The sequence below is a fragment of the Typopeltis vanoorti genome, chromosome 4, assembly GCF_054136105.1.
Source record: "Typopeltis vanoorti isolate ZY-2024b chromosome 4, IOZ_Tvanoo_1.0, whole genome shotgun sequence".
Taxonomy (NCBI): Eukaryota; Metazoa; Arthropoda; class Arachnida; order Uropygi; family Thelyphonidae; genus Typopeltis; species Typopeltis vanoorti.
Window position 1 is genome coordinate 54,970,922 of NC_143552.1, and position 476,317 is coordinate 55,447,238.

Genomic DNA, 476,317 nt, shown 5'->3' on the forward strand with positions numbered 1-476,317 from the left:
GGTTAGCTTGCTATTACGAGAGGAACAAACAGTTCTTTAACTGTTCGTGTACTGGGTGCATGATTAAGAACTTTGTTTCCCTGAAATGTCTCATTACCTGTATTTATTTTCTTCGCTACTTTTTCTTTACCGTTCCCTGTTATTTTTCTGAACCATCTAGACTAAATAAATAAGTATTGGGGGAAATGATCCTATTTTATCGTAGCTAGAAACATCGACCTATTTATTTCCGTCTCTTTCCCTCGCTTTCAAACATTGGAACTCAAGAATTTTATTCTCATTATTTTCAGTTTGTCGTCTTCTATTTTTTGTGTGCCGGATTCTTTGATACGGAAGATAACGACGCTTCTCAAGAAATATAAGACTTTCATTTCCTGCAGACATACTTTTTTGGGAGTCATAACATAAAAAAGGACTTTTATGAAGGCAGGGCAGAGGGAATGTTGTAAATAATTAACTGTTTTGTGTATATTTGCCTTTATTCTCAGTTCGTTTCCAAATAAATGAAATTTAATTATTGAGTATAATTTAACTACCACTCCTATAGCTGGTTGCTGCATAAGTCGTCGTCGTCCGGTAGCATCCTCTAGCAAGAGGGTTGTAGCGGATGAGCTTCTCCATTTCTCTCTGTCTGTTGCTTCCATCATTCTTAAACCAGTTCATTCCACGATGTCATTAAACCACTCTCTAGTTGGTCTTCTACGTCTTCTCTTCCCCTCAACTTTCCCTTGTAATGTAGTTCTTGTCAGGTGTCCCGAAGAACCTCTCAGAAGAGGTCCTGCAAATCTAGTCTTTCTTTGCATAATATTCTTTAACAGTGTTCTTTCTATCCCAACTGGTCTTAAAACTTCTTGATTTGATATTCTTTCTGTATAGCTAATCTTTTCCATCTTTCTATAACCCCACATTTCCAATGCATTAATTCTTTCCATATCTCTCTTTCTTAGTGTCCATGACTCACTGCCATAACTTGCAATACTCCAAACTGTTGCTTTAACTATTCCAATTCTAACGCCTATTTTAGTGTTCTTGTTTATTAAAATTCTCTTCATTTCCATAAATGCCGATTTAGCTTTGCCTATTCTATTTCTAATTCCAACTCTGAAGTTCCTTTCTCTGAGATCAAGCTACCTAAATATTGAAATCTTTCCACTTCTTCTAAAATCTTTCCTCCACATCTTATTTTTACATTATCTCCTATTTTTCTATCCATTATCATTATCTTGGTCTTTTTGTGTTAATTCTTAATCCATACCCTTTACAAGAGTTTTCAATTCTTTGAATAATTTGTTGCAACCCATTTTCACTTTCTGCCATCACTACTACATCCTCCGCATATCTTAAGTTATTAATGATTCTTCCGTTTATTTTTATTCCTTCTTCTACATCCTCAAGTGCCTCTCTAAACATCTGTTCACTATAAAAGTTAAACAATAATGGTGATAACTTGCATCCTTATCTGACTCCTCTCTCCACCGGGAATTCTCCTGTTTCCTCTCCATTTACACATACTGATGCTATTTGTGACCAATATAATCTCTTTAAAATTTCCAAATCATAAGAGTCAATATCAGTATTTTCTAGAATGTCAAAAAGCCTTTCATGTTTCACTGTATCAAATGCCTTTTCAAAATCTAGAAATCCCAAAAACAACTTTCCACCATGGTTTAGTGTTTTCTCCCCAATAATTCTTAGACAAGTTATAGCCTCTCTACTTCCTCTGTTGGTTCTGAATCCAAACTGTTCCTCGTTCATTTCTTTTTCTATCTTATTCCTAATTCTCTCTAAAATAATTTGCACCAGAATTTTTGCTGTGTGAGTTATAAGACTTATCGTTCTTAAATTGTTACAGTCTAAAACTCCTGTCTTTTTTGGAATAGGGATAAAAATTGATCTTTTAAACTCCTCTGATAATTCTTGTCCTTCATAAATTCCGTTAATAATTTGCCATAACACTTCCATACCTTTTTCACCTATGTTCCTTATAAGTTCTATCTGTATACCATCTATTCCAGGGGATTTTCCTTCTTTCATCTTTTGAATTGCTAGATTCAATTCCTCCCTCATGATGCACAGTCTCTGCCCACTATGTTCTTTCCTTTGATTTTCTCCTCTTTCCCTGTCTTCTGCATAAGATAGATGTAATTACATATTGAAATAAAAGCGACAGTTTCTCTGTTATAACAATACATTGAACAGATTTCCAGTCACTGTATTATTCAGTAGTACTGAAAAAAAAATCCAAAACGTTCTTGTTTTGTCAAGAAAAGTCACGTAATTCGATGAATAATTAGATGAGAACCAGCACGGTAAAATGAAAGCATACCAGAGTGAAATGTTTTGATGTGCTGCTTGCATGCAGTATTGTAGATTATAATATGTAGAGAATAAGTCAATTATTTAATATGCATACCAAGAGGACGAATATTAGTCTCATAATTAGAAACAGCTCTACAGTAGTTCCTAAAGTGGACGAAAGAAACTCGCTCAATAGCAGGTTTTTTTTTTTTTCAAAATTATTTCAGGAGTGATGTCATAGTGGTAGGTTGCTTAATCGTGGACTGAAAAATTAAATGATAGTGCAGGCAAGTGTGAGTGGAATAATCATGGGCTTCCACTAGAAATTATGTTGAGTTTGGTTTTATATCCAAATAAGGTTTTTGCTTCTTTTTTTTTTTTTTTATCGGGAGACAAAACTCATCTTTTCACAGTATACATTTTGGTTTTATTTGAAGTAGATATTTGTTTTTCAATATCCTTATTATCGTAATTAGCAAACGATGGTAAATAACACAAGGAGTTTGATCACAATCAGATTTCTGCATTCAAAGCGTCACTGTACATTGGGGATGTGCAACAGAACAGAAAAAAGGTATTATTCTCTCTTGACATGTGTTGAGACTTAGGAATATAAATGCAAGGATTATATTCCTGATTGGTACCAGGTTGCCATTCTTATAGAGAGAAGCCTTATTAGTTTTAACTACTCAGAGGAACACCTCTTCTTAACATTCGCCAATGTTATGTACAAAAATACTGGTATGCCTTCGGACAATGCTTTTTGACTTCTTTTGAATCATGTGTTATTTCACTTCATCATCTCCTGATAATTAAAGGATATATACTTTTAGCATTTATATTCAGTTTATATTCCAGAACTCACCATCTGCCAACAGAGTCACACTTGGACGCTCACTGTCCGACAAGTAACAAATGAGCTGTGAAGTGGAATATTGAGGCTACCTCATCCTACCAGCACAATAAGCCTTTCACTCTGTCCCTGTAAAGGGCATTTCACTGCAATACTTCACGTGATTGCAGGCAAGCACGCTAGCAAAAACTCAGGTTCCGACTTTTTGGCAAAGTAATAGTGTGTGTACACCTTCCCACTTGCGAAGGTAAACTTACCGTGCATTGGTACCGTCGGTAAGCTAAAGAATTCGAAAACCCAAACGCAAAAATTTTTCTTAAAAAAAAAAGCATTGTTTCCCAAACGGGTTTCCATGAAGCTTTAAGAATATATCAAGGGATTCCACAGTTTGGATTTGTTTCTAAAAAACACTATTGTTTTGCATCCCGTCATCTTGTGAATAGGAATAGCAGGTTTGAGAAGAGTACACTGATGTGCAAAATGCACTCACCCAAAACATCATGAGACCTGTATGTGATTGGGAAAATATGTGAGGTTAGTTCCCCCATTTTCCGATGTACATTGGTCATACCACGTGATGGAATGGCCCGCTGTATCCCAGTGATGGTGAACTGAAAAGAAAAAAAAATGCAGACTCAAAAATAGAAAGAAGAATTAGGGAAAAGAACCAAAGTCCAAAGAGGACGAATGTAAAATGCCATCACTCGGAGGTCATTTACCCACCGCTACAGAGAAATGCCTCACGGGGAAATGTAGGCTGAATAATTTATAGCGCTTACAAAATTAACGTCATGACTCAATTCTCAAGACAACACGTATAATGATGTTCGGACACTATGTATCGGAGAATAACACTATTCTCTGTTCCTTTTATGGCCATTCAACCCACAAAAACGTGGTAATCCATATCGCATTTGTTCTACGAGTGGGCTGAGAGTTAGATAAAGCAGAGCAGAGCATAAAACCTCTCAAACGATTCAAGTACTATCATACTCATCTATGTAAGAGAAATTTGATCCCACGGCCTTTTGATAGCAAAAGCAAAGCACTTAGTCGCCCACATAAAGCTGGCATCTTCGCAAATTAGTCATATGATCAATATTTGGATGAAGACGAAGACCGGAAAGAATATTCAGCATGAATTCATACCGGTGATATTGAATATCATGAGAATAATAAGTAATAAATAAAAATTAATTGTTTTAGGATGACTGAAAGGATATTAAATCAGGAAAATCGCTGTAATGTTATAGTTGAAATCTGAGTGTTTTATTGTTTTTTCCCAGAACGTTCTTGATGTTTAATAAAGGGGAAAAAACACTTGTACCATGAAGTGGATAAAAGCGATCACTTTTGATTGTAAATGTATTTTTTAAATAATCAAAGCATGCAGTGCAGCAAAACGATTGGTTTCTGTAATTATTTATCTATATAATGCATAACTGTTTCTAGACGTGTTGATGAAATGCATCTAAAAATGGTTTCTAATCTTTCGACAGAGATGAAGGATCATATATGGCTTTTGAAATTAATTAGCTATCCGTAATTACTTTCATACTTCCTTCTGAAATAATATTACAGTTCCTTAAATTAATGAGCAACTTTTATGTGATTTCATATTTTGGCAGAAACACGTGATTAGTTAATCTGAAAGATACCAGATTCACATTTTAATCTTTATTCTAAACGTCCCTAAAAGCGATGAATATCGCTGGTAGTTAGTAGCGCGTATAAGCTCCAAGAAACGTGTGTTTTGATGAGTGTATAATGCAAACATAATGCTACCTTGTAGATTAACAATAACTGAGAATGCAGTATTCGGTTACCCATTTAATACAAGAAAGGTCGACGGCATTAATTACTAGCAATGAATTTGACATTTTTCACATACTTCTCATTACAACATAGTATAATTACTTCTGCATGTGTTAAACGGGATTTTTAGGGCTTTGAAATCGTGCCAAGTATACGTGCATTCACTCAAATGCCATAAATATATTTTGGACGTCCATCAGCAAAAGGTATAACCTGCATTTCGCGTGCATGCCAAGTCTTTATTTGTAAATGAATCTACCAGAGACCATCTAACTCAGATCGAGATGAAATAGCGAATTCTCTCAATGCTCTTAATGATTCAAACTCAAGTGTTTCTTATTAGACTATAAAAACTTCTATATATTTCTTCAATTTTTCTATGAAAATATTCAGAAAAACTCGAGAAACTTTAGGAGATAGCAGGTCAATAGTAATCAAATATCTGCTTTCACAATTAATCAGAAAAAAAATTTACAATGCAAGCTCTGAAAAAGTAACCATTTCATCGCAATGCATGAAAAAATATTTACAAAGCAGGCATATGAAATCGTCTTTCGAAAAAGTCTTTTGTACATTTTACGAGAATACGGAGTATCGTATCAACATGGGGAAAAAACATAAATGCAGAGTACAGAAGGATAAACATATGATGTTTACTCTCTCGGAATAAAATCCAAAACCACCGAGAAAGCATTGAAATAAATTCCGAATCTTGTAACCATTCTGCAATATACAATACGAATATTATAGGAAATGACAAGAATACAATAAGGAAAACAAACAATATGTAAAATATGTACTGAATAACTAACTATAATTGAAATATTTCCACGAAATAAAGACAGAAAGAAATCTTCAGTCCCATCTCTCTCTCTACAGACGAATTAAACTGTCTGTTCTTTGAAGGTCAGGTATCGAAATAACCAACGCGTTTTCATCACGTATATAAAAATATACCAGTTCTGTACTGAACCGAAATTCGGAGTCTAAGGGAAAAAACTATAAATATTTGATACAACTACAGATGATCACGAAGGGGAGGATGGGACATATGCAGTTTCAAAAATATGCTTTAGTTTGAAGTACCTAGAGGCTTTAATAAAAGTCAGTAGCTTTTCACTGAAGCTTTTGCTGACTCAGACAATATCACCAGTTTTCTCTCTCTTCAGTCTGCTATAACCAAATGACATAAAAAAATTAAAAATTCCCGAATTTTAAAAATAGACAATCGACTTTAGGACAAGAATCTCTCCAGAAGATGGATGGTCAATAGACAAGCAGAACAGTTCATTTTCACGCTTACTTAGACGTTACATGAAAAGATCCCATAAGATTTTAATAAAGAACTTGTAAAGACTGGCGTACAAAACGTGTGTAAATTTATTCTCGCTCATTTCAATTTTTGCAGATTGAAGAATGATTGATTTTTTAATGATACTGTCACGTGGATATGGGAAATTTTCAATAATCTTTATTAAGGATTGCATCGATTTGTTCGATACAACTTCAGCTGTGCTGCATTAGATGAAATGCTCTTCGTAATTTAAGCCTAAACTGAATTTAGTCTGCGTTTTGAGTGTAACATATACTGTGCAATGGTCTGAAAGGAAAATGTTTAGGAAAAATATTTGCATAGATCACAAACAACCCGGAATGTGGAATTCTGACTATCGTTTTCAAAAGAAACATTACGAACAGAATAAAAGCGGCGTTGTTTTATTTATATAACTGGTGTTGTTTTATTCTACTTACGTTGGGTAAATGGAAGGCAGACAGCCCATCGGCAGCTTCCATCGCGTGTTGAGGCAGAAATCTGGCGAAGAGCTTTCTCTCAGGTTTATATAAAACAGTCAAGTGTTAATGTGTGATAGTGAATTTCAACTTACGCTAAAATAAATCCTGGAGTTTTGCTATTTAGCCAAGGAAATTTGGATGTAATGCGCTACTAAATTAAATATTTCCCGTTTCATCACTTGCATGCATCGATTAATTCGCGACAAAACCCAAAATAATGTTCGCCCTTGGAGAAAATGTCACACGTGCCGTTGTGAGGTGTTTATAAGTTTCTTTGACAGGAGAAAGAGGATGCCAGCCATCTGGTCTCTTATCTATTGTCTCGTTTAGTGTGGCTCATACATTTTTATTGATTGAAGACCACTTTGAATTTTAATGTACAGTAGATCGAGTAACTAATTGCAGTTTTAATTTTGCTAAGTTTATTACACGTGTGTATAAAAAATTAGAGAAAAAACTGATAACAAAAAATTCCATACTTTAAATAATAAATAACTATTTACCTGAAAAAAGTTCAGTTTTCGAATGGAAGAAAGCCATACAAAACTGCAGTTGAATTAAAAGGGTTCTCTAAATCCAACCAACGATATATTAAAGGGTTATATATAAATTAGGCTAATATAAATGTTATGTTTCAGTGATATTGATTTAAGAAGCACAAAATATCTTCTGGAATAGGACAGATTTAAGTAAAGAACAGATCTGTTCTTCCTTGGCTCACAGCATAATATTGTCCACAGCTTCTTAATCTTTTTATAATGCATTCCCTTTAAGACAAAATATGTCAGTGTCTCATTTTTAAATTTTTTTAGCTGGCGTCCCTGGTAAATGGTGATAATTAATGTACTTCCACCACGGTACACATTCTATTAATGAATTCCTATATGAGCGCTTCTAATTAGCCTGTTCAAGTAATATTTGTTTTTAAAAAGAAAAAATGAAGAAAAGAAACTACGTAATGCAAAATATCAATACAGCAAAAATTCCTGGTTTTCATTACTGAAAATATTTACATTTCAGAAGTGAGAACTCATGATCCTCTCTCATGCATCAAAAAATGACACCTTTCTCGCTTTCGTGTCTTTCCTCATTTCATACGTTTCAAGTATTACGACTTCTCGTAGCAAAAGAGGATTCAAACTCCCCCTGAGTACGCTGTACAGATTTGTAATATTTAACAGGGCTTGAGGTAAAAACAATCAAATCTAGCAAAAATGATTTATTAAGAGAGGGAAAATAATTTTTTTCTTTAATACAAAAAAACTACTCGGAATATTTGAAGCCCTGAAAGGCTACTTGCTTGGAGAAACTGGCAAATGTTAAGCATTCTAATATAAGATGCGCATTTTTATCAAATTAAAACCAAAAGACTACTTTGACTAAACCTTCATGCGTGTCTTAGAAATAAGTCAGCCTTTAATATAATTTGCTTTTATTTTAGGGCACCTGTAATCGAAAGGCTCCTTCAAAAAAAGAGATTTGAACATAGCTTTTTCATTATGGTGTATTTTAAGGATTTTACCTTTCACGGCAGTTTCAGGTTGTGTTGGATCCTAAATGACGGTCAGTTGGAAGACGAAAGGTTGACTAAAACCAACAGATACCTTACAGCATCATCTCATGATAACAAATCTTAACATAATTATCGTGTTAAGCAATAGTCAATTTAAAATATTTGAGCCATTTTGTGATTACAATATCAAATATCGAAGACAGTGGCTTGGAAGTTGACCTATTTTATGTCGAAATTTTAGCTTAATGAAACCAAAGTATTTCTTTACATTACTTTGGTGAAAAAAAACGTCTACAGTAAATTATTAAAATTTAGTAAACACTTTCAATTCTAATCAAGTTGTATTGCATCAGATAAGATTATGTGCTCTCCGACTACTACTGATTATTTTGTTTTAATAAATGGAGTAACTTGTTTATGAGCCACAAATGAATTCGTAAGCCAAATTATGAATTCATAATTTGGCAATATTGCATCTTCATGAAAATGCAATTGTTATTTATCGTAATGCTTCTCGATATAAAAATGGGCGTTTGTATGGTCCGCAAAAGATGGTTCTTTATTCCCTTGCAGATACACTGCGCAGAATCCTCATAATTCTCGAAACAGATGTAGGAGAGAAAATGAAACTCTAGAGATAAATAAATCAAAAGGTCAAGGCTAACTTAGATGGCAATTTCAGTAATGTAATGATGAAAACAACTAAGCCACCAGGAAGGAGAGAAGTACGAATATTGAAGAGAATGAAAAGGACTGAAACAGCATTATTTCTTTGCAAATTTCTCAGCCACGTTTGCATTAAGAAATATAATGAAAAATAGTTTTTCGGCAAAGATTTTGGTCTGGAAAAAAGTGGTCCAAAATTCATGGTAATGAAAAACAGTCGGTTAATTTTTATTTTATTTCAGCATTATAACCATTATTTCGACGCGTTTGAATTGCAAAATAGAATGAAGCCATTCGTTTTAAAATCAGATCTGCAAACGTCAGGCATCGATTTAGAATTGAAAATGTGAAAACTCAGAAATCAAACCTCGATTCTGGTGTAACAATTGCGACTAACGAACTTCATTCATTAATTATATGTTAATGACAGCACAACTTCACAGCTAATTATACTTATATTTGACTACTGATTTTACTGTAAAGGTGAATTAAAAGATAAATGAATTTGATTTGCTTTATTATGCTACTAATTCTATTAACAGTATACATGATGTATATATCGTTAATACTGAATGTTTGGGATTACAACGCGAGTGTATTAATGCTTGCAAATTGCATGTTCCTCTGATAGTTTCCCTGTTTTTCGGAATGAAAAACCAGAATTTCCGGTAAACAAGCAATTAAAAATAACCCTTAAGAGATTTGAATATAATTAATGCGAATTAAAAAAAATATTAGTGGACTGGACAGTAAAAATTATTTTATATAAAACGTGCACTTATGTAACATCTGCTACCTGCTAAATACTGTTACTGTATAACAGTATTTAGTAGATTAACTTGTGAATGGTAAGTAGATGGAACCACTGTACAAATTGAAATGCCAAGCTGGATTCAGATGCGAAATAAGAAGAATGAAAATATGTACTCAATTCATTCAAGTGGCTCTCAACAAAGAAAAACAAAATTCTTATCAACCAACTCAGATCTAATATCGTACTGTAGTTCTACTTATTCTTAAAAACAGACACGGAGGCGTGGAGGTAGTCGCGTTATTCATATAACGTCATGTCTATAGGGACGGTCCCGAAAACTCAATGAACTACCTGCAGTACCCAGCGAAGACTAGACTTATTTTATCCTTACAAATGTGGTCATTTGATAATAATAATAATAATAAATAGTATAAGAGTGGTGTTCCTGAATTTTGGCACCTCTCAAATGTGTCTCACCATCGCACCGATCCTAGCATTTCCGGATACCACAACTCTGGTCGGTGTGATGGAATGGAGTTCTTGAGTCTGAAATACACCAGCGAGTATTATTTGTCAAGTATCGCTAACTTTAGTATTGCTTCCAGGTCGATATTATAGGACCGACGTTATAGGCGAATTTCAGATTAAACCTTTTTCGACATCACGTGAACGTAATGATTAAGTAGCTCAAACATTTCTGTATCCGCATGTTACGTCGCAATTTCAATTACAGGAAAAGACTTTTTTCTTTTTTTTTTCTTTCGAAAAAGAACTTGAATTTCAGATGAAATATTTTCCACGCTATCAGGGAAGCGTAAGTCTTAAAAATTTAATCGATGTTTGCCTTTCAGGATAGTAGCTTATGTATACAACGAGAATGTAATCTGTTATTAAACAGGGTCTTGTTTTTGTTCAAAACAGTTTACAGATGCGTAATGAATAATCCTGAAGTGCTTTAAAATGAGCTTATGTTTGTCCATCCAGTGTACAGTTTATAATGAACACCTCCTCCATTTTGGAAAAATAGATAGCTTTTAAGATAGCGAGTCCCGTGGCTGCAGTTTCGTATATAAATCAGGCATTAGATTGTTGTGTTTTTTTATGTCTGATGCATAAGAATGGATGAAAGGCGTGGACTGAATCTGGTATGATTGTTGATGCCAGTCTCTCACAAATGTCTACTCTACCGCTTTTCATGCACAACAGTGTTTAGGGTGTACCCAGAGTGGAGTAATAACCAGACAACTTCAAGCCAACACGGAAGTCCTGTGAATGGAAACAGCTCTTTAATGCATGATTCAGAGAAGAATGACAAGGATTGTGAAACGTGACAGGAGGGGCACAACCAGCCAGTCACAGCTCAATAAAACAGTGGTGGTTAGAACATAGCCTCCGTAGCTCAGTCAGTAAGACGAAGCCGGGTCGGAAAGATCTAGGTTTAATTCCCGTCAGTGACGTGAGGAACCTTTATCTGGTCTCTTTCGACTAAAGGTGAGTTAGCCAATTTCATACGGAGGTAGGGTTGTTTTTTTTGTTTTTTTTTTTCACCCGGAAAGAAACTCGGGTTTTTCGTCCCCCCCCCCCCCCAAAAAAAAAAAAAAAACAGGCAAACCGGTCCAGTGAACACACACGGATTACAGTCATGAATACGTACCAGCCACATGCCGGTCCCGAGTCCGGATAAAATTGGGGGAGGGGGGGATAGCAATGGTGAACTACCCTGTAAAAAATATATATATATATATATATATATATATATTCACCAGGAATACTCTGTGGGCAATGCCTACAAAGTCACCTACGGTCAGTAAATGACAAAAGGGGAAAACCAACCAGGTCAGAACATCTCAGAGCGCGCAGTTCGTCGGTTGCATCAGAAATGGGATACAGGAGTAGATAACACTTCTGGGTCCCAATGCTGTCAGTTATGAGGTTTCAGGGGACACGTGATCGTCAACAATGGACAGCTGACGACTAGAAATATGTTGTCTAGTCTGACGAGTCCCAGTTTATAGTGTATCGTGCTGAGAGCAGAAATCACTCTATGACATCAGCAACATGAGGCCATGGACCCTTCCTTTCAAAACGCAACGACCCAGGCTGGTGGCAGGGATGTAATAGTGTAGAGAATGTTTACCACACGTCAGGTCCCCTGATGCAAGTTGAACATCGCCTAAATGCCACCAACTATCTTGACATTGTCGCTGATCATTGTTAAGCGAGTGCTTTTTGCAAGAAATGCATTATGCCACAAAGCGCATAGTCTGTTGAGGTGGTTCGAGGAACGTGGCAGTTCCCTTTACTTCAGTGGCCAACTCAGTCCCCAGACCTCAACCAACAGAGTATCTCTGGGATGAGTGGAACAAGCGGTTCGCAGCAGCAACGTGCCACCATCCCATCTGTGACAGTGTTGACAAACGCCCCAAAGAAAACGTTTTAGACACTTAGCTGAATCAACGCCACAGAGAATTAAGACCATTCTTAAGAGAAAAATGGGATCCCATTTTGTTAAATGCCATAATAAAGTAGTCACTTTATTAGGAATGGCATAGTGTATATATTTGTATAACACATATTTTGTGTCAAAATGAATACTGGTTTCCTTTTCATATTCACTGTCCTCTTTTTAAATAATTGTTTGTTACGAAGATATCAAACAGAAATTTCTTCTGACTTAAAACTATCTATTGTGAAAGATGTCGAAATTTGATATAATGTTTAAGAATAATGATTGAGATTGGCGGATAAACATTATGCTGAAAATATTACAACTTTTATTGGGATAAAAAAAGCACACAAATAATTTTCTTAGTTATGTTTCTAATTCTTTTTTCTTAAATATTCTTCAAGAGTAATTGTAATTTTAAATAGTGTCATGCAATATTACTGTAGCCAAAATGTTGAGTATTTTGATGACACCACTTTTCGTTTTGTAACCTATTTGCACGTGTCTCGTCTGAAATTTTCTTTCGCGTCCTATCGATTTACTTGAGAATATGTTTTTCTGTTGATGAAAACGTACTTTTAAAAATTCTCACAAACGTTTTATTTGCGTAAAGCCAGTCAGACAAGTTTTATCACAAAAATTTCCGTCTAATTCAAAGTATCGCTACCACCGTAGTATCAATTTGTCAATAATTATGTAAGTCTTTTTTTGTTTCGTTAAGCATCATGTGACTTATTTCGCATTCATTTCCTTCTGTTTCGCATCCACAGTTCAGTATTTTTCCCATCATCATCAAATTCCTGCCATGTACCCTCAAGAGGGGGGAAGTACAGGATATGTTAATACTACATGAAAAATTTACATCATTACTAACTTCCTATCTACAATTTTCCTCCAAATCAGGATGTTACCTGTCAAGACTCCAATATTATCAGGTCTTATATTTCTGTCTTCTAGGGCACTTTTAACTGCATCAATCCACCTATATCTTGGTCTTCCTCTGGGTCGTTTAGCTGCCAACCTGGCAGAGAACACTTGTTTAGCTAATCTTTCCTCGCCCATTCTGTTTAAGTGACCATACCACCTGAGATTAGCTCTGCTAACGCATTCCTGAATGCTGACAATGTCAAGTTCTTTCCTAATATCCTCGTTTTTAATATGATATTGCCATTGATGCCATCTGTTCACGCCTATAATCTTTCTCAGGACTCTCATACTGGTCTCTAGTCTTTGGTCAAGTGTTTTACTTCTGACCCAGCTCTCAGATCCATTAGTTAAAATTGGTTTTAACACTGTTTTGTATACAGCTAATTTAGTGTTTTGGCTAATTTCTCTCTTATTCCATATGAATTTATTCAATTGACTTCCTACCATACCGGCTTTGTTGATTCTGTTGTCTATTTCCATATTTAATTTACCATCTTCACTAAAAATCGTGCCTAAATAGCTGAAATGTTTTACTTCTTCCACAGGTTCTCCATTCACAACACAGTTGACATTTTCAACGATTCTACCTATTTTCATTGTCTTTGTGTTTTTAATGCTGACCTTCATACCATATCTATTACAACAGTTATTCAATTTAGTCAGGGAAACTTTATTTAGTTATTCAATTTAGTCAGGGAAACTTTATTTAGTTATTCAATTTAGTCTTGCAAACTTGTAGCGGATTTATTTAGAACTATAACATCGTCCGCATAAAGCAAAGAGCTGACATTAACATCTCCAATTTTGATATCATGTTTAATACCACTTTCCTTCATAATGTGATCCATATATATAATGAATAACAGAGGGGGATAATGTACATCCTTGTCTAACACCAGATTTAACATTAAACCATCTTCCTGTACTTCCTTCAATTCTAACTGCTGACTTACAACTCAAATAAAGACTAAGTATTGCTTGATATAATGCCCAATCGACACCATATAACTGTAGCGTATTGAATAGCTTCTCTCTTGGCACCTTGTCATATGACTCTTCCATATTTAGAAAACTTAAATACAGATCTTTGTTATATTCTCATGATTTCTAAACTATCTGTTGTAAAGTGAAAATCTGATCCTGACAGCCTCAGGAGAAACAGAGCCAGATTATGGTGAATTCATTGTATGTTTGAAAAGGATTTTTGTGCTGTGCTAAAAATATCTGCGTAACAGAAGAGCAAGCTTATCATTTGAGTAAATAGATATTGTTAGCTGAATATATAAATTAAACAGAAACATAAAGGAGAAAGAAATCCATGATGTTGAAACGGCGAAAATATCAGACATTTTTAAAAATAGCGATTTATTCAGCGTATTTCTGTTTTGGTAAAAGAGGACGTAAGACCTACATAGACAGACAGACAGGCACACACACACACACACGAGCGCTGCTTGTAAAGTAATGAGAAATTCAAGAAAAGTGCTTTGATTTAGCTAAGTAAGATGATGATGATGAAAGCCTTTAGCTAAATTTTCTAGACGTGATACGATCAGAACCATTATTACAAAGAAAACTAATATCGTATACAAAATAGATCATGTCCTAACTAAACAAAAATCTTATCGTGGAGAGAACTCGCTGTGTGAGATTACAAATCATCTATAAAGAGTATGATGTTGTTTGTTTGCATAAATGCAATGCCGATCGTAACTATAGGATACCTTTTGCTAATTGTGGAAAAATAATATCCTTCTAAGTATTCAAAAATGTCAAAATATGTTTGGATAAATTTTAGAATTTTCGAAACACGAACACTTTTATTCCTTGAATATTTTTAATAAAAATTTCACAATAAAACTGAAGTGTTTAGTGATGTGTTATTCCTTATGTGGACTTCTGCAATGCGATATGCTTGGAATCGTATTTCTTCCTCCGAAGTCACTTCTGTTATACAGTCAATGGGTTGAAGTGTTTTTGTATCACTGAAATGTTCCCGCAGAGAGCTTTCTTTAAATGCTAGCTTATGGCGATTGATGTGAAGTCATGATACTGGTTTTAAAAAATCTCGATCTCCGACAGTGCTATCATGTGATAGCCAATTCCTGGAACTCTAAAAAAAAAAAAAGTATCACACTCCAGGAGACATGAAAATAGTGTTCGACCCAGATAAGGTTTCCAAGTCGAAGAAGTGATCTTTCAAAGGAAAGCTGTAAATGCTGTCGTAGTCCTCCAGGTGAATGAGATGGCGATTCAAATGTCACTGCAGGTGAAATACAACTCTATTAGTCACAGTTCATCTTAGCTGTCCCAGAAAATGAAAGATGGCAATAAAGATTGAGGCATCGTCCAGTGTACATGCTTCCAGTTACACACAACAACAAATGTACATAGGATAAAGAAATATAATGGAGTTCAGTTATTGTAACAAGAAAAGACTACCTGCGTTAACAGTAAAAAATATTTTCTCAAGCAGGTATTATCTATTTGTATTAAAAGTTAAGGCGCTAGAATTGAGCATTTAAAATATTAATCAGTTGCTTTCAACATGAAACCATTGCAAAGAACTGCAGTACGTATAAGATGCAATCAATAAAATAATCCATCTAGTACGTTTCCTCACCTTGAGCTAGATGAATTTGATAACAGGTGAGCTCTTTCTGGAATTACTGAAGGCAGACAACTCACAATGATGAACACGGATACAGAGGAGTGGTTTAAAGTTTCAGGCAAAGGAGCCAGATGCCATCTTAATGCATTTTACCATTCGGAATGCAGTATTGTATGATAACATTAAATTCCTCTATAATATAAAAATGCATTAAATGTCATTGAGCCAGGGCCATCTGTTGGTTACGATGTAAACTGTCATACATTTGCTACTTATATCTAAGTGAATCCTTCCTTCCGGTTTTACGCTTACGTAGAGTGTCATATCATGCAGGCGTTCGAAACCAAATCATCTAAGTAAACACAAAAATGGAAATCGCTGCAGACAGGAATTAAGAACGATAACTCCTACGTCATCACCAGTAACAGGAAGTTAATGTCCTTGGTCAAACGTATTTCTCAAATGAATTTCACTTGTATCCAATTGCCAACACCACTTGCAAAATTAGTTAAAAACAAAATAAGCGCTCAGATTAAGTAACAGAAACGAACTGACAAATATTTCGCCACTTAACGTATACTCCGGCAAATTTTCCGTAGCATGAGGGGGCTCATTGCCGCTCTCAAGAGTAACATTTGTGCCAACGAGACATTAGAGACAGGAGAGAGAGAGAAAAACGAAGGGAATAACCGGAAGAACAATATATTTTATAAAAAGAACTCCGTGGGGACGTTTATATTAGAATTCACATTTCCGTGTACATTACAGAAATTGTAGTTGAGTCATTTTTGGCGGTCCCTGATGACCAACGGCTGCTCATGTGAAGTAAACACCGAGTAATATTAGACTACTTTGTATGCTACAGAACACATCCTGTATTTTGCGTTCCAAGAAAAAAAAATATCAAATCGAATAACAGGATTTTTTTTTAATATAAAATAATCTCGTATAGTGGTTTTTTTTTCAGAAATACTGAAGAAAATGAAAGGGGTAGAGGAAAAATTCACGCTTAATAAAATATCCCTTAATCGATGCTAGTGACCGATATTAAATATGAAATTACGAATGTGTTAAAAATACTTTTCAGTCGTATTTGCATTGTATAACGATACGGTTTCCATTATTTTTCATCTGCTAATCCTACATGTTTCTGGGAAGAATGGAGAAATTGCGATCTTTAAAACATATTGGTTTTAAATAAACAAGAACGTATTTATACGTCTCTATGCACTGAATTAATAAAACTAACAATAAAATATATTTATTATCGATGTATAAGTAAATGTATTAAACATCGCATTTCTTAGAAAAAAAAATACACATTGCACTTTTTTGTTAACAAAATTCGGTAGTTATGTTTCGGGATTTATGGTTAGCATCCATCGTTTTTAATAAAATTTAATATTTTCAAAATTTTGATAAAAGCGAAATAATGTAACATTTTTGTTCGCTTCTTTACAGATGTTAAAATTTGATCCTTTAAAAAATCGTATTTTCATCAGCGAGAGTGCAACCTGAAGGAGACTTCTTGGAATTACTTTTGGCCTTCTAGTGAAAGGAATTTCTCGGTCCCTGTCTAAGACAGACTGTTTTGACACGAGTAATGATCAGAGAATTCATGTGAACTTCCATCTCACCTATGGAACTACTCTTGATACGTGTTCCGTTGGTATGTTTATAGTTCCGTCAATATCTCTCAAGCCCAAAAGTGTTTTGTGGTAAAACTGAAATTGGTGAAATGAAAAGTGATAAAACTGCGTATCACTTGCGGAATGGTTCTATTTTAAACAATAGATTAACTGTTATTAAACTGCACCGAATTTTAGACTGCTGACAAATAGTGACTAATATTCGCAGTAATGGCAGACTAGGTTTTTAAAGTCTTAATAATAATAAAAAATAATGATTTATGAAAATAATAAATAAAATAATATACAAAGGTGAAACATAGGAAAAGAAACAGAACGAATATTCAATCAGGAATTAAAACGAAAGTTTAAAAAAAGGGATTGAAAACAGGGTTATTACATCCGATATCAAAGCAGCCAAGACCCACTGTAAAAGCTATTCATCTGTCAACTACACGTGTGCTAAAGCTGGTTTGTCTCCATTTTGCGAAAGAAGGAAAAAAAAGTACTCTCCCACCTCTAAAAACTAGCTAAATCATCCCCAGTTAGGAAAGTCTAAAGAGTGTTGTTTCGTGCTGTTTTTTATTTGATTTGAACAAGCCTTATATCATTGTTCCTGTATCTAAAAAAATATGATACAAGGCGCAAAAAATGCGTCGTAAAGTTCCAGCAGAAAAACCAAAATTAGTAATTGTAGCAGGCAAATCAAACAATGCAATAAGAAGAAAGATAGGGTACGAGTAGAATTACTAAATTCAATTAAAATGTACAAAATTTTAGTTTAAAATTATGAAAAGCATTTCAATTTAACAAATTAAGCGAAAGATACTAAAAGTACCACATAATAAAAAGAAAGATTGCGTAACATACGTCATTCCTAACGTTAAGTAGTAAATCAGACGTTGATAGTCAGAAATGAAGAGGAAAACAAACAAATCTGCTGATAGAAGATTAATGATACGAACATTAAAAACAACAGTAATCAGAAATACCCAAACAGAATTTTTTATAGGGAAAAACTAAATTCCATATAAGGTGAGGCTATTGGAGAATAGTTGTAGTATTCTGCTGAGTTGAATATGCACATCTTAAAGTCGATTCCCCTTAAGGGTGATTTCAACTGGATAAGAAGTTGCATGAAATAAATCTGGTGGTGGAAGGCTGATGGACAATCACAGAGAGATGACGTCCTTGGTCATGGATTCTTTGATACTTAAGACTGTTTGACAAGGTAAATTAGTGAAAGTTTTTCCACTTGGTTATACTATAAGTTAAAGATGCTAAGAAATTATATTCTTGGTTTAATCCTTTATCCAAATGTAAACAAACAAAGTTTGCGCCTGAACTCTTCAGATCATGGCAACTCGTATATAGAGGCTAATGACTTCAAATCACTTCCCTTAGTAGTGACCCCTCCCATAATGCATAGCATTATACATGCCCATGAGGATATGTGCTTTGCATTATGAGATGCTAAGGCAATTGATGTGAAGCCATTAGCCTCTATATACCAGTTGCCCAGTTGTGAAGTTACTTCAGACGCAAACTTTGTTTGCTTACACTTGGATAAAGGATTAAACCAAGAATATAATTTCTTGGTATCTTTAAAGGTAAATCGTTGTCGTGCAGAACATTTGTAAGGCGTTGCTCCAAATACATGCATTTGTCAAGACTGCGAAAGAGACTTGCTCTTTAGATCAACGTACTCACCGCACAGTGAAATGATGAGCTGCGTCATGAGATGTGTCAAATATCTTATGGTTCTCTGATATTATTAGCGGTTTCTCTGCAAAAAAAAAAAGTCCGGAATATTGTTCAACAACCATAGTATACAATAAGAATCAAAAAATGAAGAAATTCAGAACAGTAAACTAACTAAAAATAATAAATCAACCTTTTTTTATTTTAAATGCAGAAACAGACAAATCCATATCTCGAAGAATAGCCAAACAGAGATAAAATGAATAAACACACCAACTAGAAACGGTAACATGACTCATGAAGGAGTCCACATGCCTCGTTACATTCATGTAAAGAACGGCGAGATTGTGGTATGCACTCGAGGTCTAGTCTATAGTCCCAAATAACTGCCAATTTTTACCCTCTGTTAAAATAATAAGAAAAGGTTACGCACTCCTCCGCAAGAAATTCATCTCTCCTTAACGTTACTTTCAAATAATGTGGTTCTTCTGTGCATAAAATGCTCTCCTCCCTTTTTAACATCCCCCCCACTTATTAAACTAATGGATTCGTCTAAGAGTGACTAGAAATCAAAAGTAGATCAAGTTTTGGCCATAATATGCACACAGGGAAAAACGGATTGGTGTTAAATTATATCAATGCTTTAATTTCAGAAACATGGATACGAAAAAAAAAAGAAAGAAAGAAAATATGAACGAAGAAAACAAGTTTCCTGAGGATCTTTCCTCAGGAAAGATAATCTGCCTTCATATATAAATATAAAGAATGCTCCCTCGTATTAATTCTGGTCATAAAAATTCTCCCTAAACTGGCCCTTTCAGTAGATCTTATGCTCGGAATTGCTCAGCAAAACTTCTTGGCAACTTGACGGTCACTTTGACATTACCAATGTCATCCCTATCGCAACCCTCTAACGAAAATGCCATCAACACTGCCAGCCCTTCAACCAGGGAACGAATGCGAACGTCACCTATTTCGCCAAGAGAATGCTCAATGTTGTCATGGTTACCGAAAGCTGCGCATCGTATAAAAGTAAGTTGGGAGCTTCGGAATTATTGTTTTGACCTACGAATATGAGGATGTGCAGGGTTAAGGTGAATCTCAATAGCCGTGTTATTTCAAGTACTGAAAAGTATTTCAAGTAAGTATCTATTAAGAAGGGAAAAAAATATTTTATTAATTTTCGCTTATATCAGTGAAATGGCTAGAAATATATAAGCTCTTGTAAATGAATCCGCGTTGTGAATTCTTAATTCTGAACGAAATGGGATTAACTATAATCTTAGTAGTAGTTAAGGAATCTGTTATGTCTAGTTATTATTTAGGGGTGACTTTTGTTCTTTTTAAGTGTTTATGTTGAACATTGTCCTATGTCGAATATTACTATGTCATAATCAGAATATCGAAACTGTCAGTGTAGAGCACGATGCCACCACTTATTTAAAATAGAACTTCACTCCTGATTTTTTTTAAAAAAAAAATAAGTTTTTTAGGCTATAACGCTCCTATTATTTTGATTATCTTTCAAAAAATAACTTAATAATTAAATATCCTAAAACAATATCTCAGACTAAACTTTTATCGTCTTCTAGACATTGAAATAGAACTGATGATATTTTTAAAAGAAATTAACTATTTTAAGAATTATTCTTTCTTTCATTCTCTGTCCTTAAATACAAAGCAAAAAGATAAAACGACTATGGGTATTTAAGCTTAGCTAGAAAGAAAAAAATCTCCTCACATATAGACGTTAAGTGATTTGTTTCCTGCTAGCCAATATTTGGTGCTTGTCCAGCTTTGACTGATCGACGCTAAGCTTTTTTTTAAAAAAATAATAATAATTCGTGACACTTGAGCGTCAGAAACAAAAGGAAAAGAAATTATTGCTCTTGTGTTGTTTTGCTGGAAAGACAAAGGGTTCAAATTACGTCTAGGAAGCAAGTAACTTTATGAGGAGGTTACTTGCTTCTTAACAGGCTGCGAATTAGCCTGTTTTGTAAGGTGAAAAGAATCTTGTGAGAGGGGGGAATTCAATCAGCCGCTGACTTGAGAAGGCCTGCAGTAAACAGATAAAAGGCGTTTCATAAAGACCTGACATCACAAATGCTTTTATTTCTAACGTCACTTTAGAAATATTAAACAACAAAACGGAACCTCTGTATACCAAGTGATTCATATTACAAGGATGTGCACCTACACTAATAACATGGCAAATAGCCAACCTATATTTCAACTCCGGCCAGGTCCCATCTAATATTCATTGAACAAATGACTACATTAATAAGTGCTTTCGGTTCATTTAGTGTTTTTTTTTTTTGTAGTGGTGGAATGATGTCCTTTCCAAATTAGCGTCATCAGTGCATCTTTTTATCGAGGAGAAGCCGATTTGCTGAACTCCTGCATGCAGCGTCAATCTGTAAGGATTTGTTACATCCTGATATTTTCAGAAAAAAACGTTTTGATTTGTACATTTTACTACTTCTGAGGCATCTTTCGTAATATTTCAAGTCTTTATGAAACATTCAAAGAATAACTTTGGTAAAGAAATAAGAGAGACATTCAAGATTAGTGCATTCAAGCTAGCTCTTTCCTATTAAACTATGAAGACTTTAGTCTTAAAAACAGCAGATATAAAACGAGCTCATCTGTATGTTTAAAAAGAAATTGCACGTTAGCTCTGGAATATAAAAAAAAATTAATTATATTACCCAAATAATTTTCTCGATTTAAATGGTTCAAGTAGTTCGATCCAATAATGGACATAACTGCGTAAAAATCACTAGACATGAAATAACTGCGTAAAAATCACTAGACGTGAAATAACTGTGGGGATATATATCATAAGGACCTGCTTCAGGAACATTCTTCACTAACGTGTTCGGCTGCATGGTATGTCACGTCCAAGTAATTGGCTTCATAAAAGCCTGCACTGAGAAGAATGGTAATCCACTATAGTCTGCTTTATCTGTCAGTTGGGTGTATTCTAATGTCAGTGTCTGTTTTGGAGGATGAAAAACCTAATTTCAGGGAGGAAAAAACTTGCAACGGCATTGTGAGCCCCCCCCCCATTTAAGTTTTAAAGTCCTTATAAAAGTTCATAGCGCCCTAGACAGGGATTCGAACTCTATTATTCATCATTACTGACTGAACTAGGGAGCGCTCAGAAACATCCAGTTAATAAAGCTTCTCATTAAAAATTTGTAACTGATGGGGAAATACATTTAGATACTGCGAAATAGACGAAGTGATAAACAACTTAACAGGTTATTTTAGGGTAGCTACGTATCGTGTTTTATTAAGCTGTGAAAGGAAACACAAAAGTTCGTTCCTAACCGCATAAGCAAATAATTTGTAGGGGGTAAGGTTATTTACCTTACCCCGCTACAAATCAGTCAAATAGGGTGAACTGATGGATTTCTATTTATTTATTTTCTCTTAACTTCTAGAAGTATTCTCTGGTTTCTTTACGATTAGTTATTTTTCTCCGCTGTATACTTGACTGCTGCGTAACGTAGGAAGAAGCTGATGGTATGGTGCAAGATCATTGGTAGATGTGGTAAAGAAACAATGTGAGAAACTGAAGGACGATTTTATTAATTGAGGACTGGATTAATCTCATAAATAAACGACATTTATCACCTGTAATCGACTTATCTCTTCCAGAATGTCTCGAAAAGTTGATAGATTGTATTATTAAGTTTATTATGAAAATCTTAGTTTCATTTAAATACAGAAGTTGAAAATTATAATGGCGCAAACCCACCCAGGAACGAATCAGTAATCATCATAATTGGGCATTTTGCTGGCAATTTAAACTTGCAACGCAAAAATTAACATAATTAACACATCTTGCGCTGCTGACAAATTTCCAATTTTTCAGCTGAATACGAAACTATTGACTTCATCCATTAGTACCGTAATGCGCTAAGTTGGCTAAATAAATAAATAAAAATTAACCAAACTCTAACCTTCTGAAGAGCACAAAATTATATTCTAAGCTTTCCGAAAATTCGCAAGATGATATGCTTTTGAAAATTATCTTCACATGATGAAAGTCATAATTAATTAGTATCGTAAAGTCATTGCGAGATTCTAATTCATACGTCAAAGAGGGGTTGCTGTTCATTTGGTCAAATAGCTTTCATTTTTTCGCATCCATTTTTTTTAACAACACAGATTTCTCCATATTATTGAAAGAAGTTTGACATTCGAATTGTGCACTAAAAATAATAGCAATTAATTATGGAAACTACCTTTAAAAATGATATTCCAACTCTCTCCCTCAACAAAAAAATTATTCATTAAGATGTCATACTCTCGAACACACTCTTCGGATAAGTAACTCATTCCATGTGTAATTACTTCGTTTCTAGATGCGCTGCAAAGATTGGTGAGAAATCACTGCACAGGAGAGATATCGCCTTGATGAATGACTAATTAATTAGCTTGGCTGTTCAAAATTTAACTCAAATGTTATGCTTTTAGGTGTCATTTTGTTAGCACGCGCACTAGAGGGTCACCCACACTTAATTTGAACAATTAAAATAACCACATTCTGATTTTTTATAAGTCCTAACCGTAATAGAATCTTGACATGATTCTGAGTATTTTGTTCATTACAGGAACATTGTGTTGTCAAAACGAAGGTCCTTTCTGTCCATCGTACATTTAAAAAGCGACGAATCATTTCTTAGTGAGTTAATAGGTATAGTCATATAAAGTTGTTACATAATCCTGTACGTTTCTCAACACTGATATGAGAACTATATGTATTAACTGTTTCTAATACGGTATGGCACACAAAAAAAAATGTACTGAACCTCAACACTCCCCCCATTTTAGCACCCCTATGAGATATATACCATTCGACTGCATGCACATTAATAGAAGAGCACGTGTAGTCTACGCCATTGCATTTTAGCTGTAGCAATGGTGTTGACGATGGAAGAAAGGGCGTTTATTGTTGTTGAGCATTATTTTCCTTCATACGGAATTGATAGCAAATAGTCCAAGCCTACGACATGTTTGCGAGCAGTTTGTTCGTCGTTTTTTCCGTAAGCTTGCCCCCAAGCAGTTGTGTCATCATACTTTAATCGAGAGGTTCCAACGTACCGGGAGTGTTCTGCCGCAATGTAAAGGATTTTCGGGAAGCACACGAACTGTTTACACAAATGAGAATCATCGGCATGTGCTGGAGCAACTGTTATTACAGTCTCCGAAACGCAGTCAACGCTGAACTGCGGTACAACTTGGGACACCGAGGCTTCACTACAGGGAATCCTTAAGGAGCTGGATGCTTTTTCGTTCGTCATTCAGGTAGGTCAGTGTCGAACATCAACGGATTACGCTGCGCAGTGGGAATAATATACACGCGTGCCGGCCAATGTCTATGAAGATCCGTCCTTCCGTAATGTCTGGTTCTCGGACGAAGCGCATTTCCATCTAAGCGGTCATGTAAACAGATGAACCCACAGGTTTCTTGAGACCTGAATTTGTCCAAGAGAAACCTCTTCACGGCGAGAAGGTCATTGCATGGTAACTTACCATGGTTACCCAATACATTGGTCCTTCAATGAAGGACCAATGAATTGGGCCGTACCTCATTGAAGAGAGTGGTGTAACCGTGACATTGAATAGCGAACGCTACATCGACAATGTGTTGGTTCCGTTCACCCAGGATTTGCATAGGATATGTCATGCAAAACACATTCCTTTTCATGCACAGGTATTCCAACAGGACGGAGCAACCTGTCACACCACGAGGTTCTAGAGCCTATTTAACACTTCCCCTGAAGGCTCATTTCGAGGTTCATGGAATTTCCGTACCCTTCACGTTCTTCTGATATTTTGGAGTATGTATTTGGGTAAGAAATGGATATTCCACCATGACCCGCCTTCAAATCTTGATGAACCAAGGGATATAAAATTACGCGATGTGCCCAGCAGATGTCCCAACCATTGTTCTCCAAGATGACAGAAAAGCTTCGCATGAACTATGGAACCTGTCTTGAAAGACAAGGTACCTATTTCGAGTACGTAATCTACCCTCGTTAATGCTTTATTCCACCAAGTTTCCACATATAGATGATGTGGATGTACATATCAGGTGTAAACATATTTCTTCGTTAATAAACCCATTTACTCCATAATATATATCGTGGTAGTTATTCAGTATTTTTTTTGTTTTGCTCCATACTGTATATTAACTGTTTAATATTTCGAGAGTAAAATGTCGCATACTTTGCTCATAAATAAAGCACAAATCACATAATTTTGTGCATAATCTCTATTTTTTTCTGTACTAAACATTACCCCATTTTAAAAATGTTACTTCAATTAGATTATTGCAGTTCTTATAGCGTCACAAGATTTGAATCAGGAACGATCCATTTTATTTATCAGTCACAAGAACAGTTACTGGAAACGTGTTTTTAGTGGTAAATAAAAATATTTACCAGAAGTTTTAAAATTTTTACAATTTTTAAAAGGAACATTATTATTATTAACAAACAGAAGGATGGCAACGGTGATATTGGAACTTTTAAAGAGTATCAGTATTTATTTAAAAAAAAAAGTTCTTTTTTCTGGATTTAGGCATTACAATGACAATCAAATAGTGTCAATGTGGAGCAAGCTCCACATTTTACCACAATGCCAACTTTCTGGAACTTTTAGCGCTGAAATGCTGCTGTTAAACGAGATAAACCACATCTTACCATCAGTTGGTAATCCTTCCTGAATCTCCTTGCATATGTTAAGTAAAGAAATCTTTGTGTTAAGTAGGTGCAGACAATGTTTCACTGGTTCATTGAGGCAATGTACCAGTGAAAGATACTGGAAGCCAGCAACCCCCCACTAACGGTCCGCAGACCACACTTGGAGAAACACTGCACGGAAGACAAGACCCAAAACACTTGTAAACACATTAAATATATATAAAGTTGCAAAAACCTTGAAAATTTGACTTGCATAAACCTAAAGTATGGCGAATTATACTAATTATTGTAATCCACCGTCTTACTCTTCGGTTTCCTACAGAACTGCTATGTAAACGTGAATTGACAAGGGCTTTTTTTTTTTTTTATTATTTCCACTGTTTAATTTTTGCTTTCATTGTTCCATGTACTAATCAATTATGTCCTTTGTTTAATACCTCCTTTACACAATACTTTAATTAGTTAATATGCTGATTGATTTTATTGTAATCCACCTACGTAGGTTTCTTGAAAAATTACCGTTCAAAGGGGAATTGGACAAGGCTTTTTTTTAATATATTTAAATTATATTTTTATTACAATAAAGAGCCAAGAGGCTATATTTTTATAATAAATAATATTTTTAAATATTAGTCATCTTTAATTTCCCATATTCAATTTTAACTTTTATTCTTCTATGTACGAATTAACTGCGTCCTTTATTTAGCGTTTTGCTTACGTTTTCCTTTTCAATACTTTGATGAGTCGACAATGCTAGTTTATTTTGCTTAAAATCCACAAATGATTTTTCACTAAATATTTAAAGGCTGAAAACAATGACAGGCTGGCAAACCCTCTTACATGCACATACTAGCACAGTAACCGTACAATTAGATATACATTTAAAACTCATTATCTGATAAATATTCTCATAAAAATATGATTGAAAATATATTTCTAACAAGTCTTCGTCTTTCATCAACAACACCCGTGGACTTTTTATCACACATTAAGGATATAACTATCAACGAGAATGACATCATAGCTAATTTTGACATAGTTTCCTTATTTACAAATGTCCCTATGGAAGAAGTACTGATATTACTAAAAGACAAATTATCCAAAAACAATGTTTGCTTTACTGACCCATTGCATTAAGTCTGGTTACTTTCGATATCAAAACACCATCTACAAACAAAACCAAGATCTAGCGATGGGCAATTCTTTATCCCCTATTCTTGCAAACATTTATTTAGAGAATTTTGAAACAAAAGCTATATCATCCTTCTCGTTTCAACCTAAACTTTGGAAACGTCATGTGGATGACATTTTTATTATTTGGGACCACAATTCTCTCATGGATTTTCTTGATCATCTCAATAATCAACATCCTAATATAAAATTCACAGCTGAACTTGAATATGACAATTCCCTATCTTTCCTGGATATAAAACTGTCTCGCTGTTCTGGAAAATTTAGAATTTCAATGTATAGAAAACCTACACACACACTAATAGATATCTTCATAGTCAGTCCCATCATTTTCCTCCACAAAAACATGAAACTATTTCTACTTTAGGACATTGAGCACGCTCTCTTCTAAATGACCCGGATGAACTACAAAAAGAAATTAATTACCTCTCATATGTCTTTAGACAAAATGGATATTCTGATAGAACCATTAAAAAATTCCTTCTAAATCCTCCTAGCCACCGCATTGAAGAAATAATATTAAGGGTAATATCTCTATCCCATACATCAGTTCAGTTTCCCAAAAATTAGCTAGTGTTCTTAAGAAATACAACATCAGGACTTTATTTACTACACTTCCAAAAATCCGCTCTCTAGTAAGCCATCCGAAGCCTCATCATCAGAATCTGAAATATCCTGGCATGTACAAGATATGGTGTGACTGTAATATCCCTTATTTTGATCAAACAGATAAATCTATTGAATTACGTATAGAGGAGCATAAGAGAGGCATCTCTTACAAACGAACACATCCCAGTGCCTTGTCTAGTCATGTTCGTTTCTCGAACAATCCTGATGATGAACACCAGGGTTATTCACTCTGCTGGGATAGATCCAAAAACGTCTTTCGCCGCCATGATGAGTTTGAAAGAAAAATTGTGGAGTCCAGAGAAATCATCCTTAATTATGAACATTTAAATAACAATTTGAGTTAAAACCTCCCAGATAGCCATTCCGCTGTTGTTCAGTACTGGCGTTCACGAGAGACTGCTAGCACGCATTCACCAAACAATGACACGATTGAAAGAACAACTTAAATGTAAATACAGCGGGGTTTTTTTTATGTTAATTATGTACTGCAATTTTTTCATGTGTTTCTCAGTTTTTTAAACTTCAGTGTTTTATTGCTGTTTCCTATTTTTAAGACACCTGAAGAAGGCTGTCAAAAGCCGAAACTAGTAGTGTGTTATACCATTAAAACCTTACAATTATTCTCGGTTTCAGTCATTAAATTCTCTTTATACAAATGTATCGAAACAACCGAGTCAATGTTCCTCAACACACACACACATATATATGTATGTGTGTGTGTGTGTGTGTTAGGATATATATATATATATATATATATATATATATATATATATATATATATACATACACACATACACACATATACACACACACATACATACATACACACGGTACATAACAGACGCCTCTGTGGCACATAATTGAAAGGGCGACACATTCTCGGAGTTCCAAAGACCTGGATTCTAATCTTCAAGTTCCGAAATTGTTTATTATTGCCTAAGCAGCTAAAAGTCACAGGTTTAATAGACGTTCTTCTAATTGTTCTACGCTATATCTGCATTCTTCGCTAGATTTTTCTGTTTCGTTAAAGTTATAAAAAAAAAAATCAGAGGATTAAAACCATGCTATCTCTATGACAATGTATAAAAACCTTCAGTCCAAAGATCTTATAAGCTGCCTAAGACTGGATTTGAACCCGCCTTTTTAATTATACCATTTTCCACTATTCAAAACAACAACAGTATATTCGATTGAAAGGACGAAACGCTTTAAGATTTTTTTTTTTTGCTAAGTTAAATGTAAAGAAATGCAGCTTTTTGACAAGAGTAAATTCTACTCTCGAGAGACACTTGTAACATTATAATCAGGAATTATAGACCCGTTAACACAAGAATATTTCAATATTTGCAAAATATTTCAGTCTGAAACTGACAGCCTATCTTCAGTGGCTACATAGGAACAGTTTTTAACAAGGTGGAATGCCAACAATTGATCATTCAAACGTAGAACGAGCCGCGTGATGTTATATTGCTAAGCATTAAAGAGAGGAAAAATTTCATCAGAGCGATGACTAAATTATAGGTATTAATTCACAGTTTCACATAATAATCTTAATTTATAAATAACATTAGACTAATGTAGGAATTAAAACTCAATTAATATATATATATATATATATATATATATATATATATATATATATATTTTTTTTTTTTTTTTAATGTGTTATACGGATTAAACTTTCCCATATTTTTGATAAGGATATACAGTCATTTCGATTCAAGTTAGGGCGTTGAAGTAAGGCCTCAGCACTCTCTTTGAATAGGCGTTCGAATTTACAGCGACACCTGTGTAGAAGGCGAGTCTTGGACCAGAGGATGTTGTGGCTTGTCTCTATCCCGTGCTGAGCTAATCCAGACTTATCGGATTTGTTGTGCAGAATGTGTGATTGATGTTCTTGAATTCTTTTTTCTGTAGAGCGTCCTGTTTGTCCAAAGTAGGACAGATTGCAGTTACAAGGAACTTGATATACACCAGGCAGAGACATGGTTGAGCCTTTTATCTTTAGAAGAGGGGGGAAATAGGTGGATATTTTGTTAATAGGGATATAAGTGGTTGTTTAAATCACATTTCTTCAAAATTCTTGAAATTGGTTCTGAAATCCCGGAAATATATGGAATTGGAACTCGACGTACTGATTATTTTGTTGTTCTGGATTGGATTGTAGGAATCGAACAGATGTTGTGTTCTTTTTTCGGAGAAGCCATTTAATTTCATGTGATGTTTGATAGTTGAAAGTTCTTTCTGTAATTCATGAAGAGTTGAACAAATTGTCGAGCTAGAACTAACTGTTCAACTTCTGATGAATTAGAGAAAGAACTATCAAACAGCATATGAAATTAAATGGCTTCTCCGAAAAAAGAACACAACATCTGTTCGATTCCTACAATCCAATCCAGAGCAACAAAGAATCAACACGTCGAGTTCCAACTCCATATATTTCCGGGATTTCAGAACCAATTTCAAGAATTCTGAAGAAATGTGATTTAACAGCCACTTATATCCCTATTAACAAAATATCCACGTATTTCCCCCCTCTTCTAAAGATAAAATGCTCAACTATGTCTCTGCCTGGTGTATATCAAGTTCCTTGTAACTGCAATCTGTCCTACTTTGGACAAACAGGATGCTCTATAGAAAAAAGAATTCAAGAACATCAATCATACATTCTGCACAACAAATCCGATAAGTCTGGATTAGCTCAGCACGGGATAGAGACAAGCCACAGCATCCTTTGGTCTAAGACTCGCCTTCTACGCAGATGTCGCTATAAATTCGAACACGTATTTCAAGAGAGTGCTGAGGCCTTACTTCAACGCCCTAACTTGAATCGAAATGACTGTATATCCTTGTCAAAAATATGGGAAAGTTTAATCCATATAACACATTAAAAAAAAAAAAAAAAAAAAAATATATATATATATATATATATATATATTAATTGAGACTTAATTCCTACATTAGTCTAATGTTATTTATAAATTAAGATTATTATATGAAATTGCGAATTAATACCTATAATTTAGTCATCACTCTGATGAAATTTTCCTCTCTTTAATGCTTAGCAATGTAAGATCACGTGGCTCGTTCTACTTTTGAATGAGCAATTGTTGGTATTCCACAATATTCTTGTGTTAACGTGTCTATAATTCCTAAGAGTAAATTCTAATAGCAATGTTCTGAAAAGCACAGAGCACTGTGCGGATGGCTTGCGTGATTAACTTTAAGCAATAAAAATCCTCACAGTCCTTAAACATCTGAATAAAATTATGTTAATTCCAAAACTCAATACATTAATAAAATATTGTGAAAACATGCCAATAGCTGATAATTACATTTCGCTTGAGGAGAGTAATTAAACACTGTAGTCATTGCGTAGGTAATAACCAACAGAAAATATTCCTTTTTTTTATCCCCTTTCTTTCTCATATATATAAGTTATTAGACAATCTCCAATCGATCGTATATAGGGATTGTTCTTTAGTTCGATCGTCTATCAAATTTCATGAAAAAAGAATCATCCTGACTCTCAAAGAAACATCAAAATTGTATCTCTTGTTTTAAGATACAAGCTATCCGTTTTTGTCGTTGTAGAAGCCAAGTATTTGAATAAATTTAAGTTTAATGCACAAAGAGAGAATACAATTCTTGAGTTATGATTATCACCTAAATTCTAATTATATACTTAATAAAATCTCTTTGAAATATTCCCATTTCTAAATAGTCTGCTTACAATGTTTTCCCGATGTAATAAACAAACAAAATCGGAACTTGAGATTTTCATAACTACTGTATATAAAATATTACGGATATTCGTAATCCATAAAAACTAAGCGAATGAATGACTTATCTGTCGTCATATAGCATCGTCATAAGGCTCCCATGTGACAGGGGATTCCAACAATGAGCTCGCATGCTGATGTGCAGTAAGTGGGTGGTGATGCATTTGCATTGGAGACAAACAGGCCTTTCACATTGTAATGTTGGAAGAGTTCCTTCTACCTGAATCGATTGCACACAGATGGCTTAAATTTCTTTGAACTATTTGAGATTTCCTAAATATCGCTTTGACTTTTCTTTATCTCTAAGGTTACCTTGAAGATGTGACCTACAGAACTCTGTAGCTATTTTAAAAGGATAGCGGGTTCAGAAAACTGCAGCACAAAAAAAAGTGAAAGTCGACATCATATAATGTTAAGTCCATTTACCAAAACAACAAAAAATGACACTGTTTGCAGAATTGTAAATATTTCACCCTAAATCTGCTAATCTACGTTTTATTCATAAATATTAAGTATTTCTATGAAATTGAAATATCTTTGATATATTCTGGCATGCCTGTTGAATACTAGTCATAGCTATTGATGGAACTTCGTTTTTATTTTCCAGGTACGTTTTCTTGAATTAACTGGCATATTTACTGAATTCAACAGATGAGAAGTCAAGCAGGAATAGCCTGCGCATCTTACGAATTTGATAAATGTCACTTAATAAAGTTGGGTAGGACATCAGACCATTCAAAAACTGAACATTTTCTGTAGCCGAAAACATTGCCACAGTGATCTCTACAAATATGAATTCTGTCCTCCCCTCTCTTTGCAACGGCTCATGGACCAAAGTTTCTAATAACATATCCTTGAATCCAACTGCAGATGACTGCACATTTTCGCAAAACAGTTTTCTTGTAGACAACGTTCTTCACTTTCCTGACTACATCCGTATTTATGCCACCGTTTTCTGCATTCTAATAATGATTGTGGGAATTGCTGGGAACTTTGTCGTACCTATTGTGGTTTGCCGAACAAAGGAACTAAGAAATTCGACCAATATCTTCCTGGTAAATCTCAGTGTAGCTGATCTGCTAGTGCTAATTGTTTGTATGCCTACAGTTCTCATTGAATTGCATTCTCGGCCAGAAGTTTGGACTCTAGGAGCTAGCATGTGTAAGTATCGCTATATTTTATATAACAGCAGATCATTGAGGATTTTCATTGTGATAAATTAAAGTAAGGCTATCTGGTTATTGGGAAGCACCCCTCTGCGCCTGTTCCTCAAGTCTTGAGGGATAGGAGCAAAGGTCTGTTTTCCCATCTCATGTCCCAGTTGTATGAGAAATTATTTGAAGCAATTCCAGACTCCGTCTAAAATTAATTGTATATTAATATTAGAACTGTTTAATTTTCTCGACTTCACATCCCTAAAATAAAACAAAATTTCATTCCTTTGGGTTAAAAATATATACAAATTAAGTTATATATATAAAACCGAAATAAAAATTAAATCTTATTTACCTTTCCTAAAATGTTTAGCTCATTCCGCTTTATGATGACCATTTCAATTACTCCACTTAATACAGCTTCAGTCTATAACAGAATTGCAATATAGGGATTCCCATTCTTGTAGGGATAATCTCGCGCTGACAAGAGTAGAGAACAGCTTCATGGTAATCTCATGAAGGATAAGTTGTTCAACCTACAATATTTAGTACCGAGATGGGGAAGAAAGGTGAGGAAAACGAACAAGCTTGTTAATGTCAGATTTGAAAACCTGCAGATTGCACCGTTTAGGAATACACAAAACGGAAGACTGTTCTGGACGACAGAAGATGAAGGAATGTTTTGTAAATTTTGAGTTGCACTGCGAAATCGCGTTGATTACCTTCGTGTGCTAAGAGATTTAAAATAGTGGAGGAATTATAAATGCAAACAGCAGAAATTGAAGGTTTGTGTAAAAGAGAATGGGGGGGGAGGTATTGGTGACATATTAGCAATGAATTTAACTGTTTTCTTCTGTGCTGAGTATTTTAAGGAGATCAACAGTTACACCATCTCAGATGTGAGAACAGTATTCAAAGGTTGAATGTATTTGTGATTTGTACTGTTTGTGTAGTTGATCAGCAGTAAACAGCTTAATTTAGTGGATGCTGAGGAGATATTTGTAATGTGATTATGTTAGGAGGTTCAAAGTTACATAATACCAAGAAAATAAATATCTTATCCAGAGATTTGAGTTTTGTCAAAAGACTGGAATAAATGAAAAGGTTTAATAAATTTAGTTTAATCCTTTATCCAAGTGTGAGCAAACAAATTTTGTGCCTGAAAGTATCTTCAGGACTAGAGTAAGGTGGTAACAACATCAGGGCAACTCGTTGCAAAGGTGGAGCAAGCTACCAACACTCCTGTCTCAGTATCTCCTATAATGCAAAACACATCTCCTTGCGGATATGTCTAATGTTATGCATTAAGGTTATGCATAAAGTGGCCCTTCCCTTAATGTGTTTTGCATTATAGGAGATCGATACTGAGACAGGAGTGTTGGTATCTTGCTCCACCTTTGCAACGAGTTGCCTGGTGTTGTACCACCTTACCCTAGTCCTGAAGATACTTTCAGGCGCAAACTTTGTTTGTTCACACTTGGATAAAGGATTAAACTAAATTTATTATACTCTAACCAAGTGAAAAATAAACTTTCAAATGAAAAGGTTATTTTTGCGAAAAATAAAACAATTGAGTTTTTACTTACTTACTTTTCGGCGAAACCACTCATCACAATATTAATTTCTGTGAAATAAAGAAATGTTGCTGTATGTATTAACAAAAGAGGTTGATAGATGGTGTATACGGGCTGATGTGTCAGAGTGTCACGTGACTAAACGCAAGTGCTCATCGGCGCGCCTACGAGGTGCGACCAGTCTTCGAAATGGAAGCGTCCTTGGAACAGCATTATGCGATTAAATTTTGTGTGCGTTTGCAAAAATAGGCATCGGACACTTTTAACATGATACGCGAAGCTTTCCACGATGAAGCAATGTCGAGGGCAAGTGTTTTTCGCTGGCATAAAACTTTTAAGGAAGGAATGCAAAATGCGGAAGATCTTGAACGTGAGGGAAGACCTTCAACGTCCATCACAGAGAAAATGATCAACACAGCAGCGATTATCATCAAGCACGTCAAAAGAAAGCGTCCATTGCTGAAGAATGGCTTCTTATTGCACCACGATAATGGAAGGCCACATATTGCTGGTTGTGTAGTGAACGTTTTGCAGAAGAACAACACGGATATCTTACCACACCCTCTATACAGTGCTGATCTCGCACCGTGCGATTTCTGGCTGTTTCCTCAGCTCAAGAAACCACTAAGAGGCCGCCATTTCGAAAGCAACAAAGCATGTGTAAAAGTTGCGGAGGCGGTTTTAAAAGAACTCTCAAAAAACGGACTCTCACATGTGTTTAAGAAGTGGACGCAACGTTGACAAGTGCATCGCGTCTCACAGTAATTACTTCGAAAAAGACCATGTAAATGATGACGATTAAAGGTAATCTGTTTTCTGTATAAATATAGTCTTATTACTTATTGAACAGACTACGTACATTGAAATTAACTAGTTTGCAGCCACCAATGTAACCTAGAAGTTTTTTTGATGTGTAATGTATGGTAGTTCAAATAAAAACGACAAACGCGGTGTAGTACTGTTATCAAAAAAAAATATTTGATTTGAAGTCAACTAGAGAAGGTTGTTGATATAAATGAGGGGAAAGTCTGTGGAAAATCACTATTAATTGCAAAGTTTGAGAATAAGGATCCATCCATCATCACATATAATTTGCGTCCACACAAAACTGGCAACGTAGTGGAGAAGTTAGAAGACAAACCATGTAACGGCCGCTTACCTAAGAGACCTTTGTACCAAATCCGATCAAATGCCACACAGATATCAAGAGTAAGCACTTAAGATTCCCCAAGCTTTTGTATGGCATATGTCCAAAGGTGAGTAACGTAAGCAATCGATCAGCAGGTGACCGACCTTTTGATCGTTTATTAGTTGAGACTTCAAGGTAACATAGGAGTTGGATATGAATGATTTTCACCATTTCTTTAGAAAGGGCTGAAGGGAGTGAAGTTGGACGGTAATTAGATAGCAGAGACTTGTTTCCCTTCATTACAATGGATGGAATATTGACTAATTTCCCGACTACAGGACAGACAGTGACATGAGAGAAAATGAAAACTCTGGAGCACACACGCCTTCCGCACAATCAGAGAAATGCTCTCAGGGATAGGAAACTTAAAATATAAATAAACACAAATATGGTTTAATTATAACGGAGTATAACTACGATAAATCTAATTAAACTGAAAAAGTAAATCGATTAAATTGAAAGGGATCATTAATGTTGTTCGCTTGTGTTGATTCAGGGCTGTATGTGTCAGTCAAGTTGTCTTTCATGCCATAATAAAGCAATGGTTAAGTGTGAAAATGATCCGGAATGTTTTGGATTTCTTTGGACTCTAACCATCCTGCAAAAATTTAAGGAGGGGAAGAGCTGTAATAGATTATGTATTTCCTTTATCAGAGCTGCCGCTCCCATCCCCAGGATGAGCCACTTCTGGATAACAAAAGTTATGGCAATGTTGCTAATATTATTAGTAATAAGCGGAGATTACGTAACTGCTCATTTTAGGTAAAAATAAATAAATAAATCCAAAATTTAAGATAGAAAACGTATAATGCTAGGTGTCACTCCCCCCCCACACACACCCACACACACCACCCACCCAAGATTTTGTGGCATTTTACCAAATAACCGAATTCTCCTTTGGAACTGGATATAGCGGATACACTTTCTGTCTCATGGGAAGGACTTCAACTTTAGTCAACACCTAAAACAATACGGCTCAGAAAGTCTGGGAATCGCTCTTCTAGAAAATACTGAATTCTTTACTGCTGTAAAGCGATATTTTGAAAACACGGAAGGCATTGATATGATATGTATTCTAAATAAATGTAACGTAAATCGAAGGAAGCGGGAGTAGAATAACATTAAAAGAATACTAAATCATTAACTAAAATCAACTCTGAAGAGGAAGACCACAAAATATTCTGTAAGTGAATCGCCGAATACAAAGAGGATGATGCGATACTTTTCAGATTTCGCAATTTAATTTAGAGAATTTTTTTATCAAAATTATGCCATCCCAACAATGGAGGAGTCGCTGTTGCGCGACTAGAACCATTTATCCAAGTACAGTACTTGAAATCATTACAGTGACATCTTGGACAATTCAACTAACGAGAAACTATCCAAGATGTTTATTTTATAGAATGAATACTTGGCCATCATTATATCGTCGACGTACTAGCAGTCAAAAACATGTTTTCTGAGGTCAAATCAACAGAAACCTATGATTCAATTGGGGAGTGTTGATTTAAAAGACAGAAATTGAGAATTGCCAAGCAACTGAGGCTATAAAGCCGGTTTACGTATTTTCGCGATGAAAAAAGGCAATTTTCCGGAAGTTAAGTACCCTGGGCCTTCCGTATGAGACCGGCTAACGGTGATAGAAAACAAAGCAAAATTCCAACTGCGTAGTATCAAATGGTACAGTATACCTGATGTTGTTCTACGTTAAAATTGAGCATATTATTAATTTTGTTATTTTTAAATAAACAAATTCGTGAGCGAAGAGAGCTGATGGATTGTCCATTTTCCCCTCTTATAAACATGCTTCGAACTCCACGAATTTTGTGAAAGTATTCTAAGTAGTATCAGTGAGCATTTATCGCTTAGTTATTGACCATTTTACTCGTTCTTTCTATTTACGACGTTATGACGCTGTAAACAGAACCTATTCGTTTACATCCAGAAAGTAGCAAACGGATTCTGGTGACAAATTTCAGCGTCTTATAAATTCCTTTCTTTGCGAATAACTCGTAATGGAGGTTCACTGGAAACGTATGCGGTTTTATTTATAACCTAATAATGAAATGCTCCAGATAAATTTGCACCCACAAGTAGTTAATCATATGATCGTCAGAAGAACGAAAATTGTTTAAAAAAAGATTCCCGCTAGTGTCACAACCAGATGATTAAGTGGATATGAAAAAATCCTTATAAAAACCCAAGAAAAGTTGAAAATAATGAAAAAAAAATTGTATTCTACCCTGTTTTCTCGTGAGACTTGTGGGTGTTTTTATTCATGCGAAAACATCTGAAGCTTTAAATTCTTCAGATGTTTTCGCATGAATAAAAACAACTAAACAGCACACTTGTACGTATCCTCTTCACAAATAGGAAGCATCTCAATGTTTAATGGGAATGTCTAATAACTTACAAGTGTGCCGTTTAGTCAAAGCTTTAAATTCTTCAGATGTTTAAGTGCGAGCAGATCACTCCAATAAGATGAAGGAGAAAAACAAATTAGCATGAAAGGATATGCACGTCAGTTATCTATGATTAGAAACAACTTGAAGAAATTATTATTCAATTCCAGTGAATACTCTTAGAGACTTAATCTTTGAATGGAGAAGTTTGTTGTGAAAAGATATTCAAAATGCCAAAAACTCGAAAGGAAATCTGAGAAATAATTTAAAATGTATTATTTAGGGATTGGTAGACCAGTATCATCAAAGACAGAGAACGAATAAACATCCTAAGTTTATTACTCTAGAAAAGCATACAAACCATATTTATATAAAAAGTATTTTCACATCTCAGAGAAGAATCCTCGCAAATGAATGCTTGTGAATAGTGGTATGCTAAAGCAAAAGTCTCAGAAACATACCATAACACTTCCGTCTGAAATCAAAAGAATAAACGTATTTTCATAGGTAAAGCAAACTAAGGCTTCCTGGTTTGTCCTTACAGTATTCCAGCAAAAATCCAAATGATCGTTTGGGCTGGAAAGTAAAATCCTTTAGCATGCACTAATAATGAAAGAAAATATATTCTTTAATAGACGATGCTTATATTTTAAATCATTGCTCTTGATGGAGAAACTAAAATTAGTCAATTTTGTAATCATTGATATAATCACGTCCAAACTCCAACTTGCTGTGAAACAAACACCGCCATTCAGGTTATCTGGTTTAGTTTGATTTGGGGGTTTAGCAAAAGGACGAGGCACGTATAGTGCAATTTCTTATATTAACAAGAACGTCTCCAGAGTGTAGGTTGGAAGATGAAACTAGGTCAAGGTTCAATCTCATCTGAAAGGGGGAAGGCGAGTTAAGCAATGTTAGATGCGTTTGTGAAAAGATCTTTTTCCTGGAAACTCTTGGTTTACTTCCAAAAAATAAACTGGCCAGTTGGAGAATACATGGTTAACAGACATTCGTTCACTCATAGGCCAGTTTATTTCAGTCTTGAGCTAAACTGCAGGAAAGAAAAAAAAAAAAAAAAAAAAACTTTCGAACATATCCCCAGAGTGATCCCATATATATCGGCACGGAATCTTTTAAATGTTATTGTTCTTGATTTCAGGATTAAGTCAAAACTCCTGCTGTACAACAACACAGAACTTGTCCAGAGTTGGACTGCTCAGAATAAACTAAACAAGCTGAGGCCAGTTATAAAAGCTAGTTATAATGACAACTGCGTGTTTATCTGATCTGTCGGTTTTTAGGAGGTAAAACGTTTCCCAAGAAAAACACAAATGAGTTTAAGGACAGGTTAATTCGGTTTCGTTGAAATGATTAAAAAAGTGTCTTACATCGTTACGGAATTCGAACCCGAAATCTTTCCGACCAAAAGATATGGTCGTGCCGGTTCGCTGAAACGACAGTTTGCTTTTTGTTATAGGAGAAAAAAAAATCCAAAATAACTTCGATTGAGAGGGCTAATTAGCACCGCCTGAAAAACCGTGATAAAGGGTCCTCCTCCAGTGCAAGCAGAATTAAAATTTCAGTTTTCTCCCAACAAGTGACGCATTGGAGAAATTAGCCGAAATAAATGAGGTAGATTATAATAGCCGACATAGCGAGCAAAGTGCGCAATTGCCATAGTAACAGTCTGCGTAGGTGCGAGTTGGCGGAAAATTGTAATGGAAATCAGAGTAGAAGACAGTTTTGCATAATTGTGATTAGTAAAATTGTCTAATGTGAACAAGATAATGAACAGAACGAGGCATCCGCATTGTTCGTATATGATAAAAGTAGAATGCCGAGATAAAGAATGTCCGGCAAACAAGTATATTGTCTTAAACATGAACCCTTTTGTTTACTTAGGAATTAGCATACGGTGGGCTCCCAAATGCCATCCTTGGACATACGGCCAACAGGGGAAGCTCTATGCCTGTTTGTGTTCATTGTGCTATTAGTTTATTTACATTTAAAAATAATAATAACAAGTATTGAATCTATCAAAGCGATTAAAAAAAAAAGATTTTAGTCAAAGTCGGTGTGTCATATGAAAGCTATAAACTGCCTCTAAGAAGGCATTTGCGTTGTTTGAATTGCGGCTATTTAGTCTATTTACTGTGTGTATATTCTTCTGACCAGTTTGTTTTTGCAGAATGAAAAAACTGTGCCATCTCCGTATAAGATTGGTTAGCTCACTTTCGGATTTTATTTTTTCGTATGGTGAATCAACGGCAGTGAGCTCCTTTCACAGGGAGATATAGCACCACCTCAATTCCCCCTATTTTTATCTGGGCTCGTAACCGGCATAGCTGACAATTCAGACCTATGGTCTGGAGGAATCGTCTCAGGTATTCCTGACTGTATCCGTGTGTTCACGGGGCCAGTTTGCCTGTTTGCGGGATGAAAAACCCTGCTGTCCGCGCTCAATGCCGGCTAACTTGGCTATGGCTGAGGAAGATCCTTGAGCTCCTCTCGTCGGCGACGGGAATCGAACCCAGGACACTCCTTCCCCAGGCATATGGTTGTGAAGCGCATAGCCACTAGGCTAACCGCGCCGACACTTTCAGATGAAGCATCCGAATGTGAAAAATATTTGAATCCTAAATGCCTGTCTGCATGTTATTTTACAGCTGGGGAGAAGATAACTAGTTTCATTTTAATCCTCGAGAAAGGATATACACGTCAGTTATCTATGATTAGAAACAACTTGAAGAAATTATTATTCATTTCCCCTGAATCCTCTTACAGAATATTAATCTTTGAATGGAGAAGTTTGTTGTGAAAAGATATACAAAAACCAGTTCTCTTTCTCACCTAGCTTTATGTTTGACTTCAAGTCCTCAGAATCAAGAAGAAATATTTTTCTCTGAGAGATCAGCTGCAAATTTTCCTTGTATTGACATACAGCACCCAGATCGCTCTCGGAATCCAAAAAGTAGCTCATCATTCTCTTTCTCCAGATGCTATTTCTCCGATTAGCAACTGCTTATATTGGTAACCCAGATTCACTCATTGCATCCATATTGGAGAAGCTGTCCTTCCCCCCCCCCCCTTCCCATCCCATCCGAAAAAAAAGCATTTGAAATCTTAGTTGTGTTCAACAGCGACCCTGATTTGTTTTAGTTGAAATTATGATCATCAAACCAGTTCAAGTCTTCAACAAGCAAATACATCTATAAAGTACGCCCACATTTTAGAGAGCTTCGCTTGGAGACTTGCCAAGAATAGTCGATTCATGCTGAAGGGGAGAAAGAAATGAAGGATACGCGATTTCGCGTGTTGGCGACCAATTTTATAGATAAAATTACCTATAAAATTGATGATTTATAGGTAAAATTTTCTAACTGTTATGCAAGCAAAAGAGTTAACACTTTAAAAACTACAATGATCACAAAAGAGAAGTTAATTTTCCGACGTGTAATAATAAACAACTCATCCCACAATACAGATTGATTACCCTATTATCGGAATGGATTCTCCTTCTGTTGACATGCGCAAAAGTGTCGAAGGATCTCGAATCTGTGGGCGTGCTATACCATCAACTGGCAACTGATGAGTCCTTTATGTTTCTCGTATTTTGGGCGTCATCATTTTTTAAACTCAAGTTCTTTCTCATTCTTCCTTAGAAATACATCAAATTAATATATGGATCCTTATGATTTAAAGAAAAAAAAATTATCCTTAACAGCGTAACATTTAATGTAATTTTCATTCGTTTATAAATTAAAAAGGAATAAATTATATAAGTCTCCCCTTTTCTTCCATGTACCTCAAACTTCAACGTTTTAACCTCTCTACATAACACAATGTGATTTAAAATAAATGAATAAATACCACGTCCAAGACGAAGAATAACAATAAATGAAATATCTTTTAAAAAGCCTTCTAGTAATTCATCGATAGAGAAAATAATAATAAACAAAATAAACAACTATGAATCTTCATGTTTAGCGCAATTTTAAAAATCTTACTCGGTGTTTATTGTTTAGCTTTGCATTGCTAATTATGGCATTTTTGTATCTCTAGGTAAGCACTTTAATTTATTTTTAAGATTACTTCTTTCGTAGCATGCAATAATTACTAGATTATGTATCTGCGAAAACGAATGCCTCAAAATCGTGCAAACCATTTATATATAATAAAGCATTCAAGTCAGAGTGAGCTGACAGCCATTATAATTAATCAAAGTGAACGGTAAACACTGCAGAGATAACTACCTCTCATTACGTGGCCAAGCATATAAACGATTCGCGGATTCGGATAGTAGGCTTGTTTCCTTGCTTATCAGAACTCCTTTTTTTCCGGTGTTCATGCGCTGGTAAGGATAATCGTGGTGGTTTATAAAAGGGAAGAAAAATATCATTATAACCATGTAAATGCTACGCAGAAAGAATTGAAATGTGGTCATGCGTTGCAGATATGATATATTCAATCCTTATCGTCTGCTTCCACTAAATGATGCATCAAAATTGCGTAATTAATCCTCCGTCGTCTATAAATAAATACTTTTTTTTTGCCAATTCAAGAGAATATTGAGCATACCAAAAAATTACGTAAGCAAGTAATGAAAAAACACTTTTTTTTTTACTTTAAGATAAAAATATTCATTTTTGATGAAATTAACATTCTAAATAGATCAATAAAAGTTTGTTTACATTGTTGTAAAACAATAGTTCGTGTGTGTGTATATATATTTACTGTTATTTTAAAAGGAGAAAAACAAACTGTGTACTAGGAAATCATTACTTTTTTTCGGGATTTATTGAACGTGCTTCGAAGAACGGAAGGTGATGTACACACTTGTCAACAGAAGTTAGGGAAAAATAACTGAAGCATGCAGTTTACAAGAACAGAAATCGTACCATTGAAATCCTTCTTTTTTTCTTTTTTTGCTCGATAGCCATGCGAAAGAAAAAGTTGTTCATTTATTATACAACAGAGCACTTATTTTTAGTTACGGGAATCATAAAAATATTCATTTCTTCGCACAATACACGCATCATTCATGCACCAGTGCAACGACTAACATGCACCTGAATATAACGTACTCCAGTTTTTTTCCTTTCATTAGCGAAAGGTTCTGCTTTTAAAAAAATTAAATTAAAAAAAAAAAGATATGGATAAGAGTAGAAAGTTTGTATTCACAAGAAATATGGGTAAAAAACTAAATTTCTGCGTTATTAGCTTAGGGCAACTTACAGAGTTGTTGTACGTTGCATAAATGAAAAGCAATCTATTCTAAAATTACAAAAATTTTAGATAGATGGCTTCTTTGTTTAGTATCATTTTTCCACCCATGGTATGGCGTCAGACAACTCTACTAAGTACAATATGTAAGGTTTTTCCATTGGAATTTCATTTCTTGGACGAGTGATTATTTTCCCAGCAATAAGGGCGTGGGTTCAAAGTCCGCTACGAGAATGGATGTTTGTGAATCTTTCGGAGATAGATGAATACCAAATGAGACCAGCATCTTGTTTATTGAAGGCTTGAAGTATTTAAAAAGTAGTTTCTAGAAGAATTATTGGATTATCCAAACGTTAGTTATTTGTGAACTATATTCGCATGAAATTATAATTGAAATTAGATTGAAATAATGCAATTAAAAGAATCAGATATTAAAAAATTGCCGGCCTAGCTGGCCGAGTGGTTAGCGTATCCGCTCTCCGGCCAAAAGGCTGCGGGTGAGAATTCCGCTTTGGGCATGGATGTTTGTGATTGCCTGTGAAAATACCAGTGGTAGTGGGTGGTAGATGACGTTGGTGTAGTTCCGGTTCGTTGTAGTTGGTGGATTCAGTGGTGGAGACAGAGTTGTAGAGTAAGCCCTCCCTCGATGAGTTTTCCAGGGAGTCAATAATTATTATTACTCGACTCCCTGGAGGTGTCAAGTAATAATAATATGGTCTTCAGTACCAAAAATGAAATTTTAGTTGAAAACCAGATTACTTTAAGCCTACTATCTCATTGAATTGTTTTTATATACAGTGATATCTCGCTAATCCGAACTAATAAAAACGGTGCTCGTTCGGATTAGCGAATTACCCCCCAAGAGAGAACAATAACTAGCGTTTAAGACAAAAATAATCAGATTCTAATGGTAGATTAATTTAATTCTGTAAATAAATGAAGTAACTGATAGAAAAAAGCTACTGTACTGTAATATAAAACTTAAAAAAAAAATATACAGTTCATAAGTTTATTTTAGTAAAAAATTTAGTATTTTTGTATGTTTTGTTGAGGATTCTGATTTAATAAAATTGCATAGTTCAGTACGTAACTTAATTTGCGTAAAAAATATCACTTTCTTGTATACAACACAAAAAAAAAGTTTCACAAAATAACACATTTTTTTTTTATTTCTTTGTAAAAAGTCACCGATTTTCTTTGACTTCTTGGAAGCTAAACTTTTTTCGGATGCTCCTTCTCGGAGCTGCATAAGCAATACAATTTTGTGGAATGGCGTATCATTCTGCTTAGCTCATTCTAGACACACACATTAAAACTGTCAACTGCCTCTTCAGGTTTTACTTTTTTTTTTCTTCGAGTTCTTTATCGTCATCATCGTCTTCAAATGCATTCTGTGGCGTCATATTTATAATTCCAGCATCGGATTTGATTTCGAATTCACTTTCGGTTCTACCTGTAATCCATTCCGTAACATCCCTGTTTGTGAAATTTCAACATCTGCATTTATATTTTAACCAAATTATGCACGTTTTGAATTTCCTCTTTTTGTGTATCACCGTAGTTATACTGTATTGTAATAATAATAAAATAAATAATAATAGTTAAAATAATAATTATTAAATAAAAATAATAGTAGAGAAAATAATGATACGTAATAAAGATTTTTCTCTTTAAGACACAGTTCGGATTACTGGAGGATTCGGACTAAAGAGATTCGGATTAGCGAGATACCACTGTATATAAACCAATTTCGATAACAAAAACGTTTAACCAATAAACAACTGCCAGCTTATCTGAACTTTAAATGTTTGTTCCGCTTTTGTGAAATTCCTAAGCATCCCTTGTTCATAGTTAACATTTTACATTCCAGTTTAATGGAATGGAAACAGCATAATTAACAGATTTAATGGTTTCAATGCTTCGTCTCTATCATAGAATCATCTAGAATACAATATAAGGATTGTAATAACGCACCAAATCATGGTGGAAGATGTTCACACTGGAAGCCTGAAATCGTAAGAGGGGCGAGCGCCCTCAATGGGAACTAGGCACGCTTGGTTGTTGCACCTGAGAAATAAGAATTACTATTTCCAAAATCGCGGAAGTTTCATACAGGCACATTTATTAAAATTTGGTTGTTGTTTTTTAATTCACTGATGATTAAATTTTTTTTTTTAATTAACAACATGTTCAAAGCATGGTCTGCTAGACCTGAATGACAATATTTGTGGCAGGGAATGCATTTTTTCTGTTCCTAAAACGGATGTTGGCAGATCTTCCAGTATGACCATAATACGATAAGTTACAAGAACATGGAATCGTGTAAACATCTGGAACTGAGAAGGAAGGGACTTGATCTTTAGGAGAATGGATTCAAGACAGCTAGCTTCATATGAAATTTGAAAGCAGTGTAGAAATCATTTATATTTAAAGTTCTTTTTCTGAGGTAACCCGGATAGATGGAATAGTAATAGTATTATCATTCCCTCTATCTGAAAATTGTATCTTGAGAGATTTGAGGTGAGTGCAGGAACAATTATTTATTTTATTTCATTTTTTTTTTGGCATTGCAGTCAATTGAAAAATCATTGTCAGGAAGGAAAATATTTTTAAATTAAGGTGTCAGAAAAGGGGATTTGGCGCAAATGAGAATAAGGTAATATCAAAACGAACCATGATATTGTACTGCTTAAAACTAAATAAGCGCACTTCAAATAAAGATTTGAAGTGCGCTTAATTTTTAATATAAGATTAAGTATGGCCAGTTTTTTTTTTGGGGGGGGGGGGTTAAAGATTTAATTAAGCATCTGTTTGGCTCGTTCAACAGGAACAAGTAGCATCTACTGTAGAGTGGAAAGGGGTTATGGGGTTTATGCATTTTCAGTAATCCGTATATTTGGGGGTGAAGTAAAAGGCTTAATTTAATTCAAGGACAATAAAGATGACTTTTTTTTAGAATTTTAAATGTTCTTTTCTGAGATTCTGAGAATTAGTGGAATAATAATCTAAAGGTTTGTAACTGGATGCAGTCATTTTACAATAGTAGTGTATCTACTGACTCCCCTTCAAATTATCCACACATCTAAATTTTTAGCCCCTCCTAATTGGTTATTCTTCATCTTATATGAAAAAAAAATTCCACCCATTAAAAAAATCTTTAATTCAGAACTTAGTTTTAAGCAATATTTTCTTGACTAGAGCTATATTTGTGATATTGCTGACAGCACAGATATGTTGTACATTATCAAAAAAAAAAAAAAAAAAAAACCTAGTTGCTGTGTAAAATGTCTGTTGCCATGCCAATAAGTCTGAAATAACGTGCATGTTTGAGTCAAGTATTAGAAAAACGGCTAATGAATTACACAATTATTATTATTATAACGGTGTCTCCATGGAGTCAAAAGACTCATCGCGGAAGACCCCACATTGACACACTAACCACTATTTACACAAACCTATCATAGTTCTCCTTAAATTCATTCACAGACGAAGAATTCAAAAAATCTATACCTAACACCCTTGTTAACCACACTCTTAAATAAATTAAAACCAACATGTAGTGATACCACTATGGAAAAATATGCAAATCTGAGGTTTCCGTCAGTTTTAAATGAAATTCTGGACAAAATGTTATTCTTACTCTGTGTCATCATCAACTTAGAAAACAAAAATTAAACAGGTCAAGTGCAGACTAGTGTTGCCAAATGAAAATTACTAAAAACAGCTAAATCTTTAAAAATTTAAAAAGAGCTAAAAAGTAGTTAAAAATAAAAATTTGAAGCTAAAATTTTAAAAGTAGTAGCTGATACTTTTAAGTTACTTACTTTATTCAAGTTGAAGTGATACTTGCATATAAGTGGCTAAATACATCTTCCATGCGGTCTTCTGCGCTTAATTCACCCACGTTTTCACTTAGATTTTCAGCTTTATTATATGTGGCGATCATTCCAATATAACTCAGTGTAGATGCTGATAAATGATAGTCTGTACAGCACTTGTTGTTACGCCTGAGGACATACTGACAAAATAGCTGTCAGCATTGGCAATTCCATCTTGTTTCTTAATTTAGTTTTAACTACATTCATGGAACTAAAAATTCGTTCAATTCGCATTAGAATTTGGCAGTATTAATAAATTTATTGCACACTGAACAATTTCTTTCAAATTGTTCAGTGTGCAATAAATGGATTCATTCCAGATGCATCTTTATATTCTCGTACTTCAGTCTAGAATAGCTCAGTGTTTTCTATATTGTTCATTTATTTAAGTGGATAGTATTGTACTGGTATTCAGCAGCAGAAGCAACATCTTTTTCTGTTTTCAGTGTTATTTCTAAGATGGTAGTAACAGGTTCTTTTTTATGTTTTAGGGTATTGTCAACAGAAAATGAAGACATCATTCTTAAAATATTCAAGTTTTCAGGCAACCTTTGCTTAAGCTGTTTGAAGAGATCAAAAAGAAACTATCTTGCTCTACTTCTAAGATTTCGCTCAACACTTTACGTTATTTTCTTTTTTTTTTTGTATCATCAACTCTGAAATGTTTCTTTCAAATCTGTAACCAAGATTGGGATCCAAATAGTAATCAATCTCTGACTCTAGAGGGTCGACTGTGGATGATGGTAGCACTAACATATTAGCAATAGAGCGAATCAAACGAGAAAGGTCTTCAAATATTCTCATCTCATCCGCACTGTTAGATTCGAAAATTTTGTTAACTTGCTGAACTTGAACTAGAACAGGATGCAAAAATAAAAAGGTACAACAGATTCCTTTTATCTTTGTACATCTCCCCCAAAATTTGAGCTTTGTAACATTTCTCAGTCACACTCATGAGTTCGAAGTGAGTTTTTAATTCCAACCACTGGCTGAGAATTCTGTCTACTGCAGGTTCAATGGAGAGCCACCTTGTTGCACAATTGCTTACAATTTTCAGAGGAGCATCATTTTCGTTGATAGTTTGATAGAGTTATTTGTATGCTGCTTGTCTTTAAGAAGAAGAAGAATGTGAAACCACTTATACGTTTCGGCAACTAAAAATTATTTTCTTGGGAGAGATTCTGCACAAGTGTGAGAGACATTGCCAGTTGTAATGAATGGCATACACATTTAATTAAAATTAAGGAGGGAATATATGCCTTCAGTTGTTCATAAACGCCATTGTTGACACCAACCATAACACACACACTGGCGTTGTCTGTACTAATTACATTGAGATTTTTAATGTCGTTTCTTGGTCAACAGTTCTTTTTTCACTGCAGCCACAATACCACTAGCATCACACTTTTCTAGAACCACCATGCTCAGAAATGTATACATAATTTTGTTGAATTTCTTGCTATAATAAATGACGGCCATTGCTAAAATCTTATTCACTGTGATATCATTCGATTTGTCTATTAGCAAGCTGAAATTTGCATCTCCAATGTCTACAAATAGATCTTCTTCAAAATGCTCACTTAGAATATTCTTTACAATTGCAGAGCACTTAGTTTGGTGCATTTTTACCTTTGGCATAATTTGACTGTCTGGGATGATATTTTTGCAAAAGTCTACTAGATGATCGCAACTGTTGAATGATGAGTGACAACAAAGAAATAATGCTAACCTACCTTCAAAGTTCGCGGTCTCATCAGATTTTTTCACAAGCATATTTGTAATAGGAACAGCCTTATATGGAACTGCAGCAAGGTGTTTCTTAATTTCGCTATGCTTTACAATCTGACAATATTTAGCAGCTATATCACATCTGCAAAACTTACAGTGGCCTTTTGTAGCCTCATCAGGAACTTCACATAACCATTTACTAAACATTCCCATTTGAAACCACTCCCTCCTAAATTTTTGTTTGTAAGCTTTATTTTTCTCCTTGCTCATTCTTGAAGAAGAGTATACAACTCTTTACTGCAACGAATTACGATCAGTCTTTGAAAACTTCCCACTCGCTATCGTGACTACCAACCAGAACTCTGTGCAGACTAACTTGTAGTGGTGCTGTCAACTTTAAGGTGACAAAATGGCAGATTGTTGAGCCATGTGACTGACTGACATCATCATCATGCGTTTGAAACGTGTACGATACTCGCACCAAAGTACAATACAATTCCTTATCAAGTGCGAACATCTGGAAAACTTTTAAAACAATTTCTTTAACAGTAAGTTATAAAAACAACTAAAAAGAGCTGAAACTAATTCTGAAGGAGCTAGATTTGGAGCTAGGTAAAAAAAAAAAAAGAGCTAGAGCTAAATTGGCAACCCTGGTGCAGACGTTAGGAATTTTTTTTCAATAGCAACTCTGCATGTATAGCTTCTTTAATGTTCTACTTCTATTCTTAATGGATAAATAAGAAAACTTTAAATATTGACTTTATAATCAACTGTTGAGATAATTTGTACAATTATGTTACCAATATGCAACTAACAGATTAAACCTGTTAGTGTGGTGATTTCTATCACTTGAAGATTATTTGTTTGACATTTCCTAAAACATGAGTCCACAGAAGCAGAATCAACCTGCTGGTTGATTACCTCCGCTCAAAACTAAGCAACCACTTTGTGGTCAAAGCAGCATGAATAATTAGATTAAACTAACTTGGTTTGTATACATTCACACTAGTTGAACGTCTCCCCCCCCCTTCTATCCAATCCTTGATCGCTACACGTCTTTTGGGTGCGTGTTTAAACATGTTGAACTATCGTAGATTGCATGCGACTACATAAATATTAATTAACCTGCTACTCCACCCAATAAAAATTATCAAATGTTTATCTTAAAATGTCTTATGGCCAGTCCATATATTTTCAATCCTAAAAAATGAACTCATATATCATCTTTCCACTCTCTTCTTAATATTAAGCCTGATACTATATATTTCGTTCTAATGTGTTATTATTTCACTGACAGTGCTTTTATTTTTCCCTACAGGCAAAATCGTTCCTTATGTGGAATTAACTGTAGCCCATGGATCCATTCTCACTATCTTAGCAATCAGCTTCGAACGCTATTACGCCATCTGTCGACCATTAAAAGCTGGCTATACATGTACCAAACTGAGGGCATTTTTCATCATCTTCGCTGTGTGGTTACTCGTTCTCCTCATTACCAGTCCTGTGTTGTTTATCGCCGAATACAGCTACGCTCCTTATCTCGACGGAAACGAAGTTCCTGTATGCCTCACATCGGCCCACACGCCATGGCAACGAGCGTATTTTCTCTCGGTGATCACCGTTTTGTTCTTCGTGCCATTCGGCATCCTAGTGTGCATCTACGGGATGATTGCCAGACGTCTCATGATGGACCAGAAACTCTTCAGCACCTGCACCATGGAACCGCAGATACGAGCCAGACGACAAGTAGTACTGATGTTAGCTTCCGTCATTGTTTGCTTCTTTGTGTGTTTGATGCCGTTCCGTGTCTTTACCCTTTGGCTTCTGGTTGTTTCCTACGAAGATATCGAAGCGCTCGGTATGGAGTCTTATTACAACGTCCTCTACTTTTGCAGAGTGATGTTGTATATCAACTCCGCATCCAACCCGGTTCTCTACAACTTAATATCTTCCAAGTTTAGAAAGGGCTTCATTCGTCTCTTCTGCTGTAAAAACTCCTTCAAAACTCTTACCCGACAACCCACATTCAACACTACATGTACGTCGGTTACTCTTCGGGAAAGCCCTATCACGCAACGGGCATCCTATCAGGTCTTCAGTTCAGTAACGAAATTTGACAGCGGCAAAGAAGAAAGTTTTGTTTAAAATTTCAAGAACTAAGCGAAAACATAATGACTAAGCCGTCTGCAGCAAGCTGAATTCTTTAAAACAGACGTTACTTCTCTTGCCCTCGAGGAATTAAAATAAGTAAAATGCTACGTGCTATTTTCTGCAAAGAAATCGACCCCCCCCCCCCCCATCTCTCAGCTACTTCGCTTTACAGGCATCTCAAGGTGAACACACAGTTAACGGTATGTGATACAAATTGCTTTAAGGCAAACCTCTACGGAGAAATAAAGTTTACCCAAACTTCGCTCCAAAATGATATATAGATAAGACTGACTTCAATGTTTCTCTATAACCGAAGTTATATTTATATACTTTATTTCGTACAAACTTATTTCCAAAATTAGTTTTCTGGATCGTAAAATGTGATTTATTTCCTCTGGTACAATACTTCAAAAATAAATTCCAGCCGTTATAAACGTAACTGAATGTTAGTAGCGTAAGTGTCCGTTATATTCGGACATTAAAACATTATCCAATCCATTATAGTGGTCCACCTGACAGTTACATGTTTTGAAAGCGAATTCGAGATTCTAATCGAGAATATTAGATTCCTACATCACAGGTGATAGAGGAATTTTCAATATTCCACATAAAACATGAATAAAAATAGGCGAGTTTAACTATAATGTTTGTTAGATCCGTTTAAAACATATTCCAGGTTTGAAACGTTAAAATTATTGCAGAAATAATAAAGTGAACGTTGTTTGTCAAACTATTTTAATGCTGCCGGTTATGCGTTGAAAAGAATGACATGTATTGTAAATTCACACAAAATATGCCAAAATGGAGTTTGTTTTTACGATAGGAAATTTTTGTACACACGAACATTAATTCAGTAAGTTATTTGAGTTCGATGAGAAAGAGTTGTTAAGTTATCACTATGTAAACAAATACTCTTTTGATTCGTTTTCAATTTTAAAATGGATGAATTCCTACAGTGAAATGAATTTACAGGATTTTTAAATATATTTTCTGTAAACACAAGACCTTATGCAAATAACAGAAGACTGAGCAAATCATTCTCTATTAGTGACAAGTGAGATCAAATAAATATCTGCCAAAGTATAAAAAAAAAAAGAAAAGAAAAATTTAACGTTTGTTCTTTAATATATTGAGCCTCGGAATATTCAGGTTAATTCAAAATAGCTTAATTGTACACTGGTAACCACTCAGCTGTGTGGACAAAGACTTGGTGCTATTAAAAAAAAAAAAAAAATTGACTTCAGCAATTTGGTCCAAATCAGAATTACGTTATGAGCTGGTGATAACTAATTCAGTGCTTGTACATATCGATTAGTATGAGGTAATTACGTTGTTTTCTTTTGTGTGTATTTACTTGTGACAACAGCAAAAGAAAATTCCCACAAATCCATGTGCGCAAGTAAAAATTGATATAGTATATATACTATAAAGTATTTATTTAATTATATAATTATATTCCTCTAACTTGAGATGTATAATAACCAACTGTAATATTCATTATCACTGTATAACTGCTGAGTAAAATTAAAGAAGCGTATTATATTTCGGATAAACTGTGTGTGAAATAAAATTATTTCAAACAGCTAACTACTTCTTTTTTTTTTTTTTAATTGATCTTATTTTCAAGTTCAATGAAATACTTACAGGATTTATGACATTAACTAACTACGAATTATGCAGATAATATTGTGTGGTTTTAAATGTTATAGTTTGATTTACATAAAATCGTGAAATCAACTGAATGACGTTTAAAAAAAAAAAAACAAGTTTCCATAATACAAGCGAAGGAAGTCAGTGAATAGAATTTTAATTTGTTGTTTGCTATTCTTAGCTGGCGCCCGCATGAAAACGGAGTTCCTGGGTCATCGTAAGAAAAAGCAATTTACGTTGCATCATATGTCTTTCTCGTCTTTCTTTTTTTCTCTGCCATTTCTTTTATTGGTTGTATCAAAGTTGAAAACAAAAAGCGGAAAAGATATCTGTTGTTTGTGCTTTATAGAAAAACAAGAAACAAAATTCCATTTAGAGAAATCAAGTTTAAAACTAGTGAAGGACACACCAAAGCGCTCAATTTAACACTAATAACTGAGCCAGTCTGAATTTATTTCCGCTAGAGGGATAAACAAACAATGCACGCAAACTCCGAATTTGCAATAGTAAAATTACTAAAATAGCTCTAACATGGGACTGTCACTTATTTAAATTTTTTTTAAATACTAAAATAGTTTTGAATTAAAATGATAATATTTAGTCCAAGTGCATTACTATTCAGCCGTTTGTCTCCTACATGAAATGCAGCTTTTAAAACTGGCAACAAAAAAAAAAACATTCATTTGTCAGAATAAAAATAAACGTTATAACAAAGCCAGTTATAACATAGCTGTTATGAAACAGCCTTGAGTTTAGAAATCAGTATACGAGACAGTATTCTATTTACATATTAGAAAGGGAAAGCACTGAATTTAAAAAGCAAATAAATATTTCACATTAAACTCTGTAAGCTAAAAGTATTGAATTTAAAATTGCCAATTCATTAAGTGAGACCTAAGAATAAATCACAAGTTTTTTATAACCCAAGCAATTAAAAAATAATAATAATAATAATAAATAAATAAATACTTGTGGGGCAAACGTAAGCCCCTCATGTAATCACATGTTAAGAAATATCTAATTAGGAAACATTCAAGCCTAGTTAAATTTGGGCACACAAATAGTTTCCTTTACAATGAAATTTTAATGGGAATTCTGTGTTCGTTACGTCAGCTGTCAAAAGTTAATTTATCTCTCAGAAAATCAGTTTTATTTGGCAGCAAATTAGAGATAACTAGAATGGATCAAACTGGACTGTTTAGACTTTGCACGCTCAGCAAACTTCGCAAAGCGGACTCGGAGATAATATCGACGTTCGATAACTCTCTGGTGTGTACTTAATTACCCAACACATTCTTGCAGCTTCTAATGGATATGGATGAGGTAATTAAGAAAATGACACGCAGAGAATATTTTCCAGCATAAATATCAACTAGACTAACGGCAACCCGAGTTCCGGTCTTATCTCTAAACAAAGGGTAATCTTTCGCGCTCAACCTTTAATGTTGGTGGCTGATTAAGTTCCTCTAGTTCTAGTAGAATAGTGGATTACAAATAGTGCGTGAAAAGTCGTTTCTTATTTGGAGGTTCAGGAATCACAAAATGAAATATTTATGGTGAAGGAGTGTTGTTTGTAGCGCTGAACTCGAAATGGATGAGCGTAAACACATCAATGATAAATAGATGGAAAACTCCAAGTCAGTTGCAACAGTGAACTGCATAATTCATGACGTGTATTGGGAAAGATCGCGCGCATACTCATAGATTAACATGGAAACGCGCTGAAAAACGCATGACCTTTCCAAACAGTACTGAATTGTTTAGTACTACTGATTTGTGTGCAGTTTGGCATTTAGAATCCTAATAAGAGTTGGGAAATGGATAAATAATCATTTATTTATCCATTTATTGTATTTTAATGCCATCACCATCCACAGGAAAGGTTGAAAACCGTGAGTGGGCCAAAAGGTTAGCTAATTTGGAATCCTTTCTCTAAGAACTAAATGTGAAGCTGCTTCAATCCACTTCAGACTTCTAATAACCAGGATGATGGTGGTCTCGTACCAGACGATGAAAATTATCTCCTATCTAATACGGTCATTCCAAAAGGATGTTATAAAACTTATATGTTTAATCCCAAATGACGTAAGGGATAGATAACGTGATTTTTCTACTCCAGAGGCCAAACATTGCACTTTTCACAAGCCATATCAAACCTTAAATGAACAGAATGAAACATAATCTTAGCATAGGGTAACGAAAATAGTCTATCACCTATTCTAAAAAGTATTGGAGATGACAGCAACGTGTGGATTTTAATGAAATTGGGCATTTAAGATTCTTTGAAATTTATCGAGTCCTTTAAATATTAGTTTCAAACACTTGTAGCTGCAAAATTAGGCAAAACAAATTATATTGAACCAAAGGCATGCACGTACTTTAAAATCCGATGTGTTAAAAAAAAAAAAGTACCACCACTCGACTGATCATTTTGAATAACGTCAAGTTGCCATAGACACGTAATGTTTCTCAACAACGGAAACACACCATTAAAAATTCGACTGCGAACTATTTTTGTATATAAAAATGAACAACAGTTTATTAAGCCTAATGTTTATTTGGGCTTATACGTATGCTGAATGCTGTAATTTGCCTTCAGCATACGTATGAATGCTGAATACAGCGAACTCAAGGGAAAAAAAACCTAGAGTTCGCTGTTTATTGTTGAACCAATAAACAGCGACCTCTGGGTTTGATTGCTCCGATAATGAGTGCAGTCATACAGTAATATTGCTGTATGATAGCATTCATTAAGATTTCACAATATTATTACTGTAGGAAGACCACCACACAGTAAATATAATGATATTGTAAAACCTTTTCATGAAAAACCGTTTGGCATAATTTTGCTTATCTAACAGCAGCGTAGTGTAACAACTGTCAGTGACAATGATATTCTTGTTCGTTTAATTTTCATTCAGTATCAGAAGAAAGAAATAGTACTGGCTCAGTGAGGGTTATATACTCGGAGATATCGGCAAAATCTGCGTCCTCCAAATCAGTGAGCTGGAATCCTACTATGGACATGGATAGCTTTACATAGTAGCTAATTACACACCGAGTAATAAAAATTATTAGCTTTCTGTGGTAGAATTGCCGGATAATTTAATCCGGTAATCCCGTTTAATCGTTATTAAATGCTGTTCTTAATAAAGTAGGCACTCAGAGTACATCCATGATGTTGCTATCAGTTAGTAGATCATAGCAAATATATTTTGATGACGACTGAAACAAGCCGAATGTTGGAAAGAAAGAAAAAAAAAAGCACGTACACATACGACAATAGCAGGTACATATACGACTAGAGCCAATAGTATAAAAAAGGTAGAAAGTGTCTGTCTAATTCTAAAGATTGTTAAGCTTCATTTTTCTCGCTGGCATAAAACGTTTTTGCCAAAGTATTTCAGTATAATCTTATTTTGCCAGAATCCTACTGCTGGTATGCTTCAATGAACGTGTCTCACGATATTAACCTAATTATAATGCATCATTCGTTCTTCTGTCCTTGCGATTAGCTTATAATTGGTAGCTTGTTTGTATGGGCGAGTCGTTTTGAATTACAGCAGAAACAACTAGAGCTACGAAACCAGAGGTATTATTGTCCGTCCGTTAACTAAGTGTGGTCTTCTGGCCAGTTTGCTTGTTTTTAGGGATGGAAAATTCTACTACCACCGTAAACTTACCTTTAATTGAAAAATCCTGATAAGTTCGCATTACTGGCACAGTTCAAACCTGGGCATTTCCAACCAAAGGTATCATTGTTAATGATAAATAAGAGACTAGGCGCTCGTATAGCATCTATAGGCACAAAGAAAGCGAGACTTAAAGCATCAAGTGCACTTATAGACTAGATAATAGGCTTTGTATATTGATCCCATACACGAAAGGTCAAGAGACCAATAAACACATCAGCGCCTTGTGTGGGAGTGCAGATGAGGACTCAGAAGTTTATTGATGTTTTTTTTTCCCTTTGAAGAGCTGCGTTTGGAATACTTTATGAAGAGGCTGTTCCAGACAACAAAGATGTATGGAATAAAAGAGGAAAAGGATAAACAGGTTCAGTGTATTTGCAGTTGCACAGTAAAGGGGTGTTGGGCAGCTGCTGCTCTTGTATTAACAAGTGCAATTGAAAGTGAAGGAATGATAGTTGCCAAATCAAATCACTGGAACAGTGACGATGAAAATGTCTAAAAAGTGCTAATAAAATACTGCATCTGTGAGATAGAGGTTGAAGTGAATCTGAAAGATGGAGATCATCAATGAGTCTAATTGCTCGCCTACGAACAGTATCGAGGAGGCTATTGATGTGGTATGTTTATGCCACGAGAGGCTAGTCTTCGTTATAGAACGTTTTTTTTTTTGTCGAATTCAAATTCTTTAAAATAAATATTCATTTGGTGTAATATGAATTTTGAATTCTTATTTGCGTAAACTATCAATTGTCGAAGAGCTTTTACTGCGAGATATATATTTCCGTGTGCACTTAAGTTGGTGTAATTTATGAGAAAAAGCCATTTTTAATATGAGATGATATTGCTATATAAGAAAGTTTCAAAGTTTGAAAAAGTGATCGAGACTATATATATTTGACATGAGTTGCCTTGATACTGTCCAGCCCATTTTAGTATTCCAAGTTGAACCTTTTAAACTTTTTTTTTTTTTTGAATATTCAAATATTAGCTCCGGGGCTCAATAACTAGGCAACACTTAAAAACTCCAGCTTTCCTGCATAGTAAGCAAATTTATGCATTCCAAATTCCAATCACAACTGAGTAAAAGCAGACCTCGTTGACAGCGAGATTCTAAGAATGTGAGAGAAGCTTTTAGAATAAATAACCCAAATACTAGTTAATGGCTGTCGTTTCACATATCATTACTAAAAATTTTGAAAACCTTCTCTTTCATTACGTGATAAATACCCACATATCATTTCTCCAAGAACGACGGCATTCAATTGAACACTCTTGAAATACTAATGCGAAACCGAAATTACACCCACATCACATCTAACATTTCCAACAACGAAATGAACTCGGTTCTCTAAACGCTGTCAGTGCTCAACTCCGAAGGCCATAATTCAATCAACAATTAAGGGATCCTCATTCGTGGTATTTCGTTCTCTTCTATTATGCGTTTTAAATGGTGCACTAGTGATAAATCTAAGTTTCGCGAGTATTATTAATATACAAAAAAATGGAGTATTATTGGTGATCTTGTAAAAATAATATACCTCCAAGTCAGTAGTAGGCTGTGACTGGATATTTTGCTATGATGTTGGGAGGACAATGTCCTCCACTTGATGGTCACATAACCACAAGAATCCCGTTGAATCCTATCGTCCGTAACCTATGATGCCCGACTTTTTCCAACTCGACAACTATCCATTGATCGGGGGTGGGGGGGATGTCCTATCTAGTACATGCTCTAACTAGAATGCTATTACACACTCGTGGGATATTTCCTGGAGATATATATAAGCAACATAAACAATTAAATGCTTCAGTTCGTCGATTAAGATTTTTGTACATTATATTGCAATTTAAATATATTCCTCTTTACAAGGCTTATGGTCTCAATTAGTGCATATATTATTACATCTTATTACATCAACAAGAGATATGTCATTTCTTCCCTTACATGCATCAGCAGGGAGTTCTTCTACTTGCGACAAATAATCAGTACATGATGAAAACGTGTACAACAACGAAACTTATCAGTCTGAGACAAGCAGTAAAAATGGTTTCGACATAAAATTCACTTCAGATCCGTGAAGTTATTTTCAATACTCTTACATGATGCAAGTTCGGTGCTTTGGCTAATTTCTCTTATTCGGTATAAATTTATTACTAGCTCCTCAACATACAAGCTTTACTTATTCCACTGTTTCCATATTTAATTTGCCATCTTCACTAAAAATTGTGCTCAGATCTTTCACTCGTGCGACAGATTCGCCATTGAGAACGCAACTGATGTCGTCAGCATCCTACCAATTTTCATACGTGTAGAAAGGCTTATGTGTTCGCGTACATGTTGTTTTATTTTTGACGGTATGTATCAGAACACAAATTTATAAGTAAATAATAATTTGTTGACTTATTGCTGATATTTCTCTGGCGTTATAACCAGCATCTTCAGAGCACAAAAACAAAGTCTGTCACAATATGCGAGACTACAACAACATGGTGTAATCAACGGAAATATCAGCAATAAGTCAATAAATTATTATTTACTTGTAAATTTGTGTCTGATATATACCGTCAAAAACAACAACAATAATTTTCATGCATTTGGTCTTTTTAGTGCGGATTTTTCATGCCAAATTTGTTACGGCGGTTTATTATTCGTAGTTAATACAATTAAAAAAAAAAAACTAATCTTTCGCAACAAATTTCAATCATTGAAAGAGGGCATTAAATAAAAATAAAAACTCCGGAGATACTTCGTTACTGCGACAAATAAGTAAACACACTGAATACAGAAATTGCAAAATCGCTTTCGCAATCTTTTATCAGGTGAATGAATCTGGAAAATAAAATAAATTACTTTTTTTTTTATTTTCTGAACAAAGAGCAGTAATCATATTTCTTTATCTAGTGCAAAGAAAAAAAAAATATCTGAAATTTTATTTGGCTCCGGATTCCCTTAAGCGGATATAAATTGATTTCTGAACGATCTCTCACTTACACAAAATTAATTTTTCTTCCCAAGTTCGGAATTGCGAGATGCACACACCGTGAACTTCGAAGACGTCAATAAGAAATTATACCTCGTCCGCTAGGAATTTTTATCAAATCGAAATAGATCTCGTTTATCGGTGCTTACAGCCAGTTTCATGGCCATATTACAAAGTTTGGAAAGTTTCCTTCGTGAAATGTATTGTGTGTCGCTGTCATAATCGTTACCAACACCGAAACTTGATCTTATCAATTCAGTTTTTGCCTTTAAAAAGCGACCTTAAGATGCAAATAAAAAAAGCACTGTGTTCGTGGGTATATTTATACGGATAAAAACGTATATGATTATTGGTTCGGAAGTAGTTACAAAATTACGTTCAGGTATTCATTTCAGTGAATTCTTCAGGAACCAGCACAATAAATTTAAAAGGGGGGGGGATCTCTAGTTATAATCGAAGTACAATAGGAGTTATTAATGATGTCAAGAAGTAATATAATCATCACGAAAAATCCGGGTTTTTTTCCTTGTGATTGTTTAGTCATTTCAGATACGGCAAACAATGCGGGCTGTGCTTTTGCTCTGAATCAGTTTATAAATTATGCTGATGCTGTTTTAAAGGAGTTAGTCGTTTTGAAGAAACGGTAACAGTTACCAAAATCTACCAAACTTTAAAATATCAGTTAGCATTTTGTAATTAATCCGTTATAGTTCCCTATTGACTGAGATATGAATCACAGAAACATGTTGGATTTTATTTAGTTTGCTGTTAAATAATGTTGAATACAAATCAGCTAAATATGGTAACTTCCTTGAACTTAAATGGAATACTGCTTGTGAATTTTAGCAAGAAAAGTCTTCTTAATTATTTCAGTGACTTATTTTTTTTTCTGCTATTCAACAGGAGGATTAAATAATGTATCATTTTGACTTGACGAGACTAAATTCCCAATAACAAGTTTATCATTTCGCTTTTAAAACAGACCAATCGGCTAGAGAACACTGAACTTTAAATTTTAACACATTAACCTCGTAGCATTACGACAATTCTAACCCCAAAAGCATTTGGATGGTCACTTCACATCTGTAATATAGTTGCACAAATTTACTTATTTTATTGTATACCACGTGATACTCGTGATACTGGCGATTTCTCACCAGTCGATGAGAATATCGGCACTCACTGTGAGACCTGAAAACATCACGAGCTATCCATATAATGGGATGTTGGAATTCCTGAAGTAGCAACAATCAAGAAAAGCCCGATAGTTTTTCTGAAGATAAAAATGGAAAAATAAAGCTATTTTCAAACATAAAGATTAACAATTTAAAGTTGAAAGCGTTTTTTTTATACTTTATTTCCATATAAATACTCCCTTAACAACCTTTTTTTAAACAAGTTATATAAAGAAATCAACTGTTCGGAATTTCTTGGAAAATGAAGATAAACATGTCGCGCCACCCTCAGGAAGACTCATGATTAGCACAATCCTGTTTTAGTAACATCGCAATTACCATCTAATCCCTCGGGGTAAGAAGATATCGTGCTGTGCAACAAAAGCCACTTCTTTCTTACCTAAATGAAAATGCATTTGCTAATGGATCTATTATTCAAAATTGTTTTTGGATTTTACACAAATGCACTTTGTAGTATTGAAAATAAACGGAAAATATTTGTCTTTTCATTCAAACAAAAGGTATAGAAAAATAATTTTTTTATGCTTGGAATCAAGAAGACGGCGGCTTAATGACTGAAGAAGGAAACACCTACGCTTTGTTAATTTTCTGTACGATTCTCAACTAAACCTTTTCATTTTCGAAATACTTCATTGTTAGTGTGGAAATAATTGTGAAAATAAGTTTTCCGTCCTTTATTTCAAGTTTTGAATATACACATTGCTATACGTACACTCACAAAACATACAGCCTTTTATGAAACGGCCTTTGTGGCGAACTGCTTTGCTACCAACAGACTATGGAATGCCATACGTACTTAGTAGTGGCCTGTGACTTCATAAAGTTCCATATTTCCAAACATGTACATCAAATACGTTTTTCTCTCTGATATATTCCCTTATCCATTCTGATTCTGTGATTGCTACTTGAATTGCTAGTAAAATATCGATTTTTTTTTATTTGCATTAAACGAAAACGATGTATAATTGTATCTCAATACTAGCTGAGAATCAGTAGGCAAAAGAAGTCAGTTTCTTTCTTTTTTTTAATTTATATAAAAATATACCATAAGGATCTACGACTAATAACGAGATCTACGTGCTGGATTGGTCCAAAATCAGATGAGAAGTCGCCAGAATGCACATTATAAAATTCCGCATACGAAAGACTATAAACCAATGGCACATCTGCTATGATCGGTGAAGTAAGGATTCAATGATCCGGAAACTCTGCTCGATAGACCAAACATGGAACTCATTTTCAAGCCGCTCCAGGATTCCAACGAACAGATTCGCGGTCTGAGATTTGAATCCGAATCCACATTGCTGGTAAGCACTTTCCACATTTTTCTGCAGTAGAACGTTGAATCAATGGTTCATCCCTCCTTCCTGATTTAGGCCTACGCGTAAACGTGTTGGTGGATGTTCCAACACACGTTACTGTGCAAAGGTTCGAAATCATACCTGACGGAATAGGTTTGTTCATCCTAATTCCCGCAGTGTTCTATGTCTGTATGTTATGTGTATTCTTGGGGCCGGTTTGCCTGTTTTAAGGAACGTAAAACCCGACTTTCTGAGATAAAAAAAAAAAATGATTGAAAACACCTGATAAAGGTTCGTTACGTCATAGACGGAATTCGAACTCTGATCTTTCCAACTAAGGGCTCATCTAAACGAACAGAGCTACAAAGACTCTAGTGGATCATACCCATGGAAATTTTTAAGGAAGTTATTTTTTTAGACAATTATGTCCTATGAGGTGAATATATCTATCAACTGGGTATATTCTCCGGTTTATCCATTTTTGGGGGAAAGAAAAAAAACGAGTTTCCAAAAAGGTTCTGTTGGTTGGAATTAGGATCGAAACATTACTACGGGGATAACAGACATTTCTCTCTGTTAAATGAGTGTGTTCTCTAATCAGTTTGTCGGATGAAAACTTACATCCCTCAAGGGGAAAACTGCCAAATCCAAAGGAGGCAGTCTCAAATAACACAACGCAAAATTCCTAATAAAGGTTCCTCGCATTCTTTTCAAAAAGGGAAAAAACTGCAACCTGTATATGAAATCAGATACCTCACCTACTCTTGAAAGGATCTTTCTAAATCTTCTTCACATTCTAATGGGGCAGTTAGGTTTCTTCTGAAAGGACACACGGGTCATTCTTCACCTAAGTGACGAATCCGCTTTCAGAAGTCTTCGCAACTTATTCACTGATACTGATATATTTTGACATGTGTGTGCCCATACCATAAAGTGCACCAGCAATTGCGAGTTTGGATTTAGATTTCGTACCGTCGCATTCAAAACACTCTACACATACACACACGAGTAGACTGGCTTTTCATTTAGAATTTCTACTTCAACTCTGAACTCACTGCAGTTGACGTTCGTGTTACTAAATACTTACCAGGGTGGTCCGAAACGTTCTCGGCCTAACACAATGAAGAAACGAATTTATAATCTCAAAATTATTCTTATTTTTCCACATAATCTCCCTTAAGACTAATACATTTATTCAAGCGATGCTCCAACGCCATTATCCCGCCCCTGTAGTGGTTCTCAGTAAGATCTGCAAAATACTCCTCTACAGCTGCAATCACTGTAAAAAGAAAAACGCTGACCAGCGAGGAAGAATTTTAGTTTTGAGAAGAGATAGAAGTCAGAGGGAGCCAAATCTGGGGAATAGGGTGGATGTTCCAATAATTCATAGTGCGAATCCCTTAATTTTCCCATTGCCGAAACACCTTTGTGGGAAGGTGCATTGTCCTGATGAAAGATGATTTTTTCCTTCTGCAAACCGGGTCTTTTCTCACAATTTTTTTTTCTCACCGGCTTCTGTCCACTTTTTTTTTTAAAAAAAAATAACGAAACCGGTGATGAATTCATCACTAAAAAACACGTAGACCACAGTAATGACTATTTAATTCATAAATATTTCATCCCAAGTATCTTGGGACATCATCAGTACGGTAGTTCAAACACTACTAGGAATAACATACAGTTAGGGCGCATGATTACAATGGAATCTCAAATTGTCTTACTTTGGTCAGACAGGTAGGTCTGTTCAGAAACGCATCTCGGAACATCAAGCCCACATTCGTCTTTTCAAACCATAGAAATCTGGTTTCTCCCAACACGGAGTTGAAAGTCCAAGTCATAGGATCCATTGGGAGAAGTCGAAACATTTTTGCAGATCTTTATATAAATATGAACGTTTATATAAAGAAAGTGCTGAAGCCCTACTACACAGACCAAATTTAAACCGCAACGATGTTCTTACTATTTCTAAAGTATGGGAAATTGTCATACAAAATTGTGTAAATTAATCTTTGTTTGTATGTATGTATATATTTTTTTCTCAGTTATATTTAATTTACTTCTATAACACGTTACTGCACTCATATTGAGATTCCATTGTCATCATTCGCCCTAACTGTATGTTATTCCTAGTATTGTTTGAACTACTGTACTGATGATGTCCCAAGATACTTCTGTCCACTGTTTTGATTGCTGTTTGGATTCTGGTGCGTAATGGTGAATCCAAGTTTCATCCATAGTAATAAATTGACGCACAAAATCAGTTTTATTCTTGTTAAAACGCTCCAAGCACTGTTCAGAGATTTTCATGCGAGTGCGTTTTTGATCTGCTGTGGGCAAGCGCGGCACCCATCTTGCGCAAAGCTTTTTCATTTGCAGTTCTTCCTGCAAAATATATCCTAGACGTTCTTTTGAAATGCCTATAGTCTCAGCAATTTCACTTGCCGGTCATCCAATACCATATCGTGCACTTGATCAACGATTTCTAGTATTGTTAGACTTTTTTGGACGTCCTTCACGTGGATCATCTTCAAGGCTGGTACGGCCACGTTTAAACTCGGCAGTCCAATTTTTAATTGTCGAAAATGAAGGAAATGAGTGCCCATAAACTCTTATGAACTTCGAATGAATTTCTTTTGTTGTTAAGCCTTCTTTTACAAATAACTATAACCGCAAGATACTCAAATTTCATCCATTTCAAGGGATATAGACAACACTTTTGTTTAAGACAGTTGTATAAAACAAGCTACTTGAAAGAATGACTTGCAATTTCACATTGATGCTTATGACAGATGTACCAACTTAGAAACCTAAACTCGTGCTGATAATGTTGCCATCTATGGTCGAGGCCAAGAACTTTTCAGACCACCCTCGTACTACTCTCTCTCCCCCTTTTTTTATTCCTTTATTTTCTTCCATTTTTCATAAGATTAAGGAGTGATGCATCTTCTTAATTAGTCTTCTAGACATCTTGTTGATGTTATCAACTGGTTATAAAAGATCCGTTATGGCAAATATTTCTTGACAAAATTTATTGCCGTTGAAAGCACGTTTACTCTTGGCAAAACAGTTGCAGATAATGATTTTTCGCTTTCAAACTTAAAGCAGCAGCATCTTCACAAGAAATACGTCACACACAAGATTTATTTTTGTCTCACCCGCCAATAGTTAGCGCTTCAATGGCCGCAAACACCAACTGTTCAAACATCTGATTGAAATCACCCAATCCATTAGCTTCCTTTGAGTGTGTTTCAAATTTGATAACGTAAATTTCAGCTGCATCAATTTTCATGATTCACTTGCGAAATATTCTTAAAAGTAAAATATGACATTACGCATGCATGTTCGTATTTCGATACATTTACGAAATTCGAAGCCTCATCTGTGAGGCTACTTTACAATATTATGCATTCAACCCATTAAAATGTGGTTTTGTTTGTTCTGGAAAACCTAACCTCATAGTACGCTAGTAAATGGAAATTAAGAAGAAAAAAAAAACTCTCATAAAATTCAAGTTATGACGAGATGCAGATTTGAGTATTTTTCCAACTAAAAGACCAATGTTCGTAACTGCTTTCCATTATGGAAGTCCTAATGACTACTGCACGAAACTATCATATGACAGTTGGCTCATCTTAGTAAACTTTCCAGCAGAATATCATTGCTAGCTGTTTGGTTAGATCTAATTAAAGAAATCAAGGACTAAAACAAACATATTTGCAATTGCCTATATTCTGACTGGTTTTCGTATATTATGGGAGGGAGACAAAATCCTGTCAACCTCCGTGAGACCGGCCAACCAACCTTCAGTTAAAAAGTTTTTATAAAGGTTTCCTAATTCCGAAAAAAGTAATTGAACGCAGGCCTGTATAACTAAATAGCGGCATGGCTACCGACTACGCTCCGAAGGCACACGAAAATCATAAAACCATATAATGCTCTTCTACATCAGCACATGTAAAGCAGTGTTTTTTTTTACTTGCATTGCCGTTGATTCGATTTTTTTTTTCGCCATCTAGTGACAATGCCAAAAAGATTGCTAAATGTTTTTTTTTTTTTTACTTCCAAATCAAATAGTTTATTCCAATTTAAAACGATCACTCAGTTTCTTTATCTTAAGTCATCCGTGACACATTTCCAACTAAGCCAAAAGCAACTCGTGGCTCAACATTCCCTAACAACTTCACGGACTGTGAAAGAATTTCATTATTTAACTAGATGTGCGCTGCTTGTTTGTCAGAAACATTGATCATTTAAAGATGGTGTTGTCTGAGATTCTCTTGTCGCGTTGATTAGATATGCATGCTAGAAAATACCTAAAACATGCACGGGTCTATGAGCGTTTCTGGGTTTTATGTTTGATTGGATTAACACGAGTGGGTGGAACTGAAAGTTTTCTTGTATGCAGTTGCTGTGATAATCGCTTTATTCCAAAGAAAGAAAAAAAGATTCAATTTTGAATGGAAGAAAGCAATATTTAATTATATATTGTTCTTGCATAATCGCATTTTTGAAGTATTGGTAAAGCTACCATTTCCAAGAATCCCCAGTTTATGAACACCTTACATACGCTTTGTATCGATTTTAAGCTACCGTGTTTTTTTTTTTTTTTTTTTTGTTGTTGTTGTTTTAAACCCGAACAGCATTTTACTTTCATTATTGCAAAAAGTGGAAGGATTGTTAAAGCAAAGGTAATTTTACAGCTTTTTTGTTTCTATCTTTTCTCAATTTATCTTACAATCAGTACTTTATAGTGTTTATTATAAAGTTTAAAACTACATGACTGTCTGTGTTGCGTAGTTTTAAGTCTGATTTAAGGAGTTTTACGTAAGGTATTCGTTTTAGTACAATTACAGGAAAAAGTCAAAGTGATATTACATACAAGAATTTTATATATATATATATATATATATATATATATATATATATATATATAAAATGAAAGAACTATTTCGTTGTAGAGTACTTTTTCATTACATTGGCAGTTATGTGAATAAGCTGCCAAAGTGCTGTAGTGATTGTTAGTGACTGATGGATTGTTTAGTGACAATTAATATGAAATTTTTAAGGTACTGTGTCACTTCATAAACAAATCAAATTTATTAATTAGACCAGTGCCATCCAACATTTAAGATTTAATAAAAGTGGCAATTTTATTTTTAGTAATTAAATGAACAACCAGAAAACAAAATCATCGTGAAAATTTATTATAGATGTATTACTAGGGTATGAAGAATGAATTTTACACACATTCATATAATGCTTTAAATAATGATTTTTTTTTTTAAAAAAATCAATATTTAAAGCATTATGGGCAAAGCTGCTGGGCTACAGGTTCAAAATTGTATGGCTAATTTGAGGGATTTATTGTGGTAATTCAGTATTTATTGTATCCTTCAATAAAAACATATTTTAAGAATACACTGTAAAATTAACTCATCGCTGATCATGGACTCACAAAGCATACCAAATAACAGACTGACTACTGTTAGTTCTCTGCCTCCTTATTAAACTTCAGACTGTTACTTTTGGAAACGTATATACGAAAACAATTCCAACACTCTGATTCAGTGTGACAATACTAGTATTATCAAATGTTATTAATATTTTTAAAATAGCTAACGAATCTGAGATGCGACTGTACTAAATACTTTATTTAAAATTATTAATAAAAATTTGTATTTATTGGGGAGAAAACGATTTCGAAGGCCGACAGAATTATACGACTTTATTAAATTTAATATTTTATAATTTATTAAATAAAAACGCATACAACCGAATAGACAGGCGAGAAAATTATATTCGAGGCGTTCATTCGTTTTTACTCATTGCATTTGTTCATCCTTCACTAAGGAATGGGTAGTATTTTTCTACTTATTTTTCACTTTTGTCAAATGTTCACAAAAGCAGTTTCGTATATTCTAATAAATGACTTATGAAGGATTATTAATTAAGTTACATTAATTGAAACTGCGGTAAAATTTGGTACGAATTTAAAAGAATTCGAGTCGAAGTCAAGTCCCAGACGCGCATTTTCGTAAGAATTTCATTCTTATTTCAACGCAAATGATAGATGAAGCACGTACAGAAAGGCTATGATCGTCATCTTTATAGTCTCACTAGACCTACTTCATCTGTTATTTGCGCTTACACAACTAAAAGAAAGAAATAATTCATATGGTATTTAAGTGTTTTAGGTAAGTAAAATATGATATTGTACATGACCTCTTCGAGCTATCAGAAAAGTTACTGGTAGAGCTGCATTACTCGAACCAACATGTAGCATTATCTTGTGGTACAAGGAGCGTGCACAGTGGGACGTGGAAGCTTGGAAAGCTATGTTATGGAGCGACGAATCACGCTACACTTTTACCTAGCAGATGGGTGTGGCGGATTCCAGATGAACGTCTCTAACCCTATGAAATTCGCAGGTGGCAGTGATGGTATGATCCTATTTTTTTTTTCTGTTTGGCCTCGGACCTCTGTGGTGCCGCATTGAACTCCTAGATGTATCGAACAGTCGAGACATGTAATGCTTCCTACTTTATGGCGTCTCTCTTTCAAGACGATGCACATAAGGCTACTGCTGTAACTGGTTGGTTTGTGGACATGAACGTCATTGCACTTGACTGGCTCCCACAGAACCCTAATCTCAACCATATATTACATGTCTACAAGAAGAATGGCAAAATATTCCCATCGATCTCTATCGTACGCTTGTGGAAAGTATGGCCCACAGGCTGCTTCAATCATCGCAGCGAAAGGGGGGATCCTACATGTTATTAAGGCGGGCGCCATGGCCGTTTGTTTCTCACACTATGGTATTTGTTCACTTCCTTCCAAGCAGTATATATCCGATAGTTAAACCTCAATGAACAATATTATTAGAAGGCAATCTACGACGTATAATACATTGCCTTCAATAATAAAATGAAACATGTGACACTTTCTGTCACATTCTTGTCTTATGAGATTTGTCAAACAAGTCTCGAAGTAGTTCACTGCTACAACAGACAACTAAAAGCAAACTGCTAACTAATCCGAAACAATATTTAAGCATGGCCAAATTCAGTGGCCTCTTCAGACTTTCAAAGCTGAAATGCTTCAGGTTACACATGACGTAAACAATTTTATTTGGTCAAACTTTCGTTAGTTTTTACCATCAATATAGTTTACGTCATATCTAACCTGAATGAAAAACTCAACTTCATCACTGAACCAGCAGTTCCACCAAAAGTGACACCTCTTGCATGGGTTACTTCAGAAGATCAGCTATTTATCGACCTTTACTTTTATCCTTTTAAGTGCCCTAGGCTTCAAAGATAATCAAAGATCGTCATCTCGCACATCATCTGCTTGAATTCTGAGAATTATCTCCCCTGGGAAAGTTGCAAGCACTAAGCAACTCTAAGAAAAAACCTTGATGGTATTTCGTGCCAAGTAACAGCACGTGCTCTCAGCGTTTGACGGAACACTTCTTATCATACTACCCCCATTTTGAGTAAGTGTAGGGTGCGTTTGATGAAACCAATGCTGCATATTTTAATGAAATGATAATAAACTAACACTTGCTAATGGTTTTGTTGAAATCAAGTTCGACTAGTGCCTGCATCCACACATTCAGAAAAAGAATATTTCAAATAAAATGGATTTTTCCCTGTTTTTTTTTTTAACAGTGATTATTAATGCAATGTTCAAGAAGAGCGTGTTTGCCTACATTAAAAATTCTATTACTGTGCGTGTTCGTTCCTATTTTTACCTCTTATATGGGAAATATTTCGCAATTTAACAGCTCTCCAAGGATAACCCGTTTACTTTCGTGTGAAGGACTCAATCTCGTCGGATTTCAAATATCGAGAGGGGAGTCGATAATCATTTCTTTTGAGGTATAAGCAAAATACGAGCCGAGAATAAAATATCGCCTATTACGTCACCGCTATCGATCCGTGGTCAGTGCATTTATGCAAACTAAAGTGGAAAAATTCCACCTCAACAGAAAATGGACTTATTTATAGAAAAAAATAATAACTTCGATTTCTTTATTAGGTTGTCAAAATCAAAAATACAAATCTTAAATCTGGATTAAAATCCAAGTAAAATAACTAGAATTTTTAAACAAAGATTTCTAATTTCTGGGAAAACAAAAAGGAATGAAACGTCTGTGTTCAAATAAAATGAATGTTTATCAAATCAATTTGCATCAAGATTATCATGATCAACCTAGTTATTACATGTAGAAGTAATAATCAAAACTGAGCAATCAGGATATCCAGTTACTGTTAATACTTCGCATCTTATTCTTGAGTATATTTCCATCCAGCGCTATCAAACATAAGTAGGAATTTCAATGGCAGATGACCACCAAACCAAAGTTCCATGGCCTTCATCGTTTGCGACATGGTGAAAGTAGAAATTCTACTGCTACTTCGGCCGCACTATGACACTTGACTACTATTTTACCGTCACCTACATTCTGTCATACTGGACACCACAGTTGACACACTGAATAGGCTTTCTCACACCTGATAGTGAATATGTTTAAACTCAAGTTAGTCTAAAATGCTTTGTCTCAGATCAACTCGGTTGATATACACTACTTCAATGGTGGCAATCGCGTTTCCATTACAAAACCAGCATACAGAATGCAACTGCTCTTCGTCGAACAACGCGAACGAATTATTAACAGTTACTTTCTATAATGATGTGACAGTCTGTTTATGCTCGACTACAATTTGCCATCTAAACGTGAGCCGACTTGACAATACGCACGCCTCTCATGCTCTGTTTTAAATATCCACTGCTCGGTAACCGTTGAAAATGAAATCCGTGTTCACATGGCATTTCCGATTGGAAATGGCTTCGGGTATATGAACCTGAAATACTGACAATCACCTAAACGCTCTACAATACGAACATTAAGTGCAATATTCATAATGAAACTTGAATGACGAAGATACAGAAAATTTTGAATACGATTTGTTTTTATGTACCAGATGCAAAATATAGCTAAAGATGTTCACATATTAAAGCGAAGTTACTAGATTAAACAAAAATCTGCTGGGCATAACGAAATAATCGGAGAGGAGGAAAAAAAACTTTGCCAGTTTCTATAACATGAATGTTTTGCCTTCGTAATCAGTAACTAAGTTTTGCTCATTTTAAAAAGTTTTGTTTTCTTCCCAAGCCGAGAAGTCTCGAGAAATGTTAAATGAGTTCCTCGTTAGAACAGAACAAGAACAAACTCAAGTGGAAAAGAAAAAAAAAGTTATGAACTCAATGTTGACATTTTTTGTCACCATTCTCGAGTGCTTTTTAATAGCAACTAATGTTTTCGTCGTTAAAATGACGCTCTCGCATATGTAAACACACCCATTAGCAACAAACCTCTTGCAATCGAGCTAGCAAAGGTTTCTTTTGACAGCAGCGAATGATAAATGACACTTCAAGATAGCAACGTTTAGTGTCGACTTTGCCTACAAAGTCAATGAAATATTTGAAACTTTTAAATTAATCTTAAAAAATATGTATACATTTTACGATGCACAGTGATTCGAGTTGTTATGAAGTTGCTTTAACAGTTCATAAGAAAACCTCTAGTAATATGCTAGCTTATGGTGTGGGATGGGATGTTTCCATGCCATGTGTCTTGCTAATACGAGTTTTTTTCGCATCACAAAATTTTTTTTTCACTGTCAAAAATGTGTTTTTAATAACTAAAATACAGTCAGCATTAGCTGCTTTTTCGAAGTATCTTGTAGTTACAGTTCGATTTTTTCCCCTGAAATATTTAATTTGAAACAGATCAATACCATAATTCTAATTTGATCCAATTATTTCCGGTTAAAATAAAAGTGAATTCATGTATTAAGCTCAACTGAAAATAGAACTTTAAGTATACTGAGAAACATTATTATTTAGATTTGCTTTTAGACCCCCTTTTTTTTTTCCCTCAAATACTATGCACGCGATACCGGTCACTAACTTGGCGGGGGGGAGATGAAAACATTAGCCAAAAGAGACAGTGGATCATCTCCGAAAAAAAAAAAAAAAAAATACTTGGCGTTTTAGGTATGCCTAACGAATAATACTTCCTTGCGTGCTTATAAACAAAACGTCGCGAGTTATGAAGTTTTTGCTAGCAACCTAATCGGGGAAATTCAGTAGGTCTCATTTAACATGTTTTGAGTAATAAAGCGTGTCTTACACTTCTGATAAAGTAATTAATTCTTTTTTTTTATTAACGTAGTCTAAAATGGATGTTATCGTTTACGCATTTTACCCCACCATAAAACTGTACTTTATTAACTGTACCATCGTCCGACCTGGTGTATGTATATACACACATACTTAAAAAAATATATTGGGATCTTTTACTTGGCGTGAATCAATTGGAAATTTCAGAATTAATGATTTAAATAAATTGCATCGAACTTTATTTTGTAACAGCGAATATGTAACTATTAAGTTTCTCCAAGGAAGCGAATCAAAACGATAAATTATTGAAATTGCAAATACTGAATTGGTAAGTGATTAGAAAGCTTTAAGATGTTAAATCATGCCATCATGGAGTCCGCAACGAATTAATCAATTCGGATGACGTAACCCGAATACGACGTTGGTATTAATCTTCTATCTCATACAGAAACATGAAAAAGAAGTCCATAAATGAATTCAGTCCACTTTGTTTGCTAAAAAGTCAAGTTATGCGGGGATGGAAGAAGCTTTAAGATGCAACATAACCCCCGCGTTCTTACACCCCAATAGTTCGATATGAAAATCTGAACAGTGTCTCATAATTGTAAGAGAAATTATGAGATTCGCAAAATGAGTCGATAACAGTCAAATTTTTAATGATGTTAAAAAAAAAAAAAATCGCCCACATTCGTTTCTAAAAAATTGCTTTGATTGCTTGCTCTTTGGAATTAAGGCCGACGCAGATAAGACTACGATGACCGTTAAATGCGCGTTTCCTTCTGGCCGGTTTGCCTATTTTGCGGAATAAAAAAAAACCGTTTCACCTCAGTATCAGAATGGCTAACTCATCTTCAACTGAAAAGACCCTCATAATGGTTCTTCGCGATGGGATTCGAACCCAAGCGTTTCCAATCAAAGGACATCATTTCCAACCAAGCTAATATGAACTCCTGAATGGTTTTGCAATGTTCATGTTGCGATGCAAAAATTGCAGCCAAAATGCTCATCTGGTACTGTTAAAATGAACTTCGATAAAGAAAATTTGGTCAACAGGTTCGTTCAACCATGCGTGTTTGAATTTCTATCGACTTAATCTTTAAACTTGAGAACTCAGCCCATAGAAATATTTTAAAATATTCAAGCAAAAACTGTCTCATCAGCTCAGCTCAAAGATGAAGGAAGCAGTTTGCTTCTCTCAACTCTACTACAACCATCAGGTATTTGAATAATTTTTTTAGATGAATGCGAACCAATTCAGAAAAAATAAGATTAAGATATACAGCAAATAATTTTTTTTATGAATTTTGAAGCGACATAAGTAAAACGCTGACAAATTAAGATCTATCATTTGCATACTAATTCTCGTAGTAAACTGGAATACCTGCTTTGATTATGAAACTTCGACAATGCGAACCCTATAATTGACTTTATGAACTATGCAAATGCAACTTTATTTGTAAATTTCACAAATGATACAATTTCTTCAGATGTACAGCGTTATTTTCTATATAGAAAAGTTTCTTTGTGAATTCTAGACATCAGTGGTAACTGACATAGCATGAACGACCGACGCAATGTCTAACGAAATCGAAAAGGCGATGCTCTAGTCAAACACGAAAACCTTCAATAACGATCCGCATTTGTGGTTAAGCACCGACGCAATTCTCGCTGCCATAGGCAACAATTTCCGAACTAGCGAACGCCTACAAAAAACTTTTCTTGGTAGTTGTCTGAATGCAGCACTCGCAGCATATCGTGTAACGAATTAACGTCTCAAATATTTTTGCTTTTCCTAAAGTTGGAGGAATCCAGAGAGGTGGTCTCTTAAGTTAATTCGCTTAATTATATCCTTTATCTATGTTATCGAAATGTATTTACTAGAATGAAGGGGCGGGAGATACTTGGGAGATCCAGTACTATCTGAGATTTTGGTGTCGAACGTCATTTTAATCCTCTGCTATACTTTAAACAAAAACTTGAAAAGATCTATTATGGTAATAAATTATGAATATATTGCAATTTTAGAGAACCTTTGCAATTTGAATCCCAGGCTCTATTCCTCTAGAAACATGCAAAAGACACTGTTGGAATGCCACAGAATCGCCCCCTTTAAGAATTCTGAAATTTTTCTCATTGCAAAAAAATTCAACCAAATAAATACCTTTATCGCAACGGATTCCCAAGTCCAGTTTCCATAAAATCTAGGATATTGCTAATAAATTACGAATTCTTTACCAGCAAGGAGTTTACATGTCCACTCAGCGATCGGTTTCAACTTTTTTTACTATTTGAAATTTAGTGAAAAAAATTAACCTGTATAGTGCTGCCATCTAGTTATCTTTAAGAGAACTAATGTAATCCGGGAGTGGGAGGAAATTCTATGGTAAGCTTATAGCCACTAGCTGAGTAATGTCTGTTACGATTCCTTAAGTACTGAATAATTAATTTCAGATACTATAAAACTGATACTACTATAGTTGAAATGAATATATTATCCTTAAATCAGTTAGCTAATTTTGTTGATTAGCTGTATATAACGAGAGAGTGGTATTAAGAAGGTTAAAATCCTTAATTTGAAAGGATTATGTTAAGACTTTCACGTCAGCACAGTAATTTTTTTTTTTTTTGCTCAGTGTATACTAATTCGCGCTCGCGCGTACGCACACACACACTTGTCCCAAACTCCCGGAAATCATTTAAATTCATCTCTGATTTGCTACCCGCTAAAAATTCAATGGGCAAAGAAAAACATTTAAACACTTCAAATGAGCCAATCACAACACTGGCTCAAGAAGGAATGAGACCGAAAAGAGGTCGATAACTAACCAGTAAGCGACCTTTTTTTTCACATGATGTTATCTGCAAGAAACATGCATTGATTTTCTCGGAATGTTTACAAATTCATTTATCCCGTATTAGTCATTTGAAAATATAACCCAGCCACTGGGGAGGGCAAATTAGTCTTCTCAGGCCTATAACCAAGGCACAGGAGAGGAAGATGGAGGTAACGGAGATGCGGATGTTGAGATGGATGAGTGGTGTGACAAAGGAGGACAGGATAAGGAATGACTACATCAGAGGGACGGTTAAGGTGGGACCAATTGGCACAGTGGAGTATAAACGAGTGGAGTATATGGAGTTGGAGGGAAGGAGGAAAAGAGGCAGGCCCAAGCTCAGGTGGAGGGATAAGGTGACAGAGGATCTTAGGGAGAAAGGATGGAGTCCGAAGGATGCCCTGGACCGGAGAACTTGGAAGAGGAAGGTTAAAGATTCGTGCGCCGACCTCGTTTAACATGGGATAAGGCAGAGTGAAAGAAGAAGAAGAAGTCATTTGAAAATATCGGTTTCCCCCCCCCCTTTTCATTCTTACAGAACTCATTGAACCAATTCTTAAGGATTTGGAATTCTATCCCTACCAGCATACACTCCCCCAGCCACACACACACACACACACACACACACACACACACACATCATTTCCTCTCAGTGAATTAGAATTGTTTTAATACCAAAACAAAAATAACAACAAAAAAAAAACAACTCAAAAATGTTTGAATTGTTCAAGTTAGCATCTTTGTAAAAGTTCTGGACTATATTTAGATACATCAGTTTACGTTTTTTTTTTTTTTTTTACGTGATAGTTTTTCAACGTCATGTGAATCATGACATTGAAAAACGCTCGTATATAAACATCCAGGGCCGCCGAGAGGGGGTGACATCTGAGACCTTTGTCACGGGCCCGGCATCGAAAAGGGCCCGACCGTCGGGCCCCGACGTGTCACATAACTGTGTTTATAATGCATGGTTTTAATTCTCGTAATAATACAACTATGATAAAGGCATATCGAGAATGATACCGTGTTTTGTTTTAGACAGACGGCTACGCTCTTTAGCTCGCCGGGAGTGTTCGGAAAACACTGATTCTCTCGGCGGGGATCGCTGTAGTTATAGCGGGTGAGGACGTCAATAGTGCAAGGTTGTTGCAATCGGCTGCGCTAGCTGGTAATTGAATTCACAGTAATGTTCCCTGCCAGAACGCTTCGTTCTTGTTAGCATTTTGATAGACGAAGGGTTTTGTGATTGTTTGTAAATTGTGCAACTGTATAATGTAGGCCGTGCGCTAAAAAATTAAAGTAAGTATTCTTATTAATTTGATTTTTTATTATTATTAAAATTATATTTTTAATAATAAAAATTTGACCAACAGAAATGTATCATCATAAATCTGGAAATCAAAAACAAAAGGAGAAAGGGATCGTGAGAAGGCAAAAGAAAATTTAAAAAACAAGCATTTACCACTGAAATATTTGAAGACAGAAGAACACCAAGATATTGAAATTTCAAGTAAACAATGTGCGAATAGTGCGAACTACTGACAAAAGTAATAATGAATCTTCTTCACCTGGACCTGCAGCAGCTAACTCTGAAGTGAATACTGAAATAGACGCTAGAGACAATTTAAACCTTCAAGATAAAGAAAAAAGTTGCTTGGACCTGGAATTGAAGCAACAATCAGCACTACAACCGATGCAGTTGGTAACAACGATTTAGTATATGAAGAATTTACTTCAACTGGAGGTGAAGCTGAAGCGACTACCAACTTAGAAGCTACCGAAGTTATAAATTACGAAGATCCAGGTACTTGGCTAGATTTCTTTAGTGATGTAAATCGACAATTAATAGTTGCTGAATGTAGTGGACGTAAATACAACTAAATGTTGTTCGGAGCATTTATTTGCATTTTTTAGCTCAAGCCTAATGAAATGGCAAATTTATTAGAAAAAAAACTGGATGTTGTCTTCATGGGCTATCTCAAACTCTGAAACCGGAGTTGTAGAATCGATGCGGTTCGACCGGTTGCTCAGAAGCTTCCAAGTGTTTTAAAAGCTTTAGATGATGTAATTTTGACTGGGAAATTATCAAATGAAGGTCATTCTGAATCTGTTGCTCTAAAACGATATTTTTCACGCTTCAAAGCAATACTTTTTGGAACGATTTGGTTTAAAATTTTAGCTTCCATTGACGAACGAAATAAAATATTGCAATCTAGTACCATATCGATTGATATTGCAACAGCAAATGTTGCGTCTCTTCTGAAAGAGCTTGAACATTTTAGAAATAAGTGGCAAGATGTTCTTCTCTGAAGCTACACTTGTTGCAATTGAATTTTTTCTCGTCGAAAGCGACGAGAATAAAGCTAGCAGAAGAAGAAAGTGCAGATGGGGATGATACACAAGGACATTTTAAAAGCACTGTATATTTTGTTATACTGGATACAATTATTTCGCAACTTCACATGCGTTTCACATCTTTAAAAAACATTCAGAATTTATTTTCACCAATGTTAAATTTTCAAACAATGAATCATCACGAAATTTCTGACTCGTGCAATAATTTAATAAATAAATATTCGAAAGACTTAACATCATCTCTGAAAGACGAAATCTATCACATAAAAAAAGATTTATACCAGGACTAGATTTATTAAATACCATTTATAAATTTCGACTTCAAGTGTTTTTCCCGAAATATGTACTTCAATCAGAATTTTTTGCATAATACCAGTAACCGTTGCCGATGATGAAAGAGCGTTTAGTAAACTTGTAACAATAAAGAGCTTCAGTAGATCATCAATGCTCCAGGAAAGATTACACGGTCTAGCTTTGCTATCAATAGAACATGACCTGGCAATGAAAATCGATTATGACGAGGTGATTAAAGATTTCGCTAACCATAAAGTGAGGAAGTGGATGAGGCAATAAAAATTAATTTTTTTTTATTTAATGTTTGTATTTTGCATGGTATGTAATGTATCGAATTTTTTGTACACTTCTTTTAAATAAATGTTTAATGTTTTATGATCCACTTTTTTAAGTGGGGCCCGGACCACAGACTTGTCAGGGGCCCGAAAATTTCTCTCGGCGGACCTGTAAACATCGGATCTGATTTCCCCCGACGATTATATACTTTAATTACGTAATTGCATCTTATTCATCAGATACGTGACTTCTGCTCATCAAGGTTGGCACTTTTTTTTGTTCTGTTTACTTAGTTGACGATGAATAAAGAAGGGAAATTAAATGCAAGAAAAACTTTAAAGTTCGCATGGAACATTGCAGTTGAAAGATTAGACGGATACTTTATCACTCAGTTTAAAAAAAAATATAAAAAAAAGGTGATTATCACACAGTGGTTAATTATTTTAAAAACTTTTTGAAGCATTCATTGTCAAACTTGATGCTGTTGCAGATCGTCATTATCACCTAAATTCTCGAGTTGCAAAATTATGGTACTTAGTTCTTAATATTCTTTCGTTGGCGAGGAGGCTTTTCGGTATCAATCATGATTCTGAATAATATGTACATAAGTCCCCCTTCACTTCTTCCAATTACATCTTGAGCAATTATCAGACTTAATTGTTTCATTCAAATTCAGTTCCAACGTGCCTCAGACCAAAATTCAGGTTAAAACCGTGGACTTTCAAAATGTCGGAATTTTCAGTTCTAATCTTATGTTTGGTTTGCCCCAGTAGTTTCATCAATCTAAAAAAAAATTCTAATTTAAAATGCAACAAGTGCGCTAAATAATTTGCATTAATTGATTATCTATACTGATTGTTTTAATTCTACTAAATATTTTTCATCATCAATTTCCTGATCCGGTTACTATGAGAGAACTACATGATTAAGTTTACATTATTATTAATCTCCTATCAACAATTTTCATCCGAATTAGTCTGTCACTTGTGAGTACTCCAATATTGTCAATATCTAACATTTCTTGCTTCTAAGGCACTTCTAACTGAATCAATCCACCTAGACCTTGTCTTCCTCTGGGTCTCTTTCCTGCTATCTTGGCATCAAGCACCCATTCTATTTAAGTGGCCATACCACCTTAGATTAGTTCTACTGACACATTCTTGAATGCTAATCATGTCTAGTTCCTTTCTAAAATCTTCATTTTTTTAATAGGATTCTGCCATTGATGCCATGGGCTCACTCCCCTAATTATTCTCAGCGCCCTCATATATGTGGTCTTTGATGAAGTGCTTTTTTTTTCTAAGACCCATAACTTTATTTCTCAGATCCATAACATAAAACAGGTTTGAACGCTATCTTATATACTGCTAGTTTGGTATTATGGCTAATTTCTCTCTTATTCCACATAAATGTATTCAGCTGGCTATCCACCAACCAGCTTTTCTTATTCTGTTGTCTATTTCCAGATTTAACCTACTATCTTCACTAAAAACTTTGCCTAAATAGCTGCAACATTGAAATATTTTATATGTCTATAGGATCTCCATTCAGAATGAAGCTGAAGTTTTCCATGCTCCTGCTAGTTTCATAGTGTGGGTGTCTTTTTATTGCTGATTTTCATGCTAGATGTCTCGTCTTAGAGGCAAATATGGAAATTATAAACGCCTCAACATATGGTTTCTCGCACTAGGGTATGAAAAACGTGAAAGTTTAAAGCGAAAAGTTAAAAGACATGCCCCAAATATCTATATTTACAGTGGTATTTTAAATCCACTATGACACGGGGTCTCCACCACTCTGTTGGACCGGGCGGTGGAGAGCCAGTGGTAATCTATTGCGTTTGGAATAAATACAGTACCACAGTAAGGAGTAATGAATTTTATAGTCATATTCTATTATTACTTTTAAAATGGCTTAAATAAATTGCAGATGTATGAGAAGATCATATAAACGTTTACTTACACAGCACAATACCCAAATAAAAATGAAAATATACAAAACGGAAACGCTTAGCTGTATTGCTTTGTTGTATGTGAACTCTGAAGACAGCTGGACATGGTATTGCTACGGGTGATACGAACTTGGCAAGGATCGATACAGTTGTAAGAATGTTGTCTTCTTCCAGAAATCATTCCTGATCATCGCCGTTCTAATGGGAGTAAAAACCTCCATTAGAATGACAAGAGGTTTTTCGGAACACACGTGAGGATTCGGAATACTCACCAATCCACCCACAATTCGTTTGCCGCATTCGGTTCCGTGTCCTAAATAATGGTGGGGTATCAACGGTTGTCGTGTATGAGAACATCTCTCCTTTTTTTTGCAGAGAGATTTACAATATCTTCGAACATCTCGTTAGCAATCTGTACAAAGTTTGAAGCGTCCAAAAGTACCGAGGAATTTCAATTAGTTCGAACTAATTGAAATCCCTCTCCGTAATGTTATTTCATACCTCCATTGTGACACCGCCTGTTATTTTATGAAAACGGATGAAAATGAGGAGGGGGCGAAATATTGCAGATTCTGATTATTTGAGGTTAGGCGAAGCTGTATTCTATATTTAAAAAACACTAAATAATTTGAAAGAATTCTGTAGTCAGTCAGCTTTGACTGACAATCATGAACATCAGAATTGTTTTCTTTACTATTCTGCAATATTCTGATGGTCGCTAAATCTTCCTATACAGCTGAATCAGTTGCACGTGAATCTGTTAGCCTCGTTTCATCTATGATTATTATTTGCATTAACAGGTAGCTTGTTAGTTAAGAGACAGTGAGTTTATTTGAATAAAATATAAATCCGCTATATAAATAAAAAATCCGCTACGCCTTTTATTTTCCCAAAGGGAGTATTAAAGTCGTTTTAGCCCTATATAACTTTAGAGACTGAGGGGAAATCAATCTCCACACTAGCCAATCAGAAATAACTGGCCAAAACTATCAATGATATTAAATGTCATCAAGTGAAGAAAATATAGCAGACACTACTTCCATTTCGTGTATCCCGAAACAATATGTTATGGTCTAAAACGGTGTATTCTACGACACTGAGGGATTAAAAAGTCAAGTTTCCGAGAGGAAGCTTTACTTGCCGTGCCAGCGATTGCCTGGCTTGAGAACCGGTCAAAGAAACTCTTAGAAAACGTTTCCCTACTCAGCGACTAAAATCGAACTTAGAGCGTTCTTTCTTTTGGGTGGCTTAGCGCTATGGATGCAAACTGCACTTCCACAGGGCTAAACAGGCCTGCATTCTACATTATAAAAGGAAAAATTAACAAACACATTAGAGCCATGTATGATATGAATTTTAAGAGTATGACAGCTGGTTAAAAAGCCTATGTCAATATCATAGTCGCGAACATGAATTGACGTAATATATTACGTCAATATATATTACGAATAGCAAAGCACAAAAGATATTTTAAGACTCATTTGAAGAAAAAAAAAAAAGGGTAACATAAGAATACAGTGGCAGGTTACGCAATACAGAGTTCGTTAAGTATTCAAATAAATAAATAAATAATAATACCCGATCCCAAGAATGGGAATAAGAGGTAATCAGAAAATATACCTTATGACAATATCTTTTGTCATTTTCAAATATTACTCTAAAAATATGATTTAGAATTAATGTATGATTAATTGAGAAAATAATCATACATTACATATACCTCGATATGAGAAAAAAAAAATGATTTAAAATTAATTTAAAATCCTAATAACGCTGAGTATTTTATTATTAATGAATAAGAAAAGTTCACTGAGTGATAAGTTTCTTATTATTGAATAGATATCGACAATTCCTATTAGTTGCAACTTAAATATGTACCCAATCGGTTTGTAAGGCTACTCCATAACTAGCTTCGAATGGATCCCGTTCATCAGTACTTTCAATGGTCTCCCCTCCAAGTTCTTAAGCACATCTCAAAGGTTGCAACAATTTACGCACACTCGCTTTTACATTCTTCCTCTCTCTATCTCTCTCGCCCACCTTTTTTTTTCTTTTTTCAAATAAAACAAATTCGGTAATTCTTAGCAACCCTTTACCGAAGGACTTCTATAGAAGCCTTTCATTGGGTCTGTCGCCGTCATCCCGGGATGAACTCTGTTTCTTCTTGCCATCTTTGTAATTTACTTTTAATAGTGTCGACAAGTAATGGCTAGTTAATGTAGCGGTATCGACTGTTTGCTACACGCAGAGTGTCGCTGAGTAAACACTTTCCTCCTCCCCAGGGAACTTTACGTGGCTTACTCGCGTAATCACAGGGCCTAGAGACAGCCTCCAGCACTGAGTCCATCGATTGCTCTTTGGGCCGTTCAAGATTGAAGTCTAGCCAGGAGGTCTGAAGTCTCACCTAAATATGAACGCGCTCCTCCTGTCATTGCCTGCTTGACAGTTCCGACGTGGCAATCTCCTCCGAGTACATACATTTTGCTGTCTTCTTTTCACTTCTAGATATCCTGCCGTTCACTACTGCAGCTGTCCTTATTTGTTCTCTTTAGTACACACGTGTTTAGCTAGCGTTAATTGCTAGAAGGGATAGGAACACGTTACTGATGTACAAGTTGAAGTTCGTGGACGTTAACGAAACAGAAAGTTTTTCGTTAATATCGAAATAGTTTTAGTATTTCTTATGTACATTTGTTGGTGATTTTATATGGACAAGCTCTTGATCTTATGCGAGACATATAAAATTCCAAAATTCTATATCATAAAAAAATGTAGAATAAAAATTATTTCATGATAATGAAAAATATGATTTGGTTTTATGTAAAGTGGAAATTAAACTGTTTGGAAAAGCATACTATATTCGGAGAACTTTTGCATGATTCACTTCAAAGCAATAAAAGCCCATTCAGAATTCTTTCAAAGTAAATTCTCGTTAATGTAAAAATGCAGCAGAAATAAACCAAGTATTAATCATGTTAATAGCTGAACTCGTATACAATATTCCTTATTCGAATAGCATTTGATATTCAACAACATAAATTCCAAAGGTAATAAACGAAAAGTTACCTACCGATGATTAATTTTTTTTTTTAGTTATCGGCAATAAGTAAACGAACATATATGACTAAAAATCAAGTATTTTTTAATTTTATTTTAAATAAGCCAGTACGCATGAAATTTACTCTGCCCAAAGTGGACAATCGAATTACCAATCTAGACTAAATATGTTTCAGTAAGGGATCCTTATACCTAAATTCCAACTCTCTCGTTTGTTACTTTCCAAGTAATCATTTAATAAAAGCAATACTTAATAAAAATCAGCTAAAAAGAAATATATATATTAACTTCGATAACAGCTAATATTAAGTATATTTTTCTTGAGATCGTTACTTAGCTTTTTTTTTTTTTTTGGTGTGTGTGTGTAGGGGGGGGATAAGACTGATAACATTTGAGTCAAATTGTTCCGATTATATTTATCTGTAGGTCTGTAGCAGTTAACATTTGAGCAGAGCTGAAGCAACTGCTAATCACCCACATTCTGTGCAAATAACTATTATGCAACACCAAAAAAAAAAAGATTTTCGTATCAACTAGCTGTTTTAACCACAGCTAAGAACGATGCTGTGATTTCAGCACAAATAAATGTCACAGCCGACAATGCCTGTTAGCTGAAAAAGCTCCTAATCAGCTCAATCACTAGCTGCTACTGTGTCTTTTCAAAAAACCTCCATATTTTCAAAGAGAACACAAGTCTCGAATAACCTATTATACACCAGCGAAGATTATCCGATGAGAAATTCCTTACAGGGATCACAACTTTTTTATTATTATAAAATTTTGTTACAATTATTTTCAACCATTTGTTCCATTATAGTTAATGTTTCCCTTGAATTTATCTTATTTTCTTACACCACTTCCCCGAGCACAAAAAAAGTTTGTTAAACTAGTCGATACTTATACAAGTAATTAAGTCGTTTGTCTCAAATCAGTTGTGGTCAATATACCGGAACTCAAGAATTTCAGCATAACCACTAATGTTTTGGAAAACTATGGATATGCCGATGTATGTATGTACGTAATGTTGCTATTAAACCTACAGATAGTTCAAGAAGTGCTCACTGAAACCAGAAATAATCCAGTTCAAGATTTCCAGTCATTTTAAATAGTGAAACCTGTTCTCACAATCCTGCTTTGTGAAAGTAAAAATGGTATTTGTTTGGAAAAACAAGAGTTCTATTGATTACTTAAAGCGTACCTTGAATTCACATTACGACACTTGAGACAATTGCTACTGCGATCGTTTTCAACTTTTTTGCTGGACCAGCAGGCCTTGATTTCATTGAAAGTCTTGCTATCAATCTTCATTTCCGAATTAGCAGAATCAACTTATGGACAGTCGCAATGGATCCTACTGCAGTACGCCTTTCAGTATCCGCTGTAAGGAATAACAACTGCAGCGATGAATATTTGTTGATTTTCATTTGTAAATTGTACATAACTGAAATAGCATGTCATATAAAAAAGTAGTACATATATTGGTGCATATTGTGCATCACATGGTAAACAATATTTGACAATCTTTGGCAGCTATTACAACAAAATTTGTCAAACATTGTTTCCATGTGGTGCACAATATGTAATAGCTCAAATTATGAAAAATTAGAATGTCGATAATACACTTCAGAACTTTTCTGTATTGTTTGATGCGTATTTTAAGATACTTTTAAAATATTCTTAAATTATCTTTAAAGAATCTTCGTCATGTTTCACAGCAGGACGTGGTTTTGGAATGGCTTTATGCGATTTAAACAACTAATTTGCTGTAATAGTATTTTCGTGTGGTCGAACCATTTCTGATTGGCCAAGTTACAGGACAACTCTTGATATATCGAACAGTTCTTTAATTTCCACAAACATTGTTCACTACTGCTCATGAGCAGACTGCATTTGCATTCTTGCTTCCACTAAATAAAACCGCAGTCATTATACAAACATAGCACGATATCTGTCGCTGTTTTTCGGAATCGGATTGTTAAGCCTGATTAATATTTTTAATAAATTGTTACCAAATATATCATCATTTAGAAACCTTTAATATACAAAGATCACCTCTGTATTGAAATTCATGAAGAGTGAGGATAACAAAATTCTTGAACACAATTTATGTGCTTTAAAAAAGGCACCTATTTCCTACAATGCGCAAAAGTAAACTAAGTTTCTTTCAAGTCCAAACCAGTTCTAAGTTTTGTCGAATTTCGCAATTAATAAAACATTAACCATGAAAATTATCGTGTTATCATCAGCCTGTCTTTATATATAATTAATTAAAATATGACTAAAATTTGTGAACGTCATTACGTTCAGCCCAAATTCTCCATAAAAGTAGTCAATATGAGCAGAAACTGTTCTTAGTTTTTAACTCTGTTGAATATTGCTATAATGATGCAACATGAACTTCTTAACATTAAAGATTGGTTTCATTAGCGGTAAGAATTCATGGCGCGTTGCTGCTTTTTGAATCGAGTGTTGACACTTCAGAAGCCATATATATAACATGACAATGACGGATTGGAAGTCACTCGTAACTATACAAATGGAATGATGAACTGATTACTTTGTCATGGTGCTAAGAACATTATAGACGAAGGATGAATCAATTCATTTTTATTCCAATTATAAACTGTATATATTGTGGAGACATATTCCTTCAAGCAACAGCGGTTTGAGAGTGCTATTACGCACATTAAACAAGTACTATTCAAAAAAAAAAAAAAAAAAAAAAAAAAAATATATATATATATATATATATATATATATATATATATATATATATATATATATATATACACTTCAGAACGAATTACTCTCGTCATTAGTAAGACTTTCTTTAGTAAGACTTTAATACAGATCGCTTGCATCTGAAACACAATTTGGCCCTCCCCTTGAAGTTGCATATTCTAAATTTGATGATGAAAAATAAACATGATTTAAATTAATGGTTAGTTCCTAACTATTACACTTGTTGTCCGTTAAACTTACACAAGTTACTTACACAAATTGATTTCTTAAACTTTTATTAGCTTTATGGAACCGCCCTTCAAGTCGATCAGATACTTTACTGGCACATTAAACACTTATGATCATTACTTCCATAGTAGAGAACAATACAGTATTTAATATTCAATCTTCTTCATTCAACTGAAGAAGTAGTAACTTGCCTTTGAAATTTAGCTTAGAAGGTCTATATAACAACACGTGATTACATCTTTTCAAAAATATATGGTTCTCGTTGACTGAAAAGTTATTAATCTTATATGCGAGATATTACACTACGAGGGTGGACAGATTAAAGGCTGAAGAGACAGACATTCTTAACCATTATTTCCCTTACGGGAAATGAAATATGCTTTCATATTTCCGCGTAATTAAGTGAGAAACATTTCTAAGGCCTTATCACAATAAGAGGTTATTTAACTAGTCTTATACGGAAGAGAGGATGGGGGGGGGGGGGTTCTCCCAGAAAGGAGTTTTCTATTTCACGAAACAAACTGACCAAAAGACCAGGCCACACAATGAACAGACAATACACTGACCTCATAGCTGCTTAGATGTACTTCAAAACAATCCAATAGAGATTGAGAATTAGACAGGAAGCAGAATCATGGAAGTTTACCTGATATGTAAACATTTCATATCAGGAAACATCCCTCGTAAACATAACACTAATATTTTAGTTTTATTATTATTTTTTTTAATTTTAATTAGGAGCTTTTTATAGAACTATTCTCGGGTTAAAATCGAATCTACACAACACCTTTTCCTCTGCAAATAAAAGACAAAACTCCAGAACAAAGTTAAAAACCAGCCACCCTTTGCAGTTCTGTATGAAGTTGAAGGGAAAATATATACTGCATATGGAATAATCGGTTTGACTAAAAGAATGTTATGTCTCATCATTCTTCCGAATTAAGATTTTCGTTACAGATAAAACAGAAAACGAAAAAAAAATGGTTCAAACACCGTATTTAAATTTCTTCCTATTGGTGATGCCGGAGAACCCTTATGATTTGTCTTTCATAAAGGCGTGAGTTGTTCTACCTACTGCACCATAATTGATGAAGGGATTCTTGAATCGGACTTAGGAAACAATAGCACACAAAGTAATGTGCAAAAAGTTAAGCTACTTCGTTTATCGCCTGAATCATTTACAAGAAAGAAATATAAAATAAAACTGGACCAATTAAAATTACCAGTGCAGCGTATCATGTACTTTAATTCCATTTGTTTTTCCAGTTTGTCTGTTTGTCATGAAAAATCCAGAAATCTGGATTTTTTCATTGCAAAACATTTCATTACGTGTAAGCCTTATGAGACCGTCTAACACGTTCAAAATACACTTACAAGGTTATTCGAATCCTAAAAACAAATTGGATCTCAGGTCTTTCTACCAAAGGGCATCGTTATCGACTCAACCATGGAGGGTTTACTTTCAAGAGATCATGTGAACATGTTTTCCTTGAAATGTGTCGACAGAACTTTTTTCTGTACAACGAAATAAAATCATTTTTAAGCCGAGACTCGGTTTCACTTAAATGGTTTGATGATTTTGCAAGGTTTGGAAGGATTTTCTATCTGACGCTTTTCAAGTCATTGATCAAATCCGTTATAGGTTCAAAAGACATTACCTAGACAGATAATCACGAACTAATTGTCCTTTTGAGGTAAATTCAACTGTGCCTTCTGAATCTGGGCATTTAGTAGCATTTAATAAAAATTGTTTCCATTTAATTTGATAAAATTAAATGGAAACAATTTTGAGATTTTATTTCCATAAAATCTCAAAACTGCAAGAGGTATTGAGATTTTACTGACAAAAAACAGCTGACAGAAGTCTCTCTCTCTCTCAGCCTTCATATATCCACTAATTCTATGCTGTTGTAATTCGGCCCTGTACTAATTACAAAAGCTACTCTCCACCGTAGGGTATTCAGTTCAAAAATGAAGTTCCAAGTTCTGAGTTACGCATGACAATTTCTTAATTTGTCATACTGACGGATCCAGAGAGCAGGAAATGGGAAAAATCATTACCAGTCAAGAAATCAGAACTTGTGTAATTGTAATTTTCAGTTGAACATAAAAAAACAGATGCAGTTAACAAAAGGCCAATAGTTAAATATAACTGCCAGCTAATATGGTTAGTTGGCAGACATATTAGAATATTTGTTATCATACAGACTACGGGGTCTGAATCCTGTCATGGCCATGAATATTTGTGTTCGTGTGATGAAGGAGATGAATTTCATCGGTTGATGCGAGACGAGTCCTGAACATGGAAAAAGTTCCATGTTTGGTCTTGGAACTGGGTTGCCAGATTATGTTATATAAAAATAAATAAATTTATTATATAAATAAATAAATAAATAAATAAAAATATTCTTATCTAAAAAATAATTAATTTTTTAGATAAGAATATCTAAAAAAGAATAAATAAAGAAGTGAACAGACACCAGTATGAGGACCAAAGAGCTATGGACGCCCAGTTAAGATGTAGGACCTCCTTTCGCTGCGACGACTGCAGCAATCCTACGGACATACTTTTCGCTAGCGTACGACAGCGATCGATGGGTATTTTCGCTCTTTCTTCCTGTAGGCATGTAATGAGGTCCTGGACTGCTGTGGGGTGGACGTTCCTTGACCTCACCCGACGCTTCAGTTCTTGTCACAGGTGTTTAATAGAGTTGAGATCAGGGCTCTGTGGAGGCCAGTCAAGTGTGGTGATATTCATGTCCACAAACCACGCAGCTACAAAAGCACCCTTATGACAGGGCTCATTATCTTGCTCAAAGAAACAATGGTCAGTTCGCTAGAAACGCCACGAAGTAGAATGTATTGCATTGTCCAGAATGTTCAGATATCTCTCGGAGTTCAAGGTTTGTGGCACCACAAACAGAGGTCTAAGGGCAAACAAAGGGAAAAAAAACAGTACCATACCATCACATCGCCACCTCCGAATTTCATAATTGGGGTTTTGCACTCTTGTAAGAGACGTTCACCGAGCATTCGCCACACCCGTTCATCTGCTCGGGAGATGGTGTAGCGTGATGCTTCTCTGCATAACAATTTTCCAAGCTTCCACGTCCGACCGTACACGCTCTTTGTACCACTGAAGACGACGCTGCATATTGTGATTCTACCATGGAGACCCACGTTGTGAGTCGGTTCTGAATGTTTATATGCAGATTCGTGTGGCAGTCATTGCCCGGAACTCGCATTTATAACGTGCCGGCCGACGAATGGTGGTTTTTACATATTATACTTCGTAGCACCCTATATTCACGTTCGATGAATGTGATAGGTCCTCCCCTGCGGGTAGCACTTGCAGTTGACTCCCTGCGCTTCCATCTCAATATAGTACTACGGACGTTGTTAACCTGAAATGGCCCAATCTGTCAGCAAATTGCAGAGAGAGAGATAGGCCTGCAATATGACATCCTATCACAACGCCTTTTTCATACTCTGTCAGTTTTCTTCTCGCAGCCATTTCACTCGGACACGGTTACACTGATTTGGGAACATCATATTCCTTCAATTTATACCGGCTATAAACATATGGCTCGTTACACAGCACGATGAACCTTCCCATGGGAGCGTCCGTTGGCTTCTTTTCAAGCAAAATAAAATTTTTAAAAATGGGGGGGGGGAGAATTCCTTAGCCCACTCATAGTACATTAGTATAATGTACTATAGTTTCCTACCATTTTGCAAGTGAGAGTCGCGTGAAATTTTCTATATGCTTTTGCAGATTACACCATAACTACATTTTAATACAGACATGTGCATATATTAAAAATGTACGTATGGAGTTCGAAATCGCATTAGAAAATTTTTAAAAATTATATTCATTAAAAAAGAATATGAAATAACCTAATAAGTATTTTTCGGTCATTATATCAATATCACAATCATCATCAATCCGCATTCCTAAACTCCATCGAGTACTTGAAAAAGACAAAAAAAAAATGCAATTTAATAAAGGAATGTTTAAAAAAAAAAATAGAGTACTTAAAGTGCAAAACTGCCACTAAAAACAGCCCCTTCCTTTACACAAAATGTTGGAAGGCACTGCTATTTCGATATTATCAAAAACCTAACGCAAGATGGAACACAAAAGCAAGCATATTATGAGAGAAGTTTTTACAAATGTGGTGAAATCACTGAGTGTAGTGATTCCACACTGCAGAGCGGCTGATCTCTCTCTTTTTTTTTTTTTAATATATAAATGAAGTCCTACACAACGTTAAATTAAAAAATAGTATCATAACATACACTTTTTGTACAATATAAAGGAATGTTAGATTGAGTGACAAGAAACAGAACACTCTTTGTTCAGGGAGCAAAATAAGTAAGCTCAATGGACTATTGGGCTCATGAGATTGGAGCACGTGTTTTTCTGAGAAACTGAGAACAGAAGGGTTCCATATGTGTTGCTGAAGAAAGAATAAGTTGATGTAAAATATGTTATTTTCAAGTATGAACTGTATCCTATGGTGAATGGCATTAAATTTTGTTAATAATTCTTGAAAGCTCAGTTAATAAAATGCTATATACTGCAAACATATTATCCACAAATGTGAAAACAAATGCTTAGGATGAATGCTGAGGAGCTGCTCAAACTTCACCATGAAATTAATTAGCAGAACTGGACGGAAGAAGACAATCGCAGCTTTTCCATTTGTATTTTACTTGTATATTTTAGATAACTGAGCTTTCAAGAATTATTAACAAAATTTAATGCCATTCACCATAGGATACAGTTCATACTTGAAAATAACATATTTTCAGAATAAAGGAATTGTGTAAAAAAAAAAAAAAATGTAAGCCTATCTTCCAAACGGCAAAGTGTATATTCACAACATGTGTGAATATAAACAACGCATATCAAGGCTAATTAAAAAGCTATAGATTACGGGGTTTCGATTTTTTAAAAATCCAACATATGAAAGATATTTATTAAAAGAAGATAAGTAATATGGATAACTGTTTAACAACTAATTTGTACACCTGGAATAGCCAACACAGTCTACAAAAATGGCATTTCTAATGAAGTAAATCTTTAGGAGACCATTAGGCTAGTTGGATACATTTGGTAAATTGCCAGTTTCTTTTTTGAATTCTGTGTTCCATCTAGTGTGGCTTCATCTTTAGTCTGTTAATCTGAGTAGGATTATTGGTAAAGCAGGTGATAGGTATGGTTGTCTTTGAGCCAGACAACCACACCTATCACCTGCTATCTTTGGTAAGCTTCCTGCAGTATTATTATTAAGAGACCTCCAGGGAGTCAGAGACTCATCGAGGGATTCCACATATTACACGCACCAGCTCTCATACTTATTCTTGAATTCATTCACACTGCTTGAACTCACAACATCTAATGGCAAATCCATCCCAATCACACACCACCCTATGAGAGAAAATTCTAGCCCTGATCCCCTTCTTAGCGGCATTCATTCTCAGCTTCCAAGGATGCCCTCTCGTCCTTTCCCCACCCTCCATAAATTGAAAAATCTCATCAATTGAAATCCTGTATGACCCTTTCAGAAGTTTGTAAGTCTCAATCATATCACCCCTCTTTCTCCTGTCTGCAGTCTACAAATTCTCAATCTGTCTTCATAATCAGTATCCCATAATTCTCATATCATTTTTTAACACTCTCCTTGGCACTCTCTCCAATATATCAGAATCACAACGGAGACCAGACTTGCGCACAATAGTCCAAGTGAGGTCTTTACAAGGCATTCAGCATTGCAATTATCTTTTGAGTTGTATTTGCAATCTTGGCTACATGCCTGAACTTCAACTTCCTATCTACTAACACTTCACGATCTCTAGACTCATCAGTTTCTTCTAGCATACTCTCACTAATATAATACAACATTGGATATCTAATCACGCCTAAGTGAATGACTTTTCATTTACTGACATTGAACTGACACCTTTTTCCTATGCCCACAATTCCAACCTATTCAAAATCATTCTGCAAGTACTGCATATCAGTAGCATTCCTGATTACCCTACCTATTTTTGCATCATCAGCAAATAGCTGAATCGCTTGTCAGATCCTTTCCAATATCATTAATATACAGATTGAATAACAGTGGACCAAGCACTAATCCTTGTGGTACCCCACTGGTTACCTTAAATCTTGCAGACTCATATCCCTCCCTATACCACTTTTTGATATCTGTCAATCAGCCATCCTCTTATCCACGCTAATATTCTATAACCAAACCCATATGCTCCAATTTATGCAATAATCTACCATGTTGTATTCTGTCAAATTTGTTTCTATTCACAATCATTACTACTCAACTGTTTTATCCCTTCATCGGGTAGGATCATATTAGTATTCCCTTTTTAGAGTTTAAAACTTTAAACTCCGAATAGGATGAATTAGAAAATGGAGGTGTATCTTTAAGAATGTGAGCTGCTTCAAATCAAACTTTGTTAGCTGTGACTGATGGAATGTTATGTAGGCCTGAATTGTATGAAAAGAAAAATCGTTACTAGCATTCTTTTGACAGCAACTCTGGTATAACTTTTTAAAAATGTTATACCAGAGACATTTAAAAATGTCTCTGGTATAACTTAATCACTTTGAACTCTTCGTGAATGAGGAGATGACTGGATGTGTTTATCGCTAATTTCTCGATTTCAAAAACAATAGTCGATAACCTATATTAAATTTGATAGAGGATTCCATTTGATAAATTGGTAGAAAGTTCGTACATGACAACAAGTGTGTCAGATTATAATTACCCATATTACATTGACATTAGTAGATTTACTGGCTTCAAAATAAATGCCATGCGATATGGCAGAACTTTTTTTTTTTTTGAAAATAGTGTCTCTATGAAAATTGGTGATTTGTGGTTTAATATTTTTATATGACTCCAATCACGAAATTAGTACAATGGGCAGGGCTAAGGGTTTATTATTACGATTTTAAAACAAAAAAAAACTAGTACTTAAATCTGAAAATCTTAATCTAGAAGAAGACCAAAGAAAACATTTTTTTCAAGCTACTTCAAGTTTTCAACAAACGAGGCAGCAGTCTCGCATCGGACAGACAATCAAATTGCCTGATGTGAGACCACCACTTAACCGACCAGATCTGAAACTAAAGCACAAAATTAAAAATGACCAAGTAATCCGTGTTTTTACTGGCTTTTCGAAATCTCCTAAGCACCTAGAGGTACAATTTAAAAACATTTTACGGGATTTCATTCATGCGAAAAGCTATCCCGTAGGAGAAGACACTGTACAAAAATAATTCCAAAGATGACTCGAGCATAATTAGTTTTTTCGATAAAGTCGAATTTAAGTATACAGTTAATATGAAAGAAAATGTATGTCGAGCACATGCATCCTAGTCTAGGTATACAAGATAACTACAGTCAATCAGAAGTAATAACAGTTTCACTCAACACATGAGGAGCAAGCAACGTGATTTAATCTAACAAACTGAATTCATTGTATCTGTCGTGGGGAACACTTGACGCTCACACACCCTTGCATTATGTACAAACCGTGAATTTGAATAATTAAATCAAACCTTGGTGATTTAGTCTTTCTTTATCAAGAATGCGCTATCTGCTAGAAATTTTAATAATAAGATTACATGCAAATGAAAGAATATCTTCAGACACTAAACATGCCGTGTTAGAACCTTTCCCGATGATAAGTGGAAAAATCTTAGAGATGAATAATGAAACGAAAGAGCTCACTGAAATGTCTTGAAATGCTGAAAGACAGTTATAATAAGAAGGGCTTGGGAATACTGGATTCAATTGGCCGTTCTTGGAAACAAAAGATCTCGTTAAATGCAACTTATTCTGCTGAGTTACGCATAATGGCTCAACAAACATTCTGAAAAAGTATTAGCAAGTAAAATGTCTCTGGTATAACTGAATTTAACATCGAAGTTAAATTTAAGCTCACCCGCACAACCTTTCGTGCTGGAGAGTCACAATAAGATAAACAATAATACGTTGCTACGTTTACCAAAATGTAGTTAACAGTAAATTATCAAACAGGATTTTACAACTAAAACGGATACGTTGTTGCGATGAATCAAATTACTGCTTCATTAGCTACAGACTACTTCCTTCTTGCCAATATCTTCGAGAGATGTATTCACATTGCAACAGGTAGTACTGAATCTAATTATGAAGAATTTAAATATACTCATTATTTGAATTTCATCTTTGAAATTCATCCTTCGTCCTATTTGAAAAGAATTAAGTAACTTCAATCATTAAATACGTTAATTTAAAAACCAAAGTTCTCTATTTTGTTTCGCCTAGTATTATCGTCCGTAAAATTTTAAACACGTTAAAAAGTATATTAACTTGCACAGATCGTCATTCTACTCGTATCCTGTTAATTTTATTTTTTAAGACGATAGCATTCTGTCGAAAACTATCACGCTGACTCTATACATAGTAGCCAAGGAGATTGTTGACGTCAATATTGTCATTGCTCGATAAGGAGGTGCTTGTTTTCCACTAAACGCGCATGCGTTGCACTTTGTTGTCTCTCGATCTTAAAACGGAGGATAACAAATGAAATGAATAATTCATTAAGTCATAAGCATGGCGAGTGATAAATGTCATCCTCCAGAAAATATCTCTACACATCAGAACAGAATTTCTAAGTAAGTGGAACAGAGAGAAACTTCTGTAAACACAAACATGATTTCGTAAATATGATTTATTCTATGTTTTGTTGGACGATGCGATACGATACAATAAGGCAACTAACATGTATTATAGAGGTTTTCTTCGATGTCATTTTGGCTTCTCGTATCCTTCTAAAGGGACTTACCCTGATGTTTCTTCCTACAGAGAAATGGACAAAATCGCTTGTCAATATTGTCATCGCCTGCCTAAGGAGGTGCTTTTAACTACACGGTCATCCTGGTGGAATACTCGAGTTCCATTTCATTTGTTTCGAGATTATGCTCGAAACTCACGTGATTGCTTATTATGTTTGAATGCTTAATGATAGCGAACGCAGTGATATTTTATGCATGAAGACATAGAAAACAACCATATGAAGAATTTTTTCATATGTTTTATGTACTTCTTTAATTAATTTTCTATAGACCCATTAAATAGAATGGATCGCTATGTTCTGAAAAAATTGGAAGGTCATTCTGACAGTCTCCAGGCTATAATTTTTTATACACTGAACATGAAATGAAATCTGTTCATGCCATATCTTATCTTCAAACCCTTGAATGATTAACTTAAAAACAGTTAAATGGTAGACGATTCCAGTCGCCAACCACAAGAACTTTTTCTATGCTCTTCGTTTGCAGATTCTCAAATTGTCGATCCTTGGCCCAGACAAGGAGATTTACCCCCCCCCCCCCTTCCAGGGAACTTGAGATTTTAATCTTGCATGTAAAAACCTACCGTAGAACAATTTTTACAGACAATAACCCTAGTTTAGATTTAATGCCATGAGATGAAGTTTTTTTTTTTTTTGTCGTATCTACCCCGAAAACCTTGTTTCACTGATAGCTTGGTGTCACTATCAGTGAGGGCTGAAAAATAAAGACTGGTTTGCTCACTGTCTTCAAAATGTTACGGCTAAAGGAGCTCCCCGCTTTATCTCTTAGAGCAGTAGTTACCAACCTTTTTGGATCATGCCCGCCTCAACGGCTCAAAGATTTTGATGCTCCTCTCCTCTCCTAGCATAATAGTCGGCCAAGTTCTAAAGAAGTATAATGTAAATATGTACTTTAAATAAAAAAGGAACGTAGGTAAAACTGTTTTAATTTGACTTTCTTCAATGAATATAAATTTTATATCACACTTTGTATATTATAAAATAAATTGAACTGAACTCGGGAAAATAAAATCCAAGTTAATGCGATCCTTGAGCTTGATGTCTGCTGCAAAGAGTTTTTATTTGAGGTACTAATTTAGTCATTTTCAATCTCAAATCCCTATGGTTTGTGATATTTGGATGATTTCTTTTTTTTTCAGTAGCAAGTCATTTACAGCACTAAAGCCACATTTAACTAAATATGACGACTGGAAGGACAATACTAATTTTTCGCAAAACTAGTTGAATTTCGGTATTTCGTTTCTGTCTCGTCACAAAGCCATACCATTGTTCCTTTTATGTTGAATAAAGTTCTAATAGACTCATCATTTTGCTTTTCTGAGAGTTCTTGATATGTATTTATGCTGACTGCTGTACTAGTGATGTCGGCTTTTTTTTCCGGGAAAGTCAGGGTTGCAACATCGACAATTTATCGCCGACAGTGGTGATTTTTTTTAACTATATTGGTGGTGAGAAGTGACGAATGTAACATCATTTTCCAATTGTCCCCCCCCCCAAAAAAATTATTCAAATTGTCCCCCTGTGGGGCGTACGCCCCACGTTGGGAAACACTGCCTTAGGGGGATAAAGGATTTTTTTTTATTTGCTTATGTGGGGAAACCGTAATGGAAAGAATGGGTTTTCCTCAACACACAATCAGGTTGATAGCCAACTTGTATAAGGAGCAAGAAGCCACAGTAAGAACAGGTGTTGGATTAACTGACTGGCTTCAAGTTGGAAAAGGAGTTAGACAAGGATGTTTACTTTCTCCTCACTTGTTTAGTATATATGCAGAGGACATCATACGTGAAGCATTGGATGAGCTCAGGACAGGAATTACGATAGGAGGTAGATTGATCAGTAATCTGAGGTACGCTGATGATACAGTACTCCTTTGTAATGACATGGAAGAACTAGGACTAATTCTTGACGAAGTTAACAAGATCAGTAATAACAGAGGACTTCAACTCAATTCTAGCAAGACAAAGATCATGGTTCTCGAAGGAAAAGCAAACAGAGAAGCTCTTGAGAAACAAATGTATCTTAATGGAGAAAGAATTGAGGAAGTCAGCAAGTTTGAGTACCTGGGATCCATTATTAATGTGAAGAATTGCTGTTCAGAAGATGTCAGAAAAAGGTTAGGAATGGCTAAAACAACAGTCAGAGACCTGTCTAAAATCTGGAAGGATGGATCTATCTCCATGGGAACAAAGTTGAGGATTTTGGATGCAGTTGTTTTTCCAACAGCGACTTATGGATGCGAGACTTGGAACCTAAAGAAGTCAAATAAGAAACGGATATCTGCTTTTGAGATGTGGTGTTACAGAAGGCTGTTGAGGATATCATACACTGAAAGGCGTACAAATGAATGGGTGTTAGAAAAGATTAGTAGAACTTTAAGGCTCCTTAAGGATATTGACAGAAGAAAATTAAAATATTTTGGACACATAGAAAGGATGGAAGGAGGACTTCTCAGAACAGTAATAGAAGGTAAAGTTCCTGGAAAAAGAGGAAGGGGTAGGCCATAAATGAGATGGATGGATGGTGTGTGTGTGTGAAGTGACTGATCTTCAGAGAGTTGAGGCTGCCAGAAGGGCAAACAACAGGACTACATGGCGAGGCCTAGTGTGGAACATCATCGGAGTGACCATACGGCATCTGTAGATGCCCAGTGAACACAGAGAGAGAGAGGGGGGGGGGGAGAACCGTGAAACTGGATAATAATGATGTAGTGACTATTCATGCAAAAGATTCAATTAATTATGTTGCCAAGAACAAACAGTAAGTGAATGTTGACAATAGCTTAACCACAAAATCGTACGTTACCTTTTGTTCTCATCATGTAATCGGCTATTAGCGCCGTTTGTGTGCTGCAGTTTTAGTACAAGACCATTTAAGAACAAAAAGGTTAAGGGGAGACAATAGGGAGAAATTTGGGAACACATACATAAAAGAAAAAATACAATTCATGAAAGAAAAGCTCCTTAAAAATCCACAGTACAGAAGTTCTTTACCTTTCACTACTGAAAGTCAGGGACCACTAAGCCATTTCTACAATTTGAACCTTAAAACAATACACAAAAATTATGGAAATGTGTTAATTCACAAAATGCGCGTGTGCTCGTATTATTCTGCTAAAAAATATTTAATTTTAAACAATCGCAAACCCTCAGGTTAAAACATGCTGCTTATAATGATACGTTTAGTATTTTGGGTGGGTCGAAGGATAAGCAAACTGGGAATCGTGCTTTATAGACGAGATATTGTTTATATGGCTTCAATCATTCATAAGGCAGTGAAAGTGCCTCTTACTGCACTACTTTTACGTTTGCATGAAAAATATCTATGTCGCAAACCATTCATGAATTCTATTGCCCTGATCTATATAAATGCATAGTTTGCTTGTTCGGTAAAGTGTGCGGTCTGTTCAACTTATATATTTCAATAATAAACAATCTCAAACATGTTTCCGGGAAGTCAGTCAAATTATATTTTCTTATCTTTCCTAAAATCACATACCTTTCAGTTTTCTAAGGAATGCAACTGTATCACTAAGAGCGCGATTCGATAGTTCGGCATAAAAGTGGACCCATTTATTTAAACAGATAAGAAAGTCTTGGATTTAGAAATGAAAACAGGAATTGCTTTACACTTTTATATTGCTTGGTGATCTTCTGTTTGTAGGATGGTCTACTGGAGGGGGAAAAAAAAGGTTTAGCAATGGAACGACGTGCGTGGTGTTCTGAATGTAAAATGAGATATTACAGAACAATCTGCAGAAATAAATGACGCGAAGATTAAAGGACTGGAGGGATTCGTGCAGCAATCGTCCTTCAGAGCCGCCGGAGCATTTATATGTGTTCTAGTTTGTAGTTATGAATGGACCTTTTCTAACTAAAAGGCGGAGTGTTGTGGAGTTGTGGCGGTAGCTCTGTGTAATTTTATTCCATACAGGATGCGAAAGCTTACAAAGATAAAAAAAAAAATTGCCGACATTCTTGAATATTTTTATGATTGTTCACAAAGTGTATACTAATGGGAGGCAATCTGGAAGAAATATTTCGCAAACAAAATCACTCAAGCTTTTGAACTGTTAAAAATATCTCAGTAAGTATACGTCATGGAAAGAAAGAGTTTACTTTCGAGCGCTGGTTTTCTAGTTTGTAGTTAGTATCTGATAAATTCATGCTAAACAGCCAACAGAAACTAACTACAGTTCTCACAGTTTAAAAAAAATGTGCAGTTTGGTCAAGTAGGTACATTTTGATAGATTGCACACAGCCAACTAATGAGGCCTTTATGCCGTTCTCTATAACGACTCTGCTGAAGTTGAAATATTTCATTTGAAGCGGGTCGCAAAAGGATTTCCACCTCACAGAATAGATAAAACTAACCATTATTACACATGCACTTACAAAGATAGAGCTGTTCTTTTTTTTTTTTTTTTTTTTTTTTTTGTAGATCAGCACCGTTTCTGTTCTAAAATGAAAGAAACAATTGACTTTTTTTAATGATGGAAAAGAATAAATTTGAATGAGATTAATGGTCATGATATTCAAAATACGAACATAGGCAGAGGATGTATGACATTCTAAAACAGATTAAAATTTTATTAAAAATTTATAATTTAGTAAAAAAAAAAATTAAAATCCTCAGTGGGCTTAAGTTATGAAATGGAATTTAATACCTACACACTGCATTTATTTGCTATTGGCCTTTCTGCCTCTTGTGTGCGAGAGTAATATTAAAACAATAGAAGAAGAAAATATAAAATACCATACGAGGTAAAGTCATAGCAGATAAAGGAACATAACGAATTACGTTCTTATGATCCCCTTCGTAGCGCATAATAATCAAGTAATAGCAGATAAGAAAGCACTTTATTTGTGCACAGTGGAAGCGATATGCAGAGTATGAGGTCAGTTTATCTTGACGAATAAATTATTCCTAAGATTACGGAGTATTCTGTGTTAAGAAACACGAAAAAAATGAGATGAAATATTAGTGTGAAAGTGCCAATACACGCTACATTTCTCAGATTTTAATGAATGTAGTGGTATTTTACATGGAATTCGCTCATGCTTCCCGAGAGATTTCCACTCGTTTTTCTTTTTACGTTGCTCCCACCCATGAAAGGTTATTTGCAAGCCTATACTACACTTTGTACTAAGGTGGACTAAGAATTTTTTATCACATTTTTAAATTTTTTGTTTTTTTACATAATCCAGAAACTGCTCTAGAGACCAAACATGGAACTTCAAGCCGCTTTCAGTAAGCACGTGGTTTTCTCACACCGGGCGATGAAATTCATCTACCACTTATATGATCTTTTAGATTGTTCAATTCCTTATTTGTATAATAACTACATCCATTCATCTGAGTAAAAAATTCTACAGTTATTCATGCCTAACTGATAGATGGCGATTTACATACTATATTTTTTATTTATTTTATTTTTTTCATAATATGAATAGAGGAAAAAGGTAAATTGGTTTATAGATCTATGGATGTAGTACGCGGTACACAGCATATTTTCTTCTTCTTTTCTAGGCCATGCGACTTTTTTTTTTCAAATATATCTTCTTTTTGTATAACAGAGATAATATTAATAAGGCCACAATATTCGGTAAATATAATAAGCAAGAGCTAATCTAAAGTGGTGTGGTCACTCAATAGGAGAAGAAAGGTTAGCAGTACAGATATTTGATGCCAAAGGAAGATCAAGATCTAGGTATAGTGATGTAGTCCTTGAAGTAGCGTAGGTTCCATCCTACGCTATAGGATTGATGTTATATAGGTTTCCAACATAGCACTAATTTGCTATAGGTTCTGCAACTTCTAATGCATAGGACTGATGTCAAGAATAACTTTTGCACATTTCAATGTGTTATATTTCTTTGCATAAACATGCAAGAAAGACTGCAGATTCCCAATCCTACCTTTACAATTGTCTTGATAATTACATAGAAAATGTGCCTACATAGCTTTGTGTAAAGGACCGTATACGTCCTATTCTAGTTTCCTACTGAAGACACTTTTTCTCGGCACTTTTTGTTTCAGTCGATTAAAAGAATAACTTTGGTGTAAGCAAGCAGGGTTTTTCTCTCCCGAAAATTCGGGTATTTAACCTCAAAACTCAGACAAGTCGATTATATAATTCAGTGATACCGGTTAGGGTTAGGAATCACAATATAGTGGCAAGTCGTCTGCCATATATTCGTTTGTTTTCTATGCACGTCAGCTAGTGACCGCTCTGGAGATGACTCAGTCTGAAAATAACTACTTGCAAACTTTCTTGCAAATCGATTGATTTGCAAGAAGATAGAAGGCTACATAGTGTTGCGTGCTCCTTTTGAAGAATTTTTCATAACATAAAAGGAATTTTTTTTTTATTTATTCGAAATCTTAGAAGAAATAGGTCTAAAGATTTCTTGTGAAGTCATTATAATATTTTCTTGATACCAAGCATTTCAATGTGTTATATTTGTTTATTTAGATATTATCTCCAGTCTTTCTTGCATATTTATCTAAATATGCAAGAAAGACTGCAGATTCTCAATCCTACGTTTATAATTGTCCTGATAATTACACGGAAACAGTGCTAGCATAACTTTGTAGTAGTCGTGACATTCGACTGGAAAGGACAGTATACGTCCTATTCTAGTTTCCTACCGAAGACACTTTTCTCGGCACTTTTTTCAGTCGGTTCAAGAATATTTTTCACTAAAATTAAATTATTTAAACAGTGGTAAATGCTTCCTACAGAAACAAGCTAAGAAAATGTGATCGTCATCAAAAGAATTGCTGTTTCTTTGAATTCAGTTTTGAATCGTCTTTGTTGACTTCAAGTGGAGAACCTCCGTAAATCAGTCGATATCGACGACCCTTTGGTTGGAAAGACGTAGGTTCGAATCGCGTCTAGGACGCAAAACCATTATCAGGACTTTTCAACTAAGGAAAAGTTAGTTGGTCCCATATGGAGGTGGCTGGGTTTTTTCCTTCCGCAAAGCACACAAGCCGGCGATGAGAATACATGCACTTAACAGACATAATACACTGTACTCATAGCCCGAGTTGTTTTAGCCGTAAATCCAAAACAAAAACAAACAGCAGCAAGTGGGCCTAGTTTGGTCATTCTTCGCTTTTTTTCCTTTTTCTTTTTTTTTTTTTTTGATCGTGCAATTCATTTTGGAACTGTTTTAATATGAATTTACCAACTCTCTTCGTTAAATCTTTCACCGTTCTCAATACCCGCAAAAGAATTCTTGTCACGAAACGGAAAGCCATTATCTCGTGATTGACCTGGGTTCACAGGAGTGATCGATCCATCACAGGCGCGCACAAATAAGATTACAACGATATTGGGATATAAAAATCAGCTGTAAGACATAAATCTAAAGCTCTTTGTGAACTTCATCAATATACTGGTCACATCGGTGGTGGCATGTAATAGCACGAGAGTGAAATGTCTATACATTTCGCGAGACATTTTCCGTTGTGAACGTATATTATTAGCTTTAGCTACAACGATAAGCTGTGCGTGATACAATAATGCAATGTAAGATTCAGATTAATCCAAAAATTCATATACATTTTAAAAAATAATAATCTCCATTTGAGTGGATCAAACCATTCTTCATACAAATATTCTTCAAACTGATTCATTAGAAGCAGGAAATTCTTATTAGTAATTATAGCACAAATTGTTTTGGGTTTATGTCAGAACTAATGCTGGAGTTAGCGTATTCTGTTAAATTGCATGCATTTCCTCTAGATGAAAAACCTGAGTTTTTTTTTGGAAGAAAATTCTTTTCAACTCCGTATTGAAGTTTGAAGAGAATGCCATCTAAAGTGACAGACGTGAGTTGGAAGATGAGGCTGTTTGAAATTCTATACGTGTGCTAATATTCTTTTGGCTGGTTTGTTTGGAGACGAAATCCTGCCACACTGGTATGAGACTGGTTAACTGATTCTGTTAAAAGTCCTTGTAAGTTTTCCCCAGCGTCCTAGGTCTTTCCATTCAAAAAGCGTAGGTGTCAGTTCTTCTGACTGTACTACGAAGGCACTTATAATTAGGAAAAGTAAGGTGGATGGCAAATGCGAAAACAAACAGTTCGCATGTAGAACAAACAAACAGATTACAATATTGGGACAGATTTTCAGACCAACCATGCATATTCGTTATACGAAAATGGAAATTGATATTACCACCATTATTCTGTTAGTTGAACTTTGTGGTTGTGTGAAGCAATTTGAGAACGATGAGACCAGATCATGATTTTTTTTTTAACTCATGAAATAATACATTCAGCTTCTAGAACAAATCTTCTGTAGCCTGTCTTTCGCTTCTGCACACTTTCTTCAGTTAGCTAAATGTTAACAGAATTATAATAATCTCTTTCGAAAATTAATAAGATTATTAAGCTCACCGGCATACACACAGAAAAATAGTTAAGAAAGACCTGAGATATTTTGCATTAATTATCAGTCTCGGCTCGAAAGTGGGAAAAAAAGACAAATTAAAAATAATTTAAGAAATCCTCCTTGCAACGTTCTTCATTTTTTTTTTCTCTAAACCTCGACTTGCAGGATTTCTCTTTAGCCTGCTTCGTCCGAACCAGTTATTATTACTGCATTGCTTTGTCCTATCATTTATCTGGCTGCAACAAAAGAAAATTTGACAAATAAGGCTGATTTATTTCTTTTATCGATAACACATTTTATTTTTCATGAAATCCTCGAGTGTTTTTGAGCATTCTGATGATCTTAACATTTCCTTACCGGAAGATATTGATCTGCTATTATAATGCTATGGGAAGTGTGTTTAGCTGACTGTGTGTATTGTGATGTGCATCGATCCACGAAAGGAAAGGTTGTAGCGAAAACATTCACAGTGGCTAGTTACTACAAGCGAACAGACTTGAGAAAACATTTTAAGAGATTCTTAGTTTAAAAATCTTCCAAGTGTTACTAATGCGGCACCCAACTGTCATGAACTTTTCAACCTTTATGCTGAATAAAAAGAACTTCATGCTAACTAACTTTAGAATTTTTATTTAGTTTAAAATATACGAAGATGCTGGAATCATTTAGGATTACTCCAAAAAAAAGGCCATTGCGTAAAATAAGTAAATTAGAAATTGCGATAGCGGTGGCGTATATTAATTTCTTTTATGCACTCTGTTCGTAATTATGATTACTAAAAAGACATTCCCATCTCCGTCCTAGAAGGTGGAAAGTCATTCACGAACTAAAAGCACCCTGCTGTTATATGTAATTAAGTTTGAATAAATAGCCTTCATTAAATTATCAACAAACTGCAGACTCTGAAAATCTGCATTTTACTAGTAAGTATTTAGTCACACAGCGAAGACTAAAATTGAAGAAACAATGCGGTTTCGAAGTACTACATCACGTCTCAACATGAAAATTACCTCTTTGCGTAATCTAGTCCTTGAGCCTTCATAGCTCAGTTGGTCACAGTGATCCTTTTTGATGGAAAAACTTGGATTCATGTAGTCACTGTCTGGGATGCGAAAAACAAGCATTTTAAAATCTTTAACGCAACTGAAGGTGTGTTGGCATGAAGATGGCAGAATATTGTCCTACGGAGAACAACACGCAATTTACGAACATTCCTTCATTCAACAATCCAACCCACCCAAAATCGTCAAGGATTTCGACATTATGTGATACACCGCTCCAGGGAAAGAATCACCTACCTCGTTACAGATCATCTTCATTCCCGGTCGAACATAAATCCGAGATCCAGCCACCTCTGCAACTAATTCTGCTTCTCTTCAGCTCTTCCAACCATCCATATATTTTTTCTTTTGCTATCATTCTTTTCCAGATTAGTTTAAGCTTTCCCTTTTTCCATCAGGGATCCATGTCATACTACCTGGGAATTTCTCCTCTGTCCATTCACAATGCATGTCCAATCCATTTCTACCTGCGTCTTTATTTCACTGGCGTTTCCTCTTTATTATACGTTGTGCCAAAATATTTTTAATATTTTATTCAAACTGTTATTATCTTCTTGTTTCAATTGCCATGTTTCCGATCCATATAACATTTGCTTTCAGATTGTTACTATCTGTATTTTAGTTTTATGATATTTGGATGATTTCCGTATATTATTGAATCTTCTGAAAGCGGTATTTGTCAATCTGTGTTATATCCATGTCGGTTCCATCTTCAGTATCAATATTAGCTCGCAAGTATGTAGAATTCTTTACTTCTGTTACGTTAGTTATGTTTAATTTCTTTCTAGCGTTTTTTATTCGGTTTAAGAATTCTGATTTGGTTTATCATGCGTTTTCACGATATTAAACCTTACGTACATAATCTTAGATCTTTTGTGATACGAGTCTCCATTTTATTCCTCTCGTTCCACTTGTAATCTTTGTCATAACCCAATTAAAGACTGTATAAAAAAAAAAAGCACCCAGTCTTTCACCGCAATTCCATACTGTAGCTTCCGTGCAGAAATTCCAGACATTATGGATAATCAGAAATTATCAATATATTATAAAAGGCTTTTGTAAGGCAGTTCTAAATTCTATACTTTTATTTTGCTTTAAAGAATATTATTGAACAATGATGTGCAGTAATTTCACCTCTTCTAAAACCAACTTGGTCATGACTTAATTGGGTTCATGGTAAGTACGATATTGGAAATGCCTTTTGCAACTTTCTTTTGTTTTCTAGATTTCAAATCCCAAAGTACTTTCTGCATCTTTCAACAATCTTATCCTCTTTAGTTAACAGCAACGCTACTTTTATCCCTTAATGCACTTTACTTCCTTCTTTCACAGCATATTTTCCTTGTCACTAAAAACAATTTTCCAATGTAGCCTACAAACTGCAGCCTTCCGTGCTATTTCTGTCATTTTCACGTATTCTCTATCTTCTGTTGCTTATCTTTCTCTATAATTTCAGATGGAATCTCTCTCTCTCACACACACACACACAAAATACTCTAGCATCCTTCTCCCACTCATCTGGTTAGTCCTATTTCTTTCTCTAGTCTCCGCCTGGAAAAGCCTATGGGGTGGATTTGTTAACATTAGTAATCATTAAGCGTCAAACAATAACAAATGTACTGCCCACATCTCTGATACTGAGCATACGATGGAATGTGGAGAGAATATCCACCAATTTGCATGAAGCTCTTAATTTAAATAATCTGAGGAAACTCATCATACAAATAATTCTTCTTCAATAATAAAATACTGCCAGGTGTTGCATAATTTCGCATATTTTTGTCACAATGGTTTAGGCCTTGGTAAAATATCCTCTATCTATGCAACGGGGTGTCGCTTTGCGTGCATTTCACCAACTTTGGTCTTGCAACAGCAGACCAAAAGAATCCATCACCCCTGAAGATGCTGACATGCTCTGGAAGAAGGGCACGCAAGTGGTTTAACTGGTAGCCTAACCTATTCAAACAACACATTAACTATTTAAATAATATCAATGGGACGCATGTCACAGTGCTGACAATGCGAATGAACCAATCTTCTATAGTTATCTTTAAGTCGGATTATTAAGCCATTCTTCATCTGGCCATTATACGATTCAGTGAGGTATGAATGATCATAAATTCGCTACAATTTTCACGATATATGTTGATATTGCATGAAATTTGGGCGGCTATTTTTATACCGACAGTCTAAAGTGATCTAGGTCAATAATTTCAGGCCCTTCCTAGCTAACGGATCTGAAAAGTTTCTTAAGACTTTACATAGGAGTCGATCTATTACTTCCGTTAATAGCCGACCTTAGTACTTGAGAGAACTCGTACAGTCGCTTAACGGTACATATAATATCCGTTATGACGGTTTTATAGGTTGAAAAGAAGGGCGCACACCATCCGTTTATACCAAGTTTTAATGGAGAATTTGATGAGAACTTGCGATACTACCGTAATACGTGTGCTTTTGCAGCTTCATGTATGACTATCAGATATTCATTTCCCCCTTGTAACTGTAAAGACGCAGATATTTCGGTAAAGACCATTACGCACTACTCTCCAGAAATAGCAATATTTGTTACAATAAATCCAAAGGCGTTTCTTGTAGAACAATCAAATAGTCACCGAATTCCAGAGGAATAAAATTTATTTGCTCCTTCGAACCAAACATGTGTGCAGCTCTTGGATCCTTCCTGACGCGAAGATTGTCAACTGAATTATCTTGCTTTCAACTATATCTGAAAACAATACTTCCTAAAATTTCCGGTGCTCATTGCGAGTTGTCAAAAGTTTGTAAGGTATGGATTTTTAAGAAACATTCATATCAAAGTATTTTTCATTTAGACTTGGATCCCTCGCTTGATTTGAGGAAATAAATAAATTAAGGAGTCTATTCTTAAATTCTAAAAATGATTAGAGGAAAGGTCACATTTCTAAAAAAAAAAAAAAAATCCCTTTAGATATTCTCAAACGGGTGAAAACTGCATGATGTTATTAATGTAAAGCATACATCAAGGTTTTATTATTTTATACATTTTCTTTATCACAGTGCTTGCAGTATATTAGTTCTGAGTAAGTTCGAGATCATAATTAAGAAAAAAAACCTGTTGATACCCTTGGAGGAATAAAAGTTGTAATTCTGGGGAGAAACACAAGTGAAGCTGAAAAAAAAAAAGATATGATTGTGTTTTGGTACCATTGAAGATGAGAGATCCTAACTCCCCCTATTAAAAAAATAATAATGGGAATTAAAGTAAGATTTGACAGAGGATGACAGACTTGCAGAATATCTCTCGAACGAGGAGGAATGCAAAGGAGACCATCTTCAAAAAAACTATGATTGGGATTAATGAGATGAGGTTGATGATAACTGGGACGCAGAGTAAATGAAAGAATAAAACTTCGGAGTAATCAAAGTTATCGTGACAAAGTGAACGGCGGGAAAGCATGTGGATACCTAGAAAAAAACTTGTTTCGAATTACAGCCGAAGCAACGGAAGTTGTGAGCCTTATATTATGTCTGGAAATTGCGTGTGTACTTATGGCCGGTTTTAATCATGTGGGATGAAAACTCCCAGTTTCCGAGAGGAAAACCTTTCCATCCCACTAATTCAGATGAGAAAACCTTAGAGGTGATTCGAGTCCCTCTCTTTCAAATCAAAGGGTATCTTCGATACCGAGTTTCGGAGGCTCTTAAAAAGCAGAAAGCAAACCAAATCATGATGGCTTGGTGTTCTCGCTGCCATACACGATCGAATGATTTGTAATCTATTTATAAAATTTGAGCCACTGGAAATTTCAACCCTTCTATGAAAAACTATTGACATGAATGATGCAAAATCTGTTGTAGAGATCGTCTTACTTCATCAACGAGATGGGCAAAATTCATACTAGAGATAATTAATTTACTGGTGAACTTTCAAGATGGTGAAAAATTGAGTGTTAATGTCCTTCTCCATTCTTTTAGTAAGAGCTGCGGTGACGGAAATGGATGAATAGTCGAATGATAAACAATATCAGGTCCCAGAAGACGTTATGATCAGGTTATTTATGGCATAAGGTCAACGGAAGCATTCATGGATTATTTTTGGTATGGTAGCAAGCGATTCGCCTCGGCTATTCATATGCAAGAGCTGAAAAATGTCAGCTCTGTCTTCAAATAATATCACGGTGGCAGCATACGGTATCTAAGAGATGAGCGCATGACGGAAAAATTTCATGCGCTCAACTTGCAATGAAGTATTTGGTCGAAAAGCATAAGACTACCGCTTGTAGAAAGTTTTTTTTTGTTGTTGTTGCTCAAGGTTAGATCAAAATTATTTTCTTGCTGCTGTAAAATGTTCAGAATGATGGAAGAATCGGAGTTTTCCTCACGCCATTTATATATAATGCGCTGCATTTCTTTTAGCAGGACAGATTTGATTCTTGTAAAATCCAAGTTTTGTAGAATGGGTAAAGAATTTTAGTGGAATAACAGATGAAGGCTTTTCACTTCAAAATGCTGTTCAGAAATTCGCTCGAAGTAGGGAAACAGTGAATCTGCTCACACGAAATAATTATGGAGGTCTCCCGCTTTTCATCTTTATGCATCGAAGTATGCATAGCTCAGATTAATTGCGAAAAGACAAAGAAAACACACACACCGGGATTATGCGGTTTGCATTATCTAAAGAAGGATCCCCTACCTATATATCATACTTTTAAAAAAGTGGAGCTAACTAACAATAAAAGTTCAGTACAGTTAAAGTTATTGCTTATAACAAATAGTTTAAATATAATAAGCGATTTATTCGAATAGCAGTGGACCTCAAAGCAGATGACCTGAATGTTAAGATAACAATTTAAACAGTTAGGCACGTTTTCAGATAACACTGCAAATATGGAACGCAACGCCTGATATTTATTGAATTGTTTAAATCAACGCTATGAAAGCGTTTCACATTCCTAGCTGAGAATGAAATGCTAGCCTCGAATAACTATAAAAAAAAGCTGTTTTATATGCATACTCGATTTAACCACAAGCAGAGAGGGGGGTCAGAAAAAAACACGCCTTCTGCAATTAATGAGCTCCTCTATCGTCGATTAAGTTCAGTGATCTCAAAGCATTCCTTAAGTGCAACGCAAAGAAACGCACGTGTTTAAAATAATTAAGCAATTTGGGATGGGGCATTACTTTTTTTTTTTTTCAAGTAAAAGACATTTGAACTAAATGTCATTAAGACCCCCATTCGCCGTTCGTACATATGTGGGTTTCGACAGTATCTGAATAACTTAGATCGGTATCAGCAACATCATTCCTCAATGTTTTTAAATACCGCACTTCAGCGTACTAAAACTGGGAGCACTTTTAAATTAATCTTTAAGGATTAACAACTCCGCACTTTCATGGTAAGAAACTTCCCCAACCTTTTTTTTTTTTTTTTTTTTTGATAAATCACTTATCTAGTAGACTGCACCTGTTCTTTGAATTCACGTGCAGACGGCGTGATAGTTGTATGAAGAAAAAAGGATTATGACATGGGAAAAGGTTAAAATCATCCCGCATGTTTGCATAATATGCTCCAATAACGCAAACTTAATCTTTGAGTCATTAAATTTATATCAAAGTTGATCTACAAATTAAAATGAATGTATAACGATATCAAACGAATTTAAGGTCAGATTTTAAAGCTATATAATTTCTCACAGAACGGTAAAAGCTGGGCATATTAGGAGCGATGCAGTATTGAACTCCGCAGTATACAACGCGCGCGCCTCACATTTTATCACATTCAATGCAAAACAGATCGAAATCATCTACGAGGGGGGGGGAGGGTTCTGATAAACACCTAGAAAAAAAATTATATTAAAGCAACTGATATCTAAGAAACACGAAGAACGTAAGTCACCTTCATAACTCTGCTACTAGTATGTTCTTTCGTGGGGTTATATAAGTTGCTTTAATATAATTTTTTTCTAGGTGTTTATCAGAACTTTCCACGCTCCCCTCGCACGTCAGTTATAGTCAGCAATACTATACGACATTGCTGGAGTTCTAAACTCAGCTATGGAAACAATTTATGTTTAGTAAAGGTTTCTTTTTTTCCCTTCATTTCTTAGATTCCAGACATTTTAACCAAAAACATTATAAAAAATATCTGCAGTGGTCGTCTAATTATTTTTTTAACTTAAATTGGATTTTTTTTTCTCCAGGAAGCTTACGGAAGGGCACGATTAGAATCTGATTTTTTTCAACGTTTCTCTAATATATACAGATGCTTAATAAAATATCGTAAACTCATATTCGAATAAATGTGTGTAGATAATCAATATTGTTAAGAATATTTAACATTGGCAATTAAATAATTTAGCTGAACGAAAATGCAAAACGTCAGGATATACACTCACGAGCCAAAACATTATGACCACCTACCTACCTAGCAGCGTCTGGGGCCTCCTTTAACCGAAATAACTGCATGCACTGTCATTGACTCCACTAGACCATGGAGGATCGAGCGAACACAGCATCCACCGGTCAAATCGATGGATGCCATGCTTCACAAGATCCATAAATGTTCAATGAAATTCAAATCTGGAGAATTAGGCACCCAGGGTAGCACAAGGAATGCTTGGACATCCTCTTAGAGCCATGCTTGCTTACACAATGCGAGCCTTGAGATACGGGGCGTTCGTCTTGCTGGGAGAGTTCAGATCCATAGGGCAGCATTGACACCACGTAGGGTATTGCCGGGTAATCCCAGGTAAGAATTTGTGATCGAGGTGTGTGTGCTTAGTGTTGGAAACCAATGAAAGTCGGTTTCCAGCCAACTGTGCGGTCTGCTAAACCAGAAATAAGCTGGGTTACCATAATATTTTGCCTCACGAGTGTGGGTGGTCAGAACATTCCTATACGTTCTATGCGATTGTTTTCTGCTTGAATATCATCAGATTGTGTAAAAAAAAAAAGAAAAAACTTTTATCTGTAATTGTCTCAAAATTAAAAAAGCAAAAAAAAATTTGTAAAAAAATGCGTACAGATCATGAAGTTCCTGAAAAAGAAAAGTGTCTCCCCCCCCCAAAAAAAAAACGAATTAAATGGATAATTTCCTGCATTTTTAAAATCGATTTAACAAGTTATTTATATGCAAACCTCCATTCGATAAGCATTGATTTGTACACCAAGGTTATTTGCTCAGCCTAAGTAGAAACATAATCTATGCATCGGTACATGTTAATTTTAAATTGGCTTTTATTCAACTTCAGGAATATCGACTTTCCTGATTACCTATTAGCGAAGTGCATATGTAGATAGAGCTTAACAAAATAAATAAAAGCCACGATTTCAGGATTTGGTTTTCTTAATTCAACCAAAACTGAAATGGATAAACAAACTAAGAAAATTATGCTGAAATTGGAATCAGAATACTAGCAAAGCATGAGATGCCTCGAATTCCAAAAAACACTAAAGCAAACAACAAATTTGGAAAGTGGAATCTTAAATTTTCCTTTTAATGTAGCTTAGAATAATTTAATATACGGAGGTTAACAAAGTGATCAATGTAGCTTAGAATAATTTAATATACGGAGGTTAACAAAGTGATCTAAATATGTGTTATAACTTCCCACATTGGTAAGCAAATACCCTTATACAATACACACTAAACAATACGATATAATCCATAATTAGCATTTTTCGTAAACACTATAAAAAAATTAATTTGATTTTTACATGATTTCAAGAAAACGACTAAGCTATCACATGTCTGATTTAAAACATGTTTGCAGACTTTATTATGATCAAACAGCTTGAAACCTCATTTTTAGAAATGACACATTGAGAATTTAGTCTGATACACCATCACTGGAAGAAATCCTGTTTCTGGTAAGTTACCAGAAGAATAAGCTGAAATTTTATGCGAATGGATGGTTGATATTACGCCCATAGTCATAAAGGATGCGAAGTCAATATGCTATGCCTGTTCAACAGCCGGTTTCTTGTTTTGATAGATGAAACATTCTGCCATCTTCGTATATAAGGCTACAAAACTCATGTTCAAGTGAAAAGTCCTTACATGAAGGTTCCTGGCCTCCCGGGGGATTCGGACTTTCCAAATGTTTCGTTCTTGACACACCGCTACGGGGGCGATATTTTAAGGGAAGCCAAGAGGTTGCGCTCGATACTAGCTAAGGAAACTGAATGAGAGACTGTTCCAGCTACGTCCAACTACATTTCCCAGAACAGCAGTTTGAAGCGGAATATGATCTTCGTATTATAAACGAGATCTGCTATTTAAGCTATTATGCTTTAACGTATTACTCAAAACTGAAAGAGGTAATAATTTAGTTAAAGCATTATCCGTGAGATAATGGTTGCATAACTCCAGTAATTTGAAAACAACTTGAGTGTCTGTGAATCAGATTTCGGTTGTAAGTAAATAATTTTTTTGCATTTGTTGGAACATTGTTTCTGTGGTGTTTTACAGACCACATGCTTTTCAGGCATTTTTTAAAAATCTCCTTTACAATTTCAGTTAGCGCCTGCATAGATATCACGGGAAATTTCCCCACGCTGAAGTAATCAATATTTTATAAAAGAGATAACGAAATTAATTTGTTGATATACTGTTATGGTTTACCAGATATTATCGTAATATTCACTATGAAAGTACCGTTTCCAGAAAGGCATTTTCTCCTTCGGAGATGTGTGCGCATGCGCGAAAACTGAAGGAGTTTTCGCCTTCCTTGACCTACAGAAAATTAATAGTAAAATTGAGTGTAAAATTCCCTGCTGGACTTAACTCCCCAGTATCCTTAAATCTAGGAAAAATAACGATTTCACCTGCTTTATAATTTAGATCGCACAAGTTTCCAAGCCCCTCTGAATGAGTTCATTCTCAAGACTTGACTTAAATTTTTTTTAACTCCGTTAAAAAGAATTAAAGTACAGGTAATACATATATGTGACAGTGAGCATATAGCACAGAGCACATTCTGAAAACGAAGTACTAAGACATTAAGAGGTAGTTTCTTTTTAAACCGTAAGGAGATAGTCATGCCGCTCGCGGCGGAGACGTCATTGCCCGAATAAACTACGTTGGACCGCTTCACGGTAGACAACACAAGTGTCGTGCTCCGATGTGCAGATGTTATCTACTCTTTTTTTTCTCTCTCTCCTCCTTTTCTTTTGATGTTTCCAAGCTGTCAACCACGATTGAATGTCTCTGTTCCTTACCTGCGCTGACTTGGCGAACTTTCCGTCTACTCCGGAACACGTGAATGCGATAACAACACCTCGTTGTCCAAGCTGGAGATGAACTACAGCGATACGTTGGATAACGTTACAGAATATATTATAGAAAGTAACCTGTCCATATCGTTATCGGAGTATGCTACAGATAGCCATGCTTTAGCCGTGGAGGTCATAGAATTTCCGGAATATATCCGGACTACTGCGACCGTATTTTGTGGCGTCATCCTGGCAGTTGGAGTAGCTGGAAACATACTTGTTCCCATTGTTGTGTACCGTACTAAGGAATTACGCAGCTCAACTAATTTGTTTCTTATTAATCTTAGTGTAGCAGACTTGTTAGTGTTGATCATATGCATGCCTAGCGTACTGATCGAGTTGCACTCCCAGCCAGAGGTGTGGATTCTTGGAGAAGTGATGTGTGAGTATACAGAAACAGTTGTATATTAAGATACTGTAAATATAAGACAGATTTTTAGCAATAAGTTAATGGAACCACAGTGGTGTGGGTATTAGATTTTTTAGAGTACATAAATGCTATGATACACACACACTATAATAGGATGGACAATACTCGTACAAGCATGTAGCTTAATATTTCTTAGTCTTAACAGCGCTCAATAAAACGCTGTGGTCCAAAAATATTACTAGCAGAAAAGTAATAGAATCTCATTATATTTTAACTGTTTTGAATTAGAAGAATAGTTATTAATCATAAATAATGGGCGATATTGGGCAACTCACTAAATTTGTACCTAATATTTGTAGATTAGAAAGTCGTCGCACAATTTGTTTTGCATAAATGTTATACAGTAAAATAAGAGCAATTGCAAAGATACAATACTAATATAATTACTTTAGGAACTTTAAGTTCAGAGTACTTCGTGGTCCATGAAAATTGAGATGGCAAGTTAGGATGCATTCGACGAGCAGTCGGAGCCCATCTTAGATTAAATCGCGCACAAGGTGAGAAGCAACGTATTCCCCCACCCCCATCTCACAATTCTTTTAATCCTTTCCCCAAGCTTGTTTTCTCATTGCTGACCGATTTTTTTCCGGTAAATGAAACTCAATAATAGGTGCTTTTAAACTATAAAGTCAAGTATCCAGATAGTGTAAACGTGGTATCCCCAAAGCTTAGCTACCTCACCTCACTAAGACTAGCACATCTAGTCATTCCCAGTTGTACTTTTAGGTAGTTAATTTATTAAAAATTAACTATTAGTTTGATCAGTAATCAAACTTTCATTTATAAATTCTATGTAGAAAAGTAAATACGTTTACGATAGTTATATAAAAAAATAATTGTATGTATCAGTCCCACACACGATAGGTCCCAAGACTTATGACATGACAGTACCGTGTAGGCAAGTGGTGAAAAGAAGAAAGAAATTTGTTTGTGTTTCTTAAATACCTAAGGGCTGTCGATTTGTTACTAATTTTCATTAATGGAAAGAAACAATATGAACATGACAGTTGCATAATATAGTAACTTTCATTCCAATATATAGTGTATATTCGCATGAAAGTAACGATAACCTCGTATTTCCGAGAAACGTATATTTCGATAACGTGGGCGGCTTCGGTTTGATTAGTCTTTCCACACTTCTAGGCATCCTCGCCAATTTTTGATGAGTGCAATATTTTCGACTACTCTTCTGTCACCATCACAACCACTCCATGTAAAGTCCTTGGACGACTTCGGTCTGCTTTTTGGTTGAGATCAGTTGCAAATTGTTTTTATTTTTTTTATAGAGCCTAAACTTGGCGCGATATAATGAACATCGCATTATCCAGAACCGTTGAATACTCTTCGGCGTTTATTCTTCTAGTTACTACGACCAAATTTACAGTGTAAACCAGGAGAAATGCGTAAAGCGTTGCGAGGCACAGGCCAATACCGCTATAAATTTCTATATCATGGACTATGGATCATTCCAGATGTTCTTCATACCTCCCTAATTTGCTATGTAAATTTGACTTAGGCGCAGCTACCCATCCACAGAAACAGACTTTTGGGCCCTACTAATCTGAGCTCTTGGTTGATCGTTTCCACATCTGATGGCCGAGATCAGTTCAACCTTTTGGTCCCGAGCTACTTGAATGTCTACGCGTGTTTTCTAGATTGACGTAACTCTTTACCAATGTTAGTATAACGTATAGGCAAATGGTATGGCATCTTATAACAATACCCCTTTAGAAGTGCGTATGATTTTCTCCACGAGTTATTGACAGTAAATAGCCAACTCCAGGAATATTGTGTTGGCCTTATATAGCAGTACAATCACTGGGACGACAGGAATATGCAAACCACTGAATTCTTCGTTCTTAAAACAATGTCGGGATGTCCCACTACTTATTTCAATAACATGTGTTTATCACTATCGCATGCGATAGTACACACTCTTAGAATAAATGAAATAAGTCTATCTACAATGGTAAATAAAAAAAGGCGTTTAACTTCTTTACGCAGAAGTATTCCAAACTGATTTGATCAGACTACAGAATATATTCTACATAAAATATTTGATGAAATAAAGTTTGAGGTACATTACGTTTTAGTGATGGTAGGAATGTTCACAGACAAACTAGAGGTCCAGAAAGTAAAATAGCATTTACCAACAATTTCAGATGCATTTAAAACTGAATATGATGGTGGGGATATTAGGTATTGTCGCAGACTAATGACTTCGCTTCCATCCAAAAACGGAATAGTACATTTTCTCTTTCAAAATGCTTACATATATCCATTTATTAAAAAAGAATCTCGCAATTGTTGTTAAAATCGGTCATATTAAACTTTGAGAACCCCTACTACTTTATCAGCTAGTTACTTTAATCAAAAGTTCTCAAGCCTTCGGCAGACGTATAAGATAGTACTTTAACTCTTTTTATTTAGTACTTACAAAGTAAAATAATACGACCGTGTTTTGTAATGCGTAGGTGCAGTTCAAGACGATATTCAACACCCTCTGGTCCCAGTAGGGGAAAATAGTAATAGGATCTCTGAGAAAATATAAAAAAGTATGGTGATTTTTATAGTAGCCTAGCGGAAATGAAATTTTCCAATATAGGAAAATTTGGAAAGCAAATCTTAGAAGCAGATATGTGCGCATTGCATTTTCAAAACTTGAAGTATATCAAAACAAACTTCGAAACTAACTTCAGAATGAATATCCTCAACCTCTAATAATGAATTTCCGCCGGAAGGATTATGCTAAACTATGTTCAGAAAGAAACAAACTTGGGATTTATATTAAATTCGTTTTTGTGAGGATTATTCGTAAATATCGCATAATCAAATATTTTATGTAGAATATATTCGTATAGTCTGATCAAATCAGTTTGGAATACTTCTGCGTAAAGAAGCTAAACGCCTTTTTTTTTCTTTACCATTGTAGATAGAAGACTTATTTCATTTGTTTTAAGAGTGTGTACTTTACATGCGATAGTGATAAACACGTCTTATTGAAATAAGTAGTGAGACATCCCGACATTGTTTTAAGAACGAAGAATTCAGTGGTTTGCATATTCCTGTCGTCCCAGTGATTGTACTGCTATATAAGGCAAACACAATACTCCTAGAGTTGACTGTTTACTGTCAATAACGTGTGGAGAAAATCCTACGCACTTCTAAACTAAAGGGGTATTGTTATAGGATGCTATTCATTTGCCTATACGTTACTAACATTGGTAAAAAGTTGCATTAATCTAGAAAAAACGTGTAGACATTCAAGTAGCTATGGATCAAAAGGTTGAACAGATCTCGGCAATCATATGTGGAAATGATCAACCAAGAGCTCAGATTAATATGACCCAAAAGACTGTTTCTGTGGAAGGTAGCTGCGCCTAAGTCAAATTTACATAGCAAATTAGGGAGATATGAAGAACATCTGGAATGATCCATAGTCCATGATATAGAAATTTATAGCGGTATTGGCCTGTGCCTCGCAACGCTTTATGCATTAGTGTGTTTCTCATGGTGGGGTGTTGCTACAGACTTGGTGGCTCAGTTGCAGGGACGAAGAAATGCAACACCAAATTAGCCTTATGGATACCAATCAAATGATCATTGTGGGTGACTTTGCTTTTCCAAACATTGTTTGGGTAGAAGAGAAATTTCATAATAAGAAATAAAAGGAATTTATTGAATTGTTGCGAGATAACTTTCTCAAGCAGCATGTGAAAGAAGGAACTCGAGGTCAAAGAATGCTGGATTTTGCTCATTGCATCAGAAAGGGTCTGGTCTCTGTGAAGAATATGGCTATTTTACCACCAATTTTTGAATGTGATCATGCTTTAATTTCTTGGGAAGTATCTAATTTATTGATGCTCAGATTAAACAAGTTAAAACCTAAATATTTAGTTTAGGTTACATGCTGAACTACAAAGCTGGAAATTTTTACTGCTTCAATGCTAAAAGCGAATAAAAAATATATAGAAAAATAAATTTTTCTATATTTTTCTCAGCTTTAAAAAACTAGCTATTGAACCAACTCATTGAGAAGCGCGATATTTTAAACATTTTGCTTAGGAATTTTTCTGGGGGGTGGGGGAGAATTTAGGTAGCTTCAAGCATTAGAAGAAACAAAGATTAATTTTTTTTCTCCCTTTTATTGTTTATTGGTTAGCCAGTATCGCTAGTCCAACAGCTTGTAATTATGTCAATTTTTAAAATAAAACTTGATGTATAGTTCAGTCCTTTCACTTTGCGCAGAGAATGCCTTTTCAAATTTTGCTACTCAACAGCGGCGTTCCAAATGAAAGTTAAATAAAAATAAATATAGAAAAAGAGATTGCAATTTTAGATGCATTCTTTGGAAAATCTATATCTCTATGGATTGTTATAGTTTTATATAAAAAAAAGCATGCTAAGATTGATTACATATATTTATGATGAGAATGAATTTGTTCAGATTAAAATTATGTTGTGTGTGTGTGTGTGTGTGTGTGTGTGTGTGTGTACACACACACAAGTAGAGAAGGATAAGAATGAAAACATTCATCAAATCGTATCAGAACTTCATGAGAATATATCAAAATAATAATCTTCTTGACTGAAATGTTTTTGGTTGAACCATTTAGTTTAGATACTGCATCAAAAGCCATTGTAGGAATAATACTTGAATTAAGATACTGGTATTTTATTCATTCAATAAAATCTGAACATTTCCCGAAATTAAAAAAAAAAATGATTATTTATGAATGAAATAGTTCATAAATCAGAATTGTTTCTCTTTTAAAGAAGTATTAAATTCAAAACTGTCTGATCATATTAATAATTATTTTTTTTCCTTAAAAAAAGTCTTCTCTATCAGAATGTTGAAAATAAATCCCAGACAAAAAAAAAGATCTTCTTCACATGTTTCATATTATAAAAAAATAAGTTCTGCTTATATATAGATTTTACTCCGTTTATAACTCAAAATTCAATGATAAAATAATGAATTACAATTGAAATGAATTTAGTTGTTCTCTTCGTGTCCCATGGAACGTAAGGTCGAGATCAGTTTCCTCCAGTTATCTCTCTTGTGCAATTAAATCTGCCACTCCTCAGCTCTCCAGATTCTTAATCTGGATTAAGATTTATGAACTACTTAAAAAGACACTTAAAACGAAAAAACGAGCATTTTCTATTCATTATATGGGAAATACGTATTTCCATTCATTATCAAAAGATCAGTACCTGATATGACAGAACACACAGTGCCATTCTATATATAAAAAGGCATTGTATATACAAGCTATTTGGATATATGAATATCCAAGTTCTCTTATACAGCAATTAATCCTATCTGCATAGTTTGCTCTATCTTAATTGTAGCTAATGGCCAGTATGCTTGTTTTGTGGGAATAGGGAAAAAACCACATCCGTCTAAACCGTGTTGGCGAGTACAGCATTTGTTTGAGACAGGTGGGTCTGGATGATGTAAGACCAGTACATCTATTAATCTATGAAGTGATTACTCTCACTCGTATTCATAACGAATGCTAGGGGAGTATTGGGATCAAAATCTAGGGATGGATCGTTAATTGATTTTATGCATTTATTCAAGTGGAAATCGTTGGCATAAGCGAGAGGTGGTTTACTGAGAATGACAGTGAAAGGCATAAAATGTACTGAACACAGTATATTTTAGCAGGAGAGAAATGATAGAAGGGGCAGTGGAGTTTTGTTAGTAATAGTAGAGGAGTTGTACACTCTAAAAGTAGAAACCTCTGAAGAAAAGAGTGGCAGTAGTACAAATGTTATTTAGGATGAAGTGAGGAAAAATGAGGTACAATACTTGACAAACTGTTAATACGCAGCGAGGTATATGATGTAAATAGACGAAGAATGTTTTGATGAACAAAATTAAAACGTATTGGCTAATTAATTTAATTAAGGGAACATTTAGTGAAAAGATGAAATGGTATATAAGAGTGGTATATAGGAGTAATGAAAGTTACTCAGAGACTTATTTAACACAGCAAACAGTAGGAATACGAGAATGTGATAGTGAATGAAGTTTCCATTTGGTGGAAGTGATCATACGGTACAGACATAGAAGATAGTTAGGCACATGTGGGTTTCAATCCGGGAATATGAGGAATTACAGGGCAGGAAAATGAGACTTAGAAAACGGCATGGAAACATTTTCTGGAATGAGGAACTTGTTGGAACGGAAAATAATCCCTAGAGTTCGAATATCACTTGAAGTAGGGGGAAAGTCCAATCATATTTCGAAAGTCCGAGAGTTAAATAGAGTTGTGTAAAGTAGTTAAGTAATGAAATTCGGCGATAAGTGCATAAAAAGAAAATGCTTTGGAGAAGGTATAAGGATATAAAGCATAGGGAGGAAAAGTGACAAATATAGTAAGAGAATATATTAAAATACGAAAGAATAACTGGCAGCGCAATCTAAGCAAATCCTACGAAGTTCTTTACTCGTGTATCTAAATGAAAGGATGGCCATAATTGCTAAAGATGTTAGCAACGTAAATAAGACAGAAGATGTAGTGAATATTCAATGACTATTTTGCAAGCATATTTCATGTGTTAGTATGTTGACCATGAGTAAAAGAAGAAAATAGCATGAAATTTTTCCTAGATTGATCAAACTTGATGGCAATAAACAAATAATGGACAAGACTTCAGTGCGCTGAGAAGTTAACTGTGCTTCCAACTTGATTGTTTAATCAATCTAGCAACAGGAAAGGTCATAAAGTAGTAAAAAGATAGGAAGGTATAGTACACCAATACGGAAGATGATGGTTCAAAAACAGAGGCATTAATTACTTGTCAAGTTTGTATTTATGGAGTGATAGCGAAGGTTTTGGAGAAGTTAGAATACAAATTTGGATTCATGAGAGGAATCTGATAGTCAAACTTTGTTTTCTTAAATGAAAGCCTTCTTTTTAATAATTTGATTACATTGCATTTTACAATAAGATGACGATAGTACTTGATAGCGGTAATGGTTATATTTTTGAATTTGCCAATAAATCACTGCTTGGTATTTAAATTGCGGGAGATGGACTGGAGACTTCGTTAAACAATAGATATCTGAACACTGCTCACCCATACACATGCTGATATCAATAAATATTAACGTGTGTATAGGCGAGTTGTGTTCTCAAAGGGGATAGTCAAAACTGGGGTACTTCAGGATTTTGTACTGGAATCTCTGCTATTCAGCTTGCATAGCATATTGATGATACAGCATCTGGTTTAAAGAGAAACATTGCTTTTTTTTTTTTTTTTTTTTTGCAGAATGACACAAAACCTGGAAAGGTTATGAAAAATAACTCATGTAAGATAAATTCGGGAGGATTTAAGTAGGCCGGCACTGTGGGGAGTGGAATGGAGTAGCTCTTCACTGCTGTTGTAAGTATTTGCACTTTGACACAAGGAGATGGAATGTAAACGTACAATTAGTGGATATAAATAGCAAGAAGTAGAGGATGCAAAGGGTTGGGAAGGCGGGGGGGGGTCTGGAGATAGTGAATTGAAAGAGCCCAAAAGTAATGAAGACTACAGGGACAGCTACAATAATGAAAAGAATACAAAGTCGCAACAAAGAAGTGGTTCTATTACATAAAGGCACTGATTCAACAACTACTGTGCACTGATTTGATCTCCTGGGTGTAAGGGGAATAAAGTAACATTGGAAATATTGGAGAGGATTCAAAGCAAATAACAAATTACTGAAAAAGAGAGCCAAAAGGCTTCACTTTGGCGATGCAAAATTATTCAAATTAAGTGGATATTGAATCCAACATTATTTCAAAGCCGAATAGAGAAACTACAAGAGTTTCATGCCGAATAGAGATAGAAACTATAAACGTTTCGGCGGATCCAAGCGTAAGCAAACCTTTCATGAGAGGGACAACTCGTAGTAAAGGTGGAGTATGCTCTGATCACTATCCTTAGTATTGATCAGAGCTTACTCCACCTTTACTACGAGTTGCCCCTGTCGTGAAAGATTTGCTTACGCTTGGATCCGCCGAAAAGTTTATAGTTTCTATCTCTATTCGGCTTTGAAATAATGTTGGATTCAATATCCACTTAATTTGAGCAAATAACAGATGATTTTAGAAATGCAGAATATTGACTATGAGGACAGAATAAATGACTGAGTTACAGAATATGTCAGACAGATGGAGGAGAGCAGTGATATACGTTGGTAAAGTGATTTTAGAGGATAGATACATTGGAAATTTTTCAATAAGTACGCGTATATGGTAGACGGAGAGAACCTCCGTAACTTAATCTGCAATGATGATGCTCTTAGTTTGGAAATAATCTTTAAAGGGGCATTTCAACTTAGAGATTTAGCCAGTTACTAAACTTCAGATGGGAAATTTTGGCTTCCGGAAATTTTTCATCCCGTATTAGTTAGGTTTCTATGAAGCCAAGTTACTAGACCGTGACAGGCCAATGATCGTAATGCGTAGAATGAAGATGGGATGACAGGAGAAGACAGAACCAGAAAATATTCACCGCAGCTGGATGAAAATATTCACGGAAGTTTGGTCAACAGAAGAATGAGGAACAGAATTTTCTAATGGCGAGTGGAATGTACTGTCAAGGAAGGAGATGAGTGGAATATTAGTGAATTGATTTTCATGTAAACAGTTGATTTTATACAGTTTGTGCTGGAAGGACTTCTTCTCACGCTGAGTCATGAGTTCCTGTGTAATGCTGACAAAATTATTGACATCAAGCTTATAAATGGCATTTCTCAATGAAGTTCGAGTTTTTTCTTCCTAAAAACAGAAAACTTAACTTGAATGCATTATTGGTATCAGTCACACGCTGTCATTGCTTTAGCATTAACCCATCTATATTCGAAAAACAATATAGATTATAATTTATTAAAAAAATATTGATGACGATTTTCTCAAATGAAAACTTGGTGTTTAAAATTTAGTGACGCAATTTTGAGCATGAGGCGAAATCTCATGTATTCAATTGCCAGCTGATCTGATTGGGGGGAAGGAAAAGCCTCACATCTGAAACCGATGAACTTACCCTTAGTTGGAGAGGTGAGGGGAAACCTAAAACAGCTCCTCTGACACTGAGGAAATCTGAACCCAGACCTTTCCGATCTGAGTTCTAAAACGAAATAAAATGACGTGTTCTTCTTCCCCGACCCCTTCACGAATGGATCCCATATTATAGAAAAAATCGTAATTTCTTCGAGTAGTTAAAGAGTGAGTGAGTGAGTGTGCATAATGAAGTAGTTAGCTTTATATATAGACAGTTAATTTGAGGAATAAAATAACATGGTAAAGGGAATTGTTAAAACAGATAACGCTTCTTAAGAATTGCACTGCAATTAAAAAATACTGGTTTTTTGCATAAAACATTTATGCAAAGAAACAGAAAACGATGTTTAATTTGCACCATTATCAAATTTGTCTCTGTGCCATATTTCTAGCTTAATTATGATTTAAGTTTATGTTTAAAGATATGCAGTACAAAACATCACCTCACGAGTTATTTGGATTACAGTTAAACCATTAGCTTATCAAATTTTATACAGAAATTTTCATGATGTACTAAGGTGATTTTCAAAGTTCTGTTACATTATACTCTAGTTTTTAAACTACGTTTAATGAAGTAACATTTACAGGCTTTGAATATAATCTCACTTCTGTCCTCCTATCACTGCTGGCTAATGTGTAGTCAAATCTTGTATTCCTGACAGTAAAACGTTTTTTGACAATATGTTAAAAAAAGTTTGGATCTTCAGCAAAAATGAAGCGTTCCCCACTGCTTCGGAAATAAATCGAAGTCTAGAGAGATCTCATGTCATGACCGTACGTGGTGGTGGGAATGCGTAAGTACTTGCCATTTGTACTTATTGTAACGGACGTTCTGTTTTCAGGAGACGGAAAGGTCCGTGGACAAGATTTCTCTTCTTGTAATAGCAATGACCTTCACTTTATATGGTCTCATATACAGATCTACGTCTGCATCATATCTAGATTATTTCACTCAAAGAATATCCATGAGATCAGATACTTCACGTGAAACACATAGCCTCAGTCACGCAAAATGGGTCAGGTATCGATCTAAGTCAGTGTCTTCCTCCATTCTGTTTCGAGAAACAAGATATTAAACACAAAAATGAGCACAGGACGTTTTTACTGAGAACCTGGCTTATGGATGACATGTAAGTGGAAACTATTATATCACCCTTTCTCAAACACACACACACACACACACACACACACACACAGGTTTCGCACGCACGGAGCCTTTGAAACTGACGTTGTTTTTTTTAAATGCTTTACAGCTGTGATTTGCTAAGCTTAATTTACAATCGACCGTCAGTTGATTTAAATTGCATGCATTTGATAAGATCATAAGTTCCTATACTTATTTTAAATCTAATTTCATTACATTTGCACGAGGAATATTCACTATCCATTCTTGTAAAACGTAGAGTACACGTGTAATATGAAATCCATGGTGTCAATAAGGGAGAACAGTTAATTTTATTGTTCTATTCAAATCTAATGTTTTTTAAAGGTCTGGAAGCACAAAGCCGAAACATAGCTGATAGTGTTTGTAATTTGTGAAAAGTAAACAGTTACTCAAAAAATATTAAATTCTTTGAGTGAAATAATCCAGATATGATGCAGACGTAGATCTGTATATGAGACCATGTAAAGTGAAGGTCATTGCTATTACAAGAAGAGAAATATTGTCCACGGACCTTTCCGCCTCCTGAAAACAGAATGCCCATTGCAATAAATAAGATAAGAACTAGTTCTTATCGACTGTCCTTACACGAAGTGGAGGATTGCGTAAGAAAATCGTGTGACTGCCAGTTTAATAATCCACAGTGAAGATCGCTAATTACACGAGCAGCGAATCCTTATTATTATTTAGGTATTAATTTACTGTGTCCTTCAGCTTACCAGTATTAAATATACGACAGACTTCTCAAACTCCGTTTTAATTTATAAAGTAAATTCTGTGAATAATATAAATTATTACCGTATAGTAATTTCTTTTCCAGTTTATTTTGACTGATTTCCTTTCATATTTTGTAAACTAAAAGTCCTTCAGCGAAACCAGACAGTGCACCCACACTCTGGAGTCTCCGAAACTATTTACATGTCAAATATATTTTCTTCGGAATTTGATGTTTGGCATGAGAATGGTGTGTATTTTAAGAATTACAGCCTACTAGTATTCAAATCCAATGTTCATTTTGTTATTCTCGACAGTGAATCGATGCTATAATCCTCCTGTCCGCGCGGTTAGCCTAGTGGCTTTGCGCTTCGTAACCATATTCCTGGGGAAGGAGTGTCCTAGGTTCGATTCCCGTCGATGACGTGAGGAGCTCAAGAATCTTCCTAAGCCATAGCCAAGTTAGCCGGTCTTGGGCGTGGACAGTAGGGTCCCCCCCCCCCTTCAGTTTATCTGGGTTTTTCATTCCGCAAGCAGGCAAATCGGCCCCGTTAACACACGAGGATACAGTCATGATTATCGCCTTAGGCGATGTGGCAGAGGAGTGGCGAACCGGCTGTATTAATACGCCAGTAATCCCTTCATTAGGTGGGGATTCAACCCGTCCTAGGACAGACGAGAAGGGTAGGTATAATCTTCCTGTTTAGCATACTGACAGAAATCATTGCACTGCAAATAATCTAACTTTCGAAGCCTCAAAACTGTAGAACATTTGACGATTATAAAACACTTACTGAACTAGTTTTTCACATTCCACGCTCAGCGAAGTGTCTAATATAGGGTATTCACCTCAAGTTTGAAAAAAAAAAAAAAAAAAAAAAGCTAGCTCAATTCGGGAGATTTAAAAAGCAATTTGATTTAATCATATTAAGCTCGAAGCAAATTAATTACTCCTAAGAATCATGAGATATGGTTCTCATTTGAAAATATAATCCATTATTTTTGGTGAGGGGAATATGAGATTTAAAATCTGGATAATTTATAAAAAAAAAAAAAGAAAACCGAACAAAATATCATTTAGTTCTGTCAACACAGAGCTGTCAGAATTTTGACAACAGCACTGCTGGTTTATATCCCTGACATCGGCAAACATTCGGATCTCGGTTTATTTCATGAAGCGAGTTATCATTGTTATGCAAATATCAATAATGGTTAAGAAAATCAGACATTACATTGCAGCCACTTCTCTATCCTTTGCACTGTGAAAGGCTTGGAAAAGAACAACAAATTTCCATCAGAATATCGATTACATCAGTAAGCATTGTCAGGATATGTAGATCAATAGCAATCGCTGCCAACTTTTCGATTATCTTGCGAAGTCTAGACTTATTGACTTACTTTTGTTCAAAATATAAAAGGCTGGAGAAGATTTACAAAAGTTAAGAAACTCTTCTTCCATGATATTGGCTAAGTTAACTATTCACCTTGGTATCAGGTTTCTCACAACAAAATTCAGTTTTAGTTCCTCTTTATAAAGACAATGCAAAAAAAAAAAAAATGCCATTTCACATAAGCAATTTCACTGAATTTACACAACACAGTACAACTTGATAATGTTAATGACATTCCTATAAGACAATTTAAAGATGTTAATAAGTATGAGGAGCTGTTAAAATTCTGTAATATTTAAATACCTTCCCCTCCCTCACTTATATACGACAGCTTTAAAAACAGACTTCAGCTCGTCTCTGGAAATGAATTTACAGCAATCCATACACTTCCATTACAGAAATTGAAAATAGTTCTCCACAGAATAGATAGGGGAGAACCCAATATTATTTTATTTTTATGCAGATATTCAATACGATCTCTATAGGGTTTTTTTTTCAGCTAAAAAAAAAAAACTTTCATACCATAGAGAAACAGAAATCCATCGATGTTAAAATTCTGAAAGCCTAAATGGAGGATTCCATCAGATGTGATAAAAACCTGAGCGATCTCAGAAGCACTTAGGTTTGGTAAAGTGCAATCTTCAATAAGGAAACAAAGTTGAACGAGTACACGTATGTTTCAGAGATTTTGAAAAGCAGCAAAATATTTGCCATTAGCCATGGTAACCATGGCTGATGTCAGGTACTCTCTCTCATGGCGTTGAACTTTGTATATAGGATCGTTGCAGATTTGTAATCACAGCAATCAAGAGCAAATCCAAGAGTGGAAAGTAATAACTATTTCCATGGATTATTATATACTTATATTGAATGTTGGTGAAAGTCATAGGCTGCATAATTATCAGCAGTGTGGCACCACTGATCATCTTGTTTATTGCATCCCAGAAATAGCACTGAAAATACGTTCTATCTCAGGATTGAGTTCCGAGACTATCTAGCTTTTCTACCACTCACGATATAGAATTATAATAGTAAGGTACTTATTAGCCAAAGCAATCTATATATATATATATATATATATATATATATATATATATTGCTTTGGCTAATAAGTACCTTACTATTATAATTATTATTATACCTTACTATTATAATTATTATTATACCTTACTATTATAATTATATATATATATATATATATATATATATATATATATATATATATATATATATATATATATATATATAAATAGACCATTTCATAGTAAGGTACTCATTAGCCAAAGCAATAATACGAATAGACTATTTCAGAATGGAAAAAAAAAAAAAAAGTTAATCCCAGCCACGAAAGATTACAACCCTAGCAAAAATCTAGTACGGCAGGTGGAGAAAGAGTTCGTTAAGCGTTGCTTTTTTTTAAAGCAATTTCAAGCTTCCAATAAACAGGATTGGTCTCGTACTGATCAACGAAATCCTAACATCTCAAGACTTTCACAAACATTTCAGTGAGATTCCAATCCGTATCCTTTTTTGTTGGAAAGCAAAGACACTACCCACTTAAGCCAAACACGATATTTTTCTTATTCAAACATTTCTATCAGTGATTTTTGTTCTTTGAATATGCTTAGAAATATGCTGCACTTGCGTGGAGGGGCAAAAAAAAGTGGACTTAAATATATACGAGTTGACCATCGCTACTAGAAGTTTTCTCATTTCTGTGGACAGGAGACTGTTGCTGAACGAGATTTCTCTGCCTAAAGTCTAAAATGAAATACTGTAGAGTTTTTGTCTTTTAAGTTTGGCGTTTGAGAATATTCATTTTCGTATGATGTTATATTTCTCCCTCTAGATCCGCGTACCAAATTGGCATAATTTAGCCACTTAGAAAACCTCAAGGGAGTGTTACACAGTAATATGGCAGCAGCTGATGAAAATCATTTTAGACTTGGCCAGTTTCTTAAAACATTACTGTGTTATTTCTTCGTTTTTAATTCTATCGGAGAGTCTACAGCCTAAGAATTATAAAATCACATACATGACTCTTAACTTAATCCCAGTACTTATAAGACGTAAAATTCCTATTAATACGAATTGTGATATTAATCGCTAATGTCACTTATCCCTCAATAACATACTGTCTGGATCTGTATTATAACCGTAGCATTGTAAAGTAAAATTAGGTACAAATTGGTAGTTTGATGGGATGTTTTTTTTTAATATATGGGGATTTAAATGAGCAGAGCGATACGGAGGGTCGCTTCCCACCCTAAATAATTTATTTGGTTGAAAATGAGAGGAAAACACCGAAGGTCAGATACTGTTAGAAATATGGTAGAGAATTAATTAGGCTTAATGTCCTAATGAAATGCTGGGGTAAATTAAGGATTCATTTGGTTGCTGTATTTCAAAGTTCACCATTTAAATAGTTTCATTTAAGAGACAGGTTTAATGCCTCACCCAAATCATGTATATGTTAGTTGGAGGTGGCAAAAATTATGGCATAGGTTTCTGTAATACGGCCGAAGCAACTAAGGTTATGAAACGAGTTCCATCTGTTTAGTAGGTGTATTCTTCTGCATGGTTCGGAGGAAAAAAATCCGAGTTTTCGGGAGCGTAAAAACTACGGCATAAATGGCCAGATGAAATCCTACATTAGTGTAAAAGCCTGTTTTGACTACTTTTTTACGAACTAATATCAAATGCATAAGTATATCTTTATCTTCTTAAAAATGCAACGAGTAAAACAAAGCTGTCCTAGGAATTAAACTACGAAAAAGAAATAACGTAGAATGTAAACATTAAGCGTATATATTAAATCTTAGTATTCATAGAAGCATTTTTCCCCTTGACTTATTTGTATTTTAACTAAAAACTAGTATTTTAACATATCTTGAAAAATCAGCTCTTTATTTTATTCTAATAAATGCAGGACAACAAAAATTTCAACAACAAAAAATTATTTCCTGAGGCCTATTTTAACAGTCCTCTGGAAATAATAAATTGCAGTACGAATTCGCATTCCCAGAAGCCTGTTTTAACAGCTTCTGTTTAGCAGATTTTTTTTATAAATCTGCAATTCAACAAGTCGGATATACAATAAATAAAATACTACGTTGGTTTTAATGCAGGCAGAAGTAAATTAACGAAAAATCAGTTTAGGGTTAATCTACACCCACACGTTCAATTCTAGCAATCGATACCCTGTGCGCGTTTCATCTGTCTGGCGAAAGCTCTACTTACTCGTGTCATGCTGCACATTTTCAGTCGTTTATATAGGGATTTATTTGGCTTATTAAGTCATCAATCACGTGGTTATCTCAGCTTGTTAATCTTGTATAGTTAAGAAGCCGGAAGGCCAAAGTTGATGCTATTTTATTAGCACTGTATTTACTCAATTATCTCACGCTGTCCAACGAAACTATACATCTTGTCTCCTAATAGCATCCTTCAAGACAGGTCACATGGAGAGAAGGATCTCATTCACTTGATAATGCTAATAAATAACCAGGGCTCAGCATCGATCGTCTCTCTAAAAGATCAGATTTTAACGAAGGAAGAATTGCGCCCCCTTCCTGTTGTAGTTATTGATGCGGCTTTCAGTTACAAGATACTTGAAACGCCTACTCTATTAGGAAGAAATATATAATTCATAGAAATCGTTACTTTTTATTTCCGGCAACTAAAATTTCTTTCAAAAGAAAGTTCCATTATACTCTGATTAGGTAAATACAGACCTTATTGTTTACAAAAGCAAGACCATTAAGCTGCGGTAATGATGATTTTTTTAAGTTATTCGGGCTGTTATCGTATTAATGGCGTAGCTATTAATAGTATACTGAGCATTCTTACGATTAAAATATTTAAATAATCTTTCTTATCTAAGGTGACGTCTTGAAGAATGCGGCTCCTGATATTTTTGGTGATCATGGTTATGGATTTATTGGTAATAATTCATTAATATTTGCTACGTGTGAATATTACAGGCATTGAGATGAGTTGCGAGTAGTTTTAAATGAATATGGTGAATTTTCTTACTTGTTTCGACCATCTGAATTAGTCGCTTTGTTAGACTTAATTATATCAATGTTGCGGTATATCTTGACGTGGTTTGATGGTTTGAGTATTTGTATCTTTTGTGAAGATTACCAAGCAATTAACTGAATTTAAACTGAAAACATGGGATCCCTGCAAATTTGTCTTGAAATGGACTAAAATAACTTTAGCCGAATATGTTAGCAGTATTTGTACATTTATTTTCTATGAAACTCTAGTGGATAAGATCATCGTGAGGGCTTCAGCATAAAGCCTCATATGATTTTAGTGTTTGTTTGCATTCCGTTCTTTATTTTAGCTTAATTCTTGAAATTTTCGTAATAATCTGAAAGAAATTTTAAGCTTCACGTATAATGGTGAAGTAAACGTTTCACAGGTTCAGTTTTCTTTTAAAAGCAGTTGAGAGCCTAATGATTAATAGTTTAATTGAGGTCATTGGCAAACACTGGAGTGCTTCTGATCTTGTGCAATAGGATAACAATCAAGAGTGTTTGTGCACTCAGCATTGAACGACAACCAAGTACGGCAGTACCTCAGCAGGTAAGGAGAATAAAAAGAGAGGGCACTGCAAAAGATCTCTTGGTAAGGATTACAGATCCACTGGTGTCATCATTATTTGAGGATAATAGTAAGAAACTAAGGTCGGATGGAAGTGAAATTAGGCGGATGTTATCTGCACCAACTCATCCACAAACTCGATGTTATGTTCTGCAATCACGTGAGTATTAAAAATCAGGAGTTCGTTCCATGTATACAGAATATGGCGGCGACAGCTGATGTCTCACTACTGTGTTGAAATCCTAAATTTAAGAGGATGCAACCCGCAGTAACATAGTTCCGATATCCCATGAGGGGCTCATGTCGTGGTCCTACGTTAGCTCCAGTTCACTTATCTTTTTACTAATATTCAACACTTTCCTCAGAGCATTCAGGGTCTAGTGAGGTTGCACAAGCTTTGGTTCCTTGTTTTATGCCATCCAAGCCACCAGCATTATGTAACATTACACAGGATATAACCGATATCAAACTTGGTACCTTGTGATTTGGAGGTTACCTTCCTGTATTACCTGATGCTTGTTCTTCACATGGTGATTTTTAGTTCCATGATAAAGGATAATACAATGGGCTGCCTGCTGTCCCTGTTTCCAGTGATCATCAGTTCATTATGCAGCAATCTCAGTCACAGGTGCCACTAAACTGAACGAGTTTGATGTTGGCACAGAAATGCTGGAATGTATATTAAAGCGAAATGAGAACTAAAGGGAATCTATAGTTTTTGTATAATAATACAAGAAGCATTCGAAATAGAAGGAAGAATTTTTGGCATTAGTCAGCGCAATCTCGGCAAAAGTTATAAGCATTCGTGAAACTTGGCTGACAGCAGAAAATGCGGTTACTGGAATTGAATGTGGTAGGTCTAGTATTTTCAGGGAGAATAGAAGATAAAACGGGGGGGGGGAGTATTGCTGATGACAGCGGGAGAACTAAAGCCAAAAAAAAGTAGGATATAGTTGTTATAAGCCGGGGGGGGGGGTAATGTGGGAGACATGCAACAGTAAGTCATTGCATTGAGTGCAGGTCGAGTAATTATTATGGGGATTTTACGAAGTTATCGTTTAGTAAGATGAAAGATCATGTGGCAAGAGGGAAATGGAATTCATACATCTTTCAAGAGATAATTACTTGAAATAGCATGTAACCAAAGGGACTCATGATGCGAGTGTGTTAGATCTTAGAGCTTCATTTATGTCATATTGGTGAGTGATCATGTGGTATTGACTTCGGAGGTTGCAAAATGTGTGGATTTTTTCACTTAAGGAGTATATATGGGACTACAGGGTAGGTGATTACAACAAGCTTCCCAGGCAGCTTACAGCTATCCCATGGCATAAGAAATTGCAGGAGAAAGATGTTAACAGTGCATAGGAGATAATCAACGGGTATCTGAAGGAAGCAATATCGAAATTGTATTACCATGGTCAGGAAGATAAATAAGGTAGGAGTTAGATGGATGAGTAGTAGTAATAGGCGTAATCTGCAAAAAAGTAAAATGTTGTGGAGGATTTGTAAGAAGAAAGGTAATCAGCAAGCTCATGAGCAGTAGAAAGCTCAGCCTAGAAAAGTTACCAGCAAAGTAAGGAAGGCTAAATCAGATTATGAGAAGCCCTTAACCAAGCGGGTCAAAGTCAGGGGAAATTACAAAGAATGCTTTCGTTCGTGGCAAGTAAAAGGAAGAATGACTTCAGAAGGATAACTTTTGTGGGTTCTGATGGTAGCGAGGTTACCGAGTCAAATGTAATAGTAGAGTTACTGAGTGACCAGTTTTCAGAAATCTATTACAAAAGTGAGATTATTTCTGTGTCTTATGTAGCAATAAATGAAAATTGAGGTTAATGAATCATAGGTACTTAGGATATTGCAGAATTTAAATACAAAGCTGCGAGTTTGGATAGGATATCAGTTCTGCTATCACGTGGATGTATACAAAGGAATTGTCAGTGCCTCTTACTTGGCTGTTTAACTTAAGCCTAAACTCTGGTAACTTTCCTAGGGAGTGGAAGGAGGGTAAAATAGTTCCTTTGCATAAATGAAGCTCTAAGACTGGGAGTAGAAAATTACACACCAATCACCATCTCGAGAGTGGTGGTAAAAGAATTGGAAAAGTCGGTTAAAGACAAAATTCAGGAATGGGGTGGATAAGAATATTACGCTGTGTGGAGGTCAGCATGATTTTGTTAGAGGTCGGTCTTGTCTTAGTAATTTATTAACTTTTTATAATAGTGACAGCTGAGTTGGACAAGGAATGGCTACACAGTGATGCTGCTGGATTTTGCTAAAGCGTTTGACAGGATATCCAGTGGAATACTGTTGCCCAGATTAAAACAAATGGGGATGGATATTAAACTGATGATGTGGATACAAGAGTAGCTCACGGACAGATACCTAAAAGGAGTATGTTGAGGAACAGAGTCCAGGATGAAGCAGGTGACCAGTGGTGTGCCGCAAGGCTCTGTGCTTGTACATAAATGATGTAGGAAGATATTCAGAGTGCTTTAAATAAGATGGCTGGATGGACAAAAGATAATGGATATCAATTTAATGTAGAAAAGTGTCAAGTTATGCATTTTGAGATTAAAAGATTACAATTTGTGTACCACATTTATAGTACTGTATTCCAGGAAATTAATGAGACTAGGGACTTCGTGGTGTTGGCGGATAGAGAGTTGAAGTTCAGAGGGCATATTGCTAAGGTTTCCAAGGTAGATAATAGTATTTCTTGGTTACTGAAGAACATTCTAACATGCAGAGATAAAGAAGTTATTATTCCTCTTTAAAAAAAAGCTATTGGTACGTCCACATCTGGATGACTGTTCTCGGGGCTGGTTACCTGGATCCCTTGGAGATGAGAAAGTGGTAAAAACGATTCAGAGGCGAGTGGCCAAATTAGTGAGTGGTCTGAGGAATGCTCCCTAGATTGAGAGTTGTAGAGTTGGTCGATAGGCAGAGAAGATGGGATATAGAAACATTTAAGTTACTAAAAGAGTTTTACAGGATTGATAAAGGGGAAATATTTCAACAGTTGGCTAGTAGTGGAAGAACAAAGTCATCCCTGGAAATTAAGTAAAAGTGTGGTTATCATTGGTGTGAGGACAGTAATTTTTGGTTGGCAAGTGATGAACGAGTGGAAGCGTTTTCTGACACAGTTATGAGTATTTTGTCTCTCAGTGAGTTCAAGTACAAGTATGATAGATATTGTGTTGATAGTTTGAGTCTCCCGCAATGAGTCTTTGGATCCCATAGAGGTTCTCTTACAATAATAATAATAAGAAGAAGAAGAAAAGTTTAGGACAGGGTTTCCTAATGATTTTTCCAACTGACAATATTAAAGTGTGCTTATTGGTTTGTAACTTTTTCATGAATAGGACTGTAAAAAAAAAAAATCCAATTTCATTTAGAAAATAATATCCTATATTCTTATAATAAAAATGGAAGCACTTTAAATGACATTGCTCATTTTATCTTCCCATTAGATAAGGGACATATTAAGAAGAAGAAAAAAAGACTGAAATACTAAGTCCCTGTTGTCGATGGAAAGTAAGGGAAAGTGGTCTCAGATTATTGTTAATTCTTTTATCAGGCTGAGAGATAATAGAACTTTTAAATTTGACATTGCTCATATTTTGTATATCCGCCATTTGCCGATGATAATGGGGATTCGTCCCCTACTTGAGCATTCCTCTACTTCCCACCGTTCACGTGCAGTCGTATACAGGACTCTGTTTAGTAAAGCAAAATAAATGTTATTATTTAAAAAAATAAAATAAAACAAAAATTATTTATTCGGTAGAAACGAGTGCTCCGCAATGTGCATATAAAGGCAACTCATGGGCTTAAGATTTGTATAATTCCAGCAAAGGTATTCATCATCAGAAAAAGAAAAAAAAAACAAGTAGTGATTTACGCAGTTATGTATTAGGATATCAAAAAAAGATTGGGATATCCTGTTTATCATACATATATTACGACCCCCCCCCAAAAAAAAAGCAAGACAACGTGGTAAGAAAGAGAAAAAAAAATCACTTGGTAATTAGCAGGGAAAGAATTGACTGCAAGTAGTTTTAATATGCTCGCAATTAGTCAAATTTAATGTATATTAAAATATTTGGAAGAAAATACAGCTGCACAAGATTGAATTATTTTTAACCTAGGTGGTCTGTTCAAATAGTTAACAGTTGGTTGGTTCACATCCTATTTTAAAAAAATGAAAATATCGCTTTTTTTTTGTGATGGAAAATGCAACACCTCCTGTGTTAATTTCGAGCTTGTAATATTTCAAGTGGGAAGATTTTTTTATAGCTTAGCGTGAATATTGTTATTACATTATAATTAGGCTAAAAAAAAATTTTTTTTCAACTTTGTTTTTCACTTTTACCCATCCTAAACTCGCGCGCGCACACAAAAGTGTATACTGTTCGAACTAAGGGGAAGAGCATGTATGTTACAAATTTTACACATTCGTAATTATTTCATTGCAAGAGGCCATACAAAGGATTTTAAAATAACCATTGGTGAGAATTCTTCTTGCACTTACAAATTAAGTATAGCAAGGGAAACAAGCAATTGACTTAATTAAATATATAATTTTATTTATATTAATAACGAAATTTACCAATGCCGAGAGAATGGATTTTGATTGGGACCAAGTCAGAAGATTTTAAAGATTTTTTTTTTTTTTTTTTTTTTTTTGACACAAATTATATCCGAGTTAATGGTTACTTTTTACACGCAACATTGTAACAGGAAAATTTCCGGTATAATGATGGTGTAGTCGATATGTAACAAACACAAACACACACACACAGCCTAACTCGTTGAGTAAAATAAAATGGCCGGAAATAACTGACGTACCCAATTATGGAAGCAAGTAAAGAGAATTGAATAATTAGTACCATTTTCTTATGAATTTGGATTCAAACAGTTTGCTGAAGGAGGAAGGAGTTCCCGAATTTTTCGAAAGCTTTTTTTCCTTGATTTCTTAAACTTGCTATTGAATTTACAGTAACCCAAAAAAAATTAATTATCGGACTGATGTAGGTGGGGATGTCAATTGCCTCCAAACTCATGTTAATCACCCACGATTCCAGAATTCTCGGAGATAGCGATTGTTTCCCATTCCTCCATGATTAAAGAAATAATATAACACTCCCTATTTCATAACATTAACAAATCGCTATTTCATTGGAATCAACACTCCCCATGAACAGTGCTTAGAATTACAAGTATAAGCATACTATGCGAAAAACACGAATTGAGTAGGTTCTATCCGGGACCTACATTAAATTTAGCTTTGTACGACGGACTAGCAACTATCTACATAGATGGCTGATTAATTCATTTCGTATAATTTGTCCAAAAAAAAAATCAAAAATGTTTCAGAATTTCCCTAATTCGAACAATAAGATGCCAAAGTAATTATATAAACACATCACAGAAAAATGCTGAATATATATAATATTAGCTACCCACCTCATTTTGATGATGGCATTAATTTCTTGATTGAAATAACAGTAGAACAAGCATCTAACCAACAACACATCTTACTTGAAAACACGTCACCAGTGAAATGGATTTGACTCGCTGAAGTTTGTCTATAATCGCAGTTTACCAACCTGCTTAACAATAATAGAATTATCCATCCTGCTGCACACACTAAAAATTTGCATAGCGTGAAAAAAAAAAAAACATGTATGCAAGTATACCGAATTTTATAACTAACAAAAACTACCGAGTTTAAGAAATCTGTCAGTTAATAATCTGGACTGCAAGAATAAATATAACTTGGTTTCGAAAAAGAGTTATATTTATTCATGTTATTTATTTCCGAAAACAAATTATGTTCATTCATATTATATCAAATAAATCAGCGATATAACAAATTCATGTTATATCGTTGAAGTCTTTCTGTAGCAGCAGTTTACTCTCCAACTTTAATAATGGAATCATCCAATTACAACCATAGGAATTTGCGTAGTGTAAAAAGACTTGATTTATGGAAGAAAAAAAATATTGAAAGACCGAAAGAAATTAGTCATTCAGTAATAACAAGAATGTTTCGTTTGAGCAATAATATTTAAATTAAACTTGTTATTTCTCTTTAGATAAAACAAGATAATAAAATCAAATATTGATTTTGAATTGAAAATATAGAATAAAATCAATTTTTTTTAGATTTTTCCTGACACACGCACATTCATATGACTAAAGCCAGAATCAGGTAAACACAAAATAACTACTACGATCATAAGTACAGTATTAGGCTCATCACTATTAGGATCATGAGCAGTGTGCCATGCGACAATAGTAATTAATTATGGCGGCCATTTTTATTCGAGAACGACCCATAGAATTTTTCACTTTCGGAAGATTTTAAATTAATCACAGTTTATTTCCATATGGTCTAATTTTTTAATGTTCAAGGTGTGTACTTCTTGATTTTTTATTTCCATTTTCAGACAAGCTATTTTTTAAGATTGCAGTTAGTGCTCTTTTTCTCCAATTTTATTCTACTCCGTAGGCCGTAGGTTGAATCCATTAGTCTGTTTTGTGTATGTGGGGGGGGGGGGGTTCAATTGATACGTGTGGTGAAATATATCTGTCCCAAAATCTTCTTTAATTAAAGTGCTTTATCCATGAAAAAAAAATCGCTTGAAAATTTGCGAAACCTTAAAAACAGTGCATTTTGAAGCACAAATGTTGTGTGTGGGGGGGGGGTCAACTAAAAACTTGAAACTTTTATGTTGAACCACCCCCTGAGAAATATGAGAAATATTTTTGATAGGTAGCTATAAAATTGCTCGTTATGTTATTTTCATCCTTCTACCTAAATTCTTTTGAAAATGCAGAAAACAGCGTTTATTTTATTTTTTATTTATTTTTTTTTTATTTTTTTTTTTTGTTACTTCTTCCGCCGTATTTAGTACATCCACTTATCAAGACTAATTTTTTAGGATCATGAATTGTGTGCCATGTGACAATAGCAAATGAGAGAATTAAAAAAATAAATAAACGAATGCTTCCAAAGAAAAAAATCTGTGATTTAATTTAATTTCTTTTTAAAAAATCCACTCTATTTCATTTTCAAGAGAGAATAACATTTTGATATCCCTCAAATGATAAAATAATATGGTCATTGAGGGTTTTATGGCCTCTGCCTGGTTTTAAAATTTGACATAATAATCAAGAAAAGAGTACGATATGAAGAGGAATGAGGTGTTTATGAAGGTAACTATTAAAATTAAAATTGATCATTTGTGAATTGCTATTTAAATTGACAAAATTACATTTTAATGGTGAGAGCGAGTTATTTTTATTATCTAAGCAATAAATTCTGCTTTGTAGATTCATCTTAAGGCCACTAGAGGAAAAAACACCCGGAACGCCTAAAGCAGGTGACTGTGATTAAAAATAAATAAATAAATAAATAAAATAAAAATCAAAAATTACACATCTTGAGTTTTAAATTGGCAGCGAAAAATCGGAAACTGGATAATATGGAAAGAAGCTGTAATTCCAAAATTGTGAAAATTCTGTGGATCCGCAGAATAAAAATGACCACCATAATTAAGAGGATGTCGGGGGGGGGGGGGATCCTTAATCAGTTTTCCACAGGGTCTAATAATATATTCATAGTCTCCCAGATTTTTTTTTCTCGGTCTTTCCATAACAGCGATTTAAGATTTTGCATTATTCATACAAATGCCTTTCTGTTGAAACATTTGTATGGAAGGTGGATTATCTGAAGATAACATATGTAATTATATTCTCACGTCTCTGGTATTCTGAAGGTGGGGAGGTAACAGAAGCAGACGAAATTGTTAAATTATCTAGCGATAGTGGACATTGCTGTACCAGATGTGAGAGAGGTAGATGGACTGAAATTGCTTATGATATTGATGTGCCTTAATTCAAATACAGCAGTGGGATTAGATGGGATATTACGTGGGGAATTGAAGGCAGGTGACTGCTGATGCTGCATAGTTCTGTTCATTGGACAATCAATGCATGTATAACGAAAATGTGCAAGGAAATTGGCATATCCTCAGAGCAAGCTGTTAGTTTAAGTCTCATTTCTGGGAAAGTACAATATCTAGGCTGTGAGAAAAAGGCAAAATAGTTCCATTGCATAAAAGATGCTCCAGGAAATAGGCACTAAATTACAACTCAATCCAGGAGTGCTAGTTAAGGTATTGAAGAAGTTGATAAAAGACAAAATTCACGATTAGAAGGACATATTCTATAGGGGCAAAATGATTTTATGAAGAGACCATAGTAATTTGTTTACTTTTTATAATAAATGACGTTTCAATTAGATAAAGAAAATGAATAATACTGCTAGACTTTATGATGGCATTTGATTTGACAAGATTCCGCATGGAACTCTGTTACATAAACTGGAGTAAATGCGATGAGTATGAAACTGGTAATATGGATAAGAGTGTGGCTGACGGACAGACATAAAAGAATAGTATATTGAGGAATTAAATCTAGGAGAAGGCAGGTGATTAGTGGTATACCTCAGACCTTGGTTCTTGAGTTACAGCAGTTTAAATTATACAAATGTATAATTTAAACTGCTATATATGAAATGATTTAGGAGAGATATCCTTATTTGCTGCTCAAAACTTAAAAATCGTCAACAATCACCTATAATCATGAACTCAACTCTTGTTGAGTTCATGATTAAGGGTGAGGACCATTCAAAAAACTTAAGGCTAAAAGAGTATTACCTTTGAGAAATAGGAAGAAGTTATTAGTTTATTATTTATTTTATTTTTACAAATCTAAATTATTCAAAGAGTTATAAATTCTAAATTTCAAAAACTTAGCACATACTTTTTGTGCAATCTTGCGGAGAATCGTCCAGCACCCATGTGTTTCAAAAGCCCATTATTTTACTGATAAACAGACAGTTAACCCAACATGGGCTAAACAATTACAGCCACTCTCGGCTTTCTGTGAAAATGCCTGGAGACGTGCATTATTTTTACGTCTCTCTACCAACTATCGGTTCGTACTTGAGTTATGTTGAATGTGTTAGTTTCGTTCTTAAACCTCTCTCTCTCTCTCTCTCTCTCTCTCTCTCTCTCTCTCTCTCTCCCTCCATAGAACTGTCAGTGCTGTTATGACAAGGGATTTTAGCAGAAATAGAAGAATCTCATCATGCATCACAGTTAATAAATTGGAATATACACTCTTCTGACCAAGGTTTTCAAGAATTGATTTATCTGAATACGCCGATCATTTCAATAATGTGTAGAATCACTCCACGCTGTAACTCTTCACTGTCCAAAGGTTGACCTGGTTGATCGTGTAATGAGTGCTGTTCAACCTACACGACGTTAGGTTAAATCTCTTACTTGGTACAGATGCGTGTGAATATCTGGAGGCGGCGGAAAATTTTCTTCAACATGGAACTATCACCTACTGGAGTCGAGAAAAATGGCTTGAAAAAAAAAAGTGCAATGTTTTGTCTTTAGAAACAGGGTTCTTTGGATTGTTTATCTTTCAAATCTTTTACGCTCTGTACTGATGTGTTGTAGTTTAGGCGACGTTTATTTTTCACACAGCAAGTTTTCCATGCAAATCTAAGCAATGAAATTCAGTAAGTAATATTGGAATAAACCTCTACAGCTGTAGGCGTCCAGAATGCCTGCTATACTGAAGTCGGTGATGCCCGAAGGTTGGCCCGTAACCCTTTTCGCAATACGGATCCTCTTCATTTTCCCTTCGGTTGGAAAAAATAGGCTGAAATTTATTCTAGGATAAGAACTATTTTTACAAGTGATTTTCAGTTCCAACCAACATAGCGACTGTAATGTGGAAGTTCAAAGATTTTTCTCCAGAAGTTTAAGTTTTTAATCAAGTAAAACAGAAAAACCGGAGGAAAGAGGTGCAGAAACGGCGTTTCTGTACCTCTTTCCTCATCAATGGAGAAAAACACTGATCAGTTTCTCTCTAATTTATCTATTAACCCCATTCATCTGCCCAGAACAACTTTTATTTGTTATCCCCATTTATCTGCCTGAAATCATTAAGCTCTGCCCACAACAATGTTTATCTTTCATCCCCATTAATCTTCCCACGACAAACTACGACTACACTCTGGTTCGACGTGCGACATCCAGGTTAGTTTAGGTTAGGTTAGGTTAGTTTATAATGATATCTAATTTCTGATTTCATTGCGTGCAAAAGAAGTACTTTCCTTACTTTTTTCATTATAAACTAACCTAACCTACCTATATATAAAACCTATAAACATCTTTTATTACATTTACCAGACTCCTCTAGGAGTCTGGTAAATGTAATAACCGGTTAATAACTTTAATGTAATAACTTTAACCGGTTACAGTGATTAATTCTAATTATTCACTTTAACCGGTAATTATTAATAATAACCGGATTTATTACTTTAACCATAACATATATATATATATATATATATATAAAAAATCTGTAAAAGAATTTATTTTGAATAAAAATCAATATGAAATAAAGTTAACGTGTAATTGGACAGGACATTAAAAAGGATGGGGTGTGTTTTGTTTGTTACTTTGATTATTGTTTCATGTTCTCCAAACGTTATTGAATAAAAAGCAAGTGCCATTAGGACTTGAAATTTAGTGGAATATCACTGTGGCTCAAAGTCATAGAGATCATACTGTGATCAGTAAAATTTGGTGTTTCTTAGATCAATGTATAATATACTGCTTAGAAAGAAATACGATATCATTGTGAGAGGAACAAACAGCCATGGGTCCTACACCTTAAAAGATCTAGGACCTCCTTGAAATTATTGCAGAAATCGTACAAGACATACTTTACAAGCTTACGATAGTGATCAGTGGTAATTTTGGAACATTCTTTCTGTAGGCATGTAATGGGACCCTGGACTGTTGTGAGACGGACGTCCATTGATCTCATTCCACTTTCCAGTTCATCCCCGAGATGTTCAATAGGATTGAGATCAGGACTCTGTGGAGGCCAGTCAAGTGTGGTGACGTCCATGTCCACAAACCACGCAGTTACAGCAGCATTTTTATGACATGTTGCATTGTCTGACTGAAAGAGAGAATGGTCAGTTCCGTAGAAACGCCACAAAGTAGGAAGCATTGCATTGTCCAGAATGTTCAGATACCTCTCAGTGTTAGATGTTCCTGGCGCCACAAACAGAGGTCCGAGGCCAAACCAGAAAAAATAGGACCATACCATCACTGCTACCTTCGAATTTAATAGTTGAGGTCCCACTGTACACGCTCTTTGCACCTGAAGACGACGCTGCATGTCGGTTCGTGTAATGTGAGACTTGTATATTGCCGTCCTATAATGGAAACCCATGTTTTGAGTCTCGGTGAAAAATGTTTTGTGTAGATTAGCGTTCCAGTCAATACTCGAATGGTGGTTTTTACATATTATCCTTCATAGCACACTACGGTCACGTTCAGTGCGTGTGGTGGTCGTCCACTGCGGGTACCACTTGCAGTTGACTCCCCCCGCTTCCATTACAGTATGGTATCACTGATTGTTGACCTGGATGTCCAAATTTGTCAAAAATTTGCTGAACAGATGGGCCTAGAACATGATGTCCTATCGCAAAGCCTCTTTCAAACTCCGTCAGTTCTCTTCTCAATGAAAAATTGTGGGTTCATATCATCGGTCTTTAAAAGAATTACAGAGGACAAAGTGAGCCCGTTCATAGGAGAAGAAGAAAAGGAAATAAATAGGGCAATAGTAGAAGTAGTAGGAAAAGGCCTCAGCTCGCAATTCTCATTTTATTAGGTAAAACTACCTGTTAGCCTCTTTCATTGTGTGCTCAGTAACATAAAACTCACAGACCCTTGTCATACGGGATCCGAGGGTGAGCAGTACCTGGATGGTTTGTTCTGCCATTTCAAAAACCAGAACTGTTGCACTGACTTGGGAGCATTATATTCCTCCAATTTATACCGGTTACAAACACGTGACATGCATCTGTTATATGGCACACTGCACCTTGCACGTGGGGAGGGGTCCGCTGACTTCCTTGCAGCGCCCAATAAGTGAAGTACCAGTATTAGAAAATGACCTGATGCTTTTTAGTACTAACTTCGTGTTTTTGTAGCACTCAACATGTTTCGAATTCTTACCGATTTATGTGGTCCAGAGTAATCTACTATGGACAAATAATATATCGAGATTTTACAGTGATTTTCCTTAACTATTCCTTCCTTAAGAAGAAAAGTTTATTTTTTATTTATTTATTTATTGCTATAACTCTTTATTGGTTAGTTTATTAACTAAGTTCTCATTATCTTCAAATGATGACGTTAGGCTAATTTAGTTTAGATCACTTTTGGCATTTTATTTGTTCTGTTCAGTAATTATATAGCATAGCTTCTTTTCATCCTTATGTGCATAATGATTGAAAATATTATTGAATATACGAACATAAATTATAATAAAAATAATAAGGCATGCATCTGTAATAAAATAGCCATTATGTCGAGAATGTAACTGGCATCTGAGCTTCGATTTGCTATTTGTATATGATCGATCTGATATCATATTCCAAAACGGCATTCTGCAAATCGAAAGATGAAGAAATTTAAAATAAAAAAAAAGAAGCTGAAAGTCGAATATCTTGTGAAAAGCGTGTAAAAAAAGTGAGACAGATGTAACTGTAAAAATGTTAAATGCGTGTTCTATAATATAGTTTTAATAGCGCAACAACTGAACTCAAGTACAATGAAAGCAGTACAGGAGGAGTCCAAACGACCTAGAAAATGCAGTTGAAGCGTAACTGTACAAATCTCGGCATTAATTATTCCATCGGAATGCACTGTATATTATAATGAGAAGATGCATTTTCGACTGACGAAAAAAATAACGAACTTTCGTCTTGTATAAATTAACAGACAGCTACACCAAAAACTATTAATATATTTATTTAATAATAATATTCTTTAAAAAATTAAAATACAATTATTCCGAGTATCCCTCTGGAACGGCCATGATGATGTTAAAACCACAGACGATTCCTTACCCGTTCGATCCTAATCTCTGAGTAGAGGAACTTCTTTTCAAAGTCTAGAAAGACTCTTTCTTTTCCCCAGCATATTCCATGGTCTTTTGCACAGCAAGTAGAGTTTGTTTGTTTGTTTTTACTCGGAAAATTGAGTTTTCTAATCATGCAAACCCAGAAAAATTGACATGAAATTCACAAGATATCAATATCGGTAGTTAGGATTAGGAACACGAGATGGCGAGTATTATCTGCAAAATCCTCTTCTCGAGATGTATGCCCGCTGACCAGGGACCGTACTAATCAGTTATTGTGAGGATGAACAAAGGTGAGTTCGACTTCCATCCGAATTTCGAAACGAATTCGAGATAGACAGTGTCCTCACTTTCCGTAAGAAATAAAAATAAAATATATCCTTTTCGTCTCTTATTTTATAAACGTGGCTCTTATAAATATTTTACATTACGATGCCTAACAAAACGCCAGTCAAAACCTGCCTTTGAAAGTTTAAACAAGCCTTCGCTGCTTCACCAGACAGCGCCAATCTGCTGCGACAAGTATAAAGCTAAACGCATTTTCTTCTACGGCAACATTGTTGAGAAACACTACACTCGCCCACACACTCAGAGTATTTTAATATATATATTTTATATCCTTCAGTGACCGTGCAATATGAAAATAACTTTGATTAGAAAAACACAAATTGCTACCTGTTGATTTATCCTTGCGTGTTGAAAAGAAAAGTCCAATTCAGAATTTAGTCGGCTGATACAGGCAACGCAAATAGGGAATAGGTTATGATTTTACGGATATTTGCAAATAAAAGATGCAAGTCGTCTTACCTTATCAGATCTAATAGTGTTTACAGATATTAAAAACAAACATTTTAAATTGAAATTACAAGTCATTTCATTTTTAATTGTGTTCAGACTTTGTATATATTTATCAATGTTATCCTGTGGCCCCCTCTCTTATAAGATGGTTGCAGCTGAAAACCAGGGGAGTATATATCGATAGTGTAAGCATATTATCCAACAAATGATAATACTCTAAATATTAGGTATTCAAATGCTTATCATCCTTCAGAAAGAATCATGCATAGTGTTATTAATGTCAAAATGTCTTTCACTTTATGTTACAGAAGACATTTTGCTATAGGAATGTTAACTTCTACAGATTCAGTGCGTAACATAGTCAAAACTGTAGATCGATGGCCATCAGCAGAAGGGTCATCTCAACCCACTAAGCAACTCAGGCAATGCCTAGTGATAAGTTTAGAGGGCGGCCTAATAAACCGTAAAACTTTATTTCAACCATAAAAACACCGGTTTTTTTGTTTTTTTTTTAAATTTTACATATTTTCTTGAATTTAGGGCAAAATAGTACCTCCCTAGGAGTGATATATAGGTGTGAACAGTGTAGCACGACTGGTTCAGGAAGCGTGATTCCCATGTTCTTTATAATTACCTAATGTTAATTATAATATAATTATAATTAGCATTAATTTCATTATAATAAAGAGCACCAATTAACATTGTGCTCTTCCTTATAATTAAATTGTGGCATAAGTAAGTTATTTCATTTCTGTTTTGTGCTTTGGAGAGAGCAGCGTAGATATGTGTGAATTGTTAGCCGTGTAGTTCATTTGCGTATTGGTATATTTGTCTTCATGTAGCCCAGTTATGAATGTCATTATTTGATATACTGAACAGAGTAGATCATAATATATCGCTTTATGGGACTCTATTTTATCTGTGTATATATACCAGCTATGATTTGTGCTTATTTTGTTACTTGTGCTCTATTTGATAGTTCCTAAACCAGGTATAAAGTGGTCCCCTTATTCCGACAGAACTGCAGTTTGGTCAGCAGTATGCCATTGCCAACTGTGTCAAATACTTTGGTTAAGTATAAGGACAGTGTATTTGTTTTTATCGAGAGCTTTATGATATCGGAAATATTTTGTAATAACATGGCGCTTTGTTTTCTAGAAGTTACATTGGTTTTGTGAGATGATGCTGTATTTCTGTAAGTAGTTCTGTAGCTAGTGGTTGATTTAGCTGTATAAAGTTGTTTATACGTTTTAGTGAAATATTTTTGTTGTGGAGTATTTCTTTTAAAAATTATGATGTTTAGGTTGAGCACATTGCATATAGATTTGTGTAAATTATCTATTGGTTTTTATGAGTATACTTTATGAAACTGTAGTGGTAGAGAATGTGCGAGCAACTAAGCCTAATTTGAATAGAAGCTTATCATGGTACTTTGTTATATGCAACTGCTTAAGGATTTCTGTCGCTAGTACTATGTTGCTCAATTTAGTTAAGGAATCCTAATATAAGGGGAGGGTTAGCGAGGGGCCAACCACCCCTCCTGTAAAAACCCTATTGGTTACGAAACAAGCACCACAGAAGCCTCGGAATTTCGAACGCCTTTGCGACTATGATTATTAATCGTTTTGGGACCTGGAATATACGTAGTTTGGTGAAAGAAGGAGCTCTTTTTAATGTGACGAATGTCTTACGACAGTATAAAATTGGACTTTGTGCTGTACAAGAAGTGCGTTGGCCGGGACAAGGCTCGACCTCGGACTGCGTTTTTAGTTAGTGATAACTTTTTGTGTAATATTTTAAATTTTAAACCTGTAAATAATCAGCTGTGTACTATTAGAGTTAAGGGACGTTTTCAAAACGTGTCTATTGTGAACTGTTATGCGCCTACTGAAGAGAGCTCGGAAGAAGCTAAAGATTGTTTCTACGAAGTGCTTGAGCGTACTTGTAATAATCTACCGTCCTATGACGTCAAGCTAGTGGTGGGAGATTTCAACGCGAAGCTGGGGAGAGAGCGTGTGTGGCGCCCTTTCGTGGGTAGTGAGAGCCTACATGAGGAGTGCAATGATAACGGGATGCGACTTGTGAGTTTTCCCGCCGCTACGGGATGCTTTGTAAAGAGCACTATGTTTGCGCATAAAGACGTCCACAAACAGACCTGGAGATCGCCGGACGGTAGAACAGCTGACTAAATAGACCATGTACTAGTGTATCGACGTCACCACAGCTCCATCTCGGATGTGAGAAGTTTCAGAGGAGCAGATGGAGATAGCGACCACTATCTGGTAGCCTACGGTTTCAGGCATAGAATTGCAGTTCACAAGCCGGCGTGTCCTATCATACGATCGGCATGGGACCTGGACAAGTTGAAAACAGCGGAAGGCAAGCGGCCTTTCCAGTTAGAGTTGCAGAATCGTTTTGGGGAGTTACAGGAGGAAGAGAATGATCCGGGTGGGATGTGGGACACCAGCAAAAATACGGTCGCATTAGCTGCCTCGAGAACTGTGGGAAAGAGAAAGAGGAGGAGAAAAGCATGGTTTAATAGACAGTGTGAAGAAGCTGTAACGAAACAAAGGGAAGCACTACTGAACTACCTAGCAGATAACAGGAAGAAAGCTGCATATGAGAGGGTGAGAAGATTGGTGAATACATGTCTACGCAGGGAAAAGCGGAAGTATCTTAATGAGAAAGTGGCTAGTATAGAGATAAATAGGGTGACGAATAATGGACGGGAGATGTACCGGACGATCAAAGCCATGTGAGGTGCCCAGACACAAGCGGCAACCATAAGCGATGAGAGTGGAAATCTATTAACAAACTCAAAAGATGCTCTCGTTCGGTGACGTAGATATTTTGCGAACTTGCTGAATGTCAATGCTGGAACGTCAATATCGGAGGATTACACTCCTTATCAATCTGCTGAACCATGTATTGAAAAGCCGACATTTAGTGAGATTACTCGTGCTATCCGCATGCTGAAAAATAATAAGGCTCCAGGAGTGGACTGCATACCGGCGGAGCTTCTGGAGAATGGTAGGGACGTCCTGCTGGAGCAGCTTCACCTGCTCATCTTGATGATCTGGCAAGAAGAACGGCTGCCGGACGAGTGGAAGGAGTCGCTGATCACCCCAGTATATAAGAAAGGAGATAAGACTCAATGCGGCAACTACAGGGTCATCTCACTGCTATCGACTGGCTACAAGGTGCTGTCTAACATCATGCTAATGCGCCTCACACCATATGCAGAAGAGTGCCTTGGTGACTACCAGACGGGCTTCAGGAGGAACCGTTTTACAATAGCCCAATTCTTCACGCCGCGCCAAGTTTTTGAAAAATGCTGGGAATATAACCGGGAAGTTCATAATATTTTCATAGACTTTTCTAAAGCCTATATCTCAATGATACGCCCCAAAATATGGAAGGTATTAGAAGAGCTGGGAATACCTCGAAAACTACGAAAAATGGCACAGGTGTGCGTAGCTGGTTCGAGAGCAAGAGTGAAAGCAGAAGGTGACCTTTCAGACCCGTTTCAAATACAGCTGGTGTGAAGTAGGGAGATGGGCTTTCTCCGATTCTCTTCAATCTAGTGTTGGAAAAAGTAATTAGAAACACACAGCAAGTGGCAGGTGGAGTCGACATGGGGGGGTACAAGTTAGGACTCTTGGCTACGCTGACGACCTGAACGTTATGGCGCATCAACGGGACGACGCGGTGGCATTGGTTACTGCTGTTGAAGAAGCTGCAGAAGAAGTTGGCCTGAAAATAAATGCCGAGAAGACAAAATACCTTTTTATGAGTCGCCATGCTGCTCAAGATCTAGAGGGAGCTGCACAGTTTGAGAGGGTGAAGGTATTTAGGTACTTGGGTTCTTTCGTGACTGAAGACAACAAAGTTGATGCTGATGTCCAGAGTCGAGTAAATGCCGCGAATGTGGCCTATTATCAGGTGCGTCCCCCTTTTCGCCTCGCGCTTGCTGTCTTGGACTACAAAGGTGGGACTATACAAGACTTTGATCAGGCCTGTTCTCCTCTACGGTGCTGAAGCGTGGACTTTCACGGTGAGACAAGCCGATCACCTGAGAGTATTCGAGAACAAGATGCTACGACGTATCTATGGAGGGGTCATGGCAGACGGAGTCTGGAGGAGGCGGTCCAATGCTGCCATACACGCTTTATACAACTCGGCAGACGTCTTGATGGAGCTGCGACCCCGTTCAGTGGCTGGGGAACCTGTACCGTATGGGCCCCGAAAGGACTGTGAGACAAGCGTGGGCGGCCCGACCCCGATCAGGGAGACCGAGAAAGAGATGGGCAGATCAGGAGAAGGAAGACCTGCAGGCTGTTGGGCTGGAGACCAGAACGTGGCGGACAGTCACAGAGGACTGGCATGTGGATCGTGAGGCCAAAAGTCCCCCTGGGCTGATAGCGCCTGGCTAATAATGTAATGTAGTAGTTCTGTAGTCTAGTGCGTGTTACTTTCAATAATTTTGGAGATAACTGCAAAGTTAATTATAGGTCTGTAGTTCTGCATGTCATTTCTTTTGTCCTGTTTGTAAATCGGTGTGATTATCGCAGTTTGTAGTTTATGTGAAATATTACCAATGTGGAATATCATATTTACGACTGTATAGGATTTATTTGTTCAAAGTGTGTTAAATGGTCTGCAAGTGACCCATGGGATTCTTTGGTTTTAACTGTGAAAAATCATTCTTCATTTCCAGTTTGCTTACAAGTGGAAAATACATGATTGGCTATTGATTTTGTGTTGGTGATTTTTATGTTGTTGATCATTTATTTATTTATTTATTTATTATTTTTTTATTTGTGTGGTGTTGTTTGCGAAGGTATATCCTGACCGACGATTTTTTTGCAATAAAATCTTGCGGTTAAGTCTTCTTTTTTCGAGGTACATTTTAAAGTGTAGATCATCTTTATTTCATATGCACTGTATTCCGTGAATTTTTTGAAAGTAGCAGTCTTTCTTTTTTTTTTTTTTGTCTCTACGAATTTTTGTTGTTAGTTGATTTCTTGTGCTCTTTTATGTTCGTAAATGAATGCTGTTCGATGACATTTTTATCATAATTATGTGATAATCATTAACATTATTGTATAATAATAACGTATATTTTAATAATTCTTAATTTACTTTTTCTTTCAGGTAAAACTGTACCATTTGTGGAGCTATTTGTTGCACATGGTTCAATTCTCACTATTTTGGCCATTAGTTTTGAACGCTATTATGCCATTTGTCAGCCATTCAAAGCAGGATACACTTGTACTAAAATGCGAGCGTTGGCTATAATCATGGTGGTATGGATAGTTGCTTTAGTCAGCACGTGTCCATTTCTTGGAATAACAGAATATAGATTCACTACCTATATAGATGGCAGTGTTGTACCAGTATGTCTTACGTCAGCTCAAATAGTGTGGCAAAAGATTTATGTATTCGTTTCCATGACTGTGTTCTTCTGGATCCCTCTCGGAGTGCTTATGATAGTGTATGGCATTATCACCAAACAACTAATGAGAGACAGAAAAAGACTGAACTCCAGTAAAGAAAGATCACAGATGAGAGCTAGAAAACAAGTAGTTGTCATGTTATCCGCCGTTGTTACATGCTTTTTTGTATGTCTAGCTCCGTTCAGAGTGTTTACTATTTGGGTGGTGGTTGTACCAGAAGAACAAGTAGAAGCAATGGGACTGGAAGTATATTATAACGTCCTATACTTCTGTCGTCTTCTGCTATATATTAATTCTGCAATCAATCCTATTCTCTACAATGTCATATCATCTAAATTTCGATATGGATTTCTTAGGCTTTTGCTGCAAACAAAGCGGCGCCATCTCACGAGGCAAGGAACAGTTAATACACTGTCTTCGTCAACATGTTACAATACTGTTACAAAGCTTCCAAGAAGGTATCAAGATATTATTATTGTATAATAATTAAAATCATGATTATGCTGAATTAGTTTCTGTAAATACTGAAGACCACAAATTAATATCAATCTGAATAAAATATTATTCACATGTATTTGGTCTAATCTTAATTATCTTATTTATTTATGTACAGTTTCCACACAAGAATGCCATGTCCGTATTTTAAAAAGAAATGTTTATTGATCAAATTTACGATACAACAGTAAAAAAACATCGTAACACCTTAGAGCAGTGGTTCTTAACCGGTGTTCCCCGGAACATTTGTGTTCCGCGAACTGGTTACAAGTGTTCCGCCGGTGAAAGATGTCACATGACACAGTTCTGAGTGTAATTGGCTACTCTGAATAAAAATGACGAGGGAATTATTTCCGTTATTGGAAGAAAAGATTTCAAGTTATTTTCCTTCCTTGAATACACACAATTATGATTGGATACGAAATCCATTTGGCACAATTAATACATTGAGTTGTGAATTTTCGTTACAAGAAGAACAATTAAGTTACCTTGTCAACGGATCGTACTCTAAAAATGAAATTCTCTGAAATAACTCTTGAGGAATTTTGGATTTTTATCCGATTCGAACACCCAGCTCTCTCCATAAGGGCACTGAAAATTTTGTTACAGTTTTCAATATCATATTTGTGTGAGCTCGATTTCTCAATATCAACCCATATAAAAACTTAAAAGCGTGAAAGACTTACTAATATAGACAAATAGAGAGAGAGAGAGAGAGAGAGAGGTGAGGGTAGCTGTATCACATGTTAGACCTGATGTTGCAGAAATCTGCAAAAGCTGACAAGCTCAAGTGTCGCATTAATATAAGTTCCATTTTTATAAAAGGAACGTTCATTCATATTTTATTGTTAGTTTTATGACCCTAATGCTTTTTGGTGTTCCCCAAATTTTTCTTATAATCAAAAGTGTTCCGTGACTTCGAAAAAGTTAAGAACCACTGTCTTAGAATGTAGTGTTTAGAGAGGAACTTGGTGTAGGATTAAGCCTTGCTTTTAATTACATTGCGTGGCGATTTTCGGAGCATTTCTGAAGCTTCTTTAAACTTTCGTGTAAAACCATTATGATCAATATATAGCATTTCTGTTTCTTGCCAACCTACTTGGTGGCTTGTGTTTGTTTTATGGAAGGCCGCCAATACTCATTTATGCTGTCTTCATTTTTCAAAGTATTTTACGTGTTCAGGCATGCGAATCTCCCCAGACCTTCGTGTGACCTACACAGAAAATACCACAAGAGCAATGAATTACGTAATCTCCTGTTTTTTTTTTTTTCTTTCATGCGATAACCTGGATATCCCAGTATTTATCCTGAAATATGAAGAAAGCATTTTCCACGTAGTGTTTGAATAATCTTAATGTGTCATGTGGAAAACGTTTTTGAAGAAGATCCACAGTCTCATCCCTAGGGACATTGGTGAACAGACTGACATCTAAACTGGCTTGGATGTTTGAAGGTTCTATATTTAAATCCTTTATCCTTTCAATAAAATATAAGCTATTTTTCACAATATGTGTGGAAATGTTTTCTGTATGGAAAATTACCAGGTTTGACAGATACTTCGCCAAGTTAAAAACTAGAGAAATTGAGCAATTTCTGATAAAGTTCTTTTGTTTAAACACAAGTACTTCATCAACAGATTAACATTTCTGATGAGACGTAGGGACAATGGTATTACTAAAATCGTTAGACTTGAACATATTCCATTCGGGGGGGGGGGGAGGAAAAGGAAAAGAAAAGAAAAAGAAAAACTTGGTTATGTTATATGGATTACATTTTCGTTATCTGGTCGGGAACTGATGACAACTTAATTTAAAGATTATCTGAACAGCTTGCATTCAAACATAAATTCACTGTTGAACTAGGAGAGCAGAAAAAATGCCCTTCCTTGACATCCCTCTCGAAATAAACAAGAAGAAAAAAAGATTGATCTTTTCAATATACTGAAACCTACAGCAACTAGACGATTTTTACATGCCACTTCACACCACCACCACCACCATCCATTCCAAAAGGTAATAATAATAAGCATGATTAAAACAATACGGATAGAGAGCATACAGCATTTATAGCACGCCGAAAAAAAAAAGTGAAAAACTCCGCTGCCAGAAACATACTCTCTCCGTCAATGGGTACGAACAGAAGACGATCAACAAAATTCTTAATACGCCTCCGATAGCTCTAATATGAACAAGATTTCAAGAATGCAATCACGTTACCTTACAATATTATAAAGTTCACCACAAGCCAAAAACTGGCTAACCTCCTAAAATCCACCAAACCTCACACACAAAAAGATATATTTGAACAGCACAATGTAGTCTATAAATTTCCCTGCCAAAAAGACTGTGACATCACCTACACAGGTTCCACCATCAGGTCTTTATGGGCAAGACTACAAGAACACTTCCGTGACTGTAACATCCCTATTCCAGAACATTTAAACACTAAAAAACGCAACATTAAAAAGAAAAATCGTATACAAAGCACAGGAAAAACGGAAATAGCTGTTCACGCCCTTGAACAAAAACACACCCCGCAGATAGACAAGGCCATCATAATAGACAGACAAGACAATGAAACAATGCTCAGAATATCGGAAACAATAGCTATAAAGTGTGACGCGAACTCGATCAACGTACACAGGCCCTACATAATCTCCGAGGTTTGGAAGCTTCACAACATTAAATTGAGGTCACAATCCCGACCAATAGGAGACAACACAAACACCTCTGAAGCACCCACCCGACCTGACATAGCTTCCACTTTCCCAATATGTTCCGATGATGACCACGAATAGTCGAAACGGTCCACACCCCGTCAACCACCTTTCCCCTTCCCCCTCCTTATTTTAAAAAATTAACCCTTTCACTTTTTCCCCACCCTATATAAAAGTATATGTTTCTATATATTACGACAAAAACCCGGGTTTTTTCTAACTTATTCTACCAAACTGCCTACCCCCCCCCCCCACACCACACACACACACACTCTGCAGTTCTCGACATCGCAGACAGAGGAAAAGCCACAACACCCAGAAAAAGGTATGTGCAATTTCTATTCCTTAAGCTACATATACTTTTTAGTACATCTACACTCATAATGCCCTAAGAACCCATGAGTAAATAGCCAATGACATTTAAACAGGGGCACTCCTAAACTGAAGCAGGCAATATAGCTGTATTATAATTGTTAGGTTATATTGTTTATTTTATTATACTTGCTATATGTTTAGAAACATGTGGTCTTAATACCACAAATTAATTGAAGAACTGCTAAACCACAGAAATCATATTTTTGCCGAATTCTTTTCTTCTTAATAATATACATACAGCTGATTGAAATGAGACCGCTACACATGTGTACAAAAGTCTCTGAGAATATGATTCAATTTGGTTTGAACGATATTTCTTGTAAAATACTCCAAACAAACACTCATATGATGCTTGAGTATCTTCATAGTAAATACTAGTCAGTTATAGTATCCAACAGAAAAGCATTGTCTAATCATTGACTAAAGAACTTTTAGGTCTTTTGGACTGCAATTCCATGGAATCAGCATCCCAAAGACCTTCTAAAAGTTACATACTCTAAAGAGTTATATGGTTTTAAGTATTATGCTCCAAACGTAATCGTTTGACGTTTGGAGAATGGAAGTAGCGTTTTTCAAGAAAATCAAACCCTGGAATTTTTAACACCACATCTCAGCAAAATCAATTATAGAAAACATACGCCCAAACCGAATATATTCAAATAAATACTAGTTCGAATTGGTAATATTACTTTTGTGGTAAGTGATATTTTATGTAATTTTTTTAGATGGCAGATTCTTTTCACTGTCCAGTCAAACTAGACGGCGATTTAACTATCATACTGTCCCTTCTTTATTAGATTGTTTGTGCAGCGTAGCCGCGAAAACTTCTCAACATTTTTTCCAATTCGGATGGAAAAAGACCTAGGAGCGAATCTATCTAGAACGCTAGATTTTTTTTTCTCCTCCAACTAAGATGAAGTTAGCAAATTTCATATGGTAGATGACAAGATTTTGCTCACATAAACTAGTTTTTTATTCTGTGTATAGCAACCCAGACAGAAGAACACAACCATTCAATTAAAATACATAATATTTTATGTAAAGATAAGGAAGTAATTTTGCCTCTTTATAAGGCTTTGATTAGACCACACTTGGATTACTGTGCTCCGATTTGGTCTCCCGGGTTCCAAGGAAAAAAGAAGCTGTGGAAAGGATGCAAAGAAGAGGTTACAAAGATTATATCCGGATTATGGGATTTTGATTATGAGGACAGATTGCAAGTATGTCGATTACAGACTCTGGTTAACAGGAGAAAGAGGGGTGATATGATAGAGGTCTATAAACTTTTGAATGAGTGTTATAGCACTTCAAATGATGAAATTTTTCGTTATATGGAAGGCGGGAAGAGAACATGGGGGCATCCATAGAAGTTAAGGTTGTTCTCAGTCAAGAAAGAGTTAACAGCTAGGTTTTTCTCCCAGAGAGCAGTGAGTGAGTGGAATAATTTGCCCTTACGGGTAGTGAGTGCACCTAGTGTAAATGAATTTAAGGGAAGGTATGATAGATGGGTTGGGTAATTTACAGCCTCCCTCGATGAGTCCTTGACTCCCTGGAGGTCTCAGATAATAATAATAATATACAATGCCCATATTTAGATTTTTCGGTCATAAATCCAATCCATCCAAAACTATGCAAACTTTTGATATCTAGAGCAGAGATTCTATTACTCGATATGCAGTACTAACATGCCCTACAGACTTCCAAACTTTGGTGTTCCTCACAACAGAAGTTCTATATAAAAAAATAAAAAAAAAAGTTTATATATACATGCATCCAATTCCCGCCGTTTGCTGTTTCGAGTTATGGCCAAAAAACAACTAAACAAAAATGGGAAGTTTATGTCTCTCAATCGCATGCGTAATTATGACCGTTTTTTTTTTTTTTTCTGATTCCAGACGATTAGGGAGATAAACTGTAATGTTGCCTGCCTGCCTGTGCGCTTTTCGTATCATGATCTCGTATTATTAGACTGATCATGTATAACAGGGCTATTAGGTAATCCGAGGGCCGCATTACTAGATACAATGCGTATCTAGTAATTTGGTGAGTAGCAGCGATACAACCTCGATAGCTGAACAAACGAACAACACTAATCGCGCGCTCACGTTCTCCGTGAGCGCCTGGAGAATGCGCGTTGGAACAAAACAGTGTAAGAACGCTTTTTTGTCATATCTAAGATTTGAAAAACACGTGGGTATATAGTGATGTAAAAACACCAAATAAATTTACCAACATCGAGATTATCGATTAGTGATAGAATTCAAATATCTAATAAACATTTGATTCAGATTATTATTTTTTTTCCTCGTGAAAATCAAAACCCACAGGTGACCGCACAAAATCGCACCGCAGGCCGCCGGCAGTATTTTGGACAGCCCTGATGTATAATATAATATAACATAGTTGCTATAAAAAAGTTGCGGCTAAATTTTCAAACAAGATGGATGCTAACACCGACCTCCTTACGGTTTTTGCAATGGCAATTAGCTGCTGATGCGATTTACAGACTGTGTTGTTACTATTACATAAGTTTTTCTTGATGTACACTAGCGTATGTGAGAAACTGGACTGGATTGTTTGGTACTATATCTGTAGGTGACGTCATTAATCAAGTTCAGAGTAACGTTCTTCATGGGGCAGTTATTTGGCAAACATCCAGACACATTGGATTTCCTAAAAAAAAAAAAAACTTAAAATTAGCTACAAAAAAGGCGTTTATCTCTAGGCAATTTGTAAGTAGTTCAGCATCTTGAAAGGCATAATATGACCCGCATTATGAATAGGCATAATAGGAAACTTTACGAACACTACACCAATCTAGATTAGCCGTTTTTTTCTCTCTCTTTCTTTTATTTTCAGTTGTTTACTAACTTACTAAGTTGCAAAATTTATATCATGTATCAGTGCAGTAGGTACAGAAGTGGCGGAGGGGAAAAAGAAGTTCGAGTTTCAAACTAAACTGGAACTGCTGGTGTTTTTATATGTTTAGAGGAATGGGCCAATCGTGGCAGGTTAGTAAGGACAATGACCACGAAAAAATTTACAGAAATGGTAAAGCAGAAGTCTAAACATATTGTCATGAACGGAATCTATTAAGTGGATTTTCCGTTTTTAGTGATCATTAATTATTTAGGTTTCAACGAAAGACCTATTAGATTGAAGTGCTTTAACACAAGTTTGTCAAACGAAAAGATGAACGTAGTGTACCATGATCAGCAGAACTAAGAAAAGCCCGCGACGTTAGAGAGGGAATGTCATTCATATATGGAGGATGTGTGAGCCACGGTATATTGGAATACTCTAGCTCTGGTGGCGACTATGAAGAGACACCCCCAACTATAATAACACGTAGTGAATGACCATTGGAAGGGCAGAAGGCATATCACAAAATGGTAGCATGGTAAAGACATCCATGACCCGGTGAAATGTTCTGAAAAATTCTAATACTATCGCACGAGTTTCTTGACACTTTTCCACAATGGTTTGTGTTCAAAACTGGGTAATAATAGGTATGGATTGAGAAAGACTTAAATTGTAATGGTGATCACTAATTAACTCGTATATCTCCAGTAGCTATCTTCAGTTGGTAATTGACTTTATTTTCGAGAGAACAGGTGAAATTAACATTACTTGGAAAGAAGTCAACAGACACCATAGTATGAGGAACAAACAGCCGTGGTGTATACATTAATAAGAAGTAGGATCTCCCTTCGCTGTGATGACTGCAGCAATCCTACAAGGCATACTTTCCACAAGCGTACGATAGCAATCAATGGGAATTTTGAACTTCTTCCTGTAAGCATGTAATGAGGTCTTAGACTGTTGTGAAGCTAACGTCCCTTGAATTGGCCCAACTCTCCAGTTCATCCCACAGATGTTCAATAAGGTTGAGATTATGGCTCTGTGAAGGTGAGTCAAGTGTGGTGACGTACATGTCCACAAACCACACAGTCACAGCAGCAGTTTTATGATATGGCGCATTGTCTTGCTGAAGGAGGCAATGGTCAGTTCGAAGAACCGCCACGAAGTAGGAAGCACTGCATTGTCCAGATACCTCTCAGAGTTCAATATTCACAGTAGTACCGTAAACAGAAGTCCGAGGCCAAACCAGAAAAAAAGCCAACTACACATCGCCACCTCCAAATTCCATATTTGGGATCATGCACTCTGGTAAGAGACGTTCACCAAGCATCGACCACACTCACACCTGTCCATCTTCTCAGTAGGTGTAGCCTGATTCGTCACTCCATAACACAGTTTTCCAAGCGTCCAAGTTCCACTGTACATGCTCTTCCACCACTGAAGACGACGCTGCATGTTGGTTCGAGTAATGTGGGACTTGAATATTGTGGTCATCCCATATTTTGAGTCTCGGTTCTAATTTTTTGCACAGATTCGTGTTCCAGTCGATATCCGGATCTCCTCATTCAACGTAACGAATGGTGGTTTTTGCATATTATCCTTCGTGGAACTCTATGGTGACGTTCGGCGAGTCGTCCACTGCGAGTAGCACTTGCAGTTGACTACCTACGCTTCCATCTCAGTATAGTATCACTGTTTGTTGACTTGTGATTGCCCAATTTGCCCAACTGCAATCCTATTTGTTCCACAATTTGTGGAACAAATAGGATTGCAGCCTGGCATTCTATCACAATCACAACACATCTTTCAAACTGTCAGTTCCCTTCTCTCAGCCATTTCACATGGACACAGTTACACTGACTTGGGAGCATCATATTCCTCTAATTTATACCGGCTACACACACACGTTTCGATGCACCTTACCTGTGGAGGTATCAGTGGACTTCTTTTCCACTAGTGTATTTTGAATGGCTGTATTTTATTTGCTGTTAATTTTTTGGTAGGGCTAGTGTAGTAGTGTAGGCTTCTGCTAGAGTAGAAGCCAGGTTTTAACTTAATAATGATCCTCTAACACCGTTCATTCCCAAAAGGGAATAGGAGAGGCCGCTTTAGCATTATTGTTTTTTTCTGATTGACATTAATATCTACTGGTAGCCAATCAGAGACGGTTGGCTAAAATATCAATGCTATTATATATTTATTATACGGAATTTGAAACAGACAGTAGGGCAGACCACTGCTGCCATAACACAAAATTAAATTGTCTGAGATAATGGTCGTTACGCACGATCGATTTTCTTAAGTTTAAGGGATGAGAAACCCAAGTTTCCAAGACCAGTATACTGCTGGCCATGCTAGAGATCGACTAATTCCTGGGGCTTCCTATCGCTATGGATGCACTCTGGAATACAAATTTGAAAAGAATCCACAGAATATTGTAGACCATGAGATAATACTCATGCAGTTCTGAATTACTTTGGTGTTATTCCAGTGAAACAAAGTGGCACGGATTAAGATTCTGTTGGAAGAGATTTTTTTAATGAAGCGTTGCTAACTCGAAATGGAGTTTCCCTCCATCTCGAGCATTTATGGAATAATTCTCACAGAAAAGGTTTAAACTTCTCAAAACGACTTGTCCATAATATATGATTTGGACTTGTTTGTTTATGGCTGTAGAACAAGTACAAGATGTAAGTGAGAGCTATTACCTACGGCTACATCAACAGCAAATGCTCTCGTGAGCACATTATATACTGCACGGAGGTCGCTAGTGAGTTTTCACTGATACGGTTGTGAACTTTCTTCTCTGTAGAACGTGGTAATTAAATATGATGGTTTTGAAGTGTAGCTGCTAGATTAACTAGCAGAGATGCGTTTAAAGTCATTAAATTGCGGATTATACTGAATCTAAGAACATCAGCAAAGGTAAGTGGACGGTAATTGCAACGAGGGCGATTCGTTAGGCCTAACAGCCGATAGAATCGCCATTGTTAGCATATCTATTCCAGATACATTTACTTGCGTTTATATGCAAACTGTCAATAATGAATGTGTCAGATTTGGACGCCCTCACAGATTCGCTGGATGAAGAGCCAGCGCTCATACTTCTAAATAAACTTCAAAGGAAATTTAAGCTCAAATGGCCATCAAACTTGATAGATCCTGATACAATTATAGACTCTCTAGATAAAGGATTGGCTTTCAGCTTCATAAAGAAACTCCTTAAGAAGTTCGAGCGTGAATGGCCCGGCTTCCTGAATCTTTACTCTTCACCTGAGACTGACGATGATCAAAATGAAGACACTCCTCAAATGGAGGAAAAGTTAAATCCAGTCACCTCTGACTCTACTCATTCAGATCAAGGAGAGAGGCACGTGCGTAAAAAACGCAAAACTCTCGCCTCGGAGTCAGCAAACGAAAATGGCATGGATGAAGATGCCCCAACATAGATTCCTCTGCCTCCACCAATGAAAAGGTGCCTCCAGTCATTCTTAGGGAAAAACAGAGATGGACAGCCCTAAGAACCACCATGGCCAACCTGCAAATAAATTACTCCACTGCCAAGAATACAGAAGAGGGCATCAAAATTCAGCCCACTACAGTGTCTGACTATAGAAATCTAACCAAGGAGTTGGACACAAGAGGTATACAATACCATACCTTCACACTTACCTCGGAGGAAAATCTTAAAGTGGTACTCCGAGGAGTATCTGAAGACATTGAAACAGCTGAAATAGCTGCTGACCTCAACATGCAAGATCTGCCTCCCATCAAAGTCAGTAGAATGTACAGATCTAACAAGACCCCTATGCCTCTAGTATTGGTAGAAATACACAACATCTATAAAGATATTTACAATTTGAAGACAATCTGCGGGCTCAAGATCTCACCAGAGCCACTTAGGAAGAGGGCCTCTTCTGGGCAATGCCATAGATACCAAAAATTTGGTCATGCCCAGAAGTTGTGCAAAGCTCAATACAGATGTCTGAAATGTGGTGACACCCACCCCACATATACCTGCTCCAAGCCAAAAACCACCCCGGCTAAATGTGCTAATTGTGGTGGCCCCCACCCTGCAAATTACAGAGGATGCATATGCCACCCAAAAAACAGACAAACTGAGTTAATCAGTCAGTCTCAGAAACGAAAGCCCCAGAAGCTCAAGTTCATCAGGCTCCTATTAGCTTGAACAAGATGACAGGTGTTCACCCACCATCAACTGAGCCCCCTAAGAAAATAAATCTTCAACACCAAACAAGAACATATGCTGATGTGGCCCACCCCAAAAAAGCAATCCATGACCAGAATATGACAAATCCACATTTAAATATAACAGCCATCATCACCTCTTCTCTTGTAAATATGTTACAGGATTTCAGTAACGCAAATCCATCACTGAGCACTACAAAAAGTTTCTTGCAGCAAACACAGCTCATTTTATCTGCACTCTCCAATGCATAGGAAAAAATTTACCCCAGATTCTCTAATGATTATCTCATGGAATGCCAACGACCTTAAAAATAAAATACTAGAAGTGCAGGAATTCAATGACAGATATAATCCGGATATATTATTAATTAATGAGACTCATCTAAGACCTGTTGACAGTCCTAAATTCAAAGGATATCAACTCTACAGGAATGACATACTAGATTACAGAGGTGGTGGCACAGCCATCCTCATCAAAAATCACATCAATCATCATGCTGTAGCCATTCCTACAACCACCAATCTCGAACTTACAGGTATCAATGTCATCACAAACTCTATCGGAAACATAAAAATATATTCTGCTTATAACCCACCATCAAAAACATTGCTGACCACAGATCTGGATGCTATCCTCGGCATTAAACTGCCGGTTATTATTGCCGGAGATTTTAACGCAAAACATCACGCCTGGAGCAGTAGGTCTATAAATAGGAATGGCCGCATCCTCTATAACTACACAAGCTCAAATTGCGCAACTGTGGCTGGTCCCTCAGTGCCAACTCACCACAGTCCTACTGGCTCATCCGACGTCTTGGATATAGCTGTCCTTCAGAATGTTAACCTACAGTACTCCCTGGAATCATTGAATGAGTTATCATCAGACCACAATCCTATTCTGCTCCAACTGGGTTATCAGAGGGATCTTCCCCATTCGCCTCATACCTTCATTCCCTGGGAAAAACTATCCAAAATGCTTCCAAACTACATTGATCCCATCCCTCATATTAATTCCAAGGAAGAAATTGATTCTGCAGTCAATAAACTTACTGATCAAATCAACACAGCCATAGCATCTATCACCTCCAATTCAGTTGCCTTCAAGCCTAAACGACTACCAGATGACATAATGAACTTAATCAGGGAGAAAAATAAAGCAAGAAAAAGATACCACAACACCAGAGCACCCCAAGACAAGAAATATCTCAAAAAAATGAACAGTGCAGTGAGAGATGCACTTAAAGTCCATAGAAACAAACTATGGGAAGATAAATTAGCCTCCATATCACCTGGTGATCAATCCGTATGGAAGTTCCTGAGAAACATCAAAAACAAAAACAAATCTCTTCCTCCTCTCAAATCTGACCTGAACATTGTTTACACAGATGCAGAAAAAGCCGAAACTATAGCTAAAAATTTAGAAAAACAGTGTAGCCCTTCATACAATAATCTAAATTTCAATCATATTTACAAAGTCCACCGCCACGTCAGACACGTGTTAAAACGGCCTGATACCTGTACCAGCCAACTCACACCTACTTTCCCAGCTGAAATTTATGACATTATAAAGAATTTAAAGAATAAAAAAGCTCCAGGGCCTGACGGCATCTCCAACAAAGTTATTAAACTGCTACCCCGAAAGGCCATCGTATATCTCACAACAATAATAAATGCTATGTTCAAGTTTTAAGTACTTCCCCTCTGCATGGAAGTTAGCAGACGTAGTTCCTATATACAAACCAGGCAAGGATCCTCAGCAGCCTCAAAGTTATCGTCTCATAAGTCTGATATCTAATTTGGGCAAAATAGCAGAAAAAGCTATCCTTTCCAGAATTCAACTTTCAGTAAAAAAATTAAACATCCTTCCTTCAGAACAGTTTGGTATTCGCCAATTTCACAGTACCACCCAAAAAATTCATAGACTAATAGAATTCATTATCACAAGTTATAATTGGCATCAATACACCGGAGCAGTTTTTCTTGATTTAGAGAAGGCGTTTGACAAGTTATTGCACTTTGGACTACTATACAAGTTGATTTTAGCTGGCATTCCATTAGCTCTAGTTCAAATTATAAAGTCATTTCTTAGTGACAGACGAATGCAAGTCAAACTAAATGATATATTATCTACCCAACGACACATCTTGGCAGGAGTTCCTCAAGGGTCCCGTCTGGCACCGATACTTTTCACGATTTACATGGCGGACATTCTGCACAATCCAATGTCATCCATCATTGCCCTATACGCAGACGACACACCTATACTAGCCAGATCTATTAAACCGCACCTTGTCACCAAGAAACTGCAAGAAAACCAGCAGAGATTAGAGCACTGGTTCTTGGAATGGAGACTGCAAGTAAACCCTCAGAAGAGTATTGCCATGCTCTTCACTAAAAACTCAATATTCACCAAAGATGATGTCTTCCTATTTAATACCACGATTCCCTGGAAAGCAGAAGCCAAATATCTGGGTGTACTGCTGGACAGAAAACTAACTTTCAGTTCACATATAAAAGCCTCATGTTCAAAAGCATCAAGAATCATTGCACAGCTTTACCCTCTTATCAATAGGAATAGCAAGCTGGATACCAAAATAAAACTGCTCCTTTATCAACTGTTGATTCGACCCATTATTACTTACGCGTCCCAAGCCTGGAGTCACACCTCAAGTACAAATATCCTCAAACTACAGAAAGTGCAAAACAAATGTCTCCGCATGATATTAAACGCACCATGGTACGTCAGAAATGTCCAACTTCACCGGGATACAAATATCCCCTACATCTACTCTTTCCTGCAGTCTTCAGCAGTGAAGTTCTTCTCAGTGTCCTCTTCACATCCAAATGAATTAGTGCAACAAGCAGTCAATTATGATGAAACAGACTTCTCAAAATATAGGAGACCGAAGGCCATCCTACTTCCAAATGAAGATCTCTGAATCGCACCCACTCAGGCAGAGCTCTTAGCTCATAAACGTTTCCTCACACAGTAATCCTTATCAGATAGCAGGGAATAAAAAAGCATTTTGCTTCACCCTTATAGTCAGCAACGTCTTGCGTATATACTGCACACAGCTAAGCGATTGTTGTACACTCCCGAGAAGTCACGGAGTATTTTGCATTGTCGTCCAAGCATTCCCAATCCTTTAGCAGTCTGTTTATTAGGTACTGGTATATAGCATAAAATCGACCTGCACTTATCCTAATATCCCAATACAAAGAAATCCAGCGGATTCATATCGATACATCATAGACATTCAGCATGTACACCTTAATGGCTGGGACAGGCGCGATCGAGATGTTCATTAATGGTTCGATGAAAATTCGTCGGCTCTCCATCGTGCATAAACGACATGCACCAGCATGTTGCTAAAGAAATATCATCTAACAATGCTGGTAGTTCTTCCTCCAAGCCATATTGGTACTGCTGTCCATTGAGGACAAAAATAGATGACGAATGAGTTTCTAATGATGCCTCTAGAAACTGACATTTGAAAAAATAAATAAATACTATACATAAAATTTAATTAAGGAAAACATTTTAAGAGTAATTTTATCAGAAATAAAAATTAATTTCTCTTTATTCAGGTATGTTTAATCCTCTGGAAATGGCGCTTGCTTATATAGCCGAGACTGCCAGATACTCTTTGGATGCCAGTGAAGTATGGTGACGTTCATGTCCACAAACCACGCAGTTACAGCAGCAGTCTTATGTCTGGAGACTGGTCAGTTCTGTAGAAACGAAACAGTAGGAAAGATAGCATTATCCAAAATGTTCAGATACCTCCCGGATTTCAGTGTTCATGGCACCAGAGGTATCTGAAGCCAAACCCAGAAAAACCATTCCATCAAGCCGCCACCTCTGAATTTCATAATTGGGGATTATGCATTCTGGTAAAATGTAGACCAGGTATCCACCCATCTGTTCTGTAGAGGGTGTAGCGTGATTCATCATTCTGACAGATTTCCAAGCAGACTAAAGCATCGTATTACTTCAATTCCTGGTAGAAAGTTGATGGTACGAGTATAGTGTTCTATTCTCTCTTCAAGCATTATAAAGAAATGAGTTTCCTTAAAAGTGACCTCTAGCCGCAATATTCTGTTATTCTTTGCAGTCATCATTTGAGATGTTGCAGGCCATACACCAAAAACCAGTAGACATCCATACAAGGAATAGCTCCACACCACTACAATGTCAATGGGATAACACTCTCTGGCAAAAAAGCAATCACAAGGCACTTTTCATACAAAAATACATCTACATCCATGGTGGAAGAGCATTTAGCATGACTCACAGTTTGCTTAATGTGCTTAGATTCAGTGTACCTTGAGCCACCATGATTACAGTGCATTCGTTATTAGCAAAGGCTTGTTCATCTCATCTGCTAAGAAGAAAAGTTCTCCACTTATTGCGATCTTTAGCCATCTCACTCATGACTCTATAGCTGGGAATGTTCTTTCAGCAACTTTATCCAAGTACTTCTAGGTCTGCCTCTAGGTCTTTATCTTCCTATATATTCCATTCAGAGCTAAATATGGGTGTCTATGAGGGGCCATTCTCTGAATATGACCAAACCATCTCAGTTGATGCTTAATGATTGTGTCTATTATATTATCTGGGAAGTTTAAATCTGTTCTGACTTGATCATTAGTCTTGTGTTCCATCCAGTGGATGTTATTAATTTTTCTGAGGCATTTCATTTCAAATGCTTGAAGTTTCTCGATTGGTTGTTGAGTTAATCTCCAAGCTTCTGAAGCATAAGTAGCCGTTGTGATAATAATTGTTTTATATAATTTTAATTTTAGACTCGTTGGGATTTTTTTATTTTTCCATATTTTGTTTAGTTTATTCATGTTGGTCCAACCTAGGTTTAGCCTGTGTTTTACTGTTTCCATATTGTTGAGGCTACTAGATATAAGATTGCCAAGATAAATACATTTTTTAACTTGTTCCAGCAGATGATTTTCGAGATTTATAGAAATATTTTCTTCTTCTCTACCTATCTTCATTATTTTTGTTTTATGATTTATTTTCATACCATAAGTTTTACAAGAGTCATTTAAAATATTTATAGTTTTTTCTAGCTGTGGTTTAGAATCGGCTAAAATAATGATATCAACTGCGTATTTTATGTGATTAATGTTGGTACCACTGATTTTTACACCTGGTCCATCAGCTATGGTTTTACAGACTTCTTCTAGGAAGATGATAGAGTTGAGGTGAGAGATGGCATCCCTGCATTACACCTTTCTCGACTCTGAAATCCTCAGTTTTAATGTTGTTCATTTTAACAAAAGCTTTGGTGTCTCCATAATAATTTGTAATAAATGTTAAAATATCTGAATCCATTTTTATGATTTTTAGGATAGTGATCAATTTGTTTCTATTAACTGAATTAGGCTTGCTTGCTTAAAATCTCCTCATGCCTGGAGTAAACTTCCCAATTTTGGCATTAAAATCACCCATCACTATTAATATATCTTTCTCATTGGTCTTGTCTATTAGATCTTGCAACTTATTAGTAAAAGGCTTGTTAGCTTTTACTAATCTTTTCCATGTACGTTCATGACATGCTACTCTCAACATGTAAAGAATCTTCTAGCTGCTTACATTGTTAGCAGGTAAATTCATCATGGTCTGATGAATTTAACAGTATTTTCAAAGTGTCACTATTTTGTGACCTGAATTGCTATAAAACAGCATGTGTGCACATTCTTTCAGTTCAAGTTAAATTACATCATTCCCTCTGAAATGCTACTAATTCTTTCCATGTACTCACTGTTCAGCATTTTAAGTGGACACTGACGTCAGATTAGAACCGTTTTGCAATTAGAGGTTACTACTATCAACCAAAATCAACAGCAATTGAGAAGTATAACAGTTAACAAAAAGAATGTTTTACACTAGGAAAGCTGCAAGCAATAAATCATACATCATTTGAGCACTCACCAACAAATCAATATGCAAATGCTTATATATTCTTTATAGAATAAACTTTAATTTATAAACATCATCCACACTTGCATTGCTCCTGTCTTAATTCAGTGGAGGCTTTCTGATCAAGGTATATTAACAGCATGTTATATCATATACTGGGCAAGAGCTCTCAAATTTCTCCACTCTAAGAGGCCATCCCCAGTATTTTTTTCTCCTTTTCTCAAAATTCTTTATCCCATCCTTTGGACCTCCTTGCTAAGAACTCACTGTAGTAAGGACTGCACATCATTCATCCTATGGCCAGCCAAGTTACATTTTTGAACATTGCATTTCTGATGTCTGAATTTTTACCTTGTGCTTTATTTCCAAAAACAATTCTCCCAATTGCTTGCTGGTTAGCATTTTTTTTTTTTTTTTTTTTTTAGTGAACAAGTGTAACATATGTCAATATAGGCAATAAATGAATCCATCAGCAAGGGACAGACAAATCACCTTTCTTTCACTGGTCCAAACTCCAGTGATTATTATTATATGCTTTTTTTTTAAATTGCTCTTGATTATTATAGTAGTAGCTCAAATTTATCCCAAAATGAATAAGACATTATGTTCACAGAAATGTGTTTTTGAGTTAAATGTTCTTAAGATTAATTTATTCTTTTCATAAGATAGGTTGTTAAATTTTTTCATGCATTCCTGAACTAAATAACCTTATTGTATAAAATAATTTATTTCATTAACCACCCAACCGGCCAAGACGTATATATACGTCCAGGTTACCATGGATACAAAGTGCATATTAAAATTGTAATATCATTGATATTACATTGAAATATATGATAGATACGAAGTGTAGAGGAGTGATGTATTTTATTCATATTGACAGCGACGTGGTTAATGCATAGAAAATATAAAATAGAAAGATAAATTTGATCTACTAGTAAATAGTTTTCTTGTAAAATTCACTTCAAGTCAATCAGTAGATTTTCCTGAGAAGACAGCAATATCATCAGTCAATCAGAGGTTGCTTATTTTTTTCCTGATACTGATACCATTTGTTGGTCCAGTTAAGTTTTCTGAACACAGGGTCAGGTGTAGCAGTCACACAGTTTAATAACATTCGTACTGATAGTAATCTTTTCTTTTGCAAACAACTGCTTGACTTACTATAAACAGTTTGATATATTTATTTAACAAATGTTGGATGTTTACTTGAAAAAAGGTGTAAATACACCTTGTTCCAGTAAGCACCCAAAAGCAGCATAGCCTGCAGGGTCAAATGCATTATATTACATCCAGGAGTAAGGACTCACTGAGGAAGGCTATACATCACTCAGTCATATCTTCTCTTCAAACTCATTCACAACTGCTCTCACCACTTCAAACTGTTGAGTGAGTGGAATAGTTTGTTGAAAACTATTCCAATCACTCAACTGCTCTGAGAGAAATATCAAATCTGGCTCTCATCCCTTTATTAAACTCAGCTTAAGATGCCCACTTGTCATCTCCCCCATCTTCCATATATAAATAACAAGAAAATTCCATCACCAGTATCCAATAATACTCTTTCAGAAGTTTATATATATATAGGCCTCTATCACACCACAAGAAAGTTAGATTGGACATTCAGATAAGTCAGAAGCCCTGTTCCATTCTTTGCATTCCTTAAAAGGCTACATGGAGGTTTTCCATCTTTGACCCTTAAATGCACCTAAGCCATTTTCATGACATGAAATTTGGTAACATTTTTTTGCTTGTTTTTTACTGATAGGATTATTTACTTGCCATTTCTGAAATTACATTATCATTGTTTCTTACTGAAATTAATCAGTAGGATTGTCAAATACACAGGGCCATAATTATCACTGGGGTATACACCAGTGATAATTACGGTCACTGGTGTATATGCTAGTAATTATTATCAAGTGGTCACAGTGGACCCAACATATTGTGTTCACAGAAATGTGTTTTTAAGTTCATCAAATTCCTGCCATGTACCTTCAAGGGGGGTGTACAGGATATGATAGTACTACATGAAAAATTTACATCATTACTAACTTCCTATCTACAATTTTCCTCCAAATCAGTGTTTTTAAGTTAAATATTCATAAGTTTAATTTATTCTTCTCATAAGATACGTTGTTAAATTTTTTAATGCATTCCTGAACTAAGTTACCTTATTGTATAAAGTAATTTATTTCATTAATGCATAGAAAATATTGAGCAAGTAAAACATTTAAGCTAAATTTTAATTAAGGTGGTAAATTAAAATAGGGAATGAGAAAAATTAGTCAAAAACTAGCTGAAAACAAGAATGTTGAAATCACTTTTAACTTATGAATCTGGGTTAGAAATAAAACTTGATCATGGCTGAAGACCAAAGATATGAGTTCTGGGAAGGATTAGGAGAATAAACATATGGTATCAATAGCAGTATCATATTAAAAATGAATATTATGAAAGAACTTGACATCGTTAGCATTCAAAAATATTACAGTCAATCTCATCAGGTGGTATCGTCACTTATGGGGGAAGAAAGAAGTGCCTTAGAAGACAGAAATATATCACCTAATATTGGAGTCTTGACAGATTAATTTGGAAGAAAATTGTCAACTGTTGTCTCTTGTCATCTTCCAGGTTGACTATCATGAGCTTCCACCATGTATGGTTTTGTGCCTCTCTCTTACATTCTTCATAAAACAAAAAGGTTCATCATCATCAAATTCCTGCCACGTACCCTCAAGGGGTGTACAGGATATCATAGTACTACATGACAAAAATTACATCATTACTACCTTCCTATCTACAATTTTCCTACAAATCAGTCTGTTACTTGTCAAGACTCCAACATTATCAGATCTTATATTTCTATCATCTATCTAAGGCACTTTGTACCGCATCAATCCACCTATATCTTGGTCTTCCTCTGGGTCATTTTCCTGCAAACTGGCAGAGAACACTTGTTTTACTAATCTTTCCTCGCCCATTCTGTTTAAGTGACCACACCACCTAAGATTAGCTCTGCTAATGCATTCCTGGATGGATATTAAGGATATTAAAAAGGAGGATATTATTAAGAAAGAACTTGACAATGTCAAGTTCTTTCTTAATATCCTCCTTTTTAATTTGATATTGCCATTGATGCCATCTGTTCAGGCCTATAATCTTTCTCAGGATTCTCATATCTGCAGTCTCTAGTCTTTGGTCAAGTGTTTTACTTCTGACCCAGATCTCAGATCCATAAGTTAAAACTGGTTTGAACACTGTCTTGTATACAGCTAATTTAGTGTTCCGACTAATTTCTCTCTTATTCCATATGAATTTATTCAATTGACTTCCACCATACCAGTTTTGCTGATTCTGTTGGCTATTTCTATATTTAATTTACCATCTTCAGTAAAAAATCGTGAATAAGTAGCTGAAATGTTTTACTTGTTCCACAGGTTCTCCATTCACAACACAGTTGACATTTTCAATGATTCTGCCTATTTTCATTGTCTTTGTCTTTTTATTGCTGACCTTCATAAATTATCTATTACAACAGCTATTCAATTTAGTCAGAGAATCTTGCAGACTTGTAGCGGATTTATTTAGAAGTATAACATCATCTGCATAAAGCAGAGCTGACATTAACATCTCCAATTTTGATATCATGTTTAATATCACTTTCCTTCATAATGTGATCCATATAGATAATGAATAACAGAGGGGATAATGTACATCCTTGTCTCACACCAGATTTAACATTAAACCATCTTCCTGTACTTCCTTCAATTCTAACTGCTGACTTACAACTCAAATATAAAGACTAAGTATTGCTTGATATATAATGCCCCATTGACAACATATAACTGCAGCATATTGAATAACTTCTCTCTTGGCATCTGGTCATACGCTTTTTCCAAATGGACAAAACTTAAATAGAGATCTCTGTTATATTCCCATGCTTTCTCGACTATTTGTCGTAAAGTGAAGATCTGATCCTGACAGCCTCTATTTGGCCTGAATCCAGCTTGTTCTTCACCAAGCTTTTCTTCCACAATTCTTCTCAACCGTTTCTCAAGTATACTTGCATAGATCTTGCCAGGAACACTCAGTAGGGAAATACCTCTATAATTCTCATATTCAGTTTTATTTCCCTTTTTATATATGGGTACTATGAGAGCACTACTCCAATCATCAGGAATTCTTCCTTCTGTCCAGGCTTTCTGAACTATGCAGTGCAGCCACTGTAAGACTCTTATATCACCATACTTGGTTCGTAAGAAAACAACAAGGGTGGTAAGAAAAGCAAAAGCAGATTATGAAAGGAAATTGGCTACGCAAGCTAAAGAGAATCCCAAACAGTTTTTTCAATATGTTGCAAGTAAAAGGAAAAATGCTCATGGTAGAATGATCTTAAAAAATGCTGAGGGTAGGGAGGTAACCGAATCAGTCGATATTGTGGAATTACTGAGCAAGCACTTAGCAAGAGTATATTATCCAGGTGGTGACTTTGTAGGAATGGAAGAACCAACAGCTTATACTGGAATTGTGATGAATGAAGTAGAGGTAACTAGTCTATTACAGAACCTCAATGTCAATACATCTGTGGGATTGGATGGTATACCAGCTCGTGTTGTACGTGAAGCGGCAAAAGAATTGTCAGTGCCCTTGACCATTTTGTTTAATTTGAGCCTCGGGTCTGTCCCAAGGGGATGGAAAGAGGGGAAAATAGTTCCGCTGCATAAAGGTGGTTCCAAGGCTGCTGTTGAAAATTACCGGCCAATCAGCATAACAGGAATAATTATCAAGGTCTTAGAGAAAATAGTCAAGAGGAAAATACAAGATTGGATAGAAGAAAATGGGATACTGTATCGGGAACAGCATGGTTTTGTGAAGGGTAGGTCATGCCTCAGTAACTTGCTCACGTATTATAACACAGTGACGGCTGAACTGGATAAGGGTAATGGGTTTACAGTGATTCTACTTGACCTTGCTAAGGCATTTGACAGGATACCACATGGAATTCTAATCAGTAAATTGCAGCATATGGGAATGGACATAGGGTTGGTGAGATGGATAGGAGGGTGGTTGACGGAGAGATATCAGAGAGTGGTTTACTCAGGAGTAGAGTCCACAAGACGGCCTGTGACTAGTGGTGTGCCACAAGGATCTGTTCTTGGACCACTGCTGTTTAATTTGATCATAAATGATATATGAAAGGATCTGAGAGGAACAGTTCATTTGTTTGCGGATGATGCAAAGTTGGGTAGGGCAATAGTGAATGCAGATGACGTCAAAATTTTGCAGGATGATTTGTATAGATTGGAGGTCTGGGCTAAGGAAAATGGATGTCAATTTAATGTGGCAAAATGCAAGGTTATGCATTTTGGGGTGAAAAGATTGGCGGCAGTTTACTGCATTGGTGGAACCGTGCTCCAGGAAATTGATGAGTCACGAGATTTAGGAGTGTTGGTGGATAAGGAATTGAAATTTAGGGGACACATTGCAAAAGTGGCCAAATCAGCTCATCAAATCACTTGGTTGCTGAAGAATACGTTGACAAGCAGGTTATTGTTCCTCTGTATCGAGCCTTGATAAGACCCCATCTCGACTACTGTGCTCAGATTTGGTCACCTAGGTTTCTCCTTGATGGGGAGGAGGTGGAGAGGATCCAGAGGCGAGTGACCAAGATGATAGCAGGTCTGTGGAATGAATCGTATGAGAACAGGTTGAGGATTTGTGGGTTGCAAAAATTGGTTGATTGGCGGAGGAGGGGAGATATGATTGAGACATTCAAATTACTGAAGGGTTTCTATAAAATTAATTCAGAAGATATTTTTGAGAACAGGGCTGGTTTTGGGAGGACTAGGGGACATCCATGGAAACTGGGCAAAAGTGTGGTTAGTAAAGGTGTTAGAGCTGGGTTCTTTACTTTTAGAGTAGTGAATGAGTGGAATGTGCTCCCTGAGTCTGTGGTGGATGCTGTGACAGTGAATGAGTTTAAGGCGAGGTATGATAGATACTGTATGAATGTCGAATAGTTGTGATAAATATGATTTGGGGCCTCCCTCGATGAGTCTAATGACTCCCTGGAGTTGCCCGTAATAATAGTAATACTTCAGCATTTCTGGTCGAATATCATCTACTCCTGCTGCCTTTCCACATTTCACGCCTTTGATGGCTTTTTCTACTTCAAGTATGGATATGTATTCCTGAATGCATGCCAGGTCAGTGTTTTTTTACCACTGTGCTGTCATCACTGCTTGTTTCATTTAGCAGTTTTTCAAAGTAATTACTCCATACTTCAAGGATATCTTTTTCTCCCATTTTCATGTCACCTTTATCATCTCTAACTCCTTTTACAGCACTCTTTCCTCCATTCCTAAGATTCTTCAACAACTTCCAAAATATTTTGCCACCTTCTTGATTTTATTTTCTATATTCTTGCCAAAGTCCTCCCATGACTTTTGTTTAGATAGTTTTACACTGTGTTTAGCATTCTTGCATTTGTCTCTGTATTCTCTAAGAGCACAAGTTGACTTATTTGACAGGAACTTTTGATATGCTTTCTTCTTTTCCTTCACTGCCTCTTTAACTTCCTGTGTCCACCAGGGAGTTCTGATTTTTTTATCCTTGCAGACAACCTCACCACATGCCTCTCTGGCTGAATCAATCAATATTTTCTTCAGAGTTTGCCACAATCTTCACGGTTCGATTCCTGTTCTCAAACTCTCATTTTTTCTTCAATAATCTATGTGTATTTAAGTCTACAGTTCACATCTGAGAGCTGCTCAATTTTTATTCGCTTTAAAACTTTCTTACATGTTATTCTTTTCAATATGAAATTCAATTTTATCCTGCTCAAGACTAAATAGTGATCGCTTCCAATTTCAAATCCTCTGCACACTCTGGTGTCCTGCACCAGGGAGAAATCATCACTATCAACAATAACATAGTCAATGAGACTTTTCTTGTTCCTTGCCTCTTCTCTCCATGTGAATTTGTGCACATTTTTATGTTGGAACATGGTGTTAGTAATAACCAGTCCATGTCCTGAGCAGAAATCCAACAGATATTTGCATTATTATTAGCTTTGCTCTTTTCTCCAAACTTTCCCAAAATATTTTTGTAAGTCTGACAATCATTTCCTACTCTGCTATTTAGATCCTCAACAAGGACCAACTTTTCCTTTTTCACTGTGTCAGTTGCTTTTTCTAAAGCCTCAAAAAATTCCTCCACTTCTACCTTAGTAGAACCTTCTGTGGGACCATAGGCACAAATAAGTCTCATTGTCCAGTTCCCCATTCTCATTTTTGCCCACATCACTCTACTTAAGACTGACTGCCATTGAAGAAGATTAGCCTCGCATTTTGTGTTGAATACTATGGCTGCTACTCCTTTTCCTTGATTGTCATTGCCTGAATATAACATTTTGTATTTATTGCTCAGAGAGATCTCACCAGTTTTGGTCTTTTTTGTTTTAGTCACCCCTATTATGTCAATCTGGTACTTATCTAATTCCTCAGCTAGCTCCATTTCTTTGCCATTCAGGCTTCTTACATTGATAGTACTGATCTTTAACTCTGGTGATGTCGACTTGGGGTTTGTTTTCAGATTTGTTCCAGTAGCTGACTTCGCCCTGGTTCCCTGGCGAAAACAAAGGGGGCCTTGTTTAAATGGGCGACGCCCCAGCCGGCATGAAATTTTGTCATGTTGTACCATCATTTTTTTATTTTGGTTTAACCAATAAGAATACAATTTGGTCGGCTAAATCCCAAATTGCCAGCCCATCCTCATTCATTCAGTATCCAAGTAGATACCCAACAGGGTGCACCACGAGAAGGTGAGGATTGGACATTAGGTCAGAAGTCCTGGTCGGTTCTCCGCATTCCTTTAAAGGCTATGTGGAGGTCTCCTCTCAGTTATACAGCTTTGACCCTTAAGCACGCCTATGTAATTCTTTATAAGACAAAAAGGTTCAGTCCTTAATATTTCCCATCCAAAGTTCTCTCTTCCTTCTCTTGTTTTTTCCTTGTATCATTCCTTCTAAAAGAGGTTTTTTGTAAGGATTCATGCCTTATGTGACCAGGATAGATGGTTTTCTACAGAGTCCTATCTTCTCCAATCATCTCTAAATTCGTTTTTTTTGGCAGTCCATGAGACTAAGGATTCTTCTGAGGATCCACATTTCAAAGGCTTTTAAGTTTATTTTCACAATATTTTGATATTGTCCAGGTTTGTTCCATATAGCAGTGTTGGCCATACATTGCATTTGGACAGCTTAATTTTTGTTTTTTGTATGAATTTCCCTTGTCAGAATTTTTTCATGCTAATGAAGGTTGATCTAGCAATTTCTATCCTTAATATTTCCTTTCCATTCTCTGTAATTAGTTGACCCATATATATAAAACTCTACTTGATCTACTGTATTTCCTCTCATCTTAATATTTGTATTGGGTATTTTCCCTTTTTCTCTTGCTAACCAAGCATGGTTTTGGTTTTTTTGAAGTTAAGTCCATATTTTTCACTTAGTTCAGCATCTTTTCTAGTAGGTTTCGAAGTCTTTTATTTTCAGCTAGCAGTACTGCATATCTTAAGTTGTTTATATTTCTGCCTCCTTCAAATTCTGCTAATTGTTAGAAGATATTTTTAGTATAAAGGTTAAACAACATAGGAGAAAGAACACAGCCTTGTCTGACATCCTTCTTTACTGGGAATTCCTCCAAGGTTTCTCCTGATATTTTATTGAGGCAGTTTGCTTCCAATATGGATTTATCAGTAATATGGTATCTTTGCCATCTACTCCTAATTTTTTGATGCATTCTATTAGTTGTTCATGTTCTATATCGTCAAAGGCCTCTGTGTAGCCAATAACAGACTTCTGCTTCTCCAGATATCTTTCTAAAATAGTTCTAACATTGAAGAGTCCTCTAGTACCTTTATTCCTGAAAACCAGATTGTTTCATTAATTTCCAATTTGATTTTGTTTATTTTTTCTAGGATGATATATATAACATAACTTTTGCTATCTGACTGACTGTTCTGTCCTCTTCACATCTAATTGTCTTAGACTTTTTAGGTATTGATAGTAATGTCGAGTGCTTAAAATCTTTATGCAGGCGTCCAATTTCATATATTTTGTTAGATGTCAGTCAGTGATCTTATAGCCTTATAATTTAAAGCTATTAGATATTCTGCCATAATCCCATCTGTTCCTAGAGCTTTTTGTTACTTCCCAGGTAAGAATGTAGGCCACTCCAAATTTTCTTGCAACTGCTTATCTATTCCATCATGATTGTAGCATTCCTTTGAATACTCTACCCATCTTTCCCTTATTTTGTCTTTCTCCATTAGGATGTTTCCATTGGCATCTTCAATGCAATGAGAGCCTACCCTTTTCCAAGATTTGGTAGTTAACTCCCTAACTTTTTTATGAAGTTCTCTGGTTTTGTGCTTTTTGTCCAAAAGCTCAATTTCCTTGCATTTGTTGTTGAGCCATAGCTCTTTTGCAATCCTACATTCTTTCCTGATCTCCTTGTCAACAGAAAGTCAGTAATGATATAACTTTTTTCATGCAGCATTATTATAATATCTGTACACCCCATGAAGGTAAATGTAAGGAATTTAATAATGAAAAACAGCAGTGACCTATGTCAGACAGACCCATGAAGTTTTTTCTATTACTGATGTCTAACATGAATAAACTTTGAATTATCGACTGTCACATGACAAGTGAAAAAAAATAATAATAAGAGACGGTGATGCCACTAGAGATTAAACAAAATGAAATTAGCCAGCCAATGAGGAGCTGCATCAGGGCATGCACAGAACTTTTTAGAAAAGGAGTATTCCTTAATTATGAAAGTGTTGGCCATGTACTAGTGAAACAATGTTGAACTCAGAAAAACAAGTTTCTTCAGAATATCCTGAAGTCAAAACAAATGCAAATTCTTCATGCAATTGTGCAATGAGATTTCTACAGAAAACATGCATGTATTCTTCACAGCCCAGATTCTGCAAGTTTTGGAAAGAGGATTACAAACTACGTACATCACAAAGCATTTATCAAAGAAAATATTTTGATAAATGACGACAGATACCAGTAGAAAACTGTTTGCGTACGAGGCAATATTTCACATCTCTGGAAAGCCAATGAGCATAAAACAAAGATTTGCAGTTTAAGATTCCACTTAATGTTAAACATCCAATATAACTTCAAACTAAATGTATGTTGTATGTAATGTTCAATCAAATTATCACTTTTCTGAACTAATAACGAGCAAAATCTATCCGGATGGGCTTGTATGCGTGAAGTGGAAAATGTCAAACACAATGATGTTCATCATGATGGCAAGCACATGTGCATACACACACAAAACTGGAAGAAACTGCTAGGTGTATTATCTTGATGTTGAATTCCAAATTCAACAGGATGGGATGTCTCTTCTATTCAATTCATCACCTACAATAAAAGTTGTTCATCACCAAACTTTACAGTATGTAAAATATAGAGCATATTCTATAAGGTGGTGGTGGAACTTTATTTCAAGACATGTTAGGAATGGCACAACCATGGATAGAATAAACTGGTTCACTAACAGTTAAAGGTAAAGTTACAACTAAATGTGATCTATACATCTTAAGATGTATTAAGCACATGTAAAATACTTCACCAGGGACTAATAATTATCACTTTTTCCACTGTTTTTTTTTTATTTTAATTTATATTAAGTTTTCAATGACTTCTGCTACATCCTATACTGCCTTAGAATTCCATTTTGGGTACTCAGAAAACTGTCCCGACACCATCCACATCTCAGTGTAAGATTTAATTTTTTTTCTTCCCATTAATATAATGTATAAGAATTTATTTTTTTTTTGTTTTTTTTTTTTGGGAATGATAAATGACAGCATTATTTAATTGTTTCAGTAAATTTTTTTAAATTAACATAATTTTGCATTGTATCACACACACACACACGTGTGTGTATGTATATATATATATACAGGGTGTTCGGGATAAATTTGACATATTTATAATTAATTATATTTTTCCGTAAGTTACATGTATTAACACACACTTCTCTTCATTTAAAAGTTTGGACCCTTCTTCATTCATATACAAGATGTCAGAAGGGATGGATAGCTGGAACCCACCTGAATCATGGAAGAGAATAACTTGTATCATGATGATTCGTGCCCGCCATCAAAATAAGGATATTACGACTGCTGCCCAATGCTCCCTGAATACAGTAAAAACAATCAAGCATGAACTAGAGACTTGCAATGGTGACTACGAGGATGTAGCAAGAAGAAAGATCCCTAGCAGACGATCTGATTGCATTCGTACAGCAGAATTCCTCGCAAATCTGCAGGAACAGGTGTTGAAGAACCCTGGCATTGGAATTCGGGCTTTGTTCGTGGAGTTGCTAACTGTAGTCAAGCCCTGGATAACAAGGGTAGCCAATGGTAGGCCGTATGTATGGCAGCAGGATTCGGCCCCTTGCCACACCTCTGGGAAAAGTCAAAAATGGTTGTCTGAAAATTTCTGACTTCACCAGTCCAAATGTTTGGCCTCCAAACTCCCCAGACCTTAACCCCATGGATTATTTTGTATGGGGCGCAGTTGAAAAAGACACCAATCGCACTTCCAGTAATACAAAAGCCCAGTTAATGGATAAAATTAAAACAGTTTTTGCGGCCCTTCCCAGGGAGACTGTAGCATCAGCTTGTTCGAGGTTCCGAAGCAGAATTGAAGCTGTGATCGATGCTAATGGTGGTTATTTTGAGTAAATCTTGTTGATAGTATTGTAATTAACTCTGCCTGTAATGTTTTTTTGTCAATTCATTAAATTTAATAGATACAAAGAAGATTTTCTTTTTCCTTATGAAACTGTCAAATTTATCCCAAACACCCTGTGTATATATATATATATATATATATATATATATTCTATCAGTGGCTTTAACAGGCATTTAAGCACCCCCAGCCCTCCAAGTATCCTTGGATTTCCTAATTGCAATACAAGGATAAGATGGTTACCCTTATACCTCTAAGTATTCTTGTCTGTAAATTGCATGTGCTCTACTGGCCGGTTTGCCTGTTCTGAGGGATGAAAAACCCGAGTTTCCAGGAGAAAATCCTCTACCTCCGTATGAGAGTGGCTAACTCACCTTTAGTCGAAAGAGACCAAGATAAAGGTTCCTCATGTCATGGACGGAAATCAAGTTATTGCACATATTCGAATTGATTTTGACACTGTGTGTGTGTGTGTGTGGGCGGGGGTATTACTGATGCTAATTCTGATGAATAGCAGTCACATATTTGTAGAAGATACTGCATTTTTCTGTACAGAATACAGTATCCTTAGAGCTCTTGGGAGCATCACCCCAACTGCAGAATTAGGACTTAAAAGATCACTCATTCTATTAAGTTCTTTATTAGATTATCATCATCAAATTCCTGCCATGTACCCTCAAGGGGTGTAGAGGATATGTTAGTACTACATGAAAAAAATTACATCATTACTAACTTCCTATCTACAATTTTCCTCCAAATCAGTCTGTTACTTGTCAAGAATCCAACATCATCAGATCTTATATTTCTATCGTCTAAGGCACTTTGTACCGTATCGCTCCACCTATATCTTGGTCTTCCTGTGGGTCGTTTTCCTGCCAACCTGGCAGAGAACACTTCTTTTGCTAATCTTTCTTCGCCCATTCTGTTTAAGTGACCATACCACCTGAGATTAGCTCTGCTAACGCATTCCTGGATGTTAACAATGTCAAGTTCTTTCCTAATATCCTCGTATTTAATATGATATTGCCATTGATGCCATCTGCTCACGCCTATAATCTTTCTCAGAACTCTCATATCTGTGGTCTCTAGTCTTTGTCATATTTGCGATCAAGTGTTTTACTTCTCACCCAGCTCTCAGATCCATAAGTTAAAACTGGTTTGAACACTGTCTTGTATATAGCTAATTTAGTGTTCCGACTAATTTCTCTCTTATTCCACATGAATTTATTCAACTGACTTCCTACCATACCAGCTTTGCTGATTCTGTTGTCTATTTCTATATTTAATTTACCAACTTCAGTAAAATCTGAAAACAAACCCCCGACTCAACATCGCCAGAGTTAAAGATCGGTACTATCAACGTAAGAAGCCTGAATGGCAAAGAAATGGACCTAGCTGAGGAATTAGATAAGTGCCAGATCGACATTATAGGTGTGACTGAAACAAAAAGGACAAAAACTGGTGAGATCTTTCTGAGCAATAAATACAAAATGTTATATTCAGGCAATGACAATCAAGGAAAAGAAGGAATAGCCATAGTATTCAACACAAAATACGAGGCTAATCTTCTTGAATGGCAGTCAGTCTCAAGTAGAGTAATGTGGGCAAATATGAGAATGGGGAACTGGACAATGAGACTTATTTGTGCCTATGGTCCCACAGAAGGTTCTACTAAGGTAGAAGTGGACGCATTTTTTGATCCTTTAGAAAAAGCAACCGACACAATGAAAAAGGAAAAGTTGGTCCTTGTTGAGGATCTAAATAGCAGAGTAGGAAATGATTGTCAGACATACAAAAATATTTTGGGAAAATTGGAGAAAAGAGCAAAGCTAATAATAATGGCAAATATCTGTTGGATTTCTGCTCAGGACATGGACTGGTTATTATTAACACCATGTTCCAACATAAAAATGTGCACAAATTCACATGGAGAGAAGAGGCAAGGAATAAGAAAAGTCTCATTGACTATGTTATTGTTGATAGTGATGTTTTCTCCCTGGTGCAGGACACGAGAGTGTATAGAGGACTTGAAATTGGAAGCGATCACTATTTAGTCTTGAGTAGGTTAAATTGAATTTCATATTGAAAAGAATAACATGTAAGGATGTTTTAAAGCGAATAAAATTTAAACAGCTCTCAGATGTGAACTGTAGACTAAAATACACAAAGATTATTGAAGAAAAAATGAAAGAGTTTGAGAACAGGAATCACACTGATTCAGCCAGAGAAGCATGTGGTGAGGTTGTCTGCAAGGATAAAAAAAATCAGAACTCCCTGGTGGACACAGGAAGTTAAAGAGACACTGAAGGAAAAGAAGAAAGCATATCAAAAGTTCCTGTCAAATAAGTCAGCTAGTGCTCTTAGAGAATACAGAGACAAATGCAAGAATGCTAAACACAGTGTAAAACTATCTAAACAAAAGTCATGGGAGGACTTTGGCAAGAATATAGAAAATAAATATCAAGAAGGTGACAAAATATTCAGGAGGTAGTTGAAAAAGCTTAGGAATGGAGGAAAGAGTGCTGTAAAAGCATTTAGCGATGATAAAGGTGACATGAAAATGGGAGTAAAAGATATCCTTGAAGTATGGAGTAATTACTTTGAAAAACTGCTAATTGAAACAAGCAGTGAAGACAGCACAGTGGTAAAAAACACCGACCACGCATGCCGTCAGGAATACATATCCATACTTGAAGTAGAAAAAGCCATCAAAGGCTTGAAATGTGGAAAGGCAGCAGGAGTAGATGATATTCCACCACAAATGCTGAAGTATGGTGATATAAGAGTCTTACAGTGGCTGCACTGCATAGTTCAGAAAGCCTGGACAGAAGGACGAATTCCCGATGATTGGAGTAGAGCTGTCATAGTACCCATATATAAAAAGGGAAATAAAACTGAATGTGAGAATTACAGAGGTATTTCCCTACTGAGTGTTCCTGGTAAGATCTATGCAAGTATACTTGAGAAACGGTTGAGAAGAATTGTGGAAGAAAAGCTTGGTGAAGAACAAGCTGGATTCAGGCCAAATAGAGGCTGTCAGGATCAGATCTTCACTTTACGACAAATAGTTGAGAAAGCATGGGAATATAACAGAGATCTGTATTTGAGTTTTGTCGATTTGGAAAAGGCATATGACAAGGTGCCAAGAGAGAAGCTATTCAATACGCTACAGTTATATAGTGTCAATGAGGCATTATATCAAGCAATACTTAGTCTTTATTTGAGTTGTAAGTCAGCTGTTACAATTGAAGGAAGTAGAGGAAGATGGTTTAATGTTAAATCTGGTGTGAGACAAGGATGTACATTATCCCCTCTGTTATTCATTATCTATATGGATCACATTATGAAGGAAAGTGGTATTAAACATGATATCAAAATTGGAGATGTTAATGTCAGCTATTTGCTTTATGCAGATGATGTTATACTTCTAAATAAATCCACTACAAGTCTGCAAGATTCTCTGACTAAATTGAATAGCTGTTGTAATAGATAATTTATGAAGGTCAGCAATAAAAAGACAAAGACAATGAAAATAGGCAGAATCACTGAAAATGTCAACTGTGTTGTGAATGGAGAACCTGTGGAACAAGTGAAACATTTCAGCTACTTAGGCACAATTTTTAGTGAAGATGGTAAATTAAATATAGAAATAGACAACAGAATCAGCAAAGCTGGTATGGTAGGAAGGCAAGCGAATAAATTCATATGGAATAAGAGAGAAATTAGTCGGAACACTAAATTAGCTGTATACAAGACAGTGTTCAAACCAGTTTTAACTTATGGATCTGAGAGCTGGGTCAGAAGTAAAACACTTGACCAAAGACTAGAGAACACAGATATGAGTCCTGAGAAAGATTACAGGCATGAAAAGAGGGCATCAATCGCAATATCATATTAAAAACGAGAATATTAGGAAAGAACTTGACATTGTCAACATCCAGGAATGCGTTAGCAGAGCTAATCTCAGGTGGCATGGTCACTTATACAGAATGGGTGAAGAAAGATTAGCTAAACAAGTGTTCTCTGCCAGGTTGACAGCAAAACTACCCAGAGGAAGTCCAAGATATAGGTGGATTGATATGGTACAAAGTGCCTTAGATGATAGAAATATAAGATCTGATAATGTTGGAGTCTTGACAAGTAACAGACTGATTTGGAGGAAAATTGTAGATAGGAAGTTAGTAATGATGTAATTTTTTAAGTTCTGCTATCATATCCTGTACACCCATTGAGGGTCATGGCAGGAATTTGATGATGATGATGAACTTCAGTAAAAATCGTGCCTAAACAGCTGAAATGTTTCACTTGTTCCACAGGTTCTCCATTCACAACACAGTTGACATTTTCAATGATTCTACCTATTTTCATTGTCTTTGTGTTTTTATTGCTGACCTTCATACCATATCTATTACAACAGCTATTCAATTTAGTCAGAGAATCTTGCAGACGTGTAGCGGATTTATTTAGAAGTATAACATCATCTGCATAAAGCAGAGCTGACATTAACATCTCCAATTTTGATATCATGTTTAATATCACTTTCCTTCATAATGTGATCCATATAGATAATGAATAACAGAGGGGATAATGTACATCCTTGTCTCACACCAGATTTAACATTAAACCATCTTCCTGTACTTCCTTCAATTCTAACTGCTGGCTTACAACTCAAATAAATACCAAGTATTGCTTGATATAATGCCCCATTGACACCATATAACTGTAGTGTATTGAATGGCTTCTCTCTTGGCACCTTGTCATATGCCATTTCCAAATCGACAAAACTTCAATACAGATCTTTGTTATATTCCCATGATTTCTCCACTATTTATTGTAAAGTGAAGACCTGATCCTGACAGTCTCTATTTGATCTGAATCCAGCTTGTTCTTCACCAAGCTTTTCTTCCACAATTCTTCTCAACCATTTCTCAAGTATACTTGCATAGATCTTGCCAGGAACACTCAGTAGGGAAATACCTCCATAATTCTCACATTGTTTTATTTCCTTTTTTATATATGGGTACTATGAGAGCTCTACTCCAATCATCGGGAATTCGTCTTTCTGAGCTATGCAGTGAAGCCACTGTAAGACTCTTATATCACCATACTTCAGCATTTCTGGTCGAATATCTACTCCTGCTGCCTTTCCACATTTCAAGCCTTTGATGGCTTTTTCTACTTCAAGTATGGATATGTATTCCTGACTGCATGCAGGTCAGTGTTTTTTTACCACTGAGCTGTCATCACTGCTTTTTTCATTAAGGGAAAAGTTAGTCCCCAACAAGGACTAACTTTTCCTTTTTCATTGTGTCAGTTGCTTTTTCTTTTGACTACCTTAGTAGAACCTTCTGTGGGACCATAGGCACAAATAAGTCTCATTGTCCAGTTCCCCATTCTCATATTTGCCCACATTACTCTACTTAAGACTGACTGCCATTCAAGAAGATTAGCCTCGCATTTTGTGTTGAATACTATGGCTACTCCTTCTTTTCCTTGATTGTCATTTCCTGAATATTACATTTTGTATTTATTGCTCAGAAAGATCTCACCAGTTTTTGTCTTTTTTGTTTCAGTCACCCCTATTATGTTGATCTGGTACTTATCTAATTTCTCAGCTAGCTCCATTTCTTTGCCATTCAGGCTTCTTATGTTGATAGTACCGATCTTTAACTCTGGTGATGTTGGGTTGGGGTTTGTTTTCAGATTTGTTCCATTAGCTGACTTTTCGCTGTTTGCCCTGGTTCCCTGGTGAAAACAACGGGGGCCTTGTTTAACCGGGCAACACCCCAGCCGGCATGAAATTTTGTCATGTTGTACCATTTTTTATTTTGGTTTAACTAATAAGAATACAATTTGGTCGGCTAAATCCCAAATTGCCAGCCCATTCTCGTTCGTTCAGTATCCAAGTAGATACCCAACAGGGTGCACCACGAGAAGGTGAGGATTGGACATTAGGTCAGAAGCCCTGGTCGGTTCTCCGCATTCCTTTAAAGGCTATGTGGAGGTCTCCTCTCAGTTATACAGCTTTGACTCTTAAGCACCCCTTTTATTAGATTAGTATGTCTTAAATATAAGAAAGCCAAGCTGTCTGGGATATGATAATTAGATAATACAAGTGGAGGGTTACTTTACAGGTGTATTATTTCATCATTTGCATATAATCATATGCAGAACTTCAGTATGCATCCACGTGTTTGGTTACACCTGACCTGATGTTAAAGAATGGTAGTAGTCTGGGTAGCTGAGTAATGGAATTTTAAAACTGAAGTATTGAGAAGGCAGTAATACTTTACAGAAAGAAGTTTAAAAAAAAAATTACTGAAACTGATGATATAGCTGAAGATGCTGAGCTGTATAGTGTGTAATTTTATAATTTCATCAAGTTTTGTAATATTGATGTTATTAGACTAAACTTGTGAGTGATGTGTTAAAATGAAGTTATCTTTCCAAATTACTACTGATTTTAAGATACTACTGCATGTTTATGTAACTGCATATTACCATAAGAGAACACTATGCCAACTATTTTTAACACGAAAATTTTATAGCAGATACATGTTACAGAACTTTCCTTCATGATGCCTCCATGGCAACAGATTCCTCAGTATGTTTTCCCTTGCCCTTATCTGCAAGTTGACGTCCTTTAGCTCTACGTTCTAATATCCTTTTACGATCCTTATCCATTTTTAACTTGACAAGAACAACCTAAAGACAAAGATAAGTGAATTACTATAAAATTATGAATATCTCCAAAATATACAATTAGAAATGACATTCTAATTTACATACATATGGATTGAGGGATTAGCCAGCATGATAAAAAATATTAAATAATATAAACAGAAATGTATTACTGGTGAAGCGTGATTATATGTAAATTATGGCTACTGATGATGCTAGCAGAAGGAAGGAATTATTTTAACTGCTCGGTTCTTGTGTTGCTTGAGATGGTAAGACACAGAGAAAGAGTAGGAATAAGACAGAGCAGAGAACTAAGGAACATAAATGCACAGCAGAACTGAATATAAAGTATTTCACCATGTATTTGTTTATTAAGAAGGTAGCAAAAATAGAACTTTGGATTTTATTAGAATTGTGGTTGACAAAACACAGGTTACAAAGCCAGAATGTCTGTTAATTGTGTGTATTTTGCGAATTTATTTTACACGATGAAAAAACATTTTATGGGGGGGGGGAATTCTATCACATGAAATGATGGTAAACATAGTGAAAGTATAGCTTCATGCTAAGGTAATTATTATATTAGATAATTGCAATACTGAAGAGAACTAACTGTAGGAATAATGAAATTATTCTCCCACTTGACAGAGCTTTGATAAGGTCAGATATGGTCACCTGGTTCAAAGAGGATGAGGAAATAACTGAAAACATACACCAACAGGTAACCAACCAATATATTAGATATCTGCTCCATGGAAATATGCATCCGAAGAAATTCAATCTTCAAAGCTTGAAAAATAATCTGGAGAAAAAGAGAGAAGAAATGATAGAAATATACAGGTAGATAAGGGTTTGTGGTAGTTAAGAAACATGTGAAGTCCGTCTTCTTTTCATAGATTGGTTAATGCATGTGAAATGGGATACTGTTTAAAATGACCATGTTTATTTTGTGTGTGTGCACGCACGCACATGTGTGCTGTGTTCTGTACACACTTGATGTATCCTTGCAGATGCACCTTACTATTTGCACATCAAGCGTTAAGTAAATTTACAAGTAAATTTACAAATTAAATTTAAATTAACTTCATTCCTTTTAGAATCTAGGAAATGAGTGACAATACCAAAATAAAAAATATATTTAATGAAACTAAACTGCTGGCCTGGTTGGCTGAACGGTTAGCTTATCTGCTCTCCAGCCATAAGGCTGGAGAGCGGATAAGCTAACTGTTTGAATCCTGCCGTGAGCATGGATGTTTATGATTTTCTTTTAATTTACAGACAAAATAAACAAATAAATAAATAAATACTAGTGGTAGTGGTAGGCAGTAGATGCCGTTGTTGTAAATGATGATTGTAACTGGTGGATTGAGTGGTTGTAGAGTAGGTTCCCTCCCTCGATGAGTCCTTGGACTCCCTGGAGGCGTCACATAATAATAATAAATAAAACTATATATATATATATATATATATATATGGTAAAAAAACTAAAAAACTAACTAAATCCGAGGCCTTATAAAATAAAACTATACTCTGAGATCTTTATCTTTAGTGGATAAATTCATTCTTTCACTGACTGATTCTAGTGGTTTGTTTAACATGTACTTAGTCTACTAGATTGAACATTGCTTTTCAAACAAAATTCCTTAAAAAAACAAATGTTCATTAGTCAGTTCTTTATCAGGCCTTTTCTGAAAATATAACATTCCTTAACTTCCATTCTCACTGTTTCACTGTGTATTAATATTCTTACCCGAGGCAGTTTAAATTACAAGAAGCACAAATCACAAATTCATTACAAGAGAAAACACTCTCTTTTGCTACTTTTTAAAGTGTATCAAGGCATAGCCACTTTATTAATGACACTTCAGTTTCAGATTTTACTAATTCCATCACTTATTCAAGAATATAATTCATATCACTCATGTCCTTGAGACAGAAGACGAAACCTTCCATTTAACGTTTCTTTGAACACTGAAACAGAACATCTATTTAATATCTCCTAGTATTATGATTCACTTGTTGAAGAGCATTAACTTTCTCAGTCAAAGGATTCATCTTTGCTAAGATTTCCTTTTTGGAATCCTCTAATATATTCCAACTGTCAAGTTTTTTAAAGATATTAGAAAGGAACCTGACATTATTAGCATTCAAGAATGTCAGAGCTAACCTAAGACAGTATTGACCACCTAAATAGAATGGGTGAGAAAAGTTTAACAAAACAGGTCATTCAGTCATAAGATGGCAGGAAAGACTCAAGGTCTATGGATGGAAAAATCCTATCACATGGAAATGATGGTAAACACAGTGAAAGTTTATAGCTCCACACTAAGGTAATTATTACATTAGATAACTGTAATACTGAAGAGAGCAATGACTGTAGGAATAGACATTCTTCCACTTGGATTGATTCAGTCAGAAGTGCCTTAGAAGCACAAAATGTTAGATCAGACAACATTGGAATGCTAACAAGGAATATTGGAGGAAAATTTATTCATAAGATATTAATAGCAATGTAAACTTAATCATGTAGTTCTGTTACAGTAATGTGAATACCCCTTGAGAGTACATACCAAAAAATAAGATGCATCCAACATCATCTCAAGGCAAGTCAAAAGCAATGAATCGTGTGAATTCCAGCAAAGTAAATTATTCTTGGGCAGAAACAGTTTTTACACACGTATCAGATGATTAATCAAAACTGAATTTTTTTCAGCATAAATGTAGTATGCAAAATTAAACAGTATTCTTTGGATGCATCCAGTAAACTATTAGAAATTCCTGTGTATCAACATAACTGCATGTGAAATGGGATACTGTTTAAAATGATCATGTTTATTTTGTGTGTGTGCACGCACGCACATGTGTGCTGTGTACACACTTCATGTATACTTGCAGATGCACCTTACTATTTGCACATCAAGCGTTAAGTAAATTTACAAGAGCTCAATCCGAACATGAAGTATGTTCTAAAACTATGAATCCTGCATATCTTATTACACACGTGATATATATCAACCACAGTACACCTCTGAATAAAAAAATTAGAATAATCAAAGAAAATGTGCTCGATGATTTACAATTCTGATTTATTGCATAGAATATAATTATTACCAAATATGAATTATCATAATCTAATTCTACATTATATAACACCATGTAAACACATAAAAATGTAATATAAATTACATGAAAACTGTTATTTCAAAACATTCACAAAATTAGAATTTTTAATGTGGTTCAAAATATGAGAATATTCCAAATTATTTCAGATTGGTTTTAAGGAGAGCATCATCATCATCAAATTCCTGACATTTACCCTCAAGGGGTGTACAGGATATGATAGTACTACATGAAAAATTTACATCATTACTAACTTCCTATTTACAATTATCCAGCAAATCAATCTGTTACCTGTCAAAGCTACAACATTGTCAGATCTCATATTTCTATCTTCTAAGGGACTTTTTTATCGTATCAATCCACCTATATCTTGGTCTTCCTCTGGGTCTTTTTCCTGCCAACCTGGCAGAGAACACTTGTTTTGCTAATCTTTCCTCGACCATTCTGTTTAAGTGACTATACCACCTGAGATTAGCTCGGTTAATGCATTCCTGAATGCTGACAATGTCAAGTTCTTTCCTAATATCCTTGTTTTTAATATGATATTGCCATTGATGCCATCTGTTCACGCCTATAATCTTTCTAGGCTCTCATATCTGCGGTCTCTAGTCTTTGGTCAAGTGTTTTACTTCTGACCCGGCTCTCAGATCCACAAGTTAAAACTGGTTTGAACACTGTCTTGTATACAGCTAATTTAGTGTTCCGACTAATTTCTCTCTTATTCCATATGAATTTATTCAATTGACTTCCTACCATACAAGCTTTGCTGATTCTGTTGTCTATTTCTATATTTAATTTACCATCTTCACTAAAAATCGTGCCTAAGTAGCTGAAATGTTTTACTTGTTCCACAGGTTCTCCATTCACAACACAGTTGACATTTTCAATGATTCTGCCTATTTTCATTGTCTTTGTCTTTTTATTGCTGACCTTCATACCATGTCTATTACAACAGCTATTCAATTTAGTCAGAGAATCTTGTAGACTTGTAGCGGATTTATTTAGAAGTATAACATCATCTGCATAAAGCAAAGAGCTGACATTAACATCTCTAATTTTGATATCAGGTTCAATACTACTTTCCTTCATAATGTAATCCATATAAATAATGAATAGCAGCGATGATAATGTACATACTTGTCTGACACCAGATTTAGCATTAAACCATCTCCCTGTACTTCCTTCAATTCTAACTGCTGACTTACAACTCAAATAAACACTAAGTATTGCTTGATATAATGATCCACTGACACCATACAACTGTAGAGTTTTGAATAGCTTCTCTCTTGGCACCTTGTCATGTGCTTTTTCAAGATCTACAAAACTTAAATACAGATCTTTGTTATATTCCCATGCTTTCTCAACTATTTGTCGTAAAGTGAATATCTGATCCTAACAGCCTCTATTTGGCCTGAATCCAGCTTGTTCCTCACCAAGCTTCTCTTCCACAATCCTTCTCAACAGTTTCTCAAATATACTGGCATAAATCTTACCAGGAACACTCAGTAGAGAAATACCTCTGTAATTCTCACAATCAGTTTTATTTCCCTTTTTATATATGGGTACTAGGAGAGCTCTACTCCAATCATCAGCAATTCATCTCTCTGTCCAAGCCCTCTGAACTATGCAGTGCAGCCACTGTAAAACTTTTAGACCTCCGTACTTGAGCATTTCTGGTCTAATATCTTGTACTTCAGCTGCCTTTCCACATTTCAGACTTTTGATGGCTTTTTCTACTTCAAGTATGGATATGTATTCCTGATTGCATGCCTGATCAGTGTTTTTTATCACTGTACTGTCATCACTGCTAGTTTCATTTAGCAATTTTTCGAAGTAATTACTCTATACTTCAAGGATATCTTTTTTTCCAGTTTCATATCACCTTTATCATCTCCAATTCCTTTTAAAGCACTCTTTCCTCCATTTCTGAGCTTCATCAACAACCTCTAGAATATCTTGCCATCTTCTTGATATTTATTTTCTATGTTCTCACCAAAGTCTTCCCATGACTTGTTTAGCTAGTTTTACACAGTGTTTAGCTTTCTTACATTTGTCTCTATTCTCTAAGAGCACAAGCTGACTTATTTGCCAGGAACTTTTGATATGCTTTCTTCTTTTCCTTCACTGCCTCTTTAACTTCCTGTGTCCACCAGGGAGTTCTGATTTTTTTTATCCTTGCAGACAACCTTACCACATGCCTCTCTGGCAGAATCAATGTTTTCTTCAGAGCTTGCCACTGAATCTCCAAGGTTTGATTCCTGTTCTCAAACTCTTTCATTTTTTCTTGAATAATGTTTGTATATTTTAGTCTACAGTTCACATCTGCAAGCTGCTCAACTTTGATTTGTTTTAAAACTTTCTTACATGTTCTTTTCAATATGAAATTCAATTTTATCCTGCTTAAGACTAAATAATAGTGATCACTTCCAATTTCAAATCCTCTGTACACTCTAGTGTCCTGCACCAGAGAGAAAACATCACTATCAACAATAACATAGTCAATGAGAATTTGTGCACATTTTTATGTTGAAACATAGTGTTAGTAATAACCAGTCCATGTCCTGAGCAGAAATCCAACAAGTATTTGCCATTATTATTAGCTTTGCTCTTTTCTTCAAATTTTCCCAAAATATTTTTGTATGTCTGATAATCATTTCCTACTCTGCTATTTAGATCCACAACAAGGACCAACTTGTTGTGGATCTAAATAGCAACTGACACAATGAAAAACACATTTTTCATTGTGTCAGTTGCTTTCTCTAAAGCCTCAAAACCTTCTGTGGGACAATAGGCACAAATAAATCTCATTGTCCAGTTCCCCATTCTGACCCCACTCCATGTGGGGCACCTGTTGTGGTGGAGGGGGCCTCCCAGTGATGGTACTGGCCCTTTTCATTCTTCCTCTTTTTCTTTGCTCTACTTCTCCTGAGTCTTTTTCACTATCCTTTTTCCAGACCACCATCACTGGGATCCAACGCCCTGCCACCATGTTTGCCGTGCGGTGCGACCCGTGGACATCTGGAAAGGTGGGATCATGGTAGTCTAATTTGGCAAGACGGGCGGTCCTGGATGACTCAGCCAGGATCAATCGGCTAGTGGGCTTGCCTGCAAGGGTCAACGGTGTTGCAGTAAGTCTCTCACCTCATGGTCCAGGGCCGGGATCCTAGACCTGCTGCAGTGCCGGTATAGTGTCCTGGCGTTCCACTCCTGAGCAGTCTTTGCTTGCCGGGTAGTGGGCATCCATGTGTGGCTCCGTGGTGGGTGGGGTGCTCTGGCGCCAAATTAAAAATTCCTTAAATATGAATCCTTCATCCTCAAATGTTTCAGGGACCCTAACAAGTCCCAACCAAGTACTGATAATATAGATACAGCATATGGAAACAAAAGTAAGAAACAAAAGTTATCGGATACTAACATAAATGTACTAACCTTTTAAATCATTCATGCAACAGGTGAAAAACCAATTGGGAGAATGTTACCCTTCTTTATCCAAAAAAGGTTTAGAAGGACTAGCAGGACCTCCCAAAACTGTCAAGAAATTGCGTTCTGGTGATATCCTCGTGGAAACAATGTGCAAACAACATTCCGAGAAACTACTGAGAGCAACGACAATGGGTGGAATACAAATTTCAGTAACACCTCACAGAACACTCAATTCCAGTAGAGGAGTGATTTCAGAATGGGATCTCCTTGTTGTTCCTGATGAGGAGATATGTTCAGAGCTTAAAGATCAAGGAGTGACAGGTGTGAGGCACATCCTGATACGTACAGATGATCGCCTGGTCTCAACCAAGAACATCATCCTTACTTTTTTGATACACCTAGGCCTCCAACATCTGTAAAATCAGGGTATCTCAGCTGTCCTGTTAGAATGTACATCCCTAACCCACTGAGATGCTTTAAATGCCAAAGATATGGACATATCCAAACTGCCTGTCGTGGTTCTACTACCTGTGCCCGATGTGGTAGTAAAGAACATGATAATAAATCTTGCTGTGAAAAAAAAGCTAAATGTGTCAACTGTCAAGGAGATCATCCAGCATACTCTCGTGCATGTCAGAAATGGAAAGATGAACAAGAGATACAAAAAATTAAAACAGAACAAAACATAACATATCAGGATGCAAAAAGAAAGCTGTCCACCATTACACCTGTTCTACGATCCTCTTATGCTGAAAAAGTAACAATTAAAAAAGTGCCAACAGCAACTCAAACATGTATGTCTATTCCACCATTTGATAATTTCACCATACCTGAACTTTGTGATCGCAAGTGCTTCTCTGTTGAGTGCATTAATCACAAGACTTATGGCCTTACTCCAGAGATAACTTAAAAAATGGTCCCATTCGATGAAAACTCACCTGTCAAAAAAATTATGGTGGAGACTTCACTCAAAGATAAACCACCAGATACTCGCACAGGAAAAATGGATACCTCCATACCCACTGAAAGCAAACTAAACATACAACTGACCCTAACACATTTGATGTTTGAACACTCTACCAGAGGAAGAGATGGACACTGGCCGTCCATACTTCCCTAAAAGAGTGGATAAATATAAATCTGACAAAGGTAAGCCCTCAACCTCTCGAAAATCAGACAAGTCAATAAAATCAAGCGAATAGGAAAATTTTTACAATGGAACTGTCATGGGATCCGCCAGAATATTGACAATATCAAGATGTTGCAGAAATACAAACCTTTCTGTTTCTGCCTACAAGAAACTTACTTAAGACAAAATGAGAACCGTAACTTTAGGAATTTCACTATTGTGCATAAGGATAGAACTGGAAATGGTCCTGCTCATGGAGGAGTAGCTATCCTAATGGGCAGTCACATTCCTTTCCACCAGGTCCAACTTAATACTTATCTGGAATCAGTAGCAATTCGCTTCTCTGTGAGATTTCTTATTACAGTATGTTCAATTTATTTACCACCAAATGCTGAGTTAAATGAAATTGATCTTGATAACCTTATCTCACAACTGCCTGAACCCATACTTTTGATGGGTGACTTTAACGGCCACAATACTCTATGGGGTAGTGCCAACACTAATAGACGAGGTCGAATTATTGAAAAAATTCTTGATAATAATAACCTTTCCCTTCTAAATAATAAACTCAATACTTTCTTCCATATGCCTACCCGCTCATATTCTGCAATTGATCTTACAATCTGTTCCCCTTCCATTCTTCCACTGCTTGTGTGGGACATTGAAGAGAACATATATGGAAGTGATCACTTTCCTGTTCTTTGTAAAATGTCTTCGCAGGAACCATGTTCACCCACACGGATACCTATATGGAAAATGGATCAGGCTGAATGGAACACTTTCATCTTGCAAAATTTAATGCTGATGCCATCAGTCAAATACCTATCAATGCTCCGTTTCTTTGCCATCTAGGCTTCTTATGTAGATAGTACTGATCTTCAATTCTGGTGATATTGAGTTGGGGTGTGTTTTAGGATTTGTTCCAATAGCTGACTTTTCGCCCTGGTTCCCTAGTGAAAACAATGGGGGGGGGGGCCTTGTTTAACCTGCCGACACCCCAGCCGGCACAAAATTCTATCATGTTGCACCATCATTTAATATTGTGGTATGTTTAAGGAGAGCATTGAAATAGTATATATTTCAGTAGCTGCAGGACTGGCTCGTGTGAAGAATTATTTGCACAAGGATTTCAGTTAATCATTTGCTAAACATGGTTTTGAACGAGTGATATATTGGAAGCTAAGAAGTTTTGTAATGATGTCTCTATACAAAGAAAGAAAAACTCAGCAGTATATAGCTAAGGAATTGAAATGTTCTCAATCAAACGTGAGTAGAATATTGAGACAGTATTCTAATAACCAGTGTTTTCAAAATAGTTGCTGCAACAGTAGTCGAAAGGTAATAACTACATCAACAGATGAGGAGATTGAAGAATATCATGAAGAAAAACTGCTTCCGAAGTGTAAACTAATTTCACAGGAGATGGAAAGAACTGGGTGTGAATGTGTCTAAATCTGTGATGTTGAGACAACTTCATAAATTATGTTTTAAAATCATGTGTGCCAAAGATGAAGCTGCTTATGACTTCCAAGCAAAGGCAGCTAGAGTGTATTGGTGTAAGCAAAGACTGGTGTGGGCTCATACGATTGTAAAAAGGTACTTTTTAGTGATGAAAGTATGTTTTGTATGTCCCATGGTCAAGGGATAAGTGTTTAGCATCTTAACAAAAAGCATTTGATAAAGAATGGATTAGTAAAATTTACCTGTCATGGTATGGGCTTATATGACCACAGAAGATCCAGGTAGGCTGTGTGTTGTGTAGTATGAAAGAAGTCCATTCCAAAGTGTACCAAGAAATTCTTGAGCACTTTTGTGTTACTGCATTGGAAGATTTATGTGATGGTGATTTCCTTTTCTGCAAGATTCAGCTTCTTGTCACACTTCCAAGACCACTAGATCACTCAAAGAAAGGAAAATCAATGTAATCCCTTAGCCAGCAAACTCAGAGAATTTGTGGGGAATTATGAAGAAACGTCTTTAAGAAGTTACCCCAAGAGACAAAAAGGAACTTGTTTCTTGTCTGCAGACCATATGGGCATGTTTTGATAAAAAATAATGAACTGCTAGTAAATAATATGTCCAACTGTTTACGACCGATCATGAAAGTTAAAGGGGACGCAACAAAATACTAATTATCATGCTGTTTTCCTTTGACTGTAATTTTTGTGCATTTATTTTCACATTGTTCTAATATTTTGAACCACATTAAACATTATTCTAATTTTCTGAACGTTTTCAAATAACAGTTTTCTTATAATGTGTGTTTTTTATGTGTTTGCATGGTTATATAATCTACAAAGTACATAGAGTTAGATGATGCTATTTCATATTTGGTAATAATTATTTTCTATGCAATAAATTAGAATTGCAAATCATTCAACACATTCTTTCATTGTTGTAATTTTTTGATTTGAAGGTGTAGTCTAGTGATTTTTAGAATGTTATCAACAGGCTAAAGGTATTAGCAGCAAACCTATTTTGCAAGACATAAAAAAACCATGCCAAATTAGCACTGACTCAAAAACTGAAACAAAATCCAGAACCGAGTCAATCAAAATACCATGACATCATGATTAACATTACTTAACTCTTATAATTTTTTTTCTTAAATTCCACAAAAATAAAAATTGTTATATCAAGTTAGCCAATTACTGTCCATGAAGTAAAATATTATATGCAGAATCACATTACCTTTGAAGGATGGATACCAACATATACTGAAGCACCATTGGCTTTTTCCCTCTGAATTCGTTCAATATAAATAACATACTTCTTGCGGTAGACTTGGACAACCTTCCCCACCTGCTGACCTTTGTAATGTCCTCTGACAACCTAAATAAAAGTTAAAAAAAAAAAAAAAATGTATTAAAGATAATAAGCATTTATAACAAAAAAAAACTTAATTCTGCAGCAGTCAACTTAATGTTTTGAGTGCTCAGCCATTCCAATTCTAATAAAAACTTCTATTTCCCCTTAACATTTCAATTCCTTCGTGGTCACTGCTAATTAGAAATAGTATCTGTAATCACTTATTTTTTTACACACTAGGAAAATTTTCTACAAACTACAAGGTTCAAAACAACATCTGTTGTTGAATTCAAGCAAATTTGGATTCAACTTTTTACTGTATCAATCCAACAGGTATTTGCCATTATTATTAGCTTTGCTCTTTTCTCCAAATTTTCCCAAGATATTTTTGCATGTCTCAAAAAAATTCCTACACTTCCACCTTAGTAGAACCAAACCATCATCAGAAAGATCTCTGAAAAGAATGAATAATTGTTACTGTGTTGTGTTTCAGATACGAAACAATCATTTTCTTTTAAATATACAACAAATGGATGTAGCATGGCATATGTATTTACCCAGTGAAATGATTGCATTGTGTCTTACATCACAGAGGAGTTATGCTTTTTAAAAATTCAAACTGGCTTTTTGCAATGAAATAATGGGATTAAAATACTACCATTTTAATTTAATCAACATTTCCTTGAAATTAACCAAAAACTCCTCCATAGTTTTTCATCACAATGAGATGTTCACATTAACCACCTGTCAGCCACTGATCTTATTTAATTTCAGTGAACATTGCATCCTCATCACAAATTTCTCTGTGCCATTGACCTTGAAAATGTGAAAGTATACAACTTTCTTTGGGTCATCCCAAACCATCATCTTAATAAAAGATTTGTAGACACTACTTTGATACTGCCATTCACATTCTGATGCTCAATATATGTAGACACACCGTACCACTATTGCACGCGTGCGCACGCACACACGCGCACACACACACACACACACACACACACACAGGTTTTCAGTCTCAATGAAGCCAATTTAGAAAACTATCCCTATATCTTGGGTAGGCTTCTTTGAACTTCAAGCATATCTCTTTCAGATCGAACAGAAACACATGTTTTAGCTTGGATTTTACTCTACTTGCAGATTTCACAGTGATGTAATCTTTGGAACCAGTTCTCTGAAACGTCATCATCAAATTCCTGCCATGTACCCTCAAGGGGTGTACAGGATATGACAGTACTACATGAAAAAATTACAAGATTACTAACTTCCTATCTACAATTTTCCTCCAAATCAGTCTGTTACTTGTCGAGACTCCAACATTATCAGATCTTATATTTCTATTGTCTAAGTCACTTTGTACCGTATCAATCCACCTATATCTTGGTCTTCCTCTGGGTCTTTTTCCTGCCAACCTCACAAAGAACACTTGGTTTGCTAATCTTTCCTCTCCTATTCTTTTAAATGACCATACCACCTAAGATTAGCTCTGCTAATACATTCCTGGATGCTAACAATGTCACATTCTATCCTAATATCCTCATTTTTAATATGATGCTGCCATCGATGCCATCTGTTCACGGCCCCAATCTTTTTCATGATTTTCTTTTCTGCAGTCTCTAGTCTTTGGTCAAGTATTTTATTTCTAACCCAGCTCTAAGATCCATAAGTTAAAATTGGCTTGAGCACTGTTTTATACAGCTGATTTAGTGTTTGATTAATTTCTCTCTTATTCCATACAAATTTATTCAGTTGACTTCCAACCATACTAGCTTTGTTGATTCTGTTGTCTATTTTCATATTTAACTTGCCATCTTCACTAAAAATTGTGCCTAAGCAGCTGAAATGTTTTACTTGTTCTATAGGTTCTCCATTCACAATGCAGTTGATATTTTCAATATTTTAGGCCTATTTTCATTGTCCTTGTCTTGTTATTGCAGATTTTCATATCAAATTTATTACAACGGTTATTCAATTTAGTCAGGGCATCATGCAGACTTGTACTGTATCTATTTAAAATGATAACATTTGCATAAAGTGAAGAGCTGAGATTAACATCTTCAACTTTGATATCAGGTTTAATACCATTTTCCTTCATAATGTGATTCATATAGTCAATGAATAAGAGAAGTGATAATGCACATCCTTGTCTGAAACCAGATTTAACATCAGACTGAACTATTTTCAGGACTTGGCAACTCGTATCAAGAAGCTAATGACTTCATGTCACTTGTGCAAACTTTGCTTGCTTACACTTGGATCAAGGATTAAACCAAGAATATCATTTCATGGCATCTTTAATTTATTGTATAACCAAGTGAACAAACTTCCAATACTAAATCATTTTGTCATCCTGTATTTAAAAAAAAAGTAGTTACTAAAAATTAGACTTACTTGAACTTCATCATCTTTCCTAATAGGCATACTGCGAACACCATATTTCTGCCGAAGCTCCTTTGAAAGTGGAGAACTCATTATTTTCCTTCTGATGTGTGAGGGTGCATTAAAGTGCCTTTTACGATTTTTTCTTCTAGAAGAAGTAACCAACTTATTCATCTTCATTTTGAAGGTAACCAGTTCCTCTAATAAAAAATTAATAAAGTAGATTAATACACTTATTTCAGAAATAAATATTTTTTTTTGTATTCAAATTCCTGATATCTATCTTCAATGGATGACAATGATTTACATTAATCTCTTATGAACAACCTTCCACCAAATTAATATCCATTTAATTTAAACTGGACTGATACTGTCAATAAGCCTGTCTTCTAGAGCAGTGTTTCCCAAACATTTAGTACCCATACATGACTAATCATAAAGGTATTTATTTTTTAACATTTGCATTATAATAAACTACAAGCATTTAATTTTTTTTTTACTAAATATATTTCAAGTTATATGAATTCAATATACATACAGCAGATGCAGAGAGAGAGATTTAACAAAACTGAATTCCTACTATGTGGGTTCAAATTATTTGAATTAAAGCTTTTAATGCAAACAGTTCAAAGCATGTGATTGGAAAGTGATTGTTAACCATGTGATCTCTAACAGAGATCAGTCAATACATACCAGATCATATATTGTTTATTACTTCCTTTGGAGTTTTTAATTATCGAAAACTAATTATAGAACTGACATGCATTTATATGCAAAAATACAGCAACAAAAATATAAAAAGTAATTAAAATTTTAAAAAGTGCTGTGCCATGTACTTCCTAAAGATCTTTTGCATGTCCCTGAAGGTACATATACCATTTTGGGAAACACTGTTCTAAAGCATCATTAAACCACCCAGATCATTGTCATCTTCTGGGTCATTTTCCTGTCATCTTGGTACAAAACACCTGTTTTATTAACCTTCACTCTCCGATTCTGTTTAAGTGACCACACCATCTTAGTCAGCTCTGCACACATTCTTGAATGCAATGTCTAGATCCTTCCTAATATCATTCTTTTTGATTTAATACGATGCTTCTATTGATGCTACATGTTAACTTTCCCATTTTTTTTTTCTCAAAACTCATATCTGCAGATTCTAGTCTTTGATAAACTGCTTTATTTCCAACCTGACTCTCAGATCTATTAGTTAAAATTAGCTTCAACACTCTTGTACGCTGCTAGAGTTTTAACCAATCTCTCATGTCATATACATTTATTCAAATGGTTCATCCCCAAACCAGCTTTACTTATTCTATTGTCTACTTTCATATATAATTGGCCTCTTCACTAAAAACTGTATAGTGGTGGTGGGGAAGGGGGGGGGGTTACTGGAAAGTTCTGATAAACACCTAGAACAAAAATGATATCAAAATAACTGATATAACCGCAGGAAAGAACATACGAGGATATAACAATATAAGAACGTAAGTTACATTCGTAACTCTGCTACTAGAAGTTCTTTCTTGTGGTTATATCAGTTGCTTTAATATCATTTTTGTTCTAGGTGTTTATCAGAACTTACCAGCTAGCCCCATATAAATTGCCTACATATTTGACTTGTTCTAAACGTCCACATTGAGACTGCAAGTGATATTTTCCACGTTCCTGCATTTTTAATATTTTTTTAATGCTGATTTTCATACAAAGTCTATTACAGTATTTACAGTGATCCATTGCTTTTCACGGTATCTCACTTCACAGTTTGAATTATTCGTAGATGCCCTACACCTGCATGGCACTGCTGGAGATCTGGCTTGCCTGAGTCATGAACCTAGTCTGCTGGGTACAGTGCTAGTTGTGTGTACATAGCGTATGCGTACACATACGTCTCGTAGAATTTTTTTCATCAGGTGCAAGTGGTTGTAGGATTATTACTGTGATATTTATGTTCACATGTTATCTTCTAGGAGCACTTCTTTTTTTTAATCTACTAAAAATAGGACCCAAACATGACAATTTTTGTGAAACCAATAGAAGAAAAAAGTTTACGCAGTGGCAGAGAAACCAAAATTTTTTGATAAGATTACAAATCTGAAATCTTTTGCAACTGTAGGAAAGATGTAGGCATTAACAAGTCTATAATGCACTGCATGTATAAAAAGGAGAATGAAATCCAAACAATGTAAAAAAGGAATTGCCAAAATATTTGACAATTTTAAGAGAAACAGCAAAATCTCTTTATAACCATTATCATGCAGAACAAGATAGAGAAAGTTCTACAAAAAACCTTCACTGCTAGTAAAGGTTGGTTTGAAGGATTTAAGATTTTCTTTAAGGAATTTAAAGGTGAGGCAATACAGCCTCTGCTAACCAAGCAAGTTCTTCTCTGAAGAATTTTGAAAAATCACTGAGGAGAAGAGGTATGTGCTGTTGAGTCTTTAATACAGATGAGTCTGGGCTTTACTGCAAGACAATGATTACATGTCTCACATTACCAAAGAGGAAATACAGATGTCAGGATTTAAATTGAGTAAAGATGAGCATTACTTATTTTGTGCAATTACAGCAAGCAATGTGATCAAACTTGCTATGCTTTACCATTCCCAAAACTCAAGAACTCATCATCATCAAATTCCTGATATATAACCTCAAGGGGGGGGGGGGGTAGATATGATAGTACTACATGAGCAATTACATCATTACTAACTTCCTATCTACAATTTTCCTCCAAATTAATGTTACCTGTCAAGACTCCAATTATCAGATCTTATATTTCTATCTTCTAAGGCGCTTTTTACTGTATCGATCCACCTATAATTTGGTCTTCCTCTAGGTCTTTTGCCTGCAAACCTGGCAGAGAACTTGTTTTGCCAATCTTTCCTCTCCCATTCTGTTCAAGTGACCATACCACCTGAGATTTGGATGTTGACAAAGTCAAGTTCTTTCCTAATATCCTCATTTTTAATATGATATTGCCATTGATGCCATCTGTTCATGCCCCTAATCTTTCTTAGGAATCTTCATATCTGCAATCTCTAGTCTTTGGTCAAGTGTTTTACTTCTGACCTAGCTCTCAGATCCATAAGTTAAAATTGGCTTGAATACTATCTTGTATATAGCTGACTTAGTGTTTTGGCTAATTTCTCTCTTATTCCATATAAATTTATTCAGTTGACTTCCTACCATACTGGCTTTGTTAATTCTGTTGTCTATTTCCATATTTAATTTACCATTTTCACTAAAAATCAGGCTTAAGTTGTTGATATATTTTACTTGTTCTATACGTTCTCCATTCACAAAGCAGCTGATATTTTCAATGCTTCTGCCTATTTTCATTATCTTTGCCACTTATTGCTGACCTTCACACCATATATACTTACAACAGTTATTCACTTTAGTCGGGGAGTCTTGCAGACTTGTAGCAGATTTATTTAGAAGTATAACATCATCGGCATAAAGCAAAGAGCTGAGATTAACATCTCCAATTTTGATATCAGGTTTAATACCACTTTCCTTCACAATGTGATCCATACAGATAATGAATAACAGAGGAGATAGTGTCCATCCTTGTCTCACACCAGATTTAACATTAAACCATCTTCCTGTACTTCCTTCAATTCTAACTGCTGACTTACAACTTAAATAAAGACAAAGTATCGATTGATATAATGCCCCATTGACACCATATAACTGTAGCGTTTCAAATAGCTTCTCTTTTGGCACCTTGTCATATGCCTTTTCCAGATCTACAAAACTTAAATACAGATCTTTGTTATATTCCCACGATTTCTCAACTATCTGTCGTAAAGTGAAGATCTGATCCTGACAGCCTCTATTTGGCCTGAATCCAGCTTGTTCTTCTCCAATCCTTCTCAACCGTTTCTCATATTTATATTATATTTATATATATCTTACCAGGAACACTCAGTAGAGAAATACCTCTGTAATTCTCCATTCAGTTTTATTTCCCTTTTTATATATGTGTACTATGAGAGCTCTACTCCAATCTGGAATTAGTCTCTCTGAACTATGCAGTGCAGCCACTGTAAGACTTTTATACTTCCATACCTGAGCATTTCTAGTTGAATATCATCTACTCCTACTGCCTTTCTACATTTCAGGCTTTTGATGGCTCTTTCTACTTGAAGTATGGATATGTATTCCTGACTGCATGCCTGGTCAGTGTTTTTCCCACTGTGCTGTCATCACTGATTGTTTCATTAAGCAATTTTTTGAAGTAATTACTCCATACTTCAAGAATATCTTTTTTCCTGTTTTCAATGTCACCTTTATCATCTCTAATTTCTGCTACAGCACTCTTTCCTCCATTTCTGTGCTTCTTCAACAACCTCCAGAATATCTTGCAACTTCTTGATATCTATTTTCTATATTCTTATCAAAGTCCTCCCATGACTTTTGCTTAGATAGTTTTACGCAGTGTTTAGCTTTCTTACATTTTTCTCTGTATTCTCTAAGAGCACAAGCTGACTTATTTGCCAGGAACTTTTGATATACGTTCTTCTTTTCTTTCACTGCCTCTTTAACCAGTGTTGCCAATTTAGCTCTTTTGGAGCTAGATCTAGATTTTTTTTTTCTTCCCTAGCTCCAAAAAGTTTAATCTAGCACCTAGCTCCAAATCTAGCTCCTTCAGAACTAGTTTCAGCTCTTTTTAGTTGTTTTTGTAATTTATTATTAAAGGAAATTGTTTTAAAAGTTTTCCAGATGTTCGCATTTGATAAGAAATTGTATTGTACGTTTGGTGCGAGCATCGTACACATTTCAAATGCATGATGATGCTAGTCAGTCACGTGACCCAACAGTCTGCCATTTTGTCGCCTTAAAGTTGATAGCACCTCTACAAGTTAGTCTTTGCACAGTGTTCTGGTTGGTAATTATGATAGCGAGTGGGAAGTTTTTAAAGACTGATCGTAATTCGTTGCAATAAAGAGTTGTATACCCTTCTTCAAAAAATGAGCAAAGAGAAAAATAAAGCTTATAAGCAAAAATTTAGGAGGGAGTGGTTGCAAATGGAATGTTTAGTAAATGGTTGTGTGAAGTTCCTGGTGACGCTACAAAAGGCAACTGTAAGTTTTGAAGATGTGATATAGCTGCTAAATATTGTCAGCTTGTAAAGCATAGCAAAACTAAGAAACAAGTTGCTGCAGTTCCATATAAGGCTGTTCCTATTACAAATATGCTTGTGAAAAAGTCAGAGACTGTAAACTTTGAAGGTAGGTTAGCATTATTTCTTTGTTGTCACTCATCATTCAACATTTGCGATCATCTAGTAGATCTTTGCAAAAATATCAGCCCAGACAGTCAAATTATGTCAAAGATACAAATGCACCGAACTATGCACTTGTAAAGAATATTCTAAATGAGTTTTTTTTTAAGATGATCTAATTGTGGACATTGGAGATGAAAATTTCAGCTTGCTAATAGACGAATCGAATATCACAGTGAATAAGATTTTAGGAATGGTCATCATTTATTATAGCAAGAAATTCAACACTATTATGCATACATTTCTGAGCATGGTGGTTCTAGAAAAGTGTGATGCAAGTGGTTGCACTGAAAAAAGAGCTGTTGACCAAGAAACTGGACATTAAAAATCTCATTGCAATTGGTACACACAACGGCAGTGTTATGGTCGGTGTCAATAATGGCATTTATGAACAACTGAAGGCATATATTCCCTCCTTAATTTTAATTAGATGTGTATGCCATTCATTACAACTGGCAATGTCTCACACTTGTGCAGTATCTCTCCCAAGAAAATTCTTGAAAGAGATTCTGCACAAGTTGCTGAAACGTATAAGTGGTTTTCACATTCTTCTTCAAGACAAGCAGCATACAAAGAACTCTATCACACTATGAATGAAAAATGATGCACCTAAGAAAATTTTTAGCAATTGTGCAACAAGGCGGCACTCCGTTGAACCTGCAGTAGACAGAATTCTCAGCCAGTGTTTGGAATTAAAACTCACTTCGAAGTCGTGAGTGTGACTGAGAAATGTTACAAAGCTCAAATTTTGTGGGAGATGTACAAAGATGAAAGGAATCTGTTGTACCTCTTATTTTTGCATCCTGTTCTAGCTCAAGTTCAGCAAGTTAACAAAATTTTCGAATCTAACATTGCAATAAGATGAGATTATTTGAAGACCTTTCTCGTTTGATTCGCTCTATTGCTGATATGTTAGTGCTGCCATCATCCACAATCAACCCTCTAGAGTCAGATTGATGACTATTTGGTTCCCAATCCAAATCTTGGTTACAGGTTTGAAAGAAAAATTTCAGAGTTGATTATACAAAAGAAAACACAAAATGAGCAAAATCTTAGAAGTAGAGCAAAACAGTTTCTTCTTGGTCTCTTTAAACAGCTTAAGCAAAGGTTGCCTGAAAACTTGAACATTTTAATAATGATGTCTTCTTTTTCTGTTGACAATACCCTAAAACATTTCAGTCATATAAAAGAACCTGCTACTCCCATCTTAGAAATAATGCTGAAAACAGAAAAAGATGTTGCTGCTGCTGAATACCAGTACAATACTATCCACATAAATAAATGGACAAATATAGAAAACACCGAGCTATTCTGGACTGAAGTACGAGAATTATAAACATGCATCTGGAATGAATCCATTTAAAGAAATTGTTCAGTGTGCAATAAATTTATTAATACTGCCAAATTCTAATGCAGAAATTGAACGAATTTTTAGTTCCATGAATGTAGTTAAAACTAAATTAAGAAACAAGATGGAATTGCCAATGCTGACAACTATTTTGTCAATCAAGTATGGTCTCAGGCGTAACAACAAGTGCTGTCCAGATTATCATTTACCAGCATCTACATTGAGTAATACTGGAAGAATGATGGCCACATATAATAAAGCTGAAAATCTAAATGAAAATGTGGGTGAATTAAGCGCAGAAGACCACATGGAAGATGTATTTAGTCACTTAAAATTTTAGCTTCAAATTTTTATTTTTAACCCTCTTTAGCTTTTTCTAGCTTTTTTTTTTTTTTTTTTTTTTTTTTTTAAGATTTAACTGTTTTTAGTCATTTTCATTTGGCAACACTATTTTTAACTTCCTGTGTCCACCATGGAGTTCTGATTTTTCTATCCTTACAGACATTCTCACCACATGCCTCTCTGCCTGAATCAGCTTTCTTCAGGGCTTGCCACTGAATCTCCAAGGTTTGGTTGCTGTTCTCAAACTCTTTCATTTTTTCTTCAATCATAAGAACTTTAATGGTGAAAAACAAAAATGAACTATCATCCCCATCTAGTGGCAAAGTAACAAAAAAGCATAGTTAACAGGAGAATTCTGCCTGGAATGGTTAAGCATTGCTTTGTACCTGAAGTAGAGAGGTACTTACACAGATGTAAAATCTTTTGCTGAAAGTGCATAACTTTATGCTTATCCTGTAAAACATCTAGATGAACGGAAACATCTAAATAAAAATCAGAAATCATCTTCCTGTCACCTAGCACGACTTCCTCTTCAATGTTAGATCAAGGCATCAAATTTGAATGTCCAAAGTTCATTACACAAAACTTGTCTTCTTATCAAATTTTCAATGCAATGGAACAAAATTCAAACGTTGGAGTTAGCAGAACCGGAAACGCTGTCTGACAGTCAAAACAGTGCTAAAATGAGATAAACAGGACTTGGTCAATGCATGCTGGAAAGTCATGGCTAGAAGCATTGAAAACCTCCTACTGACCAATTGTTAACATGACACATTATATTAAAAGGGGAGGGATTGTCTGACATGGTACTTGGGGAGTAGAATTCTTACAAGTGCTTAATTATGAGTTAACACAAGAAGATATTGATTGAGTTATACTGAAGTTCAACTGATACAGAAGAAAACAGAAGAGAAAATGAATGTGAACCAATGGAAGCTAGTCTTTTGCAGATCGATTTAGACTTTAGAAATTTAAAGCACAAAATCTGTGAATCAGGAGGTGCTTCAATGAAAAGGGATATGAAAATTGGAGAATTGGAAAAGGCATTTGCCCTGTACACAATGCTGTACAATAGTGTTTCTCAAACTTCAGATATCCGCATATCCCCTTCTTAAATTTTCATTATTACCAAGTACCCCTAATTAATTAAAAAATAAACTCATTAATTAATTAAATTAATTAAAATTAAATATCTATTTTATTTGAATTTATATGTTCATGTGAACAAAAATTATGATTTATTTTTAAATTTTGGTTCTCTAGATACGACACACTCATCAATTTCATTTGATCCAGATGCAATATCAATGTTTTCTTGTTGCTCACAGCTACTTGTATTTGCTATATTGCTCTCTTTTGGGGGTTTTATAAATCCAATCTTTAACCAATGATCCATAGGTAAGAATTTGAAAGCTAAAAAAAAAATACTGCATTTACTCAAATATAACTCTAACTTTTTTCCCAAAATTAAAGTTAAAAAATCTTGTTGCGAGATACGTGCGGGAATTTTCGGAAACTTAAGTTTTCAGAAAAAAAAACTGAAAATGGTGCGACTTACCAAGAAGCTCCTACTCGCTATCACTACTTTTGGCATTGAGAACAGTTTCTTTGTGTGCATCATCAAAGTCATCTACCCAAATAGCGTCATCTTCTTTCCCATTATTTCAAGCAAAAATTACCAGTAATTTACAAGACTTCAGATAAGTAGAGCAGCAAAGAACTGCATATGATTGGTGCAGTATTAACAAAAGATCATCCGAACCAAAAGAAATTACCATTTCAACAGTTGAGTTGAAATGCTAATTCCCTTCAACCGAATTCCATAATATCTGAAACACATTCACTATATATTTCTTAGTTTTAACACGTTAACGACGGGCGTGGTGTCAAGCAAAATCGTGTTCCACTGGCAACATACGGTTTTGCTTGGTCTATACAACAGTTTCTGTTGGAGAGAGGATGTGATTCATTAGTTAGTGCCATTTTATCCCGGTTGTCTCTAATTGCACTGTTTGTTGAAAAATATGACTCCTTTAATTATGCATAGCCGAAAATTGCCACGTACCCCCAGGGCTACGTGTACCACACTTTGAGAAACACTGCTGTACAACAAAATGAAGCAAAAAAAAAGAGGCAGCAGCTCCCTGTAAGTTTTTTCATAAAAACATATTTTCCTTTATGTTAAACTAATAAGATATGCATTGCTCAATATACACAGGATAAAAAAAGTTCTTTAGTTTTGATTTAATAAGTTGACAAATTTAATAATAAATCATTATCGATTTCTCTTATTTTTATTTTATTAGAATATAAGGAGGAAAAGATCCCTTAAAAAGGTGCAGAAGAAATGACTCACTGAACTTCTATTGAGCACAGACAGTTGAATGCACATTTACTTTAAAAAAGCAACCGGGGGGGGGGGCATCAATTATTCATGGATTTTTTGCTATTCACAGTAGGTCTTGGAAAGCATCCCCATTCCACACCCCCCCCCACACACACACACAAAAATATCAGAGGAACACTGTATTTCATCTAGTCAAAGAATCCTGAAGACTTTCATGAATTTATTTCAGAGCTAAACATCCACAAAGAAGCTATTCAACTTGCATCCTTGAATATTGCCAATTTTGATGTCACTTGCCTTCAAAATGAGATCTATACCGATGATGAATAAAAGTGGTAATAGTGTGCATCCTTGTCTTATGTTTGATTTTACAGTGAAACATCTCCTTTAATTGTAACTGCTAACAGGCTATTGTTAATAATTGTAAGAGATTTTTATATAGCATTTTTTAACATAGAGGATATTATCATAATATTAATCCTACCATAGAGATGATGCTTCTAACAGTTATTTTTTTAATTCCAAGTGTACCTATATATTATATGCACAAGGGTTCACTCCTATTGGTGCAATGTCCTCTTTTTTTTCTATTTCTTTCAGAATCCAAATAAATCACTGACTCAAGACCAAAATACAAAATAAACACATTTAATAAAACAAAAACAATATATATACACTTCAAACAATATTACATAACTAACTACAAATTTAATTGGATCCAAGGCCTTTTAAAAATAAACTTACACTTAATACTAGACTAAACACTTTGTTTTCACAATGACAAAATATTCATAGCCAGTTTCTTTCTCTGTCAAGGCCCTTTCCCGAAGATATATGACTTTATTCTTCATTTTCACAGGATCCTTTTCATCACTCATGTAGCACACATTAATTCTTCATAACTCAATTCTGTCTCTTTTCTTCAGTAGAAATAATATTTAGATCTGGCGTCCTTAATACAGATGAAACTTCCTATCAGAGTTTTCTCGAACATTCCTTTGGAACATAAATAGCAACTTCTTTTATTTACTAATGTTTATTGACAGTCTTAACTCTTCCACTTTAAAAAAAAACTTAGTTTTACGATTCCCTTTTCGGAACCTACTATAAATCTTCCAATTAGAGTTTCCTCGAATATTCCTTTTAAAATGATCTATAGCAATATTTCCCTTTCATTTATAAATACTTATTCCACTTTGAAACTTAATAGTTCCATGATTCCCTTTTCGGAATATACTAATAATTTTCCTCCGACTGTCACATAAAAAAAAGCTGAAGTTCCTCTGAATCTAAATATCTACCAGCCTGTGTTCTAAATTCCTTCTGAACGCTATCTTGTTTTCTCTCACGTTGCTTCGATACCGAACTTGTCAGCTGTCAATCACACATCAAACTTCTCGGCGAGCATGCGCACTCCATGAAAGTGGCAAGCGAGAAACTAAGTACTGTATAATGGCTGACACGTCTCCGTTAGTGATAAGAGAATGTCTTCATAAAACACAACTTTTGATAATTTTAAATTACAATAAAATTCTTATAATAGAAATATCAAATCCAGTAAGTACATAAATTTTTAACTGCTTTACATATCATTTTTGACAAAACAATTTCAATAACGGGCACATCGCAAGTGCCGACAATGCGTGTTATGAAACTAAAACTAATAAACATTCTAACATAACCAATACGTAAAAATATTCAGAAATTTAAATTATGATTATTTTTATACTATACATATATTACTCTCTCTACTTCAATTTATCCCAAATAACTAACAATCTGAAAAGCTTTTCTCTTGGTATCTTGATATATGCCTTTTCCAGATCTGTATTTAAGTTTTGTAGATCTGTTGTATTCCCATGACTTCAACTGTCTTCAACTGAAAATTGGCCTGCCACCAGACTGTTCATCCCCAAATTTCTCTACTATATTTTTAGCCTTTTTTGAAATATGCTTACATAAATTATATCTAGAACACTCAAAAGGGAAATCCCTCTGCAATTCTCACAGTGATTTATTTCTTTTATAATTATAGATGCCATGAATGTTCTACCCCATTTATCTGGGATTTGCCCTTCAGAATTACATACACCATAAAACCTTAATACCTCTATATCCAAGCACCTGGTTGCTTGGATATATAGATATTAAGGTCTGATGGCCTTTCTACCTTGAGTATTGAAAGGTTCTTCACTTGCATTCCTTTCGAATATTTTCTATCATTGTCACTGCTTGTTTCTTTAACTACTTTCCAAAGACATTACTCCAGACATCTAGAATATTTACCTTCAGTTTTCATACTATCATTATCTGATTTCTTCAATTTTTCTAACTTTTTTTCAAGTTCACTTTGTGATATATCTTTTATATTCTTATAAGTCTTTCCATGAATTTAGCTGATTTTAGACCAGCTTAGCTTATTTTAATTTTTTTCTTCATATTCACATTTCTTCATAGCACCTCTGTAGCACAATTGGAAGAACGACGGTACATTGCGCCCTTCGATTGGAATAGGCCTAAGTTTGATTCTCATTGCGACGGAAGGAATCTTTATCTGGACGATTTCAATCGAAGGTGAGTTAGCCAATCTCATATGGAGGAAGCAGGGTTTTTTCCTCCCGGAAACTCGGGTTTTTCATCCCGCATACAGACAAATCGGCCCTTCAGAACACGCGCAAATTTATAGACAAAAAATACTAGTTGTGGTGAAGGTGGGCGGTGGATGGCATTGATGGAGATGATTCGCAATAGAGGTTCGGTGTAGTGGTTGAGACAGTTGTAGGTGTCCTCCACGATGAGCCTTCGGACTCCTTGGAGGTATCAGGAATTCTCTCAGACCATCTGCTGGCTTACTTGATAGAAAGTTTCAATATTCTTTCTTCTTTTCCATGACTAACTCCAATTTCTTATGTTCTCCAGAAATTTCGGTTTTTCTATCAGTGCAAAAAACAACCTCACCTCATACCTCTCTGACTGAATCAACTTTTTTTTTCAGTTTTATTCCACTGAGATGCCAAGGTTTGGTTCTTGATTTCCCTTTCTCATTTTTTCTTGAATAATAATTGCAGATTTCAGCCTAAAGTCTACCTCTAAAAGTTATTCCACTTTATTTTTTAACACTTTCTTGCATTTTTTTTTTCCAATGTGATATTTACTTTTAACCTATTTAAAACTAAATGATCACTTCCTATTTGAAAATATCCTCTGTATCCTGAACCAACACGAAGATATTAACCATCAATGATCAATGCTATGATTCAAGAAGTGAGTTTGTACGAATTTGTGTACATCTTTTTATTGAAAAACACCATTAATAATTACTAGTCCTGTATCCTGAAGAAATCCAACAGGTGATATCATTTACCCTAATATACACACTTTTACATGTAAGATATAAGTGGCTTTCCAAATATGGATCTTACCAGAGCCAGTTTCAAGTGGGGTTTGAGGGCAATGCACAGACTTAAAAAAAAAAAAATAAAATCTTGCCTATTTCTGCTGACAGCCAGTTATAAGAATAGTGACTACATTGCTATAATTCATATGTAGAGAGGTCAAGGATTCAGGAAAGATTTTAAGTATTTTGCTAAATCTATTGGGAAAGTAGCCATCTGATAAATACAAGGCTCAGATGTGAGAGATATATTTCAATTACCAGTGGTCATTTATGAAGCACAAAATAATCGAAGGTTCCAATGCCAATTCCCTGTGCATCTTGATTTACAATATCCTGGGAACAAAACAGGAGAATCAAAAGGTTTCTTCTTCATCCATTTTTATGCATGGACAATTATATGCTGATGTCACAAGTATGGAGATAAAATACAAATCATGTGCAACAGTAATTTTATTTAACATTATTTACAAAGCAATACTTCAACCTGTATGAAAATACTAACAATACTATTAGCTAGGTATCTTTTTTATTATTATTATTACATCACATCTCCAGGGAGTCCTAAGACTCATCGAGGGAGAGCATCTACTCTTCGTCTCACCACTCCACCAACCTTGATCATCTAACACCAACGCCATCTACCGCCGACTACAACCACTAGTACTTTCACAGACAATCACAAACATCCATACCCAGGGCAGGATTCGAACCTGCAGCCTTTTGGCTGGAAAGCGGATATGCTAATCACTCGGCCAACCAGGCCTGCCGGTCTGGTTGGCCGAGTGGTCCATGAGTTATGGTCCATAACTCATGGAAGGTCCACACTTAACAATACCTATCATACCTCCTATAATTCATCAAGGAGGTCAAAGCTATTGTTATATATACCAATACATTGACAACTACCCCAGGCAAATCATTCTGCCCATTCATCATCCCTCAGCATAAAATTCATACTTGCATCCCAATTTAACTACTTTTACTTTCAATGGAATTTACTGAAAAATTTCCCTACATCCATTCTGTAACATTTTAGCAGCTTAGGTTTATTCGTCTTCCTGAAATATCTCTTATTTACCAATCCCCTCCACCAACTAAGCAACACCAAACAAGATTCGTGCATTAAATTACTTATATTACATTAAATTTCATTAATACAGACATTTAAATAGCAATGGTCCAAGAACAGAGCCTTGCAAGCACATCACTGTTCACCTACTTAATCTTTGATTCTACTCCACCCTAACACCACTGCGATGAAGAAACAACCATCCTCCTATTTCAATATCCATAGCGATCAGTTCATTTTAGATCATGCAGCATCTTGTCAAACGCTTTTGCAAAATCCAAAATCAGGTAGGCTGTACCATCATACAACTTTACCATTATGCTATTATAGATCTCCCCTTAAAGCTATACTATTAAAATATCATCCACCCATTCTTGAATTCTGGCTTTAACCAACTTTTTGGCAATATTTGAGAGCAGCTGATGAGGAAGAGAGACTGTAAGCAAGAAGTATATAAGGAATTGAGCAAACGATGTTAATAATGCCGTGGGACTTGATAATATATCACCACGTATTTTGAACGAATGTGCCAGGGAGTTGGCATCTGCCTTAACATATTTGTTTAATATAAGGTGCATTGGGTCAAGTTCCAAAGTGGAAGGAAAGCAAGATTGTGCCACTTCATAAGGGAAGTGACAGAACTCAAGCATCAGATTAGACCTATCTGTGTGTCAGTTGTCATGGTTAAAGTGTTGGAGAGGCTGGTAGAACCAGGATCCAGAATTGTGTTGATAATGGTATTATCTTTGATGAACATAGATTTGCTAAAGGGAGGTAATGCTTTAGTAATCTACTTATTACAATAAGGTGATGGCTTCAATGGACAAAGGAGATGAATACACAATAGTATGCTTAGATTTTGCAAAGGTTTTTGATAGATTGCTGTAGGATCAGTTGATAGTCAAACTGGAGTAGACGGAGTTGGATATTAGAACTGTGCATTAGATTGGAGACTGGTTATCTGATAGGTATCAGCAAATTGTGCATGGAGGAGCAATATCCCAGAAGAGGAAAGTCACTAGTGGTGTGCCTCAGGACCAATACGGTTTAATCTGTGTAACTGATAATGGGAAAGATTTGGATGGGGATATTCAGTTGTTTGTAGAATAATGGATGTAAAATGCCGGCCTGGTTGGCCGAGTGGTTAGTGTATCCCCTCTCCAGTCAAAAGGCTGCGGTTCAAATCCTGCCGAGGGCATGGATGTTTGTGATTGTGAAAATACTAGTGATGGCAGCAGTAGATGGCATTGAAGTGAATGGTGATGGGAGTTGTGATTCGTTGGTGGATTGAGTGCTGGAGACAGTGTTATAGAGTAGATGCCCTCCCTCGATGAGTCTTTGAACTCCTTGGAGGTGTCATATAATAATAAAATAGGAAATTAGAGATGTAGAATCTTTGCTTGGTGGGAATGTATTGTTGGAGGTGGAGGAATGGGTCATAATGGCAAAGAATCTGTAGAGGACAAACTGCCAAAATTGTGAGGACAACACAATGAATTCTGGGAATGATGCAGAGGACACTGACTAGGCCACACATGGACTACTGTTCACAAATTTGGTCACCTGGTTTTCAAAAAGACAACGAGATGTTAGAAAGGGTCCAGAGGTGACTGACTAAGGGTATTTCTGATCTCTGGAATGTTGAATATGAGGAAAGGTTGAGAAGATGCAATTTACAGAGTGTAGTGGATAGGAAGAGGGGGTGATATGATAGAGACGTACAAGTTGGTAAGAGGTTATTACAGGATCAATGTTGAAGAGGTTTTTCATAAAATGGCAAGAGATCAGGGGAGAACAAGAGGTCATCAAGGGAAGCGAGAAGATTTTTTGCATGCAGAGTTGTGAATGATTGGAATGCCTTACCTGAGTGTGACCTTTGCAGAGAATTTGAATGTGTTTAAGGCATGACATGATCTGTGTGAATAACAAAGGGACTTCACCTCCTCAATGAATCTTTGACTACATGGGGGTCTTAGGGTAATAATAATAACAATCACCTCCAGTCCATCCATCTCAAAGCTCATCAATGCCTGTCACATCAGGCACCAATTTATCTACATGACAATAAATTTAGTAGAAAATTTAAGATAGACATGTTTTTAGACAGAATAAGTTTAATAAAATAAACAACAAATACAAAATTTTGTAATTTGTTGGACTTATATCTTCTTCTTCCATCATCTATGTGGATGATGATGAGGCCGAATGAACTTTTTCCACTTCTGTCTGTCCTGAGAGAGTCCGAACAATTCTGTCCAGTTTGATGTTGCTTGTTCTGATTTGGTTTTCAGGTTCTCTTTTATTCTGTCTATCCATCTAATTCTGAGCCATCCTTTGGATCTTTTACCTTCCATTGTTGTATTCAGGGTTTTAGACGGTAGTCTTTCTCTTCCCATTCTGATCACATGGCCAAAGCATCGCAGTCTTCTTTCTTGGATTTTGTCTATTATTGTTATTTCTTGTTTTAGTCATTTCCTTATGTCTTCATTTCTTAGTCTATCCAGCAGAGATACTCCAAGTAATCTTCTTAGCCGACACATGTGGGGGTGTCAAGGAGAGATAGTACCTCTCCACTTGGACGATCGCACATAATTGTGGTTCAGATGGTTTGGTTCTCACTGGACACCCAACTCTCACTTATAGCTCCAATAAACTACTGTACACGTAGCAGCCACGCCCCGGTAAACTGTGTCAATCCACAGACTAAACTAAGTGAGGGTAGCCAGATATGGTGATCTCAAGCAGCGACTGTATTTGGTGAATCGGCTGCAAACGTCTGTACTCCATGTTAGGAGCAGATGAATTCAGGTCAAGGAGTGGTGGTTGACACTTGATGAAACTTAACCATTGAAACCAAATGAATTCTAACCAACCTAAAGATACATGCCGGCTCGACCATCACCCAGTCAAACAACGGTTGCACCCACCATTAGGGACTTATATCACCAGGGGTTAATTATACCTTACGATGCAACTCATAGAACTTACGAAACTTGTAGGGTTGTATTTGGCCATTCTATTAAACTCATATGTCTAAAAACATGTGGTCTTGATACCGAAAATTTGCTACAGAACTCATCATCATCATTAAATTCCTGCCATGTACCCTCAAGGGGTGTACAGGATATGTACTACATGAAAAATTTACATCATTACTAACTTCCTATCTACAATTTTCCTCCAAATCAGTCTGTTACTTGTCAAGACTCCAACATTATTCGATCTTATATTTCTATCGTCTAAGGCACTTTGTACCGTATCAATCCACCTATATCTTGGTCTTCCTCTGGGTCGTTTTCCTACCAACCTGGCAGAGAACACTTGTTTTGCTAATCTTTCCTCTCCCATTCTATTTAAGTGACCATACCACCTGAGATTAGCTCTGCTAATGCATTCCTGGATGCTGACAATGTCAAGTTCTTTCCTAATATCCTTGTTTTTAATATGATATTGACATTGATACCATCTGTTCACACCAGTAATCTTTCTCAGGACTCTCATATCTGCAGTCTCTAGTCGTTGGTCAAGTGTTTTACTGCTGACCCAGCTCTCAAATCCATAAGTTAAAACTGGTTTGAACACTGTCTTGTATACAGCTAATTTAGTGTTCCGACTAATTTCTCTCTTATTCCATATGAATTTATTCAATTGACTTCCCACCATACCAGCTTTGCTGATTCTGTTGTCTATTTCTATATTTAATTTACCATCTTCAGTAAAACTCGTGCCTAAGTAGCTGAAATGTTTTACTTGTTCCACAGGTTCTCCATTCACAACACAGTTGACATTTTCAATGATTCTGCTTATTTTCATTGTCTTTGTCTTTTTATTGCTGACCTTCATACCATATCTATTACAACAGTTATTCAATTTAGTCAGAGAATCTTGCAGATTTGTAGCGGATTTATTTAGAAGTATAACATCATCCACATAAAGCAAAGAGCTGACATTAACATCTCCAATTTTGATATCATGTTTAATACCACTTTCCTTCATAATGTGATCCATATAGATAATGAATAACAGAGGGGATAATGTACATCCTTGTCTCACACCAGATTTAACATTAAACCATCTTCCTGTACTTCCTTCAATTCTAACTGCTGACTTGCAACTCGAATAAAGACAAGTATTGCTTGATATAATGCCCCATTGACACCATATAACTGCAGCGTATTGAATAGCTTCTCTCTTGGCACCTTGTCATATGCCTTTTCCAAATCGACAAAACTTAAATACAGATCTCTGTTATATTCCCATGCTTTCTCGACTATTTGTCGTAAAGTGAAGATCTGATCCTGACAGCCTCTATTTGGCCTGAATCCAGCTTGTTCTTCACCAAGCTTTTCTTCCACAATTCTTCTCAACCGTTTTTCAAGTATACTTGCATAGATCTTGCCAGGAACACTCAGTAGGGAAATACCTCTGTAATTCTCACATTCAGTTTTATTTCCCTTTTTATATATGGGTACTATGAGAGCTCTACTCGAATCATCGGGAATTTGTCCCTCCGTCCAGGCTTTCTGAACTATGCAGTGCAGCCACTGTAAGACTTTTATACCACCATACTTCAGCATTTCTGGTCGAATATCATCTACTCCTGCTGCCTTTCCACATTTCAAGCCTTTGATGGCTTTTTCGACTTCAAGTATGGATATGTATTCCTGACTGCATGCCTGGTCAGTGTTTTTTACCACTGTGCTGTCATCACTGCTTGTTTCATTTAGCAGTTTTTCAAAGTAATTACTCCATACTTCAAGGATATCTTTATCTCCTGTTTTCATGTCACCTTTATCATCTCTAACTCCTTTTACAGCACTCTTTCCTCCATTCCTAAGCTTCTTCAACAACCTCCAGAATATTTTGCCACCTTCTTGATATTTATTTTCTATGTTCTTGCCAAAGTCCTCCCATGACTTCTGTTTAGCTAGTTTTGCACAGTGTTTAGCTTTCTTACATTTGTCTCTGTATTTTCTAAGAGCAAAAGCTGACTTATTTGCCAGGAACTTTTGATATGCTTTCTTCTTTTCCTTCGCTGCCTCTTTAACTTCCTGTGTCCACCATGGAATTCTAATTTTTCTATCCTTGCAGACAACTTCACCACATGCCTCTCTAGCTGAATCAATCACGGTTTTCTTCAAGGCTTGCCATTGAATCTCCAAGGTTTTAGTCCTGTTCTCAAACTCTTTCATTTTTTCTTCAATAATCTTTATGTATTTTAGTCTACAGTTCACATCTGAGAGCTGCTCAACTTTTATTCGCTTTAAAACTTTCTTACATGTCATTCTTTTCAATAAGAAATTCAATTTTATCCTGCTCAAGACTAAATAGTGATCACTTCCAATTTCAAATCCTCTGTACACTCTGGTATCCTGCACCAGGGAGAAATCATCACTATCAACAATAACATAGTCAATTAGACTTTTCTTATTCCTTGCCTTTTCTCTCCATGTGAATTTGTGCACATTTTTATGTTGGAACAGGGTGTTAGTAATAACCAGTCATGTCCTGAGCGGAAATCCAACGGGTATTTGCCATTATTATTAGCTTTGCTCTTTTCTCCAAATTTTACCAAAATATTTTTGTATGTCTGACAATCACTTCCTACTCTACTATTTAGATCCCCAACAAGGACCAACTTTTCCTTTTTCATTGTGTCAGTAGCTTTCTCTAGAGCCTCTAAAAATTCCTCCACTTCTACCTTAGTAGAACCTTCTGTGGGACCATAGGCACAAATAAGTCTCATTGTCCAGTTCCCCATTCTCATATTTGCCCAAATCACTCTACTTGACACTGCCTGCCATTCAAGCAGATGAGCCTCGTATTTTGCATTGAATACTATGGCTACTCCTTTTCCTTGATTGTCATTGCCTGAATATAACATTTTGTATTTATTGCTCAGAAAGATCTCACCAGTTTTTAACTTTTTTGTTTCAGCCACCCCTATTATGTCGATCTGGTACTTATTTAATTCCTCAGCTAGCTCCATTTCTTTGCCATTCAGGCTTCTTATGCTGCTAGTACCGATCTTTTAATTCTGGTGATGTTAAGTTGGGGTGTGTTTTCAGATTTGTTCCAGTAGCTGACTTTTCGCTGTTCGCCCTGGTTCCCTGGCGAAAATAACGGGGGCCTTGTTTAACCAGGCGACGCCCCAGCCGGCATGAAATTCTGTCATATTGTACCATCATTTTGTATTCTACGCAACTCACAAACCACCAACTTATGTATTCAATTCAACTATTTGTTCAGGATCTGTTACCATCGTACCAGCAGAATTTCCTTAATGATATCTTTCCATACTCATATTTTCCTCTTACTGGCTACACATAGAACTTTAGTATTACCTTTGACCTATGCAGCTAATTTCATCTCATAATTTGCTTTTGCCTTCTTTATCATATTAGTAACTTTCTTGCATGTAATAATACACACTGTTCATGAGCTTACTGATCACCCTTATATTATTACGTGACATCTCCAAGGAGTTCAAGACTAATCGAGGGAGGGTCCCCCCTCTAAAACTGTGTCTCCACCACTCAATCCACCAACAACTACCATCATCATCTACACCAACACCATCTACTGCCCACAACGACTAATATTTTCACAGACAATCACAAACATTCATGTCCACATCAGGATTCAAACCCACAGCCTTTTGGCTGGAGAGCGGATATGCTAACCATTTGGCCAAACAGGCCTGCTTCTCTCATCATTTTCTTCTTTTGCAGTTCATGCTTAATGCTGTTACTCATTCGTCTAACACTTCCTGCCACATTTGTTCATCCTGAACACTTCCCATATGTTCAGGATGGGTAGCTGACAGATTCAGGTGCCTATCCCTTTATCAGCAAATATATATAAAATATGAGGATGATCATATTTTCACTGAATACACATGTATTTCACACACAGGACTACACTTCAAACATTGTGTAGGGAAGGAGGAAATGATATAAGAATACACATCTTTATTTTCATAAAAAACTATTGTACAAAACATTCCTCGAATAGTATATATATATATCATCATTCGTGATATGTACCCTCAAGAAATTCAGGTTACTATGACTATATGATTAAACTTCGCATTATTAATCTATCAACAATTTTCCTCCAAATTAGTCTATTACTTGCAAGCACTCCAATATTGTCATATCTAACATTTTGTACTTCTAGGCCACTAGTTCCAACCTTTTTTGGATCATGCCTCACCTCAAAGATTTTTATGCCAGCTCTAGCATAAGAGTCAACCAAGTTCAGAAATCTAACATATAAAAATGTTACATAAAAAATCGCCTACTAGCATAAAAAACATTGACAATACATAAAAAAATTACACACACTTGCCTCATTGTTTCTACAACAAAAACTGCACAAATTTAAATTGGCATTGTTTACTTTTCATAAGTAACAGATGCTATGATCTAACCTTAACACACACTGCCAAGTATTTATGTTGACTGCTGTACTAATGTTGCCAGCTTTTTTTTCTTGGAAAGTCAGGGTTGCTACATCGATAATTTATCACCAACAATGGTGATTTTTTGACTATATCAATGATGAGTGCAACATTATTTTCTAATTGTCCCACATTGCGAAACACTGTTCTACACACTTCTGAATCAATCCACCTACACCTTGGTTTTCCTCTCAGTCTTCTTCTCAAGTCCTTCAGTCTTTCACACGTTTGATGCCATTATTGGCATCAAACATGTGTTTTGCTAACCTTTCTTCAACATTCTATTAAGTAGCCAATATCACCTTAGATTAGCTCTGCTGACACATTCTTGAATGCTAATAATGTCAAGTTCCTTTCTAATATCTTCATTTTTAATATATAATTATGCCATTGATGCCACTGATTCACTCCCCTAATTCTTCTCAGAATCCTCATATCTATGGTCTCCGGTCTTCGAATGAGAGCTTTATTTCTAACCTCTCAGATCCATAATTAAAATTGATATCTTGTATACAGCTAGTTTGGTGTTTGGCTAATTTCTCTCTTATTCCATAAAAATTTAATCTGCTGGTTACTCACCATACCAGCTTTACTTATTCTGTTATCTATTTTCAGATTTAACCTGCCATATTCTAACAACTGTGCCTAAATAGCCGAAATACTTTACTTGTTCTATAGGATCTCCATTCAGAATGCAACTGAAATTTTCTATTCTCCTGTCTATTTCCATAGTTTTGATCTTTTTATTGCTGATTTTCATGCCACATTTGTTACAGCTGTTATTCAAATTAGTTAGAGAATCCTGGAGACTTTCTCTAGATGTGCTTATGGATACATCATCATCTACATAAAGCAAATAGCTAAGTTTCACATCTCCAATTCTATTATCAGGCCTAATACCACTTTCATAATGTGATCCATGCAGGTGAAGAATAAAAGTGGAGATAATGTACATCCTTGTCTTACCCTTGATTTTACATCACACCATCTTCCTGTATTTAATTCAGTTCTAACTGCTGACTGATAATTTAAATACAGACTATGTATTGCTCTGTATAATGTTGTTCCATTCACCCAATATAATTGTAATGTTTTGAAAAGCTTTTTATGGGCACCTTTTCATATGCCTTTTTTTTTTTTTTTTCAAATTTACAAAACTTAAGTACAGATTCTTGTCATATTCCCAAAATTTCCCAATTATCTGTCTTAAAGTGAAAATCAGATCTGGACAATCTCTATTTGGCCTGAACTCTGCTTGTTTTTCTCCAAGTTTCTCTTCCACAATCTCTTTTCAAGTGTGTGTGTGTGTGTGTGTGTGTGTGTATATACATACATAGATAGATATATATATATATATATATATATTTTTTTTTTAAGATTTTATATAATCTTAAAATAAAAAAAAATTAAATAAACATAACAGGAAGACCCAATACGGAAAGTCATTTGTGATCCACTACTAAACAAGCTTGACCACTTTGACTTCCACCCATGAAAGACTGTAAACCTCTAATATGTGCTGTGGATGAGCTAATCATTATACAGGAACCTGCTCTAGAAACCAAATGAACTCTTTCAAGCTACTTCAGGCAACCAATATGCAGGGGAGTCTCACTAGGACAAGGATTAAGTTACTAAAGTAATACATCACAATGGACACATCCCTTTTAATTAAAATTTTGGCAAATTATAGAATACTCATAGTTTTCAAACAATATACAGCATCCGTCTGAATAGATTCTTCCAGCTGTATATTCATGGATGTACATCGTCAGCTTTGCTCACGTTAACGAAATGAAATTGAAACGCTAGAAATTTATTATTACGCGAAACCACCAGAATCATCGAGGGAGGACAAACCATACCCCACAACTCAAATTAGTGAATACAGTGCCAATAACTACAAAAAAATTCTTAACAGGAACATTACGTTCGTATATCATAACAAAACTAATTGAATAATTAAATTTCATTAACCCTTAAGTGCATGATATACTACAATACTAGCATTTTAATTTGTGTATACTTGGAGATTAATCATCTTATGTACATACTATACATATATATAATGATAATACTTTATACTAAGTACAAATCTTAATGCTACCGTTAACGAAGATTTTATTTTTTACTGCGATGTATAACGATTACTGCAAACAATATATGCGAAAAATCTTACCTACCACTATACGAATACAACGATAGCAAAAGAGTTGCTTCTTCTCTCTACAGGAGGTCGCTACTAGTATCAATCGCCATTTGAAAATTCGATAGGTTTCATAAAAAAAAGTCTCTAAATACGCGAAAAATGTCCAATTCCAAAGAGAATTATGATGATGATGACGGTGTCTCCGTGTAATCAAAAGATTCATCGCGAGAGAGATACCACATTCACACAGTAAGAATTATTCATAAAATACTTTCTATAATAAAGTAATAGTGGAGTTGGATAAAGGAAATCCTTACTCAGTGATACTACTGGACTTGGCAAAGGCATTTGACAGGATTCCACATGGAACTCTGTTGGATAAATTAGAGGAAATGGGTATGGATCCGAAGCTGGTGATTTGAATTAGAGGGTGGCTGCAGGATAGATATCAAAGTGTGGTTTATGGAGAAGCTAAGTCCAGGAGAAGGCAAGTGACTAGTGGTGTACCTCAGGGCTCAGTCCTTCGTCCTCTATTGCTTAATTTGTACATCAATGATATTGGGAATATTTTGAAAGGAAGTATCCACTTGTTTGCTGATGATACAAAATTAGGAAGAGCTATAGTCAATTCGGATGATGTAGATATTTGCAGGATGAATTAAATAGGCTAACGCTATGGACTAAGGTAAATGGTTGTCAGTTTAATGTGGCTAAGTGTAAGGTGATCCACATCAGGAGAATGAGGTCACATGCTATTTATTATAATAACGGAACTGAACTGCAAGAAGTTGATGAGACAAGGGACTTGGGAGTCCCTTGTCAACTTTTGTCAACCCTTGTCAAAAATTGTGGAGAGAGAACTTAAGTTTAAGGGCATATTGCAAAGATTGCCAAAACATCACCTTGAATTACATGGTTGTTGAAGAACACACTAACAAGCAGGGATAAGGAAGTCATTGTTCCACTTAATAAAGCATTAATAAGACCGCACTTGCACTATTGCACACAGATCTAGTCACCTGGATTTCTTGGTGACGAAGAAATGGTGGAGAGGATTCAGAGGCGAATTACAAAGATTGTTGCAGGTCTGTGAGATGTACCCGACGAGGAGAGATTGAAGCTCTGTGGGCTCCAAAAACTAGTTGATAGATGTAGGAGAGGAGATATGATAGAGGCATATAAATTATTAAAGGGACTTTATAGGATTGATACTGATGACATTTTAAAGACCAGTGTAGGAAGGGAGAGAACAAGGAGCCATCCCTGGAGATTATGTGTGGTTAACAAGGGTGTTAGAACTATATTTTTTACTTGGAGGGTTCTGAATGGGTGGAATGCGTTGCCAGAGGTGGTTGTGAATGCTTTGTCTCTGAATGAATTTAAGGAGCAGTATGATAAGTATTGTGTAAACAATGGTTAGTATGTCAATGTAGAGTCTCCCGCGATGAGTCTTTTGACTCTATGGAGACACCATTACAATAATTATAATAATAAAAATACCTACCACACTTCTTAAATTCATTAACAAACGTAGCACTCACAACCACCTATGGTGATGCATTCTACACATTCACCACTCTCTAAGTCAAAATATAGTCCTAATGCCTATGTTAACCACACTCTTACAGAATCTTCAGGTATCACCCCCTACTTCTCCCTTCCTGCAATGTTCAGAAAAAGGTCATAGGTATAAATCCTATAAAACTCCTTTCATAATTTATATGTCTCTATCATATCTCCTCCCTTACGTCTATCACCTGGTTTTTAAAGCCCACAGACTCTCAAATTTTCCTCGTATGTAACATTCCACAGACATGCAATAATCTTTGTAACTCGTCTTTGGATCCTCTCCATCATATCTTCATCCAAGAAACCCAGGTGAGCAGATCTGCGTGCAATAGTCCCTATTCCTGCTTGTCAGTATGTTCTTCAATAACGATATAAATTGATGGTATGTTTTGACAACCTTTACATATTGTAAAAGTTGTCAGAATTGCCTTCTAAACTGTTGTCAGAATTGCCTTCGATGTCCACGATAACCCCCAAGTCCCTTACCTCGTCGACTTCATACAGTTCATTTCCATTAAAATGGTATACAGGATGTGATTTCATCTTTCCGAAGTACATCACCTTACACTGAAACATCCTTCAATATATCTACATCGTTTGAATTGACTATCGCTCTTCCAAATTTTGCATCATCAACAAACAAGTGGACATTTCCTTTCAAATTATTTCCAGTGTCATTAATATATAAATTAAACAACACAGGACCAAGGACCAAGCCATGAGGAACACCAATAGTCACCTGCCTTCATCGGGACTCAGTTCCTCCATAAACCACACTTTGATGACATCTGTTCATCAGCCATCCTAAAATCCAAATCAACAGCTCCGGATACATCCTGATTCTCATTTGCTTCAATTTATGCAAAGGAATTCCGTGAGAAATATTATCAAATGCCTTGGCAAAGTCCAGCACTATCACCGAATAAGGATTTCCTTTATCCAACTCCACTGTTACTTTATTATAGAAAGTAAGTTACTAAGAAAAATCTACCCTTCACAAAACCATGTTGCCACTTATAAAGTATCATATTACTCTCCACCCAGTCCTGAATTGTAATTTTTATCAATTTTTCCGAAACCTTAACCACTAATTCTGATATACTGATTGGCCTATAATTTGAAACACCTGACTTGTAGCGTTCTTGATGAAGTTGAATTATTTCCCCCTCTTTTCAGTCTATTGGAAATTTACCAGAACTGAGGCCAAAATTAAACAGCTTGATCAGAGGAGGTGCTAATTCTCTTACACATTCTCGTAACACATGGGCCGATAAGCAATCTAACCCTATGGCTATATCAGGATTAAGATTCTGTAATATACTAAACACCTGTATCTCGAGACCCGCATCAGTCAGTGACACATTCGGCACTGCAGTAGAACAAACAAGATGGTACACTTTTGCAAAATGATCAAGCAACTCAACTATTTGATGTGCTAACTTGTCTACTTTCAACACGTTTTAAAGGCATCCTTCCATAGTTATTCCTCCTTTTACTTGGGACATAGCGAAAGAGCTCCTTTGGATTTCTTTCGGATTCATCAGCTAACTTCCTCTCTTAATTAGCTTTGGCGTTCCTTACCATACAGTTCACCCTCTTTGCCTGTACATTGTACTGCTCATGGGTATGCTCATGACCTTTTCCTTTATACTTTCTCCACAACCTTTTTCTTTATCTCCAACTCCAGTCTTAATAATACTATTCACCCATTTTACTTCGATTTGATTTCTCATCATGACTGGGAATACAATGTGACAATGATTTCCTTAAACACTCTTTGATTATCTCTCACGACCATAAACATCTCTTTGCTTCAAATTCTCATGAAGAGAACTACCAAAAGCTGACTTCTCAGCTTGTCCTAATAACCAGCCTTGTAGATCCATATATACCACTTCTTAAAAAAATATACATCACTTCTTACAATCTCCCAGATCAAGACCACATGATCGCTTTCCCAAGTGGACTGTTAATAGATTTGTTAATGATATGTTCTCTGATTATCTGACCAGATCTAACACTCTCGAACATCTTGTCCCTTCCATTACATGCTATCGCAGATAATTATCTCTTAACAACAGCATAAACTCCATTTCCTTTTCCCAGTGTATGTCCGCATAGCTAAAATTCCCATAATAATTGCTCGACTTTATTCATCATGCCAATTGATAATGTATACCATATCCATTCTCACTTATGCTCTCCCCGTGGATTAAAGCAGCAACCGCTTACACATCTCATCCCGTTGATCTCTATCTCACACCAAATTGCCTCAAATCAACTAACCTCTGCATATCCCTCATTTTGAGGCACGTCTACCTTTTGGCTTCAACGCTTCATCTATCATTTGTCATTTTCATTAGCAAAACTTAACCCCCCCCCCATTCTGTCCGTCCTCTCTGCCCTGCCTGAAAATATTGTATCACTTACATTATATCACTATAATTACATTATTCTTACTTAACCAAGTCTCACTAGGTTCTGTAATTTTGGCCAAGTTGTGATAACTAATGCCAAAACTTCTTCATACTTATTCCAAATACTTTTGGCATTAGTATACATAAAATGCAACTTCCTCCCGTAATCTCCCTGCATGTGAATTAGCTCTCTCTCTATACAGTTTATTTCTGAGAACAATTAATCCCATATTCACAGCCATTGACCTTAGTACTATTAACAGCTGACTCTGTCACTGCCTCCCTAGCAAACCCCATTTCCCTGTGGTTGATCATTTAATATATCTTTTATCAATAAATATTCTAAATGCCATGCGCCCAATCCGTTTAAGTGCAAATCATCACTCTTAAAAAAATTCCTTCCTTTTATCAAACTCGACTCAGACATTCATAAAATGAATACTCAGTTTCATTTTTTGCAAAAGCTTTTAAGAAATCTTGACATTATTCAATTTTCTATAATCGCGCTTCTGTTGAATTCATCACTGTCAAATCTTGATCTTTCCGCTCTTACACTTTGTATGCGTTGCTATCATTAAGTCTTTCAAATCTTGTCTCTCAGAAAATCTTTCGCTACCTACAAAATTCGTCCCCACAACTATAATAATTTCTCTCACTCTGTCCGTCTTCAACTTCCAGCCTCAGTTATATCACTGCTCTTTGCCCTGGTTAACAGTCTTTAATTACTCTTCCATCTTTCACACCCTTAATTATAGAATCCCTATAGAGCAAAAAATCTTTTTTCTTCCTTTAAAACATCACATTCCTTACACCCACTGATGTTTGTTTTTGTTCCTATTCTTCTCTCACATTCTTATTTACATTGGTCAGCATGGAATGAAAAAAATGCACTTTTCATTCCACGCATGCACACACTCACCTAATATGTTACTAAATAAATTGTCATTCTCATTCCCCCAAACTTTTTATTCCATAAATAAAACATTAGAACATATTAAAGTTCTACAAGATAAACTATATAAATTGGTCACTTTAAAATTATAAAATGTATTTAAGTCATTTAAACATGTCAGTTCCTTTGTCCCAGAAGAATCTGTACAACACAATCTACTCCACATGCTTCTATGTGTTGCATTGGGGTATAGTTGTAGAAAGAAGACTTGCTTCCTATGAGACTGATCAAACTTGAATGTGAAGTCTTATGATCACTTAAACTTGAAAAAGTAGACAAACCAGGTGTATAATCATATATCTCACTAACACTTCGGTATTTATACGAGGATGGTCTGAAAAGTTCTCAGCCTAACAATGAAAAATCGAATTTAAAATTTCAAAATTATTTTTATTTTTCAACATAATCTCCCATAAGACTAATACATTCATTCCAGCGATGCTCCAGTGCCATTATCCCGTCTCTGTAGTGGTTCTCAGAAAGATATGCAACATACCCTCAACATTTGGAATCACCTCTTGATTCGATTAAAATCGATGAGCAGCGTGGAAGAGTTTTAGTTTGGGAAGAGATAGAAATCAGAGGGAGCCAAATCTGGAGAATAGGGTAGATATTGTAACAATTCATAATGCAGATCTCTTAATTTTTTTTATTGCCAAAACACCTTTGTGGGCCTGTTCATGGTCCTGATGAAAGATGATTTTTTTTCTTCTGCAAACCCGGTTTTCTTTACATCGGTCAGCGAAGTTTTTAGTCTAGTCTGATTAAAAGATCAGAATAATGTTCCCTAGTTATTGTTTTAACCTTTTCAAGATAATTAATAATTAAAATGACTAGCATCCCAAAACACAGATGCCATGACCTTTCCTGCTGGTGGAACCGACTTTTTCTTCTTTGGCGCTGAACAACCGGCTTCTGTCCACTGTTTTGACAGCTGTTTGGATTCTGGTGTGTAATATTGAATCCAAATCTTATCTATAGTAATCAGTGGACGCGCAATATCAGTTTTATTCTTGTTAAAAACTCTCCAAGCACTGTTTAGAGATTTTAAACCTTGCAGCCCTTTTAGACTACTTTTAAACACAGCAGCCCAATTTTTAATTGTTGAAAACGAAGGAGAAGAGTGCCTATAAACTTTTATGAACTTCGAATGAATTTCTTTTGGCGTTAAACCTTCTTTTACAGAGAATTTTATAACCACACGACACTTAATTTTAATCATTTCAAGGGATACATACAACACTTTTGCTTCAGACAGCTGTATAAAACAAACTACTTGATAGAATGACTTACAATTTCACGCGGATGCTTATGACAGATGTACCAAATTAGAAAAAAATCTTGCCTTTAGTGTTGGCCTATAGTGTTGCCATCTATGGTCGAGGCCGAGAACCTTTCAGACCACCCTTGTATGAGTCAAGTAAAACAGGCAAAACAGTAGACACATTTGAAGACACAGGATAATAAAGATGTTAAGTAATCTGTAGTGACATCCGTTGTAACTACAGAGGAAATGGTGATAGATTATGATAACTTCTCCAGCCTAGAGAATAAAGGAATTTTGTCATCAGGCTCCAAGGTTTGATTGGCAGGTGAGTATGGACTGAAGCATCAGAAACTGGAAGGGAAAACACATTGGTTTGTTTACATTCACCAGGCAGTTGGACTTCAGCAACCAGGTCAAGTCCTCTTGAAAGTTGACGCAGATGACTGTACTCTTTAAGCAAATCTGACTCCTTATCCTTTAACATGCCAATTCATAAATAACACTGACACTTGAGTTGTCAAATGATGTTTGCAAATATTTATCTAGTTTAATTTTACTAAGTGGGATGGAAACCAACATTTCAAGATACCCATGTGGACGCTGCCTTACATCACCTATATCAAAAAACGAAATAGATAGCTCAATTCTTGATGGTATTTGCCTTTTTTCTAACGTTGATCTAAGTCCATCACAGGTCTGTCAAGAATGCCATGGAACTTCATAGAAAATCACCCTGTGTTTTGAAGGAATGTTCCAGGGAGATGACAACACTTTTAACGTACATTTGTAATACGAGTCTTAGAATAGAATTCGAATTGTAGTCCAATCTGCTTGTCTGTTGTTGTGGTCAAGGTATTGGAGAAGCTAGTGAAGACAACAATTCAGAACTGGGTGGACAGTAGCATAATTCAGTTTCATGTACCGCATGGGTTTGCTAAAGGAAGATATCGTGTTTTAGCGATCTGCTTACTTATTATAACAAGATGACGAATACATTTGACAAGACAGATGCATATACAGTAGAATATTTAGATTTTCCAAAGGCTTTCGATAGATTAACACACGACAAACTAGTAGTTAATTTGGAACAAATTGAGTTGGACAGTAGATTAGTACTTTCGATTAGAGATTGGTGTCTGATAGGTATCAATAGCTTGGGTATTGGTTTGGGGTTATATCCTGGAAGTGGAAAGTCACTGGTGGCGTGCCTCAGAGGTATATTTTGGAGCCCATTGTGGTTTTATTTGTAAGTAAATTACATTGGAAAGGGCTTAAATGGTTATATACAGGTGGTTGCAGATGTGCCAAGTCGGGGTGAGTAACGAGAAGTAGAGCAGTTGTAGCTTTTCAAGAAGCCTAAATACTCTGTCTGAATGCACGAATATGTGTGGATGTCAGTGTAATGTTGCAAAGTATCATTCTCATATTCCTTTTTTCCCTCTTTTACCTTGCGGTGTCGAAGGTTTGTTAATCATCGGACCTTAAACCGTTCACAGGATAAGGTGGTCTACCATACGCCTCGGTGTATCCTATATCCTGTAGTGTTGAGTTCTCAAGGCCAGTTTGCCTGCTTTGTGGGATGAAAAACTCAGGATAAACAGGGAAAAAACCTACTGTCCACGCTGACCAGCTAACTTGGCTATGGCTGAGGAAGATCCTTCAGCTCCTCACGTCACTGACGGGAATCGAACCTAGGACACTCCTTCCCCAGGCATATGGTTGCGAAGCGCACAGCCACTAGGCTAACCGTGAGGACAAGGGGTGGGTGGATGTGAGTGTGGGGGTGTTACTAAACTGGTAATTCTATGGACTTATCAAGGGGAAAAACGAAATGTTATGTTTTGCAATTACGTTATCTCAATATCTATCATACTTCTCTTTGAACTCATTCACCTAATCAGCACCCACAAGACTATGCAGCGATTTCACTCAGTCAGCACACGCCAAGCAAAAATTTAGTTCTCACACCCTCTCTTACCAAATTTTTCATCATTTGCGATTTACATCACCTAGTTCTTCCCCTAGTACGAGTATACTTGTACTAAAATTTTTCTTTTGTCATTAATCTCATAAAAAACTTTTTGTAATTTGTGTGATTTGATCATACCACCCTTTTTCCACTTTGCAATAACTTCTGTTACCTGCATTGCGCATCCCACAGACTTGTCACCGTATTTTCTACTAATTTATTAATCCTCTCAACATTTTCTTCATCCCTAAGAAACCCAGATCATCATATCTGCTCAGAGTAGTCGAGATGCCTTATAAAGAAGTAAGAAAACCCACTTATCTCTGCATGTCAGAGTGTTCTTCAACAACACCAAGTAATCCTATGTACTATTCCTATACCATCTAATGCAACAACTTACCGACATCAATGTTATTTAATATTCTATGTACCTCCAGTTCATCTATCTCTATTCCTACATTTGCTTCGCATCTCTTATTACCAGAACATATACACCTGAGTGATAAGAGAAATCTAGCTGTCACTTTTCTGAACTCCATTAAGAAAAATTAAAATAAAAAACCAAAGACATTTGTAGGTTCTCTCATAAAACACCTCTCTCTCCTGTCTCTAGCATGCTGAGTCAAAAAAAAAAAATTCTAATCTCCACTCATGAACAACATTCCATAATATGATCTTTAACACCCTACTTTGCACCCTTTCCACTGTATCCGCATCACCTTGGGAACCTGTAGACTAGATCTGCGCACAGTATTCGACATGAGGTCTTATCAAAGTCTTGTAAAGAGACAAAATAACTTCCGTATTTTAACAGTCAGTTTACCTTTCAACATTTCAGTTATCCTCAGAGTTGTATTCGGATTTATTGCTATATGACCTCTGACTTCATCTTCCTGTTTATGAAAACTACAAGATCAATAGCCAGATTAATTTGTAGCAGCATAATTTTGCGAACATAATATGCCAATGAATATCTTATTACGTCAAAGTGCACAACTTTACATTTATAAGCATTGTATTTTCACATACCCATATATCCAGCCTATTCAAATCATTTTGTGAAACTGCCTGTTAGTTGCATTCCAGATTAATCTAATTAGCTTTGCTTTATCAGCTAACAGCCGTAGTTAATAAATCTTATCAACACTGTATTCGTTACACATTATTACTATACTTAAGTCATTTTTGAATGTATATCTATAATTAATATTACAGTTTTGTGTTTATTCTCTGTGTGCGTGGTAATTTTGTGGTTTCTTTTTTGTAACTTATTCGTTTCAATTCGGTTGAAGCTGTGATCAGCGCCTTTCTCTGTTGCTGTCATGAAGTCCGTATGAGTCAATTTTTGTAAGTTGAATGTTTTTGGATTGATGCTTTCAGTTACCTAAAGTTGTATTTGTTTTGATGTAGTGATATTTAGTCGATATTGTAGATCATTTCTTAAGTCTTTTATTGCAAGTATGTTAAATATGTTCTGAATCAAAATATAAAATTATATACAATTAAATCCGATATGCCATTGACGTTAATGTTGAGTAAGATAACGTCCTAACTTCCTCTGTGTACGTTTTGTGGAGGATCGTTTTTGTAATTAGTCTTCCAAGCAGTTCTTTGAGTAACAGGTTGTGTTCTTTAGAACACAACCTGTTACTCAAATAGCTGTTTAGTTTTGCTTTTGCCGAATGCCTTGAATAATTGTTAATCTTGTTTCTTTACGTGTGCATATATACGCATACTCCATCTTGGATATTTAATTTTAATAGTAGAGGTCTTTTGTTTATAAAACATTGGAACTCTAAATTTACCGAACGATCAGTTATTAATTTTATATTGGACTGATTTTCATCTTATAGTATTTTGTATGTCTCTGTGTGTGTATATATATACACACACTTTTCGATTATGCAGTTCATTAACGTAAATTTTTTAAGTAACGAAGAAGAAAAAGGTAATTTATTCCTTGTGAAATTATTTATAGGCCGACATTCACATTATACTTGTCCTACATACATTAATGAATAATATATTTATGAAATAAAACAAATTAAGGTAGCATTTAAGTGTACTGATAATACTAATATGTTTAGTTATTTGGAGACCACATAACACTAACCTCTCAGCCAACCAGGCTGGCAATTGTTATTTATTTTTGAAGGAATAATGATACACATTTTGGGTAAAAGATTTTTTCTGAATTGAAGAATTTCACCTCAGCTGACTTTAATACATTTGCAACACTAATCTTCTGGAGTTGAGGTGGAAAATAATGGGGGGGGGGAAGCTGGGTACAAATGAGATGACATAATATATGAAAAACACAATGACAGGAGTATAGTTATCATGATGGTTTTTTTTTTTTTTTTTTTTTTTTAAATAGCAACATTTTTGCTTACAATGATTAATATACTAAACTCCAATTAAAATATAAAACAGTCAAAAATTCATTATCTGTTCTCAAGCTATCTCAAACAATGTGAAATAGTCATAGTAGGAAAATTAACATTAAAAGTTGGGAAGTTCTGGTGAATTTAGAGAACAGAAAAAGGATTAAATTAGTCACCAGAAAGCGATGTTATCAGTATTTGTAATTTTGCATAACAAAATGAAGTCTGCCTGCTTTTGTCTAAATGACAAAGTTTGTAGCTATGCAACATTCAGAAGTTTACTTTTATCAATGTTTTGTAATAAGGTGATTTGTTTGATCTGGAGAGTGAATACAACTAACCTCTCAGCCAACCAGGCTGGCAATTATTTATTTATTTATTTTTGAAGGAATAGTGATACACCTTTTGGATAATGAAAATGCAAATTTCAAATTAGTAGGAAATTATACACAAAATAGTTATTTATAATTCAGTTTCTGTGCACAAACTTAATAGTATTTTCAGAGAGGGACAATGGGAGGAGGGATTTTGCTAATAAGAACAGAATTGAAGCTGAAAAGAGTAATGTATATCACAGTGAGGAATATAGCTTATTTTGTTATTATTATTATACAGTATCTCCATGGAATCCAGAGACTCATTGTGGGAGATCCACACTAACTTTTATACACACAAAACCTATCGTATCTCTCTTTAATCTCATTCACTGTCAAGATGCTCAATCTGGCGATCCATTCCACTCATTCATCACCCTCCACCAAAAAAATATAATCTTCTTCTTCTTCTGCAGCTTCTCCCACTTAAGTGGGGTCACTGTTTGTTACGAGTCTCCTCCACACCTTCCTGTCTTGGGCTGTCACCACATCCAAGTTCTTCATCTTCAAGTCCTCTTCTACCAGCTCCCTCCATCTCTTCTTTGGCCACCCACGCTTCCGCCTTCCTTGCACATCCATCTGCATGACCCTTCTTCCCACATATTCGTCCTCCCTCCTCATCACATGACCAAACCATCTCAACCTTGCCTCCTGTATTTTCGCTCCTAAGTTCGTAACTTTCACTGTTCCCCTGACATAGTCATTTCTCAGATGATCCTTTCTGGTTACACCGCACATCCACCTAAGCATTCTCATTTCTGCTACTTCCATTCTGCTAATGTTATTTTTCCTCAGGGCCACAGTTTCTATAGCATATGTCATAGCTGGCCTCACTACTGTCCTATAAATTTTGCCTTTCAGATTGATCGGCACCCTCTTATCGCATAACACTCCAGCCATCTCCCTCCAGTTCCTCCAACCTGCTTGTATCCTGCATCCCACTTCCTTCTCAGCTCCTCCATCTTCTTCCACTGTTGAACCTAAGTATCTAAAGTCTCTCACCTTCCTGATGACATTTCCTTCCAGCTCCAGATCTGTCTCCTGGCCACTGCCCACTGCACAACACATGTACTCTGTCTTACTTCTGCTCAGTCTCATACCTCTCTCTTCCAGTACTTTTCTCCATCTTTCCAGTTTAGTTTCCGCTTCTTCTCTTGAATCTACACACAGCAAGATGTCATCTGCATACAACATTGTCCAAGGTGCATCTTCTTTGGGACCTGTCCCAAACAGGTCCGAACACTTGTCTTCACATTTCTGTACATTTCCTGCACCAATCTGACATATTTCTCCGGCACCTTCTTCTCCCTCAGACACCTCCAGACTTCTTGCCTTGGCACTCTATTATATGCTTTCTCCAGATCAATAAATACCAGATGTAGCTCCCTTTGTTTCTCTCAATATTTTTCCATCATCTGTCGTAACCCAAAGATAGCATCTGTTGTTGATCTACCAGGCATGAAGCCAAATTGTTCCTTTGCAATCTCCACCTCCTCCCTCAATCTACCATCAAGAACCCTTTCTAGGATCTTCATTGTGTGGGACATTAACTTTATTCCTCTGTAATTTTTACAGTCTTGTGCATCCCCTTTACCCTTGTAGATGGGAACAAGAGTACTCTCCCTCCATTCCTCGGGTATATTTTCCTGTTGGCAAACTTTCATGAACAGGTCCCACAGCAGGTCAATTCCCTCTTTCCCCCAGTGCCTTCCATGCCTCCACTGGAATTCTGTCGTGGCCCACCGCTTTTCCATTCCTCATCCTCTTCATGGCCTCTGTCACTTCCATTCTACTGATGTTCTGCACCATCCCCTCAGAAGGCTGCCCATCTCCTCTGTGAGTCCTTGCATTTTCCTCATTCAAAAGTCCCTCAAAGTATATTTTCCATCTGTTTCTTAAAAATATAATCTGCACTCCTTTATTAACCACAGTAACGCAACTTGCATGGATCACCCCTAGTTCTCTATTTGTCATATATTGAAAATTTTACTTTGCGCTAATTTTATGAAATCCCTTTAATATCGTGTAAGTTTTTATCATGTCCCCCTTTTTTTTATAACCCACACACCTACAGTCTCATCATGGGGAGCATTCCACAGGCCTGTCACTAGCTGGGTCACTTTATTCTTGCTATACACCTCCTGATCCCCTAAGAAACCTAGGTGACTAAATCTGTACACAGTTATCAGGATCAGCCAAATTGTAGCCTTACAAAGAGGGATAATAATGTCCCCATCTTTACTTGTTGGTGTGTTTTTCAACATCCAAGTAATCCTTTGAACTATTTTACCAACTTTTGCAATATGCCCTCTGAACTTCAACTCTCTGTCTACCATTATCCTCAAGTTTCTAGCCTCATCAATTTCCTGCAATCCAGTACCATCAGTATGATATACAGTATGTAATTTTTTCAACCTGTAGTTTGTAACCTTATTTTGTAGCATTAAGTTGACAATCATTGTCCTTACTAACACCAGGTTACTAAACAATGCCAGTTTAGTAACCTGTGTTAGTAAGGTGGGGTGTCACAAACCCCAAAGATTTTAAATTGACTATAACTTTTTAACAACGTGTGGCAGTGAGTCATGCTTCAGTATAGCTTCCCCTCCCGTAACCTGCTACTCGACGCCATAGACGACAGGCTGTTGCGTGCAAGCAAGTTTAGTGTACAGAGGTGTAAAGTGTGCTGCGTCCACCCAGACCCCACCTTACCAAAAGTGTGACTATATTTACTTCCGAAACATAAGTTGTTTTCGTGTATATTCTACTAAAATATTATCGTTACTGCTGTGTCTTCTATATTTTTACATACCAACTATAAGCAAATACGTTTTCGTAAATATTTATAGGGTATTTTGAGAATAATATCTTTTTTTATCAAATGAGTTATGAACAGGGAAGAACAGAGGTTGCATCAACTTATAGATGACCTTTGACAGACAAGGAGCCATTTAGTGGAGATGATGATAGTGAAATTGATTTAGAATTGGTCAGTAACCATGAGTATGATACAGAACAAGACTGTAAGGAAGAATCATCAGAGGAAGAATCCACAGAGAATCCATTAATATTGATTAAAAAGATATGGATTTCTATAATACACTACATTATTTGGGTGGATCTGTGGGACCCCACCTTACCACTTTTGTTAAATTTTCCCACCTCACCAGCACTGGGTTAAGTCATCCATCTTGCAGGATATCTACATCACCTTTATCAACTATTGCTCACTCTAGTTTGCATCATCAGAAAACTGAATATCCCCCTTCCCTTTAAATGTTTTCCTATATTATTGATATACAAATTAAAGAGTAGTGGCCCAAGTACAGAACCCTGAGGTGCTTCACTAGTCACACGCATTCTTCTGGATTCCACTCTATCATAAAGTACTCTCTGGTGTGTGTCTGTCAGCTACCCCACTCCCTGTCCATGCTACTAGTTTCATATCCATTAATATTTGCTTCAACTTTTGTAATAATTTTTCATGTGGTATTCTGTCAAATGCCTTTGCAAAATTTGAATCTGTCTGGAAGATAGAGGCTAATAGGATGAAACATATAATTGGTTGCTTCTGTAAGCTGGGGAATATAAGAAAGAATGCTGATGGTATACACTGGTAAAATAGCACATTGTGTATGCACAAGTAATTCTTATGGTTCTTTCAACCACATGGACATAAATTGGAAGAAATAATAGTCACTGAGAAAGGAAATGGAATTTATATGGCTGCTAAGAGAACATCTAAGACAACATATAATGGAGGAGACCTGACGTTTGAGAGTGCTGGATCTGGTCATAGTATCAGATAATTTGGTTTTAACCAGTGTAGTCATGCTCCCTCCACTTGGGGAAAGCAGTGCTGGGAGATTGCTAGACATAGAGAATTTTCTTTTAAGAAGAGGTATTTGTGGAGTTACAAAGCAGGTAATTATCACAAACTGAGGAATCAGTTTAGAGCCATACCATGACATAAGAATTTGGATGGGAGAGATGTTAGGAGTGTGAGAGATGGTCAAGAAGTATTTGAAGAAATCCAATATCAAACTGCATGTCCAGAGGCAGGAGGATTAATTAGCTAGCTTGATGAATATCATCAAGTAGTAGTTGCAGAAAAAGTTGTGGAGGGATATAAAGAAAAAAGTGATCAACAAGCAGTACAAAACACTTGCAAGAAAGGTGATTCATATGGTAAAGAAGACCAAAGCTAATTTTGAGAGGAATCTAGCTGATGAGGTCAATGAAATCCAAAAGAGTTATGTCTCTATTTGGTAAGCAAAAGGAAGAATGACATTTATGAATGCTATTGATATGCAAGTGTCTGCTTCCCTATCAGTAGCATTCCCACAGAATGATGCTGATGGTATGTGGCTGCTGATGAACATTGATAAGCAGGAATTAGAAGTTATTATTCCTCTTTGCAAGGCCTTATCTGGGCTGCTGCTCACAGATCATTCTGTGGGAGATGATCCACAGGTGAGTGACCATTAGTGTGGAAGGTCTATGGAATGCTCCCAGTGAGAATATATTGAAGGTGTGTGGGATTCATAAACTAACTGATAGATGGATAAGAGAGAACATGATAGAAACATATTGGATTGATACAAAAACTTTTCAGTATGTATCAGGAAAGGAGAGAACAAGGGATCATCCCTGAAAGTTGTATATGAGTATAGTTAGCAAGAGTGTTAAGGACTAAATTCTTTGCTTGGAGGGTGGTGGTGGTTGCTAGAATGAGTTGCTAGCTTCATCAGTGAAAGAGTTCAAGGAGAGATAGGTATTATATGAACTGTAGTTGGTGCTCTTCTGTGATGAGTATTTTGACTTCATGGAGATGCTAGAGAAATAATTATTTAAAAGGAATATAAATTTTGGGGTATTTTCAACGTATATTTTTCAGTGTCTAAGTATTAGTTATTGAAATTGAAGACTTCCATGAGGAAAGGGTATATGTGGAACTACTAGGCTGGTGATTATTAGAAGCACAGGAGACAGCTTGCAGCTGTGGCATGGAATGAGGAGTTGGGTAGAAAGGAGATCAATGCTGCTTGAGTGATATTCAAGAACTATCTAGTAAAGTTTAACCTTGTAAGTGTGAAATCAACTAATGAAGAGATTAGCATACACTACAGAGAAAAAAAGCATTATGGAGACAATATAAGAGGAGTGGTAATAATCAATTCCACGAGGAATATAAAGAACAGGCAAGGCAAGGAGGGTGACTTAGTTCTAAGGGTAACAAAAGTTCAGTATGAGCGGCAGTTGAAATGAAACAAATGAAAATGAAACAAAAAAAAAATAAAAAATCCAAGGAAGTTCTTTCAGTATGTAGCCAACAGAGAAAATAATGATTATGATAGGATGGCATTGATTGAAGAAAGTGGTATAAGGACAACTGCTGCAGAGGATATAGTGGAGATATTTAATGAGCATAAATGTCTTTTATCCTTATGAATGTTACATCATGGATAGTTTGAGAGCAGTGACTGATTGTGAGTGAGAAAGAGGTATATGGGGATATTAAGCAGATTTGATGATATATCACCATGTATTTTGAAGGAATGTGCCAGGGTGTTGACATATCATCATCAAATTCCTGCCATGTACCCTCAAGGGGATGTACAAGATATGACAGTACTACATGAAAAAATTACATCATTACTAACTTCCTATCTACAATTTTCCTCCAAATCAGTCTGTTACTTGTCAAGACTCCAACATTATTCGATCTTATATTTCTATCGTCTAAGGCACTTTGTACCGTATCAATCCACCTATATCTTGGTCTTCCTCTGGGTCGTTTTCCTACCAACCTGGCAGAGAACACTTGTTTTGCTAATCTTTCCTCTCCCATTCTATTTAAGTGACCATACCACCTGAGATTAGCTCTGCTAATGCATTCCTGGATGCTGACAATGTCAAGTTCTTTCCTAATATCCTTGTTTTTAATATGATATTGACATTGATGCCATCTGTTCACACCAGTAATCTTTCTCAGGACTCTCATATCTGCAGTCTCTAGTCGTTGGTCAAGTGTTTTACTGCTGACCCAGCTCTCAAATCCATAAGTTAAAACTGGTTTGAACACTGTCTTGTATACAGCTAATTTAGTGTTCCGACTAATTTCTCTCTTATTCCATATGAATTTATTCAATTGACTTCCCACCATACCAGCTTTGCTGATTCTGTTGTCTATTTCTATATTTAATTTACCATCTTCAGTAAAACTCGTGCCTAAGTAGCTGAAATGTTTTACTTGTTCCACAGGTTCTCCATTCACAACACAGTTGACATTTTCAATGATTCTGCTTATTTTCATTGTCTTTGTCTTTTTATTGCTGACCTTCATACCATATCTATTACAACAAGAATTCTCTGACTAAATTGAATTTAGTCAGAGAATCTTGCAGACTTGTAGCGGATTTATTTAGAAGTATAACATCATCCGCATAAAGCAAAGAGCTGACATTAACATCTCCAATTTTGATATCAGGTTTAATACCACTTTCCTTCATAATGTGATCCATATAGATAATGAATAACAGAGGGGATAATGTACATCCTTGTCTCACACCAGATTTAACATTAAAACATCTTCCTGTGCTTCCTTGAATTCTAACTGCTGACTTACAACTCAAATAAAACTAAGTATTGCTTGATATAATGCTCCATTGACACCATATAACTGCAGTGTATTGAATAGCTTCTCTCTTGGCACCTTGTCATATGCCTTTTCCAAATCAACAAAACTTAAATACAGATCTATGTTATATTCCCATGCTTTCTCGACTTTGTTGTAAAGTGAAGATCTGATCCTGACAGCCTCTATTTGGCCTGAATCCAGCTTGTTCTTCACCAAGCTTTTCTTTCACAATTCTTCTCAACCATTTCTCAAGTATACTTGCATAGATCTTGCCAGGAACACTCAGTAGGGAAATACCTCTGTAATTCTCACATTCAGTTTTATTTCCCTTTTTATATATGAGTACTATGAGAGCTCTACTCCACTCATCGGGAATTCGTCCCTCTGTCCAGGCTTTCTGAACTATGCAGTGCAGCCACTGTAAGACTTTTATACCACCATACTTCAGTATTTCTGGTCGAATATCATCTACTCCTGCTGCCTTTCCACATTTCAAGCCTTTGATGGCTTTTTCGACTTCAAGTATGGATATGTATTCCTGACTGCATGCCCTGGTCAGTGTTTTTTATCACTGTGCTGTCATCACTGCTTCTTTCATTTAGCAGTTTTTCAAAGTAATTACTCCATACTTCAAGGATATGTTTTTCTACCGTTTTCATGTCACCTTTATCATCTCTAACTCCTTTTACAGCACTCTTTCCTCCATTCCTAAGCTTCTTCAACAACCTCCAGAATATTTTGCCACCTTCTTGATATTTATTTTCTATATTCTTGCCAAAGTCCTCCCATGACTTTTGTTTAGCTAGTTTTACACACTGTTTAGCTTTCTTACATTTGTCTCTGTATTCTGTAAGAGTAAAAGCTGACTTATTTGCCAGGAACTTTTGATATGCTTTCTTCTTTTCCTTCACTGCCTCTTTAACTTCCTGTGTCCACCAGGGAGTTCTGATTTTTTTATCCTTACACACAACCTCCACATGCCTCTCTGGCAGAATCAATCAATGTTTTCTTCAGAGTTTGCCACTGAATCTCCAAGGTTTGATTCCTGTTCTCAAACTCTTTCATTTTCTTTTTAATAATCTTTGTGTATTTTAGTCTACAGTTCACATCTGAGAGCTGCTCAACTTTTATTCGCTTTAAAACTTTCTTACATATTATTCTTTTCAATATGAAATTCAATTTTATCCTGCTCAAGACTAAATAGTGATCACTTCCAATTTCAAATCCTCTGTACACTCTGGTGTCCTGCACCAGGGAGAAAACATCACTATCAACAATAACATAGTCAATGAGACTTTTCTTATTCCTTGCCTCTTCTCTCCATGTGAATTTGTGCACATTTTTATGTTGGAACATTGTGTTAGTAATAACCAGTCCATGTCCTGAGCAGAAATCCAACAGATATTTGCCATTATTATTAGCTTTGCTCTTTTCTCCAAATTTTCCCAAAATATTTTTGTATGTCTCACAATCATTTCCTACTCTGCTATTTAGATCCCCAACAAGGACCACCTTTTCCTTTTTCATTGTGTCAGTTGCTTTTTCTAAAGCGTCAAAAAATTCGTCCACTTCTACCTTAGTAGAACCTTCTGTGGGACCATAGGCACAAATAAGTCTCATTGTCCAGTTCCCCATTCTCATATTTGCCCACATTACTCTACTTGAGACTGACTGCCATTCAAGAAGATTAGCCTCTTATTTTGTGTTGAATACTATGGCTACTCCTTCTTTTTCTTGATTGTCATTGCCTGAATATAACATTTTGTATTTATTGCTCAGAAAGATCTCACTAGTTTTGGTCTTTTTTGTTTCAGCCACCCCTATTATGTCGATCTGGTACTTATCTAATTCCTCAGCTAGCTCCATTTCTTTGCCATTCAGGGTTATAACGTTGATAGTACCGATCTTTAACTCTGGTGCTGTTGAGTTGGGGTTTGTTTTCAGATTTGTTCCATTAGCTGACTTTTCGCTGTTTGCCCTGGTTCCCTGGCGAAAACAACGGGAGCCTTGTTTAACCGGGCGATGCCCCAGCCGGCATGAAATTTTGTCATGTTGTACCATCATTTTTTATTTTGGTTTAACCAATAAGAATACAATTTGGTCGGCTAAATCCCAAATTGCCAGCCCATCCTCGTTCGTTCAGTATCAAAGTAGATACCCAACAGGGTGCACCACGAGAAGGTGAGGATTGGATATTAGGTCAGAAGCTCTGGTCGGTTCTCCGCATTCCTTTAAAGGCTATGTGGAGGTCTCCTCTCAGTTATATAGCTTTGACCCTTCAGTCTTACATTGGGTCAAGTAGAAGGAAGGCAAGGTTGTACCACTTCATAAAGGAGATGACAGAATTCAAGCATCAATTATAGGCCAATCTGTTTGTTAGATATTGTGGTTAAAGTGTTGAAAAGTATAGTGAGAATCACGATCCATATAGGCCAGTCTTTTGTTAGATAAATTTAGTTAAAATGTTGTGAGAATCAGGATCCAGAATTGAGTTGACATCAATGGTGTTATATTTGATGGACAGCATGGATATGCTAAAGGAAGGTCACTCATGTTTTAGTAATCTACTTATTACAATAAGATGATAGCAGCATTGAATGTAAGAGATGGATACACAGTAGTATACTTAGATTTTGCAAAGGCTTTTGATATAGATTATTGCATGATAAGTTGATAGTCAAAATTGGAGCCGATATTGGATAATAGAGTAGTGCATTGGAGATTGGCTGTCTGATAGATATCAATGTTTCATATGGGGGAGCAATATCCCAGAAAAGGAAAGTTGCTAGTGTGTGTGTGCCTCAGGGGTCTGTTTTAGGGCTGTTGCCTTTTAACCTGCATGTTAATGATATTGGGGAAGAGTTGAATGGGGGATATACAGTTATTTGCAGATGATGCAAAGTTGGGACAAACTATGAGGAGTAGAGCAGTTTTTTTTTTTTTTTTTTGTGATTGGCCCATATTCTAGAGGTTGGCTGATCAACCTATAGTACTTGAGTACCGTATATGGGTAGTGGGATGGGAAAGGAGGAACTTGTTAACATTCGATTTGAAAGCCTGTATATTGTATTCCTTGGGAAATACCTTAGGGGGAAGACTGTTGTGACCATACAAGAAGACTTGAATAGACTGAGTGAATGGACACAGGAGTGGGAATGCCAGTTCAATGTTGCAAAATGTAAGGTTTTAAAATTTGGAAAAGAAAGATGGGATGTAGAATTTACTCTTGTGGGGATATATTGTTGAAGGTGAAGGAAATAAAAGATCTTGTTATGATGGTGGATGAGGATCTAAAATTTAGAGGACATATTGCCAAAATTGTGAGGACAATACAATTAATTCTGGCAATGATGCAGAGGACACCAACCTGCAGAAGTAAGGAGGATTCTGGTTCCATTGTATAAGGCTTCGATTAAGCCATATATGGACTATTGTGCACAGGGTTGGTCACCTGCTTTTCAAAAGGATGAATAGATGTTGGAGAGGGTCCAGAGGCATTTGACCAAAAATGGTTTCTGATTTCTGGAATGTGAATATGAAGAAAGATTGGGATGATGCAATTTTTAGTCTAGTGGATAGAGGAAGAGGGGTGATATAATAGAGATGTACAAGTTAGTAAGGGGTTGTTATAGTAATCATTGAAGAGATTTTTTCATAAAATGGTGGGAGGAGAACAAAAGGTCATCTTTGGAAGCTATATAAAGAGAGTGTGATCAGGGGAGTGAGAATTTTTTTTTTTTTTTTTTGTATGGAGAGTTGTGTATGATTGGAATGCATTGCCTGAGAATATGTTGTCCGTAAAGAATTTGAATATGTTTAAGGCATTATATGATGATCTGTGTGTATGACAAAGAGGACCTTTCTAGATGAGTATATGTGACTCCATGGAGTCCTATGATGATGATAATAATGTTATTAAATGACTTTTATTGGATTCACACCAAAGACTTTCAGTATGTGTCAGGAAGGGAGAGAACAGTTGGTCATCACCCCTGAAATTTGTATAAGAGTGTAGTTGGCAAGGGTGTTAAGGAATAAATTTTTCCTTGGAGGGTGGTGATGACAGGTGGAATGGATTTCCAGAGGTGGTTGAGTACTTCATCAGTGAATGAGTTCAAGGAGAGATATACGTATTATGTGAACAGTGGTTGGTGTTTTCCTGTGATGAGTATTTTGACTTCATGGAGATGTTAGAGAAATAATAATTTAAAAGGAATAAAACTTTTCTGGGTATTTTCAGTATATATTTTGCATTGTCATCATCATCAAATTCCTGACATGTACCCTTAAGGGGGGTGTACAGGATATGATAGTACTACATGAAAATTTACATCATTACTAACTTCCTATCTACAATTTTCTTCCAAATCAGTCTGTTACTTATCAAGATGCTTGCATTATCAGATCTTATATTTCTATCTAAGGCACTTTGTACTGTATCAATCCACCTATATCTTGGTCTTCCTCTGGGTCTTTTTAATGCTGACCTTCATACCATATCTATTACAACAGTTATTCAATTTAGTCAGGGAATCTTGCAAACTTGTAGCGGATTTATTTAGAAGCATAACATCGTCCGCATAAAGCAAAGAGCTGATATTAACATCTCCAATTCTGATATCATGTTTAATACCACTTTCATTCATAATGTGATCCATATAGATAACGAATAACAGAGGGGATAATGTACATCCTTGTCTCACACCAGATTTAACATGAAACCATCTTGGTTTAAAGTTAGTTGTAAGTCAGCAGTCAGTTCTAACTGCCGACTTACAATTCAAATAAAGACTAAGTATCGCTTGATATAATGCCCCATTGACACCATATAACTGTAGTGTATTGAATAGCTTCTCTCTTGGCACCTTGTCATATGCCTTTTCCAGATCGACAAAACTTAAATAGAGATCCTTGATATATTCCCATGCTTTTTCAACTATTTGTCATAAAGTGAAGATCTGAGCCTGACTGCCTCTATTTGGCCTGAATCCAGCTTACTCTTCACCAAGCTTTTTTTCCACAATTCTTCTCAACCATTTCTCAAGTATACTTGCATAGATCTTGCCAGGAACACTCAGTAGGGAAATACCTCTGTAATTCTCACATTCAGTTTTATTTCCCTTTTTATATATGGGTACTATTAGAGTTCTACTCCAATCATCAGGAATTCGTCCCTCTGTCCAGGTTTTCTGAACTATGCAGTGCAGTCACTGTAAGACTTTTATACCATCATACTTCAGCATTTCTGGTTGAATATCATCTACTCCTGCTGCCTTTCCACATTTCAAGAATTTGATGGCTTTTTCTACTTCAAGTATGGATATGTATTCCTGACTGTATGACTTTTGAGTGTTTTTTACCACTGTGCTGTCATCACTGCTTGTTTCATTTAGCAATTTTTCGAAGTAATTACTCCATACTTCAAGGATATCTTTATCTCCTGTTTTCATGTCACCTTTATCATCTCTAATTCCTGCTACAGCACTCTTTCCTCCATTTCTGAGCTTCTTCAACAACCTCCAGAATATCTTGCCACCTTCTTGATATCTATTTTCTATATTGTTATCCAAGTCCTCCCATGACTTTTGCTTAGATAGTTCCACACAGTGTTTAACTTTCTTACATTTGTCTCTATATTCTCTAAGAGCACAAGCTGACTTATTTGACAGGAACTTTTGGTATGCTTTCTTCTTTTCCTTCACTGCCTCTTTAACTTCCTGTGTCCACCATGGAGTTCTGATTTTTCTATCCTTGCAGACAATCTCACCACATGCCTCTCTGGCTGAATCAATCAGGGTTTTCTTCAAGGCTTGCCACTGAATCTTTGTTTAAGCATTAAATATTTATTGAAATTGATCACCCTATAAAAAAAAATCATCTGTTGGATTTTTAAGCTCAGACTGAAATGGTAATGTTCTCCTGAAATATTACTGCCTATCATTTTGCTGCATTTTAAAAATTGGTCACAGTATTCATAAGAAAGTAATGTAATTTGACATGTTGTTCATAAGATAAACAGCAGTATAATTAAAACTAAGCATTATGAGCATTATAGCAAGCATATGTCCATATGCAGTAATCCCTAAATTATTCAACCATGGTGGGAAAGCAGTTTGCCAGTTGGTAGACAAGGTAGGAAAAAAAAAAAAAGTAATTATTCTAAATTGAACCTGAATAAAATGGTTCCACTTCACTGATTTGAGAAAACAGATTATTGCCAGTGTTTAATAAAGTTATTGTTAAAATTGATTTAAGGTTACATTTTGAAGTAGATGTTATTTAAATCCCTGCACTCCCCCCCCCCCACCTTTTAAAATGAAATTTATTTTTATCTCTTGTGAACAAACAAATGAAAGGCAAAAGTTAAAATACTGAAAAACAGTTCCTGATTAATCACATGCCAAGTAGAATGGTTTAAGTTGTGTTTGAAGATAGCAATTCCATTTGAGTTAAAATATTAATGGCTCTGCTATTAAGGGATTAAAAGCTGAGTAAAGTAATTGCATTATAAAAGTTAGAAATCCATTTGTGGGTTCATCCTTAAAAAATCATATAGTTGTCAATATATTTGATTCACTTCAGCCAGCAGGGAGGTTAACATTTGTGTCTGCTGGTGGGCATAAGTACAGCATAGTAGTATTTTAGAATTAACGATTACTAATATTACATATGGGCACTTTTACATTATTTAGATCATAGGTGGCCAACAGCAGGCATGCAGCCCGTAACGTGATTTTGTGCGGCCCATGGCAGGATAAAACTATATTAAATTATATGTATTATCAATTTAGCTATTAGTTTCGAGTTATTTAGCTATTAGTCATCGTTGAAAATCGACTTTGATGAACTTGTTGCCACACATTGACGCCCAGTGTTCTCATTAAGTTGTGTTACATGTAAAAAAACCAGAAATATGTAATTAAATTTAATTTAACAACTTATATTTAAATCAGTCCAGTATTTTATATTGTTCTCCCAGTAGTAAAATGATTTACCAATAATAGTAATTCAATACATATAACTATTGCCTTGAAAAAATGCAGAGTTTATTTTTATTTAAGTTCTGTCTAAAAGTGTGCGGCCCGTGCCGCTACCACTCATCATATATTGGCCCTCGTATAGAATGAAGTTGGCCATGCCTGGTTTAGATCATTGATTTGATAGCTGGTAATTTTTCACGAATATACAAAGAAGCATGTGGCAGTAAATAATAGAAACATCACAACATCAGGGTGTACTTAGTAGAAGCAATTATGGAAAAGAAGATAGTGTACCGAAAGTTCCTAGCAACTAAGTCAGCATGTGCTCCCAGAGAATACAGAGAAAAATGTAAAAAAAGTGAAGCAGGGTACAAAAGTAGCCTAACAAAAGTCATGGAAAGACTTTGGTAATATAAAAGATAAATATCAGTAAGGTGGCAAAATGTTGCAGTGGCTAGCAAAAAAGCTTAGAAATGGAGGAAAGAATACTGTAAAAGGAATCAGATGATAAAGGCTATTAAATGAAACAAGCATTTATAGAAAACAGTGAAAGAAATTATTTAAGAAGAAGAATGCAATTGGGAGTATACATTACTTCAGGTAGAAATTTCCCATCAACCTGAAATGTGGAAAGGCAGCCGAAGTAGATGATCAACTGGAAAAGCTGAAATCTGGGTATAAAAGTTATAACTGTATTGCATAATTTAGATGGTATGTATGGTCAGAAGGTCAAATTTCAGATGATTAGGGTAGTGTTCTCATAGTGTCTTTGTAAAAAGAGAAATAAAACAATGTTAGAATTACAGAGAAATTTCTCTACTGAGTGTTCCATGTTAGATTTATGTAAACATACTAAGAAAAATCATGGGGCAGAAATTTGGAAACGAGCAAGCTGAATTCCGATCAGATTTTCACTTGAAGATAAAAATGTTAAGTTTTTTTTTATAATGGTATTAATTCACAACACAAGAATAATAAGAAAATAAATATTTATTTACTTATATGCTCATATTTTGCTGATGTTATGCCTAACATCTTCAGATCACAAAACAGTTTGTCACAGTATGTGAACAAGAACAATTAGTTAATAGTGAGAAATGATTGTAATGGACAACAAAGAACTAAGGTCCTAACTGGCACCATCTATTGCTGGATAAAGAGACAGAGTTTAACAAGTACTAATTTGATATTAAAATGACTGACTCCCAGATTTTTGGTAAATTGATAGTCATACTTTGATTGTGGAATAATGACATTGTAGTGCAGACAACATAGTGAAGTTGATTAACGAACACCTTATTGGGTATTTCATTCTGGAAAAGCAGGTTTTATTACTAGAAGGATCGGAGTGTTCAAGGTTTAGAAGTATATGAGCAGAATGTTTTGAATACTAAGTAGTCAGGAAGTCAGTTAAACAAAGGAACTGGATAAGATTTCACCACAGGTTTTAAGTGTATATTCTGAAGAAATGGCACGTCTATTGACCTGGCTGTTCAATGAAAGTTGAGCTATAGGAAAGATGGCCAAAGAATGGCCATCTTTCCATTACAGGTTGGTGATGGAATGGAAGTATCAAACTATAGAAAACATTGTATTTTTCAGTATTTAAGATGTTGGAGATGATATACAAAATTGGGTAGACAGGGGTAATGTTATCTGTGAGAATCAGCATTGATTTGTTAAAGGCCATTTTTGTGTCAGTTATCTGGTGTAATAATATAAAGTAACAGGTGTTATGGGGGAAATGCCTGTACTGCTAGAAACGTGCATATTCACAAGTGCTCTCTATGGTTGCGAGACATGGATAATGGTCAAGACTATTAGACGAATATTGGCTTTTGAAAGAACATGTTATAGAAAGATTCTATGAACTGAATGAGTGCAAAAGATAACAAATAAAGAAGTGTATTGCAGAGTAAACTGCAAAGAGAATATAATGCAGAAAAGAATTCAAAGGAAACTAAAGTTTTTTTTTTTTTTTTTGACATATCTGCAGATTGGATAACAGTAGAAAGATCATAACCTTGATGTTTGGTACAATTGATGGTATAAATAGAAGAAGACAGCCAAGGCAAGAGTAGATATGAGGGTGGTCTGAAAAGTTCTCGGCCTTGACCATAGATGGCAACACTATCGGCAAGATTTTTTTTTCCTAAGTTGGTACATCTGTCATAAGCATCCATGTGAAATTGCAAGTCATTTTATCAAGTAGTTCATTTTATACAGCTGTCTGAAGCAAAAGTGTTATCTGTATCCCTTGAAATGGATAAAATTGAGTATCGTGTGGTTATAAAATTCTTTGTAAAAGAAGGTTTAATGCCAAAAGAAATTCATTCGAAGTTCATAAAAGTTTATGGATACTCTTCTCCTTCATTTTCGACAATTAAGAAATGGGCTGCTGAGTTTAAATGTGGTCGTACCAGCGTTGAAGATGATCCACGTGAAGGATGTCCAAAAAGTGTAACAACACCAGACATCATTGATCAAGTGTACGATATGGTATTGGATGACTGGCGAGTCAAAGCGCGTGAAATTGCTGTGACTATAGACATTTCAAAAGAACATGTAGGATATATTTTGCATGAAGAATTGCATATGAAAAAGCTTTGTGCAAAATGGATTCTGCGCTTGCTCACAGCAGATCTTGGAACATTTTAGCGAGAATAAAACTAATTTTGTGCGTCAATTTATTACTGTGGATGAGACTAGGATTGACCATTACACACCAGAATCAAAACAGTGGACAGAAGCTGGTTGTTCAGCGCCAAAGAAGACAAAGTCGGTTCCATCAGCAGGAAAGGTCACGGCATTTGGTGTTTTGGGATGCTAAAAGCATTTTGTTTATTAATTATCTTGAAAAGGGTAAAACAATAACTGGGGAATATTATTCCGATCTTTTAACCAGACTAGACGAAAAAATTCATGAGAAAAGGCTGGTTTGCAGATGAAAAAAATCATCTTTCATCAGGATAATGCACCTGCCCCAAAGGTGTTTTGGCAATGGGAAAATAAAGAGATCTGCACTATGAATTGTTGGAACATTCACCCTATTCCCCAGATTTGGCTCCTTCTGACTTCTGTCTCTTCTCAGAGCTAAAACTCTTCCTCACTGGTCAGCATTTTTCTTCGAATCAAGAGGTGATTGCAGCTGTAGAGGGGTATTTTGCAGATCTTACTGAGAACCACTATAGGGAAGGGATAATGGCACTGGAGCATCGCTGGAATAAATGTATGTCTTAAGGGAGATTATGTTGAAAAATAAAAATAATTTCGAAATTATAAATGTGTTTTTTCATTGTTAGGTTGAGAACTTTAGACTGCCCTCATAGATTTTGTGATTTTTTTTTAAATAATGACATTTGATTTTGTTTTTGAAAAAACAAAATCAAATGAATTAATTCATATTTAATTATTTAATTCCTATCATATTTAATTGTTATTTAATTCAGCAATTCCATTTCATCATTTTTAACATTGTAAACAACATCAGAAGAAAATGATTAATTTACTTATCTTACTGATATTTTGTTGGATTTCTAACCATCTTCAGATCACAAAATTTCAAATGTGGTAAATACTTAGCACTTAGTCATAGAAACAGTTGAAATTGTAACTGAAAAAGAACTAATATCCTAACAAACTACCCCCCCCCCCCCCTCTGTATGACCTATACTGTGTAAATGAAGTTAATTCAGAAAAGTCGCATGAATGATGGTTTCTCAACTCTTTGGCAAATTAATGTAGCTGTATTTGTAGAGATAGGGGTGTACTTCATAGTTAATACTGATTTGAAAAATAATCTCAGACCTGCAGCAACTCCAGTGTAGCATAGTTGTCTTACTCAGTTTAATCCTGTGTGAAGGAAACGTCCAGAGCCTGGTCTACTAGTCGTGACTTGTGATATAGATGATCACAGGATACTCCATTCTTCAACTCAAGACAGATGTTAACAGATCTACCAATCTGTCCAGAGTAAGGCATAAGGAACTTGACACTTCAGGATGCACCAGAGAATAAAGCTGAGCCTTGGAAAAGCAGATGAAGGTTTCTAGTTGGATGTGTGGTTTGAAAGTGGTATGGAGATTATATTTGTGAACTTACTTAGCTACCTTTTCTGAAGTACTTTGAATATAAGGAATGGAGTAGCTTTGTTGCGATCTTGTGTGTTTGTTGCAGAAGAGGTAGTGGTGGTGTGCAGTATTTTATTGAGGTTTAGCCATTGCCTAAAAAAGTGTTGTGAAGCCTAAGCTCATTAGCAAGGACTATGTCATTTGAATGGTTGGCTCTTTCTCTCTCTGTTGTATAGTAGAAATGTATTTTGGACATTGACTATTTAGGCACACTAAAAATACATCTCAGATAATGAGGCCAAATACAACCTCACAAGATTGCAACAAATCCGGCTTCATTAATTTGCCACAAATCTGGGAGACCGTTATTCTGAAACCACATTTAGCCTGACTTTTCTGAATTAACTTTGTTTTAATCTGGCCTCTGAAGAGTACATTGTCTAGGATGCTAGTTTCCATGCAGTTAGGATTTGAATTCTTTCTACAACTAGCTAATTAATCACGCTACTGGCCAAGACATCTATAGACATCAGGGTTATCATGGATGAGAAGTGCATATTAAAATTGTAATACCATCGATATTACATTGAAATATATGATGGATACGAAGTATGTGAGGATGCGTATTTGATCCATGGCCGGTAAGGTGGTTAATTGCTATGTTCACCAGATTTGGAATATTTTATGCTTTGAGGCTGGTTACAAATCCACCAAAATATCAGTACTGGCATAGCTGACAATTCAGACCTACGGCTGGAGGCATTGTCTTAAGTATTCCTGACTGTATCCGTGTGCGGTAACGGGGCTGGTTTGCCTGCTTGCACGATAAAAACCCTGCTGTCCACACCCAAGACTGGCTGACTTGGCTTATGGCTGAGGAAGATCCTTAAGCTCCTCACATTGTGGACGGGAATCAAACCTAGGACCCTCCTTCCCCATGTATATGGTTGCGAAGCGCGTAGCCACTAGGCTAACCGTGTGGACACATATATTGTGAAACAGTTATGAATAACAATCTTCACTTTCATTATCAGTACTAGAACATATATCAGTTTTTATAATATTTTTTTTTTTTTTTTTTAATTCAGTCTATAGCGAAATTAGAATGAAATCTTGGGTATGAGTAGGACACTTATTAGCACGTTTATTAAGCACAGTACTTAGAATAGCAATGTGCTTATTGATAGGGTTTGAAGACTTTTTTATGTTTCTTGTAGCAGTGTTTGTAATAGCATGATTTAACTGTACCACATGCTTGCATTTTTTTATTTTTTTTTGAAAATATGCATCTGTAATTTTTCTTGGCCAAACTTATGAAATAGCCACAGAAAAGTTATTGGGATTTTATTATTATTATTTTTAATAAATTGCATTATTATTATTATTCAGATAATTTAATTCCCCGCATTTTTCCTCTCTTCTGTTAGATAATTCATTGGCACATAGGATTTCTCATACTACAGCATGGTGAAACTATACTACTTAGCAGTTCTTTATAAACATGCTACTAATGCAACTACCCTAACCTCTGCGAGCGATTTAAGCTCATTTAATTATTTCCAAAGAAACAAGTAAGTGTATTGAATGAAACAACTAGTTTCATTCAGTTTCCTCTTTTTATACATTTTTATTTGTATTTTCTAAGATATTAAAAGTAACGTTTTAAGTGAACCCCATCTACAAAAGACTGTAGCCTATATACATTTCTGTTGGTGCTGTATATTGACCAAGGGTTTTCTAATTCAGAAACTGATTGATAATAACCAGATTTTTAACTGATATGCAATTATTTATTTATAGTAGATTTATTTCCCTCTACATGTTTCACTTTCTATATGTATGACTAACAGCATCATCAGGAGGTTACTTAAAATAAATAAAAAAAATGGCAAAAAAAAAAAATGTTTTCCAGCAGCAGTTAATATCTAGTTGAAAAGGCTGGAATGATAGTCTAATCACGAGTATCATTGTATAAACTCTGTATATGATTGCTAGCATAGGACAAGTCTTTAATTTTACACGTGTTAATTAATGATTTCCAATTTGCAGTTTAGATGCCGATTCTGTTTTTTTAAATGAATGTTGTATAGAGCATTTAGCCACATTAATAACTATGTTGGAGAGTTGGAGAGTTTGCGGAGACAAAAGTTCGGAGATCAGCAACTCGACGAATGTTAATAGCAAGTTCATGTTTAGCTGCTCTGAGTTGATTATGGATTACAGCTAAGCTGGTGTTCCTGTAGATTTTATGAGCTCCATGAGATTTACTGGTTCCTTTAATCTTCGTGAAGTTAGGAATAATCTGATTGTCCTGGCATTTTTTAGAAAAATGATCCTCTCATAGCTTATCTTGTATTACAGATAGTTTACTGTTTTTTTGGTAAAGCTTTCCCCGTGTAGGAAATTCTATTCTTGAGAGGTACTTGTGACATTAAGAAATATAAACACGTTAGCACAAGAATATTTTAATATTTTGCCATTTTAATATTTCAGTCTGAAATTAACAGATTATCCTCAGTGGATACAATGTTCATTTAAAAAATAGAATCAACATCTAAACCACAAATTCGATGTCCTTGTTTCTAGACAAATCAAGCCTTTCCATGTTCCAGATAATTGGGTCGTCTACTTGTTCGGTCGCCCTTTAACGAGTAGTGAAATACTCATTCTCTCAAAAGGACATGATTTTGCTATAGTCCCTAAAAAGATTCCTTATTTAGATTTCCTCGTTAACATCGAACGGAACCTAAGTCATCTCTCCAGTGAAAAGGCTAATTCTCTCCGCCTTGAGGTTGCGTCTACGTTACTTAAAGCCAAGCTTCCTCCTTCCAACATATCTCCTTCTGAAAAGAAAAACACTACATTCCTTAAGAAGTTTACATCTGCAAGGGACCTGATAGGTCTAGGGGAAGTGGTTAGTCTTTGGTAGAGTGGAGACTTTTGAAGAGAAAGCCTTAAACTCTGTTCCACAAAAACCTACTGTTTGGCTTCACTATGTGGATGATGTGCTCGCTATTTGGCCACATGGCTCAGATACTCCACTCCTTCTTAACACACTTAAACAACCAACACCCCAGAATCCTGTTTAACTTGGAAAAAGAGGAAAACAACAACCTTCCTTTCCTAGACACTCTAATCACTTGCCAGCCTGATGGATCCTTGGATCCTTGCTTTTCTCTGTTTATAGAAAACCCACCCATACATGCAGATACATTCACCAGCAATTCCCCCCCCCCCCACACACACAACAATATGGGGTTATTAAAACAATATATAACAGGGCGAAAATAATCTGTTCAAATGACAATGTCCTAATCACGGAACTAAACCACATCCTTAATACTTTCTTAGCCAATGGCTACAACCCCCAAAAAATCCAAAAATTATTAAAACCAGCAAACCACAATCCCCTCCCCCTTCACAATAAAGATTACACTAAATCTATCACCATTCCCTACATCTGGCGCACCTCTGAAAAAATTACCAAAATCCTTAAAAAATATGACCTGACTTCTTGTTACAAACCATATAAAAAATTGGTATCCCTTATCTGCTCTACCAAAGACCAAACACTTCCCCTAGACCTACCTGAGGTATACCAGGTCCTTTTCAGCTGTAAACTGTCCTACTTTGGCCATACAGGCAGGACAGCGAATATCAGGATTTTCTGAACACAAAGACTACATTTGGTTTCACCAGTACAGCCATTCTGGGTTTGCAGACATGCTCTGGATACCTGCCACAGAATACGTTGGAAGAAAGCCAAAGTAATACACCGCAGCAAGTTTAATTATGAAAGATTATTCATAGAATCAGCCTCAGCTCTAAAAAAAACGTTCCAAACCTCAACAAATTTGGGTGCATGAGACTGCCCTAAATTTGGGAGACTTACATCATGAGAACGTCAGCCCACTGGCCAAGACAACCCAATATAGCCCGCTAGGGGCATTAGGACTTTAGGAACAACAATAATTTCTTATCTTCTGCCTCATTTGCTTTTTGTAGTAGTGCCTGCGTGCACGTTTCCTATTTGTATGTTCCCATGAAGATGGCAATGTGACATTGCCGAAATATAGGAAGTATTTATTAAAGTTTCTTTTAATTAATATTCCAGTATATGTTGTAAATTCCTTAAATAATTTAATAGTCACTTTACTTATCATTAAGAAAGTATGGTAAAATAAGTAAAGTAATTATTCTAACACGTGTTGTCTCAATGAATTCTTCACTATGAATGCTGAGCACCGTGTAACCTCAAAAGAAAGAATAGTAACTGATATCATTTATGCATATGAGCAGAATTATGAAAATTCTGCCTGTAGCCAGTATTCCATAATCATTATTATTTTTATTAAATACTTCATAAAGCTTGTTACAAATTTTATTGATTTTTTTTTCTCCTCTTCTGTATGTGGCATAAAAATAATTAAAACATTTACCCGAATAAATCTGAAAGCATACCCCAACTCAACATCAGAGTTAAAGATCAGTACTATAAACATAAGAAGCCTGAATGGCAAAGAAATGAAGCTAGCTGAAGAATTAGATAAGTACCAGATCAACATAATAGGGGTGACTGAAACAAAAAAGACAAAAACTGGTGAGATCTTTCGGAGCAATAAATACAAAATGTTATAAACAGGAAATGACAATCAAGGAAAAGGAGTAGCCATAGTATTCAACACAAAATACGAGGCTAATCTTCTTGAATGCAGACAGTCTAAAGTAGTGATGTGGGCAAATATCAGAATGGGGAATTGGACAATGAGACTTATTTGTGCCTATGGTCCCACAGAAGGTTCTACTAAGGTAGAAGTGGAGGAATTTTTTGATGCTTTAGAAAAAGCAACTGACACAATGAAAAAGGAAAAGTTGGTCCTTGTTGGGGATCTAAATAGCAGAGTAGGAAGTGATTGTCAGACATACAAAAATGTTTTGGGAAAATTTGGAGAAAAGAGCAAAGCTAATAATAATGGCAAATACCTGTTGGATTTCTGCTCAGGATATGGACTGGCTTTTACTAACACCATGTTCCAACATAAAAATGTGCACAAATTCACATGGAGAGAAGAGGCAAGGAATAAGAAAGTCTCATTGACTATGTTATTGTTGATAGTGATGTTTTCTCCCAGGTGCAGGACTCCAGAGTGTACAGAGGATTTGAAATTCGAAGCGATCACTATTTAGTCTTGAGCAGGATAAAATTGAATTTCATATTGAAAAGAATAATATGTAAGAAAGTTTTAAAGCGAATAAAAGTTGAGCAGCTCTCAGATGTGAACTGTAGACTAAAATACACAAAGATTATTGAAGAAAAAATGAAAGAGTTTGAGAACAGGAACCAAACCTTGGAGATTCCGTGGCAAGCCTTGAAGAAAACCCTGATTGATTCAGCCAGAGAGGCATGTGGTGAGGTTGTCTGCAAAGATAGAAAAATCGGAACTCCATGGTGGACACAGGAAGTTAAAGAGGCAGTGAAGGAAAAGAAGAAAGCATATCAAAAGTTCCTGGCAAATAAGTCAGCTTTTGCTCTTAGAGAATACAGAGACAAATGTAAGAAAGCTAAACAGTGTGTAAAACTAGCTAAACAAAAGTCATGGGAGGATTTTGGCAAGAACATAGAAAATAAATATCAAGAAGGTGGCAAAATATTCTGGAGGTTATTGAAGAAGCTTAGGAATGGAGGAAAGAGTGCTGTAAAAGGAGTTAGAGATGATGAAGGTGATATGAAAACAGGAGAAAAAGATATCCTTGAAGTATGGAATAATTACTTCAAAAAATTGCTAAATAAAAGAAGCAGTGATAGCACAGTGGTAAAAAACACTCAACAGGCATACCGTCAAGAATACATATCCATACTTGAAGTAGAAAAAGCCATCAAAGGCTTGAAATGTGGAAAGGCAGCAGGAACTATTGATATGCTTTCTTCTTTTCCTTCACTGCCTCTTTAACTTCCTGTGTCCACCATGGAGCTGATTTTTCTATCTTTGCAGACAACCTCACCACATGCCTCTCTGGGTGAATCAATCAGGGTTTTCTTCAAGGCTTGCCACTGAATCTCCAAGGTTTGGTTCCAGTTCTCAAACTCTTTCATTTTTTCTTCAATAATCTTTGTGTATTTTAGTCTACAGTTCACATCTGAGAGCTGCTCAACTTTTATTCGCTTTAAAACTTTCTTACATATTATTCTTTTCAATATGAAATTCAATTTCATATTGAAATTGAAGAGAGATGTTAATGTCAGCTCTTTGCTTTATGCGGATGATGTTATCCGCTACAAGTTTGCAAGATTCCCTGACTAAATTGAATAACTGTTGTAATAGATATGGTATGAAGGTCAGCAATAAAAAGACAATGAAAATAGGTAGAATTGTTGAAAATGTCATGGAACAAGTAAAACATTTCAGCTACTTTGGCACAATTTTTATTGAAGATGGTAAATTAAATATGGAAATAGACACCAGAATTAACAAAGCTGGTATGGTAGGCAGTCAATTGAATAAATTGATATGGAATGAGAGAGAAATTAGTCGAACACTAAATTAGCTGTATACAAGACAGTGTTCAAACCGGTTTTAACTTATGGATCTGAGAGCTGGGTCAGAAGTAAAACACTTGACCAAAGACTAGAGACCGCAGATATGAGAGTCCTGAGAAAGATTAGAGGCGTGAACAGATGGCATCAATGACAATATCATATTATTAACAAGGATATTAGGAAAGAACTTGACATTGTCAGCATCTAGGAATGCATTAGCAGAGCTAATCTCAGATGGTATGGTCACTTAAACAGAATGGGCGAGGAAAGATTAGCAAAACAAGTGTTCTCTGCCAGGTTGGCAGGAAAATGACCCAGAGGAAGACCAAGATATAGGTGGATTGATACGGTACAAAGTACCTTAGGCGATAGAAATATAAGATCTGATAATAATGTCAGAGTCTTGACAAGTAACAGACTGATTTGGAAGAAAATTGTAGTTAGGAAGTTAGTAATGATGTAAATTTTTCATGTAGTACTATCATATCCTGTACACCCCCTTGAGGGTACATGTCAGGAATTTGATGATGATGATGAACTGCATTTATCATATAGATGATTGTATTGAGGAAGCTAATTTGTATATTCAATATTAATTTCAGTTCATCTGTTTAAATTTGTTTTCCCCTTAGTGCACAGGAATTTATGACATTTACAAGCCAAGTTCTAGCTGAACGAACACAACCAGAAAGTAGAACATCAGTTAAAGAGCAAGGTAACTAATATTGTCTATTATTGTTTTTTTCTAGTTACATATGAAAATGTGTTGGTGGGTACAGACCTACAAATAATATAACACTTGCATTTGTATTAAACACAGAAAACCAAACAGTTGTAAAAATTAAGATTCCAAGCATACTGCTTACACATCTTTTTGATACTTTTGTCACACTTTAAATTTGTAATACTTTCAGTTAGTATCTAATTATTGTGAAAAACTCTCATTACTTGTCTTTTAATGGCTTGAAAGAATTTATTTAAACATCATCATATTTCAGAGTAGTAACCATCAAAGCATGCATTATTATTCCATTGCCCCCCCACACACACACACCGTTTTGCATTTTAACTAGTGAAAATCATCAATAGTCAAGTTTACAACTGAAAGTCTTATTAGTTAATTTGTAACAAGGAATTTATATTCTGCCAATCCATAGCAGATTCAGTTCTTCTAGCTAATGTTCACATTTTGACACAAGCCATAGAATGATTTGGAGACATTTCTGGGGGTGGATTCTATATACACAGACACAGGAACATAAAAGAAAACTTTAACATGTGTAGCATCCCTCACTATCACACAAGCACCTTTTGTGTCATAGTGAAAATTCTTATGGTGGTTCCAGATGCTTTGATAAGCCTGACATAGATCTGCTTGTACATAGCTTCTTTGTCTTCAGATTTCTCCACCAGTGTCAGAGTATCCATGGCTCTTTGCTTTCACTCTTCTTCCAGTACATATGGAATCTTTTCTCATTAATCTCCAGTTCTGTCAATACTTTTGTTAAAAACAGTACATCCCATTCCTCTTTATTGACAAACTTTTTAAGACTAAGGATGCTGTAGATTCCAGTGTGTTTGTGCCAGTATAAGCTTGATGTGAAAGTCAACCTAGGAAAAGAAAATTGATTTTGAATGAAGATTGGGATAAAATCAAAAGTAAGGGAGAGTGAAGTAAAATTTTTCTTCTGAGAAATAAGATTGTGTTTTGATAGCATTGAAATTAACTAGATTATCTAAACTTGAGAATGGTGATGAGTGATAGTAGAAAACTCATCTGCAATTTTCTGAATGATATAAACTGTGGAGAGGATTTTAGATTTGTGAGAGAAGGTCATTGATGTGTAGGAGGAAGACTGTGGACAAACAGTTCTGGGGTCCACAGTGAAAGAGAAATCTGATCATAGGAAATCATCCACCATCACACAAATTGAATGACCAGAAAGGAAACTGGCAATACAGTTGCAAAGGGCAGGAAGGAGACCATAAAGTGGTAATTTGAAGAAAGGATCTCTATGTCAAATTTAATCAAATGACTAGGAAATAACAAGAACAACCACAAGTTTTTCCAAACATTTCTCGTGTTGCTAAAAGTGAGGTTAGCTAGGAGGTCTGCTGCTGCAGAAGAGGGGCATAATCCATATTGGTGATTGTTGCTTAATTCATGTGGACTCCAAATTGGGAAGAAGCCAGTTATTTTTGACTTCTTTATTGTTTTTAAGTGTATAAAGATGAGGGCAAAATGAATGCTTGATGTTTGGATAAACATCAAGCTAGATGTTTGCCAGAGATGAGTATGAAAATATAGGTTGAGTGTTAATTCTGAAGCACAAGTTTTTAGCATAGATGGGTTTGATATTATCTGGACCAGGGGTGTAGTAATATTGAGACTATATTTGAGGATTTTTTATTATTATGTTCCTCTGGCAAAGGATCAAATAAGGCATGCTGTGACATTTCATGGTACAATGGGAGGAGATTTGCCTGGGTTTTTTAATACATGAGTTTATGTTAAAAAAAACTGATGCTAGGAGGTCTGCCTTAAGGATAAGACAGTGACACTCTTGAGGATAAGGTGATGTTACTGCCTAGACAAAGAAAATGATACATTACTATATGTTATCACTGCTCAAAACAATTAGGGGATATTTTAGTTTCTGTCGGATAATTATAACTATTGGGTTATAATAGTAACTTGTACATGAATAAATATTTATTACTTATGGATAGGATGTAATTGATGAGATATTGTTCAAAAATCGATATTTATTACAAATTGTGTTACATTTGTAAATTATTTTCATAACTTTATAATTTACAAGAAAACCAAAATATCCCCTAATTGTTTTGAGCAGTATAATTTACTGTGCATATGGCATGTATTATCATATTTACTATATCTTTAAGATGTGTTCATGTAAATGTTTTCTCCAGTATCAACATTTGGTATGTTTGATACTGGAGAAAACACACACACTTGGAAATAATAATTAACTAACTAAATACCAATATCTTGTCTTTAATGGGCAGCAACGAGAAATATACTACACTTGCATGTAGGTGCACCAACAGGAAGCCAAACACAGACTGAGTGTGGAGGGCAGGATTCTACATTCCTAACTGATGCCTTCTTTGGTGCATTGATGGAATCTTGTTGAAGGTCCTAATATGGTGGACTTCCAGATGTTTGGTAAAGCAGCAAGGCAGCCAAATTTATTAAAATTTGCAGAATGCTATGGTGCTGTGTCATATTCCAGAAATAATCTGAGCTTTATATCTGCTTATGTTTAAAAGATGTTCAACCATTGGACCCAATGATTTGTATCCATGGTGCAGTTTGCTCTGCCAGAATAGCGGTAATTCTGATTTATTTATTTATTTGTTTAGCATATGGCAATCTACATAAAGTTATAAAACATAACTCAAAATAAATATGCAAAAAGTAATAAGTGACCATTAGAATAAAACAAAGACACTTATACTTTCAACAAACAAAACACTTATAAGTTAAAATCAAGTAGTTTGATCCAATTTATAACAGGCATTGTCACCTCCAGGAAGTCGTTTCTTTGACCCGTGTATGCACAAAGACTGCACTCAATAGAAATGTGATGGATTGATTGATTCAGGTGTGCGCAGTCACATTCCGGTGAGGGAATTTTTCCCTACTTGTACAGAGAGCTTGCACATCTTCCATCTCCGGTGCAAATCCTGTTCAGCGTGTTATTCATGTCTTTCAGCTCATTTCCATACCTGGGATGTTGAGACAATGCCATCAAACCAAGTTTGGAGTTGGACATTGGTATTTATGCTCCACATTCGTTTCCATTTTTCTTTGGTATTGTAGTTGGTCGTTCTCAGGTGTTTAGCTTCACAGAGAGGGGGCTTTCTTGATTTCAGTCTGTTGAGCTGTAGCTCTAGTATGTCGTTGTGTATAGGCAATTCAGTATTTCTGAGTATTTTATCATATTCTCGTAGTAGATGTGAGCAACGTGTCTTCGTAGGTTTGGTGGTATTAAGTTACTCAGCATTGGAAGCCAGTAAACAGGAGTTGTTTTTATGGTTTCAATGATAAGTCGCTCAGCAGCTGCCATACCAAACTTCTTAGTTTGGTATGGCAGCTGTTGAGCCAAACTAGAGCGCAGTACTCTGCCACCGAAAAAACGAATCAGTGTGAACATTCTTAATGTGGTTGCTGCTGCACCCCAAGAAGTGCCACATAATTTCTGGATGATGTTGTTTCTAGTTCTTATTTTTCCAGCTGTGTTTTCAGCTTGTTTCTTATATGATAAGGTGCAATCAAGTGCAACTCCTAGGTATTTAGGATATTTGTTATGGTAGAACTGAATTTCCAAATCGGATGTTCAGCTTGTCATGTGCCAGTTTACTGCTGGGATGGAATGTTGACACTTCAGTTTTACTTCGGCTTGGTTGCAGTCTCCATTTTATAAAGTAGGTATGCATAGCAGCAAGGTTTGTTTGTGAGAGTTTCCTCTGTCCGTCTTAGTTCTCTATTTCTGGTAGCTTACGCTATGTCATCTGCATAGCAGAATTTTCTAGATACTGTGTCTGGCAGGTCAGCTGTGTATAGGTTAAATAAGACAGCGGCCAGTACTGAGCCTTGTGATAGGCCATTGTTGAGTTTCTTCTGATTACTGATATTTTCTCCAAGGACAACACAACAACATCTATTGCTGAGCATATTATTAACAAGCTGTATTGTTCTTTGGCATGGTAGGACTTTCATTAGTTTATACAGCATGCCCTCTCTCCAGACAGCTTGTATGCAGCAGTTAAATCAAGGAAAACTACAGAAGTTTTTAGATTTCGTTGAAAGCCTGCTTCAATGCATGATGTCAATGCCAGAACCTGGTCACAACAACTGCGATTGGGCCTAAAGCCTGCCTGTTCTATTGGAACGTGTTAAGGATGTATGCAGTTGTACCGCGGTCTTAGTGTTGCGATTGGACGATAGTTTTGTGGGTTGTCAGTTGATTTTCCTAGTTTGGGAAGGGCTATGATCTTAGCTCTCTTAAATTTCTTTGGCAACACACTGGTGTTCATTATTTCCAAGAAGAAACGGGCGAGCCATTTTTTGGTATTTTTGCCAGCATGAATAAGACATTCCGGATGAACTCTGTCAAACCCCATGGTCTTTCCCGTATTTGTATCAGCTAGTGCATTGTTGATTTCCTCATCGCTGAAGGGTCTTGCATATTCTGATTCGTCTTGTAGTTTTGCCTTCAAGTCTCTGGCTTCTCTTTTAATTTTAATGGTATGGTTTCTGTCACATTGGCACCTCGAGATTCTAGTAACAGGGTTAGCAACTTGGTTTGGTATGACATCTGTCTTTTTAGTAGTCATCGTTGTAGCACCTCCTAGCTTCCGTAATACACTCCAGGCCTTCCTGCTGGAGTGCCTGAGAGTTTCCAATCCCTTGACTGTTTCGATCCAGCATTGTTGTCTTGCTGCTTCCAAGTCATGTAGGAGATCTTCTCAGATTTTCAGATCACTACTCCATAAATTTCTCGTAGAGCTGTTCACCCCATTCGTTCCATCCAGGGATACTCCTTTCTGTAGTCCCTGAAGATGTTTTTTGTCTGTAGAGATGACAACTCTTACAAATTGATTGTAATTATTGGGTACAGGAGGTATGAAACGAACACACTTGTCAAGGTCAACGGCATATTTTTCCCAGTCAGCTCTTCAAAGATTCCATCTCGTGTGGGGAATTGATTAGACAAGAGGTATTTTTATGCCTACATCAATGAGGAATGGTCGGTGTTGGCTGTGAGGGAAGTCACCGATCTTTGAGCAGGTAGAGGTTCATTCATGTTGTGAGAGGTGACGAAGCAGAGGTCAGGATTATAGTCTCTTCTTCATGCTGCTGAAGGTGCCACATTCTTTAGCATCAAAGACCAAGTATATGTTGGAGGCCTCAGCCCAGTCAGCAAGGGCCATGCTGCATTCATCATTCTGAGCATACTTCCATAACTCATGGTGGCTATTGAAGTCTCTCATATATATAGTTGGGTGACTCAAAAGAGGGAGGACTTGTTGAGGCCATTGAATTTTTGGTGGCTTGTAGACATTAGCAAGTGTCAGTTCGCCCAACTTCATCACTACCAAGCTGATATCATCATCACTCAATGCAGTAACAAGTTCGATCTGGTTCATGTTGTTGCAGACGCATGTTGCTATGAATGGTGGTAAGTTGCTTCTACAACTTACCACCATTATATATCCGTATATTCTCCCTCTTCTGTACAAGTCTTCTTCAGTAGCGGCATGTGTTTCCTGGAGGAGTACAATGTCTATATTTTGGTCAAGAAGGAATTTTGAAAGGTATTCACATTTTGATTTGCTAATTCCTTTGATATTAATTTGACAATTTGGACTTGGGGTCTGAGATTTCTAGTCAGTTGGTTCTTCAAACCATTCACTTCTGATTGCTTCATGTAGTTAGTAGCCAGGAGATCCATGGATAGACTGGCTGCCAAGGTCACTCTAGCTCATTTAGCATTATCCAGGATGTACCATGAAGAGGCGAGCTAGGATTGCAACCCTGTAATTCTGATAATGGACTTAATTTCTGTGTTCTTCCAAACAGTTATTTTTGCTGTTATTTCAGTTTGTCCAAAATTAGTTTACACAAGTAAGGGATGCTGTAGATACCAGAATAATCAAAATGTTTTTTTTGAAAGAGGAGGAACTTTTTTTTGAATAACTAGAGGTTTTAGTCATTCCAGAACCGTTTAAGAAAATCAATGGAATGGAAGAGGAGCTTGTTTTTGTAGTTGGACTGTGAATAGATGTTGTCTATAGGACTTTGAGGAAAGTGAAGGAATTATGATGTCAAGGTGAAACAGTACCTGTGGCAACAGAAGAATTGTGAAAAAATAGAAAGGAGACAAGACAGAAAGAAATCATCTGCAAAACAATAGCTGGAGTGATTTAATCAGAAACTGATAATCATTTAACTGGTTGCATTTTTGAACATCAAGAGTCCTGTATTGTTCACACACAACAGTGTTTAGTGTACTGAGAAGAACCGTCTGACAACTATAAAATATCTACTCAGTGTACTCTTATTGATATGTGAAAGGTCAGCAGAGGATTACAAGAATCCTGAAGTCTTACAGGCAGGTCAACTTTGCCATTTGACTGTTGTATAGTGCACTGCAAAGGAACATATTGAAGTCCACAATGCATGAGATTAATTAGGTTATAAATAAAAGACAATAACATCTATGAGTATAGCAGACAAACACTTACACTCATCTTTTTCCCCCAACTCAGAAGTTGGGGAAAAAGATTGCTCTGCTGCATTTCAATTCTTCTGTGCAGGGCTAGGTATGCCAACTATAATGTGAATCATGGACTCATTGCATTTGGAAATATGAAACACTATTGTGGGAAGTGTTTTTTTTCCTTTCAACGTGTTAATTTCTGTGATATCAGTGGAGCAGCATCTTAATGTCATAGCATAATGAAGATATATGAAAATAGCCACAATTGTTAACATTACCGCACATGAGGACCTGCTGAGTTGCTGGACATCAACTCAAAACATCTATGGAATGTGCAGTAAGCAGTTTGCTACAGAATTCTATGCATTAATCTGCATGATACAGCACTCCTATATCTCTGTTCCTTTTATGTGGCTCCCACCCACAAAAGGTTATTGTTATTAGTAAACCTATAGTGCATTTGTACTGTGGATGGAGTAAGAAATTTTTTTTTTTTTTTTTTCATTTTTATCAATTTTATATATATTTTTGTAATTTTTTATTTATTTTCACATATTATGGAAATCCTGCTTTAGAGACCAAACACTGAACTTTTTCAAGCCCCTTCAGGTCTACAATAAGCAGGGCGGTGGTCTCATGCTGGGCAATGAAATTTATCTCCCACCTAAAGACAATCACAAACATCCATGCCCACAGCAGGATTCGAACCCGTGACCTGTTGGTTAGAGCCAGCAAAGTTCTTGACAACTTGAGGACATTTTGAGAGCCGAAGAAGGCTCTTCTTACTATTATATATATATAGATATATATATATATATATACCTCTTAAGTGTTCATTTTTTAATATGTATATTTTGTTTGTCCAAGTACTACTTTTTTGTTATTCTAAGAGCATGAGTGAAAACTGCGACTGTGAAATATTATGTTGTGGTAGAAGTAACTACCAAGAAGGCTGTCAGGCTGGAGACCAGCACATGGCGGACAGTCGCAGAGGGCCGTGCCCAGTGGCAACATGTGGTGCTTGAGGCCAAAAGTCCCCCCCGGACTGATAGTGCCTGGCTAATGTTTGTAATGTAGAAGTAACTATGGTCAACAGGATAATGTCACACTGTTTCAGTTGGTGGAACATGCTATTTCTATTTGGTGTTATAATGTCATTGAGTCTACTACTAGTCAGCATTGCATTCTTATACGTGTGCATGCATGCGCATAAGAATGCAATATAAAGCATTTTGTAAATTCTTGTAACTAGTAACATTTATGTGTATTAAATGAAATATCCCAAATGCTAATTTTTAACAGTTATCTCTCACTGTGGCAAAATGCCAGACCTTACCAGCCAAATCACTATAAACAAACCATTCCTTTCATAATTAGGTTTAATGGATGAATTTTCTTCTTTTCAGCCATTTTCTGTCCACTGCTGGACGAAGGCCTCCTCCAATTCTTTCCACCTTTCTGTGTTCTTGGCAATGGTTTGCCAATTTTTCTCAACAAAATTGGACAGTTCATCACTCCACCTTCTTTTAGGACGTCCTCGGCCTCGTTTCCCTTCTTTTGGAATCCAGTTCGTTAGTATGGTGGTCCATCGCTCATCTTCTCTTCTGGATAGATGTCCAGCCAATTTCCATTTTAATTGCTTATGGTGAAGAATGATGTCAGTGATGTGAGTCTGGCTTCTTATCCAGGTGTTTTGCTTCTTATCTTTTAATGTGATGCCTAGCATCAACCTCTCCATTTTTCTTTGAGTTGTTATTAGTTTATTTGCCAGTGCTTTTGTTAGCGACCAAGTTTCACAACCATATGTGATGACTGGAAGTATACGCTGGTTAAATGTCTTCCTTTTTAAACAAAGTGGGACATCATTGTTTTGAAAAGTGCTTTTCGATTTTCTGAATGCACCCCAGGCAAGTTGAACTCTCCTATTTATTTCTTTTTGGAGTCCACAGTTTAGATCAATGAGATGACCTAAATATGTATATGAAGAGACTCTTTCCAAGAAATTGTTTTCTATTATTATGTTTTTTTGGTGTTACAAAATGATTACACATGATTTTAGTTTTTTTTTCTGTTTATTTTTAGACCGACTTTTCTGCTTTATTGATATAGATCCTCTATCATTATATTAAGGTCTTCTGGAGTGTGCAAAAATTATGATATCATCTGCATATCTTAGGTGTGTTAAGTTTCTGTTATTAATTTTTATGCCAAGGTTTGTCCAGTTTTATATTATTAAATATTTCTTGAAGGACTGCTGTAAAGATTTTGGGTTATAGAGAGTCTCCTTGTCGGACACCTTTTTCAATTGATATTTTATTGCTACTTATGTGACGTTGGATTGTTGCTGTTGCAGTGTGGTATATTTCCTGGAGGAGGTCCATATATTCTCCAGGAACTCCCCGATTCTAGAGGGCTTTGATTATTGCATTAATTTTGATGGAATCAGATGCTTTTTCATAATCAATAAAGGCTAAATGGAGATGTAATTGATTTTCTTCTGCTTTTTCTATTATTTGTTTTACTGCATGAATATGATCAATTGTTAAAGCCTTTACGGAATCCTGCTTGTTCAACTGGTTGATTTGAGTCTAGAAGAAGGGTTAACTTGTTTGTTATTACATTTGTGGGAATTTTGTACAGATTGGAGAGAATACTAATTGGTCTATAGTTCTTCTTTGTCTTTTTTTTAAATAACAGTATCAGAGTAGCATTTTTCCAGTTTTCTGGTATCTTCCCCTCTTCTAGGCATAGAATTAGTAAGTTTGTGACAGTGAATTATATTGTTTCCTTCCCAATAAGCAAATTAATTCTATGTGAATTAGGTCTTCACAAGGACATTTTCCATTTTTCATTTATTTTAATGCTTGTTTATTTCATCTGAAGTGAATGGGGATGAATTCTATATGCAATGGAGAAGAGTTATTTATATTAGATTTATCTATTGAAGGATCATTATAGAGTTCTTTATAAAATTCTTCTAGCCTGCTTAGGATTTGTTCTTGGTTCTTTATTGTAGTTCCATTCTTATCTTTTATTGCAATTATTTGACTTTTGCCAACTGATAAATGTTTTCGTTGGATTTCTGCTCAGGACATGCACTGGTTATTACTAACACCATGTTCCAACATAAAAATGTGCACAAATTCACATGGAGAGAAGAGGCAAGGAATAAGAAAAGTCTCATTGACTATGTTATTGTTGATAGTGATGTTTTCTCCCTGGTGCAGGACACCAGAGTGTACAGAGGATTTGAAATTGGAAGTGATCACTATTTAGTCTTGAGCAGGATAAAATTGAATTTCATATTGAAAAGAATAATATGTAAGAAAGTTTTAAAGTGAATAAAAGTTGAGCAGCTCTCAGATGTGAACTGTAGACTAAAATACAGAAAGATTAGTGAAAAAAAAATGAAAGAGTTTCAGAACAGGAATCATACTTTGGAGATTCAGTTGCACACTCCGAAGAAAACATTGATTGATTCTGCCAGAGAGGCATGTGGTGAGGTTGTCTGCAAGGATAAAAAAATCAGAACTCCCTGGTGGACACAGGAAGTTAATGAGGCAGTGAAGGAAAAGAAGAAAGCATATCAAAAGTTCCTGTCAAATAAGTCAGCTTGTGCTCTTAGAGAATATAGAGACAAATGCAAGAATGCTAAACACTGTGTAAAACTAGCTAAACAAAAGTCATGGGAGGATTTTGGCAAGAATATAGAAAATAAATATCAAGAAGGTGGCAAAATATTCTGGAGGTTGTTGAAGAAGCTTAGGAATGGAGGAAAGAGTGCTGTAAAAGGAGTTAGAGATGATAAAGGTGACATGAAAACAGGAGATAAAGATATCCTTGAAGTATGGAGTAATTACTTTGAAAAACTGCTAAATGAAACAAGCAGTGATGACAGCACAGTGGTAAAAAACACTGACCAGGCATGCAGTCAAGAATACATATCCATACTTGAAGTCAAAAAAGCCATCAAAGGCTTGAAATGTGGAAAGGCAGCAGGAGTAGATGATATTCGACCAGAAATGCTGAAGTATGGTGGTATAAAAGTCTTACAGTGGCTGCAATGCATAGTTCAGAAAGCCTGGACAGAGAGACGAATTCCCGATGATTGGAGTAGAGCTCTCATAGTACCCATATATAAAAAGGGAAATAAAACTGAATGTGAGAATTACAGAGGTATTTCCCTACTGAGTGTTCCTGGCAAGATCTATGCAAGTATACTTGAAAAACGGTTGAGAAGAATTGTGGAAGAAAAGCTTGGTGAAGAACAAGCTGGATTCAGGCCAAATAGAGGCTGTCAGGATCAGATCTTCACTTTACGACAAATAGTCGAGAAAGCATGGGAATATAACAGAGATCTGTATTTAAGTTTTGTCGATTTGGAAAAGGCATATGACAAGGTGCCAAGAGAGAAGCTATTCAATACGCTGCAGTTATATGGTGTCAATGGGGCATTATATCAAGCAATACTTGTCTTTATTCGAGTTGCAAGTCAGCAGTTAGAATTGAAGGAAGTACAGGAAGATGGTTTATGTTAGATCTGGTGTGAGACAAGGATGTACATTATCCCCTCTGTTATTCATTATCAATATGGATCACATTATGATGGAAAGTGGTATTAAACATGATATCAAAATTGGAGATGTTAATGTCAGCTCTTTGCTTTATGCGGATGATGTTATACTTCTAAATAAATCCCCTACAAGTCTGCAAGATTCTCTGACTAAATTGAATAACTGTTGTAATAGACATGGTATGAAGGTCAGCAATAAAAAGACAAAGACAATGAAAATAGGCAGAATCATTGAAAATGTCAACTGTGTTGTGAATGGAGAACCTGTGGAACAAGTAAAACATTTCAGCTATTTAGGCACGATTTTTACTGAAGATGGTAAATTAAATATAGAAATAGACAACAGAATCAGCAAAGCTGGTGTGGTGGGAAGTCAATTGAATAAATTCATATGGAATAAGAGAGAAATTAGTCGGAACACTAAATTAGCTGTATACAAGACAGTGTTCAAACCAGTTTTAACTTATGAATCTGAGAGCTGGGTCAGAAGTAAAACACTTGACCAAAGACTAGAGACTGCAGATATGAGAGTCCTGAGAAAGATTAGAGGTGTGAACAGATGGCATCAATGGCAATATCATATTAAAAATGAGGATATTAGGAAAGAACTTGGCATTGTCAGCATCCAGGAATGCATTAGCAGAGCTAATCTCAGGTGGTATGGTCACTTAAATAGAATAGGAGAGAAAAGATTAGCAAAACAAGTGTTCTCTGCCAGGTTGGCAGCCAAACGACCCAGAGGAAGACCAAAGATATAGGTGGATTGATACGGTACAAAGTGCCTTAGACGATAGAAATATAAGATCTGATAATGTTGGAGTCTTGACAAGTAACAGACTGATTTGGAGGAAAATTGTAGATAGGAAGTTAGTAATAATGTAATTTTTTCATGTAGTTCTATCATATCCTGTACACCCATTGAGGGTACATGGCAGGAATTTGATGATGATGATGATAGTATTTTCATATTTTTATTGTTTTCAATTGTTTCTTTTATTTTTTTAGTGTTATAAGATCTTATTTCATTTCTCATCTTTTTTCTTATTGTTTTGCATAGTTCTGCGTATTCTCTGTCTTCAAATATATTTAAGTCTAGTTTTAGATTGAGTTTTTTTTCATAATCCTTCTTGTTTTCAATAGGTTTTAAGTCAAAACTTCTTGATTTTTTTTTGTTGTTTAGCCATTTTATTCTTTCCAATTTGGGATTTATTTTAATTTTGGCTCTCACCAGTCAGTGGTCACTTCCTGTTTTTACTTGATTTAGTACTGAGGTATCTTGAACTATTTCTTTATTATTACACAATATATAATGGATGGATACAGAGAAATAATTAAACACATGTTTAATAGTTCCTATATTTCATTTCTGTCACAGAGAAATCGTCAGCGATACAATTTAAAATTGTAATAACCACACAAAACAGTAAGCTAGACTAGAAACCTAAAGTCATATTAGAGGTACCCTTTATGAGTCCTTTCATTTAGTGTTACATGGTGATCAGTATTCATTTTAGAAATTATGGACTTCTCAACTGTGTTATAAATAACTATTTTAATTTCCCGAGGTTTCAACCTTCATATGAAGGTCATCGTCTGGAGTATACACAAATATACAAAGACAAAATGAGTTACATTTCATACAGTATGCTAAAGAGATAAATGATTTGATCAACAGCTATTCTACTGGCATGACCTCTAGTGAAAATATAATATATATAAATAAAAAATAAAAATTAATTAATTAGAAACTACATCAAAGCTATATTCTATTTAAGATAACATCAGAGAAATATTCTTTCATATAGATAGTTTTCTTACAGTAGCAATGATGTCCTAATTTAACACGACAATTGTTTTATTAGATTTTAGATTCTGGATTATCTACTACAACTGCTTATAGTTAACTCTTAGAAAGAAAAGATTCCGTGGGTAGAATATGTGTCTTCCAAATCTTGGGATTTTTAGACCATCATTATTGTTAAGATTAGGTTGGTTTATAAGAATCTCGCAGGCTTCCTTAAATTTATGTTCATACCATGTGATGTAAACAACTGGTGCTTTTCCAGTCAATTCTATGTAAAGTGTTCAGGGCATGATCAGAAAGGCCGGCTTCACCATAGTTATTATATTTAATATGTCGTTTATGTTCCTTTTGTCTGATAGGAATTGTGCATCCTATTTCCCTTATATATGGTAGATTACAGGTACAATAAATACGGTATACTCCAGGGTTGGGCCAGCAGAGGAAGTGGGTCTTTGGATGAGTTTAGTAAACTTTTTAATTTACCATTATGTAAATTTTTTAATTTTAGATTACAGACAACTCGGCGAACCACATTCCTTTAAACAAAGAAAGTAAATCTCATATCAAAATTTCACAGACTTAAAGATCGACAAAACCAATGGACATATTTGAATTTCTTCGCAGTGAACGTTAACAACAAACCACAAGCCAGTGATAACAACAACCAACCAGAAGCAAGAAACAACAGGAGCCACCAATTGCATTCAGGTAACAGTAACATAGTCAACCTATCCAACTACGCCTTAAACAAAGATGAACTCTTGCTACTCCGCAAAGGTTTAAACTTTGCTGTAGCACCCAGATCGATTAACAAACTGGATTTTATTTATAATATTGAAAGATACTTAAGATTCATCCCAACTACCATAGCAGATAAAATGCATTTAGAAACCGCTAACATTTTAAATGTAAATTATAAGAAAACAATAACAAGCAACTTAACAAAACACGAATTAACAGCGGTGAAATCACTAAAATCAAATCCGGACATCGTAATAACTGGAGCCGATAAAGGCAGTGCCACCGTTATTCTAAATTGAAACATATATGGATAAAAAAAATGAATCTGCTAGTCTCAGACAACAGTACATATCAACTTAAACTACGACCCAACCAATAGAATAAAAAAGAAAACAGAGAAGCTATTTAAATCAGTTACTACATGGCCTGAAGATGCAATCAAAAAATTACTTCCACACTATGCATGTTCTCAGAGAATTTACGGTCTACTAAAGATACACAAACAAAACACACCACTCAGGCCGATAGTCAAAGGTATAGACATCCCGAATTATCACCTAGTCAAGAAATTAGCGTCAACACTTAAGGAATTGGTAGGTCATTCCCCCTTCTATATAAGAAACACACAATGCTTTATAGTCATAATTGAAGATGTTAGATCAGAAAAAGATGATTTATTAGTCAGTTTTGACATCTCTGCCAAAATGAATTGCCCCAATACATTTTACGAATGCCCCAATCAATGACACAATCCTTCTTTTACAGGACAAATTCCTTCGAGATATCACAGCGCTCTTTGCACATGTATTACATTCTGGTTATTTTGTGTGGCAAATCACTTTCTACTTACAAAAAAGAAGGCACAGCCATGGGCTTGCCATTATCCCCCCCACCTATTGCTAACTTTTATATGGAATATTTTGAGCAACATCTAGATTCCTCTCCTTTAAAACCCAAAGTCTGGCTTAGATACGTTGACAATGTTTTCGCTATCTGGCCCCATGGCTGCTAGATATTAGACACGTTCCTCAGCTACCTAAACAAACACAAACACATAGTTCATAATTGAGATTGAAAAGCAGAACACACTTCCGTTTCAAGATACACTTGTCACACATCTTCCTTCTGCTAGTCTTTCCTTCACTGTTTACCGGAAACCGACACATACTGGCCAATATATATATACACATGAACTCCTACCACCACCCAACACAAAAACTAGATGTCATTAATACTCTAAAAAACAGGGCTTTGAAAATTTGCTCCAATAAACAAGCACTTAAAGACGAATTTAAAGTTATCAGCAATACTTTCTTAAAAAATGGTTACAGCCAAAACATAACCATTCCATACATTAAAGGGACATCAGATAAAATAAACAGAATACTACAGAAATACAACCTTAAAGCCACCTTTAAACCTCCTGCAAAATTAAAAAGCTTACTAAATTCATCCAAAGACCCACTCCCTCTGCTGGCCTACCCTGGAGTATACTGTATTTGTTGCACCTGTAATCTACCATATATAGGGGAAACAGGACACACAATTCCTATCAGACAAAAGGAACATACACTATACATTAAATATAATAACTATGGTGAAGCTATACTTTCTGATCATGCCCTGAACACTTTACATAGAATTGACTGGAAAAGCACCAGTTGTTTACATCACACCAAAACATGGTATGAACATAAATTTAAGGATGCCTGTGAGATTCTTATCAACCACCCTAATCTTAACAATAATGATGGTTTAAAAATCCCAAGCATATGGAAGACACATATTCGACCCATGGAACCTTTCTTCCTAAGAGTTAACTATAAACAGTGCTATAGATAATCCAGAATCTTAAATCTAATATAACAATTGTCATTTGAAATTAGGACGTCATTGTTACTTAAGGAAACTATCTATATGAAAGAATATTTCTCTGATGTTATCTTAAATAGAATATAGCTTTGATGTATTTTTTAATTAATTAATTTTTATTTTTATTTTTATTTTTATTATTTTTTTTTTTATATGTATACATTTTCACTAGAGGTCATGGCAGTAGAATAGCTGTTGATCAAATCATTGTCTCTTTAGCATACTGTGTGAAATGTAACTTGGCTTGCCTTTGTATATTTGTGTATACTCCAGGTGATGACCTTAATATGAAGGTCGAAATGTCAGGAAATTAAAATAATTATTTATAACATGGTTGTGAAGTACATAATTTCTAAAATGAGTACCCTTTATGAGTATTGATGGCTAGCCTTAGCTATTAGGCAGAAGTCATAAGAATTAGTTTCCCAAATCTTATGAAGTTTAACACAACCATATTTATTTAGATTAGGTTGGTTTTATAAATCTGCTGCTGATTCTAAAAGAAGTCTTTCAAGTTTGTGCTTGTTGCAGCAAAGCATAGTATTTTTTTCCATTTGATTCTGTGCAAGGTATCCAAGGCATGACCAACTAGAACTGACTGACCATAGTTGTGACAGCAAATATATTATTATTATTATTATTATTATTACCAGGGCTACTCCAGGAGTCCTTAGACTCATCGAGGGAGGCCCTAAACATCATGTTCACACAGCTGTTCAACATTCTCACAGTATCTATCGTACCTTGCCTTGAACTCGCTCACTGTCATAGCACCCACAACAGACTCTGGCAGCTGATTCCACTCATTTACCACTCTAAAAGTAAAGAACCCAGCTCTAACACCCCTGCTAACCACGCTCTTGCCCAGCTTCCATGTGTGTCCCCTAGTTCTCCCACCACCAGTCCTGATCTCAAAAATATCATCTGAATTAATCCTATAGAATCCTTTTAGCAATTTGAATGTCTCAATCATATCTCCCCTTTTCCGCCTATCAACTAGTTTCTGCAACCCACAAATCTTCAACCTGTTCTCATATGGTTCATTCCATAGACCTGCTATCATCTTAGTCACTCGCCTCTGGATCCTCTCAACCTCCTCCCCATCAAGAAGGAACCGAGGTGACCAAATCTGGGCACAGTAGTCGAGATGAGGTCTTATCAGGGCTCGGTACAGAGGTACAATAACTTGTTTTTCTCTGCTCGTCAAGGTATTTTTCAACAACCAAGTGAGTTGATGAGCTGATTTAGCTACTTTCGCAATGTGCCCCCTAAACTTCATCTCCCTATCCACCAACACTCCCAAGTCCCTGGCCTCATCAATCTCTTGGAGTACAGTTCCACCAATGTGGTATACTGCTGCTAATCTTTTCACTCCGAAATGCATAACCTTACATTTTGTCACATTAAATTGACATCCATTCTCCTTAGTCCAGAACTCCAATCTATCTAAGTCATCTTGCAAGACTTTGACATCTTCTGCATTCACTATCGCCCTACCCAACTTTGCATCATCAGCGAACAAATGAACTGTCCCACTTAGACCCTTCCCAATATCGTTAATGAACAGATTAAACAGCAGTGGTCCAAGAACAGAACCTTGTGGCACACCACTAGTCACAGGCCGTTTTTTGGACTCTACTCCTGAATAAACTACTCTTTGATATCTCTCCAACCACCCAGCTATCCATCTCACCAACCCTATATCCATTCCCATATGTTGTAGTTTACGGATTAGAATTCCATGTGGTATCCTGTCAAACGCCTTTGTCATATTCCTGTTCATCATGTCAGTTTGACCATAATATAAGTTGCAAGAACATGGAATCTTTAAACATCTGGAACAAAAAGAGAGAGAGAGAGTGGAATCTTAGGAGAGCAGATAAATGCAGCCTGGTTCAAGTGAGGTTTGAAACAGTGTGGACATTATATTTAAGTTTTAGCTATTTTTTCACAGGTGGCCTTGGATATAGGGAATAGTAATAGCATTGCTGAGATCTGCATGTTGAGAGGGATGTGAGGAGACATAAATATTTTGTTGATCTTTTTGGCATTGTAGTCATTGCACAAGAAGGTCTGGTTAATAAAGAAGAGTTCAGCTATAAGAGAAGCATGGTTGGAACAGAGGTTAGAGGCTCTGTTGACAAAGGTTTTAATAATGCCATATTATTGAAAGGGAGGAGAAAATATTGGAAAATTTGTGTATTTATGTATGTATCTATATGTGTGGGTGGGTTTTCTGTAAACTGAAAAAGAAAAGGTGTCATTAGGAAGATGTGATTAAAGTATGTAGTAAATGCAGGCTATTGTTTTCTTTTTCTATAGTGAACTGGATTCTTGGGGGGGGGGCTGTTAATATGGAGGATGGAAGAGTCCAATATATCCGAGCCATGTGGGCAAGTGAAGAACACATCAGTGTATATTTGTCAGATAAGAGGTTTAAGAATGTCAGTATCAAGAGTATATTTTTCCAAAATGTTCTGTATAGAAATTGGCTAGAGAAGGAGAGAGAGGGGGGAGAACCCATGTACCCTGTTTATATATGATGTTGTTCCAAATGAAGCAGCCAGTATGGATGGTAAAATTAAAGAGATCAAATTTCAAGTGTCAGGAAGGGGGAATGTTGGTAAATAAAGAGGTGCCATTGAAGTTTGCCATGATATCATTATCTAAAATTCAATTTTGGATTAAAGATTTGAAATTAGTAATTTTTTTATATGAGATGAGGCATGTCCAGCAAGAGAAATTAAAGATTTATCCATTTGGCTAGCTTAAAAGTGGGAGAGTCAGTGGCATCTATGGGACAGAGAGGGTTATTAGGTTTTTGAATTTTAAGCAATCTATATGCCAGCCTGGTTGGCTAAGTCGTTAGCGTATCCATTCTCCAGCCAAAAGGCTGTGGGTTTGAATCCTGCTGTGGGAATGGATGTTTGCAATAATACTAGTGAAAACACTAATGGTGGTAGGTGGGTGGTAGATGGCATTGGTGTACATTATGATGGTAGTTGGTGGATTTGAGTGGTGTGGTGATGGAGAGTTGTAGAGTAGATGCCCTCCTATTCTGAGTCTTTGGACTCCTTGGAGGTGCCACATAATAATAATAATACATTGTGTGGGGAGGGGATTAAAAATGTTTAGTTTTTTTTTAAACTATTCAGGAAGCCAAGATATAACATTTTTAGAAGCCTTTTTAATGTTTTTTTTTTCTCAAAATTTGTAAGGTCATAATCCAGTGGTTTACAAGTAATGCAGTCTCTGAGCAACACATCTTTCTATTATATTCACTAGTATTGAGGATCACAGAAGCATTACTCTTATTGGCTGTAGTGATTATTTTGTTATTGTATATGCATACACAAAGTTTTCCATTGTCATCCCCTCTCAACAATATGGTGTTGTTAAAACCAAGTGCTTCTAACTGTGCTTCCCTTTTAGTGAACTCTTCTTTATTTACCAGACCTTCCTGTTCAATGACTACAATGCCAAAATTATCAACAAAATATTTATGTCTCCCGTTTCCTCACATCCCTCTTAACATACTGATTACAGTGCAATGTTATTACTATATGAGCAATGCCATTACTATTCTATATGCCTAGGGCACCCCAGAAAAAATAGCTAGAACTTAAAATTTGAAAGCAGTGCAGGAATTGTATAATTCCTGCACTGCTTTCAAATCTCACCCAAAGCTGGCTGCACTTATCTGCTTTCCTCTCTGTTCTAGGTATTCACAAGATTCCATGTTCTTGCAGCTTATCATTTTATGGTCTGACTGGGAGATCCTCTGCCATCATCCATCTTGAACAGAAGTATATTTGCCACCATAACTATGGTCAGTCAGGTCTAGCTGACCATGCCTTTGGATACCTTGCACAGAATGAAATGAAAAACTTACTGTTTCACTACAGCAAGTACAAACTTGAAGGACTTATTTTAGAATTATCAGCAGATTTAAAAAGCCAACCTATCTAAATAAATATGGCTGTGTTAAACTTCACAAATTTGGGAAACTAATTCTTATGACTTCCACCCAGTAGCTAAGGATATCCACCAGCACCCATAGAAAGTGTCCCTGATAAAACTTTAGACTTCTAGTTTAACTTCTTCTACTTGCCGTTTACATTCATTCATTCATTCATTCATCTATCCATCTTCAAGGACACCTTTCCTAATTGGGTAGTGGAGGCAGCAGCTGCAAGAGGAACTTCCAATGGTCACGATCCTTTGCCACCAAGCTCAGGTGTTCTGATGGGATTCCCAAACATGCCCACCCAAGGTTTTGGATGTAATCTATCCAGTGAGTCCTTGGCCTTCCATGTGGCCTCCCACCCTCTGGCTTGACAAAGAGGGCCTGCTGGGGGAGCCTCTTTTTTGTGTGTTTGTGTGTTATTACAATTTTTAATTGTATCTCTGTTGATGTCTCTGTGCTATATTCATTCCACTAAACCTAATTATGATTGTAAACCAGCACCTAAGCCTAAAATACTCAAACTATTCCTTTGGTCCCACCATATTTGGTAGTTATAATGAGTGCATGTATTTAGAGTTTAATAGTGAGTTTTCTGAAGAATATTTCTGTAAAAGTGGAATTAAAGTATTTTTCTGTCTTAAAACTTAACCAAATGCTAACTTTGCAAATGAGAAGAAAACTTAACACAATTTAAAAATGTTTAGTGCTTAAAAATAATATTGATAATAAAACTTATTCATTTTTAAGATTTAAATATAGTTTGCGATGTCTTGAATATGTAGTATCTTTATGCAATTTGCTTTTGTATTTAAAAAAAAAAAAAAGCTTTTTTGTGTATAATTTCAGAATATATGTGTCATGTATACACACAATCAAATGGACTTGCAGCTGCTTTAATTTCTGATCATGAATATCCTCCTCGTGTGGCACATACTTTGTTAAATAAGGTATATATATTATTTAACTTGCATTAAACTTGTATGTTATAGTGAACATTTTACTATGCTAAACTCAAAATGCTTAAGGGTCAAAGCTGTATAACTGAGAGGAGACCTCCACATAGCCTTTAAAGGAATGCGGAGAACCGACCAGAGCTTCTGACCTAATGTCCAATCCTCATCTTCTCGTGGTGCACCCTGTTGGGTATCTACTTTGATACTGAACGAACGAGGATGGGCTGGCAATTTGGGATTTAGCCGACCAAATTGTATTCTTATTGGTTAAACCAAAATAAAAAATGATGGTACAACATGACAAAATTTCATGCCGGCTGGGGCGTCGCCCGGTTAAACAAGGCCCCCGTTGTTTTCGCCAGAGAACCAGGGCGAACAGCGAAAAGTCAGCTACTGGAACAAATCTGAAAACAAACCCCAACTCAACATCACCAGAGTTAAAGATCGGTACTATCAACGTAAGAAGCCTGAATGGCAAAGAAATGGAGCTAGCTGAGGAATTAGATAAGTACCAGATCGACATAATAGGGGTGACTGAAACAAAAAAGACCAAAACTGGTGAGATCTTTCTGAGCAATAAATACAAAATGTTATATTCAGGCAATAACAATCAAGGAAAAGAAGGAGTAGCCATAGTATTCAACACAAAATACGAGGCTAATCTTCTTGAATGGCAGTCAGTCTCAAGTAGAGTAATGTGGGCAAATATGAGAATGGGGAACTGGACAATGAGACTTATTTGTGCCTATGGTCCCACAGAAGGTTCTACCAAGGTAGAAGTGGAGGAATTTTTTGAGGCTTTAGAAAAAGCAACTGACACAATGAAAAAGGAAAAGTTGGTCCTTGTTGGGGATCTAAATAGTAGAGTAGGAAATGATTGTGAGACATACAAAAATATTTTGGGAAAATTTGGAGAAAAGAGCAAAGCTAATAATAATGGCAAATATCTGTTGGATTTCTGCTCAGGACATGGACTGGTTATTACTAACACCATGTTCCAACATAAAAATGTGCACAAATTCACATGGAGAGAAGAGGCTAGGAATAAGAAAAGTCTCATTGACTATGTTATTGTTGATAGTGATGTTTTCTCCCTCGTGCAGGACACCAGAGTGAACAGAGGATTTGAAATTGGAAGTGATCACTATTTAGTCTTGAGCAGGATAAAATTGAATTTCATATTGAAAAGAATAACATGTAAGAAAGTTTTAAAGCGAATAAAAGTTGAGCAGCTCTCAGATGTAAACTGTAGACTAAAATACAGAAATATTATTGAAAAGAAAATGAAAGAGTTTGAGAACAGGAATGAAACCTTGGAGATTCAGTGGCAAACTCTGAAGGAAACATTGGTTGATTCTGCCAGAGAGGCATGTGGTGAGGTTGTGTGCAAAGATAAAAAAATCAGAACTCCCTGGTGGACACAGGAAGTTAAAGAGGCAGTGAAGGAAAAGAAGAAAGCATATCAAAAGTTCCTGGCAAATAAGTCAGCTTTTACTCTTACAGAATACAGAGACAAATGTAAGAAAGCTAAACAGTGTGTAAAACTAGCTAAACAAAAGTCATGGGAGGACTTTGGCAAGAATATAGAAAATAAATATCAAGAAGGTGGCAAAATATTCTGGAGGTTGTTGAAGAAGCTTAGGAATGGAGGAAAGAGTGCTGTAAAAGGAATTAGAGATGATAAAGGTGAAATGAAAACAGGAGAAAAAGATATCCTTGAAGTATGGAGTAATTACTTTGAAAAACTGCTAAATGAAACAAGCAGTGATGACAGCACAGTGATAAAAAAACACTGACCAGGCATGCAGTCAGGAATACATATCCATACTTGAAGTAGAAAAAGCCATCAAAGGCTTGAAATGTGGAAAGGCAGCAGGAGTAGATGATATTCGACCAGAAATGCTGAAGTATGGTGGTATAAGAGTCTTACAGTGGCTGCACTGCATAGTTCAGAAAGCCTGGACAGAGGGACGAATTCCCGATGATTGGAGTAGAGCTCTCCTAGTACCCATATATAAAAAGGGAAATAAAACTGAATGTGAGAATTACAGAGGTATTTCCCTACTGAGTGTTCCTGGCAAGATCTATGCAAGTATACTTGAGAAACGGTTGAGAAGAATTGTGGAAGAAAAGCTTGGTGAAGAACAAGCTGGATTCAGGCCAAATAGAGGCTGTCAGGATCAGATCTTCACTTTACGACAAATAGTCGAGAAAGCATGGGAATATAACAAAGATCTGTATTTAAGTTTTGTCGATTTGGAAAAGGCATATGACAAGGTGCCAAGAGAGAAGCTATTCAATACGCTGCAGTTATATGGTGTCAGTGGGGCATTATATCAAGCAATACTTAGTCTTTATTTGAGTTGTGAGTCAGCAGTTAGAATTGAAGGAAGTACAGGAAGATGGTTTAATGTTAAATCTGGTGTGAGACAAGGATGTACATTATCCCCTCTGTTATTCATTATCTATATGGATCACATTATGAAGGAATGTGGTATTAAACCTGATATCAAAATTGGAGATGTTAATGTCAGCTCTTTGCTTTATGCGGATGATGTTATACTTGTAAATAAATCCGCTACAAGTCTGCAAGATTCTCTGACTAAATTGAATAGCTGTTGTAATAGATATGGTATGAAGGTCAGCAATAAAAAGACAAAGACAATGAAAATAGGCAGAATCATTGAAAATGTCAACTGTGTTGTGAATGGAGAACCTGTGGAACAAGTAAAACATTTCAGCTACTTAGGCACAATTTTTACTGAAGATGGTAAACTAAATATAGAAATAGACAACAGAATCAGCAAAGCTGGTATCGTGGGAAGTCAATTGAATAAATTGATATGGAATAAGAAAGAAATTAGTCGGAACACTAAATTAGCTGTATACAAGACTGTGTTCAAACCAATTTTAACTTATGGATCTGAGAGCTGGGTCAGAAGTAAAACACTTGACCAAAGACTAGAGACCGCAGATATGAGAGTCCTGAGAAAGATTAGAGGTGTGAACAGATGGCATCAATGGCAATATCATATTAAAAATGAGGATATTAGGAAAGAACTTGACATTGTCAGCATCCAGGAATGCGTTAGCAGAGCTAATCTCAGATGGTATGGTCACTTAAATAGAATGGGTGAGGAAAGATTAGCTAAACAAGTGTTCTCTGCTAGGTTGGCAGGAAAACGACCCAGAGGAAGACCAAGATATAGGTGGATTGATACGGTACAAAGTGCCTTAGACGATAGAAATATATGATCTGATAATGTTGGAGTCTTGACAAGTAACAGACTGATTTGGAGGAAAATTGTAGATAGGAAGTTAGTAATGATGTAATTTTTTCATGTAGTACTGTCATATCCTGTACACCCCTTGAGGGTACATGGCAGGAATTTGATGATGATGATGATGATGAACTCAAAATGCTGAAAACTTTTCTAAACATATTTCACTATAGAGAATTTCTTTTAAATACATTTGTGGTATTTCACTGTAATGGCATTTGCTTTGGTAAGAGTTGATGTTTTGCGACAATGTATATAGTGTGCAAAAATTACAGTATTTCCACTTAATGCTGGGTTTGAAAGAGATTTGAAATTCGAAACTTTTCAGTTGCAATAAAAAGATATGATTATAATACTCAGCTATTATCATATTATCAACTCTAGTTATTTTATTATTATTTTTTTTTTATTATGTTATTCCTGTTCTTTAAAATACATGTCAAATTATATTTATGCAGATTGGATAGCATTATTTTTTGTAATATGTTATTTGAAATTAAAACTTTATTTATATTGTAGAACTACAAACAATTGCATAATTATATTCATTTTGACTTTATCATTTATCACCTTATTATGAACGGTGTGTCAAATTTCTGTTTCTTGAAATTTTCATAATTTGATCAAGACAGTCCAAGATTGATTTGTTCTTCTAAATCATTCTTACAAGACCATTGTAAAATCATTTATAAATAATGAATGTAGGCTAGAACACATTAATTTCCTGATATTTACCCTCAAGGTGTGTACTGTGCTAGTATACTACATGATTACATTTACATTATTATTACTAATCTCCTATAAGCAGTCTTCTTTCAAATTAGTCTTACTTACAAAACTCCAATATTTTTTTCCATATCTAATATTAGTCTTTTAGGGCAGTTCTGACTGAATCAATCCAACTAAATATTGGTCTTCCTTTGGTTCTTTTTCTTGCCATCAACACATGTTTTGTAACTTTTCCTCTCCCATTCTGTTTAACTGACTGCCACCTTAAATTAGCCCTAATAACACGTTCTTGAATGCTAACAGTGTTAAGTTTCTTCCTAATGTCCTCATTTTTAATGATTCTTCCATTTGATGCCATTCGGTATAATTTTTTTTTTCAGCACTCCTGTATCTGTGGTCTCTAATTTTTGAGCAAGTGCTTTATTTGTAACCCAGCTCTGAGATCCATAACTTAAAACTGGTTTGAACTTGTCTTACATACTGCTAGTTTAGTAATTTGGCCAATTTCTTTGTTATTATACATAAATTTATTCAACTGGCTCCTCACCGTACCAGTTCTATGCTTATTCTGTTGTGTATTTCCAAATTTAATTTGTCGTCTTTACTGAAAACTCTGCTTAAATAGCTGAAATGTTTTACTTGTTCTATATTCCTGCCTATTTACATAGCTTTAGTCATTTGATTACTGATTTCATGCAAAATTTTTACAATTGTTATTCATTTAGTCGGCAAATTAATAAATAAAAAATAATTAAAATGCTTAAGGGTCAATGCTGTATAACTGAGAGGAGACCTCCACATAGCCTTTAAAGGAATGCAGAGAACCGAACAGGGCTTCTGACCTAATGTCCAATCCTTACCTTCTCATGGTGCACCATGTAGGGTATCTACCTGGATACTGAACAAACGAGGATGGGCTGGCAATTGGGATTTAGCTGACCTAATTGTATTCTTAAACCAAAATACAAAATGATGGTACAACATGACAAAATTTCATGCCGGCTGGGGCATCGTCTGGTTAAACAAGTCCCCCCCCCCGTTGTTTTCGCCAGAGAACCAGGGCAAACAGCAAAAAGTCAGCTACTGGAACAAACCCTAAAACACACCCCAACTCAATATCACCAGCGTTGAAGATTGGTACTATCAACACAAGAAGCCTGAATGGCAAAGAAATGGAGCTAGCTGAGGAATTAGATAAGTACCAGATCGACATAACAGGGGTGACTAAAACAAAAAAAGACAAAACCGGGTGAGATCTTTCTGAGCAATAAATACAAAATGTTATATTCAGGCATAGTATAGAGTAGCCATAGTATTCAACACTAAATATGAGGCTAATCGTCTTGAATGGCAGGTAGTCTCAAGTAGAGTGATATGGGCAAATATCAGAATGGGAAACTGGACAATGAGACTTATTTGTGCCTATGGTCCCACAGAAGGTTCTACTAAGGTAGAAGTGGAAGAATTTTTTGAGGCTTTAGAGAAAGCTACTGACACAATGAAAAAGGAAAAGTTGGTCCTTGTTGTGAATCTCAATAGTGATATTTTCTCCCTGGTGCAGGATCAATTTCAAATCCTCTGTACACCAGAGTGTACACAGGATTTGAAACTGGAAGTGATCACTATTTAGTTTAGCAGGATAAAATTGAATTTCATATCAAAAAGAATAACATGTAAGAAAGTTTTAAAGCTAATAAAAGTGAGAAGCTCTCAGATGTGAACTGTAGACTAAAATACACAAAGATTATTGAAAAAAAAATGAAAGAGTTTGAGAACAGGAACCAAACCTTGAAGAAAACCCTGATTGATTCAGCCAGAGAGGCATGTGGTGAGGTTGTCTGCAAGGATAGAAACATCAGAACTCCATGGTGGACACAGGAAGTAAAACAGATAGTGAAGGAAAAGAAGAAAGCATATCAAAAATTCCTGGCAAATAAGTCAGCTTGTGCTCTTAGAAAATACAGAGACAAATGTAAGAAAGCTAAACACTGTGTAAAACTAGCTAAACAAAAGTTATGGGAGACTTTGGCAAGAACATAGAAAATAAATATCAAGAAGGTGGCAAAATATTCTGGAGGTTGTTTGAGGAAGCTCAGAAATGGAGGAAAGAGTGCTGTAAAAGGAATTAGAGATGATAAAGGTGACATGAAAACAGGAGATAAAGATATCCGTGATGTATGGAGTAATTTCTCAAAAAATTGCTAAATGAAGCAAGCAGTGATAGCAACAGTTTTAAAAAACACTCAACAGGCATATAGTCAGGAATACATATCCATACTTAAAGTAGAAAAAGCCATCAAAGGCTTGAAATGTGGAAAGGCAGAAGGAGTAGATGATATTCGACCATAAATGTCCAAAGTCTTACAGTGGCTGCGCTGCATAGTTCAGAAGGCGTGGACAGAGGGACGAATTCCCGATGATTGGACTAGAGCTCTCAGAGTACCCATATATAAAAAGGGAAATAAAACTGAATGTGAGAATTACAGAGGTATTTCCCTACTGAGTGTTCCTGGTAAGATTTATGCTAGTATACTTGAGAAACAGTTGAGAAGAATTGTGGAAGAACCCTTGGTGAAGAACAAGCTGGATTCAGGCCAAATAGAGGCTGTCAGGATCAGATATTCACTTTACGACAAATAGTTGAAAAGTCATGGGAATATAATAAAGATCTGTATTTAAGTTTTGTCAATCTGGAAAAGGCATATGACAAGGTGGGAAGAGAGAAGCTATTCAATACACTACAGTTATATGGTGTCAATGGGGCATTATATCAAGCAATACTTAGTCTTTATTGTTGTAAATCAACAGTTAGGATTGAAGGAAGTACAGGAAGATGGTTTAATGTTAAATCTGGTGTGAGACAAGGATGTACATTATCCCCTCGGTTATTCATTATCTATATAGGTCATATTATGAAGGAAAGTAGTATTGAACTTGATATCAAAATTGGAGATGTTAATGTCAAGTGTTTGCTTTATGCAGACGATGTTATATTTCTAAATAAATCTGCTACAAGTCTGCAAGATTTCCTGTCTAATTTGAATAACTGTTGTAATAGATATGGTATGAAGGTTAGCAATAAAAACACAAAGACAATGAAAATAGGCGGAATCATTGAAAATGTCAACTGCGTTGTGAATGGTTCTCCATTCACAATGCAGTTGGAACTGTGGAACAAGTAAAACATTTCAGCTACTTAGGCACGATTTTTAGTGAAGATGGTAAATTAAATATGGAATTAGACAACAGAATCAACAAAGCTGGTATGGTAGGAAGTCAATTGAATAAATTCAGAACACTAAATTAGCTGTATACAAGACAGTGTTCAAACCAATTTTAACTTATGGATCTGAGAGCTGGGTCAGAAGTAAAACACTTGACCAAAGACTAGAGACTGCAGATATGAGAGTCCTGAGAAAGATTAGAGGTGTGAACAGATGGCATCAATGACAATATCATATTATTAAGAAGGATATTAGGAAAGAACTTTATGTTGTCAGCATCTAGGAATGTGTTAGCAGAGCTAATCTCAGGTGGTATGGTCACTTAAAAAGAATGGACGTGGAAAGATTAGCTAAACAAGCGTTCTCCGCCAGGTTGGCAGGAAAACGACCCAGAGGTTGACCAAGATATAGATGGATTGATATGGTTCAAAGTGCCTTAGACGATAGAAATATAAGATCTGATAATGTTGTAGTCTTGACAAGTAACAGACTGATTTGTAGGAAAATTGTGAATAGGAAGTTAGTAATGATGTAAATTTTTCATGTAGTACTATCATATCCTGTACACCCCCTTGAGGGTACAGGGCAGGAATTTGATGATGATGAAATAATTAAAAATTTTAATTTAAATTAAAAAAGTTATTTTTTTATAATTATTTCAAATTACTTTTTATCTACAGCTTTTATAATTGTTACTTGAACTAATAGTATAATCATATACTTAGCTTCAACTAAGACTCAAGCTAGTAGACACATTCTTTGACTCATTATTTTGATTCATATTTTGAATGTAGTTGGTCTGTCTCACTGATGGTCCACATTATTTTGGATATGTATATATTAGTTTTTGAATAAAATTTATATTTTTTTTGTTAAATATGCAAGTCATGAAAGTTTATAAATAAAATCATCTGCATACACCAGACAGTTAAGTTTGATATCTCAGATTCTGATATCAAGTGTAGCACGTTGCAATACTTTTTAATTTGTAAACCACTGATTATTGTATATGCTTTGTATTCCTGTTTCTTTGATTTGCTTTGCTTGTTTCTATGCACTCATGATGCACTTTTATTTTCAGTACAAAATATCTGTACTTTCATTTCATTAAAGTTAATTGCTGTGATTATCGTGTAATTTGTTGTTTATAGTCTTGCCACAGGTACCTTTAAAGACTATGTACTGCTCTATAGAATGTCCATTTACTCCACATAATTGGAGTGTTTTGAAAAGCTTTTCTCTGGGCACCTTGTTTTATGCATTTTTCCAGATCTACAAAACTTAAGTATATACCCTATTTATATCTCCATGATTTCTCAGCTATTTGTTGTAAAGGGAAAATCTGATCTTGATAACTTGTATTTATACCAAACCCAGCTTGCTCTTCTCCAAGTTTCCCTTCCACAAATCTTCTTAGCCTCTTCTCAAGTATGCTTGCTTAAATTGGCAAAGAAATTTCTTCTCTGGTAATTTAAGATCTTCTGAATTGTGTTGTGTAGCTACTATAAAACTTTGATATCTTCATATTTGAGCATTTCTGGTCAAATCTACTTCAGCTGCCTTTCCACATTTTGATAGCTTTTGTACTTTGTACTCTTGTTTACATTCCTCCTGAATATTTTCTACTACTGTTCCATCACTACTTGCTTCATTTAACAGTCTTTCAAAGTAATTATTCTGAATCCTCTGTTTTGGTGTTAACATTATCATCTTTGATTTCTTTTACAGTATTCTTTCCTTCATATCTAAGCTTTTTCAGTAATCTCCAAAACATATAGAAGATATTTATCTTCCATAATCTTATTATGGAAGATAAATATCTTCCATATCAAAAGTCATGGGAAAGACTTCCCATGACTTTTGATTAGCTACTTCTACACATAACTTAACTCCCTTACATTTTTCTCTGTATTTTTTTAGGGCATCTGCCAACTTATTTGCTAGGATTTTATTATATACTCTCTTCTTTTATTGGAACTGCTTCTTTGTCTTCTTGTATCTACTATCATCATCATCATCAAATTCCTGCCATGTACCCTCAAGGGGTGTACAGGATATGACAGTACTACATGAAAAAATTACATCATTACTAACTTCCTATCTACAATATTCCTCCAAATCAGTCTGTTACTTGTCAAGACTCCAACATTATCAGATCTTATATTTCTGATAATGTCTTATAGGGCATCTGCCAACTTATTTGCTAGGATTTTATTATATACTCTCTTCTTTTATTGGAACTGCTTCTTTATCTTCTTGTATCTACTATCATCATCATCATCAAATTCCTGCCATGTACGTACCCTCAAGGGGTGTACAGGATATGACAGTACTACATGAAAAAATTACATCATTACTAACTTCCTATCTACAATATTCCTCCAAATCAGTCTGTTACTTGTCAAGACTCCAACATTATCAGATCTTATATTTCTATCGTCTAAGGCATTTTGTACCGTATCAATCCACCTATATCTTGGTCTTCCTCTGGGTCGTTTTCCTGCCAACCTGGCAGAGAACACTTGTTTTGCTAATCTTTCCTCTCCCATTCTATTTAAGTGACCATACCATCTGAGATTAGCTCTGCTAACGCATTCCTGGATGCTGACAATGTCAAGTTCTTTCCTAATATCCTCATTTTTAATATGATATTGCCATTGATGCCATCTGTTCACGCCTCTAATCTTTCTCAGGACTCTCATATCTGCGGTCTCTAGTCTTTGGTCAAGTGTTTTACTTCTGACCCAGCTCTCAGATCCATAAGTTAAAATTGGTTTGAACACAGTCTTGTATACAGCTAATTTAGTGTTCCGACTAATTTCTTTCTTATTCCATATGAATTTATTCAATTGACTTCCCACGATACCTGCTTTGCTGATTCTGTTGTCTATTTCTATATTTAGTTTACCATCTTCAGTAAAAATTGTGCCTAAGTAGCTGAAATGTTTTACTTGTTCCACAGGTTCTCCATTCACAACACAGTTGACATTTTCAATGATTCTGCCTATTTTCATTGTCTTTGTCTTTTTATTGCTGACCTTCATACCATATCTATTACAACAGCTATTCAATTTAGTCAGAGAATCTTGCAGACTTGTAGCGGATTTATTTAGAAGTATAACATCATCCGCATAAAGCAAAGAGCTGACATTAACATCTCCAATTTTGATATCAGGTTTAATACCACATTCCTTCATAATGTGATCCATATAGATAATGAATAACAGAGGGGATAATGTACATCCTTGTCTCACACCAGATTTAACATTAAACCATCTTCCTGTACTTCAATTCTAACTGCTGACTCACAATTCAAATAAAGACTAAGTATTGCTTGATATAATTTCCCATTGACACCATATAACTGCAGCGTATTGAATAGCTTCTCTCTTGGCACCTTGTCATATGCCTTTTCCAAATCGACAAAACTTAAATACAGATCTTTGTTATATTCCCATGCTTTCTCGACTATTTGTCGTAAAGTGAAGATCTGATCCTGACAGCCTCTATTTGGCCTGAATCCAGCTTGTTCTTCACCAAGCTTTTCTTCCACAATTCTTCTCAACCGTTTCTCAAGTATACTTGCATAGATCTTGCCAGGAACACTCAGTAGGGAAATACCTCTGTAATTCTCACATTCAGTTTTATTTCCCTTTTTATATATGGGTACTATGAGAGCTCTACTCCAATCATCGGGAATTCGTCCCTCTGTCTAGGCTTTCTGAACTATGCAGTGCAGCCACTGTAAGACTCTTATACCACCATACTTCAGCATTTCTGGTCGAATATCATCTACTCCTGCTGCCTTTCCACATTTCAAGCCTTTGATGGCTTTTTCTACTTCAAGTATGGATATGTATTCCTGACTGCATGCCTGGTCAGTGTTTTTTATCACTGTGCTGTCATCACTGCTTGTTTCATTTAGCAGTTTTTCAAAGTAATTACTCCATACTTCAAGGATATCTTTTTCTCCTGTTTTCATTTCACCTTTATCATCTCTAATTCCTTTTACAGCACTCTTTCCTCCATTCCTAAGCTTCTTCAACAACCTCCAGAATATTTTGCCACCTTCTTGATATTTATTTTCTATATTCTTGCCAAAGTCCTCCCATGACTTTCGTTTAGCTAGTTTTACACACTGTTTAGCTTTCTTACATTTGTCTCTGTATTTTGTAAGAGACAAAGCTGACTTATTTGCCTGAAACTTTTGATATGCTTTCTTCTTTTCCTTCACTGCCTCTTTAACTTCCTGTGTCCACCATGGAGTTCTGATTTTTCTATCCTTGCAGACAACTTCACCACATGCCTATCTGGCAGAATCAATCAATGTTTTCTTCAGAGTTTGCCACTGAATCTCCAAGGTTTGATTCCTGTTCTCAAACTCTTTCATTTTCTTTTCAATAATCTTTCTGTATTTTAGTCTATAGTTCACATCTGAGAGCTGCTCAACTTTTATTCGCTTTAAAACTTTCTTAGATGTTATTCTTTTCAATATGAAATTCAATTTTATCCTGCTCAAGACTAAATAGTGATCACTTCCAATTTCAAATCCTCTGTACACTCTGGTGTCCTGCACCAGGGAGAAAACATCACTATCAACAATAACATAGTCAATGAGACTTTTCTTATTCCTAGCCTCTTCTCTCCATGTGAATTTGTGCACATTTTTATGTTGGAACATGGTGTTAGTAATAACCAGTCCATGTCCTGAGCAGAAATCCAACAGATATTTGCCATTATTATTAGCTTTGCTCTTTTCTCCAAATTTTCCCAAAATATTTTTGTATGTCTCACAATCATTTCCTACTCTACTATTTAGATCCCCGACAAGGACCAACTTTTCCTTTTTCATTGTGTCAGTTGCTTTTTCTAAAGCCTCAAAAAATTCCTCCACTTCTACCTTAGTAGAACCTTCTGTGGGACCATAGGCACAAATAAGTCTCATTGTCCAGTTCCCCATTCTCATATTTGCCCACATTACTCTACTTGAGACTGACTGCCATTCAAGAAGATTAGCCTCGTATTTTGTGTTGAATACTATGGCTACTCCTTCTTTTCCTTGATTGTTATTGCCTGAATGTAACATTTTGTATTTATTGCTCAGAAAGATCTCACCAGTTTTGGTCTTTTTTGTTTCAGTCACCCCTATTATGTCAATCTGGTACTTATCTAATTCCTCAGCTAGCTCCATTTCTTTGCCATTTAGGCTTCTTACGTTGATAGTACCGATCTTTAACTCTGGTGATGTTGAGTTGGGGTTTGTTTTCAGATTTGTTCCAGTAGCTGACTTTTCGCTGTTCGCCCTGGTTCCCTGGCGAAAACAACGGGGGCCTTGTTTAACCGGGCGACGCCCCAGCCGGCATGAAATTTTGTCATGTTGTACCATCATTTTTTATTTTGGTTTAACCAATAAGAATACAATTTGGTCGGCTAAATCCCAAATTGCCAGCCCATCCTCGTTCGTTCAGTATCAAAGTAGATACCCAACAGGGTGCACCACGAGAAGGTGAGGATTGGACATTAGGTCAGAAGCCCTGGTCGGTTCTCCGCATTCCTTTAAAGGCTATGTGGAGGTCTCCTCTCAGTTATACAGCTTTGACCCTTAAGCACCCCCTTGTATCTACTATTGTGTTCTTATTTTTCTCTCCTTGCAGACAACTTCACCATATACCTCCCTAGCTAAATCACCAAATGAAGAAAACATTCGGTGATTTAGCTAGGGAGGTATATGATGAAGTTGTCTGCAAGGAGAGAAAAAGTTTGCACTGAGACTCCAAGATTTGGTTCTGGTTTTCAAGCTCATTTTTATCTTGAATAATGTTTGCATGTTTGAGTCAACAGTTTACTTGTAAAAGCTGTTTAACTTTAATTCTTGCATATTGTTTTTTGTGTTATTTTATCCTACTTAAAACTTAAATGATCATTTCCAATTTCATGTCCTCTGTATACTCTTGTATCCTGATTCAGGATGCAATAGTATACGGAGGACATGAAACATGCAACAATAACAGTCAATGAGACTTTTCTTATTTCTTGTGACTAGAACATATCCAGTAAATATTAATACATTCTGCTAAGCTTTCAAGTCTGTTGAAAATTTCAGCACAGTTTACTATATTAAAGACAATTTCAAACATATTGCTAAGTTATTAAGGAAGTTTAACAATTTTCAGAAAGTATATAGGTCATGCTTGTGATGAGTGGGAAAATACTAAGCCACTGCATTATTTTGCTCTATAATTGGACCATTTTTATTGGCAGACAATTGGCAAAACTACTGATAATTCCTTTCTAGCTTTATGGAATTGAATGAAATTTGGTATTTAGATCTGTTAAAATTGAACGTCATTTCTGTTTTAGCTTCAGTAAGAACATTTTAATGTCAAAATTAGATTAAAAAATTGCCTTCAGTACATGTAATGATAATGAATCATGTCATTATATACAAATGCTATAAAGAAATGCACATTTCATAACACAAAATTTACAATAATTTTCTTACTTGTTCTTTCTATTACTGCTTTCTGATTAAAAGTAGGCCAGCACTTTAAATTTAGGTGTAGAGTATTTTTGTAAAGTGAAAAGAGTTAAATGATCATATACCATGCTCTCTCTTCTCTCTCTAGTAGTTTTGTTTTCTTTGTGAATCAGGCAAAGTGTAATTTCTTTGGTTTTAATTTGCTCTACTGGTCTAGTTAGATGAAACCATGATGCTGAAAGACGATCAAACATATTCAGAATATAAATTTATGATTCTACTTCTTAACAAAGAATTGATGTAATGTGGTTTGGTGGGTATTCTGTTTCTTTTTTTTTTTCATACAATTGACGGTACTCTTCTGAAAATTTTACTGCTTCTCTCTTCATCAGGGTCAGCCTCTAAGCATCGCTGCTTAAAAACTTTGATTGTATGAAAAATATTTTCAAATTGTTTTGATGAAATCTCTTTTGGCTGACTGTCAGTGGTTATTTCTTCATATTCTTCACGATCTTCCCATTGTGCATCTACATTTAGCAAGTTGGGATCACTCATTCCCTCAGAATGAGATTTAATTAATTCTTGGACATTATCTTGGACTAATAATTAACTAAATTTATTTGGCTAATTAGATAAGCTAATATTTTGTCTTTTTCACCAAGGCATCTTCATGGACACAAATGTATTGAGCACATACCTGCAAACATAGACTAGTTGTCTGTTATACTTTTTTGAGAAGGCGTGCAATTTTTTTCTCAGGTGCCCTGGATGTAGGGAATGCAATGGATTTTTTATATTCTAGATTTTGTGGAGGGGGAGGGGGTGGGTCAGGTTGGACACAGAGCTCTGTTGGTTTAACTTTCATCCAGCAAGAGCCTCTAAGCAAGCATTTCCTTTATTTTGAAATTATACTTTTATGAGCTGACATTTCTAATGGAATTAAATTGTTTGTTTATAGGGGTTTTGCTGTATTTATTATGTGAGCCAATTTAAAACATACAAATATAACCTTTTGAGCAGGTAGAGGGATCACCTGTTTTTGCTAATAGGCATTCCTTAGACACTTTCCCAGGGCAAACTGCAAAGTAAGTACAGACTTTGGAAAAGGACAGTCTTTTCTGATGAGGATAATATATATTTAGACTTGTTTATTACAGTTTTATTTATAGGTGGAAGTGGTTTCTTAGTTTCTTTGTTATGGCTGTTCTTTTTAAATCATTAAATTTTCTTTTTAGGTTAACATTATTTAAATCTTAGATCATGTCACCTTATTTATTCAGTAAGAAAATTCTGCTTTACCATATCTCTATTCAGTACATGTTCTAGCATGTCAACTAAATATTTTTAATTTCTGTTTGTCTGAGCCACCATTCCATAGTTCATTTAATACTCTAGTTTTATTATAAATTCTATTAGCCCTTGGATGAAAATTTTATTGGAAGTTAATATATTTAGTCATTAGACCTCTGATACAACATTTAAATATTCTAAGCTGTTAATACTTGATACCATCTTTTGTAATATTTTGTCCAGTTCTCTGATTTTCTAGTAAGTAATTTGGTCAGATAGTCACAATTTGTTTAAATATAGGCTTTGTTGAATTATAGAAATGAGGTGACCGAAAACCTAAAGGAAACAAACGAATACTCTAACATTTGTACACAATCATACCTCCCTCTCTCTCTCTCTCTCTCTCTCTCAAGGACTGCCTCGATCCAGAGAAAATGTATGAATATATAATAAGTACCACAAAGTGGTAGTATAGTCCATAAATCAGTGGAGAATATTTTAAACATCAGGTTTAGTATTATTTAATTCTCAGTCCTTTGAATATATGTTTTAAGGGTTTGAAAATAGTGATTCTTTTTGAATTTTAAGGAATTATAAGGAAGTTCTCTGCTGTTTCTGTTTTTTTTTTTAATTTAATTAGAGCTTATCTTTGAACTAAACATCACAAAGCCATAAACCTGAATTTTCTTTACCTACAATACCATACATAGCATTGATCTTTCTACTGGATCTCTAAGGAAGATGCATCTCTATCTGAACTTCGACTATAAACAGTAATAATAAATGTAGTTTAAAATGTAAGTTAAGGTTTGTTTTTAAATAGTGAATCTGAACCGATAATTGAACTATTTTTAGGTATTAGATGATTTTGCAAGCTCTGTGCCAAATACTCTATGGAATACAAGCGATGTGAGGTAAGTATACTAAACTGTTTTCCTTTTTTGCATAACAAAATTTTTCATTTTAATATGCCAATGCATGTCACGTCAGAATTTTCAGTTGTAATATGCCCCCAATTTATTATTGCACGAAAATTTCATCTAATGTAAGTTATTTTACATAACTTGCTTTATGTAAGTTAACATGTAAAACTTTGGATGGTCAAACAGTTTATATTAAAGTGCTAATCCTGTTAATTTTAATCCACACAGTTTTTTATTGCTATGCTCTACTTTTATATGCATTTCCAATCTTTTCATTTGCTTGTGGCTTTTGACGTGGAAATTCATTGAATTTGTTGACTTTGATATTTTTTGCTTTGTACAGAAAAAAGCCTTTCGCTTAGAATTCTGCATTTCCACAATTTATCTTGCCAACCTATGCCAATGTTTTGTGGTGACAGTCCACTGTTTTTTTTTTTCTGTAGCATGACTAATTTTCTATTATTAAAGAGGTTAAAGTTGAAAATATGTATTTTTCAAACTGTTTCATTTAAAAAAATATCAATTTTACTTTAATGAAGGTGGTCTGTTTTGCATGAGAAAAGTTTCTTTCCAAAATGATTTTAATTTCTGGATTTTTGATCCATATTATTCTTTATATTTCTTTTTGAACTTGAGAAGAATCTGTAGAATTTGGGGAAGAGGGATTCTACTGGCCCCAAGTTTTGTGTAATCATTCTTCATTTGTCAGCTACAGAATTCAGTTAGAGAGAAAGCACTTTCTGTTTTGTCAGTTTTTCTGTAATATATATCATTCCATTGTATTTCTGCTGGTGTTCGTGAAGGCAGCTCAACATTTGTCTTTCAGCTGGTAAGACCTAGGTTCAAATATGAACTAGAACATGAGGATCCTTTATAACAGACTTTTCAGTCTGAAGGTGAGTTATCCAGTTATATGCAGAGATGACAGGATGAACTTGTCATAATGAAATATGTCACTTGAAATAATCATCAATGCAACACACATTGCAAAACCCATAATGTGACAGTGCCATGTAAGCAACTAATTAGAAGAAAGGAATCTGTTAATACATTTCTAGAATTTGTGGTTGTATTTGTTAAGGGAAGACTATCCCAAAGAACATAGGCATATGGAATGAAGAGGATGAGAAGTTGGTTTTGTGAGTTTGGAGCTGAATGGTATGCAGATATCGACTGACTAGCAGTTGTCCATGTTCATACATGATTAGAAGTGGTGGAAGCAATTTCCATGGAAATAACTATAGAAAAGACAATGAAAAACCACAGCCTTTATGATAAAGTGATTGGATGGAGTCATCGAAAGAAGAAGTTATCTGTTTGAATAGTTCTCTTCTGAATACAGTCAAGCATTTCTCAGAGAGGTTTTTTTCATGTGTCATCCTCAGATCTGATAACAGTATTCTAAAGTTGGGTGGATTTGGGATTTCATGTTAGGAGTTGAGCAGATGAGAAGTAATGTTTAGAACAAAAACATACCAAGCTTTCCACTGGTTGAAGATGCTGTGGAATGTGTTTATGAAGGATAGGCTAAATGTGAAAGTCAGCCCACAAGAAGAGAAAATGACGTGGTTGTTGAGAAGAATGTTATCAGAAGTGAGAGAGTGAGGCATGGCCTTTATTCAGGGAAGTAAGATGGAATTGTATTTTGGCAGAATTAAAATTTATATTAAAATTAGTTTTGTGCTTCATCACCAATCTTCATCCCACTTGAGAATGGGATGAAGATCAGGGTTTAAGACATCGGCAATGGAAGATCTTGAAGCTCGAGTCATCTGCATACTACATAGTTTTGTGAATGACAAAGAGGAATAGTGTATGACCAGCAAAGCTGTGAATAGGATGGACTAGACCTTAGTGAGAGAAGATCATTGTTCTGTAGAAGAAAGAGTGTATGTGAAAGCACAGTCTTGGATACTTGGGCATTGACAGAAAAATCAGATGAGAGAGCTATACCAGAGAGAATTATGTCACATGTTAAATGACCGGAGAGGAAGCATTGGTAATCCAATGAGGCAATGGGATGATACCATTGCCTCGTTGCTGAACTGTAAGGATATCATCTGGGCTGGAGGACTTATTAGTATCAAGGTTAGCGAGTATTTTTCTGATAACCTTCTGATGAAAGACACTGAGGGTAGTTTACGGAATAGTAGGGAAAGATTTTCCTTGGTCATCTAAACAAGAATTTGAGAAGAAGACTGATAACAAAAGGTCTGCTTTATCTAAATTAAGAGATGTTGCTATTGTTCCATCAGGATGAGAGAGGTAGAACATAGCATGGCAGAAGTTTTGTCCAGCATCCTTAGCAAGTTGATTTAAAAATCAAGACAGAAGTGGAAGAATTCATTATAACTAATTAATATCAGAATCATGTTAAAAAAATTTAAATTAATGTGAGTGATTCTGTTGTTAATTAGTTATAATGAATCCTTAGATTCATTATAACTAATTAAATTCTAAAGTCTACTTTAGAATTTTTTGCAGTTAAATGCTAGTGTAAGCTGAGTGAGAAGCTGAAGTTTTTAACTTGAGCCATTGAGTATTTGCTGCATTTTTAGCTTGGACTGCTTTTTGGAGAACAATCAGGAATTTTGAATGGAATAGGGAATAAAGGCACTCATCCCAGAATGAATAATTTCAGTTATTGATCAAGTGCTTGGATTAGGAGACTGGAAACAATAACATACCATGGAAAAGAGGCAGGGAAATCCTGAAGGCTATCTCACTTCATGGCAGGATATGAGGCTGAGATTGATTGCAAGAAGGACAATCTGTAGAAAAAGAAATATGGAGTTGGTGTACAAAGGTAAAGAAGGGGAGCCACTAGGGATTGTGGATATTGCAATCTTGGAGATTATTTGTTTGGGTGATTAGACTGTATGTGATCAACTTTCACAGAATATTGCTTTATTCGTAATATAATTTGTGGATATCGCTGTCCTGAGTCAGTCCCAATTGAACTGTGGTCCAAATTTCATGGCTGTGCTTTTCTGAAAGGTGTTCAATGCAAACTTAAGAGTTTGTATCAAAATATTCAAAACATCCTGTCATGTTCAGCATAATGAATGGTCTTTGTGAGAGGCTAAAAATATCTCTAAATAGTCTTCACAACCTTTTCTTATTACAGTGAACATATATAAATAAAAAAACATAAAATATATATGTTCTCTATCTCACTCTCTATGATCTGCTGTGCATCTGTAACCCATGTTTTCAATGGAGTGAATATGATTTTTTTTTTTTAGCCTTTATTTGGGCCATCAAGAGATGAGTTTTTACAAAGTTAAAATATACAGTGATTTAATAAAACATGGGACATAGTAAAGGAAACACGTGATTTCAAAACATTTAAAAATAAATTTAGAAAAAAGATATCTAGGAGGAATACCTAGTTTTGTTGCAAGATGAAGTTGACATGAGATTTCAGCTTCACCTTACATCGGATATTAGGTAGTGAATCTGTTCAGAAATCTCACATTGTGAAGTAGCAGATTAAATATCGGAATATATAATAGAATAAATAAGATATTATAGTTAGAAGCCTTTTGAATAAACTTATTTATTCAAAGAGGTAAATCATCTAAAGCACTAGGTTGGCAGTATACAAACTAGTGTTCAAACCAGTTTTAATTTGCAGATCTGAGTGTAGAAATAATATAGTTGATCAAAAGTTGGATGCCATGATTATGAGAGTTTTGAGGAATCAGGGAACGGATTCATATCTTGTTTACTGAAAATAAAATATCAGAAAATAACTTAGCAGTTGATCTAAGATGGTATGTTTACTTAAACAGAATGAGATAAAATATTTGCAGAACATGTGTTTGAATTAAAATTGGCAGGAATAAGTAAGAGGTAATCAACCAAAATCAAAAGGATTCTGCTAAATGTCACTAGTACTGAGTCCTTATGAGATCAAGAATTTGATGCATACTCTTCAATGTTGAGACTATCTGAAATTAGAGATCTAAACTGGATGCAACATTGGAATTCCTGTAGTTGTTAATTGTGGGATGTTTCTACAGTTATCTCCAAGATGAGAATAAGAATCATGTACAGAACAATTACAAAATTCTAAGGATGAAGAAATGCAAGATTCTCTTCTCAATTATTGGACCAAATTTAAAAACTAGAAATGACCTGTAAGAACTTATCTTCTGTAGATATCATGCTTAACACATTCATTGCCAAGCTGAAAATTGGAATTTCGTGTGGTGGCCAAATTTTTTTTACTTGATAGCGACGTCCATGCGATAACGCGTGATCGGCCGTTTGGTGAGAACTCACATCACGCAATATCGCGTGATTGGCAATTGAACGTGTTGAATGTGAAAAGTCTATAAAACTAAATCGATATCATTAGCTGAGTTAGTTTAATATCTAGTGTTAGAAGGTACAAGACAGGAGATTTAAATTCCTGGAATGGCCCTGTACCATTACATGTATGGAAAATCAGGAAGAACCATGTTTCTGTGCCATTGCCTTGAATTTTATCAAAACAGTTAAGCCAGTAGTTCACAAGCTATTGTTTGTGTGCGTGTTTGTTGCTTTTGGTGGAAAAATGAGTGATCAGAATTTAGAACACATTAACATCAAGTTTTGTGCAATGTTGGGCAAAAGCACAAATGGGCAGCTGATCTAAGATGATATGTTTACTTAAACAGAATAAGATAACATTCTGAGATAACATGCCTAACATTGCATAAAACTTGTGCAATGTTAGGCAAAGGCACAAGTGAAGCTCTAGACATTTTAAGAGTGGTTTATAATAATGGCACCTAGAAGACGTCTGTATTTAAGTGGCATAAGAGGTTTAAAGAGGGATGGGAAGATGTGTGTGTGTGTGAGAGAGATGATGATGAAAGAAGGTGACCACAAACAACGGTACCCATGATGACAGCCAGGCATCACAAACAACACCTTGCATGTGCCAAGGAACATCGGCAGTGGACCCTCAACAGATGGAAGTAGGTCCTGGAGGATGAGTCCTGTTTCCTGCTGCACCATGCTGATGACAGTGTTTGCATTTGGCGTAATTGAAAGGCTTGTACAACTACTGAGTGGTTGGAGGAACATAACAAATTCCTTCAATTTGTTGTTGTGTTCATTGCCTTGGCCCCCAAATTCTTCTGATTGTAACCCAATTGAACATGTGTGGGATATGCTAGAACAAGGTTTGAGAACTGCTGATCCTCTTCCACAGAATGAGCAGGAGTTATGCATGGAGGATGTTCAGCACCTTGTGGAATCTGTTCCTAGGCATCTGCGAACCATGATTGCACAGAGAGGCAGACCAACACATTATTAGGTGGGTGTTCTAATGCAAAGCTAACTCAGTGTACTTTGTCATATGACAAGGTGTTGAAAGAAAAGCTAAAATGTATTAAAAGATAATATGAATTTGTTCTCTGATCATGCTATAAAAATAGGACATAGTTTTGATGTTGGTTTTTTTTTTTTCCCCATAAGAGATCAGGCCAGTAGAATAATGGTTTACCAAATCATTGTCACTTTGGCATACTATTTGAATTGTAATGTAGCTTGCTGTGAATGCATATGCACCTTTGTTTGATCATGGTTTATATGAAATCATACTTACCAATGTATATTCCTTCTCCTTAATATAATTACCCTGAAGACAAGGATTGCTAATTAATCAGGGATTATATTATGGATACTTACATTAACCAATGATTGATATTTTACTATTCTTTTTGCACTATTACAATTTTATGACCATGTGTGTAAGTTTTTGTTAATTTGTACTTATTTGAAGATTTTCCAATTCCATAGAGATAATTTCAGTTTGCCTTTCATAATTTATTCTATCTGTCTCTTACCTGCTTTTAATTATTTAAATATTTTAGTACCAAATGGAAAGTATGATTAGAATGCAAAGCGGAATGAATAGCTTACCAATAAAAAAAATAAATAAATAATAATAAATAAAATTCTTTACTTTACTTTACTTTTCAGTGTAATAAAGTTTTCTGGACTTCCTGGATTACTTGCAAAATATCAGGTTAGTTTTTGTTTTGAGGAATATAACAATTCATGTAATTAATATATTAAGAAATACTTTCAACTTTTGTGCACTTCTAAGTACTAAAGAAAGTTTGCTATTGTGAATTTTTTAAATTGCATTTTTCTACTGTTTCTTTGACTGGCATTTTCCTTTAACATTACATTTTCCTGTAATGAGATTTGCTGATGATTGTGTTAAAAATTGACTTTTGAAAAAACTTAGCATTCAACATATCAGAATAACTTGTTTTTGAAAACGCATATGCTATTTCTTCTTCATGTTCATTGTATATCATTCATAGAGAGATTTTTGATCAAACTATATCATCTGATATGTTTATGAAGTAACTATTTACAGAGAAGGTAGTTACACATCACTAGTCAGGAAACTTAAAATTCATTTAAAAAAATGCAGAATAAACCATCAGCTGAAAAATCATTTCTAAGATCTTAATGACAGAAACTTGTGCACACCTAAGCTCTTAAGCTTAATGGATTGGCATAAAATTGTTTGTCATTTATTAGTTGACTCACTTTGGAGAGGTCTGGAAAAAAAAAAAAAAGGAAGGGAAATTTTACCCCCAAAAAAAGGACATTATCATTAACAAGAAAATCGAATCTATTTCAATCAAAACTTCTTTCCCCTTCCTCTCAACCATTCTAATCCCATATACTTTCTCTTCTCCATTACATGCTGGTTTCTTTTTTTTTTTTCTTCCCAATTCACAAAATGAATCAATCAGAAGGGGGGGGAACCCATTAAAGCATTCTGTTAATTATGGTAGCTGTTTTTATTCAGCAGATCCACAGAATTTATAAATTTAAGAGCATTTGAAACTTTCACAACTTATTTCTAGATTGTCCAGTTTCTGATTTTTTTCCCCCTTTTGTTTGTTTGTTTACTGCCATTTTAATGCTCAAAGTGTGTTCTTTGTCATTACTTATTTGCATTTTCAGACAAACTAATTTATTAAACAAAAATGGCAGCCACCTGCTTTGCATTTTCCAAGTTCTTTTCATTCCTTCACTTTAGTCAGTTCGAAAATGAAGGAAAACAGTAATTTTTTGGTTGCATTTTTCAGTACATTGAGTTCATCCATCTATCAGAACAATTAATGACAATTAATGCCATATGACAATAGCAAATGGGAAATAGTAAAAAAATAATAATTCAATGCTTAAAAGAAGAAAAAAAAATTAACATTCTGTACAGTTACATAAAGCATTGAATGTTTCAGAGAGGGGTGCTTAAGGGTCAAAGCTGTATAATTGAGAGGAGACCTCCACATAGCCTTTAAAGTAATGTGGAGAACCGGCCAGGGCTTCTGACCTAATGTCCAATCCTCACCTTCTCGTGGTGCACCCTGTTGGGTATCTACTTTGATACTGAACGAACAAGGATGGGCTGGCAATTTGGGATTTAGCCGACCAAATTGTATTATTATTGGTTAAACCAAAATAAAAAATGATAGTACGACATGACAAAATTTCATGCCGGCTGGGGCGTCGCCCGGTTAAACAAGGCCCCCCGTTGTTTTCGCCAGGGAACCAGGGCGAACAGCGAAAAGTCAGCAACTGGAACAAATCTGAAAACAAACCCCAACTCAACATCACCAGAGTTAAAGATCGGTACTGTCAACGTAAGAAGCCTGAATGGCAAAGAAATGGAGCTAGCTGAGGAATTAGATAAGTACCAGATCGACATAATAGGGGTGACTGAAACAAAAAAGACAAAAACTGGTGAGATCTTTCTGAGCAATAAATACAAAATGTTATATACAGGCAATGGCAATCAAGGAAAAGAAGGAGGAGCTATAGTATTCAACACAAAATACGAGGCTAATCTTCTTGAATGGCAGTCAGTCTCAAGTAGAGTAATGTGGGCAAATATGAGAATGGGGAACTGGACAATGAGACTTATTTGTGCCTATGGTCCCACAGAAGGTTCTACTAAGGTAGAAGTGGAGGAATTTTTTGACGCTTTAGAAAAAGCAACTGACACAATGAAAAAGGAAAAGTTGGTCCTTGTTGGGGATCTAAATTGCAGAGTAGGAAATGATTGTGAGACATACAAAAATATTTTGGGGAAATTTGGAGAAAAGAGCAAAGCTAATAATAATGGCAAATATCTGTTGGATTTCTGCTCAGGACATGGACTGGTTATTACTAACACCATGTTCCAACATAAAAATGTGCACAAATTCACATGGAGAGAAGAGGCTAGGAATAAGAAAAGTCTCATTGACTATGTTATTGTTGATAGTGATGTTTTCTCCCTGGTGCAGGACACCAGAGTGTATAGAGGATTTGAAATTGGAAGTGATCACTATTTAGTCTTGAGCAGGATAAAATTGAATTTCATATTGAAAAGAATAACATCTAAGAAAGTTTTAAAGCGAATAAAAGTTGAGCAGCTCTCAGATGTGAACTATAGACTAAAATACAGAAAGATTATTGAAAAGAAAATGAAAGAGTTTGAGAACAGGAATCAAACCTTGGAGATTCAGTGGCAAACTCTGAAGAAAACATTGATTGATTCTGCCAGATAGGCATGTGGTGAAGTTGTCTGCAAGGATAGAAAAATCAGAACTCCATGGTGGACACAGGAAGTTAAAGAGGCAGTGAAGGAAAAGAAGAAAGCATATCAAAAGTTCCAGGCAAATAAGTCAGCTTTGTCTCTTACAAAATACAGAGACAAATGTAAGAAAGCTAAACAGTGTGTAAAACTAGCTAAACGAAAGTCATGGGAGGACTTTGGCAAGAATATAGAAAATAAATATCAAGAAGGTGGCAAAATATTCTGGAGGTTGTTGAAGAAGCTTAGGAATGGAGGAAAGAGTGCTATAAAATGAGTTAGAGATGATAAAGGTGACATGAAAACAGGAAAAAAAGATATCCTTCAAGTATGGAGTAATTACTTCGAAAAACTGCTAAATGAAACAAGCAGTGATGACAGAATAGTGATAAAAAACACTGACTAGGCATGCAGTCAGGAATACATATTCATACTTGAAGTCGAAAAAGCTATCAAAAGCTTGAAATGTAGAAAGGCAGAAGGAGTAGATGATATTCGACCAGAAATGGTGAAGTATGGTGGTATAAAAGTCTTACAGTGGCTGCACTGCATAGTTCAGAAAGCCTGGACAGAGGGACGAATTCCCGATGAGTGGAGTAGAGCTCTCATAGTACTCATATATAAAAAGGGAAATAAAACTGAATGTGAGAATTACAGAGGTATTTCCCTACTGAGTGTTCCTGGTAAGATATATGAAGGTATACTTGAGAAACGGTTAAGAAGAATTGTGGAAGAAAAGCTTGGTGAAGAACAAGCTGGATTCAGGCCAAATAGAGGCTGTCAGGATCAGATCTTCACTTTACGACAAATAGTCGAGAAAGCATGGGAATATAACAAAGATCTGTATTTAAGTTTTGTCGATTTGGAAAAGGCATATGACAAAGTGCCAAGAGAGAAGCTATTCAATACACTGCAGTTATATGGTGTCAATGGGGAATTATATCAAGCAATACTTAGTCTTTATTTGAGTTGTAAGTCAGCAGTTAGAATTCAAGGAAGTACAGGAAGATGGTTTAATGTTAAATCTGGTGTGAGACAAGGATGTACATTATCCCCTCTGTTATTAATTATCTATATGGATCACATTATGAAGGAAAGTGGTATTAAACCTGATATCAAAATTGGAGATGTTAATGTCAGCTCTTTGCTTTATGCGGATGATGTTATTACTTCTAAATAAATCCGCTACAAGTCTGCAAGATTATCTGACTAATTTGAATAGCTGTTGTAATAGATATGGTATGAAGGTCAGCAATAAAAAGACAAAGACAATGAAAATAGGCAGAATCATTGAAAATGTCAACTGTGTTGTGAATGGAGAACCTGTGGAACAAGTAAAACATTTCAGCTACTTAGGCACGATTTTTACTGAAGATGGTAAATTAAATAAAGAAATAGACAACAGAATCAGCAAAGCTGGTATGGTGGGAAGTCAATTGAATAAATTCACATGGAATAAGAGAGAAATTAGTCGGAACACTAAATTAGCTGTATACAAGACAGTGTTCAAACCAGTTTTAACTTATAGATCTGAGAGCTGGGTCAGAAGTAAAACACTTGACCAAAGACTAGAGACCGCAGATATGAGAGTCCTGAGAAAGATTATAGGCCTGAACAGATGGCATCAATGGCAATATCATATTAAAAATGAGGATATTAGGAAAGAATCTGACATTGTCAGCATCCAGGAATGCGTTAGCAGAGCTAATCTCAGGTGGTATGGTCACTTAAATAGAATGGGAGAGGAAAGATTAGCAAAACAAGTGTTCTCTGCCAGGTTGGCAGGAAAATGACCCAGAGGAAGACCAAGATATAGGTGGATTGATACGGTACAAAGTGCCTTAGACGATAGAAATATAAGATCTAATAATGTTGGAGTCTTGACAAGTAACAGACTGATTTGGAGGAAAATTGTAGATAGGAAGTTAGTAATCTTGTAATTTTTTCATGTAGTACTGTCATATCCTGTACACCCCTTGAGGGTACATGGCAGGAATTTGATGATGATGATGATGTTTCAGAGAAACTGGTTCCAAAGATTACATCACTGTAAAATCCAAGCTAAAACATGTGTTTCTGTTCGATCTGAAAGAGATATGCTTGAAGTTCAAAGAAGCCTACCCAAGATATAGGGATAGTTTTCTAAATTGGCTTCATTGAGACTGAAAACCTGTGTGTGCGCGTGCGTGCAATAGTGGTACGATGTGTCTACATATATTGAGCATCAGAATGTGAATGGCAGTATCAAAGTAGTGTCTACAAATCTGTTATTAAGATGATGGTTTGGGATGACCCAAAGAAAGTTGTATACTTTCACATTTTCAAGGTCAATGGCACAGAGAAATTTGTGATGAGGATGCAATGTTCACTGAAATTAAATAAGATCAGTGGCTGACAGGTGGTTAATGTGAACATCTCATTGTGATGAAAAACTATGGAGGTGTTTTTGGTTAATTTCAAGGAAATGTTGATTAAATTAAAATGGTAGTATTTTAATCCAATTATTTCATTGCAAAAAGCCAGTTTGAATTTTTAAAAAACATAACTCCTCTGTGATGTAAGACACAATGCAATCATTTCACTGGGTAAATACATATGCCATGCTACATCCATTTGTTGTATATTTAAAAGAAAATGATTGTTTCATATCTGAAACACAACACAGTAACAATTATTCATTCTTTTCAGAGATCTTTCTGATGATGGTTTGGTTCTACTAAGGTGGAAGTGTAGGAATTTTTTTGAGACATGCAAAAATATCTTGGGAAAATTTGGAGAAAAGAGCAAAGCTAATAATAATGGCAAATACCTGTTGGATTGCTGCTCAGGACATGGACTAGTTATTACTAACACAATGTTCAATATAAATGTGCAGAACACATTTTTGTTCTGATGCAGAACACTAGAGTGTAGAGGATTTGAAATAAGTGATCACCATTTAGTCTTGAGCAGGATAAAATTGAATTTCATTCTGAAAAGAAGAACATGTAAGAAAGTTTTAAAGTGAATAAAAGTTGAGCAGCTCTCAGATATGAACTGTAGACTAAAATACACAAACATTATTGAAGATAAAATGAAAGAGTTTGAAAACAGGAACCAAACCTTGGAAATTCTGTGGCAAGCCATGAAGAAAACATTGGTTGATTCAGCCAGAGATGCATGTGGTGAGGTTTTCTGCAAGGATAGAAACATCATAACTCCATTGTGGACACAGGAAGTTAATCAGGCAGTGAAGGAAAAGAAGAAAGCATATCGAAACTTCCTGGTGAATAAGTCAGCTTGTGCTCTTAGAGAATACAGAGACAAATATAAGAAAGCTCTAAACACTATGTAAAACTAACTAAACAAAAGTCACGGAAACAGAAAAACTATTCAGAACGCTAGTTATATGGTGTCAATGAGGCATTATATCAAGCAGTACTTAGTGTTTATTTGAGTAGTAAGTCAACAGTTAGAATTGAAGGAAGTACAGGAATATGGTTCAATGTTAAATCTGGTGTCAGACAAGGATGTACGTTATCCCCTCTGTTATTTATCTGTATGGATCACATTATGAAGGAAAGCAGTATTAAACGTGATATCAAAATTGGAAATGTTAATCTCAGCTCTTTGCTTTATGCAGATGATGTTATACTTCTTAATATATCCAGTAGAAGTCAGCAAGATTTCCTGACTAAATTGAATAATTGAATAGATTTAGTAAGAAGGTCAGCAGTAACAAGACAAAGACAGTGAAAATAGGCAGAAACATTGTAAACAACATTGGTACTCTGAATAATGAACTTATAGAATAAGTAAAACATTTCAGCTACTTAGGCACGATTTTTAGTGAAGATGTTAAATTAAATATGGAAATAGACAACAGAATCAATAAAGCTTATATGGAATGAAGAGAGAAATTAGTCATAACACTAAATTAGCTCTATACAAGACCATGTTCAAACCAATTTTAACTTATGGATCTGAGAGCTGGAGTAGAAATAAAACACTTGACCAAAGACTAGAGACCAGTATGAGAGTCCTGAGAAAAATTGGGGCCGTGAACAGATGGCATCGATGGCAATATCATATTAAAAACAAGGATATTAGGAAAGAACTTGACATTGTCAGCATCCAGGAATGCGTTAGCAGAGCTAATCTCAGGTGGTATGGTCACTTAAACAGAATGGGAGAGAAAAGATTAGTAAAACAAGTGTTCTCTTCCAGGTTAGGTAAAAAGAGCCAGAGGAAGACCAAGATATAGGTGGATTGATAGTAAAAAGTGCCATAGAAGACAGAAATATAAGATCTGATAATGCTGGAATTTTGACAGGAAACAGATTGATTTCAAGGAAAATTATAGATAGGAAGTTAGTAATCATGTAAGTTTTTCATGTAGTACTATCATATCCTGTAAACCCCTTGAGGGTACATGTCAGGAATTTGATGGTAGTGATGAAGTTTGACTCAAATCACACTTTGTGAGAAATCTTTACTGATATATTCATTTAATTATAAAGAAAAATTAATATGAATCCCACCCATGAAAAGTTGTAAACCTATGTTATGTGTTGTGTAGAAATTATGGAGATAAAAATACATGTTAGAGCAATTATTTTATTTACAACAAAGAAAAATTGTACTTTGCATTTCAACCCCTATATGAATGTCATCATCAGCTATGCATATATGCAACAGATTCCATGTAATTGGTTTTGGTTGCAGACCATCTGCAACTCATATAACATTGAGATATAGTACATCAGAAGAACAAACTGACAGAACCCCAACATAAGAGAACCTGATGATAACAGGACTGTAGTGTAGCAATTGATGTAGTTTCACTTTTTTTTTATCATTATTTTATTATAATTTTTTTATATAATTTTAAATATAAATAATTAATAATAAAGAAATTAAAATAAAAAATTTTTTCTTTTTTATTTTAAATTAGCCTGTATAGCTCAGTGGAAGTGGCATGTGCATCCACTCTGGTAGTCCTCCTGAAGAAAGAGCATCCTAATTTCAATTCTAAAGGAACTTTTTCTGAGCCTTTTTTCGACTGTCCCACGTTAGTCAGTCTCTGACATGGGCAAGTGGGTTTTTCATCCCATAAACTCAAGGAAATTGACTGTAGAACCCATACTATTTCAGAGTAAAACATAGTTTTACTCTGAAAAATGAGGGAAGGAACTATGTAAAACATAGTTCCTTCCCTCACCAGCGGTCAGGCTAGTGTAAATTGTTAACAAAGCAGTTATTCTATGGCTTACTTTTACATATATATTTTTTCCTGATGAGGAATCATACATAGATTGAAATGCCAAGTGGTATTTTTCTTAGTTGTAAGTAAAGCATTTGCTCTAATGGGTGTTTTTGTTTCCATAATTTCAACCACAGTGATTGCTGACCACCATGTAACCCTGAGAGAAAGAACTGTTATAGGTTGGAATGTGAGCAGACTAAGGATTAGATAATCGGAAACCTACACTAGAGAGCAAACACGAAACTTTTTGTATCATTTCAGGCTGACAGTAGGCTGTAGCTTGCATGTGATTAAATTCATCTACTAACTAAAGACAAACTTTCCATGTCTGAGGTGGGATTTGAATCCACAGCCTCCTGTTAATTGAAAAAGAGATGCTGTCCTCTCAGCCAACCAGACCATCATTTTATTATATTTTCATATTAAATCTCTTTCCTGCCTTCAGCTTCCAGTCCTGTTCCTGAATAAGTACACCTGCCATGGCAACATTAGAACTCAACACCTCTCATCAAAAGACATCAACAATTTACAGTGATAGTAGAAGCACTATAGATGGCATAAAAAACCCAGAACAACCATATAGCATTAATAGAATAGACAAGAAACCTGGTTTGGAATCTCACTCTATCTCGATGGGAAATCAAGTTCTGTTGGGTGAACACACATACTGGGGTAACAGGAAATGAGTGAGCATATCAGCTGTCTAAAGAAAAACAGTTAAAAACAAATGACTAGAAACAAGTTACTAAAAATACTCAAAATCTGCTATAAAAACACTTGCACAAGAAAGAAGCCTAGACTTGTGTGAAGAAGAATGGAAAACATCAAAAAACGGATCAACAACAACAAAAGAATTCTTGCCAAGCATCAGAAGCTGACTCTAGCTAAAAAAAATATCCCATTTCTTCAGATTTAACCACACTACTAATGGGACATGGAAAAACTAAGGCACTACTTACACAGATTCCATATCCTGGAATCACCGTTATGCATTTGTAGTCCACACCTTAAACAGATTGTTGACCATATACTTTATGACTGTCAGCTACTGGACTCCATCCAGATGCCCCCCCCCCCCCCTAATACAACATGTCATCATTTCTGGAGACAAGTGGCTAGTGTCAAAATAGAGTTATCAAAAAGTATTACTCAGAATTAATTAAATTTGCCAATAAGATTAACTTCCAGCTGTTGTAATCTAACATAAATTACTGATATTGTATGAATTATATAGTGTAAATATATGTACATGTAAAAATATAAATATGGATGTAAAGGTTGGAATATGTACATATAGATATAAAAATATAAATGTAAATATGAATATTGATACAAAATTGAAAATATAAATGTTAATCAGTACTTGTAAGCTGCATGTAATATATGCATTGTATGCAATGCATATATTACATGCAGCATGTAAAATATATTACAATGGAGCATGTAAAAGCTTGATAATAGAGATTGTTATGGTTTGATGTTAAACTTTAATCTCTCCAGTTTGGTTTTCTGATATAAACTTGTTTATTCCTTTTGTTCATTAAAGGATTCACACTCTGGTTATATTTGTATACATATACAGTTTGTCGTCACTATAACTTTTAAGGACCAGAGTCACTTGTTATAATGGATAATTTGTTGTAGTAAATGTATACATTTTTACATTGTGCCTATGGCACTTTATTTTGAACTTTTTACTAGTTTTGTTATAATGAGTGAGTTTGCAGTAATAACTGCTTCTGCTATAGTGAGAGTTGATAGTACTCCAAATAAAAGATACTATATGGTTTTTTTTTGGGGGGGGGGTCAATTTTTCATTTCAAATTTAAGTTTAAAAAAATTCAATTCAAATTCATAAAATAACTAATTAGAATTTATGGTTATTACAATCTTTAATAATACTGCTTCACGATATAAACAACACTAAGAGAAAAAAAAACTTAACTGAATAACCCTCTACAGTACAGATAACTGGCCTAGAGGGTGCCTTCTTAAGACATTAATTTTTTCAGCTACAATGTGAATTGTTTCTACAATGATACAATTGAGTGCTGTGTGCTTGTCACAGTTGTAATTCGTGCTCTAAAGATTCTGGATAGAAAACCAGCAAAATATTAGTGAGGTCAATGAATTAATTTTATATATATATTTTCTCTTGGTATTGTTTATACCTTTTGACACTTATGAATAACCAGCAACACCAAAGTATAAATATATGTATATTACTTATTAAATATTTCAAATTTGGTTTAGGATCCGAAAGAAGCTGATGCAATAACTAAAATACAGTCTGATTTAGAAGAAACCAAAATAATATTGGTAAGTATTATTTCAACCATTATAAAATAAATATTGGTGAGAGAGAGACAGAGAAAAGGATATTGATGTATATATATCCTGTAGTGAGCTATGGAAATTTTAACAAGGGGCTCGCATCGTCGAGCAAAAAAAGCCGTATTTCACACAGAAACGTTTATTAATACAGCTTGTGTACAACTTGTTAAGGCTATCATTTTTAAACAAATATTTCGTGATCTAAACATGAAATATTTGCACACAATCATCTGTGTTAATTTATCTTACATAAGAAAAACATTTTTTAACTATCAAAATATAATAAGAATAAAATCTCATATCATGAAGGCATTTTCTTGATCATAAAATTAGTATAATAATAATATTAGTTATCCCTGAGTCTGGCTATGTAGTTTGTCCATCTCATCTTGCTTTCGTATACTGCACTTACCACATCTTTTATGCCTGACCTCTTTCTTAGTTCTGTATTTCTAACATATTCCATTTTGCTTATGTTACAAATCCTACGGGGGTGCTTAAGGGTCAAAGCTGTATAACTGAGAGGAGACCTCCACATAGCCTTTAAAGGAATGCGGAGAACTGACCAGGGCTTCTGACCTAATGTCCAATCCTTACCTTCTTGTGGTGCACCCAACAGGGTGCACTATGAGAAGGTGAGGATGGGCTGGCACTTTGGGATTTAGCCGATCAAATTGTATTCTTATTGGTTAAACCAAAATAAAAAATGATATACGACATGGCAAAATTTCATGCCGGCTGAGGCATTGCCCGGTTAAACAAGCCCCCCCCCCCCCCCATTGTTTTCGCCAGGGAACCAGGACGAACAGCGAAAAGTCAGCTACCGGAACAAATCTGAAAACAAACCCCAACTCGACATCACCAGAGATCGGTACTATCGATGTAAGAAGCCTGAATGGCAAAGAAATGGAGCTAGCTGAGGAATTATATAAGTACCAGATCGACATAATAGGGGTGACTGAAACAAAAAAGACAAAAACTGGTGAGATCTTTCTGAGCAATAAATACAAAATGTTATATACAGGCAATGGCAATCAAGGAAAAGAAGGAGGAGCTATAGTATTCAACACAAAATACGAGGCTAATCTTCTTGAATGGCAGTCAGTCTCAAGTAGAGTAATGTGGGCAAATATGAGAATGGGGAACTGGACAATGAGACTTATTTGTGCCTATCCCACAGAAGGTTCTACTAAGGTAGAAGTGGAGGAATTTTTTGAGGCTTTAGAAAAAGCAACTGACACAATGAAAAAGGAAAAGTTGGTCCTTGTTGGGGATCTAAACAGCAGAGTAGGAAATGATTGTCAGACATACAAAAATATTTGGGGAAAATTTGGAGAAAAGAGCAAAGCCAATAATAATGGCAAATACCTGTTGGATTTCTGTTCAGGACATGGACTGATTATTACTAACACCATGTTCCAACATAAAAATGTGCACAAATTCACATGGAGAGAAGAGGCAAGGAATAAGAAAAGTCTCATTGACTATGTTATTGTTGATAGTGATGTTTTCTCCCTGGTGCAGGACACCAGAGTGTACAGAGGATTTGAAATTGGAAGTGATCACTATTTAGTCTTGAGCAGGATAAAATTGAATTTCATATTGAAAAGAATAACATGTAAGAAAGTTTTAAAAGGAATAAAAGTTGAGCAGCTCTCAGATGTGAACTGTAGACTAAAATACACAAAGATTATTGAAGAAAAAATGAAAGAGTTTGAGAACAGGAATCAAACCTTGGAGTTCACTGGCAAACTCTGAAGAAAACATTGATTGATTCTGCCAGAGAGGCATGTGGTGAGGTTGTCTGCAAGGATAAAAAAATCAGAACTCCCTGGTGGACACAGGAAGTTAGAGGCATTGAAGGAAAAGAAGAAAGCATATCAAAAGTTCCTGTCAAATAAGTCAGCTTGTGCTCTTAGAGAATACAGAGACAAATATAAGAAAGCTAAACAGTGTGTAAAACTAGCTAACTAAAAGTCATGGGAGGACTTTGGCAAGAACATAGACAATAAATATCAAGAAGGTGGCAAAATATTTTGAAGGTTGTCGAAGAAGCTTAGGAATGGAGGAAAGAGTGCTGTAAAAGGAGTTAGAGATGATAAAGGTGACATGAAAACAGGAGAAAAAGATATCCTTGAAGTATGGAGTAATTACTTTGAAAAACTGCTAAATGAAACAAGCAGTAATAGCACAGTGGTAAAAAATATTCAACAGGCATACAGTCAGGAATACATATCCATACTTGAAGTAGAAAAAGCCATCAAAGGCTTGAAATGTGGAAAGGCAGCAGGAGTAGATGATATTCGACCAGAAATGCTGAAGTATGGTGGTATAAGAGTCTTACAGTGGCTGCACTGCATAGTTCAGAAAGCCTGGACAGAGGGACGAATTCCCGATGATTGGAGTAGAGCTCTCATAGTACCCATATATAAAAAGTGAAAAAACTGAATGTGAGAATTACAGAGGTATTTCCCTACTGAGTGTTCCTGGCAAGAACTATGCAAGTATACTTGAGAAACGGTTGAGAAGAATTGTGGAAGAAAAGCTTGGTGAAGAACAAGCTGGATTCAGATCAAATAGAGGCTGTCAGGATCAGATCTTCACTTTACGACAAATAGTCGAGAAGAAATGGGAATATAACAGAGATCTGTATTTAAGTTTTGTCGATTTGAAAAAGGCATATGACAAGGTGCCAAGAGAGAAGCTATTCAATATGCTGCAGTTATATGATGTCAATGGGGCATTATATCAAGCAATACTTAGTTTTTATTTGAGTTGTAAGTCAGTTAGAATTGAAGAAAGTACAGGAAGATGGTTTAATGTTAAATCTGGTGTGAGACAAGGATGTACATTATCCCCTCTGTTATTCATTATCTATATGGATCACATTATGAAGGAAAGTGGTATTAAACATGATATCAAAATTGGAGATGTTAATGTCAGCTCTTTGCTTTATGTGGATGATGTGACACTTCTAAATAAATATGCTACAAGTCTGCAAGATTCTCTGACTAAATTGAATAGCTGTTGTAATAGATATGGTATGAAGGTCAGCAATAAAAAGACAATGACAATGAAAATAGGCAGAATCATTGAAAATGTCAACTGTGTTGTGAATGGAGAACCTGTGGAACAAATAAAACATTTCAGCTACATAGGCACGATTTTTAGTGAAGGTTGTAAATTAAATATGGAAATAGACAACAGAATCAACAAAGCTGGTATGGTAGGAAGTCAATTGAATAAGTTCATATGGAATAAGAGAGAAATTAGTCGGAACACTAAATTAGCTGTATACAAGACAGTGTTCAAACCAGTTTTAACTTATGGATCTGAGAGTTGGGTCAGAAGTAAAACACTTGACCAAAGACTAGAGACCGCAGATATGAGAGTCCTGAGAAAGATTATAGGCATGAACACATGGCATCAATGGCAATATCATATTAAAAACGAGGATATTAGGAAAGAACTTGACATTGTCAGCATCCAGGAACGCATTAGCAGAGCTAATCTCAGGTGGTATGTTCACTTAAACAGAATGGGCGAAGAAAGATTAGCAAAACACGTGTTCACTGTCAGGTTGGCAGGAAAACAACCCAGAGGAAGACCAAGATATAGGTGGATTGATACGGTACAAAGTGCCTTAGACGATAGAAATATAAGATCTGATAATGTTGGAGTCTTCAAGTAACAGACTGATTTGGAGGAAAATTGTAGATAAGAAGTTAGTAATGATGTAACTTTTTTCATGTAGTACTATCATATCCTGTACACCCCTTGAGGGTACATGGCATAAATTTGATGATGATGACAAATCCTACATTCTATTGCACGCAGAGTTATTCTGAGAGTCTCTACTTTTCTTGTATTCCATGTTTTTAATTCATATGTGACTGATGGAAGAATTTCACTATTAAATAAGTTTTGCCTTTGCAGAGATGCCAAGATTTGGATCAGTAGTGTTTCTTTTAGTCTGTTGAATGATAGTCATGCAGCTTTCTTTCTTTGTACTAGTTCTTCAGATAAATCGTTATTCATTTTTATTGTTTGTCGTAAGTAATTGTAAGAGTTAAGTTGTTCTATAGGAATGTTATTAATACATAGGTGACTGTCACTTGTGTAGATGTTTTTAATCCATTTTGTTTTTTCTAGATTCATTTCTAAGCCTATCTTAATGCTGTGTGTACACCCATTTCTTCTAGGTCTTTTGAGTTTTGAGATATTAGTACTAGATCATTGGCAAACATAAGGATTTCATTTTTCACCATCTATGCTTATTCCTTCATTTAGGTTTATTTATTTCAGAATATATTCTAAAGTGCTGGTAAATAGATTTGGTGGAGATCACATCTCCTTGGCAGACCCCTCTCTTTATATCTATATTTATAGGTTGATCAAATAGGGTTATTTGTGTGGTCTGATATTTGTTAATTTTTTTTACCATGTGGATGTAAGTAGGATCCACATTTTTTTTCTTGTAAGGAACTGATGACTGCATTGTGTTGTATGGTCTCATATGGTTTTTTAAAATCAATAAAGAGGAAACATAGAGGGATTTGGTATTCTCTGCATTTTTCTGTTAGTTGCAAAATGACCTGGATATGATCTATTGTGGAGAAGCCTCTTCTGTATTCTGCCTCCTCTCTACTGGAGTAGTCTTTGAGAGTGTTTTGGATTCTGCTCAGTATTACTCTGTTCATGATTTTATATTGTGAGAGAGTAGACAGATTGGACGATAATTTTTTATGTCTTCCTTGTTCCCTTTTTTGAATGGAAGTATGGTTTTTGAAGTACAGCAATCCCTCGATTAGTGGGCCTAATGTGTTCTTTAAAACAGGCAAATGAAACGAATATAATAACCTATGGGAAAATGTATAATTCGTTCCTCAGATTTCTTTTTTGACCCTTAATTTTTTTTATAAAAGAATTAGGGTATATCTCAGGGTCTAGTTAAAGGAAAACATGAAGCTGAAAGACAATAAAACATATTCTGAATATAAATTTATTATTCTGCTTCTTAACAAAGAATTTAGCTAACGTAGTTTGGCGGGCATTTTGTTTCTTTTTTTTTTTTTTTTTTTCAAACAAAAGACCAAGGTATGGCACTATTGCCTCTTCTACTCTTCTGCAAATTTTACTGCTTCTCTCTTCGTCAGGGTCAGCCTGTAAGCATTGCTGCTTAAAAACTTCGATTGTATGAAAAATATTTTCAAATTGTTTCTGTGAAATCTCTTTTGACTGACTATCAGTGGTTAATTTTCTTCATATTCTTCGGGTCTTCCCGCTGTGCATCTAAATTTAGCAGGTCAGAATCATTCAATTCTTCAGAATGAGATTTAATTAACTCTTGGACGTTATCATTGAAAGGGAGAAAGAAATGAAGGACGTACGAATTGGTCACGAACACACGAAATCACGTGCTTTATAGATAAAATTTCTCAACTGTTACACAAGCAAAATAGTTACCACTTTAAAAACTGCAATGAATCATTGTAGTTCATAAAAGAGAAGTTAATTTTCTGATATGTAATAATAAACAACTCATCCCAGAAGACTGATTGATTATCCTATTATTGGAATGGATTCTCCTTTTTGTAACATGAGCAGAAGTGTTGAAGGGTCTCGAATCTGTGAGCATACTATAGCAGATGACATAAATTTTGGTGGTAAAAATTTGGAACATAGTGTACATGGAAGTAGTGTAGTGTGCCATTAAAAATAACCTTGTAAAATGTTTTAAATTGGTAACTAAATTATTTCATTCTGGTGAGTGATTTTTTAAAATAGTTAGCCAAAAATGTACAGATAGAAAATTTTTAAAAACTGTAACATTTAGAAATTGTTAATTCTTGACCACAAAGATTAATGAAAATTAACTATTAGATATTGGTCAAGTGTAGGAAAAATATTTAATAATTTAATGAATAACTAATTTAATTACCAACTAGTTTAGCCGACAGCACAAGCTGGCAAAACTAGTTGGTAATTAAATTAGTTATTCACCTACACTTGACCAATATCTAAATAATAGTTAATTTTCATTAACTGTAAGATTTATTTTTAAGATGTGTATAGGCGCATTAATCGAATTTGGGTATCGGTCAAGTGTAGGTGAATAACTAATTTAATTACCAACTAGTTTCGCCGGCTTGTGCTGTCACACTAATCGGGGGCGCATTAATCGAGGGATTACTGTACCACACGAATCTGGTAGCCAAGGCTCTGAATATAGTTGGTCCACCTTGTTTAGCCTTAACATGATCAAGTACTGAGGCTTTACCTTTATTCATTTTCTTAAGGGCATGTTCTATTTCTTCTGGAAATAAATCTGGTATATTGCTTGGTTTTGGAATGATAGGTTCTGAGACTTGGCATTTGGTTGCATAAAGGTCATTATAGAAATTCTGCACAATTTCTGCTATCCTTTTTCTATTAGTATGTTTTTCTCCATTTTGATCCTGTAAAGCAGATGGAATTGACTGTTTAAAATGTAAGTCTCTCTCTATTTTTTTCAGGCTTGTTTTTGCTTGTGCTGCTACTCTTAGTTTTTGTATCCTGAAAGCCTTTGTAGTCTTCTGGAATTCTTTTTCTTAGTAACTTACAGATATTTTGGATTCTAGAAAATTTTCTTCAGATTTCTTCAGTTCTTTTCTCTTTTTCAGTAGTTCTATAGTTTGAGGTGAGAGTCGTTCTCTTTTCTTTTGTTTCATAGGAATTTCTGATTTTTTTCTTGCACTCGTTGAATTTATTAACAAATTCAGTATACTCATCATTTATGTAGCAGTTCATAATAGTCCATTCAGTCTCTTCTGTGTACTTCCTGAACTTGTAGATCTCAGTGCTGTTTCCTTGGAAACAGTATGTTGAGGATTAAAGAATTTAAAAAGCTGTTATATGGCCCTTTCTGAGAAGCTATTGAGTTTCATTGATCATTTGATGTTTAAGAGTTCTTGCTGTAATTGTTGAAGCATAGAACAAATAGTTATATTTGTTCTATGTCTCAGCAATTATGTATTCAGTGTGATAAATTTGGTACAAATTCTTAGACACTTGTTGAATGGAAATAAATGTCTACAGATAATATTTAACTGAATTTTATGTAATTATTAAGCCAATGTTTTTTTTTTAATTTGTCAGCAACACATTTTCACAGTATAAAGGTGCATGAAAGCATACAGCAGGAATGTAAACAAAAGATTGAATACTAAATGAAGTAATTCTACAGTACTAATTTTGTGCCCTCTACAGGCACAGTAAGGCAGTTTTTGATTAAAGTCTCTTAATAACAGTTCCCAGATTTTTTGTAGTGTGAGGCAGCTGTGTTTATTTAGATTGGAGAAAATGCTGTAGATTTATATCTGCATCTGTGTAATAAAGATGCAATGAATCCAAACACCACTTCCATTGTTCTTTAAAGATACTTGTGCCACGAGAGATTTCTTTAATTCACACCATTTTTTCCCTACTGACTACAATAATCTCATTCATTAGCATCATGGTTCACAATCTTGAGGAGCTGAAATGTTGGTAACCGAACATATTTTTTATGCTCATCCAAGTGAATGTTGGCAGTTCCACTATATTATATTATAAGATCACACTGGAGTCTTTGGGTCCCTTGCTCCTACAAATTGATCTACATTATGTCCTTGATAATGCTCAGTCAAAGTATTGGATAAAAATAAAAAGTTATTTCTGGTTAGTTATCTTAAAATGTCAAATGCTTACACCCAGTTAAGCCCTTACATGTTTAGTCAAAAGTTGAAGTTTATGTTTTTTACATTGTCTCTACTATTTATTATAGTGTTTTCAAACTGTGGATCATGACTAATGTTTTTTTAAAATGAGATATCATAGAAAATATTAGTGTGTATCTCAGCTTTAACATGTTCACGCTGCGCAGTGTCACATCCCTCATTTCCCTTCAAAAGGGAACTCACCTGACGGTATATTATGTTCCTTCCATATTGAGTAGGCATTTTTGTACGAAGTTTTACATGTATACAATGTGTTAGTTTGAATATTTTTGATTAAATTTTAATTGTCAAATTAGTACTGTCTTATTGATAATGTATAGTATTTGTGGGAGTGCAGTTTATCACTATGCAGAGTCAAGTTGTTTTCATGTCTCCAGTGTACACTAATTGTTGCTGCATATAGAACATACCCTAATTGTGTCCATACTGTATTTAGTGATACAATAAAGCTACTTGTTTTCCTTGCATTGCATTGGTGTTTGATATTTATAACTTTACAGGGACATTTTCGATTGTTTTCCAAAAGAATGTGTAGTGAGCAAAACTGTTTATATTCCTATGAATAAAAATGAATCCTTTTATATTTTGTGGCAAGCACAGCCCTGGCATTGAATAAAATATTTCCTAATTTCTGTTTTTGTCGTATTTAAATATTAATAAACTTCATGTTTGATGTTAACTTTGTTACGTTTTTGTTTTTACACTTTATGTGTAGTAAGGACAGGTATTGTTTTGTGAAACTTTTGTTTCAGTTTAATATATGTTTTTCATTTCTCCCCAAAGGAGAGAGCTGACCCTGGAGCTAGTGCACCAGGACAATTTGTGACAAAGGTGGAGTAAACCACTTTCCAAAAATCAGTTTTGATATCTTGAGGGCTGTTGGCATTCACATCAGATATTAAACTAGTAACAGTCGGATACTACACTTTTTGCTTCTCTACCTTTTCACAAAGGTAAAAGTGTAGCTTTGTGATATAATCAGCTTAATATCTATATAGGTTACAAGATATTAATCTGATATTTAGGTTGTGGGAAAGTGCTTGGCACTTGTTCCACCTTTGCTGTGAGTTGCTGGTGTTGGATAACCTCAGTTCCCTGGCTATTGCTCCTTGGCCTAATACACACACACACGGTTTGTCTGGGAAATTCCCAAATTTTTTAAATAAAACTTTTCCTGTCTAACTTTTTGGCCTTGTTGCCGTTAAAGTACTCTTCCCCACTTTGTACACATCGCTGCCAGCATTTCTTCCATCTTTGAAACATTTCTGGAATGCTTCTCTCAGGATACTGCACAGTTCTGCTAGTGATTTTTTTCTTTATTGCATCAATAGACTCAAAACATCAATTTTAATTTGGTGAATAAAAAAAGTCTGCTCAGGTGAGTAAGCAGGCTGTGGAACAACCATTGTTTCATGCTTCTCCAAAAATTGATTAGTAATGATGTGTGTGTGCAAGTGCATTATCATGATGAAGTATCCGTCAGTTTTTCCTACAAACATCAGGCTTATTTTTCTGATAGCCCCATGAAGACGTTGCATTACTTCAAGATAATACTCCTTGTGGAAGAAATTCATGGTGAACAATGCTCTTAGAATCTAAAAAAAACTGTCATCATCATCACTTTGACATTTGACTGCACTTGTCTCACTTTTTTTGATCATGGTGGCCCTTTTGACACTTATAGTGATGATTGAACTTTTGTTTGACATCATAACCGTAAACTCGCATCTCATCCCTGGAAATGATGTTTTTTAAAAAGTTTTCATCCTTGTAAGCTTGACTGAAAATCTCTTGGCTCACATCAACTCAAATTTGTTTTTGATTGTCAGTCAAAAGGCAAGGCACAAATTGGGCTACAATATAATACATGCCTAAATTTTGGATAAGAATCTCACGATGACTTTGCAACATTTTCGTCAATTTTCGATGTTGACAGTCATCCTGAACGCGAATTGTCGTTGACTGAAGTTCGGCCATCTATAAAACATTTCAACCACTCATATGTTTCAGTCTTGCCTAAATCCTCATTCCCAGATGCTGTTTTTAACATTTCAAATTGGAAAAAGTTTTCCAATTTGATGCAAAACTTCACACAAATTCGTTGATCACGAAAATCGCTCATTTTAAACAAAACAAAAAATCACCAGATTCATTGAAACATTTGTTGACACAGATATAGTACAGTAACTAAGCAAAATATCATCTTGAAGTTTTTGCTAGACTATTTCCCAATGCCTAGATTGCAGCATGTGAAGTATGCAGCTAGTAGTGCTTGTTGGTGTGATAATTCAAAAGTTCAGGAATTTTCCGGACAAACCTCATATATATATATATATATATGTTGTGGTTGGGTGGATGGAGGTGCTGGGGCAAGTTGTAAAGCGTATTTTTTTTTTTTATTTTTTTATTATGAGTCACTGTCAGAAAGTTCAAAAACACTGGTTTAGTAGAAATTAATTACTGCTGGTTGTCACTCAATTTCTGACTTAAAATACACTTAAAAACTGCAAGAAGTGAGGAATTGATAAAATTACTGTCTAGTATCATATGCACAGCTTTCTTTATTCTGTTAGTGGTTTCTAGCAGTATTTCATTTAGGCAGAATGCAATTACATTAGACTTGTTTTTTATGACCTGCTTTTACCAATATATGAAATGCCACACCATAGAAAAAGGCAATCCTTCTATCCAAGATTGCTGACTGAGATTGTAGTTTCTAACCAAGAATAAATCATTTTACTTAGTATGAATAATTTCTAATATCTAAATCAACATGGTTTATTTATCCAATGATTGTCTGTTTTACATCACAAAATATTGCATACATATTTGTGTTAAAAAAAAAAAAAAATCAATTTATTATGCCCAGATCGCTTGGTGCTGTGGTTTAAAATGATGTATGGTTAAAGTGAACTGTTGTATTTTTATTTTTATGTGTCTCTCACCTGCAAAAGGTTGTAAACTTGTAGTATATCAGTGTTGTGAGGAGCAGACTAAAGATTTTATAATTTTTATTTTTTACATTTATTTATTTTTTTTTTTACATAGTCCAGAAACCCTGTTCCAGAGTTTTTCAAGCACTTCAGGCAAATTTGCCTTGCTTTTCGTTTATTGTATGCTTAGTTTAAAATCGTTTATAGTGCAGTAAAAATTTATGCCCTCAACGTCTAGAAAAATGAAAAGTGAATTTCATAATACAGAATCCCTAAAAAAAAAAAAGCAGGAAGCATTAGAAGAGAAGCTTGAAATTCTTAGCCTTCAGGAATATGAAATGAAATTGATGGAATTTGTCCAAAGTTTTAGGTGCTTTATTTTACAATAAATAAACTTTTTGTGTAATCTTTTATGTTAGGTTCAAACTAATTTTAGGAATGTAATCTCAATTGATTACTTAACTCCTGGGAAATCAGTTTTTGATTTACAACAGCTTTTTAACGACAATATGTCAGCAATCATAAAAATGGATGTTTGCTGTAATTTTTTTTTATTCTTATGGCAAAAGGAATACAAAACATCTACAGGTCAATGTCCAATCTGGAAAGCCAATCCAGGGCCTTATCAGTCACCTTGCGGATGTCCTGAAGGCCACCACCATGAAATTGGCATCTTGGGCAGTTGTTCACAATGAGTAATCGTCTGGGCCATGGGAGAACAATCACAATAAGGGTGGTCTAACCACCTCCATTTATGTAGTAGGTAGCCACATCTTCCCTGGTTAGTTCTGATCCTGTTGATAGATGACCAAAACTTCCTAGGAAGAGTAAAACCAGGCTGCAGATCACAGGGACCTTCTACCAGGAAGCCGTTTATTGGAAGATTGTTGGACCAGAAAGGCTTTCTAGAATTTAGGTGAAGACTCGGATTTATGAGAGTCTGGTGCAGGGGCAGGAGTGGGTTGCTCATCACTTTATTTAATTCTTTAATCAACACTTGTCTTCTCTGTATGTTTGGTGGAGCAATATTAGATAGGACACGCAGCCAGGAGAGAGGAGTGCTTCTCACTGTCTCACTAATTGTGCACGTGGTAGAATTTAGCTGGGTGTCTATAATGTTAGTGTGTGTTTGCACTTCTTTCCCAGATAGGGGCATGGTATTCTGCTACAGAGAATGCGAGGGCTAGTGCAGAGGACTTGTGCACCACAACCCCAGGTTGTTCCAGCAGGCCTGGAAATGATATTGTTTATCATTTTAATTTTGTTGTAATATATTAAGGAGACAAGTTCAAGTAATTTTTGTTGAAAAGTAATTTGTTTAAAAAATTTCAGATGCTTATGACATTGTTTTCTTTCATAATACTGATTTACAGATAATTTTTTGTGAAACTTTTGAAAAAACAAAATAAGAAGCAAATCTTTCCTTAATAGCCCTAAATGTCTATTTAATTCATTTATTATTTTAATAAGGTATGGAACTAATTCACTTATTTCTAGCATAATACTATTGAGTCTGTACTTGAAAGAGGAGAGAAATTAGATGATTTAGTTGCAAAATCAGATCATCTTAGTTCCCAATCCAAAGTTTTCTACAAAACGGTATGTAATTTTCCTTGTAGTTTATTATGTTAAGAAGTTCTTATTTTGAAAATAATTACTTTGGATTACATTAACTTTTTTTCATATTACTCCTGCACATGAAAACTTGTCAACTTGTAATACATTAGTACCATATGTGGACAAGGGTAGGAATTTTATATTAGGTCACTGATCTTCCTGTGAATTTCAGAATTAACACAGTGCTTAAATGGCTGTAATGTGATGAGGAGCATTACATATAGCAACAATGGCAAGAAACGAGTTATCATATACAAATGATAAAGAGAGAGACTCTCCTCTGGAGAACCAGAGGAGAGTCTCTCCTCTGGTTCTCCTCTGGCTTACATCAATCTCATTTACAATAAGAAAGAATTTATTATAAATGCAGAAGTGGAAAAAAATTATACTGATATCATAGGCTTTCCAACTTCTGTATTTATTGTAAATGAGATTGATTTGTGCTCTCCTTTATCATTTGTATATGATAACTCATTTCTTGCCATTGTTGCTATATGTAATGCTCCTGATCACATTACTGTTCTCCTCTGGCTTACGTTATCGGATTAGCCATTTAAGCACTGTGTTAATTCTGAAATTCACAGGAAGATCAGTGACCTAATATAAAACTCCTATCCTCATTTGCTGCAGTAGTCAACAGTTCAGTAATATTTATCTTAGATAAGTTCTGCTTTGACCCCTTTCACTTTCTTTAGTCCAAGAGCAGTTAAGTATGCTTCTCATATCTGAGAAACTTGCTTAACTTTAAATTATTATTATTATTACTGACATCTCCAGGGAGTCCAAAGACTCATCAAAGGAGGACACCTACTCTACAGCTCTCCATCTCCACTACTCAATCTGCCAATTACAATGAACAGTAACTATCATCATCACCTACACCAAGGCCATCTACTGCCCACCACCACTACTAGTATTTTTCACAGACAATCACAAACATCCATGCCCACGACGGGATTCAAACCTGCAGCCTTTTAGCTGGAGAGCAGATACGCTAACCACTCGGCCAACCAGGCTGGCTAGGCCCGAGTGGTTGGCACAAATATTTACAGAAAAAATTATAATTCAACAATTTTATATATATAACATACAGTATTTCCCCCCCCCCCCCATCTGCTGGGGATACGTTCTAAGACACCCTGCAGATAGTACTGAACCCTTTTTCCTATACATGCCTATGATAAAGTTTAATTTATAAATTAGGTTTGGCTTCATTTTGGCAATGTAAAAGTACATAGGCAAAGTGGATATTAGATCCAACATTATTTCAAAGCCGAATATTTGTAGAAACTATAGAAGTTTCGTAAGTTGATCTGAGAGCTTAAGAGAAAACAATCTTCAGCATTCCTGAGTTGCGTTAGCTTGCACTACGTGACTTAATAGCTAAGGCAACTTGGGGATGACAAGGATTGTATTCTTGTAAGCTATCAGGGCAACTTATGAAACTTTTATAGTTTCTACAGATGTTAGGCTTTGAAATAATGTTGGATGTAATGTCCAGTTTGCTGATGTAATTATAAATTGTTCATTTAATACTGTTTTTCCATTTAATATTTTCTCACCGGGATTGACCGCCGATAAGGGGGGGGACTATGGTATGTGTGTGCGTGTATGTATGTATGTATATATATACAGGGTGTTCGGGATAAATTTGACAGTTTCGTAAGGAAAAAGAAAATCTTCTTTGTATCTATTAAATTTAATGAATTGACAAAAAAACATTACAGGCAGAGTTAATTACAATACTATCAACAAGATTTACTCAAAATAACCACCATTAGCATCGATCACAGCTTCAATTCTGCTTCGGAACCTCGAACAAGCTGATGCTACAGTCTCCCTGGGAAGGGCCGCAAAAACTGTTTTAATTTTATCCATTAACTGGGCTTTTGTATTACTGGAAGTGCGATTGGTGTCTTTTTCAACTGCGCCCCATACAAAATAAACCATGGGGTTAAGGTCTGGGGAGTTTGGAGGCCAAACATTTGGACTGGTGAAGTCGTAGAAATTTTCAGACAACCATTTTTGACTTTTCCCAGAGGTGTGGCAAGGGGCCGAATCCTGCTGCCATACATACGGCCTACCATTGGCTACCCTTGTTATCCAGGGCTTGACTACAGTTAGCAACTCCACGAACAAAGCCCGAATTCCAATGCCAGGGTTCTTCAACACCTGTTCCTGCAGATTTGCGAGGAATTCTGCTGTACGAACGCAATCAGATCGTCTGCTAGGGATCTTTCTTCTTGCTACATCCTCGTAGTCACTATTGCAAGTCTCTAGTTCATGCCTGATTGTTTTTACTGTATTCAGGGAGCATTGGGCAGCAGTCGTAATATCCTTATTTTGATGGCGGGCACGAATCATCATGATACAAGTTATTCTCTTCCATGATTCAGGTGGGTTCCAGCTATCCATCCTTTCTGACATCTTGTATATGAATGAAGAAGGGTCCAAACTTTTAAATGAAGAGAAGTGTGTGTTAATACATGTAACTTACGGAAAAATATAATTAATTATAAATATGTCAAATTTATCCCGAACACCCTGTATATATATATATATATATATATATATTATTGTTATTATTCTTAAGAGAGACCTCCAAGGAGTCATGAACTCATTGAGGGAGGCCACCAGCTGTCATACTTGTTCTTGAACTCATTTACACTACCTGCACTCACCACATCCATTGGCAGTCCATTTCAGTCACTTTCCACTCTATGAGAGAAAAATCAAGCTCTCATCCCATTCCTGATGGCACTCATTTTCAACTTCCAAAGATGCCCCCTCGTCCTTTTTCCACCCTCCATAAAATGAAAAATTTCATCTACTGATATCCTGTATGAATCTTTAGAAGTTTGTAAATCTCCATCATATAACCCCCTCTCTTTCTTCTGTTTGCTAGTGTCTGCAGTTTACAAATTCTCAGTCTGCATTCATAATCAGTATTCCACAATCCCAAGATTTGTTTCAGCATTGCAGTTTTCCTCTGAATTGTATTTGCAGTCTTTGCTATATGGCTCTTCAACTTCAAAACTCCAAAATCCCTAGCCTGATCAGCTTCTTCTAGTATAATCCCACCAATATAATATGACATTGGATATCTCATCAGAACAGAGTGCATGACTTGACATTTACACATGCCCACAATTCCAGCCTATTCAAATCATTCTACAAGTACTGCATATCAGCAAATAGCTGTATGTCTCTGTGAAATCCTTCCAGTGTCACTAATGTATAGATTGGATAACATGAACCAAGGACTGATCTTTGTGGTACACTGCTGGTTACATTAAATCTTGCAGACTCGCATGCCCCACATACCATTTTTTGATATGTCGGTCAGCCATCCTCTTCTTCTTCAAGTGTCATCCCCTAGAAGGAAGTTGGCAACCATGTCACGGAACCTTTTTCTTTCTTTTGCTGCTCTGGAACATTTATGGTAATTCAAGCCAGTCCAGTCCTTAATGTCTTCAAACCACATTTTTCTGGGTCTACCTCTCCCTCTTTTTCCATCCAATTTCCCTTCTAATATTAATTTCTGAATGCCTTCTTGTCTAGTTAGATGTCCAAAATATTTAAGTTTTCGCTCTTTAATTATTTTCATGAATGTTCTTTTCATTTTTACTTTCTTTAAAACATCTTCGTTTTTCAATATTTTTCTTCTGTCTATATTAATGTCTCTGGATGTTAGAACAGTTTTCATATCAGTAAAGGCTTTCTTGCTATCTCTATTCTTCCTTTTATTTCTTTAAGGGAATTTCCTCTGTCTGTAAACATTTGTCCCAAATATATAAAAGACTGAACCTGTTCGATTTTATTTTTGTTAACAGTTATGTTCAGTTTCTTATTTATTGGTTCTTTTGATATAATCATGCACTTTGTTTTCTTTAGGTTAATAATTAGTCCCATGTCTAAGCTTCTGTTGTAAATTTCTGTGACTAAGTTTTGCAGATCATCTTCAGATTCAGCTATAAGAACTGTGTCATCTGCATACTTGAAGTTCCTACCTCCAACTTTTACACCCTTCAGTTCTGAAATATTTTTAAAAACTTGCTCACTATATATATTGTACAGTAAGGGTGATAAGACACATCCTTGCCTTACTCCTTTTTTGATTTCAAAGTTGCCAGAATATGTATTTTTATATCTTATTGAGGCCATTTGATTCCAGTATATATTTGTAATTATACGTAGATCTTTTCCTTTTAACCCATTATTCTGTAGGATATGTATTAATTTCTTGTGATCTATTGAATCAAATGCTTTGGTGTAATCAATAAAACAAAGATATATGCTTTTCTGGTTGTCAAGGCTTCTTTCACATATTTTCAAATTGAAGATTCCTTCTCTTGTACCTTTGTCTTTTTGAAAACCTGATTGAGTGTCTTCTATTTCTACTGACAAAGTGCCTTTTATTTTCTTTCTAGGATTATTCTCAGTAGTAATTTTGTAACATGGCTTGTTAAACTTATTAGTCTATGTTCTGTACATTCAAAACTTCTTGGAATTTTGGGAATAGTGACAAAGATAGATTTCCTTAGATCATCAGGGATGTATCCTGTATCATAGATGTTATTAAAAATAACCTTTAGGTCATTAAGTGTTTTCATTTACTTTCTTTAACGATTCAATAGGGATCTGATCAGGGCATGGTGTTTTACTTGTTTTCATTTGACTTAGAGCATATTCTATTTCTTCATATGTAATTGGTTCACCATCCATATTTTGTATATCTGGTGCGTCTGTGCGATCAGAGTCAAACAATTCTTTTCCATATTCTTTCCATCTTTGTATGATATCTTGTGTCTCTAGTAGCATTTTTCCATTTTGATCTTTTATACAAGGAAATATTTTATAATTCCATCCCATATTCTCTAGTTTATGCAACAGTCTTCTGTGCTATATTCTGTCAAAACCATAGCAAAATCCAAGAGTATCATGGTGTATCCATTCCACTTGTCTGACTCACTGGTAGCATTATTATAGACTGTGAGCAAGTTGCTCAAACATGACCTTCTCTTAGTAAATCCATGCTGTTCAGTGCATAGTTTCTCTGTTAACCCATTTCTATATGCAAGCCCTAAACAACTTCTCCCAAATCTTCACCACTACTCTAGAGATACCGATAGATGGATAGTCTTGTGCAGCACTCTTGTGTAATGGGATTGCTGTATGTTCTTTCCATGCTATGGATTCTTCATGTTATGAGGCTCAGATAATGTAGCCTGGACGAAAGAATAGCCATCAGCTGAACACGCATCAAGCAAGCAGTATAACAATTGTAAGAAGAGATGACAAACAGGAATGCTTGTCATCTCTTCATCACCACTTTCTCCATATCTTTTTAGCCATTCAGTTTGGTATCATCAGGAACAGTATACAGGCATATGTATCATTTCACATAATACATGTGCACAAGTATTATCTGAAAAAAGTAAGATGCTTGCCACCTGTGTGTGTTTTTTCCCTGATAGTTAGATGATGCCAGTTTGACTTTAGTGAAATATTGGAAATAATTATTTAATCTGTTTTGTTATTATATTATGAATGTTGTCATTTCCTTCCTAAAACACTAAGATGAACTCTCCCCCACCACCTAAACGCAGAGGGTGGCCAATTCAGATTGACTTGCTAAGTTTGAGTCTTCTTGAATGCTCTCTTGCATTTAAAAATATTAGCTAAAACAACTTTTAGACACGAAATTTCTTGGGTATATGGTAACTTCTCCCTAGTACATATTAGGCTTACTGGCCTGTTACAGAGCTATTTTTACCCCTTCTAAGTCGTACCTGTCTTGAGGATAAGGTAACTAGCCCTATGCCTCCCAGTATTTCTTATGGCTGTAACTGCGTGTGTTCATGTAGCCGGTTTGCCTGCTTGTGGGAGGAAAAAAACTCAGATAAACTAGGGAGAAAAACCCTGCTGTCCACGCCCAAGACTGGCTAACTTGGCTATGTCTGAGAAAGATCCTTAAGCTCCTCACGTCAGCGACGGGAATCGAACCCAGGAGACTCTCCTTTCCCAGGCATATGGTTGCAAAGTGCATAGCCACTAGGCTAACCGCATGGACGATAACTTCTAATACAAATATAATTAGCAACTCCAAAAATTCTGTCTATATCTGCTATCTGGAGTTAAATATTTGCACCATTTCACATTCCTAATTTATGCTCACGCACAGACCTACACTTTTTTACCGTGTAGGCATTCAGAACCAAAATCCTATGGAATAGGTTGGTTACTCCTTATTCCTGCAGGTATCCTATGACTGTAGCCTGTGTGTTCACGGGGCCAGTTTGCCTGCTTGCGGGATGAAAAACTCCAGATAAACTGGGGGCTGTCCATGTCCAAAACCGGCTAACTTAGCTATGGCTGAGGAAGATCCTTGAGCTCCTCACATTGTCGACGGGAATCGAACTTAGATACTTCTTCCCCAGGCATATGGTTGTAAAGCACATAGCCACTAGGCTAACTGCATGGACGGCGTTGCACATAGTAGAAGAAATCTTCTGGCTGGTGTGTCACATGGTCCTTGTTTTCCAAGGATAGCAAAAATAGTAATAAGGCACCACAAGTCATGAAAATTGCAAGAAATCATCAGGAAAGTGAGACAAGTTAGATCAATCAGCCAATAGTGAAATCCCATTGTGTAATAAAATACAATAAGAATTGGCTGATTGATCCAACTTGACCTGTCTCACTTTCCTGATTTTCCTGCAATTTTTTCCTACTATTTTATGGTCTTTTTTTTTTTTACCTCTTGCACATCAGTTCTAAAATATTAGGTGCTGTACAAAGGAAAAACATAATACTTGCAAATTTTCAGTTGACTCAAGAAAAATTTTTCAAAACTTCTATACACTGAGAGCAACTACTAAAATGTGATATGTATCAACTGGTGACCCACCCCTCAGATTGAAAACAGACATTTCCCAACTCTGGTTCCTCCCCAGGAGGTAAAAAACACCTCAATTTCAAAAATAGTGGGGGGATGTGTAACAGTATGTGTGTGACAAATTTTGTGTCTTGTCCTATGTCTACCCAGGTTTGAAAAATATCATACAATGACTAAATTTTGAAAAGATGGAAGTGATACAGAATGTTCAATATATAAAACAAAAATACCAAAGAAGAAGATTTTTGGTAAAACCTAATTGGTTTTAAGTGCCACAGTTTGGATAAACCTTGATTTGAAAACAAATAGCCTAAATTTTTGAATGTTATTTTTTAATTTAAATTATAAAAGAAAATACGTTAGCAAGCAGAGTTTTGTTAGCTTCTAATTTCTCAGCAGTGAAAAGATTAAAAATCGCCCAGTGTGCAAGTTGGACAACTCCAGAATCAGAAATTAACAGGCCTGCAAAATGAGTCATGAAAAGTTGTCTGGAAACTATTAACTGTTTCTGATTTATTTTTGACCACTGATTTCAAATGTCTCTTCCATTTTTCTCTATCACTTAAGGACTTTTCACAAATTGGATCTTAATATTACAGTAAAATAGCTTTAAAACGCATTATATTAAGTAAAATAACAGTATTTATAATTTTCCATAAACATTTTTGGAATGAACGGATTGGAAAATTTTTTTTTTTTAATTAAAGTATAAGGGGAACCGGAAAGTAATCAATTTTTTGAATTACATTTTAATATAAATTTTATTAAAGAACACATTAACATTATTCAATTTTATAATCGCCATCGTTAATTATAACCTCATTACAATACAAATAACCTTATTACAAACGATCTACTAAGTTTAGAATTCCTTTTTTGAAAAAAGTTTTTTCTTTGGAGGCAAAAAATATATCAAAGATATCAAACTCCGTTGGACATCATCTTGCGAATGGAGGGTTTTATTTCTTATGCTGTGTTCTAAGGACCTGAATAAGTGATAGTCACTAGGGGCAATATTTGGTGAATATGGAGGATATGGTAGAAGTTCCCATCCTAACTGCCTAATTTTTTCTTGAGTCATTCTTGCAGAATGTGGTTTTGCATTATCTTGTTGCAAAATTATCCCTTTTCGAATGACAAGCGCAGGACGTTTGATTAACAATGCTTGATGTAGTCGCTCTAATTGTTCACAGTATGGCTGCTATGATAGTCGTACCTTGTTCCATGAGTTCACCACCAAACGCACAATAGAACCTTTTGTGGATGAAGTCCATCTTTACGTGTTGAAATTGGAGTTTGATTTGAAGAAAGCCACTGTTTTTTGCATTTATTATTCTTATACAGCACCCATTTTTCGTCGCCAGTTACGACTCGTTCCAAAAAGGGGTCATTTTGTTGTCTGGTCAACAATGAATTGCAAATCGTCCGTCTCTGTGCATTGTTTTCTGACAGTTCATGCGGTACCCATACACGCTGTTTAAGAACCTTGCCACTCATATGTAAGTGCTCTTGGACAGTTGACCATGATGAATTAAGTTTCTCTGCTAATTCTTGTTTTGGATCTGATTCAATGACAGTCTTAAGAGCATCGTCATCTAGAGTAAGAGGTCTTCCAGATCGAGGACGATCAGAGAGATCAAAATTTTTTTCTGCAAATCTCCTAAACCATCGCTGACATTTGTTAACCTTCAATACGTCTCCATAAGTTGAGCAAATGATTTCTTGGTAGCATTCTTTCCTTGATGAAACAAAAACAGCATACAATGACGTAAATGGTGCTCTTCAACTTTAAAGTTCGCCATATTAAAAAAAAATCTAAAATTAAAAAAAAAAAACATTTTTTAAATAGAAAAGTAATGCTAATATTTAAATAAAAATCAAATTTAATAATTTATGTGTTATTTAAGAAAAAACAATCGGCTAAAAATGACCTATTAAAAATAATTCATTACTTTCTGGTCCCCCTTATAATTAAAGATTAATCTTTAGTACATACTTTTATATTTAGTTGTGGTGTCTTTTTCCCTCAAAACTTTTTCTGCGAAATTCTTTTCCTGGGTCGTCTCTGTGCAACATTCAGCAGTAGTCCGCCATCATGTTGACATTCCACCTGTCCTGATACCTTCTTTCCATCTCCGTGATGTCTTGGTGGAATCGCTCTCATTGCTCTTTGCTGACAGTTCCCAGATTCTCAGGAAAGTAGTCTAAATGAGAGTCGAGAACGTGCATTTTTAAGCTCATGGAGCATCCCAAATCCTTGAATTTCGTAGCATGTCTTCCACAATCATTTTATAGTTGGGATCCTTGTGATTTCCTAAAAATTTGGTCACCACCTCTTTGAAAGCTTTCCAGGCTTCTTCAAACAGTTTCTCCTTCATAAGTTTCCTAATGTCTGGACCAATAAAAATACCTTCTTTCAATTTTGCTGTAGATAATCCTGGAAATTTTGCACAGATGTATTTAAAACACAATCCTTCTTTCGACAAAGCCTTGACAAATTGCTTTATCAATCCCAGCTTTATGTGAAGCGGGGGTAGGAGGATTTTTTTTCCGAGCAACCAAAGTTTCGTGTAACACATTTTTACTTCCAGGTTCTAATGTGACTCTTTCTGGCCATTCCTTCTTGATCCAGTGTTGCGCTCGATCTCGGCTGTCCCACTCGCACAAAAAGCACGGGTATTTGGTATCCTCTTTGTTGTCCCAAAATCATAGATATGACTTTAAGATCACTGCAAACTCCATCCATGATCATTGTACTTAAGTTTGCTGAGAATGAAGGCTAAATTTTCGTATTGTTCTTTGAAATGAATTTCAATACGAAATTCATTTTCAAATTTCAAATGAAACATTCCGTTTCATTTCAAATGAAATGAAACGGAATGTGCTACTGGTAACCAGTAGCACATTAAATCTTCATGCCAACTTTCAGAAATATGATAACCTTAGTAGTCGATGACTAAAGTTCAACTAAAGAATCGCACAAGAAAATGTGTCTGTGACAACAGGAAAGTCATCCATTATCTCGGTGAATCAGATTCAGACTAGCCACCTGCACTTCTGCATTCCTCCCTCCCTCTCCTATCTTAAGAATGAGAAATTTCATGGAAATTTCTTTATTTACTATAAAAAGGCACTTCAAAAAACACTTATACAACTAACTAGCTGTAAATAAAGGAGAATGAAAATAAATACCAATGTGCTGAATTTAAATCCAAATACTACTAATAAAAACGATAAAATTAGAAATTGGGTAAAATTGGTGGGTGATGGAATTTTTTTACTATTTTTTCTGAACTCAGCACCTCCAAATCTATAAGAATCAATTATTACTTCTCAGACAACTTTTCCGTCACGGGCCTGTGTTATAAGCATTAGTGAGACCTGGCTGACAGAGAAAAATATTGTTATAGGAATCAGATGAGTTCAGTTTATTCAGGTAGGACAGTTAAGGGTGAAAGGAGTACTACTGAGTACAGAGGAATTAAATCCGATCAGAGCAGAAATTTCCAGTTGTTTCATTATGAGTAAGACAGGAAATGATTTGGAGCTCTTCCTTGTGAAATATAGGTTAACAGGACAAAGTATGCAATTGGGTGTTGCTGCAGATCAGGATATCATCTGAAGAGGACTGTGAACATCTGCATAGAGATAACTCTTTTGGATATAAAGGAAAACTATCATTATGGATGATTTCAGTAAAGTGAGAAGAAAGCATGCAAGATGAGGGGAAAATACATTTATACAATTGCTGAGGGATTTTGACCTCAAGCACCCCATGGGTAAGAGGCCCCTTTGTTCAAAATTATATTTCAGCACCCCCATAAAATAGAATTTGCAAATTAAAATGAAATTAATTTGAAGAAATTTTTATTTATTTAGTATATAAATACAAGATATAGGTATGTGTACATAAATATAGAGCATCTAAAAAAAATAAAAATTTCCAATTATTACAAAAAAAATCACAACACAATTCAAACCTGCTTTGATGCACCACTCATGAAGAGTATGTCAAAATGGCTATCAGTTGTTGAGTTTACTTTTCATTTTTTATCGCCTTACTGTTTATTTTAAGTCATGCAATCTATGTAGTAAAGTTTTACTTCATGAATAGGAGCATTGTATAAAAATTTACTACTATTATAACTCCATTACTGGGCTGGTTGGCTGAGTGGATTGCATATCCACTCTCCATCCATCAAGGTTGTGGGTTCAAGTTCCACTGTGGGCATGGGTGTTTGTAAAAAGCTTGCTCTAGATGAGCTTGTATATAAAAATAATAAAATCCTTAGCCCACTCATGGTACAAATGTACTATAAGTTTACTAATAACCTTTCATGGGTGAGAATTACATTATAAAAAAAAAATTAGCATCACAAAATTTAGATGACTAGTTTTTTCCCTTATTAGAGCTGATTTTCTTCTATAAATATAACTCTTAAGCTAAATATTTTATAAAACTGTATGTGGGAATTACAGAGGTATTTCCCTACTGAGTGTTCCTGGCAAGATCTATGCAAGTATGGTTTGAGAAGAACTGTGGAAGAAAAGCTTGGTGAAGAACAAGCTGGATTCAGGCTGTCAGGATCAGATCTTCACTTTACGACAAAATCAAGAAAGCATGGGAATATAACAAAGATCTGTATTTAAGTTTTGTCGATTTGGAAAAGGCATAGGACAAGGTGCCAAGAGAGAAGCTCTTCAATACGCTGCAGTTATATGGTGTCAATGGGGTATTATATCAAGCAATACTTAGTCTTTATTAGAATTGAAGGAAGTACAGGAAGATGGTTTAATGTTAAATCTGGTGTGAGACAAGGATGTACATTATCCCCTCTGTTATTCATTATCTATATGGATCACATTATGAAGGAAAGTGGTATTAAACATGATATCAAAATTGGAGATGCTAATGTCAGCTCTTTGCTTTATGCGGATGATGTTATACTTCTAAATAAATCCGCTACAAGTCTGCAAGATTCTCTGACTAAATTGAATAGCTGTTGTAATGGATATGGTATGAAGGTCAGCAATAAAAAGACAGTGAAAATAGGCAGAATCATTGAAAATGTCAACTGTGTTGTGAATGGAGAACCTGTGGAACAAGTAAAACATTTCAGCTACTTAGGCACGATTTTTAGTGAAGATTGTAAATTAAATATAGAAATAGACAACAGGATCAGCAAAGCTGGTATGGTAGGAAGTCAATTGAATAAATTCATATGGAATAAGAGAGAAGTCAGAACACTAAATTAGCTGTATACAAGACAGTGTTCAAACCAGTTTTAACTTATGAATCTGAGAGCTGGGTCAGAAGTAAAACACTTGACCAAAGACTAGAGACCGCAGATATGAGAGTCCTGAGAAAGATTATAGGCGTGAACAGATGGCATCAAAAACGAGGATATTAGGAAAGAACTTGACATTGTCAGTATCCAGGAATGCGTTAGCAGAACTAATCTCAAGTGGTGTGGTCACTTAAACAGAATGGGCGAGGAAAGATTAGCAAAACAAGTGTTCTATGCCAGGTTGGCAGCAAAACGACCTAGAGGAAGACCAAGATATAGGTGGATTGATACGGTACAAAGTGCCTTAGACGATAGAAATATAAGATCAGATAATGTTGGAGTCTTGACAAGTAACAGACTGATTTGGAGGAAAATTGTAGATAGGAAGTTAGTAATGATGTAATTTTTTTCATGTAGTACTATCATATCCTGTACACTCCTTGAGGGTACATGGCAGGAATTTGATGATGATGAGCTAAATATTTACGAAAACTGATGTGTTTATAATAATAAAACATAAAAATTATGCATGTGTATACCCAGAAATCTTTCACTTTTCAGTAACAACTTGGGAAAAATTAATTTAAAAAAAAAGACTACTGTATATTTTCGCATATAACGCGATCCACGTATAATGCAATCTGTTAATCTTGTTCCCTAACATTACAAATAAAACAGTACGAATTAACGAAAGAAATATTTATCTTAAAACAAAATGTCAAAATTCTTTAAATTCTTCATCTTTTGAGTCATCAAACATTTCATTTATAAATTCATCTGTAGGCATTGCGTCATCAGTGTAGTAGTTGTCATCATCAAAATTGTCTTTTTGCTTACGCCAAAGTCTAATATTACTCTCTGCTACAACAAATTCTCTCATAGCAACACTGTTCTTCTGCAAACTGCATAACACGCAATTTAAATCCTGCTTCAAAAGATGAATGTTTTCGTTTTCTGTTGGCTAATTTTCAGGCTAGGTTTGTTTAATGAATAATATTTAAAGTGAACTGTGGTTAAACCGATATAATTGTGCTAATATCCCGCCCCCTTGGCAGGTATTAACACTACTTACATTACTGGCTTTATGCACAGATACGATGCGTGCTCGGTCACAGAATGCGAGTGGGTCAAGTAGATTTGGTTGTATAGGCATTAGGTAGTATATATTGTGTGTGCGCAAATCTAATAAGATGTTATATTTTTTAAGATCCGCGTATAATGCGAACCCTAGCTTCAGACCATAAATTTTTCGCATTATACGCGATAATATACGGTATTTTATTAACATATGCACATATATTTACACATAGAGAACTGTAGATAGATTGCTATTCAGGAGTTCATCATCAAATGCCATAGGAACCCTAAAGGAGTGTACAGGATACTATGATATGAACTCTTCACTATGTGGAAAGTTCACGTTATTACTAACATCCTTTCGATAGCTTTTCTCCAAATTAGTCTATTATTTATCAGGACTCACATGTTCGCAGAACTTATATTTTGGTCTTTTAAGGTACTTCAAACTTAATCATTTCACCTATATCTTAGTCTTCCTCTGAATTTCCTTCCTGCTATCCTATATCTGTTTTGCTAACCTTTCCTCTCCCATTTAAGTTTCCATCTTCACTATAAAAATTGTCCTTAAATAGCTTCTGTAGCTTCTTCATTCAAGAGCTGATGCTTTCAATGATTCTGCCTATTATCATAATCTGTTTTAACCATGCTACCGGCCAAGACGTATATATAAGTCCAGGTTACCATGGATGCGAAGTGCATATTAAAATTGTAATACCATTGATATTATTGAAATATATATGATGAATACGAAGCGTATTTGATCCATAATGGCCTGTAAGGTGGTTAATAACGAATTTGTTTGTGTCTCTTCCCCACAACACTAGTTTTGTTATTCTGTTAGTTTCCATATTTACCATCTTCACTGTAAAAATTGTTCTTAAATAGCTGAAATATTTTACTTCTAAAGATTATTTCATTGTTCCTGCCTGTTTTCATAGGCTTTGTATTTTTACTGTCAATTTTTATACCAAATTTGTTAGAACAGTAAAACTATAACTTTATCTGCATACGATAAAGAGCAGAGATTAAACATCTCCAATTTTAATATCAGGCCTAATGCCACTTTCTTTCATCACGTGATCCATATAGAGACGAATAACCATGGAGATAGTGTACACCCTTATCTTGTACCTGATTTTACATCAGACCATCTTCATGTAGCTCCATTTCTAATCTCTGATTTACATCTCAAATATGGATTGTGTATATTATTATTATCTGAGACCTCCAGGAAGTCAAGGACTCATTAAGGGAGGCTGTAAATTACTCAACCCAGCTATCATACTTTCCCTTAAATTCATTTACACTAGATGCACTCACTATCCCTAAGGGCAAATTATTCTACTCACTCACTGCTCCCTGGGAGAAAAACCTAGCTCTTACTCCTTTCTTGACTGAGAACAACCTTAACTTCCATGGATGATGCCCCCATGTTCTCTCCCTGCCTTCCATATATATTGCTCTATAATGTTAGTTTACACCATATCATTGTAACATTTTGAATTGATTTTCTCTTGGCATTGTCATGTGCCTTTTCCAGATCTACAAAACTTAGATTCTTGTTATATTCCCATGATTTCTCAATTATTTTCCTTATAGTGAGTCTTGATCCTTGCAACCTTTGTTTGGTCTGAACCCAACTCGTTCCTCTCTAGGTTTCCCTTTTGCAATTTTTCTTGATCTCTTTTGAAGTATGTTTGCATAAATCTGACCCATAACAACAATAATTCTCACATTCAGTTTTATGTGTGGGTGTTACGTGAGTTCTACTCCAGTCATCTAGAATTGGATCCTCTGACCAAGCTTACCGTACAGTGCAGCTACCACTAAAACTTTTCTACCTCCATATTTGAGCATTTTCTGGTCAAAGCAAGAGTACATCTTGATATGTACTTCTGATTGCATTAGTCTTGAATATTTTTAAGCTTTTGCAGTAGCTTCCAAAACAGAATATTTTCCACTTTCCTGATATTTACCTTCTGCCTTTTCAACTTCTTGAGTCCACCGTGGAGTTCTGATTTTTCTGTCCTTGAGACAACTTCACCAATATGCCTATCTGGCTGAAACAGTTGGTTTTCTTCAGAGTGCCGCTATCTTCCCAATGTATGCTTCTTGTCTTTGAAATCTTTCAGTTTTTCCTTGAATAATATTTGTATATGTGAGTGTACAACTATCTCTGAAAGCTGTTCATCTTTAATTCTTTATTAAAACTTTCCTAGTATACTCAAATGTTATATTCTATTAAACCTTGCTTAAGACTAAATGTTGTGTTCTGAACCAGGATTAAGGTATCATTATCAACAATAACATAGACTCTTCTTGTATTCTCTCTCTCCCTGTGAATTTGTACACAATCTTTATATTGGTACATGGGGTTAGCAATGACTAGTCCATGTTTTAAACAGAAATCTAGCATGTATTTATTAACTGTTCTGTTTAGATTACCAACAAGGACCATCTCTGTGTTAGCTGTCTTCTCTTGATGACTCAAAATATGCCTCCACTTCTAAGTAGATCCTTCTGCAAAGCCACAACCACAAATAAGTTGCCTTGTACAGTTTCCCATTTTGATGTTTGCATTCATTACTCTACCTAATATTGCATATCATTCAAGTTAGTTATTTGAATATTGTAGTTACTCCATCCTCTCCAGAACGGGACATCTTGTCTTGCTTATTTAGAACAGCCTTACCTGTTTGTGTTTTTGTTTGTCTCTTTGACCAATTATATCAACAATGTACTTCTTTAATTGTTCTGTTAGTTCTACTTCTTTTCTGTTGATACATTTGTTGTGCCCATCTTGAATTCTGCTGATGTTGAGTTGGAGTTTGTTCCAGTAGCTGACTTCATTGTTGCCCCGATTCCTTGATGAAAACATGGGGATCTTGTATAACCAGGTGATGAGAGATCAAAAGGCTATTTTATCTTATTTTTTGCAGGATCTTTATTATTTGTTTTGAATTATTCAAATAGAAAAAAAAATGTGACAGTATACTTTTTCATAATTCTAGGAATAATGAAAAGTACTGTCATTTGGCTTTATACTATGCACAAAAATAGAAATAACCATACAGACTTTGAGTAAATTATTTTAAGTTTAATATAATTTATTATTATTATGTGACACATCGAGGGAGGGCACCTACTCTACAACTGTCTGTCTTCACCACTCAATCCATCAACTACAATGAACCGTAACTACACCAACGCCATCTACTGCCCACCACTAGTATTTTCACAGACAATCACAAACATTTATGCCCACAACGGGATTTGAACCCACAGGCTTTTGGCTGGAGAGTGGATACGCTAACCATTGGCCAACCAGTATCTGTCATTTTTTTAAGCTTCTATAAGAACCATGTTGCTTGCAGAACTGTATTTTATAGCAGTGAGGAAAATCGTTAATGATTGTCCAACAAATTTTCCTTTGCAAGCAAAAGGAAAAATTTTTTCACTTCTCTGTGCTAATTTATAGTAATATACAAATTTTATTTCAGGCTCGCAAAACAAACTCCTGTTGTATCATACTCTGATTTACAAGATGAGGGAAAAACCCGTTTATAAGAATTTCCATTGGCCACTACCCACAGTTTGGGAATCCAGTGTGGACCAACTTGACCTTCGACTTGAGCATGTATATAGTTGTATTTTGGCAATATAGAACTTTTATAGAATGAAATGTGCCTGTGTACAGTGTGCCTGTTGTACAATTAAGTTACTGTTGCTAAATAAGCTGATACCAGTAAATAATATATAGTCTTTTTTGAGAAATTACTGTATGAAGTTGAAAAAAAATTGCACTCATTTAAAACTTTATAGTTTTTAAAAAAAACTGTGATCATGGATTTTAGTCTTTTTATTTTTTTATAAATTAAAATAGTATTTTCCATGCAAAGTTTGTTGATGTCCTATTTGTAAAAGCAACAAATGCAAAATAATAAATAATTCAAAACATGAAAAGTTGTTAAAAGGAAATACTTGTATCTTCATGTGTAAAATATTAAAATGCTATTTCTGTTGTTTTGTGTTTTTGGTAATATAAAGTTGTATAATGTCTCATAACAGTGTCAGCTTATTAATAAAAATTATTTTGAATATGTAAGTTCTAGTCAGTTGGAAAACTGCCTAATTGCTGTTACCTGCTTAGCATGACTACATTGCTTATTAACTCTCCTCTCCATCTCTAGAATGGAAAACGGTGAGATTTAAATCTACAGCCTTTTGAGTGAATGTAAAATTCATTGCTTTTCAGGTGAGAGTACAGCAAACAGTTGCCATCTCATGACCTTCAATTCTAATGCTCATATTATTATCCATAATAGTTTTACAGTCAATTTTAGGTGATTTACAAAAACTGTTTCCAGGAGGAAAAATTCTACTTGTTCATGCCAGAGATCAACTAACTCAGGAACTCATCTAAGAATGGATTAGAAAAAGATCCTATACTTGGCAACTAGAATCAAACTCTCAATGGTTTTCTTTGGGTGGCCTAGCACTATGGATGTGGAAATGGCACCTGTGCATTATGTATTATAATGCACAATGAATTTCACCAATTTTTGTGACGACAAAAATTTTGGTAGCTCACACACTACAATGTAATTCTCATTTTATTACGTCACTTGGTCTTTAATCAGTTTACTGCTTTATAAGTGATATTGCACCAACAAAGTATCATCATCATCATCAAATTCCTGCCATGTACCCTCAAGGGGTGTACAGGATATGATAGTACTACATGAAAAAAATTACATCATTATTAATTTCCTATCTACAATTTTCCTCCAAATCAGTCTGTTACTTGTCAACACTCCAATATTATCAGATCTTATATTTCTATCGTCTAAAGCACTTTGTACCGTAATCAATCCACCTATATCTTGGTCTTCCTCTCGGTCGTTTTCCTGCCAACCTGGCAGAGAACACTTGTTTTGCTAATCTTTCCTCACCCATTCTGTTTAAGTGACCATACCACCTGAGATTAGCTCTGCTAACGCATTCCTGGATGCTGATAATGTCAAGTTCTTTCCTAATATCGTTTTTAATATGATATATGATACTGCCATTGATGCCATCTGTTCACGCCTATAATCTTTCTCAGGACTCTCATATCTGAAGTCTCTAGTCTTTGGTCAAGTGTTGTACTTCTGACCCAGCTCTCAGCTCCATAAGTTAAAACTGGTAAAACACTGTCTTGTATACAGCTCATTTAGTGTTCCATATGAATTTATTCAGTTGACTTCCCACCATACCAGCTTTGCTGATTCTGTTGTCTATTTCTATATTTAATTTACCATCTTCAGTAAAAATCGTGCCTAAATAGCTGAAATGTTTTATTTGTTCCACAGGTTCTCCATTCACAACACAGTTGACATTTTCAATGATTCTGCCTACTTTCATTGTCTTTGTCTTTTTATTGCTGACCTTCATACCATATCTATTACAACAGCTATTCAATTTAGTCAGAGAATCTTGCAGACTTGTAGCAGATTTATTTAGAAGTATAACATCATCTGCATAAAGCAAAGAGCTGACATTAACATCTCCAATTTTGATATCATGTTTAATACCACTTTCCTTCATAATGTAATCCATATAGATAATGAATAACAGAGGGAATAATGTACATCCTTGTCTCACACCAGATTTAACATTAAACCATCTTCCTGTACTTCCTTCAATTCTAACTGCTGACTTACAACTCAAATAAAGACTAAGTATTGCTTGATATAATGTCCCATTGACACCATATAACTGCAGCGTATTGAATAGCTTCTCTCTTGGCACCTTGTCATATGCCTTTTCCAGATCGACAAAACTTAAATACAGATCTTTGTTATATTCCCATGCTTTCTCGACTATTTGTCGTAAAGTGAAGATCTGATCCTGACAGCCTCTATTTGGCCTGAATCCAGCTTATTCTTCATAGTGCAAACTTTTCTGTATTTATAGATTTGCTATTTGTTCTTTGTAAAAAAAATTTCTAAAAACTACTTTTAATGAATTGCAAATCCTATCATTCGTATGCTATACAACTAAAAGAAATGACAAAGTAATTAACAGCAATATGAGCTACCATCTCGTATTGCTGTTAATTACTTATAATGGGTTGCCAAAGTTATTTGCCCGTCGACCCCTTCGAGTTTCTCGACTTTTTATCGACCCCACCCTATACTATTACGTAATTATAATAGGACAAGCAAAAAAAGACGCTTATGTGAGTTTTTAGATTGTTTATTGTATGTATAATATAGTATATATTATTATATTACTATCACTGGTATTACTACCAGCGCTGCTCAACTCTTCAACATAGAGAAGTTTAGTTCGTGAATGAATAACGATTGAATTATAATATGTATGTTGATGAATTTTAGAACATTAACGCTCACTTTCATGTCGATGCGTAAAAATGAGACTGGGATTGAATATTTGTATCATTAAATAAGAACCACGCATGTGTTGCAATCCCGCTCCCACTGCGCCAACCGGCAGGAACCACCAACATCCATTTATTCGTAAATATGTCATTTTGGCCTACTTGATTGGCCTCAGTAACTATTTTCATGACCTTACTCCATCTTACAGGTCCTGTTCATGGACCTGTAAGATGGAGGTACTGATTCCACGATTCACTCTTCATTGCATTGTCATTACCTCCATGTCTTTTGTCATGGAGTTAACTCCATGACAAAAGACATGGAGGTAATGGACGTCAGGCAACTTCTTTTCCTCTTCAAATTGGGAAACAAGTGACCCCCAATTCAATTCTTGTGATAATGAATAGTTAACTATACAAGAATGCTCTTTTATAATGCAACTTTTTTTTTTTATGACTGTTTATGATCCTTTATTTTTCTCCCACCTGAAGCCATTCACATTTATTTATAGCAAAATGAGATCTGAACCCTACAGGTTGTGAGGTTTGAATCTTACTGTAAGCATAAATACTGATCACATTACACATTCTTAATATATATTTATAATTAAATATAATTAATAAATAAAATAAAATATATATTTATTCACAATTTTAAAAAAATATTTACAATTCAAGAGCATACACTAAGTACATTTTACATCCTATTTTCACCAAATATAAAGATCATGTAACATATGATTGCATCCATTCTTGGAACATGGAAAACATTTTGCCTCTACTTTGAACACTTCCGACATTAACTGTGGGAATAATTTGCCTAGGTTGTATAAACTGTACAAAACGGCACAACTCGCTAACACTAGAATGTTCACTGTAAGGTACACCTGAAATAAAATAATATAGCTATTCAAATATGAGAGGAATAGTTTTGACAACCAATGATAAATCTAATCCTAGCAACTGAAGACTGCCATACGCATAGACTTCTAAATCAATAGAATATCATTTATAGGTCGTGTTTGCAGGAGGAGCATCTCTTTTACAGTCAATCAGTGATGTGTGTTGTGTATCATAATAGCACACAGTCCATTTTTAATGTGTATTTGGTTTGTGGGTTCTCTAACATCGTAGTAGCACATAATGGATAAATTTATTATTAAGCGAAAAAGTGATTCTGAGGCAAATATTAATGACAGGGCAAGTACAACTGGAAGTAATAGTAATGACGTTGCTGCAAATATGTCTCATACAATTTCTTTATAATATATAAGAAAAATTAATAGACAATATTCAGATGAACATTAAGTTGAAGGTTTACATGGATCAATGAGAAAGAATGTCCTATGCCCCCAGTGTCTTGTATGCAGGGAAAAACTATCCCATAGTGCAATGGTTCCTGCTAAGTTGAAACGCCACTTTACTATGAAGCATACTAATCTTGCTTTAAAAAACTAGAGATTGGACATACAAGTAAAATATTTTGAAAAAAACTTAAAATTTATGAGGCATGACTTGCATCATATAGGGTATAACTGAATTAATTGCTGTAAAATTAGTCACATACTATAGCAGAGTCTTATTTTATCAGCATGTGAAATAGCAACGAAGCAAAAAAGGAAATTATGAAAATTTCTCATTCGGACGATGAAATAAAATTAAAGATATATATCAGATACTGATTGAGAAAACAGTTACCAAACAACATTTGGAAAGTTTATTGACAAGTCCACTGACATTAGTGGTAAAGCTTACATACTAGGATTCGTTCATTTCATTAATGAAAAAATGAATCAATTTCTATGCTACAGCGAACTTACTGAACGCACTACAGGACAAGATATTTTCGACTATTACATCATATTTAGAAAATTTTTAAATTTCATGGGAGCTGTGTGTAGGAATTTGTATAGATGGTGCTCTATTAAAGGATTTGTTATCCTTGCAAAGAATATAAACCCAAATATTATATCTACACTGTTTTTTGCACAGAGAATCTCTAGTTTCAAAAATATTACCAGCAGTGTTAAAACCTATACTACTAGACCAAGTTGTAAATGTTACATCGTCAAGCTCTTTAAAAGCATGGCTTGTTAACTTTGCACATGTTTACAGAAGCCAAGTATGAATCTTTGCTTTTGCACACTGAAATAAGATGGTTATCCAGAGGATAAAGTGCTATTCCAAATTTTAGAACTTAAGAAATTACTGGTCTTTTTTCAAAATGAAGGTACAGATGCTTTTGCAAAATCTTCAAAATGATATTTGCTGTGCTAAAATGGCATATTTAGCTGATATTTTTAATTCCTTAAATAGTGTTAATACAAGTAGCCAAGGAAAAAATGAAAATATTTTGACATCCACTGACAAATTGTCAGCTTTTTAGAAAAGTATCTCTCGGAAAAACTGCACAGAAAAAAAAATACAGTAAACATGTTTCCTTCGCTCCATAATGAAAATGTCAAGGAAATTATTTCAGTTATAACAGAACATCTAACAAGAAAAATTTCAAGTTACTTTCCTTCCTTAAATACAATTAGCAGTTAATACATAGTTGTAAATTTTCATTACAAGAACAACAACAACAATTAGTTACCTTGTCAACAGATCGTACTCTGAAATAACTCTTGAGGAATTTTAGATTTTTGTCTAAGCCAAATACCCAGCTCTGATTTTCACTACCCAGCAAGGGCACTGAAAATTTTGTTACAGTTGTCAACATATTTGTGTGAGCTTAGTTGCTGAATATTAACCAATATAAAAACTAAAAAGTGTGAAAGACTTACTAATATAGACAAAGAGATGAGGGTAGCTGTATCATATATTAGACCTGATGTTACTGAAATCTGCAAAAGCCAACAAGCTGAAGTATCACATTAAAATAAGTTCCATTTTTATTAAACCTAAAGTATTCTGTGACTTCAAAAAGGTTAAGAACCACTGATCAATGTAATATTGGTGTTGTTTTTATATAATAATTCTTACACCTATATGCAGAAGTAGACAAATTATGCAAAACTCTAATCACCACACACAAACGTGAATTGCTTGTTGAAGACACCATTTTTTTTTATGTTAACTCAAGCGATTAATGGTGCTGGGGAATATCTCCTTTGTGTGAGAATTCAAAGAAGGAAACATCAATCATAATTATCATATTACCGAGGAAGACCTCTAGGTAGTTCAGAACTTATCAAGGGAGGCCATACTAACTTACCAGCTGGCATAGCTGTTGTTGAATTCAATCGCACTACTTGCAAACACAACATCCAATGGTAACCATTTCAATCACACACCCCCTCCTCGACAGCATTCATTCTCAACTTCCAAGGATGTCCTTTCTGCACCCTCCATAAAATGAAAAATTCAATCTACTGATTTTTTCGAATATACTGCATCGATCCTATTATTAAGCGATGATATGAACCAATATCAGCACTTTTATTCTGGACATATAACATTTTCCTGCACCTTTGTCTGATAGCAATATGATCTGTTTGATTCTGTGTTTTGCCATCTGGTGACACCCAGGTAACTATGTATTCTCTTATGCTACCTATTACTAGTTATATTGTTACTTCCTTTTTTATCTCTTCATAACTCTTAGTGCCAGTTAGCATCATTATGTTATTTATATATATGAAATAGTTGGTCTGTCTTGTAGCCTCTTTCCTTCTACAGTTCCCTCCATTATTTCTGTAATCAGTCCCCAATGTCTCAAATGGTGTCCAATTAGGCTTTTTCTTCTCTTATTGATGTGTTTCATTAATGACCACTCTTCCTGAACTATATTCAGAACTTCTTCATTACTTTTCTTTTCTGTCCAACTAATTTTCATCATCTTTCTCCAGCACCAAATTTCAAATGCCTCCAACTTTTTCATGTCTTGTTTTGTTAGAGTCCAGGCCTCACAACCATATAATGCAATGCTCCATATGTATGTTTTCACTAGCCTTTTTTTGAGCTGGATGGCAAGTCTTTTATTGGTAAAAATGTTTCTTCTGTTATAGAATGCTTTTTTGGCTAGGATTATTCGTGCTTTAATATCTGATTGGTTTCTTCCATCTTCTGTGATAAGACTTCCAAGATATTTAAAAGAGGATACCTGTTGTAGTAGGTTATTTATTTCCAGGTTTATTTTCATTGGATTTGCTTTACTTGTAATTAATTTTTAGGCTGTACTGTGCAAAGATTTCTTCCATCTTTGTTAGGGTGGCTTTCAGTTTGTTTTCGTTATCAGCTAAAACTGCTATATCATCCGCAAACCGTAGCCAGTTAATGTCTTAATTCCGGTTTCTGTTAGTTCTTTCAGTTTATTTATTGCATCTTCAATGTACAGATTAAACAATATGGGTGAAAGAGAACACCCGTCTTACACCTCTACGTATTTTTGCTATTGCGGTTTTTGTTGTATTGCTGGCTGTGTCTATTAGGGCTTCTTGATGCTTGTAAAGATTAAACATGAGCCTTCTATCTCTCCAATCTACCTTTATTGTTTTTAGGAGGTGAAACATTTGATTCCAGTCAATACTATCAGAGTATTTTGATTCTTCTCCAATCTTTCAATAACTGTTCTTAGAGCTAGGATTGCTTCTCTTGTCCCCTGCTGTTTCCTGAATCCAAACTGGTCATTGCCAACATATTCTGCAATTTTAGTCTTTTTTGTATAATTTTGAGTATTTTCAAAGCATGTGATATTAAGCTTATTGTTCAATGATTTTCACACTTGTTTGCATTATTTACTTTAAGAATGGGTATGATAGAGCATTGTGTAAAATCTTTAGGGATGATCCCTGTTTCATAAATATCCTTTATGATCTTGAAAAGGTATGACTTAGTTATGTTTCCTGATGATTTTATTAATTCTGAGGGGATGTTATCAGTGCCTGGTGCCTTGTTGGCTGACAATTCATTCAGTGCCCATTCAAATTCATCTTTTAATATAGTTGGACCAATTTCTTCCATATCAAGTCTTGTTTCATCTTCTATAGCCTTGGCATCCAGATCTAAGTACTCCTGAAATTTCTTCCTTATCTATAAGTATGTTCCCCTGTTTATTTTTGATAATTGTACTTCTTGTCTTGTTTTGCTGGCTTATATAAGCTTTATCCATTCTTTGTTAGAGAAGAGAAGCAATCTTTTGCTTCTTTACACTTTCTATTTATCATATTTTTTATATGTTTATATTTGTCTTTGCTTTCTTCCTTTAGGGAGGTTTTGTATTTTCTTCTTCCTTAATCCTATGCAGTCATTGGCAGCATTGATGATTGTATCCTTCAAATGAGCCCATTTTTCCTCTATGTTTTTTCTTTTCCCTCTCTCCAGTTTTAATGCTTTCATCAGTTTGCTGTTTATAGTTTCCATGGTTTTCCTCTGTTTTCAGGTTACTTATGTTCCATTTGGGCTTATTCCTTGGTTGTGACAACTTTACATTTAAATAAAACAAAATTGTGGTCACTATCAACATCAGCTCCCGGGTAACTTTTGCATGATTTTACTTGATTTTTAAATCTATTTCTTGTCATAATATAATCTATTTGGTACCTTCCTATATTCCCTGGCATTTTCCAAGTATACCTTCTTCTTTTTGGTACCTCATACCAGGTATTAGTAATAATCAGATTGAATTGGTGGCAGAACTCCAAAAGTCTATCTCCTCTTTCATTTCGGCATCCAAGTCCATACTTCCCACCTCTCTACCATCTTTGCCTTCACCAATGACTGCATTCCAATCCCACATGACAATAAGATTATCTTCCTTCTTGGTCAGTTTGATTAGATTCTCAATATCTACATATACTCTCTCAACTTCATCATCACTATGGTCGCTAGTAGGCATGTAAGCTTGTATTATTATAATATTTCTTGGATTTGCTTCTAGTTTTACCATTATCAATCTGCTACTACATTTTACCGAGTTGATTACTCTTCTTCCCCATTCCTTATTGAGAACCACTGCGACTCCATTTTTTGCTGTCTCATCACCTGAATGAATGATTCTGTAATCACCACTCCAAAAGTCTCCAGTTCCAGTCCATCTCATTTCACTAATTCCCAATATGGCTATTTTTAATCTATCCATTTCTCTCTTCAAATTTTCCAATTTGTAGGAGTTCTCACATTCCAATGAATGTATAAGGATTTTGCTGGTTTACGACCTGGGAAGCCTTGCTTCTTTCCCTGCTGTGCACAAGTATTGAGTCATTGTGTGCTTTACTATCTTTTAGAATGTCCATCCATACTGCTATCTTAGTCGGGAAAAATAGAACAAGGTGGTATCCCCTTGTCCAGCAATAGCCTTCTAGAGAGGCTCAGTGTGCTAGCCGTTTCTCATTCCTCATGATTATCCGCCTACCACAGTATCCTTTACACTGTTGTCACTTATGATCTTCCGCTGATCAGGATGAAAGTTGTTGCTGCCCCAACTTCCAGTGGGCTGTAACTTATTTAATGACGGTTACATCTTGCCATGTCACATCCCCATCAGTGGAAATGTGTGGCTTTTTATAGAGATAACCATGCCACTGTCTATCTCACCACTTCCTGTTGGTAGATGCCGTCCCATTGTCCAGGACTGCTTATTCGCAGCTAACCTCTTTATCTAGAGGCCATTCCCCTATCCAGGGACGCGCTTGGTAGCATGGGACTCATGCCCCAAGGAATGTTTAATATCTTATGTTAAATCTATTTAGATCATCCCTCCATTTCATTCTCTGGTGACCTTTTCGTCTCTTGATATCTATGAGTGCTTAACTCTGTTCATCTGTTAAGCTGTTAACATGGCCATCCTTATCTCCATTTATATGCTTTACAATATTTCACAATATCCTATACTCTAATTTTTTCTCTATCTCTTTTTAAATGTGCAGAATTCTTTGCTCCAAGGCTCTTTTGGAGAGAGAGACAACTGGTTCAATCATTGTCTATATCTCACTTCCATAGGTGGAATAATGCACAAACTGATTTTTTTATTTATCTTGTTTTTCCTTGAAGATTACTATTACTACTAATAGTCATTCAATTTCAATATGATCTCCTAATTTTAGTTGATCTGACCTGAATTTATCATAAAGTTCTCAACCCCCCCCCCCCTGCTTTCTCTGTCAAGGTCATTTAGCATTTTCTGAACTTCTATTTTCATTATCAGAACAATATCATCTGCAAAACAAAAGATTTAGATTTCTTCCACTGATGTTAATGTGATAGGTTTCTCATTGTTCATTCTTAAAGACTTTCTAGTGATAGAAAGCAATTTGGATGATATCAGATCTTGCCTCACTTTTCTCTCTCAAATACTAAATGTTTTCCCTGATTATATAACCTTTGAATAATTCAATATTTATTATCTCAAATTCTGTATCAGTCACAGAATTTGAGAAAGCCTTTGATAAAGAATTCCAGTTTGCCAGTTTATTTGACAAAAAAAATCCTTAAAAATTACATTAACAGACAATACACTGCTAGCTACTCTTACAGTCTGTTGCTTCAGTCATAATACCAATCATCAGAAGTTAACTTCAAATGACAACATTATTATTGCTAATGCTGAGTGGGACAGTGACCATCATGGTGAATTTCATAGAATATTAGGATGATATCCCTTTTATTGTGCAACAGGACCACTTGCAGATTATTTTATTGTGATCCTACTAAATCATATTTCAAGAGATTGAATAAATTTTGGACACCATGATATTTTAAAGATTCTTTAGTCCAACTCCTTGCTTTTAAGAGGAATTTATGCATTACCAAAAATCCCTAAAACTAGAATTCTGTGGCATCTGATCAGTTTCACTGGTGCTCCAAAAAACTTGCTAAATAGCTATCCAAGTTAACATCTTTGCTTATTATTGCACCCTCCATGGAGTTGGCAGACTTATCATGAGAGGTTCATTCAACTGACAACATATTTATCATACCAAATCTTAAAATTCTTAACACTCATTGCATTAACAATTAACAACAGATTCTAGTAATGCATTCCATTCAGTGACAATTATCCATGTAAAAAAAGTCACCATATTCTTACATAACGTCCAGGGATGGCCTTTGGTTTTCCCCCTTTCACCTTCTACTCTTTTTATAATCTCATCTGGATTAATCCGATAAAATCCTCTCACTAACTTAAATGTCTATCATATCACCACTTTTACTCCTATCCACCAAACTCTGCAATCCATGTTCAACCTTCCTCCATAGTCAGCATCTTAGTCACTCGTCTCTGGACCCTCTCCAATGTTTCCACACCACACTGAAAACCAGCTGACCAAATATGAGCACAATAGTCCACGTGTGGTCTGACCAGTGTACAGAAGCACACCCACTTCCTTATCCCTGCAGCATTATGATGTACAGCCTTTACAACACTTGCGATATGCCCTCTAAACCTCAGTTTACTGTCAACCATCATTCCCTAATCTCATCCACTTCCTGCAGTATGGCGCCATTGATAAAGTACATAGCCTTATATTTCTGCACTCCAAAATGTTCCTTAGAGTGCAGAAATTTGCACTTATTGGTATTAAAATTACAATCCAACTCCTTTGTCCAAGTAAAAAGTCTATTCAAATCTTTCTGAAGGGAATTAACATCAGCAGTGCTACTTATAATTCTTCCCTCTGTATCATCAGCAAACAACTGAAGATCCCCACTCAGTCTACACGACTGCGTGGGGGATCATGTAGACTCTACATGATGTAATGTTGAGTCTAATTACCCTCCTTTTTTGAGACACTGCTCCATCATACACAACTTGCTGTATCTTATATATATTCTAAAGAATATATCCTTTAGGATATATTCCTGTCCTTGATTATAGGAACATATCCTTATATCAAAATACATTTTATATTTTATTTCTAAAATTAACTCAAGAGTGACATAATGATAATGTTGTGTTACATCACTGTTGACTAAAAATAAATAATATACTACTACTATCAGATATCCTGAACTAATCAATATAGAAATTTTCTCCAGATATTATTCAGGTCCTCCATAGTCATAAGACTCATCATAGGAGACCTTAAACAGCACAAAGTCTATCACACCATTCCATAAGCCCATTCACCATTCATGCTCTCACTACTCTATCAGGCAATGAATTCAACAGCCCAGCCACACTCATGAAAAAGAACCACTCCTCACACTCTTATCACTTCCATTTTAACTTCCAGGGATGCCCCTTGTCCTTGCTCCTTCCCCTTTTTCTACTGTATGAAAAAACTTCCCAGTATCAACCCTGTAACTACCTCTCAACAGTTTAAATGTCTCAATCATACCACCTTCTTTTATCTACCAAACTCGACAGTCTAGATGTCCCCAGTCTATCCTCATAGCTAACATTGTACAGTCTTCTCATTTTTGTTATTCACCTTTGCACCCTCCCCAAGGTTAATTTATCCCCTTCAAATCTCGGTGACCAAACCTGAGCAGAAAAATCCAGATGTGGTCTGATTGGGACTTTATTTTACTTTACACATTGGAATCACCATTCTTCTCTGCTTGTCAACAAACTTGAAGTTTGTTGACAAGTTTCCTCTAAACTTCAAGTTTCTATCAATCATTACTAAGTCTCTTGCCTCATCCAATTCCTCTAGCACAGTTTCTTTTCCAGAATGTGCAGTCCAATGGGATTGCACTAAACTAATAGCCCCCATCCAATGAGCTTATTCAAATCCTACTGAATTGCTACCACATCAGCACTAATAACTCTTCCCAGTTTCACATCATCTGCAAACAACTGAATATCTATCTTCTTGCAGTGCACTGACAATATCATTGATATAAAGGTTAAACAATAAGCATTTCAATGCTGAGTCCTGTGAACCTACTTGAAACCTTTTGCTTCCTTGCTACTGCTCCTCTGGACTCAACTCTCTAATATCTATCAGACAGTTAATCTCCAATCCAATTCAATAACTGATATCTAAACACCATATACCATAACTTATATATTAGTTTATCATGTGGCATCCTGTCAAATTCCTTGGAAAACTACAAAAAAAGGCAGTGTATGCCATTCCCTCATCAACAGCTTTTATTTTATTATAAAAGGCAATTAGACTACAAAACAAGGTGCACCTTAACAAATCCATGCTGACTCTCACAGATAACATTACCCTCCTGGCCAATGCTATATATGATCTTACTAATTTCTCCAAAATCTTAACAACTACAGAAGAAATACAAACTGGTCCATAGTTTGACCCTTCCATTCTACTACTACTACTACTCTTATGCAATGGCATCTCTTATCCACCTTCCCCTCATCAGACACCTTTCTCATAATCATATTCCAGCCTTTTAGCTGGAGAGCGGATACGCTCTCCAGCCAAAAGGCTGCAGGTTCGAATCCCGCTGTGGGCATGATGTTTGTGAAAGTACTAGTGGTGGTAGTCGGCAGTAGATAGATGGCACTGGTGTTTAGATGATGAAAGTTGGTGGAGTAGTGAGAAGTAGAGTTGTAGAGTAGATGCCCTCCCTCGATGAGTCTTTGGACTTCCTGGAGGTGTGATGTAATAATAATAATAATAATATTCTCATTGAAAACCCAAGTCAGTGCAGCTGTCAGTTCCTTAGCACATTCTCTTAAAATACATGGTGATATCCCATTTAGTCCCATTGCCATCCAGAGTACTTAGCTTTTGTAACACACTCTCCTCTTGCACTTCCAAACCTCGAACCCTCCCCATCCCTCTAGTAATAAAACTCTTTTCCAGAATGAAATATCCCAGTAAAGTAATCATTAAACAACTCCATTGTATCAGTCACTTTATTCCCATTTTCATTCTTCCACAATCATTTCTCCTCCTACTGGCCACACGACGAAAAATTCCTTTGGATTTTCCTTGGATCTCAGGGCTAATAATTACCCATGGAAATGTCTCAATATGATTTCTAAGATTATTATAACTATATCTGCCTTATAATTCCACATATATTCCCTTCTTCTTGATACTTCTGCATGTCTATTCATCCCCCAAGTCAAGACTACATACTCACTCTCTCCAACTGGGGACAGAGATGGCATTTCAGTTACAATCAGATCTACTGATGCTGACCAAATCCAAAACTTCTGAGCCATGTGCTCCTTCTACTACATGTCCAAAGGTATTTGTCTCTCAAGGATTCCCTTACTACTGCATGATGTTTCCTCTTGTTTTGCACTTGTCCCAAATTCAAGTGCCTAAACATTTCCTGCTTTTCTTCCTATGTGCTGCCTGGCCTATAGTGGCATCCTGCTAAATATCCTGTCCACTCATACAATATGCTCTAAAAACCATTAGTATACCATTTCCTTCTGAATCCTCTCTGAGATGACAATCACTTATCACAAACAATGCTCCACCATTGCGTTTGCCTTTCTAATCCAGCTGAAACATGCAATACCCTTCTACTTCTATTCCTGTTGGTATATCATCTTCCATCAATGTTTCATGTTTCATTGATCCCAATAGTCTTTGGACTGGCTGAGACCATCAATTCATCTCCTTTATTCCTGATACTCCTAACATTTGCATAAAGAAACATCAATGCATTGTCAATATTTCCATACCTATTATTATTATTCCCTCCACACCCTACTCTACTCTGCATTACACCATACACTCCTCCATCTCCTTAGTATCTATTCCTACATTCTATTGTTCTTCCAGGCAAGCCAACTCTGCATTCTATTTTGCACTCCATAAATGATTGAATCTATACATCAAACCAAACCTCTCACTGCTCCATTCATTTCTTGCTCTCCTGCATCCTTCTTTCTCTCTCTCTCTTTGCAATCTCACCTGCCTGTCTGCCTCCCATCTCTAGCTCCTGCAGTATCTAATCCTCCTCTCATTCCCTCATCCTCTTGTTCTATTCTCTCTCCTTCCCATAACTCTCAAAATCCATTTCCACATGATGCTCATCTTCCTCACACACAATCATGCTATTCATCTCTCGCTGCCAGCATTCACTCATTTATGACATAACATTATCGCAGCCACTTAAATTGATGTTGATATCCATGTTGCCAAACTATTTCTTATATTTTATGCATACACATACTCCTGTCTTTTACCTACCACAAAATCTTGAAGCAATATGAGGTAAAATGTATATTTTACGAATGTGTGTGTCACATATGTAAATGTGAATGTATATTGTTATACATTCTGACTATATCCCATGCATTTCCAACTTTAAAAATGAATTTTACATTTTCCTTAAAGAGGTTAACATATCCATCATTGCACCAAATTAATCATGAAAAGTCCACGCAGTTAGCCTAGTGGCTATGTGCTTCGCAACCATATGCCTGGGGAAGAAGTGTCTTAGGTTCGATTCCCATCGACGACGTGAGGAGCTTAAGGATCTTTTTCAGCCATAGCCAAGTTAGCCAGTCTTGAGAGTGGACAGCAGGGTTTTCCTCTCAGTTTATCTGGAGTTTTTCATCCTGCAAACCGGCCCTGTTAACACACAGGCTACAGTCATAAGATATAGTAGTTGATCTCTCATTAGTAGGGCTCAACCAGTCCTAAAGGGACGGTTGAGGAATGGGGGAACCCCACACAAATAAATAAATAAAATCATGCAAAAAAGTAAAAAAAAACTCCTCACCTTTTCTTATCCATCTCATACATCTTCTGAAAGGATTTTTAAGTTTTCCCATTTATAAAGGCAAATGCACTATAGCAACTTTTAAGCTCACACTTTCATGACAGTAAACTAAAATTTCTAGCAAAGGATATTATAATCGGTAGACAAAGAAAACAGCAGTAAACAGAAAAAAAAAAAGGAAATGGTGGGAAATCAGATTTCACAAAACAACATGAAAAAGTACAAATGCAAAAAATAGGGAGATCTATAAGAAAAAATTAGAAGAGTACAAAACTATCAAAATAATAATCAAAAATTGCCTAAATTAATGTTATTTATCTGAAATCTTCATAATGAATTTAATATATATAAGACTGTACCATTAAAATCAAAGAAATTATCTCAGAAATCAAAAATTCTAATTAGAATATTTTTTTTAAAACTTGTGGATAAAGAATCTTTCAAAATGAGTTGGTAAAGACAAACTTCTTAACTATTAATTAAATTGTGAATTAAAGAAATATTGTATACTGTGCCAAATTTCTTTGGCATATATTTAATTTAATTTATTATGAAGATTTCATGTAAATGACGTTAATTTAAACTAATATAACATCGAATTGCACTTCTTTACTACTTGTTTTAAATTTATAAGATTGTATACTACAAAGCCCCCCCCCCCCCCCCAACTTAGGGTGCTTTGCACTTATGGACATTTTTGAATTACCACTTTTGAATTATCACTTATTTTAGACTTACGGCTCTTTAGCACCATGATGACACCATGTGAAAGGTGTCACTATCTCGCTATTGTCAATGTGCCATTAGACACGGCTTGAATCACACATCTTTGTGTTATGTCTGTGATTGCATTAATATTAAACTGTTTTTAATTTTTATTCTACTATTTTTGTTGTGATTAAACTTAATATAATGGCAGATAAAAGTGAAAAGTCATAAGGCTATTACATTAGATTCAAAGATTAAAATGATTAAACTTAATGATCGATGCAATCTGAGATAGGCTGAAGACTAGGCGTTCCTGGCACTACTGTTAATACTGTGATTAAAATCAAACAAAAAATTCTTACTGATGTTAAAAGTGCTACTCCAGTGAATACTATTTTAATTAGGAAAAGGGATAACCTTGTTACTGATCTGGATAGGTGATCAAACTAGTCACCATGTTCCCTCAAACCAAGCTATCATTCAAAATAAGACCCAAAACTTTTCAATGACATGAAGGCTAAAAAAAGTGAGGAAGCAAAAGCTGCTGAATTTGGAGCAAGCCATGGATGGTTTGACAAGTTCAAGAAGAGGTTACATCTGAATAACATGAAAGTACAAGGGGAGGCAGCTGCTGCAAAAAAATTTCCATGAGACTTAGCAAAGATTATTAATGACAGCGGCTATACAAAAGATCAAAATTTTAATGTAGATGAAACGGGACCATACTGGAAGATGCCAGGCTTCAAGACAGCTAAAGATAGGTTAATCATTCTGTTAGGTGCAAATGCTTTTGGTACATTAAAGCTAAAGCCTATGTTAATTTACCACTCAGAAAACCCAAGAGCTTTGAAAAATTAAAACTAGACTTCCAGTACATTGGAGGTCTAATGTGAAAACAAAGGTGACTGTAGCACTTTTCAAACAACTCAATCTCACCAAATGTAGAAGATACATACAGATATGACACAGTGCTACACCCAAGCAACAACAGATGGCAATGCAGCACAAAATCTCATTCAATAAACTATTTTTCATACCAATAGGGTTTTTATTTTAGTTATAACTGCACTACCTTCAACACAGTGCTTTAACTTATGAACATTTTAGAGTTATGGCATTCCTCTGGAACTGAAGATGACATAACTCCAGAGTATGACTGTATATACATTCCCACTAGTCAAATATGAAGAAGACATGATTTATGTTTCTTGCATTTGGGAGATAGTTACTAAAATATTTAAGTGATTGTTCTTAAAATACGTCTTGTTAAATTGATTTTATATATATCACAGCATTTTTTCCCCTGCTCAGTCATAATACTGCAAGAAATTATAATCTTATTTTTACCATTTAAGAGTGAGCAAATAAAAGTTTGGCTCATAAAAACAAAAATTTCTTGTCAAGTTTGTTCATATGTACACACCCACACACCCACACAAACAAACAAAAAGTGTGTGTGTGCGTGCATTTATGAAAGTTAATTTGCATTCCCAACATGATTTATCTGAATTAGCTGATTTTAATGTGTGCTCAATGTTTTTTCAGTCACTATATTCAATTTGATGAAGCTAGTATTACACATGCAAAATATTAACTTTTAAATCTTTGAATTTTTAGAATAAATTCAGTTTTGTCCAGTTTATTTCATTAAAATAATCACTTTTAATAGATTTCTGCTTTACTACAACTGCCTTTTTATAGATTACTTACCATATATTGACACCGGGCCACAACAAACAGGCTTAATAGCATGAAGATTACTTTGAGAAATTTTTGCTGAATATGTCCATCCTGTTGGTTTAAAGGCTAGAATTTCACTGAACTGATTCGAAAATTCTTTCAAATACTGCTGCAGTTTCTAATAATAATAATAAAAATATTCTTTAGTTCATTATCTTTCATGTTTGTATAAATATAATAATGGAAATTTCTATTTAAAAAAAAAAATTTCATCTGTAACAAACTGCTTGCTGATATAGTACATGAAGTGATATATCTGGAGAAGTTGATAGACAACAGCATAAGTCAGCGCATTGTTACTGAAATGTAGCAGAAAGTATGTGCACAGTTTTGTGTAAAATCAAAAAGATAGTAATTGTAATTAAAACTAATGTAAACTGCATTTGCAGATAACAAGATAAACCGAACCATACAAGAATTCATAGTGAATCTGCAATTTTTAAAACATCTATAAATAACAAGTATCCTGGTTCTTCAACCGGCAATAATAATGAAAAATCTACAATTTATGCTAACAGACCTTAATGTTTGTGGCAGGCTAAATTGCTGCCACAAGGTACTTTATATACTCTTAAATAATGTAATACTTTATTTTAAAAACATCACTTATAACAATAAGTGATGTTTTAATTTTTTTTGTGGCAAGTAGATTTAAGTTGTATTTCTGGAGCTATTTTATCTTGATTATCTTGCCTTGAGCTATTTTACCATGTATACTGGAGGGAAAGGATATTGAGATATGAATATTTTATTTATATTAAAATTTTTTGCTAATGACTAAAAGCTGTGGTAAGATAAATTAGTTCTTATTAAAAGCTGTACTACAGCAAATAGCCAAATATGTGTCAGTGTTTTAAGGATACTGTATCATTAGGTTGGATGATTCATGTAGTTTTTTTTTTTTTCATGTAAAAAAAAAAAAGATAAAATAACCATTTGAAATACTAACGTATCTAGAAAAGACAAAGGTCTATGATTCTTTTCTATAATGCACTCAAAATGTATGTAGTGTGTGTGACCAAATAGCATATATATGCAGCAGTATTTGTAGTTGTTTTAAAGGGTTTATTCTCTAAATTGTTAACAAAGAAGTTTATACATTCAACAATAATATGAAAAGTCTCTCTCTCTATGTTCACTGGGCATCTACAGATGCCGTATGGTCACTCCGATGCTCGATGATGTTCCACACCAGGCCTCGCCATGCAGTCCTGTTGTTTGCTTTTCTGGCAGCCTCAACTCTCTGAAGATCAGTCACTCCACACACACGCCATCCATCCATCTCATTGATGGTCTACCCCTGCCTCTTTTACCAGGAACTTTACCTTCTATTACTGTTCTGAGAAGTCCTTCTTCCATCCTTTCTATGTGTCCAAAATATTTTAACTTTCTTCTGTCAATATCCTTAAGGAGCCTTAAAGTTCTACTAATCTTTTATAACACCCATTCATTTGTACGCCTTTCAGTATATGATATCCTCAACAGCTTTCTGTAAGACCACATCTCAAAAGCAGATATCCGTTTCTTATCTGACTTCTTTAGGTTCCAAGTCTCGCATCCATAAGTCACTGTTGGAAAAACAACTGCATCTAAAATCCTCAACTTTGTTCCCATGGAGATAGATCCATCCTTCCACATTTTAAACAGGTCTCTGACTGTTGTTTTAGCCATTCCTCACATTAATAATGGATCCCAGGTACTCAAACTTGCTGACTTCCTCAATTCTTTCTCCATTAAGATACACTTGTTTCTCAAGAGCTTCTCTGTTTGTTTTTCCTTTGAGAACCATGATCTTTGTCTTGCTAGAATTGAGTTGAAATCCTCTGTTATTACTGATCTTGTTAACTTTGTCAAGAATTAGTCCTAGTTCTTCCATGTCATTACAACGGAGTACTGTATCATCAGTGTACCTCAGATTACTGATCAATCTACCTCCTATTGTAATTCCTGTCCTGAGCTCATCCAATGCTTCACGCATGATGTCCTCTGTATATATACTAAACAAGTGAGGAGAAAGTAAACATCCTTGTCTAACTCCTTTTCCAACTTGAAGCCAGTCAGTCAATCCAACACCTGTTCTTACTGTGGTTTCTTGCTCCTTATACAAGTTGGATATCAACCTGATAGTGTGTTGAGGAAAACCCATTCTTTTCATTACTTCCCACAGTTTCACATGCTCAACACAGTCAAAAGCTTTAGAGTAGTCTAAGAAACACATTACCAGAGGGAGTCTGAATTCTTTATATTTTTCTATGATCTGTCTAAGGTAGGGGCACCAGAGATCTGATCTCTGGTGCCCCTACCTTTCCTAAAACCTGCTTGTTCCTCGGGCATCTCTGCCTCAACTTTGGCCTCAATCCTATTTAGCATGATCTTTAATAAAATTTTGCTTGCATGAGATATCAAACTAATAGTTCTATAATTCTTGCATGCCTTCTTATCACCTTTCTTGTGTAGTGGTATGAAAATTGACTTCTTCCAGTCTCTAGGCCATGATCCTGTCTCCCATATCCTTGTAATCAATCTATGAAACACTCTTATCCCTCCATCCCCTGTGGCCTTAATTAACTCTGCTGGGATTTCATCTGCACCGGGCCTTATTGCTGTTGAGCTGCTTAACTGCTCTTTCAACTTCGTGCCTAAGTGGAGGAGGTTCCAAATCAAAATTTTCTTGGTGGGAGGACTTCACATTTTCTTTATCCACTCTGTTGTACAGTTCCTCACAGTATTCTTTCCATCTGTTTTTGATTTCCAACTCTTCTGTTAGTAATGATCCATTCCTGTCTTTGATGACATTCAATTTAGGCTTAAACTTGTGCTTTAAGTCACGAACTAAATAAAACATCCTTTTATAATTATGCCTTCTCATTTGGAACTCTATTTCTTCACATTTATGAAAAGTCAACTGGAGTAAATAATGATATTTATTCCGGGTTCAAAATCAGTATAATCAGATTATACTGAATAATTATGTTGCATAAGTTTTGGTCAGAATTGATGGCACTGATGTTCACAAATCCATTGCGAAGTTCTCAAAGAAAGATCATTTATCTTGAATCTCAGATGACTGGGATATGGCTCTCATTGTACCGATTTACTGAAAACTTATTGCAGAGAAAATTATTGAAGAACAAACTGAATTTAGACCAATTAAGGATTGCAAGATTAAATCTTTATGACAAAGAGCTGAGAGAGAAAGAGAGCATGGGAATATAATAACAAATTTTATTTAAGTATCGTTGAGCTCTAAAAACAACTGAAGGATATACAAGAAATTGGCCTAATGTTAAATCAAATTTAAGGCAGTATTGTACACATCACTGGGAAACCACTTAAATAAATTATATGAAACAAGAGAGAATTCAGTCAATTCCAAACTAATAGTATAAGACAGTAACCAAATCAATTTTAGCATATGGATTGGAAAGCTGTGTTAGAAAGTAAAACAGATGATCAAAGACTAGAGACACCACAGATATGAGAATCCTGCGGAAAATCAGGACAGCAAACAGGTAACATTCATGGCAGAATCATATTAAAAAACAAAGATATCATAAAAGAACTTGGTATTATTAATATTCAAAATTCAAAAGGTGGTAGCCACTTAAACTGAACTGGAGATGAAAGATTAATAAAGTAGGTATTTGAGGCACAAATAGCTAGAGAAAGATTCAACACGATATAAGTGGACCGATGTGGTTATGAGTAATTCAAAAGACTAATACATAAAAGCTGATTAAATGAGGCTTGATATATCAACCCTTCCTAATATATGTCCTCAAGGGATGTAATAATAAGCCAATCTGGAACAAAGTTGAGTTGCTAATCAGGAACAAGTTGTGAAATCTTAAATGTGTTATAATGGCATAAATATTTAGAACATACTATATGATGTGAAACAAGATGGCTTTTAAAAAAAGATAAGGTATTACAAATTTTACATAAGCATGAATTCAAGAAAAGATATGGATCATGTTTCTGTTTCATAAATATTTTTTGTGGTGTGTGCATGTGTGTTGGGGATTACATCACAAAAGGGAAACTCATGAAAACTGCATTTACGCCATTTAAAAAACTATATTATCTGAAAATATATATCATTAAACACGCTCATTTTTTCTATGCAGGTTTTACTTTTTACTTGTTTTTTTGTTTTTTTTCAATCAATAATTATGTAAAAGAGCTGGGATTAATATAATATCCAGATTATACTGGCTAAATATGAGTTGCTATCATTGTTCATGCAGATGCCTTTTATTATTTTATTTTTAAACTCCACTACCAATCATTATTCTAAATTACTTACTGGTCTGAACAGGATGTTTTAATATCCTGTGGTTTTCGTGTCATAAGTGGGAACCTGTAATACCAGTGACTTTCATAAAGATTTTTTTTTTTTTCCACTTGGTCTACAAGTGAAAAAAAAAACTTGGGCTACAGTGGGATACCAAAGCAACTGATGTGAAGTCAACAGCCTCTATATACAAGCAGCATAGTTGTGAAGCTACTTCACTTGTAAACCCCTTGTTTGCTTACACTTGGATAAAGAACATAATTTCTTATCATGTATAATAATGACACTTGCATGTCATAAACTACAAACATCTATTAGCAGATCAAAAATCTTAGCTAATATCCCTAGAGTCCACATCATGGGAAGTGATGTGAACTCTATGGATATTTCATGTATATGTTTCTAACTGAAGATTTTACAGAATTTTTACATCCTGTGAAATTATTTTTAATCAAAAATTACAAAAGAGAGAAAGGCAAAAGAAAAGGTGTTTTTTTAAAAAATAAAAAAACCCTACATAACACAAAGAGATCCTTTACATCCACAATAGAAGGGGGAGAGGGATATTTTTAGAAAAGCCAAAAAATATTTTGGGCTACACACTAAAGGCTACCTCTTGTGCAAAATTTTCAGCTTCTTACTTTAGCAGCATGGATATTATGTGTCTATATAATTATTTATATATACTTAAAACAGCAATTTTCCAGCTTATTAAAATACCTGATTAATAGTATACTGTTCCACTGAGAACATTCAACTTTGATATTGGTGAAAATAAATTCCACAAGGATCTGGAAACACTCCACTGTGATATCTTACTAAAGCAAAGCAAGAGGTTATTTCTATGTACTGTCAATTTCATATGGAGAACTTAGAATTTGAAAGAAATGTTATTAGAGAATGTCACTGTAGACACTCATTTATGATATGATTGAAAGAATATCACTCAGAATCAATTCTAAGCAACATTATCAACTAATGGAAATGTAAGGGTTGACCTCAGACAAGAATGCACAATGAATATCTGAATTTTTTTGTTCTTCAAATTTGTGGGCTTCTGTTGTGAAGCCCACAAATTTGAAGATTCTTAATTCCATTGGGATAACAACATATCCCAATGGAATTAAGATCGAATGTCAACCAGATCACAATTCTCCATTAAGAGGAAAAGTATCCATGAAAAAAAAAAAGGCACTTCCTGGAGATGATAGCATGTGCTGTATATAATTGAACAATATTTAACAGGTGTTCTTGGTCAGTAGCAATGTTTAGGTAAGCTGCACTATTCGGTTTGGGGACCCTACCTTGCATTGTTGTGACATTGCTTTTGTTACCGTAACACGTCTATCTTGCAACATGAAATAGCTAGACCTAATATTCACAAATTCATGTCAATTTTGTTGCCATAACTCATGTCCATCTGACAACATGAAATAACTAGACTCCTGGGTGGCCCACTCTGGAGTCGATTAAATTCCTTACCAGTGTGGGTTATCATATTTTGGCCAGACTGGTGGCCATATGTCTAGATGAATATATAGACTACATTAAATTCCATGAGCCTGAGCAGTTGGGACTTGCAAAATGCATTAGGCATAAGGTTATTCACCAAAGTAATTATCTTATAGAACACTTATAAAAAAAAAAGATAGTTGTGAAGCCATATTAAACTGTCTGAATCTAAATGGAAGGGACTGAAACTATCCCTTTTATGGAAATAGTACTTCTTCAATTGCATTCTACTTTTTTCTTTTTAAATTAATTAATTAATAGTCTCTTGTTTAAAGTTGTTTGGTTAGGACCTTAATGTATTTTAGACCATGTCACTCTATATCATGTATATATAGCTCATGAATTTTCACTATTGAATCTTCCAGTTTCTGTATTATAATCTGGAAGTCATACTGAAGATGCCCCTGACAGTTTGTCAAAAATTTTACGCTTGCTAAAATAAAAATGTCAGTAAAATCTGTATTAAGTTTTATCTATCTATCTATCTATATATATATATATATATATATTAATGATAATCTCATACACAAGAGGTTGTTCAACGTCTCATATATGGGATTCAAGTACATTAGTACCATGGATGGAAATTCATATGCACATATTTAAAGGAGAGTGGGAGAAATGCCAAATCTCATGAACAGGGACAATGGAAATATTTCTAGAAAATGCTAGCAGCAAAGAAAATGAGAGTCTATTAAGTGAATAGGTGAGAAGTATTTTCTGGAAGCACTTGGAGGAGACCACTCCCCCAATGTGAAAATAGTATTCAATGGTTGGGGCAAATCTGTGATTAGTAGAGAGTTAATAGCTGTTCATAAGTAAAGTAACAACTGAAGTAAAAGAGAAAAGCCAATTACTCTGAGAAGGCAATATTTTGTAATATGTTTATGCCAAGAAAGATTGGAAGTAAGTGTTATCCCAAACACAGAAAACTTGTATTTTCAAGAGATTTGTGTGTTGTCAAAAGTAAGACTGAAGGAAAAGGGATTTTTGTGGGAAAAAAAAAAGAAGACAGGATTGAGTTTTACTAGTACCAAACTTAACAAGTTTATCAAAAATCTCATCGAAGAATGGTTTGGTGATCAGGCTTGTTTTTATTAACAAATCAACAAAAACAAGTGGCAGTTTTTGACTTGCATAGTGCAAGGTTTGTCAAATGAGAAAAAGGAGTGTAGCATATGCATTGGTATCAGCAAAAGTATGGAATGGATTTGCATTAACTGGAAAGGACAATGAGGAAAGAGAGTAGAAAGAATAGAGCCATGTGGGACCTCAGAATCAGTTGCAACCATCTAATACACACTCTCTCTCCAAACAGAAACCATTCACAATGGCAGTTGAAAAAAAAAAAAAAGAGGTTAAATCCACATTAAAGGAAAGCATAACATATGTAATAACAGCATACATTTCCTAGGAAATGTTTTTACATTATGGAAAATACCAAGAATAGCGATCAGAACTTGACTACCTTTGCTGCGAGTTGCCCAAGATTGTACTACGTACTAGGACTACTTGCATTAGCTCATGCTAGTAATCGCCGATACTTTTATAGTTTACTATATTCGGCATGAAACTCTCTGATTCCAATCTTTGAGTTTCTTATTCGGTTTTAAAACAATATGGAATTTAATATCCCCTTAATTTAAATAAAAGGAAAGCATATTTCTGTATATCTCTCTCCAAACTGAGAAACAATTCACAATGACAGTTGAAAAAAAAAGGTTAAATCCACATTAAAGAAAAGCATATTGTATAATTACATGTAATGTATAGTGAGAATTAAAGAATGTATGACTTTGTTTTGTCATCATAACATTTAGTTTTTAAAACATCACCTATAATAATATTTATACAAAGCAAACTGATATCTTGGACAAGTAAAATTTTTTTGTGGCTAGTAGATTTAAGTTGTGTTTCTGGAGCCCTGGTCATATGTACTCCTGATTATATTCCTCTTGAATATTTTCTACCTTTCTGTCACTTCTTGTTTCATTTAGCAATTCTTTCAAAGTAATTGTCCCCAAAACATCTAAGACATCTTTATCTTCAGTTTCAATATCACCTTTATCATTTGATCCCTTTTATATTTTCTCCATCTGTAAGATTTTTTCAATAGCCTTCAAAACATTTTTCCACCTTACTGATATTTATCTTCTATATTCTTACCAAAGTCTTCCCATGTCATTTGCTCTGCTTTGCTTTCTGACATTTTTATTTGTATTCTCTCAGAACTTATGCTGACTGATTTTCTAGGAACTTTCAGTGATATTTTGTTTTTTCCATGACTGACTCTTTGACTTCCTGAATCAACAATGGTGTACTGATTTTTCTATCCTAGATAACTTGAACTACATGCCTCTTTGGCTGAATCAATGTTTTCTTCAGTTTGCCAAATGAGTCCTCAAGGTTTGGTCCTTGTATTCAAGCTTGTTCATTTGTAATATTTGTATATCTGAGTCTACAGCTCACCACTGAAAACTTCTTCACTTTGATTCTATTTTAAAACTATTATTCAAATTAAGTGGATATTGAATCCAACATCATTTCAAAGCCGAATAGAGAAACTATAAAAGCGGCAGATCCAAGCGTAAGCAAACCTTTCATGACAGGAGCAACTCGTAGTAAAGGTGGAGTAAGCTCCGATTGCTATCCTTAGTATTTCCCATAATGTAAAACACATCTCCTAGCAGACACGTATGATTTTATACGTTATGGGGGGGGGTGTCACTACCCAGACCAGTTTCAACCTTTGTTGAGGCCTCGTCAGTGACAGCCAGACCCAGATATCAATGTAAATACTCAGGTTGTAGTGATCCAGAACTTATATACTTTACCATACGAGTTGCCAAAAAAGGTGTCACATCACAAAAGGCACCATTAATTACTGAAATAAGAGAGCCAAAAGGCTTCACTTCAGCGATGCACAATTATTCAAATTAAGTGGATATTCAATCCAACATCATTTCAAAGCCGAATAGAGAAACTACAAGAGTTTCATGCCGAATATAGAACCTATAAAAGTTTTGGTGGATCCAAGCGTAAGCAAACCATTCATGACAGGGAGTAAGCTCCAATTACTATTCTTAGTATTTCCCATAATGTAAAACACATCTCCTAATGGACATGTATGATGTTATACATTATGGGGGGAGGGGGGTCACTACCCAGACCGGTTTTGACCTTTGTTGAGGTCTCGTCAGTGGGAGCCAGACCCTGATGTAAATGTAAATACTCAAGTTGTAGTGATGCAGAACTTATATACTTTACAATAAGAGTTGCAAAAAAAGGTGTCATATCACAAAAGGCACCATGAATTACTGAAATAAGAGAGCCAAAAGGCTTCACTTCAGCGATGCACAATTATTCAAATTAAGTGGATATTCAATCCAACATCATTTCAAAGCCAAATAGAGAAACTACAAGAGTTTCATGCCGAATATGGAAACTATTAAAGTTTCGGCGGATCCAAGCGTAAGCATCTCCTAGCAGACATGTATGATGTTATACATCATACATGTCTGCTAGGATATGTGTTTTACATTATGGGAAATACTAAGGATAGTGATCGGATCTTACTCCACCTTTACTACGAGTTGCCCCTGTCATGAAAGGTTTGCTTATGCTTGGATCTGCCGAAACTTTTATAGTTTCTATTTTCGGCACGAAACTCTTGTACTTTCTCTATTCGGCTTTGAAATGATGTTGGATTGAATATCCACTTAATTTGAATAATTGTGCATTGCCGAAGTAAAGTCTTTTGGCTCTCTTATTTCAGTATTTTAAAACTTTCTTACATGATTTTCTTTTCAATATAATATTCATTTTTATCCTGCTCAAAACTAAACAGTGATCACTTCCTATTTCAAATCTGCTGAATATTCTTGTGATGAGATTTTTATTTCTTCTCTCCACATGAATTTGCACATATCTTTATTATGGAGCATGGTGTTAGTGATGACTAGTTTGTGTTCTGAACAGAAATCCAACAAGTACTTAGCATTATTAGCTTTGCTCTTTTCACCAATTCTTTTCCAACACACTTTTGTGTCTAGTATTCATTTCCTATTGTGCTGTTTAAATCTCTAACAAGGACCAACTTTTCCTTTGTGTCAGCTCAAATAACTCTAATAGTTATAGAAATTGTACCACTTATTTCTTCATAGATCCTGCTGTGGCTCAAAAGGAACAAACACTGTCAAATTCTCTATTTCAATGTTTGACCTACCATTCAAGATCATCTTTATGTTGCTGAATACTATAGCTACTCCTTCCATTCCCAAATCATTACTGCCTGAATATAACATCTTTTAATTGTTATTTAGAAAAATCTCACCTGTTTTTTTCTGTTTCAATATCACCAATTATTGTTCCAGTAGCTGAATTTTCACCATCTGCCCTACTTTTCTTACTAAAACAGCAGGGCCTTGTTTAACCAAGCAATGCTGCAACTAGCATGAATTTTCATCCTGGTTTATGCCAATACAGAATACAATTTGGTCAGCTAACTTCAAACTGCCAGGCCCATCTTCATTCATTCATTCATTTGCAGTATGGGTGTCTACTGAGGGATGTCAACTTATCAAAAAAATTTGGATTAATGAAACAATTCAACAAATGGAATCTGAGCGTCATATGCTCCATCCATAAGAAAGGTGATGTAATGATATGTTCTAACTATAAAGGAATTAATTTACTATGTACAACTTATAAAATTTTCTCTAGCATTCTATTTAAGAGACTTTATCCCTATGTAGAGAATGTTATTGGTGATTATCAGTGGATTCCGTCAAGGAAGATTCATTCAGTATCTAGTTAGATTTACTAATGGAGTGTATGTACCATGTAAAGGTGAGGAATGGACATTAAGAAGCTCAAGTCATTTCTCTGCATTCCTTAAAAGATTATATGGTCCCCTTCCCATTATCTATCTTTGATCCTCAAGCAACCCAAATGTTTAATATAGAATGTTTAAATGTTCAGAGATTTTGTTGCTTGTCAGCGATTTCAGGTGCAATAGAAATGACAACTTTCATTACAGATAGAGTTATTTTTTATTTGATTGGAACAAGTGCTTGGAAAATGGAACATAATCAGCCCATGAAGAGGAGAAGTAGAAATCATGAACAGCATCCATCCCACCCATTTGGCACCACAGCAATGCCTAAGAATGGCTGGATGAAAGCAATTCTGCAGTAAAGAAAACTTGGACAAGTTTTGTGGCCTGAGTTACTAAGAGGACAGCTGATATCCACAACATATTTAGAAAAGAAACTGGTTCAGATCAAGTCCATTGTTAAGTGGACGTTAAGGATTATGTGGTATTCTGTTGTGCAGTTAGTAAATTTGTGATTAGGTCGGTCATTATTAACTAGAAAAGGAAATTGTGGTTAGGTCATTATTAGAAAAGGAAAGCCAAGTTGCACTGAGGTTTTCAAGGTAGATGACTTCCTGTTTGGATAATCATGAATGGTGAAAATCAGCTTCAAATAATCCAAGAGGTCAGAGCAGGTATAAAAACTATGTGATAAGGACAATAATTGAATGCTACAAAATGTGTAAAAGAAATTTTGAATCACAACTGACTAAAAATAGGGTATTCTAGGTTTGGCATTCTCTGGCATTGGATGTCAGATCTCTTTAGATAAAGTGTAGTTCAGATGATGTAGACTAGTGTTTTTCAAACTGCGAGTTGTGATCCATCGGTGGGCTGTGAAATCAGTTTAATAGGCTGCAATCAATAATATTTAAAAATGAAATATAATAGAAAATATCAGTGTATATCATAGATTTAACACATTTATGTTCACGTTTCCATCATTTCCCTATAAGAAAAAACTTGCTTGATGATATATTATGTCCCTTCTGCACTGAGCAGGCACATTTTTAGAATATTTAAATATATGTGGCATGCTAGTCTGAATGTTTTCTATTAATAAATTTTACTTGTAAAATTAGTATTGTCTTAATGATAAAGTATAGTGTCTGTGGGAAAGTTACTTATCATTATGCAGAGTCAGGAAGTTTTCATTCCAGATGTCTCCAATTTTCACTAATTGTCACTACATATACAGTATGGGGGGGGGGGGGGAAACAGTACTGATAACTACAACAATATATGTTATGTATGTTATGGAGTAAACGAGTGTTGAAGTTAAGTACTTTTTTTTTTTTTTTGAGCCATACTGTAGCACATAGGTTCTAATTGTGTCTGTAACTCTATTTAGTGGTACAATAAAGCTACTTGCTTTTCTTGCATTGGATGTCTACTGAGGGATGTCAACTTATCAAAAAAATTTGGATTAATGAAACAATTCCAGACGAATGGAATCTGAGAGTCATATGCTCCATCCATAAGAAAGGTGATGTAATGATATGTTCTAACTATAGAGGAATTAAATTACTATGTACAACTTATATAAAATTTTCTCTAACATTCTATTTAAGTGACTTTATCCCTATGTAGAGAATGTTATTGGTGATTATCAGTGTGGATTCCATCAAGGAAGATCTACAAATGATCAGATTTTTAATATATGCTAATTACTTGAAAAATGTAATGAATTTGGAATTGAAACACACCATCTTTTCATAGATTTTAGAACTGCATATGATAGCATAGACAGATCTAACTTATTTCTTGCAATGAAAGAACTACAGATTCCATGAAAACTTATCGAAACTACATTATTAAAGCTACAATGAGAAATACTCATTGTCAAGTCAAAATTCAGAACATGTTGTCTGATCCAATATATGAGGTGGAATCAAAAAGTTTTGAGACTAGCTCTGTTTACGAGAAATTACTTTATTTATCTACGTTTACACACTATCACCTTCAAAATAGTCCCCTTGCATATCAATACAGCGCTCCCAGCGTTCTTGCCACTGATGGAATGTGTCCTGGAAGTCTTCTTTTCGAAGCATGTCAAGCACCTTCTGCGATTCGTGCTAGATCTCAGCAATGGTGTCAAAACAGTGACCTTTGAGCTGGATCTTCATCTTCAGGAAGAGGACGAAGTCTGTAGGAGCCAAATCTGGTGAGTAGGGTAGGTGCGGAAGTGAGATCATGTTGTTTCTGGCAAGAAACTCACGTGTGAGGTGAGTTCAGTGACAGGGTGCATTGCCGTTGTGGAGCATCCAGTTTTTTGCGCGCCACAGATCTGGTCACTTTCATCAAATGTCCTCCCTCAGATGCCTTAAAACCTGGCAGTAGAACTCGCTATTGACAGTCTGGATCCCGAGGACAAATTCTCGATGCACAATGCAATGAATGTTGAAAAAGACGATGAGCATGCACTTGGTTGAGCTGCAGACCTGCCTCGCCTTTTTCGGTCGTGGAGATGATGGGCTATTCCACTGTGAAGACTGTTGCTTCATTTCAGGGTCGTACCTGTACACCCAAGTTTCGTCAGCGGTAATGATCCTCGACATGAAGAATGGGTCATCCATGGCACGCTGACGGACTTCTTGGCAGACTTCAACGCGGTGTTGCTTCTGCTCCTGGGTCAGCAGCCTGGGGGTGAACTTGGCAGCAACACGGCGCATGTTCAAATCACACGTGAGTATTGTCTGGACTGTTCCGTATGACACACAGACAATGGCAGCAATGTTGTGGAGTGTTCTCAGACGATCCTCATGCATAAGTTGCCGAATGGTTTTGACATTTTTGGGGATTGAGCTCGTTGAAGGTCTTCCTGATCTCTCATTGTCTTCCAGTGATGTTCTTCCGCTCTTGAAGCACACATGCCACTGAAAACACCTCGAACGACTCATTGCAGCATCGCCGTAAACTTGCCGAATCATGTCAAACATCTCTGTGGCAGATTTGCCCAGTTTCATACAGAATTTCACATTTGCTCTTTGTTCTAACTTGCTGTCCATGATGAAATCGCAGATGTGATAAGGCAGGTGGTCAGAATAGCATCAGTTGCACAGCTCCCGATGTACCCAGGATGATGTCTTTTGGCGCACTAACTTATGCAGGTAGGTGCTCCCTGTGACTGTGCGTGCAGCCTTGTGCTGCCATCTGTTGGCATATTACAAACCTAGTCTCGAAATTTTTTGATACCACCTTGTACGAGAGTGGTCTGAAAAGTCCTCGGCCTAACAATGAAAAAACGAATTTATAATTTCAAAATTATTTTTTTATTATTCAACATAATCTCCCTTAAGACTTACATTTTTTAGGAAAAAAAGATTTTTTAGTTCCTCTTCCTGATTCTGCCAAGTTCTTATAATTTTCTCAGTTTGGGATGGCCCAAAATGCCTCTCTGCAGCCCTGTTTTCATGTTCTTTAGCATAAGCAATCACACATAGCTTGAATGCAATGTTGTAGCAATGCCGACGTTTTTCAGCCATAATTTGCTAAGAAATTTAGAGAAAATTTAACGGCAGAAATTTATCATCGTTCACAACAACCTCGACAACAATTGGAAAGTTTAAATGAAAACAAGAACACAGCTGCGATCGTCAATGACAGCGCATGCGCATCCACTGAACTCAACATAACATAACTGGAATGCTCTCACACACCGCAAGGAAGCAAGAAAGAAATCGCGTAACTCGGAACAGAGAAAATTTCCAGAAATGAAAGTAATAAAAAGCTGAGTATCGGCATATAAGACGCACCCTGTTTTCAGACCTATTTTCAAAGAAAAAAAGTGCATCTTATATGCTGGCAAATATGGTAATTTTTATTTATTTTTTTACATAATCTTGAAGTCTTGCATTAGAGATCAAACATGGAATTTCAATCCACTTCAAGCCTCCGGTAAGTAGATTGGTGGGCAACAAAATTCATCTCCCATTAATTTATGTTGGTAATAAGGTGACAAATCATGTTGGTGAAGAAGTGAATGTGGAAGCTTTTTTTTTTGTTGTTGTTGTTGTATAGGAGTAACTTTAAGCAGGTAACTCAGGCAAGTAAGTGCATGTTCTAAAATTTGCAATAATAGTCCCAAGTCTTGAACCAGGATAATACATAAATATTATGAAAAATGGATCATGATGAATTAGCTCAGAGCTCATGGTTTAACAATGGTCTTCTTGTTTATCATAATCACTCATTCAATTTTAGCTTTGACATATGTTATCTATTTTCTAGGTTTCAGTTAGTCAAAAAAAGAAGAATACACATATATATATATACATATGTCAAATTTATATATATAAATATTTCTTCATTTAAAACACTACATAGCTTACAGATGGTTGTAATGACTGCATTGGAAGAACATGCACTTGGGCATTCTTTTTGTTTTTCACTAAGCGTGAAGTGATGTGATTATCTTCTAAACAATTCAATATTCGCTGTTTTCCTGTATCAGCCCAAACATTGCAGCCTATTGCATCAGCTACAGCTGAAACCATAGAAATACATTTATTTTTTTTTCCTTCAAATAAGTTAAAAATGGTGTAGTGAAACTATATAGATATACAGAGTTTCATATAATAATATGAATATCTTAAATGCATATTTTTCAAACCAAACTATCAATCTAAGATAACCAAGCAACATAGATTCATTCATACCTACGGCTTATAGAAGGTTCTATTAGGGAAGATGTAAAGGAATTTTTTTATTAAATTAGAAAGGACAGCTAACAAAGAAAAATGAAAGACTAGTTCTTGTATTTTTGTTCGAGAGTTAAACAGCTAATTAAAAAATGAATGGAATGAATTTCTACATATACAGAAATGAGAAATTTGAAGAAAAGGATAAAGCTAATAGCAATGCCATGAAATGCTGAATTTCTACATGGGATACCATGTCATTGCTAACACCATGTTTCAAAATAAAAAATGTACATCAATTTGCATAGAAATAACAAGACAATCTTATAAGAGTACTCTATAAGGTGTTGTTGGCAGTCATGTCTGCAGATTAGTCAAATATACAGAAATATACAAGGGATGTGAAACTATATACTCATTTTTATCCTTAAAATAGGACAAAAATAAGTAGTGTTGAAAAGAATAATTGGTACTCAATTGGTAAACTTCTTTCTAACTTCCCAGATGTGAAATATAGTCTCAAATTAAGTAAAATGTCAATCTGACTCTACATTTCAAGACCAATCAAGAGAACTAAATGTTAAATACTGAGCAGGAAAATTATAAGAAAACAATGACTACATTACACAGATATCTGCAAGGACTGAAAAATAACTCTACAGTGAATAAAGTTAAAAGAAACAGACCACGAAAAGAAGAAATATACAGAAAGTTCCTGGGTAGTGAGTCAGCATGCATTCTTATAGATTACTTAAACAGAAAAAAATGTTAGGGAAAGATAAGTCACATGCAAAAGGAGCTAAACAAAGATCGTAGAAAAATTTTGAAAATAATATAAGTGAGAAATATCATGAAGGTGGCAAAGTATTTTGAAGGATCTAAGAAGGCTTTTAAGAAGGTTTTTAACATCATTATCGCATGCTTTATTGTTAATCAAACGCTTTTCCTTGCTATCACTTCCGCACACTTTCTGAAAATTTTTATAATTTGCCTCAAATAATGTTTCAGTTATACACATTCTCTACTCATATTTAAACAAGCTTGCACTTCCTACATAAAATATATCATCACTTTAAAATTAACTCTGAGCCTATTAACAATTTGACATTCTGATGATGGAAGTTCTGAAGATATTTTCAGGTGCAAACTTTGTTTGCTTACACTTGGATAAAGGATTAAACTAAATTTATGACATTCTGATGTTATTGCACACCCAAGATATGAATAAATCTGATAATTTTGAAGAAAAAAAAAAGTAATTCACTATTTCTGTCAGTGGGTCTTCACTTGTCATTTTTCCCAGTTAATGAAAAGACATAAATCTCTTATTACTGTGATCATATGCTGTGATATGCTACTCACAGAAAGTAATACATTCAAAAGTGGTTTAGGTTTGTTGTCTAATCATTGCAGGTGCTGTGGAATGCATAATGTCCTTCATTATAATGATTTTTGAGAATATTATTTCAATTCTGTAATTATAAATGTATTTCATTTCCTATCATTAATGAAAACTTCACATGCAAACTTTGGTCTGTTTCAAACAGCAGATATGATTGTATATGGTAGCCAGACAAGTACAAGGATTAAGCCCTGTTCCAATTATTATACCAAACAAAATTTCTAATAACTTATTTTTTATCTAGAACATTCAGTATATGTCCTTTTTTTGTTTTTTTGAGGAGGTAGTTGAAATTCTCATGGTTTCCAGTTATTGAGTGATGTTAGAAGAGAAATAACCATTCTAAAAGGTCAAACTTGTATAAAAGGCTACTATAATTAAAGATATTATGCATTTCTAATTATGGTATATATTGAAATTGTAGCTCTTAATACAGAAGCATTTTATGAAGTTTGCATGTAAATTCTAACATAATGAGGTCTACTCTTAAAAGAGCAGATGTATATAGCTGACTCTCCTGATAGCAAACTCATTGGGATCTCAGGAGTAGCTTGCTATAAATTTCTTTAAAGCAACAAACAACTAACTTTTTATAGTTATTATACTTTGATATATTATTTGATATTATTGTTATATGCTTAGCTAAGACAAGTACATAAGAATAACTCCTATCTGTTATAATGATTCCAAGCAAAAACAATTTTTTTTTTAAGTCTAGTTAACTGGTTTTTTTTTTTTTTTTTTTCAGAACCATTTGGATTTTTAAAAATATAAATTTCTAATTAGAAAACCCTGATTGATTCAGCTAGAGAGGCATGCGGTGAAGTTGTCTGCAAGGATAGAAAAATTAGAACTCCATGGTGGACACAGGAAGTTAAAGAGGCAGTGAAGGAAAAGAAGAAAGCATATCAAAAGTTCCTGTCAAATAAGTCAGCTTGTGCTCTTAGAGAATACAGAGACAAATGTAAGAAAGCTAAACAATGTGTAAAACTAGCTAAACAAAAGTCATGGGAGGACTTTGGCAAGAACATAGAAAATAAATATCAAGAAGGTGGCAAAATATTCTGGAGGTTGTTGAAGAAGCTTAGGAATGGAGGAAAGAGTGCTGTAAAAGGAGTTAGAGATGATAAAGGTGACATGAAAACGGGAGAAAAAGATATCCTTGAAGTATGGAGTAATTACTTTGAAAATTTGCTAAATGAAACAAGCAGTGATAGCACAGTAATAAAAAACACTGACCAGGCATGCATTCAGGAATGCATATCCATACTTGAAGTAGAAAAAGCCATCAAAGGCTTGAAATGTGGAAAGGCAGCAGGAGTAGATGATATTCAACCAGAAATGCTGAAGTATGGTGGTATAAAAGTCTTACAGTGGCTGCACTGCATAGTTCAGAAAGCCTGGACAGAGGGATGAATTCCCGATGATTGGAGTAGAGTTCTAATCTTCTTCTTCTTCTACAGCTTCTCCCACTTAAGTGGGGTCACTGTTTGTTATGAGTCTCCTCCACACCTTCCTGTCTTGGGCTGTCACCACATCCAAGTTCTTCATCTTCAAGTCCTCTTCTACCAGCTCCCTCCATCTCTTCTTTGGCCGCCCACTCTAACGCCTTCCTTGCACATCCATCTGCATGACCCTTCTTCCCACATATTCGTCCTCCCTCCTCATCACATGACCAAACCATCTCAACCTTGCCTCCTGTATTTTCACTCCTAAGTTCGTAACTTTCACTGTTCCCCTGACATAGTCATTTCTCAGATGATCTTTTCTGGTCACACCGCACATCCACCTAAGCATTCTCATCTCTGCTACTTCCATCCTGCTGATGTTATTTTTCCTCAGGGCCACAGTTTCTATAGCATATGTCATAGCTGGCCTCACTACTGTCCTATAAATTTTGCCTTTCAGATTGATTGGCACCCTCTTATCACATAACACTCCAGCCATCTCCCTCCAGTTCCTCCAACCCGCTTGTATCCTGCATCCCACTTCCTTCTCAGCTCCTCCATCTTCTTCCACTGTTGAACCTAAGTATCTAAAGTCTCTCACCTTCCTGATGACATTTCCTTCCAGATCTGTCTCCTGGCCACCGCCCACTGCGCAACACATATACTCTTAGTAGAGCTCTAATAGTACCCATATATAAAAAGAGAAATAAAACTGAATGTGAGAATTACAGAGGTATATCCCTACTGATTGTTCCTGGTAAGATATATGCAAGTATACTTGAGAAACGGTTGAGAAGAATTGTGGAAGAAAAGCTTGGTGAAGAACAAGCTGGATTCAGGCCAAATAGAGGCTGTCAGGATCAGATCTTCACTTTACGACAAATTGTGGAGAAATCATGGGAATATAACAAAGATCTGTATTTAAGTTTTGTCGATTTGGAAAAGGCATATGACAAGGTGCCAAGAGAAAAGCTATCCAATACGCTACAGTTATATGGTGTCAATGGGGCATTATATCAAGCAATACTTAGTCTGTATTTGAGTTGCAAGTCAGCAGTTAGAATTGAAGGAAATACAGGAAGATGGTTTAATGTTAAATCTGGTGTGAGACAAGGATGTACATTATCCCCTCTGTTATTCATTATCTATATGGATCACGTTATGAAGGAAAGTGGTATTAAACATGATATCAAAATTGGAGATGTTAATGTCAGCTCTTTGTTTTATGCGGACGATGTTATACTTCTAAATAAATCCGCTACAAATCAGCAAGGTTCTCTGACTAAATTGAATAACTGTTGTAATAGATATGGTATGAAGGTCAGCAATAAAAAGACAAAGACAATGAAAATAAGCAGAGTCATTGAAAATGTCAACTGTGTTGTGAATGGAGAACCTGTGGAACAAGTAAAACATTTCAGCTACTTAGGCACGATTTTTAGTGAAGACGGTAAATTAAATAAGGAAATAGACAACAGAATCAACAAAGCTGGTATATGGTAGGAAGTCAATTGAATAAATTCATATGGAATAAGAGAGAAATTAGTGGGAACACTAAATTAGCTGTATACAAGACAGTGTTCAAACCAGTTTTAACTTATGGAGCTGAGAGCTGGGTCAGAAGTAAAACACTTGACCAAAGACTAGAGATCGCAGATATGAGAGTCCTGAGAAAGATTAGAGGCGTGAATAGATGGCATCAATGGCAATATCATATTAAAAACGATTATATTAGGAAAGAACTTGACGTTGTCAGCATTCAGGAATGCGTCAGCAGAGCTAATCTTAGGTGGCATGATCACTTAAACAGAATGGGCAAGGAAAGATTAGCAAAACAAGTTCTAGTAGCAAGGCTTATACGTTGGTCAAACATAACTGGTAATTAGTTTACGGAATTAACAACGCATATAAAGTATATTAATTAAAGGTAACTTTAATGAATAACTTCTATATTTCGGCAACATCACGTTACCATCTTCAGGAACATAAAGATATGGTATGTGCACGCAAGCACTAACAAAAGCAAATGAGGAAGAAAGCAAGAAACTAATATTGTTCCTAAAGTCCTAATGGTGCCCTCTGGTGGACTAATTTGGTTGTCTTGGCAGTTGGGCTGAAGTTCTCATAATGTAAGTCTCCCAAATTTGGGGTAGTTTCATGCACCCAAATTTGTTGAAGTTAGGAACGTTTTTTAGAGCTGTGCTGATTCCTTGAATAATCTCTCGTATTTAAACTTGCTGTGGTGTATTATTTTTGTTTTCTTCCAACGAATTCTATGGTGGGTATCTAAGGCATGGTCTGCCAGCCCAGAGCGGCTGTACTGGTGAAACCGGATGTAGTCTTTGTGTTCTGAAATCCCGATATTTGTTGTTCTGCCTGTTTGGCCAAAAGTAGGACAATTTGCAGCTGCAAGGGACCTGGTATACACCATGTAGATCTAGGGGAAGTGGTTGGTCTTTGGTAGAGCAGATAAGGGATGCCAACTTTTTATATGGTCTGTAACAAGAAGTAAGGTCATATTTTTTGAGGATATTGGTTATTTTCTCAGAGATGCCCTGGATATAGGGGATGGTGATAGATTTGGTGTAATCTTTATTGTGGAGGGGGGAGGGGGGGGTTGTGGTTTACTGGTTTTAGTATTTTTGGGGGGTTATAGCCATTGGCTAAGAAAGTGTTGAGGATGTGGTTTAGTTCAGTAGTTAGGGCATTGTTATCTGAGCAGATTAATTTTGCCCTGTTATATATATAGTGTTTTTATAACCCCATATTGTTGTGAGGGGGGGGGGATTGCTGGTGAATGTATCTGCCAGTATGGGTGGGTTTTCTGTAAACAGAGAAAACCAAAGATCCATCAAGCTGGCGAGTGATTAAAATGTTTAGGAAGGGGAGGGTGTTGTTTTCCTCTTTTTCTAAGGTGAACTGGACTCTGGGGTTGTTTAAGTGTGTTAGGAAGGAGTGGAGTGAGTCTGAGCCATGTGGCCAAATAGCGAACACATCATCCACGTAACGAAGCCAAATAGTGGGTTTTTGTGGGGCGGAGTTTAAGGCTTTCTCTTCAAAGGTCTCCATAAAGAAATTGGCCAAGGGTGGGGAAAGTGGTGAACCCATGGCTGTCCCTTCTATCTGTTTGTAGAATTTTCCTTGCCAAACGAAATAGCCTGAGTTCATTGTGAACTGAAATAGGGCTGAGATATCGGGAGAAAACTTGGCTTGGATGAACTCTAGGGTTTCTTTGAGTGGGACATTAGTGAATAGGGAGGAGACGTCAAAACTGATCATTATGTCAGTGTGTTGGAGCGAGAGGTTTTCTATACTGGCTTTAAAGTGGGCTGAGTTTTTTATGTGTGATGGTGTGTTGCCAGTATAGTGTGTGAGCGTTTTGGCTAAATCTTTGGCTAATTTATATGTGGGGGAATCAATGCCATCCACTATAGGACGTAATGGGGGGTTTAGTTTGTTAGTGACTTCCACAGGCCAAGAAGTGACTTTCTTAAGGAGTCTGTGGAGAATTCTAATCTGAGAGCTGGTAGGATTATATTCAATAGGGAGGTAAGTAGTACAGTCTAGTACTAAAGCATTAAGCTTACCTTTGTAGTCCTTTTGATTTAGCACCACAGTGGCATTTCCCTTATCCGCTTTGGTGATTACTATTTTTTTGGTATTCTTCATTTCTTGTAGGGCTGCATATTCATCTTTGGATAAGTTGGTTTTAGGAGGTTTGGCTTTAGTGAGAACACTGACTACATCCAGTCTGACATTATTCGCGACATGGTTAGGAAGGTTGCGAATTCCACATTCTATTTGGATCATGATTTCCTCAGCAGGTATTCTTTTAGGAGCTAGGGCGAAATTGTGACCACGTGCAAGTGTTGTGAGTGCTTCAGGCTTTAAAACTACCGACGAGAGGTCGACTACAGTGTTGAGTGGTGGCTGTGGTAAGGAAGTAGAATTCTTTATCAGGTTTTCGTATTTTTTCAAGTGCTGACTTCGTATTTTTTCGAATTCTTTTCTTGTCGATGCGCATGAGACGTCATAAAGTATCGTCCAAAGATCATGGCCGAGTGTATTCGAAAGCTTTTCCTCTAGCACCCGTAAGGTTTTGTTTTCGTTGGCAAGGAGAACACGTGTCGCGGTCATTTGTTCTCTTAACAGGGTGAAGCTAGTGCGATTATAAATGCGCAGAGCTTTCTGTGAAGTAAAACGGTGCTTCAATTTAACACAATACGAAATTGCTTCAATATGAAGTCGGCACTTGAAAAAATATGAAAACCTGATAAAGAATTCTACTTCCTTACCACAGCCTGGCAGATACATTCAATTGCAACCCCCCCCCCTCACAACAATATGGGGTTAAAAAAACACTATATAACAGGGCAAAATTAATCTGCTCATATGACAAGGCCCTAACTACTGAACTAAACCACATCCTCAACATTTTCTTAGCCAATGGCTATAACCCCCAAAAAATCCAAAAAATACTAAAACCAGTAAACCACAACCCCCCCCCCTCCACAATAAAGATTACACCAAATCTATCACCATTCCCTACATCCAGGGCATCTCTGAGAAAATAACCAATATCCTCAAAAAATATGACCTTACTTCTTGTTACAGACCATATAAAAAGTTGGCATCCCTTATCCGCTCTACCAAAGACCAACCACTTCCCCTAGATCTACCTGGCGTATACCAGGTCCCTTGCAGCTGCAAATTGTCCTACTTTGGCCAAACAGGCAGGACAACAAATATCAGGATTTCAGAACACAAAGACTACATACGGTTTCATCAGTACAGCCGCTCTGGGCTGGCAGACCATGCCTTAGATACCCACCATAGAATTCGTTGGAAGAAAACAAAAATAATACACCACAGCAAGATTAAATACGAGAGATTATTCAAGGAATCATCAGCAGTTCTAAAAAACGTTCCTAACTTCAACAAATTTGGGTGCATGAAACTACCCCAAATTTGGGAGACTTACATTATGAGAACTTCAGCCCAACTGCCAAGACAACCAAATTAGCCCGCCAGAGAGCACCATTAGGACTTTAGGAACAATATTAGTTTCTTGCTTTCTTCCTCATTTGATTTTGTTAGTGCTTGCGTGCACATACCATATCTTTATGTTCGGTGAAGATGGCAATGTGACGTTGTCGAAATATAGAAGTTATTCATTAAAGTTACCTTTAATTAATATACTTTATATGCGTTGTTAATTACGTAAACTAATTACCAGTTAGCAAAACAAGTGTTCTCTGCCAAGTTGGCAGGAAAACAACACAGAGGAAGACCAAAATATAGGTGGATTGATATGGTACAAAGTGCCTTAGATGATAGAAATATAAGATCTGGTAATGTTGGAGTCTTGACAAGTAACAGACTGATTTGGAGGAAAATTGTAGATAGGAAGTTAATAATGATGTAAATTTTTCATGTAGTACTATCATATCCTGTACACTCCTTGAGAGTACATGGCAGGAATTTGATGATGATGATGAATTATTATCCTTTTGGCAATTCTTTTTAATTGACAAAAAGACAGCATTCCTTCATAAATGTCCAATTTTCCATGATAAAATAAACCATAAAATGAAAGATGCCAAAAGAGCTGGATAAATAAAGACCATAGAGAGAGAGAGAGAGAGAGAGAGAGAGAGGGGGGGGGGAAGCACCATCTGCAAGATTTAAAGACTAGTGAAGCCAGAACAGGCAAATGCTTAATCCTTGAAGAGAAGAAGAAAATGACTAAAATACCAGGTATGCAGCATTTCTTCATATAAGTATGTTGAGATTTAACATTCAGCAATTAATTTAATGTTTTACGAGCAAGTCTGCTGGCCCAACTGCGTCTTATCTTTTTTGCATGATGTTGTTTGTCTTCTTTTTGGCTTGTTATAAATTCCTTTTATAAATCTACTCTATAATATAAAATGATAAGGCTTTTTTGTAACATTTTTGTGTCACGTTTGTTGATATGTTTTGAAACTCAGGGCTACCCTGAGTGTCGAGACTTCAAAATTCGCGTCATCAGAATTCAAGGAGAACCGGCCTACCAGTCCAGAACTCGGGGAAGGGAGGGGGCGTCAGGGAAGAGCCCCCCCCCCAGTTCTTGTTATAAAATCTATAGATTATTTCTTTCACTTCAAGCAAATAATTTATTCAATTCTTGGTATCACGAAGAAACTGTAGCTGTGAAGAGAAATTTGAAAATGTTCTTTAAGTTATTCATAGTGTTTTCATTAAACACTTCTACATAAGGGCAGTGGGTTTGTTATGACTGGATTTTCTCCAAGCTCCTTTGTGTCTTTTGTTAGTACTGTAAATGTCATCATCATCATCATCAAATTCCTGCTATGTACCCTCAAAGGGTGTACAGGATATGATAGTACTACATGAAAAAAATTACATCACTATTAATTTCCTATCTACAATTTTCCTCCAAATCAGTCTGTTACTTGTCAAGACTCCAACATTATCAGATCTTATATTTCTATCGTCTAAGGCACTTTGTACCGTATCAATCCACCTATATCTTGGTCTTCCTCTGGGTTGTTTTCCTGCCAACCTGGCAGAGAACACTTGTTTTTCTAATCTTTCCTCGCCCATTCTATTTAAGTGACCATACCACCTGAGATTAGCTCTGCTAACGCATTCCTGGATGCTGACAATGTCAAGTTCTTTCCTAATATCCTCGTTTTTAATATGATATTGCCATTGATGCCATCTGTTCACGCCTATAATCTTTCTCAGGACTCTCATATCTGTGGTCTCTAGTCTTTGGTCAAGTGTTTTACTTCTGACCCAGCTCTCAGATCCATAAGTTAAAACTGGTTTGAACACTGTCTTGTATGCAGCTAATTTAGTGTTCCGACTAATTTCTCTCTTATTCCATATGAATTTATTCAATTGACTTCCCACCATACCAGCTTTGCTGATTCTGTTGTCTATTTCTATATTTAATTTACCATCTTCAGTAAAAATCGTGCCTAAATAGCCGAAATGTTTTACTTGTTCCACAGGTTCTCCATTCAAAACACAGTTGACATATTGTACTGTAAATGTTAATGTAATATTATTGCTAGAATCTCCAATTGTATCAATATTCTTTTTTAAATAAATTTATGCATTCTAGTCATGGGACTACATAGCATATCATTATATACCAGAATACTAGAAAAGTTGATGAAACCAGTAACTGGGAACTATAACTGGTGTATATAAATTAGCATGCTTGACACGTATGCATTTTCTAATTTTCCAATGTTTAATTAATCTTACCACTGTACACACTCTTAAAGACCAGTAATGTCAAATTTCCTTTTAGGATCTATATTTTTAATATGGTTTTGTTATTGCAGTCATCCCCCTAATTCTCATTTTCTGCCTGCAAGTTAGGCTCATTAATCCTATCAGCATAGCATATTATGGCTGCAGATTGCATGTTTTTCTGGCACACTTACCTGTTTTACAGGATGAAAAACCTACCACCATATGAGTCTAGCTAACTTACCTTCAATTGAAAAGTCCTAATAAAGGTTTTTGCTCTAGATAGGATTCAAACCAAACAAAGGGCACCATCAAAACCAACTGAGCTACAGAGGCTCTTATCTTCTTTGAATCAACTTGCCTAATTTTCTTCAGGATAAACATTTCCTTTTTTGTAATATAATTATCCATGCCTATGGTACAGGCTACACAATATTTATATATTAATGTTTATTAATAAGAAGCACAGAAAGCAATTGGCATTACTAAATTGAATTTTTATGAACATTGAATTATGAAAATTTCAAAGACCTTTGGGTCACCCTTGTACAAATTAAGCACAAATGTTGCAGTTATTTATGCATAAAAAAGGAAACATTCTCTCCAAGAATGTTCTTTTTTTTTTTTTCAAAACTTAAATTCTTATATTTTGTAAAAAGTGTAACTTGCAACATATATCTTTATAATACAGTAAATATGTTAAAAAATAAAATTACCTAAAAATACTTTTTCCTTGCCAATAGTGTAACTTCCACAAATGATTAATGTTTTGGGATTACATGAAATCTTCTGAATAGCCACTGAAGCTATATATTTCAAAGTAATGAGCTGAGAAGGAAAATTATAAGAAGGACTGCAATATCTAGGGAGTAAAATATCAAATTGTAACATTGTAACAACGATTTTTATTACACTGAAAGTATCTAAAGATATATCATTCTCATAATAAATAAATATTTGTAAGTCAAAAACATTGCTAGGATATAATGCAGAAGTAATAGTTTTAGTGCAAAAAAGAATTAGCCATTAGACTGCAATTAGTAGTAAAGAGATTTAATACTGTTTATCTATTACTGAACCACACACAACATAAGAAATGAGAATGATGAATCATCAAGCTCAAAATAGTCACAAATTCATTGCATATATACTCAATTCTTCCTTTTGTTGAAATCATTAAATTGGTGCTATAAATTTATCTAAAAAATATTGTTATTGTGATTTTTAATGAAAATAAACACTTCTGATTAGACATTTATGTTTCATTAAATTATCATTGCTACTTTATATAAATTTATAAGTAGTGTAAAATTCATATTTAATTTGAAATGTATTCTTTAGTGCAGTGCTTGACAAATACACTCACTCATAGCTGGCAAGTACTGCAGACTGGACAAAATGGAATATTTAATAATAATAATAACTTCTAACCATGGTACAACACCTCTAATCACTTTAAGGAACTCCCACTGACTTACTAGGACATATCTGTTTAAAAAATTAATATAGTAAAAAGTGCCTTAGAAGACAGAAATATAAAGATCTGATAATGTTGGAGTCTTCACAGATAACAGATTAATTTGGAGGAAAATTGTTGATCAGCAGTTAGTAATGATGTAACTTTTTCACGTAGTACTATCATATTATCCTGTACAGCGCCTGAAGGTACATATCAGGAATTTGATGATGATGAGTTCTTGAATTCTTGGGAATTCCAAGTATAGTGAGAGATTCTCTCTTGGTCCAAAGGGGGATGCTTCTGTGATTCCACTTTCCAAAAATGTTTACTTTTGTCTTGTTGAATGAGTAAAATCAGTTAATCCACTGATTTTATTCATTGAATTTTCAAAATACAAAAAAAAAAAAGGATGTACATGGAATCGTTATCCCTCAAAGTGCCTACTGTATTGTCGGCATATGCTAATAATTTATTTTCCTTCATAACTGAGGAAAAGAACTGTTAATTCCTTGCACAGCACGTGTATTGTCGACTACGAGAAAGACTCAAGAACCAATGCAAAGAGTAATGGACTAAGAAGGCAACCTTGCTTGACTCCTTTTTGAATTTTTACTGGATCTGATAGGAATCCATTAAATAGGAGGCAGGTAGTTGAACTGGCATAGGATAGTTGAATTAGCAGCCTCTTGCCCACACCAATTTGCTGAAGGATGTGGAACAGAAAGGGATGCCAGACATTATTAAATGCTTAAATAAGGTCCATCAATAACACTGCCATTGGCTACTTTTTTATATGAACTAAGTGGAGTAGATAAAGTAGCAAAAACAGATTAAATTCTTCAGCTTGGCCTGGAACTCCATATACCTGTGCGTTTGCTTTTAATTATGTACCTCATTCCTGCCTTCAGAGCCTGTTGTTGATAATGCAAAAAATATCTTGTAGTCGGTATTAGATAGAGAAATAGGTCTCCAGCCGTTGATTAAGGAATGATCTCCATTAGGTTTTGAAATGATGGTATGGCTTGCTACAAATTCACTTTGTATGTGTCCTGCAGAGAGAAAAGAATCAAACAGTATAACTAGAATGGGAAGAACAAAATTCCAGGCCTTGGGGTAAAGTTCTATCCCTACACCATCAAGTCCTGGGGATTTTCCTGTCTGGCATTCTTTATAGGCTGTGGTAACTTTGGCTACTGCAATGTGTCTGACGAGTCCTTGGATATGAACAGGAAAGCTATTAATGTTCCAAGAGTTATAATTTCCTACAGTTCTATTATTCAAATAATTTTTATAGTGTTTTTGAAAGGAGTCAAAGATGTTTTGGGTGGTGGACATGGCTTCCCTATTCATGCAGATTTGGGTGATAGTCCTTTCTTTGTAGAATTTGATGAACTCCCTATTGAAGAAGAAGGAGAATACAGCTGAAGGCCTATCTGCTAAGTGCTGCTATATTCTTATTTTGAAATTTCTTTCTTTCTTCCACTTTTTTCTGCCTTTCCACTTTTATCTCTATGTTAATGTTTCTGCATTCTATTTGCTGTGAACCAACTTCTCTCTTTATACAGGTCTTTCAACACTTTTTCTTTTGAGGAAAAACTGTTCCTTTCCCCATTCAATCATATTCTGTTTTACTGCTTGTTTGAATTTTAACCATGTGTCCCAATAGCATTATTCCAGTTTGAATAGAGAGTCTGGTTGAAAAGGTCAACAGGAAATTTGGTGGAAGTCACCATGGTTCAGAACTGATCTCTACTTGTTCCATGATTACTATTACGATGATCTTAACTAATTGATAAGTTGTAAGTTGATTTCTAATTCAAATATAAAGAAAATTTATATTTAAAGACTGCGCCACTTTATATCTGAATTAGTTCAAGAATTGAAGATAAACCAACTCTCAACTACCCTTCCTTTATATGTTGTTATTATATATATATTGGCCGAGTATATTTAACTTACTTAATTTACCCGCTTTGGTTCGAATATTTTATGAATGGTGCAGTAAAAGAGATTCAGGCAAAATACAACTTTTGATTAACAAAAACAAACATTTAATTTCAGAATCACAAATTTTACACTTAAGATCAAATCATTAATTAAGTTATTACAAAAACTTCAGCCTTTCTGATAATACTGTCATACAAACTCAGACAATGGTAAATTTGTTATCTCTAATACAGTCTTCTCACAGTTCCTTAAGTTCCAAATACAATAAAATCGCAGTAACGCCTCTTTACAAGCAAACACTTTTAAATTTACACTTTAGCTAATCTTCGCAATAGTTACTGTTAGTATAGGGAAATTCTAGGATGAAACTCACACACTTCTCTGTATAGAATTATTAAAGGTTGGAATAATCTTATCGATAATCTTTTTTCTTCATCTACTTATACGTAAACACTTTTTATAACTGTAAACACTTAAACAGTATACGGCGCTCATTAAATAAATCTTCTAAGCAATAACCGAATTAATCATCGGTCACTATACACATAAACAAACGTTCTTGCATGAAGTACTACTGATCACTCATGAATTAAGGCAACAAACAATAATTCTTGAGGTTTTATATGCACAGTTGTTCATTCCTCCGGCATTCAATTAATTCTTTAGGCACTATAATTCTAAACACAGCTATCGTTAAACTTTAACTTTACAGCATCTACTATTCTCTAGTTACTCCGTGCTATGCTTAAAGATTCCATGTGTCCTTGAAAGGTCGGCCCTGAAATTAAATCTCAACTCTAGTATCGCTATTCATTCAGTAGTCACTCAGCTGTCTTCCGTAGCTATAATTGTTATTCTACAACTTATTAGCTAACCGCCTCTCAACTAGTAGACTTTAATTAATTAGCTCCTTGAGTGATTTTGCCAACTTGCTATTATCACACTCTGATTCCCGAATGCCGAATTAGAATATCCTCTGATTCCAACCGAATGCCAATCCTCTCTCTCTTCCCTCTCTAATCTCCATTTTCAGCGTTCTTCCTCGCTTATATATCCGTTCTTCCTGCCTAAATTGTTCTCGTGATCTCTTTAACTGAAACTTTCAATCAACATTCTCCTGACGCACTGTTCCAAACTCGCGCTCGCTCACTTACATACGTCTCCATGACAACAAAACAAAACATAATAAAATTGAGCTATTGCATAATGTTAAACTTCTACAAATAGGAATAGAGAATATTTACATTTCAATTAATGAGCAGTTAAATTATCAAATACAAGTTCTTATAATATTAATATAGTAATAAATAAAATAGCTTAATAATATTTAATACAGTCTTTTCATTATTAATACATATATCTTTGATTAATTAATTAAATATTAGATAAAATTAAAGGTAGTTATATGAATATTAAATTGTAAAATAAGTTGTTTACATTAAATAATATTTACACAAGTCTTGCTTGGTATATGGTATATTATGTTAAATGTGAATGAAGAACAAAAACATACAAAATAATTTCATTCACAGTTTAACAATAGCATACGTTTTGATACAGCTTCTTGTTTAACAGGCCCGTGGGATCCTTGTACATTTAATGAGGCAATGCAGAAGAGAAGTGATATGATTAGCGAAGTGTCCCTGATAAGTCTTTAACTTCTAAATTTCAGATGCACCCGATGAGGTTTTCAATCTGTGAAGGATCAATAGTGTAGCTTGCTTCTTGTAAATTCTTTTCCAGTTTTTTCCAGTTGCTTGCCATTATTTCAATTTCATGGCTATGGCTCTTGATTTCAAAGCTAGTTTTTTTTTTCTTTCTCCATATAGATGAATAATCATATTGAGAAAACTTTGCATCAGTAAACTTTATTATTTTTTCTTTAATTGTATCTCTTGCTTTCCCTTTATCAGCATGAGATGGGTTCCCTCATAGTTCATAAATTCTTCTGGGCCTGAGGAGTCTTCATTTGATGATCCATATTATTCTCCACATCCTTACATCTTTTATAATTTGTTCCTTTTTTAGTTATCTTTTACATTTTTTTTGTTTATCCTCAGTTTTTTTATTTTATTAATTCATGTTTTCTTTTTGATCTTGTCTTCATATTCATTCTTTCGGATGCCTTACTTGCTTTTCTGTTTCTTTTCTGATTTCTCTTTGTATAACAGTTTCATTTGTTTGGATTTGGTCTTGTACCCATTCAGTTGGTATACTAGATTCATTATTGTTAATTTCAATTAATGTTGTTCCATCCATATTTGACCAGGAAAGTGGCTCTTGATGTTCTGGAATTTTTGGGTTTTCTGGCTGATTTTGTCATGCACTTTTTGTGATTTTACCAAGTATAGTTTGTTTGAAAGCACCTTCTTTATTAGACTTTAATGGAAGATCTGGGAACTCATCTATGCCTCTCCAACATATATTCTGTTCTAATTGGCTCTACCTGTGCTTCCACTCTTCAGTAAAAGTTTTAAAAGGACATATAGTAATGCAATGTTCAAAATTTTCACATTTCTGACAGGGTTTGAGACACTGATCAGTGATAAGTTACAATACCGATAATGAATTACAGGAATGGCTGATCATTTCTATTAATTTAAATGATAGAATTAATGAATTAACAAATTTTGATATTTATTTAGTTAACAGGTCAATGCCAAATCACCTCCATAACTTTTCAGGAATGTGGAGAACTGACCAGGGCTTCTGACCTAACGTTCAATCTCACCTTCATATGGTGCACCCCCCATTGGTTGGTATCTACTGGGTACTGGATGAACAATGATGGGTCAGCAATTTGGGACTTAGTCAAATGGTACTCTCTATTGGATTAAACCACAAATGCATATGCTGGTACAACATGAGATTTCATGTTAGCTGGGGGCACTGCCCAGTTAAAGTCCCCACTGTTTTCTTCAAGGAACCAAGACAAACAGTGAAAAGCCAGCTATTGGAACAAGCTACAACTGAACATCTAAAAGAAGAATAATATCAGAAGAACTGAAGACAGGCACCATCAATATAAGGAGTATTAATGGAAAAGAAATTGAACTTGCAGGAGAACTGGAAAGGTAACAAGTTGACATAATTAGCATTACTGAGACAAAGAAGACAAAAACAGGTGAGATCTTATTAAATAATGAGTATGGGATGCGATATTCATGCAATGATGATCAAGGAAAGGAAGGAGTAGTGATAGCATTCAACACATGAAGATTATCTATCGCCATGAAAATTATATATTGCCTTTGGACACATAGGCACAAAATGGAGGAAATGGACAATGAAACTTATTTGTGCTTATGCGTCCACAGAATGTTCTTCTAAGGAAGAAGTGGAGGAATTTTTCAAGTCATTAGAATAGGCAGCTGACAAAAAAAAGAAAAAAAAAGAAAGAAAGAAAAAGTAGTCCTTGTTGGAGATTTAAACAGCAAAGAAGGAAATGAATCTTACCAGGCATATAGAAATAGGAATGTTTATGAACACTAGAAAAGCTAGAACTGCTGTATACAAAAAGTATTCAAACCAATTTTAACTTATGAATCTGGGAGCTTGGTTAGAAATAAAACACTTGTTCAACGACTGGAGACCACAGATATGAGAGTTCTAAGAAAGATCAGTAGCACAAACAGATGGTCAATTGCAGTATCATATCAAAAATGAGAATATTAGGAAAGAACTTGCCATTGTTAGTATTGAGGAATGAGTTAGTAGAACTATTCTCAGATGGTATGGTTATTTAAATAGAATGGGAGAGGAAAGATTGGGAAAACAAGTGTTCTTTGCCAGGTTGGCAGGAAAAAGACCCAGAGGAAGACCAAGATGTAGATGGATTGATACATTAAAAAGTGCCTTAAAAGACAGAAATATATGATCTGATAATGTTGGAGTCTTGACAGATAACAGATTAATTTGGAGGAAAAGCATCGATTGGAAATCAGTGATGGTGTAACCTTTTCATCATCACCATCAAATACCCTCAAGAAGCGTACAGGATATTATGATAGTACTACATGAAAAACTTATATCATTACTAACTTCCTTAACAATTATTTTCCTCCAGATCAATCTGTTATCTGTCAAGACTCCGACATTATCAGATCTTATACTTCTGTCTTCTAAGGCACTTTTTACTGTATCAATCCACCTACTTCTTGGTCTTCCTCTGGGTCTTTTCCCTGCCAACCTGGTAGATAACACTTGTTTGACTAATCATTCCTCTCCCATTCTGTTTAAGCAATCATACCACTTGCGATTAGATCTGCTATCAGATCTTATCTCAGATGGTATCCATTCCTGGATGCTAACAATCTGAAGTTCTTTCGTAATATCCTCATTTTTAATATGATATTGCCAGTGATGCCATCTTACTCTGGTGTCTCATATCTGTGATCAATAAAGCCTTTGGTCAAGTGATTTATTTCTAACCCATCTCTCAGATTTGTAAGTTAAAACTGATTTGAACATGTCTTGTATACAGCTAATTTAGTGTTTTGACTAATTTCTCTTTTATTCCATATAAATTTATTCAGATGACTTCCTACCATACCAGCTTTATTGATTCTGTTGTCTATTTCCATATTTAATTTACCATCTTCACTAAAAATGTGCCTAAGTAGCTGAAATATTTTGCATTCACGATGCAATTGATATTTTCAATGTTTCTGCCTAATTTCATTGTCTTTGTCTTGTTGTTGCTGATTTTCATACCAAATTTATTACAACAGCTATTCAATTTAGTCAGAGAATCTTGCAGACTTGTACTGGATTTATTTAAAAGTATAACATCATATGCATAAATTAAAGAGCTGAGATTAACAATTTTGATACCAGGTTTAATACTGCTTCCTTCATAATGTGATCCATATAGATAATGATTAACAGAGGGGATAATGTACATACTTGTCTGACACCAGATTTAACATCAAACCATCTTCCTGTACTTCCTTCAATTCTGACTGCCTTACAACTTAAATAAACTAAATATTGCTTGATATAATGCCCCATTGACACCATATAACTAGTGCTTTGAATAACTTTTCTCTTGGCATCTTGTCTTATGCCTTTTCCAGATCTACAAAACTTAAATACAGATCTTTGTTATATTCCTATGATTTCTCAACTATTTGTCATCATCATCATCAAATTCCTGACATGTACCCTCAAGGGTTGTAAAGGATATGATAGTACTACATGAAAAATTTATATCATTACTAACTTCGTATCTACAATTTTCCTCCAAATAAGTCTGTCACTTGTCAAGACTCCAATATTATCATTATCAGATCTTATATTTCTATCGTCTAAGGTACATTGTGCCGTATCAATCCACCTATATCTTGGTCTTCCTCTGGGTCATTTTCCTGCCAACCTGGAAAAGAACACTTGTTTTGCTAATTGCCTTGCCCATTCTGTTTAAGTGACCATACCACCTGAGATTAGCTCTGCTAATGCATTCCTGGATGCCGACAATGTCAAGTTCTTTCCAAATATCCTCGTTTTTAATATGATATTGCCATTGATGCCATCTGTTCACACCTCTAATCTTTCTCAGGACTCTCATATCAGCGGTCTCTAGTCTTTGGTCAAGTGTTTTACTTCTGAAGTAATGTAGTGATGTCATAATATCCTGAACACCAATTGATGGTACATATCATTGATTTAGTTAACAGGATAAGATAGATATTAATTACAGAATAATAACGACAAAAATTTCATCAGCTTTTTGTTGTATTTTACAATATGTTATACCTAACCGTTTAATCAATTTTCTTGCTCCTTCTATTATTTTCATATCATTGTTTCCACAATAATCCTAATCGCTAAACACTGTAAACCTGCAACACATTACTGCTCTATATAGTGGAGACCAAAAATGGCTTGAAAAAGACCATATTTGTTCCTCTGATAATTATTCTAAGAACCCTATTTCTCAGAGGAACAAATATGGTCTTTTTCAAGCCATTTTTGGCCTCCACTATATAGAGCAGTAACTGCAATATCAGGTGTTAAAATCATCTAAATATTTTCACAAACATTCATATCAACAGTGGGATTTAAAAAGAAAAAGAACTTACTGATCATAAGGCAGAGACATCATTTACTCAGTCACACCTGAGTCAAACTCCTCTTTCTTTTAATTTCTATTCTTTGACTAAGAGTGACTCAATAGACTGGCATTAATAGCCTCTAATGATCACCTTAACTTGGCTATTTAAAAGTCTGATTTATGCCATGATTAATTCTATTTACACAATCTACTAATATGTATGAGAGTGGTCTGAAACGTTCTCAACCTCGACCATAGATGGCAACACTATCGGCAAGATTTTTTTTTTTCTAAGCTGGTACATCTTTCCTGTCATAAGCATCCATGTAAAATTGCAAGTCATTCTATCAAGTAGTTTGTTTTATGCAGCTGTCTGAAGCAAAAGTGTTGTTTGTATCCCTTGAAATGGATAAAATTGAGTATCATGGTGTTATAAAATTCTTTGTAAAAGAAGGTTTAACACCAAAAGAAATTCATTTGAAGTTCATAAAAGTATATGAGCAATCTTCTCCTTCATTTTCGACAATTAAGAAATGGGCTGCCGAGTTTAAACGTGGCCGTACCCAGCCTTGAAAATGATCCACATGAAGGACGTCCAAAAAGTGTAACAACACCAGAAATCACGTGCATGATATGATATTGGATGACCGGCTAGTCAAAGGGCATGAAATTGCTGAGAATATAGGCATTTCAAAAGAATGCATAGGATATATTGTGCATGAAGAATTGCATATGAAAAGCTTTGCACAAGATGGATGCCTCACAGCACCCATCTTGAAACTCACCAAAAACTCACTCTCATGAAAATCTCTGAACAGTGCTTGGAGCGCTTTTAACAAGAATAAAACTGATTTTGTGCATCGATTTATTACTATGGATGAGACTTAGATTCACCATTACACACCAGATTCCAAACAGCAGTCAAAACAGTGGACAGAAGCTGGTTGTTCAACGCCAAAGAAGACAAAGTCAGTTCCATCAGCAGGAAAGGTCATGGCATCGGTGTTTTGGGATGCTAGTCATTTTGATTATTAATTATCTTGAAAAGAGTAAAACAATAACTAGGGAACATTATTCCGATCTTTTAGCCAGACTAGACGAAAAAATTCCTGAGAAAAGACCAGGTTTGCAGAAGAAAAAAATCGTCTTTCATCAGGACAATGCACCTGCCACAAAGGTGTTTTGGCAATGGGAAAATTAAGGGATTTGCACTATGAATTGTTGGAACATCCACCCTAATCCCCAGATTTGGCTCTCTCTGACTTCTATCTCTTCCCAAAACTAAAACTCTTCCTCACTGGTCAGCATTTTTCTTCGAAAAGGTGACTGAGGTGATTGCAGCTGTAGAGGGGTATTTTGCAGATCTTACTGAGCACTACTACAAGAATGGGATAATGGCACTGGATCAATGCTGGAATAAATGTATGTCTTAAGGGGGATTATGTTGAGAATGAAAAAATAACTGTGACCTTCAGGTGTAAAAACTGTTATAAGTATTCTTCATATTCCTACCTGTGATCTGAACAGATTTTTCAAATGGTAAGGTATGTTGTCATTCTCAATCTGCATCATGCAGATGCTAACTGTCAAAGAAATTTAAAAATAAAAGTTTGAATATAATGTATAACTGAAATAGTGTTTGTAATGTTCTTTTTGACCACTGATTATATACAAAACACATAAACTAGGTGTTTAACTAGTTGGAGGTTTTTTATTGTAAAGTAATAGCCTACTAGTTTGACCGATTTGACTGTTGGCTTCGTCTGGGCATACAAGGTGACAAAACAGGTTAAAAAAGATAAAAAAACAAGCTGCAGCATAGTACTTTTATCCCATTCGATGTTATGATTGGTATTAGAAAAATGGAGCGCCAAGCCAGAATTGTCTTCTCTGTTGTTATTAACGTCCCTGATATGTTCTTTTTTTCTTATCTCTAGACTTCTAGAAGTTTGTCCTATATAATTCAAACCACAAGAGCAGGAATGTTGTAAACTCCAGGATGTTTATAGAAAGCATTTTTATTCTTCAGTGATCTTAACAAATTGCAGATGATCTTTATTGGTTTGAAAGCCACTCGGATCTCATAAGGGATAAAAGTACTATGCCGTACTTGGAAGAAGATTTTTGTTCCTGCAACATCAAAGAAGCTGCAGTAGTTATCTGCTCAAGACGTGGCCTGAACAGAAACCAAGGGATCATCCGTGTGACATATGGAAAAGTCTCAAAAGATCACTCAACACATCGGAGATTAATTTTGCTGCCAATTATAGATCGTACATGAATAACAATGACTGATAACATACACGTTCCATGCGTTTGATGTAGCATTTTATTTAAATTTATATAATATTTATGTTCATATATTTATGTTAGGGGTACTAAGGGTCAAAGCTGTATAAATGAGAGAAGACCTCCACATAGTCTTTAAAGGAATACAGAGAACTGACCAGGGCTTCTGACCTAATGTCCAATCCTCACCTTCTCGTTGTGCACACTGTTCGGTATCTGCCTGGATACTGAACGAATGAGGATGGGCTGGCAATTTGGGATTTAGCCGACCAAATTGTATTCTTACTGGCTTAAACCAATATACAAAATGAGGGTACAACATGACAAAATTCATGCCGGCTGGGGCGTCACCCGGTTAAACAAGGCTCCCATTGTTTTTGCCAGGGAACCAGTGTGAACAGCGAAAAGTCAGCTACTGGAACAAATCTGAAAGCACATCCCAATTCAACATGACCAGAGTTAAAGATCGGTACTATCAACGTAAGAAGCCTGAGTGGCAAAGAAACGGAGCTAGCTGAGGAATTAGATAAGTACCAGATTGACATAATAGGGATGACTGAAACAAAAAAGACAAAAACTGGTGAGATCTGTCTGAGCAATAAATACTAAATGTTATATTCAGGAAATGACAATCAAGGAAAAGAAGGAGTAGCCATAGTATTCAACACAAAATACGAGGCTAATCTTCTTGAATGGCAGTCAGTCTCAAGTAGAGTAATGTGGGCAAATATGAGAATGGGGAACTGGACAATGAGACTTATTTGTGCCTATGGTCCCACAGAAGGTTCTACTAAGGTAGAAGTGGAGGAATTTTTTGACGCTTTAGAAAAAGCAACTGACACAATGAAAAAGGAAAAGTTGGTCCTTGTTGGGGATCTAAATAGCAGAGTAGGAAATGATTATCAGACATACAAAAATATTTTGGGAAAATTTGGAGAAAAGAGCAAAGCTAATAATAATGGCAAATACCTGTTGGATTTCTGCTCAGGACATGGACTGGTTATTACTAACACCATGTTCCAACATACAAATGTGCACAAATTCACATGGAGAGAAGAAGCAAGGAATAAGAAAAGTCTCATTGACTAGGTTATTGTTGATAGTGATGTTTTCTCCATGGTGCAGGACACCAGAGTGTACAAAGGATTTGAAATTGGAAGTGATCACTATTTAGTCTCGAGCAGGATAATATTGAATTTCATACTGAAAAGAATAACATGTAAGAAAGTTTTAAAGCGAATAAAAGTTGAGCAGCTCTCAGATGTGAACTGTAGACTAAAATACACACAGATTATTGAAGAAAAATGAAAGAGTTTGAGAACAAGAACCAAACCTTGAAGAAAACCCTGATTGATTCAGGCAGAGAGGCATATGGTGAGGTAGTCTGCAAGGATAGAAAAATCAGAACTCCATGGTGGACACAGGAAGCTAAAGAGTCAGTGAAGGAAAAGAAGAAAGCATATCAAAAGTTCCTGGCAAATAAGTCAGCTTGTGCTCTTAGAGAATACAGAGACAAATGTAAGAAAGCGAAACACTGTGAAACTAGCTAAACAAAAGTAATGGGAGGACTTTGGCAAGAATATAGAAAATAAATATCAAGAAGGTAGTAAGATATTCTGGAGGTTGTTGAAGAAGTTTAGAGATGGAGGAAAGAGTGCTGTAAAAGGAGTTAGAGATGATTAAGGTGACATGAAAACGGGAGAAAAAGATATCCTTGAAGTATGGAGTAATTACTTCAAAAAAATTGCTAAATGAAACAAGCAGTGATAGCACAGTGGTAAAAAAATTCAACAGTCATAGTCAGGAATACACATCCATACTTGAAGTAGAAAAAGCCATCAAATTCTTGAAATGTGGAAAGGCAGCAGGAGTAGATGATATTCAACCAGAAATGCTGAAGTATGATGGTATAAAAGTCTTACAGTGACTGCACTGCATAGTTCGGAAAACCTGGACAGAGGGACGAATTCCTGATGATTGGAGTAGAACTCTAATAGTACCCATATATAAAAAGGGAAATAAAACAGAATGTGAGAATTACAGAGGTATTTCCCTACTGAGTGTTCCGGGCAAGATTTATGCTAGTATACTTGAGAAACGGTTAAGAAGAATTGCGGAAGAAAAGCTTGGTGAAGAATAAGCTGGATTCAGGCCAAATAGAGGCTGTCAGGATCAGATTGTAAAAATAATCATAATTTAAAATTCTGAACATTTTTACGTATTGTTTATGCTAGTATGTTTATTAGTTTTAGTTTCATAACATGCATTGTCAGCACTTGCGATGTGCCCGTTATTGAAATTATTTTGTCAAAATGAAATGTAAAGAAGTTAAAAAAATTCATGTACTTAGTGGATTTGAATAGTTATGTTACTTTAAACAATTTTATTGTAGTTTAAAATATTAAGTTGTGTTTTATGAAGACATTCTCTTGTCACTAACGGAGACAACGTGTCAGCCATTATACCTAGCTTCTTGCTTGCCAGTTTCATAGAGTGCGCATGCTCGCAGTGAAGTTTGATGTGTGATTGACAGCTGACAGAAAGCGTTCTGTATCAGAGTAACGGGTGTAAACAGGAGAGCGTTAGGAAGGAAAATAGAACACAAGCCGGCAGACATTTAGATATGGAGGAAATTGAATTTTTTTTTATGTGACAGTCGGAGGAAAATTAACAGTATATTCCGAAAAAGGAATTGTGGAACTATGAAGTTTTAATGTGAAATAAGTATTGGTAAATAAAAGGGAAATATTGCTATAGACGTTTTAAAAGGAATATTAGAGGAAACGCTAATTGGAAGATTAGTAGTAGATTCCGAAAAGGGAATCATAGAACTGTAAGTTTTTTAAAAGTGGAAGAGTAAGCCTGTCAAATAAGCATTAGAGAATAAAAGAAGAAATTGCTATTTACGTTCTAAAGGAATGTTCGAGAAAACTCTGATTAGGAAGTTTCATCTGTATTAAGGATGCCGAATCTAACTGTTATTTCTACTAAAAAGAAGACAGAATTAAGTCAGGAAGAATAAATGTGTGCTACATAAGTGATGAGAAAAAATCCTATGAAAATGAAGAATAAAGTCAGATATCTTCGGAAAAGGGCCTTGACAGACAAAGAAACTGGCCATGAACATTTTGTCATTGTGAGAACAAGGTGTTTAGTATAGTCTTAAGTATAAGTTTATTTTTAAAAGGCCTTGGATCCAATTAATTCTGTAATTAGTTATAATTATGTAAAGTTGTCTGAAGTGTATATATATTGTTTTTGTTTTATTAAATGTGTTTATTTTGTATTTTGGTCTTGAATCAGTGATTTTTGGATTCTGAAAGAAAGAGTTAAAGTCATTGCACCAATCAGAGTGAACCCTTGTTCAATATAATATATAGGTACACTCGGAATTAAAAAAATAATTGTTAGAAAAAGAGATTAAATAAAATAAATAAAAATCCTATATTTAAACAATGGGGCAGTCAATGGTGCAGTATAGAGGATTAATATTATGAATATCCTCTATATAAATATCTCTAAATAAAAATAAATCTCATAATTAACAAGATCTTAACTTTATGACAAATAGTTGAGAAAGCATGGGAATATAACAAAGATCTGTATTTCAGTTTTGTCGATCTGGAAAAGGCATATGACAAGGTGCCAAGAGAGAAGCTATTCAATACGCTACAGTTATATGGTGTCAATGGGGCATTATATCAAGCAATACTTAGTCTTTATTTGAGTTGCAAGTCAGCAGTTAGAATTGAAGGAAGTACAGGAAGATGGTTTAATGTTAAATCTGGTGTGAGACAAGGATGTACATTATCCCCTCTGTTATTCATTATCTATATGGATCACATTATGAAGGAAAGTGGTATTAAACATGATATCAGAATTCGAGATGTTAATATCAGCTCTTTGTTTTATGCGGACGATGTTATACTTCTAAATAAATCTGCTACAAGTCTGCAAGATTCTCTGACTAAATTGAATAACTGTTGTAACAGATATGGTATGAAGGTCAGCAATAAAAAGACAAAGACAATGAAAATAGGTAGAATCGTTAAAAATGTTAACTGTGTTTTGAACGGAGAATCTGTGGAACAAGTAAAATATTTCAGCTACTTAGACACGATTTTTAGTGAAGATTGTAAATTAAATATGGAAATAGACAACAGAATCAACAAAGCTGGTATGGTAGGAAGTCAATTGAATAAATTCATATGGAATAAGAGAAAAATTAGTCAGAACATTAAATTAGCTGTATACAAGACAGTGTTCAAACCAGTTTTAACTTATGAATCTGAGAGCTGTGTCAAAAGTAAAACTGCAGTCTCTAGTCTTGACCAAAGACTAGAGACCGCAGATATTAGAGTCCTGAGAAAGATTAGGGGGCATGAACATATGGCATCAATGGCAATATCATATTAAAAATATTAGGAAATATTAGAGAATATTAGGAAAGAACTTGACATTGTTAGCATCCAGGAATGCGTTAGCAGAGCTAATCTCAGATGGTATGGTCACTTAAACAGAATGGGCAAGGAAACATTAGCAAAACAAGTGTTCTCTGCCAGGTTGGCTGGAAAACGACCCAGAGGAAGACCAAGATATAGGTGGATTGATACAGTACAAAGTGCCTTAGACGATAGAAATATAAGATCTGATAATGTTGGAGTCTTGACAAGTAACAGACTGATTTGGAGGAAAATTGTAGATAGGAAGTTAATAATGATGTAAATTTTTCATGTAGTATTATACTATCATATCCTGTACACTCCTTGAGGGTACATGTCAGGAATTTGATGATGATGATATTTCTATCATCTAAGGCACTTTGTACCGTATCAATCCACCTATATCTTGGTCTTCCTCTGGGTCGTTTTCCTGCCAACCTGGCAGAGAACCCATCTTTTGCTAATCTTTCCTCGCCCATTCTGTTTAGGTGACCATACTACCTGAGATTAGCTCTTCTAACGCATTCCTGGATGCTGACAATGTCAAGTTCTGTCCTAATATCCTCATTTTTAATATGATATTGGCATTGATGCCATCTGTTCACGCCTCTAATCTTTCTCAGGACTCTCATATCTACAGTCTCTACTTTAGTTTTACTTCTGACCCAGCTCTCAGATCCATAAGTTAAAATTCCCTCAAAATCACTATTGCAAAACTTGTTTTATAGTAAACTTTTTCCCTTTTGTCCCTATGAATTGTCCCTTTTTTCCCTTTAGTCCCTATGTGGCATGAGTTGCTTAGAATAATATTCATTTAATAATAAACATTAACTAAATAAAAATTTCATATAAAAAAAATCTTGTTAAATTGATTATCTTTTGTTAACTGTGCATATTGAAAAGATATATGGTTTTTATTTGGGTTTTTTTTAAACTGTATGATAAATTTAAAATTTGGATATGAGAAAGTTTTAATTCAGGGTAAAAATGTTCACTTAAGCATTTAAATATTGCTACTTACGTGGTATCAAGATAGAGCTGATCAATAGGGCTATCCTTTAACAAGGTATATTCTTCCATTTCTGGAGCGGCTCGGAAGTCACCAGTGTGCAATATCTGCCTTCCATCAGGCAAAGAGAAGAGAAACATTACGGAACCAGGGCAACTGCGGACACATATTAGTGTTAGAAAGAAAATACTGCGGCATATGTCATAATTAGTATAACTGAATGCATGCATTCTCTCAGATTAAGGTAATTCAATTTCTATTATGATCACTCGGTCAGCCCACAAAATTTGAGATATGATGAACAGCATCAGATAAAAAATATATAGTACCATAGTCAGTAAGCACCTCACAAAGTTTTTATCTCCTTGCCTACCACTACTTCAGCAGAAATTGTGAACAATTGCTAGGAAAATTAAATTTACAATTATTATTATATTTGCTTGGACATTCGCATGAATTTCAAAGGCTCACTGGAGGAAACTCACACTAACTATTCACACAATACTTCTCTGTGAATGAATCATTGGCAAAGCACTCACAAGACTTTGGAAAACCCATTTCATTCATTCATTCTCCAAGTGATAAACTTAATCCTTGATACCCTTGCTAACTACATTCAAATTTCATGGATGAACTTTTGCTCTGTCTTCCTAGTCAAAGGTGAAAAATTTCCTTTGCATCAATTCTATAAAACAATTTCAGCAATTTATATATATTTATCATATACCTCCACTTCTGCCCACTATTCAACTCAATCTACTCCTGTTAGCAGTATTCAATAGTCCAGTCACTATTTTTGTCACCTGCCTCTGGATTCTTTCTACCACCCTATCCCCAGGTGACCATATCTATGAACAGTAATCTAGATCAGACCATATAAAAGCTTTATAAAGATTATAATAATTTCCTTATATCTGCTTTTCAGTATATCCTTCAACAGCCAAGTATACCTATGAGCTTTTAAAATCTTTAGTAATATGGCCTCTGAATTTTAACTCCCTATCTACCATCACCATTAAATACCTAGCTTCACAAATTTTCTGGACATTCAATCTGTCCAATCCTGGAAGTTCAATCTGTGTAGTACTCAGCTTGTGATCTTTTCATCCCCAAGTGTGTAACTTTACACTTTTCCACATTGAACTGCCACTCGTTATCCTTTGTCCCAAATGCCAGTCTATTTAAGCTACTCTGCAAGCTCTTAACATCACCTTAACTATTAATTACTCTATCCAATTTTACATCATCAACAAATAAATGAATATTCCCTTCAAATCAGTTCCTGTACATTAATGTAGAAATCAAATGACACCAATCCAAATTCAGAGCCCTGTGGTACACAGCTTTTTTTTCCTATATTTTACCTGCTTTATCCTGGATTCTACTACTCCTTGGTACCTGTCCATCAGGGTTAATAAAATCTAGCCTGATTAACATAATGTTAATAACACTAGGTTACTGCAGGCTCTTGTTTTTTAAAAGTGTGTTGAGTAGGCATTTAGAAAAAAAGTTGTAAACACTATATTATACTGGATATTGTTGATATATCACCAATGTGTAACAGAACAACAGTAGCCAAAATGTCTTTGTTAAAGGAATTTAATATGAGACATTTTGCTTGATACTGTGTGTGTATGTGAAATGTATTTATTACCAAGAGTGAAAAATTTGCAAAAGGAAAGTGAGAATGAAGAATGAATCCATTGGAAATGTTTTGAGAGTGAGTGTCAGTCTTCTGCACAATCTCATAATACACAGACCGATATCAAATCGCCATATTTACATCAACATTCTGTAATATCCTAAGTACCAAATAATTTCTGTCATATCTAAACTATAACTTAATCCAGGAGGCAACAGCAAAAAATGTACTGCATGCATAAAAACATACATGCTGATAGACACAAACTGATATAGTCAACATTGTTAGTATAACAATATACTAAAATGCACTCACTACAAAAATTTTGGAACCAAAAGAAATACCGTATATGTCGGCGTATAAGACGACTCTCAAATACTACAGAAAACTCCTCGAAATCAGTCTTATACAGCGAATATAAAAAGGGAAGCTTAATTTCTTGGATGAATATTTAGGTAGTTACAATACATTGTTATATAAGAAAATAGGCAGTGTTTATAAACAAATCAGATTAATTTTTTATTACATAAATTTATTTAAAATATTACAATAGATGTAAGTCTTAAAAAACGAATAATTATTAACCTCTAATTTCATGTTAATTTTCTTCATCATTGAAATTGTTGAAAATAGTTCTTCAGATTCATTGTTTAAATGATCGTCATATGGATCCCAGTTTGAATCCAGTGAATTGATTTCGTTTTCATCGTCATCAGTGTCCCACAACAGATCATCTTCCATACCATCCATAAGATTAGAGATAACCACACTTTTTAGATCATTTTATTAAAGTCTCTACTTTTACTTTATTCCATGCTTTGATCGCACAATTTTACAACATATCAAGTGATGCAGTGTGCCTAGATCCACCATTTGTAAATGATTTTTCACCAGTCAACATCCAATTATTCCACTCTTCTTGCATGTAATCTTTAAATGGTTTGTTCAAGCAGAAATCTAATGGTTGCAATATAGAAGTTAAACCACCTGGTATAATAGCAATTTTTGTGTTATTTTTTTTTCTAGAAGACTTTTAGTATTCTCAGTTAAATGACTATGAAACATATCCAATACCAATAAATTGTGTTTCTTCATTATACCGCTTGGTCGCGAGTTCCACACATTATTTATCCATAATTTCACAACATTTTTGTCCATCCATCCTTTTTCATGAAAATGTACAAAAACACCTGAAGGAAATTTTATCTTAGGTTTAGTTTTATGCTTGAAGATGATCATTGGTTTTTAACTTTGTTCCATCAGCCAAACATGACAACACAACTGTAAACTTTGTTTTTTCACGACGTGTACTTCAAATTAGCACACTCTTACTACCTCTAGACTCCACTGTTTTACTGCTTATATCAAAGCTCATAGAAGTTTCATCCATATTTCCAATATTTGACAACAGAAATTTATGTTCTTGTCTAAACTGAATAATAAATTTATGGAAACTGGTAAGTTTGTGGTCAAGATCTGCTGGTAGTTTTTGAGCAATTTTTGTTTTTTGTCATATTACCAGATTTTGTCTGTTCATAAAACGATTACACCATCCTGAAGTAGCTTGCCATTCTATACTTTCATCCGGATTCAATCTTGACCATTTTAGTGCATATACTCTAATCATATTTCTTGTAACAAGATAACCATTCTGCCTTTGTTCGAATACCCATTCTGCAACGTGATTTTCCAGTTGTGGGCATCGGGTGATCCCCGTTCTCATCGCACATTTTTTCTTTGGCAATTTTTTAAAAATATCTTTTTTCTTCCTCCACTCTCTTACCATCTCTCGGTTATGTCAAACTTTCTTGCAGCAGCACAGTTATTACTTTGTCATTTCAATTACCCTTATTTTAAATTGAGTTTCATACTTTCTTCGTTTTGATACTGGTTCCATGATTTTAAATGATAACAATTTTAATAATCCTAAAATTTATAATTAATAATTAATTAAAATTGGGGATAATCACTTTTAATTAGGATAATTCGCCTAAATACTAAATCTATGCTATGCAAAAAGATAACGGATATAACAATACCTAACATTGCATTAATACAAGAAAGAAGAAATTGGGGGGGGGGGGTCGTCTTATACAACCGACATAAGCTTAAAACCTAAAAATAGCCTAAATTTTAGGCCTCGTCTTATACGCTGACATATACTGTAGTTGCCAATCGAAGGCTTGCTTTATCACAATCAACTAGTTACATTGTGGTACAAATGAGTGTCCTCTAAAAATAAAATGATGCATGCATATCCTCTCACTGGTTGTATTCCGTTATGACAAAATAGAGATAATCAACAAAATTCCCAAACAGATGTGATAAGTAAACATACAAAAAAAACTATTTATGACATAAAACAGAATCAGCATTACATAATAAAACTGTTGATTAAACTGAAACTCATCTGAATTTTTTTTTTTTTTTTTTATTCAACTAAAAATTCTCACTCACCACAGATGAGCAGACAAGCACATTTTTCAAGCTCTGTCTATAGGCTTGCTGAATTAAGTTTAAAAAAAACATTACATCAAATGTAATTTTTACTAGTCACCTGGATTCTGTGGGGATGAACAAGTGGTGAAGAGGATTCACAGGCAAGTGACAAAGATCTTGCACATCTATGGAACGTGTCTTATGAGAACAGATTGAAAGTCTGTGGGCTTTCAATCTGTTTCAAGAAATAGCTGATAAGCAAAAAAAAAAAAAAAAAAGAAGGGCCATAAATAAGTCATTAAAGGGGGTTTTAGATTTACAGTGAAGACATTTTGTGGCACTTCTGTGGAAGATTGTGGCATGTCTATGGAATGCTTCCTAGGAGAACAGACTGAAAGTCTGTGGGCTTCAACAAATAGCTGATAAGCAAAAAAAAAAAAAGAGAGAGGGGCCATAAATAAGCCATTAAAGGGATTTTAGGTTTACAGTGAAGACTTTTTTAGTACATGGTAGAAAGAGAGAGAAGAGGGGATCATCCTTAGAAATTGTATAAGTTATTATTGACAGAGTTGGTTGTGAGCGATTCATCAGTGAATGAGTTCACGGAGAGGTATGATAAGTATTGTGTCAATAAAGGGTCTCTTGTGATGAGTCTTCTGACTCCATAGAGCTACCTGTATAATAATAATAATAATGATAATTTAGTAAGTATATGATGTAATTACATCAAATTCAGTAGCCAATAAAATTTAGTAGAGTAATATTTATCAGTGTTGCCATAGGACAGAAAAGTTCTTAGACATTAAAACATGAGTCCTCTTTATATAAAGAAATTATTATTATTATTATTACTTGACACCTCCAGGGAGTCAAAAGATTCATCGAGGGAAGGCACCTACTATATAACTCTCTACCTTCACCACCCACAATCCACCAACTACAATGAACCACAACTACACCAACGCCATCTACCACCCACCCTACCACTAGTATTTTCACAGACAATCACAAACATCAAACCCCATGGCGAGATTCGAACCCACAGCCTTTTGGCTGGAGAGCAGATACATTAACCACTCGGCCAACCAAGCTGGCTGGCTGAGTGGTTAGCTACATGAATGCTTCCTAGGAGAATCAAAAGGAGCTGATTTTGATTCCCCCTCCCTTTACCTTTCTAGTTTATAAAATATCAAAAACACCCGGAGTGAGCCTGTAGTCCTGTATGGATCTAAGTTAGTGAATATGGATGAAAATTAAAACTGAAGACCAGTGTATGATGTCTGCTAAATGCATGTTCTCTAGTCAGTTTGTCTGTTTTGTAGGATAAAATCAGTTTCTGGGAAGAAAACCATGCCACCTGTAACCCGATGTCTTCTCACTTTTTTTGAAAAAGTTACCATAAGGTTATCTGTATCCTGGAATGAAACTGAATCTGTGTTACTCCAAGTGAAGAACAAATGTTATCTTGTCAATATGCCTATGATATGGATACATCTGAGTGAATAAGTCCACCAAGATGAGCCACCATCTACTTAAATACCTACTGCTAAAAAATAAATAAATCAGCTAACGCCTTTTATTTCCTTATATGAAGTAGGTAAAGCTGTTTTAACCCTATCTAACTTCTGGAGACTGAGTGGACAGTTCAATCTCCACTAGCAGCCAATCAGAGATAGACAGCCTAAGACTATTACTAATTTTAAGAGACAATTAACAAGTGCTGCCATCTCATGGTCCCTGACACAATTATTAGGGTTAGAGAATTTCAAATTCAGATATGAGAAAGTTGTAATTCAGGGTAAGAAATGTTCACTTAAGTATTAACATATTGAGGTCATTTAGTTCTAATGTTTTGAAGACTGGTGGAACCAATCTCCTTCTTCAGCCATCACAGATTGTCCCAAGAATATCAAAGATTTTCAAAGACATCCAGAGAAGAGATTATGGCAGACAACTGCTGCCATCATGTGCTAACTAATCCTAACATTATATTTAACTGTTTGAAATAATGTGAGTTCTACAGTCAATTTTCTTGAGTTGTGAGATTGAAAACCTGAGTTTCCAGGAGAAAAATCCATATTTGCAAATACCAAAGATTGCCAACCTTGGGAACTGGGCTAAAAAAAGGAAAAGGTTCCTCTAGCTGGTGACCAGAAACAAATCTGATCTGGCATCACAGTGCTATGTAAGTTAACAGCATTTTCACAGTGCTACAACTGTTGAAAGTTTATTTTTCACTTGATTAGAGTATAATAAATTTAGTTTAATCCTTTATCCAAGTGTGAGCAAACAAAGTTTGCACCTGAAAGTATCTTCAGGACTGGGGTAAGGTGGTACAACACCAGGGCACTCCTTGCAAAGGTGGAGCAAGCTACCAACAATCCTATCTCAGTATCTCCCATAATGCAAAACACATCTCCTTGCGGATATGTCTAATCTTATGCATTAAGGGAAGGGCCACAACCCAGACTAGTTTCGACCTTTATTGAAGTCTCTTCAGTGGGAGCTAGGCCCAAGTGGAGATACCAGGCAGAAGCATTAGCAGGTCATCTCCACCTATAGGAGTTGCCATATGGTGTGCCACCCTTTTTTAATAAATTACTCTGGATTTAGAGAAAGATGCTGAAAGTTTATTTTTCACTTGGTTAGAGTATAATAAATTTAGTTTAATCCTTTATCCAAGTGTGAGCAAACAAAGTTTGCACCTGAAAGTATCTTCAGGACTGGGGTAAGGTGGTACAACACCAGGGCACTCCTTGCAAAGGTGGAGCTAGCTACCAAACAATCCTATCTCAGTATCTCCCATAATGCAAAACACATCTACTTGCGGATATGTCTAATGTTATGCATTAAGGGAAGGGCCACAACCCAGACTAGTTTCGACCTTTATTGAAGTCTCTTCAGTGGGAGCCAGGCCCAAGTGGAGATACCAGGCAGAAGCATTAGCTGGTCATCTCCACCTATAGGAGTTGCCATGTGGTGTGCCACCCTTTTTTAATAAATTACTGTGGATTTAGAGAAAGATGTTGAAAGTTTATTTTTCACTTGGTTAGAGTATAATAAATTGAGTTTAATCCTTTATCCAAGTGTGAGCAAACAAAGTTTGTGCCTTAAAGTTTGCTCCACCTTTGCAAGGAGTGCCCTGGTGTTGTACCACCTTACCCCAGTCCTGAACATACTTTCAGGTGCAAACTTTGTTTGCTCATATAGGCATTCGACTCAAGAAATAGCATAACTTTATTAAGAATATTAAAACAGAAGCAAATTGATGAAGATACCCAGACTTCTTATAAAAATATTCTAGTCTCACAGAAGCAATAATTAAATTCAACAGTATAACAACAGATAAAATGAACGTCAGTAAAGGAGTAGTCCAAGGATGTTCCATCTCCCCCATACCTTTTTAACATCTACCAAGATGATATGGTTAACCAAGCCTTGGAAGGAGAAACAGGGGTCAATCTAAATGGTTATAACTTTAATAACATAAAATATGCAGATGACATCGTAATGATAGCAGACACAAAAGAAAAAATGGTGAACCTAATAACCAAACTAAACAATACGGCTAAAGAATACAGCTTGACCATAAAAATGGACAAAACAAAAATCTTGATAACCCGGAAAAAAAAGAAAAAGTAAACTTCTCCTTGAATTGATCGACAACTGAACAGGTAAAACAATTAGACTATTTAGGAATAATAATAACAGAACACTGAGATACCATGACCACTATTAAACATAGACTATCGGCTGCATGGTCATCATTTAATAAAATAGGCAAAATCTGAAAAAATAATAAAATCTCCAAACCTCTAAAAATAAAATTATATAACAATTATAATACCCACTGTGCTATATGCTTTAGAAACTTGGACACTCGAGAAGACAGAGATACAAAAACTGGAGGCTTTCGAGATGAAATGTCTCAGAAAAATAAATAAAACAAAATGGACAGAAAAGCAAACAAATGAAACTGTAAGACAAGACCTAAACTATAGAGACTCATTAACAGAAAAGATCAAAAGAAGACAACTTCAATGGTATGGATATGTCAAGAGAATGCCACCAAAAAAGGGCACCCAACCTTGCTCCATATGCAAGATTAGAAGAAAAAAAAAAAAAAAAAAGGAAGACCAAGAACTAAATGGATAACATCAATAAAGGTTAACTCTGGATTACAAAACCTATAGACAGCTCACCAGTCACACAAGAAACTGAGACTCCTGGAAGTTGTTGTGGAAACACGGAAGACTCAATCCGTCGTCGACGGACGAGGACAGTAAGTAAGAAAGAGCAGATTTCTGGATTATGTAAAAAATAAATAAAAGCAGAAAAAAAAAAAAAAAAAAAATATATATATATATATATATATAATATATATCACCGGCGTGGCTGGCCAAGTGGTTAGCATATCCACTCTCCAGCCAAAAGGCTGCGGGTTCGACTCCCACCGTGGGCATGGATGTTTGCGGCTGTCTGTATAGATACTAGTGGTGGGCAGTAGATCAGTAGATGGTGTTGGAGTGGTTGCAGTTTGTTGTAGTTGGTGGATTGAGATGGTGAGGACAGAGTTGAAGTAGGTGCCCTCCCTCGATGAGTCATTGAACTCCCTGGAGGTGTCATGTAATAGTAATAATAATAATAATAAACAGAAAAAATCCTTAGCCCACGAATGGTATTAATGGACTATAGCTTAAGAACTTTTTTTGAGTTCAAATCATATTAAGAAAAGAAAAAAAATAATAATTAATGTTTGTTTCAAATTTAAGGTTTTGGAACTCTTAATCAAAAGCAATAATAAAAGGAAACTGCACTAATGGCATGGTCGAAGTCTGTTAAGTAACATAACACCCAGGCACCTAATGCCTCAGGTTTAAATCTGTAAGCTTTTCTTATGGATCGTTTTAGTTTTTTTCTTTTAGTTTTTTCAAAGGCAAATAATGTTTGCTTACTTGACTAAAAAAAACACAAACATTTCATTATCCTCTTGTTTAATAGTAATAAACTGCAGTTGCACTAATTTAATAAATTTTATAATTCAGTTTATTAATGTTTATACCTCACTGAAGCTAAATTGATTTGGTATAATTTCTTTCAGGACAATAATGTAAAAGAAAACAATGCATGCATGCATGCATGCGAGTGCACACACACACACACACAACCAATAATTGTCCAGACACCCCTGTTATTTGAAGTTATGGAACATTACAGGTTTGTTAATAACATAAACTCTGGTGTACGGATAGTAGAAAGCAGTATTTCATCGTAGCAGTTGAATACAGGTGGTATGACAAAACGACATGAATTCAGCGACTTTGATTTCAGTGATCATGGGCTGTCACATTGATGGCATGTCCATACATGCCATCGCTGCTCAACTGGAGCATCTATGCTCCAGTTGGCAATGCAATCAACAAATGGAGATGTTCTGGCATCACTAGTGCAGGAAAACACCTTGGACAGCTGCCAAAAATGACTGACAGGGACAGGAAGGTGTTAAAACAAGTGGCATGCAAAAACTGGCTACAATCACCATCCATGATGAGTTCCAGAGCAGCAGTAAACCCATGAAATAATAATACTGTATAAATAATAGAAATAATACTGTACAAAAAGAACTAGATTTACTGGATTTCCATGGAAGAGCAGTGGCACACAAGCTGATCACAACAAACAAGGTGTCTCATCTGGCCTGCAAAGAGCATGTGAACCGGACAACTGACCAGTGGAAAACGGTACTCTGGAATGATGAATTAAGGTTCACCTGTTTCCACTCTGATGGCAGAGTGTGGAGGCAGCTTGGTGAATGCTTGTTACCACAGTGTGTTGTACCCACAGTAAAGTTTGGTGGTGGAGGAATAATGGTGTGGAGTGCATTCAGCTGGTTTGGAGTGGGACCAGTGGTCCCACTCCATGGTTCCAAGAAGGCAGCTCAGTAGCTTGATATTTTGGATAATCAGGTGCTATCTACAGTGTGGAGTTTTTATGGAACGGACCTGTGTTACTATCAAGACGACAATGGCATGTGCTACAGAGCTGCAGCTGTTGGAATGGTATGAAGAGATGGGTGTTAAACTAGTGCCCTGGCCTGTGCAGAGTCCTAACCTCAACCCCATCGAACACCGGGACATTACAAATTCCTGAATATCAATGTCAAGTTCTTCGATATCTTTGTTTTTGATATGGTTCTGCCAATGATGACATCGATTTACTCCACTTTTCTCATAACTCTCATAAGGAGTGGGGAAGAGAGTTCTGATAAACGTCTAGAACAAAAATGATATTAAAGCAACTGATATAACCACAAGAAAGAACATCCGAAGATATAAGAATATAAGAACATAAGTTGCCTTCATAACTCCACTACTAGTATGTTCTTTCTTGTGGTTATATCAGTTGCTTTAATACCATTTTTGTTCTAGGTGTTTATCAGAACTATCCAGCCCTCCCCCTCATACCTTTGACCTTTTCTTCACTGAAAGATCTCAATGAAGGGAGAAGTATACAAATACAATCCCCTTATAGAAGAAATGTGAAAGTACAGTATCTAGCAAAAAAAGCTATTAAAAATATCAAGAATAAAACAAATAAAGAATAGATGTGTCTAACAGTGTTGTTCAATTCAAGTGTGAATGCTTGAGAGCCATGGATAAGCAATATAAATAAATACTGGAATTATGAATACATAAGAAAGAAATGCATACTATTGTTGGATCTGTTGCATCACATGAAGCAGTGCCCAACTGCTGTCTATCTAATATGTAGTGCACTGGTCAAATCCTGTAGATAGCAGAATTCAAGATTTATTTATATGAGCTGAAACTATTAAACAAGAAAACTAAGAAAACTTACTGGTTAGCATCTAGAAGTGTAACTTCTACACCAGAGATACAAACAGGTTCATTTAAGGAAATTGGATACAGAAATTTTCGTGGTAAGCCCACTTTAAGGGCAACTAAATTAGCTGTCACCTATGGGGGGGGGAAAAAAGTTTTAGAAATATATTTAGAATACACACACACACACTACAAAACACATTTTCATCAGAAAAATAGAATTAACTAAACATTAACAATCTTTACCTCAGCAGCTAGCCCATCAGTAAATGACTAGTTCAACAGAGTGATGGTTACTAATATATACTAGATATTCCGTGACTGAACATCACATAAGTTACTATATTAAAGAAATGATCGAAAACGACGTTACCAATGAGAAGAGAGAGAGAGAGAGAGATATCTAGTTGTATTCATACAATGAATAACCACGGCAGTAATGCAGAATGACAGTACTTGCACTACAGAGAATTTCACTAGAGACCTCATAGGGATTGTTATTATAGTGGAAGGGTTTTGCTCTACTGAATTTTCTACAGCTATCCAGGCTTTTTATGTAGTTTTGTTACAGTCGGTGAGTTCATTATAACAGTGTCTGTTATGGTGAGGGTCAACTGTAATAAGGTATATACTGCATTATATAAATTAGAATGGTGCAACTCAAGGAAATAGAAAGAATGCTTTCATATTTACAATAATATTGCAAACATTGATTATTGATTCAACCAGCCATGATGAATGAAATACATAATCAATTCAATAAACAGTGAGTGGGTTATCAGAGTACCTGGGAAACTAAATAAGTGGTTCACAAAGAGTTCACCAACATCCATCTATACTGGGATTTCAACCTACAGCTTGCAGATTGGAAAGTACAGATGTTATCCACTTATTCAACTCAACCTTGTAACCTATGGATTACTCAAGCAAGTCTTTTACTTATATCCACATTTCTTGAACCTCTTAAAGGGCTTAAAAATAAACATTCCTTGAATCCTTGAAAGAATGAATGGTAGCTTCAAAATACACTTAAGCTATTCTTTTTTTGAATGTCATGAGTAATGTAGAGAACATTTCATTCAGCTAAGTTCTTGTTGCTTGATTTACTTTTATTTTGATGTACATGATAACTAATGCAATCTATTTTATTACTTTAAAAGCATTAATAAGATTTCTCCAAAATATCTGTTTAACCACCTTACATGACATGTTTAGACATCAAACAACATGGGATGGGATGCTTGTGTTGCCATATGGAAATAACATTTCTTCCTAAGCACCAGGCAGCCGGAACAAAGATCATTTATAAATTAAAGACGCCAAGAAATTACATTCTTGGTTTAATCCTTTATTCAAGTGCAAGCAAACAAAGTTTGTGCATGAAGTAACTTCACAACTGGGCAACTCTTATATAGAGGCTAATGACTTCATATCACTTGCCTTAGTATCCCATGATGCAAAGCACATATCCTTATGGCCGTTTATAATTCTATTATAAATTTAGAGATTTATAATCAGACTGGTTTTGACCTTTGTTGAGGTCTCATCAGTGGGAGCCAGACCCACTGATGTAGTTGAAGGTTGAAGTAATGCAGAAGTCAAGTATGACTTCTGCATTACTACTATAATCTATCCATTACTTCAATCTTGGTATCACTTCTGGGTCTGGTAGTGGCCCTTTCCATAATGCACAGCATTATATATATATATATATATAAAAAGATAAGCCGAAATTTGAAATGTTTTTTGTCTTGCCAGCTTACTGGCTCACCAGTCTGGAACTCGGGAGGTTGGGTGCTGTAGGCGACAGGGGGCAGAACCCCTGTGTGTGTGTGTGTGTGTGTGTGTGTGTGTGTGTGTGTGTGTGTGTGTGTGTGTGTGTGTGTGTGTGTGTGTGTGTGTGTGTGTAATTATATATACAAGTAGCCCATTCGTGAAGTAACTTCACATGCAAACTTTGTATGTTTACACTTGGATAAAGGATTAAACCTAGAATATAATTTCTCGGCATCTTTAATTTATCATATAACAAAGTGGAAAAACTTTCAACAACAAATACTATTCTACAAGTCTCTGTCTCCACCACTCTATCCTCCAACTACAGCAAACTGCATCATCTACACCAATGCCATTTACTGCCCACCACCACTAGTATTTTCACAGACAATCACAAACATCCATGCCCATGGCAGGATTCGAACCCACAGCCTTTTGGCTGGAGAGTGGATACACTAATCACTCAGCCAACCAAGCCAGCATAATAACAGTAAACAGAAGTGTGTTAATGGTTGTTTTTTTTTTAAATTACATGATTATGCTATCAATTTGTAAATTAAAGAACATGACACTACCCAAGGAATTAATGCAGCAGAAATTCTTCATCCCAAAGAAATGTATCATATCATTAATATACACAAGCGTGTGCCTAATAAGTATAATCCTGCATGTAACGTCCTAATTCCATACACTGCTGAAATCTATGAGCCAATTTCCAAGATTATTATAAAAAAAAAAACCTTGGCACCTACTTTCTCTCTCTCTCTCTCTTCTCCTTCCCTTTCAGGTGTTTATCAGATTCATTGTGATAGTCTTCTCTCATATGTTAAACAGGAAGTCCAGCTGAGAGGATGCAAGAACATCAATTCTGCATTTGTAGAATTGATGAAATCAATTCAACAAATTTGGAATTTGTAGAATTCCAAATTTGTAATTCCATATTACATAAAAAAAAATTTGAAATTCCGTATTTGGAAGACATTTGGAAGTGTATTTGAAATGTCTTCCAAGTGTATTTGGAAGACATTCCATGGATGTGAAATGTTTGCATCTAATTTATGTGCAATATAAAAAGGAATTCCAAGATGAAATTAACTTTTAGTAAACTAACTTCTTTAGCAATTCCTTTGAGTGCACAGACTGATATCAGATCTATTAATTTATATGCTAAAAGTAACAGAAAAATCAACATTAAGTTAATAATTAAGTTTGCTGTTTCTAAAGACAAAAACGAATGGTTTGATTTCTACAGATTTGCTATCAAGTAGGTAGACTCAAGAAGTATTTTGAGTTCTGTGATCACTATAAATAAAGGACTTGAAAAGAAAAAAAAAAACATTTGCTTATGACACATGATGTTTAGTGGAGAAAACACATATCAAGAGATAGTAATTACTAACCATATTTATTTAGCTAATAAATTATTTTTCTTTGATCACCATAACGCATCTTAATGGGCATAAAGAAATACAACTAAGAATATGCATACAGGCACACTAGCAAGAAGACAAACATAGACTGAAGTATGAAAGGGAGGATGCTAGGATCCCAGTCTTGATTGGCACCCTCTATTGGTGCAGTCATGGAATCTTACTGGAGTTCTCAAGACAACAGTCTTCCAGATTTATGGTAAAGTGAGGCAGCTACATTTGTTCAGATCTGGTGAATGCTGTAATGCTATAGCAGATTCTAAAAATAGCCTCCTGATTTATATCTGCAAAATATTAAAGTTTACAGGAACAAGAGATGCTATAGACTCTAGGATGGTCAAGATGACAGAATCTTTTGGTAAGCAGATAAGGGTAGCCAATTTTTGGTATGGCTTGAAACAAGTCTGTATATCATACCTTTTTAAACATGTAATTTTTTCTGAGGTGCCTGTGCCACATGTAAGAAATGGAAACTTTTTTTTTTTTTTTTTTTTGGGAGGGGAGGAATGCTGGGTTTGGGGGGAGGGGATGGGCAGAGAGCTCTCTTGAGTTTGTGAAAGGGGAAAGCCATTGACTAAAAAGGTGTCTTGGATGTGACTGAGTTGGACAAATGGTATTAGCTCAATTTACTAAGGTTCAGATAAAACCATATTCCCTCATGATATGACACATGATAGATGTGTCATCTTCCAGTGTGGATAGGTTTTCTGTAGAATGAAAATGATAAGACTTTGTTGGGGACAGTCAGACGACCAAAGTGTCGAGGAAGGGCAGTTATTGTTTTCCTTTTTCAATGATGAAACAGATCCTTGGATGTTTGTTGACGAGATGTGCTAAAAAATGTTTCAACATATCCCATCCAAGTGACCCAAAAGAGCACGTTGTCTATATAGCAGAGCCATATCGTAGGTTTGAGAGGGATAGAATTTGGGGATGTATTTTCAAAATATTCAATGAAAAAGATTGGCAGGGACAGGAGAAGCATAGCCGTGCCTTCAATCTGCATGTACATTTTTTTTCATGCACATGTAAAATAGCCAGAGTCCATGGTAAAACTGAACAAGGCTGTTACATCAAGGAGAAAGATACCATGTTCATTACCTGCATTCCAGCCATTCTGAGGAAGCAAACCCTGCATATGGTACAAATCACTGGATCCAATGGAACAAAACCTCTTTTTCAGACAGGAGTAGATATAAATCAGAGAGACTATTTCTAGAATCTCTCAAAACATTGCAACATTTGCCAAATCTGAACAAATTTGGCTATCTTACTTTACCAAAAATCTAAGGAATTATGAAGATGCCTTGGTTGCCAAGACATCTTCATGGGCAGAAAGAAATATTGGCTTAAGAATTTATTAGCAAAATAAATTTGGTAATTATTATAACCTTCAGACCTGTGATCTCTCATTTGTGGTGATCAGGGTTAAAGAATAGTCCCAACGTAGCTTATGCATGTGGTAAGAGGCGACTAAAACGGGTACCCAGTGCCTGGGGGTATAGCTGGGCCACCTTCCTCCAGGGGACAAAAATTTGGAGGCCTGATCCTCCAGGTTAAGGATTTGGCAATGGGCTAACAACTCATTCATGTAAAAAACCTTTGTTAAGAGGTAAAGAAATATGAATTGAATGTTACAGCATTACAAGAGATAAGATGGAGGAGGAAAAGGAAGAATAAACAAAAAAGGTTATATTATGTCTTATAGTGGTGATGAAGAACAAGAAAATTATGGAGTGGGATTTATTAGTAGAAAGATAATAAAATCAACTTTAGAATTCACTCTAATAAATGAAAGAATTTGCAAGTTACAAATTAAAGGGAAATTCCATATCACTTTTATTAATGTATATGCCCTGACTGAAATTGCTGACGAGATTGTGATAGATCAATTTTACGAGGATTTACAAGAAACATGGGAAAAAATAAATAAAAACGATGCCATGATAATATTAGGGGATTTGAATACAAAAATAGGGAAAGATGATATATTTCATGGAGTAATTGGAAAGTACAGTTTACATGTACTTTCCAATTACTATTTCCAAATAAACATAAAATAATGAGTACATGTTTTCAAGATAAGAAGATACATTTGTGGACCTGGATTATTCCAACAACCAAAGAATGTAATCAAATAGATCATGTCCTGATCTTGAAAAGATGGGCAAATTCAGTCAATGATGTACGAGCATATATAGAGTAGCAAATTGTGACTCTGATCATATGTTAGTTAAAATTAAATTTATATACAGAATATCAAATGTAGACCAGAAGAAAACTGAAAAGATAAAAGAAATGGAACACTGAAGCATTCCAAAACAGAGAAATAACTGATAATTATCAAAAGAAAATAAAAGACATTACAACAACAGAAAAAGGAAAAAATATAGAAGAAAAATAGGACTTAATCCAACAAACAATCATAAATGCAGAAATAGGATATAGAAAAAACAGAAATTAATGGTTTGATGAAGAATGTAAGGAAATTGGCCGAGTGGTTAGCGTATCCGCTCTCCAGTCGAAAGATTACAGGTTCAAATCCCACTGCAGGCATGGATGTTTTGATTGTCTGTGTAAATATTAGTGGTGGTGGTTGCCAGTAGATGGCGTTGGTGTAGTTGTGGGTCATTGTAGTTGGTGAATTGAGTGGTGGAGACAAAGAATTGTAGGGTAGGTGCCCTCCCTCAATGAGTCTTTGGAGTCCCTGGAGGTGTCACGTAATAATAATAATAATTAAATTGAAAAACATAGCAAGGAAAAAGTATTTACAAAGAACAAAGAAATAATAGAGAAGAATATGAAGAGAAAAGAAAGCAGGCAAATAAAATTTGTAAAAAGAAAAAATGGAAAAGAAAGTCAAACAAATAATGTAGTATAATGAGAAAATAGAAACTAGGAAATTTTATAAAGAATTAAAACAGTTAAGGCATAATTTTCATACACAAATGATAGGATGTTAAGGATAAAGAACTTACAAAAAATGCAGGTGAAATTTTATGGAAAGAAATTGTTTATTTTATATTAGATATGTGGAAAAAAGAAAAAAAAAGCCAAATAATTGGAAAATTGGAATAATCCAACCAATATATAAAAAAGGAAACATGATGAATTATCAGAACTATAGAGGAATTACATTATTGAATGTTGTATACAAAAGATTAGAACCATATATAGAAACAATAATAGAGAGTACCAGTATGGTTTCAGAAATAAAAGATCCACAATTGATAATATATTTATGTTACAAAATATATATGAAAAATGTTTAGAATATGATATAGAACTTCATAATTTATATATTAAATTCAAACAAGCATTTGATAAATTAAATAGACAAGAATGATATATAGCTTGAAAACACTGGGAATACCAGGAAAATTAATTACATTAATTAAAATTACATTAGGGATGCTTAAGGGTCAAAGTTGTATAAGTGAGAGGAGACCTCCACATAGCCTTTCAAGGAATGCAGAGAACTGACCAGGGCTTCTGACCTAATGTCCAATCCTCACCTTCTCGTGGTGCACCCTGTCGGGTATCTTCTTTGATACTGAACGAACGAGGATGGGCCGGCAATTTGGGATTTAGCCGACCAAATTGTATTCTTATTGGTTAAACCAAAATAAAAAATGATGGTACAACATGACAAAATTTCATGCCGGCTGGGGCGTCACCCGGTTAAACAAGGCCCCCGTTGTTTTCGCCGGGGCGAACAGCGAAAAGTCAGCTACTGGAAAAAATCTGAAAACAAACCCCAAATCAACATCACCAGAGTTAAAGATCGGTACTATCAATGTAAGTAGCCTGAATGGCAAAGAAATGGAGCTAGCTGAGGAATTAGATAAGTACCAGATCGACATAATAGGGGTGACTGAAACAAAAAAGACAAAAACTGGTGAGATCTTTCTGAGCAATAAATACAAAATGTTATATTCAGGTAATGACAATCAAGGAAAAGAAGGAGTAGCCATAGTATTCAACACAAAATACGAGGCTAATCTTCTTGAATGGCAGTCAGTCTCAAGTAGAGTGATGTGGGCAAATATGAGAATGGAGAACTGGACAATGAGACTTATTTGTGCCTATGGTCCCACAGAAGGTTCTACTAAGGTAGAAGTGGAGGAATTTTTTGACGCTTTAGAAAAAATATGTGTTGGATTTCTGCTCAGGACATGGACTGGTTATTACTAACACCATGTTCCAACATAAAAATGTGCACAAATTCACATGGAGAGAAGAGGCAAGGAATAAGAAAAGTCGCATTGACTATGTTATTGTTGATAGTGATGTTTTCTCCCTGGTGCAGGACACCAGAGTGTATAGAGGATTTGAAATTGGAAGTGATCACTATTTAGTCTTGAGCAGGATAAAATTGAATTTCATATTAAAAAGAATAACATCTAAGAAAGTTTTAAAGCGAATAAAAGTTGAGCAGCTCTCAGATGTGAACTGTAGACTAAAATACAGAAAGATTATTGAAAAGAAAATGAAAGAGTTTGAGAACAGGAATCAAACCTTGGAGATTCAGTGGCAAACTCTGAAGAAAACATTGATTGATTCTGCCAGAGAGGCATGTGGTGAGGTTTTGTGCAAGGATAAAAAAATCAGAACTCCCTGGTGGACACAGGAAGTTAAAGAGGCAGTGAAGGAAAAGAAGAAAGCATATCAAAAGTTCCTGTCAAATAAGTCAGCTTTTACTCTTACAGAATACAGAGACAAATGTAAGAAAGCTAAACAGTGTGTAAAACTAGCTAAACAAAAGTCATGGGAGGACTTTGGCAAGAACATAGAAAATAAATATCAAGAAGGTGGCAAAATATTCTGGAGGTTGTTGAAGAAGCTTAGGAATGGAGGAAAGAGTGCTGTAAAAGGAGTTAGAGATGATAAAGGTGACATGAAAACGGTAGAAAAAGATATCCTTGAAGTATGGAGTAATTACTTTGAAAAACTGCTAAATGAAACAAGCAGTGATGACAGCACAGTGATAAAAAACACTGACCAGGCATGCATTCAGGAATGCATATCCATACTTGAAGTAGAAAAAGCCATCAAAGGCTTGAAATGTGGAAAGGCAGCAGGAGTAGATGATATTCGACCAGAAATGCTGAAGTATGGTGGTATAAAAGTCTTACAGTGGCTGCACTGCATAGTTCAGAAAGCCTGGACAGAGGGATGAATTCCCGATGATTGGAGTAGAGCTCTCATAGTACCCATATATAAAAAGGGAAATAAAACTGAATGTGAGAATTACAGAGGTATTTCCCTACTGAGTGTTCCTGGCAAGATCTATGCAAGTATGCTTGAGAAACGGTTGAGAAGAATTGTGGAAGAAAAGCTTAGTGAAGAACAAGCTGGATTCAGGCCAAATAGAGGCTGTCAGGATCAGATCTTCACTTTACGACAAATAGTCGAGAAAGCATGGGAATATAACAAAGATCTGTATTTAAGTTTTGTCGATTTGGAAAAGGCATATGACAAGGTGCCAAGAGAGAAGCTATTCAATACGCTGCAGTTATATGGTGTCAATGGGGCATTATATCAAGCAATACTTAATCTTGATTTGAGTTGTAAGTCAGCAGTTAGAATTGAAGGAAGTACAGGAAGATGGTTTAATGTTAAATCTGGTGTGAGACAAGGATGTACATTATCCCTTCTGTTATTCATTATCTATATGGATCACATTATGAAGGAAAGTGGTATTAAACCTGATATCAAAATTGGAGATGTTAATGTCAGCTCTTTGCTTTATGCGGATGATGTTATACTTCTAAATAAATCCGCTACAAGTCTGCAAGATTCTTTGACTAAATTCAATTGCTGTTGTAATAGATATGGTATGAAGGTCAGCAATAAAAAAGACAAAGACAATGAAAATAGGCAGAATCATTGAAAATGTCAACTGTGTTGTGAATGGAGAACCTGTGGAACAAGTAAAACAATTCAGCTGCTTAGGCATGATTTTTACTGAAGATGGTAAATTAAATATAGAAATAGACAACAGAATCAGCAAAGCTGGTATGGTGGGAAGTCAATTGAATAAATTCATATGGAATAAGAGAGAAATTAGTCGGAACACTAAATTAGCTATACAAGACAGTGTTCAAACCAGTTTTAACTTATGGATCTGAGAGCTGGGTCAGAAGTAAAACACTTGACCAAAGACTAGAGACCGCAGATATGAGAGCCTAGAAAGATTAGAGGCGTGAACAGATGGCATCAATGGCAATATCATATTAAAAATGAGGATATTAGGAAAGAACTTGACATTGTCAGCATCCAAGAATGCGTTAGCAGAGCTAATCTCAGGTGGTATGGTCACTTAAATAGAATGGGAGAGGAAAGATTAGCAAAACAAGTGTTCTCTGCCAGGTTGGCAGGAAAACGACCAAGAGGAAGACCAAGATATAGGTGGATTGATACGGTACAAAGTGCCTTAGACGATAGAAATATAAGATCTGATAATGTTGGAGTCTTGACAAGTAACAGACTGACTTTGAGGAAAATTGTAGATAGGAAGTTAGTAATGATGTAATTTTTTCATGTAGTACTGTCATATCCTGTACACCCCTTGAGGGTACATGGCAGGAATTTGATGATGATGATGAAAATTACATTAGAAGGATCCAAAGCAGTAGTTAAAATACAAAGGGAATTAATGGACCCCATTGAAATAAACTGTGAAGTAAGACAAGGAGTTGTACTTTCAGCAAGTTTATTTAATTTGTTAGTTGAAGCAATAATAAGAAAGTTAAATATGAGAGGATTTATTAATAATAAATTAATACAAATATGTGCATATGTAGATGATATAGAACAATAATAAGTCACAGGAGAAAAGATTTAGAAGAAAAATTTGAAGAACTTAATAGAAATGCAAAAGAAGTTGGATTAAAAATTAATGCGCAAAAGACTAAATATATGCAATGTGGAAAGACAGTAAATAAAAATATTAAAGATATAAGTGAATACAGTTTTGAAGTCATAGATAGTTTGAATATTTAGGTTCATTAATAACAACAAACAATAATATATCTGATAAATTAATAGCAGAATTATGGCTGGAAATAAGCATTATTATATTTATAAAAAGTTAATGAATAATAAGATGCTTAATCATAATTATAAATTAAAATTTATAAAACCTTATAAAACAATTATAAGACCTGTAATAAAATATGGTTGTGAAATGTGGCCATTAACACAAAAAGATATAAACTGAGAATCTTTGAAAGGAAAATATATCGACCAATGAACAAAGAAAATGGAATATGGAGAATTAGAACAAATAATGAATTTGAACAACTAATTAAGGTAAAGATATATAAAGACACAAAGAATAGCATGGTTGGAGCATATAGAAAGAACTGAAAAAGATAGAGGAGTTTAAAAAATATTCGAATGGAAACCATTAGGACAAAGGAAGAAAGGTAGATCAAGAAAAAGATGGATTAATGATGTACAAAAAGATCTTACAACTTTAAAAGTTAAGAATTGGAAGAATATTGCAAAGAAAAGAAAAATGGCTAAAAATGTTTTGCAAGCTGAAACTCATAGAGTTGTAAAGCTAAAAGAAGAAGACCTCTGAAGTGGCTAGATTACCTCCAGTCACAAGAATGACAAGATAGTGAACTCTTCATCGCCTTTAATGTCCAATGTTGTCACTTTGAAAATGAGAAAAACTATACTATGTAAAGATTATTTCAAAAAAGGAGGCAAACTAAAAAATAATATTAAAGGAAATGGAAGAAATGAATATCCTTGGAATGAGGGTTAGGCAGAAAAGGTAGGGAGATATGTAGAAGGTGAAGGTAAGCAGAATCTGTCAAGATAAAGACAGATACCTACACCTTACTGAGATGTAAGCAAGCAAGCATGAAAATGGGAGAGGAATATTAATACAGACTTAATCTTTAAAATATTTTCAAGTGTAATTTTCTGTGTAACCCATCCCAGGCAGAATTATGATTATGCAAAAAACCACACCAATCAATTTATGCATTGCATTGTATCTTGGACTATCCAGATGGCAAAACTGAAAGGCTGTATGAAAAGATATAGGAAACATTAAAAAGAGTAAAAGCAAATGATGTGTGTGTGTCAAAGTTCTCAATGCAAGATATGAAAATTAGTTGGAAATTTTGAACTGGGAGAAAATTTTGGCCAAGGTGTAAAACTGATTTTTGTAAGGAAAATGGCAATTACTAACATTGAGTTCAAAAACAGTTCAAGACAATTCTACCATTCAAGACTTGATAAGAAATCAAATCAAATTTATAAAGATTATAAACAGGTTCAGAAATTCAGTAAAAGCCAAATTAAAACTTATCCTAGTGCCAACTGTAATTCAGATTATAACCCACTGTTAGGCACAATAGAAATAAAACTGAAGAATTTTTTTTAAAAAAAAAGTAGTAACAATACAAGACTAAATTGGAATGACAAACAGGATTCAGATATATACACACACAAGAAACAGATAATCAATTTAAAGAATTATTTCACAGTCAAAATGGAGAATTGGAAAATGAGGGCAATGAGACAGGTGTAATAACGAAGACTTGAAATGATTTCAAGAAATTATTATTACACAGGCACCTCCATGGAGTCGTAAGAATCATCATGGGGATCCAATCTATCAACACAATATCTATCATACCTCTCCTTGAAACCATTAACAGACAAAACACTTACAACTGACTCAGGCAATCCATTCCATTTATTCATTCACTACTCTCCAAGTGAAGAATCTAGTCCTCACACCCCCTGCTAACCACACTCTAACCTAACTTCTAAGGATGACCCTCTTGTTCTGCACTGAAACATTTCCCCTGCATCAATCCTATAAAATCCTTTAAGTAACTTAAATGTTTCTATCATATCCCCCCCCTACACACACACACACACACACACACACACACACACACACACACACACACACACACACACACACACCTTTTTTTTTTTTCCTATCAACCAACTTTTGCAATCAGCAAACCTTCAATCTATCCTTTGTAAAATCCAGCAAAATATTGCCAATATCTCCAGAGAGCAGAGGAAAGAATGAATGAATGAATGAAATTATAGAGTTGATTAAAAAAGAGGTAAAAGCATAAGTATAAATATAAAAAATTAAAGGAATAACTTAGAAAATTTGATTGAATGACAGATGTCAAGAAATTGAAGTGAGTCACCTCGATTTTACAATTAGAAGGTAATAAATATGCTCCCAAGTCAGTGCAACTGTGTTCAGGTGAAATGGCTGCGAGAAGGGAACTGACCTTCTCGCAGCCATTTTCAAAAGTTTCAAAGAAGCATTGTGATAAGATGCCATGTTGCAGGCCTATCTGTTCGGCAAAGTGCAAGGAGTCAACTGAACCCCACCATGTTCACCGAACATGACTATAGGATGCTACAAAGGATAATATGTAAAAACTACCATTCATCGACTGACACACTGAATGCGGAGTTCCAGGCATTGACTGGAACATGAATCTACACAAAAACATTCAGAACTAAGGCTCACAACATGGGTTTCCATTGGTAATCCCACAATATGCAAGCCCCACATTACCTAAACCAACACACAATGTCATCTTCAGTAGTGCAAAGAGCGTGTACAGCGGGATGTCGAAGCTTGTAAAGCTGTTATGGAATGACAAATCATGCTACATCCTCTACCAAGCAGATGCCCGGTGAACACCTTTTGTCAGTAACCCCAACTGTGAAATTCAGAGGTGGCAGTGTGATTGTACGGCCCTGTTTTTCCTGGTTTGGTCTCTAATCCATGTGGTGCCACAAACATTGAACTCTGAGAGGTACTGAACATTCTGGACAATGAAATCTTTGTGGAGTTTCTATGGAACTAACCATTGTCTCTTTCACAGCAAGACAATGCACCATGCCATAATGCTGCTGCTTTAACTGCACGGTTTGTGGACATGAACATCACTACACTTGACTGGACTCCACAGAGCCCTATTGAAGTGGAGTGTTGGGTGAAGTCAAGGGACTACTCGGTCCCACAACAGTCCAGGATCTCATTATATGACTACAGGAAGAATGGTCCAAAATTCCCAATAACTTCCATCATATGCTTGTGGAAATTACGCCCAATAGGACTGCTGCAGTCATCGCAGCAAAAGAAAGTCCTGCATCTTATTAAGGTGGGCACCATAGCTGTTTGTTTCTCAAAACAGTATATGCGTGCGCACATGTTTTTCAGATGGAGCATTATTTTCTGAGAGTGAAATCTTTTGCTCCAACCTAGAAATATATTTTCAGAGGAACAAATAAATTGGTCTAATCCATATAAATAAAAAATGTACAATAACAAAAAAAATTCTATCCGAGATTATTAATTCACGTGATTGCAAAAAAAAAAAAAGTTCCTTTTGAATTCTTCTGAGAGGAACATAATGAAATATACTCCCTTCCCACAGACACTAGTAGGTTGCATGCATGCAAGCAAAACAGATTTATTATAGCACTAAACAGAGTATCTAGCTGAACACAGTCAAAAAATCCACTTTCAAATTTTCAGTTGTAGAAAATACATGTAACAGCTATTTATAATGCAGTCAATGGGTACACAAAGTGCACAATTTATGTAAAAGAAAATTTTCTAAAGCAAACAGAGTGAGTGTGTGGCTTGAAATCAGAATTGCATTTCAGATTTTCAATATCATTAAGTCATTTCACAAATGTTAATTTTACAAATAAAATCTACTGAAAAAGTTGCAACTAACATGAAATATAAGCTGTGAAAATGCAACTATCTGACACGAAAGCAGCATGCATACATACGATAAAGGTAGCTTCTGCCAACAGTTTCCATACATGCAGACACTGCCCAGCACAAATATGTGAAATGAAAAACTTGAGCTGGCATGAAAAATTTCTGTCCTAATATAAAACTGTTTGAGTTAATCATGTCTGTAAAAAACACTAAAGTTCTTCCATTCACAGATAGGAATTGAAATTATGTTTTTAATGCAGAATTAATTTTAATTATGTGATTAATTAATTTTAAGAATTAATTAATCACATTCCCAATTAAATAATGCATGATAAAACTATTCCGTCATAATGAAATCCACAAGATCACTTTGCAAAAAATATTGGTCATCACAAGATAAAGCTGCATATTGCATTTATAAGGATTAAACTAGAATTAAACTACACAAGTACAATCACTGTTAGTTTATGAACAGTGATAACTGCCTGTTTTTAATTGTATATATAATTTATATGTATTAAAACTAATAAAACTTCTTTTCAAAATTAATATACTTTACCGTACTGCAGCACACAGGATGTTGAAATCGTTTAGTCAATCCAACATAATGATCGTAATGAAAATGACTAAGAAAGTAATGACTAATTGCTGGAATAGAACCATAACTGAAAGCATCCACAGAAAACGCTGTACCTTAAAAAGTAAATTTAGCAAATGAATAGCAAATTAATTAAGAAGTCAAATCTAGAAAAACTTCACAAAATAAATTATAAACATAATGACAAATAACACTGCAATGAAAAACAATCTTTAGGGCTTGGGAAAAAATCAAACACAACGTACTGTTTTCATGGAAGAGAACACTATCAGGTTTGTGAACTATGGTTAAGTTAACTTAAGCAGATGGCCTGGATGGCCAAGTGAATAACATCTCTTAATCAAGGTTAGCAACATATACACATCCTTTCAGATGTATATGTTGTTATGCATTAAAGGAAGGGTTATTACCCAGACTAGTTTTGACCCAAGGTCTCTTCTGTATTAATTAAATTCTGGTATCTTCCTGAGTCTGGCTCCTAATGAAGTGACCTCAAATAAAGAGTAAAACTGGTCTAGGTAGTAATCCTTCCTATAATTTATTTCCTATTTCTTCCTTTATTTATTTATATTTAGTGTACTTAAATGTTTTGTTTTCCTTGTAATTGTTTGTACTTTTTCTTTTATTTTCAGTTTGTGTGTCATCTTATTTTGACACTATTTTGAATAATTAACGATTACGCTAGTAGTTCCTCAGAAGTAAGGAATGATGGTGGATTCAGCTGCAGTCGCAAATGGCGTGTCGCCAAGTCCTCCGCCATTTAAGAACTCTATTACAAGTAATATATTAAGTGACTTTGTGGCATGCAGTACTTGCAGCATGTATGCATCTCGGGAATTGGATATGTGGCTTGTGAGAGGGGGGGGGGGTGCGCGTGTGCGTAAAGTGCAGACAGCGGGATGAAATAAATGCATTAGATATATCAATAACCAACCTTGTTGCTCCAGGAACGGGAAATGAATATAGGAAGACAAGTAGTGTGATAGGAGAGGAAGAAAGAAATATGAATGAGAAAATAATAGTTGATAGTGTGGAAGGCGTGAGTGACTGTGAAAGTTTAGGAGATGGTTTTGTTTGGGAGAGTGAATTTTGATTAAGAGTGACTGATCTGCAGAAGGAGATAGATGAGCTGAAAGAGGAGGTGGAATGTCTTGTGAATGAGAGGAGAAGTATGAAAGATGAGAGTAGGAGAATGGAAGAGATAAATGCAAGACGAATCAGAGTAGGGGATAGAGAGAATTTTGGGAGTGATAGAAGAGGAGAGAAGGAAACAGTAGGAGAGAGAGGTATGGGAGTGCTAGAAGAGGAGAGAATGGAAACAGTAGAAGAGAGGAAATGAGAGAGAGGTATGGGAGTGCTCGAAGAGGAGAGAATGGAAACAGCAGGAAAGACGGAATGAGAGAGAGGTATGGGAGTGCTAGAAGAGGAGAGAATGAAAACAGTAAGAGAGATGGAATGAGAGAGAGGTATGGGAGTGCTAGAAGAGGAGAGAATGGAAACAGTAGGAGAGAGGGAAGGAGAGAGAGAGGTATGGGAATGAAAGAAGAGGAGAGAGGGAATGGTAAGAGGTATAATGTATGGAGACTCAATGATCTATGGTGTTCAAGATAGGATGCATTAGGAGTGTTTGCCAGGAGGAACGATAGAAAGTGTGGCTATGGCAATTAAGAGAGGTGAAAGGGTGGATGAGATGATTGTGATGGTATGGGATGGTACCTTACATTACATTACTTGAGTGGTAATGTAAGTCGGGCAGCGAGAGATAGAAGGAGGAACGATAGAAAGTGTGGCTATGGCAATTAAGAGAGGTGAAAGGGTGGATGAGATGATTGTGATGGTATGGGATGGTACCTTACATTACGTTACTTGAGTGGTAATGTAAGTCGGGCAGCGAGAGATATGAGATTTTTGTTGATGCTGTACGGAAGAAGACAGAGAGAGGAAACACAGTGTGCGTATTGCCTAGGTATGATAATGACGAGCTGAGCAGAAGAGCAATAATATTGAATGAATATTATTGAATGAATTGACATAATAGCTAGAATGTGTGACAAGAGAGGAATGGAATATGTGGAAGCTTGGAGTGCGTTTGAGGACAGAGAGGAATTGTATGCAAGAGACCGCTTACATTTGAATGAGTAAGGACATAGGCATCTGGAGAGATTGCTGTTCTGAACGAGTCAGTGTGTCCCAGGGAGGATAGTAGTAGGGGTGGCCTCTTGTGGGAATGGTTACTTGGGAATTGGGGGACAATATCAGGTAACACTAAGCCCAGTGAAGTCTAGAGGAGATAATGCTGGGTATAGAAATAACAGCATTTATATGCTTTATACTAATGCCAGGAGTATCCGGAATAAGGGAGAGGAATTGGTGGCGCAGATAGCATCAGCATGGCCAAAAATTATTGGGATCATTGAGACATGGTTAACAGAAGAGGATATAATAACAGGAATAGAAGTCACTGGGTACAGCATTTTTCGGCAGGATAGGAAGGGAAAGAGTGGTGGTGGAGTACTGCTTATGATAAGTGATGACCTATATCCCCTATGAGTGGAGGCTTTGGAAAGCAGTGACACTAATGATTTTGAAAGCATATGGTGTGAGGTAGAGGTGGGCAAGACAGGTTTTTTGGTAGGGTGTTGCTACAGACTCAGAAGCACAGAGGGTGGGGACCAGAAGATGTTTAGACAGTTGAGTTTGGCAAGTGCAAGAAAAATGATTGTTATGGGAGATTTTAACTACAGTAGTATAAATTGGGGAGAGGAAGATGCATGTAGCAATAAGGGAATGTAATTTCTAGAATTCTTAAGGGAAAAATATCTTAGGCAACATGTAATAGAGAGAACAAGAGGTTCGAGAGTTTTGGATTTGGTTATAGCATCAGAAGAATTGACAATAACTGAGATGACATCTCTCCCACCAGTTGGAGAGAGTGACCATATAGTTTTGACTTGGAAAATGAATAGACATGCAGGAGTATCAAAGAGACGGGAACATATGTGAAATTATAAGGTAGATGATTATAATAGTCTAAGACGTCAACTTGGGAAAGTTTCATGGAGGAAGAAATTGGAAGGCCGGGATATCATTAGTGCTTGGGAAATTGTGAAAAAATATTTGTTAGCAGCAATAGTAAGTTGTATACCACGAGTGAAGAAGAGAACACAATTTGGAGTAAAGTGGATGACAAACAATATTAAACAGGAATTGCATGAGAAAAAGAGGCTATGGAAGAGATATAAGGAGACAAGTGAAGAAAAGATGTATGAAGAATATAAGACACGGGCCAGAAGAGTGACTAGTATCTTAAGGAAGACAAAACTGGAATATGAGAGGAGATTGGCTCTAAGATCCAAAGAAAATCCTAGGGAATTTTTTAGCTATGTGGCCAGTAGGAGGAGAAATAACTGTGGAAGAATGATATTGTGGGATAAAAATGGGAATAGAGAGACTGATGCAGAGGACATAATGGAATTGTTCCATAATGGAAATACTCCAATAAAGAACACTTTATTGGAGTATTTCATCCAGGAGGAGTCAGTTTTAATACTAGAGGGATATGGCAGGTTCGAGGTTTAGAGGTACAGGAGGAGAGTGTGTTTCAAATACTGAGTACTTTGGTTGTCAGTAAAGCTGTGGGACTGGATGGTATTTCACCACGAGTTTTGAGAGATGTGCTTGGGAACTGACAGTGCCTTTGACCTGGCTTTTCACTGAAAGTCTGGCTGCACGAAAGATGTCCATGGAATGGAAGGAAGGTAAGATAGTGCCATTGCATAAGGGCGGTAGCAGACTGGAAGTGTCTAATTATAAGCCAGTTTGTGTGTCATCAGTAGTTGTTACGATCTTGGAGAAAGTAGTCAGGGACCATATACAACATTGGTCAGATGAGGGTAATGTTATCTGTGATTTGTGAAGGGGTGCTCTTGTTGACAGGGTGCCACATGATAAGCTGATATTTAAGTTGCAGCACATGGGTCTGGATGTGAGATTGGTCAACTGGATTCAGGATTGGTTGTCCGATAGGTATCAGTGAGTTGTGTATGGTGGGGCAGTTTCAAGGAGGCAGAGGGTTACAAGTGGGATCCCACAGGGCTCAGTACTGGGACCTTTATTGTTTAACCTTTATATCAGTGACATTGCCAGTGGATTGCAAGTGGATATTCAGTTATTTGCGGATGATGCAAAGCTGGGAAGGGTTATTAGTAATGGTGCAGATGTGGTAGCCCTGCAAGAGGATTTGAATAAGCTAGATAGATGGGCAAATGAATGGGTGTTGTCAGTTTAATGCAGCAAAATGTAAGGTCTTATACAATGGAATGCTGCACACTCTATGGGAGGAGTTATACTGAAGGAAGTAGGGGAGACAAAAGATCTGGGGTTGATGATTGATAGAAACCTGAAATTTAGGAGACATATTGCGAAGGTGGTGAAGGTAACATTCCATTGTATAAGACTTTGATCAGACCACACTTAGACTATTGTTCTCAGATTTGGTCCACAGGATTTGAAGGGGGTAAATTAACTGTGAAAAGGGTACAAAGGCAAATAACAAAGATAGTTTCAGGACTGTACAATGTTAGTTATGAGGATTGGCTGAGGGAATGTGGACTGCATAGTTTGGTGGATAGAAGAAGCAGAGGTGATATGATTGAGACTTTTAAACTGTTGAAAGGTGGTTACAGGGTTGACACTGAGGAGTCCTTTAGCTTGGTTGAACAGAAGGAAAGAGTGATGACAAGAGGCCATCCCTGGAAGTACGAAAGGAAACCGTGAGCAAGAGGGTGAGGAGTGGTTTCTTTTCATGGAGGGTGGTTGAACCATGGAATGCATTGCCTGATGGAGTGGTGAGTGAGAACAGTCAATGAGTTTAAGGAGTGGTATGATAGACTTTGTGTTTCTTGGGGGGGGGACTCCCCTCGATGAGTCTTGACAGACTTTATGTTCTTAGGAAGAACCCCCCACGATGAGTCTTTTGACTCCATGGAGGCCTGGACAATAATAATAATAATACACAGCAATATACATGCTGTGTTAATATAAGGGTTACTACCCATAGTCAAATATCATCTACTCCAACTGCCTTTGCACATTTCAGGCTTTTGATGATTTTTCTACTTCAAGTATGGATATGTATTGATGATTTCAAGCCTGTTGAGTGTTTTTTTACCACTGTGCTATCACTGATTATTTCATTTAGCAATTTTTCAAAGTAATTACTCCATACATCAAGGATATCTTTTTCTCCAGTTTTCATATCACCTTTATCATCTCTAATTCCTTTTAAAGCACTCTTTCCTCCATTTCTGAGCTTTTCCAACAACCTCCAGAATATCTTGCCACCTTCCTGATATTTATTTTCAATGTTCTTACAAAAGTTTTCCCATGAGTTTTTTAGCTAGTTTCACACAGTGTTTAGCTTTCTTACATTTGTCTCTGTATTCTCCAAGAGCACAAGCTGACTTATTTGCCAGGAATTTTGATATACTTTCTTCTTTTCTTTCACCACCTCTTTAACTTCCTGTGTCCACAATGGAGTTCTGATTTTTCTATCCTTGCAGAAAACCTCGCCACATGCATCTCTGGCTGAATCAATCAATGTTTTCTTCAGGATTTGCCGCTGAATCGTCAAGGTTTGGTTCCTGTTCTCAAATACTTTAATTTTTTATTGAATAATGTTTGCATATTTTAGTCTACAGCAGTGGCAGCTTGTACATAAGCACTGCGACACTGCAGCACCCGCAAGGAAAAAAACGAAAAAATTTAATTTTGTTCGTGTTTATAAATAATAACAATGCTTACAACATTACATAAATGCAATACAACATGTTAAAGGTTACAGCTTATGTTTCGACGTTGACTTAATAATTGGAATTGATCAATTAACACTTTAGATTGTGAAACAAATGTACTGCAATCTAACGCAGTGTCAGAATTATCACGTTCGGCCAGTTGCAGCTAGACTCGCAAAAATTCGTTTGCACTTGTCACTGCACATGACAAGTGAATCCGACACTACTCGTTGATCAGTGTCGCTAATCAACGAGTAGTGTCGGATTCACTTGTTTTATTTAAATAAAAGTTTTGTATCTCACAGAAATAACGCCCGCAAGCATACAATTTATTATTGGCATCTGTTCGTGGCGAGGGCGAAATACTTTTGGTAAATCTTATTTTATTCTGTTAAAATAACATATAATTATTTATTTATTATAGATCCAAGGCTGAATTATGATGAGTGTCACTGTTAAAAATATGAAAAGACATATTTTCTCAATTATCGTTACATGAAACAAAATGCATGCACCGATCTAACGCAGTGTCGGAATGTTGAAACCGATATTGCTTGTTGAGAGCAGTGTTGCTGGAGATAAATTGTATGCTTGCGTGCGTTATTTCTGTGTACAAAGCTTTTATTATTGGTGTGTGTTCGGGTTGACAGTGAAATATTTTTAATAAAGCAATTTTTGTAATATGTAAATTTTCTTATTAATAAATTAGTTACTGATTAGGAAAAAATAAATTATTTCTCTTATTCTGTATATGCAGCACCCCCCACTTTAAATTTTCATGGCTGCCACTGGTCTACAGTTCACATCTGAGAGCTGCTCAACTTTTATTCACTTTAAAACTTTCTTATACGTTGTTCTTTTCAATATGAAATTCAATTTTATCCTACTCAAGACTAAATGGTGATCACTTCCAATTTCAAATTCTCTGTACACTAGAGTGTACAGAGGATTTGAAATTGGAAGGGAGAAAACATAACTGTCAACAATAACATAGTCAATGAGACTTTCTTATTCCTTGCCTCTTCTGTCCATGTGAATTTGTGCACATTTTTATGTTGGAACATTGTGTTGGTAATAACCAGTCCATGTCCTGAGCAGAAATCCAACAGGAATTTGTCATTATTATTAGCTTTGCTATTTTCTCCAAATTTTCCCAAAATATTTTTGTATGTCTGACAATCATTTCCTACTCTGTTATTTAGATTAAGATCCCTAACAAGGACCAACTTTTCCTTTTTCATTGTGTCAGTTGCTTTCTCTAAAGCTTGAAAAATTTCCTTCACTTCTACCTTAGCAGAACCTTCTTTGGGACCACAGGCCCAAATAAGTCTCTTTGACCATATTCCCATTCTGATATTTGCTTACATCACTACTTGATATTGCCTGCCATTCAAGAAAATTAGCCTCATAATTTTCCCAGAAATGTTGTATTATTTCTGGGAAAATTCCCATGTTACTCCTCTAAAATAAACTATTATTTTTAGGGCTAATATAGCCTATTTTTGTTTAGGAGTGCCCTTTTTTTACAATGTCATTGGCTTTTTACTCAAATCTTAGGGCATTACTGATGTGTTATAAAACTAATATATGAAAAATAATATAGGAGGAAAATTCGGACATGCATTTTTTGGATGTTGTTGGCGGTCTCCTTATCCCAGTGATATGCATTCATCTGCTGTTAAGCTATTAAAGGAAGGGGGTTTGGGAAAAGAGTGTGTGTGGGGGGGAGAGGTAAAGCAATATGCTGGAATTATCTGAAAAAAAAAAAACAGGTTTTTTTATGTGTATAATATTATTATTAAGGGTGGATAGGGAGTGTTTGGGAGGGGAGGGGTTGAGAGAAGGATCTGAGAATAGAAACTTTTTTGGGGAAGAGGAAGGATCGATGGGAAAAGGTCAAGTGTGGTAGTAATGGGCTGTGAACTGTTTCAACAGTGCGTCGTCTTCGGAACTCGTAGGGAAAGTGGAAGCTATGCTGCGTTGGCTTGGTGTTTCTGTTTTCAGTGTGCTTGTGTTATCTCCTATTGGTCAGAATTGTGACCTAATTTTTATGTTATGATGCTTCCAACTCTTGGAGATTATGTAGTGTTGGTGGAGTTTTTATTGAGTTTTCGTCACATTTTATGGCTATCGTTTCCGATATTCTAAGCATTGTTTTGCTATCTTGCATGTCTAATATTATGGCCTTGTTGATTTATGGGGTATGTTTCTGTTCAAGGGCATGGACTGCTATTTCTGTTTTCCCTGTACTTTGTATTCTGTTTTTCTTTTTGCTGTCTTGGCTGTTCGGCTGATGTTTTCATGATGCAAGCTTCCCAAATTTGGGACAGTCTCATGCACCCAAATTTGTTAAGGTTTGGGAAGTTTTTTAGAGCTGAGGCTGATTCTATGAACAATCTTTCGTATTTATGTTTGCTGCAGTTAAAGCGGCTTTCTTCCATCGCATTCTGTGGCAGGTACCAGAGCATGGTCCGCAAGTCCCGAATGGCTATATTGGTGAAACCGGATGTAGTCTTTGTGTTCGGATATCCTGATATTAACTGTCCTGCCTGCTTGGCCATAGTAGGAGAGTTTACAGATGCAAGGGACTTGTATACTCCAGGTAGGTCAAGGGGAAGTGGCTAGTCTCCAGCGGAGCAGATAAGGGATGCCAATTTTTTATATGATTTGCAACAGGTCATCAGACCATATTTCTTTAGGATTTTGGTTAACTTTTCAGAAGGGCCCTGGATGTAAGGAACGGTGATAGATTTAGTGTAATCTTTGTTATGAAGTGGGGGGGGGGTGGAATTGTGGTTCATTGGTTTTAATATTTTCTGGATTTTTTGGGGGATTGTAGCCATTTGCTAAGAATGTTCTTCTCGTGGAAAGTCTTAAATGTTGGTTATGCATTTTTACTAAATAGCTTAAGGAAATTACAATGTATACTAGGATATACATTAAAATAAATTTTAATACACTTCCAATATTTCAGCAATGTCACGTTGCCATTTTCACAGGAACTTAAAAACAAGACACGTGCACGCAAGTACAGCAAACAAGGACAAAGCGGGAAGCCATTCTTTCTCCTACAAGTCCTGATGGTGTCCCCTAGCAGGTAATGCTGATATTCTTGGGTGATTGGGCTAAAGGTTTTCTGATGTAGGTTTCCCAAATTTGGGGCAATCTCATGCAACCAAATTTGTTGAGCTCTGGATTGTTTCATTGGGCTGAGGCTGATTCCACGAAAAGCTTTTCATATTTGAATTTACTACGGTGTATTATCGTGGCTTTCTTCCACCATATTCTATGGCAGGTATCCAGCGCATGGTCTGCAAGACCAGAGTGGCTGTATTGGTGAAACCGGATGTAGTCGTTGTGTTCTAAAATTCCGATATTAGCTGTCCTCCCTGTTTGGCCAAAGTAGGACAGCTTACATTACAGCTGCAAGGGACCTGGTATACACCAGGTAGGTCTGCGGGGGGGGGGGGGGTGTCTTTAGTAGAGCGGATAAGGGATGCCAATTTCTTATATGGTCTGTAACAAGAAGTTAAGTCATGTTTTTTTAGAAATTCTGTAATTTTTTCCAAGGTGCCTCGGATATAACAAATAAGTTTAGCTCTGTTGTGTAGTGTCTTAATGACTCCATATTGTTGTGAGGGGGGGGGGGGGTGAATGTATCTGTCTGTATGGGTGGGTTTTCTATAGACTGAGAAAACCAAGGTTCCATCAAGCTGGCAGGTGACTAGTGTGTCTAAGAAAGGAAGGCAGTTGTTTTTTTCTTCTTCCAGGGTGAATTTGATTCTGGGGTGTTGGTTATTTAAGTGTTAGGAAGGAGAGGAGTGCATTGGAGCCATGTGGCCAAACAGCAAACATATCATCAACATAGTGAAGCCATATGGTTGGTTTTTGTGGGGCAGAGTTTAAAGTTTTCTCTTCAAAAGTCTCCATATAAAAGTTGGCCAAGGGTGAGGAGAGTGGAGAACCCATGGCTGTCCCCTCTATTTGTTTGTAGAATTTTCCTTGACAAACAAAATAGCCTGAGTTCATTGTGAATTGAAATAGGGCTGTGATATCGGGAGGAAATTTAGCTTGGATTAGCTCTAACGATTCTTTGAGTGGGACACTTGGGAATAAGGAGGAGACATCAAAACTGACCATTACGTCAGTGTGTTTGAGTGTAAGGTTTTTCTATGCTGGCTTTGAAGTGGGCTGAGTTTTTTTATGTGTGAAGGTGTGTTACCAGTATAGTGTGTGTGAGAGCTTTGGCCAAATGTTTAGCTAGTTTGTACGTGGGGGGGAATCTATGGCATCCACTATGGGACATAATGGCACATTTTTCTTATGTATTTTTGGGAGTCCATAAATATGGGGGGGGGAGTATGGAGTTAAATGGTTTTAATTTGTTAGTGACTTCTACAGGCCAAGAAGTGACCTTCTTAAGGAGCCTGTGGAGTTTTCTAATTTGCGAGTTGGTAGGATTGTACTCGATAGGGAGATAGGTAGACCGATCTAACAATAGAGCATTCAGCTTACCTGCGTAATCCTTTTGGTTAAGCAATACTGTGGCTTTCCTTTTATCTGCTTTGGTGATTATTATTTCCTTGTTTTTCTTTAATTCTAGTAGAGATTTAATTTCCTTACTGGGCATGTTAGTTTTTGGTGATTTTGCTTTGGTCAGAACACAAGCCACATCCAGTCTAATATCGTTGGCGTTTGGAAGGTGTCGTATCCCGCATTCAATTTGTATCATAATATCTTCAGCAGGTATTCTTCTGGGAGCAATGGCGAAGTTGTGGCCACACGAGAGAGCGTCGAGTGCTTCAGGTTTCACATACAAATTAGCCAAAGCATTCACACACACTATACTGGCAACACATCATCATATACAAAAAAACTCAGCCCACTTCAAAAACCAGTATAAAAAACCTCCCACTCCAACACACTGACATAATGGTCAGTTTCGATGTCTCTTCCCTATTCAGAAATGTCCTACTCAAAGATACCTTCTCTATCACCATTCCTTACATCAGGGGGGGGGGGGGAACCTCTGAAAAGTTAACCAGAATTTCAGAACACAAGGTGGTTTCACCAATACCATGCACCGGATACCCACCATAGAATACGGCGGAAGAAAGCCACAATAATACACCGTAGTAAATTCAAATATGAAAGGCTTTTCATGGAATCAGCCTCAGCCCTAAGAAACAATCCAAACCTCAACAAATTTGGTTGCATGAGACTGCCCCAAATTTGGAAAACTTACATCAGCAGACCTTCAGCCCCATCATCCAAGTATACCAATATTGCCCGCTAGGGGGCACCATCAGGACTTTTAGGAGAAAGAATAGCTTCCTGCTTCATCCTCATTTACTGTTTGCTGTGCTTGCATGCACGTCTCTTGTTTTTAAGTTCCTGTGAAAATGGCAACGTGACGTTGCCGAAATATTGGAAGTGTATTAAAATTTATTTTAATGTATATCCTAGTATATATTGTTATTTCCTTAAGCTATTTAGTAAAAATTGCTAAGAATATGTTAATAATGTGGTTTAGTTCAGTAAACTTCAGTTCAGCATTAATTCCCCGACATACAAATTAGCCAAACATTTAGCCAAAGCGCTCACTGGCAACACTCAACATAATGATCAGTTTCGATGTCTCCTCCCTATTCAGAAATGTCCCACTTAAGCCATCCTTACATCGGGGGCACCTCTGAAAAGTTAACCAAAATCTTAAAGAAATATGGTCTGATGATCTGTTACAAATCATATAAAAAATTGGCATCTATTATCTGTTCCACCGAAGACTAAGACTAGCCACTTCCCTTAGACCTACCTGGAGTATACAGGTCCATTGCAGCTGTAAACTGTCCTACTATGGACAAACAGGCAGTACAGTTAATATCAGGATATCTGAACACAAAGACTACATCTGGTTTCACCAATATAGCCATTCAGGTCTTGCGGACCATGCTCTAGATACCCACCACAGAATACGATGGAAGAAAGCCACTTTACTATACCGCAGCAAACACAAATACGAAAGATTGTTGATAGAATCAGTCTTAGCTCTAAAAAACTTCCCAAACCTCAACAAATTTGGGTGCATGAGACTGCCCCAAATTTGAGAAGCTTGCATCATGAGAACATCAGCCCAACAGCCAACAAACCAATTTAACCCACCAGGGGGGCACCTTTTAGGACTCTAGGAAGAACGTTAGTTACTCTCTTCTGCCTCATTTGCTCGTTATTAGTGCCTGCATGCACTTATCATAGTTTTATGTTCCCATGAAGATGGCAATGTAACACTGCCAAAATATAGGAAGTATTGATTAAAGTTTTCTTTTAATTAATATTTCGTATACATTGTAATTTCCTGAAATAATTTAATAGTCTGAAGACCACAGATATGAGGAAAATTACAGTGGTGAACAAATGCCATTAATAGTAAAACCACATTCAAAATGAAAACCTATTAAAAAGAAAACTGATGGCGTTTGTAACCCTGTAGAAATGGCATATGGATCAGACCAAAGTGCTAGATCCCAAAGAAAGATCTTTTTAAGTTAGATTCTAGTTACTGGCTAAAAGAACTTTTTTTCTTTTAAGCCCTTCTCTCACCAATTTCCAAGTTAGTCAATCTCTGGCACAAGTGTCTGCTCTACTCTCTCGCCCATGCCAATTAAAAATCAGTGATAGCCTTGAGCCAGCTATATGTGAGTTGCTAATGGTAGAGATTGGCTCCACCAATCGTCAAAAGTCAGGGCTAAATAGCTCTACCTACTCCGTTTGTGAAATAAAAGGTGTAGAAGAAAACTAATTTTAATAATATCAAGGAATTAAACAAGTGGAGATAATCAAAGGTGGCCACTTAAACAAATCAGGAGATCATAGAAACAGTAGCAAAATATTTAGAAAATACAGTTAGGACTACAGAGAAGAAACAAAAGTTAATTAAAATAGAGAACCTATCAAGTAACAGGTTAATTTGAAATAAAAATTATTAGAAAATTATCAAAATAAATGCATTCACCAAAGCCCTGTATATTCATCAAGTATACACTGGAATTGTTAGTGATGTTTTACACTATCAATAAGTTTTAAGTTATTTTTCTACATCATTATTCTTTACTAACCTCAACAAATGAAGATTATTTTGCAAGGAACAAAAAATAAATATATAAATACAGTTATTGACTTGATAATAATAAACTACACACACACACTTGTAAACTAAATATCAACAACACTGCTTTATAGAAACTACCATTTTTGTTTCTATAAAGCAGTGGTGGTGATATTTAGTAAGGTTGTAAAGGTTCAGGCTTGATGATATCTGATTACACATATTTAGCTTTAATATCGTTAACAGTGAACTCATTAGAATGACAAAGGAACAGTAGACAGTTATAGCTAATTTCTTTTAGAATAGCACTGATGCTAGGCAGCTTTGACCAGGACCATCTAGTACACTGACTGAGTTCACTATATCAGTGTTAACTGTAATGGGTATTGTTTACAGCATTTAAGTTAGTGAAGGGTAAGGGGGTAGAACAGGGGGAACATCCCTGGAAGCTGTATAAGGAGGATGTGAGCAGGGACATAATAATAATTATTATATGGTATCTCCACAGAGTATGGAGTCTCATCATGGAAGGCCCAAACTAAATATTTTACACACAAAATCTATTATACCTCTCCTTAAACTCATTCACCGTCAGGTAACTCACAAGTAATTCAGGCAATCCATTTCACTCATTTACCACTCTCCATGCAAAAAGTCTAGTCTGAATATTCTTACTAAAGACACTATTACACAACTTCCACAGATGACCCCTGGTTCTCTATCTGTCATATACTGAAAACTTTTCTTAGCATCAATTTTATAAAACCTCTAAGTTTCTATCTTGTCCCCTCTCTTCCGCCTACGAACTAAACCTTATAACACACGCACACACACCTTCTACCTATTCTCATAGGGAGCATTCCACAGACCTGTTCCCAGCTTGGTCACTAATCAATGAATCTTCTCAACCACTTCCTGATCCCAAGACCCAATCTGTGCACAGTAGTCAAGATGCAGCCGAATCATACTTATAAAGAGAGATAATAACATCCCTATCTTTACTTATTAGCATGTTTTTCAACATCCGAGCTATTTTTACTAACTTTTGCGATATGACCTCTGAACTTAAACTCTTTGTCCACCATTATCCCAAAATCTCAAGCCTCATCAATTTCCTGCAATCCAGTACCATCGATGTGATATACCACATGTAATGTTTTCAAACCCAAAGTGCATAACCTTACATTTTGATAATCGTTATCTTTGCCCACAATGAAAATTTATTTAAATCATCCTGCTGGATATGTATATCACCTTTATCAACTATTGCTCTCTCCAGTTTTGCATCATCAGCAAACAACTGAATATCTCCCCATTAAATCTTTTCCAATATCATTGATATACAAATTAAGGAAGAGCAGCCCTAGTACACAACCCTGAGGTATTCCACTAGTTACCCTCATTCTCCTATATTGTAGTCCTCTCTATAACATGTTGTTTCAGGTAATTATTCCTTAGCAACTATAGAAATTCTACTTCCATCTGGCCTTGCTTCATTTCCCCCCTCTAATCGTATGTCCCCATAGTTAAAATCTCCCATAATTCAGTCTGCACTCATACTAATCTGCCAAGACATCTACATCTCCCTGTGAACCCCCTGGTCTACAGCAGTACCCAACAATATATTTTGTCTTATTGGCCTCTATCTCACAGACAGCCTCAAATGAACCAGCTCCTTCAGACTTAAAAATCCCCTTTAATGTCATTGTTGGTTGTAGTTCTTCAGCTATCATCAGCAATACCCAACCTCCTGTCCTATTTCCTCTATCCTCCTTAAAAATACAATACCCATTACATTCTATCCCTGTAACTATATCGTTTTCTGTCAACTAGGTCTCACTGAAGCATATAATTTTTGGCCAAGTTGAATTGACCAATGCCATAAGGAGCAGGTTCTTTGCATGGAGAGTGGCTGGTGAATGAAATGCTTTATCTGACATTGTGTTGAATATAGATACATTAAATGAGTTTAAAGCATAGTTAGACAGGCTTTGTGTGTAACAGTGCGTGCCTCATGCAATGAGTCTCTTGACTCCATCAAGGTCTAGTTTTAATAATATAAATTTAATTATTGTATTTAGATAATTTTATTATTTTATTGTATTTCCGAGTTCATTTATTTTAATTTTATTTGTAATTTCATTTTATTTTGTAACCACCCATATGATAGTTCCCCAGCACGTGGCTCAGATCTTAAAAAATAATAACATTCCTTTGTTTAAACTGCACTTTGGGATTATGCACTGATGATGGCCTGTTAGTTTCAGGCTGAAATATTTACAGCAATGAATTATTTATTCTTTTGAATACATGTTTGTAATAATCATTACTATGACACAAGAGCTATTAAAAGCTGAAGGCACAAGTTCCTTGTGTCTGCAGCTTAGCCTACTTTGGAGAGACTAGTAGATCTGTTAATATCCATCTTGAAAAACACAAACACTACATTTATGATTATTGGTATAGGAAGTAGGGACTGGCAGACCACTGGATATTCTTTCACACAAGATTAAATAGATGAAAATAACCATCCTTCACTGAAGTTATTACAGGTCTGAGATTATTTTGAGGATTAGCAATAGCTATGAAGTGCACCTAAACAAGAATGGAAGCATTAATTTACCACATTTAGTCTGACTTCTCTCAATTAACTTTACTATTAACTGCTCCTCACAGAAGGCACCTTGTTAGAATGTTATTTACTTTTCAGCTAAAATGTGAATTGTTTCTGCAACAACCTAATTTTGTGTGTGTGTGTGTGTGTTTTACCAGTAATTTGTGCTCTGATGGTGACAGCAGTTAGAAAACAGCAAAATATTAGCATGTACTACATTAATTACTGTTTTTTTTTGCTTCTGGTGCTGTTCCTACCAAAGCACTTATGAATAACCACCAACACCTAAGCCTATCTACATGCATATAATGAAAGTTATCTGTACAATAAAGAATGCACATTTGTGTTAATACTTATTAAACTATCAAAATCTAACAATCTCATACTTACCAGGAATTTTCTTGTAAAATGGACACTTTTTACCTTTTATACTTTCATCAGCCCACTTTTCATTATATAGTGGGCTTTTTATATCAGCTGTGAATTTTTTAATTTTCCTTGGAAACATGTTTTGTGGAAATTTTGGCACTGGTATCTTTTTTTTTGGTGTTGGATCTTTAACAAATGTCATCCTTTTAATTTCTTTAGTATTCCCAGCTACCTGGAAAAAGGAAGTAATTGTTGTCTGAAGTTTTGTAGGAGTAGACTGAATTTTCAATGTAGGTTGGGTAGGTTTATTAGTAGCAAATAAATCACCCCTCTCTTTAGGATTAGATATTTTGGAAATTTCATTATCTTTAGACAGAATCTGCAATGAATGAGGAGATACTTTCAAAGTACCAGTGTCCTGAAAATTATTACTTTTAACATAACTACCACTTTCAGTATTGGAGAGCAAAACTGAAGCCATATTTAATGCATCTATTTCTTTTTTAATAGCCATCTTTTTACTTTTATTTTCATAACAATGTGTGACATTTTTGTTCTGTCTTTTAGGACTAGGATTTGGTTCCTCTTTCCTGTCTACTGGAGTGCATAAACCATTCTTAGTATTCATTAAATTCAAACTAAGCATATCATCATTTTCTCTACATGTATTAATTTCTGGTATACAAATTTCACCTTTTCTGACAGGATTAAATATTTGTTCATAAGAAGACGAAGGAGATGATTCACAATAAACTTTTGGACTACAGTAATTAGTAGAAGTGCTTGGAGAATATTCTGAAATATAAATATTTGTGTAAAAATTACTTTTAACCAAAATTTAAAAGTATCAAATTAAAAAAATAATAAATAAAAATAACCATCTGGATTAAAGATTTTTAATACTTAAGTGTACAGACTAAAATCATGTAAGTGTATATCAATATATTTTAAAATGAAAAAATGAGAACATAATGAGAAATACACTATTTTGTACTCATTCTTTTGAGAGTGACCAATATTAACAGAATACCATGAAAATTTTAATGAAAGCTAAATTCCAAAAGATATATATATATGAGGACGGTCTGAAAAGTTCAGTGAATGGTCCGATATCTCAACGGCAACATGGGACAGGTGCGCACGCATGCACATGACTATCCAGAGACACGTCGAGAAGCATCACCTAGCGTGGAGTACATGTGACCGTTAGAGTAAACCTGCTGTGGGCAGTCGAACATAGTCAGTGTGAGAGGCAGGGTCACAGTGCAATGGAGCAACGAGTGAACATCAAGTTCTGCTATAAACTGGGGAAAACAGCGATGGAGATGCATGAAATGTTGGTGCAAGTGTACGGGATGAAAGCCGTGAGCAGAAAATGTGTTTACAACTGGTTCAAATGCTTTCGCGACGGGAAGGAAACAACTGAGGACAAGCCATGTTTAGGTCGGCTGTCGACAAGCAGAACCACAGACATGATTGAGCGAGTGCGACAAATGCTAGCACGAGATCGGCGACTGACTCTATGATTGCTGGCGGAGGAATTGGGCATTAGCAAGGACACGATGCGCACTATCATCCCTGAAGATTGGTAAGCGGAAGATCTGTTCCCAGTTTGTGCTGCACAAACTGACAGATGAACAGAAAGCAAAATGGATGGAAACCTCTGGAGATTTTATTACCATGTGTGACTAGGATCCATCCTTTCTGTGAACCATCGTCACAGGAGATGAGACCTGGTACTACCAGTTCGATCTAGAATCTAAGCGTCAATCGATGGAATGGCGTTCACAGTCTTCCCCGTGACCCAAAAAGAGTCACCTGCAAAAGTCCAAGGTCAAGACAATGTTGATCACCTTCTTCGACAACGATGGCATCATCCATAAGGAATTCATTCCTGCAGATCAAACCATGAATGCTACATTCTACAAGGAAGTTCAGAAACAGTAGCTACGATGCATCTGCCGTGTTCGGCTAGAGTTGCACAGGACTGGACAGTGGATGTTGCTGCACGATAACGCGCCTGCGCACTGTGCGATCTGTGTGCATCAATTCTTGGCTCAGCGTAGCATACCTGTTCTCATTCATCCACCATACTTCCCTGATCTGGCACCTGCAGACTTCTTTCTGTTTCCCCACCTGAAGAGCATCATGAAAGCCGCATGCTTTGCAGACATGGCAGCAATCCAAGAACGTGTGACAGTGGTTCTGCGATCGATTCCTAAAGAGGCCTTTGCTGACAGTTTCCAGAAGCTTTATGAACATTGCCAAAAGTGTGTTGTGAAGGATGACGATTGTTTTGAAGGCCAATAAAGGTCATTTGTTTGTATCTTCTGTTTTGTTTGTTTTCTGATGCCATTCATGATTTTTAGAACACACCTCATATATATATATATATATATATATAATAGTTTGTAAGCACATATTAAATCAGTGCACAGTTAAAAAAAAAAAAAAGAAGAAATATTGTAACAATATTTTTAACAGTGCATAGCAGGGCCATCTAACATCTCGATCATCATTTCATTTCCCTGAAATATTCTAGAAATTGGCCTAAAAATCCCAGTGTGGCTCAGCACATGGGTATGAAGGTAATTTCAAGATTTTAACTCAGTTGCTTTATTCGTTTCCCTTTTTTTTTTAATGGATAAAAACAAACTTTAATATTTAAAAAATTTGCTCCCAGACTTTCATTATCCTTTAATGATTTTAAGCCCTTCCATAATTCTATGCAGTACCCACCTTATCTAAATTTAAAAAATCGGTTTCTATTTGTTTCTCTTTCATATAGATCCCTGTAAAAAGTACTGCATATTTCCAATTTTATTTCTCTGTCATATCCATATAAGTGTTTCGACAGTGAGTGCCAGTTAAGTGGCAAGAATGAAACAAATGTTAGGAGAGTAGACAGAATCGAAAGTAAATTAGAAGATGTTAATGTCAGAATTGCAATGGTGGAAACACAGGAAATAACCTAAATAAGGAAATAGCAGGCTTGCATGTTATCCTTGCAGGACAAAGTGCAACATCAAAAAGTTGCAGAAGTGACAAGAGATCAGCAAGGCTGAGTAGAGAAAAAAGGTGATCCAAGGTAAAAAAGTGAGATCATGTGAACAAGAAAAACAAGGTAAGGAGAAAATTATAAGCATAAAACCCTCTGTGATCAGAGGAATAATTAATGAAAGTATAACATAATCATGTTTACCTGGTGCACAAATTAATGATATATCATGCAATCTGGATGCAAAAAGATAAGGTGAAAAAAATAATTGCCTTGGTTGGCACTAATGATCTCAGAGATGAGTACTAGTCTATGAGGGAGGATGTGATTAATTGTTGGACAAAGCAAAAATGAAGAGAAAGAAGGTGAAGAGTTTAAGTTTCCTGATTTGATAGCAAACAAACAAATATGCAGGTTGCAGAGAAGGAATGATGCCGAGTTTGTGGACCTATGGCCTGAGTATGACAGAAGGAGGAATTTGTATAATGTTGACGGACCCCCCACCCCATCTAAACGGTTTTAGTGTCTAGAGAGAGAGATTGTTCACCTATCATGCTGAAGCACAAATTCAGGAAAACTTAAGTAATTAGGGTGGATGCAGATATCTCAATGTGCCAATGAGGCAAGTGAGAATAACCAACAAGTCAGAATACAGTGATTCAAGCAAAAATATTGAATATGGTGGTCAATGCAGGAAGTAAAGTTGATTAAGGGCTAAAAAAGGATGCATTGTTTAGTGTAACCTCACCAAAAGTTATAGGCATTAGTGAGACTTGGCTAACAGCAGATGATGTAGGTTTAGTATTTTCAGGGAAGATAGAGATGATAGGATGGGGGAGGGTACTGTTAATGATAGCAGATGAATTGCAGCCTGGTGTTAGATCAAGGCCAATAAGACAAAATATATGGTTGGTTGCTATAGTTTTTTTTTTGGGGGGGGGGGGGGGAGGGCAGGTCCAGGGATGATCTAGAAGACATGCATCAGCAAATTAGTAGAATGCAAGTCGAGTGATTATTATGGAGGACTTCAACTATGGAGATATAGATTGAAACAAAGAGTGATCACATAGCAGGAAGGAAATGGAATTTATACACCTAATGAGAGATAATTACTTAAGGCAACATGTGATGGAAAGGACTTGGGATGTAGGAGCATTGAACCTGTTCATAGGATCAGAAGAGCTAGTTGTAACCAAGGTAGCTTCCAATTGGGGAAAGTGGTCTCTCTTGACTTGAGAGAATGTAAAAAACCAGGAATATTCTATCAAGAAGAGGTATGTGTGCACCACAAGGCAGTTGATTATGACAAGCTTAAGAGGAAGCTTGAAGCTGTGACCAGGCATAAAACTCTAAAAGGGAAAGATGTTAGTAGTGCATGGGAGATAGTTAAAAGGAATCTAGAGGAAGCAATATTAACCCTTTCAGGACCGTGGGACACATGTGTCTCCACATAAAATTTTAATTTATTTGCAACCCTTTACGTCCATTGGGACACGTGTCCCATGAAATTCTATAAAACCTATGATTTTTTTTTCTACATAATGGTGATGTTTTATGTTAAATAGATACCTAATAAAGTCATTTTAATACCTACAAACTTTGAATTACTTCATAAGTCCTTCCAGTCCTGAAAGGGTTAAATTGTAAACCTGAGGTAAGGAGGATTAATCAGGTAGGATTTAGATGGATGAGTAATATCATTAAGCATGAGCTTCAGAAAAAGAAAATGTTGTGGAGAACATAAAAGAAGAAAGGTGACCAGAAAACTTATGAACAGTATTCGGTTCAGGCAAGAAAGGTGATCAGTATGGTAAGGAAGGTAAAATCCAATTACAAGAAGAAACTAGATGAGCAGTCCAAAGGAAATTCCAAAGAATTCTTTTGCTATGTAGCAAGTAAGAGGAGGAATGACTATGGAAGAATAACCTTAATGATCACAAGGTGACAGAAGCAGATAAAATAGCTGAATTACTAAGTGACCACTTTGCAATGGTGTATCATACAAGTAAGGTAAATGCTGTGACATATTACAGAGATTTCTGCAGGAACAGAGGTGGATGAATTGGAGGCTCATGGGATATTGAAAAATCTCAATATAAACAGCTGTGGGATTAAATGGGATACGTTTTGCAGGAATGTTCAAGGCAATTGGCAGTGCCTCTGACCTGGCTCTTTAATTTAAATCTCAGCTCTGGTAGAGTTCCAAGAGAGTTCCTCCTTGCATAAAGGAGGTTCTAAGATTGTAGTAGCAAATTATAGACAAATCAGTATCCCAGGGAGTGGTAGCAAAAGTGCTAGAAAAATTGGTCAAAAAGATAATGCAAGAATGGTGGATAAGAATATGCTACTTTATGAGAGACAACAAGGTTTTGTGAAGGGTCAGTCATGCCTTAGTAATTTATTAATTTTTTATAATAGAGTGAAACCTGAGTTGGATATTGGAAATGGCTACACAATCATTCTGCAGTCATTTGACAGAATACCATATAGAACTTGTTAAGCAAATTAGAAGAAATAGGGATGGACATGACACTGGCCATGTGGATAAGAATGTAGCTGCTGAACAGATATCAAAAAAGTGGTATATGGAGGAGCAGAATCCAGAAAAAAACTCTTGAAGTGCCACAAGGTTAAGTACTAGGGCCACTACCATTTAGTTTGTACATAACTAATATAGGAAATAACCTGAAAGGAAATATTCAGCTGTTTCCTAATGATGCAAAATTCGGTAGAGTTATAGTGAATCAAGACGATGTGGAGAGTGCAGGATGATTTAAACAGGCTGTGAGAATGGGCAAAAGATAATTGTGTCAATTTAATGTGGAGAAATGTAAAGTTATTCATTTTGGGATAAAGAGCTGTGTACCACATTGATGGAACTGTACTCCAGGGAATAGATGAAGATAGGGATTGAGTGATGGTGTTAGAGATTTGAAGTTTAGAGGATAAACTGCTAAGGTAGCTCATAAGATTACTTTGCTATTGAAGAACACACTAATAAGTACAGATAAGTTGTTATTCCTCTTTATAAGGCCTTGATACATCCACACTCACATTACTCTGCTCAGGTCTGGTCTCCCTGATTTCTTGGGGATGAGGAAGTGTGGAAAGTATTCAGAGATAAGCAACCAGAGTGGTCAGTAATCTGTGGCATGTTCCCTATGAAGATAGGTTGAAGGTGTGTGGGCTGTAGAAGATTGTGAATATGCAAAAATGAGGGATATGATAGAAATATTAAAGTTACTTATAAAGGGTTTTATAGGAATGATGTAAGGGAAATGTTTCAGCACTTGGCTACAGGGTGCAGAACAAGAGGTCATCCCTGGCAGTTGAGTAAAAGTGTGATTAGCAGTTGCATGAGGAGTAAAGTTTTCACTTGGAAAGTTGTGAATGAATGGAATGGTCTTGTTAGTGCATTTTCTATCAATGAGTTCAAGGAAAGATATGACAGATTGTGTAGATACTTTGCGTCTCCCATGATGAGCCTTCAGACTCCATAGAGGTGCCCATATACAATAATAATAATAGTAATATTTACTACTCCTTATTTCTCAGTTTTGGAATGCACTTTTTCATTCTATGTGATCCTTGTTTGATCCTTTTCAGTGATTTGTTCTCTATCATATTTTGAATTGTTTTTATATTTTCTAATGTTATTTCTGACTGCTTTTCTTACTTTCTCATTGATACAAATTGTATACTGCCTGAGCAAGGGCTGGATGTTGATAGTGCATGGGAAGTGGAAAAGGAGTGTCTGAGGGAGGTAATGGCAGACTGTGTCTAGAGTCAGGACAGTACAAGTGGGAGTTAAATAGATGAATATCATTAAGCTGGAGCAGCAGCAAAAAAAAAAAAAAAAAAAAAAAGAAACAATTGTGGAGGGAACTTAAGGAGAAAGGTGACCCGCAAGCATATGAACAGAACAAGGCATAGGGCAGAAGGGTAACTAGTGTGGTAAGATAAGTAAAAGCTGAGTATGAAAGGAAGTTAGCAATGCAGGCTAAAGAGAATCCCAAACAGTTCTTTTTGATATGCTACAAGTAAAAGAAATAATGTATATGACAAAATGATTTTAATGAATGCTGATGGTAGGGAGGTAACTAAATCAGTCAAAATAGTAGGATTACTAAGTGAACACTTTGCAAGAGTATATCATCCTGGTGGTGATATTGCAGGAATGGAACCAAAGGCTAATATGGGAAATGGGGTAAATGAAATGGTGCATAGAATATTACAGAACCTCAACATGAATACAGCTGTGGGATTTGGATGGTATACCAGTTCGAGTTTTACATGAAGCCGTAAAGGAATTGTCAGTGCCCTTGACCATACTGTTTCATCTAAATCTCAGCTCTGGGTTAGTCCCGAGGGGATGGAAAGAGGGGAAAATAGTTCCACTGCATAAAGGAGGCTCCAAGGCTGATGTAGCAAATTACCGACCGATCTCCAAGAATGATGTAGCAAATTTTCGACCAATCGGCATATCAGGAATTGTTGTCCAAGTATTGGAGAAGTTGGTCAAGAGTAAAATACAAGAATGGTAGATAGAAATGAGAGGTATGGGATACTATATGGGAGTAGCATGGTTTTGTGAAAGGTAGGCCATGCCTCAGTAACTTGATTACATTTTTTAATACAGTGACACTGAGTTGGATAAAGGTAATGAGTTTACAGTGATACTGCTGGACTTTGCAAAGGCATTTGACAGGATACCACATGGAATTTTAATGAGTAAACTGCAGCACATGGGGATGGATATAGGTTTGGTGAGATGGATAGGAGGATGGTTGATGGAGAAACATCAGAGAGTAGTTTATTCAGGAGTAGAGTCTAAAAGACAGTCTGCAACTAGTGGCATGCCACAAGGTTCTCTTCTATGACCACTACTGTTTAATTTGTACATTAACAATGTAGGAAAGAATCTGAGAGGAACTCTATAGTTATTTGCTGATGATGCAAAGTTGGGTAGAGCAATAGTTAATACAGATGATGTCAAAATTTTGCAGGATGATTTGCATAGATTGAAAGACTTGGCAAAGGAGAATGGATGTCAGTTTAATGAGGCAAAGTGTAAGGTCATGCATTTTGGGGTGAAAAGATTACCAGCTGCATACCACATTGGTGGAACTGTACTCCAGAAAATTGACAAAGCCAGAGACTTGGGAGTGTTAGTGGATAGGGAGTTAAAGTTCAGGGGACAAATAGCAAAAGTGGCTAAAGCAGCTCATCCGATTACTTGGTTACCGAAGAATACTTTGACGAGCAGAGACAAGCAGATTATTGTTCTTCTTTATTGAGCATTGATAAGATCCCCATCTTGACTACTGCACACAGATCTGGGCACCAGTTTCTTGGGGATGAGGAGGAGGTGAAGAGGATCCAGAGGTGAGTGACCATCTTGGTCACTCGCCTCTGGATCCTCTTCAGGTCTATGGAATGAATCTTACGAGAACAGGTTGAAGATTTGTGGGTTGCAGAAACTAGCTGTTAGGCAGAAAAGGGGTGATATGATTGAGACATAAATTATTCAGGGAATTTTACAAGATTAATTCACAGGAAATTTTTCAGTACAGGTCTAATGGTGGGAGAACTAGGGGGGGGGGGGACTATCCATGGGGATGGATATAGATTTGGTGAGATAGGAGGGTGGTTGATGGAGAGAGGTAAGAGTGTAGTTAGCAAGGGTGTTAGAAGTAGGTTTTTTTGCTTGGAGAGTGATGAATGAGTGGAATAGGTTGCCAGAGTCTGTTGTGGGTGCCATAACTGTGAATGGGTTCAAAACAAAATATGATAGATACTGCACAAATGTTGGATAGTTCTTGATATGATGTTTAAGGCCTCCCTCAATGAGTCTAAGGATCTCTTGGAATAGCCTGTAATAATAATAATTCTAACAGCTGAATTTCAACTAAAGTATAGGCTATAGCATAATTTTATTTATGTAAGATTATTTCTCTTAACACTTATCACATATTTTCTAAATCAACAAAATTTAAATACATCTTCTTCTTCTTCAACCTTCTGGTTTTGTCCACTGCTGGACGAAGGTCTCCCCCATGATTTTCCAGATCACCTGGTTTTCTGCTTCTCCCATCCATCTCACTCCTGCAATTTGTTCCAGTTCATCTCTCCACCTTCTTCTCGGTCTACCTCTTTGTCTTGCTCCGTCCATTGGTCTCCACTCTGTTGTGTTGTTTTTCTAGTCCATCTCCCATCACTGCATCTGGCAATATGGCCAGCCCATCTCCGCTTAGCCTGTTTAATGATTTTACAACATCCATGACACCTGTTTGAGATCTTATCCAGATATTTGTCTTCCTATCTCTTAATGTTATTTTTAGCATACTTCTTTCCATGCGATGTTGTGTTGTTTGCAGCTTTTTGTTTAGGCCTTCTGTTAAAGTCCATGTTTCTCCTCCATATGTTAGGACAGGAAGTATGCACTGGTCGAAAGCTTTGCTTTTTAGACTCACAGGGATGTCACTTCTGAATATGTCTCTCATTTTCCCATAAGCCATCTGTCCAAGGTGAATTCTTCGTTCAATCTCTTTCCTTTGGCACTCCTCAAAGGATAACAATTGGCCCAAATATACATATGAAGTAACTTGTTCTATTTCATGGTTTTCAACTTTAATAGTTCTATGGTTTATGTATTTATTCATCTTTATTTTTTTTTTGTTTTTTCTCTATTTATTTTTAATCCAATTTCTCTGGAGGCTTCGTTTAGCTGATTTAGCCTTTCTTCCAGATCTTCAAGATTATCTGCTATCAGGACAATATCATATGCAAATTTCAGATGATGCAGCCTTTCTCCATTTATATTTATTCCTTTTGTTTCCCAATCAAGGCTTCTAAAGATTTCCTCTAGTGCAGCTGTAAATAATTTGGTAGATATGGTGTCGCCTTGCCGGATGCCTTTTTGTATTGGGAACTTTCACTGTTTTTATATAATTTAATTACAGCAGTTGCATTATTGTAAATATGTTTTAGTGTTTCAATATATGGTTTCTCAGTTCCCTGGGTTTCAAGTGCTTTTAGTGTTGCAGATGTTTTAACTGAATCAAATGCTTTTTCATAGTCTATATAGGCCAGACATAAGGGTTTATCGTATTCAATTGATTTTTCAATGAGCTGTCTTAATGTGTGAATATGGTCCAAAGTATTGCAATTCTTCCTAAATCCAGCTTGTTCACAGGATTGCATTCCCTCTAGTTTAGATTTTATTCTATTATTTATAATTTTTCTGAAAACTTTATATATGGTGGGGAGTAGGCTTATAGGTCTGTAGTTTTTAATTTCTTCCTTATTGCCCTTTTTAAAAATTAATATTAGAAGTGAATTGTTCCAATTTTTTCGGAATTTTTCTCTGTTTTAGGCATTTATTGACGAGTTTACTCAACTGTTTGACGACAGGGCTTCCTCCCAGTTTTAAGAAGTCTACCATAATTCCATCTTCTCCTGGGGCCTTTCCATTCTTCATTTCCAGCAGTGCCATTTCCACTTCACCTTGTAAGATCTCAAGGGCATCATGTTCTTCTTCACTTGAGTAATCCATAGATGATTCTTGGATGTCCCGATCTTCGTCTTCATAGAGTTCAGTATAAAATTCCTGAATTCTTTTGATTATTGCATCTCTATTTTTTTTATCAGTTCACCATTTTTTCCTCTTACAGCAGCTATTTCCTTTGTTCCAACTGATAATGTTCGTCTTAGGACCTTCATATTACTATTGTTTTTCTATTGTATCTTTAATTTTCCTAGTATTATACGATCTAAGTTCATGTTTCATCCTTTTACGTATAGTTTTACAAATTTCCGTATATTCTATTTTATTGGTGTCATTCAAATCTCTTTTCATCTCTTCTTTTCTTCATCAGATCTAAGGTTTCCTGTCTTAGTTTTTCCTCTCCTTGGTGCTTTTTTACACCTCCTGCTTCTAGTGCACAATTCAAGATAGATTTTGTTAATATTTCATTAGCATCATCGATGGTGGTATCTGTGTTTAACTTTTTTAGTTCATTTTTGAGTGATTCTCTATAACAGTTTTTATTGTGGTAGAGGTTTTGTAGATTCACTAAATTGGACTTTTTTCTTATGAGCTTATTCCGTTCCCATTTTTTGTTGATCCATACTTTTGCCCCTACTAGTCTGTGGTCACTTCCTGTGTTAAATCTATTAAGCACTTCGGTATTATTTATTATATATCTTCTGTTGGAGAGGATGAAGCATATTTCATTGTAAGTTTGTCCATTTGGGCTTCTCCAAGTCCATTTTCGGTTGATTTTCTTCTTGAAAAAGCTGTTCATAATAAAGAGGTTATTTTCTTCTGCAAATTCAACAAGTCTTTCTCCTCTTTCATTCCTCTATCCAAATCCAAATTTACCGATGGAGTTCAGATGGTCATCTTTAATGTCAATTTTGGCATTAAAATCACCCATTATAATTATGTAGAATTCTTTAGAATTATTGAATGTGGATTCTAATGTTTCATATTCATATTTAAATACATATTCTTGTTATATTCCATGATTTCTCAACTATTTGCCTTAAAGTGAGCTGGTTGTTCTGCAAGTTTGTCTTCTATAATTTTCTAAGTCTTTCTTAAGTATCATCATCATCTGTTCATTGGACATTCACAGATGCCATATGGCATCTGTCCTTGCCATATAGTCCTGTTGTATGCCTTTCTGGAGGCTTCAACACTCTAAAGATCAGTCACTTCACACCATGCATCCATCTCACTGACAACTTTACCTTCTATTGCTGTTGTAAAAAGTCCTCCTTCCAATGTGTCCAAAATATTTTAACTTTCATCTGTCAGTATCCTTAAGGAGCCTCGAAGTTCTACTGATCTTTTCTGATCCATTCATTTGTATGCCTTTCAGTATAATATCCTCACCAGCTCTCTGTAAAACCACATCTCAAAAGCACCTATCCTTTTCTTATCTGACTTCTTTAGGTTCCAAGGCCCACATTCATAAATCGCTATTGGAAAAACAACTGCATCCAAAATCTTCAACTTTGTTCCTGTGGAGACAGATCCATCCTTCCGAATTTTAGACAAGTCTCTGAATGTTGTTTTAGCCATTCCTAATCTTGTTCTTACATATTCTGAACAGCAATTCTTCACATTAATAATGAATCCCAGGTACACCAACTTGCTGACTTCCTCAATTCTTTCTCCATTAAGGTACACTTGTTTCTCAAGAGCTTTCCTGTCTGTATTTCCTTTGAGAACCATAATCTTTGTCTTCTTAGGATGGAGCTAAAGTCTTCTGCTATTATTGATCTCTTAACTTTGTCAAGAATTTGTCCAAGTTCTTCCTTGTCATTACAGAGGAGTGAGTATATTAGCATACCTCAGATTACTAATCAATCTACCACCTGTCCTAATTTCTGTCTTGAGTTTATCCAATGCTTCGCACATGATGTCCTCAGCATAGATACTGAACAAGTGAGGAGAAAGTAGACATCCTTGCCTAATTCCCTTTCCAACCTGAAGCCAATAAATTAATCCAACACCTGTTTTTACAGTGGCTTCTTGCTTCCTGTACAAGTTAGATATCAGCCTGATAGTGTGTTGAGGAAATCCATTCTTTTCATTGTTTCACATGCTGAACAGTCAAAAGCTTTAGAGTAGTCTAAGAAACACATTACCATAGGGAGTTTAAATTCTTTATACTTTTCCATGTTCTAATGCAAAGGATCTGGCCTCAATTCTATTTAGCATGATCTTCAATAAAATCATGTTGCATGAGAGATTAAACTAATAGTTCTTGCAATCATTCACATCTCCCTTCTTATGTAGTGGTACAAAAACAGACTTCTTCTGGTCTCTAGGCCACAATCCTGTCTCCCATATCCTTGTAATCAATCTATTTATTTATTTATTCGTATGGAGTTTCCTCCCTTTTTCTCCACCGTCACTATCGGGGCGAGTTGAGCCCCCCCCTCGTGGGAGGGTTAAATATTTATGGCTGTAGATCCGTGTGTGTTCACGGGGCCAGTTTGCCTGCTTGCGGGATGAAAAACACCAGATAAACTGGTGGAAAAAACCCTACTGCCGGCACCCAAGACCGGCTAACTTGGCTATGGCTGAGGAAGATCCTCAAATTCCTTACGTCTTCGAAGGGAATCAAACCTGGGATACTCCTTCCCCAGTCATATGGTTGCGAAGCACACAGCCACTAGGCTAACCGCACAGACAATCAATCCATGAAACACTCTTATCCCTCCATCCCCTGTGGCTTTAGTTAACTCTGTTGGGATTCTATTTGCACCTGGGACCTTACTGCTGTTAAGCTGCTTAACTGCTCTTTCAACTTCATGCCTAAGTGGAGGAGGAGGTTCCAAATCTAAATTTTCCGGGTGAGAGGGTTCCTCTAAATTTTCTTTATCCACTGTGCTGTACAGTTCCTCACAGTATTCTTTTCATCTGTTTTTGATTTCCAATTCTTCTGTTAGTAGTGCTCCATTCCTGTCTTTAATGACATTCGTTTTAGGCTTAAATTTGTGCTTTAGGTCACAAACTAAATGAAACATCCTTTTATAATTGTGCCTCCTCATCTGAAACTATCTCTTCACATTTATTAGTATAAAACTTTTCCTTGTCCTGCTTGATGGTTCTTCTGACTTCGCTATATAATCTCCTATATTCTTCAGTCCCTGTGTCTCTTTGTTTTTTATTATTATTATTACGTGACACCTCCGATGAGTCCAAAGACTCATCGAGGGAGGGCACCTACTCTACAACTCTCCATCTCTGCCAACTACAGTGAACCACCATTACCATCATCACCTACACCAGTGCCATCTGCTGCCCACCACCACCACCACTAGTATTTTTTGTCTGTAAATTGAGTGTGTACTCAAGGCCAATTCGTCTGCATGTAGGATGAAAAACCCGAGTTTCCAGGAGGAAAAAACCCTGCTACCTCTGTATGAGATCGTATGAGGACAAGTATGCACATTATGCTTGTCCTCCACTGCTGGAGAACTGGGATGTAATCAATCTGGTGCCTTGACCTATCAATGTTGGATGTCCAACCACCCCCTTCAATCACCGTTTTCCAATCATCTTCTTTTGATTAGTTCCCATGTTGAATCTGATATCCATGGATCTCTTGGTCTTCTTATTGGGATGTAATCTATCTGGTTCCTTGACCTATCAATGTTAGATGTCCAAGTATAGGTCTATTGTGGATGTTTCTAGAAGCATGCTTGGTAATAACTGATCTGTTAGCATAGGCAAATTCCAACAGTCTTTCACCATGGATGTTACATTCACCCAGACCAAACATGCCACACTCAGTCCTTACTCTCATACTCTTTCCCACCTTTGCATTAAAGTCCCCTAAGATGTAAAGTATATCTCTCCTTGGTAGGCAGTCCAAAACAGTCTAAGCTTTCATAGAATTCCTCACTCTCTTCATCAGGCCTATCTGATGTAGGGTGCATAAACTACTGCCATTGATACAGCTTTTCTGTCTGTATTTCCTCTGAGAACCATAATCTTTGTCTTGTTAGGATTGAGCTGAAGTCTTCTGTCATTACTGATCTCTTAACTGGTAGGATGAGCCATAAGTCTAATACAAAGTATTCTCTCATTAACAGGGTCATAACCAAGAAGGGTTCTTTCCTGAACTGTCTACAGAATCATAGCTACCCCCATGATGCTCTGAGTCACCTTCTGAGTAAACAACTAGCTTAGTTATAAGACTATTACACTTTTTTTATAAAATCTTTATCAAGTAGCTTTATTTTTATCCTCCTACATGTTTCGCCAATCCGTTTCTATTGGCATCCTCAGGGAATACAAATCAGTAAGCAAAAATGAAGGTTACAGACTAGGTTATAACCGATGGTTCTAAATCATACAAAAAATTGGTATTGTGCGTGACAATGTGCGTGTCTCGTTAACGTGATTTATTCGTAATGACTCATGACGTAATTGTTATGAAAGTTCATTTCTTTGATATTTAATGATCTGATAAAAGTTTTCCAAATTTCTGGTAAAATTAGACCTTGATTCTTGTTTGGGTTTTCAGTTTTACGGACGACTGTAGCTGCTTCTTTAAAGGTTCTTGAATGGTAGTTATCTTCTATGTATGGCATAAGGCTCTTATCCCACTCAATGTGATGGTTAGTAGAGGCAAAGTGGCACGAAAGGCCTGAAATGTCTTGTCTGTTATTTCTGACATATCCTATGTGTTCTTTCTTTCTCGTTTCGAAGCTTCTAGATGTTTGACCTACGTAACTAATACCACATAAACAAGGAATATTATATACTCCAGAGTATTTGTAGAATGGGTGAGGATCTTTCGGTGATCTTAAAAATTTCCGAATAGTGTTGATTGGTTTGAATGCCACTCTGATCTTATGTGGTTTTAAAAGGTTAGCTAATTTTTTGGAAAGGTTGTTGACAAACGGAATCGTAATTATACTGATGTATTGGACGTCATCACGTTGTCGATGTGGTATATCAGTAAATAGAATCTTGTTATAGAGTCTTTTAGGGTAACCATTTAAAGAAAGTTCTCTGGATATTCTCTGACTTATTCATGGAAGATCTAGAGAAAAAAATCTTAACCCAGATCGTTCCAAAACCGAAAATTTGGTACAGATATGTAGATGACATCTTTATCATTTGGGATCATACAAAAGAAGAACTAATGAATTACCTCAACCAAATCAATAGTTTCCACAATACCATCAAATTCACATTAGAAATGGAAAAAGATAAAAAACTGCCATTCCTTGACGTTTTAATAAAGAAACAATCCAATAATAGTATCAACCTATCTGTATACAGAAAACCTACAAATACTGGACGTTACCTCCATTTCAACTCAGCTCATCACATAGCTCAGAAAATTAGCATTATCCATAGTCTCAAGAAAAGAGCTATACAGTATACGACAGACAAGGATGATCTACTCACGGAATTAACCACAATATCCAGAGAACTTTCTTTAAATGGTTACCCTAAAAGACTCTATAACAAGATTCTATTTACTGATATACCACATCGACAACGTGATGACGTCCAATACATCAGTACAATTACGATTCCTTTTGTCAACAACCTTTCCAAAAAATTAGCTAACCTTTTAAAACCACATAAGATCAGAGTGGCATTCAAACCAATCAACACTATTCGGAAATTTTTAAGATCACCGAAAGATCCTCACCCATTCTACAAATACTCTGGAGTATATAATATTCCTTGTTCATGTGGTATTAGTTACGTAGGTCAGACATCTAGAAGCTTCGAAACGAGAAAGAAAGAACACATAGGATATGTCAGAAATAACAGACAAGACATTTCAGGCCTTTCATGCCACTTTGCCTCTACTAACCATCACATTAAGTGGGATAAGAGCCTTATGCCATACATAGAAGATAACTGCCATTCAAGAATCTTTAAAGAAGCAGCTACAGTCGTCCGTAAAACTGAAAACCTAAACAAGAATCAAGGTCTAATTTTACCAGAAATTTGGAAAACTTTTATCAGATCATTAAATATCAAAGAAATGAACTTTCATAACAATTACGTCATGAGTCATTACGAATAAATCACGTTAACGAGACACGCACATTGTCACGCACAATACCAATTTTTTGTATGATTTAGAACCATCGGTTATAACCTAGTCTGTAACCTTCATTTTTGCTTACTGATTTGTATTCCCTGAGGATGCCAATAGAAACGGATTGGCGAAACATGTAGGAGGATAAAAATAAAGCTACTTGATAAAGATTTTATAAAAAAAGTGTAATAGTCTTATGAATAATTGTCAAGAAAAAATTCAACATAACTAGCTTAGTTGTTTTGTAGCATGGGTTGTATAAACCACACCCAACAAATGGACACAAATGCCACTGATAAATAGGTACCATAAGATCTTCACTTCGATCATCCAAATTTGACCTTCATATTTGGGCAGTCGTTGCTGAATACAACTTTTTCCCATTGCTTTTACTGCATTTCCATATTTCTAACTTTTTTTTAATTTTTTTTTTTTTTTAACGAGAATCCCATCCATGAAATGATGTAAACCTAGAAGAGAACACTCAGTAGAGAAATACTTCTATAATTCTCTCACATTGTTTTTCCTTTATATACATATATATAAATAGCAGGGGCACATATTCAGGGTGTGCTTGGTATCTGGTGCTCACCCACGGAATAGCAATAATACCAATATTATATTTTTGCATTTATTCCTGTTAAAGAATCCCATAATTGTTTCCTGGCTTTCTGATTAATAAAATTAAACACAATATACCAATGCTTCACGAATAGGACACTTTTCAATGAGTAAATATTGCATCATATTCAAGTTAATAGCCCGGGTGTGTGGTCACAAATACAGACACCTTTAAGCCCTTTGAATAGACATATAAATGGTGCAGTGGATCAAATTCTTAGAGTTCCAGTGGTTTTAAACCATCCAGAAGGCAAGGCAGTGTATGCACTGAGACAACAGCACCCAGAAATCAGTGGCTGTGATTGGTTATTGTGTCACTAATCCAACTTAAAGTTGCCATTTGTCATGAGTTGCTGTTTTTGTTTTCCGAGTTTTAGGACATTGATGTAGACAAGTTTTCAACATAATTTTCTACAAACAATTTATAACTTTTTTGCCCATATTTACAATGGGAAAGTTGTTGACGATCTACTGAATGTACCGTTTTATGCCAGAGCTTTTGCAAAGTGTATGATTGTAGTCGAAGGAGGTAAGCCTCGTCCTCCTCTTCTGAATTACACCTTTGAGTAATTTAAATATACCAACCAAATATAGCATTCTCAATTATTGTTTTCTAATATATCTTAAAACAAACACATTGATCCCCACTCTATGCAGATTTGGTTACAATTAATTGATAAAGTATTCAAAGTTAATTATATTAGCCTAATTAAGATTAAGACCAATTACTATGCACTCTTAAAACTTTCATACATCAATAAAACTGCAATCATACATCAAACTGAAGTGAATTTTGTAGCACAGGTTATATAAGCCACACAATAGCATACCAAACCAAAATGAGCACACAATGCCACTGAGTACCATACAAGCTTTACTTCAACCATCCAAAATTTGACCTTCTCCATATTTGGACAGCTGTTGCTGAATCCAACTTTCTCCTACTGCTTTTACCAAATTTCAGGATTTCTGATTTTTTTTTTTAAATTATTATTTTTTTTTATATGAATCTCATCCATGAAATGCTGTAAATCTATTATACATTAGTACTATCGGTGGACTAAGACTTAGGTAATCTGAACAGCCTTGCTCTGGAGGTCAAGCAAAACTTTTTGCAAGCCTTCAACATTTCAAGCCTCTGATAATCAGTGGTCTCAAACTGAGCAATTTTTCTTGAAATTCATCTACTACATATAGACCATTACAAACATTTATGCTCACAGTGGAATTCAAATCCATTATCTATTGGATGTTGTTTGAAATTACAGCAGCTAAGACTGTGAGATCAGAGCATGATGTCTGTTGATTGCATATAGGCTACTCTGATTGGAGAATGAAAACATATCCTCTCAAGTCCTGCATCCTCATCTTCCAAAAAACTAGGATTTCTTTTTTGCTCAAGACATTACTTCACATCTAAACAGCTGTGAACCTTATACAAATCACAAATCTGCCCAGCTATTGAATACTGTTCTCACATTTGGAGTGGGGCTCCTAAAAGCTCCCTCAAAACGCTTGACTCAATACAGAGGAGAGCAATTGGACCTATAAATGACTCATCTCTGAACAACTCATTCCCCTCACTTTCATACAAATGTTTGGTCTCTACAATTTGTATATTCTATAAATATTTCCATGGGAAATGTTCATCTGAAACAGCATCAATAATTCCCCCACTCTGTACTAAGCCCATTGGAACATGTACAGCTGCCACCCAACATCCTTTAACAGTACACCTTGAAACCCATAGAACAAGTTTCTTTTCCTCCTCCTTCATCCCTGCTACTGCTGTACTGTGGAACAGTCTTCCCCCTGATGTATTTCCCAAGGAATACAATATACAGGCTTTTAAATTAAATGTAAACAAGTTTCCTTTCCTAACCCACTACCTATATATGGTACTAACATACTATAGGTTGATCAGCCAACTTCTTGTGTATGGGCCCAACATAAAAAAAAGCCCATCAGGATAGCATGTTGAAATAAACAATGAGGTGATGTCAAATTGCTATTATTCCTTTGGATGACACCTTAGCACTTTTAACACATTCACTGCCCCTCATTTATGACAGAATGTCTCCAGGCCATTCAGAATGACCTTGCCGCAGTGCCTACACATCTATACAACTAGACTGCTCAGGCCAGACTGAGCAATGCAGCAGAGAAATATAAGTATTACGATGCTTAGAAGTGGCAGTAGTACATACACTATATTGGTTTGATGTTTTAAAGCATCAGTGCCACTGAATGTGTTAAAAACCGTTTTTCCTCATGATACCACAGGTCGCTTTACTTTTGCCATCCATTATGGCTATTTCTCTTGGAAGAACAAAATTTACAGACGGAGGGTACTACTACTGGTTCCTCATTCCTGCCAATTTTTTCATGCAAAATTTTGAAAAACGTGTTCTTTACTCAGCCCTTCTAAAGCCTTCTACCTGGTTAAGATATGCAAATGAGTGTTCTCAATTTGGCCTCACCACCCAGACACATTAAACTCCTCCACCTCAACAATCAGCTTCCTGGAATCCATTTTACAACAGAAAAGGAAAATAACAATAGCCTCAAATTCTACCTAGGCATCTTAGTAACATGACTTCCTAGGTCTGAATGATATAATCACGTAATCACAAGAAAGATATTTATTTAACCAAATATTTCGGTCTGGAAATAGCAGACCATCGTCGGTGGTATTACAAGAACAGTTTAAAAAATATACAAGCTAGAATACTAACAATAGATCGTTGAAATTAGAACATGCCGAGTGATGTTATATCACTAAGTATGAAACGAAATATTTTGAAGTAGAAACATGATTGAATTTGCTATTAAAAAAAAAAAAAAAAAAAAAAAAAAAAAAAAAAAAAAAATTAATGAGTAATCTTGATTAGGCTTTCCCAGATTTTTGATATAGATATGCAGTCATTACGATTCAGGTTGGGATGATGGAGCAAGGCCTCCACGCTTTCCTTGAACAAACGTTCGAACCTATAACGGGATCTATGTAAGAGGCGCGTTTTGGACCAAAGGATGCTGTGGTCAGTTTCAATCCCGTGTTGAGCCAGACCAGACTTTTCAGGTTTATTGTGAAGAATGGATGATTGATGTTCTTGGATTCTTTTTTCAAGAGAGCGTCCAGTCTGTCCAAAGTAAGAGAGATCACAGTTGCAAGGAATTTGATAAACTCCAGGAAGAGATAAAGTTGAGCGTTTGTCTTTAGGAGAAGGAAAATGAGAAGACAATTTGTTAATAGGAGAATACGTAGCTGTTAAATCATATTTCTTCAAAATTCTTGCGATAGGTTCTGAAATACCGGAGATATAAGGAATAGGTACTCGACGTATTGAATCTTTGTTGTTTTGTGGAGGATTATAAGATGTAAGAAGACGTTGAATACTTTTTTCAGAAAAGCCATCGAGTTTCATGTGTTGCTGGATAGTAGAAAGTTCTTTCTGTAGATAATCAAAAGTAGAACAATTAGTTTTGGCTCTTTTGATGAGACATTTTATAATTCCTGTTTTATGACATGGATGATGGGCTGATTCTTTCAGAATATAACGACCTGTGAATGTTGGTTTCCTGTATACTGTAGTTGTAAGAATATTTGAAGATGATCGGATGAGGAGAACGTCTAAAAAAGATAACTGGTTGTTTTCTTCTAATTCCATAGTAAACTTTATGCGATGATGTAAGGAATTAATACTGTTTAAAAAGGAAGATAAAGTGTTTTTACTGTGAGGCCAAATAGCAAATATGTCATCTATATATCTTACCCAAAAAGATGGTAGAGGGAAACTAGATGTGAAGAGGACTTTTTCTAAATGTTCCAAATAAAAGTTGGCTAAAGCTGGAGAAAGAGGACTTCCCATGGCTGTTCCTTCTACTTGGCTATAAAATTTGTTTTGACATATGAAATAACCAGAATGTATAACGAAATCGAATAGTTTTATAATATCTTGAGGAAAGATGTCAGCAAGTAGTTTTAAAGTTTCCTTAAGAGGTACATTGGTGTATAAAGATTCTATATCAAAACTAACCATAAGATCTGTAGGTTGTAATGAGACATCTTTTAATTTTTCTAAGAAATCTGAGGAGTTTTTTAAAAAAGAACTCGAGTTGCCAATGTAAGATTTCAGTAATTTAGCTAGATATTTGGCTATACGGTAAGTAGGAGAATCAATGCAATCTACTATTGGACGAAGAGGATAGTCAATCTTATGGATTTTTGGAAGGCCATAAAATCTAGGAGGTCTTGCAAAATGAGTTTTAAGTCTTTCAATTGTGTCTTTATCCAAACTGATGACTTCATCAAGGAGAGAATTTAATTTCTTTAGTTGTCTGTTGGTTGGATTATAATAAATTTCTTGATATGTGGAGCGATCTCGAAGCAAAAGAGAAAGTTTTCTTCTGTAATTTACTGAGTCCATAACTACTGTTGCTTTTCCCTTGTCAGCTTTAGTGATAATGAGGTGATTATTTTTTCTCAAGGACTGTAAAGATTTCATTTCAGAAGGAGATATGTTAGAAGGAGGAAGTTTAGCCTTAAGTAGAGAAGAAGCGACTTCTAGGCGAAGAGCATTAGCTTTATCGCTGGTTAGATGATTAAGATTCCTTTCAATGTTAACTAGGAAATCTAGATATGGTATTTTATTTGGAACAATAGAAAAATCATGTCCTTTTGAAAGGATGAGGGTTTCGCTTTTAGTCAAAGGACGTCCGGATATATTTACAATCCAATTATCTGGAGTTATGAATGGCTTGGATTGTTTAGACGAAAGAGCCTCATATTTACGGTTAAGATGTTGACTTAGTTTATTATAAGCACGTTGAGTAGAACGTTTAGCTACATTTAGAACTATGTGAGAAAGATGTGGATCCAAATTTGTGGATATATAGGTGCGTAAATCAGAAGTCTGATGACTGTGAATAGCAAGATCACGTTTAGCAGCTTTAAGTTGATTACGGATTAGAGATAAACTTGTGTTCCGGTAAATATTATGAGCTCCAGGAGATTTTATTGTTTCTTTAATCCTAGCGAAATTGGGAATAATCTTGTTGTTGCGGCACTTTTTTAAGAAATTAATCTTTGCTCGTAACCTACCTTGTATAACTGAAAGTTTTCCTAATTTACCAGTTAATTTGGTAGCATTTTCCCCGTGAAGGATAAGAATTTGTTGTTTTAAGGATACTTGCGACATAAGACTGAATGATATAATCACGTAATCACAAGAATTTCGTTTCATACTTAGTGATATAACATCACGCGGCATGTTCTAATTTCAACGATCTATTGTTAGTATTCTAGCTTGTATATTTTTTAAACTGTTCTTGTAATACCACCGACGATGGTCTGCTATTTCCAGACCGAAATATTTGGTTAAATAAATATCTTTCTTGTGATTACGTGATTATATCATTCAGTCTTATGTCGCAAGTATCCTTAAAACAACAACTTCCTAGGTCACCTGTCTTTCACAGAACACAGAAACACTATATCTACCATCCACAAAGGCAGATATAAAGCATAGGTGAAAGTACAGAGCTTTGACACTGGCATTGGTTGGGAGACTGTAATATTTACATATGGCCTTCTATCACTAACCTCAAATCCTATCCATAGTTTTTCCTATGATAGTATGCTCCATTCCTTATTTTCATTTAGTAAACCTTTCAGTGCTTGTATATCATAAGCTGCAAGGACCTCCTTGTCAACTTCAATGTCACAAAAACACAATAACATCTTATTTCACACAAGAAAAGCTACACTTCCCTTCACAATTAAAAATTCTGAGATCTCCAAGGGAGGTTAGATTTCTCTTCCTTGACTGATTAGACCTCTAACATCTAATTGCATTAGCACATCACAATTTTCACTACATCCAAAAAATCAATGTCTTTTTTCATTCAAGACATTAAGACATTATTATCCACCAATACCACTCTTAACACTGTATAATCTCAAATTCACCTTAGAATATTGTCCCCACATACAGGAATGGTGCATCAAAATACTTATTTTCCAGAAGAGGGTGATTTTATTAAATGTTGACTCTTATCCCAGGGCCTTGCTTCAGTCACTGGAGGCACTATTTCCACCTTCTCTCTCTTGCAAACATTTTTAAAGGTGCTGTTCTGCCAAACTTGCTGACACCATTCCTCCACTTTTCCTCAATCAAATCTATAAAACACAAGAAGTAGCTGTTAATATCCATTCGCTGTCCAGCTTAAAACATGCCACACCAACTTCTCATCGTCCTCTTTTATTCTTTCTATATCTGTGCTTTGAACCAGTTTCCCAAAGAACTAACTTCCCACTGCTCAAAAATTATATCAATAGGCTCTTTCTTTCTTCTTACCTTGACAAGAGTAAAAACACATATATTCTGTCAATATTAGAATGGAGCAGACATCATACATCAGGTACACCTTCACACATGATTAAATGAAATTACTCCTATACAGTAGTCATTACAGGTTTAAGAGAGTACTTGCGAGTCAGCAACTAAGCATTCCCCCATACATCAACAAGTATGGCTGCATTAATTATCAATAATCTGGGTGATTGCAATTTTAAGATCTTCTTTGGCTCAACAGCTGAAACTACTTAAAATCTTGCTCCTATGGATGCATGCCAGTTTTTTCATGTTACAACTTGGAATTCTGCAATTACTTGATCATTGATGCATGATCTATTACAAGAGTTTTATCATTTTCCATAGAACACATGTTCTCACATGTGTTCTATGGATGATGGTTTGAAAAAAATCAATGAAATATCATCATCTCAATAAATTTTGTTCTTGTGGTGTTGGAACTTAATACAATTAGATAATTAAAATTACCACAAAAGATTTTGGCACACCAAGTATGAATCTAGGAAAATTCCAATTCATATGTATTTAATGTATATCTTGGGCCAATGAGAAAAGTATTGTTTTTATAATACCTGCCTGTGTATCTGCATTACAATGTGTATTAATTCTTTTGAGAATAAAGATTATAGTTTGAGATGTTTCTTTCTGAAGGCTATAGCAGTGCATATTGCCTAGTCTGATTCAACACATCTTACAAAACTAATTGCCTCAAAGAAAAAGCAATTTGGAGAAAAACCTACCTACACTAGAATGCTCTGTTAGTGAACTCAACAACTGGTCATTTTCGAAATAACATTTCGTTGTTTCTGGTGTTGCAGTATTTCGCATTCTCTTTTTTAAAGGAGATTCGTTCTCACATTGAGCCACTAACCTACCGGAATGTCTATTACTAGACGTTATTGCTGGCTGCTTTTCAAAAGTTTGGGAAGTTCTTTTTCTTTTACCTAAAGCCAATTTATTTGCTTTCTTCATTTTTCCCCCCCTAAGAAAGCTGTCCTCCCTTCTTATAAAGTACTAAGAAACATAATGCAAACAAATAATATAAAAATAAAAACCTCTTAAGCTACAGCGCAAGAAACGTTTTAGAAAATCTGTATCACAAATTAATTCTTAAATTTCATTTCCGTGAAAAAAAAATTATGGTGTTACTATTCATCTGTTCAGTACTTCAACAATGAATAAAACCATGAAATTCATGAAAGACAATATCACATATTAAAATTTCACGCGCTCAATTTTTTTTATCAACCATAGCGCACCCTGGTGCTTGATAACAAATTATTAAATTCAATAATACACTAAACAACCGATCTATACAACTAATGAAGCTGTGGAATATGTATATACATACAAGCTTCTTTTGCAAAAAACAACTGGTGCAGTTGATGGCAGCAAATTGAAAATTCAAAGGATATGAAAAGAAAACTATTTTTTTTTTTTTACTTCACAGTGTGATAATGCTTTTGGAATAGCAGCAAATTACAAGTATATTGTAAAAAAAAATCAGCTAACGCCATTTTATTCCCGTATACGGGAGTAGGCGAGGCCATTTAGCCCTATCTAACTTTTGGAGACTGAGTGGGCAGTTCAATCTCCACTGGTACCAATCAGAGATAGATGGCCCAAGGCTATCACTAATTAAGTGGTACACAGTGAAGAGAGACGGCTCAAATGTGTCGCCATCTCGTGGTCCCTAACCCTAACACAATATATTTAATGTCTGAAATAATGTGGGTTCTACGGTCGATTTTCTTGAGTTTACGGGACGAAAAACACGAGTTTCCGGGAGGAAAAACCCGCTTGCCCGTCCTTTCTTCAGTGTGGTGGCTAGGAGGATCTCAAAGGAATTTTTGAATGGTTCTATCAGAATATTCATTTTGTCTAAAGACATCTGAGAGGTAATTAATTCTCCGCTCATTCAGAGCCATCTAACACCCTGGCGGTAGATCCGCCCTCACACTCTCCTTTCGGAGGAATGGTCCACCTGCAAGACCGGTGAAGCACGTTCAAACCATGTACGAGGTAAATTGCCTGGCACAAGCCCCCTAGAGTCAGTGTTAACGTTTCACTCAGGAGTTAGAACGGTGGCTTCTGCTGGTAAGATCAATTCGGTGACGAGCACACCTATCAGATTATTTAGCTTCAGCCATACACATCGCTGACCCAGCGGGACCACGAGGAGGAAATCTGATAACGCAACTATGGCAGGTGATTGTTCGACAGATCGAAACGCTTTTCCAGATAGCGACTTCTCACTCAAGAAGTACCTAAATATGCTCACCTCCATAGGTCACTCGACTGGCATTTTCTATGCACTCCCATAAGGAGTTTCGGTCACTATCGGTCCCCGATAGACTAGTGCCACAAGCGCAACTTCGAACATAGAACATGAACGTTGTCGCTCTGACCCATTAACATGTCACCCATGTTTCGGTTCCGAACTAATCGCTTTCTATTTGTCATCCATGCGCAGAGGGCCCGCGGATCGGGATGACAAACTTTACAGTTCTCTACTAGTTATACCATTTCAGAGCAGAGAGCCGACCTCTATGGTGACCTTCGATCGCTCCACAGAGGGTTTAATTCAATTTAAATCGTTACCCTTCACCGTAGCGTTCTCATACACATCAACGGCGAACAGTCCGCTTTCGCAGTCGAACATCTCTTAAGAAACGTCACTAAATAGATGATGAGGTATGTGCTTACCTTAAAATCTCACAATACGAGCCTAGAGACTTACAACTCATAACATATCATGAACCTAAAGGCGTTCAGTTCATGGTTGAGAGACATCTCTCAAGGAACGTCACTAAATAGATGACGAGGTATGTGCTTACCTTAAGATCTCACATTATGAACCTAAAGTCGTTCAGCTCATAATTTATCATGAACCTAAGGGCAGTCAGTTCATTGATAAGAGATCTTTACTATAGTTTGAACCTAAAGTCGTTCAGTTCATATGCAAGAGACACCTCTCATCAAACGTCACTAAATAGATGACGAAGTATGTGCTTACCTAATATTTATCATTATGAGCCTAAAGTCGTTCAGCTCGTAAGGTATCATGAACCTAAATGCGTTCAGTTCATGGGCGAGAGATAATGTTCTATGAACCTAAAGGCGTTCAGTTCATAGTCTTAAGAGAGTAATAATAATAACCCATTTATTCCCGTATAGGGAAATTTATATATTCGCTATAAGGGAACATATTTATATTCCTTTTTTTTTAAGTTTTATTTAAATATAATTTAAATTTAGATTTTCTATATTTATATTTTTATTTATATTTATTTACAGTTTAGAAAATGTATATTTAAATATATAAATATACTGCATATATATATAAAAGAATAATAAAAAGCGAGGCCTTTTTACTCCTATCTAGCTTTCGGGCTAGATAGGATTAAAACTGGTGGAGATTGAACTGTGTGGGCAGTTCAAAGAGAAAATCTTTCTCCTGCAGAAAGACAGGCCTTAAAGAATCTTAAAAAGAACGAAAACATCATTATTTTACCTGCAGATAAAGGCAATGCCACAGTCGTCCTCAATTCTGAAGATTACCACAATAAAATGCTTCAGTTGCTTAAAGACAACATTACATATTTAATTCTTCAGGATGATCCAACAAGGGAACTATAAAACCGCACAAACAATCTGTTAAAAACTACATTTGAACTCCCTCACAATATGCGCCTTTCTTTACGTTCTCTTCACCCTCTTATTTCACGCAATTATGGAGTTCCGAAGATACACAAAGAAAACACTCCTCTTCACCCAATTGTGGAACGAATTGATGGTCCTACTTATACGCTTTCGAAACATCTTGCAAGATACCTCAAGTGTTTCTCCAATAAATCTTCATCGTTCATCAAAAACACCACAGACTTCGTTTCTCATATCAAAAATATTTCAATCAGTGAAAATGATATCATAGCAAGTTTTGACATTATCTCATTATTTACTAACGTCCCTACTGAGGAGGTATTAACATTACTTAAGGACAAATTGTCTAAAAAGATATTTGCTTTACTAAAGCATTGTATTCAATCTGGCTACTTCAGATATAGGGACTCCATTTACAAACAAAGCCAAGGCCTAGCAATGGGCAACCCTTTATCCCCAGTTCTATCAAACATTTTCCTGGAAGATTTTGAAACAAAAGCCATATCGTCCTTATCATTTAAGTCGAAACTTTGGAGACGTTATGTTGACGACATTTTCATTATATGGAGTCACGGACACACATCTCTCATGGATTTTCTTCAACATCTTAACAACCAGCATCCTAATATAAAATTCACTGCCGAACTAGAACGAAATAACTACCTTCCTTTCCTGGATGTAATTCTTACACGATGCTCTGATAGATTTAAAATCTCTATATACCGAAAACCAACTCATTCTTCCAGATATCTGCACGGTTAATCTCATCGGTTTCCACCACAAAAGCTCGGAACTATTTCTACCTTAGGACACAGAGCACGATCTCTTTTAAATGAACCAGATGAACTCCAAAAAGAAATTGAATAACTTTCTCTTATCTTTAAACAAAATGGATATTCTGAAAAAAACAATTAAGAAATTTCTTCTGGATCCTCCTAGGCAGCGTACTACTGATTTTAAAGGTAGCATCTGAATACCTTACATTAGTTCAGTCTCCAATAAATTGGCTAAAGTCCTTAAAAAATACATTAGGACGTTTTTCACCACACTCCCTAAAGTCGATTCTCTTATTATCCACCCAAAGCCTATTCATCATAACCTGAAATATCCAGGTGTTTACAAGTTATGGTGCGACTGTAATATTCCTTATTTTGGACAGACTAACAAATCTGTTGAACTGCGTATTGAGGAGCATAAGAGACATCTCCTATAAAAGATCACATGCATCTGCGCTATGCACTCATGTTCGTTTCTCTAATAACCCTCATGACAATCTACAGAGTCACTCAGTTTGCTGGGATAAATCCGAAAACATTTTTCGCTGTAGTGATGAGTTTGAAAGGAAAATCGTGGAGTCTAGATCCTGAACATTTGAACAGCAATTGAAGTCATAACATCCCTGATAGCCATATTGCAGTCTCTCTTATGCTCCTCTATACATAATTCAATAGACTTATCTGTTTGACCAAAATAAGGGATATTACAGTCAAACCATATCTTGTCCAAGCCAGGATATTTCAGATTTCTATACTATAAATTCAATACTGGCGCTCATGAGAACCTGCAAGCACGCATACAACAAACAATAGCACGTTAGATAGAACGACTTGAAAAATACAACGTTTTTGTGCCAATTATGTATTGCATTTTTTGCCTGTAATTCTCAGTTTTTTGTAACTTCAATTTTTTATTACTGTGTTCTACCTTTAGTGGATACCTGAAGAAGGCTGTAAAAGGTTGAAACAGTTGTATCATTATCATTAAAATTTAATATTTTATCTCGGTCATTTAAGTCATTTAAAATTTTTCTTTAAAAAAAAAAATATATATATATATATATATATGTAGAAGGTATTTTACCTTGGAGAAAAACCAGGATTAAAATTGCTTGGTACTTTTAACATATATATATATATATATATATTGTGTGTGTGTGTGTGTGTGTGTGTGTGTGTGTGTGTGTGTGTGTGTGTGTGTGTGTGTGTGTGTGTGTGTGTGTGTGTGTGTGTGTGTGTGTGTGTGTGTGTGTGTGTGTGTGTGTTGAGGAATATTGACTCGGTTGTTTTGATACATTCGTATGAATAGAATTTAATGACTGAAACCGAGAATAATTGTAAGGTTTTAATGGTATAACACACTACTAGTTTCGGCTTTTGACAGCCTCCTTCAGATGTCTTTTAAAAATAGGGAACAGGAAAAAAAAAAAAAAAAAAAAAAAACACCGAAGTTTAAAAAAAATGAGAAACACAGCAAAAAAATGCAGTACATAATTAATATGAAAAAATGTAGTTACAATTAGATTGTTCTTTCAATCGTGGCATTGTTTGGTGAGTGAGTGCTAGCAGTCTCTCGTGAACGCCAGTACTGAACATCAGTAGAATGGCTATCTGCGGGGGGGGGGGGGGTAGCTCAAATTGTTATTTAAATGTTCTTGATTAAGGATGATTTCTCTGGACTCCACAATTTTTCTTTCAAACTCATAATGGCAACGAAAGAAGTTTTTGGATCTATCCCAGTAGACTGAATGACCCTGGTGTTCATCATCAGGATTGGTCGAGAAAAAAACATGACTAGACAAGGCACTGGCACTTTTGTAAGAAATGTCTCTCTTATGCTCCTCTATACATAATTCAATAGACTTATCTGTTTGACCAAAATAAGGGATATTACAGTCAAACCATATTTTGTCCAAGCCAGGATATTTCAGATAATGATGATGAGCCTTTGGATGGCTTACTAGAGAGCGGATTTTTGAAGTGTAGTAAATAAAGTCCTGATGTTGTATTTCTTAAGAACTCTAGCTAATTTTTGGGAAACTGAACTGATGTATGGGATAGAGATATTAATTACCCTTAATATTGGTTATTTCTTCAGTGCGGTGGCTAGGAGGATCTAGGAGGAATTTTTTAATGGTTCTATCAGAATATCCATTTTGTCTAAAGACATGAGAGAAGTAATTAATTTCTTTTTGTAATTCATCCGGGTCATTTAGAAGAGAGCATGCTCTATGTTCCTAAGGTAGAAATAGTTCCAAGCTTTTGTTTAGTAAAATGATGGGACTGGCTATGAAGATATCTATTAGTGTGTAGGCTTTCTATACATTGAAATTCTAAATTTTCCAGAGCAGCGGGACAGTTTTATATCCAGGAAAGGTAGGGAATTGTCATATTCAAGTTCAGCTGTGAATTTTATATTAGGATGTTGATTATAGAGATGATCAAGAAAATCCATGAGACAATTGTGACCGTGGCTCCAAATAATAAAAATGTCATCCACATAACGTTTCCAAAGTTTAGGTTTAAACGAGAAGGATGATATAGCTTTTGTTTCAAAATCATCTAAATAAATGTTTGCAAGAATAGGGGGTAAAGGATTGCCCATCGCTAGATCTTGGTTTTGTTTGTAAATGGTGTTTTGATATCGAAATTAACCAGACTTAATGCAATGGGTCAGTAAATCAAACATTTTCTGTCATATATGTTAAAGCAGTAACCTCAGTAGAATGATATACACTCACAAAGTGGTCACTCAGTAACTCAACTATTTTGTCTGCTTCTGTCTCCTCATAACCATCATTACTCGTTAAAGATAATCTTCCATTTAAAGAGTTCTTTCCTTGTGGAAAAAACCTTTGGGATTTCCTTTGGCCTGTTTGGCTAAATTCTTCTCGTAATCTGGTTTTGCTTTCCTTGCCATGTCACCTATCTTACCCGGGGATTGTACTGTTTGCGAGTTTGCTGGTTACCTTTATCCTTTTATGTCTTCCACAGCATTTTATTTTTCTGAAGCTCATGCTTAATAATATTCATCATCCATCTAAATCCCACCTGATTAACCCTCCTTACCTTAGATTTACAATAGAGGAAGCAATATTAAAAATATAATATTACTTATTTTAGATGACCCTTAACTATAACTCATGCACTGCTAACATCTTACCTGCACTGTTTTATGCCATAGCCCAGATTTAAGCTTCTTTCTACGTTTGTCATAATCATCTGCGTTTTAGTTGCTCATATATCCCTTGTTAACAGAATATTCCTCATGTTCTACAATCTTCCTAGTCAAGACTAGGAAGATTGTAGAACATGCATGGTCACCATCGGAGGCAATGTATTACCTTTGTTATGGATAGCCCTTCTGATCCTTTGACCACGTTCAATACTCTCCATCCACTTTGAGCACATAAGCTACACGTAATCGTTAATAATTTATTCGACCAAAATTCTACAGATAGTTGTGGATGTACATACATATCATCGAGTGAAACATATATTTCTTTTGTAATAAACCTTTCAGTCCATAACATATATTGTTGCAGTTATATATGTGTGTGTGTGTGTGTGTGTGTGTGTTTACAAAATTTAGACCAGTTTACAAGAAATTTTGTAAACTGGTTTTAATCCTTTTTTCCCAAGCAAGTAAGCTAAGTTTCCTTCTTTTTCAGGTCTGAGGAAACTCGTGGTAAAGGTGTCATAAGCTCTGATCACTTGCCCCCGTAATACAAAACACATATCCTCATGGACAAAAGTTCTGCTTTACTTCAACCTTGGTATCACCACCACCGAGTCTGGCTTCCACTGACGAGACCTCAATAAATATCGAAAGCGGTTTGGGTAATGACCCTTCCTTCCCATAATGCATAGCATCAGGGCCGACTCATGGCGTGTGCGAAGTGTGCAATATACACAGGCGCCACAGAAGAAAAGCGCCCTAAAAGATGTCAAAAAATATGAGATAAGAGTTTAAACGAACAGCAAATGGTACATATTGGTACATATAATTATAAATGTACGTCGTCTTCCGTTCGGGCCCCTTCAGATCGTCTCCCGGAAACGAACAAATAAATTCTGAAATTGTATCCTGGACCCGATTATATCACTGTAATTTTTGATTAAAATTTACGAAAATGTACCTAAAATAGTTCTTTATTTTTTAATGTCTCATAAATCAACTTATGATTAATTGTTGAGTTCCGTATATAAAAACATTTTGTATAAGCAGGACTAATTCGTAGGTAACATTCAGGGCCGGCAGAAGCGGGAATGCAGAGCATGCGCGCGCAGATACGAAGGGGACGCCGCCGCCGGGCACTGTTCATAAGTTCATTTTTCAGAAACAAAATATTTATCATAAAAACAAAAAATTCTTATAATGATCAATATTAAAATAAATAAGGCCGGATACACCGAATAAAAATTTAAAAAAATTGTGTATTGCCGCCACTTTGATCAGTCGGCTGTTTACAATTTTGCAGCGAGAGCAGGATAAATGCGTGCCTGCAGTATGTTGTGTCTACTGCAGTCTATCTAAAGTGAAACGGTGAACATGCGCAGAAACGAATTTTTGTACCAGCCTTGAAGATGATCCACGTGAAGGACTTCCAAAAATGTAACAACACCAGAAATCATTGATCAGTACTTGATATGGTATTGGATGACTGGCAAGCCAAAGTGCATGAAATTGCTGAGACTATAACCATTTCAAAAGAATGTGTAGGATATATTTTGCAGGAAGAATTGCAAATGAAAAAGATTTGCACAAGATGAATGCCGGTCTTGCTCACAGCAGATCAAAAGCGCACTTGCATGAAAATCTCTAAACGGAGCGTTTTAACAAGAATAAAACCCGATTTTGTATATCGATTTTTTACTATGGATGAGACTTAAATTCACTATTACATACCAGAATCCAAACAGCAGTCAAAACAGTGGACAGGAGCCGGTTGTTTAGCGCCAAAGAAGACAAGGTCATGGCATCTGTGTTTTGGGATGATGCTAAAGACATTTTGTTCGTTAATTATCTTGTAAAGGGTAAAACAATAACCGGGGAATATTATTCCGATCATTTAACCAACTAGACAAAAACATTCGTGAGAAAAGACCCGGTTTGCAGAAAAAAAATTCATATATATCATAAGGACAATGCAGCTATAAACATAGATGGATGGAACACGTTCAAAGAATGGAAAGATTCTTTCCATTCTTTGAACGTGTTCCAAGAATGGAAAGAATCTTTCCATTCTTTGAACGTGTTCAAAGAATGGAAAGATTACCAAAACAAGCCTTAAATTACAAGCCATTAGGAAAAAAGAAAACCAGGACGTCCTCTTAAACGATTCAACGCTAATAATCAAATACAAATAAGATCAAATCATGAGCTATCATATACAAGAGAGATAAACCAAGGGGTCCGACAGGGATGTCCCCTCTCAGCAACTCTTTTCAATATCTACTTAAATGAAATAATAATAAAATGGAGTAAAAATTTACATCAAGGAATTAAACTTTCACCCACAGTTTACTTAAACACTCTCCTCTTTGCAGACGACCAAATAATAATTACAAATTCTGAAGATAACTTACAGAAAGCTATTTTAAATCTAAATGAGATATCCAAAGATTATGGTATGATAATATCAACGGAAAAATCAAAAACTATGGCCTTTAAAGGACAAGATCCAGCAAGAACTAAAATAGTATTAGATAACAAGATCTTAGAACAGGTGAATTCATTTAACTACCTAGGATGTATGATCACTTATGAAAATGAAAAAGATATAAACATAAAAATTGCAAAATATTTAAAAATAACAGGAGTAATTAACTCTATATTTAAACCAAACCTAGTTCAAAAACAAACCAGGCTAAAAGTATACAAATGGATATAAAATGTATATAAAATGGAAGCGAAATCTGGACAATAAAACAAAAAGACAAACAAAGATTAACAACAGCAGAAATGAAGTTTATGAGAAAAACTGCAAAGTATACCCCATTTGATCACAAAAGAAACGAAGATATTATGAAAGAATTAAACCAAGAACCAGTAATTGAAAAAAATTAAAAAATATAAACATAGATGGATGGAACACGTTCAAAGAATGAAAACAGAAAGATTACCAAAACAAGCCTTAAAGTACAAGCCATTAGGAAAAAGAAAACCAGGACGTCCTCTTAAACGATTCAACGATGACTTCTAAGCCGGAACAGGCCATACTAGGCCTAAATCCTTGATACGTATGATGATGATGATGATGACAATGCAGCTGACCAAAAGGTATTTTGTCAATGGGAAAATTAAGGGATCTGCACTATGAATTGTTGGAACATCCACACTATTCCCCAGATTTGGCTCCCTCTGACTTCTATCTCTTCCCGAAACTAAAACTCTTCCTCGCTAGTCAGCGTTTTTCTTCGAATCAAGAGGTGATTGCAGCTGTAGTGGGGTATTTTGCAGAACCACTACAGGGACGAGATAATGGCGCTGGAGCATCGCTGGAATAAAGGTATTAGTCTTAAGGGAGATTATGTTGAAAAATAAAAATAATTTTGAAATTATAAATTCGTTTTTTCATTGTTAGGCAGAGAACTTTTCAGACCACCCTCTTTTATCCTGTCCTGTCCTGTCATGTGTCATCTCCATCCAGGTGGTTGGCTATTATAGATCTTAGTATTTTTCTGTCTTGGGCTGCTTCCTTGCTCTCTGCATGATTCAGGTTCAGCCAGTCTTTTGTGTTTTCTCTGTCTTTCCTTCTTTCGCTTGCCTTTAATTCTTCCCTAATACATAGTTTAAACACTTTCCTACCTCACAATATGATCCATATATGATATTTTTCTCTATTTTTTTGTTTGCTCTTTAGTACCCACCATTTCAACAATTTCATTACTCTTCTTCTGGATACACGACATCTACAGTGCACTTCTATACACTACATTTCCAAAACATATCTCTACTATCTTTCTTGTTCATTGTCCATGTTTCTACTCCATAGAAAGAAATAGACCAAATAAAGCATTTAATCATTCTTAATCTAGTTCATTTGTTTATTTCTCTTGAAGTTAATATACTCCTTATTCTGTTAAAGGTTGATTTTGCAATATATATTCTCCCAATCTCTCACTTTTGCATTATCCATTTTTCGTAATCATATGTCCTAAAGAAGTATAACATTTAACTTGTTCTCTAATTTGGTTTTCTACTAATTTGGTTTTTTACTTTGATCTTTGGGGATTGTGTAGCTCAGTGGAAGTTGCGCCAGGTGGCACAAAGGTAGAGTTATGGTTCAAGTCTAGTCGCTGACTGGAGGAACTTTTTCGAAGTCTTTCTTCTGACCAGTTCCAGAGTTAGTTGATCTCTGGCATGGCAAGTGGGTGTTTTTTCTCCCGGAATCTCAGATTTTTCATCCCGTAAACTCAAGAAAATCGACCGCAGAATCCACATTATTTCAGACAGTAAGATATCCTTTTAGGTTATTTACCAAGAGATGGCAGCACTTGCTTGCCGGTCTCTTCATCGGTGGATGCCTATAATTAGTGATAGACATGGGCCAGCTATATCTGATTTGCTACTGGAGATTGAACTGCCACTCAGTCTCCAAAAGCTAGATAGGTTATAAAGGCCTGGCTTACTCCCTATAAGGAAATCAAATGCGTTATCTTATTATTATTATTATTATTGTTATTATTACTTTGATTTTTAACATTGAGGTATATTTTATTCTGCTTACTATCATCACTCTATAGATGTTTTAATTGAATACAAGGCCTCATTTTTTTTTACTCTGTGCTGTGTATTTATTGACTCTTTCAACTTTTGCAAGTCTCTCTCTCTCTCTCTCTCTTTCTCTCTCTCTCAGCAATCAACACAACATCATCTCTGCATAACGCAGATATTTATATTATTCCTTCCATTTAGCAAATTCCTTTCAA

The 476,317-nt window shown here is 35.6% G+C and overlaps 5 protein-coding genes across 7 annotated transcripts; 3 read left to right on the forward strand and 2 right to left on the reverse strand.

Moving 5' to 3' along the window:
* Window positions 1-32,116: 32,116 nt before the first annotated feature.
* LOC150107314 (growth hormone secretagogue receptor type 1-like) lies at window positions 32,117-50,927 on the forward strand. The gene is made up of 2 exons (XM_090391787.1): window positions 32,117-32,486; window positions 49,792-50,927. The coding sequence occupies exons 1-2, from the start codon at window positions 32,117-32,119 to the stop codon at window positions 50,616-50,618; spliced, it is 1,197 nt and encodes a 398-aa protein (XP_090247913.1). The 3' UTR covers window positions 50,619-50,927.
* Window positions 50,928-113,001: 62,074 nt separating this feature from the next.
* On the forward strand, window positions 113,002-150,119 carry LOC150107315 (growth hormone secretagogue receptor type 1-like). Its single transcript, XM_090391788.1, has 2 exons — window positions 113,002-113,359; window positions 149,335-150,119. Exons 1-2 carry the CDS (start codon window positions 113,002-113,004, stop codon window positions 150,117-150,119), a joined length of 1,143 nt encoding a protein of 380 aa, XP_090247914.1.
* A 34,417-nt stretch (window positions 150,120-184,536) lies between these two features.
* RpL26 (ribosomal protein L26) lies at window positions 184,537-221,052 on the reverse strand. The gene is made up of 4 exons (XM_090391180.1): window positions 220,989-221,052; window positions 197,566-197,753; window positions 195,058-195,198; window positions 184,537-184,718 (listed from the first exon to the last, which is right to left on the reverse strand). Exons 2-4 carry the CDS (start codon window positions 197,731-197,733, stop codon window positions 184,587-184,589), a joined length of 441 nt encoding a protein of 146 aa, XP_090247306.1. The 5' UTR covers window positions 197,734-197,753; window positions 220,989-221,052; the 3' UTR covers window positions 184,537-184,586.
* Window positions 221,053-230,319: 9,267 nt separating this feature from the next.
* On the forward strand, window positions 230,320-338,972 carry LOC150107317 (synaptobrevin homolog YKT6-like). 3 transcript variants are annotated; one of them, XM_090391181.1, is made up of 9 exons: window positions 230,320-230,475; window positions 251,004-251,147; window positions 256,747-256,829; window positions 277,168-277,268; window positions 293,132-293,190; window positions 299,176-299,221; window positions 309,297-309,362; window positions 321,565-321,666; window positions 338,451-338,972. In XM_090391181.1, the coding sequence occupies exons 2-9, from the start codon at window positions 251,041-251,043 to the stop codon at window positions 338,484-338,486; spliced, it is 600 nt and encodes a 199-aa protein (XP_090247307.1). In that variant the 5' UTR covers window positions 230,320-230,475; window positions 251,004-251,040; the 3' UTR covers window positions 338,487-338,972. The 3 variants fall into 3 exon arrangements, with proteins under 3 accessions (XP_090247307.1, XP_090247309.1, XP_090247308.1); XM_090391183.1 differs by lacking the exon at window positions 230,320-230,475 and adding an exon at window positions 230,568-230,586; XM_090391182.1 differs by lacking the exon at window positions 230,320-230,475 and adding an exon at window positions 230,800-231,076.
* Window positions 338,973-342,041: 3,069 nt separating this feature from the next.
* Window positions 342,042-465,074, reverse strand: LOC150107318 (uncharacterized). The gene is made up of 9 exons (XM_090391184.1): window positions 464,684-465,074; window positions 440,383-441,156; window positions 424,443-424,576; window positions 409,956-410,074; window positions 399,029-399,172; window positions 382,535-382,680; window positions 371,394-371,548; window positions 356,354-356,501; window positions 342,042-342,219 (listed from the first exon to the last, which is right to left on the reverse strand). The coding sequence occupies exons 1-9, from the start codon at window positions 464,913-464,915 to the stop codon at window positions 342,059-342,061; spliced, it is 2,013 nt and encodes a 670-aa protein (XP_090247310.1). The 5' UTR covers window positions 464,916-465,074; the 3' UTR covers window positions 342,042-342,058.
* Window positions 465,075-476,317: the final 11,243 nt, after the last annotated feature.

Bases quoted from the DNA above. Each gene is read 5' to 3' on its own strand.
- LOC150107314 (XM_090391787.1), top strand. From the start codon at position 32,117: ATGAATTCTGTCCTCCCCTCTCTTTGCAACGGCTCATGGACCAAAGTT. The intron at 32,487-49,791 runs GTAAGTATCGCT...TTTTCCCTACAG, and splicing joins GACTCTAGGAGCTAGCATGT to GCAAAATCGTTCCTTATGTG.
- LOC150107318 (XM_090391184.1), bottom strand. From the start codon at position 464,915: ATGAAGAAAGCAAATAAATTGGCTTTAGGTAAAAGAAAAAGAACTTCC. The intron at 441,157-464,683 runs GTAGGTTTTTCT...TTTATATTTCAG, and splicing joins AACAGAGCATTCTAGTGTAG to AATATTCTCCAAGCACTTCT. The intron at 371,549-382,534 runs GTAATTTTATTT...CTATGGTTTCAG, and splicing joins CAAGGAAAAAGTATTTTTAG to CTGTAGCTGATGCAATAGGC.
- LOC150107315 (XM_090391788.1), top strand. From the start codon at position 113,002: ATGAACTACAGCGATACGTTGGATAACGTTACAGAATATATTATAGAA. The intron at 113,360-149,334 runs GTGAGTATACAG...TTTTTCTTTCAG, and splicing joins GATTCTTGGAGAAGTGATGT to GTAAAACTGTACCATTTGTG.
- LOC150107317 (XM_090391181.1), top strand. From the start codon at position 251,041: ATGGTGAAACTATACTACTTAGCAGTTCTTTATAAACATGCTACTAAT. The intron at 251,148-256,746 runs GTAAGTGTATTG...TTTTCCCCTTAG, and splicing joins AATTATTTCCAAAGAAACAA to TGCACAGGAATTTATGACAT. The intron at 293,191-299,175 runs GTAAGTATACTA...TTTACTTTTCAG, and splicing joins TGGAATACAAGCGATGTGAG to TGTAATAAAGTTTTCTGGAC.
- RpL26 (XM_090391180.1), bottom strand. From the start codon at position 197,733: ATGAAGATGAATAAGTTGGTTACTTCTTCTAGAAGAAAAAATCGTAAA. The intron at 195,199-197,565 runs GTAAGTCTAATT...ACTTTTATTTAG, and splicing joins GGAAAGATGATGAAGTTCAA to GTTGTCAGAGGACATTACAA. The intron at 184,719-195,057 runs GTAATGTGATTC...CTTTGTCTTTAG, and splicing joins TTGGTATCCATCCTTCAAAG to GTTGTTCTTGTCAAGTTAAA.